General features: G+C 40.5%; 3 protein-coding genes and 1 pseudogene across 18 annotated transcripts; 2 read left to right on the top strand and 2 right to left on the bottom strand.

Annotated features, from left to right (window-relative positions):
- The first annotated feature begins 78,270 nt into the window (after nucleotides 1–78,270).
- On the top strand, nucleotides 78,271–82,672 carry LOC131198731 (uncharacterized). Its single transcript, XM_058183703.1, has 2 exons — nucleotides 78,271–79,900; nucleotides 81,971–82,672. Exons 1-2 carry the CDS (start codon nucleotides 79,013–79,015, stop codon nucleotides 82,244–82,246), a joined length of 1,164 nt encoding a protein of 387 aa, XP_058039686.1. The 5' UTR covers nucleotides 78,271–79,012; the 3' UTR covers nucleotides 82,247–82,672.
- Nucleotides 82,673–137,462: 54,790 nt separating this feature from the next.
- On the bottom strand, nucleotides 137,463–481,952 carry LARS2 (leucyl-tRNA synthetase 2, mitochondrial). 16 transcript variants are annotated; one of them, XR_009155147.1, is made up of 23 exons: nucleotides 481,844–481,952; nucleotides 480,129–480,386; nucleotides 476,676–476,804; nucleotides 417,820–417,911; nucleotides 391,998–392,058; nucleotides 390,702–390,791; nucleotides 389,528–389,671; nucleotides 385,525–385,632; nucleotides 384,506–384,665; nucleotides 320,399–320,503; nucleotides 319,660–319,775; nucleotides 318,499–318,782; nucleotides 299,102–299,200; nucleotides 295,349–295,486; nucleotides 291,450–291,553; nucleotides 248,143–248,325; nucleotides 246,510–246,679; nucleotides 243,691–243,768; nucleotides 241,058–241,169; nucleotides 223,480–223,528; nucleotides 194,332–194,459; nucleotides 175,439–175,490; nucleotides 137,858–137,924 (listed from the first exon to the last, which is right to left on the bottom strand). XR_009155147.1 is itself a non-coding variant. In XM_058183686.1 (22 exons), the coding sequence occupies exons 2-22, from the start codon at nucleotides 480,360–480,362 to the stop codon at nucleotides 137,745–137,747; spliced, it is 2,769 nt and encodes a 922-aa protein (XP_058039669.1). In that variant the 5' UTR covers nucleotides 480,363–480,386; nucleotides 481,844–481,951; the 3' UTR covers nucleotides 137,463–137,744. The 16 variants fall into 16 exon arrangements, 15 of the variants coding, with proteins under 15 accessions (XP_058039669.1, XP_058039684.1, XP_058039683.1 ...); XM_058183686.1 differs by lacking the exons at nucleotides 175,439–175,490; nucleotides 223,480–223,528 and adding an exon at nucleotides 170,391–170,444 and having other exon boundaries at nucleotides 137,463–137,924; nucleotides 481,844–481,951; XM_058183701.1 differs by lacking the exons at nucleotides 175,439–175,490; nucleotides 223,480–223,528; nucleotides 481,844–481,952 and adding exons at nucleotides 170,391–170,444; nucleotides 477,961–478,121 and having other exon boundaries at nucleotides 137,463–137,924; nucleotides 480,129–480,251.
- On the bottom strand, nucleotides 228,989–229,114 carry LOC131199013 (U2 spliceosomal RNA; annotated as a pseudogene).
- Nucleotides 481,942–513,010, top strand: LOC131198732 (uncharacterized). Its single transcript, XM_058183704.1, has 8 exons — nucleotides 481,942–482,069; nucleotides 489,558–489,742; nucleotides 499,680–499,790; nucleotides 500,750–500,819; nucleotides 500,985–501,183; nucleotides 501,352–501,510; nucleotides 505,564–505,621; nucleotides 512,727–513,010. Exons 2-8 carry the CDS (start codon nucleotides 489,566–489,568, stop codon nucleotides 512,832–512,834), a joined length of 882 nt encoding a protein of 293 aa, XP_058039687.1. The 5' UTR covers nucleotides 481,942–482,069; nucleotides 489,558–489,565; the 3' UTR covers nucleotides 512,835–513,010.
- The last annotated feature ends 63,706 nt before the right edge of the window (nucleotides 513,011–576,716 follow it).

The raw sequence follows: 576,716 nt of genomic DNA, 5'->3' as shown, positions 1-576,716 counted from the left end.
GGAGGAATGTTTAAGATGTGAATAGGATGATTATGGTTAATTTTTGGAATTGATCTGTTTAGGATATAAATTATAGGATTTGTGTTATTTGCTATTTGTATGGTATAAATCTATAGGATGATATTACTCAATTGTGAAGGTTGAAAAGTGAAATTTATGAATTTAGATAATGTGGATGTGATGATTTTAATTGTTTACTTTTATATTGTGGATGTAGTTTAAATGATTATTTGTTTGATATTTGATTGATGGAGTAGTATCGGAAGATTGAATAGTAAATCTTATGACAATTGAAGAAATATATAAGTGATGAAAACTTGAATTTGAGAAGCTGGATTGTAATTTAAGAAATGGATTTATGAAATCTGAAGGAATATACAAGTGGGCGGGGAAAAAAATTTGAACTTTAGAAGATGGACTAATTTTTTTTTAAATTTTAAAGTTTTATTTTCATTTTCCAACAACCTATTCAATATACAGTCTCTTATTCAACATTAATCATTAACTTTCATTTGTTACTTATTCGGACCTGCCCAGCTACCACTTCCTTCCTTAACAAACCTTCCTCCTCCCTTCTCTACTTTCTTCTACTTTCTTCATCCTTCCTCTCCTTTGCTTTTCTACGTCCTCTCCTCTTTCCCTACTCTTCTCTTCCACCCTTTCTAACCCTCTCTCTTTCCCCTTTCTTCTTCCTCTCCTTTCCCCTTTTTCTACCTCTCTTTCCTACCTGCTTTCTTCCTTCACTCCTCCTCTCCTCTCCATTCCTTCTGAAATGGCAGCTGAGCAGCCCGCTTTCATTTCAAATTATTTCTATTTCTTAATTACATATCTTCAATCATTCCTTTACATTGATCCTTCATCTCCCCTCCCCTCCCCTCCCACCCCCGAGACTTCCCAGAACAAAGTACAGGGTATAAAATTAACAATCATAAATTAAAATACAACGTAAGTCAAGACCTTAACTCCCTTCCAAAAACAAAAAACATTCTTCTTCCAGTCCATTATATATCAGTCCATTCCACTCCTAAAATCTTCAGAATCTTCCAATTAAGTTAGTATTTTCAGTTCATCAATAAAATATCTTCATCAATTAAGACCAAATATATATCCAATCTTCATCGATCAAGACCAAAACGATATTCCATCTTCCAGCATTCATCAAAATTCTTCTATAATATACCTTTCTTCCTTAACAGTGTCCCAAACATAATTCATATTTCCAGCTTAAATTTTAAATTTTATCCAATCTCCAAAAGTAAACAATATTCTATCTTCTCATATCTTTAATATCACTTACCTAAATCAAATAACATTGCTAATATTAATATTTCTTCAATTTACCTTACAATTAAACCCTATATATATATATATATATAAAAGATACCATCAAAATCACATCTTAAACATTCTCCTTCCCTTGTCTTCTATCTTACACATTTCCTTACACATTTTCAATCTCCAAAATATCACTTACATAAATCAAATAACATTACAAATATTAATATTTCTTCAATTTACCTTACATCTAACAAATAACATTATTAAAATTATAACTTATATCCAAAATATATCAATTATAACAATTAAATTCTATTTAACCAAATACCAACATTACATCCATAAATTTTTCTATCTGTCCTCCAAAAGTTAAACAATATTCCATCTTCCCATTCCTTTATACCTCACATATATCAAATAGTGATATACCCAAAATAAGTCAGTTGTAAAAATTAAACCCTATGTATATATATTAAAAAAAGAAAATACCATCAAAATCACCTTAAGCATTCTCCTTCCCCTTGTCTTCTATCTTACATATTTCCTTACACATTTCCTTACACATTCTCCTCCATCTGCTCACCCAATCAGCTTAACATCTAACAATAAAGACTTACCAATCCTTAATATATTGGTGTAAAAATCTCTTGTTTAAAAACTTATTAAGAAAAGATAAGCCTCCAAAAGTTCCTATTAAAAAAAAAAAAAAGAAGAGAATTAAAAAAAAAGATCCATATTTAAAATAAAGAAGTTTGCAAGATTTTAATAGTTAGTTCTGTTTGCTTAAGAGCCATTCATAAACTGTAAAATCTACCAAAAAAGAAAAAGAAAAATTTCAATAAACTTTTCTTCTTAAACATTGTGATAAAGAAAAAGGTAAAAAGAGAAAAAAATCATTAACAGTTCTTGTTCATTTCATTTTAAAAAGTAGCTTGTTATGCTCTTCTTCTTTATAGCTTCGCTTTCCTTTGTATATTGCAAACGCCATTTTAAATCCACTCAAGTTGAAAATTAGTTCAAAGGAAAGCTATTTAAGAGCTGAAGTTAAAATTTATTACTTGCAAATTCTCTATTAAAAAAAATAAAAAATAAAAGTTTCCGTATTTAAATGAAAAGTTTGCAAGATTTTAATAGTTAGTTCTGTTTGCTTAAGAGCCATTCATAAACTGTAAAATCTACCAAAGAGAAAAGAAAATTTCAATAAACTTTTCTTCTTAAACATTGTGATAAAGAAAAAGGTAAAAGGAGAAAAAAATTATTAACAGTTCTTGTAAAAGTAGCTTGTTATATTCTTCTTCTTTATAGTTTCGTTTTCCTTTGTTTATTGCAAACGCCATTTTAAATCCACTCAAGTTGAAAGTTAGTTCAAAGGAAAGCTATTTATGAGCTGAAGTTAAGATTTATTACTTGCAAATTCTTGCTAGTCCTCCTGCTTTGCTCTGTCTGTGTTGAATTCTCTTTAGGAATAAATCTTGACACAGAGATGGTCGCGGCTTCTCGTTCTGTGTAAACAGAAGCACCCTGGGCACGGAGCTTCGTCAGGCTATAGGGGAGCTCTCACCCTTCGATCCCCTGGTTAAATTCCAGGGGATCCCGGGGAGCTCTACCCAAATCCTGACCACTCTTCCCTCCCCCTTCATCCGGGGGAGGGAATCCCAAACCGTTTGACAGCCCATGTATGCTGTCAGGGACGGTTTGACGAAACCCAGGGCAGACGATCCCAAGGGAACGTCCGCGAAGCCTGCGTTGCCAGCGGAAGTCTCCAAGATGGACTAATTTTTAAAATGGACTATAAGACTATAAGAAGAATGGACATTAAATGTTATGGCAATTGAAGAAATATATAAGTGATAAAAATTTGAGTTCGAGAAGATGGACTGTAATTTGAGAAATGGACTTATGAAATTTGAAGGAATATATAAGTGGGAAAAGAAAAAAAATTGAATCTGAGAAGATGGATTAATTTTAAAAAATGGACTGTAAGAAGAAGCAATATGTGAAGTTGGTATTGTTTCTTTTCTTTTTTTTTATTATTCTTTCCTATCTTTTTTATTTTTATTGTGAGGGGATCTATAGTTTTAAATTTTTTTTTAAGGTGGGAGGTTATGTATATTTTGTATACTTTAGCTTGTGATTGTTGGTTATAATACCCGGTATTTGCTCCGGGAAGTCTGGGGGGGGGAAGGGGGAGGAGGGGGGAAGGGGGGGAAAATGAATCAACAAGTGATACATGGACTGATTATTAATGTACAGTAATTTTTGAAGACATGAAATTAAAAAATTTAAAATGATATTGGGGATGCTCGACTGCCATTTCGGGAAGAAAAGGAGAGAGGAGTAGAAGGAGGGAAGAAAGTAGATAGGAAAGTGTAGAGAAGGAGAAGGGGAACAAGAGGGTTAGATAGGGTGGAAGAAGGGAGGAGTGGAGAAGGAGGAGAGGAAGTAGTAAAGTGAAGGGGATGAAGGATGGGAAAGTAGTAGAGGGTAGAGAGGGAAGTTGTGTAGAAAGGAAGTGGCAGTCGGGCAGGCCTGAATTAGTAATAAATAAAAATTAATGATTAATGATGGATGTACACCGCCCTGAGTCCTCTGGGAGAAGGGCGGTATAAAAATTTAATAAATAAATAAATAAATAAATAAATAAATAAATAATAGTTTGTACATAAATATGATGTTGAAAAATGGAAATAAAAAAAATTATTTATTAAAAAAAAAGATAATTAGAAGCAGTAGTGAGATTCAAATAATTTAATTTAACAACCAGTTCTCTGCCCTAATGACTGGCTGGGTGGTCAGGTGACTGGGTGGTCATGGCCAGCTCAACGTTACTCATCACACCCAGCCCTACCTCCCGGCCACTCTCCCTTTCCCCGGTCTTTGGGCCTATACTCAACACCTCCAGAAATAAAAGGGTTAACCAATCCTCAGTTTCCTGGTGCAAGTGCCCCCCTTCCAGTGAAAGGATGGTGAGAGACCAGCAAAGTATTCTGCTCCCATCACCAAGGAAAGTAAGACATTGGAGGCTGAGTTTATTAAAAAAGCAATATATTGTGTCATAACAGGCAACATTTCACATCTGAGGTGGCAGAAGCAATAAATTCCATTGACTCATCAGAAGCAATTAACAATTAAAGCCCATTTGCACCCCAAAAATAATAAATAAATAGCAGAAGGAGAAGGATTGACAATACTTCTGTGCAGGCAATTCTGAAAGAGACTAAGCTAAAGCTGGATTAACCCTTTCCTTCTTTCCCTCCTTCCTTGTCCTCATTCCCATCTCCTTCCTTCCTTCCTTCCTTCCTTCCTTCCTTCCTTCCTTCCTTCCTTCCTTCCTTCCTTCCTTCTTTCTTTCCCTCCTTCCTTCCTTCTCTCCTTCCTTCCTTCCTTCCTTCTCTCCTTCCTTCCCTCCTTCCTTCCTTCTCTCCTTCCTTCCTTCTTTGCCTCCTTCCTTCTCATTCCCATCTCTTTCCTTCCTTGCTTCTCTCCTTCCTTCCTTCTTTCCCCCTTCTTTCTCATTCCCATCTTATTCTTTGCCTCCTTCCTTCTCCTCATTCCCATCTCCTTCCTTCCTTCCTTCCTTCCTTCCTTCCTTCCTTCCTTCCTTCCTTCCTTTTTCAGTGTAGTTTTCCAGGCCAGTTTTGGCCAGTTCTGGGGCATTTTCAGGCTATTTTTTTGAGCCATTTTCACCCAGAAAATGGCTGAAAACATCCCAGAAAACAGCTTGAAAAACAGCCGAAAAATGGGCCGAAAAATGGTGCAAAAAACAGCCGTAAATGACCCTTTGGGGGGCATTTTTTGGCCCATTTTTTGGCTGTGTTTGGCCATTTTTTGGGCTGCTTTTTGGCTATTTTCAGCCCATTTTTCAGGCATGAAAAAAGGCCAAAAATGGCTCAGAAAATGGCATGAAAAATGGCCTGAAAATGATATAAAAACAGCTCTGAAATGTTCCCAAAAAAATGGGTAGGGCAGGGCCAGCCAGTGGTGGGATTAACCGGTTTGTGAACAGGGCAGAATTTTAATAACCCAAACCAGTCTGAACTGGTTGAATCCCACCTCTGGACTGGAGGTTAAAACATACAATGAACATGTCAGCCTCTGCATGCTGCTTTTATTGTTTTATTGTTGTATTGCTCAGTTAATTGGTTTATTGCTGTCTTTAGTGCTAGGCATTGGAAAGGGTACTGTATCTTTAATTGTGGGCCAGCTGCTTCGGTTGCCATAGGTGGGAGGGGAAGGAGACTGATCCAGAAATGAAACTGAGGAATTCAAAACCTAAGAAATGGGCTGATAACCCTCGCAGCCAATGGTTGTGGATAGCAGAGAGATGACATCATCTGAAGTTGACCTCCACATGACGCTTGAGGGAGAAGTGGATTGGACCCAACTGTCTGACCTTTGGAGGGATGTGGGATTTATGTGGGGACATGTATGTGTAAGATACACCTATTATTCAGAACTTGCTTTATTTTGCAAGTTCATTCAGTTCATTCTTAGTAAAAGATACCTTTCTCCACAAACAATGGAGTTGGGGTTTTTCTTTCTTAAGTTTTGAAAGGAGGCATGTCTGACATTAAGCAAGTTCTCAACTCTTATCAGCCATCCAGGAACCTGCTGTGCGGGCTAAGAAATAAAATACCAGAAAGGCATGTCGGACCTTGGCAGGAGGAGACAGGGGCTGTGGCTGGCACATCACCTGAACCATCGGCTGAAAGAGAAACTGCAAATTGGCTGGAAAACCTGCAGTTAGAGGGACGATGTGAGAAGCCAAAATGGCCCGTGAGAGTTGGCAGATTACCAGACCCAGGGGAAATGCTTCCAGAAGTTACAATGAGAAAACATAAGGGAGGGTACTCTGCCTGGCAGCAGGAAGAAAAAAATGAAAGAAGACCTGCAAACCGCAGAGGCAGTGAGACTTTATAAAGACACTCTCCAGAGACGACAGGCCTGTGGGAGATATGAATCATCTGCTCAGGATATCTCTGGGAAGGGAGGAGCAGAGCCAGACCTGGGAGGGGCTGGAGAGCCTATGTACGATGAAGAGGTGGATGGGACGCAGGAACAATCAACTCAATCCCCTGGGATCGTAGCATCTAGTAGAGGCCTAGTTCCCTTTCTGGACAGGTGCTGCCACGCAGGCAGAAAAAGCGCAAGATCCCCCCACTCCCTGGAAAATATAATGGGGAGCCAAAGAAACTTGGACGGTTCTTAGATCAAGTGTGGAATCACATGGAGGATTGGGGAGAGGATTTTCTATCTGAGGTGGCCTGTGTGAGGTGCGTGACCAGAATCTGGTTTGTAACCCTTCATAATGAGGAGTCTCCAATACTAAGAGATTATTGTTGATAGAATAGAATAGAATAGAATTTTTTATTGGCCAAGTGTGATTGGACACACAAGGAATTTGTCTTGGTGCATATGCTCTCAGTGTACATAAAAGAAAAGATACCTTCATCAAGGTACAACATTTACAACACAAATGATAGTCAATATATCAATATAAATCATAAGGATTGCCAGCAACAAAGTTACAGTCATAGAGTCATAAGTGGAAAGAGATTGGTGATGAGAACGATGAGAAGATTAATAGTAGTGCAGATTTAGTAAACAGTTTGACAGTGTTGAGGGAATTATTTGTTTAGCAGAGTGATAGCCTTCGGGGAAAAATTGTTCTCGTGTCTAGTTGTTCTGGTGTGCAGTGCTCTATAGCATCGTTTTGAGGATAGGAGTTGAAACAGTTTATGTCCTGGATGTGAGGGATCTGTAAATATTTTCATGGCCCTCTTCATGATTCGTGCAGTATACAGGTCCTCAATGGAAGGCAGGTTGGTAGCAATTGTTTTTTCTGCAGTTCTAATTATCCTCTGAAGTCTGTGTCTTTCTTGTTGGGTTGGAGAACCGAACCAGACAGTTATAGAGGTGCAAATGACAGACTCAATAATTCCTCTGTAGAACTGAATCAGCAGCTCCTTGAGCAGTTTGAGCTTACTGAGTTGGCGCAGAAAGAACAATCTTTGTTGTCCTTTTTTGATGATGTTTTTGATGTTAGCTGTCCATTTTAGATCTTGCGATATGATAGAACCTAGAAATTTAAAGGTTTCTACTGTTGATACTGTGTTGTCTAGTATTGTGAGAGGTGGAAGTATGGAAAGGTTTCTCCTAACGTCTACCACCATTTCTACGGTTTTGAGCATGTTCAGTTCCAGATTGTTTTGGTTGCACCACAAAGCTAGTTGTTCAACCTCTCATCTATATGCGGATTCGTCATTGTCTCGAATGAGATCAATCACTGTTGTGTCATCTGCGAACTTCAGTAGCTTGACAGATGGATTGTTGGAGATGCAGTCATTGGTATACAGAGAGAAGAGAAGTGGAGAGAGCACACAGCCTTGGGGGGGGCCCTGTGCTAATTGTACATGTATTTGATGTGATCTTGCTTAGCTTCACCTGCTGCTTCTTGTTTGTTAGGAAGCTTGTGATCCACTTACAAGTCTGTTCCGGTACCTGTAGCTGGTTTAGCTTAGTTAGAAGAGTGTCTGGAATGGTATTGAATGCTGAACTAAAGTCTACAAAGAGGACCCTTGCATAGGTCATTGGAGACTCAAGATGTTGTAGGATGTAGTGCAGAGCCATATTAACAGCATCATCTGTTGATCTATTTGCTCGGTATGCAAATTGCAAGGAGTCTAACAGCGGATCCGTGATGGTTTTCAAGTAGGAAAGCACTAGCCTTTCAAAGGTTTCATGACTACAAAAGCATGGTCTGTAGTCTGTAGTCATTCAGTTCCTTGATGGTAGGCTTCTTCGGCACTGGGATGATGTTAGAGCGTTTGAAGCAAGAAGGAACATAGCACATCTCTAGTGATTTATTGAAAATATGGATGAAGATGGGGGCCAATTGGTCAGCACAGACTTTTAAGCAAGAAGGAGTTATCTTGTCTGGGCCTGGAGCTTTTTCTGGCTTTTGTCTGTGAAATAGGTCCTGCACTTCCTTTTCTGTGATCACTAGAGGTTGTGAACCCAATGAAATGGGGTCAGTTGTAGGAGGCTTGGCTGTTGTTGGTGTGTCTGAGATGGGGGTTGTGGAGATAGGTGGCTGTAGTTTCCTTTCAAACCTGCAGTAAAACTCATCCAGGTCATCTGCCAGTTGTTGATTGCCTTCAGCCTGGGAAGGAGGTTTGCCATAGCCGGTGATATTTTTAAGAGTTTTCTACATGTTTGCTGGTTTATTTGCTGAAAACTGATTCTTTAGCTTTTCAGAGTAGCTTCTTTTTGCTGCTCTGATCTCCCTTGTTAGTGCATTTCTGACCTGATTGTACAGCACTTTATCACCTTTTCTGTAGGCTTCCTCTTTGGAATGTCGTAGCTGCTTAAGTTTAGGTGTGAACCAAGGTTTGTTGTTACTGTATATTCTCAAGTTCCTTGTAGGTACACATAGGTCTTCACAGAAGCTGACATATGATGTTACAGTATCTGTGAGTTCATCCAGGTCTGCAGAGGTATCTTCAAAAATATTCCAGTCAGTGCAGTCAAAACATGCCTGTAGCTTTAATTTTGATTCCTCCGTCCAGGTCTTCACTGATTTAATTGTTGGTTTTGTGGTTTTAAGTCTTTGCCTGTAAGTAGGTACAAAGTGAATTCATGCAATGATCAGAGTGTCCTACAGCTGCACATGGTAAAGACTGATAAGCATCTTTTAGTGTTGTGTAGCAATGGTTTAGAGTATTCTTGCCTCTGGTGGGACAATTAACATGCTGAAAGTATTTGGGTAGCTCTTTCCTTAAATTTGCCTTGTTTAGATCTCCCAAAACAATGGCCAGTGAATCAGGGTGTTTGGCTTCAGCCTCCATGATTTGGTCAGCTAGAGTTTGTTTACACAGGCTTGTGGTGGGACATAAACAGCAATTAGAGGAAATGAGGAAAGTTCACGAGGCGAGTAGTATGGTTTGCAGTTGATAATCAAAGTCTCTAAATTGTCACAGAATTTGTAAATTATTTTAAAATTTTGACACCAGTTGCTGTTAATATATAGGCATAAGCCTCCTCCTTTCTCTTTGCCAGATGTTTCTGTAATCCTGTCTGTTCATTCAATCTGAAACCCTGGAATGTTCAGGCTGCTATCTTCAATTGATTCATTTAACCAGGTTTCAGAGAAGCATAGGACTGCTGAATTGCGAAAATCAGAATAGTATTTGTTTAAGAGAAGTATTTCATCCATCTTATTTGCAAGTGAGCATATATTTGTTAGGAAAATTGAAGGCAGAGGAGTTTTAACGTGATTTCTTAGTCTGTTTAAGATCCCAGCTCGTTTACCTCTCTTCCTTCGTTTCCATCGTTTGGTTTTTTTAGTAATCCATGGCTCCGTGGGAATTGCCTCCTCCTGTGTTAGAATCTCCTCCGTGTTTGTAAAGACAGGCGGGGGTGAGATCAAAGAAAGCTGCTCCTTAAAGAAATGTTGCTTAATTTTTAGCAGATGGCCTCGTGATTAGGAAATCCGTAGTGAGTCACAGAGAACAATTAGAAATAAAGAAACCATTAGAGAGCATTTTAGCGAGGCAGCCTTCATTGGCGCCATCTTGGATTGAATTCCTTAAGGGTAATCTGGGTTCAAAACCAAGATTGTGGACTGTTGAGCAGAGTACCCTACGCATGAAAACAACTGAGACTGGTTGTAATCAATAACAGTCACTTGCAGACAAACTGGGGTTTGATATTCTTTTACTTTTAGGGAAAAGGCAAAGTCATAGTCCAAAAACAATTCCAGGTTATACACATATAAAGTCAGTCAGTCTTCTTACCAACGTAGACTTGCACAAACAAACAAGCAAGGTCTTCTTTCAGTTCAGTTCAATTCACAACAGTCATTATCTTGAGGAATCAGTAACTAACCATGAACAAGCAACGATCATAAAGCTCAAATATACAGTTGCAGCATGTCATCAGGTTACAATGCTATAGCGTCTCTGTAGATTCCTCAACAAGCTATAATTTAATAGTCCTTTTAAATATTGGCTACAGAGCTCAACCAATCAGGATGCTTGCATAATGCAGCACAGCCTTAAAGCAATATCATGCCTTTCTATAAACATACATAGTTAGTTTATATATTGCCTGGCCAATTAGTTAGGCAAATAACAATTTCTTGACATACTCCCCTTTGGACAGGTCAATATATAATGGCTTATAATCTCAGCCCATAACTCTCACAACATGTTTTATGTCTGATCGCACCCTGCGATTTTATAAAATTATCGGCGATATTATTTTCTGACATACAATACCTCAATTGTATCATATTATCCTGTATACATTGCCTTACATTTAGGTATCTAATGGCAGTATATTTAGATCTCGTTTTAACAGCTAAATTAGTAGCCATTTTAATAGCAGCTTGATTATCTTCAAAAACAACAATTGGATTATGTACAGTTAAACCTATATCTAACATCAATTGTCTATAGTAGATTAATTCTGTGCACAATAAAGACAAACAGGAAAATTCAGCTTCCATTGTCGACAAACTTATGTGGTTTTGCTTGATAGATTTCCACCCAATTAATGTATTTCCTAACATTATTGAGATACCTGATGTAGATTTTCTCATAGCTAAGTAGCTCAGTAGCAAAACTAGCATCAGCATATCCAGTAAGTATAAGATCACAGTTAGGTTCTAGATATAAGGCGTAATGCATTGTTAGCTTCAGATATCTCAGTATTCGTTTTGCAGCTTGCCAATGCCTTTCAGTTAGTTCTGCATTATATCTTGCTAATTGGTTAACACAATAAGAAATATCAACTCTAGACCAATTACTAATGTAAGATAAACTACCTATCAAGGATTGATAAATCTCCCTGCTGAATACAGGACTTTGTATATCACCGTGTTTAAAATCCCGACCCATAGATGTTTTTATTATTTATTATTACATTTACATTTATATCCCGCCCTTCTCCGAAGACTCAGGGCGGCTTATAGTGTGTAAGGCAATAGTCTCATTCTATTTGTATATTTACAAAGTCAACTTATTGCCCCCCCCAACAATCTGGGTCCTCATTTTACCTACCTTATAAAGGATGGAAGGCTGAGTCAACCTTGGGCCTGGTGGGATTCGAGCCTGCAGTAATTTTGCTGGTTTACACTGTTCCATATTGTAACGTTTCAGTAATTGGCTAATTTTACTAGCTTGGGACAGTTTGTATCCTCTAGTTGTTTTCTTAATATCGAGACCTAAATAGTGTTTAATATTGCCAAGATTTCGTATTTTGAATTTCTTCTGCAACAAAACAACAAGTTCTCTTGCTTCTTTTTCCGTTTTAGTTATAATGGCAATATCGTCTGTAAACAAGAGTAAAAAGGAAACCAAACCATCTTTCTCTCGTTTAAAAAGACATTTGTCCGTTATACTTGCTCTAAAACCTATGGCATTTAATTCTTTCACAATACATTTATTCCATTCAAATCCTGATTGCTTCCGATCATAAAGACTCTTTTTTAATTTCCAGCAATCAGTTCGCCCATCTGTTCTAATACCTAATGGTTTCTTCATATAGATATCATGATGCAAAGGTGCATGTCTTTTCCAAAAACACCACACTACTAACCAGAGCATATAAAACATTTGCTAGACCAATTCTAGAATACAGCTCGCCTGTTTGGAACCCTCACCACATCTCTGACATCAATACAATTGAACGTGTCCAGAAATATTTTACAAGAAGAGTTCTCCATTCCTCTGAAAACAATAGAATACCCTATCCCACCAGACTCGAAATCCTAGGCTTAGAAAACTTGGAACTCCGTCGCCTTCGACAAGACCTAAGCTTAACTCACAGAATCATCTACTGTAATGTCCTTCCTGTTAAAGACTACTTCAGCTTTAATTGCAATAATACTAGAGCAACTAATAGATTTAAACTTAATGTCAACCGCTTTAATCTAGATTGCAGAAAATATGACTTCTGTAACAGAATCATCAGTGCTTGGAATACTTTACCTGACTCTGTTGTCTCTTCCCACAATCCTAAAAGTTTTATCCAAAAACTTTCTACTATTGACCTCACCCCATTCCTAAGAGGACCATAAGGGGCGTGCATAAGCGCACAAACATGCCTACCGTTCCTGTCCTATTGTTTTTCTTTTCTTCTTTCTATATATATGCTTATACCTCCTTATATTTACTCATATATGTTTATATACAATATAATCTTTTGTATGATTCCTACATATATTGTTGTGACAAAATAAAATAAATAAATAAATAAAATAAATATGCTGTCTCAAGATCTATATGAGTTATCTGATATTCATTTTTCGCTGCCCACACCAACATTGCTCTCAATGTGGTTGCTCTCAAACTGGGAGCAAAAACTTCATTATAATCTTTATCAGACTGAGCAAAGCCCTGAGCAACTAATTGTGCTTTATGGGTTACAGTTCCATCAGAACCGGTCTTTCATTTATAAATCCATTTACAACCAATTAACCGTTCTCCTGGTGGTAACATTTTCATACACACCTAACTCTGCTAATGAATTCAGTTCTTTATCCATAGCTTCCTTCCAAGCTAATTGGTCCTTTTCAGGATACATCCTAATATCATTATAGTTAGAAGGTTCTATGCTTATTTGACAAACAACATTCGTTTGATACCTATCAGGTGGACGCCTTACCCTTGTAGATCTTCTAGGTAATACAGGACTCATAACTGGTCTTGCATCTAATTCCTCCCCTAAACTTTCTTTTTCTTCTATAATAGATTCTACTTCATCTATTTCATTTTCAGGGGTATTATTGAATATTTGGTTATCAATAATAACATTATCCTCCTTTCTGTAATTAGCTTGCTCAAGCTTATCCCAACCTTCATGCTCCAGGAATTTTGCACTAGCACTACAATAAATACTAGTGGTACCTGGCACCCAAAATCTAAATGATCTATGATTAGATTCATACCCAACAAAAAACATTTTCCTTGCTCTTGGTTGTCCCTTTAGCCTTAATTGCGATGGTATATGAATCCAAGCAGGAGCACCAAATGTATGCCGGTAGCTTAGATTTGGTTTTCTACCATGCCAAAGTGTAAATGGTAATTCACCAGTAGATGAATTTACTACATTGTTTAACACATGGTTAGCACACATTATGGCTTCACCCCAAAGTGATTCTAGTAGACTAGAATCTGCTAACATAGATCTAGCCATGGCTTGCAATGTTTGACCTCTGTGTTCTATGTAAGAGTTACGTTGTGGTCTATAAGGGGCAGAACGTTTATATTCAATACCTGCCTCCTGCAACATGTTCTCTAATCTAAGATTAGTAAACTCAGTACCATTGTCAGTTACTAAGCAAACTACCTTATGTTTCTGTTTCCTCTCAACAAATTTCAGCCAGTTTGCCATACGCTGAAATGTTTCAGACTTTGTTTTCATCAAGTAACAGAAACTATGCCTAGAGAAATGATCAACTAGGCTGAGTATATAGCAGGCTCCTCCTAAACTGGGTTTTTTAGGTCCAATTAGGTCTGCAAATACTACCTCTAGTGGTCGTTTAGTTTTGAATCCATTCATTTGGTTTGCTGGGGTTACTTTGCTTTTTTCTTGATTGCAAGCATTATAATTGAGGTACTTAGCACATGGTTTCAACCTTATTCCCTCAGATAATGCTACTGTTTTTTTCAATGCTTTAAAATTTGTGTGGCCTAAGCGTCAATGAAGTAGATGAATACATTCATCATGTGGCTTCTTATTATCGTAAACTGAGATAGCATTAGCCACTACAGCTGGATTTTCCTTCAGTATGAATAAATACTTTTCTAATTTTGCGGTATCACATTTACCTTCCTTTTCTATTAGGCATTTATCTCCCCTAAAGGTCATTACAAATCCAACTTGTGCTAAGACTTTAACAGATAATAGGTTATATTTTAGTTTTGATATATATAACATTGGCAACTGCTCATTGATAAATGGACAATTTGTAATACCTTCATCAGCCACTTTCATTTTCCACCCATTTGCTAATGTTATGTATTATTTGCTATTATTCAATTTCATAAACCTTTCTTTTATTGAAAAAGTTTTTAAAAAACAAAAACATTTCCCCCCCCCTTTTTCCCCCTCCTCCCAGAAAACCCCTTCCCCTCCTTCCCCCGGCTTCCCGGGTCAATCACAAGGTATTGTTATACATAAACCAAACATAGAGTAAAATTTTTCCCTTCTAATCCAATTAACCTCATCCAAATCTTTTCATCTCCCAACCCCCTCCCCATTACATAAAATAATACTTCCTAATTATTCAAAGGCAGTCTGATATTTCTTAATCTGATATGTATTTTGTAAATAATCAATCCATTTTTTCCATTCAATTAAATATCTTTCCTGCGTATTGTCTTTTAAAAAAGCTGAGATTTTAGCCATCTCAGCCAAATTAATGACTTTCAATATCCATTCTTCAGTTTCACAAACCTTTCTTTTTTCCTAGTAATTGATTGGGATGCTCCACTATCAACTACCCATAAATCATTGTTTCCAGGAGCAGACTCTGATATAGCTAGAGTAACGTCATTTTAGACCTTCTTTGGGTACGAGTAGGCATTTTCTTACCCCATTGCAATATTTGGCTATATGACCCTTAGCCCCACAAGAAAAATATTTTCTAACAATATAAACAGATGAAGACAGTTTTTCTTCCTGTGGTTGTTTCTCTCTTCATTGTTCTCTTTCCTGCCTTCTTCTGGACTCTTCCAGCAATCTTCCGGTTATGCCAGACAATATTAGTTCATCTCTGGTCAGAACCTCCAGTGAAGAAACATAGTTGTCATAACTTTCGTCCAAAGAGGAAAGAATAATGTATACCTGTTGTAATTCAGAAAAAATGAGTTCCTTCTCATGTAGCTCTTGGAAAGTTTTTGTCATAAACTCCAAATGAGCCAACATATCTCCACCTTTCAGAAGCTGAGTTTGAAACAGTTTACTTGTAAAGTGTATGTGTGCACCTACACTATCTCAAACATAAATTCTCTTCAAATTGTTCCAACACCTAGCGCCATGAATATGGACTAGCTGCTGGTCATTCAGTGTCAGCCCAATTATGCAAAGAGCCCGTTCGTTATCCCTGTTGAATTTGGCTATTTTCTTTTCGTCTTCCTCATAGTTTGGATCCCATGCATTTATATCCGGTGGATTAGTAACCACATCCCATAGTCCTTCCTTGCGTAGAAGTAGGTTACACTTCACAGACCAGGATGCATAGTTTGATCCATCCAACCGGGTTATCACGGATATGCTGGACAACGGTTCTTGTGCCATCTTCACCTGGACTATTTGTATCAAATAAGCTGTCTGAGTTATATTACTATATAGTCACAGCCACTCTCAGTGTTCTGGGCCCATAACCAATGTTAAGGGTAATCTGGGTTCACAACCAAGATTGTAGACTGCTGAGCAGAATACCCTACGCATGAAAACGACTGAGACTGGTTGTATACAATAACAGTCACTTGCAGACAAACTGGGGTTTGATATTCCTTTACTTTAGGGAAAAGGCAAAGTCATAGTCCAAAAACAATTCCGGGTCATACACATATAAAGTCAGTCGGTCTTCTTACCAACGTAGACTTGCACAAATAAACAAGCAAGGTCTTCTTTCAGTTCAGTTCAATTCACAACAGTCAGTATCTTGAGGAATCAATAGCTAGCCATGAACAAGCAATGATCATAAAGCTCAAATATACAGTTGCAGCATGTCATCAGGTTACAATGCTGTAGCGTCTCTGTAGATTCCTCAACAAGCTATAATTTAATAGTCGTTTTATACATTGGCTACAGAGCTCAACCAATCAGGATGCTTGCATAATGCAGCACAGCCTTAAAGCAATATCATGCCATTCTATAAACATACATTGTTAGTTTATATATTACCTGGCCAATTAGTTAGGCAAATAACAATTTCCTGACAATTATGATCAATTCATGGCAGCCCTAAGGGCGAGATTTGAGGATCCTCTGGCTGAGTGGAAAGCAAGGATCCGGATGAAATACATCAAACAGGGGAGAAGGCCGGTAGCTGAATACAACCAAGAATTTTGTGAGCTGGTGCCCCACATGAGAGGGTGGTCGGAAATTGCTTTGTTGGAGAACTACAAAGATGGCCTGAATGAAGACATGTATGCACTCTGTCGGGCGCGCGAGGGCCCCCCTACCCTGCACGGTTGGTATACTCTGGGAGCAGAGATGGAGATCGATCTGGCCAGAGACCGCATCCCAGGCGGTCGAACCTGGAAGCAGACCTCTCTCCAGCTTCAGAAAGGAGTTCCGAAAGGCCCTGGAGTAATCATCATCATCACCATCATCATCATCATCATCATCATCATCATCATAATTTAATTTGTATACCGCCCTTCTCCCAAAGGACTCAGGGCGGTTTACAGCCAGAATAAAATACAACAACAACACATACAATATTAAAAACAAACATTAAAAAACTTATTCAATTTGGCCGAATATTAAAATGCGATCAACCCTTTAAAATTAATAAAGATTACAAACCCATAAAATAATCTAAAGATTTTAAAAATCAAGCCAGTCTAGCAAGACGGAATAAATAAGTCTTAAGTTCGCGGCAAAAGGTCCAAAGGTCAGGTAGTTGTCGAAGTCCAGGGGGAAGTTCGTTCCACAGGGTGGGGGCCTCCACAAAGAAGGCCCTTCCCCTGGGAGCCGCCAGCTTACATTGCTTGGCTGACGGCACCCTAAGGAGTCCCTCTCTGTGAGAACGCACAAGTTGCTGGGAGATAGAAGATGGCAGCAGGCGGTCCCGTAAGTAACCGGGTCCTAAGCCATGGCACGCTTTGAAGGTGGTCACCAATACCTTGAAGCGCACCTGGAAGACAACAGGCAGCCAGTGCAGTCTGCGCAGGATGGGTGTTACATGGGAGCTCCGAACCGCTCCCTCTATCACCCGCGCAGCTGCATTCTGGACCAACTGGAGCCTCCGGGTGCTCTTCAAGGGGAGCCCCATGTACAGAGCATTGCAGTAGTCCAAGCGAGAGGTAACAAGAGCATGATTGACCATGCACAAGGCATCCCGGTCCAGAAAGGGGCGCAACTGGCGAATCAGGCGAACCTGATAAAAAGCTCTCCTGGAGACGGCCGTCAAATGATCTTCGAAAGACAGCCGCCCATCCAGGAGAACGCCCAAGTTGCGCACCCCTGACTCGCCCCCAACAGTCAGCCGCGGCTGCAGCTGACTGTACTGGGGTGCCGGCATCCGCAGCCACTCCGTCTTGGAGGGATTAAGCTTGAGCCTGTTCCTCCCCATCCAGACCCGTACGGCTTCAAGACACCGGGACAGCACTTCGACGGCTTCGTTGGGGTGGCTTGGGGTGGAAAAGTACAGCTGCGTATCATCAGCGTACAGTTGGTACCTCACCCCAAAGCCACTGATGATCTCACCTAGAAGCTTCATATAGATGTTGAACAGGAGAGGCGAGAGAATCGACCCCTGCGGCACCCCACACATGAGGTACCTCAGGGTCGATCTCTGCCCCCTTGCCAACACCGTTTGCATCTGGTCAGAGAGATAGGAGGAGAACCACCGATAAACGGTGCCTCCCACTCCCAAACTCCCCAGCCGGTGCAGCAGGATACCATGGTCGATGGTATCAAAAGCCGCTGAGAGGTCTAATAGGACCAGGGCAGATGAATAACCCTTGTCTCTGGCCCTCCAGAGATCATCCACCAACGCAACCAAAGCCATCTCCGTACTGTAAACGGGTCAGAAGCCGGACTGGAATGGGTCTAGATAGACAGTTTCATCCAGGTACTGGGGTAGTTGACATGCCACTGCACTCTCTACAACCTTCGCAGTAAAGCAAAGGTTGGAGACCGGGCTATAATTTCCTAAAACAGCTGGGTCCAGGGAAGGCTTCTTGAGGAGAGCTCTCACCACTGCCTCTTTCAAGGCAGCAGGAAAGACACCTTCCCGCAAAGAAGCATTCGTAATCCCCCGGAGCCAGCCTCGTGTCACCTCCTGCGTGGCCAGCACCAACCAGGAGGGGCACGGGTCCAGCAAACATGTGGTGGCATTCAACCTCCCCAGCAACCTGTCCATGTCCTCGGGAGTCACAGGGTCAAAGTCATCCCAAACCGTCTCAACAAGACGTGTCTCGAACCCCTCGTCTGGATCTACCCAATTTTGATCCAAACCATCCCGAAGCTGAACGATTTTATCGTATAGATAACCGTTAAACTCCTCAGCACGCCCTTGTAATGGGTCCTCCCGCACCTCCTGTTGAAAGAGAGAGCGGGTCACCTGAAACAGGGCGGCCGGGTGGTTATCTGCCGACGCAATGAGGGAGTAAACGTAAGAACGCTTCGCATCCCTCAATGTCACTAGGTAGGTCCTACTATAGGACCTAACTAGTGTCTGGTCAGCCTCCAAACGGCTGGATCTCCAAGCGCTCTCTAGGCGTCTTCTCTGGCATTTCATCTCCCTCAGCTCCTCAGAGAATCAAGGAGCTGGTTGAGACCTACGCCGGGTCAGAGGCCGCAAAGGCACAACACGGTCCAAAGCTCCAGCCACGGCCTGTTCCCAGGCCGCGACTAGTTCTTCAGCCGTGCCGTGGGCCAGATTCTTGGGAACCGGCCCAAGCTCCATCAGGAACCTCTCTGGGTCCATCAGGCGCCTGGGATTGAACCAACGTATTGGTTCCGTCTCCCTGCGGTGGTGAGTACCGGTCATGTCAGTAGGAAGCATAGATCTATGGCTTGTTTCAGATGTGGAAAGGAAGGCCATTGGGCAGTCGACTGTGTGGTCAATCTGGATCCCAAGACGACTCCTGGTGGTGGAAAAGGAGTTTTGAAGCCAATTGCCAAGGCTTGAGAGGCTACTAAGAAGGGAGCTGACGTCGTCAAGGTCGCTCCTCCCACCAAGGAGAAGTTGGGAACTCTGACTAGCTCCGATGGCAGTGAATCTGATTCCGATTCCGATGAAGACCTTTTGGTGAGTTGGAAAAGGGGACTCCTGACCATCCCAGTTAAATTGCATGTCCCTTCTACTGGATCCCAGGGGGAGATGCTAGCTTTTTTGGACTCAAAGTGCACCAGGTGTGTTATTAGCCCCGGGGTGGTGGAGAAAATGGAACTCAAACTAAAAACTCTAAGTAGGCCCATAGCCTTTTGCCAGCTAGATGGGTCAGTAGCAGGAGGAGCTCCAGCCCATTTTATAATTGAACCAATAGAGATGATCATGGGAGATCACCGAGAAACCTTGAATTTTATCGTGACACTGGAGATGGACCAACCGGTCTTGTTGGGATTGCCCTGGCTCCGGAAATGGAACCTGCGAATAAATCGGAGAATGGGTGCATTATGGTTTCACTCTTTTTTTTTTTTATTGAAAGAGTTTTAAAAAACAAAAACATTTCCCCCCTTTTTCCCCCTCCCTCCCAAAAAAAAAACAAACCCTTCCCCCCTCCCTCCCCCCCCCCCCGGCTTCCCGGGTCAATCACAAGGTATTGTTATACATAAACCAAACATAGAATAAATTTTTTCCCTTCCAATCCAAATAACCACATCCAAAGCTTTTCATCTCCCAACCCCCTCCCCATTACATAAAATAACTTTCTAATTATTCCAAGGCAATCTGATATTTCTTAATCTGATATCTGTTTTGTAAATAATCAATCCATTTTTTCCATTCAATTAAATATCTTTCCTGCGTATTGTCTTTTAAAAACGCTGAGATTTTAGCCATCTCAGCCAAATTAATAACTTTCAGTATCCATTCTTCTATTGTAGGTACCTCTTCTTTCTTCCAATATTGTCCAATCAACAGTCTTGCTGCTGTTATTAAATCCGTTATAATTCCCAAAAGGAAAAATTGTGGCAGGAACTTTATCTTCTTCTTCAGTACATTTTGAATAATCCACCAAATTCTTATCCAAAAGACCTTAATTTTCTTGCAAGTCCACCAAATATGAAAATATGTAGCGTCATCACAATCACACCTCCAACATTTCGCTTGGATATTAGGATACATACATGATAATTTTTTGGGATCTAAGTGCCATCTATAAAACATCTTATAAAAATTTTCCCTTAAATTCTGTGCTTGTGTAAACTTAACATTTCTAACCCAGATTTTCTCCCATGTTTCCAACATTATTGGTTCCTGAATATTCTGTGCCCATTTTATCATACAATCCTTTACCAAATCCTTTTCCGAATCTATTTCAAGCAACACATTATACAATCTCTTTATATGCTCCTGGGTCTGATTTCTAATTTGCTTTATTAAATTTTCCTCCCTTTGCATTATACCAATTTTTTGATCTTCTTTCCATCTAGCACTTATTTGCCCATATTGAAACCAAGTATAATTCCTCCCTTCTTCATTTAATACCTGTAATGATTTTAATTGCAATCTACCTCCTTCAGCATACAAAAGTTCTTTATAAGTAATCATTTCCTGTTTCTGTTCTATATTTATATTCTCTATTGCATGTCTAGGGCTCGCCCCTATAGGAATCTTGTATTCTAATTTATAGGAATATTTTTTCCAGACCCGCAAAAGAGCACTTCTCAACACATGATTCTTAAAAGCCCTATCCACTTTTTTTTCATAAAATAAGTACTTATTTCATTATGGTTTCATTCTAAACCACGCAAGGGGGAGAAGGGAGTCGCCAAGAGAGAGGAAGCCATGCCGACCAAAGTACTGGCATCAGAGATAGAAGAGAGATAGAACACTTGGAAGGGGAGGAAAGAATTCCGAAGGAATACTGGGATCTGTGAGAAGTATTTAGTGAGAAGGCCTCTGACATGTTGCCCCTCATAGACCCACAGACTGTAGCATTGAAATTCTTTGAGAGAAAAGCTTTCTAAGCTGAAAGTCTACCCCATGATGCAGAAAGAATTGGGGGAGTTACGGAACTTTATCGATAAAAACCTGGAACCAGAATTTATTCAACCAGCTAGGCCACGAGTAGCTGCCCCTGTAATGTTCCAGGAGAAGAAGGATGGGTCCTTTCGCCTGGTGGTTAACTATAGGAATTTAAACACTGTGTGTGTAGAGAACGTCTATCCTATGCCATTTATGAAGGATATGTTGGCCCATTTGTCAAAGGGGAAGTTTTTCACCAAACTGGACCTGCGAGAGGCTTACTACAGAGTGTGCATTAAGAAAGGAGATGAGTGGAAAACAGCTTTCAATTGTCCCCTGGGTTGTTTCCAATTTCGGGTGCTCCCGTTTGGATTACAAGGAGCCCTGGCGGTGTTCATGCAATTGATAAACGAAGAACTCCATGAGCATCTGTTCAATGCGGTCCTGGTTTTTGATGACATCCTTATCTACACGGAGACCATGGACGAACATGTGAAACTAGTAAAAGCCGTTCTCAAAAAACTGTTGGCTGTAGAACTATATGCAAAACTATCTAAATGCGAATTTCATCAAACCAAAATTGACTACTTGGGGTACCGTATATCTCTGGAGGGACTGGAAATGGATTCAGGGAAGGTCTGCACCGTGTTGGAATGAGCACCTCCTCACACTCGCAAATAGTTGCAGTTTTTTGGGATTTGCCAATTTTTATTATGAGTTCATTCCCTCTTTTGCAAAGATTGCCCCACCAATCACAAATCTCTTAAAAACCAAATGGAATGGAAAGCCTACACTGTCCCGACCATTAGAATGGTCAATGGAATGCCAAGCGGCATTTGAAAAACTGAAACGGTTGCTGCCAAACCAGTCCTCAAGCACCTCTACATGGAGGTCCCATTTGTGGTTTAAGCAGATGCCAGTGACGTGGCTGTGGGAGCAGTCCTGCTCCAAGCAAATGCGGAGGGAAGTTACAAGGGTCTGGGAAGTGGCTCACCAGGCTAATGCAGCCTGTTATTAACACACAGCTGTCTGCAATTACAATTACTGCAGGCTCGAGTCCCACCAGGCCTAAGGTTGACTCAGCCTTCCATCCTTTATAAGGTAGGTAAAATGAGGACCCAAATTGTTGGGGGGGGGGCAATAAGTTGACTTTGTATATAAATATACAAATAGGATGAGACTATTGCCTTACACAATGTAAGCCGCCCTGAGTCTTCGGAGAAGGGCGGGATATAAATTCAAATTTAAAAAAACAACAACAACCTTGTGCATATATATCTTGGAAACTGACGGATACTGAAAGAAGGTGGGCTATATGGGAGAACGAGGCATTCACTGTTCGTTGGGCTCTTTTAATGTGGGGACAGTTTTTGGAAGGAGCTAAACACCCATTTGAAGTATGGACTGATCACAAGAATTTAGAAGCCTTAAAAATGCCCAGAAAACTGTCACCAAAACAAGCCCGAGGGGCCCAATACTTTAACGTTTTAACTCATCCTTGCATTACATTCCAGGAGGGAAGAATTTCTTAGCAGATGCTCTTTCACAGCTGCCACAATACAATATTGCCCATACGGACGTGATCCGCCCTATTATCCCGGTGCAACAACTTGCAGCCCCAGCAGTTACCCGGGGCCAACTAAAGACTGATGCGTCCTTGCCAGATGACCTAACCGAGTTGTTGAAGAAAGCATTAAAAATCAATGACTGATTTCTAGCCCATTCAAATGAATGTACCTTCCACGATGTCCTGGCTTGGGTGGGGGCTAAATTGTATGTCCCTGCTTGCATGAGGGAGACCATACTACAGCATTGCCACGATGCCAAGATGGCTGGACATTTTGGATTTGTAAAAACCCTACATTTATTGAAAAGACAGTTCTGGTGGTTGGGTATGAAGAAAGATATTGAATCTTACATAGCAAGCTGCCCCATGTGTGCAGCAGCTAAGAGACCACCTGGTAAACCACCAGGCCTATTGCAAACTGTTGCTCACCCTGGAGCCCCATAGAGAGAAATATCTATGGACTTTATAGTGGAATTCCCGAAAGTGGTGGCAATATGGTAATTTGAGTAGTAACTGTTTTATTCTCCAAACAAGTGCATTTCATCCCATGTTCAAAAATACCCTCAGCTAAAGCTTTAGCCAAACTATTTGTCCAACACATCTACAGACTACATGGGGTGCTTGAACGCATAATCTCGGACCGTGGGGTCCAGTTCACTTCCCAATTCTGGAAGGCGTTTTTAGGACTACTAGGCTCCGCCCAGGGGTTAAGCTCCGCCCACCATCCTCAAACTAATGGGGCTTGTGACAGATCCAATTCAGTTCTGGATCAATATTTGAGGTATTTGAGGATTAACTATCAACAAGATAACTGGGCAGACCTACTACCTTTTGCTGAGGTGGCCTATAATAACTCTAAGGCCTATAGGTGGCCTATAATAACTCTAATAAGCAGGCGGATAAGAAAAGAGCTCCGGGCAAGAATGTCCAAGTGGGAGATAAAGTATTTCTATCTACCAAATATTTGCAAACAACTCAAAAATCGAAAAAACGTGGACCTAAATATGTTGGTCCCTTCCCCATTGTGAGGGTGATTAATCCTGTCACCGTAAAGTTGGAATTACCAAAAATTTTGTGAAGAATTCACCCTGTATTCCATGTCAGTTTATTGAAACCTGAACACACGTCCCCTATTAGATCAATAGCTACTAACCCCCCTGTGCCAATTCTTATTGAAGGAGAACAACATTTTGAAATTAAAGAAATTCTAGATTCTAGAAAACATAGGGGTAGAATCCAATATTTGGTGGCATGGAAACATTTCCCTTTGTCCCAAGCAGAATGGGTGAATAAGAAGGATGTTCAGGCCCCAAAGAAACTGGCTTTGTTCTATGAAAAATACCCTGATAAACCATGATTAATCTCTCTTTTCCTTCTAGGACTAAAGTCCTTTCTGCAGGAGGGCTGAATGTCAGCCTCTGCATGCTGCTTTTATTGTTTTATTGTTGTATTTCTCAGTTAATTAGTTTACTGCTGTCTTTAGTGCTAGGCATTGGAAAGGGGTACTGTATCTTTAATTGTGGGCCAGCTGCTTCGGCTGCCAAAGGTGGGAGGGGAAGGAGACTGATCCAGAAACAAAACTGATGAATTCAAAACCTAGGAAGCGGGCTGATAACCCTCACAGCCAACGGTTGTGCATAGATGACATAGATGACATCATCTGAAGTTGACCTCCATGTGAGGGAGGGAGGAGTGGATTGGACCCAACTGTCTGACCTTTGGAGGGAGGTGGGATTTATGTGGGGACATGTATGTGTAAGAAACACCTATTATTCAGAACTTGCTTAATTTTGTTGCATTCAGTTCATTCTTAGTAAAAGATACCTTTCTCCACAAACAATGGAGTTGGGGTTTTTCTTTCTTAAGTTTTGAAAGGAGGCACGTCTGACAGAACGGTTTCAGGAACTGGGCATGACTAGTCTAGTGAAGAGAAGGACCAGGGGAGACATGATAGCAGTGTTCCAATATTTGAGGGGCTGCCACAGAGCGGAGGGGGTGAAGCTGTTTTCCAAAGCACCTGAAGGCCAGACAAGGAATATTGGATAGAAACTGAACAAGGAAAGATTCAACCTAGAAATAAGAAGAAATTTCCTGATAGTGAGAACAATCAACCAATGGCTGCCTTCAGAAGTTGTAGGAGCTTCATCGCTGGAAGCTTTCAAGAAGAGACTGGACTGCCATCTGTCAAAATGGTGTAGGGTCTGCTGGCAGGGGTTGGACTAGATGATCTACAAGGTCCCTTCCAACTTTGTTAATCTATATCTATCTGTATATTTTTAATGACCTGGATAACATAGTTGATGGGCGTCTTATTAAATGGCAAAATTGGGAAGCCTAGCTAACACCTAAGGTGATAGAATGAAATTGCAAACTAATTTGGGTAGTTTGGATGGCTACTTTAAGGGAAAAATGCCCTTTAACAGAGAAAAATTTAAGATATTACATTTAAGGAAAAAAGTATAGGATTCACATATATGCAAGATGGAGAATCCATATACACACTTCATCAGAAAGATCTTGGGTGTGGTCATTGATACAAACCAGCAGTGTGAGACAGCAGCTAAATGGGCTAATGTAGTTGATAAGTAGCATTAGAAGAAGCATAGTATCAAAGTAGTGGTTTGCAGTCTGCAGCTAAAGCATAATGTTAGGCCTGCCATATCTGGATTGCAAACTTTTCATAATTGCTAGTGGAAATTTGTATATCTTTTTACTGCCATCTAGTGGTTACCTGGATTTTTTAAAAAACATATCTACTGGTAGTAGTCCTATATAGCATAATTTATCTGATTTAGGATTAATGCTTTTCATATCTTTATTTATTTTTTTATTTACATTTATATTCCGCCCTTCTCCGAAGACTCAGGGCAGCTTACAGTGTATAAGGCAATAGTCTCATTCTATTTGTATATTTACAAAGTCAACATTGCCCCCCCCAACAATCTGGGTCCTCATTTTACCTACCTTATAAAGGATGGAAGGCTGAGTCAACCTTGGGCCGGGCTTGAACCTGCAGTAATTGCAGGCTGCTGTGTTCTAATAACAGGCTTCTTACAGCCTGAGCTATCACGGCCCATATTTTAGTTTATAAATCATGATTTTGGTTTAATAGTAAGCAGTGATTTGTAAATTGTGATGCTTTGGCTTACCTTACCTTATTCAAATTATGATTCAAACTAGCATTGGCTTAATGGAATTGTCAAAGCAGTTTCTCACAGCTCTAACTCTATTCCTGTAATATCAATTTAGGCCAATCAGATCATCTTCATTCTTCAGAAGACAAGCTTAAAATACAGTAAGAATAAATTGCCTTTGGAGGTAAAGCATGTCCTCTCTTTAGTAAAGGAAAGGAGAATCAAAATACATCCATTTTCCTTTTGGTTCCCTGGAACTCAAATGCAACACAGATAAGACAATTGCTTGAAAAGAGGTAACTGGCTCCAAAAAGGAAACTGACAACATATTTGCAAAAAAAAAAAAAGGGGGGGGTGTTAATGATGATAATTATCATCATGATTTTACATGATTTTGGATTACATCATAGCTAAATTAGAAAAAAGTCGTTAACTGCTTTTGAATTTTTGCAATCTTCTGGTGGAAGTGCCTCATTTTAGCCTGCCTCAGTGAGGATATAAATTCAAGGAATAGCTGATTATGTGTTCTATTGGCAACTTCTGGAGATAAGATGATGCAGATTTTAAGATGTAAAGATGGATATGCTGCAGTTGTTGTCCCCAATTCGGGTCTGAGCCTGGTGCCAAAGCCAATGATGGACGCCAGACATGAGACACCAGCAGGTTTTCTGATTGCTTTTTATTGGAGTACTCCAAGGAAAAGGGCTCCTGGCCAAAATGCCAAGAACCAAGAACAAAGGATTAAGAAAGCCAAGAACCAAGAACAAAGGATTAAGAAAGCTTTATACATTTTCACTAAAAGAGAAGGGGGACTAGGCGAGATAATAAGAAATAATAAGAAATATCATCTAATAAACATTTTAGTAATAATTCTACAATTTGGCCTACTGGTCTCTAGCTGACCCTATTCCTAAGCCTTGGCTAATGAATGTGTTCTGTCCGGGAGGACATAGGGGGTGTATAGACTGAGGCACAGACGGCTGAAGGCTAACACATTTAATCAGGAACCACTAACAAGCAAAACATCTGATCAGAACTGGCAACAGGCAACAAACGGGCTGACCAATAGCGCATGCCTAATTTTCCCTCCAGGAGAGCTGTCATGCCTCAGCCAATGGGAGGTGTTTCTGAGTTGCTATGTCCTGGCGCGGCAGAATACGCTGTGTGCCTACAACTTCTCTGGGAACGACGTGGTTTAGGAGCGCTTACAGGAGAAGGCAGCAATGGTTGTTCAGGAACCTCAGAAACTGTCAATGTCAGAGGCTCTGGTCCAGTGGAAAGCTCAGCCAATGGACAAAGACCCATTTGACAAAGACCTCAAGTGTGTCGGGTGTCGGGATGGTCGAACGGGACATGATGCCTGAAGAGCTTGGTGTGGAGGAGTGGTTTGGCGTTGCAGCTAAGCCAGGGCAAACTGTGTCCTGCATGGGGGCAGAGGCGAACGGTCTACCACAGAGCTGGTTGATAGGCGCTGCCAATTCTGTCTGTCTTCTAGCTCGACCCTATAAGAACGGGGTCCTGCTATTACAATGACTCGGCCCGGCAACCAACATGGTTCTCCCCCATAATTCCGAGCATATACTAGGTCCCCTGTATTAAAAGTTCAGACCAAGCTTGTGGAATCTGGGGGGGGGGGTTCTGATGCATAGTTTGGGTGCAGCCTGTCCAGGGTCGTTCGGAGCCAGTGGCCCATGAGGAGTTCTGCCGGGGTGCGGTTAGTCATGGGGCAAGAAGTGGAATGCTGTGCCAGGAGATATTTTGTGACCTTCTCCTGCCAATTGGCTGGCCCCAGCCTGGACAGGACATCTTTAGCTGCTTGGATTGCCCTTTTAACCAGTCTGTTACTGGCTGGATGAAATGGGGCAACCAACGCATGCCAGATGCCCAGCTCGGCCAGGAACACCTGGAATGCAGCTGAGGTGAACTGAGGCCTATTATCAGAAACCACCAGGTCAGACAGGCCATGGGTGGTAAACCATCTGCGAAGAACCCTGCTAACAACTTCAGAAGTGGTTGATGCCATGAGAGCTATCTCAACCCATTTTGAATAGGGATCAACTGCTATTAAAATGGTTTGTCCCTGGAATGGTCCAGCCAGATCTATATGGATCCTGGACTATGGGCCTCTAGGGGTCTCCCATTCCCTGGAGAGGGCTTCGTGGGGTGCAGGTGAGATTGTTGGCTACTCTGACATCCCCCTACCCAGTCAGCAATGAACCAGTCCAAATTAGGCCACCACATGTAGCTGCGCCCTAAGGCCTTCATCCTGGCTATGCCAGGATTACCCTTGTGTAGACATTCCAAGACATTCCAAGTGTTTTTAATTTTGACGGGACCACTATCCTGCTTCCCCATAGCAAACAGCCTTTTAGGACAGACAGTTCATGCTTCCTCGTCTTTATAGCAGGAACTCTTCAACTACATGTCCTTGTGGCCATCCCCTGCATAGCCAATCCAACACTTGTGTGAGTGTTGGATCCCGTAGGGAAAATTTCACCATGTCAATTGCTGTGATTGGAATTTGTAAGTAAAAGAGATGACACTGGGGCAAGGTTCTGTACTGCTATGGGAAGAGGGCAACGGCTAAGGCTGTCAGCATTGGGGAGCTTCTTCCCTGGGTGACATGTAAAGTGATAATTATAAGCAGCCAGGAACACAGACCACCTGGATGTTCATCGGGAAATGATCTGGGGTGTCTGCCTGTCGCCGGATAATAATCCCAGGAGCGGCTTGTGATCCGTCACTAGCTGGAAGGAACGGCCATAAATGTAATCATGGAACCGTTTAATGGCAGCGACTGCTGCCAAAGCTTCTTTATGCAATTGGCTATAATTTCTTTCTGCATAGGAAAGCGTAAGCAATTGGTGCTTTGGCTCCATTTGGCAACTAGTGGCTCAGAACAACCCCAATGCCATAGGGAGAAGTGTCGCAAACCAGAGTGAGGGGAAGGTGGTTGTTGTATTGAACAAGCACTGCCTCTGAAGTAAGGAGATCTTTTACTGCTGTAAAAGCAGTGGCCTGAGCTCTTCCCCAGACCCAGGGTGTATTGCTATCTAGCAGCCTGTGAAGAGGCTCTGCCAGTGAAGCCTTATGTGGCAGGAAGATACTATAAAAGTTAAGCAGACCTAGGGACTTCTGGTTTGGCACCGTAGGTGATGGCGGTGATCTTTACGATCACCAACCTCTGGATTATGTGGAATCGCTAGGACAGCTTAAATCTGCTGTCCAGCGGTTCGGAAAACCCCCTCTTCGGGAGAAGGAGAAGGTGGTGAGCTGAGGGCAGAGGTTGAATTTCCCTAAAGACCCTGAGAAAAAAGGGGTTTGAAGGGTTAAGTTCCCTCCAGTAACCCGAAGTGCTCCAGATCCGAGGATTCTTCTGCTTTGGCGGAACCAATCACCACGACCAAACACCGAGATTTATTTTGGACAATAAAGGATTATACAGAACGAAAGTGGGAGAACTTTAAGCAAGTAGCCAAGCCGATTCCCCGTTACTTTGTAACAAGCTTGAAAACAGTAAAAAAATGGAGGCGAATTGTTAACAAGCTAACGAGTGGAAAGCGAAAGCGATACTTTCAGCGTTTGCCGTCTGCAGTTGGTAATTTGCATGTTACTTGCTGCTTTTACTCTTTAACTCTTTGCTGCCTGCTGATAGAATCTAGGGGAGATTTTTAAATACTGCTTTAAAAGACTGTGTTTCTTAGAGGTTAAGAAGATTTAAAGTGAATATTAAGTTGGAAATAAATAAATAAATAATTTTATAGAAGATGGCAGCCAAACAATTAAAGTCTACTGTAACAAAGAGCTCTGGAACTTTATCAGCTGGTGCCTCTCCAGCTCATACAGCAGAGACTAGAACATTGAATTTAGAGGTGTTACAAGAGAACTTAAAAGGCTTTATAGAAGAAAAATTTAAAGTAATAACTGATGAGATGTCTGAAATGAAAGAGCAGATATCAGAAATTCAAGTGGGAAATAAAGAAGTTAAAGAAGGATTTGTAATGGCAGTACAAGTTTGGCAACGAATGTGATTTTATTGGAAGAGGAGGTTGAAGAAATTAAGCAACATAATTTAAAATTAGAAAATAAAATGGATGAATTTCAAAGTAAAATGGAAAAACAGAGGATGAAATAGTTTTGATACAATATAGAAATATGGAATTTGCTCTTAGAATTCGAGGTTTGAAAGAAAATAAGGAAGAGAATTTAAGGGAATTTTTTTCTGAAGTATTTGCTGAGATATTAGCAGCTCGTCCAGCAGATGTGGCTTATCAAATTGATAAAATATATCGTGTGAATTCTTGGATAGCAAGGCAAAAAGTTGCCAAGGGATGTTGTTATTTATTTTACAAACAGAACAGTGAGAAATCAGATTTTGCAAGCTTCATATAAGGGGAGAAGATTCAGATTGCTGGTCAAGATATTTTGATATTAAAGGAAATTCCACCAAAATGTTAAGGGCTAGGAAGGAATTTGCCTTCCTGGTGAATGAACTTAAAAAACATCAGATTGAATATAGATGGGATATTCCAACTGGTATAATAGTATATTATGCAGGGAAAGTACATCGTCTCAATACAGTTGGAAAAGCAAGAGAATTTTATGTTGAGGTATTAAAAGTTGGAAGTCTTCCCCCATTGGAAGCTAGAAGAAGGGAGGCTGAAGTGAAGGAAAGAGAAGTGAAGCAGGTACAAGAACAGATTGTGATGGAAGAAGATTTATTACAAGTGTTGGAAATACCTACGACGGGTTTAGATTCAAAAGAACAAAGGCTGACAAGAGCTGCTGCTAAACGCAAGGAACAAGAGATGAAGGCACAACAACAACTGGCAACTACTACAACGGAAACAGTGGGAGGAGCAAGGCCTAAAGTAAAATGTGATCTGCGGCTGGTGTTCCAAAAGTTTCCTTCAGCCGATAATGGCAATTAAACTATTATCTTGGAATGTTAATGGCCTGAATTCACCGCAGAAGAGAAGGAAAGTATTTCATTATTTGAAACAATTTAAAAATGACATTACCTGTTTACAAGAAACACATATTAGATCTTGCTAAATGTTGGAGATGCGATTGTGAAGATGCTACTTATTACCATATATGGTGGACTTGTAAAAAAGTTAAAGCATTTTGGATTAAAGTATGGTGGATCATGCAGAATATTTTGAAAAAGAAGATTAAGTTTACTCCGCAGTTCTTTCTACTAGGAATAATTATGGACTATACAGCTATAGAGACTAAATTGATTTTGAACTTAATAACAGTCGCAAGACTTTTGATTGCTCAGTATTGGAAGAAAGAAGAATTACCTACAATCGAAGAATGGACACTCAAAGTATCAAATCTGGCAGAGATGACAAAAATCTCCGCTTACTTGAAAGACTATACACTAGAAAAATATATTTTAGAATGGAAAATGTGGATTGATTATATTTAAAATAAGTATCAGATAAAAAAAATATCGAATAGCATATGAGTAAATTTAGGAAATATTTTGTATTAGATATATTTTTGAAGGAGAGGGGAATTGAGAGTGTGACTAAGTGTGGTGTGACTAGAGATTATAATTTAGGAATTATTTTGGATTATGATTGTTAGTTTTGATACCCTGCATTTTGTTCTGGGAAGTCGGGATGGGGGTGGGGGTAAGGGGAGGAATTGGGGGGTTTGGTAGAGATGGAGTGATGGTTAATGTACAGGGATTATTGAAGAAATATAATTAATGTAGGGTCGGGTCTGCATAGTTACCATTTTAGAACGGTGAGGAGGGAGAAAAGAGAGAGTAGGAGGTAGGAAAGAGGAGAAGAGGAAGGAAGAGGGATAGTAGAGGGAGAAGGAAGGTGTAGGGTGGAGGGAGGAGCGGATGTAGATAAGAGAAGGAGAGGAAGGTTTGGAAAGTAAAAGAAGGTAGAAGAGGGAAGAGTGTTAAAAAGGGTGGTGGTGACTGGGCAAGTCCGACTAATTGTATACAACTGTACATTGGATGAATTATTTGATATGATTGTAAAAATAAAACTTTTTATAAAAAAAAAAAAAAGTTAAGCAGACCTAGGAAGACCTGCAGCTCAGTTTTGCTCGTAGGGGCAGGTGCATTTTTAATGGCCTCTACCTTAGAAGGGGTGGGGTGAATGCCCTGAGTGCCTATAAGGAACCTTAGGAATTCTACCTGAGGGACTCCAAATTTACATTTGGCCTTTTTTAGCTTGAGGCCCTTCTGTCTGAATCAGGTTAAAACTTGGCGTATTCTTTTGATGAGGTCTGATTTACTGGTAGCAGAAATCAAAACATCATCAAAATAAGGGATAACTCCAGGAATTCCATGTAGTAATCATTCCATAAGGCTCTGAAATATGCCTGGAGCTACACTGACCCCAAACTGGAGGAGGCGGCACTTAAACGCTCCCCGGTATGTGACAATGGTTTGGACAGGGAGCTGCTGATATGCCTGGGCCATGTCTAACTTAGCAAATATGGTGCCCTGACCCAGGGAATGCAACAGGTGCTGGACCACAAGAACTGGATATGGGTGGGCCTGCAATGCATGATTGAGAGTGCATTTAAAATCAGCACAGATGCATATAGACCCATCATACTTGACGGGGATGACAATGGGGGTCTCCCAATGGGAATGGTCACTGGGCTCCAGGACACCTGTGCTATTAATTTATCCAGTTCCTCGTCCACCTTAGGGCAGAGTGCAAATGGCACTCACCTTGGTTTGAGTTGGATTGGGGCCACCTGAGGGTCCAGATTAAGGGATATAGGGGTCCCTGAATAGTTACTGAGAGAACCATCGAAGACCTCAGCGAACTCAGTGGTCAAGGCCTCAAAGTCATCTGTGGTGGTAGCATGGATGCCAGTGATGTTGAGATCCAAAGCCTCGAACCAGTCCAGCCCTAGCAAACTGGGGAGGTTTCCCTTGCCTATAATCAGTGGAAGGCGCCGAGAAAAGTTGCCTTTGTCCATTCTAAAGTAAGCCCATCCCATAATGGGGATATTATTGCCCTGAAAGTCATGGAGCCTGGCGTGACAGGCATTTAGGTGACCCCTGGTGAGATTAGGGACTAGTTTCTGCAAGGTGTGCCAGGCTATTATTGTTATATCTTCGCGCCCCCCCCCAAACCTGGCCTCCTGGCAGAAAGTGACTCAGAGAGCAAGGGGGAAGAGCTGACAGGGCTTCCCTCTGTGGAGCCTCCTTCTCGGGCTCTGCTCCAAGTCCCAGAGGCAGGCCAGGTGGAGGAGATGATGAGGCCTCTGTCTCCTGCATCTCCTCCCTCTCAGGCCCAGCTGCTGACAATCAGCCATGACTGGACCCCCAGTATCGCAGACAGGAGAGACGGCAACATCAAAAGAAAGGGTGGGATTGGCCTAGAGAGTGCTGAGTCACGGAGCCACACCCCACAGGATATAAAAGCAGGAGGGGCTGCCCTATAGTTCTTGTGACGAACGAACAATTGACTGTTGAAAAGGTTGGCTGTACTTTGGCTCCTGAATTCTGTTTTGTTTTCTTCTGAACTTTGGGATTGTTCCAGCTCGGACTGCAGTCGCTCTGATAGATAAGAGGACTTGGCAAGAATAAATTGCTGGCATATCTAGTCAGTTTGCATTTCTAATTGATTGTGGTTGTGGGGGGGACAGAACAATTATAGATTTAGAGGAGTCTGTGTCCACCTCCATCCTGCAGGGAACCGGTGTGGCTCAGGCTGTAAGATAGCCTATTATTAAACACAGCTGCCTGCAATTACTGCAGGTTCTAGTCCCACCAGGCCCAAGGTTGACTCAGCCTTCCATCCTTTATAAGGTAGGTAAAATGAGGACCCAGATTGTTGGGGGGGGCAATAAGTTGACTTTGTATATAAATATACAAATAGAATGAGACTATTGCCTTACACAATGTAAGCTGCCCTGAGTTTTCGGAGAAGGGCGGGATATAAATGTAAAAAAAAAACAAAAACAACCTTCCAGCCTAACCATTAGGTAGATTTTCTTGTTTGAGCCTGTTGAGGCATGGCTAATTGACACTCAGGGTGGCTGTTTTCCTAGAAGATTGTAAAACAGTCTTCCCTGGGTCTTGCTGGGATCCTATTGAATCTCCTGATTGGACGTGGGTCTAGTGAGGGATTGGCCTCTTCCAAGGAAGCCTGACAAACCCTAGCAATGTTGCCCTTTTTTCCGCATCTCCAGCAGATGGTGGATTTAAAGCGGCATGAAGATCAGTGGTGATTTTCACCACAGCTGATGCAGGTCAATGGCTGGCTTTTTTTGTTGGATGCCTGTCTGCCTGACAGGGATGGCTTTGTGAGGCTCACATTGGCTTCATTGTCAGTAGCGTCATCTGAGAATTCCTTGTTGTGGTGGACAGCTGCAGAGTGGCCAGAGGAGGTGGCAGGTGAAGATCTGTGCATCTCAGCCATCGATTTATTGGACATTTCGGATGCACAGGTTTCATCTATGGCAGATTGAAGAGTGATGTTGCTCTTCGCTAGAAGGCGCCTCTGCAATCGGATGTCCCTCACACCACACACCAGCTGCTCCAGACGGGAATCATCTAAGTCAGGAAACTCATATATATATGCTATATATTGATTTACTGACTCGCCTTCCCTTTGGAGTATCTGGCGAAATGCATAACGCTGCGAAATGTGAGAAGGAGCTGGTGCATAATGTGCCTTCAATTTGGCCAGCAGAGCATCCCAGGGCACAGTGGACACCACCTGAGGGGCCGGTAAAGCTCTGGCCATCATGAAGATCTGTGGACCACACATGTTGAGGAAATGGGCCTGTTTCCAATCGCTGGAGAGCGTAATCACTTGCCTGAAGGAAGCAATCAAACTGCTCCATATAGGCAACCCATGTCTCGGTTGCCAGTTCAAAACACGCAAAAGTGGTCAGATTAGCCATCCTTAAAAGGATAGTATTCAGCCCTTTTAGAGTGACTGGCTCTATACCATCTCCTCAGCAAATCCCACCTGTCGTCACCAATTGTTCTGTCTGGGAGGACATAGGGGGTGCATAGACTGAGGCACAGACAGCTGAAAGCCAACATGTTTAATCAGGAACCACTAACAAGCAAAACATCTGATCGGAACTGGCAACAGGCAACAAACAGACAGGCTGCTATTTATATAGCAGTTGTCAAACGGGCTGACCAATAGTGCACACCTAATTTTCCCTCCAGCAACGCTGTCATGCCTCAGTCAATGGGAGGCGTTTCTGAGTTGCTATGTCCTGGTGCGGCAGAATACGCAACAGAATGCTCCAGGAGTTATCTAATACATATTTAATTGGCTGCAAGGCATCTGTATTCCTAATTTTTGATGAGGCCTGCAGTTGTCGAACTGCTGTTACTTTTATCAGTTTTCTAACTACCCAGAATTATTACAAGATTTACACATGCATATTTCCTGTAGATAATCTTTCTTTATTCTTGCCAGACAGATGCCACAATTACAGTTTTCCTAATTTACTTTCAAGTGTGTATCACGACCTTGCTTTATTTTAGCATAAAATAACCTAGAATAAAAATGAAATATTTACGAGTATATATTCTTAAAAGAAACTTAGCATGAAGCGAGGAACTGAGATTTGTTAGCTTTGCTTTCTTTGCTGCATTGCCTTGGTTATGTTGTGCAAAAAATAATAATGGTGCACCGGTTAAAGGCGGCTGAGCCTGCCACCCCCCAGGTGGTCTGCGGGATTTAAAATTATGAATTTGGTGGTCCCTGAGGTCCAAAAGGTTGGGGACCCCTGATTTAGGGAACTTCCTTTTGGATTCAATACAAGACTAAAGATTGAGAATTCTGTACCCTGATATTGTCCCCATCATCATTCAGATCCCATTTTGGCTCTGTGAGGGGGAATTCCCAGCTGTTGTCATACTCATTGTAATGTATCTTTAAAAGTTTTGGCAGGAAAAAAGCACATTGCTGATTGGTTGAAGCCTCCGGCTAAACTGTATATAAAGAGAGGTTTTTCCCAGCACTGGCTGCTGGGTTCACCATATAGTAAAGAGCTGTTGTCACTATCCTGGTCTCCTGCCTCGTTATTGCCCGAATATAACACTGGCGACGAAGGTGGGATCTCGAGGCTAAGAGCGCCAGGAAAAGAGCTGAACTCACCAGGAAGACGCGAACCCAGCAAACAAGGGGCGGAAAGCAGCGATGTCCGGCTACACACCGCCAGCGCCATTCGACCCAGCCAAGGAAAAATGGGGGTCATACATGGCTCGTATCGAGTGCTTCCTCAAGGCGAACGAACTTCAAGGAGTTTCAGACAACAGGAAACGAGCGTATTTCCTGAGCCACTGCGGTCCAGAAGTCTTCGACACCGCAGAATCCCTGGTGGAGCCAACGCCGGTACAGTTGGTACCGTGGCAAACTCTGCAGACTTTGTTGAAAGCCCATTATGCACCAACGCCGTCCAAGTACGTGCAACGGTTCGAATTCGGGGAGCGCAGACAGCAAGAGGGCGAGTCCATCAGCACATACATGGCCGCCCTGAGGAAAGCCTCAAAACATTGCGAGTACCGAGACTTGGATGAGGCATTGCTGGAGCAACTCATCCGCGGGGTCAGGGACATCCGTTTGCGGAGGCGGCTGCTGTCTAAAAGCAACCTAACGCTGGCAAACGCCTTGGACGAAGCCAGGGCTCACGAGATGTCTACCCAAGCGGCGGAAACCCTACAAAAACCGCTCACACCAACGGCTGGTGCGAAATCAACCCCGGTCCACAACGAGGAGATCCAGGCTGAGTCGGACGGTGAGGAAGAGGAAGGGGTCTTCCACACCGGGAGGCCGGAGAAAGAAGACCGGGGTGACTGCGCAAGTTGCGGAGGGCAACACCAACGACAACAATGCAAATTCAAAGATGCGGTGTGTCGGCGGTGCGAAAAGAAGGGGCACATAGCACAGGCCTGTCGAGCGCCCCAACCTTCCCGCCAAAAATTCAAACCGGCCAATCAGAGCGCGGGAACGGCGAAGCGGCCCGTGAGTGGTCAGTTTAAAAAAGGCGCGAAGTTGAATCAGACTGTCGTGAGAGTGGGTCACGCATCAACACGCCTAGAGAAAAAAATCTTTACAAAAGCAAAGATTGAGGGGGTGCCGTGCCGATTGGAGGTGGACACCGGCTCATCGATCACGATCATGTCCTGGGACAATCTCGTGAGAGCCTTACCCGCCATCGCAAAGCGCAAGCTGCAACCACAGAAATTAAGGGTACAAGACTACCAAGGGAATCGCATCCCTGTTCGAGGGGTAACGTCCGTCCACGTCGAGTACGGAAAATACAAGAAAACTCTGCCCATAACCATCGTCGATGGGACCCTGCCAAGCTTATTGGGTCTGGACTGGTTCCGAGCATTGGGCATGGGAGTGACGGGAATCTTCAGAAACGAAGTCGACCTCAAAGACGCACTCATGAAGGAGTTTGGGGACGTTTTCAAAGACTGCCTGGGCAAGTACACGGGGACCCCTATCTCTTTTAACTTAGACCCCCAAGTTGCCCCTATCCGTCTAAAGGCTAGGAGGGTCCCGTTCGCCCTAAAGCCCAGGATTGACCGGGAACTGGACAAACTAGTAAACCAGGGAATTCTAGTGCCAGTTGACCATGCTAAGTGGGAGACCCCTATAGTCACCCCAGTCAAACCGGACGGGTCGGTCCGGATTTGCGCTGACTATAAGGCAACGCTTAACAAAGCGCTGCAAAAGAGTGCTTACCCCGTCCCGGTGGTACAGCACTTACTGCACTCATTGGGGCAAGGGCAAGTTTTTGCCAAGCTAGACTTGGCCCAAGCCTATCAACAACTACCCGTAGATAGCAGCACAGCCGAAGCACAGACAATTGTGACTCACAGAGGGGCTTTTAAGTGCACCCGGTTACAGTTTGGGGTTAGTGTGGCTCCAGGGTTATTTCAGAACCTCATGGAGCGGCTATTGCAAGGACTACCAGGGGTGGTACCATACTTCGACGATGTATTGGTATCCGCTGAGAACCTAGAGGAATTAGGGGTAAGGCTGCGAAAAGTTTTGGGCATTTTCCGGTCTGCCGGTCTAAAAGTTAAACTGAACAAATGCCATATCGGGGTTGAATCAGTGGAATTCCTGGGCTACCGAATAGACAGGGAAGGGATTCACCCCACTGAGAGCAAGGTACGGGCCATCAGGAAGGCCCCAGCCCCAAAGAACAAAACGGAGTTACAGGCATTCTTAGGTCTGGTCAACTTCTACGCGGTATTTTTGAAAAATAAGGCAACAATTGCCGAGCCGCTGCACAAACTACTAGCAAAGACAGCTGCGTGGTCTTGGGGAAAGGCGGAAGCTAGGGCATTCGAAGGGGTAAAGAACCTCCTATCTAGCGATAGCCTCCTTATTCAGTACAATGGCACGTTGCCATTAGTATTAAGCTGTGATGCATCTCCCTACGGGGTGGGGGCTGTGCTCAGCCACCGGTTGCCAAATGGCACAGAAGCCCCTATTGCATATTACTCCCGAACCATGTCAGCAGCTGAAAGGAATTATAGCCAGCTTGATAAGGAAGCCTTGGCTATAGTCTCTGGAGTAAAGAAATTCCATGAATATGTATTTGGTCGTGATTTCGAAATCATCACGGACCATAGACCCTTGCTAGGTCTGTTGGCAGGCGACCGCCCAACGCCCGTGGCACTTTCGCCAAGAATGACCAGATGGACTATCTTCCTAGCGGCATATTCCTACAAACTACTACACCGGCCGGGGAAGGAATTAGGGCATGCAGACGCCCTGAGCAGATGCCCGTTACCAGAGACTATCGAAGACCCCACTCCGGGGATACCAGTTCTGCTAATTGACTCTTTGGACTCTGGCCCAGTCACATCCAAAGAGGTGGCTCGGGCTTCGTACAAGGACATTACAATAAGGACTGTAATTGGTTGGGTACAAAGAGGTTGGCCCGCTGCGCGGCGTTTTAAAGAATTTGTGAAAAAACGTGGGGAACTCTCAGCTCAAGGGGGGTGTCTGCTATGGGGGGATCGAGTGGTGATCCCGGAGAAATTGAGGGAAAAGGTATTGGGGCTCCTTCACGAGGGTCACCCAGGGATCATGAGAATGAAGGGTCTAGCGAGAAGCTATGTGTGGTGGCCCTTAATGGACTCGAAAATTGCTGAAAGGGTAGGGAAATGCCAGGCCTGCCAGGAGTCCAGACCGCTACCCCCAACGGCCCCGATTCAAGAATGGGAGAGACCCCAGGGTCCTTGGTCTAGGATCCACATCGATTTTGCCGGCCCCTTCCACGGCCAAACTTTTCTGGTAGTAGTCGATGCCTACTCCAAATGGCTGGAAATCATTCTCATGAGATCCATGACAGCCGAGGCCGTGATTTCAGTCCTACGGCACCTATTCGTAACCCACGGGTTGCCAGACACGTTAGTCTCCGACAACAGTCCGCAATTCACGGCAACCCAGTTTGAGGGGTACTTGGCAGAGGAGGGCATCCGGCATGTCCTCTCGGCGCCTTTCCACCCTGCGACGAATGGCCTTGCAGAACGTTCCGTTCGGAGCGCAAAAGAAGCATTGTCCAGAATCAGGTCAGGCGACTGGCAAACAAAAATCGATACCTTCCTGGCCGTCCAACACAGAACCCCCTGTGTCACAACTGGCAGAAGCCTGGCAGAGCTATTAATGGGTCGGAAGCTCAGGTGCCCACTAGACCGTTTAAACCCAAACTACACACCAGACGGTTACAAAGGGGTACAGGGTAAAACAAGAGGGATGGCAGTAGGCGACCTAGTGTGGGCACACAACTACAGCGAGGGTCCGACCTGGGTAACAGGAAAAATCCTAGAGATAACAGGACCAAAATCATATCTAGTAGAGATAGAGGATGGCCGGGTATGGAAGCGCCACATAGACCAGATAAGGAAACGAATAACCGGTAACTCAGAAACAGACGAAACAGGCCCTGACTACCCAACGAATGAATCCTCAACTGACTCAAACCCGGGGCAAACGCGGGACTTATCTGAGTTCCAGGAGATCCAGCGACGCCAACCGGTTCCTTCTGAAAACAGCAGGCACGAGTCTGCAAATAATCCAGGGCCGGATGGCCTAGAGGAGGAGCTGAGAGGAACAAACAGTCCCTCCGGTCAGCTCGACTCATTCCCAGAGAATGAATTGCGCAGGTCCGAAAGAGTCAGGAGACGCCCAGTCTACTTGCGTGATTACGTTGAGAAATAAGATGTTAATTTTATGCAGATAATGGTAAAGTGTTTTCTGGGAGGGAAGGAGTGTAATGTATCTTTAAAAGTTTTGGCGGGAAAAAAGCACGTTGCTGATTGGTTGAAGCCTCCGGCTAAACTGTATATAAAGAGAGGTTTTTCCCAGCACTGGCTGCTGGGTTCACCATATAGTAAAGAGCTGTTGTCACTATCCTGGTCTCCTGCCTCGTTATTGCCCAAATCTAACACTCATGGTCTCTTTTTTTTAAACTGCCACTCCATTGCCCCCCTTACCAGTCTCCATTCCTCTGATGTTAAAAGGACATCAATCAATGTCTGAATGTCTGCTCAAGTGGGGTTATGTGTAACAGATAAGAACAGGGAGTGCATTTTCTCTGGGTCTTTCCTATAACTGGGATTTTGTTGCTTCCAGTTATAAAGATCTGAAGTAGAAAACGGTGTGTAAACTAGCATTCAACGGAATTTATTTCCTCCTACTACCAGTAAATTTTCTCTGAGTGGAGCTGCGTCTACAGTTTCAGTTTTGAATGAGATTGGATGTCACAAGAGTCACTCACTATTCGATTACATTGTTCCTCAGCCTCCCCACTTCTCTGGGATCTCCTTGTCTGGAGCATCCCAGAAAAAGTAGGGGGTGGCAGACCAGTTTGAGTACGGGTTTCTTTATAATTAACCCTTTTCACAGTCTGGGGATAGGGAGTCAACACACACAGGCATTTACACATCAGCATACTTATACATTTATCCTTCATTCAAACTGCTTGCACACAAAAAATCCACATACAAATATTTCCTTTCATATTTTCTCCAGGCAAACCAATCATTATTTTAGGGAGCTTTCACAAGCCAATGAGCTCCATTTTTCCAAATCCTTTCTTCCCCTCCCTCCCTCCCTCCCTCCCTCCCTCCCTCCCTCCCTCCCTCCCTTCCTTTCTAAACATGATTGGAACCTGTTCCAGTGGGCTAACACACAGACGAATGGAGAACATGCCCCTATTCTTTTAACTAGGTTAACACTGCAACACTGCATTTCTTTGCCACCCATTGATCTCTCTTTAGGCACTAGATTGTTACTATGTGTCTCTGCCCTGGGGGTGTTTTGTGTGTTTCTAGCTTGGACCTCCCAGCAAGGGCTGGCTTATTTTTAAAGATCTAAACTCTCCCCTATCTATCTTAGACCTCCCAGCAATCGCTGGCCCGTTATAAAGATCAAGATGTATAAGAGACCTATGTTCACACATCATTTGCATTTAGCCAGGGCTCTCATGAGCAAGTATGAACTCCACTTTTCATTTTAAAGATAACTTTTACTGCCACAACATTTTTTTAATAATAATAATAAGAAGGCTTTTTTGTTTATTGTTATTAGAGGGTCTTGCTCCTTTCCCAAGTTTTGGAAATGACACTACATAGAAAAATATATACACTATCTCCACACTCCTCTAGTCCAGAAATGGACTATTAAGAAGTTTCACAAATAAACTCAAATATCGTATCTCTGTCTGTCTCTTTAGTTTAGTTGCTAGTTGAGACCAGACAGACATACAATAATCAGAAAAGGCTGTCTTTGATCCCTAGATGTAATCTTCCTAATATCTAAAAATTAGGCAAAATACAACCCATTAGCAGATCTTTGGACAGCTTCCCTTTTGGCAACTCTGTTGCCCCTTTTGCTACCAGTTTCCCATTTCAAAGCCGGATCTCAGGTGGATTCCTCTTATCTCCTGGGATGTCTCCTGTCCGGTCTTTGCCTTTGTTTGCCTTTTACTTAGGGCTGGATCTCAGGCGGATACCCCTTATCCCCTGGGATGTCTCCTGTCCAGTCCTTACCTGTTCTCCACATTTTGCCTCTTTCTTTTTCCTCCACCAGTGCTTGTTCCTGCTCCTCACTTTTTTCAGGGCTTCAGCCTTTGAGTTCAATTAAGAAGTCACCAAGGATCTTACTGAGGCTGTACGTTCATTTAGATAGTGCTCATTGCATTCAATCAGTCCATTCTATGCATCAGTGAGACGGCGGATCTCTGCATCAGCCCTGGCTTTTCAGAGTACTCAATCATTGTCAAAAGACTCATGAGCTCTGAGGGCGGCTGGCAATGCAGAAGCACATAGTCTTGGTCACCAACTGGGAGTTTTATTTCAGAGCATTCACACACCTTTCAGCCACTAAGTCTTACCCATCCAGGGATCCTCTTCTGGTAGTCCTTGGTGTCTTCCAATTGAATCCAGGCGTGGAATCCCGGAACAAGCCCCCAGATTATTGTCCCCAGTTTGGGTCTGAGCCTGGTGCCAAAGCCAATGATGGACCCCAGACACGAGGTGCAGGTTTTCCCATTGCTTTACTTGGAGTACTCCAAGGAAAAGGGCTCCTGGCCAAAATGCCAAGAACCAAGAACAAAGGGTTAAGAAAGCTTTATACATTTTCCCTAAAAGAGAAGGCAGGACTAGGTGAGATAATAAGAAATATCATCTAATAAACATTTTAGTAATAATTCTACAATTTGTTCTATTAGTCTCTAGCTGTCCCTATTCCTAAGCCTTGGCTAATGAATGCTACAGGAGTTATCTAATACACATTTAATTGGCTGCAGGGTATCTGTATTCCTAATTTTTGATGAGGCCTGCAAGTTGTCTAATTGTTGTTACTTTTATCAGTTTCCTAACTACCCAGAATTGTTACAAGATTTACACATGCATATTTCCTGTAGATAATCATTCTTTGTTCTTGCCAGACAGACTCCACAATTACAATCTTCCTGATTTACTTTCAAGTGTGTATCATGATCTTGCTTTATTTTAGCATACAGCCTAGCACAGTAGCCATCTCATTTTGATGGGTGAACAAATTAGCTTGAAAGAACTGTACTTGAGATTGGTATATTCTGGATATTCCCACATCAATCTTAATTCCTATTACAGGCTAAACTGTAATAATTGCCATTATTATCAACTTAATCAGCAACGCTACTATGGGGAAAGTACAGGACAAGTCAAATGAAGCCTTTTTGTGCATTTTTATAAGGGAATTTAGATTAGTTCTATTGTTGGTAAGATCAGCTTGTGAAATTATGGAACAGGGGGATACCAAGGTAAGATTAGGAGAGAACACATTATTAAAAGTGATTTTGTATAGATTCTGGTTGGCCAGCCATTGTTTGACCTAGGGTAAAGTGTCCTGGTTGTTTGGGGAGTGCTGGGGAGAGAAGCAGCTAAACTTTTTAACATCTTGAACTTCCTTGCAACTTGAAAGCTATTAATCATGAAAAAAACAAGGGTAAAATTGCTTGGGCTTATGACTGAAGATCCTGGCTAGTATTTTTCAGCTCTTATTAAATTAGGACCTTTGGTACTATTGGAAGAAATATCCATCTGGTTCAGTTCCAAGTGGGGAAAAAGACACTGGAAACATGGAGGCTGATTGGAAAGATGGTTTATTGGTGAACAGGATCACATGAGTTTGAGTTCCTGAGAGCTGACCACATAGAGTAGAGAGTGAGAGGTCTTTATACCACAGGTGAAATTCAGCAGGTTCTGACAGGTTCTGGAGAACTGGTAGCGGATATTTTGAGCAATTCGGAGAACCGGCAGTGGAAATTTTGAGTAGTTGGGAGAACCGGCAAATACCACCTCTGGCTGGCCCCAGAGTGGGGTGGGAATGGAGATTTTGCAATATCCTTCCCTCAGGAGTGGGGAGGGAATGGAGATTTTACAGTATCCTGCCACTGCCACATCCACCAAGCCACACCACGTCCACCAAGCCACACCCACAAAACTGATAGTAAAAAAAATTGGATTTCACCATTGATTTATATCCTCTTTTGGGCTTTGAATTTGAGCTTCCTGTTCCTGTGCAAGAATATGTATTCTACTGGCTATAGTGAGACTCCCATGTGGAGTCATGTTTGTCTCAATCAAGTTTGGTTGAATCTTGTGCTGATGTAATGTGATTTCGCAATGCAGTGAGCCCTGCTGTTAGGTAATCCTATAATGTTCTGGAGGGTCATGTTTTAATCCCATCACCGTGGAGCTGAAGGTCTTTTGTTTTGTAGATAGGCCGGTCCAGTCCTTCTTAATGAGCATCAAATATCTGTTGGGGGCAGAATACTTTAGACTGATTATAATATAAAGGAGACAAGAATGAAAACCTTACAATTAATTTTCTCCCTTCCCCATAGTCTTTCCAGTTGTCTTCTGGGGATTGAAAATTCTTTTAGTCTTTACTTGTATATCTCAGAGTCCTTTCTTTCATGTCTGCTGGGTGGCATGCTTCGTAGTAAGGCTGGTCAGTCAGGCTTGGAAGGTCTGCTCCACTCTGGTTGCTGTGAGGACTTTCAGTGGGGGGCTGGATTCAAACTCAATTCCTGGCTCCAACAAATGGAAGGTCTCCTCTGGGGGCAGCATCTGGAACCATGTGCTCTGCTTCCACAGTTGCAGAGTCATCTTTGCAGGGCTGAAAGGCATTAGAACAGGCTCCCCTCCCCCCTTTTGTGGGTAATCTTCCCAGGAAATGCATTGTAACAGGATTAGAGATGGGGGGGGGTAGATATCTTGCAAGCAGAATTTGAAAAGAAACAACACGTCAGTATTGCAGTTACTAAACAGATAATGCAGTTTCAACAAAATGGAGACACAACTGATGAGAAAGAAAAAACTGGATTCACATGCTTCAGGATGAGGATGAACAGATAAAATCATTTAAACACACAGTAAAAAAAGAGAATTTTTTTCTCTTTAAATGAACTTAAAACGTTTCCTCATAAACTTGAGTTGTTACTTTAAGATACAGAGAGAGAAGGAGACAAAAAAATAGAAATAAAAGTTCTAGTTACTCTGTGCTGGTTGGCCAGACAAACACAGGGCAAAGGCTCTTTCTTTTTTTCTCTCTCTCTCTCTTCCCCATTTTCATTGCTTCAACTTTTTTCTTTTCTTTTCTTTCTTTTTTTTCCAAAACAATTTAAAATTCTTGTCTCTAGAGATCAGATACATTTTACAGTTACAATTACCTCAAGGATGCACAAAGACTTAGACATACACACATAAAAAACAAGGAGGACAAAGAGAGGAAAACAAAACTCTTGAGATTTACACACTCACAAATCATTCCTGCCATAAATCTCAGTTAAATTAAATCTTAACAGACATACCACATGGTTCCACAGAAGACAGAGAAAGAGATAAACAAACAAACAAAACAAACAAAAACCCCAACATTCCTATTTATATATTTTAAGTACCTTTATTTAGCCAAATTTCTCTCCCATTCTCATCTTTTAGCAAAGCCCATTTTTCACATAGTTTCCTCAACTTCTTTTTCTTCATGCCAGCCAACCCTGGCACCTGCCTGGTGTCCCAGGCCCCAAGCATGTCTCCTAGGGGATTTCCTGCCACCCTCGAGCTACCGCTTCCCATGATTTCCTCTCCGATGTAAGGTTTTCACAGTTTGGCTTAGCCGGGTGGTCCCTCCTACAGTTTTCAGAAAAAAGGGTTCTGGGAAGGACTTCGACTCCCTTCTGTCGAAGTATGGGCCCCTTCCTGTTAAGGGAGCTCTGTTTTGGATCAAAAAGGTGATCCCAGAGGACCTACTGCCCCTCCAGCAGGTACAAGCACCTCCTCTCAACTCTGCTTCCTGCTTTGCTTTCTCTAAAATACACTAGTAATCTCTACTCTTTTTAATTGTCTCATTCACGCTCACTTTCCTTTCATTCGGTTTCCGTTTCTTATAAACACAAAATTCCACATTTGGCTTCCCCCCTTGCTTTCTCTAGCCTACCGGTCATGGCTCGGTGGAGCAAGCAGTAGGCAGAGGTACGGCTAGAGGTCGCGCAAAGAGGTGGAATCAGAGGAATCAGACTGTTTCCTCGGGTGGAGGCTTACCTGGGCCAGGTCCATTGGTTAGGTTAGCTTGGAGTCCCATCTGCGGGGGCCAAATTGTTGGAAGAAATATCCATCTGGGTTCAGTTCCAAGTAGCGATAAAGACACTGCTTGGAAAGATGGTTTAATGGTGGTCAGGTTCACATGGCTTGAGTTCCTGAACAGAAAAGGGCGATGTGCTGTGCGCGCCCTTGCTTTATGCTCTCTCTAAGCTTTGAAATTCCCAGGGCATAGGAAGAGTGTCCTGATTGGTTGTCAGACTCCCAGGGGTGGGGGCTTAGCTAGCCTTGCTGGCTGATGTAATCTTCCCAACTGTCATGTGGTGAGTTTCTGTTTCTAGGTGGGTCCTATTGTGTTGCAGATGATGGCCCATTGACAAAGATGTGGGGGGAGGCAGGAAGCTGCAGGGAGCTGCTTTGTCCTTAAAACATGTTTCTCCATTTTTCTCATCTAGGGAAATATAATATTCTGCCTTTTTTAATATTTTCTAAAATATTTCATTCTTCTAGGAGAGGGGTGGGTGCAAACTTTCTACAGTATACTCTAGCCAAATTAATCATCCTGGTGATTTGGAAACATAATGGCTTCTCTATGCAAAAGAGGAAAAATGCAGCGAAGAAGCACATATTCATTATTTTCCTATCCACACATTCTTGATTTAAAGCATTTTTCTTGGATTGGCTTATAACTTATTGTTAAGGCCTTAGATTATTACAGTTCCTCTAATATAAGTGAAAAAGGCATCTTTTAAATATGTCAAACAGGTGTTGATTATACCTAATTAAGAGCCATGATGGTGCAGTGTTAGAATTGCAATATTGCAGGCTAATTCTGCCCATAGCCAGGAGATTGATTCTGATGGGGCTCAAGATTGACTCGGCTTTCCATCCTTCTGAGGTTGGTAAAATGAGGACCCAGATTGTTGGAGGCAATACGCTGACATTTGTAACCTATTCAGAAAGTGCTGTAAAGTACTATGGAGAATAGAATGGAATGGAATGGAATGGAATGGAATGGAATGGAATGGAATGGAATGGAATGGAATAGAATAGAATAGAATTTTTTATTGATCGAGTGTGATTGGACACACAAGGAATTTGTTGTCCTTTTTTGATGATGTTTTTGGTGTTAGCTGTCCATTTTAGATCTTGCGATATGATAGAAACTAGAAATTTAAAGGTTTCTACTGTTGATACTGTGTTGTCTTGGTGCATATGCTCTCAGTGTACATAAAAGAAAAGATACCTTCATCAAGGTACAACATTTACAACACAAATGATGGTCAATATATCAATATAAATCATAAGGATTGCCAGCAACAAAGTTACAGTCATACAGTCATAAGTGGAAAGAGATTGGTGATGGGAACGATGAGAAGATTAATAGTAGTGCAGATTTAGTAAATAGTTTGATAGTGTTGAGGGAATTATTTGTTTAGCAGAGTGATAGCCTTCAGGAAAAAACTGTTCTTGTGTCTAGTTGTTCTGGTGTGCAGTGCTCTATAGCGTCATTTTGAGGGTAGGAGTTGAAACAGATTATGTCCTGGATGTGAGGGATCTGTAAATATTTTCATGGCCCTCTTCTTGATTCGTGCAGTATACAGGTCCTCAATGGAAGGCAGGTTGGTAGCAGTTATTTTTTCTGCAGTTCTAATTATTGTCTGAAGTCTGTGTCTTTCTTGTTGGGTTGCAGAACCGAACCAGACAGTTATAGAGGTGCAAATGACAGACTCAATAATTCCTCTTAGAACTGAATCAGCAGCTCCTTGGGCAGTTTGAGCTTACTGAGTTGGCGCAGAAAGAACAGTCTTTGTTGTCCTTTTTTGATGATGTTTTTGGTGTTAGCTGTCCATTTTAGATCTTGCGATATGATAGAACCTAGAAATTTAAAGGTTTCTACTGTTGATACTGTGTTGTCTAGTATTGTGAGAGGTGGAAGTATGGAAGGGTTTCTCCTAACGTCTACCACCATTTCTACGGTTTTGAGCATGTTCAGTTCCAGATTGTTTTGGTTGCACCACAAGGCTAATCGTTCGATTAGTCTATATGCGGATTCGTCATTGTCTCGAATGAGACCAATCACTGTTGTGTCATCTGCGAACTTCAGTAGCTTAACAGATGGATCGTTGGAGATGCAGTGATTGGTATACAAAGAGAAGAGAAGTGGGGAGAGCACACAGCCTTGGGGGGGGGCTGTGCTAATTGTACAGGTATTTGATGTGATCTTGCTTAGCTTCACCTGCTGCTTCTTGTTTGTTAGGAAGCTTGTGATCCACTTACAAGTCTGTTCTGGTACCTGTAGCTGGTTTAGCTTAGTTAGAAGAGTCTCCGGAATGATGGTATTGAATGCTGAACTAAAGTCTACAAAGAGGACCCTTGCATAGGTCTTTGGAGACTCAAGATGTTGTAGGATGTAATGCAGAGTGGTATATAAGTCTAAGTTCTATTATTATTACTATTGTTAAAAAAAACCCTCCATCCTTATTGATGCCACTTTTAATTCAAAACACAAAAATAGTTATGGAACTCTTGTATTGTCCAACAATACACTACCATCCCCACTTGAGACCTTGTGTTGGCAAAATGTGGCTCTCTCCAAATGCTATTTACTCTTGTGGGAAGCTCCCTCCCTGAAGAATGAAATATTTTGAGGAATATTAAAAAAGACAGTATATTATATTTTCCTAAATGAGAAATGGAGAAACATGTTTTTTAGAGGCAGGAAGTCTTTCTTTATAGTCCACAGCAGATGCCAGCACTTAAGAGATAAAAAGCTTATTGAAAGAAGAAGCCAACTATCTAAATGGCTCTCTTCATTAGCAAAGCAAATACTGCAGGCAGAAATCCATTCAACAGGATATTTTGAAATTGCTGGCAGCAAAGTTTGACAGCTACCAAATACAGAGTGATAGAATTAGAAACAGCCCCTCATGCAAGATCCATCACAGGACGAAAGCCATTAGCCACAATAGGAAGTGCCCAACACCCTTTCAGAACACAAGCCCCTTCACTGAGCAGTCCAAACTTCAAAGTCACAGAAACCTTGGAACTGATAAACAATAAGCCAGAGGTTGACTTGATTAGCTCAGACAAACACCCAGGATTTGCATTTCCTCTTTTGCCTATAGAGCCAGTTATGGCCCCTACATTACCTCTACATGACTCCCGTAAAAATCTGACAATAGCCAATAGAATATTAAAGGACATGTTCTTGAAAAGGAACAGGAAGCTCAAACACAAAGCCCAAAGAAGGTATAAAACCCACCCACTCTCGACTCCATTTTGTCAATTGCCCAGAATCACATGTGGTTTTGCTTCATCAGTAAACCATTTTTCCAATCAGCCTCCATTGTCTTTCTCCCACCTTGGAACTGAACCAGATGGATATTCCTTCTAACACTCACAAATGTACTGTATTGTGAGTGGTATGTCAGTGTTACTAAAGGTAGTCCTTCACTTATGGCAATTCATTTAATGACCATTCAAACTTATGCCAGTGATGGAAAAAAGGTTATTTTCCTTCCTTAAAAACATAGTTTATTTTTCATTTGACTTCTATAGCTTTTATGCTACGTTAAATGTGGAGAAAACTCTGAAATGATTTATCTTGGACTGATTTTTTTACATCTCAAAAACCTGGCATTTCAACAAGGGTGTATACACTTTCTATATCCAATAGTAACATCCCTGTAGTTTCATAATAAAAATTTAGATACTTGGCAACTGGCATGTATTTACAATGATTGCAGCGATCCATGGTCATGTGATCACCATTCGTGAATTTCCCAGGGACTTCTGATAATCAAAGAAATGTGGAGAGCCAGATTTGCTTAATGACCATGAGGTTCATATGGTCACTTGAATTGACCTAATTACTTAATGTAGTCACAGTGATTCACTTAATGCAGTAAAAAGATAATAAAATTGGACATGACTCAGTTAAGATTGCATTGCTTAGTGATGGAACGTCTGGTCCCAATTGTGGTCATAAGTTGACACCTCACTGTATTAGCTTTGAGAGCATATAGCAACAGAACAGCGAATCTTTGGTGAGGCTCCTGTCTAAATCTGGAACTTCAAAATAGAAATGGTAGCCTGCCTTCTTTTTTTTGTGTGTGATTTGTTTAAGACTCATTTGATCTTAAGGCTGCAATACTATGTAAACATTTATCTAAAGAAAAAGATCCCACTGAAAGTGGGATACAATTCTCTGTAAATCTACACAATATCATACTGATGATATTTTTCCTTTTAAATGAGCAAATATTTACAATAGGTGAGCATTTCTTCTGCAGTTTCTTCTAACAGTACCACCAAATCATTTTGAAGTAGAATGGACATTACAGTACCTGGCCTAAAGCACATTAATACCAGAGGTGGGATTCACGTACCTTCCCTTCCGGTTTGCAAATGTGAGCGTGCATGCATGTGCGCTCACTTCGCTTGCACACCACCTTTCATACATGCTCAGCCTTCCTCACATGCTCTTTGCTCACGCATGCACCTTCCCCACATGCGCACAGCCTCCAAAATGTGGCTAAATAGGATGGCATTACATCCAGCCAGGTGGGTGGAGCCTACCACAGTTGGCGCTACCAGTTCCCCCCACTGGTTAATACATTAAAAACAAAAATTTAAGATGGAACCCTCAACAAAACTCACAAGATGGAATCCTCTTTCAAGATGGAAAAAAGAACCCTCCCATCTTGAAATAACTTGCTGTATGCATAGTCTTATTTCTTTTGCATTATTGCTCTATCATCAAGCTTTCCCTTTATCTTTCCTGCCATTAAATGAGATCCAAATTTTAAACCACTTTAAAAGATATTTGAATCAGTCATGCCATATTTTTATTGGCTTCCAAGTTGCCACAGCTTGCTAGGAGAGTCATATTAATAATTCATCCTGTCTGGAAATAAAGAAACATAATTTTACTGTAAAATCAATTCTTTTTTGTTTTCCTTTTTATGAATCATTACCCACTTTGTGTATCTTCTTCTCTTTTTTCCAATCTGTAATATTTATTATTCAGAGTTTTCTAATTTGAGCTCAGTATTTGTGCTGTTCAATTAGTGAATTAGTTACTTTAAGAATTAAGAGCTGTCTCCTTAAGAGATTGCATTGTGGGAGATGCAGACAGAGATTGCATTATGGGAAATGTAGTCCATGACATGTGACCACATCTGTGTCTGATTGTTTGACAAAGAAACACACCCAGATATGACAACAAATGTCAACTGCATGTCCGTATGCGGTGACTCACTATTCCCTCGCTCATGTCACCAGATCTGGCTAGCTAAAGTCTAGCCAGCTGGATGCTCAGAAGAAGCCGTGAAGATGTATGTGATAGTGGACATGCAGAGCAATCAGTCATTGGCCAGGTCAGCATTCTTCAACTGCTTTGATGTCCAAACCAAGGAAATGCACTTCATGATTTCAACATTTATTTATTTTATTTATTTTATTTTATTAAATTTTTACATGTACTGGGTTATAGTGCATGGTGGGGAGGAAAGTCCCTGGATTCTGCATAAAATCAATAGATAGGAGTGCTAAATTTATATTGCCACCACTGCTAGAATGGGACGCTTTACCAGATAATCGCAGTCAGATTGTGATGCCAGAGGTAGCAAGCAATATACCTCACCTGAGACACATTGCTAATCTGTTTCCTGCCCAAGACCCCAAAGCCAAAATCCTGCTCCTGTTGGGAGTGGATGCCCCGGAAGCCTTCCCTCACCAGGCAGTGGTCAAAGCTGAGCAGGCTCTCCATTTGCCCTCAAGACAGAACTCAAATGGGCCATCTTAGGACCGATTTGTATCGACCGTCTACACCCCCTGACTTTTATCAAGCAGATCTACACCAGGCCAGTCACCGATCTGGAATTGCTGCGAAGGAAGTCCAAACAATTGAACCTCAAGCTTTGCATGCTTTGTGTCTACCTCATTGTTTGCATTGTTTGATGTTATGCCTTTGCTTATTTTAGTCAATTAGATAGTTAAGCTTGCATTATTTTATGCTATATCTTTGTTTAGCCCAGTTAATTGGTTGGTTAGTAGTGGAATTTATAATTTCAGATGGGGAGTATGCTGCTCAGATAATGAATTAGTTACTTTAAGAATTAAGAGCTGTCTCCTTAAGAGATTGCATTGTGGGAGATGCAGACAGAAATTGCATTATAGGAAATGTAGTCCATGACATGTGACCACATCTGTGTGTCTGATTGGTCACAGAAGGTTCTCTGCCTGGGTGTAGAACAAAGCCCCAGCTATTACAAATTGCCACGGAGGAGAGAAGCATGCTTTCTGAACGGGAGGACAGATCTACCGTCCTTTTACACTAGGAAATGGGACAGATTATGAATATATGGATGAATCTCACATTGATTTGTTTTGAGGATACCCAAAAATAAAATTGGTATGAAAACCTGTTTGCTAGAGTTTAACTGCCTGTTCCCAGTGGAGCCAGAGATGCCTGGGAACAGTACACTATTCATTGGGAAAGAAGCAGCTATCTTATTTTTTCTTTCCCTGACTTCTCTTGGCCTTAGCAAACAATGTAATACAAACAGTACCTACTACCTGTTCACAGAGAATTAGATTAGGCACATGTAAAATAATATGGACACTGACAGTATGGAAAGTATTCCCTTCTTTTCACCTAGAAATCTCTTTTAGGGTTTTGTCAATCTCCAATACTTCCATGGCAACATGTACATTACCAAGATCAGTTCTGCAAATATAAAATTAAAATATTATTTTTTATAAACATAAAATTATCCCAGACTATCAATGCTGGAATATTTTCCTGTCTTTCTTTCATATTTCAATGAAGTAACCACTTTTGCTTTTCTAGCAACAAGATATATTTGTGACAATCTTTTTTTTCCACATGTGACAATAACAATGCTTTTAAAAGATAATTTATTTAGGTACTTATTTCCTGCTCTTCAGGATATGATCTAGCTTAATAATGGGTCAAAGAATACATTTCCTTCTCAGAATGCAAAATACAGTCCTACATGGAAAAAATGCCATGCTTAGTTGCTCCCATCCTTCATTTTACTAAAGGAGCAGATAGCAGTTTATCCTTCCCAACAGATGTTATTAAAAGATACCTGCTCTCAAATTCTTATGCCTTAGAATTGGTTTGTAGGAAAAGGTGTTACTAGACTGCTATTTTTTTTACTACCATCAATTAATGTAATTCTTATCCAACAGCGCTTTCAGAGCATGGTGGCACAATGGTTAGTATTACAAACTAATTCTGCTGATTCCCGGCTGCCAGCAGTTTGGCAGTTCAAATCTCACCGGCTCAGGATTGACTTTGATTTCTTTCCTTCTGAGGTCAGTAAAATGAGGATCCAGATTGTTGGCAATATACTGACACTGTAAACCACTTAGAAAGGGCTGTAAAGCACGGCGAAGTAGTTTATAAGTTTAAGTGCTATTTCTATTGCTATTTTACTTAGTCAAACAAGTCCTTGTATTTGCCTACAAGAGATAGGAAAAGGGAGTAGAGTAAAAGGAAGATGAAAATCAGAAGCATACTTTAGGATTTTACTAGAACAGAACAGAACTGAACTGAACTGAACTTTATCTAAAACAATAATACTGATACTTTAGAGCAGTGTTGGGATTCTGCCGGTTCTAGGTGGTTCGGCTGAACCGTTTGTTAAATTGCCGGTTCGCCCCGCCCCTTGCCCCTCCCCTCCCCACCATTACTTACCGGTGTCGGGTGGGCAGGGAGGTGCATGGATCTGGTGGGCAGTGGCCACAAGCTGCTGCCCAGCCGATTAATGCACCTCGCTGCCCACCCAATCCACACGGCCACCGACCGAAGTCTGCCTGCATCCAAGCGTCTCTCTAGCCAGCAATTGAAGTGCCTCACTGGCCACGTGGCAAGCGAGGAGCTTGAATTGGCTGACTAGCAAGAGGCTTGGATGCAGGCAGGCTTTGGTCGGTGGCACCGCAGTGGGCAGCGAGGTGCATGGATCGGGTGGGCAGCAGCCAGGCCGCTGCCCACCGGATCCATGCACCTCGCTGCCCACCCGATCCAAGCACCACACAGACACCAACTGAAGCCTGCCTCCGTCCAAGTGTCTCGCTAGCCAGCCAATTCAAGCGTGGCCAGCGAGGAGCTTGGATCAGGTGGGCAGCGAAGCATGTGTCAATCACCTCGGCCTGCTGCCCACCCAGCAGGACTGTCCTGCGGCCACCTCCCACCCACGCAGCACCAGTGTTGTGTCTTGTCCGCACTCACCGCAGCCGGGGTCTGCTTATCTGCTCCCGAACACAGAGGAATGTATGCCTCCCGGCCCCAGTTCTGGCTCCATGCCCAGACAAGCTGCAGAGGAGGGGGCACCTCCCGGTCCCAGCCCTGGCTCCATGCCCAAGCAGGCTGCAGAGGAGGGAGCATCCCCTGGCCCCAGCCCTGGCTCCATGCCCAGGCAAACGGAGCAGCTAGACCCCTCCCCCTCCTCCACAGCATGTGAGCCTGAGGAAAGTTTACTTCCAACAACAGCTGATTGGAGTGACCCTCGCATCAGAAGATTGGATAGGCGGAGGCAACAGAAGGAAGGGAGGGGCAGGCCTTAATGAGTGCTGAGTCATGGAGCCACACCCCATGGCCTATATAAAGGATCTGCTTTCTGGCAGTCTCTGAGTCAGACAAAGTCGAACTTATCTTGCTGAAGTCACTTACTGGTCTCCTGCCTGCTCTGAGGACTTTGCTAGGACTTTGGGCAGAGCTGCAGAGGCAAGCCTGATTCGGATTTCCCTGACCCGGCCGTCAGTGGAGGAGTGGGACACGACATCTTGCCTGACTCCTCACACATCTACAAGATGGATCAGCAACAGCTGGCACAGATTGTGCAGCAGCTACAAGCAGATAACCAGCAACTGCAACAGCAAGTCGCCCAGCTGACTGCTCAACTGGCTGCTGGGAATGCCCCAGCAGTCCAACCTCCTCCTCCTCAGCGCCACAGCCCGGTACCGGTGCCGGAGAAGTTCTCAGGACGGATGGAGATGTTCCCGGCCTTCATGGCCCAGTGCCAGACTACATGGCAATGCGGCCGGGGGACTTTCCAGATGACCGGGCCAGGGTGGCCTTCATGATAAACCTGTTGTCTGGCCAGGCTGCGCAGTGGGCCACGCCTTTGGTGCTCAGGGACAGCCCCTTGCTGGCAGACTACCAGGGGTTCTGGGGGCAACTGCGCCTGATGTATGAAGACCCCGTGCGGGCCCAGACGGCTGCCTGGCGCCTCGGAGAGATCCAACAAGGGCCCCGCCCCCTCCGGGAGTACATCGCGGAATTCCGGTTGCTGTGCCATGATTCGGACTGGAACGACACGGCACTAGCGGACGCGTTCAAGAGGGGCCTTTCGGAAGAGCTCCAGGACGAGCTGGCTCGGGTGGAGGCGCCGCAGACCCTCGTTGACCTGATGCCCCTCTGCCTGCGCCTTGACACCCGTCTCCAGCAACGCCCGTCCTGTCGCCGCCAGCAACCGTCAAAGACCGTCGCCCTCCCTCGACCCGTGCCGACCCCGTCCCGGGCCGCCCCGCGCTTCGTGGCCACTGCCGAGGAGCCCATGGAGTTAGGAGCGGCCAGGCCTCGCCTGACGGCCCAGGAGCGGAGCCGGAGGCGCCAAGGGGGGCTGTGCTTGTACTGTGGGGAGCCCGGCCATTTCACCGCCGCATGCCCCAGAAAGCGCGGCGGAGCACGTACGCCCGTCCCCGAATCCCGGCCTGGCCAGTCGGGAAACGGAGTAGGCCCGGCCCAGGGGAAACCCTAGGTTGGGCACGGACCAAGCCCCCGCCAGACATGGCCAACGTGGACCCCGGGTCCCCTCGACACCTGATTTTGGACACCCGGGTGTGGGTGGGTGACCGGCCGGAAGGGATCCCGGCGCACGCGCTGGTGGATTCGGGGGCCACCACGAACTTTATGGACCGGGCCTTCGTGGACCATTTTGGTGTCCCCTTGGTTCCGGTAGACCCTCCGATGAGCGTCGAGACCATCGACAGGAGGGAACTGGTGGCCGGACCCATTAACTTCGCCACACAGCCCTTGCGCCTCGCCATCGGGGACCACGAGGAGGCGATTCGCTTCTACGTGACGGCGGACCTCCACTTCCCAGTGATCCTCGGACTGGCCTGGCTGCGGACTCACGACCCTCAGGTGGCCTGGTCGCGGAACGCCATCTCGTTTCCCAGCCTGCAGTGTGTCAACCACATCCGCCACACCTGCGCCGGCCAGGACGTCTTCACCCCGGCCGTCGCTGTGCCCCCTGAGCTGCAGGACTTCGCTGACGTCTTCAGCGAAAAGGAGGCGGACCGCTTACCCCCGCACCGGCCCTACAACTGCCCCGTGGACCTGCAACCCGGCGCCCCGCTGCCAACGGGACGCCTGTATTCCATGTCCGAGCCCGAGTTGGCCGCCCTCAGGGACTTTCTGGACAAAAATCTGGCCCGAGGGTTCATCCGGCCTTCTAAGTCCCCTCTGTCGGCCCCGGTCCTCTTCGTGAAGAAGAAGAAGACGGGGGATTTGCGCCTGTGTTGCGACTACCGCCGGCTGAATGCCATCACGGTGCGGAATCGCTACCCCCTGCCGCTCATCCCGGAGCTGATGGACTGGCTGCGGGAGGCCTCCATCTTTACCAAGCTCGACCTCCGGGGGGCCTACAACCTGGTGCGGATGCGTGAAGGGGACGAGTGGAAGACGGCGTTCGGCACCCGGTACGGACACTACGAGTACATGGTCATGCTGTTCGGGCTGACCAACGCCCCCGCCGTCTTCCAACATTTTATGAACGATGTGTTCCGGGACATGTTGGATCGGTTCGTGGTGATCTACCTGAACGACATCCTGGTCTACTCCCGGTCCAGGGAAAGTCACCTCCAGCACCTCCGCCTGGTCCTGCAGCGCCTGCGGGAGCACCAGCTCTATGCCAAACTGGAGAAGTGCTTTTTCCTCCGGTCGTCCATCGAGTTCCTCGGGCACATCCTCTCACCCGAGGGGATCGCCATGGACCCGCGCAAGGTGGAGGCCCTGAGCAGCTGGGAAGCCCCGCGTCGGGTGAAGGATGTCCAGCGGCTGCTGGGCTTCACCAATTACTATCGGACCTTCATCCCGGGCTTCGCCATGCTGACGGCTCCGCTCACCCAGCTCCTCCAGAAGAAGGTCCCGTTCCAGTGGGGTCCCCTGCAGGAGGAAGCCTTCACGGCTCTCAAGAAGGCTTTCGTCACGGAGCCCATCCTGCGACATCCCGACCCGCACCGGCCTTTCGTGGTGGAGATGGACGCCTCCAACGTCGCCCTCAGAGCGGTGCTGCTACAGGCCCCGGCGGATGGCGGCACTCTTTTTCCCTGCGCGTACTACTCGCAGAAGCTCAACCCTTCCGAGCGCAACTATACCATCTGGGAAAAGGAGTTGCTGGCTATCAAGGCCGCGTTCGAAGCATGGCGGCACCACCTGGAGGGGGCCCGGCATCAGGTGGAGGTCCGAACGGACCATCGGAACCTCGAACATCTCACCACGGCTCGGAAGTTGAACCAGCGGCAGATCCGGTGGTCTCTGTTCTTTGCCCGGTTCAACTTCCACATCACCTATATCCCCAGCGGCCACAACCGGAGGGCGGACGCCCTGTCCCGTAAGCCGGAGTACCTGAGCGCCCAAGACCCTCTTCCTCCATGGACCGTACTGCCGGCGGAAGCCTTGGCTGCCGCCCGGGAACCGGTGGACTTACGGGCCCGGGTGAGAGAGGCGCAGCACCAAGACGCCTGGTCTCAGCAGCGGCGAGCGGAGGCGGGCCCCACGTCTCCATGGACATTGGAAGACGACGTAGTCAAGTTCCGGGGGCGGTTGTATGTGCCCACGGGACCACTTCGGTCCCTTGTCCTGGCCCAGTGCCACGACAACCCTGCCACGGGCCATTTCGGGTTTTTCAAGACTCTCAACCTGGTGACGCAGACCTTCTGGTGGCCCCGGGTGCGGCATGATGTCCATGCCTATGTGACGTCCTGCGTGCCGTGCCGGCAAGCCAAGGCCACCACGGGGGCCCCTCCCAGTCTCCTCCAGCCCTTGCCGACTCCTGACAGACCCTGGGGGGCGATTTCCATGGACTTCCTGACGGACCTGCCGCCGTCCTCGGGGTTCACCACGGTGCTGGTGTTGGTGGACATGCTCACCAAGATGGCACACTTCATCCCGTGCTGCGGGCTGCCCACCGCCACCAAGATGGCCCGTCTCTTCTTGCAGCACGTCTTCCGCCTCCACAGTCTGCGGGACAGGGTGGTGTCGGACCGTGGGGTGCAGTTCACGGCTCACTTTTGGAAGAGCCTGATGGCCGCATTGGAGGTGCAGGTGTGCCTGTCGTCGGCGCACCATCCGGAGACCGATGGCGGGACGGAGAAGGTCATCGGCGTCCTGGAGCAGTACCTCCGGTGCTTCGTGAACCAACAGCAGGACAACTGGGCCGATTACCTGTCCCTGGCGGAGTTCGCATTCAACAACTCCCAACACACCTCCACCCAGACCACCCCGTTCCAGGCCAACTTGGGGTACCATCCGCGGCTCTTCCCTCTGGCGCCCCCGGACTCCCCGGTTCCCGAGACACAGTCCTTTCTCTCCGAGTTGCACGCGGTCCAGCAGATGGTGCGTCGGCAGCTGAATCGGGCGAAGGAGGACTACAAGCGGATCGGCGATCGTTCCCGACGGGCAACACCCCCGCTGGTGGTCGGAGACCACGTGTGGCTCTCCACAAAGCATCTCCCGTCCGACCGGCCGGTGAAGAAACTGGACCACTGGTTCATCGGTCCGTTCCCCGTCGAGGCGGTCATCAATCCGGTGGCCTACCGGCTGACCCTGCCGCGTTCCATGCGGATCCATCCCGTCTTCCACCGGTCCTTGCTGGTCCCTGAGGCCCCGCCGTCTCCCCTCCGGCGCCCGGCGCAGCCCGGCGCTGTCGACGAGGACGGGGTGGAGGAGTACGAGGTGCACAGCATACGCGACTCCCGCTGGCTGAAGGGGCGCTTCCAATACCTGGTTGCGTGGCAAGGGTACGGGATTGAGAGAAAATGGGGGGAGAAAGATTAAGGAGAGAAAGAGAGGGAGGGAGAAAGAGATTAACAAGAGACAGAGAGAAAGGGGGAGAAAGAGATGGAGAGAAAGAGGGAGGGAGAATGGATTTGTTCAGGTAATTGGTTTAACGAGCATGGCACTGAAAAAGTGACTTATGACCGTTTTTTCACACTTAAGAACATTGCAGCAAACAGTCATTAGGGCAAAGAAGCTATGTCACATGACCACCTGGACATGCCCACCCGATCACATGAAGCACCGCAGTTGTGACATGAGTGACATGGTTACTAAAAATGCTGCAACAGGCATAAATGATGACAGGTCATAAGTGTGAGGACTGGTCAAAAGTGTGAGAACCTGTCAGAAATCACTTTTTTCAGTCCTCTGGGTAGTCCCTATGTGCATAGGGGCTACCCAGATGGCTGAAAAAAGTGATTTCTGACAAGTTCTCGCACTTTTGACCAATCCTCACACTTATGACCGGTCATCATTTATGCCTGTTGCAGCATTTTGTGCATAGGGACTACTCAGAGGGCTGAAAAAGTTATTTTTGACCTGCCCTCACACCTTTGACTGGTCCTCACATCTACAACTGTCCTCACATTTTACATTTTGCACTCTATCTTGTAACAGTGGTGAAGAGAAGCAGTTGTGAAATGAGTGACATGGTTGTTAAAAATGCTGCAATGGGCATAAATGTGAGGATGGTCATAAGTGCGAGGACCAGTCAGAAATGACTTTTTTTAGCTCTCTGAGTAGTTTCTATGCCCATAGCCATGGCCACCCGGTCACATGAGCAGCTAGCCATGCCCACCCAGTCACATGACCACCAAATTTGAATCCCACCACTGCATTTTACTATTAAATGATCAATGTATTACTAGCTTCTCAATACACAGTTATTGTACAGAAGCCCATTCAGGCAATACAATAACATATAGAACTTACCACATATCTTGCGGCATGCATGTTCCACCCCTTAAGTAAGTTATGCTGTGATGTCACACATATATGTACTGTAGGAAGTTATCACCCACCCCTTACCTAGAAAAATGAAATATTCTAGGAAATATTAAAAAGGCAGAATATTATACCTCCCTGGATGAGGAAAAGAGACACATGCTCTTGGAAAGCAGCCCCCACCTTGGTTAATAGCCCCAGAAAGACTGGTGCCAACCTATCTACAAGACAAAAGACTGAACCATCTTATCTACAAAAGACCTTCAGCTCTAGGGTGATAGGATTAGCCTCTACTCAAGATCCAAACCAGGACAAAGCCATTAAGCCATAATAGGAATTCCCCAAAGCCCTTCATTACATCACCCAGCAAGATTCAACCAAGCCTGGGACTCAAGACAACCTACAAAGCTACCCTTGCATGGTCCCATGGGAGTCTGACAACCAATCAGAATACATTTCTTACACAGGAATAGCAGGTTCCAAGGCAGGGCCCAAGAAAGGGTATACATATTTCTTTCTCTCTCTCTCTCACCCATGTGCTTGATTGTCCAGGATCTCAAACCATGTGGTCCTGTCCACCATTAAACCATTTTTCCAAACAGCCAGGATAAAACATAAACAATGTACAATTAAAAACTAAATTTAAGAAACTTATTATACAATTGGCCGACACGTTAAAATATTTAAAATCTAAAAACCCCAATTTAAAACATAAATAAAATTTAAAATTTAAAATCTAGACAGTTTAAGAAAAAAAAACTTAAACCAGCCCCGCGTGAATAAACAAATGTGTTTTCAATTCAGCTTCGGAATGGCTGGACCTCCAAGCACTCTCTAGGCGTCTTCTCCGGCGTTTCATCTCCCTCAGCCCCTCGGAAAACCAGGGGGCCGGCCAAGATCTACGCCGGGTCAGAGGCCGCAAGGGCACAACGCGGTCCAAAGCTCCAGCCGCGGCCCGTTCCCAGGCCGCAACTAGTTCTTCAGCCGTGCCGTGGGCCAGGTCCTCAGGAAACGGCCCAAGCTCCATCAGGAACCTCTCTGGGTCCATCAGGCGCCTGGGACGGAACCAATCCATTGGTTCCGTCTCCCTGCAGTGGTGGGTAGCGGTCCGAAAATCTAGGCGAAGGAGAAAATGATCTGACCATGACACCGGTTCTGTTTCTAACTTATCTAATTCCAGATCATTTAGCCACTGTCCAGAGATATAAATTAAATCCAGTGTGCCTCCCCCTGTGTGCGTAGGGCCATCAATTACTTGAATCAGGTCCAAGGCCGTCATGGAAGCCTGGAACTCCCGAGCCGTCATTGATGACAAGCCCGTCGATGGCAGGTTAAAGTTCCCCATGACTATAAGTCTGGGGGTCTCAACCGCCACCCCGGCGAGCACCTCCAACAACTCGGGTAGGGCTGTAGTCACGCAGCAAGGAGCCAGGTACGTGATCAACAAGCCCAACTGATTCCGATGGCCCCACTTCACAAAGAGGGATTCACAACCGGCAATCTGAGGTACAGTGGCCTCCCTCGGCTCTAGATTTTCCCTAATAACAACCGCTACCCCCCCACCCCTATCTTGGGCTCTCGGTTGATGAAATGCTCGGAAACCTGGCGGGCACAACTCCACAAGGGGAAACCCCCCCTCTGGGCCCAACCAGGTCTCCGTAATGCCCATGAGGTCCGCGGCTTCCCCCTGAATAAGATCGCAAATCAGAGGGGCCTTATTTACCACGGACCGAGCATTACATAACATCAACCGGAGACCCAAGCTCTGAGGACCATGACCGCCTGGGGAACAGGTGAAGACTGAGGGGCCGGAGCACGTGATCGCTTTAAGACAGCGAGCACGTGCTCCCAGCACTCGATATGGCCCCCCGCTTCCGCCATATCTGCCACTTACCGTACAGATTGAACAACTCTCTACTCTTGGAACAAACCCCTCCCCCTCTGCCTTCGGACCAGATGGTGTAGTGCCGCGAATAAGCATGGGGGCTAGACCCCTCCCCGACGGGTTATTCCCCCTACCCGTCGTATCCCTCCCCCCCCTTAAAAAACCCCTCTTTAAAAACCTGTTTAAAAACCCCAAAAAATTCTTCTTGGCCGCATGCCACCTCTCTGAGTCCCAAGACCCTTCATTAAGGTAGGCTCTTGATAACCTGGATGGCCATTCCTGCGAGGCGGGGGAACCTCGCAGTCGTAATAGATCGGTGGACGAATATCTCATGGAAGAATATCAATTAAGACAGCAAAAGTGCACATCCCAGACCGGCATAGGTGTTAAACGCGTTCTAATAGTCCGCCAGGACCCGCAGTAAGATGGTAAACAATATGGGTGAATGCAGTCTCTCGTAGGCTACTAGATTTCGGAATAGCCCCCGGGTCAATGCTCCACAGACATCGGGTCTTGGAAACATAGACTGCCATATTGTCTGCTTCGCTCCTGTCCTCATCACAGACGGAGAAAGGGAGGCTAAAATGCCAACCCACAATCCGTTGAATTCCGGGGAACCAGAAAACCGGCCCAAATCCAGATGGTCCAGGAGACAACCAAGGGTCCAGAGGTCTGGCCAAATCTAATGGCCTCCCCCCCAAAAGATGGTACAATAATATCCTCCTCGGTTGCCGACCGCTTAGATGGAAAAGTCTCCCTCGGAATCCCGGGATTAACTCCATCCTGGGAAAGGGGCTCATGCGGCTCGGTGGTCAAATGAAATACCGCACGCCCCAGTACCGCCAGTACCGCCAATGCCGTCAGTGCCGCCGCCGCTCCTAAGGCCGCCATTAATATTGCTGGATCCGTGCTGAATTCATACCCCAGCGTGCCGCTGTTGGAAATCAAGGCCAGACGGCCAGTGTGCCGCTGATGAAAAACGCGGCCCAAAATCATGCCGCTGATGAAAATTGCGGCAGAGGCTAAGCCTGGCCGAAAGTCAGCTGGGGGGGGGGAGAAACGGCCGATCTTCGGGACCTCAAAGACTCCAGCCCGAACGGCCCACCACGCTGCCGCCAACATTGCACACGGCCGGGAATCACGCCAAGGCCAGTCCGGAACGGCTACCCCACCCCAAAATGGCTGCCGCCATCCGCAGCTCATCCACTGATGGAAAACGTGACCTAAAATCCTGCCGCTGATGGAGATTGCGGCAGAGGCTAGGCCTGGCCGAAAGTCAGCTTTGATCTTGCAACACTCATTGGAAGACTTCTTGGAGACTTTTTAAAAAAAATTACCATTCTGTTCATTAATTAATCTGCTGCCTTGGTACTGTGAACAAACTGTAGCTATGTTGACTGGATGTTTGTTATTAATTGTTGCCTGCCCACTGTTTATGATATGTATAGTTTTAGCATACTGGAGTTTTTTGCTTTTAATTTTTAACCTTTCTGAATCATACATTTAAAATAGGCAGCCATACAAATTTAATTCCAATGATATGAAGGAGTCTCAGACACTGCAATATCTCTGCACTCGCATCAGATCTAATCAGCATCGCCAATATTCTAGAACAATAGAATTTGACATCTAGGTGAATTTGAATGGAAATAAAAAATAATGGGGTAGCTGGGATGCTGCAAAGCACCAGCTTCTTACTTTTTATTTACAAGAATATTTCTAGCCCCTTATGAATTTGCATATTTTATTCTTGATATATAACATCGGCTTTTTTTTCTATTCAGAGTTCAAATTGCATATATCACAAACCATTATTACTTCTTTCCCTCAAATCTAATATTTTCTGTTTAGTTGTATGAGAACAGGAAATAAACATTTTTTATTAATTTCCCTAGTGACTGTTAGAGGCTTAAATTCTCTCATTATTAGTACAAAGAGTCAATCCATGCTTTTACAATACAATAATGCACATAGTTCAGAGAACAAAAAATCGTCCAGAGAGAGATTTAGAGTGTATGGAGAAGGGAGCATTTTCATTTCAGTTCACTTCAATGAACAAACACAACTCTTTTCTAAAGAGAAATTTAAAGAATTTATCTGCTTTCCTGGAGGGCAATTGAATGCTCTGTCTAAAAGACAAAGTGAAATTGTGCCTTCACAGGCCACCCACTGGAATGCATGTAACCAACTGACAGAAATATTTTTGGAACCGCACTCAGACACACAGCATTATTTATACTTGGGAACATTATATTTGGACATATAACTGATTCTAAATAATGAACTAGTTTTCAACACTAAATAGTTGAAATTAATTTCACTTTAGTTGATGTGAACTATTTTGTCTCATATTTATTCACCAAGATGTGTGACAATATTGTGGGTAATCATGGGATATCATAGAGCAAGAAGTTACCTCAGAGACTAATCCAAACTCTCATGGCAGTTTGGAAAGATGGCTATCCAGACTCTGAAATCTCCAATGAAAAGGAACAATCCACTTTACAAGATAATTTGTTCCATCAACTGACAACTCTGCTGTTGTGAATTTCTTCCCAATATCTAGCCAGAAGTCCAAATAGAATTTTTAAAAAAACTACTTTAAGAAAAGCCAACATTATACATCAAAAATAAATTATGCAAATTCATGTGGAGCTAGAGACTTTCTTGTAAATAAAATTCTTTCCTATAGTTTGAATTTAGTGGTTCTGCAACAAAAATAAATAAGCCCAATCCTTCATCTATAAGATAATTGTTCAGATATTTGAAAGTACAACTGAATCTCTTCCTCGGTCTTCTTTTCTGTATATTAAACATACAGTTTCTTTAATTATGCTTCAAGGATGTGATTTCCAACTTTCTCACCATTTTAATAGTTTTCCTCCAATTTCATTTTTTGATGCCCTTTCCAGCTGTATTACTACTATGCTGTAAACTATTGAGCCCAAAAATGGACATAGTGTCCAAAGAGTGGAAAAATCACATCTCATGATCTGGAGAGTACATCCCAAAATAGCATTTGTCATTTTAGCAACTGTGTCATGTTATTGGCTGGTGTTCAGTCTACAGGAACACCTTGATATTTTTGTATGTTTAACTATCAAGCCAGATTCTCTCTATTTTACATTTGTGCCTTTCATTTTTTTGTCCCTTCCAAATGTAGAATTTCATTTTTTTCTGTTAAATCTCATGCTATTAATTTTGATCCATTATTTATACCTGTCAAGGTACAGTATTTTTAAAACCTCATTTTCTCTTCTAAAATATTAGCTATTCTTCTGAGTTTAATGTCATCTGCAGATTTGATCAATATTCCTTCAACCTCTTCCTCCAGACCATTAATCTGTGTCCCATTAGGTTACAGTTTCAGAGATCTTTCCTTACCTGAACAGACAAACAGAATGACCACAGGCAGGCCAAAAGGCGGTGGGAGTGGGAGTGACCGCAAACTTCCTGACAGTTCCAACTTTCTAAACTGACAGCGAGTGTCCTGGTATCTAGGCCAGCACATAATCACTATATTAAATTGGCTCCTTCATCCCTTTGCCACCCCCCCCCTATATTTACAAAGTTCTTTGTGTTTCCACAGCATCTTTTAAATGCTCATAATTTTTTCTCATAGTGACAATTTATCCAGTATCACATTTTCTAGAATTTCCTATATTTTCTGGACACTTTTCCTCTTTGTTATTTTAAGCCATTTTTCCAAGTTCATCAAATCTACTTTTCTGAAATGGCGGTGGGTGGTTCAGAGAATGGTAGCAAAAATCCCTGCCTCCCCACCTCACCTAGCTGAGCCGCGCAATCATCAGAGGTTTTTATTTTTTACTTTTAAAAGCATTTTTTCTTCAGCTGAAAAAATGCTTTTAAAAGTAAAAAAAAAAGTCTCTGATGATCGCATGGCCCAGCTGTGATCGTCAGAACCCTTTAAAAGCATGTTTTCTACAAGTTCTTCAGCTGAAAAGGTTGTTAAAAAATGCTTTTAAAAGTCTGTGATGATCAGGCAACTCAGCTGGGATCGCCAGAGGAAAAAAAGCTTTTCAAGGATTCTAGCGATCAGGCAACTCAGCTGGGATCGTCGGAATTTTTTAAAAGCTTTTTTTCTTCTAGTGATCCCAGCTGAGTTGCCTGATCATCACAGGCTTTTAAAAGCATTTTTTTACAACTTTTTCAGCCGAAGAGATGGTAGGAAAAATGCTTTTAAAAGTAAAAAAAAAAGTTGGCCACGCCCACCCGGTCACATTACCCCCCCCTCACCAAGCCACACCCACAGAACTGGTAGTAAAAAAATTTACATTTCACCCCTGGCCTGACCTATCCTTACTGTAACGGATCCGTTCCTGTGAACTCCGCACAGAACTCAAAAGACACCAAGATGAAGGCAAATCTAAGAAGGCAAATCTAACCTATACATCGACTACCACGTTGACTGCATAAAAAGTAAACCTACAATCAATCCCCCAACATCCAACCCTCCACCATACAGAACATCCAACTATCCGTCATCCAAAACTAGGTACACATGCCCCTTACTTTCTCAATCCCAACCACTACTGACTTTAAATGCAAACTAATAAATGCAAGAAGCATCATAAACAAAATGCCCGAACTTCTCCTCTTCTTAAATACTGGTACATTTGACATTATATTTGCCTGTGAAACATGGCTAAACTCAACCCTCCCCGACTCCATTACCACAGTAAGAGAATGTCACGTTTACTGATCTGATTGCAAAACCTGCAGAAGTGGTGGAGCAGCTATCTTCTACAAAAAGTCACTAAACCTAAAAAATATTCAAACTGCACATGAACGCGCTCTTCCGGAATCTATCATCTGTGAACTGTCCTTAAACATCATGCTTCGCTTTTTACTATGTTACAGAGCCCCTGACTATGACATCGCACATGTGAACAAGTTAACTACACAACTAACATGGGCAGCCTCTTGCCCATACCCTCTCATCTTTTTGGGTGACCTCAACCTACCTTAATTGGACAATAAACAAATGTACAACTGAGCCCATCCATACAACCCTATACAATGCTGTTACTAATCTAGATCTATATCAACTAGTAACTAACAACATTAGACTCAACAACTGCCTCGACCTCATCTTCTGTAACAGTGTAAACTCAATTTATGGACTACAAATAAAAGAACCCTTTTCCAAAAGTGACCACAACATGATAGCCTTTTGTCTCAATATACACCCTTACTAAAATCACCATAATAATGGGATACCCAACTACAACTTCAAAAAAGCCAACTATGATCTCATAGACACTGACCTCTCATCTCTTGATTGGCAAATTCTATTCTCTAACTGTAACACTGCTGAAGAACATTATAATATTTTCTTGCTCGAAGTCAATAGAGTTATTAAACTATATGTCCCACTAATCACCACGAAAACCAGAAAAAACAAATTACTCATATCAATAACAAAACTCCAATCCCCAAAAAAATCCCTCTGGAGAAAAAACAAAACTGGCTATGTAGCTAACTTTAAAAGCCACTACAAAAATATATGCCACCAAATAAAGACTGAATGCACCAATTACTACATCAAACCAGACGAAAACCTTCTGTGCATGAAATCCAATCACGCCTTCTATAATTTTGTAAACAACAAACTTAAAGACTTGAGATCCATCCCACCCCTAAACGGACCCAACAGTAAAGAATGCAATGATGAAGCAGTTAAAGGAAACCTCTTTAATACGTTCTTCAGCTCAGTCTTTGTAAACAGCAATGGCTCATGCCCAACATTCCCTAGTCATACTACTAATGACTACAACAATCTAACACAAATAGATTTCACAGAGATAATGTTGAAGAGGCACTATGTAGACTGAAACCATCTCTCTCTATTGGACCTGATGGACTATGTGCATACTTCTTAAAAAAGCTTTCCACTGTTATAACAGAACCCATAAGGATAATCTTTGAAAAATCTTTCAGGACCAGCTCCCTACCCAACCTATGGTCACTAGCCATGGTCATCCCTATCTTCAAAAAAGGAGACCCCAGCCTAGTTTAAAATCACAGACCAATCTCTTTATGCTGTGTCATCTACAAAGTCATGGAATCAATCATCAACCAATCCATTACCCTCCACCTAGAAATAAACAACCTACTCTCTAATAAACAATTTGGTTTCAGAAAAAAATTATCCTGTAATCTACAATTTCTATACTGCAAAAACATATAGACTACAAATCTTGATTAGGACAAAGCATTAGATGCAATTTACATAGACTTCTGTGAAGCATTTGTTTCTGTGGTAGATGACAAACTACTTCTAAAACTAAAATCCTACAGCATCTCCGGACGCCTCCATAATTGGATAACTGCATTCCTATCAAACGGACAAGTGGTCAGAATAGGGAGCTGCACTGTTAGTAGTGTTGTCCCCCTAAGGAAGCATTCTAGGACCAACCCTCTTCATACTATACATAAATCACCTTTGTTCTAGGACCAACACTCTTCATACTATACATAAATGACCTTTGTGATCATATTATAAGTAATTTCATTTTCCCTGCCGATGATGTAAAACTATTTAACACCAACAACAATGCTGCTACCCTTCAAAAAGACCTTGACTTTGTGTCAGAATGGTCAAAAATTGGCAACTCCAAATCTCAACCAACAAATGCTCTGTCTTACACATTGACAAAAAGAATCAGAACATAAAATACAAGCTAAGTGGACATGACCTTGTAGATGACCCTCACTCTGTCAAGGACCTTGGAGTAGTCATATCAAATGATCTATGTGCCAAAGCCCACTGTAACAACATCGCCAAAAAGGCATTAAGAGTTGTAAACCTAATCTTGCGTAGTATCTTCTCCAGTATTAGTATTTAGTATTTAGTATTTATTGAATTTTTATACCGCCCTTCTCTCGAAGGACTCAGGGCGGTTCACAGCCAAGATAAAAACAATGATAATGTACAGATAAAATGATAATTAAAAAACTTATTAGATGTATGGCCAAATTAAAGCATTTAAACCTTAAAAACCCCATAAAATTTGTATCAAATATTAAAATATTAAAAAATTAAAACTATTTAAAATTTAAAATCCCTAGGCCAGTCCTGCGCGAATAAACAGATACGTCTTCAGCTTGCGGCGGAAGGTCCGAAGGTCAGGCAGTTGACGAAGTCCAGGGGGAAGTTTGTTCCAGAGGGTGGGAGCCCCCACAGAGAAGGACCTTCCCCTGGGGGCCGCCAGCCGACATTGCTTGGCGGACGGCACCCTGAGAAGTCCCTCTCTGTGCGAGCGTACGGGTCGGTGGGAGGCATTCGATAGCAGCAGGCGGTCCCGTAAGTACCCTGGCCCTAAGCCATGGAGCGCTTTAAAGGTAGTAACCAAAACCTTAAAGTGCACCCGAAAGACCACAGGTAGCCAGTGCAGCCTGCGCAGGAGTGGTGTTACATGGGAGCCACGAGCGGCTCCCTCTATCACCCGCGCAGCTGCATTCTGAACCAACTGGAGCCTCCGGGTGCTCTTCAAGGGAAGCCCCACGTAGAGAGCAGTAATATTATACTACTAACTAGAGCATACAAAACATTTGCTAAACCAATTCTAGAATACAGCTCATCTGTCTGGAACCCACACTACATATCGGACATTAATACAACTGAGCACGCCCAGAAATATTTCACAAGAAGAGACCTCCACTCCTCTGCTCGCAGCAAAATACTTTATGCCACTGGACTTGAAATTTTGGATTTAGAAAATTTAGAAATATGCCGCCTTCGGTATGACCTAAGCATAGCTCATAAAATCATCTGCTACAATGTCCTACCTGCCAATGACTACTTCAGCTTCAACCACAACAATACACGAGCATACAATAGATAAAACTTAAAGTGAACTGCTTCAAACTCGATTGCAGAAAATATGATTCCAGTAACAGAGTTGTTAATGCCTGGAATGCGCTACCACACTCTGTGGTCTCATCCCCAAAGCCCAAAAACTTTAACCTAAGACTGTCTACTGTTGACCTCACCCCATTTCTAAGAGGTCGGGGGGGGGGGTATAGGAGCACCAGCATGCCTACCGTCCCTGTCCTAATGTTCCCTTTAATTGTATTCACTTTATGTATTCAATTCATGCTTATACTTATATATATTATCTAATATGTACTCAACAAAATAAATAAATAAAAATAAATAAATGTAATTACTGTAACCACTTTTACTTTGAATAGGTAAGGAATGTGGAAGAGGAAGGGTGCACCTGGTCTTTTTTTAAGGAACCGAAAGGGATTAACTGCAAACAGAAAAATGAGATCCAAGAAGATTTTGCCAGCCTCTAAAGCAATGTTTCTTAATGTCAGCAATTCTAAGACTTCAAATCCCAGAATTCCAGAGCCAGCATGCCAAGAATGGGCTTGAATTTGCTACTTCCCACCCTTTCACTTGAATTAAGGTAGGAGAACCCCAGCTTCAGATCTGCAACTACTAATTTTAACTTCTCTAATTTATTAAATGTTCTTCTTCTTTGCCCTTTAGGGTAAACAAGGTTGCCACTTTGGATTTGGTGGGTTGAATAAAGCCTCCAGCTAAATTAGTGTCAGTATATTTTCTCAATTCAGTCATCTCCTTAGGGATCATGGAATACATCTTGGGCTTTAGCAACTTGGCTCCTGGTACAAACTTAATCGCACAGTCAGTAGAGCGGTGATGCGGGGATGAAGATGCAGTTATGCTTGCTAAAGGCGCCTGCCAAATCCTGATATACCTTGGGCACCTGGGGACAGCTAGGGAGCACATCTGTGGTGGCTGCAGTGTTTTCCAGCCAGCCAAGGCTGCCGGGGATCAGCATTTATTGTTGGCATTTATTGGGAGGAATAAATCTTGTCCACCCAAGCAAGACCAAGTATGATTGATTCAGTCATTCTGGTGGCTACTATGAAACATATGTGCTTCCAGTGGCATCCCATCTCCAGTCTAATGAGCTCCATGACTAAAGTGGCTGGAGCTCTGCCTATTAGTGTCCCACTGACCTACTCAAAGCATATGGGGTACACCATAGGTTTCATGCTTATCCCTAGCTGTTGGGCAATTGGGAGGCTGATTAGACACCTGGTGCAGTCCATGTCTAGGATGGCCTCTATGTCGCCCTGGGTCCCAGTTCTTGGCACTACTATATGGGACTTATTGGAGAAGGGGAGGATGACTTCACTTACGATCAGATCCTCTTCTCCACTGCTCTCGCTGGTGGAGCCCAGAGAGAGTTCTGAAGCTTGAGTTTCCTCCCCTCCAGCAGAAAGGGGACGAAGCTCAATGGCTTGTTGGGAGATCTTTCTCTTGTCTGGCGGTTTCCTTGGGGTCCAAAGTTTTTTTTTTAATTATTATTTTATTTTGTCACAACAGTATACACAAACAATTGTCATAGATAAAACAACATGTATTGAAGAAAATATATAAGTAAAAATATGCATCAATAATATTAATTTTATATAATGAAGGGAACAATAGGACAGGAACGGTAGGCACTATTGTGCTCTTATGCAGACCCCTTATAGTCCTCTTAGGAATGGGGTGAGGTCAATAGTAGACAGTTTTTGGTTGAAGATTTTGGGATTTTGAGTAGAGACTATGGAGTCAGGTAGTGAGTTCCAAGCATTAACAACTCTGTTACAGAAGTCATATTTTTTGCAATAAGTTTGAAGTGGTTGACATTTAGCTTGAATCTATTTTTTGTTCTTGTAATATTGCGATTGAAGCTGAAGTAGTCTTTTATAGGAAGGATATTGCTATAGATGATTTTGTGTGTTAAACACAGGTCATGTCGGAGTCGACGGAGTTGTAAGTTTTCTAATCCCAGGATTTCAAGTCTGTTGGTATAAGGTATTTTGTTGTTTTCGGAGGAGTGAAGAACTCTTCTAGTGAAATATTTCTGGACTCGTTCTATTGTATTTATGTCAGAGATGAGGTATGAGTTCCAGATGGATGAGCTGTATTCAAGAATAGGTCTGGCAAATGTTTTGTATGCTCTGGTTAGTAGTGTAGAGTTTTTAGAAAAGAAGCTGCGTAGAATTAGGTTTACAACTCTTAGGGCCTTTTTTGCTATGTAGTTGCAGTGGGCTTTGGCATTAAGGTCATTTGATATGAGAACTCCAAGATCTTTGACAGGGTGGGGGTCATCAGTTAGGTAATGTCCATTAAGTTTGTACTTGATGTTAGGGTTCTTTTTTCCAATATGTAAGACTGAGCATTTGCTGGTTGAGATTTGGAGTTGCCAAGTTTTAGACCAATCGGAAATTAAGTTGAGATCTTCTTGAAGGGTAGAAGTATTATTAGTGGTATTAAATAGTTTGACATCATCAGCAAAGAGAACACAATAACTTGAGATGAGGTCACAGAGATCATTTATGTATAGTATGAAGAGTGTTGGCCCAAGAACACTACCTTGGGGAACGCCACTTTTGACAGGAACAGGATTTGATATAGCGTTGCCAATTTTGACCACTTGAGGGACTGGGGCTGGAGCCAGGCACTTGGATGCTCGGTTGCCTTGCTGATCACATCAGAAGCACTTCATTGTTCCTGGCAATGCTGGTTGTGGCACTTCGGCCAGCTTTGCCAGGGCTCAGTGACTCAGGGCCCTCTTAGTTGGTTTCTCTGGGGTCGGCTTCTGGTGCAGGTGGATCTCTAGGTCCATGGCTATGGCCATCTGGTACCAATTCTGTATGTAGTCCAGGACCCCCCTGTAAGTGCAAGCCTGCCTGAGGTCATGATCCAGTGCTTCTTTGAGGTGGTAGACAAAGAGGCATTCATGCCAGTACCTCTCAATTTCCCAGCCAGCCTTCTGAATTCCTAGACAAGTTCTTTTGGGGGTTGGCCCACTTGCTTCATGCTTTTGATTTCAGCTTCAGCTTCCTCTCTGTGGGCCGTATCTTCAAATCGGAGCTGGAGCAGTTGCATGAACTCATCAGCGCCTTCGAGTTCTGGGGTTCCTTCATTCTGTAATTGGGCTATCCAGTGGTATGGACTTCATGGACTGATTTTGTGGATTATAGAAGTTACAAGACTGTGAAACTGGTTGGAAATTGGAAGGGAAAAGTGTGTTTTCTTCTTGTTTACTAACAGATTAAAATAGTGAGGTCAGGAACGGGTTGGGGAATAGATTTATTGTGGTGCAGTTTGCTAAAATAAGTTTTAAACTAAGTTTCTTAATAGACAGAAGGAGAAATGGCAAGCAACCCAAATTTAAGCAAATTAGGAAAGAAAACAAATCTGCAACATCAGCAACAGCATCAAGCCCACCAAATCAAAGGTCATAGAAAGTATGCTGCAATTAGAAAAATCAAATTCATTCCAAAAAAACATCCTGATGACGTTCCAATCTCTACAGGAGGCTATAACAAAAAATGACAATGAGGGGAAACGTGAGTTGGGAGAGGTGAAAGAAACATTACAAAATAAGAATGAAAAAGGGAATTTTCAACAAATGATAGCAAAAAATGTACAAAGAATTCAGATAATAGAAGAGAAAACAGAATAAGCAGAGGAAAAAATGGAGGAAATGAACCAAAGGCTGACACAGGAATACAAAGAAGTGGAAGAAAATGTGATCTTGTTGCAAATGGAAAAGGTCACTTATTTTCTGAGATTTCAAAATGAAGGGTTTGTGAAGGGCAAACATTTTGTTATTCATCATGTATGCATTTTGGAATGCGGGTAGCGCTCTTATCTTGGATGGCAAACCTCATTTAAGCAGCGTTCCCAGCATATACAAGAATACAGGATGAAACAAAGTTATAGCCCTGAAACACTGTTGCATTTGCTTTCTAGCATGAAGACATATTCTCACGAAAAGCCAATGATGTAATTACTAACCAATTATTATGCCTTGGAGACCAATTAACCAATAATGAAGTAACATGTATGTTAGGTGAGACATGAGAAACTGAGAAACTATATAAACTTTGTCTGATGCTCAATAAAGTGCTGTTGATTCTAGACTTTCTATGTAATGTATTTAAACTTTAGGAGGGAAGTTTGGGTGGGAACTAGCACGTTGCTGATTGGTTGAAGCCTCAGCCAAAATAGTATTTAAAGAGGGGTTCTTGCCTGTTGTTCTCTGCTGGGATCACTATAAACTAAAGAGCTGTTGTCACTCACTGGTCTCCTGCCTCTTCATTGCCCAAACTTAACATTGGCGATGAAGGTGGGATGTTGAGGCAGTGAGATTGGGAAAAAAGAGCTGAAGGAGCAAAGGAATTCGCGAACCCAGCCAGTTTCAAGGGGCGGATATTAGCGATGTCCAGCTACACGCCGCCAGCGCCATTTGACCCAACCAAGGAGAAATGGGGGTCGTACATGGCTCGTTTCGAGTGTTTCCTCGAAGCAAACGAGCTACAAGGAGTCTTGGATAATCGGAAGCGAGCGTACTTCCTGAGCCACTGTGATCCAGAGGTCTTCGATACTGCGGAGTCACTTTCAGAGCTAACGCCGGTACAATCGGTACCGTGGCAAACACTACAAACAACACTTCGAGCGCACTATGCACCGGTACCCTCAAAGTTCGTCCAACGGTTCGAGTTGAGGCAACAGGTACAGCGAGAGGGCGAATCAATAAGCGTGTACATGGCCGCGTTGAGGAAAGCCGCGAACTACTGTGAGTACCGAGATTTGGAGGACTCCTTACTCGAACAACTCATTTGTGGGGTCAGGGACATCCGACTACAAAGGCGGCTGCTGTCTAAGAGCAACCTGACTTTGGCAATAGCCTTGGACGAGGCCAGGGCTCACGAGATGTCCACCAAAGCGGCGGAGACCTTGCAAAAGCCGAACGTGCAGGGTGCCGGAGCGAAAACAACACCGGTCCACAGCGAGGAAGTCCAGGCCGAATCGGAAGGTGAGGAAGAGGAAGAGGTTTTCCACACCGGGAGGCCGGAGAGAGATGACCGGGACGAATGCGTGAGTTGCGGGGGCCAACACCAACGACAAAACTGCAGGTTCAAGAACACGGTTTGTCGGCGGTGCGAAAAGAAAGGACACATAGTTCAGGCCTGTCGAGCCCCCCAACCTTCCCGCCAAAAATTCAAACCGACCAATCAGAGTGCCGGAGCAGCGAAGCAGCCCGGGATTGGTCCATTCAAAAAGGGCGCGAAGTTAAACCAGACCACTGTGAGAGTGGGCCACGCATCGACACGTCTAGAAAAAAAGATTTTTACCAAAACATACATTGAAGGGTTGCCGTGCCAAATGGAGGTGGACACTGGCTCATCAATCACAATTATGTCCTGGGACACCATCGTGAGAGACTTGCCAGCCATCGCAAAGCGCCAGCTACAAACCCAGAAGCTGAGAGTGCAAGACTACCAGGGAAATCGGATCCCTGTTCGAGGGGTCACGTCTGTCAAAGTCAAGTATGGACAGTTCAAGAAGACCCTACCAATCACCGTAGTAGAAGGAACTCTACCGAGTTTGCTAGGGCTGGACTGGTTCCGGGCTTTGGGCATGGAACTGACTGGGGTCTACAGAAACGACATCAACCTCTAGGATGAACTGCTGAATGAGTTCGAGGACATCTTCAAGGACTGCCTGGGCAAGTACGTGGGGACCCCTATTTCTTTCAACCTAGACCCACAAGTTGCCCCCATCCGGTTAAAGGCTAGAAGGGTCCCATTCGCCCTAAAGCCCAAGATTGACAGGGAGTTAGACAAACTAGTAAGCCAGGGAATACTAGTCCCCGTCGACCATGCAAAATGGGAGACACCCATAGTGACCCCGGTCAAACTGGACCGATCAGTCCAGATTTGTGCTGACTACATGGCAACGCTTAACAAAACATTGCAGAAGAGCGCATACCCCTTTCCAGTAGTGCAACACTTGCTGCACTCGTTAGGTCAAGGGCAGGTTTTCGCCAAACTCGATTTGGCTCAAGCCTACCAGCAACTACCCATAGATAGCAGCACAGCCGAGGCGCAGACAATTGTCACGCACCGCGGCGCTTTCAAATGCACTTGACTCCAGTTCGGAGTTAGTGTGGCTCCAGGGCTATTCCAAAACCTAATGGAACGACTGTTACAGGGTCTACCCAGGGTGGTACCATATTTCGACGATGTATTGGTATCGGCAGAAAACTTAGACGAACTTGGGGTAAAACAAAGGAAGGTATTGGGCATTTTCAGGTCTGCTGGGCTTAAAGTTAAGCTTAACAAATGCCAAATTGGGGTGGAGTCCGTAGAGTTCCTGGGATACCGAATAGACAGGGAAGGGATCCACCCCACTGAGAGCAAGGTACGGGCCATTAGGAAGGCCCCAGCTCCCAAAAATAAAACGGAACTACAAGCATTCTTAGGGCTTGTTAATTTCTATGCGGTATTCTTAAGGAATAAGGCAACAATAGCCGAACCGTTACATAAATTACTAGCAAAGAAAGCTGTTTGGTCATGGGGCAGAGTGGAGGCTAGGGCATTTGAGGGGGTAAAATACCTTTTGTCCAGCGATAGCCTCCTCATCCAGTACAATGGCACGTTGCCACTAGTACTAGTTTGCGATGCATCACCCTACGGGGTGGGGGCTGTGCTCAGCCATAGGTTACCGAATGGAACAGAAGCCCCTATAGCGTATTATTCCCGAACAATGTCCTCAGCCGAAAGGAACTACAGCCAGCTAGATAGGGAGGCATTGGCTATAGTCTCCGGGGTTAAGAAATTCCACGAATACTTATTCGGGTGAGATTTCGAGATCGTCACAGACCATAGACCCCTACTGGGACTCTTAGCGGGCGACCGCCCAACACCCGTTGCACTTTCACCCAGGCTGACCCGATGGACCATCTTCCTAGCAGCATACTCTTACAAATTGCTCCACTGCCCGGGAAAAAACTTAGGGCATGCGGACGCTCTTAGTAGATGCCCTTTACCGGAGACTATCGAAGACCTGACCCCGGGGGCACCCGTCTTGCTCATTGACTCATTGACTCTTTAGACTCTGGCCCAGTCACATCTAAGGAAGTGGCTAGGGCATCGTATAGGGATATTACAATAAGGACTGTAATCGGTTGGGTGCAAAGGGGATGGCCTTTCAAAGCATTTCAAAGACTTTGCGAAAAAACGATCGGAACTGTCGGTTCAAGGGGGGTGTCTGTTATGGGGGGATAAAGTGGTTATTCCGGAAAAATTACGCGGAAATGTGTTGGAACTGTTGCATGCGGGCCACCCAGGGATTGTGAGGATGAAGAGTTTAGCGAGGAGTTATGTATGGTGGCCCCTAATGGATAAAGACATTAGCGACAGGGTAGGGAAATGCCAATCCTGCCAAGAGTCAAGGCACTACCCCCTACAGTCCCAATTAGAGAGTGGGAGAAACCCCAGGGGCCATGGTCCAGGATTCACATAGACTTTGTCGGACCATTCCATGGGCAGACCTTTTTAATTGTAGTAGATGCCTACTCAAAATGGTTAGAGATCATCCTCATGAAAACCATGATGGCCGAAGCAGTTATTACAGTCCTGAGGCATCTATTCATAACACACGGCCTGCCTGACACCCTAGTTTCTGACAACGGCCCGCAATTCACGGCAAACCAGTTTGAGGGGTACTTAGCGGACGAGGGCATCAGACATGTCCTCTCGGCGCCTTTCCACCTGGCGACGAACAGACTTGCAGAACGTTTCATTCGGAGCGCCAAGGAAGCGCTATCCAGGATAAGTCCAGGCGATTGGCAAACCAAAATCGATACCTTCCTGGCAGTCCAACATAGAACCCCCTGTGTGACAACTGGCCGCAGCCTAGCGGAACTATTGATGGGCAGGAAACTCAGGTGCCCATTAGACCGACTAAACCCAACCTACACCCCAGATGGGTACAGGGGTATCCAGGAAAAAGCTTGGGAGATGACAGCAGGTGACCCAGTATGGGCACACAACTATAGCGAGGGCCCAACATGGACAATTCTAGGCATAACCAGGCCGAAATCATACGTAGTAGACATGGAGGATGGCCGGGTTTGGAGACATCACATAGACCAATTACGAAAACGAATACCAAGTAATACAGAAACCAAACAGCCAGACCCTGACTACCAAATGTTTGAATCTACAGCTGACTCAAACCCGAGGCGAGCGGAGGACTTATCTGAATCCGATGAAGTCCAGCGACGCCAACTGGTTCCTCCTGAAGACAGCAGGGATGACTCTGCCAATAATCCAGGGCCGGACGGCCCAGAGGAGGAGCTAAAAGGAACAAACAGTCCCTCCGACCAGCTCGACTCACTCCCAGAGAATGAATTGCGCATATCAGAAAGAGTTAGGAGACACCCTGTCTACCTGCGTGACTACGTGGAAAAATAACATGCAAATTTTATGTAAATATGGGTACAATGCGTTCTGGGAGGGAAGGAGTGTAATGTATTTAAACTTTAGGAGGGAAGTTTGGGTGGGAACTAGCACGTTGCTGATTGGTTGAAGCCTCAGCCAAAATAGTATTTAAAGAGGGGTTCTTGCCTGTTGTTCTCTGCTGGGATCACTATAAACTAAAGAGCTGTTGTCACTCACTGGTCTCCTGCCTCTTCATTGCCCAAACTTATCATTCTATGCTGTTGATTCTGGACATTGTTTGCTGTAAAGTCTTATCAATCATCTTCAGCCTCCTGGCCCATGCAACATTTGGCGCTCGGAACAGGGACCCCTTACTTCGTCCGGCAAGGACAGGTGCACCTTCAGCCTTCGGGCTTCTCAACCTTTCAAGGTTTCTATAAGTATGGGGTCTTCGCTTTCACATGAGCAGAGAAAGCATGCAAATGAGTTGACTTATCTTGTTAAAAAATCAGGTTTAGTTGTTTCACAGAAAGCTCTTTTTCGGCTGGTACGAGAAATTGCTTTAAGATGTTCATGGTATCCTGAAAACGGTTCTTTAAAATTGTCAGAATGGGAAAGAATTGGTGAAGCTTTGCATTCTGAGCCAAGAATGCAGAGATAGAAATTTTGTATGCTTGGCATTTGTGTAGGCATGCTGTGGAAACATTTGGCCATGAGGAAGTTTCTCTTTTATCACCTCCTTTGCCTCAGCATTCTACTGCTGTAGTGCTTCCTCCGGTATCTGAAACTAAACTTTTGCTGCCTTCTGCACCTCCTGATACTGGACAAAAACCTCCCCCTGACATCGTTCCACAATCTTCTTTTCAAAAGATGGTGGAAAATTGTAAGAAAGATGCTGCTATTTCTGGGGAAGAGTTAGCTGAATTGTTATCTGTGTGCCCAGTGCAATATCATCCAGGACCGCAAGCTGGACAACAGATAGCAGAATGGGAAGGTTTGCCATATCAAATTTTATGTGAGTTGAAGCGAACTGTTACAGATTATGGAGTTAGTGGAAATTTTACAAAGGGTTTGTTAGAAGGCATTAAGTTTTCGCTCAGGAAACTTGCCAATGGAGAAAACAAAGCGTGCCTTTCCCGTAACCCTACTTTCTCCCCCTCTTCCTCCCTCTCTTGTGCAGCCCTAGCCACAGCCAGTAGTGCTGGGGTTGATTTAGTTACTCAGGAAGATTTGGATTTTAAATTTCCCTTAGAAGTTAAACTTGTTCCTTCACAGTTTTCTGGTCCTATTCCCTCTGGACTAGTTGGTCTTATTTTACCACGTTCTTCTGCTCATAAATTGGGATGCTTTGTAGTTCCAGGAGTTATTGATTCTGATTATACTGGAGTTATTCTGATGCAAATTTGGGTTAATATTCCACAACTTCTTTCCAAAGGTTCTTCTGTTGCACAACTTCTTTTTCTACCTTATAAAGTTCCTATTTCAGGTACAGGACATCGTGGTGATGCTGGATTTGGTTCTACCTCTCTTTCTGTAGGACTTCTTTATTCAATTAATTCTTCTCGTCAACTTCTTACATTATATCTTAATAAGCAACCTTTTCAAGGATTATTAGATACAGGTGCCGATGTTACTGTCATCTCACTTTTGCAGTGGCCCTGCAATGGCCCAAATGTGCTGTTAATTCCTTGTGGGGCATTGGTGGGTCAACATCTTCCTGGCAAAGTGTTCATCCTATTACCATCACAACTTCTGCAGGTAAGTCTGTCTCTTTACAACCTTACATTTTAGATATTCATACTAATATATGGGGCAGGGATCTTCTTTCTCTTCTCAATGCTCATTTGATTTTAGACAATGGCACTTCCTGTTTAGATTAAGCAATGGCCTTTATCTTCTGAAAAATTAATTGCTCTTCATTCCTTAGTACAGGAGCAATTGGATGCTGGCCATATTGAGCCTTCCACTAGTTCGTGGAATACTCCTGTTTTTGTTATCAAAAAGAAAAGTGGAAAATGGAGATTTTTTACATGATCTTCGCTAGAAAAAATTGATTGCCATTGTGGCCAGCAAGGGTCTCTATATAGCTCCTGAAAAAATACAACGCACTGCACCTTATACATATTTAGATCATAAAGTTTTACAATCTTCTTCCATTCCTATCTTACCTGAACTGAAAGTACAAACTTCATATACTTTAATTCAGTGGCAAAAATTGTTAGGTATCATTAATTGGGCCCGTCCATATTTTCAAATCTCTACAGGAGAAATGTTACCTCTCTTCTCTTTATTAAAAGGTTCCAAGCATCCTGGAGACTTGGTGTTTCTCACCATTTTGCAGAAGAATTGTTTACAAAAAATTCTAACTAAACTTAAACTGCGATATGTTGATAGAATAGCTTCTACAGCTAAGAGATTATGGTTAGCAATAATTCCAACGTCACCTCTACCTACTGCTTGTCTTTATTCTCTCTTTACTGAAAAGGCAATTCACATTCATGAATGGTTAAATTTATCTGCTTCTCCTCCAAGAAACATTTTTCCTTATCAGTCAGCTTTAGAAGAATTAATCATGAAGGCAAGGCGACGTGCTTTACAACTAACAGGTCAAGACTTAGAAGGTATTGCTTTCACTCGTACTAAACTTGAACATGAACATTTAATGACTGTCTCTGATTCATATCAGATTGCCTTTTCTCAATATCTTGGTGATATTAGCTATTCTTTGCCTAAAGATCCTCGCATAGTCATTACAAATACGTTAAATCTTTCTTTTTCTTCTATTTTTGTTCGTTCTCCTCTTTCTGAAACTTTAACAGTTTTCACAGATGGATCACCTACTTGAGGTGTTGTGGTTTGGACAGATGGTCAACAATGGTTTTCTAAATATACTTCAATTCAAACATCTGCTCAACGTTCTGAGTTGGCTGCTGTCATTTTGGCTTTAAGATTATTTTTTGACCAATCTTTTAACTTAAATTGTTGATTCACAATATGTATTTCTTATTGTTCAGCTTCTCTTGATGTCAATCTCTTATCTTTATTTTTATCTCTAAAACATATTTTGGAAGAACGTGTTTTTCCTTTATATGTTGAACATATTAGAAGCCATATTCCTTTTCAGAATTCTTTGACAGAAGGAAATCAATGGGCTGATGAAGCTCTGAAAGATATTGCAATGCTATTTTCTGATCCTGTTGCTAGTCATTCATATTTTCATCAAAATGCTAAGTCTTTGGTTAAATAATTTCATATTCCTTTTTCTCAGGCTCATGATATTGTTCGAGGATGTACTTCTTGTCAACAATTTGCTGTTCCTTTTCCTATGGGAGTAAATCCTCGTGGAACAAAAGCTAATCAAATTTGGCAAATGGATGTCACACAATTTCCTAATTTTAAACCATACACTTATTTGCATACATCCATTGACACATATTCTCACTTTTTGTGGGTTACTGCTTCTAGATATGAATGCACTTCTGATGCAGTATCTCATTGTCTTTCTGCTTTTTCTGCAATGGGCCGACCGACTCAATTGAAAACAGACAACGGTCCGGCATACACTAGTAAGGATTTTGTTTCCTTTTGTCAACAATGGAATATTAAGTTGACTCATGGAATTCCTTACAATTCTCAAGGACAAGCTATAATTGAGCGAGCTCATCGAACATTTAAAGCTACATTAACCAACTTACTGAAAACTGAATCTGGTTCATAGAGTCTCGAAAAGTTCAAAATTCGATCTCTATTGCTCTTTATGCTTGGAATTATTTAACCTTTTTAGATTCCTTTTCAGAAATTCCAGTCAATTTACATTTTCATATTCAGGATCCTGTCTCTCGACCTTTGGTGTCCTATCGTCAACCTCCTGATCCCGCTTGGCGTGGACCTGCTAAACTTATAACCTGGGGTCGTGGTTACGCTGCAATTGAGGATCCACAGACAAAACAAGCTGTGTGGATTCCAAGCCGGTGTGTTCGTCCTTATCATGGCGTGGCATCAGAGTCTTCACAACCCCATTCCAAACTTCAATCCGAATCTCAAAACGGAGGCTCGTCTTCCCAGGTCGCCATATCCTCCTGCCATGACTTGGGGTCAAGTTAAAGCTACAACCTATGAAGCTCAACAACAACTAAAGAAAGCTTCTTTACCACAAACTCCAGAAAATCTTGTAGCTGCAGTTGCTGTTATAACTGCTAATTCTGTTACTATTCTTTTGTGTTGTTTTCTTTGTTTTCCTCCTCCTGTTTCTATTATTTCTGAAACAACTCCTGCTTTTTCCCTCAGTCCAAACCTTTGGATTCGTCATGCTCAATATATGTTTTTAATTCATGGTCGTAACATAACTTTATATTATGAACCTCCTATGGCTCTTGGTCAAGTTGCTTTTATTCCTAATCTAATTACCTCCTCTACCTTTATTGTTTCGCAACTTCAACATATTTCTTCTTCTTGGTTATTTTCTAAACCTTCAAGTCAATTAAACTTTATCTTCGTATTAATCAGTTTACTCAAGGTTTATGTTCTTGTTGTTTTGCTAAACAAACTTGGCTTAATAATTGGTCTGATTACCCAAAAGCAAAATGTATTTTAAATAACTTGGGAAATTATAGTCATTGTATTCAAAAATATTGGTTATGGGGTAATATTAATAAAACATCACAAGGTCATAGTATTGTACCTGATATGTATCCTGATAATTTTCCTCTTTTTGAAGCCAAAGATTCTTTTAATGTTGGATCAATTCGCGCTGGCTGGCAGTTAAAAGATCCTACTATGTGGTTCTTCTTTGATAAATATGCAACAAATGTACACCCTCAGAACTATCAATGTGCTGCAATTGGATATTTGTCATTACCAGTACAAATAGGTGTTCCTGGTCGATTATCATCTCGCAGGAAGCGTGCAACCTTGGGACCAGCATGTTCTGATGAAGTCATCATGGACACTCAACTTTCTGCATTGTCTACCTATGTACGTGCAATTACTGGAGCAATAACTGGAGTCATTACCTTGGGATCATATCCAGGAATAATTGCTCAAGAAAATAGACATTCTATTTTAGGATTTACATGTCGTTTAGAAAAATCAATCAATGCTACTGCTGCAATCATTAGAGATTTACAGAATGAAATTGAAGAGTTAAATCAAGATATGCTTCAATAACGTTTTGCTATAGACTATTTGTTGGCTCGTCAAGGTGGATTTCATACCTTGGTTGGTCAGCGTGCTTGTGCTATGCATTTTCATTCACTTAATAAAACTATTGAGGATGAACTAGCTAATTTACAGGCTTCCATAAAAGATAATGTTCATGAAAATTTTTCTCTTTTTGATTGGTTACCTGATTTTTCTTGGCTAAAACTATTGTTTTTCTATGGTTTTATTGTATTTGTTTTTCTTATAAGTTGTGGTTGTTTTATGCAATGCATTTTTTTCATTTTGTGCTCTTTTCTGTAAGCATTCTCCAATTACTTTGCATCCAATTCAATTGCGTGCTATTGAAAAATCTCTCTTTTCTTCATTAAAAACAAAAAGCGAGGAAATGAAGGGTTTGTGAAGGGCAAACATTTTGTTGTTCATCATGTATGCATTTTGGAATGCGGGTAATGCTCTTATCTTGGATGGCAAACCTCATTTAAGCAGCGTTCCCAGCATATACAAGAATACAGGATGAAACAAAGTTATAGCCCTGAAACACTGTTGCATTTGCTTTCTAGCATGAAAATATATTCTCACGAAAAGCCAATGATGTAATTACTAACCAATTATTGTGCCTTGGAGACCAATTAACCAATAATGAAGTAACACGTATGTTAGGTGAGACATGAGAAACTGAGAAACTATATAAACTTTGTCTGATGCTCAATAAAGTGCTGTTGATTCTAGACTTTCTATGCTGTTGATTCTGGACATTGTTTGCTGTAAAGTCTTATCAATCATCTTCAGCCTCCTGGCCCATGCAACATCAAAATATAAAAGAGGAAAAAGGGGAAGATCTACCTGATATGACAGAATTGTTGGCAAACACCTTACATATTATAAAGCAGGAAATGCAGGCAGAGATTGATGAAACATTTAGAATACACACAAGTTATGCAACAAGACATAAACTCCCAAGAGAAGTGCATGTCAGATTTGTTAAGATGATAAGAGTTGAAATACTCAAAAAGGCAAGAGATTAACCATTGCAATATAAAGGCAAACAAATTATGGTGTTGAAACATGTGCCAAGATGAGTAAGAAACTTAAGGAGACAATACCAATTCCTGACAAGTCAGCTGATCAAATACAATGTACATTTCAGATGGTTGACACCAGAGGGGATACTAGTAACTGGGAATGAAAAAAGATCTAGATTGGACTCATTAGACAAAGCATATGAATTATATGAACATCAATTTGGTACCACCAAAGAACAGGAAAGAGGAGAGGAAACAGAGCGTAAAAGACAAAAGGAACCAGTAAATGTGGAAAAGACTATGTGGCAAGAAGAAAGTGTGGCCGAGAAAATAGAATGAGCAGAACAAGAAGGAACAAGAGCAAAGGAACAGAGAGAAATAAGATCAACTAGGTAGGATAATACAACCTATATATGTGAGAAGATAGAAGAAGAATTAAAGATGTTATCAATATAAATGGATTTAATTCACCTATGAAAAGGAAAAAAATTTCACAAAATTACAAAAACTAAAACTAGACTTAATTTGTCTCCAAGAAGTCCATATCAAAAAAACAACATAGCAAGCTTTTAGAATACCCCAAAATTGGAAAAGCATATTTTTCATTAGCACAACAAAAGAAAAGGGGGATAAGTTTTATATATAAAGGAAACAATAAATGTGCAACAACTTTACATAGTTGAAGAAGTGAGAATTTTGATGGTGGAGGTAATAATAAACCAAATACAAGTTCTGCTGATAGCAATGTATGTGCCGAATAACAAACAAGAAGAATTTTACAAAAAACTCCATATGAAAATAACTGAAATTGATTAGGAAAACATGTGTGTGCTAGGAGATTTCAATGCAATTGTGGATGCAAAATTGGATTATAGAAGTAAGAAAATAGATAAAAAAGCACAAAAAACACCACCAAGGACTTCTTTTTTAAATGACAGAAGAATTATCACTCCAAGACACATGGAGAGAAATGAACTTAGAGAAAAATCAATACACATTCTACTCAGATAAACATCAATAATGGTTAAGAATAGATATGATATGGATGGCACCAGAAGTAAGAGCAAATGTACAAGAGATAGAAATTGAAATAAATGAATAGGTGGATCATAATCCAATAAAAATAAAATGGAAAAGACAAAGGAAAAAATCAAGATGGATGCTGAACTAAAGGTATACTAAAAGATAAAGAATTTATACAAATGATGGGAAAAAATGGATTTCTTTTGTAAACAGAATAGAAAAGAAGAGACTTCACTACAAAATGTATGGGATACAGTAAAAGCATATATTCAAGGACTAGTCATAACCTACACAGCAAAAAAGAACAAGAAAAAGATGGAAACACAAAAGAGATTAGCAGAAGAATATAAAAGACTTGAAATAGAATTACAGAATGAACCACAAAAAACAAATTAAAAAAACAAATGGAATTAATAAAACACAAACTTAACTTAATGGAAACAGAAGAACTAGCACAAAAAAGCAAAAGAGCAAAACAAAACTACTTTGAAAATGCCAATAAACCAGGAAGATGGTTAGCAGATAAACTGAAAAGGGAGTAAGAGAAGAAATAGATACACAGTTTGTTAGATGAAAAGGGAACCCTTCACTAATGAAATCGAAAAGAAAATTGTTAGGAAATTGTCATTTGCCTAACCAGTTGGCCAGGCAATATATAAACTAACCATGTATGTTTGCAATAAGAAAGGTATCATATTACTTTAAGGCTGTGCTGCATCATGCAAGCATCCTGATTGGCTGAGCTCTGTAGCCAATGTATAAAAGGAAAACTAAATTATGGTTTGTGGGGAATCTACAGGGACTCTACAGCATTGTTACCTGATATGCTGCAACTGTATATTTGAGCTTTATGATTGTTGCTTTATCATGGCTAGTTACTGATTCCTCAATATTTATTGACTGTTGTGTATTGAACTGTGTTCCTAAAGAAGATCTGGTTTGTTGTGCAAGTCTACTTTTGGTAAGAAGACTTGATACTTGTAACATCCCTGACTGGCTTTATATGTGTATGACCTGGATTGTTTTTGGACTATGACTTTGCCTTTTCCCTAAAAGTAAAGGAATATCAAACCCCAGTTTGTCTGTGTAGTGACTGTTATTGTCTACAACCAGTCTCAGTCATTTTCATGTATTGGGTACTCTGCTCAACAGTCCGCAACCTTGGTTATGAACCCAGATTACCCTTAACAAAAATATTTCAGAATTACTATGAAAAATTATACAATCAAGAGAAAAATTGAGGCAAAAGAAAAAATAAAACAATATTTGGAGAAAGCTGAACTACCCAAAGTGCCTGAAATAGTGAAGGTTATATTAAATTAAAAGATACAACGATGGAATTAACAGAGGTAATTAAGAGACAAAAATAATAATAAAACACCAGGACCAGATGGATTACTGGCAGAACTTTATAAACACTTATAAGATACTTTAGGTTTGCCAATGTTGGAAGTTTACAATGAAATACTGTTGGAAGCCAAAACCCAAACATGTGGATGGAAGCAAATATACCAGTAATTCTAATACCGAAAGAAGAATCAGACAGAACACAAATAAAAAATTACAGCCCAATATTACTATTAAATGCAGATTACAAAATATACACTTCAATAATTGCAGAGAGATTAAAAAGATTTTTGAATGAATTTATACATCTAGGCCAGAATGGATTTCTACCTAAAAGGCAAATTAAAAGTAATAGGAGAATCATTCTGTACATGTTGGAGTATTATGAAGTATATTCTGAAAAACAAATGGCATTGATTTTTTTAGATGGACAGAAAATATGTTACTACAATTAAAATATATGCATTTTGGTGAGAAATTTATCAACATGATTAAGGTTATATATTCTAAACAAACTGCAAAAGCAATGGTCAATGGGGACATGACAGAGAACTTAAACATAAGAAAAGGCATGAGAGAAAAATGTCCCTTGTCCCCTTTACTATCTCTTTCTGTCTGTCTGTTTGTCTGTCTGTCTATATATCTATTTATTACCTTTATTAACATTTAAAATCCTAAAATACAAGTTAAAATACATCTATAACAAAAATACATCTGTAATAGTTATACAATTCAACGTCATTCTGACAGTACATAATTCTTAACTTTGTACATCTATTCCCACATATTCCTACTTAATCAACCTTTTAAAACATATTTTGTATCTTTTTTTATTCAATACATTCCTTATTTTTAATTTCTATCCATTGATACCAATTTTCCCAAGTTAAATAGTATACCGAGTCTTCCTTATTATTTAATTCTAAAGTACGTTTGTCCATTTCTGCACATTTAAATTTTTTCCAGATTATTGCACACTCTGTTGGTATAGTGGACATTTTTCAGGCTTGTGCGAGTACGATTCTTGCTGCTGTGGTTATGTGAATAATCAAATATTTAATCCTTTTAAGATAATTTTCTTTAATAATCCCCAGAAGAAACAGGTTAGGTTTCAATTCTATATTACAGTGTGTGATTTCTTTTAGCCATTTTTGTATTTTAACCCAAAAATGTTTAACTTCTGGGGAAAGCCACCATACATGGAAGTAGGTACCTTGTACTTGTTTGCATTTCCAGCAATTAGGTTTTAGGTTGGGGTACATTTTTGTGAGTCTTGTTGGGGCTAAATGCCACTGATTGAACATTTTATACTGGTTTTCTTTATATGCGGCAAATTTTGTTAATGTATAGTTTTTCTCCCAAATTTTTCCTAATCTTCTAACTCAATGTTGTGCCCAGTATTTTTAGCCCATGCTATCAGTGATCCCTTTACAATTTCTTCTTCTAAATCAAAATTTAATAAATAATATAATATAATTTTATATATGTATGTATGTATGTATGTATGTATGTATGTATGTATGTATGTATGAATGTATGTATATTTATAATAATTTCTCTTCTGGGCCTGTTAATAATTTATCTAATTGTGTTAATTTCGGTACAATTCCAAATTCCTCTAAATCTTTTTTGTATCTAGATTGCAATTGAAGATACAGCCACCAATCTATGATTATTCCCTGTTCCTTTAATTCTTGGTTAGATTTTAATCTTCCTCCATTATCCAAAATTTCATTGTATTTTATCATTTTACCAATATCTAACATGTTAGGGTAGATCATTGCCTCCATAGTGGATAACCAGCCTGTTATTTTGAGATAATGCTTCTTCCTAATTCCCTCCCAAGTCTGTATCAGTGAATCTCACAGTGTCTATAAAGCCTCTCAAAGAATTCTTGTGTGATTTTTTTTCCTTATTAATATTACTTTCCACAATTCCATTTTCATCTTGTAGTTGGTGTATTATTCTTTTTTCTTGTCCTTTTTTAATTGATAAGCCAGACACCTTCCTGGTTTATTTGCATGTTCAAAGTAATTTTGTTTTGCAAGTTTTATGTTTCTTGCAAATTTTTTTTGGTCCAAAATATTCAATTTATGCTTAACTAGGGCCATTTTGTTTATAATTTGTTCATCCTCCGGATCTGTTTTTAGTTGATTTTCTAATTTTTTAATTTCCTCAGGCAAAATGTTATATTCTCTCCACTTATCTTTATTTCTCTTTGCAATATATGCTATTGTAATCCCCCTTAAATATGCTTTCATAGTGTCCCAGAGATTTTGTAATGAAATGTGATGTTTTTTGTTGTCTCTAAAAAATAACTCCAATTCTTTTAGAATCTTTTGAATATATTCTTTTTCTTTTAAAATTTGTGGATTCAATGTCCACTTGCCTTTCTTTTTTGCCCTTTCCATATTATTTGAGAGGATTATGATCAGCCGGGTATTTGGCATAATCTCAACATCTTTAATTAAATCTCCATATATCCAGGCCATATCGATTCTCGACCAGGATCTATACGGGTTGAAATAGAAAGTAAATTTTGTCTCTTCTGGGTTATGAAATCTCCAGATGTCTAATAGAGTTAATTCTTCTGCCATTTCAAAAAAAAAAAAATTGGGGTAAAGTATTCCTTTTTATTTTTGTTTTTTGGTTATTTACATAACTTTTTAATGTCCACTATTGCATAATAATCACCAATCAAACAAACATTGTCATTCCCCACTTCTATTATCTTATATACAGATTTTTATAAAAGTCCACTTGATTCTTATTGGGCGCATATATCACAACTAGCAAAGTATTTTTTTAATCCATTACTATTTCAATTATCAACATTCTACCTCTTGTATCTTTATATATTTGTTTAGCTATTATCCCCTCTTTGATGTACACCGCCACCCCTTTTTTTCTTCTGCCAATGTTGAATAAAGTTTTCCCAATTTGTTATATTGTAAATATTTTTCATTTTGTTTTTGGATGTGCACCTCCTGGAGGCACATAATATCTACTTGTTATTTAACTAATTTAGAAAATACATCTTTTGGATGGTGAATTTAAACCATTTACATTAATGATATTAATTTCAGTACTTCTCCCATTCTTAATTTTATGTCACTTGTTGCCTTCTTTAGATCCTTGTTCTTATTCCCTCTTCTCCTTGATGATCTTTCTCCTCTTTACTTTTATCCTCTTGGTCTTTCTCTTGTATCTCCTGCCGCTGTTCATCTTGGCTGGCTGATTCCAATTCCTCCCTACTACTATATTCTTCCTCTGAGCCAGCAAACTGGTCATAGAGTCCTTGAGTCCTCCATACTATCAACTTTAATTTTTTTATCGTTCCAGGAGACTAACATTTCCTCCAGGGTAATCCATCAGAACTGTATATTCCTTTTATGCAATTGGATCGCTAAAAAATGGTAATCTTTCCATTGTTCATGGACCTTCCTAGGGATTTGTTTCAGTGTAATCATTTCTTTTCCTTTGTACATCATCGGTTCCTCTCTTGTGATCTTGTATATCATATCTCTCACTTTCTTGCGGGTGAATCTTATGTGAATTTCCCTAGGGAGTATGTGGCATCTAGCATAACTCCTATAGACCCTGTATACATTGTCCAATTTGTTTATAATCTCTCACTTGTCCCTTTGCAGTGCATCTGCAATTAAGCCTGCCATCAATATCACTAGATCCTCTTCTTTTGTCTCTATGAAAAAGAAAGTGGGGGGCCGTATCATGTTAAGGGGGTACACGCTCGCTGTTTAAAAGCGATTGCGCGCTCCGGCCCCTCAGACTTTTCCTGTTCCCCGAGTGGCCAGAATCCTCAGAGCTTGGACCTTCGGCTGATGTTATGCAATGCAAGGTCCATGGTAAATAAAGCCCCCCTGATTTGTGATCTTATACAGGGGAGGGCTGCGGACCTTATGGGCATTTCGGAGACCTGGTTGGGCACAGAAGGGGGTGTTCCCCTTGTAGAAATGTGCCCGCCAGGTTTCCGTGCATTCCATCAGCTGAGGGCCCAAGGTAGGGGTGGGGTGGTGGTGGTCGTTATTAAGGAGAGTCTAGAGCCAAGGGAGGCCACTGTACCTCAGATAGCAGTTGTGAATCCCTCTTTGTGAAGTGGGGTTGTAGGATGCAGGTGGGCTTGTTGATCACGTACCTGGCTCCTTGCTGTGTGACAACAGCCCTGCCCGAGCTGTTAGAGGTATTAGCCGGGATGGTGGTTGATACCCCTAGACCTACCCCTAGACCTACCCCTAGGTCATGGTGGATTTCAACTTGCCATCGATCGGTGCGGCATCGACGACAGCTCGGGAGTTCATGGCCTCCATGACGGCCATGGACCTGACCCAATTAGTTAACGGCCCTACTCACATCGAGGGAGGCACACTGGATCTGATTTTTGTCTCTGGATGGTGGCTGAATGATCTGGAACTAGGAGACTTAGTCATCGAACCCTTGTCATGGTCGGATCATTCCCTCCTTCATCTGGACTTTCGGACCACTACTCAACACTGCAGGGAGATGGAACCAATGCGTTGGTTCCGTCCCAGGCGCCTGATGGACCTGGATAGGTTCCTGACAGAGCTTGGGCTGTTCCCTGAGGATCTGGCCCACGGCTCGGCTGAGGAGCTAGTCGCAGCCTGGGAACGGGCTGCGGCTGGGGCTTTGGACCATGTTGTGCCTTTGCAGCCTCTGACCCGGCGTAGAACTCAACCGGCTCCTTGGTTCTCCGAGGAGCTGAGGGAGATGAAACACCGGAAAAGACGCCTAGAGAGCGCCTGGAGGTCCAGCCGTTCAGAAGCTGACCGAACACTAGTTAGGTCATTTATTCAGACCTACCTAGTGGCATTGAGGGAGGCTAAGCGTATTTACGTCTCCTCCCTGATTGCATTGGCAAATAACCGCCCGGCCGCCTTGTTTCAGGTGACCCATTCCCTCCTGCATCAGGAGGTTCGGGATGACCCACTACAGGGGCGGGCCGAGGATTTTAGTAAGTATCTTCACGATAAAATTGCTCAGCTTCGGGACGAATTGGACCAAAATTGGGTAGATTCAAGTGAGATGACAGAGACAAGTCTTGTTGAGAACATCTGGGATGAGTTTGATACTGTGGCTCCTGAGGACGTGGACAGGTTGCTGGGAAGGCTGAATGCCACCACGTTTATTGGACCCGTGTGCCTCCTGGTTGGTGCTGGCCACACAGGAGGTTACACGAGGCTGGCTCCAGGGGATTATTAACACTTCTTTGATGGAAGGTGTTGTTCCTACTGCCTTGAAAGAGGCGGTGATGAGGCCCCTCCTCAAGAAGCCTTCCCTGGACCCAGCTGTTTTGGGAAACTACCATCCCATCTCCAACCTTCGCTTCGTGGTGAAGGTTGTAGAGAGTGTGGTGGCACGTCAGTTACCCCAGTACCTGGATGAAACGGTCTATCTGGACCCGTTCCAGTCCGGCTTTCGGCCTGGGTATAGCACAGAGGCGGCTTTGGTCGCATTGGTTGATGATCTCTGGAGGGCTTGGGACAAGAGGTTATTCCTCTGCCCTGGTCCTGTTAGATCTCTCAGCGGCTTTTGATACCATCGACCATGGTATCCTGCTGCGCCGGCTGGGGAGTTTGGGAGTGGGAGGCACCATTTTTCGGTGGTTCTCCTCCTATCTCTCTGACCGGTCGCAGACGGTGTTGGCAGGAGGGCAGAGATCGACTGCGAGGCACCTCATATGTGGGGTGCCGCAGGTGTTGGTTCTCTCGCCTCTCCTGTTCAACATCTATATGAAGCCGCTGGGTGAGATCATCAGTGGTTTTGGGGTGAGTTACCAACTGTACGCTGATGACATTCAGCTGTACTTTTCCACCCCAGGCCACCCCAACGAAGCTGTCGAAGTGCTGTCCCGGTGTCTGGAGGCCGTGCGGATCTGGATGGGGAGAAACAGGCTCAAGCTCAGCTCCTCCAAGATGGAGTGGCTGTGGATGCCGGCATCCCGGTACAGCCAGCTGCAGCCGTGGCTGACTGTTGGGGGCGAGTCATTGGCCCCGATGGAGAGAGTGCACAACTTGGGCGTTCTCCTGGAGGGGCGGTTGTCCTTTGAAGAAGATCTGACGACCGTCTCCAGGAGAGCTTTCTATCAGGTATGCCTGATTCACCAGTTGCGCCCCTTTCTAGATCGGGATTCCCTATGCACAGTCACTCATGCTCTCGTCACTTCTCGCCTGGACTACTGCAATGCTCTCTACATGGGGCTCCCCTTGAAGAGCACCCGGAGGCTTCAGTTGGTCCAGAATGCAGCTACGCGGATGATAGAGGGAGCCACTCATGGCTCCCATATAACACCTCTCCTGCGCAAGCTGCACTGGCTGCCTGTGGTCTTCCGGGTTCGCTTCAAGGTGTTGGTTACCACCTTTAAAGCACTCCATGGCTTAGGACCGGGTTATCTACGGGATCGCCTTCTGCCACCGTTTGCCTCCCACTGACCTGTGCGCTCCCATAGGGAGGGCCTCCTCAGGGTGCCATCAGCCAAACAATGTCGGCTGGCGGCCCCCAGGGGGAGGGCCTTCTCTGTAGGAGCCCCTACCCTCTGGAACAAGCTTCCCCCAGGACTTCGTCAACTTCCTGATCTCTGGACCTTCCGCCGCAAGCTGAAGACTATTTATTCTTCCGCGCAGGACTGGCATAGAATTAGTATTATTATTCGTAATTTTAAATGGGGTTTTATGGTTTCATGTATTTTAATCTAGGGGCCAGATTTAATAAGATTTTTATCAGTGTTTTTATCTGTATTGTATCTATTTATTGTTGGTTTTTATCTGGCTGTGAACCGCCCTGAGTCCTTCGGGAGAAGAGCGGTATAAAAATTTAATAATAATAATAATAATAATAATAATAATAATAATAATAATAATAATAATAATTATTATTATTATTATTATTATTATTATTATTATTATTATTATTATTATTACTGCTACTACTACTACTACTACTACATTTTGGAACCTCAGAAAAAAGGAAGCCTGATCCATCTCCAAATGTATCAGTGATTTTCCTAATTCCTTATTCATCCCCGAGATTTTCTGATCTACCATTTCTACGTTTTTCTCAGTTTGCTCTGTTCTATTTTCAATAGTTTTTATTCTCTCATCATTTTTCTGGATCGCTTCTTTAATTGCACCCATTCTATAGTCCAATTTGTATAACTCTGTCTTCATCTCTCCCATTTCTAATTTTAAATCTAATTTAATTTCTCCATGATTTTTTGTCATATTTTCCTGGAGTTTTACCATCGTTTCTTGTATTGTCATCAGAGTAGCTTGCATCGCCTTCATATTTGGTTGATTATTGATTTTTTTTAGTAACTTGATTATTATTTTTTTTAGTAAAAAAGTTTTATTTTTACAATCATGTCAAACAATTCATTCAATGTACAGTTATATACATTTAGTCGGGCCTGCCCAGTCACCACCCTCCTTTTTAACACTCCCCTCTTCTACCTTCTTTTACTATCCAAACCTTCCTCTCCTTCTCTTATCTACATCCTCTCCTCCCTCCACCCTACACCTTCCTTCTCCCTCTTCTACCCCTCTTCCTTCCTCTTCTCCTCTTTCCTACCTCCTACTCTCTCTTTTCTCCCTCCCCACCGTTCTAAAATGGTAACTGGGCAGACCCGACCCTACATTAATTATATTTATACATCTTCAATAATCCCTGTACATTCACCATCACTCCATCTCTAGCCTCAAACCCCCCATTCCCTCCCCATACCCCCACCCCCCACCCTGACTTCCCAGAACAAAATGCAGGGTATCAAAACTAACAATCATAATCTAAAATAATTCCTAAATTATAATCTCTAGTCTCTCCACACTTAATCACACTCTCAATTCCCCTCTCCTTCAGAAATATATCTAATACAAAATATTTCCTAAATTTACTCATATGCTATTCAATATTTTTTTATCTGATACTTATTCTGAATATAATCAATCCAGATTTTCCATTCTAAAATATATTTTTCTTGTGTATAGTCTTTCAAATAAGCAGAGATTTTTGCCATTTCTGCCAGATTTGATACTTTAAGTGTCCATTCTTCAATTGTAGGTAATTCTTCTTTCTTCCAATATTGAGCAATCAAAAGTCTTGCGGCTGTTATTAAGTTCAAAATCAATTTAGTCTCTACAACTGTACAGTCCATAATTATTCCTAGTAAAAAGAACTGCGGAGTAAACTTAATCTTCTTTTCAAAATATTCTGCATAATCCACCATACTTTAATCCAAAATGCTTTAACTTTTTTACAAGTCCACCATATATGGTAATAAGTGGCATCTTCACAATCGCATCTCCAACATTTAGCCTGTACATTAGGATACATACATGACAATTTTTTTGGGTCTATATGCCATCTATAAAACATCTTATAAAAATTTTCTCTCATATTTTGCGCTTGTATAAATTTAACATTCCTCACCCAAATTCTTTCCCAAGTTTCCAACATTATTGGTTGCTGAAAATTTTGTGCCCACTTAATCATACAATCCTTAACCAATTCAGTCTCTGAGTCTATTTCTACTAATACATTATACAACCTCTTAATATGCTGTTGGCCTTGATCTCTCATTTGTTTTAACAAATTATTCTCAATTTGCCTAACACCTATTTTTTGATCTAATTTCCATCTAGCTTGTAATTGTCCATATTGGAACCATGTATAATTTTTCCCTTCTTCCCCCATCTTTTCTCTAGATTTTAATTGTAATTCCCCCTTTTCCATACAAAGAAGTTCTTTATAGGTAACTACCTCCATCTTTTGATATATATTTATATTTTCTATCATGTGTCTCGGGATTGCCCATATTGGAATCTTTCCATCTAATTTATATTGATATTTCCTCCAAACCCTCAATAATGCATTTCTAATTATATTATTTTTAAATATTTTATCTACTTTCTTATCATATAATAAATAGGCATGCCACCCATATAACAAACCATAACCTTCTATATTCAAAACTCTTTCCTCAGTTAAATTAATCCAATCAGTAATTAATGATAAGACAACTGCTTCATAATACAATTTTAAGTTAGGCATTTTAAGAGCCCCCCCTTTCCCTTGTATCCTGCATTATTTTTAATTTTATTCTTGGTTTTTTGCCCATCCATACAAAGTTATTAATCCCCTTTTGCCATTCCTGTAATTTAATATCATTCTTAAGCACCGGTATCATTTGAAACAAAAATAAAAACCTGGGCAAAACATTCATTTTTATAGCCGCTATTCTTCCCAGCAAAGATAGTTGTAACTTCTTCCAACTCTCCATTTCTTTCCATACCTTCTGCCATAATACCTCATAATTATTTTTATATAATTTAACATTTGAAGTTGTAATATATATTCCTAAATATTTAACCTTTTTAACAATTTCAAAACCTGTAGTTCTTTCTAACTCTTCTTTTTGTTGTATATTCATATTTTTAGTTATCATCTTTGTCTTTTGTTGATTCACCTTAAATCCAGATACTTTGCCATACTGACCAATTATATCTTTTAAACCAGTAACTGAGTATATTGGTTGAGATACAGTAACAACCAGGTCATCTGCAAAAGCTCTTAATCTGTAATCTTGATGTTTAACTCTAATTCCCTTTATTCGATCGGAACCACGTATTTTATTCAGAAGAATTTCTAAAGTTAAAATAAAAAGTAATGGGGACAAGGGACATCCCTGTCTCGTCCCTTTCCCAATTTTAAAAGTTTCTGTTAACCCACCATTTACTATTATTTGTGCTGTTTGCTTCTGATATATTGCTTTGATTGCATGGATAAAATAATCCCCAAATTGCATTTTTTCTATTACTTTGAACAAAAACTGCCAATCCAATCTATCAAAAGCTTTTTCAGCATCCAAAAAAAGTAATGCCGCTGAGACTTGGTTGTTTCGTTCCAAATATTCAAGTAAATTTACGATTTGCCTCACATTATATCTCATCTGCCTACCCTTAATAAATCCTGACTGATCATTATGAATTATTTGATTCATCACTGGCATTAATCTATTAGCAAGTATCTTGGTAAATATCTTGTAATCAGTATTTAAAAGTGATATAGGCCTATAATTCTCTGCTTTAATACCATCTTGATCTTCCTTTGGTATTAACGAAATAAAGGCTGTCCTCCATGAAGGGGGAACATCTCCTCCCATTTGAATTTTATTAAATAACTCTTTAAGTGGTTCAACCATCTCATTTTGTAAATTTTTATAATAAACAGCTGTTAAACCATCTGTACCTGGTGCTTTACCGATTTTAAGTTGCTTAATTGCTAACAAAATTTCCTCTGAAGTAATTAATTGATTCAGTTCTTCTCTTTGATTTTCTGTAAGCTCACAAATATTTTGTTGTTGTAAATATCTTTCTATCTCTGTATCATCAATCATATCCCTAGAATATAACTTACTATAATACTCTAAAAATGCTTTTTTAATCAAGTTCTTTTGGTAAACTTCCTTACCCCTATATTCTATTTTATCAATCATTCGTGATTTCTGTTTTTTCCTTATTAAATAGGCAAGCCATCTTCCTGGCTTATTGGCATTATTAAATGTATTATGTTTTACATATTGTAAATTAATTGCTACTTGATCTGCCATCAACATATTAAACTGACCTCTTAATATATTTATTGATTCTTTTATTTTACTATTTCCTGGGCTATTTATCAATAATTGTTCTTTCTTTTTAATTTCCTCTTCCAATTCCTTTTTCTTTTTCTGCAATTTATTTTTGTATTTAATATTCATTTGTATAAGATTTCCTCTCATATAGGCCTTGCTAGCATCCCAAATCATCTCTATAGATGTTTCTTTTTTCATATTCATAATAAAAAATTCTTTCATTTGCTTTTTACATTCATTTACATTTTGTTCATATTTAAACAAATTCTCATTCAACCTCCATGATCTCCTAGCCTCCTTTTCCCGATCAAATTTAATCCAAACCGGACTATGATCAGATAGAGTTCTTGAACAAATCTTAGTCTTCTTCACTCTAGAATACAAATCATTAGTAATCAAAATAAAATCAATCCTCGAAAATGATTGGTGCCTGTCAGAAAAGAAGGTAAAATCCCTCTCTTCTGTATTACGTTCTCTCCAAATATCTCTTAATTCCAAGTCCTCCATCATTTCAAAAAAAGCCTTTGGTAATTTCACCCGGCTTGATATCTTCCTTAAACTTTTTTTGTCTTTCTGAGTATCCAACACACCATTTCAATCACCCATTAATATATATGATTTATAATCCCAAAATACTATTCTTTTATGTAAAAACTTGAAAAAATTTTCTTGTTGTTGACTTCCTGTTTGGCACCGTAGGTGATGGCAGTGATCTTTACGATCACCAACCTCTGGATTATGTGGAATCGCTAGGACAGCTTAAATCTGCTGCCCAGCGGTTCGAAAAACCCTCTCTTCGGGAGAAGAAGAAATGGTGAGCTGAGGGCAGAGGTTGAATTTCCCTAAAGCCCCTGAGAAAAAAGGGTTTTGAAGGGTTAAGTTCCCTCCAGTAACCCGAAGTGCTCCAGATCCGAGGATTTTTCTGCTTTGGCGGAACCAATCACCACGACCAAACACCGAGATTTATTTTGGACAATAAAGGATTATACCGGACAGAACAAAAGTGGGAGAACTTTATGCAAGTAGCCAAGCCAATTCCCTGTTATTTTGTAACAAGCTTGAAAACAGCAAGAAAATAGAGCCGAATTGTTAACAAGTTAACGAGTGGAAAGCGAAAGTGATACTTTTAGCGTTTGCTGGTAAATTGCATGTTATTTGCTACTTCAACTCTTTAACTCTTTGCTGCCTAGAATCTAGGGGAGATTTTCTTTTTAAATATTGCTTTAAAAGACTGTTTTTCAGAGGTTAAGATTTAAAGTGAATATTAAGTTGGAAATAAATAAATAATTTTATAGAAGATGGCAGCCAAACAATTAAAGTCTACTGTAACAAAGGGCTCTGGAATTTCATCAGCTGGTGCCTCTCCAGCTCATACAGCAGAGACTAGAACATTGAACTTAGAGGCGGTACAAGAGAATTTAAAAGACTTTATGCAAGAAAAATTTAAAGTAATAACTGATGAGATGTCTGAAATGAAAGAGCAGATATTAGAAATTCAAGTGGGAAATAAAGAAGTTAAGGAAGGATTTGTAACTGCAGTACAAAGTTTGGCAACAAATGTGATTTTATTAGAAGAGGAAGTTGAAGAAATTAAGCAACATAATTCAAAATTAGAAAATAAAATGGCTGAATTTCAAAGTAAAATGGAAAAGACAGATGATGAAATAGTTTTGATACAATATAGAAATATGGAATTTGCTCTAAGAATCCGTGGTTTGAAAGAGAATAAAGAAGAGAATTTAAGGGAAATTTTTTCTGAAGTATTTGCTGAGATATTAGCAGCTCGTCCAGCAGATGTGGCTTATCAAATTGATAAAATATATCGTGTGAACTCTTGGATAGCAAGGCAAAAAAAGTTGCCAAGGGATGTTGTTATTTATTTTACAAATAGAACAGTGAGAAATCAGATTTTGCAAGCCTCATATAAGGGGGAGAAGATTCAGATTGCTGGTCAAGATATTTTAATATTAAAGGAAATTCCACCAAAAATGTTAAGGCTAGGAAGGAATTTGCCTTCCTGGTGAATGAACTTAAAAAATGTCAGATTGAATATAGATGGGATATTCCAACTGGTATAATAGTATATTATGCAGGGAAAGTACATCGTCTCAATACAGTTGGAAAAGCAAGAGAATTTTATGTTGAGGTATTAAAAGTTGGAAGTCTTCCTCCATTGGAAGCTAGAAGAAGGGAGACTGAAGTGAAGGAAAGAGAAGTGAAGCAGGTACAAGAACAGATTGTGATGGAAGAAGATTTATTACAAGTGTTGGAAATACCTACGACGGGTTCAGACTCAAAAGAACAAAGGCTGACAAGAGCTGCTGCTAAACACAAGGAACAAGAGATGAAGGCACAACAACAACTGGCAACTACTACAACGGAAACAGTGGGAGGAGCAAGGCCTAAAGCAAAATGTGATCTGCGGCTAGTGTTCCAAAAGTTTCCTTTGGCCGATAATGGCAATTAAACTATTATCTTGGAATGTTAATGGTTTGAATTCACCGCAGAAGAGAAGGAAAGTATTTCACTATTTGAAACAATTTAAAAATGACATTACCTGTTTACAAGAAACACATATTAGATTTTTAGACCAGAAATATTTGATAAATTCAAAACTGGGAGTACATTTTGTTGCCTCCTCTTTGGGAAAAAAAAATGGTTTAGTTATATATATAAAGAAGGAGTGGCACTTGATTTTTCAGTGGTTAACATTCCTTCAATTATTTTTTGGTTCAATGGAGAAGTAGTCGGTATTGGGACTAATGGTGTGGCCTTCTTTCCAGTTTTCAGGGTTGTGATAGTGGTCATTTCTCTTATAACTTTATGCTGTTCACATAGGATTTTATATATATTCTTCCAAATTACCATTCAATTTTATTAATCTAGCTTGTATTGATATATATTATACTTTCCTGTGAATTAAACTAATTCTCTTTTAATCAATATAGTTCTATCTCTATAAATCAATACCAATTTTACTATTATGTGTCAATAAGTAGTATTAGTTGATAGTAAAACTAGTAAAGATAATAAAAATAATAAATGCTAAATATTGAATATTAAGTACAATAAATACAATAGATAGAATAAATATAATAAATACTCATTATTCTAATTGAAAAAATCAAGTGATTAATAAATCTAGTTAATAAAGTTAATAAAGTTAATAAATACAATACATAACGTTGGTATTGGGTACAAAAAAAATGTGATTGTGTATTTATATAGCTATCACCACAACTCTATATTGTCTATTAACTAAGTTTCTTAAATAGATATATTTTTGTCAGTGGTTAAATATATATATTTTTAAAAACTAAATTTATAATCTATAGCCAGCTCTAAGAATACTAAATAATATTATAAACATATAAAGTGGAAAAATGTTAAGCTATAAAAGTTGAAAAGAGAGGGGGGGAAAAAGGAAGGGGATATGTGAATGTTGAATATTTTTAATCCCGTTATTTTCGCTGTTGTATCAGCTTCTGTCTTAGAATTTCAGTTTCTCTTTGTCTGCGCAGTCACTCTCTCACAATCTTTCCTTCTCGACTGTAAGCTTTTCATTTCTCTGTTTCTGAATTTTGAAATACCATTTCTTATTTGCAGTTCCTTATTTATCTCAAGGAGTGAAGCTCCCTCCTTTCACTTTTTAACTGTTTACTGTTCTCTTTTGCTTACTCTACTGCTCCTGATGTCAGAATGCTGCCAATTGTTCAGAATAGTCTTTCTCTATTGGAGACTCACTCAATCTTTAATTGCTCCTCTGGTTGCTTCTTTGCCTGTCTTCCAAGCTTGACTAAATCCACTGCTTGCATTATGCCTGCTATATTGTCTTCTCTCCTCGCTTCCCTTTTCTTTGGCCGGCGTGTCACACCTACAGGTCTGCCATTAAGGCAGGCTTCTTCCACGTCAGGTTGGAGGTTCTCTTCTTAGTGCAGCTGGAAACCACACTTTTCCTTGTTGCCTCTGAGACTTCCTCCTTCTATTGTTTGTCCCTCCAGGACAAAACTTTGCCTCCCATGGTCCCCGATTGCTAGAAATCCAGCACAGAGAACAGAGCTCTGTCCTTCTGAACCGCCATGGTATGACGCCACCACCGGGAATCCCCTTTACTATTTATATTAACATTAAAGTATTAAACAGAAACATCAGACAAGGTACCCAGAAATAAAAGGAATGGAAATTAAAACAGAAAAATACAAACAACAGGCATTTGCAAATGATTTGGTATTTATTCTAGAAAAATTACAAGAAACCGAACCCAAGTTAATAAAAATGATAGTAGAATATGGTGAAGTTGCAGGATTGAAAATGAATAAAGAGAAAACTAAAATATTAATCACAAATGTTACAGAGAAACCATAACAACAACAACAAAAGAGCTGATGGAGCAGATAGATATTCAGATATTTAAGAAAGTTAAATACTTAGGAATTCAGTTGACAACAAGATGTGCAACTATTAAAGAAAATAATTATATGAAATTGTTACAACAAATGGAAAGAGAAATGGAAAAACCTGCAGTTATTGATGATAGGAAGAATAGTTACAATAAAAATGAATATCTTGCCAAGACTGTTATTCTTATACCAAACAATTTCGATAAAATTAGAAAAAATTATTTGAAGAATTAAATAAAATGATATTAAAATATATTTGGCAAGGAAAAAAAGCAAGAATAAGATTGAAACTGCTACAAGATACCAAACATAAAGGGGGCTTTGGTTTGCCAAATTGGAAGTTATATTACCAGGCCTCTGCACTTGCCTGGGTGAATGAATGGGTAAATCTGAGACATAAAAGATGATTAAATTTGGAGGGACATGATCTCCAATTGGGGTGGCATGCTTTTCTACGGTATGGGGAAAATAGCATATATTTCAAAGACATTTTGTTAGAAATGCATTGTTATTGTTAGTATGGGGGAAAATTAAAGAAAGACATTATATGAAAATACCAGTCTGGCTCTCCATCATGGAGGCACTGATACATCCAAATGAGATTAATATGGAAAAAATTATGAAATATAAGGACATTTTGAATGACAAAGAGGAACTTAAATCTAAACAAGAATTGACCAAACAAGGGATTGATTTACCATAGTGGCCACATGTGCAAATACAATCAAGATATGAGAAAGATGCAAGATTGTATTTTATGAAGAACCAACAGAACTAGATCAGATATTTACTAGGGATAGATGAAAAATTAATTTAAAAAATTTATAACTATCTATTATTAAAATGGAAGAAGAACAAGTGAAAGAAATAATGATAACACAGGTTAGAAACAGGGATGAAATATAAAATTTGTTACTACCAGTTCTATGGGCGTGGCTTGGGGCGAGTAATGTGACTGAGTGGGCATGGCCAACTTTTAAAAAAAACTTTTAAAAGCGTTTTTAAAAGTATTCGTTAAAAAATGCTTTTAAAAGCCAATGATGATCAGGCAACTCAGCTGGGATTGCCAGAGGAAAAAAAGCTTTTAAAGGGTTCTGACCAGTGGTGGGTTTCTCCTGGTTCGCACCGGTTCAGTAGAACCGGTAGTAAAAATTGGCGGTAGTTCAGAGAACCGGTAACAATTGATGGCTGGCCACGCCCCTGAACTGGTTCCCAGCCCGGTTCCTGCTTAGTTACCCCACCTGCCAAATTGCCACTCGCTTGCCCCACACACCCGACACTCACTGTTCATTTGCCCATTCAAACCTCGCCCCACCCATCCAAGTAGTATATAAATGCCTGTTCACCATGCAGCCCACTACTCACCTCGTTACTTCTGCCTGCAACCAAACAGAGCTGCCTCATCCCGCCTACAGATAAGCTACCCCCCCCAGCTGCCTGCCGTGACTATCTGGCCCGATTTCCCCTCTCCCGTGCTTGCCGGGGGTGGCTTGGAGTCTTCCTGGCCTCCCAGACCAAATCCCCGGCCTGCTGCACCTTCCCAGGGCATTTCCCCTTCTCCCGGCCTGCCGCACCTTCCCAGGCCGTTTTCCCCCATAGGGGCCTTCAGGGCCTCCTGCACCAATCCACAGGCTCCTTCAGTTACCTGGACCCCGCTAGTTCCTTTCCCACCAGCTGGAGTTCCCCTGCCGCTTTCTGGTGGCTTGCCTTGTGAAGCCTCAATCCTCCAGCCAGTAGCTGAATACAGAGCAGCTTGCAGACCCTTCTGGCTGGAAGTGGAAGGCAGCCATCTGCTTCATCCATCCCATCAATAAGCAACTGATCCTGTCTTTATTGATTCAGCTTTAATTTGGTAAGTGGCTGGGTTTTTTTCTTTATGCTTTTTAAAAAATGTTTGTATTGTAATGTTTTTTGGGGGTATAGAAAGTTAGCACTCACCCGTCCCCTAGCAAATGAAATATTTTGGAGGATATTGAAGAGGGCAGAGTATTGTGTTTCCCTGGATGAGAAATGGAGAAACCTGTGTTTGTAGGTTTGTAGGTTGTCTCTCAAGCTTGCCCTCCTTTTTTCCCCCCAAAACATTTGAGTTTTGAAACATGTTGTTGGCAAAAGATTAAAATTGACCAGATCAGGGAGGCTTGATGGGTGCTTTTTTTTTCTAGTGCAAAGGAAGGCATTGATAGAGGCAGCAGGATTCCTTCAGTGGCTCCCAAAAGAAGAACTTTCAACCATGAAAATCTAGCAGCCAGGGCAAAAATTCTGGAGAGAAATTTACAGTATCCAATTTTCTATGCCATTAAACTTCAGATGTCAGTTATCACTTTCTGTGAGCTTCCAGTCAGGTTTCAAGCAAGCACACGTCCCAAAAATTTTTACAGCCATGGTTCTCCTTTAAATTACAGGCTGCCAATTTCCAAGGGATAGTTACTTTAACCTGCCCTAGCTCTTTAGTGCATCCAGGGTTTGTGAGTCCAAATTGAGGTTAATCAGTGTGCAATCCAGGCTTTTAAAAAAAATATTACACGCAATGAGCCCTGGGACTTCTACTCATGAGACCACCAGCACAACATATCTTGCTTTACTGGGCAACTGGGCAGCATCATTTGTGAGTCATAATCAGGGCTTGGGTTTTGGATATCACTTTTTCTACTATCTCCCTCAAGTGAGGGAATTGCCTGAGGGGGATGCCCCTCCTCCATAGAATTAGCAGGGAGATCTGACTCCTTGGGCTTTTAATGCCACAGAGCAAAAATCAACCTAGAAGAAGCCTTGTGTGAAGGGAATAGTTTCAGTCTACAGGTAATTCTGAATGGTGTGTCTCTCTGTGTGTGCATGTGTATGCAGTTACTTTTACAATATAGGCAATACAAACAATACAAACCTGCTGGACAAATTTCCCTACCATCAGACAGAAATCTAAGGTGTTCAGAACTTGCTGTGATAGCCACTCTCAAATACAATCCTTACATGAGTACTTTAGACTGATTACAATATAAAGAAGACAAGACAGAAAACTTTACAATGAATTTCCATCCTCCCCCTAGTCTTTCCAGTTGTCTTCTGGAGATTGAAAAGAGTCTTTTAGTCTTTACTCGTACATCTCAGGGTCTTTTCTTTCATGTCTGCTGGGTGGCATGCTTAGTTGTAAGGCTGGTCAGTCAGGCTTGGAAGGTCTGCTCCACTCTGGTTGCTGTGATAACTTTCAGTTGAGGCTGGATTCAAACCCAGTTCCTGGCTCAAACAGATGGAAGGTCTCCTCTGGAGGAAGTATCTGGAACCATGTTCTGTGCTTCCACAGTTACAGAATCATCTGTGCAGGGCTGAAAGACCTGAAGGAAAGACCTGAAAGACCAACATTACCCTCTCTTTTGTTCCAAGTGGGGATAAAGACACTGGAAACATGCTTGGAAAGATGGTTTAATGGTGGACAGGAGTCACATAGCTTGAGTTCCGAAACAGGAGCACATGGCTTGAGTTCCTGAGCAGAAAAGGTGATCACATGTTCAAGGTGTTGGGTGAAGAACCAGAGAGGAAAGGAGAAGAAGAAGAAGAGGAGGAGGGAGAGAAGGGCAGAAAAGAAAGACAAGATGCTGAGTGCCTGAGTTTATACTCTCTGTGGGGTCCCACCTTAGTGTTTCCTGTTCCTGTATAAGAAACGTACCCTGATTGGTTGTCAAACTCCCAGGTGGTCTAGGGGTCTTAGCTAACGTTTCAGGTTGTCTCTCAAGCTTGCTTGAGCCTTGCCATGTGGTGAGTTTCTGTTGCTAGATGGGTCCTATTGTGTTGTAGATGATGGTCTATTGACAAGGTGGGGGGAATGAGTGAGCTTGGCTGAAGCGTTTAATAGCCCATTGACAAAGGTGTGAGGAGGCAGGAAGCGGCTTTGTCTTTAAAACAGGTTTCTCCAATTGCTCATCTAGGGAAACACAATGCTTGCCCTATTCAATATCCTCCAAAATATTTCATTCTTCTAGGAGAGGAGTGAGTGCTAACTTCCTAGACCTGTTTTAAAGACAAAACAGCCTCCTGGGGAAGGGATAAGTGTTATTCTTTTTACTAAATTAGTAAAAATTACTAATTTACTAATTTACTAATTTAGTTTACTAAATTTACTAAATTTAGTAAACTATGTTTACTAAATTTTTACTAAATTCCCTCAACACTGTCAAACTATTTACTAAACCTGCACTACTATTAATCTTCTCACCGTTCCCATCACCAATCTCTTTCCACTTATGACTGTATGACTGTAATTTTGTTGCTGGTAATCCTTATGATTTATATTGATATATTGACCATCATTTGTATTGTAAATGTTGTACCTTGATGAAGGTATCTTTTCATTTATGTACACTGAGAGCATATGCACCAAGACAAATTCCTTGTGTGTCCAATCACACTTGGCCAATAAAAAATTCTATTCTATTCTAAATGGATTTTTTGGGAAAATAGTCACATAAAATTGTGTAAATTTTAGCTGATTTCATATGTTCAGCTTTGTGAGCTCCTGCAGCTTGATGGGTTTTGATGTGTTTCTGATTGCCCCAGGTCTTTTGTCTTTCCTATCCTGAGGGTTAATTCTGCCATGAAATACAGTCGTATGTGCGAAGACCAGTCAGAAGTGTGAGGACCGGTCAAAAATAACTTTTTCAGCCCTCTGAGTAGTCCCTATGCACATAGGGAGTACCCAGAGGGCAGAAAAAAGTGATTTCTGACAGTTCTCGCACTTTTGACCAGTCCTCACACTTGTGGCTGATCATCATTTATGCCAGTTGCAGCATTCATAACCATGTCACTCATTTCACAACTGCGGTGCTTCATGTGACCGGATGGGGGTGGCCAGGTGGTCATGTGATATAGCTTCTTTGCCCTAATGACAGTTTGCTGCAACGTTTGTAAATGTGAAAAACGATCATAAGTCATGTAATGTATCTTTAAAAGTTTTGGCGGGAAAATAGCACGTTGCTGATTGGTTGAAGCCTCCGGTTAAACTGTATATAAAGAGAGGTTTTTCCCAGCACTGGCTGCTGGGTTCACCATATAGTAAAGAGCTGTTGTCACTATCCTGGTCTCCTGCCTCGTTATTGCCCGAATCTAACACTGGCGACGAAGGTGGGATCTCGAGGCTAAGAGCGCCAGGAAAAGAGCTGAACTCACCAGGAAGACGCGAACCCAGCAAACAAGGGGCGGAAAGCAGCGATGTCCGGCTACACACCGCCAGCGCCATTCGACCCAGCTAAGGAAAAATGGGGGTCATACATGGCTCGTTTCGAGTGCTTCCTCGAGGCGAACGAACTTCAAGGAGTTTCAGACAACAGGAAACGAGCGTATTTCCTGAGCCACTGCGGTCCAGAAGTTTTCGACACAGAATCCTGGCGAATAACGCCAGTACAGTGGGTACCGTGGCAAACTCTGCAGACTTTATTGAAAGCCCACTATGCTGCGCCGTCAAGTATGTGCAACGGTTGAATTGGGGCGCAGACAGCAAGAGGGCGAGTCCATCAGCGCATACATGGCCGCCCTGAGGAAAGCCTCAAAACATTGCGAGTACCGAGACTTGGATGAGGCATTGCTGGAGCAACTCATCCGCGGGGTCAGGGACATCCGTTTGCGGAGGCGGCTGCTGTCTAAAAGCAACCTAACGCTGGCAAACGCCTTGGACGAAGCCAGGGCTCACGAGATGCCCTACAAAAGCCGCTCGCACCAACGGCTGGTGCGAAATCAACCCCGGTCCACAACGAGGAGATCCAGGCTGAGTCGGACGGTGAGGAAGAGGAAGGAGTCTTCCACACCGGGAGGCCGGAGAAAGAAGACCGGGGTGACTGCGCAAGTTGCGGAGGGCAACACCAACGACAACAATGCAAATTTAAGGATGCGGTGCGAAAGGAAGGGGCACATAGCACAGGCCTGTCGAGCACCCCAACCTTCCCGCCAAAAATTCAAACCAGCCAATCAGGCGGGGAGCGGCGGCCCGAATGGTCAGTTTAAAAAAGGCGCGAAGTTGAATCAGACTGTCTTGAGAGTGGGTCACGCATCAACACGCCTAGAGAAAAAAATCTTTACAAAAGCAAAGATTGAGGGGGTGCCGTGCCGATTGGAGGTGGACACCGGCTCATTGATCACGATCATGTCCTGGGACAATCTCGTGAGAGCCTTACCCGCCATCGCAAAGCGCAAGCTGAAACCACAGAAATTAAAGGTACAAGACTACCAAGGGAATCGCATCCCTGTTCGAGGGGTAACGTCCGTCCACGTCGAGTATGGACAATACAAGAAAACTCTGCCCATCACCATCGTCGATGGGACCCTGCCAAGCTTATTGGGTCTGGACTGGTTCCGAGCATTGGGCATGGGAGTGACCGGAATCTTCAGAAACGAAGTCGACCTCAAAGACGCACTCATGAAGGAGTTTGGGGACATTTTCAAAGACTGCCTGGGCAAGTACAAGGGGACCCCTATCTCTTTTAACTTAGACCCCCAAGTTGCCCCTATCCGTCTAAAGGCTAGGAGGGTCCCGTTCGCCCTAAAGCCCAGGATTGACCGGGAACTGGACAAACTAGTAAACCAGGGAATTCTAGTGCCAGTTGACCATGCTAAATGGGAGACCCCTATAGTCACCCCAGTCAAACCGGACGGGTCGGTCCGGATTTGCGCTGACTACAAGGCAACGCTCAACAAAGCATTGCAAAAGAGTGCTTACCCCGTTCCGGTGGTACAGCACTTACTGCACTCATTGGGGCAAGGGCAAGTTTTTGCCAAGCTAGACTTGGCCCAAGCCTATCAACAGCTACCCGTAGATAGCAGCACAGCTGAAGCACAGACAATTGTGACTCACAGAGGGGCTTTTAAGTGCACCCGGTTACAGTTTGGGGTTAGTGTGGCTCCAGGGTTATTTCAGAACCTCATGGAGCGGCTATTGCAAGGACTACCAGGGGTGGTACCATACTTCGACGATGTATTGGTATCCGCTGAGAACCTAGAGGAATTAGGGGTAAGGCTGCGAAAAGTTTTGGGCATTTTCCGGTCTGCCGGTCTAAAAGTTAAACTGAACAAATGCCATATCGGGGTTGAATCAGTGGAATTCCTGGGCTACCGAATAGACAGGGAAGGATTCACCCACTGAGAGCAAATGCGGGCCATCAGGAAGGCCCCAGCCCCAAAGAACAAAGCAGTTACAGGCATTCTTAGGTCTGGTCAACTTCTACGGTGTTAAAATAAGGCAACAATTGCCGAACCGCTGCATAAGCTACTAGCAAAGACAGCTGCGTGGTCTTGGGGAAAGGCGGAAGCTAGGGCATTCGAAGGGGTAAAGAATCTCCTATCTAGCAATAGCCTCCTTATTCAGTACAATGGCACGCTGCCATTAGTGTTAAGCTGCGATGCATCTCCCTATGGGGTGGGGGCTGTGCTCAGCCACAGGTTACCAAATGGCACAGAAGCCCCTATTGCATATTACTCCCGAACCATGTCATCAACTGAAAGGAATTATAGCCAGCTTGATAAGGAAGCCTTGGCTATAGTCTCCGGAGTAAAGAAATTCCATGAATATGTATTTGGTCGTGAATTCGAAATCATCACGGACCACAGACCCTTGCTAGGGTTGTTGGCAGGCGACCGCCCAACGCCCGTGGCACTCTCGCCCAGACTGACCCGATGGACTATCTTCCTAGCGGCATATTCCTACAAATTACTACACCGGCCGGGAAAGGAATTAGGGCATGCAGACGCCCTGAGCAGATGCCCGTTACCAGAGACTATCGAAGACCCCACTCCGGGGATACCAGTTCTGCTAATTGACTCTTTGGACTCTGGCCCAGTCACATCCAAGGAGGTGGCTCGGGCTTCGTACAAGGACATTACAATAAGGACTGTAATTGGTTGGGTACAACGAGGTTGGCCCGCTGCGCCGGGCGAACGTTTCAAAGAATTTGTAAAAAAACGTGGGGAACTCTCAGCCCAAGGGGGGTGCCTGCTATGGGGGGATCGAGTGGTGATCCCGGAGAAATTGAGGGAAAAGGTATTGGAACTCCTTCACGAAGGCCACCCAGGGATCGTCAGAATGAAGGGTTTAGCGAGAAGCTATGTGTGGTGGCCCTTAATGGACACGGAAATTGCTGAAAGGGTAGGGAAATGCCAGGCCTGCCAGGAATCCAGACCACTACCCCCAACGGCCCCGATTCAGGAGTGGGAGAGACCCCAGGGCCCTTGGTCTAGGATCCATATCGATTTTGCCGGCCCCTTTCACGGCCAAACCTTTCTGGTAGTAGTCGATGCCTACTCCAAATGGCTGGAAATCATTCTCATGAGATCCATGACAGCCGAGGCCGTGATTTCAGTCCTACGGCACCTATTCGTAACGCACGGGCTGCCCGACACGCTAGTCTCTGATAATGGCCCACAATTCACGGCAACCCAGTTTGAAGGATATTTGGCAGAAGAGGGCATCCGGCATGTCCTCTCGGCGCCTTTCCACCCTGCGACGAATGGCCTTGCAGAACATTCCGTTCGGAGCGCAAAAGAAGCATTGTCCAGAATCAGGCCAGGCGACTGGCAAACAAAAATCGATACCTTCCTGGCCGTCCAACACAGAACCCCCTGTGTCACAACTGGCAGAAGCCCGGCAGAGCTATTAATGGGTCGGAAGCTCAGGTGCCCACTAGACCGTTTAAACCCAAACTACACACCAGACGGTTACAAAGGGGTACAGGGTAAAACAAAAGGGATGGCAGTAGGTGACCTAGTGTGGGCACACAACTACAGCGAGGGTCCGACCTGGGTAACAGGAAAAATCCTAGAGATAACAGGACCAAAATCATATCTAGTGGAGATAGAGGATGGCCGGGTATGGAAGCGCCACATAGACCAGATAAGGAAACGCATAACCGGTAAATCAGAAACAGACGAAACAGGCCCTGACTACCCAACAAATGAATCCACAACTGACTCAAACCCGGGGCAAACGCGAGACTTATCTGAGTTCCAGAAGGTCCAGCGACACCAACCGGCCCATCCTGAAGACAGCGGGGACGACTCTACAAATAATCCAGGAGCTGAGAGGAACAAACAGTCCCTCCGGTCAGCTCGACTCACTCCCAGAAAGTGAATTGCGCAGGTCCGAAAGAGTCAGGAGACGCCCAGTCTACCTGCGTGATTACGTAGAAAAATAAGATGCTAATTTTATGCAAATATTGGTAAAGTGTTTTCTGGGAGGGAAGGAGTGTAATGTATCTTTAAAAGTTTTGGTGGGAAAATAGCACGTTGCTGATTGGTTGAAGCCTCCGGTTAAACTGTATATAAAGAGAGGTTTTTCCCAGCACTGGCTGCTGGGTTCACCATATAGTAAAGAGCTGTTGTCACTATCCTGGTCTCCTGCCTCGTTATTGCCCGAATCTAACAAGTCACTTTTTCAGTGCCATGCTTGTTAAACCAATTACTAGAACAAATCCGTTCCTTTCAGCTGGTGCTTTTGCCTGGGGTTTTCTTAAAGAGGGAAGGGCTGGCTTGAATTTCTTAGCACTGTTTTCTGAGGTTTCTGGTGCAGTGAGGTTTCTGGCATTGTCCTTTTGGGGTGTGTACCATACTTCCTACAATTCCTTGATAATGGCTTTTATTTCAGTGGCTTTCTTTCCTGTCCTAAGGGTTAGGAAAAAACTGGTTTTATCTTCAGTCTTTTGGGGGACAACTGTTGTTAGTCTTTTGGTGTTTTCCTGGCACTGTCCCAGTTAATCATTAAATTAATCATTATGTGCTTATCCATTTTAGTGAGCTTTCCTTATATAATTGGTGTTTTATGCTTTTATATTTCTAACTTCTATTTCTATTAGTTAGCCATTGATGAAACAATGTTAAAAAGTATTCGAAGCCTTCTCGTTGATTTAAATTGCTACTTTATTCATTTCTGCACATTCTAATACTAATTCTAAAAATTTTAAAAATTCTAATTCTAAAAATTTTATTCATTTTCATATTGTTGTTTTTCCACTGTTGTGCAAACACAATTCTAGCAGCTGTTAATGTGTATTCCCTTTAAAATACCCAACAAAATATTTCTGGTTTTAAATCCATATCTTGCTTTACCATTGCTTCTAACCATGATGATGTTGGAAGAAATGTCCATCTGGGTTCAGTTCCAAGTGGGGAAAAAGACACTGGAAACATGGAGACTGCTTGGAAAGATGGTTTAATGGTGGACAGGAATCACATAGCTTGAGTTCCGAAACAGGAGCACATGGCTTGAGTTCCTGAGCAGAAAAGGTTATCACATGTTCAAGGTGTTGGGTGAAGAACCAGAGAGGAAAGGAGAAGAGAAGAAGAAGGGCAGAGAAGGGCAGAAGGGCTGCTGAATGCCTTAAACTCTCTGTCGGGGCCCCACCTTGGTGTTTCCTGTTCCTGTATAAGAAACGTATCCTGATTGGTTGTCAAACTTCCAGTGGTCTAGGTGTCTTAGCTAACGTTTTAGGTTGTCTCTCAAGCTTGCTTGAGCCTTGCAATGTGGTGAGTTTCTTTTGCTAGATGGGTCCTATTGTGTTGTAGATGATGGTCCATTGACAAAGGTGGGGGAATAAGTGAGATTGGCTGAAGCCTTAATGGCTCATTGACAAAGGTGTGAGAAAGCAGGAAGCGGCTTTGTCTTTAAAACAGATTTCTCCAATTTCTCATCTAGGGAAACACAATGCCCTATTCAATATCCTCCAAAATATTTCATTCTTCTAGGAGAGGGGTGAGTGCTAACTTTCTACAATGACACCACTAACTCTTGAATAGCTACTTGACTTGTACTGACCAAAATACTCAACCTACTTCATATATTCCTGTTCTTTGAGCTGGGGAATAAATTTCATGAAAAAGAATTCAATATTGCTCTGTGAATGTACCCTTTCTTCTTGATCTAACTTCTTAGCTGAAACACTTTATCTTTGTTTGTTGGACTCCAAACACATCCTAAAAGACTGTACGTTGTTGGGTGAAAACAGAGTTGCCTTTAATCCTTTGCTTACAACCACAATCAAATCCAAAGCACAATATTGTTTCTTTCTTTTGCAGTAGCGTTTTAACAGGATGAAAAAGTAAAGTAGTATGACTTCTTTCTTTACCAAGAAACCAAGACTGGAACAATGGTGGTCAATACAACAGAATTGGACCCAAAACCATCAGAAGCACCTGCACCACAAGCACCATTGCCACCACTTGAACGTGGAGAAAGCAGCAAATCAATCTCCTCAACTGAAAGTCTTCCTGATCTTCTAGACTGCTGAACATTTCAGCAATATAGCAACTTTCAAGAGAAATATGATGGTTTAGAAGTTTTACACAAAAAGTTAGGTTGTAAGTACTGCACAAAACATGATTTCGCATTTGAGAAAGGCATTCATGTTTCCAAAGAATGAAAACACTTCAAGATTGAGGTAGCAGAGACAAGTAAAGAGGTACAGCAAGCATCTCTTAGAAAAAAAATGAAAGAACATTTTACATCAAAATCTCACACCATATGCAGATACAACCTAAAACAACAGGAGCTGGATGCAATCACCAAATCAGTAGATAGGTCAATTGACAAACATTTATCTACTACTTGTAAAGTTTTTCTTACAGTTTACAGTCTGGTGCAACGATGTAAACCATTTTCAGATATAGAAGGAGAGGTAGAACTGCTAACTACAATTGGAGTAGATCTGGGAGTAGGATTGCATTCACGGAGAAGTGCAGTGAAAATAGTTGCTTTCATTGCAAACAAAATTAAAACTGAAATGTTTAGTAGTATTATGGGGCAGAATCTAAAAATATGTTTGATAATTGATAAAGCCTCAACGCTATCATGCAAACCAGTTGTGATATTTTTTGTAAAAGTTGAGGATTCAGATAACCCTGTAGGAAGTTAGCACTTACCCCTCTCCTAGAAGAATGAAATATTTTAGAAAATATTAAAAAGGGCAGAAGATTATTATTTCCCTGGATAAGAAATGGAGAAAGCTGTTTTAAAGAAAGCAGCTTCCAGCCTCCCCCCACACTTTGTCAATGGGTCAGAGACACAAACTCACTCCCCCCCACTTTGTCAATGGGCAGTTAAGGCTTCAGCCAAGCTCACTCAATCCCCCCACCTTTGTCAATGGACCGTCATTTGCAACACAATAGGACTCATCTAGCAACAGAAACTCACCACATGGCAAGGCTCAAGCAATCTTGAGAGACAACCTACAATGTTAGCTAAGACCCCTAGACCACCTGGGACTTTGACAACCAATCAGGGTACATTTCTTATACAGGAACAGGAAATACTAAGGTGGGGCCCCACAGAGAGTATAAACTCAGGCACTCAACAGCCCTTCTGCCCTTCTACCCTCTTCTTCTCTTCTTCTCCTTTCCTCTCTGGTTCTTCACCCAACGCCTTGAACATGTGATCACCATTAAACCATCTTTCCAAGCAGTCTCCATGTTTCCAGTGTCTTTGTCCCCACTGGGAACTGAACCCAGATGGATATTTCTTCCAACAATTGGCACCCCAGATGGGACTCCAAGCTAACCTAACCAATGGACCAGGCCCAGGTAAGCCTCCCTTGCCAGCAACAGACCCATTGAGTCTGTGGGTGGATTTTTCCTGGACTTTGGCCATTGGGAACTAGGTTTTAAAGGGGTTTTGAGCTCAAAGGCTGCTTGGAAAGAAGGTGAGTACCTCTAAATTTTAATTTTAAAGCATGAAAAAGTATGGGAAATATGTGTATGTCTGCATATGTATGAGTAAGAGAGCCCTTCTCCCAATCACAGCTGGATCTTGCTTCCTCTGTGCATTTCCTAACCGCAGAAAGACCAACAGTCTGGAGAGCATGGGGGTTTTGCCAGAGCACAGGACTTTCTGTTAGGGAAGGAGGAAGTGGGTGTGTGGAATTCCACCCGGACAACAGTCTGATTCCACCTCTTTGAGCAACCTCTAGCCACACCTCTGCCTATTGCTAGCTCCACCGAGCCATGACCGGTAGGCTAGAGAAAGCAAAGAGGGATTGCCAGATGTGAAGTCTCCTGTTTGAAGGAAAGGAGCCAAGTGAGGCATGATTGCAAATGTTAAGAAATTGGAAGGAACTCTGTGTCTATCACAAGAAGCAAAGCCCTGAACTGTAGGAAATCTGGAAAAATTAGATTAGCCCTGTAGAAGGAGCGCTAGTACTTGCCTGCAAACAGCAGCAAGTCCTCCCGGATTTGAACTCTTCCAAATCCGAAAACCTAGGCCTGTGGAAGGAGTGCCAGTACTTGTCTATTGGGGGCAGCAAGTCCTCCCGGACTGTCTTTTTTCCCAGTCCGAAAAACGTGGCCTGAGTTTCCTCTGAGGGGAGTGCACATACTTTGTAAGGGAACCAAAGTCTTCCGGATGCTTTTTTGTCTAAAACTGATAGCCTGTTGAATGTTGACCCGACTAAGCCAAAGTGTGAACCTCACATCGGAGAGGGAAACATGGGAAGCTGTAGTTCGAGGGTCCTGAGTGGAGCCCCCCTGGGAGAGTTATTGGATGCTTGGGATGAACAGCAGATGCTAGTCCTAGCTGGTATGGAAAAGAAAAGAAAAAAAGCTAAAAAAATATATGCAGGAATGGGTTTTGCTGAGAGATGACACAGGAAAACCAATTTGGCTAAATAAAGGTACTTGAAAGAAAAGGGGAAATGTTGAGATTTTTGCTTGTTTGTCTCCTTATCTGTCCTCTATGCAACCACGTGGTATATTTGTTAAGATTTGTGCCTCCCCTAATTTAACAGATTTATGGTGGGAATGACTAGTGTGTGTGTAAATCTCAGTTCTGTTACCCCCTGTGTCCTAGTTCTTGTGTATGTGTATGTCTTAAGTCTTTGTGCACCCTCGAGATAATTGTAACTGTAGAATAGAATAGAATAGAATTGAATTGAATTTTATTGGCCAAGTGTGATTGGACACACAAGGAATTTGTTTTGGTGCATATGCTCTCAGTGTACATAAAAGAAAAAAAATACCTTCATCAAAGGTAAATGTATGTAAAAAGTATCTGATCTCTAGAGACAAGAATTTTAAATTGTTAGGGAAAAAAGAAAAAGGTTGAAGCAATGAAAAATGGGAGAGGAAAAAAAAGAGAGAAAGAAAGAAAGCCTTTGCCCTGTTTTTGTCCGGCCCACAACAACAGAGTAAGGAGAACTTTTATTTCTATTTTTTTTGTCTCCTTCCCTCTCTATATCTTAAAGTAACAACCCAAGTTTATAAGGAAACATTTTAAGTTCATTTACAAGGAAAAAATTTCATTCTTGCATTTACTATGTGTTTAAATGATTTTACCTGTTCATCCTCTTCCTGAAGCAAGTAAATCCAGTTTTTTCTTTCTCATCAATTGTTTCTCCATTTTGTTGAAACTGCATTATCTGTTCAGTAACTGCAATACTGATGTGTTGTTTCTTTTCAAACTCTGCCTGCAAGATATCTACCCTCCCATCTCTAATCCTGTTACGATGCCTTTCCTGGGAAGATTACCCACAAAAGGGGGGAGGGGACTGTGTTCTAATGTCTGTCAGCCCTGAAAAGATGACTCTGCAACTGGAAGCAGAGCACATGGTTCCATATGCTGCCCCCAGAGGAGACCTTCCATTTGTTGGAGCCAGGAATTGAGTTTGAATCCAGCCTCCACTGAAAGTCATCACAGCAACCAGATTGGAGCAGACCTTTCCAAACCTGACTGACCACCAAGCATGCCACCCAGAAGACATGAAAGAAAGGAACCTGAGTTGTACAAGTAAAGACTAAAAGACTGTTTTCAATCCCCAGAAGACAGCTGGAAAGACTATGGCGGGAGGGTGGAAATTCATTGTAAGGTTTTCTGTCTTGTCTCCTTTATATTGTAATCAGTCTAAAGTATTCATGCAAGGATTGTATTTGAAAGTGGCTGCCACAGTAAGTTCTGCAACCTGAGATTTCTGTCTGATGGTAGGGAAATTTGTCCAGCAGGTTTGTATTGTTTGTATTGCCTGAATTGTAAAGGTAGCTGCATACACAGGCAAACACAGAGAGAAACACCATTCAGAATTAGACTGAAACTATTCCCTTCACTTACCTCCACACAAGGCTTCTCCTAGGTTGATTTTGCTTTGTGGCACTAAAAACACAAGGAGTCAGATCTCCCTGCTAATTCCATGGGGGAGGGGGCAGTCCCCCTCAGGCAATTCCCTCACTTAAAGAGATAGCAGAAAAAGTGATATCCAAAACCCAAGCCCTGACTGACTCACAAATGATGCTGCCCAGTTGCCCAGTAAAGCAAGATATGTTGTGTTGGTGTTCTCATGAGTAGAAGTCCCAGGGCTCATTGCGTGTAATTTGGAAAAAAAAAAGCCTGGATTGTACACTGATTAACTTCAATTTGGACTCACAAATCTTGGATGCACTAAAGTAAGAGCTACGGCAGGTTCAGTAACCAACCCTTGGAAATGGGCAGCGTGTAATTTAAAGGAAAACCATGGCTGTGAAAATTTTGGGATGTGTGCTTGCTTGAAACCTGACTGGAAGCTCACAGAAAGTAATATCTGACATCTGAAATTAATTGGCATAGAAAATTGGATACAGTAAATTTCTTTCCAGAATTTTTGTCCTGGCTACTAGACCTTCATGGTTGAAAGCTTTTGGGAGCCACTGAAGGACCCTGAGAGGTTCCGGACAGAGCTTGGGCCGTTCCCTGAGGATCTTGCCCACGGCATGACTGAAGAACTAGTTGCGGCCTGGGAGCGGGCCGCAGCTGGGGCTTTGGACCGTGTCGTGCCTTTGCGGCCTCTGACCCGGCGTAGATCTCAATTGGCTCCTTGGTTCTCTGAGGAGCTGAGGGAGATGAAACACTGGAGAAGACGCCTAGAGAGTACCTGGAGGTCTAGCCGTTCTGAGGCTGATCGGACACTAGTGAGATCTTTTACTAAGACCTACCTAGTGGCAATGAGGGAGGCGAAACGTTCTTACGTTTCCACCCTCATTGCATCGGCAGATAACCGCCCAGCCGCCCTGTTTCGGGGGACTCGCTCCCTCCCTTCATCAGGAGGGGCGGGATGACCCCCTACAGGGACGTGCTCAGGAGTTTAACGGTTATCTATACAATAAAATCGTTCAGCTTCGGGATAGTTTAGACCAAAATTGCGATGATCCAAGTGGGATGGCAGAGGCACGTCTTGTTGAGGTTGTTTGGGATGAGTTTGAGATTGTGGCTCTCGAGGACGTGGACAGGTTACTGGGGAGGCTACATGCGACCACATGTTTACTGGACCCGTGTCCTTCCTGGTTGGTGCTGGCTACTCAGGAAGTGACACGAGGCTGGCTCCGGGGGATTATAAATGCTTCATTGCTGGAAGGGGTTTTCCCCGCTGCCTTGAAAGAGGCGGTGGTGAGACCCCTCCTCAAGAAGCCTTCCCTGGACCCAGCTATTTTGGGAAATTATCGTCCAGTCTCCAACCTTCGCTTTGTGGCGAAGGTTGTAGAGAGTGTGGTTGCATGGCAGCTTCCCCGGTACCTGGATGAAGCCGTCTATCTAGACCCGTTCCAGTCCGGCTTCCAGTCCAGTCACAGTACAGAGAACACAGAACTCGCCTAACTATTCCAAATATAAGTATTTCTGATGACAATTAGTGTAATTAGCCTACCTATGACACAATGGGACCCTATTCCTTCAGTCAGAAAATGGCTGAGAGCACAACATCGCACAGCCGACGATCCAAGAATAAAGAGAAAAAAGATTGCAACTGAGGAGGCTGCCACTGCCAATGAAAAAACAATGTGGAAACACCTTACAGCTAAACACCAGTAACACAAGTAAGTACTTGTGTGTAGCTCTTTCAGTGTGTTACACTTATGCAAGGTGTAAGTGCATGCAATTAAAAGCTTCCTTTCTGTATCCCTTCATTGTGCGGGTCATTCATTAGAGCAAGAAAGTCTGTGCTGTGGAAGACAGACAACCCTTTCATTGTTCTTCTGTAAATACTTGTGTAGCTCTTTTATTGTTTTGTCTACTTTTTTTATCCTTATATAAATAACTAAGAGCACAAAATAATAAACTACCTTATCTTCTTTTTGTAGGCCATTCATTAGGGAAAAGAACTCATGCCACTGAGTCACATGACCAGGAAGGCACGCCCACCCAGCCACATGACTAGGAAGCCACATCCACAAAATAAGCCACACCCACAGAACCGGTAGTAAAAAAAATTGGAGCCCACCCCTGGTTCTGACAATCCCAGCTGAGTTGCCTACCAGAACCTTTTAAAAACATTTTTTCTACAACCTCTACAACCTCTTTTAAAATGCTTTTAAAAGCCTGTGATGATCCATCAACTCAGCTGGGATCGCCAGAGGAGCCTTTTAAAAGCTTTTTTTTACAACCTCTTCATCTGAAGAGGTTGTTTAAAAAATCGTTTTAAAGGATTCTGACAATCCCAGCTGAGCTGCGCGATCATCAGAGGCAAAAGAAAAAATGCTTTTAAAAGTTAAAAAAAACCTCTGATGATCGCGTGGCTCAGCTGGGGTGGGGGAGGGGGCAGGGATTTTTGCTACTGGTTCTCCGAACCACCCGCCACTATTGCTACCAGATTGGGAGATCCGGTCCGAACCGGGAGCATTTCATCCCTGGTTAGAAATTTTGGTTATTCAATAGAACTAGATAAATGGCAGAAACTGATGGAACAGAAATTGTAAACTAACAATGTCAATGGCATATAAGGAAAATCTATACAAAATATTTTATAGGTGGCATTTACCACCAGCGAGACTAGCAAAGATGTTTGAAAATCTATCAGCTAAATGTTGGAAGTGTACATACCAGGTTCATATTATCATATGTGGTGGACATGCCCAAAGGCATAAAAATACTGGATTAAAATACATATTTGGTTAGAAAAAAATGATAAAGCAACATATAGATTTGAAACCAAAAATATTCTTGTTCGCTATATTACCAGAAAGGGAATACATATTTAATTTTACATGTGTTGAGGGGGCGTGGCCATGACCGTGGTGGGGTAAGGATCTTTCCTTCACTTCACAGGGCTTATTAATGAAGATTTATGAGAATTTATGCCGTTTGGAATGCACTGTTATGGATGAAAGTTAATAAATCATGAAGTGAAAGTGTTAACAGCCCAGCAGATTGAATTTAAAACTGGTAGGTCATCTGAAACGGCTTGAATTAAGGAGTTTCTACAGCGTGGGATGACCGAGCCGACCGGCAGACACGATAAGTTGGAATAAATTGCTGTGTTTTGTTTTTCTAAAATTAACTATCGTGTTCTGTGTTAAAAGAAAAATTTTTTTCTATTGCTGAGGCTAAGGAGTGAATATTAAGGACTGAATCTGATAATGAGAAGAATTTAATTGAAGAGAAGAGAAACTGACCTTTTGTTGGATTGTTTGGCAGCAAGAGGATTTTACTGGGTGGATTTTTTTCTTTATTTTTTTTTCTCTTGAGAGCAAATTAATAGCTTGTTTATATTACAGGAAAAAAAAAGGATTCTGTTTCGAAGTTTAAGTTGCTTTGTCTTCCTTTCTGCTTTGCTGACGCGGAGGAAAAATGGCGCTGATTAATGTTAGCTGTGAGGTTCTGTGTTTCTTTGTGGAGTATCCTTGAACTTGAGAGATAACAGTGCAAATAAGCCGCTTCGCTTCAATTAAAAGACTGCCGTCCTTTGATCTTCACTAAGACCCTCTGTAAAATTGGTTTGGAATCCTAGTTTGGGAAATTTTTTGGTTTTTTTCAAAATGACTCAACAACTTTCAGAAACGCAGCAACTTGCTGCAGCTTTAAATAAAATTGGGGAAAAAATAGCAGGAATATCAGAGCGTATAGATAATATGACATTGAAATTGACATCCGAAATGCAAAATTTGAAGCAAGAGATGAATGAAAAGATGAATGAAAACTTTGCAAAACAAAAAGAGGAAATGATAATGATTAAAGATGAAATGGAGCAGATGCATGTACATGAGGCAAAAGTAGATCGGCAAATTGGCAAAATATTTTATAAAAATGAGCAGCAAGATAAGAGAATTTGTCTTTTGGAAGAAGAGATGAGGAAATATAATTTGGTTATCAGAGGAATCTCGGAAGAAAAGGAGGATAAATTGAAACAGCGGGTTCTGAAATGGATTAATGATTTGGATACGCAACTTACGTTCACAATAGCAGACCTGGCAAGTGTTTTTAGAATTGGATATAGAAGGCAAAATGGTTCTAACAGGAATGTGCTTGTCAGGTTCGCAAATCTTGGTGATAAGTTGGAAGTTATGGCCAAGGTGAGAGAGTTGGAAGATGCTTTGAAGTTTGAAGGGAAGACTATTCAAGTCTTCCCGGATATATCAAGAGAAGAAAGGGCATGGAGATTTTTTTTAAAACCAATCACAAAAGTTTTGAGAGATAATGGAATTAAATACAATTGGAGGCCACCACAACAATTGAAATTTTTTATAAAGGAAGGATCGTACAATCACCCCAGATATAGATGCATTATTATATTTACGGAGCTTGGACTGATTGAGATGGAGGATTTAATGGAGATAAAAGATCAAATGCTTAAGATGGGTGGAACATACGCGAAACATCAACCCCAGAAGAAGAAAAGGGGCTATTGGAGGCAAGACTCTAAAGGGTTAAAGAGGAAAGAAATATCACCTGTGTTGGTTGAACAGAAGAAGAGTCGTGAGGATACAGCAGGAGAAGAAGCAGATAAGAGTCTTGGAAAATATGAAGCTGAATGCGGGTCATCGCTATCTTTTTTTTTGATGAATTTAAATAGACAGCCCGAAAGAAGTGGCCGGGCATTGGCACGTCCCTCTCCCCATTCTCTTTATAGGCGAAACCGAAGAGGATGTGGGGGAAGAAGATTGTTTGTACTTTATTGTTTGTCTTGTTTTTTGTTTTTTTTCTGTTCTCTTATTGTTGTTTATATGTTAAATATAGGTTATATGGTAGTTTAATGTCGGGTGGTGGGCACAGAAAGGAAGATGCCTGGATAGGATTAAAAAATTTATATTTTAAATGGGAGTTATAAAAATAATGTCATGGAATGTGACAGGTACAGGGAATCAGATTAAAAGAAGAAGATTGGAATTTAAGATTAAAAGGGATTTACCAGACATTTTATTTTTACAAGAAACCCATCAGAAATCTGAAGATTCAAATAGAATGTATATAAAAGGTATGCAAATATATGAAAAAGCATTTGGAACTTCAAAAGCTAGAGGAGTTGCAACACTGATATCAGATAGGGTGTACTTTGAATAACATAAGGTAATTTTGGATGAAGATGGAAGATATGTAATAATTGTTGGAAATCTTAATGAGGAAAAAGTGACACTTGTTAATTTATATTTACCGAATGAAAAACAAAGAGAATTTCTTGAAAAAATAACAAAAATTTTGGAGAATGAAAGTGTAGGGAAAGTAATTGTGGCTGGGGATTTTAATTAATCAGAGATAAAATAGACAGTACTAATCCCACCCTGTGGAGGAGCAAATAAAATGGGGATTTTAAATATGTGGATGCTTCAAACGCGTGGTCGATGTGTGGAGAGAGGTTAAAGGAATTGAGAGAGTATACACTTTTTTCTCTAAGATATATAATACATATTCTAGAATTGATTATATTTTTCTTTCTAAAGATTTGTTGAATAATGTGGATAAGGTAGATGTGGAAATTTTTAAAGATTCTGATCATGCAGAAGTTATAGTGGACTTAGATTTTAATTTTGAGAAAAAAAGAAGCTATTGGAGATATGACGAGAAATTGTATAAAAATGAAAAGGATAAAAAATGGATACTTAAAAAACTGGAGGAAAGTTGGAGATTAAATGATAACGGGGAGGTTAAATTTGAAATTGTTTGGGATGCGATGAAAGCGGTGTTTAGAGGGGAGAGTATTAGAAATATAAAAATTATAAAATTAAAATGGAAAGAGATAAAAATCAGATTAAAGAATTGGAAAATCAATTTTTGCTTACTAAAGAAAAAAAATTCTTCAGGAGCTTAATATGTTAAGAAATAAAATGATAGAAGAAGATACAGAGTTAGTAAAAAGAAATTTGAGATTTTTAAATAGGAATTTTTTTGAATTTAGTAATAGAAATTCTAAATTATTGGCAAAGATGGCGAAAGATAAAAGAGAGAAGAGAGAAATTGGAGTTTTGATAGATGATAGAGGTATAAGATGTTATAAAAAATTAGAGAAATGTGAAGTGGTTAGAAACTTTTTTCAGAATCTATATTCAAAGAAACCAATTAATCGGGGAAAATTGCAAAGCTATTTAGAAAAGTATGTGGTGAAAATTGATCAAACATATAAGGAATTGATGGAAGAAGATATAACACAAGATGAGATTAATGGAATAATACAAAAATTAAAATTAGGGAAAGCTCCAGGTGAGGATGGATTACCTGTTGAGTTTTATAAAGAATTTAAAGAATTAATAATACCAAGACTGCAAAAATTATTCAATGGAATATTACATGGTGGGGAAGTACCTTCGTCATGGAATAGAACGGTGATATCCCTAATTCCTAAACCAGATAAAGATTTAGAAAGGATTGAGTCCTATCGGCCCATTTCTTTAATTAATCAGGATGCAAAGATATTTACTGCTATTATAAGTAATAGATTAAATAGATTTATAGATAGATATATAAGTTATAATCAAGTAGGTTTTGTGAAGGGTAGATACATGAGTGATATTGTTAGAAGAGTATTAAATATTATAGATGTAGCTGAATATAACGGTGATAAAATTGGTATAGTATCATTGGATATTTTTAAAGCTTTTGATTTTGGTAATAAGTTTATACATGTTATTTCAAAATTGTACCAAAAAAGCCGTGCAAGAGTGAAGGTGAATGGAATATTAACTGAAGAGATAAAATTAGAAGCAGGTACGAGACAAGGATGTCCCTTGTCCCCAACATTATTTTTATTGGCTATGGAAATATTGACAAAAATGATAGAAAAAGATGAAGAATTAGAAGGATATAAGGGGTATAAGATAAATTTGTATGCGGATGATACTTTAATTATTTTGAAAAATGTAGAGAAAGATCTGAAAAAGATATATAAGCATTTGATAGAATTTGAGGAAATGACAGGATTGAAAGTAAATTGGTCAAAGTCAGAATTATTGATGGATAGTAATGGTAATGAGTCTGAGAATATGCAAGAGCAATTTGGGATAAGGATTAAAAACACATTGAAATATTTGGGTATAGTGCTTTCACTTAAGGTTAAAGAATTGAAAAAACTTAATTATGATGTGGTGATTAACGAAATTGAGAAGAAGATAGATAAATATAAAATTTTAAAGTTGTCTTGGTTTGGTAGAATTGCAATGTGTAAGATGATGTTGCTGCCCAAGTTCAACTTTTATCCGAGATGCTACCACTAAATTTGACAGAGAAAGATATTGAAGGATATCAGAAAAAACTGGATAAATTTTGTAACGGTGGCAAAAGACCTAGATTAGTGAAGAAAATGTGGTATCAAAATCAAAAGGAAGGTGGATTAGGAATCCCCAAATTATTTAATTATTACTGTGCGTATGGTATCCGGATAGTGGTAAAAATATTTAAAGGTGAAGATAACTATTGGAGAGACTTAGAGTTAAGGATATAGAGAATTTGGATCAAGGTGGTTTTAGATAAAGCAAATTTAAAATGTGTAAGTAGAAGTTATTGGTTAAAGGGATTAAGTAAAATGTGGAATAAATTTGTTAAAATTTTAATTCGGATATAATCTTTTGGGGAGACAATTGAATTTGGCGATTAAAAATAATATAAAACGTAATGAAGTGATTAAAGAGGAAAATATAGAAATTATTAGAGATTGGATAAAAGTTATGGAAATGAAAGGAGGAATAAAGAAATTATTGAAAAATTAGGGTTAAGTTGGTTTGAAAAATACAGATAGAAAAATGGACAAAAAACTAAGGAAAATTATTCGATAAATAGATGTGAAAGGGAATTTGAATATTTAGTATCTCGGAGTATGAAAGATGAAATTGGGCTAAAGGGACTCGTTAGTAGGGTTTATAAGAGTATAAATTCTGATGAAAAATTACAAAGAGTGATGAGGAGAAATTGGGAAAAAGATCTTAATATTGAAATACCAGAGTCAGATTGGAATGTGAATTGGAAGAGTAGAATTATGAGAACTTTATCTATAAGGATTAAAGAGCACAATTATAAAGTTGTTTGGAAATGGTATTTGACTCCAGTAAGATTGTCACAAATGGATAAAAAATTAGTAAAAATGTTGGAGATGTGAGATGGAATTGGGGACTTATGAACATATGTGGTATAATTGTGATAAGGTTAAAAGTTTTGGCAACAATTGGAGAAAATGATATTTGAAATGATGGGGAAAGTAATAACATTGAGAGTGGAAACTATATTATTGTTGGTAATTAAGGAAATAGAATTAACAAAATATGAAAAAGAATTGATTAGAATTATGATTATAATAGGTAGAATTATAATAGCTAGATATTGGAAACTAGATGTGATTTTTAGAATAGAAGAGTGGAATTCTGAAATGTGGAAATTAGCTTTAAATGATAAAATGACATGTGATATTAAAATTAGAAGTGGTGTGTATAAAGAAGATATTTTCTGGAAGACTTGGAAACCATTTGTGGACTTTGCGCTTGGAACATTGGACGCTTCAGTACCTGTACCTCGAGAACGTGGATTTTGGCAATTATGAGGATATATCCGAAGACCCAAATCTTCCTTTTATGTATAGCACAAGGGTGTAATAATGTATTTTCTTTTTGTTTGTTTGTTGCAAAAAAAGTAATAAAAATAAAAAATAATAAAAAAAAAATAATAATTTTACATGTGTTAACGGCAGCAAAAATTGTGTTTGCACAACAATGGAAAAATGAAGAGATCCCTATAGAGGAAAGTGTTATAAAAATATTTGAATGTGCTGAGATGGATAGATTAACATTTAAAAGAAAAAAAAAAGGAATAAACAGAATACTTTTTAACATGGGACTTGTTCTACCAATAGATAAAAACGGAAACAGAGGTTAGAAACTAAAAATGTTAAAAAGATAATTTTTTTTGCAGTGAAAATTTTTCAAGATGGACAAACATATTATTACTTTGTGATTAATATTGCTATGTTTATTATGATTATTGTTGTATCTCTATTTAAAACTTTGTGCCAGACAACACGCTGTGCAGATAGATATGGAATTTTTAATGTTTATTTTAAAATGTATCAATAAGACATGTTTGGGGGGAAAAAGAGAAATGACGAGTTCATATTATTATGGAAAAATAAAAAGCTGTGATTTGAGGTTAATGCCTTATTCTACTGCAACAGAGAGTTGGACGTCTATGATTCTTTTGCTTTTCTTTTTCCTAACGTCAGCCTCTTTTATGCTTGTTTGCTATTGGCTGCCATAGTAATGGGGAGGGGGGTGAGATTGGCATTTGGATGGGGAAGTGAGCTGGAGTGAATAATAATAATAATATTAATATTAATATTAACATTAACATTAACAACAACAACAACAACAACAACAACAACAACAACAACAATAATAATAATAATAATAATAATAATAATAATAATAATAATTTAATTTGTATACCGCCCTTCTCCCGAAGGACTCAGGGTGGTGCACAGCCAGAATAAAATACAAAGAAAACAGTACATATAATATTAAGAACAACCCCTTAAAAAACTTATTCGATTGGCCAAAAATTTTAAAATACAGTAACACCCTATAAAAATTTACAAAAATTTAAAACCCATAAAAGCAAATTAAAATTTTTTAAATCAAGCCAGTCCAGCTAGACGGAATAAATAGGTTTTAAGTTCGCGACGAAAGGTTCGAAGGTCAGATAGTTGACGAAGTCCAGGGGGAAGTTTGTTCCACAGGGTAGGAGCCCCCACAGAGAAGGTCCTCCCCCTGGGGGCCGCCAGTTGACATTGCTTGGCTGACAGCACCCTAAGGAGTCCCTCTCTGTGAGAACGCACCGGTTGCTGGGAGATAGAAGATGGCAGTAGACGGTCCCGTAAATATCCTGGTCCTAAGCCATGGAGCGCTTTGAAGGTCGGTTTTAAGGGCCGGTTTAGCTCACGCTGGTAAAGCCTGTTATTAAGAACACAGTAGCCTGCAATTACTGCAGGTTCGAGCCCGGCCCAAGGTTGACTCAGCCTTCCATCCTTTATAAGGTAGGTAAAATGAGGACCCAGATTGTTGGGGGGGCAATAAGTTGACTTTGTAAAAATATACAAATAGAATGAGACTATTGCCTTATACACTGTAAGCCGCCCTGAGTCTTCGGAGAAGGGCGGGGTATAAATGTAAACAAAAAAAAAAAAAAAAAAAGGTCGTCACCAATACCTTGAAGCGCACCCGGAAGACAACAGGCAGCCAGTGCAGTCTGCGCAGGATGGGTGTTACATGGGAGCTCCGAACCGCTCCCTCTATCACCCGCGCAGCTGCATTCTGGACTAACTGGAGCCTCCGGGTGCTCTTCAAGGGGAGCCCCATGTAGAGAGCATTGCAGTAGTTCAAGCGAGAGGTCACGAGAGCATGAGTGACCGTGCATAGGGCATCCTGGTCCAGGAAGGGACGCAACTGGCGAATCAGGTGAACCTGATAAAAAGCTCTCCTGGAGACGGTTGTCAAATGGTCTTCGAAAGACAACCGCCCACCCAGGAGAACGCCCAAGTTGCGCACCCTTTCCATCAGAGCCAATGACTCGCCCCCAACAGTCAGCCGCGGCTGCAGCTGACTGTACTGGGGTGCCGGCATCCACAGCCACTCCGTCTTGGAGGGATTAAGCTTGAGCCTGTTCCTCCCCATCCAGACCTGTACGGCTTCCAGACACCGTGACAGTACTTTGATAGCTTCATTGGGGTGGCCTGGGGTGGAAAAGTACAGCTGTGTATCATCAGCGTACAGTTGGTATCTCACCCCAAAACCACTGATGATCTCGCCCAGCGGCTTCATATAGATGTTGAACAGTAGAGGCGAGAGAATCGATCCCTGTGGCACCCCACACATGAGGCGCCTCGGGGTCGATCTCTGCCCCCCTGTCAACACCGTCTGCGTCCGGTCAGAGAGGTAGGAGGAGAACCACCAATAAACGGTGCTTCCCACTCCCAACCCCTCCAACCGGCGCAGCAGGATACCATGGTCGATGGTATCGAAAGCCGCCGAGAGATCTAATAGGACCAGGGCTGAGGAGTAACCCTCGTGAAGACGTCTGTGTGAACAAGGGAGGGATGCTCTCATGATCTACTGTGCAGCTGAATGGAGTTGTTTATACCAAGTCAAGGTAAACCGTTCCGGAATACCAGATGGACAAAAACACCTGAAGATGTGTCCCACATGACACCATATGGAATAGGGATTGGACATTCAGCCTGGGTCCCTGGGGGAGGGATTCGTGGAAACTTTAGATATGTAACTTTTGTGCTTTTGGCTCAGATCTTGCTTTTCTTTCTTTGCTATCATTTCAAACTCAGTAAAAGTACCTCTTCTCTACAAACATGGAGTTGGAGGTTTTCTTTCTTGGGTTTTGAACGGAGGCATATCTGATATTAAGCAAGATCTGCTTTACCAGCCAACCCAGAGATCAAATCTACTGTGGGGGTTGAGCAAAGAATGTTTACCCAGGACAGTGATCAAGAGGATATGGGAGCCGCTGGGTTGACCCCGCCCAGTCCTGTTGTGGTTGGGAGGAGACGGTGTGACTGTCAGAATTTCAGCTTGAGGAGAAACTTGTCCACGGCAAATGGCCAATGGGCATAGGATGAATGGAAATTCTGGAGAAGCTTCCCCCTGGATAACTGCTGCCAGACCCTGGCGAGGAGAGGCTGCTTGGCAGGAAGCTGACAAAGAAGCTGACCCAGGCCCTGAATCTTCTGCATGAAGCTCTTGAAAGTCAGAGAGCTCGGCAAAGGATGCCATGGCTACACATGAAGAGGCTGGAGAAGCAGCAGGGGGAGCAGAAGTCTCTGCAAATTCAGAAGTGATTCCCATAGCTCAGCCATGGCCAGTTCAGCCTGCAGGATTCAAGTGGCTGCCTCAGCCCAGGTTCCCCCATGGTGGGGCTGTCCTCCATAGGCACCAAATTCCACTTTCCTCAGATGGGAGTAAAGTATGGAGGTGATCCCAAAGCTCTGGGATTTTTCCTAGCCCAAGTTTGGAACCACATGTAGGAGTATGGGGAGGACTTTGCTTCAGAAGCAGCCATGGTGTGTCACCATGCCCTGGAAGGAACTGCAGTTGAGTGGATGGTCACCTTTCACAATGATGATGCCTCCCAACTGAGGGATTATGACCCGTTTATGATAGCCCTCCGAGCCCATTTCAAAGACCCCCTAGCTGAATATAAGGCAAGGACCAGTATGAAGTCGGGGTGGAGGTCAGTGGTCGAATAAACCCAGGAGTTTCATGAGCTGTCTTGCCACATGCATGGGTGGTCCCAAGAGGCCCTGATAGAATCTTACAAAGATGGGTTCAATGATGAAGTTTACCAAAGCTGTATCTCCCAAGCCCTACCCCCAAGACCTTCAGTGCTGTTATGTGTTGACAGATGCAGAAATTGATCTGACCAGAGACCAGCACCATGGGGGCTGCAGTTGGAATAAGCCTTCCCCTTCTGCCCTGAAAGAGGCCCCTAGAGCTACCAAAGGTGAGCCAGTGGCCAAACCCAAGTCTACAGCATGCTTCAGATGCGGGAAGGAGGGGCATCAAGCTGTTGAACCAAACCTGGCTCCAAACCAACTGGAGGGAATAAAGCCAAAAAGCCACCAGCAAAACACTGCAAAATGCCCCTGTAGGGCATGGAAGTTGTCAAGTTCACGCCTCTGGGCTAGGAGGAATTGGGAACTCTGACCACCCCAGGGGAGAGTCAAACCGACTCCAATGATGACTCCTGGTAAGTCAGCATGACCATCCCAATGGGGTTAAAGGTGCCTTCATCTGGCACCCAAGGGAAGATGCTAGCCCTTTCGGATTCTGAGTGCACAAGATGTATAATTAGCCCAGAGGTACTGGAGAAACTAGGACTGAGACTGAGGACAATGGAAGTGCCCATAGTGTTTTGCCAGTTGGATGGATCGGTAGCTGGGGTGGGGAAGCTCACTTTGTGATGGAATCAGTAGATATGTGGATGGGGGATCACCAACTTTGAGTTTCATTGTAGCCCCCGGAATAGAACCACACCTCTTGCTCGGATTACCCTGGCTCCAGAAATGGAATCCTTATGTGAACTGGAGGAAGGGGCTGTTGCGCATCTGTTCCATCGGGCCAGGAGGGGGGGAGGAAATCCCCCATGCATAGCCAAGGCCAAAAGGGAGCTGGCAGTGGTAGCAAGTGAACACATACTGGGGAGGAGAAAATCCCAAAGGAATATTGGGACCTCAGGGAAGCGTTCAGCAACAGGGCTTTGGATGTACTTCCATCTCATCACCCCACAGACTGCAGCATAAAAATCCTCCCTGGGGTGAAACTACCTCAGTCAAAGATCTACTTGATGACCCCGCGAGAACTGGAGGAACTGCGAACCTTTATTGATAAAAACCTAAAGTGGGGCTTCATCCAACCAGCTAGGCCAGGGCTATTCTGCAAAAAAAAAAAAAAAAAGGCTTTTTGCCTTTGCATTGATTATAAAGGCTTCAATGCCATGTGTGTAGAAAATGTTTATCCACTACCCCTAATGAAGGACATGTTAGCCCATCTAGCCTAAGGAAAGATTTTCACCAAGCTGGACTTGAGAGAAGCTACAGAGTCTGAATTAAAAAAGACGAGTGGAAAACATTCAGTTGCCGTTTGGGTTGTTTCCAGTTTAAGATGCTCCCGGTTGGATTACAAGGAGCCCCAGCTGTGTTTATGCAACTGATAAATGAGGTATTGCATGAACACATTTACAAGGGGGTTCTGGTCTATCTAGATCAGCGGTTCTCAACCTGTGGGTCGGGACCCCGTTGGGGGTCGAATGACAATTTGCCAGGGGTCGCCTAAGACCATCGGAAATAAGGGAAGTATACTTGTGAGTCGAAGAATCACGCTCCAATGGTTGACTCCACAAGCCAGCTGCAGGCTCTTCAAATCACTAGCCGAATTCAGTTTCAGGCGCATTGAATTAAAAAAGAGAGAAATCTTTGCTCTGATGTCTCCCTCTCAAGCCAGCTGCAATCACTCCCAATCGCTAGCCTAATCTGGCTTCAGGCACAATAAACTTAATAGGGGAGGAGTCTCCATTTTAATGCCTCCGTCCTCAAGGCAATCGCAAGCAGTTCAGATCTCTAGCCAATACGGCTTCAGGAGCAATAAATTCAAAACAAAAATAATTTTATGGTTGGGGTCGCCACATTGTGGGGAATTGTATTAAAGGGGTCGCCACATCGTGGGGAATTGTATTAAAGGGGTTGCAGCACTATAAAGGTTGAGAACCACTGCTCCAGGCCTTCCTGTCCTTTACCATCCTCTGGAGTCCATTTAAACTCATGCCTACTGCTTCAGTGACTCCATCTAACCACCTCATTCTCTGTCGTCCCCTTCTTCTTTTGCCCTCAATCTTTCCCAGCATTAGGTTCTTCTCCAGTGAGTCCTTCCTTCTCATTAGGTGGCCAAAGTATTTCATCTTCAAGATCTGGCCTTCAAAAGACAGTCAGGGTTGATCTCCTCTAGGACTGACTTGTTTGTTCGCCTTGCAGTCCAAGGGACTCGCAGGGGTCTTCTCCAGCACCAGAATTCAAAGGCCTCAATTCTTTGGCGCTCAGCCTTTCTTATGGTCCAACTTTCACAGCCATACATTGCAACTAGGAAAACCATAGCCTTGACTATACACACTTTTGTTGGCAGGGTGATGTCTCTGCTTTTTAGTATGCTGTCTAGATTTGCCAAGAAGATAAACAATATTATAAAATATGGGATTTATTCTATAACTGGTTAAATGGAAAGATATGTTAGGAAAAAGAAGTATAAGATATATGTATGAAAGAGATGATTATTTTGTGAATGCACAGGAAGATATGTTAACACCCTTACAGCACGTTGTAAGGGAATTGATTTGATGAGGTTTTTTTATTTTATGTTTAAAAATAAATAAAAATTTTCAAAAAAAAATCAGAAAGTTTTGATTATAATGTTAAATCATATAATACAGTTAGAAATTGTAGGAATTACAGTCCTAAACATGTTTATTTCAGAGATACAGGTATTGAAAAATGGATTGCTTTCTTAGCAACATATACATACATATATGTAAATGTTAGTACTGGATTAAATAATAAGCTATGATCAAGAGAACTTTCATATAAGGTAAAAATTTGCAGTTCAGCTCAACATCCTGAGAAATATGTATATATATATGGTGGAGGCACCAAGAGAAAATCTGTCATATATTTCATACTGTGCATCTGAAAATTGCATTACAATAAATTTATAGGAACTTCATGTTTTCAGTCTATGTTAATTCTAATATGGTTTACTTTTCTGCTATTTTAAAAGCAAGCCTTTAAAATTGCATTCTTTAATTCTTGATGCAAGTTTACTTCTCCACCCCTACAAAAGAATAAATTATTGCTAGGTGGTGATTAAAGAAATACAATAGCCTTCAATAGAAATTGTACAGCTATAAAAATGATAGTCTAAAATTTTATACAGCAAGAAAGAATTATAATTACTGATTCAAAAGGAAGTCAATTGCTTTTGATGATCAGTCAAAATATATTTTATTCCAATATGTTTGCAAAAAACCCCCCACAATCTGTGTTTTAATTCAGTTCTACTGAAATAAATGAAACTGTGCAAGAGCAGTAGTGTTCCTGCAAAGTTGCCATTTCATTTCAATGAAGCCTGCAATAAAGAAGTTTCTGGTGGATTATTTTGCTAATGGATTTTCTTCCTTCCTTTTTAAACATTTTTTAATTGTTATAAAGTATTATAAAATACAAAATACAAAAGTAAATAAAAGAGCAGTGAGGAGGGAGGGGAAAGAGAAATGAGGAGAGGTAGGTGTTCAAAACCCAAGAAAGAAAACCCCTAACTCCATGTTTGTAGAGAAGAGGTACTTTTACTGAATTTGAAATGAATGTGTTTGGGAGCCCCGTGTAACCTATACACATGTTGAATAAACAGTTTAGCTACCGTTTTTGCAGAGGGAATCTTGGAGCAGGGTACAAAATGCACCTGCTTGGAAAACAAGTCCATGACCACCCAAATGACCGTATTTCCTTCACTCTCAGGTAGTTCAACAATGAAGTCCATGGATATTTCCTTCCATGGAGTACTTCCAGGGGGCCTCTTTGCAGAGGCATATACTAGACAACTAGTGACGTAGGCTTTTATGTCCTTTTTCAAAGCAGGCCACCAGAACTGCCGTTCAACTAAGCGTAAAGTTTTATGAGCCCAAAGTGTCCAGCAACTTTTGACTCATGGGCCTGTTGTAATACAGCCCCCCCTACAACTGGCAGGGATATATAGTTTTGTGCCCACCCATGCTAGGCCATCACGAATGGTGCAATCATTTGAGTGGGACAAGAGCCAATCATCAGCTTTCAGCACCCTGTTTAACTGCTCACTTAAATCAGTTGGAAGGTCAAGGTCCGCCTTCCCCTGGGCTCTAGTGACCACTGGGGCAGCCAGTTGCTTGGAGGGGATAACTGGGCAGATCACTTCTGGCTGAGTGCTATTATACTGGGGTAATCTAGATAAAGCATCCACCATAAAATTCTTTCCCCCAGGAAGGTAACGCAAGGAGAAATTAAAATGATTAAAGTGTTGTGCCCAATGGACTTGATGGATGACAATTTCCAAGGTGTTTTAAGGCCTCTAGGTTTTTATGATCTGTCCACACCTCAAAAGGGGTTTTTGCCCCTTCGAGGAAATGCCTCCAGGTTAGCAAGGCCCATCAGACAACAAATGCTTCCTTCTTCCATATTGCGTATCTCCTTTTGGTTTCAGTTAATTTCTGGGAGGTATAGGCCCAGGGTTGTAAAGTTCCTGTAGCATTGGCTTGTAGTAATACCACCCCCACAGCTACATCAGTGGTATTGGCCTGGACTATGAAAGGGGCCTCTATGTCAGTATGTTTAAGGATTGATTCAGCTGCAAACAAGTTTTTCAACTTCTCAAAGGCTGTTTTGCACTCCATTTTTAACTAGGCCTTGGTTTAGCTTCTCCATTTGTCTTTAGGAGATTGGTAATGTGTAATGCAATTTTTGCAAAGGCGGGGATGAATTGTCAATAAAAGTTCGTAAAACCTAGAAAGCTTTGCAGCTGCTTTCTGGTGCGTGGGCGCACCCACTCCATGACTGCATGAACCTTCTCTGGGCCCATTTCTATCCCCTAATGCGATATGCGGTAACCCAAATAGCCAATTCTAGTCTGGTGAAATTCGCACTTTGACAATTTGGCATAGAGTTTTTTCAGATTTGATCGCACTAACTTTACATGGTCCTCCACAGTTTCAGTCTAAATAAGAATATCATCTAGATCAGTGATTCTCAACTTTTATAGTGCTGCAACCCCTTTAATACAATTCCCCACGATGTTGTGACCCCTTTAATACAATTCCCCACAATGTGGCGACCGCAACCATAAAATTATTTTCGTTTTGAATTTATTGCGCCTGAAGCCGTATTGGCTAGCGATCTGAACTGCTTGCGATTGCCTTGAGGACGGAGGCATTAAAGTGGAGACTCCTCCCCTATTAAGTTTATTGCGCCTGAGGCTGAATTCAGCTAGCGATTTGAAAGCCTGCAGCTGGCTTGTGGAGTCAACCATTGGAGCGTGATTCTTCGACTCGCAAGTATACTCTTATTTCTGATGGTCTTAGGCGACCCCTGGCAAATCGTCCCGACCCACAGGTTGAGAACCGCTGGGGTAAGATATATCCCCAAATATTTAACTTTATTTGCAATCTGCATCCCAGAATATTCTACCAACTCATTTTTTTGCTTCATCAACATATTTTTCTATGTTTTATACTTATTGCTCTTGTCGATCTTGGTTCACAATGAGGCTTAACTTCAATCGTGCCTACAGCTCCTTCTTCCTTTTGTAATAAAGCCGCTAACTCTGACTCTTGAAGTTCAATCAGTGAAACTTCAGCGCTTGTCTTTCCTTTGATGTTGAAGAATTCTGTGTAAAAATCCTTGGCTTTATCTATTGTATCAATTCTGTATTTTTGCTGTTGCCATGTAAAAAACAGGCCCTCTGGCGCCAACCATCTATAATTCACACCTTTCTGCAATAAAGCCTTAGATAAAAATCGGTATTCTCTTCTTAATTCTCTTACCCTTCTGGGAACTTGTTTCAAAACAATGATTTCTTTGCCGTTGTATTGCATTGTCTTCTCTCTTGCTGCTTGTAAAATTTGTGCTTTAAATGATTTTTTAATAAATCTTATATGGACTTCCCTAAAAAAATTGTTTCTTGCTGCGTATCTTGTATGCACTCTAAAAATCTCATCAATTCCATCAAGTGCCTTTTCCTTGCTAATTTCCAAAAATCCAGCCAAAATTTCTACCATTTTATCAGCCAAATTTTCACCCTTCTCTTCTTTTATACTTTGAAATCTCAGAAAAAATTCTGCTTTATCAATCTCCCAACCTAAGGCTCTACCTTGCTCTTTTTCCACCACTTCCAATCTACTGTCAGTTTTGAATTTTTTGGTCTCTTTGTTCCTCTCTTTTCTCTATTTTCTGAAGTCTATCCTCATAATTTTTCAGCATCTGTTGGATATCTTCTATTTTTTCATCTGTTTTTTCCATCGTTTGCTTGATCTGTTCTATCCTCTGCAGAATAAGCTGAAGAAAAGATTCTTTATCTTTGTCCTTTTCTCTTTCCTTCTCCTTTTCCTGTTTAAGTAATGATGGTATTGTTCTTTGAGATCCTGCTGGTGAAGAAGAGGGGGCAGGAATCACTGTTGCTTTTCTGCTTGTTTGTATATAGAAGTGCCAACTCTGAAATTCCAAATTGTAATCCAAATCGCCAAAGTTGTGCAGCAAGAGAAGGGAAAAAAAAGTCTTCAGACTCTTCCGTGTCTTAATCCAACTTGAATTAATCTCCCCCCCCCAAAAAAAAGGCCCAAATGTGTAGAAAAAAAAATAATGAAAAAGAAAAGCATATTGGGGGGTGGAGCTGGCGTCGCGGTGAAATGGCAGCAGATTTGATCTTCGGACCTGCAGCCAAAGTTTTTTCCGGCACGATGGTCCCGATTTTTGGACCTCACTGTCCTGGCGGGACAGTGACTGGATAGGACACTTCCTGCTGGTCTCAGGGATACTGCCAAATCCCTGACTGACCCAGGAGAAGTCTTTTTTCATGCCATTTTAAACCAGCCCAGGCTGACAAAGCTGGGACAGCTCCGAGACAGAAGAGCGGAAGGAAACATGCTGGCTGGGTGAGAGACTTTCAATTAATAAGAACTTAAACCATCCTAAGATTTGGAAGGAAGAAAATAGTTAAGACAATAAGTAATTGAATGGCGGCTTAAAAATTTTTAAGAAAGAATATCATTTTAAATGTTGGCTTTTTGGATTCTTTTCTGGGAACGTTTTCATCTTGGATTTAAACTGTGAGGATTGATTTTTTTTCTCTTTCTTTTTGCCTGTTGTATTGGAATTGAGAATGTTTTTATTGGAGTTTTTCTAGGGGAAGTTTTAAATTTTACTATATTCCCTTATTAATTTTATATCTAATTATTCGGCCAATTTTTCCTTTTGTGGTTTTTTCTTTTCTTTTCCTCTTTCTTCTTTTTTTATTTTGGGTTTGAAGAAGGAGGCAGATAGGAAGAGGGAGAGGGAAGGGTTCAACCGGACTGCTATCTACTGACTCTACTTTTATTGCAACAAAGGACTGTTATATTGTTATACTTTCCCCAGAGCTTTAACCTTAAGATACATTGTTGCCCTTTGAAATACTGAGACAGAACACTGAATTGTTTATGCAGGTGTTCTCTTTTATACTGTAAATTGGAAAAGCTTGTAAGGAAAGGGAAGAAGACAAGGGGAAAGTTTTTTTTGTTCTTATATTCCTTGTTGAATGAAATTTTAAGGAAAGAACTTAAAGAGAGTTTTCATAAAAATCCTTTTTTTTATTTCTCTGTTTCTTGTTTTTTTATATATCCTCCCTCCAGTATTTTTTACTTTTTATTTTTGCCTCCTACCTTCACCCTTTAAGAACAATTTTTGTATATGTTTCTCATTATTATTTTTCCTACACATTTGGGCCTTTTTCTTTTTCTTTTTTTCTTTTTTGAGATTAATTCAAGTTGGATTAAGACACGGAAGAGTCTGAAGACTTTTTTTCCCCTTCTCTTGCTGCACAACTTTGGCGATTTGGATTATAATTTGGAATTTCAGAGTTGGCACTTCTATATACAAAAATGAGCAGAAAAACTTTCTGATGTTTGAACATTGAGTTCTATTATTTTCTCAGGTAGGAGAGAGAAATTGATAGGGAGAATAGAGATTCATGCAACTACTACATTTGGAAATATTCTTGTCAAAAAAGAATATTGCTAACATAGGTAATATAGTTAAGAGCTGAAATTATTTGAAGTATAAGAATTATCTGTATCCATTATAGTTTATAAACAACCATGAACTAATCACAAATGCAGGCTCATTCATTCATCTTGATGATCCTTTTATAGCATAAATAGCTCCAATCGTTCTCTTTACCTTTATAGACAAAATTTCAGTTGTGACATTGAATGAAAACAGATTTTCATTTATTTAAGAATTTAAGCAGAATTATGAAATTTTTGCCATAATTAATTTCACTTTAATTTTGGATTCCATTATTCATTTTTACATTGTAATTAAGGATAAATGTCTGCAATGCAAGATTATATATGATCTATAGAGGTTACAAAGAGAAATGATTAACTTTTGAAACTGTCTGGTTACTTTTCTTAATCTTTCCTGAAATAAGGATATCTTTATCCTTATTTCCATCAATTATAGTTACATAGACAATTCTAAGAAAATATCTTCTTAATCCTGGATGAGGAAGTTGATGAGGGCAGTTCGAGGAGATAAGAAAAACTTTGTAATTGTTCTTCCTTGAAGGTATATACTCCCTACTTCACTTTGAATAACCAGTTCACGAACTACTTCTGCATCTCGAGATACTTGTTGGGGTATTTTAACTTTACCACAGAGTTTATTGTTGATCTGAAGAGAAAGAAAAAAACAGATGAAAACTGAAAAAGGCATCTAAAATTTCTTACTTTTGTTTCAGCTTCAGTCAATTTATGTAAGGTAATACTCAATTAATTATATAAAGTTTATATACCGTATATCCATACAACAAAATTCACATAACACCCAGACACCAAACCCAACACACATGCAATCCCCAGAATGCTCCCACCCACCATGCCCCTAATTGGGACTGGAATTTCCATCATTAAGCGAAGTGGTAGTTAGGTGTTGCAATATTAGCCATATGGATTCCTTTGAGAGATTGCTTATGTGCAAGATCAGCATAAGTAACTTTGGCTAATTTTATCACGTACAAAGGAAATAAGCAGAAACTTGTTTGATGTCAGTCACATCAAGGCTGCAGGATGATGGTGTGAAATGTATCAACACTTTTGTGATTAGCCACAGGACATTCCTTTTCTGATAAGTTTCCTCTCACAAAGTTTCTTAGAAATTTCTCCTACACACAATTATATGAGATTTATTAACATGCAGGGTCAGGATGTTACAAGATGTATTTCTGTGTGCTACGTGATTGCTACACAAGTCTCTTGATGTTTCAGGATGTGTCTATGTTGCTATGTGATTGATGTATGCAAGCCATTGCCTTTGATGTAAATGCCTTCTGATAAGAATCCTAATAAAAGGAGAGGCTCCAATTCTGTTCTGAGCACTCTCATCCCGAGGAAAAACCCTGTGTTTGACTCATTCCTTCATGAGAGACTGCAGCAGTTAGGCAAAGCATATATATATATGTGTGTGTGATCAAACCATTTAGTAACAGAAGCTCAAGTAGTGCTTGTTCATTTATTAGGCAAAGATTATGCTGTGGCTTGGCAAGGAGCACATCCTCCTCCCTGCATGAAATGCTGGTTCCGTCATGCTACCTCCTCTCCAGATAGGCCCAGTGACCTCCCTTCAGCATAAAAGATTCTGCCACCCTGCCATATTTGTCTTCACTTCAATTTTTCCACCATCCTATCTTTTCCACCATATCTGTCCCCTTGGATGTCAAACCCTCCACTGCCACTGCCTACCTTTGCCATCCTGATTTTCACCATCTTCTTCCTACCACTACTGACCTAGGATCTAGACCAGGGGAGTCAAACATTGGTTAACAAAGCCCCCCTGATATCAGATCTAATTCGGGATGGGTCCACGGATGTTATGGGCGTTACGGAGACCTGGTTGGGCACCGAAGGGGGGGGTTCCCCTAGTGGAGATGTGCCCACCAGGTTTCCGAGCATTCCATCAGCCGAGGGCCCAGGGTAGGGGAGGTGGAGTAGCGGTTATTATTAAGGAGAGTCTGGAACCGAGGGAGACCACTGTGCCTCAGATATCTGGGTGTGAATCCCTCTACGTGAAGTGGGGTCGTAGGACTCAGATGGGCTTGTTGATCACGTACCTGGCTCCTTGCTGCGTGACAACAGCCCTGCCCGAGCTGCTGGAATTGCTGGCCGGGTTGGTAGTTGAAACCCCTAGACTGTTGGTCATGGGGGATTTCAATCTGCCATCAACTGGCATGGCCTCTTCGGCGGTTCGGGAGTTCATGGCTTCCATGACGGCCATGGACCTGACTCAATTAGTTGACCGCCCTACCCACGTCGGGGGTGGCACTCTAGATTTGATTTTTATCTCTGGCCAGTGGTTGAATGATCTGATTTTAAGGGATTTAGTTGTTAAACCTTTGTCATGGTCAGATCATTCCCTCCTTCGCCTAGACTTTCTGACCGCCACCCACCACCGCAGGGAGATGGAACCAATGCGTTGGTTCCGTCCCAGGCGCCTGATGGACCCTGAGAGGTTCCTGACGGAGCTTGGGCCGCTTCCTGAGAATCTGGCTCACGGCATGACTGAAGAACTAGTCGCGGCCTAGGAACAGGCCGCGGCTGGAGCTTTGGACCGTGTCGTGCCTTTGCGGCCTCTGACCCGGCGCTGATCTCAACCAGCTCCTTGGTTTTCTGAGGAGCTGAGAGAGATGAAACGCCGGAGAAGATGCCTAGAGAGTGTCTGGAGATCCAGCCGCTCCGAGGCTGACCGGACACTAGTTAGGTCCTATAGTAGGACCTACCTAGTGGCATTGAGGGAGGCAAAGCGTTCCTACGTTTCCTCCCTCATTGCATCGGCAGATAACCGCCCGGCCGCCCTGTTTCGGGTGACCCGCTCCCTCCTTCAACAGGAGGGGCGGGGAGACCCATTACTAGGGCGTGCCGAGGAGTTTAACGGTTATCTATATGACAAAATCGTTCAGCTCCGGGACGGATTGGATCAAAATTGGGTAGATCCAGGCGGGGGTACCGAGGCCCGTCTTGTTGAGTTTGTTTGGGATAGCTTTGATCCTGTGACTCCCGAGGACATGGACAGGTTGCTGGGAAGGTTGAATGCCACCACATGTTTACTGGACCCGTGTCCCTCCTGGTTGGTGCTGGCCACACAGGAGGTGACACGAAGCTGGCTCCAGGGGATTACAAATGCTTCTTTGCGGGAGGGAGTCTTTCCCGCTGCCTTGAAAGAGGCGGTGGTGAGGCCTCTCCTCAAGAAGCCTTCCCTGGACCCAGCTGTTTTAGGTAATTATCGTCCAGTCTCCAATCTTTGCTTTACGGCGAAGGTTGTAGAGAGTGCGGTGGCACGTCAGCTACCCCAGTACCTGGATGAAACTGTCTATCTAGACCCGTTCCAGTCCGGCTTCCGACCTGGTCAGTACTGAGACGGCTTTGGTCGCGTTGGTGGATGATCTCTGGAGGGCCAGGGATAAGGGTTACTCCTCTGCCCTGGTCCTATTAGACCTCTCAGCGGCTTTTGATACCATCAACCATGGTATCCTGCTGCGCCGGCTAGAGGGGTTGGGAGTGGGAGGCACTGTTTATCGGTGGTTCTCCTCCTACCTCTCTGACCGGACGCAGATGGTGTTGACAGGGGATCGACCCCGAAGTGCCTCCTGTGTGGGGTGCCACAGGGGTCGATCCTCTCGCCTCTCCTGTTCAACATCTATATGAAGCCGCTGGGTGAGATCATCAGTGGTTTTGGGGTGAGATACCAGCTGTACGCTGATGACACTCAGCTGTACTTTTCCACCCCAGGCCACCCCAACGAAGCTATCGAAGTGCTGTCCTGGTGTTTGGAAGCCCTATGGGTCTGGATGGGGAGGAACAGGCTCAAGCTTAATCCCTCCTAGACGGAGTGGCTGTGGATGCCGGCACCCCGGTACAGTCAGCTGCAGATGCGGCTGTCCATCGGGGGCGAGTCTTTGGCCCCGACGGAGAAGGTGCGCAACTTGGGCGTGCTCCTGGATGGACGGTTGTCTTTTGAAGACCATTTGACGACCGTCTCCAGGAGAGCTTTTTATCAGGTTCGCCTGATCCACCAGTTGCGTCCCTTCCTGGACCGGGATGCCCTATGCACGGTCACTCATGCTCTCGTTACATCTCGCCTGGACTACTGCAATGCTCTCTACATGGGGCTCCCCTTGAAGAGCACTCGGAGACTCCAGTTAGTCCAGAATGTGGCTGCGCGGGTTATTGAGGGAGCAGTACATAGCTCCCATGTAACACCTATCCTGCACAGACTGCACTGGCTACCTGTGGTCTTCCGGGTGTGCTTCAAGGTTTTGGTAACGACCTTTAAAGCGCTCCATGGCTTAGGACCGGGATATTTACGGGACCATCTTCTGCCGGCTTCAATCTCCCAGCGACCGGTGCGTTCTCACAGAGAGGGACTCCTTAGGGTGCCGTCAGCCAAACAATGTCGACTGGCGGCCCCCAGAGGGAGGGCCTTCTCTGTGGGGGCTCCTACCCTGTGGAACGAGCTTCCCCCTGGACTTCAACAATTATCTGACTTTAGGACCTTTCGCCGCGAACTTAAAACCTATTTGTTCCGCCTCGCTGAACTGGCTTGATCTTTTAAAAATTTTAATCTGATTAATTGGGGTTTTAAATGTTTAATAATTTATAGGGGGTAATTGTGTTTTAGTCTTGGCCAATTGAATGAGTTTTTTAAGGGTTGTTTTTAATATTGTTTGTTTTCCTGTATTTTAACTGGCTGTTCACCGCCCTGAGTCCTTCGGGAGAAGGGCGGTCTATAAATTAAAATATTATTATTATTATTATTAAACGCAATTTCATTTAGGATCATATTAGCATTATGGTTGCTCTCAAAGAGCCACTAAGTGGGCATGGCTGGATGGGCGTGGCCAGCTCTATGCCACTCACTGGGCATGGCTGACTCGGGATGGCTGGGTCGAGATGGAACAGGTCGCACCAGGTAACTTGATGTGGGGCAGTTCAGTACCCCACAATCTCCTCGCCTCCCCAAACTGCTGGCAGCAAAGCACATGTGTGTGCACACACATACACATACAAACCACATTCCAAGTTTGGGAACTTTAATCCAGAGGAGGGAGAGGGCCTTTTCCCAAAGCCCAGGTATGATGGCAGTTTGTAAACTCAGATGCGGATAAAAGTCTCCAAGCTTGGAATGGTGTGTGTGTGTGTGTGTGTGTGTGCGCGCGCGCGTGCACGTGCGTGCGTGTGTGTGTGCACAGCATATAAAAGGAGACATTCTTCTCCCAATTCCAGACATTGTTTCCCTGACCAGGGCCCCTCCCCACAAAGCAGGAGGCAGAGGATGATGCTGCTGCATATGGAAGCACGGAGGAGAAAGTTTGCAAGAATCAGAATCTCTGGAGAGCAAGAGGAGGAAGCAGGGGAGAAGCCTCCCTGGTCCTGCACAAGGGAGTCTGGCCCTTCTTAAAAGGGAATCCCAGTTTCCAATTATGTGTGGTAAGGATGCTGACTTGTTGGGGCAATGTTCCCTCATGCAGCTCCCCCACCAGCCCCTCCTCCTCTCCAGAGATCAAGGCTGAAGTTGGATTCAGAGGAAACTGCTTTCTGTAATCTTTCTCTTCCATGTGTCATCCTCTGCTTCTTGTGGGGGGTCAGGCAAAGCTGGAAGGGGGGATCTGGAGGTTTCCAGTGGAGGAAGGTGAGACCAGGGTGAGTGCCAAAGCCTAGTCCACCAGAGAAGCTTCACTGTCCCTCTCAGGCCACATGGAGGACCCCCGGATGGCGGCATGGGCTGCCCAGAGCCCTGGGCAGTGAAGGGCAAGTGCACAACCTGGTCCTCGAGCTCCTGGGGCACTGGGATTCAGCAGCCCAGCCTAGCCCTGCTTCCATGAGGGGGCACCTGGCTGCACTTATCTCCTCCTCAAGGCTGCTGCTCGTTTCATTCTCCTACTGCTCATTCTCATTCTCTGTGGCCAGAAGGCAAAATGCATGGGAGGGAGGCCCATTCTCTCTCCATGTGAAGAAACCTGGCTTTATAACCAAAGAATCCTCAGCAATTGGATGGGAGACACCAGGAAAGGCCAGGAGGAGGGGGCAAGGGGATGGCAAAAGGACAGCAGGGCTGCTGATAGCCAAGTGCTAAGGCAGGACTTCCATCAGACCCTTCCTCCCTCTTATTCCCATCTCCCTCCCTTCCTCTCCCTCTTCCTTCACTGCTTCCGTCCTTCTCATTCCCATCTCCCTCCTTCCTCTCTTTCTTCCTTTCCTTCCACCACCTTCATCTTCCTTCCTTTCTTCTCTTTATCTCCTTCCTTCCTCCTGCCCCCATTCCATTCCTTCCTTCCTTCCTTCCTTCTTTCCTATTGCATTTCTCATTAAGTTAAAGATAAGCTCTCTTCCCCATCACCCACTCCTCCTTCCTTGCTGCGTATCAGCTGGCTAATTTGCCTGCATATTCTGACATACATAGTTTTGAGAGATTGAATCTGTGCCATTGATAGATGAAATTTGGGATTACATGGTTTTGAATATCTTGATGACATATTTGTCTGAAAAGCGTTTTAGAGGACAGCCTAATATAAATGCACAGAAATGTTTCTCATGACAAGCATTTGTCTACTCTTCTGTTTGAAAGGCAAGCATTCACATATCTTTTGCATTTGTATGTGCAGGCAAGCTTTTCAATAAATGCTTCTTCCTCTGAGAATTAGGGGCTTGAATTTATTTATTTATTTATTTATTTAATCATATTTATATACCGCCCTATCTCCCGAAGGACTCAGGGCGGTTTACAGGCACTTAAAAAACACATAAACACATAAATACAATATAAAAAATTAAAAAACTTATTCTATAAGCCCGTTAATTAAAGTATAAAAATAAAACCCAATTAAAACCCATAAATTTAAAATCTAGCTCAGTCCTGCACAATTAAATAGGTATGTTTTAAGCCCGCGGCGGAAGGTCCGAAGGTCCGGAAGCTGATGAAGTCCGGGGGGTAGTTCGTTCCAGAGGGTGGGAGCCCCCACAGAGAAGGCCCTTCCCCTGGGCGTCGCCAGACGACATTGCCTCGCTGACGGCACCCTGAGGAGACCCTCTCTATGAGAGCGCACGGGTCAGTGAGAGGTATTCGGTAGCAGTAGGCGGTCCGTAAATAACCCGGCCCAATGCCATGGAGCGCTTTAAAGGTGGTCACCAAAACCTTGAAGCGCACCCGGAAGGCCACAGGTAGCCAGTGCAGTCTGCGCAGGATGGGTGTCATGCGGGAGCCACGAGGGGCTCCATCTATCACCCGCGCAGCCGCATTCTGGACTAACTGTAGCCAATGAGGAGAAAGGGGAAGATTTAAAACAAAATTTATCAGAAGCTCTGGCTGAACTTATTGAACTTGATCCACAAGAGGTTGCTTATCAAATTGACAAAATTTATAGAGTTAATTCCTGGATTGCTAGGCAGAAGAAACTTCCTAGAGACATTGTGGTTTATTTTTTGAAAAGAACAGTGAGAAATCAAATTTTGCAAGTTGCTTTTCAGAAAAACTTGAAAATAGGAGAACAGGAGCTGAAGGTTTTGAAAGAGATTCCTCCCAAGATGTTAAGTGATAGAAAGGACTTTACATTTTTTACACAAGAACTTAAGAAATACCAGATTCAATTTAGATGGGAGGTTCCAGTTGGTTTGACAGTGTATTATCAAGGAAGGAGATATCATATTGATACAGTGCTTAAGGACAAAGATTTTCTTTCTACCGTGCTGAAACTTAAAGTAGAAATAATAGAAAAAAGAATTCAAGAGACTCAAATGGGTGTGGAAGGTGAGGTGATTCCAGTGATGTTACCATCTGAGGAACAACCACAAGAACAAAGACTGACGAGGGGAGCCTTTAAGCGTAAAGAAAAGGAGCAACAAACTCAAAGTAAAGTTCAGGATTCTGCTACAGAAGCGGTGGGAGGAGCACGGCCGAAGACACGGGAGGACGATCTTCAGCTGATCGCTCAAAAGCTTCAGCAGGCCAGTAATGGCAAATAAAATCTTGACCTGGAATGTCAATGGTTTGAATTCAGCTCAGAAGAGAAGAAAAATATTTCATTATTTGAAACAATTTAAAAATGATGTGATTTGCTTACAAGAAACGCATATTAAACTATCAGATCAAAAGTACTTAATAAACTCAAAGTTAGGTAAACATTTTGTTGCTTCAGCTTTGGAGAAAAAACATGGCATAGTGGTTTATTTGAGAAAAGATATACCAGCCAAGTTAATAGAGGCAGATATTCACGGAAGATATATTGCTATTGAACTTACAATAGAAACAAAAAGGACCCTTTTGTTTGGTATATATGCACCCAATCAGCAACAAGAAAAATTTTATAGAATGTTGTATGATAAGTTGATTCTATGGGATTATAAATCGTGTATTATATTGGGAGATTGGAATGGAGTAATAGATACACGAAAGGACAAGAGAATTTTTTCTAAGAAGATACCTGCACATGCAAAGCTGCCTAAATCCTTTTTTGACATGATAGAAGATTTCGAGTTGAGAGATGTATGGAGACTGCGGAATTTGGAGGAAAGAGACTATACTTTTTTCTCTGATAGGCATCAATCCTTCTCACGTATTGATTTTATTTTAATTTCTAATGATTTGCTTTTTAAGGTGAAGAAAACTAAGATATTTCCAAGATGTTTGTCTGATCATAGTCCTGTTTGGATGGAATTGCAATATGGAAAAGAAGGTAGAAGAACTTGGAGATTAAATGAAAATTTGTTTAGATATCAGGATAATGTAAATCAATGTAAAAAGCAGATGAAAGAATTTTTTGATTATAATTTGAATAACGAAACATCGATAGAAATGGTTTGGGACGCCAGTAAAGCTTTTATGAGAGGTGTATTAATATATATTAATAATAGACAGAGAAATAAGCAACAAAGACAGCGTAGGTATCTAGAAGAGGAAATTTATAAGAAACAACAATTATTAATACATAACCCGCATGATCAAAAACTTAAAGATGCAATAAAGTTATTACAGAATCAATTTAATATGATAATGGCTGATCAGGTGGCAACAAATATACAATATGCCAAACATAATACTTTTTGTAATGCAAATAGACCTGGTAGGTAGTTAGCATACACCTTAAAGAAAAGACAAAAACAACATACTATAGAAAAAATAGAATATAAAGGTAAAGAGAGATATCAACAGGATAAAATTAAAAAAGCTTTTTTAGAATATTATACAAATTTATATCTTAAAGATAATATATTGAACAGGGATATTGATAATTATTTGAAGGAATATAAGGTTAAAAATTTAACTTTAGAACAAATGGATGAACTGAATCGGCCTATAACCTCTGAAGAAATTATTTTGGTAATTAAACAATTAAAAATGGGGAAAACTCCTGGTACGGATGGGCTCACAGTTAGTTATTATAGGAATTTACAGGATGAGATGTTAGGTCCACTTAAGGAATTATTTAATCAGATACAATTAGGAGGGGGAATTCCCCCCTCATGGAGAACCTCTTTTATTTCATTGATACCAAAAGAGGAACAGGATTGTTCTAAACCTGGGAACTATAGGCCAATCTCACTTTTAAATAATGATTATAAGATTTTTGTTAAAATAATAGCTAATAGATTAATGTTGATTTTGCAGCGAAGAATTCATAATGATCAATCTGGATTTATAAAAGGGAGACAGATGAGGAATAATGTTAGGCAGATTGTTAATTTACTGGAGTATTTAGAAAAGAAAAATTTTATTCCAGCAGCATTTATTTTTCTCGATGCAGAGAAAGCTTTTGATCGATTGCATTGGGATTTTTTATTTAAATTAATAGAAAAGAAAATGCAATTTGGAGATGGTTTTACAAGAATAATTAGGGCAATTTATGGAGAGCAAACAGCACAGATTATAATCAATGGTAGCTTAACAGAACCTTTTAAGATTGCGAAAGGAACAAGACAGGGATGTCCTTTATCACCATTATTGTTTATTTTAACTCTAGAACCATTATTGGATAAAATACGAGAAGTAAAGGAGATAGAGGGAATTAGAGTTAGACAACATGAATATAAGCTGAGAGCTTTTGCAGATGACCTGGTGATTACTTTAACAAACCCTATAAATTCTAGTAAATCTTTGTTGGAAATAATTGATCAATATGGGAAGGTTTCAGGGTTTAAGGTAAATCAGAAAAAGACAAAAGTGATAATAAAAAATATGGCCAGACAACAGAAAGAAAAACTAGAGGAAATAATAGGATTTGAAATTGTAAAGAAGATTAAATACTTAGGGGTTTATATTACATCGTCAAATGTGAAATTGTATAAGAATAATTATGAGGTTTTATGGCAAAAAGTTCAGAAGGAGTTGATTGTTTGGAAACAATCAATTATCTTTGATGGGGAGAATTGCTGCTATTAAAATGAATGTTTTACCTAGATTTTTATTCTATTTTATTTTTATTCCTCTTTCAGATGATACCAATAATTAAGAAAGATAAGAAATTTTTTTTTAAGTTTTATTTTTACAATCATATCAAACAATTCATCCAATGTACAGTTATATACAATTAGTCGGGCTTGCCCAGTCACCACCCTCCTTTTTAACACTCTTCCTTCTTCTACCTTCTTTTACTTTCCAAACCTTCCTCTCCTTCTCTTATCTACATCCTCTCCTCCCTCCACTCTCCACCTTCCTTCTCCCTCTTCTACCCCTCTTCCTTCCTCTTCTCCTCTTTCCTACCTCCTACTCTCTCTTTTCTCCCTCCCCACCGTTCTAAAATGGTAACTGGGCAGACCCGACCCTACATTAATTATATTTATACATCTTCAATAATCCCTGTACATTAACCATCATTCCATCTCTACCCTCAACCCCCCAATTCCCCTCCCCCTTACCCCCCACCCCGACTTCCCAGAACAAAATGCAGGGTATCAAAACTAACAATCATAATCCAAAATAATTCCTAAATTATAATCTCTAGTCACTCCATACTTAATCACACTCTCAATTCCCCTCTCCTTCAGAAATATATCTAATACAAAATATTTCCTAAATTTACTCATATGCTATTCGATATTTTTTTATCTGATACTTATTTTGAATATAATCAATCCACATTTTCCATTCTAAAATATATTTTTCTTGTGTATAGTCTTTCAAGTAAGCAGAGATTTTGCCATTTCTGCCAGATTTGATACTTTGAGTGTCCATTCTTCAATTGTAGGTAATTCTTCTTTCTTCCAATATTGAGCAATCAAAAGTCTTGCGGCTGTTATTAAGTTCAAAATCAATTTAGTCTCTATAGCTGTACAATCCATAATTATTCCTAGTAGAAAGAACTGCGGAGTAAACTTAATCTTCTTTTTCAAAATATTCTGCATGATCCACCATACTTTAATCCAAAATGCTTTAACTTTTTTACAAGTCCACCATATATGGTAATAAGTGGCATCTTCACAATCGCATCTCCAACATTTAGCCTGTACATTAGGATACATACATGACAACTTTTTGGGGTCTAAATTCCATCTATAAAACATCTTATAAAAATTTTCTCTCATATTTTGCACTTGTGTAAATTTAACATTCCTCACCCAAATTCTTTCCCAAGTTTCCAACATTATTGGTTGCTGAAAATTTTGTGCCCACTTAATCATACAATCCTTAACCAATTCAGTCTCTGAGTCTATTTCTACTAATACATTATACAACCTCTTAATATGCTGTTAGCCTTGATCTCTCATTTGTTTTAACAAATTATCCTCAGTTTGCTTAACACCTATTTTTTGATCTAGTTTCCATCTAGCTTGTAATTGTCCATATTGGAACCATGTATAATTTTTTCCTTCTTCCCCCATCTTTTCTCTGGATTTTAATTGTAATTCCCCCTTTTCCATACAAAGAAGTTCTTTATAGGTAACTACCTCCATCTTTTGATATATATTTATATTTTCTATCATGTGTCTCGGGATTGCCCATATTGGAATCTTTCCATCTAATTTATATTGATATTTCCTCCAAACCCTCAATAATGCATTTCTAATTATATTATTTTTAAATATTTTATCTACTTTCTTATCATATAATAAATAGGCATGCCACCCATATAACAAACCATAACCTTCTATATTCAAAACTCTTTCCTCAGTTAAATTAACCCAATCAGTAATTAATGATAAGACAACTGCTTCATAATACAATTTTAAGTTAGGCATTTTAAGAGCCCCTCCCGTTTCCCTTGTGTCCTGCATTATTTTTCATTTTATTCTTGGTTTTTTGCCCATCCATACAAAGTTATTAACCCCCTTTTGCCATTCCTGTAATTTGATATTGTTCTTAAGTACCGGTATCATTTGAAACAAAAATAGAAACCTGGGCAAAACATTCATTTTTATAGCCGCTATTCTTCCCAACAAGGATAGTTGTAACTTCTTCCAACTCTCCATTTCTTTTCATACCTTCTGCCACAATACCTCATAATTATTTTTGTATAATTTGACATTTGAAGCTGTAATATATATTCCTAAATATTTAACCTTTTTAACAATTTCAAAACCTGTAGTTCTTTCTAACTCTTCTTTTTGTTGTATATTCATATTTTTAGTTATCATCTTGGTCTTTTGCTGATTCACCTTAAATCCAGATACTTTGCCATACTGACCAATTATATCTTTTAAACCAGTAGCTGAGTATATTGGTTGAGATACAGTAACAACCAAGTCACCTGCAAAAGCTCTTAATCTGTAATCTTGATGTTTAACTCTAATTCCCTTTATTCGATCGGAACCACGTATTTTATTCAGAAGAATTTCTAAAGTTAAAATAAAAAGTAATGGAGACAGGGGACATCCCTGTCTCGTCCCTTTCCCAATTTTAAAAATTTCTGTTAACCCACCATTTACTATTATTTGTGCTGTTTGCTTCTGATATATTGCTTTAATTGCATGGATAAAATAATCCCCAAATTGCATTTTTTCTATTACTTTAAACAAAAACTGCCAATCCAATCTATCAAAAGCTTTTTCAGCATCCAACAAAAAGAATGCCGCTGAGACTTGGTTGTTTAGTTCCAAATATTCAAGTAAATTTACAATTTGCCTCACATTATATCTCATCTGCCTACCCTTAATAAATCCTGACTGATCATTATGAATTATTTGATTCATCACTGGCATTAATCTATTAGCAAGTATCTTGGCAAATATCTTATTATCAGTATTTAAAAGTGATTTAGGCCTATAATTCTCTGCTTTAATACCATCTCGATCTTCCTTCGGTATTAACGAAATAAAGGCTGTCCTCCATGAAGGGGGAACATCTCCTCCCATTTGAATTTTATTAAATAACTCTTTAAGTGGTTCAACCATCTCATTTTGTAAATTTTTATAATAAACAGCTGTTAAACCATCTGTACCTGGTCCTTTACCGATTTTAAATTGCTTAATTGCTAACAAAATTTCCTCTGAAGTAATTAATTGATTCAGTTCTTCTCTTTGATTTTCTGTAAGCTCACAAATATTTTGTTGTTGTAAATATCTTTCTATCTCTGTATCATCAATCATATCCCTAGTATATAACTTACTATAATACTCTAAAAATGCTTTTTTAATCAAGTTCTTTTGATAAACTTCCTTACCCCTTTATTCTATTTTATCAATAGTTCGTGATTTCTGTTTTTTCCTTATTAAATAGGCAAGCCATCTTCCTGGCTTATTGGCATTATTAAACGTATTATGTTTTACATATTGTAAATTAATTGCTACTTGATCTGCCATCAACATGTTAAACTGACCTCTTAATATATTTATTGATTCTTTTATTTTACTATTTCCTGGGCTATTTATCAATAACTGTTCTTTCTTTTTAATTTCCTCTTCCAATTCCTTTTTCTTTTTCTGCAATTTATTTTTGTATTTAATATTCATTTGTATAAGATTTCCTCTCATATAAGCCTTGCTAGCGTCCCAAATCATCTCTATAGATGTCTCTTTTTTCATATTCATAATAAAAAATTCTTTCATTTGCTTTTTACATTCATTTACATTTTGTTCATATTTAAACAAATTCTCATTCAACCTCCATGATCTCCTAGCCTCCTTTTCCCGGTCAAATTCAATCCAAACCGGACTATGATCAGATAGAGTTCTTGAACAAATCTTAGTCTTCTTCACTCTAGAATACAAATCATTAGAAATCAAAATAAAATCAATCCTCGAAAATGATTGATGCCTGTCAGAAAAGAAGGTAAAATCCCTCTCTTCTGTATTATGTTCTCTCCAAATATCTCTTAATTCCAAGTCCTCCATCATTTCAAAAAAAGTCTTTGGTAATTTTGCCCGGCTTGACATCTTCCTTAAACTTTTTTTGTCTTTTTGAGTATCCAACACACCATTCCAATCACCCATTAATATATATGATTTAAAATACTATTCTTTTATGTAAAAACTTGAAAACATTTTTTTGTTCTTGATTCGGAGCATAAACTCCTATTAATAATGTCTTCTTTCTCTCCAACAAAAGTTCAATAGCAATGTATCTTCCTTGCTTATCCACCTCAATTAATTTTGCTGATATATCCTTCTTTATATATATAACTAAACCGTTTTTTTTCCCCCAAAGAGGAGGCAACAAAATGTACTCCCAGTTTTGAGTTTATCAACTATTTCTGGTCTAAAGATCTAATATGTGTTTCTTGTAAACAGGTAATGTCATTTTTAAATTGTTTCAAATAATGAAATACTTTCCTTCTCTTCTGCGGTGAATTCAAACCATTAACATTCCAAGATAATAGTTTAATTGCCATTATCGTCCAAAGGAAACTTTTGGAACACTAGCCGCAGATCACATTTTGCTTTAGGCCTTGCTCCTCCCACTGTTTCCGTTATAGTAGTTGCCAGTTGTTGTTGTGCCTTCATCTCTTGTTCCTTACATTTAGCAGCAGCTCTTGTCAGCCTTTGTTCTTTTGAATCTGAATCCGTCGTAGGTATTTCCAACACTTGTAATAAATCTTCTTCCATCACAATCTGTTCTTGTACCTGCTTCACTTCTCTTTCCTTCACTTCAGCCTCCCTTCTTCTAGCTTCCAATGGGGGAAGACTTCCAACTTTTAATGCCTCAACATAAAATTCTCTTGCTTTTCCAACTGTATTGAGACGATGTACTTTCCCTGCATAATATACTATTATACCAGTTGGGATATCCCATCTATATTCAATCTGACGTTTTTTAAGTTCATTCACCAGGAAGGCAAATTCCTTCCTAGCCCTTAATATTTTTGGTGGAATTTCCTTTAATATTAAAATATCTTGACCAGCAACCTGAATCTTCCCCCCCTTATATGAGGCTTGCAGAATCTGATTTCTCACTGTTCTATTTGTAAAATAAATAACAACATTCCTTGGCAACTTTTTTTGCCTTGCTATCCAAGAATTCACACGATATATTTTATCAATTTGATAAGCCACATCTGCTGGACGAACTGCTAATATCTCAGCAAATACTTCAGAAAAAATTTCCCTTAAATTCTCTTCTTTATTTTCTTTCAAGCCATGGATTCTTAGAGCAAATTCCATATTTCTATATTATATCAAAACTATTTCATCATCTGTTTTTTCCATTTTACTTTGAAATTCATCCATTTTATTTTCTAATTTTGAGTTATGTTGCTTAATTTCTTCAACTTCCTCTTCTAATAAAATCTTCTAATAAAATAGAATTCTATTCTATTCTATTCTAAACTGTTTCAACTACTACCCTCAAAATGACACTATAGAGCACTGCACACCAAAACAACTAGACACAAGAACAGTTTTTTCCCGAACACCATCACTTTACCAAACAAATCATTCCCTCAACACTGTCAAACTATTTACTAAATCTGCACTACTATTAATCTTCTCATCATTCCCATCATCCATCTCCTTCCACTTATGACTGTAACTTTGTTGCTTGTATCCTTACAATTTATACTGATATTGTTTTCTGATTACTTAATTGTAGCCTTTGACTAGGCACACAGGTAAAAAATTTGTTGCCAAACTTTGTCCTGCAATTACAAATCCTTCTTTAACTTCTTTATTTCCCACTTGAATTTCTAATATCTGCTCTTTCATTTCAGACATCCCATTAGTTATTACTTTAAATTTTTCTTGTATAAAGTCTTTTAAGTTCTCTTGTAATGCCTCTAAATTCAATATTCTAGTCTGTGCTGTATGAGCTGGAGAGGCACCAGCTGATGAAATGCCAGAGCCCTTTGTTACAGTAGACTTTAATTGTTTGGCTGCCATCTTCTATAAAATTATTTATTTATTTCCAACTTAATATTCACTTTAAATCTTCTTAACCTCTGAGAAACACAGTCTTTTAAAGCAATATTTAAAAATCTCCCCTAGATTCTATCAGCAGGCAGCAAAGAGTTAAAGAGTTAAAGTAGCAAATAACATGTAATTTACCAGCAGCAGACGGCAAGGACTAAAAGTATCACTTTCGCTTTCCACTCGTTAGCTTGTTAACAATTCGCCTCCATTTTCTTGCTATTTTCAAGCTTGTTACAAAGTAACGGGGAATTGGCTTGGCTACTTGCATAAAGTTCTCCCACTTTCATTCTGTCCGGTATAATCCTTTATTGTCCAAAATAAATCTTGGTGTTTGGTCGTGGTGATTGGTTCCGCCAAAGCAGAAAAATCCTCGGATCTGGAGCACTTCGGGTTGCTGGAGGGAACTTAACCCTTCAAACCCCTTTTTTCTCAGGGGCTTTAGGGAAGCTCTACCTCTGCCCTCAGCTCACCACTTCTTCTTCTCCCGAAGAGGGTTTTTTTCGAACCGCTGGACAGCAGATTTAAGCTGTCCTAGCGATTCCACATAATCCAGAGGTTGGTGATCGTAAAGATCACTGCCATCACCTACGGTGCCACACAGGAAGTCTCCAAGAAAGATAAGAATCTTGAGGAATGGCAGAAGGGAATTAACAAATTTATATGGGAAGGTAAAAAAGCTAGGGTTAAAATGAAAATAATTCAAGATTCTCGGGAAAGGGGAGGTTTAAAAATGCCCAATTTTAAATTATACTATAAAGCAGCTGCTCTCTGTGTAATAAGTGATTGGTTTAATTTAACGGAGGAAAGAATTTTGAATATAGAAGGTTATGACTTGCTATATGGATGGCATGCATATTTAATTTATGACAAAAAAGTGGATAAGGCCTTTAAAAATCATGTGCTAAGAACTGCTCTTCTGCGTGTTTGGAAAAAATACTCTTATAAACTAAATTATAAGGTTCCTATATGGGCAAGTCATAGACATATAATAGAGAATATAAATATAGAACAGAATCAGGAAATGATTACATATAAAGATCTTTTGTATACTGAAAGAGGTAATTTGCAATTAAAATCTCTGCACGTACTAAAAGAAGAAGGGAAAAATTATACTTGGTTTCAATATGAGCAATTACGTGCTAGATGGAAGGAAGATCAGAAAATTGGTATAGAGCAGAACGAGGGAAATTTGGTAAAGCAAATTAGAAATCAGTCTCAGGAGCATATAAAAAGATTGTATAATGTGTTACTTGAAATAGATTCTGAAAGGGACTTGGTAAAGGACTGTATGATAAAGGACCCATCACCAATCTCTTTCCACTTATGACTGTATGACTATAACTTGTTGCTGGCAATCCTTATGATTTATATTGATATATTGATCATCAATTGTGTTGTAAATGTTGTACCTTGATGAACGTATCTTTTCTTTTATGTACACTGAGAGCATATGCACCAAGACAAATTCCTTGTGTGTCCAATCACACTTGGCCAATAAAATTCTATTCTATTCTATTCTATAAAGTGGGCACAAAATTTTCAGGAGCCAATATTATTGGAAACTTGGGAAAAAATTTGGGTTAGAAATGTTAAATTCACGCAGGCACAGAATCTGAGGGAAAATTTTTATAAAATGTTTTATAGATGGCATTTAGATCCTAAGAAATTATCATGTATATATCAAGATATGCAAGCAAAATGTTGGAGATGTAATTGTGATGATGCTACATATTTTCACATTTGGTGGACTTGTAAGGATATAAAGGCCTTTTGGATAAAAATTTGGTGGATTTTACAAAATGTTTTGAAAAAGAAGATAAAGTTCCTGCCGCAATTTTTTCTGTTGGGAATTATTACGGATTGTACAGTAATTGGGACTAAATTGATTTTAAATTATTATTATTATTATTATTATTATTATTATTATTATTATTATTATTATTATTATTATTATTATTATTATTATTATTATTATTATTATTTATTCGATTTTTATACTGTCCTTCTCCCGAAGGACTCAGGGCGGTGTACAGCCAAAAGTAAAAACAGACAATACAATATACAATTAAAATACAAATTAAAATACAAATTAAAAAACTTATTTTATAATTGGCCTAAAAAACTTTAAAATATACAAAACTAAAACCCCTTAAAATTAATAATAGAAAATTTAAAATCAATAAAATTTAAGCCAGCCCCACGCGAATGAAAAGATGTGTCTTCAGTTCGCGGCGGAAGGTCCGAAGGTCAGGTATTTGGTGTAAACCCGGGGGAAGCTTGTTCCAGAGTGTGGGAACCCCCACAGAGAAGGACCTTTCCCTGGGGGCCGCCAGCCGACATTGCTTGGCGGACGGCACCCTGAGAAGTCCCTCTCTGTGAGAGCGTACGGGTGAGTGGGAGGCATGCGGTAACAGCAGGCGGTCCCGTAAGTACCCAGGCCCTAAGCCATGAAGCGCTTTAAAGGTAGTGACCAAAACCTTAAAGTACACCCGAAAGGCCACAGGTAGCCAGTGCAGCCTGCGCAGGAGCGGTGTTACGCGGGAGCTACGCGAAGCTCCCTCTATCACCCGCGCAGCTGCATTCTGGACTAACTGAAGCCTCCGAGTGCACCTCAAGGGGAGCCCCATGTAGAGAGCATTACAATAATCCAAGTGAGAGGTAATGAGCGCATGAGTGACTGTGCACAAGGCATCCCGATCAAGGAAGGGGCTCAACTGCCGAACCAGGCGAACCTGGTGGAAGGCCCTCCTGGAGACGGCCGTCAAATGATCTTCAAACGACAGCCGTTCATCCAGGAGGACACCTAAGTTGCGCACCCCATCCTTTGGGGCCAATAACTCGCCTCCAACAGTCAGCTGCGGCTGCAGCTGACTGAATCGGGGTGCCGGCATCCACAGCCACTCCGTCTAGGAGGGATTAAGCTTGAGCCTGTTTCTCCCCATCCAGACCCGTACGGCTTCCAAACACCGGGACAGCACTTCAACAGCTTCATTGGGGTGGCCCGTTGTGGAAAAGTACAGCTGGGTGTCATCAGCGTACAGCTGGTATCTCACCCCAAAGCCACTGATGATCTCACCCAACGGCTTCATATAGATGTTGAACAGAAGGGGCGAGAGGATCGACCCCTGCGGGACCCCACAAGTGAGGCATCTCGCGGTCGACCTCTGCACCCCTGTCAATACCGTCTGCGACCGGTCAGAGAGATAGGAGGAGAACCACCGATACACGGTGCCTCCCACTCCCAATCCCCCCAACCGGCACAGCAAGATACCATGGTCGATGGTATCAAAAGCCGCTGAGAGGTCTAATAGGACCAGGGCAGAGGAGTAACCCCTGTCCCTGGCCCTCCAGAGATCATCCACCAATGTGACCAAAGCTGTCTCCGTGCTGTATCCAGGTCGGAAGCCGGACTGGAACGGGTCTAGATAGACGGCTTCATCCAGGTATTGGGGTAGCTGTCACGCCACAGCACTCTCTACAACCTTCGCAACGAAGCGAAGGTTGGAGACTGGACGATAATTACCCAAAATAGCTGGGTCCAGGGAGGGCTTCTTGAGGAGGGGTCTCACCACCACCTCTTTCAAGGCAGCAGGGAAAACCCCTTCCAACAAAGAAGCATTGATAATCCCCTGGAGCCAGCCTCGTGTCACCTCCTGAGTGGCCAGTACCAGCCAGGAAGGACACGGGTCCAGTAAACATGTAGTGGTGTGAAGCCTCCCCAACAACCTGTCCACGTCCTCGGGAGCCACAGGGTCAAACTCATCCCAAACAGACTCGACAAGACGTGCCTCCTCTCCCTTGCTTGGATCATCCCAATTTCAGTCCAGACCATCCCGGAGCTGAGCGATTTTATCGTATAGATAACCACTAAACTCCTCGGCACGTCCCTGCAAAGGGTCATCCCGCACCTCCTGATGAAGGAGGGAGCGGGTCACCCGAAACAGGGCGGCCGGGCGGTTATCTGCCGACGCAATGAGGGTGGAGGCGTAGGAGCACCTTGCCTCCCTCATTGCCACTAGGTAGGTCCTAGAATAGGACCTAACTAGTGTCCGATCAGCTTCAGAACGACTGGACCTCCAGGTACTCTCTAGGCGTCTTCTCCGGCGTTTCATCTCCCTCAGCCCCTCAGAGAACCAAGGGGCCGGACGAGACCTGCACCGGGTCAGAGGCCGCAAAGGCACGACCCGGTCCAAGGCCCCAGCCGCGGCCTGTTCCCAGGCCGCAACTACTTCCTCAGTCGAGCCGTGGGCCAGATCCTCAGGAAATGGCCCAAGCTCCGTCAGGAACCTCTCAGGGTCCATCAGGCACCTGGAACGGAACCAACGTATAGGTTCCGTCTCCCTGCGATGGTGGGTGGCAGTTCAGAGGTCCAGGCGCAGGAGAAAATGATCTGTCCATGACAACGGTTCTGTTACTAAGTCATCTAATTCCAGATCATTTAACTATTGTCCAGAGATATAAATTAGATCCAGCGTGCCTCCTCCCATGTGTGTAGGGCCATCATTTACTCGAATCAGGTCCAAGGCCGTCATGGAAGCCTGGAACTCCCGAGCTGCAGTCGATGACAAGCCAGCTGATGGCAGGTTGAAATCCCCCATAACCATAAGTCTGGGGGTCTCAACCGCCACACCGGCATGTACCTCCAACAGCTCGGGCAGGGCTGTGTTCACGCAGCAAGGAGCCAAGTACGCGATCAACAAGCCCAACTGATTCCTATGGCCCCACCTCACATAGAGGGATTCACAGCCGGCAATCTGAGGAACAGTGGCCTCCCTCGGCTCTAGATCCTTCTTAATGACAACCGCTACCCCCCCACCCCTACCTTGGGCCCTCGGTTGATGAAATGCTCGGAAACCCGGAGGGCACAGCTCAACAAGGGGAACCCCCCCCCCTCTGGGCCCAACCAGGTCTCCATAATGCCCATAAGGTCCGCGGACTCCCCCTGAATAAGATCACCGATCAGGGGAGCTTTATTAACCACGGACAGGGCATTACATAACATCAGCCGAAGATCCAAGCTCTGAGGATCATGGCCGCCCGAGGAACGGGTAGGGACTGAGGGGCCGGAGCACGTGATCGCTTTCAAGCAGCGAGCACGTGCTCCCAACACTCGATTTTTTTTTTGTTGTTTACATTTATACCCCGCCCTTCTCCGAAGACTCAGGGCGGCTTACAATGTATAAGGCAATAGTCTCATTCTATTTGTATATTTTTTTACAAAGTCAACTTATTGCCCCCCCAACAATCTGGGTCCTCATTTTACTTACCTTATAAAGGGTGGAAGGCTGAGTCAACCTTGGGCCGGGCTCGAACCTGCAGTAATTGCAGGCTCTGTGTTTTAATAACAGGCTTCTCTATTGCCTGAGCTATCCCGCCCCCCCCCCTTCGCCATATCTGCCTCTCCCACTTACCGTACAGATTGAACGACCCTCTAAACCTGAAACGAACCCCTCCTCCTCTGCCTTCAGACCAGATGTCGTAATGCCGCGACCAAGCCCGGGAACTGGCTCCCTCCCCGACGGGTTTTCTCCCCCACCCATCATATCCCTCCCCCCCTTAAAAAACCCTTATTTAAAAATCTATTTAAAAATCCCCAAAGGTTCTTCTTAGCCGCATGCCACCTCTCTGGGTCCCAAGACCCTTCATTAAATCTAATAACAGCAGCAAGATTACTAATAGGACAATATTGGAAGAAGAAAGAAGTACCTACAATAGAAGAATGGATGTTGAAGGTTGCCAATTTGGCTGAGATGGCGAAGATATCAGCCTTTTTGAAAGACAATATGCAAGAAAGATACTTAAAGGAATGGAAAAAATGGATTGACTATATTCAACGTAGATATCAGACTAAGAATTATCAGATTGTTTTTGAATGATGATGATGTATTATTTTTGATTGTTTTCAGGGGAAGTTAGGAATTGATGATTCTAGGGGTATAATTAAGTTGGGATGAAATTTTTTTAGCATATGTTTGTTTTATTTTTAACTATACCTTGTGCTCGTTCCAGGAAGTCGGGGGGGAGGGGGGTTGTGAAGGGAGGGGGAGGGGAGGAAAGGGGGGGGAATTTTTGTAAAACTTTTTGAATAAGAAAAATAAAAAATAAAAAAAATAAATGCTTCTTCCAAGTGAGCAGAGTTAACTATTCCTTCCTCCTTCTCATTCCCATCTCCCTCCCTCCCTCCCTCCCTCCTTCCTTCCTTCCTTCCTCTGTGCCCACCAAGAAGTAAGGGGGAGATGTTGGCAGCACTGTTGGTAGCCATGCTGCCAGTGCTGTGACTTTCCCACAAATTGGTGGGGACGGTTCTCGTGAAAGGGAAACCTTGGGAGCTGCAAGGCTGGGCTGGTGAGCGGACCATGGAGGCAGCGGAGGTGCTGGTGCTGGACATGGCATTGCTGGGGCTCTATGCGCTGTTTTACTACAACTTCATGGTGGACATCCAGCCCAGGACACGGTCAGCCTTAGATCTGGCCCATGGGGCTACCCTGGAGACAACAAGGGACTGTCTTTGCTGCTTGGCCCTGCTCCCTAGGTCCGTGATGGGGTAAATCTATGGCACATGTGCCAGAGGTGGCAGACAGAGCCCTCTCTGTGGGCATCTGCGTGAAGGCCAGCTGTTCTTCTGGGTTCCAGTGCTCCAGCACACACACACACACATACACTCCAGTTTTGGCATTCGATGCTGAAAAGGTTAACCATCACTGCCCTAGGTATATGCACAGGAGGAGTTGAGTATACGGGATCTGGCATCCCCGGTAACTATCTTGCTCCAGAGGCTGACCACGTTCTGAGAGCTTCCCTTTTATATGGGACGCCAGGCTTTCATGCTCGCTGCCTCCTATGTGTGCATTCAGGGGGCTGGGCCAAGTAGTGGGGGTGGTGGGGGATGGCCTCTTGAGGTCTCCAGAGCAGCCCCGCAGGCCAGATCTAACCACATCGTTGTCTAGATCTGGCCTGTTGGCCTTGAGTTTAACATGTCTGTCTAGACATTGGGGGAGGGTGTACCTCTGGGATGTGAGCATAACAAGGCAGCAGAACCTTAACTGCCAAGTGGCCTAGAGATGAAGGAGGCCAGCAAAGAATGCAGGATAGCACTGTGGGTGGTGCTTCACCCAGCTCCAGTGGTGGGTTGCTACTGGTTCTGACTGGTTCCCAAGAACTCTAGCAAAAATCTGGCCAAGTTCGCAGAACTGGTAACGATGCCCAGCTGGCCATGCCCCCGAACTGGTTCCTTTGACTGAAGAGGTTGCAAAAACAAAAGGTTTTAAAAGGTGCTTCTGACGATCCCAGCTGAATTGCCTGAGCACCAGAACCTTTTAAAAAACATGTTTTCTACAAGCTCTTCAGCCAAAGAGCTTGTAGAAAAAATCTTTTTAAGAGGTTCTGGGCTGCCATGAGGCAAGCCTCATGGGATCGTCAGAGGAGCCTTTTAAAATCTTTTTTTCCTCTGGCGATCCCAGATGAGTTTCCTGATCATCACAGGCTTTTAAAATCATTTTTAACAACCTCTTATAACAGCCCCCGCCCATGACCATCCAATCCCCCCTCCTCACTTACCTAATTACTGCTCCTCTCGGGCTGCAAAGCCATGCTTTCCTTCGGCTTCTACAATCAGTTGCATCAGCTAGCAACTGAATCTGCCTGCCTACAATCCATCTCCTCGGTGAGCAACTGAATCTGCCTGCCTCAACTGAGTAAATAAACTATTAAAAAATAGTTAATTGGTTTTTTTTTAAGGAGTTGGGTTTTTAGACAGCAATTAAAAGTTAAGGAAGTTTTAAATTTAGCTACTTTTATCTAAAATGGGTCTCCAACCTTAGTAACTTTAAGGCTTGTGGACTTAAACTCCCAGAGTTCCTCAGCCAGCTTTCCTGGAAACACATGACAAGACACATGACAAGACCTCAGACTTGGAGCCAAACCAAAACCCGGGATGCTGCATCACAGCCATCTGCTCAGGACATCACATCACAGAACTCCAGAGGCCACAACACCAAAGCTCAGGACATTACAACACAACCTACTACCCAGGATGTTACAGCACAAGACTCAGGAGGTCACATTCCCAGAACTCATGACATTTCCAGGAAGCCCATTACCACTACAGGAGGTCACATTCCCAGAACTCAGGATGTTTCCACACAGCCCATTAACCAGATCGTTACAACACAAAAGACTAGGACCACACCCACACAGGATGCTATGAAACAGCCGACTAATCTGCAAATACCCACTCCATCTACCAATCAAGATGCAACCACGCAGCCAATCAACCCGCTTACAGCAACACTCCCCACCTTCTCTCCAGTATTTATAGAGAGACAGCAGCTCAGACTATGCTTTCCTTGCACAAGCACGAAGCCGAAAGCACCAGCCTGAAGATGAAACATTGCCAAGATACTCTCAACCTTACATGGGAAAAGACCCGAATATACCAAGACCTATAAGTGTGTGTGTGTGTGTGTGTGTGTGTGTGTGTGTGTGTGTGTGTATGTGTGTGTGTCCTGTTTTCCCCAAAATAAGACATCCCCTGATAATAAGCCAGATCAGGCTTTTAAGTGCATGGCAATAAGGCCAAGCGCTTATTTCACAGTTCAGAAAAATATAAGACAGGGTCTTATTTTCGGGGAAACAAAGTATGTATATAACAGCAGTTCAGTGATTGAAATCCCTAGTGCCATGTAACGGGGTGAACTCCCATTACTTTTCCCAGTTTCTACCAACCTAGCAGTTTGAAAGCACATAAAAAATGCAAGTAGAAAAATAGGGACTACCTTTGGTGGGAAGGTAACAGTGTTCCGTGCGCCTTTGGTGTTTAGTCATGCTGGCTACATGACTACGGGGATGTCTTCAGACAGTGCTGGCTCTTTGGCTTTGAAAGGGTGATGAGCACTGCCCCCTAGAGTCGGGAACGACTAGCACATATGTGCAAGGGGAACTTTTACTTTTACCTTTGTTATATTATATCTAGTGAGTTGGCTAAACTTTTGGCTAAAAATGAGCAGGGAGAGAACCAACATCAAATGGAAATAATGGAGTATGTCATGCCAACCCAGACCAAATTACAATTGTCTAGGAAAGCATCATATCATTAGCCTGGGATACAAAGACAAATAGTGAGTTGTAGCTTAGAATACCAATTCCCTTTTGGAATCTTATTAAAATCAGTATTTGGATTTTCCTATTTGTCATGTGTGAAGAAAGAAGTGCTTATTACATCTAACCTTGTGTATGCTGTCAAAAATGGCAATTTGGTAAAAGATCCCATTGCCCACTCATAAAATGGAGACCTGTACTACTTCAAATATTACCACTCCCAGTATTTCATTTGCTGCCCATCCAGGAATAACACTGGTGCCAACGGGTAACTCTGTGTAAAGGTAATCCTCACTTACCCATTTAATAACTATTCAACATTGCAACAGTACTAAATGAATGGTATTTATAACTGGTGCTGAATCATATGATTATGATTTGGGCATTTGGCAACAGGCTTACGCTTAATGCTTGAAGCACGGTCACATGATTGCTATTTGAAATCTTGAGGAACAATCCCAATGGCATGCTATAAGTAAAGAACTATTGGAACAATCTCTCTTCCCTTCTATAACAGATTGAAATAATCAATACTGCAATGGTTTGACTCCTTCCTTCGTTGATTATTTCAGTCCATTATAGTAAGGGAGGAAAGTCTCTCCTAACAGTTCTTCACTAATCTACTATCAAAACAACCTTCCCTCAAAAGAAAATGCTGGACGCTATATGATAATTATTTAATGTATTAAGAGATAGTCTCTTCAACAATGGCTGCATCACAGCTCTTTCAAAGCTGTAAGATGATGATAACAATTTCACAGATGCATGGTAACTCCATCCTCAGAACAGGAAGTCTATACATATAGCAGAAGATAATCTAGGGCACATCTAAGCACTTCCTTGGGGTTCGCAAGCCAGCGCTCTGAGATTTCTCACATGAAGTGACTGTAGCAAATCTGAGTAATTTTTTTTAGCAAAGTGCTGTACAAACTGTTCACAGCATCCAATGATAATGTCTCTCTAAAAAGGAGTGAAATGCCTTAAACACAGCTTCTGGGTAAGTCTGTTGTTGGATACTTTGTGTCAAGATTGAACCGCTTAGCTTTTTTCAAATCATAATGCTTTTCAACTTGTCAATGAACTGGGAGAGGAAGGGGGAAATGGAATGCTGAGAATGTATGTGGAGATCATGAGAGCATGGAAACCATCAAGGTCACTACAGCAGGTGCTGGAGAAAGAGATGGATTGTTTCCATAGTGGGGAGAAGGGGAAGCTATTGTTTAACTAGGGAAGCATTTGCGCACGAAAACCAGAGCTGGTTTTGTACTTCAGTAGCAATATGCTGTATCCAAAAAAGTTTTACTTTTGAGAATTCAAAGCTCCCGAGAGTGCTTCCTTGTTTTGGATTCATAAGTCAGAGAAGTTGACATTAAACCAGCTCTCCCTAACACAGCCTACTTGGATGCCTCAGAGAGAGATGTAACCTAACAATGCCTGGAACAGAGCAAAAAACTGAAGCCATAGCGAAGCCTGGATTGCTAGTGTCTCCTTGGGAGGCACTGACATCCACCAAAGTGGATTCTAGGATGCAGATCAGAGGTGGGATTCAGACGGGTAGGACTGGTTCAAGTGAACTGGTTGTTAAAATTCTGCCCAGTTTGGCGAACTGGCTAATTCCACCACTGGCTGGTTCCACCCCTGCCTATTTTTGGGCCGTCTTCAGCCGTTTTTGGATCTTTTTGGGGGTTGTTTTCCGGGCTGTTTTCGGCCATTTTGGATGTTCAGTAGTAGTAAATATATAAAGAGGGAAACTGAATCAGAGGCCTCAACAAGGTATAATTTTCCTCTCTATTTATTTACTACTACTGAACATCCAAAATGGTCAAGAAAAACAGTCTGAAAATGGCCCCAAAACAAAGCGAAAAACAGCTGAAAATGGCCCCCCAAACATCCCCAAAGCGGCCTGAAATGCCCCAAAAATGGCCTGAAAAAGGGCTGAAAAGGGACTTCCTGTTTGGCACCGTAGGTGATGGCGGTGATCTTTACGATCACCAACCTCTGGATTATGTGGAATCGCTAGGACAGCTTAAATCTGCTGTCCAGCGGTTCGAAAAAAACCCTCTTCGGGAGAAGAAGAAGTGGTGAGCTGAGGGCAGAGGTAGAGCTTCCCTAAAGCCCGTGAGAAAAAAGGGGTTTGAAGGGTTAAGTTCCCTCCAGCAACCCGAAGTGCTCCAGATCCGAGGATTTTTCTGCTTTGGCGGAACCAATCACCACAACCAAACACCGAGATTTATTTTGGACAATAAAGGATTATACCGGACAGAATGAAAGTGGGAGAACTTTATGCAAGTAGCCAAGTCAATTCCCCGTTACTTTGTAACAAGCTTGAAAACAGCAAGAAAATGGAGGCGAATTGTTAACAAGTTAATGAGTGGAAAGCGAAAGTGATACTTTTAGCGTTTGCTGTCTGCTGCTGGTAAATTGCATGCTATTTGCTACTTTAACTCTTTAACTCTTTGCTGCCTGCTGATAGAATCTAGGGGAGATTTTTAAATATTGCTTTAAAAGACTGTGTTTCTCAGAGGTTAAGAAGATTTAAAGTGAATATTAAGTTGGAAATAAATAAATAATTTTATAGAAGATGGCAGCCAAACAATTAAAGTCTACTGTAACAAAGGGCTCTGGAATTTCATCAGCTGGTGCTTCTCCAGCTCATACACCAGAGACTAGAACATTGAACTTAGAGGCGGTACAAGAGAACTTAAAAGACTTTATGCAAGAAAAATTTAAAGTAATAACTGATGAGATGTCTGAAATGAAAGAGCAGATATTAGAAATTCAAGTGGGAAATAAAGAAGTTAAGGAAGGATTTGTAATTGCAGTACAAAGTTTGGCAACAAATGTGATTTTATTAGAAGAGGAAGTTGAAGAAATTAAGCAACATAATTCAAAATTAGAAAATAAAATGGCTGAATTTCAAAGTAAAATGGAAAAAACAGATGATGAAATAGTTTTGATACAATATAGAAATATGGAATTTGCTCTAAGAATCCGTGGTTTGAAAGAGAATAAAGAAGAGAATTTAAGGGAAATTTTTTCTGAAGTATTTGCTGAGATATTAGCAGCTCGTCCAGCAGATGTGGCTTATCAAATTGATAAAATATATCGTGTGAATTCTTGGATAGCAAGGCAAAAAAAGTTGCCAAGGGATGTTGTTATTTATTTTACAAATAGAACAGTGAGAAATCAGATTTTGCAAGCCTCATATAAGGGGGAGAAGATTCAGATTGCTGGTCAAGATATTTTAATATTAAAGGAAATTCCACCAAAAATGTTAAGGGCTAGGAAGGAATTTGCCTTCCTGGTGAATGAACTTAAAAAACGTCAGATTGAATATAGATGGGATATTCCAACTGGTATAATAGTATATTATGCAGGGAAAGTATATCGTCTCAATACAGTTGGAAAAGCAAGAGAATTTTATGTTGAGGCATTAAAAGTTGGAAGTCTTCCTCCATTGGAAGCTGGAATAAGGGAGACTGAAGTGAAGGAAAGAGAAGTGAAGCAGGTACAAGAACAGATTGTGATGGAAGAAGATTTATTACAAGTGTTGGAAATACCTACAACGGGTTTAGACTCAAAAGAACAAAGGCTGACAAGAGCTGCTGCTAAACGCAAGGAACAAGAGATGAAGGCACAACAACAACTGGCAACTACTATAACGGAAACAGTGGGAGGAGCAAGGCCTAAAGCAAAATGTGATCTGCGGCTAGTGTTCCAAAAGTTTCCTTTGGCCAATAATGGCAATTAAACTATTATCTTGGAATGTTAATGGTTTGAATTCACCGCAGAAGAGAAGGAAAGTATTTCACTATTTGAAACAATTTAAAAATGACATTACCTGTTTACAAGAAACACATATTAGATCTTTAGACCAGAAATATTTGATAAATTCAAAACTGGGAGTACATTTTGTTGCCTCCTCTTTGGGGGGAAAAAAACGGTTTAGTTATATATATAAAGAAGGATATATCAGCAAAATTAATTAAGGTGGATAAGCAAGAAAGATATATTGCTATTGAACTTTTGTTGGAGGGAAAGAAGACATTATTAATAATTAGTTTATGCTCCGAATCAACAACAAGAAATTTTTTTCAAGTTTTTACATAAAAGAATAGTATTTTGGGATTATAAATCATATATATTAATGGGTGATTGGAATGGTGTGTTGGATAGTCAAAAAGACAAAAAAAGTTTAAGGAAGATGTCAAGCCGGGCAAAATTACCAAAGGCTTTTTTTGAAATGATGGAGGACTTGGAATTAAGAGATATTTGGAGAGAACATAATACAGAAGAGAGGGATTTTACCTTCTTTTCTGACATGCACCAATCATTTTATTTTGATTACTAATGATTTGTATTCTAGAGTGAAGAAGACTAAGATTTGTTCAAGAACTCTATCTGATCATAGTCCGGTTTGGATTGAATTTGATCGGGAAAAGGAGGCTAGGAGATCATGGAGTTTGAATGAGAATTTGTTTAAATATGAACAAAATGTAAATGAATGTAAAAAGCAAATGAAAGAATTTTTTATTATGAATATGAAAAAAGAGACATCTATAGAGATGATTTGGGATGCCAGCAAGGCCTATATGAGAGGAAATCTTATACAAATGAATATTAAATACAAAAATAAATTGCAGAAAAAGAAAAAGGAATTGGAAGAGGAAATTAAAAAGAAAGAACAGTTATTGATAAATAGCCCAGGAAATAGTAAAATAAAAGAATCAATAAATATATTAAGAGGTCAGTTTAACATTTTGATGGCAGATCAAGTAGCAATTAATTTACAATATGTAAAACATAATACGTTTAATAATGCCAATAAGCCAGGAAGATGGCTTGCCTATTTAATAAGGAAAAAACAGAAATCACGAACAATTGATAAAATAGAATAAAGGGGTAAGGAAGTTTATCAAAAGAACTTGATTAAAAAAGCATTTTTAGAGTATTATAGTAAGTTATATACTAGGGAAATTAGATAAAAAAATAAGTATTAGGCAAACTGAGGATAATTTGTTAAAACAAATGAGAGATCAAGACCAACAGCATATTAAGAGGTTGTATAATGTATTAGTAGAAATAATTGGCAGTTTTTGTTTAAAGTAATAGAAAAAATGCAATTTGGGGATTATTTTATCCATGCAATTAAAGCAATATATCAGAAGCAAACAGCACAAATAATAGTAAATGGTGGGTTAACAGAAACTTTTAAAATTGGGAAAGGGACGAGACAGGGATGTCCCTTGTCCCCATTACTTTTTATTTTAACTTTAGAAATTCTTCTGAATAAAATACGTGGTTCCGATCGAATAAAGGGAATTCGAGTTAAACATCAAGATTACAGATTAAGAGCTTTTGCAGATGACTTGGTTGTTACTGTATCTCAACCAATATACTCAGCTACTGGTTTAAAAGATATAATTGGTCAGTATGGCAAAGTATCTGGATTTAAGGTGAATCAGCAAAAGACAAAGATGATAACTAAAAATATGAATATACAACAAAAAGAAGAGTTAGAAAGAACTACAGGTTTTGAAATTGTTAAAAAGGTTAAATATTTAGGAATATATATTACAGCTTCAAATGTTAAATTATACAAAAATAATTATGAGGTATTGTGGCAGAAGGTATGGAAAGAAATGGAGAGTTGGAAGAAGTTACAATTATCACTGTTGGGAAGAATAGCGGCTATAAAAATGAATGTTTTGCCCAGGTTTTTATTTTTGTTTCAAATGATACTGGTGCTTAAGAATGATATTAAATTACAGGAATGGCAAAAGGGGATTAATAAATTTGTATGGATGGGCAAAAAACCAAGAATAAAATTAAAAATAATGCAGGATACAAGGGAAAGGGGGGGGGACTTAAAATGCCTAACTTAAAATTGCATTATGAAGCAGTTGTCTTATCATTAATTACTGATTGGATTAATTTAACTGAGGAAAAAGTTTTGAATATAGAAGGTTATGGTTTGTTATATGGGTGGCATGCCTATTTATTATATGATAAGAAAGTAGATAAAATATTTAAAAATAATATAATTAGAAATGCATTATTGAGGATTTGGAGGAAATATCAATATAAATTAGATGGAAAGATTCCAATATGGGCAATCCCGAGACACATGATAGAAAATATAAATATATATCAAAAGATGGAGGTAGTTACCTATAAAGAACTTCTTTGTATGGAAAAGGGGGAATTACAATTAAAATCTAGAGAAAAGATGGGGGAAGAAGGGAAAAATTATACATGGTTCCAATATGGACAATTACAAGCTAGATGGAAATTAGATCAAAAAATAGGTGTTAAGCAAATTGAGGATAATTTGTTAAAACAAATGAGAGATCAAGGCCAACAGCATATTAAGAGGTTGTATAATGTATTAGTAGAAATAGACTCAGAGACTGAATTGGTTAAGGATTGTATGATTAAGTGGGCACAAAATTTTCAGCAACCAATAATGTTGGAAACTTGGGAAAGAATTTGGGTGAGGAATGTTAAATTTACACAAGCGCAAAATATGAGAGAAAATTTTTATAAGATGTTTTATAGATGGAATTTAGACCCCCCAAAATTGTCATGTATGTATCCTAATGTACAGGCTAAATGTTGGAGATGCGATTGTGAAGATGCCACTTATTATCATATATGGTGGACTTGTAAAAAAGTTAAAGCATTTTGGATTAAAGTATGGTGGATCATGCAGAATATTTTGAAAAAGAAGATTAAGTTTACCCCGCAGTTCTTTTTACTAGGAATAATTATGGATTGTACAGCTATAGAGACTAAATTGATTTTGAACTTAATAACAGCTGCAAGACTTTTGATTGCTCAATATTGGAAGAAAGAAAGAATACCTACAATTGAAGAATGGACGCTTAAAGTATCAAATCTGGCAGAAATGGCAAAAATCTCTGCTTACTTGAAAGACTATACACAAGAAAAATATATTTTAGAATGGAAAATGTGGATTGATTATATTCAAAATAAGTATCAGATAAAAAAATATCAAATAGCATATGAGTAAATTTAGGAAATATTTTGTATTAGATATATTTCTGAAGGAGAGGGGAATTGAGAGTGTGATTAAGTGTGGAGAGACTAGAGATTATAATTTAGGAATTATTTTAGATTATGATTGTTATTTTTGATACCCTGCATTTTGTTCTGGGAAGTCGGGGTGGGGGGTGGGAGGTAAGGGGGAGGGGAATTGGGGGGTTGAGGCTAGAGATGGAGTGATGGTTAATGTACAGGGATTATTGAAGATGTATAAATATAATTAATGTAGGGTCGGGTCTGCCCAGTTACCATTTTAGAACGGTGGGGAGGGAGAAAAGAGAGAGTAGGAGGTAGGAAAGAGGAGAAGAGGAAGGAAGAGGGGTAGAAGAGGGAGAAGGAAGGTGTAGGGTGGAGGGAGGAGAGGATGTAGATAAGAGAAGGAGAGGAAGGTCTGGAAAGTAAAAGAAGGTAGAAGAGGGAAGAGTGTTAAAAAGGAGGGTGGTGACTGGGCAAGCCCGACTAATTGTATATAACTGTACATTGAATGAGTTGTTTGACATGATTGTAAAAATAAAACATTTTTATGAAAAAAAAAAAGGCTGAAAAAGAGGCCAAAAAATGAAGATTTCAAATCTTCAACTACCTCTTGAAGCTGTAAAACAATCTGGATTTGAAAGGGGAAGAGGAATTCGTAGCTTCTGTGGGCACACATTACCTCACATCCATTGTGCTTTTTCTTGCCCCGCTGCTCAAATCTTTTAAACATTTCCTGCAAACACAAAGTGAGCTTTCACCCCAAAGTATATTTCCCCTTCTGAATTTGAATTATTATACAACCATATAAAATAGTATAAAAGCACACTACTAAGCACAGTAACACCTGCACTATAGAAAAACTTTGTGAAAAAAATTGTATAAGTTCCCATACCCCATATATTTATTTATTTATTTATTTAAATTTTTATACCGCCCTTCTCCCGAAGGACTCAGGGCAGTGTACAGCCAAAAATAAGAACCGCAAGTATACAAAGTTAAAATATCAATTTAAAATACCTATTCAATAGTGGCCGAATTAAAACCGTCAGATTGACCTAACCTAAAATACCCCATATAAAAATTACAAAGGATTAAAACTTTAAAATTTGGAATTTAAAAAATCAGTCAGTCCAGTCCCACTTGAATAAATAAGTGAGTTTTTAATTCCCGGCGAAAGGTCCGAAGGTCAGATATTTGGCGCAAACCGGGGGGAAGGTCGTTCCAGAGCGTTGGTGCTCCAACAGAGAAGGCCCTCCCCCTGGGGGCCGCCAGCCGGCATTGCTTGGCGGACGGCACCCTGAGAAGACCCTCTCTGTGAGAGCGTACGGGTCGATGGGAGGCATAAGGTAACAGCAGGCGGTCTCGTAAGTACCCGGGCCCTAAGCCATGGAGCGCTTTGAAGGTGGTAACCAAAACCTTGAAGCGCACCCGAACGACCACAGGTAGCCAGTGCAGACTGCGCAGGAGTGGTGTTACCCGGGAGCAACGAGGAGCTCCCTCTATCACCCGCGCAGCTGTATTCTGGACTAACTGGAGTCTCCGAGTGCACTTCAGGGGTAGCCCCATGTAGAGAGCATTGCAATAATCCAGGCGGGAAGTGACGAGAGCATGAGTGACCGTGCATAAGGCATCCCGGTCCAGAAAGGGACGCAACTGGCGGACCAGGCGAACCTGGTAGAAGGCTCTCCTGGAGACGGCCGCCAAATAATCTTCAAACGACAGCCGTCCATCCAGGAGAACGCCCAAGTTGCGTACCTTCTCTGTTGGGGCCAGTGACTCGCCCCCAACAGACAGCAGCAGTTGCAGCTGACTGTACCGGGATGCCGGCATCCACAGCCACTCCGTCTTGGATGGATTGAATCTGAGTCTGTTTCTCCCCATCCAGACCCGTACGGCCTCCAGGCAACGAGACAGCAGTTCAACAGCTTCGTTGGGGTGGCCCAGGGTGGAAAAGTACAGCTGAGTGTCATCAGTGTACAGCTGATAACTCACCCCGAAGCCACTGATGACCTCACACATCGGCTTCATGTAGATGTTGAACAGGAGAGGCGAGAGAATCGACCCCTGAAGCACCCCACAAGTAAGGCGCCTCGCAGTCGATCTCTGCCCCCGTCAACACCGTCTGCGTCCAGTCAGAGAGATAGGAGGAGAACCACCGATAAACGGTGCCTCCCACTCCCAAACTCTCCAACTGGCGCAGCAGGATACCATGGTCGATGGTATCAAAAGCCGATGAAAGATCCAACAGGACCAGGGCAGAGGAACAACCCCTATCCCTGGCCCTCCAGAGGTCATCCACCAACGCGACCAAAGCCGTCTCCGTGCTGTACCCGGACCGGAAGCCGGACTGGAACGGGTCTAGATAGACAGCTTCATCCAGGTACTGGGGAGGCTGCCATGCCACCACACTCTACAACCTTCGCCACAAAGCGAAGGTTGGAGACTGGACGATAATTTCCCAAAATAGCTGGGTCCAGGGAAGGCTTCTTGAGGAGGGGTCTCACCACCGCCTCTTTCAAGGCAGCGGGGAAAACTCCTTCCTACAAAGAAGCATTTATAATTCCCCGGAGCCAGCCTCGTGTCACCTCCTGAGTGGCCAGCACCAGCCAGGAGGAACACGGGTCCAGTAAACATGTAGTGGCATGTAACCTCCCCAGCAGCCTGTCCACGTCCTCGGGAGCCACAGAATCAAACTCATCCCAAACAACATCAACAAGACATGTCTCAGTCATCCCATCCGGATCATAACAATCTTGGTCCAAACTATCCTGAAGCTGAGCGATTTTATCGTATAGATAACCACTAAACTCCTCAGCACGTCCCTGCAAGGGGTCATCCCGTCCCCCCTGGTGTAAAAGGGAACGGGTCACCCGAAACAGGGCAGCCGGGCGGTTATCTGCTGACGCAATGAGGGTGGAAATATAGAACGTCACCCTCATTGCCACTAGGTAGGCCTTCGAAAAAGACCTAACTAGTGTCCGATCAGCCTCGGAACGGCTGGACCTCCAGGTACTCTCTAGGCGTCTTCTCCGGCGTTTCATCTCTCTCAGCTCCTCAGAGAACCAAAGAGCCAATTGAGATCTACGCCGGGTCAGAGGCCGCAAAGGCACGACACGGTCCAAAGCCCCAGCCGCAGCCTGTTCCCAGGCCGCAACTAGTTCTTCAGTCATGCCGTGGGCAAGATCATCAGGAAATGGCCCAAGCTCCGTCAGGAACCTCTCGGGGTCCATCAGGCGCCTGGGACGGAACCAACGCATTGGTTCCGTCTCCCTGCAGTGGTGAGCGGCGGTCTGAAAGTCTAGGCGGAGGAGAAAATGATCTGTCCATGACACCGGTGTCGTCACTAAATCCCCTAATACCAGATCATTAAACCACTGTCCAGAGATATAAATAAAGTCCAGTGTGGACCCCCCCCCCCGGTGTGTGTAGGTCCATCAGTTACTTGGATCAGGTCCAAGGCCGTCATGGAAGCCTGGAACTCCTGAACCACCGTCGATGACAAGCCGGCCGATGGCAAATTGAAGTCCCCCATGACCAAAAGTCTGGGGATCTCAATCGCCACCCCGGCAAGCACCTCAAGCAGCTCAGGCAGGGCTGTAGTCACGTAGCAAGGAGCCAGGTACGCGATCAACAGACCCATCTGATTCTTATACAGATTATGTTGAAAAAATGTAATGTTTTTGGGTTGATTTAAAATCAAGATATGAATAGTATAAAAGCACACTACTAAGCACAGTAACAGGAATAAGGAAATAAGAAAACTTCATCAAAAACTTGAATTGCCATAATGCTGTTTTCCTAAAGGGGGACTTCCTTCTTTGCTCCAATTACAATTTCTGTACTAATAAACTTTACATCCAGTTTCAGAACCAATTCTGAGAAAATAAGCTTGAAAGAGGGTCAAAAATCCTTCCACCCACTTGGGCTTTTTCCTCCTATCAGTACATCAGTAATGGGGTGGGGTAGGGAAGGAATCTTAAGTATCAGTGGAAAAGTTCTTTTTTTTCAGTGATAACAGTTCTAGGAAAAAGCAGTTCAATAATACTGTCTGTCCATGTATCTCTCCTGCTTTGCTTTTCCTCATTATCTGACTATTCCAGAATATAAATAAATGGAGGAGGACAATTTTATGATCGAGAGAACTTTGTGTCTATTTCTAGGGTCCCATACTATAAATTAAGAGAATGGAGGACAATTCTTGTGATTGAGAGAATTTTGGGTCTATTTTTAGGGCCAGAATGATCACAGCTCAATGACAGAGCATAGATATTGCATATTCAGGCAAAACAGAAAACTTCTGTTGAGATCATTGTGAACTTCTCATAAATTATGGTCCATGAAGGTGGGGAGATTCATGATCCTTAGATGCCTTTCTATATTTTTATGCTTAAAGCATGTTTCTATTAGAGTCTTCCTTCATGTCAGATCCCTAAAAGTGATACTGCCTTTCAATTGGGAGAAGGAGGGGGGGGGGGCTTGGATTCGATTTATTAGCATTGCCTGTATTAACAGATATTTTACAACCTATATCCTGGTGCCCCTCTGGAGCCCGCCTATTGAGTGGATGGTGTAGCAGCAGCAGAAGACCCAGCAAACCCTCCCCTCCAGGCAACACGAACACTGGCGCCCATTCCCAACCAGCCCCGAGTCCCTGAACTGGAAAGAGAAACTCCCTCCCTTGGGGTGAAGTTTGATGGGGATCAACAAAAATTAGGATTCTTTGTAGCACACATGCTCATCCATGTAAGAGTACGGGCATGATTTCCAAATCCAAGGATCCTGAGTGCAAGTTTTGACCCTACCCTGGAGGGTGCCACTGCCAGATGAATGGTGACCCTGCATAACGCTGATACACCAGAACTGCGGGATTTTGACCATTTCATGATAGCCCTGTGATGACAGTTTGAGAGCCCCCTCGCAGATGGCAAAGCATGCAACCGCATTCAGGTGGTAAAGCAGGGGTGACAGCCAGTAGCAGAGTATACTGCGTGTCGTGTGAACAGGCCAGAGGATATTTTGGTGAGCTATTTCAAGGATGGGCTGAGTAATGATCTATACAATGCTTGCATGGCCCGAGGCACACCAAATCACCTACACAAGTGGTACATCTCTGACAAAGAAGCTGAGATCGATATGGCCAGAAACCAGTACCGAGCGTGGTGAGTATGGAAGAAATCCCCACTCCAATGGAAGCAAGAGCCCCTCAAACCACAAATCGCATTTTCTCCAAAATCCTCAGCCTGTTTCAAGTGTGGAAAAGAGGGACACCGAGCTGCAGAGTGTTGTTCGCAAACACCAGCCTGGAACCACCCGCTGGGGGGGACTTGCGAAACCTGGCCAGCACGGGAAGGAGACTGCCCTGAGGAGCAGGGAGATCATAGAATTTCTATCCCCGTCCTGCTTTGGGGAGGAAACTCCAGCATCTCAGCAGGAGAAATCACATTCATTCAGAAGTGACCCAGAAGATGAACCTCTAGTAACCAAACCAATTAAACTACTTATTTTCCTCTTAAGACTATTTATCCCAAACTGGGACAGGGAGATAAATATCTCTGCTTTAGTGGATCCCAACCCTAGTAGGGAAGTTGGGGATTAATGTAAGAAAGCTGAAAAACCCCATCACTTTCTGCCAACTAGATGGGTCAATAGTGGAGGGGGGGGGGAGCCGGCTTCTTTTGCCACTGAGCCTCTACATATAGACATTGGAAGCCATGAGGAAATACTTACAATTATAGTGGCACCTGGCATGGAATGGCCGTTAGTCTTGGGCCTTGCATGGCTGAAAAAATGGAACCCCAAAATTAATTGGCAGCAAGACATCATAAAATTTCAGATACACGTGATTTTGCCAGGAATCCACATAAATAAACTGGGGGCAGAGCACCGAGAAACAGCCATGCCTGGTCACGCCACGTCAACCAAGGGCATACCCACAGAATACAAGGATTTGGCTGAAGTTTTTAGTGAAAAAGCCCTGGATGAACTCCCCCCACCCACCGTGCCACTGACTGTGCGATAGAAATCTTACCCGGTGCTAAACTCCCTAAACCCTAGATGTACAGTATGTCTCCGAGGGAGCTGGAAGAACTGAGGTCATTAATTGAGAAAAACCTAGCCAGGGGTTTCATCGAACCAGCCTGACCAAAAATTGCATCTCCAATGTTATTTAGAGAAAAAAAAGATGGCTCAAAACATCTCTGTATTGATTTTAGAAATTTAAATACAATCAGTGTGGAGAACATTACCCATTCGCCCTTATGAAAGATATGCTAGCACACCTTGCTAAAGGGAAAAAAATTTCAAAGCTGGACTTAAGGGAGGCTTACTACCATATCAGAATTAAGGAGGGGGACACGTGGAAAATGGCATTTAACACCCTCCTTGGGTGGTACCAATTCAAGGTGCTCCCCTATGGGTTACAAGCCCCCCCCCACGCAGTGTGTATGCAATTAATAAATGAAGTGCTACATCAGCATTTGTATAAGGGGGTCTTGGTCTACTTGGGCAACATTTTAATATATACCAAGACCAAAGCAGAACATGTAAAACTAGTCAGGGCTGTCTTAAACAAAAAAAGATTGACTATTTAGGGTACTGCATTTTACACCAGGGTGTAGAAATGGACCCTCAAAGAGTGCAGGCTGTACTTGATTGGGAACCACTGTGCACATGTAAACAGTTACAAAGCTTCCTGGGATTCACCAACTTTTACTGCCAGTTTATCCCCACTTTCTCTCAGATTGCCCTCCCCATTACCCCCTTAAAACAAAGAGGGAGGGTACAACCATGCACTTACACATCCAAAAGGTTGAATGAGACTGAGCAAAGGTGGGCCATTTGGGAGAAACAGGCTTATGCAGTTCATTGGGCACTTTTAACCTGGAGGCATCTCTTAGATGGGAGTAAGACTCCTTTTGAAGTCTGGATTGATCATAAAAATTTAGAAGCCCTAAAAAGACCCCAAGGAAACTCTCCATGAAACAAGTACGATGGGCTCAGTACTTTAAACAGTATGATTTTACTCTCAATTACCTCCCTGGAGGAAAAAACTTTCTGGCAGGTGCATTATCCAGAAAACCGCAATACAATAGTGCAAAGTCAGATGTAATCAAGCCCATAGTACAAAACAATCAACTGGCAGCTAAAGTAATCACCAGATCCCAGGCAAAACAAGAAACATTGATGGACAATGACACATCCCGAACTTTTAAACAAGCATTGGCCACTGATGAATGTTTTTTGAACGACAAATCCAGCTGTCTGATGAAGGAGGACTTGGCTTGGGTGGGAGGGAATTATATGTTCCAGTCAGCCAAAGACTATGCTTAATGGCAAGGTGCAACAACTCCGAATTAGCTGGGCATTTTGGTTTTGTGAAAACTTTATACCTAATTAAAAGACAATTTTGGTGGCCATCACTAAAAAAAGACATATAAAGCTATGTAGCTAGCTGCCCCATTTGTGCAGCAGCAAAAAGATATCAGGGGAAAACCCCAGGTCTCTTACAAAAGTAGCTGAAACTTCAGCGCCATGGAGAGAGATTGCTATGGATTTTATTATAGAATTCCCAGGCAGAGCGGGAAATACTGTTATTTCGGTCGTGACAAACCTGTTTTCAAAACAGGCACATTTTATACCTTGCCAAAAGATCCTAACTACTAAAAGTTTACCCAAATTATTCCTAATACACATTTATTGGCTTCATGGAAGGATCATCTCCGACAGAGGGTTCAATTCACCTCCAAATTTTGGAGGGTATTTTTGGACTTACTTGGTACTGGCCAGGGGTTGAGCTCTTCACATCACGTGTGTACTAATGGAAATTCTGAGAGGATGAACTCGCTGCTAGAACAGTATTTTAGATGTTTTATTAATTTTCAACAGGATAACTGGACCGAACTTTTACCTTTTGCTGAAGTTGCATTTAATAACTCTGTACGCTCATGTACTGGTTTTACCCCTTTTAGAGTAGCGACAGGCCAGGATTTCAGCCCCATGCCTTAACTACCCACAAAAGGACCAACCATCCCTGCACTTAAGGAGTGGGTGGATAATTTGCAAAAAACATGGCCAGTAGTTAGATTAGCCTTAAAGCAGTGGTTCTCAACCTTTTATAGTGCTGTGACCCCTTTAATACAATTCCCCACGATGTGGCGACCCCAACCGTAAAATTATTTTTTTTAGGCAGCGATCTCAGCGTGCCTCAGCAGCCGCAGAAGGGGAAAAAAAGCGGCAAACTGGTTTTTTGAATTTATTGTGCCTGAAGCCGTATTGGCTAGTGATCTGAACTGCTTGCGATTGCCTTGAGGACGCAGGCATTAAAGCAGAGACTCCTCCCCTATTAAGTTTATCGCACCTGAAGCCAGATTAGGCTAGCGATTGGGAATGATTGCAGCTGGCTTGAGAGGGAGACATCAGAGCAAAGATTTCTCTCTTTTTTAATTCATCACGCCTGAAGCCGAATTCACGATTCTTCGACTCGCAAGTATACTTCCCATATTTCCGATGGTCTTACTCTTAGGCGACCCCTGGCAAATCGTCATTCGACCCCCAACGGGGTCGCGACCCACAGGTTGAGAACTGCTGCCTTAAAGGAAGCTAGAGAGGCTTTTAAAATTCAAGCTGACAAGAAAAGGATGGAACCCAAACCTTTCCATGTTGGAGATAGAGTATACTTATCTACAAAATTCCTGAAATCATTACAGCCATCTAAGAAACTAGGGCCAAATTTCATTGGACCTTTCCCTATCACTAGGGTTATCAATCCAGTAACAGTTGAACTACTCCTTCCAAAGACACTCAGGCAAGTTAACCCAGTATTTTCACATTAGTTTACTCAAACGAGAGGTAATCTCATCCCTCAGACCACCTGCATCTACACCACCTGTTCCTATCATGATTGAAGGTGAACAACACTTTGAAATCGAGAAAATCCTTGACTGTAGATTCCACAGAGAGAAAACCCAATACTTAATTGCTTGGAAACATTTACCCTCATCCCAAAATGAATGGCTCGCTAAACACCATGTGAGGGCTCCAACCTTACTGAGAAAATTTCATTCCCAATACCCTAACAAACCTTGTTAATATACTACCATGAATTTTTTGCTTACATTTTTTCACAGATGGACGCTTTCTTCTTCTAAGGAAAATAGCATGTTAGATCCCTAAAAGTGATACTGCCATTCAATTGCGAGAAGGGGGGGGGCTTGGATTCAGTTTATTAGCATTGTCTGGGAATGTTTATGACGGCCATGTGGCTATTTCAATTTAAAGGATAACAGAGGATAACAATGGGAATGCATGCTTATCTGGTTCTCAGGGCAGCTGGTAAAGAAAACATCTTCACACTTGTGTATTGGCTAAAATCTATATTCTGGCTAAAGGGAGGGGTCTCTACTGTTTTAATCCTATTTGTCTTGCCACGGGTATTCAGACGTTGCTTTAAATCCATTGCTGTTACTTCTGCTTAATAAAAGGTTCTTTTTGAAATATTCCATTTCAAGAGTTTTCACTTTCTTAAATTAGGAGGAGAGGCAATCCTTACAAATATGCTGCTCAGGATAATCTGTAATATGTTTTTTTTTTTTTAAAGGAGACCAAAGCACAGATTCCTAAAAAGGATCTTTATTTGCCCATTTTTGACGGGGTTTTTCCAACTTGCAATCCTAAAATGTATGGACTTCCAGAATTGTCCGGACAGCATTCTGGAAGTTGAAGTCTACACATCTTAAAAGTTGCCAAATTTGAAAAAACATTAATCTATCAAAACATTTAGCTCAGGGGTATCCAACCTTGGTAACTTTAAGACTTGTGGACTTCAAAACGGACTGAAAAATGTATGGGAGCAGGGCCAGCTAGTGGTGGAATTAGCCTGAACCTGCTGAATCCCACCTCTGCCTTCGAGACAAGTGGCCAGGAGGCGGGGCTGGGTGTGATGAGCGGCGGGGCTGGGTGTGATGAGTGACATCAAGTTGGCCACACCAACCCAGCCACATGAACCCCCAGCCACCTCCCCCCAGCCAGTCATTAGGGCAGAGAACCGGTTGTTAAATTTTTTGAATCCTACCACTGATGCAGATGATGGTGACTCAAGCCAAGGTAAGAGTGGAGAAGACGGAACAGCCACCAGTGTTTGAAGAAGGAGTCATGGCTGGATCTATTTGCCTTGACCTGAAGATGCGATGGCTGAGAGGAGTGGGGAAGGCAGCTGAATTGGAGTTTCCCTTGGTCCCACCCAGAGTAGCCATGACTTGAGGGAGTAAATTCAAGACCAGGAGGGCTGTAGAATGAGAAGAATCAGGGCAGTGGAAATTCTTAACAGAATGCCATATCCCTTCTGTGGAGCAACTGCACGAAAGATTTGTCGGAAAGGAGATATGAGGAGCAGCATCTATGAAACCATCAGTCCCAGGAGCAGTGTTTGGGACAAGCCAAGTGTTGGCGACTCCATCCCCCTCCCCATCTCTATCCCAACTGGGGAGTATGGCTCAAAGAGCTGCGGTTACCCCAGAAGTGGCTGTAATCCCTCCTGCATATGTGGGAGAAGCCCAGAGGATCCCTGCAGTGGCAGGAGCCCAGGCTCAAGCAGTCCCACAGGCAGTGGGGCTGCCACTGGGCTATGTGCTGGTTTGGGATGACTGGGAGCCTTACCTCTGAAAGCCATGTTTGACGGGTGGCCAGAGAGGCTAGCCTACTTCCTGAACCAGGTGTAGGTCAGTAACCAAATACATTTGGGAGTTCCGTAGCTTGGCTGGGAAGCTGACAGGGTGGCCGGAATGCTTGCTGGTCTACTACTTCTGAGACAGACTAAACAAGGAGCTGTATCAAAACTGCCTGCCCTAAGGGATTCCAGACGACCTTGGGGCATGGTACCAGATAGCAACCATAGTGGATCTAGACCTGTTGGAGTACTGGCAGCATGCGGCACAGGAGGGTCATCTCTGACTAGGCCAAGAGAGACATCTGCCAATACATAAGAGACCAACAGCCCCTCCTGCTACCCCAAAGGAGAACCCACGATGCCCGTTTCCAATGTGGGAAAGAAAGTCATTGGGCAGCCAACTGCCCAGCCATGCAGCCCATGTCAACGCTAAGGAGTGCATGCCAGCCAAAGGCCAAGAAAGCACTGAGGAAGGGAAAGGAGAAGACATGGGAGGTGCAACTGGTTGTGAAGGTTTCTTCCCCTTCCAGCGAGGGGGAGGGAACTCCAATCCCCAGCAAGCCCAACCTGGTCTTCTATGAGAGTGATAGGAAAGGGGAGGATGATCTGATGGTAAGTGGAACCATTGCCCTTTTGACTGCTGAGGTGGAAATGCTAGTGCCTCACTCAGGAGCAGCCCTGGTAGACTCAGGTTGCACCCACTGCTTGGTTAGCCTTTGAACTGTGGAAAAGATGGGACTGAGACTTAAGAAATTGAGGCAACCTATGCAGTTTGAGCCAGTTGATGGCTAACTTACTGGGGAGTTGCCTGTCATGTGTCTAACCTAGCCATTAACCCTGAAAGCAGGGAGTCAACAAGGAAACTATCCAGTTCATAGTAGGCCCAAAACTGGCAGAGACCATGATATTGGGTTGGCGTGGCTGAAGAAATGGAATCCAGCTGTTGACTAGAAGGACAGCAATTGGTGCTGGAGGAGTATAGTGGGCAGATTGCAACTGGTGGGGGGGATGTGCAAAGATAGTGAAACACCATTGCTGGGGAGGGGAAAGATAGAACCCATCCATGCACTAGCGGACAGGCCTCCTGAAGGAATATCAGGACCTAGCTGAAGCATTCAGCAAGCTGGAATCAGATGCATTCCCTCACTATCGCCCCACTAACTGTGCCATTGAAATACTGCCAGGGCAAAATTACCCAAACCAAATATTCAATAATCGCAAAAGATATGGAGGAGCTCAGGAACTTCATGGATAAAAACCTAGCTAGAGGTTTCATCCAACTGGTGAAATCTAGGATGGTAGCTTTGATATTATTCAAAGAAAGATGGGTCTTTCAGATTATGCATAGATTTTTTTTTATTTGAATTTATATCCCGCCTTTCTCTGAAGACTCAGGGCGGCTTACACTGTGTTAAGCAATAGTCTTCATCCATTTGTATATTATATACAAAGTCAACTTTTATTGCCCCCAACAATCTGGGTCCTCATTTTACCTACCTTATAAAGGATGGAAGGCTGAGTCGACCTTGGGCCTGGTGGGACTTGAACTTGCAGTAATTGCAAGCAGCTGTGTTAATAACAGACAGACTTAGTCTGCTGAGCCACCAGAGGCCCTGGTCCCTTTGGGTTTGTAATGACCCTTCACTTTACAAAAAGACAGTTCTGGTGGCCTAAGATTAAGAAAGACATAGAAAACTTATCAGCTGCTCGGTCTGTGTGTCCATGAAGCAATTGCCAGGGAAGACTCCTGGTTGCTATAGCAGGTGGCCAACCCCAGCAGGCAATGGGAGGAAATCACCATGGATTTTATAATGAAATTGCCCGAGAGTAATGGGGGCACTGTAATTTGGACTGTGGTTGATTTGTTTTCAAAGCAAGCACACTTCATTGTGTGTCTGAAGCTTCCTTCAGCCTGGAGTCTGGCCAAAATATTTGTGCAGCATGTCTACTGGTTGCATGGAGTCCCAAGGAGCATCATTTCAGACTGGAGGGTGCAGTTTACAGCAAAGGTCAGTTCAGGGACTTAGTTCGGGGTTTCATCAGAGCACCAATGGGGTGCCAGAATGAACTAATGCAATAGCGGTGCAATATCTATGTTGCTATGTAAACTATCAGCAAACCAACTGGATGGAGCTCCTACCTTTTACAGATGTGGTTTATAATAATTCGGTGCATAGAAGCATTGGATTTACCTCTTCTAAAACGACCATGGGAGTTGAGTTTGTATTAATGTCAGAATTTCCAAGGGAATACCCTCTCTCACTAATATTAGCTGAACGAATTGATACCCTGAAAGCTGCTTGGAGAAATGTGCAGAAAGCCATGAATAAAACCAGGAAGTCACAAAAGAAACAGGCAGATCAGAAAAGAGATCCCTGAAGGAGTTCAGGATTGGGGAGAAAGTATGCCTGTTTACTAAATACTTGAAGCTGAACCAGCCTTGTACAAAACATAGGTCCATTCCCAATAGTTCAAATTATAATTATCTAAGGAACTGAATGAGTTCACCCAGTGTTCCACTGTAGCTCTTCCAATTGAAGCTCTTCCAAAGTTCCAAGTTAAGGCCAATCAAGGGGAAGCCTCTGTATCAGACGCGCCTCCTTTCAAAACTTAAGAAAGAAACCCCCCAACTCCATTGTTTGTAGAGAAAGGTATCTTTTACTAAGATGAACTGAATGCAACGAAATAAAGCAAGTTCTGGGTCCAATCCACTTCTCCCTCAACCGTCACGTGGAGTTCAACTTCAGATGATGTCATCTCTCTGCACAACTGTTGGCTGCAAGGGTTATCAGCCCACTTCTTAGGGTTTTGAATCCATCAGTTTCGTTTCTGGATCAGTCCCCTCCCCCTCCCACCTATAGCAGCCAAAGCAGGTGGCCCACAATTAAAGATACAGTTCCCCTTTCCAATGCTTAGCACTAAAGACAACAATAAACCAATTAACTGAGCAATACAACAATAAAACAATAAAAGCAGCATGCAGAGGCTGACATTCTGCCCTCCTGCAGAAAGGACATTAGTCCTAGAAGGAAAAGAGAGATTAGTCATGGTTTATCAGGGTACTTTTCATAGAACAAAGCCAGTTTCTTTGGAGCTCAAACATCCTCCTTATTCACCCATTCTGCTTGGGACAAAGGGAAATGTTTCCACGCTACCAAGTATTGGACTCTACCCTTATTTTTTCTGGAATCTAGAATCTCTTTAATTTCAAAATGTTGTTCCTCTTCAATAAGAATTGGCACTGGGGGGTTAGTAGCTATTGATCCAATAGGGGACGTGTGTTCAGATTTCAATAAACTGGCATGGAATACAGGGTGAATTCTTCTCAAAGTTTTTGGTAATTCCAACTTGACAGTGACAGGATTTATCACCCTCACAATGAGGAAGGGACCAACATAATTAGGTCCAAGTTTTTTCGATTTTTGAGTCATTTGTAAATATTTGGTAGACAGAAAAACTTTATCTCCCACTTGAAAATTCTTGGCCGGAGCTCTTTTCTTATCTGCCTGCTTCTTATGCAAACAATGTGCCTTGTGGGTTATCTTCCAGGTGCTTTGTACCTGTTAAATCCAATCAACCAGCGATGGAATCGATGGTTTCTCTTCAGGAAGTTCTGGGATTGGAACAAAGTCTTGTCCAGAAGCAACCTTGAAGGGGGTGAATCCAGTGCTGCTATGTATAGAGTTATTATAAGCTACCTCAGCAAAAGGTAGTAGGTCCGCCCAGTTATCTTGTTGATAGTTAATGTAACACCTTAAATATTGTTCCAGAACTGAATTGGATCTCTCACAAGCCCTGTAAGTTTGAGGATGGTGGGCAGAGCTTAACCCCTGGGCAGAGCCTAGTAGTCTTAAAGACTCCTTCCAGAATTGGGAAGTGAACTGGATCCCACGGTCCGAGATTATGCGTTCAGGCACCCCATGTAGTCTCTAGATGTGTTGGACAAATAATTTAGCTAAAGCTTTAGCTGAGGGTATTTTTGAACATGGGATGAAATGCACTTGTTTGGAAAATAAATCGGTTACTACCCAAATTACCATATTGCCACCACTTTTGGGCAATTCCACTATAAAGTCCATAGATATTTTTCTCCATGGGGCTCCAGGGCGAGCAACAGTTTGCAATAGGCCTGGTGGTTTACTGGGTGCTCTTTTAGCTGCTGCACACATGGGACAGCTTGCTATGTACGATTCAATGTCTTTCTTCAAACCCAACCACCAGAACTGTCTTTTCAATAAATGTAGGGTTTTTACAAATCCAAAATGTCCAGCCATCTTGGCATCATGGCAATACTGTAGTATGGTCTCCCTCATGCAAGCAGGGACATACAATTTAGCCCCCACCCAGGCCAGGACATCGCGGAGGGTACATTCGTTTGAATGGGCTAGAAACCAATCATCTGTTTTTAATGCTTCATTCAACAACTCGGTTAGGTTGTCAGGCAAGGACACATCAGTCTTTAGTTGGCCCAGGATAACTGCTGGGGCTGCAAGTTGTTGCACTGGGATAATAGGGTGGAGCACGTCTGTACGGGCAATATTGTATTGTGGCAGCCGTGAAAGAGCATCTGCTAAGAAATTCTTCCCTCCTGGAATGTAATGCAAGGAGAAGTTAAAACGGTTAAAGTATTGGGCCCATTGGGCATGTTTTGGTGCCACTTTTCTGGGCATTTTTAAGGTTTCTAAATTCTTGTGATCAGTCCATACTTCAAATGGGTGTTTAGCCCCTTCCAAAAACTGTCTCCACATTAAAAGAGCCCAATGAACAGTGAATGCCTCCTTCTCCCATATAGCCCACCTCCTTTCGGTATCCGTCAGTTTCCGAGATGTATACGCACAAGGTTGTAACTTTCCCTCTGCATTCACTTGGAACAGGACTGCTCCCACAGCCACGTCACAGGCATCTGCTTGGACCACAAATGGGACCTCCATGTCAGGGTGCTTGAGGACTGGTTCGGTGGCAAACAACCATTTTAGTTTTTCAAATGCCGCTTGGCATTCCATTGACCATTCTAATGGTAGGGACGGTTTAGGCTTCCCATTCCATTTGGTTTTTAAGAGATTTGTGATTGGTAAGGCAATCTTTGCAAAAGAGGGAATGAACTGGCGATAAAAATTGGCAAATCCCAAAAAACTCTGCAACTGTTGGTGAGTATGCAGAGCTGCCCATTCCAACACTGCATGGACCTTCCCTGGATCCATTTCCAGTCTCTCCACAGATATACGGTACCCCAAGTAGTCAATTTTGGTTTGATGAAATTCGCATTTGGATAGTTTTGCAAATAGTTTTACAGCCAACAGTTTTTTGAGAACGGCTCTTACTAGTTTCACATGTTCATCCATGGCTTCTGTGTAGATAGGGATGTCATCAAGATAAACCAGGACCCCGTTGAACAGATGCTCATGGTGTACTTCATTTATCAATTGCATGAACACCACCGGGGCTCCTTGTAATCCAAACGGGAGCACCCGAAATTGGAAACAACCCAGGGGACAATTAAAAGCAGTGTTTCACTTGTCTCCTTCCGTAATGCACACTCTGTAGTAAGCCTCTCGCAAGTCCAGTTTGGTGAAAAACTTCCCCTTTGACAAATGGGCCAACATATCCTTCATAAGTGGCATAGGATACACGTTCTCTATGCACACAGTGTTTAAATTCTTATAGTCAACCACTAGGTGAAAAGACCCATCCTTCTTCTCCTGGAACATTACAGGGGCAGCTACTCGTGGTCTAGCTGGTTGAATAAATCCTTGTTCCAGGTTTGTATCGATAAAGTTCCGTAACTCCCCCAATTCTTTCTGCATCATGGGGGAGCTTAGGGAGCTTTTCTCTCGAAGAATTTCAATGCTACAGTCTGTGGGTCTATGAGGGGACAACACTTCAGAGGACTTTTCACTAAATACCTCTCACAGATCCCAGTATTCCTTGGGAATTCTTTCCTCCCCTTCCAAGTGTTCTATCACTGATGCCAGTACTTTGGTCGGCATGGCTTCCTCTCTCTTGGCGACTCCTTTCTCCCCCTTGCGTGGTTTAGAGCGAACCCGTAATGCACCCATTCTCCAATTTATTCGTGGGTTCCATTTCTGGAGCCAGGGCAATCCCAAGAAAACCGGTTAGTCTATCCCCAGCCTCACAATAAAATTCAAGGTTTCTCGGTGATCTCCCATGATCATCTCTATTGGTTCATTATAAAATGGGCTGGAACTCCCCCTGCTACTGACCCATCTAGCTGGCAAAAGGCTATAGGCCTACTTAGAGTTTTTAGTTTGAGTTCCATTTTCTCCACCACCTCGGGGCTGATGACACACCTGGTGCACTTCGAGTTCAAAAAAGCTAGCATCTCCCCCTGGGATCCAGTAGAAGGGACATGCAATTTAACTGGGATGGTCAGGGGTCCCCTTTTCCAACTCACCAAAAGGTCTTCATCGGAATTGGAATCGAATCCGCTGTCATTGGAGCTAGTTAAGAATTCTCAACTCCTCCTTGGTGGGAGGAGCGACCTCGACGACGTCAGCTCCCTTCTTAGTAGCCTCTCAAGCCTTGGCAATTGGCTTCACAACTCCTTTTCCACCACCAGGGGTCATCTTGGGATCCGGATTGACCACACAGTCGACTGCCCGATGGCCTTCCTTTCCACATCTGAAACAAGTTGCAGATCTCTGCTTCCCACTGGCAGTGACTCCAGGGCCTTTCGGAGCTCCTTTCTGAGGCTGGAGAGGGGTCTGCTTCCAGGTTCGACTGCCTGGGATGCGGTCTCTGGCCAGATCGAACTCCATCTCCGCTGCCAGAGTATACCAACTGTGCAGGGTAGGGGGGGCCTCGCGCACCCAACAGAGTGCATACATGTCTTCATTCAGGCCATCTTTGTAGTTCTCCAACAAAGCAATTGTCGTGTCCCACTCCTCCGCTGACGGCCGGGTCAGGGAAATCCGAACCAGGCATGCCTCTGCAGCTCTGCCAAAGTCCTAGCAAAGTTCTCATGGCAGGCAGGAGACCAGAAAGTGATTTCAGCAAGATAAGGTAGACTTTGCCTGACTCAGAGAATGCCAGAAAGCAGATCCTTTATATAGGCCATGGGGTGTGGCTCCATGATTCAGCACTTATCCCGGCCTGCCCCTCCCTTCCTTCTGTTGACGCCGCTTATCAATTCTCCTGAAGCGAGGGTCACTCCAGTCTGCAGCTGTTGGTAATTGACCTTCCTCAGGCTCACATGCTGTGGGGGAGGGGAGGGGTCTAGTTGCTCTGTTTGCCTGGGCATGGAGCCAGGGCTGGGGGCTGGAGGCTGGAGGCTCTTCTTCTTCCTCAGCCTGTCTGGGCATGGAGCCAGGTCTGGGGCCAGGAGGCATGCTAGGACATTCCTCAGTGTTCAGAAGCAGATAAGAAGGCCCCGGTTGCGGGGAAAGCGGACGAGGCACAACAGCAATTTCCGACCACCCTCTCATGTGGCAGCTCATGAAATTCTTGATTGTATTTGGCTACCGGCCTTCTCCCCTGTTTGATGTATTTCATTCGGATCCTTGCTTTCCGCTCAGCCAGAGGATCCTCAAATCTCGCCCTTAATTGATCATAATCTCTTAGTATTGGGGAGTCCTCATTATGAAGGGTTACAAACCAATCTGCTGCCACCCCTTCCAGAACTCTGGTCATGCAACTCACATGGGCCACTTCAGATAGAAAATCCTCTCCCCAATCCTCCATGTGATTCCACACTTGAGCTAAGAACCGTCCATGTTCCTTTGTCTTCCCATTATATTTTCCAGAGAGCAGGCTGGTAACCCTCACGGCCAGCAGTTGTGCATAGTAGAGCCTACTACTCAGAACTTGCTTAATATCAGATGTGCGTCCTTTCAAAACTTAAGAAAGAAAAACCCCAACTCCATTGTTTGTAGAGAAAGGTATCTTTTACTAGGAATGAACTGAATGCAACAAAATAAAGCAAGTTCTGAGTAGTAGGCGTGTCTTATGCATAAATGTCCCCACATAAATCCCACTTTCCTCCAAAAGTCAGACAGTTGGATCCAATCCACTTCTCCCTCAAGCGTCACGTGGAGGTCAACTTCAGATGATGTCACCTCTCTGCTATGCACAACCATTGGCTGCGAGGGTTATCAGCCCGCTTCTTAGGGATTTGAATCCATCAGTTTCGTTTCTGGATCAGTCCCCTCCCCCTCCCAGCTATGGCAGCCAAAGCAGCTGGCCCACAATTAAAGATACAGTACCTCTTTCCAATGCCTAGCACTAAAGACAGCAATAAACCAATTAACTGAGCAATACAACAATAAAACAATAAAAGCAGCATGCAGAGGACTCCTTTCCAATGCCCAGCACTAAAGACAGCAATAAACCAATTAACTGAGCAATACAACAATAAAAGCAGCATGCGGAGGCTGACACTCTGCCTCCCATGTTGGTGGGTGAGGAAAAACATTATGAGATGGACTCAAGGTATTTTATAATTACAATACTTAGTGCAGTGGAAAGGATATTCCTCAACTGTGCTGAGTGGGTAGATGCCCACAATGTTAGAGAAGAAAAGTTAGTAAAAAAGTTCCATGCAAAATATCCTCAATAACCAAAGAGATTAGTGAAGGCTAACATCATCTAAACAACACTAATTAATCTATGTTAACTACCAATCTGTCTAGATTTCAAACCACAATGCTTTTCAAGTTGTCAATGAACTGGGGGGGAGGGAGAAAAGGAACACAAAGAATGTATTGTGAAAGCATGGAAACCATCAAGGTCACCACCGCAGGTGTTGAGAAAGAGATGTTACCATAAGAAACGGACATGTCATAATTGGACAATGTGATCATCCAGGGATGGGGAGAATGGGAAGCTATTGTTTAAAAATCAAGCATTTGCATGGGAAAACCAGAGCTGGTTTTATTTCTTCAGCACCAATATAGTGTAGCCAATAAAGTTTACTTTTGGGAATTCAAAGCTTCCAAGACTGTTTCCTTGTTTTGGGTTCAGTAATTGGACAGTTGACACTTTGCCTCCCACATCAACATAGTGTAGGCTCAAATATCTTTTTGAGAAAGAAAAAATGCTTTTTTCTTTCTTTCATTTCTGCCATTTTGTTCTCTGGAGCAGTGGTCATCAACCGGTGGTCTGCGGACCACTGGTAGTCTGTGAGAAAATTTTGGTGGTCCGCAGAGAAATCTTTCATTTCTCTCGAGGAGCCCAGCCAAGATTTTCTGTGCCACTCACGCTTCAGCATTTTGACTCCAGAGACAGGATGGGGTCCTTCAGGCAATTAGCTTGGCTGCCTGTTAGCAGAGAGAAGCAGCCGAAGTCATCCCTGGCTTTGTTGTCCATTGCAGACACTAGATTGGCCCCCTGCAAACTCTTGTCTCTCAAGAAGCGCTCGCTGAAGAGGCACAGGGAAGTTTGACCGGACTCCTCAAGAGTCGATCTAGCGTCTGCAATGGACAGCAAAGCCAGGGTTGACTCCGGCTGCTTCTCTCTGCTGTAGTGCTTCCTGGATGCGGTTTACTGCTCTGAGCCCCAAGCATTCCAGGCCCCAAGCCCCCCTCATCAGTCCTCCGCAGTAGCTCCCCTCCAGCCGGCAGGTTGAGCCCAGCGCCGGGTCTCATATGCCAAGCCGAGCCCTTTGTCTACTTCAAGCCATCCCACAAAGCCCTCACCACCCCTTCCATCTTTCTGCCCCAGCCAGCCTTTTGGATAAGGTGAAAATACTGGATCTTCAGAGGTTGGGTGGCTATGGCCGGGAAGAAAAGGAAGAACAGCAGCGGTTCCAGGAGGAGGAGGAGGAAACCTGGTAGTAGGTTATCTTTGCCTGACCTTTCTGCACAAAGGCTTGTCTTCCGCCTGGCTCTTTCCCCTTCTTTCCCTGCGGCTCTTTCTGGGGAAAAAAAGACCCTTCCTCTACCCAGCTGGCACTTTCCAAAGTTCACTTTTCCAGCGTTAGCTGCTCAAAAGGGTCCTTGAGTGGCTCAAGCTGCTAATGCAGTCTGTTATTAACAGCAGCTGCCTGCAATTACTGCAGGTTCTAGTCCCACCAGGCCCAAGGTTGACTCAGCCTTCCATCCTTTATAAGGTAGGTAAAATGAGGACCCAGATTGTTGGGGGCAATAAGTTGACTTTGTATATAAATATACAAATAGAATGAAGACTATTACTAACATAGCGTAAGCCGCCCTGAGTCTTCGGAGAAGGGCGGGATATAAATGTAAATTAAAAAAAAAATCCCTTGATTGTGATTTAAAAAAAAATAATTTTTACATCGGCCATCCCTTTTTTGACATCCCCCCTTTTCTCATTGATTCCCCCCCCAAACCATTGCTTTCCCAAGCTCTCCATTTGCTTCCAACCTGCTTTTTTTTGCCTGAGTGATTTAAAAACAAAGATTTAGAAACACTGGGCTTTAAGGACTTCTCTTTGTATTGGATTGGTGGATAAATCCCAGGTACGAATATGCCTATGCATTTAATATGGGAATGAGTATAAATTCTTAAAAGAAACTTAGCATGAAGTGGGGAACTGAGATTTGTTAGCCTTGCTTTCTTCGCTGCATTGCCTTGGTTATGTTGTGCAAAAAATAATAATGGTGCACCGGTTAAAGGCGGCTGAGCCTGCCACCCCCCAGGTGGTCTGCGGGATTTAAAATTATGAATTTGGTGGTCCCTGAGGTCAAAAAGGTTGGGGACCCCTGCTCTGGAGGGTCTCAGTAATGATACCAGTGAGGATTGACACTCAGAAAAAAACACTGGGAGGCTCTGATTGCTGCTACACAAAAAGTTGATTGTCAACAGATCAAGAAATCAACAGACTCCATGAATGGAAGGCTTATGATTATTACTGAAAAAGGGTGTCTATATTGGTCACTGATATTTTTTGAATATTAGAAATGCTTATTTGTACATTTTGAGTTGTTTGTTTATTATTCTCACTTTAGCAAATGAAAGTAAACAAGTAAGATGGACAAATTTTCATTTTTCATTTAGTTGTATAATAGTTCTGCACACTAATAGTTTCCCAGTAATTTGCACACACAGATATTTTCCTAAGAAAGTCAAAACCTCCTTTTTACTTTCTTAAATATTCAAGTTTGTGGTTCATTATCATTTTGGTTTGGATTGGTTGGATTGACCAAGAGCACTGTAGTTGTTTAATAATAAAATTAATCCTTCAAAATATAACTTGCCTAATAATTGTGCATACAATGTAGAGCCAGCATGTGACTTATCTCCTGTTGCCAGTAGTCCATAGGCACCAGACTGAACTGCCTAGCACTGGGAAACTCCTGAAGTTCCAATTTCCTCTGGGAAACTCCTGAAGTCCCTTTAAAAAGCTAACATATATTTGTGTTCCAATTTCAATGAAAATACTAGGTCTAATAACTAGACAAGAGCCAGATAAGGAAAAACAAGATTTTACTGGTTTGAAGCAAGGAACTTCAGTCACAATCTCAGTTACTTTTCCATTTAATTTCTGCCCCATTTCTTGACTGAAATATATGCATCTCATTGTATGAAAAATATAATTATAAAAATATGCATGAGAACCAGCCAACATACTGTGATGTCAGGCATACAGGTAGTCCTCGAGTTATGAATGTAATGGAGCCTGCTCATTCCATCTGTAACACGAGAATTCAAGTTACAGATGTACAAGATACAAGTGAATCTTGTACTTTGAGCAACATTACTCCCTGTTTTCGCCCACACATTCGCTAAGTAAATGCACAGGTGAATGCACATGAGGTATCTTAGGGTGGGGAAGGCCATGGAGGGGTCTAGTGAGGGAACAGGCCACCTACCTCAAATCACCAAGGCCTCCCCAGACTCACAGGTACCTCATTATCCCTCCCCTGGAGTCCTCACAATTGCTTCCCCCCATCCTGCCATACCGGGTGACTTATCTTATGAAGATCTCTCTCCTCTCCAGGCTGTTACTTTGCCTGGTCCCTTCTTTCTTGTCAGCAAAGGGCTTGACAAGGCCTCTGGTGCCGAGAAAGCAGCCCTCAAAGGCTGCACACAGCATTGCAGGGCTTCTTTCTTGCCCCAGATCAGTTTGACGAGTCCTCTGGCGCAGTAGTGGATTCCACTTACCTTTGCTACTAGTTCAGAACTGTGAGTGTATGGGCTTTCCTTGCACATGGTGCTTCTGTGCATGTGCAGAACCTTCTGCACATCCACAGAGTGTCCGTGATGATGTCTGAGTGGGTGGGCGGAGCCTCCCACTGCCATCACTACCGGCTCAAGTGAACTGAGGCAAACCAGTGGAAACCCAACACTTCTCTGGCACTGAGAAAACAGTCCTGAAAGGCCACTCAGCCTTTTGAGGTGTTTTCTTAGCACCGGAGGACTCGTCAAGCTGATTTGGGGCAAGAAAGTAGCCCCGAAAGGCTGCACGCAACCGGCAAAGCGCTTGAGGATTACGTCCCTGTAGGCTTTGGCAGCCCTTTACTGGTAGGAACAGAGCTTCGGAGGGATGTGCTTGCTCAGCCCAAGCTCCATGGTGCCAACAAAGGCTGACAGGCTTTTTGCAAAAGGGTGCTGAAATCTACAGGAACGCAATCTCGCAGCAGGCTTTGGCAAAGAAACAGCAAACCAAGGAAAGGCCTGAAGGCCTAAAGCCTTCCCTCCGTTTCCCTCAAGTAGCAGAGAATACAGGCCTAAAGCACAAGATTACACAAGATCTTTTACTACTAATCTCACAGTATGTTAGGCCTCTGTTCTCTGCAAATGCAGGCAAAGAAAGCATGACAAAAGGGAGATCTTTGCAAGATAAGTGAGTCTCCATAGGCAAACTGCCTATGAAAACCTGGCTGGGGAGGTGGGGGGAATAGGCAGGGTGAATATTGCAGAGCCTCTGCGGTCGTTCCTAAGGGTGAACAATTGCCTTTGGTATTACAATATTCATAATTTCAAGATTTGTTCATAAATGCTAGCAGAGGGTTATCGTGTATCTTCAAACATTCAAATGGGAACACTCGTAATCCGGGGATTACCTGTACTTGAAACTAGAATTTCCTTATGTAGAAGGTATATAAAGGGCAGGTTTATGTTTCTACATGTTTGAGCGCTTACTTAGCTCCATCACATTTGACATATTTCTTGTAAGCAGACATGAAAGAATGACTAAAACATGCATTGGTCTGGAGGGACAAAAGATTACAGATTACACAGGTGTATATAAAAATATATTCTATATCTTTTGGGTAAGAAAGTATATGTAAAGGATAAGCTCACTCATTACTACAGTTTTCTCTCTATAACTGTGCTGTTGACCTTCTACGTGATATCCCCAAACAGCTCCTAAAATCATCAAAATAATAAATACTCTCAAAAAATGTTTTATATTTTGAATTTGCATTTAGATACTTTCACAAACCTGTTACTGCAGGGAAATACATTTTCATATTAATGCAACTTAAAAAAATAATATGCAGTGGCCAGAAAACAATAAATAGTTCTTTAAGGCAATGAATATTTGTGGTGGGCAGCACAAAATAAGACATCCTCCGAAAATAAAACCTAATGGATCTTTTGGTCCAAGACATATATATATATATGTATGTATGAATGTATGTATGTATGTATGTAGGTCTTTGGTTATTCGGGTTTTCTCCCGCGTAAAATTGGAAGTGTCTTGGCGACATTTCGACGAAGTCTCATTCATCATCTTCAGGCTTCAGCTTTGTGCTTCTGGGAGCAAATGCTTCCACTTGCACTCGCGAAAACCTCAGAAAACACACACACACACACACACACACACTTATAGATAGATAGATAGATAGATAGATAGATAGATAGATAGATAGATAGATAGATAAAACCCGATCTTATTTACAAAAAAACAGTAAATGTTCCAATGAACAACAAAGCATACGTCCGCATACTTGCCCAGTTAATTTGAGGTGGTGAGTATTCAAGAATATTACACATATCTTGTTGGTTACTCCTGAAGTAAAAATACATTTACTCACCAGTACTGACATTTCTACTATGTCTGGCAGTTGAAAATATTTAGGATCTACAGTGGGCCAAGGCTGCTGCAGTATATCCATGTCCCAGTGATGATGAGTACAGAGTTTGTTTGGAACATGCGATAGTCCTGAAATACAATATCAATAGATTACTTATATTTAGGGAAATATTTTTATAGTTTGTTTACTTAAGTTTTACAGATGTTAGAGTGAAAATGCTAATAGCTTGTTTTACACTGATGGACCAAAAACTGAACATTCAAAGAATACAAGATTACATATAAAGAGTGGGAGGTAAATATATATACATAATCATTTTACTATTACAAAATCACACATTTAGCTGAAAAGAAGGTTGATAACTCTATGTTTTTAAAACAAAAAAGGATTATAAACATAACCACTAGATTTAATCCTAGAAGATAAGAAAATATGCATTCCTAAATTTACTTTCTCAGAGATATAGAATTAAATTAGATGTTATATATATAAAAAGTCAAACGTCGGTCCCAACACCTTATTTGTGGCTCTCAAAAAAGAGTAGAACCAAAAATGTGAACCTTTTTTGCTTTTTTAAAAAAAGTTTTGGAATAGTTAACATATTAAATGATTGTTTTTAACCTTGCAGATTGTCTTTTTAAAAAACATTTTTTTATTTTATTTAGACACACAAAACATAAAATACATATTTTCTGGACAGATATTAACTGGGTCAACAATTCATACAGCTTATTTTCTCAATATTTACTATTTATAAATTCCAATTTCTGCCAAAATCTACTTTCCTATTTTCATCCCTTATTTTTATTTTTATAAAATATATAGTCAAAAATTACTATCCACCGACTTCCGGTGGCGCCGCTTTCTTCGCTGGATGCCTGTAAAGGTGCCCCATGCTGAGATATCATAAAAGCCAGCGAAAACAGCTAAAATCAGCTGCTTGCCAGCTTGAAGTACCCTTCCTGGGAGAAAGGGAAGGGAAAGAGCAGCGGAAAAACGGTAGAACTCCCCAGAGGCTTTGCTTTGTGAAACCTCGGAGGGTCGAGTCCATTGAGCTCCAAATCCAGCACGCTTCTGCAGTAGTAGGAAAAGAAGAAAGCATCCACCTCTGCTCAAGTGATTTTTTTTTTTTGGATCTCTGGATGCAGACGGAACAAACACAAGTGATCGATCATTGGGATTGCAAGTATTAAACCTGACTTCTACCCTTTAAGAAAAGAAACTTTCTATTGTTTTAATTAAGATTGCTGAAAATGGTGTCTGAGAGGAAGTGAAAGTTGGAAGCTGTTTGTGTAATCAAGTGGAGACTGTATTTGTGGATTGTAACAAAGTGGAGGCTCTCCTATATTGAAAGGAAGAAGATAGAAAAAGTTTTTCTTTTTTTACTTTATATCTTTGATTCTGACTTTATAACTGAATTTTAACTTGGAAATTGAAATGGCTTCTAAACCACCTAAACCTACAACAAGAAGGGAATCTGAAATGGGTATGGAAGATATGTTTAAATAACAGACAAAAATGTTTGAAGAAAGGTTTAAAGAAGTTATGAACCATATTTCTGAGGTGAATGAATTGACCAGAGAGGAAATGAAAGAAAATAATAAAAAAATAAGAGATGACATTTTGATGGCTTTTCAAGGCTTGGAAAAGAACTTGGAGGTTTTGGAAGAAAAAGTGGAAGAAATTAATCAGTCTAATCAGCATTTGAAAAATAAAATGGGAGAACTGCAAGTAAAAGTGGATAAAAATGAAGATCAGGCGGTGCTGTTACAGTACAGGGCGATGGAAGGGTCTTTGAGAATCAGAGGCTTGCAGGAAGTAAAGGATGAAGATCTTAAGAAAATCCTATCAGAAGCTTTGGCTGAAATGCTAGGATGTGACCCACAAGAGGTTGCTTTTCAAATTGACAAAGTATATAGGGTTAATTCTTGGATTACTAGACAAAAAAAATTGCCAAAAGACATTGTGGTTTATTTTTTAACAAGAACAATGACAAATCAAATTCTGCAAGCCACGTATCAGAAAAAGTTGCAAATAGCAGAACAAGAGGTGATGGTTCTGAAAGAGATTCCCCCTAAGATGTTAAAAGATAGGAAAGAGTTTATATTTTTTACACAAGAACTCAAGAAACGCCAGATTCAATTTAGATGGGAGGTTCCAGCTGGTCTCACAGTGTTTTTTCAAGAAAGGAGATATTGTATTGAAACTGTGCTGAAAGCGAAAGATTTCCTTTTTAATGTGCTGATAGTTGATCCTGAAGCAACAGATAAAAGCCCACAAGAGAGGCAAATGAGCATGGATGCTGACGTGGCCTCTTTGATATTATTATCCCAAGAGCAGCCACAAGAACAAAGGATGACAAGGGCGGCTACTAAGTGTAAAGAAAAGGAGGATCAACTTCAAAGTAAAAGTCAGGATTCTACTACAGAAGCAGAAGCAGTGGGAGGAGCGAGGCCGAAGACAAAGGGGAGTGAGTCATCAGTTCATCTGACTGGTGTTTTCCCACACTTGTCAGAGCCCTGTATTTTCCCAGCCAGTCTCACCATGACACTTCAGGTTTCTCCACGCCTTGCAGATTGTCTTAAACCTTGCACAGCACTTAAAGAACAAAAAATCAACTAGAACAATAGAGGAAATTTTCCTTGTCCCCTTAACCTTCTGCAAGGCTTCAAGCATTAATTTTACTACTTCACCCCAAGCATAACAAGGTTTCTAAAATTTAAATCCCACCCCTAACAGCACCATTAACAGTACTACTTGTAGCCCCAGGCTAGCAAAACAGAAGGTGGGAAACCAAGGTTGAGAATATACAGGAAGGAGCAACACATTCCAATGCTGTCAATCACAACTCTAGTGAATACTGCCAGTTGTGGGAAAGAAACTGCAATGAAAAAACATCTGGGTGAGATTATCTTTGGTTTTGGAGTGGAATACCATCTGTACGCTGATGACACTCAGCTGTACATTTCCACCCCTAACCACCCCAATGAAGCCGACGACATGATGTCCCAGTGTCTGGAAGCCGTGCGGGTCTGGATGGGGAAGAACAAGCTTCAGCTCAACCCATCCAAGACAGAGTGGCTGTGGATGCCGGCATCCCGGTACAGCCAGCTTATACCATTGCTGAATGTTGGGGGCGAATCATTGGCCCCCCTGGGGTGGTTTCGTAACTTAGGTGTTCTCCTGGACGATCGGCTGTCCTTAGAAGAACATTTGACGGCCGTCACCAGGGAGCTTTTTATCAGGTTCGCCTGATTCGCGAGTTGCGTCCCTTCCTCAACCGGGATTCCCTTCTCATGGTCACTCATGCCCTTGTCATTTCCCGCCTGGACTACTGCAATGCTCTCTATATGGGGCTCCCCTTGAAGAGCACCAGGAGGTTCCAACTGGTCCAGAATGCGGCTGCGCGGGTAATAGAAGGGGCACCACGATGCTCCCATATAACACCGCTTCTGCGCAGCCTGCACTGGTTACCGGTGGTCTTCCGGGTGCAATTCAAGGTACTGGTCATCACCTTTAAAGCGTTCCATGGTACAGGACCGGGTAACCTTCGGGACCGCCTACTGCCGCCTATAGCCTCCCATCGACCAGTGCGCTCCCATTGGGAGGGCCTCCTCAGGGTGCCGTCAGTCAAACAATGTTGACTGGCAGCCCCCAGGGGGAGGGCCTTTTCTGTGGGGGCTCCAGCCCGATGGAACGAGCTGCCTCCGGGGCTGCGTCAACTCCCCGACCTCCAGTCTTTTAAACGCAAGCTCAAGACTTTCTTATTCCACCGTGCAGGGCTAGCTTGAGGGAATTTTAAGAGGGGTTTTAAGATTGTTTATTTTATTATTAATTTTAAATTTGGCCAGTTTATAATTAGTTTTTAATATGTTTTTAAGCTTATTTATGTATTAATTGTTTTTATTTATTTATTTATTTATTTATTTATTCAAATTTGTATACCGCCCTATCTCCCTAGGGACTCAGGGTGGTTCATAGGCAAATAAAATACATATAAATACAGAATAAAATAACCATTAAAAACTAATTAAATATAGCCCGATAATTAAAAACAGTATATATAATAAAACCCATTTAAAATCTACATTTAAAAAACCTAGTCCAGTCCTGCGCAAACGAATAGATGTGTTTTAAGCTCGCGGCGGAAGGTTCGGAGGTCCGGAAGTTGACGAAGTCCTGGGGGGAGTTCGTTCCAGAGGGTGGGAGCCCCCACAGAGAAGGCCCTTCCCCTGGGTGTCGCCAGACGGCACTGCCTAGCCGATGGCACCCTGAGGAGTCCCTCTGTGAGAGCGCACGGTCGGTGAGAGGTATTCGTAGCAGCAGGCGGTCCCAGAATAGCCCGGCCCTATGCCATGGAGCGCTTTAAAGATAGTTACCAACACTTGAAGCGCACCCGAAAGCCACAGGTAGCCAGTGCAGTCTGCGCAGGAGAGGTGTCACATGGGTGCCACGAGGGGCTCCCTCTATCACCCGCGCAGCCGCATTCTGAACTAACTGAAGCCTCCGGATGCCCTTCAAGGGGAGCCCCATGTAGAGAGCATTGCAGTAATCCAGACGAGACGTCACGAGGGCGTGAGTAACTGTGCAAAGGGCATCCCGGTCTAGAAAGGGGCGCAACTGGCGAACCAGGCGAACCTGGTAAAAAGCTCTCCTGGAGAGGGCCGTCAAATGATCTTCCAAAGACAGCCGTTCATCCAGGAGGACGCCCAAGTTGCGCACCCTCTCCATCGGGGCCAATGACTCGCCCCCGACAGTCAGCCGAGGACTCAGCTGACTGTACCGGGATGCCGGCATCCACAGCCACTCTGTCTTGGCGGGATTGAGCTTGAGCCTGTTTCTCCCCATCCAGACCCGTACGGCCTCCAGACACCGGGACAGCACTTCGATAGCTTCGTTGGGGTGGCCCGGTGTGGAAAAATACAGCTGAGTGTCATCAGCGTAAAGCTGGTACCTCACACCGAAACCACTGATGATCTCACCCAGTGGCTTCATATAGATGTTGAACAGGAGGGGCGAGAGAATCGACCCCTGCGGGACCCCACAAGTGAGGCACCTCGGGGCCGACCTCTGCCCTCCTGTCAACACCGTCTGCGACCGGTCGGAGAGATAGGAGGAGAACCACCGATAAACGGTGCCTCCCACTCCCAATCCCTCCAACCAGCGCAGCAGGATACCATGGTCGATGGTATCAAAAGCCGCTGAGAGGTCTAATAGGACCAGGGCGGAGGAACACCCCCTATCCCTGGCCCTCCAGAGATCATCCACCAACGCGACCAAAGCCGTCTCAGTGCTGTATCCGGGCCGGAAACCGGACTGGAACGGGTCTAGATAGACAGTTTCCTCCAGGTGCTGGGGAAACTGACATGCCACCACACTCTCAACAACCTTCGCCGCGAAGCGAAGGTTGGAGACCGGACGATAATTACCTAAAACAGCCAGGTCCAGGGAGGGCTTCTTGAGGAGGGGCCTTACCACCGCCTCTTTCAAGGCGGCTGGAAAGACTCCCTCCAACAAAGAAGTGCTCGTAATCGCCTGGAGCCAGCCTCGTGTCACCTCCTGAGAGGCCAGCACCAACCAGGAGGGGCACGGGTCCAGTAAACACGTGGTGGCATTCAACCTATCCAACAACCTGTCCATGTCCTCGGGAGCCACAGGGTCAAACTCATCCCACACAATGTCACCAAGACCGCCCTCAGACGCCCCCTCTGGATCCCCGCAATTTTGGTCCAGACCGTCCCGAAGCTGAACGATTTTATCGTATAGATAACCGTTAAACTCCTCAGCACGTCCCTGCAACGGGTCATCTCGCTCCCCCTGGTGAAGGAGGGAACGAGTCACCCGAAACAGGGCGGCCGGGCGGTTATCTGCTGACGCAATGAGGTACGAGACGTAGCAATGTCTCGCTTCCCTCAGTGCCACAAGGTAGGCCCTAGTATAGGACCTCACTTGTGTCCGATCAGCCTCTGAACGACTGGACCTCCACAAACTCTCTAGGCGTCTTCTCCGGCATTTCATCCCCCTCAGCTCCTCGGAGAACCAAGGAGCCGGTTGGGATCTACGCCGGGTCAGAGGCCGCAAAGGCACGACACGGTCCAAAGCCCCAGCCGCGGCCTGTTCCCAGGCCACGACTAGTTCCTCAGCCATGCCGTGAGCCAGACCCTCAGGAAATGGCCCAAGCTCCGTCTGGAACCTCTCCGGGTCCATCAGGCGCCTGGGACGGAACCAACGAATTGGTTCCGTCTCCCTGCGGCGGTGAGTAGCGGTCGGAAAGTCTAGGCGAAGGAGAGAGTGATCTGACCATGACAAAGGTTCAATGACTACATCCCTCAAGTCCAGATCTTTCAACCACTGACCAGAGATAAAAATCAAGTCCAGCGTGCCACCCCCAGTGTGAGTAGGGCCATCGACTACTTGGGTCAGGTCCAAGGCCGTCATGGAAGCCATGAACTCCCGAGCTGCTGTCGATGATGTGCCGGAAGATGGCAAGTTGAAATCCCCCATGACAATAAGTCTGGGGGTCTCCACCGCCACCCCAGCCAACACCTCCAGGAGCTCGGGCAGGGCAGCTGTCACGTAGCAAGGAGCCAGGTACACGACAAACAAGCCCATCTGACACCTATGACCCCGCCTCACAAAGAGGGATTCACACCCAGCAATCTGAGGTACAGTGGTCTCCCTCGGCTCTAGGCTCTCCCTAATAACAACCGCCACTCCCCCACCCCTACCCTGAGCCCTCGGCTGATGAAGTGCCCGGAAACCCGGTGGGCACATTTCCACAAGGGGCACCCCCCCTTCAGTGCCCAACCAGGTTTCCGTAACGCCTATAAGATCCGCGGCACCCCCCTGAATAAGATCATGTATTAGGGGGGCCTTATTGACCACGGACCGGGCATTGCACAACATAAGCCGAAGGCCCAGGCTCTGAGGGTCTTGGCCATCCGGGAAACGGGAGAAGGAAGGGGGATCGGGGCGCGATTTGGCTGTTCACTGCCCTGAGTCCTTCGGGAGAAGGGCGGTATAAAAATCTAATTAAATAAATAAATAAATAAATAAATCTGGAATGACAGAGAGTGTTCTTGTACATAAAGAACTGTATAAAATAAATATTTTGCCAACAATACTAAGCAAGTAGTACTCTCAAATAAGGTCTGTAACCTGGATAAAGTTAACAACTCAGCATCTGTCTTACTGAAATCAACTCCCTGTGACAGGTTCATTCCAAAGTTGAGAATAGATAATGCAAATATTTTAGATAGCTGTCCTTCAACAGAAAAAAACTATTACTTGAAGACAGCCAATCCTTTCCTCCTTAAAGCAACAGCCAATGTCCCATTATGTGCAACAGTTTGTAAAACATTATCATTTACTGCAAAAAGCTGTTTTCATAGTAGTAATGTTAAATCCCTTCATGGATTACTGCCTTGTCATGGGGAAGGGGCTTGTGTAGCTCAATGAAGCTATGAGCTATGCCATGCAGGGATACCCAAGATGGACAGGTCATAGCAGAGAGTTCTGACAAAACATGATCCACATGAGAAGGAAATGGCAACCCACTCCAGTATCTTTGCCATGAAAACGGAGGGCTAATACTAGTAGTGCCAGAAAGAAAGAAACGACTGGGCCAAAGCCGAAAGGACGCTCATCTGTGGATGTATCTGGTGGTGAAAGGAAAGGCCGATGCTGTAAATATTTTTCCTCCATAGGAATCTGGAATGTAAGATCCATGAATCAAGGTAAACTGGACATGGTCAAACAAGAGATGACAAGAATGAACATAGACATCTTAGGAATCAGCAAACTAAAATGGACAGGAATGGGTGAATTTAATTCAGATGACCATCAGGTATACTACTGCGGGCAAGAATCCCTCAGAAGAAATGGAGTAGCTGTCATAATCAATAAAAGAGTAGGAAAATACAATCCCCAAAATGATAGAATGATCTCAGTTTGAATCCAAGGCAAACCATTCAATATCATAGTAGTCCAAGTCTATGCCCCAACCAGTGGTGGAGGATGAAGTTGACCGGTTCTATGAAGCCCTACAGCACCTTATAGAATTAACACCAAAAAATGATGTCCTTATCATCAGGGGGGATTGGAATGCTAAAGAAGGAAGCCAAAAGATAACAGGAATAACAGGCAAATTTGGCCTTGGAATACAAAATGAAGCAGGGCACAGGCTGATAGAATTCTGTCAAGATAATACAATGGTCATAGCAAACTCTCTTTTCCAACAACCCAAGAGACGACTTTACGAATGGACATCACCAGACGGTCAACACAGAAATCAGATTGACCATGTGCTCTGCAGCCAAAGATGGAAAAGTCAGTAAAAACAAGATCAGGAGCTGACTGTGCTCAGATCATGAGCTTCTCATTGCAAAATTTAGGCTTAAATTGAAGAAAGTAGGGAAAACCCCTAGGCCACTGAGGTATGAACGAAATCATATCCCTGATATGATTTATCCCAGATATTCTACAGTAGAGGTGACAAATAGATTTAAGGAATTAGATCTGATAGACAGCGTGTCTGAAGAACTATGGACGGAGGTTCGCAACATTGTACAAGAGGTAGCAACTAAAACCGTCCCAAAGAAATAGAAAGGCAAGAAAGCAAAATGGCTGTCTGAGGAAGCTTTGTAAATAGCTGAGGAAAGAAGGGAAGCGAAAGGCAAGGGAGAAAAAGAAAGATACACCCAGTTGAATGCAGAATTCCAGAGAATAGCTAGAAGAGATAAGAATACATTCTTAAATGAACAGTGCAAAGAAATAGAAGAAAGCAATAGAATAGGGAGGACCAGAGATTTCTTCAAGAAAATTGGAGATATGAAGGGAACGTTTCATGCAAAGATGGGCATGATAAAAGACCAAAGTGGCAGGGACCTAACAGAGGCAGAAGAGATTAAGAAGAGGTGGCAAAATTACACAGAAGAACTATACAAGAACGAGCTTAACATCCCTGATAACCATGATGGGGTGGTCACTGACCTTGAGCCAGACATCCTAGAATGTGAAGTCAAATGGGCCTTAGGAAATCTGAGCAACAACAAAGCTAGTGGAGGAGACAATATTCCTGCTGAGCTATTAAAAATCTTAAAAGACGATGCAGTAAAAGTGCTACACTCAATTTGTCAGCAAATTTGGAAAACTCAACAATGGCCACAGGATTGGAAAAGGTCAGTTTACATTCCAATTCCAAAGAAAGGCAATGCCAAAGAATGTTCAAACTACCGCACTATTGCACTCATTTCACATACTAGTAAGGTTATGCTTAAAATCCTACAAGCTAGGCTACAGCAGTATGTGGATCGAGAACTACCAAAAGTACAGGAAGGATTCGAAGAGGCAGAGGAACTAGAGATCAAATTTCCAACATACACTGGATCATGGAAAAAGCTAGGGAGTTTCAGAAAAACACCTACTTCTGCTTCATTGACTATGCTAAAGTCTTTGATTGTGTGGATCATAACAAATTATGGCAAGTTCTTAAAAAGATGGGTGTACCAGACCATCTTATTTGTCTTTTGAGAAACCTGTATGTGGGTCAAGAAGCAACAGTGAGAACTGGACATGGAACCACTGATTGGTTCAAAATTGGGAAAAGGCGGGGTTGGATTAATCAAAAGTGGGAATTAAGATTGCCAGGAGAAATATCAACAACCTCAGATATGCAGATGATATCACTCTAATGGCAGAAAGTGAAGAGGAACTAAAAAGCCTATTGATGCGGGTGAAGGAGGAGACTGCAAAAGTTGGCTTGAAACTCAACATTAAGAAAATTAGGATCATGGCATCTGGCCCTCTCAATTCTTGGCAGATAGATGGGGAAGAAATGGAGGTAGTGACAGATTTTATTTTCTTGGGCTCCAAGATCACCACAGATGGGGATTGCAGCCAAGAAATTAAAAGACGCTTGCTCCTGGGGAGGAAAGCTATGGCAAATCTAGACAGCGTACTAAAAAGCATCACTCTGCCAACAAAAGTGCGTATAGTCAAGGCTATGGCTTTCCCAGTTGCAATGTACGGCTGTGAAAATTGGACCATAAGAAAGGCTGAGCACCAAAGAATTGAGGCCTTTGAACTCTGGTGCTGGAGAAGACTCCTGTGAATCCCTTGGACTGCAAGGCGAACAAACAAGTCAGTCCTAGAGGAGATCAACCCTGACTGCTCATTAGAAGGCCAGATCCTGAAGATGAACCTCAAATACTTTGGCCACCTAATGAGAAGGAAGGACTCACTGGAGAAGGGCCTAATGCTGGGAAAGATTGAGGGCAAAAGAAGGAGACGACAGAGAATGAGGTGGGTGGATGGAGTCACTGAAGCAGTAGGCATGAGCTTAAATGGACTCCAGAGGATGGTAGAGGATAGGAAGGCCTGGAGGAACGTTGTCCATGGGGTCGCAATGGGTCGGACATGACTTTGCAACTAACAATAACAATAAATGTTAAATCATGCAACCATGAGAGGATTGACCGATTGGTGTCGCAGCGGGATGGTTATGGAATAGTGGACCTCTGTGAGCACCATGAAACCCAGCCGATACCTACTTGCAAGGAGATCCTACAGGGCCAAAACCACCCTGGAGGGGTGGTGAAGACAGGAGGATGCTTTGTAGATCACAAGGAATTAGCAATTTCCTCTTTTGATCCCAAGAAAATCTTCCTGATGAGCAGCAGAGGCGACGGCCATTTTGGCTAGACCAAAGCTGTGACAACCATGAAAAGAAGAATTTGTGCTGGAGCGATTTGTGGACAGTGGATTGAAACTGGGTGAGATGATTTTCAACTTCTGTACTAGAGATTTAAACCCAAATAAAAGAATTCTTAAAAAAAATTCCTCCTAAACATTAAGAATGGCAATTTATTACATGGAGAAAGATTACAGATCTAAAATGACGAATGACGAATCCGCATATAGACGAGAGGTCGAATGACTAGCCTCGTGGTGCGACCAAAACTGAACTGAACACACTCAAAACCGTAGATATGGTGGTAGACTTTAGGAGAAACCCTTCTATACTTCCACCTCTCATAATACTAGACAACACAGTATCAACAGTAGAAACCTTCAAATTTCTAGGTTCTATCATATCGCATGATCTAAAATGGACAGCTAACATCAAAAACATCATCAAAAAAGGACAACAAAGAACGTTCTTTCTGTGCCAACTCAGAAAGCTCAAACTGCCCAAGGAGCTTTGATCCAGTTCTACAGAGGAATTATTGAGTCTGTCATCTGCACCTCTATAACTGTCTGGTTTGGTTCTGCAACCCAACAAGAAAGACACAGACTTCAGAGGATAATTAGAACTGCAGAAAAGAAAACCTGCCTCCACAGAGAAGGCCCTCCCCCTGGGGGTCGCCAGTCGACATTGTCTGGCCGATGGCACCCTGAGGAGACCCTCTCTGTGGGAACGCACTGGTCGATGGGAGGCCACCGATAGCAGGAGGCGGTCCCGTAAGTAACCCGGTCCTAAGCCATGGAGCGCTTTAAAGGTGAGAACCAACACCTTGAATTGCACCCGGAAGGCAACCAGAAGCCAGTGCAGCCTGCGCAGGATAGGTGTTATATGGGAGCTTCGAGTCACTCCCTCAATCACCCACGCGGCTGCATTCTGGACCAGCTGGAGCCTCCGGGTACTCTTCAAGGGGAGCCCATGTAGAGAGCGTTGCAGTAATCCAGGCGGGAAGTGACGAGGGCGTGAGTGAGTGACTGTGCATAGTGAATCTCGGTCCAAGAAGAGACGTAACTGGCATATCAGGCGTACCTGATAAAAAGCTCCTGTGGCGAAGGCTGTCATATGTTCTTCTAACGACAGCCATGCATCCAGAAGGATGCCTAGATTATGAACCTTCTCCATGGGGGCCAAAGATTTGCCCCCCACAGTCAGCGATGGCCTCAGCTGATTATACCGGGATGCTGGCATCCATAGCCACTCGGTCTTGGCTGGATTGAGCTGTAGCCTGTTTTTCCCCATCCAGACCCATACAGCCTTCAGGCACCGGGACATACTTCAACGGCTTCACTGGGGTGGTTTGGGGTTACAGCTGCGTATCGTCAGCGTACAGATGACACCTCACCCCAAAACCACGGATGATCTCACCCAGCGGCTTCATTTAGATGTTGAACAAGAGGGGCGAGAGAACCGACCCCTGCAGCACCCCACATAAGAGGCGCCTCGCGGCTGATGCCCCCCTGCCAACACCGTCTGCGAATGGTCGGAGAGGAAGGAGGAGAACCACCGAAAAACGGTGCCCCCCACTCCTAACCCCTCCAGCCGTTGCAGCAGGATACCATGGTCGATGGTATCAAAAGCCACTGAGAGATCTAACAGAACCAAGGCAGAGGAACAACCCCTGTCCCGGGCCCTCCAGAGATCATCAACCAGCGCGACCAACGCCATCTCCATGCTGTACCCAGACCGGAAACCGGACTGGCACGGGTCTAGATAGACAATTTCATCCAGGTACCGAGGGAGCTGATCCGCCACCACACTCTCAACAACCTTTGCCACAAAGCGAAGGTTGGAGACTGGACGATAATTTGCTAAAACAGTTGGGTCCAGGGAAGGCTTCTTGAGGAGGGGCCTCACCACCGCCTCTTTCAGGACAGTAGGGAAGACACCCTCCATCAAAGAAGCATTCACAATTCTCCAGAGCCAACCTCATGTAACCTCTTGTGTGGCCAGCACCAACCAGGAGGGACACGGGTCCAATAAACATGTGGTTGCGTTCAGCCTCCTCAGTATCCTGTCCATGTCCTCAGGAACCACAATATCAAACCCATCTTGCTGGTGATCCTTATGATTTATATTGATATTGATTGTTCCCGATTGCTTATTTGTACCCTATGATTATCATTAAGTGTTGTATCATTAAGTGTTAAATTGTACCCTATGACCATCATTTGTGTTGTAAATGTTGTACGTTGATGAAGGTATCTTTTCTTTTATGTACACTGAGAGCATATGCACCAAGACAAATTCCTTGTGTGTCCAATCACACTTGTCCAATAAAAATTCTATTCTATTCTATTCTATTCTAAAAGTGCAACAAACTGGAGAAGGAAGACTGTGAAGCTTTAAAATAGAAAAAGACTGGACTGGAACTGTTAGTAGCTGGAAAAATGATCTAATTTGTGATTAATATTGCTTGATTATTGGAAGAATTTGTTCAAAGAAAGAGGAATTTTGTGTTTTATTTTTTATATTCCCCCCCCTCTGAGTTTTGGTGTGTTGAAAGCTGGATTTTAGAGCAGGGATGCTATCTACTAGTCAAATATGATATTATTATTATTTTTTACAATAATTTTTATAAAACTTGTAACTTTTAAAAACAAAGTAAAGAAAAATACAACAAAAAACAAAACACCTTAAAAAACACACACGAGACATAACATTACATCATATATTATTTTACAGCTTGCCATATCAACATAAATATATATTCTCTGTTCTTATTCAATCAATCCTCTACATGCTTATATTTACATTGGTATCTATTTACCAATCCGTCCTTATCCGGTTAACACAATTCAGTGGTTTACACTTCCTAATTTTAACTTAATTAGGTTAACATTCCAATTTATTATTTTTATTTCTTTTTTCTAACCAATCATATAATTTACACTTGTAATATTTTGACTCTTCCCTTTCCTTAATTTCTAGCATCATCTTGTCCATTTCTGCACACTGTAAGATTTTTTGGATTATTATTTCCTTTCCTGGAACATCGTTTTTTTCCCATCCATATGCGACAGCGATCCTTGCTGTTGTTAATATATGAAGTATTAGGTATTGCAAAGATTTGTCTATTTTTGGGTTAACTATTCCTAATAAATAGAATTCCGGTTTAAATTCCATTTTTAGTTGGGTAATTCCCTGTAGCCAATTTTTAATTTTTTGCCAATTTTTTTTTTAATCTTAGGTCACATCCACCACCGATAGTAGAATGTGCCTAGCTTGTATCCATATCTCCAACAATTTGGTGGTAGATTTGGGAACATTTTGGCCAAACTCAAACTGGTGCCAAATGCCATCTATGAAACATTTTATACAAATTTTCTTTATAGGCTACTGCCATTATTAATTTATAATTTATAATTTCAATCCCACTTTGTCCCACTTTTCTAATTCTATATTATGCCCGAAGTTTTTTGCCTAACAGATCATTGTTTCTTTTACTGTTTCATCTTCCATTTTGTATTTTAAGTGGAAATTGTCAATTTTTGTGATCATTTCCGTCCCCCCGATCCTAATAGAATTTTGTCTATATCCAATTGTTCTCTATGCATGCCATATTGTTCCTGATCTTTCTTGAATCTGGTTTTTATTTGTAGATATGGCCACCATTCCATGTTTAATCCTTGTTGTTTCAAATCTTGAATTGATTTTAATTCCTCTTTTTCATTGAATAGCTCTGCATATCTTATCATTTTGCTCAAATCCGTGGTATTTGGGTGTAATATTGCTTCCATAGTTGATAGCCAAACTGGGACTTTTGTGTAATGATCCTTCTTAATTTTCTCCCAAACTTGTAAAAGGGCATTCCTTAATATAGGTCTTTGAAAATATGTATGGTATTTATTGTTCCCATCCCAGAGAAAACTGTGCCAGCCAATCTGGAGATCATGGCCTTCTACCGTTAGTACTCATTTATTTTGTAGCTGGATCCATTCTTTAAGCCATGTTAGCGCTGCAGCCTGATAGTAGAGCTCCCAATTTGGGAGACTAAAGCCGCCTCTACTTCTGCTATCTTGCAATATTTTGAATGTGATACGAGGTTTCTTCCCTGACCAAACAAATTTTGATGTGATTTTATTTAATTGTTCAAAGAAATTTTTCTCTAATTTAATCGGTATAGTTTGAAACAGATATAACAATCTGGGTAGTATGTTCATTTTAATTGTTGAAATTCTACCAATCATCAATATTTGCAATTTAGACCAGGTTTCTAAATCCTTTTGAATTTTTTGTAGCAGTGTGTCATAATTATCTTTTTTTATTGTGGTGCATTTTGCCAATATCTGTATTCCTAAATATTTATTTTTTTGACTTTCGAAATCCCCACTATCTCCTCTAATTTCTCAATTTGTTTATTTGTTAGATTTTTGATCAACATTTTAGTTTTATCCTTGTTTATTTTGAGCCCTGCCACTTTGCCAAATTGATTTATATCTTCAAATAGTAATTGTTCAGATTGTAGGGGCTCCTCAACAATTAATCATAGGCAAATGCTTGGACTTTGTATTCCTGTGATTTAATCCTTTGATTTCTGAATTTTCTCTAATTTGTGACATTAATATTTCTATGGATAGAATGAATAATAAGGGGGACAGAGGGTATCCCTGTCGTACTCCTTTTTCTATATTAAAGCTTTCTGTATATTCATCATTTATAATTATTTTTGCTCTCTGGATGGAATAAATTGCTCTAATCATTTCTATGAAGTTTTCCCCCCAATTTATTTCTATTAATTGGTTGATCATAAAGTCCCAGTTCAGGTTGTCAAAAGCTTTCTACGTGTCTAAGAATATCAGAGCTATCTGGGTGGGCTTCATAATATTCAAGTACATTTATGATGGTTCTCATATTATTTTTGATATATCTATTGGACAAAAAACGTTTTGGTCTGGTTTAATAATTTTGTTTTAATATACCTTTAATCCTATTATTATGGCCACAAATATCCTGTAATCAGCATTTAACAGCAAGATCAGCCTATAGTTCTGAATCTTCTGTTTTTTGGTATTACTTTTGGGAATAAGTGTTATTAAAGCTTCCGTCCAGAATTTTGGTATCTTTGCATTCTCTAATACTTCATTATATGTTTGTAATAATAACTTATCTAATAATTCTTGGAATTCCTTAAAAAATTTAGCCGGGATTCCCTCTGGGCCTGGAGTCTTGTTGTTTTTTTGTTTTTGTATTGTCCTTTTCAATTCAGCTTTCATTATTTTCCCATCTAATATTTCTTTAGTTAGGTCTGGTATAGTTGGGTGACTCCTCTCTCTTAAATATTTCTTAACATCATTTTCATCTATTTTTTTCTTGTCTATACAGGGCTTGAAAGTAATTTGTCACTATGGTTTTTATTTTGTCTTTCTGAAAGTGTACTGTCCCTTCTTCATCTTCTAAATTTCGTATTGATTTCTTTTCCTTTTCTTTTTTTAATTTGTGAGCAAGCCATCTACCCGGTTTGTTGGCATTTTCGAAATAGTTTTGTCTGACTGTTCTAATCTTTTGCGCCACTTCTTCCTGCATAATTAGATTTAATTTGTATTTGGTAATTTAATTCTGTTGTTTAATTTCCTGATTTAAAGGTTGTTCTTGTAATTTAAGTTCTAATTCTCCCAGCTTTTCCTGGAAGTCTATATATTGCTTTTTTTTATTTTTATTTTTTCGGGCTGTATATGCAATCGATATACCCCTCGCATATGCTTTTAGTGTGTCCCATAGGTTTTGGGTGGTAGTTTGTTCGTTCCAATTTTCTTTTAAAAATAATTCAAGCTCTTTTTTTACATATGTAATATAACTTTTTTCCTTAATCATCCTCTGGCTCATGGTCCACCTCCCTTTCTTTTTTATGTCTCCTTTCCATTTAATTTTTATTGGACTGTAGTCTGCCCAGATGTTCGTTGCAATTTCTATTTCCAATATTTCTTTTGCTGTTTCCGGGTCCATCCATGCCGTATCTATTCTGGACCATGATTGGTGGGGAATGGAGAAGAAAGTATATTGGGTCTTTTGTGGGTTATTTTCTCTCCATGTATCTTTCAAATTTAATTCTTGGATCATATCAAAAAACACTGTTGGTAGGGTTTTCCTATTATGATTCTTTTTTGTTCCTGTTTTATAGTCTTTTTTTTTGGGTCTACCACTCCATTAAAGTATCCTGGTATACAAATATTATCAAATTCTAGTGTTAGTAATTGTTTGTATAATTTTCTATAATATTCTTTCTGACTTATATTTGGTTTATATATAATTGCAATGACTACTCTTTTTTGTTTTATATAAATTTCTATCAGTAATGTCCTTCCCTCTTTGTCTGCGAACAATTGTTTAGGCCTTAGCCATTCCTTTATGTATGCTGCTATTCACCATTTTTTGGATTCGGCTAATGATGTAAATAACTTTCCTAACTTGGGGTCTTCCAAAATATGACTTTTTTCCTTTTGTATGTGGACTTCCTTTAGGCATATGATATCCATATTTAATTTTTGTAACTTAGTTATTGTTTGTCTTCTTTTTATGGGTGAATTTAATCCGTTTATGTTAACTGAAAACAAATTCACCTCTTCTTCTATCTTGCTACTTATTAGTCAGTCTTGCTTCTCCTATCTCCTTTTGGTGTCTCGTCTGTACTCCTTCTCTTTCTTGGGGTCCCTGTTTTGTTGCCTCTCTCAATTCTTGGTCTGTTTTGCTTTCCTCTGTCAGCTGTTCCTCTTGGCTCTTTGATTCAGGTTCCTCCCTGCTGTCCAATTCTTCTCCAAAACATAGTTCATAGAACTCCTGGGCTTTGTCGACTGTATCTACTCTTATTTTTTTTCCCCACCAGGAGATTAACATTCCTTCAGGGACTAACCAACGAAACCTAAGATGATATTATATTAGTGCTTCGTGAGAATAACCTTGGAAAGTAAAAATTGTTTGATATTACTAAAGAATAACAAGAGGAGAAGAAAATAGTGAAAGATAAACAACACCTGGAAGGCCTTTTTATTTTGGTTTCATATCTATTGGAATTTTGACTGCTTAGAAGTATTAGTGAGCTGTTTGAAGATTTTTCAGGCAAGATGGATTACAATTAACAAGAAAAGTCCTTGATATTGTGGACTAAAAAGACATTTGGGAAATTTGGTGGGCCAATCTGGATTATTAAGAGCATCTGACAGAACATTCTATGAGGCGAAAGAAGAAAAATTGAATAAGACTTAAAAACTTGGAAAACTTGGTGGATGCAAATTGGAAAAATTTAAGGACTATAAATTTAAAGGGTTTTGAGGAACAGTTCCAGGGCTATGTAAATTTTATTAATACTGGTGTTTTTTGCATTTCTGGATAATTAGGATATTGAAATTTTGATGGAATATTGAGCAGTGATTTGTGTAGTATATCAGCAGAAAATATCTCAGCAAGAGAAAATAAATGTAGTCTAAAAAGAAATATTATTGATGTTTTACTGTATTAAAGAAGATATAACAAGGAATCATAGGGTGATGATGGAATTGATACAAGATACTATGAGATAATAATAATAATAATAATAATAATAATAATGATGATGATGATGATGATGATGATGATGATGATGTTTTAATTTGTATACCGCCCTTCTCCCGAAGGACTCAGGGCGGTTTACAGCCAAATAAAATAACAATCAAGACACATACATTATTACTAAAAACAATAATTAAAAAACTTACTAAATTTGGCCCAAATTTTAAAATACATTCAAACCCTAAAAAACTAATTAAAATTTAAAACCCATAAAATCATCTAAAAAATTAAAATTCAAGCCAGTCCTGCGTGAGAGAATAGATATGTCTTAAGTTCGCAGCGAAAGGTCCGAAGGTCAGGTAGCTGTCGAAGTCCAGGGGAAAGTTCGTTCCACAGGGTAGGAGCCCCCACAGAGAAGGCCCTTCCCCTGGGGGCCGCCAGCCGACATTGCTTGGCTGATGGCACCCTAAGGAGTCCCTCTCTGTGAGAGTGCAGGGGTCGATGGGAGGTACAAGATGGCAGTAGGCGGTCCCGTAAATAACCCGGTCCTAAGCCATGGAGCGCTTTAAAGGTGGTAACCAATACCTTGAAGCACACCCAGAAGACAACAGGCAGCCAGTGCAGTCTGCGCAGGATAGGTGTTATATGGGAGCTGTGAACCGCTCCCTCTATCACCCGCGCAGCTGCATTCTGGACTAACTGGAGCCTCTGGGTGCTCTTCAAGGGGAGCCCCATGTAGAGAGCATTGCAATAGTCCAGGCGAGAGGTGACCAGAGCATGAGTGACTGTGCATAAGGAATCCCGGTCTAGAAAGGGGCGCAACTGGTGAACCTGATGAAAAGCTCTCCTGGAATGGTCGTCAGATGTTCTTCAAAAGACAACCGACCATCCAGGAGAACGCACAAGTTGCGCACCCTCTCCATCGGAGCCAATGACTCGCCTCCAACAGTCAGCCGCAATTGCAACTGACTGTACCAGGATGCCGGCATCCACAGCCTTTCCGTCTTGGAGGGGTTGAGCTTGAGCCTGTTTCTCCCCATCCAGACCCGTACGGCTTCCAAACACTGGGACAGCAACTCGACAGCTTCGTTGGGGTGGCCGGGGGTGGAAAAGTACAGCTGCATATCGTCAGCGTACAGTTGGTAATTCACCCCAAAGCCACTGATGATCTCACCCAGCGGCTTCATATAGATGAACAGGAGGGGTGAGAGAATCGACCCCTGGGGTACCCCATACATGAGGCGCCTCGTAGTCGATCTCTGCCCCCCTGCCAACACCGTCTGCTACTGGTCAGAGAGATAGGAGGAGAACCACCGTAGAACGGTTCCTCCCACTCCCAAACCCTCCAACTGGTGCAGCAAGATACCATGGTCGATGGTATTAAAAGCCGCTGAGAGATCTAACAGGACCAGGCAGAGGAATAACCCCTGGCCCTGGCCCTCCAAAGATCATCAACCAATGCGACCAAAGCTGTCTTGGTGCTGTATCCAGGCCAAAAGCCAGACTGGAACGGGTCTAGATAGACCGTTTCATCCAGGAACTGGGGTAGCTGACGGGCCACCACACTCTCTACAACCTTCGCCACAAAGCGAAGGTTGGAGACAGGATGATAATTACCTAACATGGCCGGGTCCAGGGAAGGCTTCTTGAGGAGAGGCCTCACCGCCGCTTCTTTCAAGGCAGAGTGGACAGTCCCCTCCAACAAAGAAGCATTAATAATCCCCTGGAGCCAGCCCCATGTCACCTCCTGTGTGGCCAGCACCAGCCAGGAGGGATACGGGTCCAATAAACATGTAGTGGCATTCAGCCTTCCCAGTAACCTGTCCACCTCCTCTGGAGTCACAGGGTCAAACTCCTCCCAAATAGTCTCAACAAGACGAGGCTCAGTCGTCTCACCTGGATCTATCCAATTTTGGTCCAACCTGTCCCGAAGCTGAGTGATTTTATCGTGCATTGGCGATTATCTGCCGATGCAATAAGGGAGGAAACGTAGATACGTTTAGCCTCCCTCAATGCCATCAGATAGGTCTGAATAAATGTCCTAAGATTAGGAAAACCCCAGCAAATGACAATAAAAAATGAACAAAAAGCTCAGAAAATAGAGGAGAAACCAGAAAGAGCTGAGGAGAGAATAGAGGAGATAATTCCAAAAATGATACAAGTAGACAAAGAAATGGAAGAGATAGCAAAAATCTAAAACACGGAACAAATAGAATATTTTTTAGAAATTCAAAATAGAAAAGAGACTAAAGAGAAAGATCTCCTAAAAATGGGGGAACTGTGGATGGGTGCTCTAGAGATTCAACAGCAAGAGAGAGATGCTGCGGCAGAGGAAATATTTAAATTAAATAAACATGATAAAAGAAGTTGCAAGATACCAGAGGACAAGCAGGAAAGATTCACTAAAAAGTTAATAAGAGTTGATATTCTAAAAGGGCAAGTGATGATGGCTAGATACAGAATATTTTTAACATGATGGTTATTTTATTAAATGTTAGAAAAAAGAAGTAGAAAATAGAAATTGGGAAAACAGTATTATGTATAGAATAGAATAGAATAGAATAGAATAGAATTTTATTGGCCAAGTGTGATTGGACACACAAGGAATTTGTCTTGGTGCATATGCTCTCAGTGTACATAAAAGAAAAGATACGTTCATCAAGGTACAACATTTACAACACAATTGAGTATACACAGAATACACAGTATTATGTATACTGAAATATAATAGAACATAACATAATTACTATATATACAGAGATGTTAGAAGTTGAAAAACTGCAATTATGTATACTTAAATGAAAATATTACTATCAGAATTGTATGCAAAGTATATTGATCCAGATAATACACTGTTCATCAAGCACTTATGGATGTTAAAGAAAAAAATCATAAATAAAATTATATATTAAAAAACTATGCAACCATGTGTGAAGTCATTTTTAAATTAATTAAAGAATGTAATAAGGACTTTGGAGTGGCAATTCATTTTCCTGCTGGCTCCTTCTTCTTAAAACATGTCCATTAAAAATATATATACAATTCTTATCTAGTGATCGCATGGATGAAAAAGAAAAAAGAAAAAGAAAAAAAGAAAAGCATATGCTGATGCTCCTTGTTTCCTACCTAAAAAGGATTTTTTAGTCTCTTGAAAAAAATAAAATATCTGATGCTGTACCTTTCCCAATATTACTTTCTCATGCTTCAGCCATACATCTGGCCAAAATTTGGAATTATGTCTCCAGATGGGAGAAGGCTGGTTTAGAGAAGTAGAGTTTAGAGCAAATTGAGTACAAACAGTCTGTGACTTACAATCAAGTCCAAAATTTCTGTTTCCAAGCAAGGCAGTTCTTAAGTGATTTTTGTCCCATTTTGCAATCTTTCTTGCCACAATTGTTTTTTTTTTGGTTTACATTTATACCCCGCCCTTCTCCGAAGACTCAGGGCGGCTTACAATGTATAAGGCAATAGTCTCATTCTATTTGTATATTTTTTTACAAAGTCAACTTATTGCCCCCCCAACAATCTGGGTCCTCATTTTACCTACCTTATAAAGGGTGGAAGGCTGAGTCAACCTTGGGCCGGGCTCGAACCTGCAGTAATTGCAGGCTCTGTGTTTTAATAACAGGCTTCTCTATTGCCTGAGCTATCCCGGCCCCAATTGTTAAGTGAATCACTGCAATTATTAAATTAGCAACACAATTGTTAAGTGAATCTGGCTTTCCCATTGACTTTACTTGTCAGAAGGCGGCAAAGGGAGATCACATAATCTGAGACACCGCAACCATCATAAATACATGCCAGTTGCCAAGAGTCTGAATTTTGATCACATGATTGTGGGTATGCTTCAAGAGTTCATGTGAAAAATGGTCATAAGCATTGGTGGGATTCAAATAATTTAACAACCGGTTCTTTGCCCTAATGACTGGCTGGGTAGGCATGTCTGGATGGTCATGTGACTGAGTGTACATGCCAACTCAATGGCATTCACGTCAAAGGGCACCTCTCCTCATCCAGCCTCTCCTCCCCATGCCATGCCAGGCCCCTCCCCTCCCCTCCTTGTCATGTCCGGCTGTTCTCCTCGCCAGAGCAAGTAGTTTTCAAATAAAAAGAATACTTGCCTTGTGCAAATAAATAACAAATATCTTGACTTCAGGTTTGATGCATCTTGCAAAGTATTATTGCTCATTCTAGTCTCCTTTCTTACTAACAGGTCTATCTCAGATTGTAATTTGCAACAACCTTTCTTGTCTTTTGCATCATTCTATGGGTGATTATTATGAAATATTAACTGTGATGTATGCAGCTTTACAAGTTTGTTTCCTCCAACCCTGTTTTCGCATGCAAGTCTTACAAGTTATTTTGACATTCCTTCCTCCTTTTTAAACAAAGTAGTGGTTAAGGTGCTGGCCTAGAAACCAAGGTACTCTGAGTTCTAGTCTCATTTTAGGCTTGGAAAAATGGCTGAATCACTCTCCCAGCCCAAACCACTTAGGTTGCTGTTGTGGGGAAACTAAGAGGAGGAACAAATATTAGGTAAGTTCTCCACCTTGAGTTCCTTATAAAGTAATAAAGACAGGATAAACATCTAACAAAATAAATAATTTGTGAGAATGATGTCCTTCTAAAGGAGAAGGGGTGCTGACTGCCTTGTCACCGGCCTTACACTACTGCATTTATTTCATTTTTATCCACTTTATTTTTCTCTGCTTTTGGTTTATTCTTCAATGATGTCATAGTCTGTGAAATTCTTATCTACCTCACATGCCAGGGTTATGTGGGAAAATATCAGGTAAACACATCCATGTGACTGACAGGCAATGGCAGCAGAAATCACTAAGCAGCTACATTAAGACAGAAAGGTGGAGGTACCAGGGTGCAAAAAGCGGAGGATCTCAGGGAGAAGAGAGCTGAGACATCTACCTTTCATCAAACTGGCATATCCTAGTCAACTGCAGAAAGGTAGGAAAGTCATCCATACCTCTTGTGTGTACTTTTTCCATTGGAAATTTTCAAATTGTTTCAAACTGACAGTGCAAAAATTTCCCCAGCTCTACAATACTGGTGATCTTTTTAATTATCTTTCACTTTTGATCTAGAGAAGTGCTGACAGGATTTAAAAAGCAAATTCAACCTTTTTTGGAATTGATTTGTTTAGGATATAAATTATAGGATTTTTGTTATTTGCTATTTGTATGATATAAATCTATGGGATGATATTATTTAATTGTGAAGGATTGAAAGTGAAATTTATGAATTTAGATAATGTGAATGTAATGATTTTAACTGTTTACTGTTATATTGTGGATGTAGTTTAAATGATTATTTGTTTTAATTGACACGTTTATAGATAGTAAAAGTTATGAAGTTAAGCTGGAAATATTATATTTGAGAGATTTTATTCGAAATGATATTTGATTGATGGAATAGTATTGGAAGATTGAATATTAAATCTTATGACAATTGAAGCAATATATAAGTGATGAAAATTTGAATTTGAGAAGATGGACTGTAACTTGAGAATTGGACTTATGAAATTTGAAGGAATATACAAGTGGGAAAAAAAATTGAATTTGAGAAGATGGATTAATTTTAAAAATGGACTGTAAGAAGAAATAATATGTGAAGTTGGTATTGTTTCTTTTCTTTTCTTTTTTTTATTATTCTTTCCTATCTTTTTATTTTTATTGTGAGGGGATCTATAGTTTGCGCACCCTCTCCATAGGGGCCAGTGACTTGCCCCCAAAAGTCAGCCATGTTGCAGCTGAGTGTACCGGGATGCCGGCATCCACAGCCACTCCATCTTTAAATTTCTCCTTTTCTGACAAGTATCTTTATATCTAACAATATTTCCTATATTAATAATATTTGGATGTATTAGTGCTTCCATTGTTGAAACCCAAACTGGTATCTTCAAATAGTCTTGTTCTCTAATTTTCTCCCACACTAATAATAAAACATTTCTTATATAATGTCTTACATAGTGTAAGCCGCCCTGAGTCTTTGGAGAAGGGCGGGATATAAATGCAAATAAAATAAATAAATAAATAAATAAATAAATATAATGTCTTTGAAAGTAACCATGTACCTTATTTTTCCCATGCCATAAAAAGGCGTGCCAACCCAATTGCTAGTCATGTCCCTCCAATGTCAATGGTCTTGTATTTCTCAATACAATCCATTCTTTCATCCATATTAACACTGCTGCCCGGTAATATAATTCCCAATTTGGTAGTCCAAGTCCTTCTCTGGTTCTTGCAACTTGTAACAGTTTTAAGTTGATTCTCACCTTCTTCCCCTGCCATACAAATTTCACTATTATTTTGTCCAAATTTTCAATTTTTTTCCTCCAATTTTATTGGAACTGTTTGGAATAAAAACAATAACCTTGGTAATATGTTCATCTTGATTGTTGCTATTCTTCCTATTAAAGATAGTTGCAATTTCTTCCATCTCTCTAAATCCATCTCAATTTGTTTTATCAGTTTGTAATAATTATCTTCCTTTATCATAACACATCTTGCTGTTAGTTGAATCCCTAAATATTTTACTTTCTTTGTGATCTGGATATCTAACTTTTTCGTTAACTCCTTTTCTGCTTCTCTGTAACATTTTTCACTAATATCTTAGTTTTCTCTTTATTAATCCCCAAGCGACCGCTCTTGGTGAGAGCCATCGCCACCATCGCTACAATTCTCGAACAACCCTTCTTTTGCCGGGCAGGGAAGTCCGGCGTCGAGACCTGGCGGGGGGCTTCCGATCAGATCGGGGAGGACGTCCATGCCTTGTCTGCTGGGGAGGATGTCCGTGCCTCATCTGCTGGGGCTTGTCCGTACCTGAGGGGAGTGTCTGAGGATCGCGCCGCTCCTGGAGCTGCTGCTTCATCACCGCTTTGGAGCTGCTGCTTCATCACCTCTTTGCTATTTCACCGCTTCACTGCTTCACCGCTACACCAGGTGGATCGCCAGGACCAGGTGAGTCGCTAAGAAGGTATAGCACCACCCCCACCCACAACCCCAACCCTTCGCCCACCTCCATCCTCCCACCGCTATCACTGAGAGAGAGAGAGGCTCTGCTCGGCTCCAACAAAGGAAACCCCATAGAGGGCTCCAAAAAAAGGAAACCCCATAGAGGGCTCCAACAAAGGAGAACACAAAGAGTGAACCTTGCCATTCACTATTGATATTAATCAAATTAATTGTAAAATACAAATGGAACATTGATCATGCCAAGCAAAAATTCTAACAAAACTGCCAAACGCCCTCAAACAAAAGTTGCCACAGCAAATAATACCCAAAATGAATCAATAATATGCTATAAATGTAATGAATCAATAAAAAAAGTGAAGAAACCAAGAAGTGCAGACTATGCATAAACTATGCCCACTTCTCCTGCCTGAAAATAAACAAATCAATAGACAACCTACTACAATCTGATACTGCATTTATCCCTCTATGTTCATCTTGTCTTCCTAAATTAGACTACCTAAATTGCATGTCTGATAGAATACAAACCATGGATACAACTATAAAATCACAACAAACTATCTTTGACTCCATTCAAACAAACTTGGAAAAAACTATCACTGACTCCATTCAAACAAACTTAGAAAAAAGAATACTAGCATGTTTAGAACCACATTTCACAAATCTTGAAAAAAAAATTACAGCATAAAAAAATGGAAACTCAGCTGATCAAAATCTTTTCCCAATTAAACAAACATTGCCTTTTACACAAACTAAACCACAAACATCTACCAATCAACCAAACAACGTAGCTATACTAGTAAAAGATACCATTGAGAGAGAACAAAAATGTCAAAATGCTATATCATTTGGGCTAGATAATACAAATGAACCAGATATCAATAAAATACATAACATCATTATAAATTACAATCCATCCACTTTCCACCCTAGTGAAATAACCGAAGTCTCCAGAGATGGACCTGAATTCAAAAACAGTGATGGCTCAGTGGTGCCTAAATTCTGTAGAGTCATCTGCATAAATAAGATCAGCAAACGAAAGTTCATTCATTCCATAAACACAATTGCCAGAACCAACCTCAGCCTCAACAAACTTAGAGCAAGACCTGACCTATCATTTCTGCAATGAATTTGCTCCTGTGAACTTCGCATAGAACTCAAATGACGACAAGACGAAGGCGAAACCAATCTTTACATTGACTACCATGCTGATTGCATAAAAAGAAAAACCTACAACCAATTGGCCAACACCCAACCCCACATCAATCAAAGCATCCAACCATCGCACTAAACTTCAAAACATCCGTCGTATAGAACCCTCAACCAACCGTCATTCAACCAACCAACCTCCAACCACTCGTACAGAACCTCCAATCAGTCTGCAGGAGGCCAGGTATTTTCTCTTGTAGCCTTTTTGCAGATGCACAAATAGGGGGCCGTGATAGCTCAGGCTGGTAAGAAGCCTGTTATTAGAACACAGCAGCCTGCAATTACTGCAGGTTCAAGCCCGGCCCAAGGTTGACTCAGCCTTCCATCCTTTATAAGGTAGGTAAAATGAGGACCCAGATTGTTGGGGGGGCAATAAGTTGACTTTGTAAATATACAAATAGAATGAGACTATTGCCTTATACACTGTAAGCCGCCCTGAGTCTTCGGAGAAGGGCGGGATATAAATGTAAATAAAAAAAAAAAGTAAAAAAAAAACCTCTGCTGATGGTGCGGCTCTGCAGAGGCGGGGGGGCGGGGCCAGGGATTTTTGCTACCAGTCCTCCGAACCAGTAGCTGCCATCGCTACCTAATCAGGCGAGCCGGTGTGAACTGGGAGCATTTCACCCCTGGGGTGGGGTCATCTGTAAGGTAATGTCCATCAAGCTTGTACTTAGTGTTTAGGGTTTTTTTTCCAATTTGCTGGTTGAGATTTGGAGTTTCCAAGTTTTAGACCATTCAGACACGAAGTCAAGGTCTTTTTGAAGGGTAGCTGTATTGTTGGTGGTGTTAAATAGTTGACATCGTCAGCAAAGAGAACACTATTACTTGTAATATGGTCACAGAGATCATTAATGTATAATATGAAGAGTGTTCGTCCAAGAACGCTGCCTTGGGGAACGCCACTTTTGACAGGAACAGGATTTGATAGAGCATTGCCAATTTTGACCACTTGTTGTCTGTTTGACAGGAAAGCTGTTATCCAATTGTGGAGGGGTCCTGAGATGCCGTAGGATTTTAGTTTTAGGAGAAGTTTATCATGTACCACTGAGTCAAAAGCTTTACAGAAGTCTATGTAAATTGCATCTATTGCTTTGCCTTGATCAAGATTTGTAGTCCATATGTTTTTGCAGTGAAGAAGTTGTAAATTACATGATAATTTTTTTCTGAAACCAAATTGTTTATTAGAAAGTAAGTTGTTTGTTTCTAGGTGGAGGGTAATGGATTGGTTGATGATAGATTTCATTACTTTGCAGGTGAGTCAACATAGAGCAGGGGTGGGCAATTAATTTTTATCAGGGGCCGCATGAGAAGCCTGAATTGTGTCAGAGGGCCACCAACTTTCTTTCATTGTAAAATACTTAAATTAAATATTTTGAATAGCTGGTACTGATAATCAGAAGAATAAAGCACTCTGTAAATATGTATATTAGGTTATGTGAAACTGTGGTCTATTGGTTAAATAAGAAAAACAATTATTGAACCAGTGCAATTTATTTTTTATGGTGTTTATGATTGGCCTCACGCGGGCCGGACAGGGACGTACAAAGGGCCGGATGTGGCCCACGGGCCTTAATTTGCCCAGGTCTGACATAGAGAGATTGGTCTGTAATTTTCAACTAGGCTGGGGTCTCCTTTTTTGAAGACTGGGATGACCGTGGCTAGTGACCAAAGTTTGGGAAGGGAACTGATCATGAAAGCTTTTTCAAAGATTATGCTTAGGGGTTCTGCTATATTAGTGGAAAGCTTTTTTAAGAAGTATGCACATATCCATCAGGCCCAATAGATAAAGTTGGCGAAGAGCTTTTTCAACATTTTCTTCAGTGAAATCTATATGTGTTAGGTTGTTCTTGGTGCGGTTGGGGAATTTCATCATTATATTCTTTGCCGTTAGATTCTTTTAGTGGTGGGATGGATTTCGGGTCTTTAAGTTTGTTGTTTACAAAATTATAAAAAGCACGATTAGAATTTGTGTGCTGAAGGTCTTCTTCTTGCTTGGTGTGGTAATTGGTGCATTCAATTTTTATTATATATATATTTCATATATTTCTGTAGTGGTTTTTGAAATTTGCTACATAGCCCTTTTTGTTTCTTCTCCAGAGGGATTTTTTTTTTTTGGATTGGAGCTTTTTTATTGATATGGGTAAATTGTTTTTTTTCTGATTTTGATTGTGTTTTGTGGTATGTACAGTTTATTGACTCTACTGATTTCAAGTAGGAAAACTCTGTAGTGGTCTTCAGGAGTGATACAGGTTGAGAATAGATTTTGCCAGTCAAGAGATGAGAGGTCGATGTTTATAAGGTCGTAGTTGGCTTTTTTGAAATTGTAGTTTGAAATACCATTATTATGATGATTTGTGTATGAGCGTATATTGAGACAAAAGTGATCATGCTGTGGTCACTGTTGGAAAAGGGTTCTTTTTTTTGTAAACAGACTTTTAAAAGTTTTTCTTCAGCTGAAACATGCCTTTAAAAGTAAAAAAAAAAACCTCTGATGATCACGGGGCTGAGCAGAGATCATCAAAATCCTTTAAAAGTTTTTTTTAAAAAAACCCTCTTCAGCCGAAGGGGGAAAAAAAACCAGAAAAAAAAAAAGCCACGAGGTTTTAAAAGCCTCCTCTGGCGATCCCAGAGGAGTTTCCTGATCCTCACAGACTTTTAAACTCACTTTTTAACAGCCCCCACTTACAAGAGCCCCCACCCATGCCCAGCCAATTCCCCCTCTTCACTTACCTATAATTACTGCTCTTTCGAGTTGGCAATGCCATGCTTTCTTCAGCTGCTGAAGAAAAAAAAAAGCTTGCTTTGACTTCCTACTTTGCTGGCTGAGGAACTCTGGGATTTGAAGTCCACAATAAAATAAAATAATAAAATAAAATATTTGTGCAGCTTTCTGAGATATGGTGTGTTTCTGTAGTGTTTCACTCTAACTACACAAACACACAAAATCTCAAAAAGCTGTATGTGGCATTTTGTGTGTATGTGTGTGAGTTGTATGTGTGTAAAGAGTGAAAGTTGGTTTTTGATACTTATTGTTTTTTATACTTTATTATTTTTATTGTTATTGGCTACGCCCACCCAGAAACATCGTCGACAGCTCGGGAGTTCATGGCCTCCATGGCAGCCTTGGACCTGACCCAGTTAGTGAATGGGCCCACACACATTGGGGGACACACGCTGGACTTTATTTTTGTCTCGAGACAGGGGCTGAATGACCTAGAAGTGGGGGATTTAGTCATTACTCCCCTGCCATGGACGGATCATTCGCTTCTTCGCCTAGACTTTCGAGCCGCAAACCCACACCGCAGGGAGACGGAGCCAGTTCGGTGGTTCCGTCCCAGGTGCCTGATGGACCTGACTAGGCTCCTGTCGGAGCTTGGGCTGATCCCTGAGGATTTAGCTCATGGCTCAGCCGAAGAACTTGTTGCCGCCTGGGAGAGGGCTGCGGCGGGGGCTTTGGACCGCGTCGTGCCTTTGCGGCCTCTGACCCGGCGCTGCTCTCAACCGGCTCCTTGGTTTTCCGAGGAGCTGAGAGAGATGAAGCACCGGAAAAGATGCCTGGAGAGTGTCTGGAGAGCCAGCTGTTCCGAATCTGATCGAACACTGGTACGGTCGCACATTCAGACCTATCTAGTGGCGATAGGGACAGCAAAGCAGGAATACTTTTCAGCTCTTATAGCATCGGCAGATAACCGCCCAGCCACCTTGTTTAGGATGACCTGTTCCCTTCTTTCTCAGGAGGCTTGGGAGGACCCCTTGCAGCGACGTGCTGAGGAGTTTGGAGGGTACCTGCACAATAAAATCGCTCAGATCTGGGATGGGCTGGACGCGGATTGGGTGGATTCAGGTGGGACAACGGAGGCAGGTCTTGAGAATATTATTTGGGCAGAGTTCGACTCTGTGACTCCCGAAGACATGGACAAGGTACTGGGGAGGCTGAATGCTACCACATGTTTATTGGACCCGTGTCCCTCCTGGCTGGTGCTGGCCACTCAGGAGGTTACACGAGGCTGGCTCTAGGGAATTACTAGTGCTTCTTTTGTAGAGGGAGTCTTCCCAGCCGCCTTGAAAGAGGCGGTGGTGAGGCCCCTCCTTAAGAAGCCTTCCCTGGACCCAGCTATATTGGCTAATTACCGTCCTGTCTCCAACCTTTGCTTTGTGGCAAAGGTTGTTGAGAGTGTGGTGGCATGGCAGCTTCCCTGGTACCTGGAGGAAACTGTCTATCTAGACCCATGCCAGTCCGGCTTCCCGCCTGGGTACAGCACGGAGACAGCTTTGGTCGCATTGGTTGATGATCTCTGGAGGGCACGGGACAGAGGTTGCTCCTCTGCCTTGGTCCTGTTAGATCTCTCAACGGCTTTTGATACCATCGACCATGGTATCCTGCTGTGACAGCTGGAAGGGTTAGGAGTGAGGGGCACTGTTTTCTGGTGGTTCTCCTCCTTCCTCTCCGACCGATCGCAGACGGTGTTGGCAGGGGGGCAGAGGTCGACCGCTAGACCCCTCACTTGTGGGGTGCCACAGGGGCCGATTCTCTCACCTCTACTGTTCAACATCTACATGAAGCCACTGGGGGAGATCATCCATGGTTTCGGGGTGAGTTGTCAACTGTACGCTGATGATACTCAGCTGTACATCTCCACCCCGAACCACCCCAATGAAGCTGTTGATGTGATGTCCCAGGGCCTTGAGGCCATTCGGGTCTGGATGGGGACGAACAGACTTCGACTTAACCCATCCAAGACGGAGTGGCTGTGGATACCAGGGTCCCGGTAGAGTCAGCTAATTCCATCGCTGACTGTGGGGGGCGAATCGGTCCCCAGGGAATCGGTGCGCAGCTTAGGCATTCTCCTGGATGTACGGCTGTCTTTAGAAGATCATTTGATGGCCGTCGCCAGGGGAGCTTTTTATCAGGTTCGCCTGATTCGCCAGTTGCACCCCTTCCTGGATCGGGACTCTGTATGCACAGTCACTCATGCCCTTGTTACTTCCCGCCTGGATTACTGCAATGCTCTCTACATGGGGCTCCCCTTGAAGAGCACCAGGAGGCTCCAACTGGTGCAGAATGCGGCCGCGCGGGGGATAGAGGGAGCATCTTGTTGCTCCCATGTAACACCTATCCTGTGCAGGCTGTATTGGTTGCCGGTGGTCTTCTGGGTGCGATTCAAGGTTTTGGTTACTACCTTTAAAGTGCTCCATGGCATGGGACCGGGATATTTACGGGACCACCAGTAGTCTCCCATCGACCTGTGCGCTCTCACAGGGAGGGCCTCCTTAGGGTGTCGTCGGCCAAACAATGTCGGCTGGCGGCCCCCAGGGGAAGGGCGTTCTCTGTCGGGGCTCCTGCCCTGTGGAATGAACGACCCGTGGGGCTATGCCTACTCCCTGATCTTCGGATCTTCAAGCGCAAGCTTAATACTTTCTTCTTTCATCAAGCAGGGCTGGCCTAATGATAAATTTTAATCGAGGGTTTTTAGTGGGGATTTTAAGGGGGTTATTTTATTTTATAATTTTATCTACGTATTTTAAATATCCAGCTTATGGAATTAGATTTTTAATTATATATTGTATTTTAAATTTTTTTGTATTTGTGTTTTATTTGCTGTACACCGCCCTGAGTCTTCGGAGAAGGGCGGTATAAAAATGTGAACAATAAATAAATAAATAAATAAATAAATAAATAAATAAATAAATAAATAGTCATCTGACCACCAAGCCACCCCCACCAATTAAACAACGGCCACAGAATCGATAGGGAAAAATTTTAGATTTCACCCCTGCCCCACCCTGTTAAAGACCTTGGAGTTTTCATATCAAATGATCTAAGTGCCAAAGCCCACTGCAACTACATCGCAAAAAAGGCTTTAAGAGTTGTAAACCTAATCTTGCGTAGCTTCTTCTCCAAAAACACTACACTACTAACCAGAACATATAAAACATTTGCTAGACCAATTCTTGAATACAGCTCGACTGTCTGGAACCCATACCACATTTCTGACATCAATACAATTGAACGTGTCCAGAAATATTTTACAAGAAGAGTTCTCCACTCCTCTGAATACAACAAAATACCTTATGCCACCAGGCTTGAAATACTGGGATTAGAAAATTTAGAACTCCGCCGCCTTCGACATGACCTAAGTTTAACTCATAGAATCATCTATTACAATGTCCTTCCTGTTGAAGACTACTTCAGCTTCAATCACAACAATACATGAGCACACAATAGATTTAAGTTTAATGTTAACTGCTCCAATCTTGATTGCAGAAAATATGACTTCAGTAATAGAGTTGTTAATACTTGGAATACACTATCTGACTCTGTGGTCTCTTCCCAAAATCCCAAAAGCTTCAACCAAAAACTGTCTACTATTGACCTCACCCCATTCCTAAGAGGTCTGTAAGGGGTGTGTATAAGAGCACAAGCGTGCCTACCGTTCCTGTCCTATTGTTTCCTTCCATTATATCCAATTAATATAGTTAGTACATACGTATGCTTATATATATGCTTATATATTGTATAGTTATTTCATGCTTATGCTTAGATATACTGATTTATATTGATATATTGACCATCATTTGTGTTGTAAATGTTGTACCTTGATGAAGTTAACTTTTCTTTTATGTACACTGAGAGCATATGCACCAAGACAAATTCCTTGTGTGTCCAATCACACTTGGCCAATAAAAATTCTATTCTATTCTATTCTATTCTATTCTATTCTATTCTATTCTATTCTATTCTATTCTATTCTATTGTGTGAATAAATAAATAAATAAAAAATAAATAAAAAATAATAATTTTCAATCCTGCCACCTCACCATATTCTTCTATTCTTTCTAATAATTTTAGCCCTGTTTCTTGTGGATCTTCTAAAATAAACACCAAATCATCTGCAAATGCCTGTAATTTATATTCCTCCTTTTTAATTTTCATACTTTTTATCCCTTTATCTTGTCTTATATTTCTATTTAATACTTCCAGCGTCAATACAAATAATAGTGGAAATAGAGGACATCCCTGCCTTGTGCCTTTCATAATATTAACCTTTTCTGCCATATTTCCATTTACCATCACCTTTACTGATTGTTTATACTATATTCTCTTTGTTTTTAAGTTTTATTAAAAAATTTCTTTCATCATACATATTTTATGAACAGAGTGTTGACTGGGTCGCATCTTATACCGCTTACACATAATCATTATTAGAATGCATTTTAATCTCCCCATTTTTTTCCAATATTCATCTCTTTTGTATAATTCTTTATCACAAATTAGCCATCAAAATCACTATTATTATTATATTACCTACTTTTCCATTCCCATTCATTAATCTACCTTGTTATATATATTTACTAATATTTACCCCATCACCATTCATCTTTAACCATCATCTCTCAATCTTTTTAGCATCCCATTTTCTAATAATTTTTTGCTCAACCCTTTATCTCGCTCTAACTTCTCAATTCTTTTTTTTTTCTTTTTGTGTTACATGTCATCTTCTGAATTCCTCTTACCTTTTTTTTGGTATTGTTTTATCATCCCTCACTAAAACTTTCCCTTTTCTCTTCCAGATATTTCCCTTTTTTCCTTTTAAGGGGGGATTTCTCCCCTTTCCTCTCTATTCTGTCTACATTCCCAAAAATTTCTGTGGTATTATCTATCTGATTTTTATTTTTTAATACTTTCTCTTCTATATTTTTAACTTCTTGCATCTCATTTAAATTTCTCTCTTCAAACTCCTCTTCCCTTTCTTTTTCTATATATTTCAGCTAATTTTCTGTTTCTTTTTTGCCTATTAAAGATTCACACATATTTTTAAACATCAAAAATAGCTCTTCATAAATCTGCAACTCTAGTTTTTAGCAATTTAAAAAAATATTAAAACCTCCTCAATTATATATTTTTACAATTAGCCAAAATTTAAAGTCTGTTTAATTTTCTTATATCTCCTCTTTTCTTCTTTTCTTGTTCAATTTGTTCTCTTTTCTTCAAAAAATAAAATGATCTCCTCAATTATTAATTGTCCAAGTCCAACAACAATCAAATCCAATTAAAGGCTATCTTCCAGGAGAGAAGAGAGATGAAACAAAAACCCAGATGTAAAACACACTGACTCTTTAAATTTTCTCATGGTGTCCAAATTATCTTCTTCTGTTTGTCCAAGGTCGGATCTTCCAGCTGCTATTTCTTCTGTTCTATCTATTTGAGTAAAGTATTACAGTACTTTTTCTTTCCTCCAGCAGATGGCACTCTCCGTTTCTATTCCGTTTCTATTCTATTCCATATAAAATAGTCTATTAAATCCAATTAAACTGATAAAAACAGATACTACACTTGATCTTAGCCAAAAGGCCGAGAAGGGAAAATTTTATTCTATGTTTGGTTTATCTATAAAAATCCAATTAATTGTCAAAATATCCAGCAAGTTTAGCAATCGTAGAAAATGCTGTATTCTTCTGAAAATCATTTTCTTTTCCTTTTGAAATATTTACTTTTCCCAATTTTCTAGATTTAAGACTTCTTCTTAGGCTTTTTGTATTACAGTCTCCACTTTTTCTTTTTTGTGCCTTTCCCCCCCCCCCAAGTGCCAGATAACCGCTAATCCAAGCTCAGAAATTTCTTTTAAAACTCTAGTTTTAATTTTACTTCTTAGTATAAATTGGCAATTATCTCACCCAGTTCTAGCACTCCATCCAAGTGCCGCTCCAGCTCAATTCTTAAGTCTGGTTGTCCCAGCTTCAAGGTGGCCATCATCAATTTCCAGTGAGGAAATTGCCGATTCCTCACAGTCCACAAAACGCCTCTCCTTTCTTCACCATCCCAACAAGACGGCTATAGCTCGAAAGCCTCCTGGCAGCGGTTCACTGTCTGGATTTCGCACAGCTCATCAGAGCCCACTATTTTCCAGTGCGTTCCCGCTGTAACCTCAACCGGAAGTCCCCTTATATATATCCTCTTCATGTTAGTAAATCTCTCCCCAAAGTCCATAACTTTTAATTGCATCAACATGAATTGCCAATTCTCATTATCAAACGCCTTCTCTGCATCAAAGAATAGCAACAATATTTGTTTCTCTGGATGTCCTTTATAATATTCGAACGTATTCAAAATTATTCTCATATTGTCTCTGATCTGTCTCTTAGATAAGGAACCATTTTGATCTGTATATATAAATTCATTTAAAAATCTCTTTAATCTTTCTGCCATTATTGAAGTAAATATCTTATAATCCGCATTTAATAGAGAAATCGGTCTGTAATTTTTTATCCATTGTAGATCTGAATCTTCTTTCGGAATGAGAGTATGCCTCCATCCATGTTAGCATTTTCGCTTCCAATAATAGTTCATTAAATACTTCCAGCATTGTATTAATTATAACTTCTTGCAACTTCTTACATAACTCGGCTGGTAATCCATCTGGGCCTGGTGTTTTGCCGTTCTTTTGTCTTTTAATTGTTTCTGTCAATTCCATCATTGTTATCCTTTCTTCTAGTGCCTTTTAAAATGTTTCTGGTATAATAGGGAATTCAGCCTTTTCTAAGTATTGTTTTATTTTTTCTTCTGGCACTGTCTCTTGTTTATATAATTTTTCATAGTAATCATGAATCATTTTATTTTTTTCATCATTTTGGTAACATACTGTCCCTTCATTGTCTATTAATTGGTAATTAGTTTTTTTCCTTCTCTTTTTTCAATCTATATGCCAATCATCTTTCTGGTTTATTTGTGTTCTCAGAAAAGTTTTGTTTAGATCTCTTAATTTTTTGGGCTAAAGAGAAGAAAAAACCCTGCCTTGCACTTTATTTTTCCGCCTGAGTTTTTTAAAAGAGCTAGGTTTTTTCTGCTGAGGAAATGGCTATGTGGGTTATTTCTTCTTTTTCTTTGTCTTTCCTTTGGTTACTTACTTCCATCAATGCTAAATATTGAACAGCATTCCAAAGAGTTAGCTACTGGAATTGTTAGGCAGGAAGGCAGACAGCCTTGACTATACAGCTGGTTCGCTGAACTCCACAAAGTTCTGGTGAACCGGTGTGAGCTGGTTGAATCCCGCCACTGGTCATAAATCATCTTTTTCAATAACACTGTAACTTCAAACAATCACTAAACAAATGTTTGTAAGTCAAGAATTACATGTATATGTTGATTAATAAGGTTTACTAGGTTGAATATCCAGGATGGATGCAGAGACTGGTATGGCTCCGCTTCGTTGAGAAGCAGCCTTGATTAGGCTGCTAACTCCCTAGTCTGTAGAGCTGTCAGGACATCGTAAATCAGGTCCAACAGCTTGGAAATCTCTTCCCTCGGGCAAAGAGGGAGAGATGAGCATTCAGGCTGAAGTTGAGACACCCAAATATAGCCACAGAAAAAGCTTCTGAGGCTTGCGGGGAGCTCTCCTTCCATAGCCTGAAAAGCTCCAGATTGGGGGAGGCATCTGCCTTTTATGGCAGATGAAATGTAGCATCCAATTTCCATGGCAGGAATTGATTTATGATGGATTGTAACGTGGACGGAGCAGAAACTGGAGTTCTAGCACTTGTTTGTAAGAAGACTGCAAGCCCCTGAGGATATATTTGTTGCAAAGATAGGAGAGAAGAAAGCAAATGGCGGTTTTGTGGAATGTGTGTACTGGAAACGAAAGTTAAAGAAATGCTTACTAACAGCTAGTGTCGAATTAGAAGATATATAGGAAGATACTGACTAAATGGAAGAAACGAGAATTTTATGATTTATATTTTTTCTTCTTCTTTGGGATTATAGTGATTTAGAAGAAAAGTTTTTTGAATTTTTCTTTTTTGGTCCATTATTAAGTTATATTTTTAAAAAATGGCTTTTAAGTAAATAGTGCCAAAAGTCATTAAAAACTTTGAAATTTCTTCAGTTCAGATTCAAAAATTAAAAGAAGAAATCAAAAAGGAATTAAGAAATTCTTTACAGGAGTTTTTGGAGAATCATTTTTTAGAAATAGATCAAAAATTTGATGAAATAGAGAAAGAGATGTTGGATTTTAAGAAAGTGGTGGAAGAGCAGAAGAGGGAAATGAAAATGGTAAAGGATGCAATTGCGCAAATATTAAGCTCTTGTATTCAGATGGAAGATGATCTTGCAGAAATTAATAAAGCTAATTTAGGGTTGCAAAGGAAAATAGAGGAAATTCAAAAGAATCAAAACAATTGGAACTTAGATAATGAGATGGAAGATATACAGGCAAAGGTAGACAGGGCAGATGAAGAAAAAGTAATATTACAATATAGATTAATGGAATATGCTATAAGGGTGAGGGGTTTGAAGCAAAATAGGAAGGAAAATTTAAAAGAGATTTTTACGCAAGCCTTTGCTCAGATAAAGGGTGTGGAGCCGGAAGATTTTGAGATTAATATTGAAAGAATTTATCGTGTTAATTCTTGGTGGGCAAGACAAAATAGAGTACCGAGGGATGTGGTTATTTATTTTACATCTAAAAAGGTTAGGCATGAAATTTTGCAAGCCTTTTATAAAATAAATTCCAAATATTGGGGCAAGACATAAAAATGATGAAGGAAATTCCTCCTAAAATGTTAAGAAAGAGAAGAGAATTTGCTTTCTTAGTGGATGAGTGTAAGAAACATCAGATATATTTTAGATGGGAAGTTCCAATGGGTTTGTCAGTGAATTTTAGAGGTAGAAAGTACTTTCTTAATTCAGTTATGAAAGCGAGACATTTTTATATTAATGTTTTAAAGAGTGGGAATCCTTTGTTGTTAGATGCTAAGTTAATTGGTTTGGAAATGATGGAAAATAGAATGGGAGAGGGGAGGAATGTTTAAGATGTGAATATGATGATTATGGTTAATTTTTGGAATTGATTTGTTTAGGATATAAATTATAGGATTTTTGTTATTTGCTATTTGTATGGTATAAATCTATGGGATGATATTATTTAATTGTGAAGGATGGAAAGTGAAATTTATGAATTTAGATAATGTGGATGTAATGATTTTAACTGTTTACTGTTATATTGTGGATGTAGTTTAAATGATTATTTGTTTTAATTGACACGTTTATAGATAGTAAAAGTTATGAAGTTAAGCTGGAAATATTATATTTGAGAGATTTTATTCGAAATGATATTTGATTGATGGAATAGTATTGGAAGATTGGATATTAAATGTTATGACAATTGAAGAAATATATAAGTGATGAAAATTTGAATTTGAGAAGCTGGATTGTAATTTAAGAAATGGACTTATGAAATTTGAAGAAATATACAAGTGGGTGAAAAAAATTTGAATTTTAGAAGATGGACTAATTTTTAAAATGGACTGTAAGAAGAACAGACATTAAATGTTATGGCAATTGAAGAAATATATAAGTGATGAAAATTTGAGTTCGAGAAGATGGACTGTAATTTGAGAAATGGACTTATGAAATTTGAAGGAATATACAAGTGGAAAAAAAATTGAATTTGAGAAGATGGATTAATTTTTTAAAAAATGGACTGTAGGAAGAAGTAATATGTGAAGTTGGTATTGCTTCTTTTTCTTTTTCTTTTTCTTTTATTATTCTTTCCTATCTCTTTATTTTTATTGTGAGGGGATCTAAAGTTTTAAATTTTTAAAGGTGGGAGGTTATGTATATTTTGTATACTTTAGCTTGTGATTGTTGGTCATAATACCCGGTATTTGCTCTGGGAAGTCTGGGAGGGGGAAGGGGGAGGAGGGGGGGAAAGGGAGGGAAAATGATACATGGATTGATTATTAATGTACAGTAATTTTTGAAGATATGAAATTGAAATTTAAAATGATATTGGGGATGATCGACTGCCACTTCAGAAAGAAAAGGAGAGAGGAGTAGAAGGAGGGAAGAAAGTAGGTAGGAAAGAGTAGAGAAGGAGGAGGGGAATAAGGAGGTTAGATAGGGTGGAAGAAGGGAGGAGTGGAGAAGGAAGAGAGGAAGTAGTAAAATGAAGGAGATGAAGGATGTGAAAGTAGTAGAGGGTAGAGAGGGAGGTTGTGAAGAAAGGAAGTGGTAATCGGGCAGGCCTGAATCAGTAATAAATAAAAATTAATGATTAATGATGGATAATAGTTTGTACATAAATATGATGTTTGAAAATGGAAATAAAAATTATTTATTAAAAAAAACCAAAAAAAAAACCACAATTCCTTCATTTTATCTGGATTAAAACTCAGATCCAAATAATCACAGTTTTCTTGGTATCCACTGGTAAAGAATAACAAAAGACAACAAACCTGAGGTTGTTTTACTGGTGAAAACATTGCACAGACCAATTTCATGGGGCCAAGCAAAAGTCCTGTTGGACTACACTTTCAAAGTGCAGAAACATTTAAGATTAACCCCTATAAAATAATATCCCAGATTAGGATTAGGCAAATGTTTCAAAAGACAACTTGTTTAATAGTACTGAATGCTTTAAAAGTGCAGTTGAATCTATGGGAATAAAATTTGCTTTTGTTTTTATTCAACTGCATTATAAACCATGTGGAAATTAAAAAATTACAGATTTATTACTGGTTAATAGCTGTTCTTCCCTTATTAAAAAAAGGACATGTGACAGTTTTTACCACAATCTATGCCTCATAAACAATAGCCCTGTGGATAGAGTCCTCCAAACAGCATATGTTTTAAACTTTGTGTCAGGAATTTGTTATTTGCCTAACTAGTTGGCCAGGCAATATATAAACTATATTTGCAGTAAGAAAGGCATGATATTGCTTTAAGGCTGTGCTGCATCATGCAACCATCCTGACTGGTTGAGCTCTGTAGCCAATGTATAAAAGGACTACTAAATTATAGTTGTTGGGGAATCTACAGGGACGCTACAGCATTGTAACCTAATGACATGCTGCAACTGTATATTTGAGCTTTATGATTGTTGCTTGATCATGGCTAGTTACTGATTCCTCAAGATACTGACTGTTGTGTATTGAACTGTGTTTTGCTGAACTGAAAGAAGACCTTGTTTGTTGTGCAAGTCTACATTGGTAAGAAGACTGACTTTATATGTGTATGATCTGGAATTGTTTTTGGACTATGACTTTGCCTTTTCACTAAAAGTAAAGAAATATCAAACCCCAGTTTGTCTGCAAATGACTGTTATTGTATACAACCAGTCTCAGTCGTTTTCATGCATATGGTACTCTGCTCAACAGTCCACAATCTTGGTTCTGAACCTAGATTACCCTTAACACTTCGTATATCTGCTGGTAGAGGAACTGAAAGCCCAAGAAACAGCCTGGAAGCAAGGAGTTGATGTGCAGAATTGTTTTTCCTCTGTAAATATTTATTTATTTTTCAACAAGTACAAGGAAACAAGTAATAGTAGAATAGAATAGAATAGAATTTTATTGGCCAAGTGTGATTGGACACACAAGGAATTTGTCTTGGTGCATATGCTCTCAGTGTACATAAAAGAAAAGATACGTTCATCAAGGTACAACATTTACAACACAATTGATGATCAATATATCAATATAAATCATAAGGATTGCCAGCAACAAGTTATAGTCATACAGTCATAAGTGGAAAGAGATTGGTGATGGGAACTATGAAACGATTAATAGTAGTGCAGATTCAGTAAATAGTCTGACAGTGTTGAGGGAATTATTTGTTTAGCAGAGTGATGGCCTTCGGGAAAAAACTGTTCTTGTGTCTAGTTGTTCTGGTGTGCAGTGCTCTATAGCGTCGTTTTGAGGGTAGGAGTTGAAACAGTTTATGTCCAGGATGCGAGGGATCTGCAAATATTTTCACGGCCCTCTTCTTGATTCGTGCAGTATACAGGTCCTCAATGGAAGGCAAGTTGGTAGCAATTATTTTTTCTGCAGTTCTAATTATCCTCTGAAGTCTGTGTTTTTCTTGTTGTATAGACATAGACATAGTATAGACATAGTATAGACATTCTTCTTGTATAGACATAGACATGGACACATGTAAAAATTGGCACAAATAAAAGAATATAAATAGGCAAGACATAGTCATAAACACATAGAATGATTAAATATAAATGGGGACAGTAGGACAAGGATGGTAGGCACACCCCCTTAGGGACCTCTTAAGAAATATGAAAGGTCCACGGTAGACAGTTTAAGGTAAAAGGTATGGGGATTAGTGAGACTAACAACAGATCAGGTAGAGTATTCCAGACATTTACTACTCTATTGCAGAAGTCATATTTCCTACAATCAAGATTAGAGCGGATTACATTGAGTTTGAATCTATTGATACCCCTTTTGTTATTACAGTTGAAATTAAAGTACTCATTTACAGGTAGGACATTTTGGTAAATAATCTTATGAACTAAGCAAAGGTTGGAACGTAGATGGTATAGTTTGAGGCTATCCAGACCTAAAATTTCAAGCCTGGTGGTACAGGGAATTTTATTTTGAGCAGAAGATTTGAATACTCTTCTAGTAAAATATTCCTGATATTTTGAATATTCTGAATTGATGCTAATCAGGTCTTGCTCTGTAGATTGCTTAGAAAATATTGGTGGGCAGCTTTGCATTATTTGGAAAAAAAGCATAGCATCAAAGCAATAACTAAAATTATGACATTAAGGATATTATGAGGTTAAGAACCTAGATAGAGGTGTTCCCCTCTAATGCTTGAGTAAAAAGAATTCCAAAAATTTCATGTAAAATTTTCACCTTGGTAGAAGAAACTATTTCTATACTTTCTTTTCCAAAGCCTGACCAGAATCAAGGTTTATAGCTAAAGAAAAGCGCCATCGGACATTTAAATTAAAGACCACATTCCAAATTGAGAAACTTTATTAACATAAATGAGTTTGCTGCTTTGTTGTGGCTTTTAGTGATGGTTCTGTGTTTCTGAACCATTTTGAGGTATCCTGCCAGGTTAGTATCAGCAGACAACAATGCCATGTTTTAAGCAGCAATATGTATCAACTGGTTGTTTAAACATTCCACATTTATACACAAAATCATAAAGTTTCAAACAGCCATCTCTTAATCATCATTTCCAATCTGATACAGTTCAGATATAGTACAGCAGCCTTTGCTAGTTGCAAAGCTAGCAAATGAGTTAACAAGCAATGTTAACCCAATAAACTTGTTAGCCTTTACAAAACTTCTCTTGCCTCAGTCTGTTTGTCCCTGCCAGGGACATAACAGCTGGTGACGAAGGTGGGATAGTTATCCTGACCTGAGGCAGAGATGAGAGCTGACGAAAAGTCACTGAGCTGAAGCCACGATTCAAGAGCTGATGCGCTATTCGCGACGAGAAGTTGCTTGACGATTGCTGACAGAATCCTGAGTCCCTGCCTGTGAAGAATGACAGCCTTGCCCATTTTCGTCACCTTTAACCCAGAGAAACAATCCTGGGATACCTGTTTAGAAAAATTTGAGTGCTTCTTACTGTCAAATGACTATGGGGGTGTATCAAGTGACAGAAAGAAAGCCTATTTCCTATCCTATTGTGGAAATGAGGTATTCGAAACAGCAAAAAACCTATTGGCACCTCAAAAATTGCATACAGTGTCTTGGGATGTCATTCTGGAGAATTTAAGGAATCATTATTCTCCAGCACCATCCTCTATAGCCAGAAGGCATGCCTTCTACCACAGAGACCAAAAAGAGGGGGAAACTATAAATCAATACATTTCTGCCCTCAGAGCTGCTGCTCTTTACTGTGATTTTGAACACCTCGAAAACTCACAAGTCTGTGGCATTAGAGATCTAAAACTACAACGCCATCTGCTGCCAAAACCAGTACTTCCCTTTCAATTGGCTCTGGATGAGGCGAGAGCAGCTCAACTATCCAATAAGTCTTCCTCAGAGATACAAAAGACTATCACTAAATTTCCTGCCAAAATGGTGGCTGTGCATTCAGAAACAGCAGAGGCAGAGGGGGACACAGTTGAAGAAGAGGAGGAAGAAGTAAATCGCCTCAGCCAACCCAGAGACCAGAATTTTATTTATTTATTTATTGAATTTTTATACCGCCCTTCTCCCGAGGGACTCAGGGCGGTTTACAGCCAAGATAAAAAACGACAGCAATATACACATAAAACGATAACTTAAAAAACTTATTACACAGATGGCCGAATTAAAACATTAAAATGATAAAACCCCATAAAATTATGAAATATAAAAACATTAAAACTATTAAAATCCTATCCAGTCCTACGCGAATAAACAAATAGGTCTTCAGCTCGTGGCGGAAAGTCCGAAAGTCCGACAGTTGACGAAGTCCAGGGGGAAGTTCGTTCCAAAGGTTGGGAGCCCCCACAGAGAAGGCCCTCCCCCTGAGGGCCGCCAGCTGACATTGCTTGGCTGACGGCACCCTAAGGAGTCCCTCTCTGTGCGAGCGTACAGGTCGGTGGGAGGCATTCGGTAACAGCAGGCGGTCTCGTAAGTACCCTGGCCCTAAGCCATGGAGCGCTTTAAAGGTAGTCACCAAAACCTTGAAGTGCACCCGAAAGACCACAGGTAGCCAGTGCAGTCTGCGCAGGAGTGGTGTTACATGGGAGCCACGTGCGCTCCCACTATCACCCGCGCAACTGCATTCTGAACTAACTGAAGCCTCCGGGTGCTCTTCAAGGGGAGCCCCATGTAGAGAGCATTGCAGTAATCCAAGCGAGAGGTAACCAGAGCATGAGTGACCGTGCATAAGGCATCCCGATCAAGGAAGGGGTGCAACTGGTGAACCAGGCGAACCTGGTAAAAAGCTCTCCTGGCGACGGTCGTCAAATGATCTTCGAAAGACAACCGCCCATCCAGGAGGATGCCCAAGTTGCGCACCCTTTCCACTGGGGCCAGTGATTCACCCCCAACAGTCAGCCGCGGCTGCAGCTGACTGTACCGGGGTGCTGGCATCCACAGCCACTCTGTCTTGGAGGGATTGAGCTTGAGCCTGTTTCTCCCTATCCAGACCTGTACAGCTTCCAGACACCGGGACAGCACTTCGATAGCTTCGTTGGGATGGCCTGGGGTGGAAAAGTACAGCTGTGTGTCGTCAGCATACAGTTGGTACCTCACCCCAAAGCCATTGATGATCTCACCCAGCGGCTTCATATAGATGTTGAACAGGAGAGGCGAGAGAATCGACCCCTGCGGCACCCCACATGTGAGGGGACTCGCGGTCGATATCTGCCCCCCTGCCAACATCGTCTACGACCGGTCAGAGAGATAGGAGAACCACCAATAAACGGTGCCTCCCACTCCCAAACTCCCTAACCGGTGCAGCAAGATACCATGGTCGATGGTATCAATAGCCGCTGAGAGATCTAACAGGACCAGGGCAGAGGAATAACCCCTGTCCCTGGCCTTCCAGAGATCATCAACCAACGCGACCAAAGCCGTCTCCGTACTGTATCCGGGCCGGAAGCCAGACTGGAACGAGTCTAGATAGACAGATTCATCCAGGTATTGGGGTAATTGACGTGCCACCACACTCTCAACAACCTTCACCACAAAGCGAAGGTTGGAGACCGGATGATAATTTCCCAAAACAGCCGGCTCCAGGGAAGCTTCTTGAGGAGGGGCCTCACCACCACTTCTTTCAAGGCGGCAGGGAAAACCCCTTCCATCAAAGAAGCATTAATAATCCCCTGGAGCCAGCCTCGTGTCACCTCCTGTGTGGCCAGCACCAACCAGGAGGGGCACTGGTCCAGTAGACATGTGGTGGCATTCAACCGCCCCAACAACCTGTCCATGTCCTCGGGAGTCACAGGGTCAAATCCATCCCAAACAGAGAAAACAAAGAAACACAACAAGCCAGATCTCCTGCCTGAGCTGTGGAGGACAGCATCTGAGAGCTGTCTGCAGGTTTCAGAATGCTGACTGTCTGAGATGTGGTACAAAGGGCCATTTAGCTAGGGTAAATGGCCCTGTGTGTGCAGAGCCACACAACCAACCTCGAAACCTATAGACAGACCAACCAAATTTAAGAAAACGCAATTCAAAACCTACAACAGGGGTGAGGACTGCTATAACAATAATAGCTACCCCTCTGAAAACATAATTGGAAATGCAATTGGAAACAAGAAAAAGTAAATTTTGGCCACCATCTAATTTGAAGGCTTGCCATCTGCCTGAACTACTAATGGGCAGGCACATTAAAACTAACCTGGACAAACTGCATCCTACATATTCCCCTGACACAGCCAGGCTCAGGACTTTCCAAACTGGGGACTATGTATATGCCAGAAATTATGCAGGGCCTCCCCTCTGGATTCCAGGAACAGTAACTAAAATCACAGGCCCCAGGTCATATATAATAACTCTAAGGAATAGATGAATCTTGCGATGCCACATAGATCAACTAAGGGGTCAACATAACATAAATACAAACTTAAAAAACCCCAATAACACTTCAACCCAGCCAGATAAAAGTTTCCTTGCACATGGGATGAGTGACCCGGAGTCGGAAGTCGAGGACCACGATGCAACTCAAAGCAAGGATGACTTACTGGGGCCTTTTGACTGTTCCAGCAATGAGACCTCCACAAGCTGGAGAAGAAGCCGCAGAAGCCGCTTCAGGACCCTCTTCAGCAGGGGTGAAATGCTCCCAGTTTGGACCGGATCACCCAATCGGGTAGCAATAGCCGTGGGTGGTTCGGAGAACTGGTAGCAAAAATCCCTGCCCCCACCCGTCCCCAGTTGAACCACATGATCATCAGAGGTTTTTTTTTTACTTTTAAAAGCATTTTTTCTTCGCCCAAAAAAATACTTTTAAAAGTTTAAAAAAAAAGCCTCTGATGATCGCATAGCTCAGCTGGGATTGTCAGAACCCTTCACAAGCATTTTTTCTACAACCTCTTCAGCCGAAGAGGTTGTAAAACAAAAAGCTTTTAAAAGGTTTCTCTGGCGATCACAGCTGAGTTGCCTGATTGCCAGAACCCTTTAAAAGCAGTTTTTTACAACCTCTTCGGCTGAAGAAGTTGTAAAAAAATGCTTTTAAAAGATTCTGGCGATCAGGCAACTCAGCTGGGATCATCCGAACCCTTTAAAAGCTTTTTTCCCTCTGGCAATCCTAGCTGAGTTGCATGATCATTACAGGCTTTTAAAAGGATTTTTTTACAACCTCTTCAGCCGAACATAACAGGATCAATTTCAGACTGACTTATACAACCAACTGAATATAGTTAATTCAACCACTGTGTTTAGAATTTTATTCCAGATTTTTTGCCAGTTAAGCAAATCAGGAGACTATTCCTCTGAGTGGTCTGAAACTAATGGGAAGGATTGTTGTCTTTATTCTTGTTTTACCGATTGTTGTGAGCCACCTAGGATTATTATATGAGATAGGTGGCCATATAAGTTCAACAAATAAATTCATAAATAAAGTTACCTTTCCAGATCTCTGAAGTCAGATGTGGTGCCAATGGGGCAAGCATAACAAAGAGAGTTGCCAGAGCATCTTCAAATTCTGCACTATGGATGATAAGCTGTTCAGAGGCTTGCTATGAAAGGAAAGAATGAAGAAAATGGATTTTGTTAACTGTGGGAATAAAATTAAAATATTAATAAGTTTGTAATAGTATACTGTAGCATTTGCTATTGGATGAAAAATTATCTATAACTTTTTTTCATAATAACATGATGAAAACACTATAGAATCCAGTTCACAGATATGTCAGTATTTAGCAAATTTCAAAGAATACTCCCGTTTATAATTTATAAGAATTTATAAATTTATAATTTATAACAATAAGGCTTCAAAAAGCAAGCCAGAAATAAGCAACTGTGAAAGATATGTTAGGCAAAACATGTACACCTGGCTAGGCCTTGGTTTTGTGGACTTCAATTGCTAGAATTGCTCAGCCATAGGGAATTTGGGGAATTAAAAATCCTCACATCTTAAAGTTGCTAAATTGAAAAACATTGGTCTAGATAGTCATGGGATTAAAAGAAGTGAAGGAAAAACAGTTCCTCCCATTCCCAATATTGGAGTAATTAATAAACAATGGCACATTTGAATTTGGCTTTCTCCTGCCCGAATCCTAGTGAAAGTGATGAACCAAGGATGGGAAGTAACAAATTAAAGCCAACTGTCAAGCAAGGCCATATTAATATTAATTAATTTCTAATTCTCAGTACCATCTGTCTTTCAGGAGAGTTGGCAGGAGTACTCTATACCAGGGGTCTCCAACCTTGGCAACTTTAAGACTTGTGGACTTCAACTCCCAGAGTTCCTCAGTCAGAAAAGCTGAAGTTGAAGTTTGTGGAGTTGAAGTCCACAAGTCTTAAAGTTGCCAAGGTTGGAGACCCCTGCTCTGTAAGGCAAGAACCCTTGGAGGCACAAGAATATACATAATAAAAGCACCAACTTCATAAGCAGGCTCCCCCATAACTACATTATTTCCAAAGCACTTTCTGGACATCTGTGTGTGTAAAAACAGAATAATTTCACATTCACATATTCAATATGGGTGGAAAGGAGGAAATGAAAAAAGAAAAAAAATCTGCTTCTTTGAGAACACGTGAGAAATGATGGAAGTCATAAAAATCACCTGTCAGGCAAACAATTCAAAAGCAGGTAAAAAATCTTTTTAACTAGCTACAGCACTGTTTTAAGGGAATAATTTTGTTTTGTCTACTCAAACACTCAGTTGACAAATTTACATAATACTAAATACACGCAAAATGGCTAGAATGGGTAAAGCTGTATATGCTACAAGCAAGAAAATAAGCTTTAATCAGCAGTTCAATTCCATACAATAATTAGGGTAGAAATAAACATTCTAATTGTAGAATATTTCTTTCTAGCTGCTAAGAAAACATAAAGTTCCTCCAGTATTGTACTTGAAATACACACCAGCCTTTCCCCAGCTATATTGTGTGGCTGATATGCTATGAATCATATCACATATAATCCTCTTTATTTGACAATTGATCTATTATTAATCAGCTTGATTCACAACAGGATTTCAATGTTTGTGTTTACAACTGCTGAAAGAGTGAATATTTAAAGGAAGTGTACTTTCAGGTTTTAATTTTAGCTTTCATACTTCCTCATTGGGGAGGAGAGAAAGTGAATACTAAAATTTGTTCTCCCACGGTAAGTTTTATTCTACTGCTCTCAAGTTTTATTAAACCTTCCCCTAGTTAAGGGTGTAAAAAGATGCAGAGAAAATGTTATTATATTAGCAATAAGAGCTGTAGTTTAAATCTATTGTTTCAATAGATTCAGGCTATGCCAGAGATTCTGATTTAACCATTAAATATTCTCAGAGAAAATGAAGGTTTTATTTTATTCAAAATATTTTTTTTAAAGTAACAGTTATCAGACTGTCTTTCAAAACTCTACTATTAGAAATACTTCACAATTTACAGTCAGTAAATAAATACAGTAATTATATTGACAATATTGCAGGAAAAACTTTTTTGTGATACCTATATTTCACCACTAATGGTTATCAATGGTTATCAACTGTACTGAAATTGCATTTTATATATTTCCAAAAGGACCATTTCATATTTTATTTTTTATATTCATGTATATATATGCGTGTGCAGAGGTGGATTTCAGTAGGTTCTGACCAGTTCTGAAGAACCGGTAGCAGAAATTTTGAGTAGTTCGGAGAACGGATAAATACCATCTCTGATTGGCCCCACCTGGCCCCATCTATTCTCTGCCTCCCAAGTCCCAGCTGATTGGGAGGAAATGGGGATTTTGCAGTAACCTTCCCCTGAAGTGGGGAGAGAATAAAGATTTTACAGTATCCTTCTCCTGGAGGGGGGTGAGAATGGAGATTTTACAGTATCCTTTCCCTGCCTCGCCCACCAAGCCATGCCAATAGTAAAAAATTTTGAAACCCACCACTGATAGATACGGTACATACATATACGGACAGACACACGCAACTAAACATTATGCCACATGTATTGATGCTATACATTATATTACATTGGATCCATATTGTACACTGAGGGAAAAATCAGATGTTTTGCAGAATAAACAAATTTATATAGCATACTCACCAACAATATGTTACTAAGGCTCATCAGTCGAGAAATTATGCCATTAAACAAATAATCCTCCAGGAAATATTCTGTTACCTAAAACACAAAAGCAAATGTTTTTTTCAGTTAATTTAGATCACAACAGGAGTTCTCCAGCAAAGATTTTGTACTCTATTTTTAAAAACATTTAACATCTTTTATAGACTACGAAACTAACATAGCAGTATATAAAATTGATGCCTCTTTGATTTTAAAAGCAGTATTTTAACACAAATAACTAAACCAATTGAGTTTTGGTTACTCTTCCTTTAGACTAACTACAAAGGGCTATGGGGGGGGAATGGACCAGTAGTGGGTTTCAATTTTGGCCTCTACCGGTTTGCTCATGGGTGCGTTCACAACACTTCTGCACATGCACAGAGATGCCTGAGCAGGTGGGCGGAGCATTCCACCACCACTACTACCAGTTCACCCGATCCGGGACAAACTGGTAGCAATCAACCACTGGGTTGGACACACACAGCATTCTACATATTCCATAATTAATTGGAGTTTGTAGAATGTATGTTCACACTTCTTCTCCCTCCTCAAAAAATTAGCCCTAAATAAGCTTCAGGTGGTAATTTTTAAAAGAGAAAGATGAAGGCATTTTAACATTCCTGGCTTTGGAGCAGGATGAAGATGGTTGCTACCTGGTAATGTCTGAGAAATCATTACAATTGTTCTTCATGACTTTTTTTGGATAATACAACATTATGGAAGAAATAGAAACATGTAAGATATGTATGAAATAGAACATTGTTGTTATCTGCAGCAACAACTGCAAAGCACTAACTGATTTTCACAAAACATTTTCTAGTTTTCTCCAAGATAATGGTCTTCAGATCAGTGGTGAAATTATTATTTTTTTATTATCAGTTCTGTGGGCGTGGCTTGGTGGGCATGGCTTGGTGGTCATATGAGTGGCAGGGCATGGTCAACTCAGTGTCACTCCCACCTAGTCACAAGACGTCTCCCCCCAGCTACAGCTACCCAGGTTTTATGGCTTCCGGTGTTTTTGGTGGGAAATGGGTTATGTGACTGAGTGGGCATGGCCAACTTGATTGGTCCTCAGGAAATTTCTCCTTAGTCCAACTCACAATTGCCTTATACACTGTAAGCCGCCCTGAGTCTTCGGAGAAGGGCGGGATATAAATGTAAAAAACAAAAAAACAACAAAAACAACAAAAAAACAACAACAATAAAATAGCATTGTTCCAATATTTTGAATATAATAGAATAACATAGTTGGAAAGGAGCTTGGAGGTCTTCTAGTCCAACCCCCTGCTTAGGCAGGAAACTACACTACTTCAAACAAATGATTATCCAAACTCTTCTTAAAAACTTCCAGTATTGGAGCTTCTATAACTTCTGGAGGCAAGTTGTTCCACTAATTAATTGTTCTGTCAGGAAATTTGAGGGGCTCCTACAAAAATGAGGGAGTTAATCTATTTTCCAAAGCACCAAAAGGCACAACAAGAAACAAACTAACCAAAGAGAGAAGCAACCTAGGACTAAGGAGAAATTGCCTAAGGGTGAGACCAATTAACCAATGGAATATTTGCCTTCAGAAGTTGTGGGTGCTCCATCACTAGAGGCTTTAAAAAAGAATTAGGGAAGTATACCCCAGAAGGACAGTACCAGGAACCACTAAAACAATGCAGAAAACTTAAAACAGCCATTCCCTTTTTTTAAAAAAGGCAATCCCAAAGCAAACGCAATAGCTGAGAGGGAAACTAAGAGCAGCTGCTCAAGCTAATTGAAAGCCTGGGCGTGCTGCCAAAAGCCATTAACCTTTCCAACTCTACTATTCTATGTTCTCTATGTTCTAAATTGGGTGCTTGACAGTAGAAGTCATACAGCTGGCTGGACCACATATGCATTAAATTAAGGGCCTCTATGATCAAGCTGCATCATTGTCCCCTCCTGTATCTTTTTCCCCCAGGAAGAAACAAGAAGTAGCCAACACTGCAGTAGCTATAAAAGGTGTTGGGAAACTCCAAGGAGTATCAGCTGATCACAGAAGTGTTATTTAATACTCTTTATAATGAAAATGTTTATAATCTTGTCCTTCTTCCTGAAGGGAAGAGGTTAATCCCATCCATCCCTAAATGGGTGATAGATGGGTTTCTTTGCCCTAATCCTGTCAGTTTCTGTTGTTTATTGACTTGATTCAGCATGTATTGACTGCATTCCAGCTGCAACTGTTAAGTGGAGCTATTAACTGAAGGGAGAGAGAGAAAAAAACCCTCTCTTGCACTTTATTTTTAACTGGTTCTCCAAACTGCCTAAGCAATTTACTAACGGTTCGGGCAAACAATTGAGAACCGGCTGAATTTCACCTGTGCTTCAGAGTTCTGGATTACCACCCTTCATGATGAAGGGAAACAGAGATGAACTGTGTGCCAGATTGTGGAAGCTAGCACTTCTTGCTATATTACATCTAGCCTTGTTACATATGTGACATCCTTATTACCAGGGGCGGATTCCAAAACCCGTCACTACCGGTTCGCTTGAGGATGCATGTGTGCTTGCACATGCGTGCGACGCTTCTGCTGGGCAGGTGGGCAGAGCCTCCCACCACCACTAGTTCGCCCAATTCAGGCAAACCGATAGCAACTCATCACTGCTAATTACCCATTATAGAACCACACCAATTTCCCTCACTTTAGAAAGGTGTTTTACTATAGAAATGCTGCCTAAATAAGTACAAAATATTACATCTCTGTTGCAGTTTGATGTTAACCATCAGTTAAACATTGCTAACAGGTTTGGAATAGGCAGAATCTCTTTCCAACCTCAGAGACAGTGAAGTTTTTCTGAGTCCAGATATGTTTGGCATTCAGTTTTTCTTTCTGGTTAAGTAAGTGAGGAGAGGGTAGAGGGCCAGAATTTCTGGCTTCTATAAATTTAGTTGCTAGGTGCCAGATGCGAGTTTGCCATCGTAACACTCCAGGAATTGCATCAGCTAAATGAAAAACGATAGGAGAAAAAAGTTTACATTAGCTCATGTTAAGATAGCAATTTCAGCTAGGAAACAAGAAAAATAATAATGAATAGTTCTGCCCTTCTTTACTAATCAGTCATTAGTGCCAGTTTTTAATTTTAGAGCAATTAGATATATTCTTATTTAATTGGAATAAAATGATATTCAACTTGTTTTATGATAAAGTAGCTATTCATTGTATTTAAAATATTCTGATTTTTTCTTTCTTTCTTCAGGCTTATAGTTTAGTGCTAGGAACCTTTTACCAGAGCTGTCCCCTGTAAAGTTAGATAAAAAGAGATGTCTAAACAAAGTGCTCTCTTACTTTGGAAATCAGAAAGAAAAATACAGATACAAGTAGTGCTGCTTGCAGAAGGAAAATAAGGCATTCTGCTTTTCTGTAGAATTAAAGAATATGTGCTTATAACAGTTCAGATCCTCATATCTGAGTTGCTTCTTGATAGATCTTCTTCAACATTTCTGCATAATCACTGAAAACAATGGTTCTCCCTCAATCTTTGTACCCTCTAGGAGCATTCCTATTATGTGAATATTGAGGATCCTTCTACTTTTCTAACTAATGGCAAAGTGCAAAAATCTGTCAGCCAATGCCTATTCATACACATTTGTTATGAAATAAAAAACAACGTATCATAAGTGGGGAATACAGCCATCCTCAGATTGATCAACTAAGATGAGGAAGGAATGATGGGACTAATGTCACCTCATGAGGAAAATGATCCCCAGGGAAGGAGTTGATAAGAAGTCAGTCAGCAAGCAAATAATTCCTCCCCCCAGTTCCATGAGGATTATTGGGTTAACTTGTAAAATTAACTGACTCATCTATGACCCTTGTATGGGTTTGTACGGACAAAGAAGAAACAATATTGGTTCAGATAAATGAAGGAGTTGTACATAGAAAGAATCTAAATTGATACATTCTGTCAGCAATCCAAAACACACAACTTCAGGGAGTTACATTTATACTAATATTAAATCCTTCTTTCAAAAACACATCTGCTTCTGTTTTCAGTAGCATTCAAAATATCTTCAAAATAAAAATCACATACACTCTAATGACTTTTTCCCAGTGTGCTGAAATGAGCTGGAATATTTGATGACTGAGAATTAAGGCAACTGAATTCATAACATACTTGGAAGCTGCCAGCTTGGGGAAGGCTGACATAGAACATTTGTGCCTGGCAAATATTTGGAATGGAAAAGGCCCAGAAAGTGTGTTTGGGCCACAGGTTAGAGGTTGCTAGAAAGAGAAATTGATGTCTTCCTATGGCAACTCCTAAATAGCACAACTATAATTAACAAAGTATAAAAACAGCAAAAAGATTTAATCTGGGAATTTTATCTGCATTTTGAAAGTATAAAAAGAATTTTGCAAATATACCAATTGATAGCGGAAGAATTTGGGTTTTAAGAAGGATTCTTACTCTTTGCTTCCCACAAGATGTCCTGCTCTGGAGGGGCAGTAAACAAGATGTATAGACGGACTGTATCAATTCCATACTTCTGAATTATATCTTCAGGTTCAATTCCATTGTATTTGGATTTGCTCATTTTGTCCCATGACACCTGCACTTTCTCTTTGCTTTTTGCATGAATGGGTTCAGGACCTAAATATATACATCAAGAAAAATGTAAGATACAACCTCAGAAACATTTCACATTAAGAACCGATTGCTTTAAATCCTTTGCTGTACCCATGTTCAAAATTAAGATTATCTTCAGTTAAGCAGGTTGTAGTCATGCTGACTGAGTTTAAAGGAATTCCTCCTTGGAGGAATTAAGTTTGGAAGGCAGCTCTTTTGAATCCAAAATTGGATTCTTTATTTTCTTCTAGGTATTTTTACTTATGCAAATTAGATAATGTTTGCAAGCTATTATACATAGAGATATTAATTTTTCTTACTTCAAATTCATAATTTATTTATTATTTATTTATTTATTTTATCACATTTATATACCGCCCTATCTCCCAGGGGACTCAGGGCGGTTCACAGGCAAGTAAAAAGCACATATAAATACAGACTAAAATAACAGTTAAAAAACTTATTCTACATGGCCGAATTATTAAAAGCAATATAAATAATAAAACCCATTTAAAACCAGTATAAATTTAAAATCTAATCCAGTCCTGCGCAGATGAATAAATGTGTTTTAAGCTCGCGACGGAAGGTTCGGAGGTCCGAAGTTGACGAAGTCCTGGGGGGAGTTCATTCCAGAGGGTGGGAGCCCCCACAGAGAAGGCCCTTCCCCTGGGTGTCGCCAGACGGCACTGCCTAGCCGACGGCACCCTGAGGAGTCCCTCTCTGTGAAAGCGCACGGGTCGGTGAGATGTATTCGGTAGCAGTAGGCGGTCCCGTAAGTAACCCGGCCCTATGCCATGGAGTGCTTTAAAGATGGTTACCAAAACCTTGAAGCGCACCCGGAAGGCCACAGGTAGCCAGTGCAGTCTGCGCAGGATAGGTGTCACACGGGAGCCACGAGGGGCTCCCTCTATAACCCGCGCAGCCGCATTCTGAACTAACTGAAGCCTCCGGATGCCCCTCAAGGGGACCCCCATGTAGAGAGCATTGCAGTAATCCAGACGAGACGTCACGAGGGCGTGAGTGACCGTGCATAAGGCATCCCGGTCTAGAAAGGGGTGCAACTGGCGCACCAGGCGAACCTGGTAGAAAGCTCTCCTGGAGACGGCCGTCAAATGATCTTCAAAAGACAGCCGATCATCCAGGAGGACGCCCAAGTTGCGCACCCTCTCCATCGGGGCCAATGACTCGCCCCCAACAGTCAGCCGTGGACTCAGCTGACTGTACCGGGATGCCGGCATCCACAGCCACTCTGTCTTGGAGGGATTGAGCTTGAGCCTTTCTCCCCATCCAGACCCGTACGGCTTCCAAACACCGGGACAGCACTTCGATAGCTTCGTTGGGGTGGCCCGGTGTGGAAAAGTACAGCTGGGTGTCATCAGCGTACAGCTGGTACCTCACACTGAAGCCACTGATGATCTCACCCAACGGCTTCATATAGATGTTGAACAGAAGGGGCGAGAGAATCGACCTCTACGGCACCCCACAAGTGAGGCGCCTCGAGGCCGACCTCTGCCCCCCTGTCAACACCGTCTGCAACCGATCGGAGAGATAGGAGGAGAACCACCGATAAACGGTGCCTCCCACTCCCAATCCCTCCAACCGGCGCAGCAGGATACCATGGTCGATGGTATCGAAAGCCGCTGAGAGGTCTAATAGGACCAGGGCAGAGGAACAACCCCTATCCCTGGCCCTCCAGAGATCATCCACCAATGCGACCAAAGCCGTCTCAGTGCTGTAACCGGGCCGGAAACCGGACTGGAACGGGTCTAGATAGACAGTTTCATCCAGGTGTAGGGGAAACTGATATGCCACCATACTCTCTACAACCTTCGCCGTGAAGCGAAGGTTGGAGACCGGACGATAATTACCTAAAACAGCCCGGTCAGGAAGGCTTCTTGAGGAGGGCCTCACCACCGCCTCTTTCAAGGCGGCCGGAAAGACTCCTCCAACAAAGAAGCGCCGTAACGCCTGGAGCCAGCCTCGTGTCACCTCCTGAGTGGCCAGCACCAACCAGGAGGGGCACGGGTCCAGTAAACACGTGGTGGCATTCAACCTACCCAACAACCTGTCCATGTCCTCGGGAGCCACAGGGTCAAACTCATCCCAAACAATGTCACCAAGACCACCCTCAGACGTCCCACCTGAATCACCGCAATTTTGGTCCAGACCGTCCCGAAGCTGAACGATTTTATTGTATAGATAACCGTTAAACTCCTCAGCACGTCCCTGTAACGGGTCATCCCGCTCCCCCTGGTGAAGGAGAGAACGAGTCACCCGAAACAGGGTGGTTGGGCGGTTATCTGCCGACGCAATGAGGGAGGAGGCGTAGCAACACCTCGCTTCCCTCAGTGCCACTAGGTAGGTCCTATTATAGGACCTCACTAGTGTCCGATCAGCCTCTGAACGGCTAGACCTCCAGGAACTCTCTAGGCGTCTTCTCCGGCGTTTCATCCCCCTCAGCTCCTCGGAGAACCAAGGAGCCGGTTGGGACCTGCGCCGGGTCAGAGGCCGCAAAGGCACGACACGGTCTAAGGCCCCCACCGCGGCCCGTTCCCAAGCAGCGACAAGTTCCTCAACCGTGCCGTGAGCCAGACCCTCAGGAAATGGCCCAAGCTCCGTCCGGAACCTCTCCGGGTCCATCAGGCGCCTGGGACAGAACCAATGTATTGGCTCCATCTCCCTGCGGTGTTGAATGGCGGTCAGAAAGTCCAGGCGAAGGAGAGAGTGATCTGACCATGACAAAGGTTCAGTGACTATTTCCTTCAAGTCCAGATCCTTCAACCACTGACCAGAGATAAAAATCAAGTCCAGTGTGCCACCCCCAATGTGAGTAGGGCCATCAACTACTTGAGTCAGGTCCAAGGCCGTCATGGAAGCCGTGAACTCCCGAGCTGCTGTCGATGACGAGCCGGAAGATGGCAAGTTAAAGTCCCCCATGACTAAAAGTCTGGGGGTCTCTACTGCCACCCCAGCAAGCACCTCCAGGAGCTCGGGCAGGGCAGCTGTCACGCAGCAAGGAGCCAGGTACGCGATCAGCAAGCCCATCTGACACCTATGACCCCATCTCACAAAGAGGGATTCACACCCGGCAATCTGAGGTACAGTGGTCTCCCTCAGCTCCAGGTTCTCTCTAATCACAACCGCCACCCCCCCACCCCTACCCTGAGCCCTCGGCTGATGGAATGCACGGAAACCCGGTGGGCACATTTCAACAAGGGGCACGCCCCCTTCAGTGCCCAACCAGGTTTCCGTAAAGCCTATAAGATCCGCGGCGCCCCCCTGAATAAGATTGTGTATTAGGGGGGCCTTATTGACCACGGACCGTGCATTGCATAACATAAGCCGAAGGCCCAGGCTCTGAGGGTCTTGACCATCCGGGGAACGGGACAAGTCAGAGGGATCGGGGCGTGCAATCGCCTGTAAACATCGAGCGCACGCCCCCACAAAACGATATGATCCCCCACTTCCGCCATATCTGCCCCTCCCACTTACCGTACAAATAGGACCACCCTCACTAGAAGGAACACACTCCCCCCCATAACCTCCGAACCTAATAAATGACCGCCGCGAGCATACGCAGGAACTGGCTCCCCACCCGATGGGCTACCCCCAACACCCGCCCTAGCCCTCCCACCCCTTAAAAATGCCCTATCTAAAAAAACCCAAAGGCTCTTTTTCTTCGCATGCCACCTCTGTGGATCCCAAGACCCGTCATTGAGGCCGGCCCTTGATAATGAAGTGGGCCATTCCTGCGAGGCGGGGGCACCTCGCAGGCGCAAGAGTTCCAATGCAGAATATCGCATATATAATAACTAAAGGCAAGGAGGCTCCAGTGACGTCACCCTCCTGCTGGGTGCTCAAACAGAGCACTCCGTGTTAGAAGATTGTAAAAGTCAGTGAAACAGAAAATAAATCACTGTTCACTGAGCTTAGCATAATCTCTGGGTGAAAGAGGTTATCAGAATTGTGGAAGAGTGGCAGGTCTGACAGGGGGTTTGCTCTCAAGAGCGAATTTTCCTGGATTTATGACCCCACCGAATTCCACTCTTTCCAACTTCAGCACGCCCCTGTTTTTATCAGGGAAAAGGAGAGGAATGTCGCTTCTGCTCCAGAGGACTTATTAAATTGATTGATATTCCAAGCAGACGGGAATTTCACAAGCGTTCAATCTTTGCTGCAGAATCAGCACGGCAAGTACCGACTCCCTTTTTGAAATTTGAAACCTTTCTTTGTCTTTGATTAATTGACTTTTAAAATGGCGTCTAAAAGTGAAAGTAAAAATTTTTTAGTACGATGAAGCAGCGTTACTTGTGGATTGTTACAAACGGAGTTTTTATACTGAAAGGAGGAAGGAGAGTTATTAACTTTGAATGCCTGATTCTTTTGAAGACAGAATGGCAGCTAAACCTTTAAAGCCTTCTGGAAGAAGGGGATCTGAACCAAGTCTTGAGGAAATATTGAAAGAACAATTAAAACTTTCTGAAGATAGGCAAAAAGAGATGATGGAGAATTTTAATGCAAAAATAAGAGAAGATATTCTTATGGCAGTTCAAGGACTGAGTAAAAAAATTGAAGGATTGGAAGTGGAAATGCAACAGATCTCTCAGTCAAATAAGTATTTAGAAGACGAAATGAAAGGTGTTCAGAAAAAAGTGGATCAAAATGAAGATCAGGTTGTGATATTACAATATAAACTTATGGAAGGAGCTCTTAGAATTCGTGGTATGCGAGAAGAGCGTGGAGAAGACTTAAGAAAAATTATATCAGAAGCATTGGCTGAATTTATTGAAGCGGACCCCCAAGAGGTAGCTTACCAAATTGATAAAATATATAGAGTTAATTCTTGGATTGCAAGACAGAGAAAGCTTCCTCGGGACATTGTGGTTTATTTTGTGAAAAGGACTATGAGAAATCAAATTCTGCAAGTTTCATATCAGACAACTTTAAAAATTGGAGAACAGGAGTTGAAGGTGTTGAAAGAGATTCCTTCAAAGATGTTAAGAGACAGGAAGGAATTTGCTTTTTTTACACAAGAACTTAAAAAACATCAGATTCAATTCAGATGGGAGGTGCCAGTTGGACTGACACTATTCTATCAAGGAAGGAGATATAGAATTGACACGGTTTTAAAGGCAAAGGATTTTCTTTCTACAGTTTTGAAAGTCGAAATAGAAGTGATAGAAAACTTCAAGAGACTCAAGAAGGCGTGGTGACCCAAGAGCCTTTATTGCTGCCAGTATTAGAGGAACCACAAGAGCAAAGGGTGACAAGAGGGCCCTTAAGCGTAAGGAGAACAACAGTCTCAAAGTAAAAGTCAGGATCCCATTATGGAAGCTGTGGGAGGAGCTAGACGGAAGATACCGGAGGAGGAGCTTCCGTTGTCTGCTTCAAAGCTTCAGGAGGCCAGTAATGGCAAATAGAATCTTGTCATGGAATGTTAATGGCTTGAATTCAGCTCAGAAAAGAAGGAAAATATTTCACTACTTGAAACAATTTAAAAATGATGTGATTTGTTTGCAAGAGACACATATAAAATTATCAGACCAAAAATATTTAATTAATTCAAAATTGGGTAACCATTTTGTTGCATCAGCTTTGGAAAAGAAGCATGGAATTGTTGTATATATCAGGAAGGATATACCAGCTAAGCTAATTGAGGCAGATATTCAAGGAAGATTTATTGCTATTGAACTGGTGATAGATGCAAAAGACTTTGTTGATAGGTATTTATGCACCTAATCAGCAACAAGAAAAGTTTTACAAAATGTTACATGAGAGGTTGACCCTCTGGGATTATAGTTCGTTTATTTTATTAGGAGACTGGAATGGAGTAATTGATACAAGAAGGATAAGAGAACCTCCTCCAAGAAGATACCTATACATGCAAAATTACCAAAATCCTTTTTGAAATGATGGAAGACTTTGAGTTTAGAGATATATGGAGGTTACGGAATCCAGATGAGAGAGATTTTACTTTTTTCTGATAGGCATCAATCTTTTTCACGCATTGATTTTATTTTAATTTCTAATGACTTGCTTTCTAGGGTGAAGAAAACGAAGATATTTCCGAGGTGTTTAACTGACCATAGCCCAGTATGGATGGAATTATTACAAGGGAAAAAAGGTGGTAGAACATGGAGGTTGAATGAAAATCTGTTTAGATATGAGGATAATGTAACTTATTGTAAGAAACAGTTAAAAGAATTTTTTGATTTTAATATGTACAAAGGGACACCTATAGGAACTGTGTGGGAAGCGAGCAAAGCGTTTATTAGAGGTTTATTGATTTATTTGGACAACAGGCAAAGGAATAATAAACAAAGGCAGCGTAGATATTTGGAAGAAGAAATTCAAAGGAAGCAACAGTTATTAATTCAAAACCCACAAGATCATAAACTTAAAGAGGCTATAAAAATATTACAGAGTCAATTTAATATGTTAATGGCAGACCAGGTGGCAACGAATATACAATATGCTAAACATAATACCTTTTGTAATGCAAATAAACCTGGGAGATGGTTGGCATATAATTTAAGGAAGAAACAGAAAGCACGTGTCATACAAAAAATAGAATATAAAGGTAAAGAGATATACCAACAGGATAAAATTAAAAGGCATTCTCAGAATTTTATACTGCACTATATGCAAAAGACAAAATATTGGATAGGGACATTTATGATTATTTGAAAGATTATAAGGTGAATATTCTAACATTAGAACAGAGGAGGAGCTGAACCGGCCGATAGCTACTGGAGAAATAGTGGAGGCAATTAAACAATTAAAATGGGAAAACCCTGGTACAGATGGTCTTACAGCAACTTATTATAAAAACACAGGATGAAATATTAGGCCCACTTAAAGAATTATTTAATCAGATACAATTAGGAGTGGAATACCCCGTCATGGAAAACATCTTTTATTTCACTGATACGAAAGAGGAGCAAGACTGCTCTAAACCTGGTAACTATAGGCCGATTTCACTTTTAAATAATGATTATAAGATTTTGTAAAATAATAGCAAATAGATTAATGTTAGTTTTACAACAAAGAATTCATACTGATCAATCTGGTTTTATAAAAGGGAGGCAGATGAGGAATAATGTTAGACAGATTATTAATATATTGGAATATTTGGAAAAGAAGAATACTTCAGCGGCACTTATTTTTTTGGATGCAGAGAAAGCCTTTGATCGATTGCATTGGGATTTTTTATTTAAATTAATAGAGAAAATGCAATTTGGAGACTGTTTTATTAGAATAATTAAAGCGATTTATGGAGAGCAAACAGCACAGATTATAGTAAATGGTAGTTTGACAGAAGTTATTAAGATTGCGAAAGGAACAAGACAGGGATGTCCCTTATCACCATTATTGTTTGTTTTGACTCTGGAACCATTATTAGATAAAATACGAGAATTAATGAAAAAAGAGGAATTAAGATTAGACAATATGAGTACAAAGTTAGAGCTTTTGCAGATGATGTAGTGGTTACGTTAACGAATCCTATAAATTCAAGTAGATTTTTGTTGGAAGTAATTGATAAATATGGAAAGGTATCAGGATTTAAAATAAATCAGAATAAAACAAAAGTGATAATTAAAAATATGTCTATACAACAGAAACAAAAACTAGAGGAAATGACAGGATTTGAGGTAGTAAAAAAGGTTAAATATTTAGGGTCTATATTAGCTCATCGAACAAGAAACTTTATAAGAATAATTATGACTTGCTATGGCAAAAAGTTCAGAATGATATGAGTGGCTGGAAGAAATTGCAGTTATCCCTATTGGGAAGGATTGCGGCTATTAAAATGAATGTGTTACCTAGATTTTTGTTTCTGTTCCAGATGATACCTATAATTAAAAAGGATAAAAATTTGGAAGATTGGCAGAGTGGGATTAATAAATTTATATGGCAGGGTAAAAAGGCGAGGTTAAAATGAAAATAATACAGGATTCACGGGAAAGAGGTGGTTTAAGAATGCCTAACTTTAAACTATATTATGAAGCAGTAACCCTTTCAGTAATAAGTGACTGGTTTAACTTAACAGAGGAAAGAATTTTGAATATAGAAGGTTATGACTTGTTATATGGATGGCATGCGTACTTATTTTATGGAAAAAAGTGGATAGGGCTTTTAAGAATCATGTGTTGAGAAGTGCTCTTTATGGTCTGGAATAAATATTCCTATAAATTAGACTACAAGATTCCTATATGGGCGAGCCCTAGACATGCAATAGAGAATATAAATATAGAACAGAAACAGGAAATGATTACATATAAAGAACTTTTGTATGCTGAAGGAGGTAGATTGCAATTAAAATCATTACAGGTATTAAATGAAGAAGGAGGAATTATACTTGGTTTCAATATGGGCAAATAAGTGCTAGATGGAAAGAAGATCAAAAATTGGTATAATGCAAAGGAGGAAAATTTAATAAAGCAAATTAGAAATCAGACCCAGGAGCATATAAAGAGATTGTATAATGTGTTGCTTGAAATAGATTCGAAAAGGATTTGGTAAAGGATTGTATGATAAAATGGGCACAGAATATTCAGGAACCAATAATGTTGGAAACATGGGAGAAAATCTGGGTTAGAAATGTTAAGTTTACACAAGCACAGAATTTAAGGAAAATTTTTATAAGATGTTTTATAGATGGCATTTAGATCCCAAAAAATTATCATGTATGTATCCTAATATCCAAGCGAAATGTTGGAGGTGTGATTGTGATGATGCTACATATTTTCATATTTGGTGGACTTGCAAGAAAATTAAGGTCTTTTGGATAAGAATTTGGTGGATTATTCAAAATGTACTGAAGAAGAAGATAAAGTTCCTGCCACAATTTTTCCTTTTGGGAATTATAATGGATTGTACAGGGATTGAGACTAAATTGATTTTGAACTTAATAACAGCAGCAAGACTGTTGATTGGACAATACTGGAAGAAAGAAGAGATACCTACAATAGAAGAATGGATATTGAAAGTTATTAATTTGGCTGAGATGGCTAAAATCTCAGCGTTTTAAAAGACAATACGCAGGAAAGATATTTAATTGAATGGAAAAATGGATTGATTATCTACAAAACAGATATCAGATTAAGAAATATCAGATTGCCTTTGAATAATATGAAAGAATTTTTATGTAATGTGAAGGGGGTTGGGAGACAAAAAGCTTGGCATCTGGTTATTTGCATGGGACTATACCTTGTGATTGACCCGGGAAGCCGGGGGGTGGGGGAGGGAGGGGGGTGTTTTGTTTTGTTTTTGGGAGGGAGGGGGAAAAAAGGGGGAAAAATGTTTTTGTTTTTTTTAAAACTCTTTCAATAAAAAAAATAACTAAAGGCATAAATAAGAGATAGAGGCCGACGAGAGGTAATAATGTCTAGGATGGCAGAGTGTAATGCCAAGTCCAAATGGATACCCATCCTTCAAATGGTGGCTGGCTTAGAGCTGGTAAAAGATGGAATAGTAGGCAGATATAGTCTGATGATAAAATTATTACTACTCTGCCCAACGCAGTCCTAAAATCCATAACCTGAAAGAGGTGGTACTTCTCTCCCCGTCAGCGGTATCACAGACGTTTCCCAATAGATGTTTCAGAATAGATGTTTCAAAAATAGGGCCCCCAGTAGATCACCAATCAGGCTCCAATCATCTTCCCCAAAAATTCCAGGAATAATCATGACCCAAGAGTCTCAACCGGCCATGTAAAGTGCATGATGACAAAATGCAGATGACAAATGTTACAGTTGACAGTGTAACATTATAGTCCCGGGAAGAAGCAGGCCCAGCTAGGCCTAATCAGGCCGAACTAGGCCAGGATACCTCAGCCCCCTCCCCACGTCTTTCCACAGAAAGTCTCAGAAAGTCTCAGGCAGGGGCCACAAGGAGGACCCTTCATAGCCCTTCACCCCAAGCCAAACCTGGGAGAAGACCTGGAAAGACCAGGAAGACCAGGAAGAGCCGGAACAGTCCAAAAATAATTCAAAACGCCAGATGTCCAAACGGGGAGAAGAAACAAGCCGCGGCCTTCTAGCAGCCAAATACCAGCCGCGGCCACGCCTCGCGCCCGGGAAGATGGTAAGATGACCGCCGTCCGCAGCTCGCCCTCCCCGGTCTCGTTCTCGGCAGCCGTGAGTCCGAGGAGGTCCACAGACCCCTCCCACGGCTGCCCGAGAGATGATACGCCTGACCGGGGGGCGTAGACCGCTCGGCAGACCACCTGGGCGTCGCCATCCCCTCCTCAATCGCCCGTCGTCGGCTCCGATCCCCTGTTACGCCGCCATCTTGCGCATGCGCAGAGCCTATTAATGTGCAAAAGAATTTGTTTCTTTAGATTTGAAGAGTGTAATAATTTAAAAAAATGTTTCTTGCACATCATTATCACAGTCCACCTTTCCTGTTATGGGTGGCTCTCATATGAAATATATTATCCCATGTAATGGTTATCTAATGTCCTACTTATAGCAATTCACTTCTGGTTTGTTCCTTGAATATCAGCCCCAAATGAGCTATGCTTTTATCAATATATAAAAATCTCACAAATTTCACAATTTAACTATCTGCAAAACCTTGATCAACAATGGTAGATATTATTGTGCATATCTATGGCAAAAGGTTTCATTTGTACAGCCCCATTTGATTAAATGTGAACTATATTTAAATGAAGGAAAGATTAAATATCAGACTTTTATCTCTGGTCAGGTATTCAACAATTGTTCCTGTCACATTAAATATATATATAATTTAGTAATAATTGTAAAGATTTCTGGACTCCATCCAAAGTTTTGGGGTTACTAGATATTATACTATTGAGCATCAGTTATATTTTTAAAAGCCAATATTCTTCACTTAGAAATACTATGAGCCAACTAGGAAATAGTATTTTAGGCATAAAATTGTTTATCAATCAGTAAAAGCATTCATTGTTGAACTATATCTCTGATAAATCAGCTAGCTCAAGGGGTTAAATAGTGTTATTAAGATCTGATAAATAACATTCTCTAATAAATACTAAACTTTTTACTAAACTGGCATTTTGATTTTGTCTGATTATTCTTTAGTGGATATAAAAAGTCTACTCCGCCCCGCATTCTTAAGATATTAAAAAAATCAGACAAAATTAGAATAGAATAGAATTAGAGAGTTGGAAGGGACCTTGGAGGTCTTCTAGTTGAACCCTCTGCTTAGGGAGGAAACCCTATACCAGCGTGTCAAATACAATTTCATTGATGGACGCATCAGGGTTGTGTTTGACCTCAGAGGACTGGGGTGGTCGTTGTTGGGGTGGTCGTGACCAGCCTGACATCACTCGTGTTGGGGTGCCTGTGGTGGCCTGAGCACTATGCCAGCAAAAATGGGTCCTGAGCTCCATTTCTGGCTGCAATGGCCGGCCTGCAACCCTCCGCCAGCGAAAACAAGCTTGGGAGAGCTGCCCACAGTCTCGCTAGCTACATTTTCACTGGCAGAGGCACCGTGGGCCAATCATTCGCTGTTTCCAGGGCAGCACCACGGGCCAGATCTAAGCACCCTGCAGGCTGAATCTGACCCCCGGGTCTTGAGTTTGACATCCATGCCCTATACCACTTCAGACAAATGATTATCGAATCTCTTCTTACAAACTTCCAGTGTTGGAGCAGTCACAACTTTTGGAGGCAAGTTGTTCCACTGATTCATTGTTCTAACTGTCAGGAAATTTCTTCTTAGTTCTAGGTTGCTTCTCTCTTTAATTAGTTTCCATCCACTGGTTATCTTGTCCTACCCTCAGGTTCTTTGGAGAATAGCTTGTGTCAGGGCTGCCACTGTTCAATTCTTAGGAATGAGAAATCCTTGGCTCCAAAGATTTAGAGACAAGTACTTTTACTACGGCGGTGGCTCAGAGGCTAGGGCGTTGAGCTTGTCGATCGAAAGGTTGACAGCTCGGCGGTTCGAATCCCTAGTGCTGCCGTGTAATGGGGTGAACTTCCATTACTTGTCCCAGCTTCTGCCAACCTAGCAGTTTCGAAAGTACATAAAAATGCAAGTAGAAAAAATAGGGATCACCTTTGGTGGGAAGGTAACAGCGTTCTGTGCGCCTTTGGCGTTGAGTCATGCCGACCACATGAACACGAAGATGTCTTCAGACAGCACTGGCTCTTCAGCTTTGAAACGGAGATGAGCACCATCCCCTAGAGTTGGCAACGACTACACATACGTGCGAGGGGAACCTTTACCTTTATTTTTACTACGAACAAGCTGAATGCAAACAGTTTCAAGCAAGCTCTGAGGCTCAGAGCGGGAACAGCACTTTGAAATACAGTATACAGCCCAGCCTCCTTGTAGCTAGACAACCAGAGGCCACTGCAAATCAGAGCCAACTGACATGGCCTTGAAAATAATCGCAGTTATATATATAAAGAAGGATATATCAGCAAAATTAATTGAGATGGATAAGCAAGGAAGATATATTGCTATTGAACTTTTGTTGGAGGGAAAGAAGACATTATTAATAGGAGTTTATGCTCCGAATCAACAACAAGAAATTTTTTTCAAGTTTTTACATAAAAGAATAGTATTTTGGGATTATAAATCATATATATTAATGGGTGATTGGAATGGTGTGTTGGATACTCAAAAAGACAAAAAAAGTTTAAGGAAGATTTCAAGCAGAGCGAAATTACCAAAGACTTTTTTTGAAATGATGGAGGACTTGGAATTAAGAGATATTTGGAGAGAACATAATACAGAAGAGAGGGATTTTAACTTCTTTTCTGACAGGCATCAATCATTTTTGAGGATTGATTTTATTTTGATTTCTAATGATTTGTATTCTAGAGTGAAGAAGACTAAGATTAGTTCAAGAACTCTATCTGATCATAGTCCGGCTTGGATTGAATTTGATCGGGAAAAGAAGGCTAGGAGATCATGGAGGTTGAATGAGAATTTGTTTAAATATGAACAAAATGTAAATGAATGTAAAAAGCAAATGAAAGAATTTTTTATTATGAATATGAAAAAAGAGACATCTATAGAGATGATTTGGGACGCTAGCAAGGCTTATATGAGAGGAAATCTTATACAAGTGAATATTAAATACAAAAATAAATTGCAGGAAAAGAAAAAAGAATTGGAAGAGGAAATTAAAAAGAAAGAACAGTTATTGATAAATAGCCCAGGAAATAGTAAAATAAAAGAATCAATAAATATATTAAGAGGTCAGTTTAACATGTTGATGGCAGATCAAGTAGCAATTAATTTACAATATATAAAACATAATACGTTTAATAATGCTAATAAGCCAGGAAGATGGCTTGCCTATTTAATAAGGAAAAAACAGAAATCACGAACGATTGATAAAATAGAATATAGGGGTAAGGAAGTTTATCAAAAGAACTTGATTAAAAAAGCGTTTTTAGAGTATTATAGTAAGTTATATACTAGAGATATGATTGATGATACAGAGATAGAAAGATATTTACAACAACAAAATATTTGTGAGCTTACAGAAAATCAAAGAGAAGAATTGAATCAATTAATTACTTCAGAGGAAATTTTGTTAGCAATTAAGTAACTTAAAAACGGTAAAGCACCAGGTGCAGATGGTTTAACAGCTGTTTATTATAAAAATTTACAAAATGAGATGGTTGAACCACTTAAAGAGTTATTTAATAAAATTCAAATGGGAGGGGATGTTCCCCCTTCATGGAGGACAGCTTTTATTTCGTTAATACCGAAGGAAGATCGAGATGGTATTAAAGCAGAGAATTATAGGCCTATATCACTTTTAAATACTGATTACAAGATATTTGCCAAGATACTTGCTAATAGATTAATGCCAGTGATGAATCAAATAATTCATAATGATCAGTCAGGATTTATTAAGGGTAGGCAGATGAGATATAATGTGAGGCAAATTGTAAATTTACTTGAATATTTGGAACGAAACAACCAAGTCTCAGCGGCACTCTTTTTTTTTTGGATGCTGAAAAAGCCTTTGACAGATTGGATTGGCAGTTTTTGTTTAAAGTAATAGAAAAAATGCAATTTGGGGATTATTTTATCCATGCAATTAAAGAAATATATCAGAAGCAAACAGCACAAATAATAGTAAATGGTGGGTTAAAATTGGGAAAGGGACGAGACAGGGATATCCCCTGTCCCCATTACTTTTTATTTTAACTTTAGAAATTCTTCTGAATAAAATACGTGGTTCCGATCGAATAAAGGGAATTAGAGTTAAACATCAAGATTATAGATTAAGAGTTTTTGCAGATGACTTGGTTGTTACTGTATCCCAACCAATATACTCAGCTACTGGTTTAAAAGATATAATTGGTCATTATGGCAAAGTATCTGGATTTAAGGTGAATCAACAAAAGACCAAGATGATAACTAAAAATATGAATATACAACAAAAAGAAGAGTTAGAAAGAACTAGAGGTTTTGAAATCGTTAAAAAGGTTAAATATTTAGGAATATATATTACAGCTTCAAATGTCAAATTATACAAAAATAATTATGAGATATTGTGGCAGAAGGTATGGAAAGAAATGGAGAATTGGAAGAAGTTACAACTATCCTTGCTGGGAAGAATAGCGGCTATAAAAATGAATGTTTTGCCCAGGTTTCTATTTTTGTTTCAAATGATACCGGTACTTAAGAACAATATCAAATTACAGGAATGGCAAAAGGGGGTTAATAACTTTGTATGGATGGGCAAAAAACCAAGAATAAAATGAAAAATAATGCAGGACACAAGGGAAACGGGAGGGGGTCTTAAAATGCCTAATTTAAAATTGTATTATGAAGCAGTTGTCTTATCATTAATTACTGATTGGATTAATTTAACTGAGGAAAGAGTTTTGAATATACAAGGTTATGGTTTGTTATATGGGTGGCATGCCTATTTATTATATGATAAGAAAGTAGATAAAATATTTAAAAATAATATAATTAGAAATGCATTATTGAGGGTTTGGAGGAAATATCAATATAAATTAGATGGAAAGATTCCAATATGGGCAATCCCGAGACACATGATAGAAAATATAAATATATATCAAAAGATGGAGGTAGTTACCTATAAAGAACTCCTTTGTATGGAAAAGGGGGAATTACAGTTAAAATCCAGAGAAAAGATGGGGGAAGAAGGGAAAAATTATACATGGTTTCAATATGGACAATTACAAGCTAGATGGAAATTAGATCAAAAAATAGGTATTAAGCAAACTGAGGATAATTTGTTAAAACAAATGAGAGATCAAGGCCAACAGCATATTAAGAGGTTGTATAACGTATTAGTAGAAATAGACTCAGAGACTGAATTGGTTAAGGATTGTATGATTAAGTGGGCACAAAATTTTCAGCAACCAATAATGTTGGAAACTTGGGAAAGAATTTGGATGAGGAATGTTAAATTTATACAAGCGCAAAATATGAGAAAATTTTTATAAGATGTTTTATAGATGGCATTTAGACCCCAAAAAACTGTCATGTATGTATCCTAATGTACAGGCTAAATGTTGGAGATGCGATTGTGAAGATGCCACTTATTACCATATATGGTGGACTTGTAAAAAAGTTAAAGCATTTTGGATTAAAGTATGGTGGATCATGCAGAATATTCTGAAAAAGAAGATTAAGTTTACTCCACAGTTCTTTCTACTAGGAATAATTATGGATTGTACAGCTATAGAAACTAAATTGATTTTGAACTTAATAACAGCCGCGAGACTTTTGATTGCTCAATATTGGAAGAAAGAAGAATTACCTACAATTGAAGAATGGACACTCAAAGTATCAAATCTGGCAGAAATGGCAAAAATCTCTGCTTACTTGAAAGACTATACACAAGAAAAATATATTTTAGAATGGAAAATGTAGATTGATTATATTCAAAATAAGTATTAGATAAAAAAATATCGAATAGCATATGAGTAAATTTAAGAAATATTTTGTATTAGATATATTTCTGAAGGAGAGGGGAATTGAGAGTGTGATTAAGTGTGGAGTGACTAGAGATTATAATTTAGGATTTATTTTGGATTATGATTGTTAGTTTTGATACCCTGCATTTTGTTCTGGGAAGTGGGGTGGGGGATGGGGGGTAAGGGGGAGGGGAATTGGAGGGTTGAGGGTAGAGGATGAGTGATGGTTAATGTACAGGGATTATTGAAGATGTATAAATATAATTAATGTAGGGTCGGGTCTGTCCAGTTACCATTTTAGAACGGTGGGGAGGGAGAAAAGAGGAGAGAGTAGGAAGTAGGAAAGAGAAGAGAAAGGAAGAGGGATAGAAGAGGGGGAAGGAAGGTGTAGGGTGGAAGGAGGAGAGGATGTAGATAAGAGAAGGAGAGGAAGGTCTGGAAAGTAGAAGAAGGTAGAAGAGGGAAGAGTGTTAAAAAGGGGGGTGGTGACTAGGCAAGCCCGACTAATTGTATATAACTGTACATTGGATGAGCTGTTTGATATGATTGTAAAAATAAAACTTTTTTATGAAAAAAAAAGAAAATAATCGCAGTTGCAAAGCTGCAATGTAAAATTCCCTTCAGTTTTCTCCCCCCTATTTTATGGCAGCAAGCAACAGGCTGCAAGCAACATTTGGCCCCCTATAACAAAGACATTAGCCATACAAATTTATATGATTCCAATACATCACACCAAAACCAATGATCCCTTCAGGGTTTGTTGGGGCATATCCTATGGAAATTCTGGAGTTTAGGCACCCAGACATATTTAGCATCCACCCATTCGGACTGCATGGGGGGGGGGGGAGAGGATATTTCCAAGAAATGGGATATTCCTGTTTCCTGGAATCTAGAATTTCTTTAATTTCAAAAGGTTGCTCCCCTTCAATCAGTGGGTACAGAGGGAGTGTCAGATGCAGGGCGAAGGGGTGATACAGTTTCAGATTTCAACAAACTGAAATGAAATACAGGGTAAATATGATTTAGGTTCTTGGGCAACTCCAGCTGCACAGTGACTGGGAATGGGCTCACGTATTTAGGACCAAGTTTCTTAGATGGTTGGGTGCACTGTAAGTACTTTGTGAAGAGGTAAACTCGTCACCTACTTGAAAATCTTTTGGCCTCACATGTTTTTTTGTCAGCTTGTTTCTTATATGCCTGAAGTGCTTCCTCCAGTGCCTTACAGGCAACTGGCCAAGTGTTCTGCATTTGGGCTATCCATTCCGCTAAGGAGGGTACATATACTTTATTTTGAGGCAGCTCTGGCATAGCTACAAAATCCTGCCTGGAAGCCATCTTAAATGGGGTGAACCCCATGCTACTATGCACAGAATTGTTATATGCTACCTCTGCAAAAGGCAAAAGGTCAGCCAAATTGTCCTGTTGGTAATTAATATAGCACCTGAGGTACTGTTCCAGGACTGGGTTAGTTCTCACAAGCCCCATTAGTTTGGAGGTGATGGGAGGAGCTTAAGCCCTGGGTGGTTCCCAACAGCTTCAAGAATTCCCACCAAAACTGCGATGTAAATTGCACTCTTCTATTGGAAATAATGCGCTCAGGTGCACCATGCAACCTATACACATGTTGTACAAAGAGTTTAGCTAACATCTTTGCAGAGAGAATTTTGGGGCACGGAACAAAGTACAGCTGTTTTGAAAAAAGATCAGTAACAACCCCAATAACAGTGTTCCCCCCACTTTCAGGCAATTCCATAATAAAGTCTATAGATATTTATTTCCACGGTGCATGGGGGTTAGCTAGAGTTTGCAAAAGCCCTGTGGGTTTCTCCAGAGGTCTCTTTGCCACACCACAAACTGGACAGCTGGCCATATTGCTTTCAATGTCTTTCTTCAAGGAAGACCACAAAAAACCAAGCACAGGGTTTTTATAAATCCAAAATATCCTGCTGACTTACACTCACTGGCACCCTTTAATATGGTGTTTCTCAAGCTTGAGGGCACATATAATTTTCCCGACCCAAGCCAGTTCATCATGCATGGTTCAGTCATTTTTGTGAGTAGTAAGCCATTCATCAGCTTTTGGTGCTTCTTTGAGCTTCTCACATAGTTCATTTGGAATCTCAGACTATTCCTTCCCTTGAGCTCTAGTGGTTTTTGGGGCTGCTAGCTGCTTCAAGGGGATAACAGGTCTGACCACTTCAGCTTTAACACGGTTGTATTGGAGCAATCTACACAAAGCATCTGCCATAAAATTCTTCCCCTCGGGACATAATGCAGAGTAAAATTGAAATGATTAAAGTGTTGAGCCCAATGGATTTGTTTAGGGGATAGCCTGCTTGGAGTTTTCAGGGCTTCCAAATTTTTATGGTCAGTCCATACCTCAAACGGCATCCTTGGGTCTTCCAGGAAATGCTGCCGAGTGAGTGGGGCAGACCACATTGCATACGCTTCCTTCTCCCATATCGGCCACCTCTGTTCAGTCTTCTATTTCTTAGAAGTGTATGCACATGGCTGTAGCAACCCCTGGGCATTCCTCTGCAATAACACTGTCCCCACAGCTATATTACTCAAGTTAGCCTGAATTACAAATGGGGCATCTGGGTCGGGGTGCTTTAGCACAAATTCTTCTGTGAACAGTCATTTGAGCTTTTCAAATGCTGCTTGGCACTCCATGGTCCATTTAAGTGGCTCACCTGCTTTCGGCTTCCCCTCATCCTTAGTTTTTAAAAGGTTGGTGATTGGCAATGCGATCTTTGTAAAGGAAAGGATGAACTGTAGAAATTGGCAAAACCTAGGAAGCTTTGCAATTGCCTCCTAGTGTGGGGAGGGGCCCACTCTAACACTGCATTTACCTTTTCTGGGTCCATTTCCACTCCTTCATTTGAGATACGATAACCCAGGTAATCAATTTTATCTTGGTGAAATTCACATTTTGAAAGTCTTGCATACAGTTCAGCGGCTCAGAGCATTTTAAGGACTGTCCACATCAATTTCATATGTTCCTTCCTCATTTCAGTGTATATTAAAATAAATCCAATACACCAATACTCCCTTATACAAAAAGTCATGCAGCATGTCATTGATCAGTTGCATGAACACCATGGGGGGCCCCTGTAAGCTGAAAGAGAGCACCCAGAAAAGGAAACATCCCAGGGGACAATTAAACACAGTTTTCCATTTGTCAACCTCCTCCCTCGTGGTTGCCATGGTGCTGAGGTTGGATCTGCTGGATTGGTATGCCACAACTCAGTGCCCCTCCCCCCATTTGATGCACATTGTGCTCCTGGAGTGTTTCTTACACGTGAGTGGAAAGGATTCACCCCATCCGCTGGTCCTCCAGCATCGGTCCAGAACAAGATCAATCTCCACTTCTGCCACCAACACATACCAGCATTGTAGGGTGTGTGGGGCCTCGTGCAAGATGCAGGTGTGGTAGATGTCATCATTGAGGCCATCTTTGTTTTTTTTTAAAGTTTTTATTGGCTTTATTACAATGACACAACACAACACAAACATACATAACATAAGTGCTGTCCCGGTGTTTGGAAGCCGTACGGGTCTGGATGGGGAGGAACAGGCTCAAGCTCAATCCCTCCAAGACGGAGTGGCTGTGGATGCCGGCATCCCGGTACAGTCAGCTGAGTCCGCGGCTGACTGTCGGGAGCGAGTCATTGGCCCCGATGGAGAGGGTGCGCAATTTGGGCGTTCTCCTGGATGAACGGCTGTCTTTTGAAGACCATTTGACGGCCGTCTCCAGGAGAGCTTTCCACCAGGTCCGCCTGGTGCGCCAATTGCGCCCCTTTCTAGACCGGGATGCCTTGTGCACAGTCACTCACGCCCTTGTGACGTCTCGTCTGGACTACTGCAATGCTCTCTACATGGGGCTCCCCTTGAGGGGCATCCGGAGGCTACAGTTAGTCCAGAATGCAGCTGCGCGGGTGATAGAGGGAGCCCCTCGTGGCCCCCGAGTGACACCTATCCTGCGCCGGCTGCACTGGCTACCTGTGGCCTTCCGGGTGCGCTTCAAGGTGTTGGTGAATGTCTTTAAAGCGCTCCATGGCATAGGGCCGGGATACTTACGGGACCGCTTGCTGCTACCGAATACCTCTCACCGACCGTGCGCTCTCACAGAGAGGGGCTCCTCAGGGTGCCATCGGCGCGACAGTGTCGTCTGGCGACACCCAGGGAAGGGCCTTCTCTGTGGGGCTCCGCCTCTGGAACGAACTCCCCAGGACTTCGTCAACTTCCGGACCTCCGAACCTTTCGCCGCGAGCTTAAAACCTACTTATTCATCTGCGCTGGACTGGGTTAGTGTTTTAATGGGTTTTAATGGGTTTTAGTTCTAAATTTTAATTCTGGCCAATTTTAATAAGTTTTTTAATTGTATTTTAATTTGTATTTATAGTATTGTATTTTTACTTGGCTGTGAACCGCCCTGAGTCCTTCGGGAGAAGGGCGGTATACAAATTTAAATAATAAATAAATAAATAAATAAATAAATAAACACATAGTCTGTGTTTTCTTTTTACATGACGGTTTCGTTCCTTCAGCTTTCTGCTTCATACATTCCCTTTTTCCCTTCTTTTTTACTATCTTTGACTTTATTGTCCCTTTACATTTATATTTTACACATTTGTTATCTTCCCTTCTCCATCCCTTTTTTTCCTTTTCAGTTTTCCTATTCTCCAACCACTCGTCATTGAGGCCATCTTTTAAGCAGCCAATGAGGATGTCTTTGGACCATGTGGTCAACAGGCATGACAACTCTTGAAACTCCTGGGTGTCCGTGGCCACCGACTATTGTCCTTGGGTGATAATCTTTATCCAGATCCTAGCCCTGCATTCAGCCAAACCAGGGGTCGGCAACCTGTGGCTCTGGGGCTTCATGTGGCTCTTTGGCTGCTCTGCTGCTGCTCGCTGTCACTCTGTCATGGCAGTGGCATGGTCTGACCTTTAGTGCAGAAGCAAAGTGCCCGTGCACTTGCCTTTGCGCGGCAACTGCATTCCGCCTGGTACATTTGCTGTTGCCACCATCAAAGGCTGCTGGGAGAGAACGGTGAGGGCGGATCTTGCAAGGTGGGGGCCATCCCCCGAGCCTGGCCTTCCACCTCCCTTGTTGGCAGGGCCAAGAGAAAGAAGGGGGAGGCGTTGTAAGCCTTGGTTCATTTCGAGCCTTAGCTTTCCCCACTTCATCTCTGCAGGTTCAGGCTATTTGTTGACATTCTGCTCTAGTTATATGCCCCTCTTTCCACCTTTTATACTTGGCTTTGTTGTCTTTCAATTTATCAGAGTTCTTTATGCAGCCATGCTGGATTCTTTTGAGAACTGCTATTTTTTTTTCGTCATTGTGCTAGACTGAGCTTTTATAATCTCACTTTTCAAAAATTTCCCAAGCTTCTTGAGTTGTTTTTCCCTCGAGGTTTCTCATCCATGGAATCCTTCCCAAGATCTAAGTTTATTGAAATTAGCTCTCAAAGTCCAAGACTCTAGTTTGACTTTGTTCTATTGCTTGTGCTTGCATAATGTTTAATTCCAATATTGCATGATTACTCCCCCCCACCAAGATTCCTGTAGCTTCAACGCCTTCTATCATTTCATATCTGTTAGTGAGAATTAAGTCCAATATGGCTGGTCCTCTAACTCCCTTCTTAGTTTTGGGGAAACAAAGTTGTCTGCTAGATTTGTCAGGAAATTGATATTCCACTTGGTGCCTAGTTTGTCTCTCAGTTGATGTTAGGGTAGTTAAAGTCCCCCATTACTATTGTGATATGCTTCCTACATACTTAGTTAACTGACTAGCCAAAAAGTTCATCTATTTCCTCTGTTTGGTTGTGTGGCCTATAGTATACACCTATGGTAATGTCATTCCCTCCCCTTTTAGAATAGAATAGAATGGAATGGAATGGAATGGAATAGAATAGAATTTTTATTGGCCAAGTGTAATTGGACACACAAGGAATTTGTCTTGTTGCATATGCTCTCTGTGTACATAAAAAAAAAGATATGTTCATCAAGAATCATAAGGTACAACACTAAATGATAGTCATAGGGTACAAATAAGCAATCAGGAAACAATCAATATCAATATAAATTGTAAGGATACAAACAACAAAGTTAGAGTCATACAGTATTAAGTGGAAGGAGATGGGTGATGGGAACGATGATAAGATTAATAGTAGTGCAGACTTAGTAAATAGATTGACAGTGTTGAGGGAATTATTTGTTTAGCAGAGTGATTTTATATTGACTGAAATGCATTCAAGGCAGTTTTCATCATTGTTGTGCTCTATTTCTGTAGAGATGCAGTTATTTTTTATATATAATGCAACTCCATCACCTCTTTTTGGTCTGTTTCTTTTAAATAATTTAAATCCCTCTAGCAGTATGTTCCATTTGTGGATTTCATCCATAATGGCAATGATATCATATCTGCCCTCATTTACTTGAATTTCTAATTCACCGTTTATTCTTCATACTCTGTGCATTGGTGTATAAACATTGAGTCGTTTTTGACTGACCCTATTATAAATCACTTCAGAATTTTTTCCACCTTTAATATAACATACAAACTGTACAATTCAACTGAAAAACAAACAGATCTTTTAGGGGAAGAAATAAAAATAAAAAACTTACATTAAGTAGTTGCATAAGCATGCACAACCAAATTAACGTTTTGTTGAAACACTTTTTGATTTTATGACAGCATTCAGATTTTTGAGGATAGGAGCCCATCAGCATGGCACATCTTGCTTTGGGAATCTTTGCCTATTCTTCCTTCCAATCTGTCCCGTGTACAGCCCTCTTCAGATCATCCCACAGATTTTCAATTGCATTCGGGTCCAGCCTCTGGCTGGGCCTTTCCAAAACTTTGATCTATTTCTGGTGAATTCATTCTTTTATTGATTTAGGGGTATGCTTTGGATAATTGACACGTTGAATGTGAAATTCCTCTTCATCTTCAGCATTTTACTAGAGGCATGAAAGTTTTGTGCCAAAATTAACTGATATTTGGAATTATCCATAATTCCTTCCACCTTCACTGAAGCCCCAGTTCCAGTTGAAGAAAAGCAGCCACAGAGCATAATGTTGTCACCATCATGCTTCACTTTTGGTGATGTGCAGTGCTGTTTTTGTGCCAAATGTATTTTTTGGAATTATGCCAAAAAGTTCAGGCTTGTCTCATCACACCATAATACATTTTCCACATACTTTTGTCAGATATGTGGGTTTTTGCAAAATGCAGTTGAGTTTGGATGTTTTTCTTGAAAGAAAAGATTTCTGTCTTGATACCATATCTCACAGTCCAGACATAAGGGAGATTGTCATCACATGCAGTATACATAACCATACTTGCCAAAAATTCCTGAAACTCCTTTAAAGTTGCTAAAGGCCTCTTGGCAGACTGTAGAATCAGTTTTCTTCTTGTTTTTTTCATCTGTTTTGGAGGGACATTCATTACTTGGAAACTGTTGTTCCATATTTTCTCCACATATTAATGGCTGTCTTAACTTTGTTCCATGTTATATCCAATGCCTTGAAAATTTTTCTTTTCTGACTGATACCTTCCAGGAATGAGATTCCTTTGATGCTGTATATGCTCTTTGGGTTTTGCTGAAGGAGGCAACTGAATAAATATCAAAATAGCCTATTAGAACAGCTGAACTTTATATGGGCTTGATCAGAATAATTTAATTAGCAAATGTGTACTATTATTTAACATTAGTTCAAATGTAATTAGTTAATTCTGAAGACAACTACATCCCTACTTATAGGAAGATATACACACTTATGCAACCTCATTATTATAAGTTTTTTTAGTTTTATTTTTCCCATTGAAAGATTTCATTTTGTTTTTTTAATTGAATTATACAGCTTATGCATTGGCATCCTTCAGTCTCAAAAGACTATGGTATCGTGCTATGGGGAGAGGTCCTAAAACAATATCTAGTGTGGCTAAAAAGGCCAATTCAAGAATGGCAATCCCTTCCACATTAAGGGCAGTCCCCAGATTTTGACTAGCCTGCCCAGCCCCCAGATTTTGCTGGTTCTGGGACTGCCTCTTTTCCTCAGCCTGCCGAACAAATGTCTCTTTGAATTGGAGAAGGCCATGCTGTATCTTTAGCCTCCAAGCTGAGAGATCGGAGGTCAGGGTTTCCCAGTTGTTAATGTCCATTCCCAGGGTCTTTAGGTCCCTCTTGCAGATATCCTTACATTGCAGCTGTGATCTCCCTCTGAGGTGCTTTCCCTGCACCAATTCTCCATACAGGAGATCTTTTGGAATCCGACCATCAGCCATTCTCATGACATGCCCAAGCCAGCGTAGATGTCGCTGTTTCAGTAGTAAATACATGCTAGAAATTCCAGCACGTTCCAAGACTGCACTATTTGGAACTTTGTCCTGCCAGGTGATGCCAAAAATACGTCCGAGAGAGCGCATATGAAAGGTGTTCAACTTTCTTTCCTGCTGTGTGTAGGGTCCAAGACTCATTGCAGTACAACAGTGTGCTCAAGACGCAGGCTCTATAGACCTGGATCTTTATATGTTCCGTCAGCTTCTTATTAAGCCATACTCTCTTTGTAAATGGTGGCTGCTTTACCAATTCAGCTCAGTATCTAAAGAGAGAGTATCTGAGATAGTTGAGCCGAGGTACATAAAGTCATGGACGACTTCCAGTTCTTGTGCAGAGATTATAATATAGGGAGGTGAATCCATGTCCTGACCCATGACTTGTGTTTTTTTCAGGCCGATTGTTAGTCCAAAGTCTTGGGAGGCCTTGCTAAACTGTCCATAAGTTGTTGAAGGTCTTCAGCAGAGTAAGCAGTGACAGCATCATCGTCAGCAAAGAAGAAATCCTGAAAGCATTTCAGCTGGACTTTAGATTTTGCTCTCAATCTAGAGAGATTGAAGTTTTCCATCTGATCTGGTCCAGAGGTAAATACCCTCTGTTGCAGTTCCAAAAGCATGTTTCAGCATGACAGCAAAAAAGATGCCAAATAAAGTTGCCACGAGGACACAGCCCTGCTTCACTCCACTTTGAATATCAAAGGAATCTGATGTTAAGCCATCAAAAACTACAGTGCCCTTCATTTCCTCGTGAAAGGACCTGATGATGTAGAGGAGCTGAGGTGGACATCCAATCTTGGGGAAAATTTTATAAAGACCGTCCCTGCTAACCAAGTCAAAAGCCTTCATAAGATCTATGAAGGCTACGAAAAGTGGCTGTCTTTGTTCCCTGCACTTCTCCTGCAACTGTCTAAGAGAAAATACCATGTCAATAGTGGACCTGTTGGCTTGAAATCCATACTGTGATTCTGGATAGACTCTCTCTGCAAGCACCTGGAGCTTCTTCAGTATGACACAGGCAAGCAACTTCCCTACAACACTGAGAGATGCTGCGGTAGTTGTTACAGTCACCCCTGTCACCTTTGTTCTTGTACAGTGTGACAATATTTGCATCCTTCATGTCCTATGGTACTCCACCTTCTCTCCAACAAATACAGAAGATTCCATGCAGTTCAGTGGGGATGTTCTCTTTGCAGCACTTCAGAACTTAAGCAGGAAAGTTATCTTTCCCGGTGCTTTGCCAGAGGCAACGGAATCCAGGGCCGCATTTAGTTCTTCTAAAGTTGGTTCACTGTCACCCTCCAAAGTACTCAATGTTATTTAATGCTTCTTCAGTTACCACATTTTCTCTGGAATATAACTCAGAGTATTGCTGCACCCAGCGTGCCATTTGCTGTCTCGGTCCTGGATAACCTCACCTGTAGCAGACTTCAGAGGGGTAGATTTCTTTTATGCTGGACCTAAGGCCTGCTTGATGCCATCATGCATCATAGCAGCCTGTGTCAGCTGCTATCCAAGAACAAAGCTGCAACCAATAATCATTAGCATATCTCCTGGTGGTCTGTTGGACTTTGCTATGAGCAGCTCGCAGAAACTGTAGGTTGTGCTCACTGGAACAGGCTTTATATGCAATTAGAGCTCTCATTTTTTCCTCGATGGCTGGCATCAACTCCTCCAAATGTGCTTCAAACCAATCTGCTATCTTTCTGACCTCCTTACCAAATACTGACAAGGCAGTGTTATAAACAGCATTCTTGAAATATTCCCATCATTCAGATGCATTTACTTCAGCTGGGCCTGGGAGAGTTTCCTTGAGTGCTTGTGCAAATTCCTCCACTTTGCCCTGATTGTGGATCTTGTTGATGTCAATTTGTGGTCTTCTTTCCTTCTTTGAGTGATGCAATCTCTTTGTTTGCAGTTTTATTGTGCTGCACACTAAAGAGTGGTCTGTATCACAATCAGCACCCTGATAGCTGGGTGTGATTGTAATATTAGGGAGGTTGGAGCACCTGGTAAGAATCAAATCAAGTGCCAAGGCTTCGATATTGGATGTCTCCAAGAGACTGTGTTGAGGCTTTGTTTTAAAGTATGTATTGCTAACACAAAAACCATAGTAGCAGCAAAACTCCAGCAGGCACTGGCCATTTTCGTTCATCTTCCCGATGCCAAACTGACTTAAACAAGTGGGCCAAGAACTATAATCAGCTCTGACTCTGGCATTGAAATTGCCAAGGATAAACAGTGGTTCTTTCTCAGGGATTTTCTTGATAGTAGCAGCCAGATCGTCATAGAATTTGTCTTTGGATTCTACTGAAGATGATAATGTCGGTGCATATGGGCTAGTAAGAATAACCAGCCCTGCTGATGAGTGGAGATGCAAGGACAGAATTCTTTCACTTCCTGCAGCAGGTGGAGTAATGGATTCTAGTAAAGTGTTTTTGATCGCAAAGCCAACCCCATATTCCCTAGACTCGTTTGATGGTTTTCCCTGCCAGAAGAATGATAAGTTTCTCTCTTTAACAGATCCCAAGTCTAACAGTCTTGTCTCTTGGAGGGCAATGATGTCCATCTGCAGTCTGCTCAACTCCATGTCAATGGCAGCTGTCTTACACATGTCATCTATCTTTTGGAAATTGTCAGAAAGGCTGGGAGTCAATATCCAAACATTCCAGGTGCCCAACTTTAGGGTTAAAGTTTTCTTATGTTTGTTGCATGGTGCAAAGTTATTGATCTGCTTGTTGGCTTTGACCCTAAACCCCACGCACCCTGTGAGGTTAACAGACTGGCGGGGCAGCACCTTACTGGCTGGGGGCTGCTCAGCTTAAGGTGGGCGATAGCTGCCCAATGAGGTATAATGACCTCTCCCACCGACAAAAGTGGCCCCTGGTGTCATGCTCTATGCCAATCAAGCTAAGACTTTTAACCGGAAGCTGCCACTTCCCGTGTTGTTTCAATGCTGTATGCAAAGCTGGACTGTCCTCTCCAGAGTATTTGGCCTGGGTAAATTAATAAGGAGGATAGACCATTAACAAAGCAGCAGATCCCCCTATCCACATTGCTGAAATAGTTTAATGGAACGGCAAAGTCGATACGATTAGTTCCAACTGCATCGCAAGAGTTACCAGAACATGATTATACACAGTCATGGACTGCTTCCAGGACTCCAGCTCTGGATATTGCCTCAAGGTTGACTCCTGAAGCCTTTTCCAGTAGTAGATATAGCCACAAGGCAGTGGAGGTTTGTAATCAGTTTCCCTTCTCCTAGAAAATGGTTCTGCCATTTTATCTGCCGGCAGAATGGCAGAGATACAGGTGATATATTATATTAATGGTTTAAAAATTCTGAAGTGATTTATTTTGGTCAGAAATCAAAAATGTAGTATTTTAACAGGGATTTATAGGGTTTTTTATACCCACTGTATCTAAAATACAGATATCATATCTGTAGCAACATCACTAGAGATTTCATGAAATAGAGAAGGTGTTTGTGTTAAACCTGGAGAAAACCATTATATCACAGAGATCCTGCTGAACCATTTCAGATCAGCTATGGTACAGTAGACAACTTTGCTTGTTTTAGATTTCAGACAAAACAAAATCCAGACAGATAAGTCAGGCAAGGTTAGCACACATTGCCTCTTCATTTTCTGCCTTCCCATAGAAATTTCCAGCACAGAGAAAAGGGGAGTGGCCAATGTTGTGGTGGGACAGCGGATCCCGGTGCTCTGGAGAAAACGCAGATATCCCAGCCATTTGGGGCTCCTCTATGGACCATAGCTGTCTTGTAGAGACAGCGAAGAAAAGAGGCACAAACCAGTGCGAACAGGGAAGTTGCAAATTTCCTGGAGTGCTGGGATTAGCCCGACCCAATGGCATGGGAAGACAGCCATTAGGAGCTGTCAAAAGCTGGGGCGGCCACACAAAAAGACTTGAACAGGAGCAGTGATTGAATGGAGTATTGCTACCAGGTGAGTGATTGGCCAACTCACAGGTAAGAAATTTTTTTTCAAAGCTTAAAAGGAGTTTCAACTTGACATTAGTGGCTAATTGGCACGTGGAAATATAAAATGAAGGAATCAAAAGCAAAGCGGAACTTTGAGATTAAAGTCCTAAAAAGAAAACTTTCCATCTAGATTTAAAACTGGTTTTGGAAGAAATTAAAAATAATAAAAGGAAAAGAAAATTGAAGGAAAACATCTTTTGCCAACAAAAGGATTGAGACAGGAAGCAATTATCTTTGTGGATTAACAAGTGACATTTTGTTGCTGAGGAATTTCTGAATTGGAGAGAGACATCTGCTGGAGGAAAGAAAGTAACGCATCATTTAGACTAACGTGGGAAAATCAGAAGGACTTGCAGCGTGATTTTAAAAAAAGAGAGTGGAATCAACAAAGACTTCAATTGGAACAGTTTAAAGGAACATCTGAATTGGATATTTTCTGGAAATAAAAAAGAAAAGAAAAAAGGGACATTATATGGACTTGAATTTGAACTATATATAAGTTAAAATAATAAATTTGAAAATCTTTTCTCCTTAAATAGAGAACATGGAGAGTTGGGAGGATGAGTATGAGGAACTAAGGGAAATGCTTCAAATGGTGCGAGAATCTTTTAAGGGAAACAAAGAAGCAGAAGCATGGTTAAAATGTAAAAAAATAACTATGAGGGAGAAGCAAGAGGAACAAGAATACAATGCTGAAAGGGAAATAATTGAAGACAATTATACAGATGAAGACAGAAATATAGATGATTACACTGGGATTGACAGTGAAAAAAATGGATAGGGGAAAGTATATTTAAAACAAGAAGAGAAAAGAAGGCAGTGGGAAAAGATTGAGGGGGAAAATTAAAAGAGTGAAAAAAATAAATGATTACACTGGGATTAACAGTGACAGAGTTAAATTAGATAGGGGAGAGTATCTCTCAAGGAAGAAGAGAAGACTTCCGGTGGTGCCGCTTTCTTCGCTGGATGCCTGTAAAGGCGCCCCATGCTGAGGTATCGTAAAAGCCGGCGAAAACAGCTAAAATCAGCTGCTCGCCGGCTTGAAGTACCCTCCCTGGGAGAAAGGGAAGGGAAAGAGCAGCGGAAAAGTGGTAGAACTCCCCAGAGGCTTTGCTTTGTGAAAGTGAAGCCTCGGAGGGTCGAGTCCCGCATAACTCTGCTGAGCTCCGAATCCAGCACGCTCCTGTAGTAGCAGAAAAAGAAGAAAGCGTCCACCTCTGCTCAAGTGATTTTTCTTTGGATTTCTGGATGCAGATGGAACAAACACAAGTGATCAATCATTGGGATTGCAAGTAATGAACCTGACTTCTACCCTTTAAGAAAAGAAATTTTCAATTGTTTCGATTAAGATTGCTGAAAATGGCGTCTGAGAAAAATTGAAAGTTGGAAGTTGTTTGTGTAATCAAGTGGAGAGTGTATTTGTGGACTCTTAAAGTGGTAGCTCTCCTATATTGAAAGGAAGATAGAAGATAGAAAAAGTTTTTTTTTATTTTACATCCTTGATTCTGACTTTATAACTGAACTTTAATTTGGAATTTGAAATGGCTTCTAAACCACCTAAGCCTACAACAAGAAGGGGATCTGAAGTGGGTATGGAAGATATGTTTAAAGAACAGACAAAAATATTTGAAGAAAGGTTTAAAGAAGTTATGAATCATTTTGAACTGACTAGAGAGGAAATGAAAGAAAATAATAAAAAAATAAGAGATGATATTTTGATGGCTTTTCAAGGTTTGGAAAAGAATTTGGAGGTTTTGGAAGAGAAAGTGGAAGAAATTAATCAATCTAATCAGCATTTGGAAAATAAAATGGAACAATTGCAAATAAAAGTGGACAAAAATGAAGATCAGGTGGTGGTGTTACAATACAGGGTGATGGAAGGGGCTTTAAGAATCGGAGGCTTACAGGAAGTAAAAGATGAAGACCTTAAGAAAATTTTATCATAGGGTTTGGTTGAAAGGTTAGGACTTGATCCACAAGAAGTTGCTTTTCAAATTGACAAAGTATATAGGATTAAGTCATAGATTGCTAGACAAAAAAAATTCCCAAGAGATATTGTGGTTTATTTCTTGACAAGAACAATGAGAAATCAAATTCTGCAAGCCACGTATCAGAAAAAGTTTCAAATAGCAGAACAAGAAGTGATGGTTCTGAAAGAGATTCCCCCTAAGATGTTAAAAGACAGGAAAGAGTTTATATTTTTTACACAAGAGCTCAAGAATCGTCAGATTCAATTTAGATGGGAGGTTCCAGCTGGTCTCACAGTGTTTTTTCAGGGAAGGAGATATTGTATTGAAACTGTGTTGAAAGCGAAAGATTTCCTTTTCAATGTTGATCCCGAAGCAACAGATAAAAGCCCACAAGAGAGACAAATGAGTATGGAAGCTGACGTGGCCCCTTTGATGTTATTATCCCAAGAACAGCCACAAGAACAAAGGATGACAAGGGCAGCTACTAAGCATGGGCCGTGATAGCTCAGGCTGATAAGAAGCCTGTTATTAGAACACAGCAGCCTGCAATTACTGCAGGTTCAAGCCCGGCCCAAGGTTGACTCAGCCTTCCATCCTTTATAAGGTAGGTAAAATGAGGACCCAGATTGTTGGGGGGGCAATAAGTTGACTTTGTAAATATACAAATAGAATGAGACTATTGCCTTATACACTGTAAGCCGCCCTGAGTCTTCGGAGAAGGGTGGGATATAAATGTAAATAAAAAATAAATAAAGAAAGAAAAGGAGGATCAACTTCAAAGTAAAAGTCAAGATTCTACTACAGAAGCAAAAGCAGTGGGAGGAGCGAGGCCGAAGACAAAGGGGAGTGACGATCTTCAGCTGATTGCTCAAAAGGTTCGGGAGGCCACAGATGGCAAATAAAATCCTGACTTGGAATGTTAATGGTTTGAATTCAGCGCAGAAAAGAAGAAAAATATTTCATTATTTGAGACAATTTAAAAATGATGTGATTTGTTTACAAGAGACACATATTAAACTATTAGCTAATAAGCTCAAAATTAGGTAAACACTTTGTTGCTTCAGCTTTAGATAAGAAAAATGGTATAGTGGTATATTTGAGAAAATATATACCAGCCAAATTAATTGAAGCAGATATCCAAGGGAGATATATAGCTATTGAACTTGTGTTAGAAGGAAAAAAGACATTCTTGATTGGTATATGTGCACCTAACCAGCAACAAGAAAAATTCTATAGGATGTTGCATGATAAGCTGACTCTTTATAAATCATTTATAAATCATTGTAAATCATTATAAATAAGTATAAATCATTATAAATCATTTATTATACTAGGGGATTGGAATGGTGTAATAGACATCTGAAAGGATAAAAGAATTCTAAGAAAATTCTTACACATGCAAAGCTGCCCAAATCTTTTTTTGAGATGATGGAAGATTTTGAGTTGAGAGATGTATGGAGAATGCGGAATCTGGAAATATAGAGATTTTACTTTTTTTTCTGATAGGCATCAATCTTTTTCACGTATTGATTTTATATTAATCATTAATGATTTGCTTCTTAAGGTGAAGAAAATGAAGATATTTCCAAGGTGTTTATCTGACCACAGTCCAGTATGGTTGGAATTGCAACAAGAAAAAGGTGGTAGAAAATCCTGGAGAATAAATGAAAATTTGTTTAGATATGAAGATAATGTAAATCAATGTAAAAAAGAAATGAAATAATTTTTTGATGATAATTTGAATAGGGGAACAGCAATAGAAATGGTTTGGGACGCAAGTAAGGCCCTTATAAGTGGAGTCTTAATATATATGAATAATAAACAGAGAAGTAAACAACAAAAACAGTGTAGGTATTTAGAAGAGGAAATCCAAAAAAAACAACAATTATTAATACATAATCCACATGATCAAAAACTAAAAGATGCAGTAAAGATACTACAGAGTCAATTTAATATGATAATGGCAGACCAGGTGGCAACAAACATACAGTATGCTAAACATAATACTTTTTGTAATGCAAATAGACCTGGTGGATGATTAGCATATATCTTAAGGAAAAAACAAAAGCGCGTATTATAGAAAAAATAGAATATAAAGGTAAAGAGAGATATCAACAGGATAAAATTAAAAAAGCTTTTTTAGAATATTATACAAATTTATATGCTAAAGATACAATCTTGAACATGGATATTGATAAATATTTGAAAGAGTACAAGGTAAAGGTTTAACCTTAGAACAAAGGGAAGAATTGAATCGGCCTATAACTTCTGAAGAAATTATTTTGACAATAAAACAATTAAAAATGGGAAAAAACCCGGTACGGATGGACTTACAGCAATTTATCTCATGATTTATCATGAGATTTATAAAGGGGAGGCAGATGAGGAATAATGTTAGACAGATTGTAAATTTAATGGAATATTTAGAAAAGAACAATCAGATTTCTGCAGCATTTATTTTTTTGGATGCAGAGAAAGCCTTTGATCGCCTGCATTGGGAATTTTTATTTAAATTAATAGATAAAATGCAATTTGGAGATTGTTTTATGAGAATAATTAGAACGATTTATGGAGAGCAAACAGCCCAGATAATAGTTAATGGTAGTTTGACAGAAGTTTTTAAGATTGCGAAAGGAACAAGACAGGGATGCCCCCTATCATCATTATTGTTTATTCTAACTCTGGAGCCATTACTGAATAAAATAAGAAAGGTAAAGGAGATAGAGGGAATTAAAATTAGACAACATGAGTATAAAGTGAGAGCGTTTGCTGATGATTTGATGATTATTTTGTCAAATCATATAAACTCAAGTGTATGTTTGGAAATAATTGATCAATATGGAAAAGTTTCAGGGTTTAAAGTAAATCAGAAAAAAACAAAAGTGATAACAAAAAATATGACTAGAAAACAAAAGAAAAATTAGAGGAAACAACAGGATTTGAAATTGTAAAAAAGGTCAAATACCTAGGGGTTTATATTACTTCTTCAAATGTGAAATTGTATAAGAATAATTTTGAGGTATTATGGCAAAAAGTTCAGAAGGAAATGCTCAGTTGGAAAAAATTACAATTATCATTATTGGGGAGAATAGCAGCCATTAAAATGAATGTTTTAACTAGATTTTTATTTTTGTTTTAGATGATACCAATAATTAAGAAAGATAAAAATTTGGAAGAATGGCAGATTGGAATTAATAAATTTATATGGGGAGGTAAAAAAGCGAGGGTTAAAATGAAAATAATTTAAGACATATGGGAAAGGGGAGATTTAAAAATGCTCAATTTTAAATTATATTATGAAGCAGCTGCTCTTTCGGTAATAAGTGATTGGTTTAACTTAACGGAGGAAAGGATTTTGAATATAGAAGATTATGATTTACTATATGGATGGCATGCATATTTATTGTATGATAAAAAACTGGATAGAGCCTTTAAGAATCATGTGTTAAGAATTGCTCTTCTGCGTGTCTGGAAGAAATACTATTACAAGTTGAATTATAAAATTCCTATTTGAGCAAACCCCAGGCATGCAATAGAGAATATAAATATAGAACAGAAACAGGAAATGATTACTTATAAAGAACTTTTATATTTTGAGAGAGGTAATTTACAATTAAAATCCTTGCAACAATTAAAAGAAGACGGAAGAAACTATACTTGGTTCCAATATGGGCAATTACGAGCTAGGTGGAAAGAAGACCAGAAAATTGGTATCATGTAGAATGAAGAAAACTTGGTAAAACACATTATAAATCAAACTCAGGCGCATATAAAGAGATTGTATAATGTGTTGCTAGAAATAGACTCCGAAAGGGATTTAATAAAGGATTGTATGATAAAATGTGCACAAAATATTCAAGAACCACTATTTTTGGAAACTTGGGGAAAAATTTGGGTTAGAAATGTTAAATTTACGCAAACACAGAACTTGAGGGAAAATTTTTATAAAATGTTTTATAAGTGGCACTTAGACTCTAAGAAATTATCATGTATGTATCCAGATATGCAAGCGAAATGTTGGAGATGTAATTGTGATGATGCTACATATTTTCATACTGGGTGGACTTCTAAGAAGATAAGGCTTTTTGGATAAGGATCTGGTGGATTATACAAAATGTTTTGAAAAAGAAGATAAAGTTCCTACCACAATTTTTCTTATTAGGAATTATTACGGACTGTACAGTAATTGAGACTAAGTTGATTTTAAATTTAATAACAGTGGCAAGACTACTGATAGGACAATACTGGAAGAAAAAAGAGTTACCTACAATAGAAGAATGGATATTGAAAGTTGTTAATTTGGCTGAGATAGCTAAAATCTCAGCCTTTTTGAAAGACACTACACAAGAAAAATATCTGAATGGAAAAAATGGATTGAATATACGCAAAATAGATATCAGATTAAGAGATATCAGATTGCTTTTGAATGATTAGGATGTATTTATCTTTGATTTGTATGGGGGAAGTTAGGATTTGAGAAGGGGGGATTATAATTTGTATTAGGGAAAATTTAGCGAATGATTGTTTTTTCTTTTGAACTATACCTTGTGTTTGTTCTGGGAAGTCGGGGGGGGGAGGGAGGAGGGTGGTTTTGGAGGGAGGGGGAAGGGGATGGAGGGGGGAAGGGGAAAAAGGGGTGGGTGAAAATTTTTGTAAAAACTTTTTCAATTAAAAAAAAGGAAGAAGAGAAGAGGAGGAAATGGGGAAAGATTGAGGGGAAAAATCAAAATAGTAAAAAGTAGAGAAAGGATGTGGAAAGGAAGATATAAGAAAGAGAAGAAAAAGAAGATAAGAAAATGGGAGAAAGGAAGGAAAATATTAAAAAATGGAAGTTTGGAAAGTTTAAAGGAGAATTGTTAAAAGGGGAAGAAAAATGAATAGTAAAAAAGAAATTAAAAGATGTAGAAAGGGTATGTAAGAAGTAAATTAGAAGAAATATATAGATTATTAAATAGAATAGAATGAGACTATTGCCTTATACATTGTAAGCCGCCCTGAGTCTTCGGAGAAGGGCGGGGTATAAATGTAAACAAACAAAAAAAAAAAATTATTGTAAAGGAAATAGATGAAATGTGAAAGATACAATGGGATATATGTTTTATCGTTTGAGGATGCATGGTATTGGAAAGAATTATAATAAATGGTAAAGAAATGAATTTTAAATATAGAAAAGAACAAAGAAATTAATTGACATCAAGATACAAAATTGAAAAGAAGCAAAAAAGAAAGAAATACATTATTTAAGAGAAATATTCCAGCAGATAAAATATGAAAGTTAGAATGGTTTATAGGTAAAAATAATTGAAAATGAGATGTAAAATGGAATAAAATTGAAATGTTAGTAAATGATGTACCTTAATGTAAGAGAAAAATAATTACTGTTGAACTGGAAATAAGAATTTAAAGAAAATAAGAAATGGAAGGTTGTAATTATTAAAGGGTTGTAAAGCAAAAATAGAACAAGATGAAAATGTTAATAACTAAAATATATGAAGGGAATTCTGAGAAATAGACTCAACAAATGGGAAAATTGGGGTTGTCTGGACACCATAGTAGAAAAATCAAAATGAATACAGCAACAGAGAGAGACAAGGAGGAGGAGAGAGGTAAGAAAGGGTGAAGGAGAGAGACAGAGAAAAAAGAAAGGGAGAGGAGAGGAAGAAAGGGAGGGGAAATAAGAGTATGAGAGAAGGTTAGAATGGAAAGAAGAATGGAGGAGGGGGAAAGGAAGGTGATGTAGAGAAAGAGTAGGAGAGGAGAGAAGAAAGTAGGAAGGTTAAAAGAAGGAAGGGAGAGGATAAGAAAGGGAAGAAAGATTAAAAAATTACAGGATGAAATATTAGGCCCACTTAAAGAATTATTTAATCAGACACAACTAGAAGTGGGAATACCCCCGTCAGGGAAAACATCTTTTATTTCACTGATACCAAAAGAGGAGCAAGATTGCTCTAAACCCAGTAACTACAGGCCGATTTCACTTTTAAATAATGATTATAAGATTTTTGTTAAAATAATAGCAAATAGATTGTTAGTTTTACAACAAAGAATTCATACTGATCAATCTGATTTTATAAAAGGGAGGCAGATGAGGAATAATGTTAGACAGATTATTAATATATTGGAATATTTGGAAAAGAAGAATACTTCAGCAGCACTTATTTTTTTGGATGCGGAGAAGGCCTTTGATCGATTGCATTGGGATTTTTTATTTAAATTAATAGAGAAAATGCAATTTGGAGATTGTTTTGTTAGAATAATTAAAGCGATTTATGGAGAGCAAACAGCTCAGATTATAATAAATGGTAGTTTGACAGAAGTTATTAAGATTGCGAAAGGAACAAGACAGGGATGTCCCTTATCACCACTATTGTTTGTTTTGACTCTGGAACCATTATTAGATAAAATACAAGAATTAACGAAAATAGAGGGAATTAAAATTAGACAATATGAGTACAAAGTTAGAGCTTTTGCAGATGATGTAGTGGTTACTTTAACAAATCCTATAAATTCAAGTAGATCTTTGTTGGAAGCAATTGATAAATATGGAAAGGTATCAGGATTTAAAATAAATCAGAATAAAACAAAAGTGATAATCAAAAATATGTCTATACAACAGAAACAAAAACTAGAGGAAATAACAGGATTTGAGGTGGTAAAAAAGGTTAAATACTTAGGGGTTTATATTAGCTCATCGAACAAGAAACTTTATAAGAATAATTATGACTTGTTATGGCAAAAAGTTCAGAATGATATGAGTGTCTGGAAAAAATTGCAGTTGTCGCTATTGGGGAGGATTGCGGCTATTAAAATGAATGTGTTACCTAGATTTTTGTTTCTGTTCCAGATGATACCAATAATTAAGAAAGATAAAAATTTGGAGGATTGGCAGATTGGGATTAATAAATTTATATGGCAGGGTAAAAAGGCGAGGATTAAAATGAAAATAATACAGGACTCATGGGAAAGAGGTGGCTTAAAAATGCCTAATTTTAAACTATATTATAAAGCAGTAGCCCTTTCAGTAATAAGTGACTGGTTTAATTTAACGGAGGAAAGAATTTTGAACATAGAAGGTTATGACTTGTTATATGGATGGCATGCGTATTAGTTTTATGAAAAAAAAGTGGATAGGGCTTTTAAGAATCATGTGTTCAGAAGTGCTCTTTTGCGGGTCTGTAAAAAATATTCTTATAAATTAGATTACAAGATTCCTATATGGGTGAGCCCCAGACATGCAATAGAGAATATAAATATAGAACAGAAACAGGAAATGATAGAATAGAATAGAATAGAATTTTATTGGCCAAGTGTGATTGGACACACAAGGAATTTGTCTTGGTGCATATGCTCTCAGTGTACATAAAAGAAAAGATACGTTCATCAAGGTACAACATTTACAACACAATTGATGATCAATATATCAATGTAAATCATAAGGATTGCCAGCAACAAGTTATAGTCATACAGTCATAAGTGGAAAGAGATTGGTGATGGGAACTATGAAACAATTAATAATAGTGCAGATTCAGTAAATAGTCTGACAGTGTTGAGGGAATTATTTGTTTAGCAGAGTGATGGCCTTTGGGAAAAAACTGTTCTTGTGTCTAGTTGTTCTGGTGTGCAGTGCTCTATAGCGTCGTTTTGAGGGTAGGAGTTGAAACAGTTTATGTCCAGGATGTGAGGGATCTGCAAATATTTTCACGGCCCTCTTCTTGATTCGTGCAGTATACAGGTCCTCAATGGAAGGCAAGTTGGTGTTGTCAAGTATTGTGAGAGGTGGAAGTATGGAAGGGTTTCTCCTAAAGTCTACCACCATTTCTACGGTTTTGAGTGTGTTCAGTTCCAGATTGTTTTGGTTGCACCACAAGGCTAGTCGTTCGACCTCTTGTCTATATGCGGATTCGTCATTGTCTCGAATGAGACCAATCACTGTTGTGTCATCTGCGAACTTCAGTAGCTTAACAGATGGATCATTGGAGATGCAGTCATTGGTATACAGAGAGAAGAGAAGTGGGGAGAGCACACAGCCTTGGGGGGCCCCTGTGCTAATTATACAGGTATTATAAATGATTACTTATAAAGAACTTTTGTATGCTGAAGGAGGTAGATTGCAATTAAAATTATTACAGGTATTAAATGAAGAAGGGAGGAATTATACTTAGTTTCAATATGGGCAAATAAGTGCTAGATGGAAAGAAGATCAAAAAATTGGTATAATGCAAAGGGAGGAAAATTTAATAAAGCAAATTAGAAATCAGACCCAGGAGCATATAAAGAGATTGTATAATGTGTTGCTTGAAATAGATTCGGAAAAGGATTTGGTAAAGGACTGTATGATAAAATGGGCACAGAATATTCAGGAACCAATAATGTTGGAAACATGGGAGAAAATCTGGGTTAGAAATGTTAAGTTTACACAAGCACAGAATTTAAGGGAAAATTTTTATAAGATGTTTTATAGATGGCACTTAGATCCCAAAAAATTATCATGTATGTATCCTGATATCCAAGCGAAATGTTGGAGGTGTGATTGTGATGACGCTACATATTTTCATATTTGGTGGACTTGCAAGAAAATTAAGGCCTTTTGGATAAGAATTTGGTGGATTATTCAAAATGTACTGAAGAAGAAGATAAAGTTCCTGCCGCAATTTTTCCTTTTGGGAATTATAACGGATTGTACAGGGATTGAGACTAAATTGATTCTGAATTTAATAACAGCAGCAAGACTGTTGATTGGACAATACTGGAAGAAAGAAGAGGTACCTACAATAGAAGAATGGATACTGAAAGTCATTAATTTGGCTGAGATGGCTAAAATCTCAGCTTTTTTAAAAGATAATACGCAGGAAAGATATTTAATTGAATGGAAAAATGGATTGATTATCTACAAAACAGATATCAGATTAAGAAATATCAGATTGCCTTTGAATAATTAGGAAGTATTATTTTATGTAATAATAATAATAATAATAATAATAATAATAATAATAATAATAATAATAATAATAATAATAATAATAATAATAATAATAATAATAATTTAATTTGTATACCACCCTTCTCCCGAAGGACTCAGGGCGGTGAACAGGCAGATAAAATATAAATACACACAATAATTAAAAACATCCCTTAAAAAACTAATTTAAATGCCCAAAATGTTAAAAAACGTACTCCCCCGTAAAATCACAAAATTTTAAAAACCCATCCAATAAAAATAAAAATCAGGCTAGTCCAGCCATACGAAATAAATAAGTTTTAAGTTCGCGAAAGGTCCTAAGGTCAGGTAATTGTCGAAGTCCGAGGGAAGTTCGTTCCACAGGGTGGAGCTCCCACAGAGAAGGCCCTCCCCTGGGGCCGCCAGTCGACACTGTTTGGCTGGCGGCACCCTGAGGAGTCCTCTCTGTGGGAGCGTGCGGACGATGGGAGATAGAGGCCGGCAGTAGACGGTCCCGTAGATAGCCCAGTCCTAAGCCATGGAGCGCTTTAAAGGTGGTAACCAATACCTTGAAGCGCACCCGGAAAACAACAGGTAGCCAGTGCAGTCTGCGCAGGATAGGTGTTATGTGGGAGCTCCGAGACGCTCCCTCAATAACCCGCACAGCCGCGTTCTGAACTAGCTGAAGTCTCCGGGTGCTCTTCAAGGGGAGCCCCATGTAGAGAGCATTGCAGTAGTCCAGGCGAGAGGTAACGAGAGCATGAGTGACTGTGCATAAGGCATCCCGGTCCAGGAAGGGACGCAACTGGCGGATCAGGCGAACCTGATAAAATGCTCTCCTGGAGACAGTCGCCAAATGGTCTTCAAAGGACAACTGACCATCCAGGAGCACGCCCAAGTTGCGTACCTTCTCCATCGGGGCCAATGATTCACCCCCGACAGACAGCCACATCTGCAGCTGACTGTACCGAGGTGCCGGCATCCACAGCCACTCCGTCTTGGAGGGATTAAGTTTGAGCCTGTTCCTCCCCATCCAGACCCGTACGGCTTCCAGACACCGGGACAGCACTTCAACAGCTTCACTGGGGTGGCCCGGGGTGGAAAAGTACAGCTGGGTATCATCAGCGTACAGTTGGTATCTCACCCCAAAGCCACTGATGATTTCACCCAGCGGCTTCATATAGATGTTGAACAGGAGGGGTGAGAGAATCGACCCCTGCGGCACCCCACACATGAGGCACCTTGGAGTCGATCTCTGCCCCCCTGTCAACACCGTCTGCGTCCGATCAGAGAGGTAGGAGGAGAACCACCGATAAACGGTGCCTCCCACTCCCAACCCCTCCAACCGGCGCAGCAGGATACCATGGTCGATGGTATCAAAAGCCGCTGAGAGGTCTAATAGGACCAGGGCAGAGGAGTAACCCCTATCCCTGGCCCTCCAGAGATCATCCACCAGTGCGACCAAAGCTGTCTCCGTACTGTATCCGGGCCGGAAGCCGGACTGGAACGGGTCTAGATAGACAGCTTCATCCAGGTACTGGGGCAGCTGACATGCCACCACACTCTCTACAACCTTCGCCGTAAAGCAAAGATTGGAGACTGGCCGGTAGTTCCCTAAAACAGCTGGGTCCAGGGAAGGCTTCTTGAGGAGGGGTCCCCTCCCGCAAAGAAGCATTTGTAATCCCCTGGAGCCAGTCTCGTGTCACCTCCTGAGTAGCCAGTACTAACCAGGAGGGGCACGGATCCAGTAAACATGTGGTAGCGTTCAGCCTACCCAGCAACCTGTCCATGTCCTCGGGAGTCACAGGATCAAAGTCATCAAACCACCTCAACAAGACGGGCCTCAGAACCCTCGCCTGGATCTACCCAATTTTGATCCAATCCGTCCCGAAGCTGAACGATTTTGTCGTATAGATAACCGTTAAACTCCTTGGCACGCCCTTGTAGGGGGTCCTCCCGCCCCTCCTGTTGAAGGAGCGAGCGGGTCACCCGAAACAGGGCGGCCGGGTGGTTATCTGCCGACGCAATGAGGAGGAAGCGTGGGCAACCGCAACCCTCATTGCCACTAGGTAGGTCCTACTATAGGACCTAACTAGTGTCCGGTCAGCCTCAGAGTGGCTGGATCTCCAGGCACTCTCTAGGCATCTTCTCTGGCGCTTCATCTCCCTCAGCTCCTCGGAGAACCAAGGAGCTGGTTGAGACTGACGCCGGGTCAGAGGCCGCAAAGGCACGACACGGTCCAAAGCTCCAGCCACGGCCTGTTCCCAGGCCGCAACTAGCTCTTCAGTCGAGTCGTGGGCCAGGTGCTCGGGAAACGGCCCAAGCTCCGTCAGGAACCTCTCCAGGTCCATCAGGCGCCTGGGACGGAACCAGCGCATTGGTTCCGTCTCCCTGCGGTGGTGGGTAGCGGTCAGAAAGTCTAGACGAAGGAGAAAATGATCTGACCATGACAAAGGTTCAACAACTAAACCATTTAAATGTGATCATTAGACCACTGGCCAGAGATAAAAATCAGGTCTAGGGTACCTCCCCCGACGTGGGTAGGGCCGTCAATTAACTGAATCAGGTCCATGGCCGTCATGGAAGCCATGAACTCCTGAGCTGCTGAGGATGCTACGCCGGCTGATGGCAAATTGAAATCCCCCATGACCAACAGTCTGGGGGTTTCAACTGCCAACCCGGCCAGCAACTCCAACAGCTCAGGCAGGGCTGTAGTCACGCAGCAAGGAGCCAGGTACGTGATCAACAAGCCCACCTGAGTTCTACGACCCCACTTCACGAAGAGGGATTCACACCCAGCTATCTGAGACTGTAATGGGGAGGGGGTTGGGAGATGAAAAGATTTGGATGAGGTTAATTGGATTAGAAGGGAAAATTTTACTCTATGTTTGGTTTATGTATAACAATACCTTGTGATTGACCCGGGAAGCCGGGGGGGGGGGGGAAGGGAGGGGGGAAGGGGGTTTTCTGGGAGGGAGGGGGGGAAAAAGGGGGAAAAATGTTTTTGTTTTTTAAAACTTTTTCAATTAAAAAAAAAAGAAAGGGAAGAAAGATTGCTGTAAAATGGAAAAGATGAAATGGAAGAAAGACAACCCAGAACGCATTTGAATACATCAGGATAAAAATTGAATTAGCCAAAAAACAATAAAAAAGAATATATGTTACTTAAAATGCAGAAATTTGAACTTGAGGTTGAAAGAGGGTGTGGTTTATATAAATGAGCACAGAAGCATTAAGATTTTTTTTTTATTCAAAACGTTTTACAAAAAATTCCCTTTCCCCAACCCCTCCTTCACTAATCCTCCTCCCCTGACTTCCCAGATGAAGCACAAGGTATAGTTAAAAATAAAACAAACATATGCTAAGAAAATTTTCCCCCAAAACTATTATACCAGTTTTCCCTCTCTAGCTCTGACTTCCTCCTAACATAACCAAAATCCTTCAGAAAAAAAAAATAACAATTAACAGTAACAAAATATATAAATCAGAAGCATTAAGATTGTGATTAAAATATGGTAAAAGAATATTTTGGCAGAAATTGTAACTGAGCAAAATATATTTGGATATGTTAAGTTAAAGTATATAAGATATGATATGGCCAATACTCTTGTTCATAAACAATGTGTGTGTGTTTGGGGGTGGGGGACGGAATCAATAAAAATTGATTAAAAAAAAAAGAAATTCCCAGCACAGAATATCCAACTAAACTACCACGGACATTTTTATTTTCCCTTCTCTCCCTGTTAATTTCTGCCAAAAGCCCAAATACACTTTCTCCTCAGGATCTACTCTCCCTCTCAGCTACTACCAACATCCCAATGTGGCACATCACACTAGTCCCTCTAACAGCAATTCTTTTGGCTCCCTTCTGCACAAACAAGAGTCTCACAGACCAAACATGAATGTTTCAATTCAGATTCAGGCCACCCAAAGCTAACAGTTCCCATGCAAAACACTTTGCACATTGCTAAACCTCACTTACCAGAAAAATCAACTTCTTCTCTTTTCAAATACTTGCCCGTTTTTTGCAACTTGAATGTTTGATTCTTGATTAGTCCTTGAACTAAGAGCTTATGAAAAGGCTCTCTAAGGACAGAAAAATATTGAAGTGGTCAAGATACATTTCAAGAATATTCTATTTATATAATTTTGATGGTGGAATATCACAGTAAACATAGCAAACAGAGATTTTGGGATTTCCAAAGTCAACTATACATCAATATATTTGAAGGATTTTGAACCGGGGAATCAGAGAAAGGTAATATGGCTCATTACATAATGATAAGAAACATGAATGCAAAAGTATAATAAAATTAGGAGCTATTCAACAAGGTTACTATAAGGATATACACTATCTAGCCTTTCCGAATTTGGTGCTCTACAGTTCTATTGTTCTGCAATTTCCATATTTTCAAGCCAACTTGACTGTAGACATTTTGTTACACAGGCAGTAGTCTGGCCAATTTTTGGACAGTGAGTGTTCCTTGTTGGATAATCCCAATTCTGAATAGCAGGAAGGACTCAAGACTCAAGTCATAAAAACTGGGCAGATATTAAATTCAGACTTGGATGTCAATGCTCTCTCCAAGAACTCTTTTAGTCAAATATCCTTAATTCAGATTCTACTCCATTTCTTGGTGTCCAGTACATAAAACAAGATAAGTTAGGAAATGAATGCTGGATATCAAAGGCCTTTCAATGCATTCTTAAGTAGATAAATAAATGCAGTTGGATGATTTTAGTAAAAGAATATAATATAAAACAATACATGAAATAATACAGTACAATTTTCTAAAGTAATCAGGAATAATTGATGGAATTGATAAATAGCAAAAGGAGATTTTTTTTAATACACAGATGTTTTGCCATTAAAGATCAATCTATCTAAAACTTCAAAACTTTACATGGAAAAGTCAACTTAAGGTAAGATTATATACGATATGTAAGCTTAGACAGTCAGTTTGGTCTAGCGGTTAAGGCACCAGGTTAGAAAACAAGAAACGGTGAGTTTCTTGGACTTAGCCAAGAAAGCCAGCTGGATGACTTTGGGCCAGTCAGTTTCTCTCAGTTCAACATACCTCACACGGTTGTTATTGTGGGGAAAATATGAGCAGGAAGGTGTATATGTTTGCTGCCTTTGAGTTATTTGTAAGAATAATAAGGATGGGATGCAAATAAATAAACTCTTCCAGCTCAGAGTTGATCTTTCAGGAAATGTTTATCTTGATGTAGTGCAGATTCACATGTTACATTCTTGATTCAAGATAAATTTTCAGTTTGTGTTTGCCTGCAGAAATTGTTACTTGTAAAAGGTCGATTTTTTTTAACATCAACGGAAATAAATACAAAGTCTTGTTTGTAAAGATGAAGAAAATAATGAACAAATAGCATAAATAGAGTGCTTTTAAATGTATGAAAATTTGGAACCAGGTGAAACTGAATTATTTGAAACTGCTTCCTAGTCTACTTCCGTTTATTGTTCCATTTATTAGCAGTTATTTATTAATATTACAAACAGAGCTCCCTCTCCTGGTGATAGGAATGGCCACAAGCTAACTGCCTAAATTAATTTAATAGAAAAAATTGCTTCCAATTTTAGTCATGTTATATACTTTAGCACAATTCTGGACTCCTATTATTTTTAAGTAGTTAATTTTGTATCACTGTCTATCCTTTATTAGCTCTGATATAGCATAGTATTTCACTAGATCCCCTTTTTTGCTTGTTCTCCTGAGTAACAAATGAAATCACTTGACATGGAATTTAAAGAAGGGAAAAAAGAAAAATGAATATATCGATGATACATATACATATATAAAAGTATAAATGAAGGTACAGATTTTTATTGTTAAAGAGGAGTGGAAATCTCCCGTGTTAATCCTAGTTCAGAACAGTTAACCAGAAGCTTTCCCATCAAGATGCAGAAGAGGAAGATGGATACAAAGGCATCTCGCTGAGCTCCCTAGGTGATTTCCATTATAAAACATAAGCCACATAAAAGAAACTAAATGTGATTGGGCCAAAACAAAGCACTAGTACTACTGCTTTTCCACCCTTTTTTCATGTCTTTCTCCAGACGATATCTTTAGATAGTAAACCCTTGTAAAGATGAAGAAGAGGAACTAATGAGCAAAGAGCATAAAGACTTTTTAAAAAAACAAAATTATACATGAACTACTCCAGAACTCTTCATACTGAAGAATGGAAAAGAAATCCGTTAACAAAACAAATTGGATAAATGCAGCGGAGAGTATTTTGGCATAGTGGGTAATCTCTGTTTAGCCTTTTAACCTCTGATTTCATGCCCTTCTCCTTATTTCCATTCAATTCTTTTATTCTCCCTCCCGCTCTCTTCCTCCCTCTCTTCCTCTCTCTGAGAGAGAGAGGGAAGGAGGGAGAGAGAGAGAATTTATATTTTGCTGGGAGGCAGATTGAGGTCAAAAACACTGAATATATCAAAGTAGGGGTGAAATGCTCCCGGTTTGTACCGGATGGCCTGATCCGATAGCAATGGTGGGGGGTGGTTCGGAGAACCGGTAGCAAAAATCCCTGCCCCCACCACGCCACTTTTTTAAAAAGGAAAAAAAAAGCCTCTGGGATCATCAGAACCCTTTAAAAGCATTTTTTTACAACCTCTTCAGCTGAAGTTGTAGAAAAAATGCTTTTAAAGGGCTCCTCTGGTGATTCCAGCTGAGTTGCCTGATCATCAGAAGCTTTTAAAAGCATTTTTAAAAGCAAAACATGCTTTTAAAGGGTTCTGACGATCCCTGCTGTAAAAAATGCTTTTAAAAATTTATGGAGATCAGGCAACTCTGCTGGGATCGTCAGAACCCTTTAAAAGCATTTTTTCTACAACTTCTTTGTCCAAAGAGGTTGTTAAAAAATGCTTTTAAAGGGTTCAGCCAACTCAGCTGGGATCGTCAGAACCCTTTAAAAGCATTTTTTAAAAAACCTCTTCGGCCGAAGTTGTAGAAAAAATGCTTTTAAAAGGCTCCTCTGATGATTCCAGCTGAGTTGCCTGATCATCAGAAGCTTTTAAAAGCATTTTTAAAAGCAAAACATGCTTTTAAAGGGTTCTGACGATCCCTGCTGAGTTGCCTGATCGTCAGAACCTTTTAAAAGCATTTTTAATAACCTCTTCAGCCGAAGAGGTTGTAGAAAAAATGCTTTTAAAAGTAAAAAAAAAAGTCGGCCACGCCCACCCGATCACATTACCCCCCACACCAAGCCATACCCACAGAACCGGTAGTAACAAATTTTAGATTTCACCGTTGAGATCAAAGTTACTTCAAGAGTTTCATATGTGAGTGGCATCTTCCCAGCCTTAGCCTAACATTAACAAGTGCATCATATTGTGGCAAGATTCTTCATTACTACATCTTAGGAATCAGGACTGCATATCCCTCTCTTCCTGATCAGGTTTGCTTAGTTTGCCTTTGTCACCTCATGGGCCTAGTGTTCAAAACATTGCATATTCATAAATCCAATGTATTAAGCTCATATCTCATAGTTAGTTCCCTGACTGTATGGTCAGAACCTTTTAAACCAAGTTTATGGATACTTGACAATAGTAGATGTTGGACAAGTATTTTGGAGGAGAAAAAAGACGTATTTTGATTCTCTGTTGAATACAGTAAAACTATTATGTATATTGTTGAATCCAACTGACTGTTACTGGCCTTGCATACATTTGTGGGAAAGTGGCAATAATTCATTATGTGTGTACATGTGTGTATTGTGTATTCAATCATGTATGTAGGAACATGTACACATGAACATACTTTTACATGCATATTATAGCCTACTTTGAGAGTTGCATCTGAATAAGGATAAAAGCCACAGGTACTATAAGACTGACATTGCCCTGGTCATGCCACTTACTTGTGTTTAATCATATTCTGATTATGACAAAAATGACTGAAAAACCTGGCAAAATACAAATGCAAGACGGCATGCTCCTTTCCTCCAATGTACAAATCTACAGGCATCCAGTAATCAGCCAAATCTTTATCAAAAGGCCTAGCAGAAAAAAAACAAATTTGATTAAGAAATAAAAATTGTTAAAGAAGGTTAGAATCATTTCAAGTCATAGCACTTACTAAAACATTATTATCCTGGTTTAAAGGGTGCTGTTAATTTGAGACTGCCATTGGGGGGCAACAAAAATATATTACAACAAAATTTATTCTGAACATTCACAACTTCAGTCACAACTTCAAACAATAGTACTTCTTTTTAAAGTCACATTGTGTAAGTGGCCTTGAACTATGGTAAAGGATGTCAAACAGCTCTGTGCTTTTGGCAGGTGATCAAACTGCTCATTCAGGATAAGAATATTTATAGAAGTAATCATTTAATACACAGGAATATGACTGCAAAAGTACTAATTTTTTGCAAGGTAAAAATTTGTTCAGAATTGCACACACACACACCAACAGTAAATCAGGATTAACAAAATATTAATGCAAAATCATTTCATTTGAATAAGTAGTTTCCACTGTAGACATAAATGGTGCCTCATGGATTAAGAACAAGTACTGAATCCAAGTTACATCAGAGAAAATTGGGCAAATAAGGATAGATTTGGGGATATTCAAATCAAAATTGCTCTTACAAAAAGGTAAAAATCTGAACTCTCTTAAAGCATCTTTAGCCATCTGAAATTTGATACAACACATTCAGGCAATACAGCTACAAAATGTCATGTGTTTCTCTTTAAACTTGCTGTACAAGGAAAACAGAATATGCAAAAATGAGGCTCTAGTTTTAGGATGAATAGCTCCAGTTTCTAATAATTTTATTAAAGTTTTACTAGGTTTCTTCAATAATGGTGTTTAAAGGAAAACCTCCTGAAATAACATGTTAGAGCAGTGATGACTAACCTTTTCCAGACTGAGTGCCTAAAGTGCGCATGTGCGCCTGAACCCCCCAAATGCAATGCACGTGTGGCCCCTGAGCATGTGCCCTGCCCCTGCACACGTAGCCCCCCTGCATGTGTGCATGGCCTCCCTGCAAACACCCCTCCCCCTGCACATGGGCCTCCTGCATGCACCCTTCTCCCCATGTGGCATGTGCCCTTCTCCCTGCACATGTTAACGCGCCCCTGCATGCACTACTGCACGTGTCCCCACGCTTGCACACGTGGCCCCTCCACATATGAACCACCCCACATGCATGCACAGCAGAGACCCAAAGACCAGTTGGCTGGCGGGAGGCACGTGTATATGTGCAGCGGAGCTGAACTGGGGCGACGGCTCACATGCCATTGGAGAGGGCGCTGTGTGCCACCTCTGGCATGCATGCCACAGGTTCGCCATCACAGTGTTAAGACAATTGCTCTATGGTTTTCTGTTCTTCATTTAACTTACTGATGGATTCTTTGAGACATAGCAGATCGTGATACGGAGGCTGGCTTGGAAAGTGCTGGAAGTGTCTAATCCGTATGCCTGTGCCTCCTGTTTACTTCACACACATTATATGCTGCAATCTTTAAATGCTACCAATCCAAAAAAGCTTTGAACTGTTTTTCATTTGTTTTAATAATTTTGCTACTCTATTTATTCTGCTAAATATTTCTTAGTAAAGAATAATTCTATCAGGGGTATCATTTCAACTGATCTCAAAAAGCAGGTGATATCATATTTTTGAAATCCATTATCTATCTCTGTGAAATTTGGCAGATGATAACTTGCCTGCAAATCTCATTCAACTCTATTTTTATTTCAAGGAAATTATATTATATTTGTAATATTATTTATTCTGAATTTAGATAAGTTGGGTCCAAAATACTTTTTCTAAATTAGCTATTGAGAATTGGGAAAGTTTTGACAACACATATCCTTCCAAAGGGGAGAGGTCCACAACAGATAAGATAGTGCCCTATTCCATTTAAAGCAGCCAAAGCTGATCTTTTTATATTCTGTGTTTAATCTGAAACTAATAATAATAGACTTGCGAGAGATTCTTGTAGAAGTATCATTTTTTTAAACTGTGCTTGGCATAAGTTGAAGACAAGTAATACAGTGGTGGGTTTCTATCGGTTCTCCCTGGTTCACAAGAACCGGTAGTAAACATTTTGAGTAGTTTGGAGAACCGGTAGTAAAAATTCTGCCTAGCCCCACCCCCAATCTATTGCTGCCTCCCGACTCCCAGCTGACTGGTTAGAAGGAAAAAACTCAGGACTCACTTGACAAAGAAGAGGGAAAAAAAAGACACCGTCTCTTTAAATTGAGAAGCCAAGAAGCCCAACTGATCAGCTAGAATGAAAAAATCAGGACTCGCTTCTCAGCCAGGAGATCGCTTGGTAAAGAAGAAGGAAAAAAAAAAAAGATGCTGTCGCTTTAAATTGACACAACTGCTGGAAGGAGAAGGCTACTTGCAGAAGCAGTTCCTTTCTGGGTCAGCTGAACAACAAACTGGATAAGAGGAGGAATTCTTATATAGTTCAATGTTTTTGAAGTTTTGGGTTTTGTGCAACATGGGCTTTGTGTTTTTAAAAAGGTTTGGGCGATTTCCATTGTGAAATATCCTGTCTTGAATGAGTTTTCTGCCTGCTTGTAAATGGAACTGAACTTCCGGCTTCCACTTTCTATGATCTCTAAGCACCGGTAGCTGTTTTCTGCTTACAAAGTTTCCTTTATGCAGCTGGCAGGAATGTGGAATTCCAGGCAGGTTCCTTGTTAGAACTTGGTTATTCCTTAATTATCTGGGAGCCTTTTCTTATGAGTCATATTTTATTTGGGAAATGAAGAGGGGAGAATTTAATTCCAGAACAGATTAGTGGGGTGGGAAAGAAATGGGGATTTTGAAGTAACCTTCCCCTGGAGGGGGGGTATGGGGATTTTAGGCTTGCTATCAAACATCAGCCATAATACTAATGACTATTTTGAACAATATGCAGGTTGTATTACATGAATGGCTATTTTATATGTGAAATTATGACTGAAACCTATATAGGTTCACACTGTCAGGAAGTTTCTCCTTAGTTTTAGGTTGCTTCTCTCTTTGTTGAGTTTCCATCCATTGGTTCTTGTTTTGCCTTCTGGTGCTTTGGAAAATACTTTAACACCTCCCCTTCTTTTTAGCAGCCGCTTAGAAGCCTGTTGCCTATCACACTCTTGGGCAAAGCATGTGAGCCATTTCCTTTCAGTGGTCCATGAAAGTGCATCTCTAACCTTGATCACTTTAAGACTTTAAGACAGCAAAGCTGGCTGAGGAATTCTGGGAGTTGAAGTCCAGAAGTCTTAAAGTGGCCAAGTTTGGAGAGCCCTGATGTATGTACATAATAAAGTTGAACAAGGGTGAACAACATTTTTGCAGAACTATAGATAGGTTGAGGCTGGGTGTGACAAGGAATGGCTGGGAGGGGAGGGGCCAGGTGAGGTACCCCTTGACGTGAGTGACAGTGAGTTGGCCACGCCTACTCAGTCACATGACCATCAAGCCACACCCACTGTCACATGACTGTCAAGCCACGCTCACAAAATAAGCCACACCCACAGAATCAGTAATAAAAAAAATTAGAACCCACCCCTGAAGTAATAGAAATATTAGCTTCCACCTGGGCTATAAAAAGACTAATCAGCCTATACAATCACATGAAAATGTAGAATGAAAAATATCCAAATTACTTACCTTTCAGTATTATGAGGATCAGTATACCTTAAATAATACCAAGCTGAATCAACAAATGTATCCATTGTGTCAGTTTCTCTCCTTGCAGGCTTCTTACATCTAACAATAAATTATAATTAATATTTCTAAGGATCTATTAAGGTAAAAAAGGTGTGTGTGGGGGAAGGGGCCTATTTTTTAAAATGGAAGAAAATACGTAAGATCCAGACTGTGAACTACTGTACTCTCTACACCATCTATTGTGCTAATATAAGCAAATGGAGATCTAATGAGATGTGAAATTCTTGCTGAGGAAAAAAGTAATTTAAAATTATTCAAAATATTCCTATTGTGATTAACAAAATAATGGATTCTCATTTTGACATTTGTTTTATTTTATTTATTAAACAAACTTATATAGCTGCCCAACCCCCACATAGGTGATTCTGGGTGCAAAAAATCTTCAAAATAAAAACCATAAGGCCTCACATCCTTGGTAGCAGCAATATAATCAGATCAACCACTTGATCAACTCCATCTCCTGTTTGTGGTTCTTAGGCCCACTGAAAAAAAACATGTCTTCAGGGCGTTTTGGAAAAGCAATAAGCCAATCGTACCAAGGGGGGAGGATGTTCCATAAAGAAGGCATCACAATCAAGCAGGTTCTTTTTTGTGGTCCCACCAGATGTGCAATCTTTTTTCTCTCTCTTAAGTTTTATTTATTTTATTTATAATATTTTTCATTTCCATCAAACAGTGTGATAACTGGGTACAGTTATTTGAAAATTCATAGTTTGCATACTTGTATTCATTACAATAACATTGATAATTTATATCAAGATAATTTACAACAGTACATAATATCATCATAAACTTCTCTACATAGTAACATTTTTCTTTTTATATCTCCTCTTTCCTAACTTCTGTTTTTATTCTCTAGCCTTTGATAAAATACATCCCAGAAAATATTCAGTTTCTTCTCTCTCCTTAATAATAAGCATTAATCTGTCAATTTCTGCCCATTCCATTATTTTCTGAATCACCCTTTCTGACAGGATCTCCTCACATTTTCATTGTTGCACAAATACAATCCTAGCCACAGTCAGTACATGTAAAATGAAATATGTAGTCTTTTTGTCATATTTTTCCGGTAGAATGCCCAACAAAAATGTCTCTGGTCTCAGTTCAATATGCTTCTTTGTCATTTTTTCCAGCCAGATATGTATTTTCGACCAATATTTTTTAGTTTTGGGACATGTCCACCACATGTGGTGGTCAAAATAGGGAGCGCCCTATCAAATCCTGCACCTGTTAATAGCAGTGTCGCCCAAGGAAGTGTTCTAGGACCAACAGTCTTCATACTATACATAAATAACCTTTGCGATCATATTATAAGCAACTGCGTTCTCTTCACTGATGATGTAAAAATATTTAGCACCACCGACAATGCTGTTACCCTTCAAAAAGACCTTGACTTTGTGTCGGAATGATCAAACAATTGGCAACTCCAAATCTCAACCAATAAATGCTCTGTCTTACACATTGGCAAAAAGAATCAGAACACAAAATATTAGCCAGGGGGGAAATGCTCCCAGTTTGGACTAGATTGCCCGATCCAGTAGCGATGGCGGCGGTTAGTTTGGAGAACCGGTAGCAAAAATCCCTACCCCCACCCCACCTATGCCCAGCTGAGCCACTCAATCATGTGTTTTTTTTAAAAGCATTTTTTTGGCTGAAGAAAAAATGCTTTTAAAAGTTAAAAAAAAAAGCTTTAGATGATTGTGTAGCTCAGCTGGATGCTAGCCAAAAAATGGAAGGTGGGAGTCCGTTCTTCCTCCCAGCAGGCTTCCCTGAAGTTTCCCTGAAGCCTGCTGGGAAGAAAAACGGATTCCCTGTTTTTTGGTTTGCCTAGCAAGCCTGCAGGGAGGAAACCCCTCCCCCCCATTTTTGGGTCTGCCTAGCAAGCCTGCTGGGAGGAAAAATGGGGTATGTGTGGGAGGTTCGTTTTTGAGAGGGAGAGAAAGAAAGGAGGCAGGGAAGGAAGGAAGGAAGGAAGGGAGGGAGGGAGGAAGGAAGGAAGAAGTACAAACCTGGCAGTAGACGCAGCTTCAGAGGATAATCCAGGGCTGGAAGGGATCTGGAGGTCATCTAGTTCAACCCTGCTCCAGCAGGACATTGCTAGTAAATTTCTGTCTTTTCATCCCCCAGTCACATAGCCACACCCATCCAGTCACATGACCCCCACCAAGCCACGCCCACATAACTGGTAGCAAAAAAAAAAAGATTTCACCCCTGATATAAGCTGAGTGGACACGGCCTTGAAGATGACCCTCACTCTGTCAAGGACCTTGGAGTACTCATATCAAATGATCTAAGTGCCAAAGCCTATTGTAACAACATCGCCAAAAAGACATTAAGGGTTGTAAACCTAATCTTACGTAGCTTCTTCTCCGGTAATATCACACTATTAACCAGAGCATACAAAACATTTGCTAGACCAATTCTCGAATACAGCTCATCTGTCTGGAACCTATACTGCATATCGGACATTAATACAATCAAACGTGTCCAGAAATATTTCACAAGAAGAGTCCTCCACTCCTCTGCTCGCAACAAAATACCTTATGCCACCAGACTTGAAATTCTGGGCCTAGAAAACTTAGAACTATGCCATCTTTGGTATAACCTAAGCGTAGCTCATAAAATTATATGCTGCATTGTCCTACCTGTCAATGACTACTTCAGCTTCAACCATAACAATACGCGAGACCACAATAGATACAAACTTAAAGTGAACCGCTCCAAACTCGATTGCAGAAAATATGACTTCAGCAACAGAGTGATCAATGCTGGAATACATTACCTGACTCTGTGGTTTCATCCCAAAACCCTCAAAATTTTAACCTAAGATTGTCTACTGTTGACCTTACTCCATTCCTAAGAGGTCTGTAAGGGGCGTGCCTACCATCCCTATCCTAATGTTTCCTCTATTTGTATCTATTTTATGTATTCAATTCATGCTTATGCTTATATATATTACCTAATATGTTCTTGATAAATAAATAAAATAAAATGTGGTAGTATGAACCCAGTGTTTAGTTACATTTCCAGCATTGGGCTGATCTGTCTTTATACATTTTAGCCAACATTGCCAGTGCAATGTTGGCTATGAAACATTTTATACAGATTTGCTTTATATGCAATTGACATTGTCATTTTTATATTCCTATCCCATAGTTTCTGCCATTTATCTAATTCTATTACATGTCCAAAATTTTTAACCCAAGCAATCAGTCTCCTTTACCTGCTCACTTTCTAATTTGATGCTCAATAAGTAATCATACAATTCGTTTATCAATTTATCATCTGTTCCGATTAATATCTGGTCTAATTCTGTTGGTTTTTTATTAAAGCCAGGGGTGAAATGCTCCCAGTTTGGACCAACTCGCACGATCCAGTAGCGATGGCAGCTGCTGGTTTGGGGGACTAGTAGCAAAAATCCCTGCCCCCCCCCTCTGCTGAGCCACAAAATCAGCAAAGTTTTTTTTTTACTTTTAAAAGCCGGTTTTTCTTCAGCCGAAACATGCCTTTAAAAGTAAAAAAAAAGCCTTTGAGGATCCCACCCCTCAGCTGAGATCGGCAGAGCCTTTAAACTTTTAAAAAAAAACAACTCTCCTCTGGCGATCTCACCTGAGTTTCTCATCAGCAGAACCTTACTCGTACTCTTTTGTAGAAAACACACTTACCCGATTACTGATGAACGCATGGCTTTTTCCCCAGACTGAAAGCAGTTTCACTTTCATCCCAGACAGAATCAATTGCTTAGCTAATCTATTTCCTCAGTGATCAACTAATGCTGGCTGGCTTTGCTGGCTGAGGAACTCTGGGAATTGAAGTCCAAAATAACATAACTGTTGTAACCCAGGTTCCCGGACTCGGACTCCTGGAGGAAGATGATTCGGAGAGTGAGGAGGAGAAGCTGGCAAGGCCTGCTTCCCCTGGGCCCTCTCCCTCCCTGGCACCCACCCAGGAGTAGGAGGAGAGGCTGGCAAAGCCTGATTCCCCCGGGCCTTCTCCTGATTTGGCAATGCCCCAAGAACAATCTTGGCTTGATGCGAGACTGTGCAGACATGACCAGCGTGCACAGCAGAGGAGGCGTTGGGACAAGGTCAAAGAATGATGAGTCACGGAGTGACACCCACAGGGGCTATAAAGCAGGAGACGGAGCTTCCTGGCTTTTTGTCTTGGACAAAGTAGTGAATTTGCGCGTGCAAACTGTTTCAATGGAGGGAAGAATATATTCGTGAGTGACTCTTGCCTTATCCATAATTTCCTAGTTATCTCCAGAGACTTGGCAGGCGCGTGGGTAGATGTGGCCAGAACATCTCTGTGCCAGAAGGAATCCAGCCAAATGTAAATAAACTTGAAAAGAAGGCCTTTGACTGACTTTTTGTTGAGAGTATTGGGAGAGGGAAACAGAACAATAACATAACATAACATAACATAACATAACATAACATAACATAACATAACATAACATAACATAACATAACATAACATAACATAACATAACATAACATAACATAACATAACATAACATAACAATATAAAATAAAATATTTGTGCAGCTTTCTGAGATTTGGTGTGTTTCTGTAGTGTTTCACTCAACTGCACAAACACACATAATCTCAGAAAGCTGTATGTGGCATTTTGTTGTATGTGTGTAAAGTGTGAAAGTTGGTTTTTGAGCTTTTTGTGGCTGTGTGAAGTGTGAAGTGCAGCTGCTTTTACATTGTGTGTGTCAGCCTCCGCTTTTATTTTAAGTGTATATTTACTTATTGGAGTGTTTTACTGTTTTATTACTTCGTTTGGGTTTTCTTCTTGCTGAAAGTCTTACTTGATTTATGAGGGAGGGGGGAGGTTTATACTGTTGCCAGTGTTCGGCTGTCATTTCAGTTGGAGGAGGAGATAGCCTTTCAAATAGACGTTTGAACTGATTTGCCACATGAATGAAACGGGAGTTGCCTGCTTCGCATTCCATCCAGAAGGTTGACAGAGGGAGAATATCGGAAGGGAAACAATACATGGCCAAGGAGGAAGAGGACATTGGACTATGATGGCTTGAACTCTGGAGGGAGGAGGGTTCAAGAGAGGAAATACTTTGTACAGTGATAATTACTTTCAGTTCTGGCTTAGCTTTCATTGCAATCTGACGTGTTTAGTAAAAATTACCAATCTCTTCAAACTGATGGAGTTGGGTCTTTATTTTCTTAAACATTGATCGGAGGCAAGCTGACATTAAGCCAGAACTGATTATGTCAGTCAACCAGGAAAATTCCAAAAGATTGAAATAAAAGATTTTCTGGGGAAGAAGCCAATCCCAGAAGTTGAGCCAGAGGAGATGGGAGCAGGCTTGGCAGCCACATCGTGCCCTCCCAAGTATTCAGGATTTTCTGCAGAGTGGCTGGAGAAACTACAAATAGAGGAGAGACGGGAGAAGACCAAATTGGATTTTGGAAAACTTCCAGACCCGGGGGAGCTACAATCCAGAGTTACAAGACGTAAGCAGAAAAAAAACCTCTCAGACTGGCAACGTGAGCAGCTAATTAAGGAGGAGTTACAAATCGCCAAAGCCATCAGACTGTATCATGAGGTGATAGAGTGACAGACAGACCCTGAAAGGGAGGGGGAAGAAGTGGAAGGAGAAATTTGGCAGCCACCGGGGGAGCGGCAGACATTGGAGAGATTCGGGAGGAACAAGAGCCTGAGCTGCGTTCTCCAGGGGCTGCAGATTTTGATAGAGGCCAAGGGACCCCTACTGGACAAATGTTGCTCCACATAAGGCAAAAGTCAAAAATTCCCTCAATCCCCAGGAAGTTTGATGGAGACCCTAAGGAACTAGGGTTATTCCAGGCCATGGTGGACGGCCACATGCAGGAGTGGGATGAAGATTATCTGTCAGAAGCCTCTAAAGTGAGAAGTGTGACCCAAGTCTTAAGTGGAAGGGCGGCTTCCTGATACGTGTCCTTGTACCATGAGAATTCCCCTCTCCTGAGGAACTACCACCACTTCATGGCAGCCCTGAGAATGAGATTTGAAGACCCCTTGGCAGAGCAGAAGGCCAAGATCCGCAGGAGGTCCATCAGACAAGGGAGGAGATCAGTGGCTGACTACAACCAAGAGTACAGCGATCTGGTACTTCTCATGAAAGGGTGGTCGGAAGTGGCTCTTTTGGACATATATAGATGGCTTAAACGGGGATTTATATAAGTTGTGCAGAGCCCCAGCATCCCTGACTACCGTGCATGGCTGGTACACCCTGGCAGCAGAAATGGAGATCGATTTAGCCAAGGACCTCCCGCGAAATGATCGCGCTTGGAAGCAGACCCCAACTCAGTTCCAGAGAGGACCACCGAAGGATTTTGCCGCAGCTGAAAGCAGGAAGAAGAAAACCAGGGGCTGTTTCAGATGTGGAAAGGAAGGGCACCGAGCAGCTGATTGCCGGGGAAAGCTGGCGCCAAAGACGACCCCTAGTGGGAGAAAAGCAATGAGGCAGGTGGAAACTAAGACGCGAGACGTCGCAAAGAGGGGAGCGAATATCACCAAAAATGCTCCTCCCACCGAGGAGGAACTAGGAACTCCTTTTGGCCCAGATGACAGCGAGCCATCTTCCGAATCAGATGAGGATCTCCTGGTGAGTTGGAAAGAGGGTCCTCTTACCGTTCCAGTGAAACTGTGCATCCCATCCTCGGGAATTCAGGGGGAAATGCTAGCCCTCTTAGACTTTGGGTGTACCCGATGTATCATCAGGCCCGAGGTGGTAGAGAAAATGGAACTAAAGCTAAAAACATTGAGCAGGCCCATAGGATTTTGCCAGCTAGATGGGTCAGTGGCGGGGGGAGGCCCAGCCCACTTTATGACAGAACCCATAGAGATGACCATAGGAGACCATCGAGAAACCATAAACTTTATTGTGGCACCAGGAATGGACCAGCCACTAGTACTGGGTCTCTTGTGGCTCCGGAAATGGAACCCAAGGATAAACTGGAGAACGGGGATGTTGCGACTCCGCTCAAGGGCACAAAAGGAGGAGAAGATAACCTCAAAAACCCCTGACCACGAACCCACTGAGATGCTAGGGTCGATGTTGGAATAGCTGGAGGGGGGAGGAAAAAATTCCTAAAGAGTATTGGGATCTACAAGAGGTTTTTAGTGAAAAGGCCTCTGACGTGTTATCTCCACATAGGCCCAACCTGTGCTATAGACATCCTTCCAGGGGTGAAACTCCTGAAACCGAAATCTTACCCCATGACCCAGAAAGAATTGGAAGAATTGCGAAACTTTATAGATAAAAATTTGGAGTAAGGATTCATTCAACCGGCCAGGCCTCAGGTTGCAGCGCCAGTCATGTTCCGGGAAAAGAAAGATGGTTCTTATCGCTTAATTGTCAATTATAGAAATTTAAATTGCGTGTGCATGGAGAATGTATACCCCATGCCTCTTATGAAGGATATGCTGGCCCACTTGGCCAAAAGAAAGTTCTTCACCAAACTGGATTTACAGGAAGCGTATTACAGAGTGCGCATAAAAGAAGGGGATGAATGGAAAATGGCATTCAATTGTCCCCTTGGTTGCTTCCAATTCCGAGTTCTTCCATTTGGATTGCAAGGGACCCCAGAAGTTTTCTTGCAACTAATAAATGAAGTGCTCCATGAATATTTGTTTAAAGGGGTCCTTGTTTATCTTAATGACATACCTATCTACACAAAGACCATGGAGGAGCATGTGAAGCTAGTAAGAGCAGTACTTAAAAAATTACTGGCCACAGAACTTTATGCAAAATCGTCTATGTGTGAATTTCATCAAAAGAAAATCGATTACCTGGGATTCAGTATTTCCTCTGACGGCTTGGAGATGGACCCTGCAAAAGTCCAGACAGTACTAGAGTGGGCACCCCCTTGAACCCGCAAACAGTTACAAACTTTCCTGGGTTTTGCTAACTTCTATCGCCAGTTCATTCCCTCGTTTGCTGACATTGCCCTGCCAATCACCAATCTCCTCAAAACAAAACCTTCCTAAGCCCAAACCTTCCTTACCACTGGAGTGGTCAATGGAGTGTCAGGCCGCTTTTGACAAGTTGAAGCGATTGTTTCCCGCCAAACTGGTCCTCAAGCACCCTGACATGGAGTCCCCATTTGTGGTTCAAGCAGATGCTAGTGATATAGCAGTCGGAGCAGTTTTACTTCAAACCAATGCTAAAGGTGAGCTTCAACCATGCGCGTACACATCTCGTAAACTCACTGAAACAGAGCAGAGATGGGCCACCTGGGAGAAAGAAGCTTTTGCAGTGCACTGGGCTCTCTGAACATGGAGACAATTCTTGGAGGGGGCCAAACACCCTTTCATGGTGTGGACTGATCATAAGAACTTAGAAGCCCTAAAAACTCCCAGAAAACTATCGCCAAAGCAAGCTCAATGGGCCCAATACTTTAACCGTTTTAATTTTTCCTTGCGATACATTCCTGGGGGAAAGAACTTCCTGGTGGACGCCCTTTCCCATTTACCTCAGTACAATAGTGCTCGTAAGGAAGTGGCCCGCCCTATACTCCCGGTTCAACAACTAGCTGCTCCGGCAATTACCCATACCCAAGCACAAATCGATGCAGCCCTACTAGATGATCTCACCAAGTTGCTGAAGGAAGCCTTAAATAAGGATGACTGGTTCTTAGCCCATTCACATGAGTGCACTCTTCGCAATGGACTGGCTTGGATGGGGGCAAAGTTGTATATCTCTGCATCTCTGAGGAAGGCCATATTTCAACGTTGCCATGATGCTAAAATGGCGGGACATTTTGCATTCATGAAAACATTACATCTCCTGAAAAGGCAATTTTGGTGGCCAGGACTTAAAAAAGACATTGAAACTTATATAGCAAGTTGCACTGACTGTGCAGCAGCTAAGAGACCGCCAGGAAAGCCTCCTGGTTTGCTTCAAACAGTAGCCCGGCCTGGAGCCCCATGGAAGGAAATATCCATGGATTTCATAGTAGAATTGCCCGAGAGTGGAGGCAACATAGTGATATGGGTAGTCACGGACCTGTTCTCCAAACAAGTACACTTCATCCCATGTCCTAAAATACCTTCTTCAAAAACTTTGGCGAAGCTGTTTGTGCAACACATCTACAAACTACATGGAGTTCTGGAACGGATAATCTCAGACCGGGGGGGTGCAGTTCACTTCCCAATTTTGAAAAAAGTTTTTGAAACTAATAGGCTCCGCCCAAGGATTAAGCTCCGCCCACCATCCTCAAACTAATGGGGTTTGTGAACACTCGAACTCGGTACTGGAACAATATCTAAGATGTTACATTAATTATCAACAAGATAATTGGGCGGACCTATTATCTTTTGCTAAAATAGCCTACAATAATTCTGTTCATAGCAGTACTGGGTTCACCCCATTCAAAGTGGCTTCAGGTCAAGAATTTGCCCCCATTCCTGAATTCCCTGAAGAAAAACCATCGATTCCATCACTGGCCAAATGGATAGAGCAATTGCAAAGTACATGGAAAATTACACGCAAAGCAATAAATGATGCACACTGTGCACACAAGAAAAAAGCAGATAAAAAGAGAGCTCCAGAAAAAAAAAATCCAAGAAGGAGATAAAGTTTACTCGTCCACTAAATATTTGCAAACTACACAGAAATCAAAAAAGCTTGCACCCAAATATGTGGGCCTGTTCCCCATTGTGAAAATCATTAATCCAGTGACTGTCCAACTAGAACTACCAAAAACTTTGAGAAGAATTCACCCAGTTTTCCATGTTACCTTAGTGAAACCTGAACAAGCATCCCCCGCTTAGGGCTAACCTTACTAAGCCCCCAGTACCGATCCTCATACAAGGGGAACAACATTTTGAAGTTAAGGAAATTCTAGACTCTGGAAAATATAGAAATAAAATCCAATATTTGGTAGCTTGGAAACACTTTCCGCTATCACAAGCAGAATGGGTTAACAAAGAACATGTTCGCACCCCCAAAAAACTAGCACAATTTTATAACAAATATACTGATAAACCCTAACATTTCTCTTTTTCTTTTCCAGGACTAATGTCCTTTTTTCGAAGGAGGGCTGAATGTCAGCCTCTGCTTTTATTTTTTTATTTACCTATTGGAGTGTTTTACTGTTTTATTACTTTGTTAAGGATTTTCTTCTTGTTGAATGTCTTACTTGATTTATGAGGGAGGGGGGATGTTTATACTGTTGCCAGTGTTCGGCTGTCATTTCAGGTGGAGGAGGAGATAGTCTTTCAAACAGACGTTTGAATTGATTTGGTGCGTGAATGTAACAGGAGTTGCCTGCTTCACATTCCATCCAGAAGGTTGACAGAGGGAGAACATCGGAAGGGAAACAATACATGGCCAAGGAGGAAGAGGACATTGGACTATGACGGCTTGAACTCTGGAGGGAGGAGGGTTCAAGAGAGTAAATACTTTGTGAAGTGATAATTACTTTCAGTTCTGGCTTAGCTTTCATTGCAATCTGATGTGTTTAGTAAAAATTACCAATCTCTTCAAACTGATGGAGTTGGGTCTTCATTTTCTTAAACATTGATTGGAGGCAAGCTGTCGTGTCCCACTCCTCCTCTGACGGCCGGGTCGGGGAAGTCCGTATCAAGCATGCCTCTGCAGCTTTGCCAAAGTTCTGTCAGAGTACTCAGGGCAGGCAGGAGACCAGGATGTGACTTCAGCAATCCAATTTAGACTTTGCCTGACTCAAAGAATGCCAGAAAGCAGATCCTTTATATAGGCCATGGGGTGTGGCTCCATGACTCAGCACTTATCCAGGCCTGCCCCTCCCTTCCTTTTGCTGAGGTCGCCTCTCCACTCTCCGGAAGCGTGGGTCCCTCCAGCCTACAGCTGCTGGTAATTCCAGCTCGTGACTGGTTTCACACTCCCCAGGCTCACATGCTATGGGGGAGGGGCCCAGCTGCTCCGTTTGTCCGGGCATGGTGCCAGGACTGGGGGCTGGAGGCATGCCAGGACATTCTTCTGCACTATCAGTGTCCGGCAGGAGACGAGAGGGGCCCGGCTGCGGAGCGGGGGGCGAGCGAGGCACAACACAAGCTGACTGTGTGTGAGTCAGTTGTGTTGTGTTGTGTGTGTGTAAAGTGTGAAAGTTGGTTTTTGGTAACTTTTATGGTTTTTTTTACTTTGTTTATTATTTTTATTATTTATTGTTATTGGCCACCCCCACCCAGTCATCTGACCAAACCACGCCCACCAATTAAGCCACACCCACAGAACCGGTAGGGAAAATTTTTAGATTTCATCCCTGATTAAAGCTCTGCATTTTTGCATCTTTTTCATAATATGATTGAATTTGCATTTGCCACCATGAAATTTCTATTCTTTGCCTACTGAGTTCCTGTTTAGTTTTTAATTCCCCTTCACCATTCAAAATGTCATTGTATCTTACAATTTTTCCCATATTGACAATATTAGAGTGTACCAGTGCCTCCATCGTAGAAAGCCAGATTGGAATTTTCAAATAGTATTGTTCTTTTGTTTTAAGCCAAACAGATAACAATGCATTTCTAATATAATGTCTCTGGAAATAACTATGTATTTTGTTCTTACCATACCCAAGAAAGGCTTGCCAGCCTAATTGAAGATTATGCTCTTCCAACATTTATAGTTTTATATATCTCAGATTGATCCTTTTTCTCACCCACGTGAGCACTGAGGCCTGGTAATATAATTCCCAATCTGGTAGTCCAAACCCTCTCCTCTTTTTTAGTTTTCTGCAACATTTTCACACTTATCCTTGCTTTCTTCCCCCACATCAAAATATTTTTTCCCCAATTTTATTGGTATAGTCTGGAATAGGTATAGAATTCTTGGCAAGATATTCATTTTTATGGTTGCTATTCTTCCTGACAGTGAAAGTTGTAGATCCTTCCACTTCTCCAAATCCTGTTTAATTTGCCTCAGTAATTTCATATAGTAATCCTCTTTAATTGTTGCACACTTCGCTGTTAATTGTATACTTAAGCAGGGATAAAATCCGACTGGTTCGCCAAACCGATAGTAATCACCCCTGGTTGGCCCCACCCTCCTACGCCCACCTGCTCACCTCTTCCATTTTTGTGTGTCTGTAGTATTCTTAACTAAGATCTTTGTTTTATCTTTATTTATTTTTAGTCCTGCTACCCACATATTCTTCTATTTTTGAATAAGCTTCAGTCCAGCCTCTAAGGAGTCTTCTAATATAAAAACCAAATCATCAGCAAATACCTGTAATTTGTATTGTTGTTTTTAAATTTCTATTCCTCTTATTTCTTCTTCTTTTCGGATATTTCTAGTTAACATTTCCATCGTCAATATAAATAGCAATGGGGACAGTGGACATTCCTATCTTGTGCTTTTTTTATGTCAAATTTCTCAGTCGTGTCTTCATTAACTATCACTCTTGCTGATTGTTTACAGCTCTGATTAATAAATTCCTCCCCAAAGTCCATATATTCTAATTGTGACAATTGCCAATTAACGTTATCAAAAACTTTCTGTGCATCTAAGAACAGCAATGCCATTTGTTTTCCGGGATGCATCTCATAATATTCCAGTGTGTTTAAAATCATTCTTATGTTATTTTTAATCTGTCTTTTTGGTAAGAATCCATTCTGGTCTGGATTTATAGATATATTTTTAGCCTCTTTGCTATTATTGAAACATATATTTTGTAATCTGCATTCAATAAAGATATTGGCCTATAGTTCTTTATGCGTGTTAGATCTAAGTCATCTTTCGGGGTACTTACGAGACCGCCTGCTGTTACCCTATGCCTCCCACCAACCCGTACGCTCTCATAGAGAGGGTCTCCTCAGGGTGCCGTCTGCCAAACAGTGTCGGCTGGCGGCCCCCAGGGGTAGGGCCTTCTCTGTGGGAGCATCGACGCTCTGGAATGAACTCCCCCTGGCCTACGTCAAGTGCCTGATCTTCGGACCTTCCGTCGTGAGCTAAAAACATACTTATTTATTCAAGCGGGACTGGCATAATAGTTTGATTTTAAATTGGGGTTTTATTAATATTCTTAAATATTTTAAATTTAATTTTAATTATTAGCCGTTTTTGTAATTTTGATATGTTTTAATTTGTTTTAATTGTACATATTTTGTATTTTATCTCCGGCTGTACACCGCCCTGAGTCCTTCGGGAGAAGGGCGGTATAAAAATTCAATAAATAATAATAATAATAAGTGTAATGTTTGCCTCCAACCATGAGTTTGGTATTTTTACTTCCAGTAATACTTCATTGTAGACTTCCACTATCACTGGGCTTAGTACCTCTTCTAATTTTTTATAAAATTCTGCCGGTAATCCATCTGGCCCTGGCATTTTATTATTTTTCTGCCTCTTAATTGCTTCTGTCCCTTCAAACATAGTTATGCGTTGGTTTAACATATCTTTTTTTTTTGTACAAGTTTTTATTGATTTTTTTGTTTCGCCCCCTCCACACAAACACAATTCATAAACAATGTAGTGACCTTATCTTATACAGTTCAAGCTATTCAAATATATTTTTCTTAATTACAATTTTTGCCAACATATATATATATTCTCCTTTTTATCCTTTCCTAATACTTCTTTGCTTATTTTATCAAATTACATCTTTTTTCGCCCTTCGTTTTCTAATTTTTCCATTTTTATTCATATTCATTCCCTTTCATTCCTTATCTTTTTTTCTTTTTACTATTTCAATTTTTATTCTTTGAATATTTTCGGGGTTGTCATTTCTCCATTTCTTTCACAGCAACCTTTTCTTACGCGCCTTTCCTTCCCTCCTTTCTTCATTCCTCCTTTCTTCTCCCCTCCTCTCCTATTCCTTCCTTACTTCCCTTTCCGTTCTCCTCCTCCACTCTACTTCCTCCCTCTAACCTTCTCTCCTACACTTATCTCCCTCACCTTACCTCCCCTCCTCTCCTATTCCTTCCTTACTTCCCTTTCCGTTCTCCTCCTCCACTCTACTTCCTCCCTCTAACCTTCTCTCCTACACTTATCTCCCTCACCTTACCTCCCCTCCCCTCCTCTTCCCTTTCTTTTTTCTCTCTCCCTCTTTCTCCCTTCCATCTATTTTCAATTTCTCTAATATCCAGACATCCCCAATTCTCTTAATTATTACACTTATTTTTCCAACCTCCTCTCCTATATTTTAAACCTTAACATTATCATCATCTTATTCCATTTATAACACTTCTATTCAAAATTCAATACTTATTATTTTCTTCCAACAATATACATCATTTACAAACATTTCAATTTTATCCCATTTTGCATCTTAAAATTCAATTATCTTCATTAATAAACCATACCATTCCAAATTTCCTCTGCTGGATTTTTGATCATCCCTCATTTTATGCATTAACCCCCCCCCCACACACACACACAAAGAAAAGATAAGGAAGCAAACCTATCACTACTTTGATTTCTTTTCTTTTGTCCGTTTTTCTCCTACCTCTAACCATTTCCTTTCAGTCTCTCCCAGACCCCTTCTCTTAGTATTTTCCTCCCATTCTTCCCTTCTTTCATTTTCTTGTTTCTTCCCTTCTTTTTCCTTTTTTCCCACTTTTCTCTAGTTGTCACTCTTTTGATGTCCCTCCTCAATTTTTCTCTATTTTCTCCACTTCTCTTTCGTCTTTCACTGCTAAACCCAGTGTAATCATCTATTTTTGTCACTACCTTTTTCATTTTTTAATTGTCCTTCTCAATCTTTTCTTTTTCATTTTTCCCCCTCTCTTTTTTAAAATTTCTTTCCTTCTCTTCATTTTTACTTTTCCACCATCAATCCCAATATTATCATTTGTATTCTCCTCACTGATTTCTTTTCCAGCCATATGTTTCACAGACTCTCGGATCACCAAAAGCATTTCCCACAATTCCTCCCAATTTTCCATATTTCCAATACAAAGGGAAAGACTTTTTAAATCAATTTATAACCAAAATTTAAGACCATATTTTTTTTCTTTTCTTCTTTATTTCTTCTCTATTTCTGGAAGAGTCCACCCAGTATGTCTTTAAAATATTCCAATAAGTATTTATCTGTTCTGCTCCCTCTCCTTGCAAGTTCACAGCAGATGTCCAAACAATGCTTTTTTCCCATGCTGGTCTAGACGCTCTGATACTTTCTTTCCTCCAGCAGATAGTTCTTTCCTGTTCACAAATATTTCAGCTACAAAGTATCCATTATTAGTCCATCAAATTTATCATTTCCTGACTTAAGTTTTTGTTAGTAAACAATGTTTTCTTTTAGTTTTTTATTCCTTTTAATATTTAGTCTCTTCCATAGTCAAATTAAAATTCAGATGAAAAGTTTTTCTGGGGCTTTAATTTCCAAGTTCCATTTTTTCCCGTTCTATTTGTACTTCCGCATGCCAATTTAGCCACTGATTCAAAATAAAAACTTCTTTCAAGCCTTAGTAATTTTTCTTCTTACCTATATGATGGCAAATCACTTTTCTGGTAAGAATCCTCCGTTCGATCACTTCTCCTTCTCCAATCTTTTAGCGTGGTCGCCCCTGGTAGTGACAGCTCAATGGTTGCCTTTCCATGGAAGAGGCTAGTGTCGGCACTCCAGGGAATTTGCCACTTCCCTGTTCGTGCCAATCTGTGCCTCCTTTCTTCGCTGTCTCTACAGGACAGCTATGATCCCAAAAAGTGATCCCCAAAATGGCAGGAATATCAGCAATCTTCAGGATCCTCGAGGAGCCCCAAGAATCACCGTCCTGCAGCAATGCTGGCCACGCCCCTTTTGGTTTAACATATCTGTGACTGTATCCAGTACCTTAGGGAGATCAGACTGTTCCAAATATTGTTGTATTTTATTATCCAAAATTTCTTCTTTCCATTCCATTCTCCTACGGTTGGGCTGCCACAGCCTTGGACAGCACGCAATGTCTGTCTTTTTTTTTTTACCAGCTTGAGAGCTTCCCTGCGTCCTCTAAGGAGTTAGCGGTCTCCTTATATTCTACAGAGATTTCCCTCTTCTTCATCACCCCTCCGAGGTGGTTTCGGTCATTTGAACCTTCTGACAAGAAGAACTCAGCAAACCACCATAGAGCCCATGGAGGAATCATTGTTCTGCCGCGATGTTAGCTCCGCCTCCCCCAGATGTGCAATCCTAACAGATGTGACCTGCAACATACTCTGCGTTCCCATCCTGGTGGGCTAAATGGATATAAAGGGCAAAAGGCTGTCCCTCAAATAGCCTGGCTCCAAGACATGTAGAGTTTTAAAGAAGTTAACCAGCACCTGAAAGCAGATTGGCAGCAAATGCAGCTCCCACAACAGAAGTAACACATGCACATGTCTAAGCTTGAGTAAAAATGTTCAAACTGCTGAATTCTGACTCAATTGAAACTTTTGGATATTCTTCAAGGACAGCCCAATGCAGACCACATTGTAATAGTCCAGATGTGATAGACTTTCCATTTTAAAAAATCCTTTGCACTGGGTCTAGGATATATTCTACCTCTTGTTCTCTCTGTCTATTGAGAACACTGCCACGTAGAGCATTAATAATCAATTAATTTTGTCTTGATAATCTTAAATAATCTCTTCATTAATCATCTTAGTATCCTAGTATTAAATCAAGCATCACCTGCCATTGGATTTTTAATGGAAACTAAGTACAGCTAAATTAATATGAACCTATCCTTTTTATTGGAAAGGACAGGCAACAAGATGCCTCCATATATCTTGAATTATTCCATGATTTCCAATTAGCATGGCCAGCAGCAAGAAAATTATGTTATTGCAGCCAGAACAATTAGATGCATCTGGAAGCTTATTTCTGGTCCTGAATAAATAATTCTCTCTTTCCCACATGCACACCTTCAAAACCCTAATGCTGAATTTCACTAAATGCTGAGTCACAGCATACTCTGTGGAGAAAATTCTATTAATAGGAAGAAGGAGAATGCCAACATCTAAATCTTAGAAATTATGGCTAGATCAATGGTTGGACATAACACGGCTTATGTCCAACCATTGGACATAAAAAAACAGCAAGTTACTATTAAAAGAAAAAAGCATTTTATGTTTCTGCTCTGTTTCTGTCTGGATTAATAATAGCACTTCGATATATGGCAATTAATCATAAAGAAAATTACAAAAAAAGAAGTAAAGAAAATTACAAAAAAAGAAGATTACAATTTTAGATAAGAGGTAAGAGTGTTGCCCCCCTCACCAACTTAGTAATTTGCAGTCATGAGAGGAAGACATGTAGGAGGTTGTTTAATACAATTTCTGAACTGCAGTCTGAATTGATACAATGGGGGATATTCCATGAGAATGCAAAGGCAGCCTTTAAGGTAATGAAGGGCAAGTAATAGCAAACACAGCCTGCAACAGTTGTAACACTATTTCTTAACAAGGAACAGTTTCCCCCAACAATGCTCAGAAGAACACTTTATTACTTCTTCCCAAACTAGGTTAATATCAGGGCCAAAAATCTGTTTTTCAAGTTAAGCACTGATTAATCCTCTTCTGCAACAAAATTACTATGATCTAGATCAGGGGTCACCAAATTTTCCGGGACCACCAAACCCTCAGGACCACCAAATTCATAATTTTAATTCCCGTGGACCACTAATATGATTTTTTTAAAAAGATAAATATCTGATCTAGATTGTCCAGCAACATTTTTACTTTAGCTATGTTTTTAAAGGAAGACTGCTATTGACGATAAATAAGAATTTCTCAAGATTGCCAGTGTCTGAATGAATAAATGAGTTGTGAGGAGTTACAATGCAGAGGTGTGCCTTATTACCAGAAGGAATCTATTTAGAACCTCTTTGCGAGAGAAAGTGACAGGTTTACTACCTCTGTGTTCTGATGTGTGAATAGTTTCAGATCACTTACAGCTCTGGCAAGGCAGCTTAACAATACCAAATTCATCATATCAGCTCTGCTGAGAGCAGTGTTCCATAATGCACATGATGAAGAAAGTCTCCCAAGGATTCTGGTCTTTTCCACTCATGGCTCATGGCTTTAAAAAGCACAGATTTAATTTCCTCAATGAATATGCAATGTTCTGAATCGGAAATAGTATTTTTTGCACTGTAAGACACACTCCCCCCCCCCCAAAAAAAGTGGGTGGAAATGTCTGTGTGTCTTATAGAGAGAATATCGCAGTGGGGGGAAGGGGGTTGGTGCAGTTGGTATTCGCCGCGACCGCTGCCTGTTACTACCACCGCCTATCACTGCTACCATCTGTCACCCCTGCCGCCTGTCACCGCTGCTACCATTCGCTGCCGCTGAAGAACACTGGAGCCTTCGCTGCCAAGCAGCTGATCGGGGTTGGATCAGCCACCCGGAATACCACTGATCAGCTGTTCTAGGCGGCGGGGATTGCAGCTGCTACCAATCGCCCCTATTGTTCGCCGCCACAGCAACCAGCGAATGGCGGCAAACAGCAATGGTGATGGCGATCCCCGCTGCCTAAAACAGCTGATTGGTGGTATTCTGGGAGGCTGATCCAACCGACTATCAGCTGTTTAGCAGGGAAGGCTCCAGCGTTCCCTGCTGGTGGCAGCAGCTCAGCTCAGTTAACTGGTGGTGGGTACAACAGAGCAGAGCCCTGACGAGCCATGTGCTGGGGCTGAGATAAAGTGCTGAAGCTGACCAGGCTGTTTGCTGCAAGGATACTAGCCAGATAAATACCGGATGGATACTGGGAGGCAGAGGCAGATTTTTTGTTGTTGTTTCCCTCTTCTAAAGCTAATGTGTGCCTTATGGTCTGGTGTTTCTTATAGTGTGAAAAATATGGTATATTCTTATATACCAAACAAACAAGAATTTTAAATGTGCCCTGTATAAAATCCCTTTCTAATCCAAATGCCCCTTATGCAGAACAGAGACAGTTTTTGGAACCAAAGCAATAGCTTTTAGATTCCTATGCTTGAAGAGAAAATACAGGAAATACAATTTTTCTAGATACTCTAAAGTGTTTGTAATATCTTGCTGCAAATAAATGAAAGCAGATCTTAATTTCTACAGTTAAAATAATAAAAAAGAAGATAATAATGGTTCTTATTTAAAACTCTTAAAAAGATTTCTTCCTTTTTTTAGGAGCTGTTTAACCTCCCAAATTGCAAAAACAGTACAGTAGTCAACAATTTTCTCCTAGACAAACTATGGTTCAAAGATATAATGTGTAAAGGTTAGTTTCTTTTTAACTGAGCTGAACTATTTAATAATATGAAATTTTCTAATAAATTTCAGGGCAGAATATTTTTTAAAAACCCTTAAATATTCAGCACCATGAAAGAAACACAAATCCTAAAAGGTTAGTGCATAATATGAAAAGTTAACTTGAATGTAAACATTAAAATATTAAATATACAGAAAACATACTCACCTTGGACATGGGCAATTAACCCAGTATGAAATGGAAAGTAAAGGTGACACCTCTCTTTGTTTAAAGGAAATAATGTTGGGCAATTGCACAGGTAAGTCGTCATAAGGTACAGGAACGGTACCACAATTCTGACAATGAATGATTGGAATAGGGGTGCCCCAGTAACGCTGTCGTGAAACCAGCCAATCTTTTAGTTTATTACTTGTTAGGAATCCTCCTATATTTTTATTTTTGGCTTGCTGAGTGATGGCATTTAATGCCTTTTCTCTAGTCATACCTGTAAACTGTTTTACAAAAAACAAAAGATGTGCTTCTTTACTCAACAATCACATTTTTGTAACAAACTACTTCAAGCAACTAATCTAATTAAAGATAAAGTACACACTATTATAAATAAGTGTGTATTCACAATTGAATTAATTTTCTACACTATAAGAGATGGGATTTATTTTAATTAATACAGGGACAGAGGGAAGATTTTTCTATCTCAAAGGGAAGTTAAAAACTGAAGAATCGGCAGCTTCAAATTTTAATAGAAACCTTAGTAGTGAACATAGAAATTTCCTAAGTTCTGAATAGTAAACATGTTTTTCTTTACTAAATTTGGTACATCTTAACTCATACTATAGTTCTAATATTTGCTTTGAGATAACATACCTGTTAAGTTTTCTTATCATGGCAATGAAAAATAAATGCCTGTATTTTTTTTTTAAAAAAACACAGCCTTTTTCAGCTACTGCTTGATACTTCATCACTGACAGATTGGCAAAACTGTGTTACAGGACATATCCAGGGTCAAAATAAAATCTACATTACTAGCACAATTGTGGATATATCCTGAATCCATCTAAAAACGAGTAGCATGTCATGAACACTAAACAACTCAAGAGCCAGTAATTGTGGCTTGTTCAGAAAATTCGTGTTTTTTCTCTACATGGCTTATTTCTATGCTCAAATGAAGCATAAAGATATTCCATAATTTGGAAGCTATTTAATCTGAATAATTTAATATAGGTGTGCATTTAAACTAGTGTCTTTTATTATTCTCTTCTGCGTGTTTTAAAAAATGCCTGATACAGTACAATACAATATGCTCAAATTATTTGCAGGCATTATGGAAGAATGGGGAGATAAAGCAGAAACTCACACTAAGATACCAACCTCTCCAGAGTTTATCAGTCTCTGTGAGCCATCTGGAAGTGTTTCAATTACTTCAGCAAAAGCAAGGCCCAATTTTTTAGCAACTTCAGCATCATTTGGGCTAATGCAAGGTATTCCTGGAAAGAAAAATATATCTTAAAACAAATTTTCATCATGATTTCCACTTTTGTGTGAGCGAAAACTAGTAGCTTTTCTATTAACTTAATAACTCTATTAAGAGTTCATTTAATGTAGTAATTATATGTTCCGGGGACTATTTCTATTCCCCTGAAATCACGTTTCTCTATTTCTTAAGCCTTCAGTCTTCAAATTCACCTTCTTTAAACTAAGAATGTTTGTATTTAATATAAACATAACTTTACAAGAATCTAATCAATATATATTATTATATAAAATTATTTGTCTTGTTTTTATCTACATTGTACATTCCAAGAGTTATTACTTTTATAAATAACTCAAGATGGCAAATATACCTAATACTCTTTCCTTCTATTTTTTCCACAATAACCCAATTCCATGAAAGGGGTTGGGCTTCGAAAGAGTGACTAGCCCAAAGTCACCCAGCTGACTTTCATGCCTGAGGCAGAGTAAAACTAATTATCTTCTGGTGTCTTCAAAATCTAAATGTACTCACCATAATAACTATGTCAAGTAAATCTTTACTTTTCTTTCAAGTGGTGCTAGTTTTAATGTAAATAAAACTGAAATAAAAGTAATAGTGATGGTCTATATTACTAACCTATTTTAAAATCAAGGCAGCCTTCAAACTTTGATTTTGCTGAGATGACTACAGGAATTTCCTGATTGGTGAATAAATTCATAGCAGTCACTGAGGTAAGAGAGTCTGTAAAATGTAGTTTGTAGGGATTGAAGCATTATTTCAGATGGTATATTACTCCATCAATAATATCTAAGATAAATAAATCTTACAATAGATAATAGGCATTGCAGACGTCAGGAAGTAGAAGAAACGTCTTACCATATGTGGTGGACATGTAGAAAAATACAAAAACATCAGAAATACATACGGTGCACAATGCAGAAAATAAAAATAAAAATGAAATAACTCTTTTTATTAGGAATTTCATTAATAATTATTTATTAATAATTCCAAAATAAACTAATAAGAAATACTGTATTTCACGAAAATAAGGCCCTGACTTACATTTTTTGCCACCAAAACAGGCACCAAGTCTTATTTTCAGAGGGGATGTATTCCACTGAATCACTTGTGTGTGTCGCCCCCGGACTCCTTTTCGGTGTCAGGGGCCTTAAGAAACTTCTTCTGCAGCCAACAAGGCTTTTCTGAAGGCCTCTGCAGCTAATAACAGTGCTCCGGATTGATCTGGAGCTCTGTTATCGGCTGCAGAGGCCTTCAGGAAAGCCTTGCTGGCTACAGAAGAAATGGGCTGGCAAGGCAAGTGTTGGGGTATGTGACGCCTGGCTGCAACTGTCTGAAGGTAAGTAGTAGGGCAGCTCCAATCCCCATTCCCACCCTAGCTTAATTTTTACTTGTATACCCTGGGGTGGGTCTTAATTAGGGATTATTTGGGGGGGGGGAGAGGACTTAGTTTTGGGGTAGGTTGTATTTTCAGGGAAACACGATATCATAATTTAATGAAATAAATGTTTACAGGAACATGAATAAATTATGCTCACTATTGAAAAAAGAAACATTTCTGACAATATCTGATTGGGAATTCTTGGAAACTTGGCAAACACATAGCAATGGCAAAAATAACAGTAATAATAGAAATTTAACTAAATTTAAGAAGAACCATTCCATATATATAAAACACATCAAGCAGCATAGCAAATTTAATAATTTATAGACTGTCTCAAAGGGATGGTTTCTTTTTTTGAGAAAAAAGAAAATGTTTCATTTTTCATTCAAGAACCTTCATTAGCTATTCATCAGGAAAAACAGTCCAGCTGCCTTTTCAAAAAGCACTTTTGAGACAACTATGATCTGGATGACTGTGAATCTATAGACAAATCTACAGATCCGTTTTCAGGGGACCTAAACTCGTGTAAATATAGCAAACTAGCAGATATATAAAAGATGGCAAGTTGGAAACTTAACAACTTTTTTTTCTTTTTAGTTTTTAATACTCATTTTTGCCTTTTTTAGTATTTCAAATTTGCTAATTATTTTGTTTTGTTCTTGGCTTTCTGGCTAAGATCAAGTGTAGTATTTGTTCATCAGTTTATCAACATGTATCTAAACACATATACCAGTGATGGCAAACCCTTTTGGCACCAAGTGTACTAGACATGTAAATATTGTATATATTATGAAAATAAGCAACTATGAAATAAGAATAGAATAGAATAGAATAGAATTTTTATTGGCCAAGTGTGATTGGACACACAAGGAATTTGTCTTGGTGCATATGCTCTCAGTGTACATAAAAGAAAAGATACCTTCATCAAGGTACAACATTTACAACACAAATGATGGTCAATATATCAGTATAAATCATAAGGATTGCCAGCAACAAAGTTACAGTCATACAGTCATAAGTGGAAAGAGATTGGTGATGGGAATGATGAGGAGATTAATAGTAGTGCAGATTTAGTAAATAGTTTGACAGTGTTGAGGGAATTTTTTGTTTAGCAGAGTGATGGCCTTCGGGAAAAAATTGTTCTTGTGTCTAGTTGTTCTGATGTGCAGTGCTCTATAGCATCGTTTTGAGGGTAGGAGTTGAAACAGTTTATGTCCTGGATGTGAGGGATCTGTAAATATTTTCATGGCCCTCTTCTTGATTCGTGCAGTATACAGGTCCTCAATGGAAGGCAGGTTGGTAGCAATTATTTTTTCTGCAGTTCTAATTATCCTCTGAAGTCTGTGTTTTTCTTGTTGGGTTGCAGAACCGAACCAGACAGTTACAGAGGTGCAAATGACAGACTCAATAATTCCTCTGTAGAAGTTTGAGCTTACTGAGTTGGCGCAGAAAGAACATTCTTTGTTGTCCTTTTTTGATGATGTTTTTGATGTTAGCTGTCCATTTTAGATCTTGCGATATGATAGAACCTAGACATTTAAAGGTTTCTACTGTTGATATTGTGTTGTCTAGTATTGTGAGAGGTGGAAGTATGGAAGGGTTTCTCCTAAAGTCTACCACCATTTCTACGGTTTTGAGTGTGTTCAGTTCCAGATTGTTTTGGTCGCACCACAAGGCTAGTCGTTCAACCTCTCGTCTATATGCGGATTCATCATTGTCTCGAATGACACTGTTGTGTCATCTGCGAACTTCAGTAGTTTAACAAATGGATCGTTGGAGATGCGGTCATTGGTATACAGAGAGAAGAGAAGTGGGGAGAGCACAGAGCCTTGGGGGCCCCTGTGCTAATTTTACAGGTATTTGATGTGATCTTGCTTAGCTTCACCTGCTGCTTCCTGTTTGTTAGGAAGCTTGTGATCCACTTACAAGTCTGTACCTGTAGCTGGTTTAGCTTAGTTAGAAGAATGTCTGGAATGATGGTATTGAATAGTATTGAATGGTATTGAATGCTGAACTAAAGTCTACAAAAAGGACCCTTGCATAGGTCTTTGGAGACTCAAGATGTTATAGGATGTAGTGCAGAGCCATATTAACAGCATCATCTGTTGATCTATTTGCTCGGTATGCAAACTGCAAGGGGTCTAACAGCAGATCCGTGATGGTTTTCAAGTAGGAAAGCACTAGCCTTTCAAAGGTTTTCATGACTACAGATGTTAAAGCAACTGGTCTGTAGTCATTCAGTTCCTTGATGGTGGGCTTCTTCACCACTGGGATGATTGTAGAGCGTTTGAAGAAAGAAGGAACATAGCACATCTCTAGTGATTTATTGAAAATATGGGTGATGATGGGGGCCAATTGGTCAGCACAGACTTTTAAGCAAGAAGAAGTTATCTTGTCTGGGCCTGGAGCTTTTCCTGTATATGTATGTATGTTTGTATGTATGTATGTGTGTATGTATGTATGTATATATGAGTGTATGTATACACACACACACACACACACACATACATATATACACATACATACATGTATATATACACATATATACATGTATATATATACATATATATATATATGTATATGTTTTCTGAGGTTTTTGTTTTCTGAGGTTTTATATATATATACATACATATATATGTATAAATTAATAGGCTTGTGGATAAGCTGAAATTAAGAAAAAATTCTGATAATGGAAAGCTATAATAGTGTAATTGTGATTTTAAAGATCAAGAATGCTGAATAAAAACATAAAAAAATAACCGAAAAGGGAGCACTTCGTTCATGCTTTGCGCGCATGTGCTCATCAGGGCCACAACCAGGAGAAGCTCCCCAGGGGGCATGCATGTGCCAGATAAGGTACTTCTGATTTCCAGTGCACGCATGTGATTTCCAATGCACCAGTGCACTGATGTCCAGTGCACCAGCAAATTTTCCGGTTATTGCCACATGTGCACATACAATGATCAGCTGGCGGCCCACATGCGCATGGCCCGCATGTTCACATGCATGTGTGTCTGGCCAGATGCTTCCAGCCCCAGAGGAAAAATCTGCAGTTCTGCACTGGGGGGAAGAAGTGTTTACCTCGGACTTTTGAGATGGGAGGGGCCAGAACAAGGGGCAGAACAAATGAGAATTCTCCCTGCTTGAGTGTCATTGGTCTCTGGGCAGAGTCCTTTGGGACTTCACCTGAAGGAGGAGAGATGTGCTGCGGAGAGAGAGAAGTGGGAGGGGGCCAACTTGGGCTTCTTCTTTCCATGGAACTTGGAATAGCCAAGATGGAGACCAACAAGGCTGTCCCGGAGGAACGCTCTCTGTAAAAGAGCTTTTAAAAACTCTTGAGGAGAGCAGTCCCCGAGGCTTTCAGTTAATCTTTTGAATTTTTTTGATTTTGATATTTTCGGCCGTCCACCGCCGCTTCCAAGTCCGCCGGGTTCTGCTGCCACTTCCAGGTCCGCTGGATCTGCCGCTTCAAAATCTGCCGCTGCTGCTGCCGCAATTAAATCCACCGGGTCTGCCACTGCCGCTGGAATCAAGGAGGCTGCCGCCGGCGGAACTGGGCCAGCTGCTGCCACCTAAATCGACAGCCACCGCTTGAACCGCCGTCTGAATCAGCAGCCGCCACCGTAATTGAGGCTAACCCTGCCGCTGGAATCACCACTGCCGCTGGAGTCACCATCGCTGCCCGAGTCAACGGCCACCGCTTGGACCGTGGCTGCCGGAGTTGATGGAGTCGAGGCACCGAGGCTGCCAGAGTTGAGATTGAGGCAGCCGCTGCCTCCCAGAGTCAGGGAGGCCATCGCCACCGGGATTGAGCCGCTGGCCACCGCCGACCACCGCCACCACCAAGACCACCCACTGATTGAGTGGATATTCACTCTATTCCTTCTACTGAAGCGAGCCGCTGACTTGTTCTGCTGTGGCTGGTGAGTTCCGAGGAGACTCCAGCTTCTATTGGCTTTTCGAAATTCCCACCATTGTAGCCACGCTAAAAGAGGCTTCTTCAACTGCCCAGTCTCATCATTTTAAATTTCCCACCGAATCTACACAGTTACCATAGTGATTGCCACCATTACCATAGTGATTACCATAGTGACTGCCAGTGAAAGTAAAAGAGAGAGAGATAAAAATTAAAGAAAATTGATTAAGTGAGAGATACTTCTTCAATAATAAAATTGGAAAGAGTGTGAAATAAAACAAAATAATATAAAAATAATAAAATTGGAACAAAAGTGAAATAAAACAAAAGAAATAAGAAAGATACTACTTTAATACCAATTACATAAAAACTCAAAGAAATATCATTATGCCAGCCAGAAAATCCAACAGATCAACCATCGACGCTGATAAAAACTTAGAAACAAGATTAATAGCTATTGAACAAAAGTTAGATAAAAGACTACTAGCTATTGAACAAAACTTAGAAAAAAGAATACAAACTATTGAACAAAACTTAGGAAAAAAAATTCTAACAGTCATTGAACAAAGTTTCACAAACTTGATAGAACAAATTTCAACACTAAAAAATGAAAACTCAAATGATTTAAATCTCTTCCCAACTCATCTACCATTACATAACAACAACCTACAACTCAACCTACACAACAAATAACTACAACACAACCTAAACAACAAATAACTACTAACCAACTAATCAGAGATGCCATGGAGAGAGAAAAAATAAATAAATAATGCAATATTATTTGGACTAGAAAACACTAATGAACCTGATATCAATAAGATTCACAACATCATTGGAAATTATAACTCATCAACCATCTCCCCAAATGAAATGATTACGTCTCCAGAGATGGACCAGAATATAAAAACAGTGATGGATCAACAGCACCAAGATTTTGTAGAGTCACATGCATAAACGAGGTCAGGAAACGTAAGTTCATTTATACTATAAACTCAATTGCTAAAACCAACCCTGCCTACAGTAAACTTAGATCACGTCCTGATCTATCTTTTCTACAACGGATACGTTCTCGTGAACTTCGCACAGAACTTAAATGAAGACAAGAAAATGGTGAATCCAACCTATACATTGACTACCATGCTGATTGCATAAAAAATAAAACCTACAATCAAAAAATCACCTCCAAACCCCCCACCACCCAAAACAATCAACCAGCCATCCCAATATTCAATCAAGTACCCATCACCCTACCATCCATCCAACCAAACATCCAAACAGCCATCCAAACAACCACCCAAACAGCCATCCAAACAGCTATCCAACCAGCCATCCAACAATCCATCCAACCAACCAGCCAAACTACCATCCAACCAGCCACCCAACCAACTATCCAACCAAACATCTCAATAAACAGTCAAGTACCCAACATTCAAACACTCACCTCCCAAAACATCCATCCACCCATTCAACCACCTATACAACTACCTGTTGTACACAATCCCCAACCAACTAACATCCAAAACTAGGTATGCACGCCCCTTACCTCTTCAACACCAATCACTACAGATCTCAAATGCAAATTGATAAATGCAAGAAACATTACCTGAATTTATCCTCTTGTTAAACAGTGGTACATTTGATATCATATTTATCTGTGAAACATGGCTGAACTCATCCCTTTCTGACACCATTGTCTCAAACAAAGAATATCAAGTTTATCGATTAGATCATGAAAACCGAAGAGGTGGTGGAGTGGCTATCTTTAACAAAAAGTCACTGAATCTAAAAAACATTCAAGTTGCACATAAACTTTCTCTTCCTGAAACTATTGTATGCGACCTATCCCTTAACACCACTCTTCGATTCTTACTATGCTACAGAGCCCCTGACTATGACATCACTCATGCAAATATGTTAACCTCACTACTAACATGGGCTACCTCTTGCCCATATCCTCTCATCTTCCTGGGTGACCTAAATCTACCTCTCATTAACTGGATAACTAATGAATGTACAACTGATCCAATCCATACTACGCTGTTAAAAACCTAGGTCTTGAACAACTTGTAACTAACAATACAAGACTCAACAACTGCCTTGAACTCATCTTCTGCAACAACTCAAACTCAATTTATGGACTACAAATTAAAGAACCTTTTCCAACAATGACCACTGCATGATTGACTTTTGTCTCAATATATGTCCTTACTTTAATCATCATAACAATAGTATTCCTAACTACAACTTCAAAAAAGCCAACTATGATCTTATAAACAACGATCTTACATTTCTGGACTGCCAAATCTGTTCACAACCTGTATAACCGCTGAAGACCACTATAGAGTTTTCTTACTTGAAATCAATAGAGTCATTAAACTATATGTACCACAAACGACCACCATGATCAGGAAAAACAAACTAGCCATATCAATAAAAAAGCTTCAATCAAAAAAAAATCCCTCTGGAAAAGAAACAAAAAAGGCTATGTAGCAAATTTCAAAAACCGCTACAGAAATATATGCAACCAAATAAAAACTGAATGCACAAATTACCACACCAAACAAGAAGAGGACCTTCTGCGCACAAATTCCAATCGTGCCTTTTATAACTTTGTTAATAATAAACTTAAAGACTCAAGATCCATCCCACCACTAAAAGATTCTAACAGCAAAGAATGCAATGACAAAACAGTTAAAGCAAACCTCTTCAACATTTTCTTTGTCTCAGTTTTTGTTAACAGTGATGACACATATCCGACATTCCCAAAACCTACCAGCAACGAGTATGATGACTTAACACATATAGATTTCTCAGAAGATAATGTTGGAAAAGCTCTTCATAACTTGAAACCATCGCTATCTATTGGACCCGATGGACTATGTGCATACTTCTTAAAAAACTTTCCACTAATATACCAGAACCCCTAAGCATAATCTTTGATAAAGCTTTCACTACCAGTTCCCTTCCCAAACTTTGGTCACTAGCCACAGTCATCCCAATCTTCAAAAAAGGAGACCCCCAGCTTAGTCGAAAATTACAGACCAATCTCTGTGCTGCATCACCTGCAAAGTCATGGAATCAATCATCAACCAATCCATTACCTCACACTTAGAAACTAACAACCTACTCTCTAATAAACAATTTGGTTTCAGGAAAAAATTATCATGCAACTTACAACTTCTCCACAACATATGGACTACATAGTCCAGAAAATATGGACTACAAATCTTGATCAAGGCAAAACAATAGATGCAATCTACATAGACTTCTGCAAAGGTGACTCAATAGTACAAGATAAACTTCTCTTCCTGAAACTATTGTATGCGACCTATCCCTTAACACCACTCTTGATTCTTACTATGCTACAGAGCCCTGACTATGACATTACCCATGCAAATATGTTAACCTCACTACTAACATGGGCTACCTCTTGCCCATATCCTCTCATCTTCCTGGGTGACCTAAATCTACCTCTCATTAACTGGATAACTAATGAATGTACAACTGATCCAATCCATACTACGCTGTTAAAAACCTAGGTCTTGAACAACTTGTAACTAACAATACAAGACTCAACAACTGCCTTGAACTCATCTTCTGCAACAACTCAAACTCAATTTATGGACTACAAATTAAAGAACCTTTTCCAACAATGACCACTGCATGATTGACTTTTGTCTCAATATATGTCCTTACTTTAATCATCATAACAATAGTATTCCTAACTACAACTTCAAAAAAGCCAACTATGATCTTATAAACAACGATCTTTCATTTCTGGACTGGCAAATCTGTTCACAACCTGTATAACCGCTGAAGACCACTATAGAGTTTTCTTACTTGAAATCAATAGAGTCATTAAACTATATGTACCACAAACGACCACCATGATCAGGAAAAACAAACTAGCCATATCAATAAAAAAGCTTCAATCAAAAAAAAATCCCTCTGGAAAAGAAACAAAAAAGGCTATGTAGCAAATTTCAAAAACCGCTACAGAAATATATGCAACCAAATAAAAACTGAATGCACAAATTACCACACCAAACAAGAAGAGGACCTTCTGCGCACAAATTCCAATCGTGCCTTTTATAACTTTGTTAATAATAAACTTAAAGACTCAAGATCCATCCCACCACTAAAAGATTCTAACAGCAAAGAATGCAATGACAAAACAGTTAAAGCAAACCTCTTCAACATTTTCTTTGTCTCAGTTTTTGTTAACAGTGATGACACATATCCGACATTCCCAAAACCTACCAGCAACGAGTATGATGACTTAACACATATAGATTTCTCAGAAGATAATGTTGGAAAAGCTCTTCATAACTTGAAACCATCGCTATCTATTGGACCCGATGGACTATGTGCATACTTCTTAAAAAACTTTCCACTAATATACCAGAACCCCTAAGCATAATCTTTGATAAAGCTTTCACTACCAGTTCCCTTCCCAAACTTTGGTCACTAGCCACAGTCATCCCAATCTTCAAAAAAGGAGACCCCCAGCTTAGTCGAAAATTACAGACCAATCTCTGTGCTGCATCACCTGCAAAGTCATGGAATCAATCATCAACCAATCCATTACCTCACACTTAGAAACTAACAACCTACTCTCTAATAAACAATTTGGTTTCAGGAAAAAATTATCATGCAACTTACAACTTCTCCACAACATATGGACTACATAGTCCAGAAAATATGGACTACAAATCTTGATCAAGGCAAAACAATAGATGCAATCTACATAGACTTCTGCAAAGGTGACTCAATAGTACAAGATAAACTTCTCCTAAAACTAAAATCCTATGGCATTTCAGGACCCCTTCACAAATGGATATCTGCTTTTCTGTCTAACAGACAACAAGTGGTCAAAATTGGCAATGCTCTATCAAATCCTGTTCCTGTCAAGAGTGGTGTTCCTCAAGGCAGCCTTCTTGGACCAACACTCGTCATACTATACATTAATGATCTTTGTGACCATATCTCAAGTTATTGTGTTCTCTTTGCTGACAATGTCAAACTATTTAACACCACAGACATCTACCATTCAAAAAGACCTTGACCCGCTTGGTCTAAAACTTGGCAACTCCAAATCTCAACCAGCAAATGCTCAGTCTTACATATTGGAAAAAAGAATCCAAACACTAAGTACATACTTGATGGACATTACCTGACAGATGACCCCCACCCTGTTAAAGACCTTGGAGTTTTCATATCAAATGATCTAAGTGCCAAAGCCCACTGCAACTACATAGCAAAAAAGGCTCTAAGAGTTGTAAATCTAATCTTGCGTAGCTTCTTTTCCAAAAACACTACACTACTAACCAGAGCATATAAAATATTTGCTAGACCAATTCTAGAATACAGCTCGCCTGTCTGGAACCCTCACCACATTTCTGACATCAATACAATTGAACGTGTCCAGAAATATTTTACAAGAAGAGTTCTCCATTCCTCTGAAAACAACAAAATACCTTATCCCACCAGACCTGAAATCCCAGGCTTAGAAAACTTGGAACTCTGTCGCCTTTGACAAGACCTAAGTTTAACTCATAGAATCATCTATTGTAATGTCCTTCCTGTTAAAGACTACTTCAGCTTTAATTGCAATAATACAAGAGCAGCCAATAGATTTAAACTTAATGTTAACCACTTTAATCTAGATTGCAGAAAATATGACTTCTGTAACAGAATCATCAGTGCTTGGAACACTTTACCTGACTCTGTGATCTCTTCCCAAAATCCCAAAAGCTTTAACCAAAAACTTTCTAATATTGACCTCACCTCATTCCTAAGAGGACCATAAAGGGCGTGCATAAGAGCACAAACGTGTCTACCGTTCCTGTCCTATTGTTTTTCTTTTTCTTCTTCTTATATATATATATATGCTTATACCTCCTAATATTTACTTATATATATATGTTTATATACTATATAATCTTTTGTATGATACCTATATATATTGTTGTGACTAAATAAATAAATAAATAAATAAATAATAAACTCTTTCTTGTTGGAAACATGGGAGAAAATCTGGGTTAGAAATGTTAAGTTTACACAAGCACAGAATCTAAGGGAAAATTTTTATAAGATATTTTATAAGATATTTTTTTAGATCCCAAAAAATTATCATGTATGTATCCTGATATCCAAGCGAAATGTTGGAGATATGACTGTGATGACACTACATATTATCATATTTGGTGGACTTGTAAGAAAATCAAGGCCTTTTGGATAAGAATATGGTGGATTATTCAAAATGTCCTGAAGAAGAAGATAAAGTTCCTGCCGCAATTTTTCCTTTTGGGAATTATAACAGATTGTACAGTGACTGAGATTAAATTAATTTTGAACTTAATAACAGCAGCAAGGCTGTTGATTGGACAATATTGGAAGAAAAAAGAGTTACCTACAATAGAAGAATGGATATTGAATTACTAACTTGGCTGAGATGGCTAAAATCTCAGCCTTTTTGAAAGACAATACGCAGGAAAGATATTTAACTGAATGGAAAAAATGGATTGATTATTTACAAAACAGATATCAGATTAAGAGATATCAGATTGCCTTTGAATAATTAAGATGTATTATTTTATATAATGGGGGGGTTAGGAAATGAAAAGATTTGGATGAGGTTAACTGGATTAGAAGGGAAAATTTTACTCTATGTTTGGTTTATGTATAACAATACCTTGTGATTGACCCGGAAAGCCGGGGGGGGTGAAGGGAGGGGGGAAGGGGGGTTTGCGGGGGGAGGGGGGAAAGGGGGAAAATGTTTTTGTTTGTTAAAATTTTTTCAATTAAAAAAATAAAAAATAAAAAAATAAACTCTCTCCTCCAGTGGGTGAAGTCAAGAAAGACTCTGCCCAGAGACCGTTGACACTGCAGAAGGGAGAATTCCCATTGGTCCTCCTTTCTCGACATTCCCAATTCAGAAGTTTGAGGAAGCTCCATTCCTGGTTCACAAACCAGCTCTTCTGGTTTACTGCATTGCTGCATGCACAAAGGCCAGCTGATCATCGTCCATGCATGCACACCAGAAACCCAGAAGAGGTACGGGCAGCGCTGCATGAGCCAGGTGACATGGCTCTGTGTGCCACTTCTGGCACATGTGCTATAGGTTTGCCATCACGGACATATGCCATGCATGTATTACATTTTCACTTCACAGAACCTAGGCGATGGAGCTGCTGGCTGTGAGTGGGGAATGAGGGTGAGTACAGAGAAAAAGCAGAGTGAAACTGCCTTCACTACATTTTCACTTCACAGAAGCTAGGGGGTGGAGCTACTGGCTATGAGGGGGGAGTCTGAAAGTGAGTATAAGGGAAAAAGGTAGCGGTTCATATAAACCAAAAATAGCAATAATATATTCAGGGTTAGTCCACTTGAGATTGTGATTTTATTCTATTTCAAAATGACTGGTTTAGTTCAGTGTAATACTTGTTTTGTAGCTGTCTTTCGCAGTATGCTTTTCAAATTTGGGTACTGTCCTCTTTGTAAACAATTTAGTAGTCTACGTGGACAATTACCTATTTAGAATCTCAAATCTGTGTTCTCCAAGCAGAAATTAGGTGCCCAATTCAGCCATTCCACTCTATTGAGCTGCCGTGCCATCAGTCCCCTTTACCACAAAGATCCTGCAGGAGAAGGGCAGTATGGACAACCGTGGGATCTGGCAGGGTGAGAGCTGTGAACCATAAAAACAAAGCTTTTGCAGTATCCCAGTATAACAAATATAATGCCCTTGCTGACCTTAATAGGGACACTAAAGTGACAGGTCAAGGTCGTTGCGATACTGATAACTCAAATAAGCAGGGGATCATGGTCCAAGATGAAGAACTTACTTTGGAAAGGGGAAGGTGCGAATCAGGTATTACACATTGGTCACACAAGAAGAGCACGATATCCAAAAAGAGAAGCCATCTTCAATTGTAAGGGGTGTAAATTTAGGAAAGGATATGGAGGTTTTGAAACAGGTCAGGTGTCTCAGGTGCTACTGTCAGCAGAGACAAGAGACGTATTCTTAAGATAGTCAAGAATGGCAGTAATGATTGTGATGTTGATGCTAACATACATATTGGCACAAATGATCTGTCCCAAAAGGGTGTACTTTCTGTGCAGAATGATTTACAGAGCTTGGGGTATGAACTTAGTAGTATAGGTTGTAGGCTGTAGACTTACAGGTTGTAGGCTTCTCTTTTCAGAGGTTTTACAGAATATAAGGAACAAAAAGGTAAAGGCCAGTGTGTAGTGGAGTTTAATGTGTGGCTAAAGGAGTGGTGTAAAAGGGAAGGTTTTGGTTTTATTAGTCATGATGTCTGCAACTGGTCCAATGAAAAACTGTACAAAAGAGATGGATTGCATCCATCAAAGAAAGGGACTGAGTTACTTAGCAATAAATTCTCAGATTTTCTGGATAAACATTTAAACTGAACAGTGGGGCAGAGAATTAATTGATACAGAACATTTCTGTCCCCAGCAATCCAAAATTAATAGGGTTATCAGTGCATGTAACATAGATGCCTGCGTGGCTAAGATTATCAGCCCTGCTATCAAGCAAAACCAAGCATTTAATAGTGAGTGCCATACCATGTGGACTTATCAAACAGGTGGCAAGAAAGTAGGGGCAATCAGGCACAACACAGGTTATGTAGACAGTAAACACAAGGTCAATCCAAATGGACTCAAATGTCTATACACCAATGCACAGAGTATGAGGAATAAAACAGGGTGAATTAGAAATTCAAGTAAATGAGGGAAGATCTGATATTGTTGCCATTACGGAAACTTGGTGGGATGAAACCTACAAATGGACCATGCAGCTAGAGGGATATAAATTATTTAAAAGAAATAGACCAAATAAAAGAGGAGCACTATATATAAGAAATAACTACATCTCTACAGAAATAGAGCACAACAATGATGAAAATTATATTGAATGCATTTGGGTCAATATTAAAGTGGGGGGGGGGGAGGGAATGATGTTGCCATAGGTGTATACTATAGGCCACCCAAGCAAACAGAGGAAGTAGATGAACTTTTTTGCTAGTCAGCTAACTAAGGTATGTAGGAAGCACATCACAGTAGTAATGGGGGATTTTAACTACCCTGACATCAACTGGGAGACAAACTCTGCACCAAGTGGAAGATCCAACAGGTTCCTAACAAACCAACAGACAACTTTGTTTCCCAAAAAGTAGAGATGGGAACAAGGGGATCAGCCATATTGGACTTAATTCTCACTAACAGAGATGAAATGATAGAAGGTGTTGAAGCTACAGGAACTTTGGGGGCAATATTGGAATTCAACATTAGGCAAACACAAGTAGTAGAACAAAGTCAAACTAGAGTCTTGGACTTTAAGAGAGCTAATTTCAATAAACTTAGAGACAGTTTGAGAAGGATTCCATGGATGAGAATCCTCAAGGGGAAAACAACTTAAGAAGCTTGAGAAATTTTGAAAAGTGGGATTATAAAAAGCCAGTCTAGCACAATACCAATGAAGAAGAAAAATAATAGATCTCAAAAGAAACCAGCATGGATGCATAAAGAACTATCTGACAAATTGAAAGACAAAAAGGACAAGTATAAAAAGTGGAAAGACGGGCAAATAACTAAGGCAGAATATCAGCAAATAGCCCAAGCCTGTAAAGATGAAATGAGGATTTTGGGGGGGGGGGGGCCTGAAGTCGCGACAAAACGTTTGGTTGAATCTGGAGCTCCGGATCCACCGACAATATTTTCCTGCCTGAGATGGTCCTTCTGGACCTCACTGTCCCAAAGGGACAGTGATAGTGTAGGGCACTTCCTTGGATCTCAGGGATACCACAAAATCCCTGATCGATCCAGGAGAAGCCCTTTTTCTCAGCAGGAAATTCCAGCTGAAAATGGTTGACAAAGTTGGGACAGTTCCGGAATGCAAGGATTGAAAAACTGTATTCGGGGTGACAGACTTTTTCCTTTTAACTTAAGAACATTCCGTTTTTAGAAGAGACTTACTTGGGGGGAAAAATAAGACTGGAGAGGCGGATTAATTTTTTTAAAAAAAGAAACTTTGTTCCTTCTATTTTCTGTCTTTTCACTTAAAAGAGAAAGCTTCTCTTTTCCTTTTGGAACACCTCGTAATTGGATCTAATGAATCAAACTGTTCTGAATCATTTGGATTCAAAGCCTTTGGATTTTTTTTAAAAAAGAGAAAACTCTCAGTGTTCTCTTTGGATTTTTATTTTTTATTTTTCGGTTACTTTTTATTTTTTATTCAATATTAATTGGTATTATTTGGCAACTTTAAAATTTTTTCTTTAAGCAGGGAAGCAAGGGAAGGCTGAACAACACTGCCACCTAGTGGATTTTGATATTTTCATCTTTACTTTTACTTTCTCTTCCTGATCAATTGTGAAAGCCTGAGGCTCTATGTTTATACATTGTTGCTTTTGATAGAGGATTAGAGCATCAAAGAGACTTTGTATCTTGTACTCTTGTTGATTCAGGTGCTCTAACAGATACTATCAATTGAAAGAGCCTGGAAGGAAAAGGGAGAATCCCTTTTTTCTTTCTTGTTATGGAAAAATTTTGTTGTGACTTTGGAAAGAGAGCAGCGAATAATTATTTTTATTTCTTATTTTATTAAGAAGAGAAAAAGGCATATTGTGTTTCTTTTCTTTTCTTTCTTTTTTTTTGTCTCTCCTTGCTTCTTATTTGGGCACTATTATTTTTTTACTCTTTTTCTTTGCCTATTTTTGGACACTCTCGCTCTTTTTTAATTTTTTCCTCATACATTAGATGTTATTATTTTTTTTATTATTATTATTATTATTATTATTATTATTATTATTATTATTATTATTATTATTATTATTATTTCTCTCTCTTTCTGTCCTTTTCTTGGAACAACTGGATTAAGACATACAAGAGTCTGAAGAAACTTTTTGTCTACTATATTTAAGTTTTATCTCCTCCCTCTTCATATATTACAATGAGTAGAAAAGGAACACCACATGGATCGACTAAGTCAACGCCTTTGTCCTCACCAGTAGGATCTCAATGGTCAATACAAGCGGTACTTCAACCAAAAAAAAGATAGAGATAAAGATAAAAGCCAAGAAATTTCCCTACAGATTATCTGGCAGGGAATTCAAAAGCTGCAAGAAAAGGCAGAGCAAAACAAGAAAAGAACAGAAAAAATGAATGAAAAAGTCAAAGACATACAACAAATGATGAGAAAATATGAGGAGAGATTTCAAAGGGTCGAGGAAGAAGAAGAGCAAAGAGATAAAAAAGTTAGAAATATAGATAATAGACTGGAGGAGGTTGAAAAAGACAAGAACACATCAATGGGTTAGGAGATGGATAAAGCATAATTTTTTCTTAGATTTCAGAATATTCAGGAAGAGAAGGGAGAAAACTTGGCAGATAAAATGGTGGATATCCTGGCTAAGGCCCTAGAAATTAGCAAAGAGAAGATGATTGATGATATTGACGAGATTTTTAGGGTTCACATGAGATATGCAACAAGAAATAATCTTCCAAGAGAAGTACATGTAACATTTACCAAAAAATCAATAAAAGCACAAATACTCCAAACTGCGAGAGATAAAACGTTGAAATATAAAGATAAAGAAACTATAGTATTGAAGCAAGTTCCAAGAAGACTGAGAGAGATAAGAAGAGAATATCACTTCTTGACCAAAATTTTATTACAGAAAGGCATTAATTATAAATGGTTGGTTCCAGAGGGTCTGATGTTTACCTGGCAACAGCAAAAGTTTAGAATAGATTCATTAGACAAAGCCAAAGATTTCTATGTGGAATATTTTAAAGAAAAGGATTTCGACACGAGTGGAGAAATTACTTTGGTTGAATTACAGGAGTCTGAGCTATTGGCGATGCTTGGAAAAGAAGAAGAAGGCACTGTCAGGGGAGAGGTAGAAGCCAAGCCACGATGTGAACCAAGATCGACAAGAGCGATAAATCCTAATTACAAAATATGAGAATGGAAGAGAGAAAATGGATAACGATAAATGTTAATGGATTTAATTCAGCTATTAAGAGAAGGAAAATATTCCACAAATTAGAGAAATTGAAATTGGATATAATTTGTTTGCAGGAAGTTCATATTAAAAAACAACATGAATAATTATTAATTAGTCCAAAATTGGGGAGAGTATTTACCTCACTGTCAAAATGCAACAAAAGAGGTATAGTTCTATACATTAGAGATATAATTAAGACAAAACAAATTTATCTGGATGAGAATGGCAGGATTTTGATGTTGGAAATAATGGAGAACAATATGAAAATACTTTTAGAAGCATTATATGCTCCTAATGATAACCAAGAAGAGTTCTACAAGAAACTACATTTAAAAATAGTTGAACTGGAATATGAGAACATTTGTATATTGGGTGATTTCAATGGTGTAATTAATGCCAAACTGGATTATAGAACACAAAAAACAACCAAACGAAACAGAAAGACTCTACCAAAATCTTTTTTTTTAAATGATAGAGGAAATGAATTGAAAAGATGCATGGAGAGAAAGAAATTAAGAAAATAGACAATATACTTTTTATTCAAATAGACATTTATCCTGATCCAGAATAGATATGATATGGATGATGACGGAGCTGATTTTCAATACAGAAAAAATCGATATAGAAGCCAATACCTGGGCTGATCATAACTCCATAACAATGATATGGAAAAGACAAAAGAAAAGGTCTAGATGGACTTTAAGTACAACCATTTTAAAAGATAAAGTATTTGTCCAAAAAATGGAGAAGGAGCTTGTTTTTTTCTTCAAAGAAAATGAAAAAGAGGATACATCACTGCAAAATCGATGGGATGCAATGAAGGCCTATGCAAGAGGCTGGATGATAGATTACGCACGGAAAAGAAATCTTAAGAAAAGACAAGCCCTTAAAGCATTAGAAAACAACTACAACAAGACTTACAGAAATCTCCAGAGAAAAAAGATATCAAAATGGAAATTGAATTAATTAAACACAAAATGGCACTGTTTGAAAAAGAAGAACTAGCACAAAAAATTAAGGGGGCAAAACAGAATTATTTTGAAAATGCTAATAAACCAGGTAGATGGTTAGTCTACAAACTGAAAAAAAAGAAAGAATCTCGGAAAATATTACAATTAGTGGACAATCAAGACCAGATTAAATATGGGAATGAGGAAAAGAAAAGAAAAAGAAAAGAAAAAAATTGTGCAAGATTTTGATAGAGATTTATATAAACAGGAGAACATTCAAGAGGGCAACATTAAACATTACTTACAGAAAGCTAATTTATCTCAGATTTCTAAAGACACTCAATCCATGCTGGAAGGTAATATAACAAAGACAGAATTAGTACAAGCACTTAAAAAACAAAAAAATGGAAAAGCACCAGGCCCAGATGGATTGCCAGCTGAATTTTATATGACATTTCAAGAGCAGGTGTGTCTTCCATTATTGGAGATTATGAATGAAGTAATGCTGAAGGAAAAAATACCAGAGACTTGGTCAGAGGTATATATTTCTCTTATCCCGAAAGAAGATACGGATTTGCAACAAGTTAAAAACTATAGGCCCATATTTTTGTTAAACTCAGGCTATAAAATATTTGCTTTAATATTGGCAGAAAGACTGAAAAGATATTTAATGACTTTATACATTCTGACCAAAATGGCTTTCTGCCCAAGAGACACATTAAAAATGATATGAGAATCATTCTGGACACTTTAGAAATCTATGAGACACATCTGGAAAAACAGATGGTGTTGATATTTCTTGATGCACAAAAAGCCTTTGATAATGTTAACTGGCGCTTTATGCTTCTACAACTGGAACAGATGGGTTTTGGAGAAAAATTCATTAAGGCAATATACCATAAGCAATCAGCAAAAGTAATGATAAATGGTGAATTGACAGAATTGATTCAAATTAAAAAAGGAACAAGACAGGGTTGCCCGCTCTCCCCTCTGCTGTTTGTTTTAACATTAGAAATACTAAATAGAACTATTAGAGAGGAAAGAGAAATAAAAGGCATGAAAATCCAAATGGAAGAATATAAATTACAAGCATTTGCTGATGACCTGGTTTTTATTACTGAGGATCCATTAGAATCTATAAATATATTGATAGATAAAATAAGAGAATTTGGAGAAGTTGCGGGTTTGAAAATAAATAAAGATAAAACAAAAATTTTAGCAAAAAATATGTTACAGAAACAAAGAACTGAATTAGCAGAAAGGTCAGAGATGCAGATTACGAATAAAGTTAAGTATTTGGGGATTTTCCTAACTGCAAGATGTAGTACATTGAAAGAGAATAACTATGGCAAACTCAAACAGCAGATTGGGTCAGATTTGGCAAAATGGGAGAATTTGCAACTATCACTGATTGGACAAATTTCAACGATTAAAATGAATATTTAGCCCAGAACATATCTGTTCCAGACAATTTCAATTAAATTGGGGAAATTTTTTTTGACGAATTGAATAAAATGATTCTGAGATATATTTGGCAAGGTAAAAAAGTGAGGGTAAAATTAAAACTACTGCAAGATGTGAGAACAAGAGGGGCCTTTGGGTTACCCAATTGGGAATTATACTATCAAGCCGCAAATTTAATATGGATCAAAGAATAGATAAGTCTAAGGAATAATAATAAATTTCTGGGTTCTATCATATCGCAAGATCTCAAATGGACAGCTAACATCAAAAACATCATTAAAAAAGGACAACAAAGAATGTTCTTTCTGCGCCAACTCAGTAAGCTCAAACTGCCCAAGGAGCTGCTGATCCAATTCTACAGAGGAATTATTGAGTCTGTCGTTTGCACCTCTATAACTGTCTGGTTCGGTTCTGCAACCCAACAAGAAAAACACAGACTTCAGAGAATAATTAGAACTGCAGAAAAAATGGTTGCTACCAACCATTGAGGACCTGTATACTGCACGAATCAAGAAGAGGGCCGTGAAAATATTTGCAGATCCCTCGCATCCTGGACATAAACTGTTTCAACTCCTACCCTCAAAACGACGCTATAGAGCACTGCACACCAGAACAACTAGACACAAGAACAGTTTTTTCTCGAAGGCCATCACTCTGCTAAACAAATAATTCCCTTAACACTGTCAGACTATTTACTGAATCTGCACTACTATTAATCGTTTCATAGTTCCCATCACCAATCTCTTTCCACATGACTGTATGACTATAACTTGTTGCTGGCAATCCTTATGATTTATATTGATATATTGATCATCAATTGTGTTGTAAATGTTGTACCTTGATGAACGTATCTTTTCTTTTATGTACACTGAGAGCATATGCACCAAGACAAATTCCTTGTGTGTCCAATCACACTTGGCCAATAAAAATTCTATTCTATTCTATTCTATAATAGAATATTGACTCTGGAAGGCCATGATTTGTTAATGGGATGGCATGCTTTTTTATGGTATGGAAAGCTAAAATACAGGGGTACTTTAGAAGACATTTCATAAGAGAGGCTTTGTTATCAAACTGGGAGATAATTAAGAAAAATCATTTTAAAAAAATTCCAGTTTGGGTATCAATTATTGAGGCTTTTTCATATGCAATTACATTTAGAAAGGAACAAATTGTTAGATATAAAGAACTGTTATATGAGAAGGGTGAACTTAAAACAAGCAGGAATTAGAAAGTGAGGATATAAAGATGAATTGGTTTTCTTATTTGCAAATACATTCTAGATACGATAAAGATTCCAAGACAGAAGGTTTTTATAGTAATTTGACTAGTTTTGATAAAATTTTAACAGGTGCGGATGACAAATTAATTAGGAAATTGTATGGATATCTTTTAGAGATTAAACTAGAAGAAGAACAAGTCAAGGAAACAATGATTGCTTGGGGGAAGAATTTTGGGCATGGGATTGACTTAGAGACATGGCAAAAATTATGGACACATAACTATAAGATGACAATGTCTACGGCTTATAAAGATAATTTGTATAAGATGTTCTATAGATGGCATTTACCCCCAACAAGAATTGCTAGAATGTTCAAGGACAAATCTGAAAAACGTTGGAAATGTCATCAGTCACCTGGATCATATTACCACGTGTGGTGGACATGTGTGGAAGCAAAAAGATATTGGACTAAAATACACACATGGATGGAAAAAATGATTAAAGAGCATATAGATTTTAAACCAGAAGTTTTTCTACTTGGGATCATACCAGAAATATATAGTAGAGAAGTGAGATATTTGATGGTGAATATTATAACAGCAGCTAGGATTGTGTTTGCTAAAAATTGGAAAAGTGAGAAAATACCTTTGTAAAATGAAATTATTAGGAAAATAATGGAATGTGCTGAAATGAGTAAATTGACATTTGAAATAAGAGAACAGGAAGAAAAGCAATATTATAAGATATGGGATATATTTTATTTATTTATTTTATTTATTTATTTATTTTATTTATTTATTTTGTCGTAACAATATATACAAGCATTGCATAAGGGGTTATATAATATATGAACGTATATATGAGGAGAAACGAGGTACTATAAACATATATATACATAGGTGAAGAAACAATAGGACAGGAACGGTAGGTTTGTGCTCTTATGCACGCTAGAAGGATTATCAATGGTATTATCTTATCAATGGCTAGAAGGAAAGATATGTTAGTAAAAGATTAGAGAAAGAGTATTATTAATAGAAACATTAAATTGAATGGTTTAGACCGATAGAATGAATGATGTTACCAGATAAAATATTTACTAGTGGATATGCATATGAACTGAGAGAAATAAAGGCTATAGTCATTGGTTAATTAAAAGTTTAGATACTAGATGGAGATGATGTAACTAGATGGAGATGATATTTGTAAATTGAAGGTGCACAAGAGATATATAACCACCCTGCCGATACACAATATTGGGATTGAAAATGCTTTTATGTTTATGTGTTTTGTTTTAAAGGAAAAAATAAAAACTTTTATACAAAAATAAAATAAAGATGAAGTGAGGAAAGCTAAGGCTCACAATGAACAAAGGCTAGCGACAAAAATAAAAAAATAACAAAAAAAGCGTCTTCCTACATGTTAAAAACAAGAAAAAAGTCAAGGAAACAATTGGCCCATTGCTGGGACAAAGTGGCAAGAAGGTGACAAGCAACAGGGAGAGAGCAGATTTACTTAACTCATTTTTTACATCTGACTTTACACAAAAGGAAAAAACAATCCAACCTATCAAAAACAGCACCACAAAAAACAGATTAGGAACACAAGATAAAATAGGGGAAAAAATGGTAAGTGAACACCTGTCTACCCTAGACGAGTTCAAATCACCAGGACCAGATGGATTACATCCCAAGGTTCTGAAGGAACTGGTAGACGAGATCTCAGAATCACTGAACTATATCTTTCAAAGATCCTGGAGCACAGGGGAACTGCCAAAGGACTGGAAAAGAGCTGATGTAGTTCCCATCTTCAAAAAAGGGGGAAAAAAAACAGATCCAGGAAACTACAAGACCTATCAGCCTGAACTCAATACCAGGGAAGATTCTAGAAAAGATAATCAAGCAACGAATCACCGAACCCCTAAAAGCACACAAAGTAATAACCAAAAGTCAACATGGGTTTGTCAAAAACAGATCATGCCAGACTAATCTTACTGCATTCTTTGACAAAGTGACAAAATTAGTGGACCAGAGGAATGCTGTTGACATAATTTACTTGGACTTCAGTAAAGCATTTGATAAAGTAGACCATAACCTACTACTAGATAAAGTAGAAAAAAGTGGGTTAGACAGCACCACCACCAGATGGATTTGTAACTGGCTGACCAACCGCTCTCAACGTGTAGTTCTCAATGGAACTATATCCACATGGAGGGAAGTATGCAGTGGAGTACCCTAAGGCTCTGTTTTAGGCCCAGTACTCTTCAACACCTTCATCAATGACTTGGATAGATGTGGAACTCATCAAATTTGCAGATGACACCAAGCTGGCAGGAATAGCCAAAACTCCGGAAGATAGGCTCAAGATACAGAAGGATCTTGACAGACTTGAACAATGGGCGCTATCTAACAAAATGAAATTCAACAGTGAAAAAGGTAAGGTTCTACATTTAGGCAAAAAAACCAAAATGCACAGGTACCGTATATGTGGTACCTTACTGAATAGTAGTAACTGTGAGAGGGATCTTGGAGTCCTAGTGGACAACCATTTAGATATGAGCCAACAGTGTGCAGCAGCTGCCAAAAAAGCCAACACAGTTCTGGGCTGCATAAACAGAGGAATAGAATCAAGAACACATGAAGTGTTAATACCACTTTATAATGCCTTGGTAAGGCCACACTTGGAATACTGCATTCAGTTTTCATCGCCACAATGTAAAAAAGATGTTGAGACTCTAGAAAGAGTGCAGAGAAGAGCAACAAAGATGATTAGGGGACTGGAGGCTAAAACATATGAAGAACGGTTGCAGGAACTGGGTATGTCTAGTTTAATAAAAAGAAGGACTAGGGGAGACATGATAGCTGTGTTCCAATATCTCAGGGGTTGCCACAAAGAAGAGGGAGTCAAACTATTCTCTAAAGCACTTGAGGGCAGAACAAGAAGCAATGGGTGGAAACTAATCAAGTAGAAAAGCAACTTAGAACTAAAGATAAATTTTCTGACAGTTAGAACAATTAATCAGTGGAATAGCTTGCCTGCAGAATTTGTGAATGCTCCAACACTGGAAATTTTAAAGAAAATGTTGGATAGCCATTTGTCTGAAATGGTGTAGGATTTTCTTCCTGGGCAGGAGGTTGGCCTAGAAGACCTCCAAAGTCCCTTCCAATTCTGTTATTATTATTATTATTGTGTGTGTGTGTGTATATATATGTAGGTCTTGGTGTAAATACCTATGCTCGTGAAAACCTACAAAAACATATATGTATGTATGTGTGTGTGTGTATATATGTGTGTGTGTGTGTGTGTGTGTGTGCACACACACACACACACACACACATATATACACACACACACACACACACACATCCATACACAAACATATGTACATGTACCCAGAAATAATGATGCAGTTTTTAATATTAAGTCATTTAGCTTAAGTTCAAAACTCTTATAACAAATGCTTTGATGTATGCTCTTCCTTTATTTTCTCACTCATTCCTAATGTTATATTTAATTTTTAAGAAAAGATTAAATAATCATGACATTAACTCTGAAACTATAGACTTCCAGTTTGGCGTTATGGCGATACAGTAGAGGGAAAGTGGAGCATTGCTTTCTGCAACCAATTTCATCCTGCCAGAGGTCCCTAAGGGGGTGAAAGTCACTCCTATAGGTGATGATAAAGTTGGAGATTCTGTAGATCACGAGCAGATGGCAGTCCGCCCATTTGATCCAGGAAAAGCCCTCCAAACTGTCAGGAGAAAGGGCTAGCTGCACTTGTGTAGCAGCCTGAACCCATCAACACTAGAGAAGGGAAACTCTAGGTGTTGTTGAAGTATCAATAAACAGATTATCAACACTGTGCTCTGAAGCTGGGTGAGACTACTTTTTTCTCTATCTCTTTGAACTATACTTTCTGGAACAGATAAATCCGAAAAAGAAAATAAAAAGCCCCCAGACATGACTAGAGAAACGGGGAAGTATCCTCACCAAAGAAAAAAAGCAGCAGCCAAACGAGGGGGGGGGGCTGAAATAGAAATTAAAATAGAATTTTAATTTGAGAACATAGATGGCTCGGAATAATTAACTAAAGAACAATAAACAACTTAATTTGTGTTACGGATCCCTAAAGAATTAATTGAGGAAGAATGACACCTTGTGGCAAACAGGAGAAAATTGTTGAAATGTGCTACATGTTGTTAGAGTTTGCAGCAATCCAACCAACACACAAGTAAATAATTCAGCAGGATTCATTTATATAAGAAACTTCTTTATATATAATACCATACAGCAGAAACCAGAACCAGAACTCAGAATCCAGAAGTACAGAATCAATAAGCACAGAAACAATAATGCAAGGACAAACCAACTCTTTTATTTATAATGGTCAAACTAAGCCATGCCCAGGCTCCGAGCCATCTGGGTCACCAAACAGTCTCCATTGGCTAACTTGTTACCATGTCTATTCCAATTCATGAACTCTCACACTATTGTCTTTCTAGCAGCTGCAAAGAGAGCTGATAACCACCAAGGTCAACTGTTCCAGCAGACCAGATAGATGGGGCTGCCTAAAGAAGTACCTTACATGACACCTTGGAGAGATGTGGATTGGACATTTGGCTTGGGACTGTGGGGGGAGGGATTTGGGGAATGCTTTCAATATGTAATTTTTGTGCCTATTGCTTCAGACTTCGCTTTTCTTTCGCTGTATTCAGTTCATACTCAGTAAAAGTACCTTTCTCTACAAACATGGAGTTGGGTTTTTCTTTCTTGAGTTTTGAACGGAGGCAAGCCTGACATTAAGCAAAGTCTGCTTTAACAGCCATCCTGGAGCAAACTCTACCGTGGAGGCTGAGCCAAGAATATCTGATCAAGACAGTGACCTAGAGGACATGGGAGCTGCTGGGTCCACCCCTCCCTTATCCAAGTGAGGTGGAGAGGTTTTGGACTGGATGTCAGAATTACAGCTGGAAGAAAAACCAGCCAGAGCCAAATGGTCACTGGGCGTGGAGAGGATGGATCCTTCAGAGGGAATCCCCTCAGGGGTGACAGTTACCAGACACCAATGGGGAGACGCAGCTTGTCAGGAAGAGGACAGAGAAGACCTCTTGCTGACTCAAGCCATGCAACTCCTGAGAGAGGCTTTTGAGAGTCGGAAAGTCCATGAAAGTATGCACTGCCGGCTCGGAGGGAGACTGAATGCCAAGGTGGGGGGAGAGGAGGCTGCACCAAGTGCAGAAGAGGCCCCCAGGGTGCAGCCAGAAAGAGAGAGCAAGCTATGGGGGCTCAAGCTGCGGATGCAGCCCAGGGCCCCCCTGGGGCTAGGAACCAGGAGGCATTGAATTCTAAAGGCTCCTCCACTCAATGTAAAATACAGAGGGGACCCCAAGGGTTTGGCATTCTTCCTATCCCAAGTGTGGAACCACATGGAGGAGTATGGCCCATCGCCTGTGTGAGATGCCTCACAATGGCCCTGGAGGGGACAGCTACTGACTGGTGAGTGGGCCTCCATGATGAGTGTTCTCCCCTGCTGAGGAATTATGACCAGTTCATGATAAAACTCATAGGACCCCCTAGCTGAGCGAAAGGCCCGAATCAGGATGAAGTCAATAAATCAAGGGCGGAGATCGGTGGCTGAATACACTCAGGAGTTTTGCGAGCTGGTGCGCCACATGTGCGGGTGGTCCCAGAAAGCCCTGATGGAATGTTATAAGGATGGCCTCAATGAGGATGTCTATAAGGCGTGCTGCTCCCATGGGGGACCTCGAGATCTGGAATGCTGATACGTGCTGGCAGCCAATGTGAAAATTGACCTGATCAGGGATCGCTACTGGGGGGATAGGGTCTGGAACAAGCCGTCCCCTGCCCGACAGACAGAAGGCCCTAGAACTTCCAAAGAGGGGGCAGCAGTGAAGCCGAAATCCACAGCGTGCTTCCAGTGTGGTAAATCAGCGGGCTGCTGATTATATCTACAAACCTGGTTCCAAGCCAACCCCTACTGGTGGGAAGAAACCTGACAAGCCTCCAGCAAGGAATTGCAAGATGGCCCTGAAGGGGGTGGAAGTCATTGAGTTCGCTTCCCCAGGCCTGGGGGAGTTAGGAACTCCAACCACTGCTGATGACAATGATATCAAAACTGACTCCAATGATGACCCCCTGGTAAGTCAGCATGGGGTTTGACCATCCCAGTCAAATTAAGGGTGTTTTCATCTGGGGCCCAGGGAAAGATGCTAGCCCTCTTAGACTCTGGATGCACCAGGTGTGTCATCAGCCAGTGGTGGTCAAACTGGGGCTGAGGCTAAAGACCATGAAAGTGCCCATTGCATTTTGCCAGTTGGACGGTTCAGTAGCGGGGGGGGGGGCAGCCCACTTTGTGTCAGAACCGACTGAAATGTAGATGGGGGACCACTGAGAGGTCCTTTATCGTGGCCCTGGGCATGGAATGACCCAGGCAGTCCTTTTGCTTGGACTGCCTTGGCTACAGAAATGGAACCCTCAGGTGAACTGGAAGATGGGCAAACATATTGCGGGGGAGGAATATTGGAACCTCAGGGAGGCTTTCAGTGAGAAGGCATCAGATATGTTCCCACCCCACCGATCCACTGACTGTGGCATAGAGATCCTCCTGGGGTGAAACTCCCTAAGCCAAAGATCTATTCCATGACCCCATGTGAGCTGGAGGAGCTGAGGAACTTTATTGATAAAAACCTAAAACGGGGCTTCATCCAACCAGCAAGGCCATGGGTAGTGGCCCTGGTTTTGTTTCGGGAGAAAAAAGATGGGTCTCTTCACTTGTGTGTTGACTATAAGAATTTGAATGCTATTTGTGTGGAAAATGTCTACCCACTGCCCCTAATGAAGGACATGCTAGCTCACCTGGCAAAGGGAAAGATCTTCACTAAGCTGAATTTGAAAGAGACTTACTACACAGTCCGGATTAAGGAGGGAGATGAATGGAAAACTGCTTTCAATTGTCCCTTGGGTTGCTTTCAATTTAGGGTGCTCCCCTTTGGGCTACAGGGCCCCCAGCAGTATTCATGCAATTAATTAATGAGGTGTTACATGAGCATCTTCACAAGGGGGTCCTGGTCTATCTCGATGACATTCTTATCTACATGGAGACCATGGATTAGCACATTAAACTGGTGCGGTCCGTTCTGAAAAAACTCAAGAGCGACTGAATTGTATACTGAATTGTCCAAATGTGAACTTCATCAGAGCAAGATTGACTATTTGGGTTACTGAATATCTCATGAGAGGATAGAAATGGATCCAGAGAAAGTTCGGACGGTCCTGGAGCGGGCACCCCCTGTAACCTCAAGCAACTATAAAGCTTCTTGGGCTTTGCTAACTTTTATTTGCAGTTTATTCCAACGTTTGCCCAAATTGCCATGTCCATTCCCAACCTCCTGAAAATGAAAGCCAGGCCAAAGCCCAGTAGGCCGCTTGAATGGATCATGGAATGTCAGGCAGCTTTTGAGAAACTAAAGCCATTGTTTGCCGCTGAGCTAGTCTTAAAACACCCTGACATAGAGACTCTGTTCGTCATTCAGGCTGATGCAAGTAATGTAGCTGTCAGAGTGGTATTACTTTAAGCAAATGCTGATGGGTCTCTACAACCCTGTGCTTACACCTCTCGCAAGCTGTCAGAGACTGAATGGAGGTTGGTGATTTGAGAAAAGGAGCCTTCTGCTATCCACTGGGCTTTTCTAACCTGGAGGCATTTGTTGTGACCCAGACTCGAGCAGGTAGCAACAAATGCAATCCTTAATTTATTTATTTATTTATTATTTAGATTTTTATACCGCCCTTCTCCCAAAGGACTCAGGGCGGTTTACAGCCAAATAAAACAACGATACAAAAATTAAAACCGGCTATAAAAGACTAATTTAAATTGGCCGATAATTCTAAAAATTCAAAAACCCCTTTAAAAACTATTTAAAACTATTAGGCCAGTCCTGCGCGATGAAATAAAAGAGTTTTCAATTCATACCGGACGGTCCGGAGGTCAGGAAGCTGGCGCATCTCTGGAGGTAGCTCGTTCCAGAGGGCTGGAGCCCCCACAGAGAAGGCCCTTCCCCTGGGGGTCGCCAGCCGAAATTGTTTGGCCGACGGCACCCTGAGGAGACCCTCTCTGTGAGAGCGCACTGGTCGATGGGAGGCCACAGGTAGCAGCAGGCGGTCCCGTAACTATCCTGGTCCTAAGCCATGGAGCGCTTTAAAAACAGTCACTAACACCTTGAATTGAACCCGGAAGGCAAACAGAAGCCAGTGTAGCCTGCGCAGGATGGGTGTCATATGGGAGCCAAGAGTAGCTCCCACTATCACCCGCGCGGCCGCATTCGGGACCAGTTGGAGCCTCCGGGTACCTTTCAAGGGGAGCCCCATGTAGAGAGCGTTGCAGTAGTCCAGGCGGGAAGTAATGAGGGCATGAGTGACCGTGCATAGGGAATCCTGGTCCAAGAAGGGATCCTGGCGAATCAGGCGCACTTGATAAAAAGCCCCTCTGGTGACGGCCGTCATATGGTCTTCTAATGACAGCCATGCATCCAGAAGGACGCCTAAATTGCGGACCTTCCCCATGGGGGCCAACAATTCGCCCCCCACAGTCAGCGATGGAATCAGCTGATTGTATCGGGATGCTGGTATCCACAGCCACTCAGTCTTGGACAGGTTGAGCTGGAGCCTGTTTTTCCCCATCCAGACCTGCACGGCCTCCAGGAACCGGGACATCATTTCAACGGCTTCGTTGGGATGGTTAGGGGTGGAAATGTACAGTTGCGCATCATCAGCATACAGGTGACAACTCACCCCAAAACCACGGATGATCTCACCCAGCGGCTTCATATAGATTTTGAACAGGAGAGGCGAGAGAACCGACCCCTGCGGCACCCCACATAAGAGCAGCCTCGCAGTCGATCTCTGCCCCCCCGTCAACACCGTCTGCGAACGGTCAGAGAGGAAGGAGGAGAACCGCTGAAAAACGGTGCCCCTACTCCTAACCCCTCCAGCCGCCGCAGCAAGATACCATGGTCGATGGTATCAAAAGCCGCTGAGAGATCTAATAGGACCAGGGCAGAGGAACAACCCCTGTCCCGGGCCCTCCAGAAATCATCCACCAACGCGACCAACGCCGTCTCCGTCCTGTATCCAGGCCGGAAACCGGACTGGAACGAGTCCAGATAGACAGTTTCATCCAGGTACTGAAGAAACTGATGCGCTATCACACTCTCAACAACCTTAAACTTTATTCAAGCAGCTGGGGATTGACCCATTCCCAGAGTCGTGAAACTCAAAAGAAAACAAAGGCTTCTCACACAAAACAGTTTGTCATTATTTCCAGCCTGGTCCAATTGCCAAAGTCCTTTGCAGATAAGCGTCTTGAGCAGAGAATGGAGAGCTGCCAAGGTCTTCTCAGAGAAACATCCAGAGCGCAGAATGGGACGAGCGCAGCTCCAACTTTGTTTTCCGGCAAACTGAGACATTGATGCCGGTCTCCTTTTAAACCTTATGGGAGGAGCCAATTATTTCTTGGCCCTACCCCCCAGGTGACCTCTCTGCTTGAGCTGCTCCTGCCTCTTGGCAGTTCTTCTCATTCAGGCATTAGGGACAGGCTCTCCCAGCTCCTCCTCCTCCTCCTCCTCGCTACTCTCGGCCACTGGAAGCTCTGAAGTCTGCACCTCACTGTCACTACTCTCAGGCCCTGGAGGCCCTGGAGTCCACACCCCATTTCTCGATGGCCCTGGCCTCGCCTCCATCTCATCACTGTCTGATCCCGCCACCAGCACCGTAGGCTGCTGACGGACCACACAGCATTTTCTTGAAGGGGTGAAACACCCTTTTGAAGTGTGGACAGTCTTGGGGTTTGTATAACTGGGGAAAGAATCCGGAAATTCCGTTTTGGAATTTCACTCATCGTGTGCCAGTTTCCTCATGCTAGTAAAGAACTCTGAAAAACAATGGCTTCTGAGTTTTTTTTTATGCAGAAGAGGTTTTTCTGGAACCTTGACATTATTCCAAAACCCATAACTTTCTTTTGCTAACGGTACCCTCTCCTCTGCTCAGAGGGGGCCCGTGAGGGGGGTGCTGGGCCCCAGCCTCCGCAACCTCCACAGCAGTGCAAAGACCCAGCGAAGATGGAAGAGCAGCAAGCTGAAAGCATGGAAGTAGTACAGAAGCTTGAATCTGACGATTTATTAGAAATCACCTACCTCCCATCGGAAGATATGACTCAAAAACCCGAAGTGGTAGAGCCTGCTTGTCAGCTTGGAGCACAGCCCAAAGACTCCGATTCATGGGTAAGCTGTCGGTTGGGAGAAAACATTTCCCCGGGGCGGAATGGAGAGCCCCCTCCCTCTTCTCAACCTCACTGGAGGACAGTAAAACCCGGAGAATCGGGAGAGACTGGATTGGGACCTGAGAAACCCCCTGAAATCCCAGTCCCTATTAGACCTCCCTGAAACTTTTGAGCGTTTGGAAGTGAGGCCTCGTATAAGCTCACCTCACCCACCTCGAGAGCCTTTAGCTCAGCCTAAATTCACCTTCCCTCCCACCAGACGGAGAAATTACTGAAGCTCAAAGCCTTTCCGATGAACGCAGGAGGACCTCCCTTCCCTCTTTCAGACGGCAGGGAGTTCAGGCAGCACCAGGGACTTGGGGGGAATCGCAACTCCCCCCTCCAATTGACTTTTCCCGCCAACAGAGGCCTACGCTGCCTCCAGCTGCTTCTATTCCTCCTGGTTGGGCATTTTATCCTGGACAAGGGTGGATCCAATACCAATGGCAACCAGCCAGTTCAGCACCTTACTTTCCTGGAGGCCCCAGGCCGATTTTTGCCTCGTCAACTGAAGCATTTCAAGGACTTCCTTCTCAGCAGCCAGGGGGAATTCCACCCCCCTTCACAACTCAGCAACCAGCCACAACAGCAACGGCCGTCCCCCAAATCCCTTTTCAACCGCAAGCAGGCCAGCTAAACCCACCCGCACCCCCTCACCCAGCCCCTCACCCTTTCAAACCAACCTTTGATGGGAATCCACACCACCTGGCTTACTTTCTCAGCAGAATTGAGGCTTACGTTGAACAATATAGACATTAATACCCATCAGAAAGAAGCCTAATCAACGCCATCTCGGATGGTATGAACGTGGGGCTAGCCTCAGAATGGATAGCTCAACTACACAATGAACGTGCACCAGAACTAAACGATGTTCACGGATTTATGGCACTGCTTCGCAATCGGTTTCAAGATGATGACCTAATTGCAGAATGTGAAACCATTTAAAAACAATGAAGCAAGGTAACAAGCCTCTAAAACAATTTGTATGGGATTTCAGAAGGGTTGCTGGCAATCTTAGACATTGGCCAGATCGCATCGTCCTCCACTACTTCAAAGACACCATCAATCAAATCATCAGAAAAGCATCAGAGGAATCCCAGAACAACTAAATGACTGGTACAACGTGTCCATCGCTCTGGACAGAGAATTCAACCCCCTCCAAAGCCAATCACCAACTACAACTCCACAACGACCACCTACAAGACCCTCCCTCTTAAGACCAATCACACCCTCCACCTTTCAGCCTTCAGCAATAATCAAATGCTACCGTTGTGGAAAACTAGGACATCGGGCGTCAGTTTGTCTAGCCCCAACACCCCTCCCACAGTATCGCCCACCAACTGCTACCCGACCATGTAAACCCCCTCGAAACAATCTGAATACCAGTCGCTTTGCAAGACAAGCCATAAACCTCCCTACTGACCTTCCATCATCTGATTCACCTCTTGACGACTCAAACCAAGCAGAAAACGACCCAATGGTGAGTGCACCCATTCCTCCTTTTGCTATCAAAGTAAACTTAGTAATTCCAGGGGGAGGGGCCAAAAAGGATTTAGAGGCTATTGTGGACACAGGATGCACCAGATGCCTAATTTCAACCTCTACGGTCGCCCAACTCCGTATAAAAACATTTCCCTTGAAACACCCAATTAAATTCCACCAAGTAGATGGAACCTTGATTGGTGGCGTTCCAGCGACCCAAATCACACAACTGGTTCGCTTAGAAATTGGAGCCCATCATGAACTTATGAGATTCATAGTAATTCCAAAGATGTCAGAATCCATCATCCTGGGTTTAGCTTGGTTGGACAAATGGGAACCCACAATCAAATGGGAGGATGGATTCAGGAAAATTATATGGACTTTCAGACCCTTAGACCCAATTCCCCCTACCGAAAAAAACCTTATCCAAAATGACCACCAGAGGGAACCATTCCTAAGAGGAAACCCCATTCCTAAGAGGACCATAAAGGGCGTGCATAAGCGCACAAACGTGCCTACCGTTCCTGTCCTATTGTTTTTCTTTTCTTCTTCCTATATATATATATATATGCTCATACCTCCTAATATTTACTCATATATATGTTTATATGCTATATAATCTTTTTGTATGATGTTGTGACAAAATAAATAAATAAATAAATAAATAAATAAATAAATAAATAAATAAATAACCAACAACCACCATATCCAATCCATCTCCTAATGAACCACGCATCCCTAAAGCATACATGGATTTATCAGACGTTTTTAGCGAGGATGAATGTAACCTCTTACCCCCCCCCACCGACAAACTGATTGCGCAATTGAATTGCATCCGGGGGCAAAATTACCAAAACCCAAAATGTATTCAATGACACCAGCCGAAATGTCTGAACTAAGAAAATACATTGACACTAACCTAGCCAGAGGGTTCATTGAACCAGCAAAATCACCTGTAGCTGCGCCTGTGCTATTTAAACAAAAGAAAGATGGTTCGCTTAGATTGTGTATTGACTTCAAAAATATCAATGCAATTTGCATACAAAACACATACCCTTTACCACTTATGCACAATTTGCTAAACCACTTATCAAAAGGCAAAATTTTCACCAGATTGGATTTAAGGGAAGCCTATTACCGGGTCCGCATCAAGGAAGGTGATGAATGGAAAACGGCTTTCAACTGCCCCTTGGGCAGTTTCCAATACCGTGTCATGCCTTTTGGCCTCCAAGGGGCTCCAGCTGTTTTTATGTAACTAATTAATGAAACCCTGCACCCCCATCTCTACAATGGGGTTCTTGTCTACTTAGATGATATTCTTATCTACACAAACAATATCGAACAACACATCAAATTGGTCAGACAAGTCCTTAAAAAGCTCCTAGCGGCCAAGCTATATGTCAAACTTTCCAAATGCGAATTCCATAAGGAATCCCTAGACTACCTAGGTTACCGGATATCAAACAAAGGTATCGAAATGGACCCAGGAAAAGTAAAAGCGGTGTTGGATTGGCAACCGCCACGCACACGTAAGCAACTTCAAAGTTTCTTAGGATTCGCAAATTTTTACCGCAAATTCATTCCTTCTTTCGCAGAAGTAGCTCTACCATTAACAGAATTGCTAAAAACTGGGCCATTACCCGCCAAACCCAAACCTACCCAACCCCTACCTTGGACAATGGACTGCCAACGTTCCTCTGAACACCTGAAACGCCTATTCTCCATGGAACCAATTCTTCAACACCCGGATCCAAATAAACCTTTTGTGGTCCAAGCTGATGCAAGTGATGTAGCAGTAGCCGCTGTCTTATTACAACGGAATACCGACAACAATCTAATGCCCTGCGCGTACGTGTCTAAAAAACTGACGGACACTGAACGCAGATGGGCAGTTTGGGAAAAGGAAGCCTTTGCGGCGCGCTGGGCACTCCTCTCCTGGAGACACTTCCTTGAAGGGGGAAAAGAACCATTCGAGGTGTGGACCGACCACAAAAACCTCGAATACTTAAAAACCCCTCGAAAGCTTTCTCCCAAACAAGTTCGATGGGCTCAGTTTTTCAAACGGTTCCATTTCATCCTCAAATACATCCCTGGCGACCAAAATCTACTGGCTGACGCTCTATCTAGGAAACCACAATTTGACAGCCAACGCGAAGAGGTAATACATGCGATGATTCCCGAAAGCGAACCAGCCAGCCAAGCACTTACTCGACCGCGATCACGCCGTAGTACTAACATCCCACCAAATAAACTACTAGCGGAATTAAAATCAGCACTCACTGACGATGCTTGGTTTAAAGAAAACTTGCCAGACCTCACCTTAAGGGATGGGATACCCTGGAAGGGAACCAAGATTTATGTACCCATCGCTATGCGGCTGCCTATACTACAGAGAAGCCACGACTCTCGCCTAGGAGGTCACTTTGGATTTTTAAAGACCCTCCACTCGACTAGGAGACAATTCTGGTGGCCAAAAATGAAATCAGATGTCGAAGACTATGTCCGGAGCTGTGCTACCTGCGCTACCATGAAGTCCAGACCAGGGAAACCCCCTGGACTCCTACAACCCGTAGCCGAACCCACCAGACCCTGGGAAGAGATTGCTATGGATTTTATTGTTGAACTCCCATCTAGTGGGGGAAATACAGTGATATGGACCGTAGTGGACTTGTTCTCTAAACAGGCCCATTTCACTGCGTGCAGCGAATTGCCATCAGCGAGAAAATTAGCAAAGCTCTTCGTCAAACACATCTACAGACTGCATGGAGTTCCTAAAAGGATAATATCCGACAGGGGTGTTTAATTCACAGCCAAGTTCTGGAGAAAGTTCCTACGGTCCATTGGGTCGTCTCAAGGACTTAGTTCTGGGTTCCATCTGGAGACCAATGGAGCGGCTGAAAAATTGAACTCGATGGTGGAACAATACATACGGTGTTATGTAAATTACCAACAAGAAAACTGGTCAGATTTGTTACCATTTGCAGAAGTCGCATATAATAATGCTGTACACAGCAGCACGGGGTTAACCCCTTTTCAAGTAACCACTGGCATGGACTTCGTTCCAATGCCTGAACTCCCTGTGCAACCCCCCACTTCCGTTTCCCTAACGGACTGGATGAATTCGTTGAAAAAAGGTTGGGAAAATACAAAAAAGGCCTTAGCTGTGACAGCTCGGAATTACAAAGCCCAAGCTGACAAACACCGTTCCCTTCAACCCCCTTTTCGCATTGGAGATAAAGTCTTTTTATCTACTAAGTATCTGAGGTTGAGAATACCCAGCAGAAAATTCGGTCCAAAATTTTTGGGTCCTTTCCCCATTGTAAAAATTATTAATCCCATTACCGTCCAACTCAAGCTCCCTTGGATGTTGGGGAAAATACACCCGGTATTCCATACCAGTTTATTAAAACCTGCTATACAGCCTGGTCTGAGACCTCAACCTGCCGCTCCCCCACCACCCTTGATAATCCAAGGTGAAACCCACTATGAAATCAAGAAAATCCTTGACTCTAGACTATACAGAGGTCAATTACAATATTTAGTCCACTGGAAGGGATATCCATTATCTGAATCTACTTGGGTCAAAAGTTGGAAAGTAAATGCAGACAATTTGATTAAACAATTTCACGACACTTTCCCTGACAAACCTAAAAAACCTCTTGGAGAGGGGAGGGGGGGGTAGAAGGGAAGTGTGGACCACTGACACTCTTCTTTATCAACTCTTTGTTTTCTTTCCTAGGATATAGCTTCTTTTCCAAGGGGGGACGCCTGTCAAGCCTGGAAACCATACTAGACTTTAGGGTTCCAGACGCTGCCACATTTTTCCCCTGGGGGAAGAAGGGGGGCTGAGGGGTATGGTAACATTCTTCAAGCAGTCAAGGTCGGATGGTGTTCACATCTGCAGAGAGTGGCGAGAAGATATTCGAATGAACTGGGAGAACGTGGGACCATGTGACCATCAAAGGGGTCAGGGGGGTGGGACTCTTGGGGTTTGTATAACTGGGAAAAGAATCCGGAAATTCAGTTTTGGAATTTCACTCATCGTGTGCCAGTTTCCTCATGCTAGTAAAGAACTCTGAAAAACAATGGTTTCTGAGTTTCTTTTTATGCAGAAGAGGTTTTTCTGGAACCTTGACAGACAGATCATAAAAATTTAGAAGCCTTAAAAACCCCTGGGAAATTGTTATCAAAACAGAACCGGTGGGCAGAACACTTCAATCGCTTAAATTTCTCCTTGTGCTACCTACTGGGAGGAAAGAATTTTAGGGCCAATGGTCTCTCATGTCTGCCTCAATAGAATGGCGCACGTCGGGAGGTGGTCTGCCCAGTTATCCCTTCGAAGCAGCTGGCAGCTCCAGTTGTTACCAGAGCCCAGGCAAGAGGAGAACTGGACTTACCTGCTAGCTTAAGGAAACAATTAAAAGAAGCACTAAAAACTGATGATTGGTTCACCTCTCACAGCAATGAGTGTACTGTTCATGATGGCGTTGCATGGGTGGGGGCTAAGTTGTATGTCCCGGGCAATCTGAGGGGTGCAGTGCTATGACAGTCCCATGATGCAAAGGTGGTTGGACATTTTGGGTTTGTTAAGACTCTACATCTGGTCAAAAGACAATTTTGGTGGCCTTCCCTAAAGAAGGATATTGAGGCTTATGTTGCTAGTTGCCCAGTATGTGCTTCTGCAAAAAGGGCACCAGGGAAGTCACCCGGATTACTCCAGACTGTGGCCAGTCCGAGGGCTCTGTGGAAGGAGATATCCATGGATTTTATTGTCAAACTACCCGAAAGTAACAAGAATACAGTCATTTGGGTGATTATGGACTTGTTCTCCAAACACTTTGTACCCTGTTCCAAAATTCCCTCGGCAAGGACATTGGCCTTGTTTATTCAGCATGTTTATCAGTTACATGGGTCCTGAGTGAATTATTTCTGTAGAGGGGTTCAATTCACCTTCCACTTCTGAAGGGAATTCCTGAGGTTGTTAGGCTCCACCCAAGGGCTAAGCTCCATGCACCATTCTCAGACTAACAGCAGTTGTGAAAGCGCTAACTCGGTGTTGGAACAATACTACAGGTGTTATGCAAGATAACTGGGCAGATTTACTACCATTCACAGAGGTGGTTTATAATAACTTCATACACAGCAGTAATTGGTTTTCCCCATTCAAAGTGGTGTCAGGTCAGGACTTTGTGCCTATCCCAGAGTTACCGCAAGAAAAGCCTCAAATTCAATCCTTGGTAGATTGGATTAAACAGCTACAGGTCACCTGGCCTTAGAGGCATTAGACGAGGCTCATAAAGCCCATAAGTAACAGGCGGATAAAAAATGGGCTACGCCACGGGAGTACCAAGTAGGAGATAGGGTTTTCTTCTCCACTAAGTACTTACAAACTACTCAAGTCAAAAAAATTGGGGCCTAAATATGTTGGACCATTTCCAATTGTGTGAGTCGTAAACCCAATTACTGTACAGTTAGAGCTACCTAAAACCCTCCGGAGAATCCACCCAGTGTTCCATGTGAGTTTGCTCAAACCAGTACATGCCTCATCGATTCATCCGGACATAACTTCCCCTCCGGTCCCACTTCTCACTGAAGGGGATCAACATTTTGAGATCAAAGAAATCCTTGATTCCAGAAAACATAGGGGTAAGGTACAATACTTGGTGGCTTGGAAACATTTCCCTTCCTCTCAGTCGGAATGGGTGAATGAGCAAGATGTTAGAGCTTCAAAACTTTTACAAAAATTCACAGTAAATACCCTGATAAGCTTTAAGTAATTTGGGATTTAAGCATATAGAATAGAATAGAATAGAATAGAATAGAATAGAATAGAATAGAATAGAATAGAATAGAATAGAATAGAATAGAATAGAATAGAACAGAACAGAATTTTTATTGGCCAAGTGTGATTGGGCACACAAGGAATTTATCTTGGTGCATATGCTCTCAGTGTACATAAAAGAAAAGATACCGTCATCAAGGTATCTTTTATATTACATGATATTGTATTTCTGTCGTTTGAATCTACTCTGTCTATTTCCATGTGGTTTTTTTAGTACTAATGTCTCTTCTGCAGGAAGGTCAAATGTCAGCCTTTTGATGCTTGCTTGCTTTCGGCTGCCATTGTAATGGGAGGGGGGAGGCATTGTAGGTATTTGGGAGGTGCGAAGCAAGCTGGTGGAGATGTCTCAGAAAAGGGAGGAAAAATCTCACTGTCTTTCCAGCAGCTGCAAAGAGAGATGATAACCACCAAGGTCAACCATTCCGGCATACCAAATAGATGGGGCCACCTAAAGAAGTACCCCACATGACACCTTGGGGAGATGTGGATTGGACATCTGCCTTGGGAGGGATTTGGGGAATGCTTTCAATATGTAATTTTCACCCCTATTGCTTCAGACTTTTCTTTTCTTTCGCTGCATTCAGTTCATACTCAGTAAAAGTACCTTTCTCAACAAACATGGAGTTGGGATTATTCTTTCTTGAGTTTTGAACAGAGGCAAGCCTGACACATATACCGACACATGTAAACAGAAAATTTGGCTTGAAGCCTAGATATAAATATCTGATGGTGTCCTTGAAGTTGGGCACTGCTAGCAAATAGAGAAAATAAGACATTTCACTGTTTCTTATTTGGTGGGATTTATTGTTTGGATTAGTTAAAGCCATCGGGCTACTGTGGATTAGAAACATCGAATGGCTTTGATTTATTGATTAGGTAAGACAAGCTGGCTACACAGGATTTGGCTTTTGGAGTTGGATTATATACTTTATCTTGTTCTGGTAGATTTAAATATTAGAATTTGTTGGACTATAAAGGTTAAAGATAAATGAAAGATTATAAAAACTAAAATTTAACGTATAATTTAAATTATCTATTGATAAATTGAATATGTTTTGCTATATTAAACAACATTATAATTGAGCAACTGGAGGGTGGGATGGAAAATGAGTGCCCCAAACCCTACCAAAATTGGTAAAAAGATTTTTTCTTCAGCATTTGCCTCTGGCGCTTCCAGTCCAGTAAACCAGAGAACTATAGACTCAATACTCCAACAAGAAAAACCTTCAATAATCTTCAAAGAAAAACGCAGATAATGTTACAGATGATCCAAGAAGCAATTGTCTCACAGAAAGAAGAAACAAGGAAGAATCATGATGAGATAAAATATGAGATAAAGAGTAACTAACATAAAATGGAAGGAAAAATGGATAAGATGAATGAACAGATCTTTAATATAAATTCCCAGCTAGAAAATTTTCAACAAAAGATTACAAAGAGCGATCTATGGAAAAAATAAAATCTAAGATCTATTTGAAAATCCCAGATTGGCTCTCAACGATGGAAGCTTTTAGATAACCAAATCTGGTGAAGTTTGAAAAAACTGTAACATATAAAGATATTTTGGACATTAAAGGGAAAGTAAAATCTAAGTAAGAGCTTGAAAATAAGGGCATTATATTATCATGGTGACCTTAATTGCAAATGCAATTTAGATACAGCTAAGACATGAAAAAGTATGGCCTTTATAAAGGACAAATAGTCTTTGATCAGACATTGCTGAACTCTGATGAAAAATTAATTAAGAAAAGGAACTATAAATTGACAATGGCAAGATGTAGTTCTTAAGCCTTTTTATTAAGCATAACATCAGAAAAACCAAGAGGTGGAGATTAAGAATGTAATCTGTATTGTTAAGCAAATTAAATAACCCAGACAACATGATCTTTATTAAGCACTAACAAAATGTAAACAACAGAAAATCAATAAAATCTATTAAAAAAAACAACAACCCTGAAACTGTAATTAATATTAATAGACTACCCACTTAACTACAGTTATTACTCTAAGACTGTCAGGTCCCCAAAGATCCCTATCAGGACACTGCCATTCTGATGAGAGGGGGCCGTGTGATATTTTATGATCTTTTTTTACTGTTTCCTTTACTTTGATGTATCTTCCTGGGAAATGGGAGGGGGGAGGGATGAATCTAGGACCATCTGTTTTATCTCAGATGTGGAGGGATGAGCAAGCAGCGGTTGAGAACAGCATCTTTTCAGCTCAAAGTTCTCACAACAACTTCACACCTATGGATTTTCTCGCCTCAGACTAGACAGAGGAGAGGAGTTTCTACAACCGATTAATTAACGGTTTCAAATGGGAACTTCAGATACTGCATGTTCTCCTTGCTATCACTATCTCCCATTAAAAATTCGTTTTCAAATTCTGCCTGTTTCGAGAGTTCTGTATTCTTGAGGGGATATGAGAGGTAAATCCTTACATTAGGCAGGATCTGCAAAGTGGTTAAGTTGGAGAAGCTTTTGCTCTACTGAGGAAACCTTGCAAAGAATGTCTGACCAGGGAAGTGAACACGGAGAGGTCGAGTGCTGGGAGGAATCGTCCACCACGGCGAAATCTGATGCAACCACCGGAGGCTGGAGGGAGGATTTGGCTACCCTTGAAGACTCATAAAGCCAAGGTGGTCCATTGGCAAGGGGAAGAAGGAAGACTGGGAAGGGAGAACCAAGAGAGTTACTCTCACCCGAGGCAGCCAATAGCATGGCTGGAGACATGAGTTGGAAGGACTGTCTGATGACGGCAACCTGGATGAGAAGCCGGACTGTGGGGATTGCCTCATGAAGCACACCATGGTTTTCTTGATGGAGGCTTTATAGAACCTAAAAGCCCAAGATGCCATGGCCTGCATGGATGTAGGTGAGGGAATGCATGGAGAAGCCACTGGTGGAAGGGTGGACTCCCCTACCCCAGAGACATCCACAAATGTCAAAATGTTATATTATTTGGATTAGATAATACCAGTGAATCCGATATTTCTAAAGTCAAAAACATCATTAAAAATTACATTTCACCCACCCTCTCCCCTGATGATATAACTGAAGTCTCCAGAGATGGTCCTAAATACAAAAACAGTGATGACTCAGTGGCACCTAAATTCTGTAAAGTCATCTGCATAAATGAGATCAGCAAATGAAAGTTCATTTATGCCATAAACAAAATTGCCAAAACAAACCTCAGCCTCAACAAACTTAGAGCAAGACCTGATTTATCATTTCTACAATGGATTCGCTCCCATGAACTTCGCACAGAACTCAAATGAAGGCAAGACGAAGGAGAAACCAACCTTTACATTGACTACCGTGCTGACTGCATAAAAAGAAAAACCTACAGACAATTGGCCAACATCCAACCCCCCATCAATCAAAGCATCCAACCATCCGTTGCACCGAACTTCCAATCATCCATCGTACAAAACCCTCAATCAGTCGTCGCTCAGCCAACCGTCACTCAACCAATTAACATCCATCCATCCTTCTTACAGAACCCCCAAATATCCATTGTTCAACCATCCACTGCTCAACCAATTGTAGTTCAACCTACCAACCTCCAACTGCACGTTGAACAGAACCTCCAACCATCTGTGGATCAGAACCTCCAACCAACTATCATCAATAACTAGGTACGCACGCCCCTTATTTCCTCTTCACCTAACGCTGCAGATCTTAAACGCAAATTGATAAACGCAAGAAGCATTGTAAACAAATTGCCTGAATTTATACTCATGTTAAACAATGGTACATTTGATATTATATTTGTATGCAAAACATGGCTGAACTCATCCATCCCTGACTCCATTATTTCATACAAAGAGTACCATGTTTTTAGATCAGATCATGAAATCCGCAGAGGAGGTGGAGTAGCTATCTTTCATAAAAAGTCACTGAATCTAAAAAATGTTCAAGTTGTATATAAACTTGCTATCCCTGAAACTATTGTATGCGACCTGTCCCTTAACACCACACTTCGATTCCTACTATGCTACAGAGCCCCTGACTACGACATTACACATGCGAACATGTTAACCTCACTACTAACTTGGGCTACCTCTTGCCCATATCCTCTCATCTTCCTGGGTGACCTCAATCTACCTCATATTAACTGGATAACAAACAAATGTACAACTGAACCCATCCATACTACCCTATACAATGCTGTCACAAATCTAGGTCTTGAACAACTAGTAACTAACAATACAAGAAGAAACAACTGCCTTGACCTCATCTTCTGCAACAACCCAAACTCAATTTATGGACTACAAATAAAAGAACCCTTTTCCAACAGTGACCACAGCATGATAGACTTTTGTCTCAATATATGCCCTTACAAAAATCGTCATAATAATAGTATTCCAAACTACAATTTCAAAAAAGCCAACTATGACCTTATAAACACCTACCTCTCATTTCTTGACTGGCAAAATCTATTCTCATCCTGTATCACTGCTGAAGACCACTACAGAGTTTTCCTACTTGAAATCAACACAGTCATTAAACTCTACGTACCACAAACTACCACAAAAATCAAGAAACACAAATTACCCATATCAATAAAAAAGCTTCAATCCAAAAAAAAATCCCTTTGGCGAAAAAACAAAAAGGGACATGTAGCAAATTTCAAAAACCGATACAGAGATATATGCAACCAAATAAAAATTGAATGCACCAATTACCACACCAAGCAAGAAGACCTTCTGCGCACAAATTCCAATCATGCTTTTTATAATTTTGTGAACAACAAACTTAATGACTCGAGATCTATCCCACCACTAAAAAAATCTAACGGCAAAGAAAATAATGATGAAACAGTTAAAGCAAACCTCTTTAACACATTCTTCGGCTCAGTCTTTGTTAACAGAAATGGCTCATACCCGACATTCCCCAACCGCACCAACAACAACATAACACATATAGATTTCACTGAAGAAAATGTTGAAAAAGCTCTTCGCAAACTGAAACCATCCCTATCTATAGGACTTGATGGACTATGTGCATACTTCTTAAAAAAGCTTTCCACTAATATAGCAGAACCCCTAAGCATAATCTTTGGAAAAGCCTTCACGACCAGTTCCCTTCCCAAACTTTGGTCACTAGCCACGGTCACCCCAGTCTTCAAAAAAGGAGACCCCAGCTTAGTTGAAAATTACAGACCAATCTCTCTATGCTGTGTCACCTGTAAAGTTATGGAATCTATTATCAACCAATCCATTATCCTGTACCTAGAAACAAACAATCTACTCTCTAATAAACAATTTGGTTTCAGAAAAAAATTATCATGTAACTTACAACTTCTTCACTGCAAAAACATATGGACTACAAATCTTGATCAAGGCAAAACAATAGATGCAATTTACATAGACTTCTGTAAAGCTTTTGATTCAGTGGTACATGACAAACTTCTCCTAAAACTAAAATCCTATGGCATCTATGGACCCCTCCACAATTGGATATCAGCGTTCCTGTCAAACAGACAACAAGTGGTCAAAATAGGCAGTGCCCTATCAAATCCTGTTCCTGTCAATAGCGGCGTTCCCCAAGGCAGTGTTCTTGGACCAACACTCTTCATATTATACATTAATGATCTCTGTGACTATATTAAAAGTAATTGTGTTCTTTTCCCTAATGATGTCGAACTATTTAACACTACCAACAATACAGCTACCCTTCAAAAACACCTTGACTTTGTGTCAGAATGGTCAAAAACTTGGCAACTCCAAATCTCAACCAGCAAATGCTCTGTCTTACACATTGGAAAAAAGAATCCTAACACTAAATACAAACGCGATGGACATTACCTTACAGATGACCCCCACCCTGTCAAAGACCTTGGAGTTTTCGTATCCAATGATCTAAGTGCCAAAGCCCACTGCAACTACATCACAAAAAAGGTTTTAAGAGTTGTAAACCTAATTTTACGTAGTTTCTTCTCCAGAAACACTACACTACTTACCAGAGATTATAATACATTTGCTAGACCAATTCTTGAATACAGCTTGCCTGTCTGGAACCCATACCACATTTCAGACATCAATACAATTGAACGTGTCCAAAAATATTTTACAAGAAGAGTTCTCCACTCCTCTGAATACAATAAAATATCTTATGCCACCAGACTTGAAATCTCGGGTTTAGAAAACTTAGAATTCCGCCGCCTTTGACAGGACCTGTGTTTAACTCATAGAATCATCTATTGCAATGTCCTTCCTGTTAAAGACTACTTCAGCTTCAATCACAACAATACAAGAGCAAACAATAGATTTAAACTTAATGTTAACCGCTTCAATCTTGATTGCAGAAAATATGACTTCAGAAACAGAGTTGTTAATGCCTGGAATGCACTACCTGACTCTGTGGTCTCTTCTCAAAATCCCCAAAGCTTTAACAAAAAACTGTCTACTATTGACCTCACCCCATTCCTAAGAGGTCCGTAAGGGGTGTGCATAAGAGCACAAATGTGCCTACCGTTCCTGTCCTGTTTTTTTTCATTATATCCAATCAATATAGTTATTACATACTTATGCTTCTATATATATGCTTATATATTATATAGTTATTTTCTTGCTTATGCTTATATATACTGTTGTGACAAAATAAATAAATAAATAAATAAATAAATAAAAATGCAACCGAGACTGCAGATGGAACAACCACCACTCCTCCTCTCAGAAACCTGGGCTCCGTGAACATCCCCAGGGTTGGAACTGGACAGGCTCCCCAGACAGAGAGAAAAGCACCATCCCCAGGCATCAATGAAGACCCCCAACAGCTGGGATTTTTTTGCCCACATCCTCACGTGGCCACATCCTCACAGGAATATGGGCAAGAGTTCCCCACCAAGGGGCCAAAGTAAGGATGTCACCCTGGAGGGAGCCTACTGGATGGTGACTCTACACAATGCAAATGCCTTGGAGTTCCAAAACTTGACTGTTTCATGACGGCGCTGAGACAGAGGGTTTGAAGACCACTTGGCCGATTGCAAGGCTAGAGATTGCACCAAGACTGTGAGGCAAGGTCACCACCCAGTATACAAGTACACTGAGGAATTCTGAGACCTAGCTTGACACATGAACTGGCCAAAGAAATCCTTGTGAGTTGTTTCAAGGACGGGCTGAACAATGACCTCTACCATGCTTTCATTAACCCAAGCTGCACCGCTGTGCCCAACTGTCTGCTTCAAATGTGGCACGGAAAGGCACTGAGCCGCAGCATGCTGAATGAAAACCCTGGCCAAGAAAAGGGATCGCTCAGCCAGAGGAAAGTCAACCAACACTGCACAATGCACCAAACACATGTCCCTGAAGAATGGCAAGGTAATAAGAGTTCTGTCCCTCCCTGAATATTGGAGGGGAAACTCCGACCCCACTAGAAGAGGACCCAGGTCCATCTGACAGCAATTTCAAAGGTGACCCCCCCTGGTAAATGAGCTGATCAAACCAGTCACCCTGTCAAGTTAAGAGCTTTAATAGACCCAGGGTGCATCAGATGCTTAATAAGCTCAACCCTGGTGGGGAAATTGGGAGTCCGCTTGAAGAGATTAAATAATTAAAGAACCCGATTGCATTCTGTCACCTAGATGGATCCGTCACAGGTGGAGTTCTAGCCATGTTTGCCAACAAACCCCTGCAGCTAGCCAATAGGAAGCTACACTGAGATTCTAATTTTTATAGTGGCATCCAGAATGGAATGGCTCTTCGTTTTAGGACTAACATGGCTGAAATGGTGGAATTCACAGTTGAACTGACAGGAGGAGCTCCTGAAGTTCCCAAAAGGGGAGGCAGCCCTGCATGGTGGCAACCTCGAGCAGGGAGACAGGTCTAATAAAGAAGAGGCCGCAGCCACTGCAGGGCAGGGCATACCCCAAGAGTAGGGGGACATAGCCAAGGTGTTCAATGAAACAGGCTTGGATGAGCTTCCTCCCCACTGGCCCATAGACTGAGCTACTGAAATTGTCTCTGCTGAAGAAATTTTTTCTTCTTTTTTTTTCTATATAATTTTGCTGTCCTTGGAGTATCATCTGAATTTTTGTTGTTTGTGTTCCTACACACAAAAATGAGTAGGAAAGGAATAACATATGGATCAGCAACATCAACCCCTTCTTCCTCACCATCAGGATCTCAAAGGACAATACAGTTGATGCTTCAACAGGAGAAAGATAGAGAAAAGGAGAAAGATAAAGAAGCCTCCCTTCAACTTATTTTGCAGGGGATTCAGAAATTGCAAGTGGAAGTAGAACAGATCAAGCAAAGAACAGAGAAAACGGATGAAAAAGCGGAAGATATTCAACAATGTTGAAATAATACAAGGATAGACTCCAAAAAGTTGAGGAGAGAGAGGAGCAAAGAGACAAAAAAATTCAAAATCTTGATAGTGACTGGAAGAGATTGAAAGAGATAAAGTTGAATCTTTAGGCTGGGAGATTGACAGAGCACAATTTTTTTCTTAGATTTCAGAATATAGCGGAAGAGATGGGAGAGAATTTGGCAGATAAAATTGTGGAAATTTTGGCTGAAGTGTTAGAAATTAGCAAAGAAAAGGTGATTGATGGTATTGATGAGATTTTTAGAGTACACACGAGATATGCAACAAAGCATAACCTTCCTAGAGTTCATATAAGGTTTACCAAAAAATCAATTAAAGCACAAATTTTAAAATAGCAAGAGACAAAACATTGAAATATAAAGGCAAATAAATCATTGTATTGAAACAAATTCCAAGAAGAGTAAGAGAGCTGAGAAGAGAATACCACTTTTTGACCAAAATCTTATTGCAGAAAGGCGTTAATTATAGATGGCTAGCACCAGAGGGCCTGGTGTTTACATGGCAATAGCAAAAATATAGAATAGATACTATAAATAAAGCCAAGGATTTTCATGCAGAATTTTTTAAAGAGAAAGAAATGGATACAAGTGCTGAAGTTACATTAATTGAACTACAGGAGTCAGAGCTATTGGCATTGCTTGAGAAAGAAGAAGGTGTTGTGGGTGGTAAGGTAGAAGTTAAGCCACGACATGAACCTAGATCGACAAGAGCAATAAACCCTAATTATAAAGTATAAAAAATGGAAGAGAGAAAATGGATAACAATAAATATAAATGGATTAAATTCGGCTATAAAGAGGAGGAAAATATTCCACAAATTAGAGAAATTGAAGCTGGATATAATTTGTTTGCAAGAAGTATATATTAAAAAGCAACATGAACAAGTATTAATACAACCAAAGTTAGGGAAAGTATTTATCCCACTACCACAATGTAAGAAAAGAGGAATAGCTTTATACATAAAAGAGACAATTAGGGCAAATTTAATATATTCAGATGAGAATGGTAGAATCTTGATGTTGGAAATAATAGATGAATATACAAAAATACTTTTAATAGCATTATATGCCCCTAATGAAAATCAAGAAGATTTCTATAGGAAATCATATATAAAGATTGTTGAATTGGACTATGAAAATACTTGTATCCTTGGTGATTTTAATAGTGTAGTTGATGCAAAGTTGGACTATAAAACACAAAAAACTATGAGGCAAAATAGACAGACCCTTCCAAAATCCTTTTTTAAAATGGTAGAGGAAATGAATTTGAAAGATATGTGGAGAGAAAGGAATCAAGAGAATAGACAATATACTTTTTATTCAAATAGACACTTGTCCTAGTCTAGAATAGATATGATATGGATGACAACAGAAATGAGTTTTAATATAGAAAAAATTGATATAGAAGCTAATACCTGGGCGGATCATCATCCCATGACGCTGATATGGAAAGGCCAAAGGAAAAGATCTAGATGGACTTTAAACACCATGATTCTAAAAGATAAAGAGTTTGTCCAAAAATAGAGAAGGAATTGACCTTTTTCTTTAAGGAAAACAAAAAGGAAGATACCTCAACTCAAAACTGTTGGGATACAATGAAAGCATTTACAAGAGGCTTGATGATAGACTACATAAGGAGAAGAAACCTTAAGAAAAGGCAAACCTTTAAAATACTAGAAAATAACAATAGGAAACTGGAGCAAGATCTACAAAAATTTCCAGAGAGAAAAGATATTAAAATGAGAATGGATTTAATTAAACATAAAATGGCCTTAATTGAAAAAGAACAATTAGCACAAAAAATAAAAGGGACAAAACAGAATTATTTTGAAAATGCCAATAAGCCAGGTAGATGGTTAGCTTATAAATTGAAAAAAGAGAAAGAAAATCGTAGAATATTACAACTAGTGGATAATAAAGGCCATACTCAATACATCAATGAAGAAAAAAGTTGTTCAAAATTTTTATAGGAAATTATATGAAAAAGAGGAAATTGATGAGGAAAATGTGAAACATTATCTACAGAAAGCAAATTTACCTCAGATTCCTAAAGACATGGAAATGATGCTGGAGGGGAATATAACAATGATGGAACTAACGCAAGCACTTAAAAAACAGAAAAGTGGGAAAGCACCTGACCCAGATGGATTGCCAGCTGAATATTACGTGACTTTTCAGGAACAGTTGAGCCTTCTGCTACTAGGTCATGAATGAAGTGATGCTAAAGGGGAAAGTATCTGAGACTTGGACAGAGGCTTATATTACGCTTATCCTGAAAGAGGACACCAATTTAAAACAAATTTAAAACTATAGACCAATATATCTGTTAAACTCGGATTACAAAAAAAAATTTTTCATATTGGCAGAAGACTTAAACGATATTTGAATGAGTTTATACACTCTGACCAAAATGGATTTCTGCCTAAAAGACATCTTAAAAACAATACGAGAATAATATTGGATACTTTAGAATAGTATGATGCCCACCCCGAAAAGCAGATGGCGTTGATTTTTTTGGAGGCACAAAAAGCCTTTGACAATGTCAATTGGCATTTTATTCTTTTACAACTGGAACAAATGGGCTTTGGTGAAATGTTTATTAGAGCAATAGAAGCTATATACCATAAACAATCAGCTAAGATTATAATAAATGGCAAATCGACTGAAGTGATTCAAATTAAAAAAGGGACAAGACAAGGTTGCCCACTGTCACTGCTGCTGTTCGTGCTGACATTGGAAGTATTAAATAGAAGTGTCAGAGAGGAAAGAGAGATAAAAGGTATGAAAATTCAAAAGGAAGAATGTAAACTTCAAGCCTTTGCTGATGATTTGGTTTTTATTACTGAGGATCCATTAGAGTCTATAATTTGCTTGATAGATAAAATAGGAGAATTTGGGAAAGTTGCAGGCTTGAAAATTAATAAAATAAAACGAAGATTTTGACAAAAAATATGCTAATGAAGAAAAACATTGAACTGGCAGAACGCTCAGAGATGCAAATTACAAATAAAGTTAAATATTTGGGGATATATTTGACTGCAAGGTGTAGCATGTTGAAAGAGAATAATTATAGTAGACTTAAACAGCAGATTGTGACAGATCTGGCAAAATGAGAACATTTGCAATTATCACTGCTTGGAGGAATTAAGATGAATATACTACCTAGAATTTTATATTTGTTCCAGACAATTCCAATTAAATTGGGGAAAGGATACTTTGAAGAATTGAATAAAATGATGTTGAAATATATTTGGCAAGGCAAAAAAGCCAGGATAAAACTAAAATTATTACAAGATCTGAGAACAAGAGGGGCTTGCCCCAACTGGGAATTGTATTATCAAGCAGCAAATTTGATGTGGATTAAAGAATGGATAACTTTAAGAAATAATAGAATATTGACTTTGGAAGGTCATGATTTGTTACTGGGATGGCATGCCTTTTATGGTATGGACAAGCTAAAACACAGGGATATTTTAGAAGACATCTAGTAAGAGAGATGTTATCAAACTGGGAGAAGATAAAAAAAAGTCATTTTTTAAAAATTCCAATTTGGGTATCATCTGTTGAGGCATTCTCATATCCAATAACATTTAGAAAGAACAAATTGTTAGGTACAATGAATTGTTGAATGAAAAGGGTGAGTTAAAAACTAAGCTAGAACTAGAAGTAGAAGGCATAAAAATGAATTGGTTTTCTTATCTGCAAATGCACTCCAGATATGATAAAGATTCTAAAACAGAAGGCTTTTATAATAATATAATGAGTTTTGATAAGATTTTAACAGGTACAGCTGATAATTTGATTAGGAAATTGTATGGATATTTATTAGAGGTTAAATTGGAGGAAGAGCAAGTAAAAGAGACAATGATTGCTTGGGGAAGAATTTGGTTATGGGATAGATTTAGAGGCATGGCAGAAATTATGGATGTATAATTATAAAATGACAATGTCTACAGCATATAAAGAGAATTTGTATAAGATGTTTTACAGGTGGCATCTACCCTGACAAGAATTGCTAGAATGTTCAAGGACAAATCTGAAAATGTTGGAATGCATTGAAGCAAAAGATATTGGACTAAAATACACATGGTTGGAGAAAATGATTAAAAAAACATATAGACTTTAAGCCAGAATTTGGGGAGGAATTATACCTGAAATAGTAGAGATTTAAAATATTTGATTGTGAATATTATTACAGCAGCCAGGATTGTGTTTGCTAAAATTGGAAAATGAGAAATTACCTTTGCAAGATGAAATTATTAGGAAGATGATGGAATGTGCAGATGAGTAAATTGACATTTGAAATTAGAGAACAAGAAGATAAGCAATATTATAAAATATGGGCTTTATTTTATCACTGGTTAGAAGGAAAGATCGTTAGAAAAGAGTTAAAAAGGTTAAGGTTAAGAGAAGTAATCTGAATTAAACTAATTTGGAGAATGGAATGAATAATGTTATTAGATAAAATAGGAGAATTTGGGAAAGTTGCAGGCTTGAAAATTAATAAAATAAAACGAAGATTTTGACAAAAAATATGCTAATGAAGAAAAACATTGAACTGGCAGAACGCTCAGAGATGCAAATTACAAATAAAGTTAAATATTTGGGGATATATTTGACTGCAAGGTGTAGCATGTTGAAAGAGAATAATTATAGTAGACTTAAACAGCAGATTGTGACAGATCTGGCAAAATGAGAACATTTGCAATTATCACTGCTTGGAGGAATTAAGATGAATATACTACCTAGAATTTTATATTTGTTCCAGACAATTCCAATTAAATTGGGGAAAGGATACTTTGAAGAATTGAATAAAATGATGTTGAAATATATTTGGCAAGGCAAAAAAGCCAGGATAAAACTAAAATTATTACAAGATCTGAGAATAAGAGGGGGCTTCGGGCAACCCAACTGGGAATTGTATTATCAAGCAACAAATTTGATGTGGATTAAAGAATGGATAACTTTAAGAAATAACATAGTATTGACTTTGGAAGGTCATGATTTGTTACTGGGATGGCATGCCTTTTTATGGTAAGGACAAGCTAAAACACAGGGATGTTTTAGAAGACATCTAGTAAGAGAGATGTTATCAAACTGGGAGAAGATAAAGAAAAGCCATTTCTTAAAAATTCCAATTTGAGTATCATCCATTGAGGCATTCTCATATTCAATAACATTTAGAAAGGAACAAGTTGTTAGTACAATGAATTGTTGAATGAAAAGGGTGAGTTAAAAACTAAGCTAGAATTAGAAGGCATAAAAATGAATTGGTTTTCTTATTTGCAAATACACTCCAGATATGATAAAGATTTTAAAACAGAAGGCTTTATAATAACATAATGAGTTTTGATAAGATTTTAACAGGTACAGATGATAATTTGATTAGGAAATTGTATGGATATTTATTGAGGTCAAATTGGAGGAAGAACAAGTAAAAAAGACAATGATTGCTTGGGGGAAGAAGTTTGGTTATGGGATAGATTTAGAGGCATGGCAGAAATTATGGATGTATAATTACAAAATGACAATGTCTACAGCATATAAAGAGAATTTGTATAAGATGTTTTACAGGTGGCATCTACCCTGACAAGAATTGCCAGAATGTTTAAGGACAAATCTGAAAATGTTGGAAGTGTCATCAGATACCTGGATCATATTACCATATGTGGTGGACATGCATTGGGACTAAAATACACACATGGTTGGAGAAAATGACTAAGAAAACATATAGACTTTAAGCCAGAATTTGGGGGGGGGGGGAGGAATTATACCTGAAACGTAGTAGAGATTTAAAATATTTAATTGTGAATATTATTACAGCAGCCAGGATTGTGTTTGCTAAAAATTGGAAAAATGAGAAATTACCTTTGAAAGATGAAATTACTAGGAAGATGATGGAATGTGCAGAGTTGAATAAATTGACATTTGAAATTAGAGAACAAGAAGATAAACAATATTACAAAATTCTATCACTGGTTAGAAGGAAAGACATGCTAGAAAAGAGCTGGAAAAGGTTAAGGTCAAGAGAAGTAATCTGAATTAAACTAATTTGGAGAATGGAATAAATAATGTTACTAGATAAAATACCATTGTTTAATTAAAAATTAATTGAGTAAGAGACGTGGACAATGTAAGACAGATGAATGAAACGTCTATTTTGAAATTGCACAAGAAGATATGTTAACACCCCACCAACACCTTGTAATTGGATTGATGAGATTTTTATGTTTGTTTGTTGTTAAAAAATTATATATATATAATATAATATAATATAATATAATATAATATAATATAATATAATATAATATAATGTAATGTAATGTAATGTAATGTAATGTAATGTAATGTAAAATGTAATATATTATAGGTAATATATGTTACCTAGAATTTTATATTTGTTCCAGACAATTCCAATTAAATTGGGGAAAGGATACTTTGAGGAATTGAATAAAATGATGTTGAAATATATTTGGCAAGGCAAAAAGTGAGGATAAAATTAAAATTATTACAAGATCTGAGAATAAGAGGGGGCTTCGGGCAACCCAACTGGGAATTGTATTATCAAGCAACAAATTTGATGTGGATTAAAGAATGGATAACTTTAAGAAATAACATAGTATTGACTTTGGAAGGTCATGATTTGTTACTGGGATGGCATGCCTTTTTATGGTAAGGACAAGCTAAAACACAGGGATGTTTTAGAAGACATCTAGTAAGAGAGATGTTATCAAACTGGGAGAAGATAAAGAAAAGCCATTTCTTAAAAATTCCAATTTGAGTATCATCCATTGAGGCATTCTCATATTCAATAACATTTAGAAAGGAACAAGTTGTTAGTACAATGAATTGTTGAATGAAAAGGGTGAGTTAAAAACTAAGCTAGAATTAGAAGGCATAAAAATGAATTGGTTTTCTTATTTGCAAATACACTCCAGATATGATAAAGATTTTAAAACAGAAGGCTTTTATAATAACATAACGAGTTTTGATAAGATTTTAACAGATACAGTTGATAATTTGATTAGGAAATTGTATGGATATTTATTAAAGGTCAAATTGGAGGAAGAACAAGTAAAAAAGACAATGATTGCTTGGGGGAAGAAGTTTGGTTATGGGATAGATTTAGAGGCATGGCAGAAATTATGGATGTATAATTACAAAATGACAATGTCTACAGCATATAAAGAGAATTTGTATAAAATGTTTTACAGGTGGCATCTACCCCTGACAAGAATTGCTAGAATGTCCAAGGGCAAATCCAAAACATATCACCTAGATGATATGTGGTGGACATGTATTGAAGCAAAAAGATATTGGACTAAAATACACACATGGTTGGAGAAAATGACTAAGAAAACATATAGACTTTAAGCCAGAAGTTTTTTGTTGGGAATTATACCTGAAATATATAGTAGAGATTTAAAATATTTAATTGTGAATATTATTACAGCAGCCAGGATTGTGTTTGCTAAAAATTGGAAAAATGAGAAATTACCTTTGAAAGATGAAATTACTAGGATGATGATGGAATGTGCAGATGAGTAAATTGACATTTGAAATTAGAGAACAAGAAGATAAACAATATTACAAAATTCTATCACTGGTTAGAAGGAAAGACATGCTAGAAAAGAGCTGGAAAAGGTTGATGTCAAGAGATGTAATTTGAATTAATTTAGGAGAATGGAATGAATAATGTTATTAGATAAAATACCATTGTTTAATTAAAAATTGAAGGAATAAGATACTTGGGACAATGTAAGACAGATGAAAGAGACGTTTATTATGAAATTGCACAAGAAGATATGTAAACACCCCACCAACACATTGTTAATTGGATTGATGAGATTTTTATGTTTGTTTGTTGTTAAAAATTATATATATATATATATATATATATATATATATATATATATGTATATGTATATGTATATGTATATGTATATGTATATGTATAATGCTTATAAAGTTAAAAAGGTTTTATAATGTTTTAAAATGCAATTGTTATAGTAATGAAACAGGGAAGATGTTACAAGGGTTATGTCTGCAGTCTTGGCAGGATTAGTTTGAGACGTATTCCCTGACTCTTGAGGAGCTGCCTTCAGCTGCTCCTGTGAGGTATTTCCGGTTCCTGTCATATGTCGATATATACCTGTAATGATGGCTTGTTGTGTGTCATTCTTACAATTAAAACTACTTGAAACAATCTCTTAAGTGGGCCATGGAATGCCAAGCTGCAACCAAAAAACTAAAAAGACTTTTTTCCACTGAGCCAGTGCTGAAATATTCAGACCAGGAAAAACTTTTGTTATCCAAGTTGATGCGAGGGACATAGTTGTTGAGGTCGTCCTACCCCAAGAGAACAAACAGGGCCAACTACAGCCCTGTGCATTCACCTCAAAAAATCTGGAAGCTCTCAAAACACAGAGAACACTGTCCCTGAAGCAAGCATGCTGGGTCCAGTTCTTCCAGTGGTTTAACTTCACCCTTTGCTACCTTCCGGGGGGGGGAAAACTTCCTAGCAGATGCTTTGTTGAAGTTGCCAAAGTATAACAGCACAAAGCCAGAGCCCCTGCTTCCAGCTTCACAGTTAGCTGCCAGAGTAACACCAGGGCGCAAACGAAAGGGGGACATTGTCCCTGGACAATGCCTTCACCCTAGCTTTTAAGCAGGCCCTAATCGATGATGAATGGTTTATAAATCACAAAGACTCCTGCTCGATGGAAGATGGCCTACCTTGGGTGGGAGGAAAATTGTATGTCCCACTCAGTCAGTGACTAAAACTTATGCAGGCCTGCCATGACTCCAAAGTAGCAGGTACTTTGGGTTTGTAAAAACTCTGTACTTACTTAAAAGGCAGTTTTGGTGGCCATCCCTGAAGAAGGTCATTGAGAACTATGTAGCTAGCTGCCCTATTTTTTTTTAAATTTACATTTATATCCCGCCCTTCTCCGAAGACTCAGGGCGGCTTACAGTGTATAAGGCAATAGTCTCATTCTATTTGTATATTTTACAAAGTCAACTTATTGCCCCCCCAACAATCTGGGTCCTCATTTTACCTACCTTATAAAGGATGGAAGACTGAGTCAACCTTGGGCCGGGCTTGAACCTGCAGTAATTGCAGGCTGCTGTGTTCTAATAACAGGCTCCTTACAGCCTGAGCTATTATAGCCCCCTATTTGTGCATCTGCAAAAAGGCTACAAGAGAAAATACCTGGCCTCCTGCAATCAGTGACGATCCTTCAGCACCTTAGAAAGAGATCTCTAAAGACCTTATCATAGAGCTGCCTGAGAGTGTAGGAAACACTGTCATATGGGGGTGATGGACCTGTTTTCAAAACAAGTCCACTTCATCCCATGCCAAAAAATCCCCACAGCCAACACGTTAGCCAAACTATTCCCACCCTAAATATATCAGCTGCACGGCACCCCATGGCAGATAATTTCAGACTGGGGGGTTCAGTTTACCTCAAAGTTCTGGACAGCATTTCTGGCCCTTTGGTGACCCATCAAGGACTGAGTTTGAATCACCATCCACAAATGAATGGTGGATCAGACAAATACGGTCCTAGAACAATACCTTAGATCAGGGATGTCAAACACAAGGCTTGTGTGCCAGATCCGACCCATGGGGCCATCCTGGAAAATGTAAGGGGCAGGCTCCCATCACTTCAGCCCAGTCTGCCCAATGCGAAAAGGAAACATCAGGCCAGCGTGGCTTTGGCCTGGTCTACCCAGTGTGAAGAGGAAATATGCCAGCAGTTTGGGTAGTGGCATCAAGCTGGCCATGTCCACCCAGTTGGTCACGCCCATCTGGCCCCTGAGGTCAACCACCATCCTGATATGGCCCTCAATGAAATTAGATGCTTCATAAAGTACCAACAAGATGACTGGACCGATCTCCTCCCCTTCACGAGGTCGTTACAATAATGCAGTCCATATCAGCAGTGGATTTACTCCTTTCTGCGTGCCACTCAAAAGGACTTTAGCCCAATGCCATAGCTCCCAGCTGAAGAACCCACCATATCTTCCCTAAAAGAATGGATAGAGCAATTACAGAACACCTGGCCACTCATGCGCAAAACCTTAGATGAAGAGAGAGCAGCTAACAAAACGCAGGCAGATAAAAAACAAACAGCCAAAATCATTCTAAATTGGAGATAGGGTGTATCTTTCTACTCAATTCCTACAGTCCCGGCAACCATCTAAAAAGCTGGGACCTGAGTTCATAGGGCCCTTGCCCATTAGACACATCATAAACCCTGTTACAGTAGAACTCCAATTGCCAAAAATGCTGTGGCAGGTCCACCCAGTATTCTACTGCAGCCTCCTGAGATAACCTCAGCCTTAAGACCCAAGGCTGCCTCAGCGCCATAGCCAACTATGGTTGAGGGAGAAAAGCATTTTGAAATCAAGGAAATCTTTGATTCATGAAAGCACTATGGAGTAATCCATTCATGAGGCACCTTGGAAAAACCTCCCCTCATCTGAAAATAAGTGGTTACACAAAAAACACATTAGAACCCCTAGGCTACTCAAACAGTTTCATGCCCGTTATCCAGACAAACTAACTAATCTCTTACTTTCTCCCCCCTCTTTGTTTTCTTCCAGATGGATCTCTCCTTCTCCTAGGGGGGCAGCATGTCAGGTCCCCATAAATCCCTATTGGGACACTGCCATTCTGATGGGAGGAGGCCTGATGACATTTTATGATCTTTTCTTATTTCTGGTCTTCCCTTTACTTTGATGTACCTTCCTGGAAACTGGGAGGGGGGAGGGATGAACCTGGAGCCATCTGTTTTGTCTCAGATCCGAGGAACAACCATGCGGTGCCTGAGAACAGCTTATCGCCTTCTCAGCTCAAAGTTCTCACAACACATCTATGGATTTACTTGCTTCAGACTGGACAGAGGAGAGGTTTCTACAACCTTTAATTAACGGTTTTGAGTGGGAACTTCAGATCCTGCATATTCTCCTTGCTATCACTAACTCCCAATAAAAGTTCTTTTGAAATTCTGCCTGTTTCAAGAATTCTGGTTTCTTGAGGGGATAGGAGAGATAAGTCCTTACAAAGGCATTAAATAATAAAGAATTTAAATATGGTATATAAACATCAATGTACTGAAATATAATATAATACTGAGAATATGGAATAATAGACAATCTATATAACTAGACTTAATAATACATTGGTGGACTATGATAGTATTAATATTTTATGGGTATATCTCTTCAAATGTCTCTCAACTAATTACTATTTTTTGTATTTTTACTATTGTAGCAATATAATATTGTTAGTTGTATTTCATCATATATTCTGATTTCTATATTTTATCATTAAAATATTTAAATAAAAAATAAGTTAAAAACAGAAACATTTCATAGATGTTCAGTTATTACTAAAAATTTTGTTCTTCTATTTTTCTCAACTTCAGATTTAATTTGCTTTCCTAATTCTCAAGTTTTCTAAAAGACTAATATGGATCAAACACTTTGGCCACCTCAAAGGCACTTGAGTTAATCTCTTACTTGAAAGAATTAATGATAGAATTAAAACCTTTAACATATCTCTATCAAAACTACAACAATATTTTTAAAGTGGACATTTCTGGGATAAAGAATTGGAATCTCTTTATCCCAGAAATGTCCACTTTAAAAATATTGTTGTAGTTTTGATAACTTTATAAGAATAATTATGACTTGCTATGGCAAAAAGTTCAGAATGATATGAGTGGCTGGAAGAAATTGCAGTTATCCCTATTGGGAAGGATTGCGGCTATTAAAATGAATGTGTTACCTAGATTTTTGTTTCTGTTCCAGATGATACCTATAATTAAAAAGGATAAAAATTTGGAAGATTGGCAGAGTGGGATTAATAAATTTATATGGCAGGGTAAAAAGGCGAGGGTTAAAATGAAAATAATACAGGACTCACGGGAAAGAGGTGGTTTAAGAATGCCTAACTTTAAACTATATTATGAAGCAGTAACCCTTTCAGTAATAAGTGACTGGTTTAACTTAACAGAGGAAAGAATTTTGAATATAGAAGGTTATGACTTGTTATATGGATGGCATGCGTACTTATTTTATGGGAAAAAAGTGGATAGGGCTTTTAAGAATCATGTGTTGAGAAGTGCTCTTTTGCGGGTCTGGAAAAAATATTCCTATAAATTAGATTACAAGATTCCTATATGGGTGAGCCCTAGACATGCAATAGAGAATATAAATATAGAACAGAAACAGGAAATGATTACATATAAAGAACTTTTGTATGCTGAAGGAGGTAGATTGCAATTAAAATCATTACAGGTATTAAATGAAGAAGGGAGGAATTATACTTGGTTTCAATATGGGCAAATAAGTGCTAGATGGAAAGAAGATCAAAAAATTGGTATAATGCAAAGGGAGGAAAATTTAATAAAGCAAATTAGAAATCAGACCCAGGAGCATATAAAGAGATTGTATAATGTGTTGCTTGAAATAGATTCGGAAAAGGATTTGGTAAAGGATTGTATGATAAAATGGGCACAGAATATTCAGGAACCAATAATGTTGGAAACATGGGAGAAAATTTGGGTTAGAAATGTTAAGTTTACACAAGCACAGAATTTAAGGAAAATTTTTATAAGATGTTTTATAGATGGCATTTAGATCCCAAAAAATTATCATGTATGTATCCTAATATCCAAGCGAAATGTTGGAGATGTGATTGTGATGATGCTACATATTTTCATATTTGGTGGACTTGCAAGAAAATTAAGGTCTTTTGGATAAGAATTTGGTGGATTATTCAAAATGTACTGAAGAAGAAGATAAAGTTCCTGCCACAATTTTTCCTTTTGGGAATTATAACGGATTGTACAGGGATTGAGACTAAATTGATTTTGAACTTAATAACAGCAGCAAGACTGTTGATTGGACAATACTGGAAGAAAGAAGAGATACCTACAATAGAAGAATGGATATTGAAAGTTATTAATTTGGCTGAGATGGCTAAAATCTCAGCGTTTTAAAAGACAATACGCAGGAAAGATATTTAATTGAATGGAAAAATGGATTGATTATCTACAAAACAGATATCAGATTAAGAAATATCAGATTGCCTTTGAATAATTAGAAAGTTATTTTATGTAATGGGGAGGGGGTTGGGAGACGAAAAGCTTTGGATGTGGTTATTTGGATTGGAAGGGAAAATTTTATTCTATGTTTGGTTTATGTATAACTTTACCTTGTGATTGACCCGGGAAGCCGGGGGGTGGGGGAGGGAGGGGGGTGTTGTTTTTTTTTTTTTTTTTTTTTTTTTTGGGGAGGGAGGGGGAAAAAAGGGGGAAAAATGTTTTTGTTTTTTTAAAACTCTTTCAATTAAAAAAAAAAAGAAAAAAAAAAGAATTGGAATCTCCAATAAAGTACCATGAATGGATTCAGGTTCTTAAAATATTAAAATGGTATCTACAAATGTGAGGTTATGATTATCAAAAATGTATTTAAAGTGTATAAGATTCCACAAAAAATGCATTTGAAAGGATAGGTATCAATTTTCTATGCTTGAATCTATAAAAAATTATTACGATCATATGATATTTTGGTATTTTTTTAGACATCTTATTAAGGTATACACTGTAAACAATTATGTTAAATGTTAAAGATGTTAATGTAATGTTGAATTTTATACAAAAGCTTTGGAATTTAACTATTTATCAGGAACGAGGGGAATGGATTAAAGAATCACATTAGAAAACCAGACACTAAGGAATGATTGTCAACAACATGTAATCGATTCAAAAAGTAAGTATTGTCACCTAATCAAAGGATGCTGTCCCTGTGGATTTTACTCTGCTAGTTGTTGATGGCTATAGGGGGCGGTGCTCATCTCTGTTTCAAGATCATTGAACCAGGGCTGTCTGAAGACATTTCCACGGTCATATGGCCAGCATGACATATAGAGCACCGTTATTTTCCTACTGAAGTGGTATCTGTTTATCTATTTGCATCTGCATGCTTTTGAACACTAGGTTGGCAGGAGCTGGGGTGAAGATGGGATCCAGGAATGGGTTCCAAAATTGTTTACTACTGGTTCTGTGGCTGTGGCTTGTTTGGTGGTCATGTGACTGGGAGGGCGTGGCCAACTTGATATCTCTCACGTCAAAGGTTAGGGATAGGATGCCTGGTCTGTTCTCACCTCAAAGAGATACAATTTCCCTGTCTATTTATTTACTACTACTGAACATCCAAAGTATACTATTTAATCCTATGTATAAATGCCATATGTGTACATATATATTACATAGTATAGTGTGCATAGGCACACAAAAAGATACATTATCTACTATATATAGTGTGTGTGTACATACAAACACACACCCGGCTCTTCTAAAACTATACACATTCAACCTCACTACATTTGGAAAAACATACCAAGAGTCCACTTTCTGCCACACTATAACTTCTGTACATTTAGCACATTACACATGCCTTCAGATGTTCCTCTCTAGCTTGCACATGACTGTTAGAGCCAGGAGAGGTCATGGATTGAGTAAAATGTGGTGAAACTCACTTAACAACGACAACGCTCTTGCTTAGCAACCAAAATTTTGGGCTCAATTGTGATCATAAGTCAAGGACTATCTCTGCCTTCCTTTGCATGGCAGCCTTGTCCTAGTAAACTCCTTCTGCTTTCTGGCAATTTTCCTCTCTGTTAGAGGCACCAAAATAATCCAGGTGATATAAGGTTTCCTGCTAGAGCAGGGGGTGGTACTAGATCGCCTCCAAGGTCCCTTCCAGCCCTGGATTGCTGTCCTGTTTCAAAGCCTCTTCTGAAGCCACATCTAGTGCCAGGGTTTGTGGTCCTTCTTTCCTCTTCTTTCTCCCTCCCTCCCCCTCTCTCCCTCCCTCCCTCTTTCTTGCTCTGTCTCTGTCTCTCTCTCTCTCACGTTTTAGGAATCACATCTAAAGGACCTCTAGAAGTCTTATTCAAAAGTGATTGTACTCCATGACAAAAACTTTAGCTCAGATTTGTTAACTTGACTATAAATGATCCCATTTAAAGAATTTAGGGGTTTTTTAAAGAATGTGGAAATGAGCAAAACAATATAGGAGGGAGGGAGGGAGAGAGAGGGGGGTGACGGGGGGAGGGAGAGAAAGAAAGAAAGAGGGAGAGAGGGAGATGTTCAGTTCTTAATATTTGAATATATCTTCTTAATAAACATACTAGTAATAATGTATTAGAATATTTCCTTTCTCCTTCCCTCCCTCCCTCCCTCCCTTCCTAAAAGTTATTTGGGTCCACATGCAATTCTTCTTTCCTTCCTTCCTTCCTCCTTCCCCTCTCCTTCCCATCTCTTTCCTTCCATCCATCCTGCCATCTTATTCCCAGCTCCCTCCTTTCTTCCTTCCTCCCTCCCTCACCACCTCTCTCATTCCCTATTGCAGTATATTATGTGCCATTCCACAAAAGTCTTAATACTTTGGCTTTGAATAATCTTATTGTTACGGTTAGGCTTTTATGATATAAATATTACAAGTAGTATTAAATGCTTGCCATCACCTGAGGGGGGGGGAACAGGGACACACCAGATGGCTGCCATCTCCTCCGGACCAGCAGGCTGGGCTCTCAAAAGCTGACTGGCACTGATGCAAAGGGGGAAACGCAGAGCTGAAGCCGAGACTGCTGCTCTGCTGCGGCAGAAGGAAGAAAGCGAGGCTGGTGTTCTGGACTGGAGGGCGGGCAGATGTCCCGGGTGAACTCCAAGTGGCGGCGGGACCCGGGCGAGCTCCGAGCGGCAGAGAGGGGGCTTGGCTGCAATCCCGGTGACTTTGGGAGATGCTAGTGTGGCGGGGAAGGGGCGGCATCTTGGGAAGCTTAGTGGCTACGCTGCTGCTAAACTTACCAGCCAGCCCCATGCTTGGAGCTCATCGCTGCCCAGAGCTCCAAGCAATGGGGTGGCCCAGCAGCAGTGGTGGGAGAAAGGTGAGCTTTCGCTCCAGGTGGGTGAGCTCCAAGCGGTGGGGAGGGGGGCATGGCTGCAACTCCAGTGGCTTCAGGAAACGCTAGCCCAGAGGGGAAGGGGCAGTGGCCTGGAAAGCTTTCTAGCCACGTGGCTGATTGCAAAGCTTACCAGGCTGCCCACCCCCATCCCCACCACAGCTGCAAAGGCAGCAGGGCGATTTCAGGAGCTGCTAGCTGGAAGGAAGGAGACTGGCCAGTCCAGCAAACTTTCTAGCCATGCAGCTGTTGTGAAGCTTACCGGGCTGCCCCCACTGTCCTCACCACAGCTGCAAAGGTGGCGGGGTGACTTCAGGAGCTGCTAGCCGGCAGGAATGGGACTGGCTGGTCCAGCAAGCTTTGTAGCCATGTGGTGTTCCCTGAAGCCGAGCGTGCCAGGCTTGGCCTCGGCCTTGCCATGTCCCTCCCGATATGGCTCTTCGGCCAAGTGCACCAGGTCTCCCTCCCTCACCACCAGCGTCAGCCTTACCTTCTAGATCTTCCACACACCTCCAAAGGAAAGGCAATGGCGGTGATAAGAGATGGTAGAGGCAGCCTTGGCAGGAGAGGACAGTGGCGGATGGGACGTGAAGCCGGTGGCCCCGGCGGCAGATTCAGGAGCTGCTGGCAGGCAAGGAGGGGGCCACCCAGCCCAGCAAGCTTCGCAGCCATGGAAAAAGCCGCTGCCATCGCCATGTTCTTTGTGCATGCGCATCCCATTGGACTTGCAAGGCAATGGGATCCACATGAAGAACATGGCGGCAACGAATATAGCAGCCAGAGCAAGCAAGCAGCAACCGGGGAACCGGTTTGGGGGTGTGGCCAGCCAGCCATTATTATCGGTTCTCCAAACGATGACAGATTTTTACTACTGGTTCCTCCCAAGCAGTGCGAACTGGGAGCAAACTACCACTGATGGGATCCCATTGCATGATGCTCATATTTTAAACCTGGGCTGTCGGCTTTCCAGCTGACAAGCTCAGCATCTTAACTGCTGAACCACCACACCATTCAGTTCATATTACAATAATATATTAATTAGTAAATCAGGGACTGTTGATGAGTATAAAATATAAGGTAGGTTCTCCTATCTTCTTTCGTTGTATTTTTACTGGTTTGGGTTGTCTTTCTGCATGCATAAAATAAAAACAAGGAAGGTCTAATGTTTTGTTTTGCTATTAACTAAATAAAGCCATCTTTGAAGACCAAATGTTATTTATTTGAAGTGAGCATTTTTCAACTTAATTAGCTTTTAAAGAATACGAAAGCTTTCTTTTAATTTTTTCCTCTTAATTTTTCCCCCTGATTTATTCTCCAAGGTTTTATGAATAACATCACAATGAAAATTAATAGGCAAAAACAGATATCCTTAAGTATTATTACACTAAGACATTTTGTTCCCATACATAACTTTTAAAAGATTTTTCCTTAAAAACCCATATGCTGTCTATGTATGAGTATTTGCTTATGTTTTAGCTGTTTTACTTACCAAAATGTGTTCTTTCTTTTAAAAGGGATCACTTCTCTGTTTTCCTCTTGATTAATACAATAAAATTTTATATTATGACTAATAAGAGCAGAAGCTCTTTTCCCTATTTTAGGGGAAAATTAACCATATACAAGAGTTATAATTGATAATCTTGAGTGATAACCATCATAATTCAGATTATATATCTATACCTATTTTTTGGTAGGGGTGATCTCTCTTGATGAAATATATGTGTGATCTGACCAGTTCTGATTGACCAAATCAAGCAATGTTAAAATGAACAATAAATCACCTTTTCCTTGAACAAATTCTCTTTGGAAGATTTCTTTCAGAAGGCTATTTGCATGTAACAACCAATGGTTAGATAAGATATACAAATGGGATGAACCATATATAGCTTCAGGTGCTGAGGCATATGCTGCTATTGTTTCTCCTGTTGGTTTGTTATTAATCTGTCAAAAAAGAAAGTAGGATTATCACAATTTATTCAAAATATCATTCCTTTGCAGGCATATCTGAAACACGGAACACATATTAGTTGTGTTTTGAGGACCATATTTTGCATCTGAAAATAGCATACCCTGGTTTGATTTGAATATACTGCTAAACTTTGTTTTCTTTATATTGACTATGGCTTGAATGAATTTCTGGACCTGATCAGGTTGGTCAATTATAGTTTGTGATCATTAGCTAGAATCATTAATGGACTGCAGTTACTTACTTTATGAAACTTGACTTGTGTTCATTTCTTAGAAATTAAACAAAGAAAGAAGAGTGTTCTGTTCATTCCAATGAATGAAATTATTCACATAGCTTGAAAGCTTTTTCTGGGGTTTCACATAATTTCTTCCTTATCTAAGAAGACTTTACTTGTGCATTTTCTTCTTAATATGTTTTTAAGATAGCCATACATGCTTTTATATTTTAAGAGCCACATCTAATGTGGGCTACGTATTGAAAATTCCCCTTTATTCTTAATAACTGTAGCCTTCTCCATCATCAGAATCATTTATTTTCTGCTGTCAGAAAGTAAATCAATACTGTTTCCCCCAAAATAAGACATCCACCGATAATAACCCCAATCGGGCTTTGGAGCAGATAGCAATAAGGCCAAGCGTTTATTTCAGGGTTCAAAAAAATATAAGACAGGATCTTATTTTCGGGGAAACATGGTAGGCATTTAAATTACTGTTCATATAATCCAATTTCAAAGGACTCTACCCATATTTCACAGATAAATTCTAACAGCTTTCAACCATTTGCAATTTATTAGGGAAAATACTTTTCAATGATTTCCAATGAACAACTTACATTCAGTATAAACTCAAAATAACATCCAGTGCAATCCCCAAGCCAATTAGCTTGCATTTCCTTTATTCCATACCATTTGGGGAGATCTGACAAGCCATCAAGCAGGGCCTGCAATAACAGTAAGAGGACATTTTAAATCATTGACATTAAACATGTACAGAACAAATGGTGTATGGTCGCTACATATCTAAAAGAGTACTTATGAAAAATGCACAGGCAGTTGGCATCTACAAAGAGTATTCTTTCTTGAATTTAAATAGCTTCTATTATATTAATATATTTAGGATTTAGCATTAATTTTAATAGGGTAAAAGAGTTCCCAGAGCTTGGAAAAAAGATATCTGCACATTCCCTCTTTATCAGGAAGATAATGGCATCTCTCTAGTTTTATCAATGGATGGTTAGTAAGAAGATCAAGGAATACTCATCCTAATGATAAATAAGATCCTAAAGTCAGCATATCCTCTTTTCAAGACTATTATAACCTAATCCCTTTTCTGCTTTTAATAAATTTGTAATAAAATTCTGTGAGAATCTAGCTTTCTTAGTAATAAGCAGCTACCAGGACTTTGAAAAACATAAAGCATATACTGCATATTATTCTAATGCTTATAATAATCCTAACATACCATGTATACACATACAGAGAGAGATGCACATACATATATACATATATGCATATATACTATATGCAAGCAAAGAAAAAATTTAGCAGGGTTTGATGTAATTCTATCTTCAAATTTGCTTATCTATCTTTCTATCTATTTATCTATCTATCTATCTATCTATCTATCTATCTATCTATCTATCTATCTATCTATCCTATTTTTATAAGTAAATAAACATAAAGATTCCCCTCGCACATATGTGTTAGCATTGCTGACTCCAGGGGGCAGTGCTGATCTCCATTACAAAGCCGAAGAGCCAGCGCTGCCTGGAGAATTCTCTGTGATCATGTGGCCAGCATGACTAAATGCCAAAGGTGCACGGAACACTGGTAACTTCCCACCAAAGGTGGTCCCTATTTTCGTACTTGTATTTTTTATATGCTTTCGAACTGCTAAGTTAGCAGAAACTGTGACAAGTAGTGGGAGCTCACCACGTTATGCGGCACTAGGGATTTGAATCGCTGAACTGCCGACCTTTCGATAGACAAGTTCAACATCTTAGCACTGAGCCACCGCATCCCATATTTTTATAAGCAAGCAATTAATAACTTTATAATTATTAATGTAGTTAATACTCTTCCCTCCTTGTATTTTCCCCATAACAACCACCTTCTGAGTTCAGAGAGAGAAACTGGCTCAAAGTCGCACAGTCAGTTTTCACGTTTAAGGCAGAACGAGAAGTTTTCTAGTTTATTGCCTTAAGCACTACACCAAGCTAATCTCAAATAAATATGAGAAATATAATACTACTAATAAAGATGGCCAAAATCTTAGTTTTCATTAAAAATAATTTCCTGTACAAAATTTTGTAGAGCTTCTCTATTTTCTCTACAAAACAAGATTTTATATACAAATATTAATACAACAAGAAAATGCAATGCTGATTTGCACTCGGGGTGAAATGCTCCCGGTTCGGATCTGATCAGGTGATCCAATAGCGATTATGGCAGGTGGTTTGGAGAATCAGTATCGATGGCGACACGAGACTCTGTCCACCCACCCGGTGTCATTACTTCCTGCTTTTAAAAAGGTTTTTAAAAAGGCTGACAATCACACGCTACAGCTGTGATCCTCAGAGCCTTTTTTTACCTTTTAAAAGCATTTTTTACAAACTATTGCCCAAATAGGTTGTAAAAAAATGCTTTTAAAAGATAAAAAAAGCTCTGAGGATCACAGCTGTGGCACGTGATCGTTGGAGCCTGTTTTTTACGGGGTGGGGGTGGGGATGGGGGTGGGAAGCCTGCTAGGGGAAAAAGGAGGGGGAAGGAGTCCGTTTTTGCTTCCACAAAAAACGGACAAAAAACAGGGAGTGGGGGGTTCATTTTTGAGACAGAGAGAAAGAGAGAGAGACAGAGAGACAGAGAGAAGGAAGGAAGGAAAAAGGAGAGGAAGGAAGGACTACAAACCTGGCACTAGACACAGCTTCAGAGGATAACCCAGGGCTGGAAGGGACCTGGAGGTCATCTAATCCAACCCTGCTCCAGCAGGACATTGTTAGTGAGTTTCTGTCTTTTAAGCCACCAGTCACATGGTTACATAGTCACGCCCACCCAGTCACATGGCCCCACCATCAAGCCACGCTCGCCAAGCCACGCCCACAGAACCAGTAGGAAAGAAATTTAGATTTCACCACTGGTTGCACTATAGATGTGCAATTGTAGGAAAGCTGCAGGAATTGTGATCCAAAAGAATCCAAATGGCACTCTATCAATCTAAAACACCTCAGGAAATTCAATAGCAACATATCAATTAATAATAATAGAAATAGGTTGCTAATTGAGATATAATTTATCAGCTTTCTTAACTGCAGATCGCGCGCTTTTAAGAGATAGACATGCAGTCTGATATTTGTGTCTAGATGAGTATTTTACTTTACTAAGCCTATTAAATTAAATACCAGCAGAATTCCAGTAAAAAATAGAATCCAGGCTTCTGTTATAAAGAAATTTATTAAAAAAACAAATAATAGTATATTCAAAGATTAAATTCAGCATATATTAAGAACCTATGCAGAAATATTCATATAATGTAAAGAAAACAAAGAAAATAACCTTATCATGAAATTTAAAGCAGCCACTAAAAACTAATTGAAAAATCTTTTTGAATGTAAAAAGTGAGGAGGAAGAAATAAATATACCTTCTTTTACTCTTTTCTACACTACAAGCTAAAGTTTAAAGAAATCTATCATTTATAAGCCATAATTCTAGTGCTAAGGAAGCAATCTTGCATGGTTGGAAAGTGGCAGTCAACAGTACCAGTTCGTAAGAGACAGTGAAACATGGGAATTATAGGGCTGGGTGTTTCAAGCAAAGTGATGACCTTGACTGAAAACTAATCTGAGATATTGCAAAGAGAAATTATTATTATCTGGAATATTTCAAAAAAAAATTCAAAATTTTTTGTTTTCAAATATTTCAAAAAAAATTATATAGTGAAACTGTCCTCTATTGAATAACAAAACATGTGACTCATTAAAAAAAGCATTAAAAATAATTCTTCCAACTTATGGAAAACTACTAATAAATTATAGGTATTGCAAAGATTATAAATACAACATGATTTTTTTTTACAAGAAGCCACCTGATGAGCAATTTCTTTCTGATCATTTGTAATATGACCTTCCATCTGATTCACCAGATGGAAGCTCTGAATCCCAGCTCAAATGAAATACAGAACTGATAGAAGAGGGAGGGGGAAGATAGGTTTGTACATATAAGGTAGCTTCAGAATTCATATTATGGCAACAAATGTATTTAATTGGCAGTTAAGGTCTCAAAATGGAAAAAACTTTTCATGAGGTAAAATGTTGAATAATATTTTTAAAGGAAGGAAAATGTCAAACATAGAATCTGCATTTAGCTAAAGTCTCGTGGAATTTTGACTGTATAAATTGTACACTAAATTATATTCTCTTAGTGTAGCTAAATCAGGATTTAAGACATTCATTAAGATATTCAATTCATCTTTATCACACCTTATCTATCACACACAGATATGGGCTTTGTTTGTGACTGAATATAAAAAAGCCTGTCATAAATGGACAGTTTTTATTAGATTAGGATGACCTGTCATTTAATACATTTGTTGTCAACATTCTTTAGAGACGCAAGGTGCCCTAAGAACATTACATTAATGTAACTCTATCCATTACATTAATGTAACTCTATTTTATAAGCAGCTATAAAGGCACCACACAGGAGAGGACAAAAATATACAATAATTCTACATAGATGTACTGATACTAATTTCTATTAATACAAAGATCTTCAGGTTTGCTTGTTATTTAGAATTTTTGAGGACTAACTCCCCTCTCCAAAACCATTTATACTCATACCTTTGCATACGCAGTTGTCTTAATGAACCACTGTTTAAGGTATTTTTTTTCCACCTTTGCTCCTGAACGCCATGAACAGCCATTTTCATCAACTTGTTCATTAGCAAGGACAGTCTGATCCACTGGGTCCCAATTCACCATTGCCTAAGTGATACCCAAAATCAGAGAGAAGAAATACTAGCATGAGCAAACCCGTAACTTGGGCAATTTTTCAAGATTGGCACAAATATTGATACTTCATGAATCCTTAAGCATATACCAATTTTCCAAAGCCTTTTTCCCCCCAGAATCAGTTATCCCTTATACACAAGCTACCTTTTACTCTCCTATGCTAAAATCACATTTTGTTTATTCTATAATCATTTCCAAGCCAACACAAGGAGTTGATGTTTAGTCAAATGTTCTACCGAGATTGGAACCAAAATGTCCGAAAGTTCATTTAAAAATCTGCAAAATATAATGCTTAGTCATGTGAATCCACTTGTGATTATACCATGGTTACATCTAAGACATTTTTTTATTTTTCTGAATTGGGCCACTATACCTTATCCAATAAACAATAGTTAAAACAAACACTGTTAGAGTGCAATATGTGAATCTAGCTTACATTTTTGGAAACCCTCCTCCCACTGTAGTATTTTCTTTCTGAAGCGAGACATACATCCTTAAAGGTAAAGGTTCCCCTCGCACATACGTGCTAGTCGTTGCCGACTCTAGGGGGCGGTGCTCATCTCCGTTTCAAAGCCGAAGAGCCAGCGCTGTCCGAAGATGTCTCCGTGGTCATGTGGCCAGCATGACTTAACGCCAAAGGCGCACGGAACGTTGTTACCTTCCCACCAAAGGTGGTCCCTATTTTTTCTACTTGCATTTTTACATGCTTTCAAAACTGTTAGGTTGGCAGAAGCTGGGACAAGTAACAGGAGCTCACCCCGTTACACAGCAGCACTAGGGATTCGAACCGCTGAGCTGTCAACCTTTCGATCGACAAGCTCAACGTCCTAGCCCCTGAGTCCCGTGTCCCTCATGCATCCTTAGATGGGTAGAAAAACCTTCTTTACTCTGATGTTTGATTAAAACTCAGTTTTAATATTTTGTACCTGTCTCATAAGCAATAGTTACTCAAGTTTGGAAAGGTAATCTACAATATCATTTTCAAAACAATATTAAAACTTACTTCATTCTGATAGACTAAACCAGCTTCGTAAAGTTTAATAAAAAGATATTGTGTCCACTTATAGTACTTAGGAGAGCAAGTGATTATTTCCTGTAAACATAAAAAAATTCTATCAAATCAACATAGCATGTTAGTGCCCAGAAGATAATCATCTGATGCAGAACTCAAATGCACTTGGTGAAAGGAGTCTAGCACTTTCTCCATTAAAACAAATGAGAATTTTTTTAGACTAACCAATTTTGTTGTATACATGATGTACATGACAATAACAGCTATACTATAAACTAGAAGTCTCAATAGTCAAATTCAATAGAGAATTAAGCTCATTCATTTTGCAGAATAATGTATGGACAAAGGAACATTGTTTAGCAACCCACGGATATTTATTACATTTTTATGCCACTCTAGAGAAGAATAGTGACTCTAGAGAAGAATAGAATAGGGATTATATTACTAAAATCCACACACAGAACTTTGGCAGGCAAGCAAAGAGGCATCTTGTCAAGATTCTGCAAAAGTTTTAATTAAAACTGCAAAAATGTTTTGTAATCAAAGCATTCCATGCCTCCCACCCACCCACCCAAGTGTCCTTATCTTGAAATAACTCTTGCTAGAAGTACTTTGATCCTGTCCTGGCTTATTCCAACTTCCGTTTCATAGTCAAAATGGGATGTTTTAAGGTCAAACTACTTTCTAAAGTAGGTGATTCCTTTTCCAAAATATTTTGAGGTTCTGAGTATTTTGCCCCAAAATATTTGGTATATCTCAAGTTTTGATGCCAATAGTGAGGATCAAAGCATTATTTTGGCTATAAATAAAAGTAAACAGCTTTCTAAATCAAAGCAAAGAATAGTAATAGGATTGAGTACAAAAGTAATTCCCTAGTAATTTTATTACCTTCTTTTCTTTCATATAGATCTTATCCCTCAGGAGAGGATTATGATAGTTAATCTTATGATCTTATTTAATATTTATGTGCTTATGAAATATTTTCTTCAGCCTACCATACTGTATCTAAACCTAAGTGAAGCAATTTTTTCATGTTTCTTGTCTTCTCTATCTCCTTCTCTTTTTTCTATGTTCTTTTTTCCTTATCAAATTCAATTCTGTCAGCTCCTGGGGTGGATAGTCACACAGTAAAATTAATATATAAGAAATCATAGAGAAAGAAGTAGCTTCACGTGGTTTTAAAAATATGAATCTGCATGTTACATTCTAAAGGCAAGTTACATTCTAAAATCAATTTAATTTTAAATATAAAATATTCATTTAAATATTTATTTTGAAAAACCTTACCCGATCCCAGCTGAAAGACAAGCCTAATACATCAAGCTGCTCTCGCATATGTTGAATATTACTGTAAAGCAAAACAACATCTCTGTGAAAATTTATCAGTTCTCCAATATAAACCATGATAGTTAGAACAGGAAGTTACTCCAATCTGCACAATAGTTTTACCTATTATTTATTCTGCTACAATATTTTTGCAAGCTTGTTACTTTGCTAGACAACTCTGTGACCTTCTCCACTCAATTTAAGAGACAACAGCCACATACACAAAATCAGACAAATACATGCATAATCACAATTTTTTGAGCCAAACCAATTTATACACAAACTCTAGTAAAATATATATTTACTGCATATATTATTAACTTTGGGGTTTTCTTTGTAGAAAGAGAAATAAATTAATGGAGGAAGAATTAAGTGCTGCATTAACTTCATTGACGTATGAGCTTTCATGAGCTATGACTCCCTTCCTCAGTTTCATGAATTAGCTAAACTGATCACAGAATCATAGGGTTAGAATGGACCTTGGGTATCTTCTAGTACAGCCCCTTGCCCAAGGCAGGAGTTCTCATCTCAGACAAACAACTGTCCAATATTATCTTAATATATAATATATAACAACAGAGTTGGAAGGGACCTTGAAGGCCTTCTAGTCCAACCCCCTGCCCAGGCAGGAAGCCCTACACCATCTCAGTCAGATGGTTATCCAACATTTTCTTAAAGATTTCCAGTGTTGGAGCATTCACAACTTCTGCAGGCAAGTCGTTCCACTTATTAATTATTCTAACTGTCAGGAAATTTCTCCTTAGTTCTAAGTTGCTTCTTTCTTTGATCAGTTTCCACCCATTGCTTCTTATTCTACCCTCAGGTGCTTTGGAGAACTGCCCGACTCCCTCTTCTTTGTGGCAACCCCTGAGATATTGGAACACAGCTATCATGTCTCCCCTAGTCCTTCTTTTTATTAAGCTAGACATACCCAGTTCCTGCAACCATTCTTCATATGTTTTAGCCTCCAGTCCCCTAATCATCTTTGTTGCTCTTCTCTGCACTCTTTCTAGAGTCTCAACATCTTTTTTACATCTTGATTATCTCCAGTGATGAAGCACCAATTCTTGGGGGCAAGCTGTTCCACTGCTTAAGGGTTCCTCATTAGTTCCAGATTAGATCTCCCTTTGATGATCTTTCAGCCATTGCTTCCTACCCTCAGATGCTATGGAGAATAAATTGACATTCTCTTGCCTGTGGGAACCCTTCAGATATTGGAGTACTATTATCGTGTCTCTAGTCCTCATTTGGTAGAGTTTCTGCATTAGCAGTCTTACAGAATGCCTTTACTCTACTTTTTTTGCAGCCCTTGAGCTCTTGTGTTGGAAGAGAGCAATAGTCCTCTTTGAAAAATGACAGTAGTTGTATCCGTTGACTGCTGCCAGCCTCACTTCCTCTGCCTGCTCAGATGGCAATTCTTCCAGTTGGATTTGAGTGCTCCAGCCAATTGACATCACATCTGAGACACACTACTCATACTTAAATAGGCCACCAGAATACTTAGATCACTTTCACAGGCATTACTGTTGATATACTGACTATCCTGTATATGGATCTTGTATCTGAAATCTGTTTTTTCCTGTTTAAGTGAAGGGCCTTACTTTTCTTGTCTCTGAACATTTTGTTGAATAGGACCCAATGTTCAAGTCTATCAATAGTTTTCTGAATTTTGAGTCCATCTTCCAAAGTATCAGAAATCCCCCTCCCCCAGCTTTGTGACATCACCAGATTTGGTTCTATCACAGAACAGAATAGAATAGAATTCTTTACTGGGCAAGTGTGATTGGACACACAAGGTATTTGTCTTTGGTGCATATGCTCTCAGTGTACATAAAAGAGAAAATACATTCATCAAGAATCATAAGATACAACACTTAGTGATAGTCATAGGTTACTAAATAAGCAATCAAATCATACTAGGAAACAAATAAAGCAATATAAATTGTAGAGATACAAACAACAAAGTTATAGTCATAAGTGGGAGGAGATAGGTAATAGGAAGGATGAGAAGAATTGTTGTGACCCAGGCCCAAGTAGGTAGTAGGAAACTCAGTCAGTGTAAAAACAAACTTTATTAGAACAGCTGTGAATTAATTCATTCTCAGCATAGTCCAACTAAATTAAAGTAAATTCCTCCCAACACAATTCCTCAGGCCTATCACCAACCTTGGTCCAATTAGGCAAACTGCCAAAGGCCTTTCTTGGCAAAAGTTCAAAAGACATAGATACAAAATAAATGCAACAAGACAAAGCTATCAATGTTGTTTTCCAGCAAAGAGCCCAAACACCGTTGCTGGTCTTTTAAGCCTTATGGGAGGGGCCAATCATCTCTTGGCCCTAATCCCAAGTCGTCCTCTTTGCTTGAGCTGCTTTTGCCTTCTGGCAGCTCTTCTCATGTGTGCATTAGGAACAGGCTCCTCCTGTTCCTCTGCCTCACTACTGAGCACCTCTGGAGGCTCTGGAGTCAGCACCTCACTCCCTGATGGCCCTGGCCCCACCTCTGTCTCTGACGCAGAGCCCTCATCTGGGCCTTCCCCAGCCTCCAGGACTGGCCCATGTTCTTCCTCAGCCTCACTGCTGTCTGACTCCGTTGCCAGCTCCGCAGGCTGCTGGAGGACCACAACAAGAATAATAGTAATAATTTGACAGTGTTGTGGGAATTAGTTGTTTAGCAGAGTGATGGCATTCAGGAAAAAAATGTCCTTGTGTCTAGTTATTCTGGTGTGCAGTGCTCTATAGTGTCGTTTTGAGGATAGAAGTTGAAACAATTTATGTCCAGGATGTGAGGGGTCTGTAGATATTTTCATATCCCTCTACAGGTCCTCAGTAGAAGGTAGGTTGTTAGCAATTGTTTTTTCTGCAGTTTTAATTATCCTTTGTCTGTTGTCAGCCCTGGAGGCCATCTTTTTATTTGGATCTTCAGGGCTGCCACACTTGGCAAACGTTGCCAAAGCCAAAAATGTACTCCAAGACCCCTAAAGAAATGACTGAGTTGAGAAAATACATCAATGCCAATTTAGCCAGAGGTTTCATTCAACCCACCAAATCCAAAGTGGCAGCCCACATTCTATTCAGAGAAAAAAGAAGGGGGGATGAGGCTGTGCATGGATTTTAATATTGTTGCATTCAAAGTCCATCTTGTCCTTTTCTTTTGACCTTTCCATATTATTGTCATTGGGTTGTGGTCCACCCAGATGTTTGATCCAGTATTTACTTCTTGTATGTTATCTATAAGGTCTGTTTACATCCATATCGTATCTATCCTTGACCACGACAATTGTCTATTTGAATAGAAAGTATATTGTTTTCTTTCAAGTGTTTTTGTCTCCAAATATCTTGCATACTCAATTCTTCTATCATTGTAAAAAAGGATTTTGGTAATGTTTTTCTAGGCTTTTTTTCATCTTTGTTGTTTTGTAGTCCAAGTCTACATCAATTACAGCATTGAAATTGCCCATTACACATATATATTCATAGTGCAGTTCTAAGATTTTTCTATGTAGTCTATCATAAAATTCTTCTTGTTTTGCGTTTGGTGCATATAGCATTATCAAAAGTATTTGTTTAAAGTTCATTTTTCTTTCTAGCATCAGGTTCCTGCCTTCTTCATCCTCAAAAAGTAATTTAGGTCCTATTTTTTTTTAAATATACAAAGCTATTCCTCTTTGTTGTATCAATGAAGCAAATAAGACTCCTAATTTTGGATATTTTAATGATTTTATATGTTGCTTTCTAATATTATTAATATATAATAATAATATTATATAATATAATAATAATAATAATATATAAAATATTAGTATATATTATATATTATATATAATTATATATAAAATATATATTATCTAATAATATATAATAATATTAATTAATAATATTATTAATATATAATATTATATTAATATAATATTAATAATATTCTAATACCTTGATGAACGTATCTTTTCTTTTAGTACACTGAGAGCATATGCACCAAGACAAATTCCTTGTGTGTCCAATCACACTTGGCCAATAAAAAATTCTATTCTATTCTATTCTCACACTTGGCCAATAAAAATTCTATAAACATGTAATCTCCATCTTCAAATTACTTAATTTATTTAAGGTTCTATTTCTTTTTGTGGCTGCATTCAATCCATTTACATTTATTGATATTGTTTTTATTTCTATTTCCATATCTTATTTATTATTAGTTTTTAATTTCATTGCCCTTGTCTCTCTTTGTTCCATTGGATGCTTTGCTCTTGCTCCTTCTCTTAATGCTATTTCTTCCTATTCCTTTGCGCTTTCTTCTTTTTCTTTCACTTCATCTTCAAAAAATTGTTTTGTCTCTCCTGCTGCTCCCCAATCTTCTTCTAGTGGTCAACAGAATTTTTCATAAAATAGCTTTGCTTTTTCAATCGAGTCTAATCTGTGTATTTGTTCTTGAACCATCTGAAACTCATGCCTTTTGATATTGGAAATTTTGTTAAGAAATGATATTCTCTCCTCAGATCTCTGATTCTTCTAGGTATGTGTCTCAGTACCACAATTATTTTATCTTTATATTTCAATGCTGTATGTCTTGCTGTCTGTAATATCTCCATTTTCAATGCTTTCTTTATAAATCTTACATCAACTTCTCTTGGTAATTTATTTCTCATTGCATATCTTGCATATACTCTGAAAACTTCATTAATCTCATTTAGTATCTTTTCCTTAGGTTGTTCCAACACTTCTGTTAGTATCTCACCAATCACCTTGGGTAGATTTTCTCCTTTTTCTTCCTCTATATTTTGAAATCTTAAATAATAATCAGAGCAGTCCATCTCCAATGAAATAATTGTTTTTTTCTTGAAATTTGTCAACTGATATAAGTTTTTCTTCTAATTCCTCGACTTTTTCTGTCATTTCAGCTTTTTCTTCTACTTTTTGAATTCTCTTTACATTTTTCCTGACCATTTCTTTCAAGTCCTGTTTCAGATCATCATGAAGCAAGTGCATCAATTTTTTTAATTTCATCGTCTCCAAGATTTTCTGTGCTTCTGTCGATGAAGGGCTTGCTGTTGAATGTAGATGTGCTGTAAATTTCTTCATTCTTTATAATAAATTTTATAATCCACTTACGGTTTATTTATAAACCAAATATCTAATCATCCCTGATGGTTTGATTAGCAAAAATCAAAAATAATAAACATAAATATTAAAAAAGGAACAAAAAATCTCAAACAACCACCTCCCCCCGAGAAATCAAAAATCCAAAAAGCCAAAAAGAAAAAAGATAACTAACACAAAAAATAAGAAAATAAAAGAAAAAAAATCTTTCTTCTGACTCTTCTTGTCTTAATCCAAATTCTTGCCAGTCTAGCTTTTTTTAATCCAATGGCAAGAGAACATATTAAACAAAAATTCCAAAGAAAAGGAAAAAACAAAACAGAGTAAAATACTTTTTACTTAACCACCAGCAAAGCTCAAAACAAAATATTCAAAATATTCACAAATAGGTAAATAAAAAGCTACATACAAAAATAAAAGATAAAAATAATAAAAAACCAAAAATAAAATTCAAAGTCTAATCTCTCTTGCACATCTGTTTTCTTATCATTCAATCAAAATGTCAAGGTCAGCCTTAGTTAAAATTTCTTCAAAATCAATGTCCTTTTTCATTCTGCCACTAGGTGGGAGTGCAGGCTTTCTTATTCAATAAAGCACAGTACTTTCAGTATTCTTTACAGTCTTTAGTTAAGGATGTTCAAAGTTTCCTTTTGTTAATTACCGCCATTCCATCAGATTTAAAGTAAAATGGGATTCAATCTTCATCAATTAGCTAATCCAAATTCTTATTTTTTTAAGTTCCCCAACTTCTCTTTTTTCAATCAGAAAAAAATAAAATAAAAAATAAAGCTTTTACTTTGCTCTCCTCACCGCCAAATTACCGGATGTGAGAGTGAATACACACCCACTGTCACTCCTCACTCTCAGCTGGTCGTTTCCACCCTATTATTTTACAGGTGGGTTTGAAGGGAAACTCTTTTTCTCAATAAATCACATCTTTCTTCCTCTTCCATTGCGGCTGCCCCAGCTTCCTAGTGACTTCTATGGTCGTTTTCACCGCTGCCCAGTTTGAGGAGCTTCTTCTGATCCAGCCAGGGAGTTTGCAATCTCCTTCTGCTGGTCAATCAGTGCTCCTCTTGTTTGTCACCCCTACAGGACAACTTAGGTCACTTAGGACCCCCGGACAGCGGAGATATCAACGGGTCTTCAAGACACCTCAAATAACCCGTTGTACCACCACGACGCTGGCCCAATCTGTTTTTTATTTTATTTATTTATTTTGTCACACAGTATATATAAGCATAAGCATGAAATAATTATACAATACATAAGCAAATATATGAGTATGAGTATGTAATAACTATATTAATTGGATATAGCAAAAGTGCTATATTTTACCCACCTGTAAAATAATAGGGTGGAAACGACCAGCTGAGAGTGAGGACAGGAACGGTAGGCACGTTTGTACTCTTATGCACGCCCCTTACAGACCTCTTAGGAATGAGGTGAGGTCAATGGTAGATAGATTTTGGTTGAAGCTTTGGGGATTTTGGGAAGAGACCACAGAGTCAGGTAGTGTATTCCAAGCATTAACAACTCTGTTACTGAAGTCATATTTTCTGCAATCAAGATTGGAGCGGTTAACATTAAGCTTAAATCTATTGTGTGTTCGTGTATTGTTGCAATTGAAGCTGAAGTAGTTTTCGACAGGAAGGACGATGATTTCGATGATTCTATGAGTTTTTATTTTTTTTATTTTTTTATTTCTATGAGTTATTTATTCTTTCTGAGTTGGTGAAGAAAGAATATTCTTTGTTGTGCTTTTTTGATGATGTTTTTGATGTTAGGGGTCCATTTTAAGTGTTGAGATATGATAGAACCTAGAAACCTGAAGGTCTCTACTGTTGATACTGTGTTGTCTAGTATTATTTAGATCTTTATGCATGAAATATACGGCTGCCGAACTTCTTCAACTGCGAGGTTCCCCCGCCTCGCAGGAATGGCCATCTGGGTTATCGAGGGCCGGCCTTAACGAGGGGTCTTGGGACCCGAAGAGGTGGCATGCGAGGAAGAAGAATTTATGGGGTTTTGTACATAGGTTTTTTAATAAGGGTTTTTTAAAGGGGGGGAGGGAAGTGACGGGAGGGGGGGAGATCCCGTCGGGGAGGGTTGGTTCAGTCCCAGTCCCAGTTCACGGAGTTTTTTCATCAGGTCCAAGGGAGGGGGGTGAGGGGTACGTTCCAGAATTGGAAGTTGGCTCCATCTGTACGGTAAGTGGGAGGGGCAGATATGGCAGAAGCAAGGGGCCGTATCGTTCGTTGGGAGCACGTGTTCGCTGTTTAAAAGTGATCGCGTGCTCCGGCCCCCCAGTCTTTCCCCGTTCCCCGGAAGGTCAGGATCCTCAGAGCCCGGGCCTCCGGTTGATGTTGTGCAACGCCCGGTCCGTGGTTAACAAGGCCCCCCTGATTTGCGATCTTATCCAGGGGGAATCCACAGACTTTATGGGCATTACGGAGACCTGGTTGGGTGCAGAAGGGGGGGTGCCCCTAGTTGAACTGTGCCCGCCAGGTTTCCGAGCATTCCATCAACCGAGGGCCCAGGGTAGGGGTGGAGGGGTGGCGGTTGTAATGAAAGAGGGTCTGGAGCCGAGAGAGACCACTGTTCCTCAGATAGCCGGCTGTGAATCCCTTCTTGTGAAGTGGGGCCATAAGAATCAGATGGGTTTGTTGATCGCGTACCTGGCTCCTTGCTACGTGACTACAGCCCTGCCTGAGCTACTGGAGGTGCTTGCTGGGGTGGCTGTTGAGATCCCCAGACTTTTGGTCATGGGTGATTTCAACCTGCCATCGGCTGGCTTGTCATCAACAGTGGTTCAGGAGTTCCAGGCTTCCATGACGGCCTTGGACCTGATTCAAGTAACGGATGGCCCTACTCACACGGGGGGATCCGCGCTGATTTATATCTCTGGACAGTGGTTCAATGATCTGGTAGTAAGAGATTTAGTGACAATACCGGTGTCATGGTCAGATCATTTTCTCCTCCGCCTAGACTTTCAGACCGCTACTCACCACTGCAGGGAGACGGAACCAATGCGTTGGTTCCGTCCCAGGCGCCTGATGGACCCTGAGAGGTTCCAGATGGAGCTTGGGCCGTTCCCTGAGGATCTTACCCACGGCACGACCGAAGAACTAGTCGCGGCCTGGGAACAGGCCGCGGCTGGGGCTTTGGACCGTGTCGTGCCTTTGTGGCCTCTGACCCGGCGCAGATCTCGATTAGCTCCTTGGTTCTCTGAGGAGCTGAGAAAGATGAAACGCCGGAGAAGACGCCTAGAGAGTACCTGGAGGTCCAGCCGCTCCGAAGCTGATCGGACACTAGTTAGGTCTTTTTCAAAGACCTACCTAGTGGCACTGAGGGTGGCGAGGCGTTCTTACGCCTCCTCCCTCATTGCGTCGGCAGATAACCGCCCGGCCGCCCTGTTTCGGGTGACCCGTTCCCTTCTTCATCAGGGGGGACGGGATGACCCCTTACAGGGACGTGCCGAGGAGTTTAGCGGTTATCTATACGATAAAATCGCTCAGCTTCGGGATAGCTTGGACCAAGATTGCGATGATCCAGATGAGATGACTGAGGCTCGTCTTGTTGATGTGGTTTGGGATGAGTTTGATTCTGTGGCTCCCGAGGACATGGACAGGTTGCTGGGGAGGCTGCATGCCACTACATGTTTACTGGACCCGTGCCCTTCCTGGCTGGTGCTGGCCACTCAGGATGTGACACGAGGCTGGCTCCGGGGTATTATAAATGCTTCTTTGATGGAGGGGGTCTTTCCCGCAGCCTTGAAAGAGGCGGTGGTGAGACCCCTCCTCAAGAAGCCTTCCCTGGACCCAGCTATTTTGGGTAATTATCGTCCAGTCTCCAACCTTCGCTTTGTGGCGAAGGTTGTAGAGAGTGTGGTGGCACGGCAGTTCCCTCAGTACCTGGAGGAAGCTGTCTATCTAGACCCGTTCCAGTCCGGCTTCCGGCCCGGGTATAGCACGGAGACAGCTTTGGTCGCGTTGGTGGATGACCTCTGGAGGGCCAGGGATAGGGGTTGTTCCTCTGCCCTGGTCCTGTTGGATCTCTCATCGGCTTTTGATACCATCGACCATGGTATCCTGCTGCGCCGGTTGGAGGGGTTGGGAGTGGGAGGCACCGTTTATCGGTGGTTCTCCTCCTACCTCTCCGACCGGTCGCAGACGGTGTTGACAGGGGGGCAGAGATCGGCCGCAAGGCGCCTCACTTGTGGGGTGCCGCAGGGGTCGATTCTCTCGCCTCTCCTGTTCAACATCTACATGAAGCCGTTGGGCGAGGTCATCAGTGGCTTTGGGGTGAGTTATCATCTGTACGCTGATGATACCCAGCTGTACTTTTCCACCCCAGGCCACCCCAGCGAAGCTGTCGAAGTGCTGTCCCGTTGTTTGGAGGCCGTACGGGTCTGGATGGGGAGAAACAGACTCAGACTCAATCCATCCAAGACGGAGTGGCTGTGGATGCCGGCATCCCGGTACAGTCAGCTGCAACCGCGGCTGACTGTTGGGGGCGAGTCACTGGCCCCAACGGAAAGGGTGCGCAACTTGGGCGTTCTCCTGGATGAACAGCTGTCGTTTGGAGATCACTTGACGGCCGTCTCCAGGAGAGCTTTTTACCAGGTCCGCCTGGTCCGCCAGTTGCGCCCCTTTCTTGACCGGGATGCCTTATGCACGGTCACTCACGCTCTCGTCACTTCTCGACTGGATTATTGCAATGCTCTCTACATGGGGCTACCCCTGAAGTGTACCGGAGACTGCAGTTAGTCAGAATGCAGCTGCGCGGGTGATTGAGGAGCACGCGTTGCTCCCAGGTAACACCACTCCTGCGCAGTCTGCAATGGCTACCTGTGGTCTTCCGGTGCGCTTCAAGGTTTTGGTTACCACCTTCAAAGCGCCCATGGCTTAGGGCCCGGTACTTACGGGACCGCCTGCTGTTCCACATGCCTCCCACCGACCCGTGCGCTCTCACAGAGGGTCTTCTCAGGTGCCGTCCGCCAAGCAGTGTCGGCTGGCGGCCCCAGGAAGGTCCTTCTCTGTGGGAGCACCTACTCTCTGGAACGAACTTCCCCCCGGTTTACGCCAATTGCCTGACCTTCGGACCTTCCGCCGGGAACTGAAAACTTATTTATTTATACAAGCGGGACTGGCCTGATTTTTAAATTTTAAATTTAAATTTTAAACTTTTAATGGTAATTTTATTGGGTATTTTTATGGTCAATCGACGGTTTTAATTTGGCCTTTTATTGAATAAGTTTTTTAATTGTTATTTTAATATGTATATTGTTTTAAATGAAGGCTGTATACCGCCCTGAGTCCTTCGGGAGAAGGGCGGTATAGAAGTTTGATAAATAAAATAAATAAAATAAATAAATAAATAATAAATAAATTATAAGAAGTGGTAGTATAGGAGGGTTTCTCCTAAAATCTACCACCACTTCTACTGTTCTGAGTGTGTTTAGTTCAAGATTGTTCTGGTTGCACCACAAGGATAGTTGTTCAACCTCCCGTCTGTATGCAGATTCATCATTGTCTCGAATGAGAGCAATCACTGTTGTATTATCTGCAAACTTCAGTTCAAACTTTGTTAATCCCTTTAACAAAGGGATCCATTCAGATGCAATTATTGGTGTGTAGAGAGAAGAGAAATGGAGAGAGCACACAGCCCTAGGGGGTTCCTGTGCTAATTGTACAGGTATCTGATGTGATTTTACCTAGCTTCACCTGCTGCTTACTGTCTGTTAACATATCCAAATACATTTTACTTAGTTACAATTTCTGCCAAAATTTTTCCATATTTTAATCATATCTTAATATATCTATGCTTGTTTATATAAACCACATCTTCTTTTGCCCTCAAGTTCTAATTTCTCCATTTTTACTGATATATATTCTCTTTTATTATTTTTAGATAATTCAGTTTTTATCTTGATATGTTCAAACATGTTCGAGGTTGTCTTTCTTTCATTTCATCCTTTTTGTTTTACAGCAATCTTTCTTCTCTTTCTCTTTCCTCTCCCTCCCTTCTTTTATCCTTCCTACTTTCTTCCCTCCTTTCCTACTCCTTCTCTACTTCCCCTTCTTTCTCCCCCTCCTCCTTTCTTCCTCCTTATTTAATCTTCTCTCCTACTACTCTTTTTCCCTTCCCTTTCTTCCTCCTCTCTTTCCTTTCTTCTTTTTCTCTCTCTCCTTCTCCCTTTCTTCCATCTGTCTACTTATCTCTCTCTATTGCTGTATTCATTTTCAATTCAGTTTTTTTCACTATGGTGTCCAGACAATCCTGGTTTTTCCTCCATTTATTGAGTGTATTTCTCAGAATTCCCCTCATATATTTTTAATTATTAACAATGTATTTCAACTTATTCCATTTTTACCTTACAATCTTTTAGTTAGTTCAACCTTCCACCTCTTATTTTCTTTAAATTCTTATTCCCAGTTACATAATTATTTTTCTCTTTCATTAGCATACATCATTTACTAACATTTCAATTTTATATCTCACTTTCAATTATTTTCACCTATAAACCATTCTATCTTTCACATTTCATCTGCTGGTCTATTTTTCTTAAACAGTATACTTCTTCCTTTTTTACTTCTTGCATATATTTCATTTCATCCTTACTTATATCATTTGCTAACTTTTCAGTTTTATATCTTAATTTCAATTAATTTCTTTGTTCTTTTCAATATTTAAAACATATTTCTTTATCATCCACTATTGTTCTCTTCAATTCTTACATCCTCAGACAACAAAGCATATAACCTATTTTATCTTTCACATTTCAACTACGTCTCCATTTTATATTAAACAGTACATTTCTTCTTTTTTGTTACTTCATTTCATCCTTGCTTACTTCCCTTTTACAATAATCTATATATTTCTTCTAATTTACTTCTTACATACAGTTTCTACTACTAATATCCTTCCTTTAAATCAACCTATTAATATTTTAATTTCCTTTCTACTATCCATTCTTCTTCCCTTTTTAACTATTTTCTTTCGGTCTCTCCAAAATTCCATTTCTTAATGTTCCCTCCCTTTCTCCCATTCTCTTATCTTCTTTTTCTTTTTCTTGTATTTTCCTTTCTGCTTCCTTTCTCTAATTTTTACTCTTTTAATTTTCCCCCTCAATCTTCTCCCATTTCCTTCTCTTCTTTTTTGAGAGATATTTCCCCCTATCCATTTTTATTCTGTCACTGTCAATCCCAGTGTAATCATCTATGCTTTTATCTTCAATTATTTCCTTTTCAACATTGTATTCTTGCTCCTCTTGCTTCTCACTCATATTTTCTTTTTCCTTTTTTTTACATTCTAACCAGTCCTCTGCTTCCTTATTTCCCTTAAATGCTTCTCGCACCTTTTGAAACCTCTCCCTTAGTTCCTCATACTCATGCTCCCAACTCTCCATGTTATCAATTTAAAGAGAAAGGATTTTTGAATTTATTATTTTAGCTATGTATAATTCAAATTCAAGTCCATATAATGTCTCTTTTTTCTTTCTTAATAATATCCAGTTCAAATGTTCATCTAAACCAGGGATAGTCAATCTTTTTATACCTACCACCCACTTTTGTATCTCTGTTAGTAGTAAAATTTTCTAACCGCCCACCGGTTCCACAGTAATGGTGATTTATAAAGTAGGGAAGTAACTTTACTTTATAAAATTTATAAAGCAGAGTTAGAGCAAGTTAAAGCATATAATAATAATTACATACTAAATACTTTATGTCGGACTTTCGCTAAGTTTGGCAGAATAAATCTTTATAAAAACAACTTATTGTAGTTAAATCTATCTTTTTGTTTTCTGAGGTTCACCAACTCAAATCCCCCTGCAACTCACACTAACCGGAGCACAACCAAGCCTCCCCCACCCAAAAAGAACACACCCCGAGCCAATCAGAGCACAGCCAAACCCCCAACCAATTAGAACACACCTCCACCCAATCAGAACACAGCCAGGCTCCCAACCAATCAGTTCAAACCCCACTAGCAGTTAAAAGGAAGAAACAGCTGCAATCACACATTACTCCTAGAAGCACGAAGCTGTAAACCCTTAGCCTGAAGGTGACGAATGAGACTTTGTTGAAGGGGTTTCTGGTGGCTCAGCAGACTAAGTCTGTCTGCTATTAACACAGCTGCTTGCAATTACTGCAAGTTCAAGTCCCACCAGGCCCAAGGTTGACTCAGCCTTCCATCCTTTATAAGGTAGGTAAAATGAGGACCCAGATTGTTGGGGGCAATAAAAGTTGACTTTGTATATAATATACAAATGGTTGAAGACTATTGCTTAACACAGTGTAAGCCACCTTGAGTATTCGGAGAAGGGCGGGATATAAATTCAAATTTAAAAAAAAAAACGTCGCCAAGACACTTCCAATTTTACGCGGGAGAAAACCAAAGACCTACATCTATCTTTTTATTTATACTTTGCATACATAGAAGCATGAAGTCTGATGAAATTACATTTAATTAATTAAATTATTAATGAGATCCCTGAGGCTGATGCTGCGAAACTAAATACTGGATATCTGGCTCAATTTTTGTAAGGAACAAATGAAGCTCCCCTCTTTCAGAAACATTCAGGAGATTTCTTTCTTTGGTCATAATATGATTAACAGCACTAAAGCCTGATTCCAAAAGATATGAGGTAGGGAAAGGTATCAATTAACTGAATATCATTTTCCACATATTTGGATATAAGACAGGAATTTTTTTTATTTTGCCATAGGTTTTCATATCCACCACTATCGAATTTATGTTTACTTTCTTCATCATATCTAATTTATAACTGTTCTTCTTGGCAAGTTGTATAAGCGTCTTCAATATTTGCGGTAAAAAGATTTTTCATCCAGTCATACACCTTCAATTTCAAAATATCTTCAAATCGTTTTTCCACGTCCTGTTTAAGTTCGTTGAAATGGCTACTGAATCTGTCAATATCCTCTGGAGTTACATCATCTTTTATAGATGATAATTCAGGAAACTGATGAAATTCTCTCTTCAATGGATTATAACGAAGTAATTCAAGTTTGTCAATAAATAATGACACAATACTTTGGCAACCTATAAGAGTTTTATTAGCTCCTTGAAGCTGCAAATTGACATCATTAAATCACTTGAAAATATCTGCCAAATAAAAGGCATCATTCTTTACTGTTTTTAACTGTTGACACCGATTGGTCTCATTATTACTTTCAAAAAATTGTATGGCACTATCGTATAATGCTACAAAACAAGCCAAAGATGTATCCTTTGACAGTCACCGAACTTCTGTGTCCAAAAGTAATGTAATAAAATCTTCATTATTGTCCTGGCAAAGTTGTCAAAACATTCTATCATTTTTTGCATTGGATTTGATCTTGTTTACAGCTCAAATTATTATAGTTAATGATGAATGGAGACTTGTACTTAGATGTTTTCCTACAAGATGTTGTTTGTGCACCACACAATGAATACATAAAACATTTGGCACTTCTTCCTTCAAATAAGGAACAAATCCACGATAGTGACCTACCATTTATGGTGTCCATCAGTAGCGCATGCAACAATATTATCCAAAGGAATATTATTTTTTGTAAAGTATGATTTCACCTTATTAAATATAGATAATCCTCTTGTATCTGTAATGAGATTTATTGCGAACAGCATTTCTTCTTGTAATGTATTGTTTTCATCAAACTAACGTTGATATGCCATCAATAAAGCATTATTATCTGCAATGGTAGACTAGTCCAACTGCATGGAAAATGAAGAGTTTTGGAGAATACTTATAAGTTTTTTTCAACATTAACTGCCATTTCTTCAATTCGTCACTTTACTGTGCTATCGCTTAGGGGCAATATTTTTAAAATTTCAGATATATCCTGATGCATTAATGTTGAGATAAATTCTTTTATATAGGGTATTATTATAGTTTCTCCAATATTATAGTTTTTACCACTTTTTGTAAATAATTGTGAAATTTGAAAAGCGACAATTAATCCATCTTCGTTCGCTGCATGTTGTTTCTTAAATGATGCAACGATTGTTGAACGATTTTTATTTTTATATATATATTTCCTGAAAATATTCAATGGGCTTGTCCTTATTATTTTGATGCTTTGTAGAAAGATGTTCTCGCAATTGACTTGGCTTCATTGCCTCATTGGATAATGTTTTATGACACAATAAACACATCGGATGTTGTTTATTTATAACAGATTCTATGAAACCCATCCTCAGATACTCTGGCAAATAGCCATAAGCGTATTTCTTTTTTGAGACATGGGCTCACAATATTTCACAATATTTTGTTTGAAGCTGTAGGCACGTGCTCACTCTCACAAATCTAATTGCGTACTAACCAGTGTGACCCCAAACAAAAGAGCCTCTGCCGTGTACTGTCGTCTGCACATGCCTCTTGTGCATCATGGATTAGGTTGGGGGGGCACCGACTAACAGCTCTGCTTGTCTGTTACAGCTGGGTGGTATGGGGGGAGATGCGCGAGCTATTCTGGGACGAGGCTCTTTTGTTTGCGGTCGCACTATAGCGCCATTTAGTTTCACCATTTAATGTGAACTAAACTTATGCGCGGGCGATACAAATAGTATATTTTCTTTTTTTTTTAATTAATTTTTTTATTGCTTTTTTCTAACATTACAAACAAAAAAGAAAATACATTTATTCCACCCTTGTGCTATACATGAAGATTTGGGTCTTCGGATATATCCTCATGATTGCCAAAATCCACGTTCTCGAGGTACAGGTACCGAGGCGTCCAATTTTCCAAGCGCATAGTCCACGAATGGTTTTGTTGTGTCTTGCCCACCCTCAGAGCAGCCGGGGCCTTCTTATCTGCTCCCGAACACGGAGGAATGTATGCCTCCCGGCCCCAGTCCTGGCTCCATGCCCAGACAAACTGCAGAAGAAGGAGCACCTCCTGGCCCCAGCCCTGACTCCATGCCCAGGCAAACGGAGCAGCTAGACCCCTCCCCCTCCTCCACAGCATGTGAGCCTGAGGAGGGTTTATTACCAACAGCTGATTGGAGTGACCCTCGCATCAGAAGATTGGATAGGCGGAGGCAACAGAAGGAAGGGAGGGGCAGGCCTTAATGAGTGCTGAGTCATGGAGCCACACCCCATGGCCTATATAAAGGATCTGCTTTCTGGCAGTCTCTGAGTCAGGCAAAGTCGAACTTATCTTGCTGAAGTCACTTACTGGTCTCCTGCCTGCTCTGAGGACTTTGCTAGGACTTTGGGCAGAGCTGCAGAGGCAAGCCTGATTCGGATTTCCCTGACCCAGCCGTCAGCGGAGGAGTGGGACATGACAGGTTTCCAAATCTTCCAGAAAATATCTTCTTTATACACACCACTTCTAATTTTAATATCACATGTCATTTTATCATTTAAAGCTAATTTCCACATTTCAGAATTCCACTCTTCTATTCCAAAAATCACATCTAATTTCCAATATCTAGCTATTATAATTCTACCTATTATAATCATAATTCTAATCAATTCTTTTTCATATTTTGTTAATTCTATTTCCTTAATTACCAACAATAATATAGTTTCCACTCTCAATATTATTACTTTCCCCATCATTTCAAATATCATTTTCTCCAATTGTTGCCAAAACTTTTTAACCTTATCACATTTATACCACATATGTTCATAAGTCCCCAATTCCATATCACATCTCCAACATTTTTTACTAATTTTTTTATCCATTTGTGACAATTTTACTGGAGTCAAATACCATTTCCAAACAACTTTGTAATTATGCTCTTTAATCCTTATAGATAAAGTCCTCATAATTCTACTATTCCAATTCACATTCCAATCTGACTCTGGTATTTCAATATTAAGATCTTTCTCCCAATTTATCCTCATCACTCTTTGTAGTTTTTCATCAGAGTTTATAATCTTATAAACCCTACTAACGAGTCCCTTTAGCCCAATTTCATCTTTCATAATCCGAGATACTAGATATTCAAATTCAGTTTGACATCTATTTGTCGAATAGTTTTCCCTTAATTTTTTTGTCCATTTTTCTATCTGTATTTTTTCAAACCAGCTTAACCCTAATTTTTCAATAATTTCTTTGTTCCTCCTTTCATTTTCTAAAACTTTTAACCAATCTATAATAGTTTCTATATTTTCATCTTTAATCACTTCATTACGTCTTGTATTATTTTTAATTGGCCAATTTCCAATTGTCTTCCCCAAAAAGATTATATCCGGAATTAAAATTTTAACAAATTTATTCCACATTTTACTTAATCCCTTTTTTTTTGTTTTGTTTTTTTGTTTACATTTATACCCCGCCCTTCTCCGAAGACTCAGGGCGGCTTACAGTGTATAAGGCAATAGTCTCATTCTATTTGTATATTTTTACAAAGTCAACTTATTGCCCCCCCCAACAATCTGGGTCCTCATTTTACCTACCTTATAAAGGATGGAAGGCTGAGTCAACCTTGGGCCGGGCTCGAACCTGCAGTAATTGCAGGCTTTGTGTTCTTAATAACAGGCTTTACCAGCCTGCGCTATTCACCGGCCCTTTAACCAATAACTTCTGATTACACATTTTGAGTTTGCTTTATCTAAAAACCACCTTGATCCAAATTTCTCTATATCCCTTAACTCTAAATCTCTCCAATGATTATCTTCACCTTTAAGTATTTTTACCACTATCCGGATATCATATGCACAATAATAATTAAATAATTTGGGGATTCCTAATCCACCTTCCTTTTGATTTTGATACCACATTTTCTTCACTAATCTAGGTCTTTTCCCACCATTGCAAAATTTGTCCAATTTTTTCTGATATCCTTCAATATCTTTCTCTGTCAAATTTAACAGTAGCATCTCGAATAAAAAATTAAACTTGGGCAGCAACATCATCTTACACATTGCAATTCTATCAAACCAAGACAACTTTAACATTTTATATTTATCTATCTTCTTCTCAATTTCATTCATCACCACATCATAATTAAGTTTTTTCAGTTCTTTAACCTTGAGTGAAAGCATTATACCCAAGTATTTCAATGTATTTTTAATCTTTATCCCAAATTGCTCTTGCATATTCTCGCGCTCATTTCCATTAGTATCCATTAATAATTCTGATTTTGACCAATTAACTTTCAGACCTGTCATTTCCTCAAATTCTTTCAAATGCTTATATATCTTTTTCAGATCTTTCTCTAATTTTTCAAAATAATTAAAGTATCATCCGCATACAAATTTATCTTATATCCCTTATATCCTTCTAATTCATCTTTTTCTATCATTTTTGTCAAGATTTCCATAGCCAATAAAAATAATGTTGGGGACAAGGGACATCCTTGTCTCGTACCCGCTTCTAATTTTATCTCTTCAGTTAATATTCTATTCACCTTTACTCTTGCACTACTTTTTTAATACAATTTTGAAATAACATGTATAAACTTGTTACCAAAGCCTAAAGCCTCCACAATTACTTTAATAGCTTCCCATTGTACAGAATCAAAAGCTTTAAAAATATCTAATGATACTATACCAATTTTATCACCATTATGTTCAGCTACATCTATAATATTTAATACTCTTCTAACAATATCACTCATATATCTGCCCTTCACAAAACCTACTTGGTTGTAACTTATATATCTATCTATAAATCTACTTAATCTATTGCTTATAATAGCAGTAAATATCTTTGCATCCTGATTAATTAAAGAAATGGGCCGGTAGGACTCAATCCTTTCTAAATCCTTATCTGGTTTAGGAATTAGGGATATCACCGTTCTGTTCCATGACGAAGGTACTTCTCCACCATGTAATGTTCCATTAAATAATTTCTGCAATCTTGGTATTATTAATTCTTTAAATTCTTTATAAAACTCAACAGGTAATCCATCCTCACCTGGAGCTTTCCCTAATTTTATTTTTTGTATAATTCCATTAATCTCATCTTGTGTTATATCTTCTTCCATCAATTCTTTATATGTTTGATCAATTTTCACCACATATTTTTCTAAATAACTTTGCAATTTTCCCTGATTGACTGGTTTCTTTGAATATAGATTCTGAAAAAAGTTTCTAACCACTTCACATTTCTCTAATTTTTTGTAACATCTTATACCTTTATCATCTATCAAAGCTCCAATTTCTCTCTTCTCTCTTTTATTTTTCGCCATCTTTGCCAATAACTTAGAGTTTCTGTTACTAAATTCAAAAATTCCTATTTAAATATCTCAAATTTCTTTTACCAACTCTGTATCCTCTTCTATCATTTTATTTCTTAACATATTAAGCTCCTCAAGATTTTTTTTCTTTAGTAAGCAAAATTGATTTTCCAATTCTTTTAATCTGATTTTATCTCTTTCCATTTTAATTTTATAATTTTTATATTTCCTACTTGATAATTTAATGCTCTCCCCTCTAAACACCGCTTTCATCGCATCCCAAACAATTTCAAATTTAACCTCCCTATTATCATTTAGTCTCCAACTTTCCTCCAATTTTTTAAGTATCCATTTTTTATCCTTTTCATTTTTATACAGTTTCTCCTCATATCTCCAATAACTTCTTTTTTTCTCAAAATTAAAATCTAAATCCACCATAACTTCTGCATGATCAGAATCTTTAAAAATTCCCACATCTACCTTATCCACATTGTTCAGCAAATCTTTAGAGAGAAAAATATAATCAATTCTGGAATATGTATTATATATCTTAGAGAAAAAAGTGTATACTCTTTCAGTTCCTTTAACCTCTCTCCACACATCCACTACACCGTTTCGGAGCATCCACTTATTTAAAATCCCCATTTTATTTGCTCCTCCACAACGAGTGGGGTTAGTACTATCTATTTTATCTCTGATTAAGTTAAAATCCCCAGCCACAATTACTTTCCCTACACTTTCATTCTCCAAAATTTTTGTTATTTTTTCAAGAAATTCTCTTTGTTTCTCATTCGGTAAATATAAATTAACAAGTGTCACTTTTTCCTCATTAAGATTTCCCACAATTATTACATATCTTCCATCCTCATCCAAAATTACCTGATGTTTTTCAAAATACACCCTATCTGATATCAATGTTGCAACTCCTCTGGCTTTTGAAGTTCCAAATGCTTTTTCATATATTTGCATACCTTTTATATACATTCTGTTTGAGTCTTCAGATTTCTGATGGGTTTCTTGTAAAAATAAAATATCTGATAAATCTCTTTTAATCTTAAATTCCAATCTTCTTCTTTTAATCTGATTCCCTGTACCCTTCACATTCCATGACATTATTTTTATAATTCCCATTTAAACTGTAGGTTTTTCAATCCTATCCCCGCCTCTTCCTTTCTGTGCCCAAAACCCAACATTGAACTCCCATATAACAGACATTTAACATAAAAAAAAACAAAAACAAAAAAGACAAAAGACAAAACAAACAATTAAAAAAAAACAATCTTCTTCCCCCACATCCTCATCGGTTTCACCTCTGTAAAGAGAATGGAGCAGAGGGGACGTGCCAATGTCCGGGTCACTTCTTTCGGGCTGTCTATTTAAATTCATCACTCAAGAAAAAAGAAAGTGGTAGCTCTCTCCCGCATTCAGCTTCGTATTTTCCAAGACTCTTATCTGCTTCTTCTCCTGCTGTATCCTCACGACTTTTCTTCTGTTCGACCAACACAGGTGAGATTTCTTTCCTCTTTAACCCTTTAGGGTCTTGCCCCCCAATAGCCCCTTTTTCTTCTTCTGGAGTTGATGTTTCCACATGTATTCCACCCATCTTAAGCATTTGATCTTTTATCTCCATTAAATCCTCCTCCTTAATCAGTCCAAGCTCCTGTAAATATAGTATTGCATCTGTGTCCGGGGTAATTGTGCGCATCCTTCCTTTATAAAAAAATTTCAATTGTTGTGGTGGCCTCCAATTATATTTAATTCCGTTATCTCTCAAAACCTTTGTAATTGGTTTTAAAAAAAATCTCCATGCCCTTTCTTCTCTTGATATATCCGGGAAGACTTGAATAGTCTTCCCTTCAAGCTTCAAAGCATCTCCCATCTCTCTCACCTTGGCCATAACTTCCAGCTTATCACTAAGATTTGCAAACCTGACAAGCACATTCCTGTTGGAACCAATTTGCCTTCTATATCCACTTGCCAGATCCGTTATTGTAAGCGTAATTTGCTCAAGATCATTAATCCATTTTAAAACCCGCTGTTTCAAATTATCTACCTTTTCTTCTTGAATTCCTCGAATAACCAAATTGTGTTTCCTCATTTTTTCTTCCAGGAGACAAATTCTCTTGTCTTGCTGCTCATTTTTGTAAAATATCTCACCAATTTGCCGATCCACTTTTGCATCATGTACATGAATCTGCTCAAGTTCATCTTTAATAATTGTTATTTCCACTGTTTGCTTTGCAAAATTTTCATTCATTTCTTGTTTCATTTTTTTCATTTCCAGTGTCAAATTATCCATACGCTCCGATAAGCCCGCTATTTTTTTCCCAATTTTGTTTAAAGCCACAACAACTTGCTGCATTTCTGAAGATTGTTGAGTCATTTTAAATAGTTTTCAAACTAATATTTCAGATCACTTTTGCAGAGGGTCTTAATGAAGATCAAGGGACAGCAATTTTTTAATTGAAGCCGAAGCGGCTTATTTTGCACTCAAAAATTTATTTCTCAACAGCTTGTAATTCATAGTCACTCCACAGAGAACACAGATAACTTCACAACTTTCAAACCATAATCAGCGCCATTTTTTCTCCTCGTCAGCAAAAAAAAAAAAGAAGAAGAAGAAGAAAAAGAAAAAGAGCAAAACCTTTACTTTATAAAAAAAAAATTACTGCCTCGTTCCAACTTAAACTTCGGAGAAAAATTCTTTCCTTTTGTTATCTGTGATCATAAAAGTTCATAAACAAGCTGTTAATTTCGGCGGCTTTTGATACCATCAACCATGGTATCCTGCTGCGATGGTTGGAGGAATTGGGGGTGGGAGGCACCGTTTATCGGTGGTTCTCCTCCTATCTCTCTGACCGCTCGCAGATGGTGTTGGCAGGGGGGCAGAGATCGGCCCCGAGGCGCCTCACTTGTGGTGTGCCTCAGGGGTCTGTTCTCTCGCCTCTCCTGTTCAACATCTATATGAAGCCGCTGGGCGAGGTTATCCGTGGTTTCGGGGTGGATTATCATCTGTACGCTGATGATACGCAGCTATACATTTCCACCCCGAACCACCCCAATGAAGCCGTTGAGGTGATGGGCCGGTATCTTGAGGCCGTGCGGGTCTGGATGGGGAGGAACAGGCTCTGACTCATCCCTTCCAAGACAGAGTGGCTGTGGGTACTGGCTCCCGGTACAGTCAGCTTACACCATTGCTGACTGTGGGGGAGGAAGTACTGACCTCCAGGGAGGGAGTGCGCAACTTAGGCGTCCTCCTGGACGATTGGCTGTCCTTAGAGAATCATTTGACAGCCGTCGCCAGGGGAGCATTTTATCAGGTCCACCTGATCCGCCAGTTGCGCCCCTTCCTTGACCGGGACGCCTTATGCACAGTCACTCATGCCCTCGTCACTTCCCACCTGGACTATTGCAATGCTCTCTACATGGGGCTCCCCTTGAAGAGCACCTAGAGGCTCCAATTAGTCCAGAATGCGGCCACGCGGGTGATAGAGGGAGCACCGCGTTGCTCCCATATAACACCTATCCTGCGCGGCCTACACTGGCTACCGGTAGTCTTTCGGGTGCAATTCAAGGTCTTGGTTACCACCTTTAAAGCGCTCCATGGCTTAGGACCGGGATACCTTCGAGACCGCCTTCTGCCGCCGATTGCCTCCCAACGACCTGTGCGCTCCCACAAAGTGGGCCTCCTCAGGGTGCCGTCGACCAGACAATGTAGGTTGGCGGCCCCCAGGGGGAGGACCTTCTCTGTGGCGGCACCAGCCCTGTGGAACGAACATACACTAGTGGGCGGTAGGGACAGGCTGACTACCACTGATTTAAACCGTTCCAGATTGAGTCTTTGTTCTTTCCACTACTTTTTGAAATCGTGCTCCAGCTGTTTAAACAAATTCTCCTCCGTTTCCCACAGTGGTCTAAGTAATGCAATGCTTTCTTTTCACCAGAAGATATCTCTCTCCAATTCACAAATCCCCCAGTAACAAAATGTCAATTGTTAATCCACAAAGATAATTTCTTCATCCTCTTCAATTAAATCCTTTCGTTGTTAAAGAATGCTTTTCCTTTTTCTTTTATTATTTCTAATTTCTTCCAAGTCCAATTTTAAATCCAGATAGAAAGTTTTCCTTTTGGGCTTTGATATTAAAGTTCCTCTTTGTTTTTTGTTTTCCTTCACTTTGAATTCCCGCGTGCCAATTAACCGCTAATTTCAGGTTGGGACTTCTTTCAAGCTTTAAAAATGTTTCCTTCTTACCTATGAGTTGGCTAATCACTCACCCGAAACAATACTCCATTTAATCACCGCTCCTGCTCAAATCTTAGCCCGGCTGCCCCAGCTTGGAGCGGCCGTTTCAATGGCCCCCGCCCCCACCACCAGGTCAAAGACCTGCCTCCGACCTTTCAAGGAACTTGCCTGTTCCTCTTGGTCTTCCGAGGTGCCTCCCTCTCTCTCCCCCATCCCTCCAAGACAGTTCCGGTCTGAAGACCCCCCCCAACAGCGGTTTGATTGATTGGGTTTTCGCAAAGCTATTGGAGCTTCACTATTTTCCAACCAGTATCGCTGCAATGCTTCCGTTTTTTTCGGGCATCTCTAGGGATTTATTAAAGATCCGGGTGAAGATGGGGGCCAGTTGGTCAGCACAAGCTTTTAAGCAAGAAGGCGTTATCTTGTCTGGGCCTGATGCTTTTCCTGGCTTTTGTCTGTGAAATAGACCTTGCACCTCATTTTCTGTAATCACCAGAGGTGGTGGGCCTAATGGTATGGGATCAGTTGTAGAAGGCTTGGCTGTTGTAAGTATGTCTGAGATGGAGATTGTGGAGATGGGTGGCAGTAGTTTATTGACTACTACTGACTAGTACGTCATTTATTAGAAGTTGAAGAGCACTAGGCCCAAGACAGAACCTTGTGGAACTCCACTGCATATTAATGTAGGATTTAAATTGGGATGAGCTGATGAAAAGGAAGGAAAAATAAGTTGGTTATGCAGATAGAAGTTTCAGTCTTTGGATGCAGAACTAACCACCCAATGAAATCAAATTATCTGTCCAACAACACCAGTAAACAAATCAATTCCCAAGTTTTATTAAGCTGCTCTATTAGTTTGAACTGTGGGATAGGAAACAATTAAACATAGTAACAATAATTAAAAATCAGGCTACAAACACACAAGCACTACTAGTTCTCATCTACAATAGCTCACAATTCAAATCACTCAAATTCATTATTAATTCAGTGCAGCCCATAATGGAGAATTACATTGCACTTTCTCAGGAACTGCCCATACAAACTATTAACTAATCTGAAGCAGATTATCACGAACAACAAGAAACAATATGACAATTTCATTTCATTTCATTTATTTGATTTTTATACCGCCCTTCTCCCGAAGGACTCAGGCAAATAAAAACAGACAAGACAATATTCTATAAAATACAACATTAAAAAACTTATTATAATTTGCCTAAAAATTTAAAATATATAGAAATAAAACCCCGTTTAAAATTAATAATAAAAACTATAAAATCCATAAAATTTAAGCCAGCCCCGCGCAAATAAAAAGATGTGTCTTCAGTTCACGGCGAAAGGTCCGAAGGTCAGGTATTTGGCGTAGACTCAGGGGAAGTTCGTTCCAGAGTGTGGGAGCCCCCACAGAGAAGGACCTTCCCCTGGGGGCCGCCAGCCGACATTGCTTGGCAGACGGCACCCTGAGAAGTCCCTCTCTGTGAGAGCGTACGGGTCGGTGGGAGGCATATGGTAACAGTCTGTTACCCTATGACAATGACAATGATGCTAACATTCCCATGTTATCCTGAAACAAACCCAGATATCTATTTTGTCTCCACATCTATGCCAATAGCATCATCACAGGCCATAATACACACCCACAAAATTAGAGGCACTTTTGTATGCCTCTATATAACATATTCTGCTAGCAATGTCCTTCTGGATTCTAAATAGGGCAAGCCTGACACAAAAGTTTGATAGCAGGATTGAAAATGAGGACAAAGTAATATCAAACTTTTCAATGCATTTCACCCTCCCTGGACTACTGCAGATCGCAAAGTGGCCATTTTGGAAATGAGAGACTTTAATCACCCAACTGAGAAAGAAATTGCTGAATTCACATGTCAAAATTACAACTTAATTCATAAAGTATTTATAATCTATTATACAGTTCTATAACGTATCTGCATAACATGTCTGTCCTCTCTGCCCCACACCCATTTCATCTCAATTAACATTCTACATTCAGTTAAGCAACTCTAGGCATCTGATGAAGTGAGCTATACTTCATGAAATCTGTAATTTACTAAATTTTGGTAATCAGAAAAGGCACTACCAAACCTCTTCTATTTTTTAACTAGTCTACATCAATATAGTTTACTCTAGGCATCTGATGCCTACTAAATTTTGTTGATCAGAAAATGCACTACCAGACTTCTATTTTTTTGGCTACCTTATATCAACATAGCCTTCCCTCCTACTATGATGACTTCTGTACTGTCATATTTGACAAGGATATGGGAAAATAAAAACCTTTGGGTCCACTCTGCAGGATGTAATCCATGCTCAATTGCTGCATTCTCTGCTGGTAGTCCAAATGCATCCCATCCCATTGGATTTATCACCTGCGCAAAAGCAAGAAATATTATTTTGGCATTTTTCAGAGCTTCATGGCTCAAGATAATAAACATGTTTGCAAATCCAGCATTTTCACTCTATTCCAAAAATCATACAAACTATGCTTGTCACATACAATTTCACTTTAAGTATAATGCATAGGATTTTTTTTGTTAACAGTCTGAAAACAGTCAAAGCTAGTGTATATGCTATACTAGTGTACTTGTACATGCTAATGTATATCCAGTCATTTTGATAATGGGCTATTATGTTTATTACACATATATTTATGACAACACAAATAATCCCTTCCGCCCTCCCTTCCCTTTCTTCCTTTAGCCTCCATCAGTACATAGCCTGTTCGGCGAGGATTTTTTGTTTAATATAGATAGAGTGATCAGGAACTAACTTTGCCTTATTTTTCCAGTTTAAGGTAGAATATGCCAAGGATCCACTTTGTCCATAATCATAAAGTAAGTTACAAAGGCCTTTTTATTTGTTTAAGTAATCCTCTGGAAAGAGAAGACTGGAACTGGAAAGCCCTTAAGGACACCTTGGTCCTAATAAGCCAGATGCTAAAGAACTGTGGCTCATTCTAAATTCCAAATCAGACTATTATGACTTGATTTTCTGCATGTATGAAAGAAAAATAATTGAAAGAGATAATAGACCAATCAACATGTCTTTACTACTCAGTAGATAGGTAAGTTTCCAAATTATCAGCAATTTAGGTATCAGATGACATTATTTTAACAAATGAACAAGATCTTATTTCCTATTTCTGGAATAAAAATTGAACCTTCTTATTTTTACTATTAATGGTTACATCACGATGCCATTTGTAGATGCAATATAAATGAAGAGCACATTTTTCTAGCTATCTTAATGGTGTGATATTATGTTTGTTATATAATAAAGCAAATGTACAGTAGAGAAGAGATGCAACAGTTACCTATCTGGGAAAATAAATTAATTGTCAAACAAAAAAGAGAAGTGGAATTCTGTGAAATGTGTATGTTATGCAAAACAGAATACCAAATGTTTATTCTGCATAGAAATAAAAAAATACAAAGAACAAAGAAAATGATTATAGAACCTCTTGCTTTTAATGTATATTCAACATAATATAATTTAACAATATTTAAAGTATTATCATTACACAGAACTCTGTATCAGATAATAGGAAATAATTCAGGCACAATTATTTCAGAGTTATCTGAACAGTTTTTGATAGAAATAAGTCAAATCAATCTGAGGACATGTCCATTACGTTTGGAATTTCCACAATTTACTTCTATAAACAGCTGAGCTTTGCAAGAAGCCCTTAGTTCAGTGGTGGGTTTCTACTGGTTCGCCTCAGTTTGGGTGAATCAGTAGTGACGACAGCGGGAGGCTCCGCCCACCCACCTGGACATCATCACAGATACTCTGCACATGCGCAGAAGGTTCTGCACATGCACAGAAGTATTGCATGCACACACTCACAGTTCTGAACAAGTAGGGAAGTTTAAGTGGAACCCACTTCTGCCTTAGTTGTTCAGAAACCAACATGTAGCAGTAATGTTTCCCAGTAATTGGGAAAGGAGCATAGCGAATTGTTTAAAATACTTTAATATCCTCTAGTGCGTAAACTAGCTGAAATTACTTCCAAAAACTCACCACAATACAATCTCAGTTAAAATAACGCAGGTAAGCTATACTGTATGCATACAGGTAGTTGTCATCTTACAACCACAACCGAGCCCAAAATTTCTGTTGCTAAGCAGGTCAGTTAAGTGAATTTTGCCCCATTTTATAACATTTATTGTCACAGTTGTTAAGTGAATCACTGCTGTGGTTAATTTAGTAACACAGTTAAGTGAATCACACTTCCCTATTTACTTTTTTTGTCAGAAAGTTGCAAAAGCAGGTTTCTATTCTTCCAGCTTTCCATAAAGCATTGAAGACCTAGTTTTCTCCCTGAGAAATTTATTTCTGCTGAGATAAAATGAGGTGACTATATATTGGAAACCTGACTTGCTGCCAGGTTTTTGCTTTTAATGTACTTGATTTTCATAGTTTTAATATGGTTTCTGTTGTTTTCATTTTTCATTTAGAGTCAGTTTGTTATAAACTGTGCAGCTACATAAATATTTTATATAAATAAATAAATAAAATATTAAAATAGCAATAGAAATTTAATAATTATTATTTTGCAGTAATATTTGTTTTATCATAAGCACTATAACATTCCACTCCAAACACACCAGAATCTCATATATCATTATAAACAATACACAAATTGAGAAAGATTATTTGTTGGCCAACTTTGCATAATATAATGTAAATCAAACAAACAGGTAGGATTGATTTCCCTTCTATAAAAAAGGGCTTGTGATTAAATGTTATTTTCTTCTTTCTTGTAACTACCTTAAACCAAGTAATTAAACAGGTTAAAGATGCTTATAATTTAATACCAATAGAATCTCTCACTGAGATTCAGCTTGAGAACCTCTCCCTGAGATCCTTTAAGAAGTCGTTTAAAATCTAGTTCTTTCCCCTAGCCTTGGGCCACAATGACTTTTTTAAAAAGTTTTTTTTATTTTAAACACATTAAAACGAAAGACAAAACATACATTTATATACATATCACTGTTTATCAGCTATTCAAGGCAGTCCTTTCCTATTATTTATACATGTTTTAATTCTTATTCTACTTTTATTTATCTACCTTTCTTTATTTCATCTACATTTTACCTTGTTGTTCAATTTTCTTATCTTACCTATTTAATATTATACCTTATAATATTCTGTATCCTCTTTCTTTGATTTCTTTTGTAAGTTTGTCCATCTCTGCACATTCTAGTATTTTTTTAATTAATTCTTCCTCTGTTGGTGGATTTTCCTTCTTCCAATTTTGGGCGTAGGCTATACGTGCTGCTTAATATATGGGCTATTAAGTATTGCGTATCGTTTGTATAGTTTTCTATTGGGATTCCTAATAAAAATTGTTCTGGCTCTCCCTTTATTGGTTCCTGTATTATTTCCTATAACCACTTTTTGATTTTGGCCCAGAATTGTTTTGCCACTGGGCAGGCCCACCAGAGATGATTTTTATTTATTTTATTTTATTTATTTAATCATATTTATATACTGCCCTATCTCCCGAAGGACTCAGGGCGGTTCACAGGCACTTAAAAACACATAAATACAATATAAAAGCAATTAAAAAACTTATTCTAGAAGCCCGTTAATTAAAATATAAAAATAAAGCCCAATTAAAACCCATAAATTTAAAATCTAGCTCAGTCCTGTACAATTAAATAAGTATGTTTTAAGCCCGCGGCGGAAGGTCCGAAGGTCCGGAAGCTGACGAAGTCCGGGGGGTAGTTCGTTCCAGAGGGTGGGAGCCCCCACAGAGAAGGCCCTTTCCCTGGGCGTCGCCAGACGACATTGCCTCGCTGACGGCACCCTGAGGAGACCCTCTCTATGAGAGCGCACGGGTCGGTGAGAGGTATTCGGTAGCAGTAGGCGGTCCCGTAAATAACCCGGCCCAATGCCATGGAGCGCTTTAAAGGTGGTCACCAAAACCTTGAAGCGCACCTGGAAGGCCACAGGTAGCCAGTGCAGTCTGCGCAGGATGGGTGTTATGCGGGAGCCACGAGGGGCTCCATCTATCACCCGCGCAGCCGCATTCTGGACTAACTGCAGCCTCCGGATGCCCTTCAAGGGGAGCCCCATGTAGAGAGCATTGCAGTAAAGCGGGCGAGACGACACGAGAGGGTGAGTGACCGTGCATAGGCATCCCGGTCCAGAAAGGGCGCAACTGGCGTACCAGGCGAACCTGGTAGAACGCTCTCCTGGAGACGGCCGTCAAATGATCTTCTAGAGACAGCCGTTCATCCAGGAGGACGCCTAAGTTGCGGACCCTCTCCATCGGGGCCAATGACTCGCCACCGATGGTCAGCCGCGGATTTAGCTGACTGTACCGGGATGCCGGCATCCACAGCCACTCTGTCTTGGCGGGATTGAACTTGAGCCTGTTTCTCCCCATCCAGACCCGTACGGCCTCCAGACACCGGGACAGCACTTCGATAGCTTCGTTGGGGTGGTCCGGTTTAGAAAAGTACAGCTGGGTGTCATCCGCATACAGCTGGTACTTCACACCGAAACCACTGATGATCTCACCCAGCGGCTTCATGTAGATGTTAAACAGTAGGGGCGAGAGGATCGACCCCTGCGGCACCCCACAAGTGAGGCGCCTCGGGGCCGACCTCTGCCCCCCTGTCAACACCGACTGCGACCGGTCGGAGAGATAGGAGGAGAACCACCGATAAACGGTGCCTCCCACTCCCAATCCCTCCAACCAGCGCAGCAGGATACCATGGTCGATGGTATCGAAAGCCGCTGAGAGGTCTAATAGGACCAGGACAGAGGAACAACCCCTATCCCTGGCCCTCCAGAGATCATCCACCAACGCGACCAAAGCCGTCTCCGTGCTGTAACCGGGCCGGAAACCGGACTGGAACAGGTCTAGATAGACAGTTTCATCCAGGGGCAAGGGAAACTGATATGCCACCATACTCTCTACAACCTTCGCCGCGAAGCGAAGGTTGGAGACCGGACGATAATTACCTAAAACAGCCGGGTCCAGGGAAGGCCTCTTAAGGAGGGGCCTCACCACCGCCTCTTTCAAGGCGGCCGGGAAGACGCCCTCCACCAAAGAAGCGGTCGTAATCGCCTGGAGCCAGCCTCTTGTCACCTCCTGAGTGGCCAGCACCAGCCAGGAGGGGCACGGGTCCAGTAAACACGTGGTGGCATTCAGCCTACCCAACAACCTGTCCATGTCCTCGGGAGCCACAGGGTCAAACTCATCCCAAACAATATCGCCAAGACCACCCTCGAGCATCTCACCCGCGTCACCGCAATCTTGGTCCAGACCATCCCGGCTGAACGATTTTATCGATAGATAACCGTTAAACTCTCAGCACGCCCCTGCAACGGGTCATCCCGCTCCCCTGGTGTAGGAGGAGCGAGTCACCAAACAGGGCGGCTGGGCGGTTATCTGCCGATGCAATGAGGGAGGAGGCGAGCTACGCCGCTTCTCAATGCCACTAGGTAAGTCCTAGTATAGGACTTCACTAGTGTCCGATCAGCTCGAACGGCCAGACCTCCAGGAACTCTCTAGGCGCCTTCTCCGCGCTTCATCCTCTCAGCTCCTCGGAGAACCAAGGAGCCGGTTGGGCCCTGCGCCGGGTCAGAGGCCGCAGGCACGACACGGTCTAAGGCCCCGCCGCGCCCGCTCCCAGGCCGCAACAAGTTCCTCAGCCGAGCCGTGAGCCAGACCTCAGGAAATGGCCCAAGCTCCGTCCGAACCCATCCGGGTCCATCAGGCGCCTGGGACGGAACCAACGATCGGCTCCGCCTCCCTGCGGTGGTGAATGGCGGTCAGAAAGTCCAGGCGAAGAAGGGAGTGATCTGACCATGACAAAGGTTCAGTGACTATTTCCTTTAAGTCCAGATCTCTCAACCACTGACCAGAGAGAAAAATCAGGTCCAGAGTGCCACCCCCAATGTGAGTAGGGCCATCAACTACTTGGGTCAGGTCCAAGGCCGTCATGGAAGCCGTGAACTCCCGAGCTGCCGTCGATGACGAGCCGGAAGACGGCAAGTTAAAGTCCCCCATGACTAAAAGTCTGGGGGTCTCAACTGCCACCCCAGCCAGCACCTCCAGGAGCTCGGGCAGGGCAGCTGTCACGCAGCAAGGAGCCAGGTACGTGATCAGCAAACCCATCTGACACCTACGACCCCATCTCACAAAGAGGGATTCGCACCCGGCAATCTGAGGTACAGGGGTCTCCTCGGCTCTAGACTCTCTAATCACAACCGCCACCCCCACCCTACCCTGGGCCCTCGGCTGATGGAATGCACGGAAACCCGGCAGGCACATCTCAACAAGGGGCACGCCCCCTTCAGTGCCCAACCAGGTCTCCGTAATGCCCATAAGGTCCGCGGAACCCCCCTGTATAAGATCACAGACAAGGGGGGCTTTGTTCACCACGGACCGAGCATTGCACAACATCAACCGAAGGCCCAAGCTCTGAGGATCCTGACCATCCGGGGAACGGGAAAAGTCCAGGGTCGGAGCGTGATCGCTTTCAGACATCGAGCACGCGCCCCGGAACTTGATATGACCCCTCGCTTCCGCCATACCTGCCTCTCCACTTACCGTGTCAATAGAACCACCTCACAGATAGGAACACACCTCCCCATAACCTCCGAACCTGATAGAGAAAACCGCCATGAGCATGTGCAGGAACTGGCCCCCACCCGACGGGTTACCCCATTACCCGCCTTACCTCCCACCCTTAAAAATTCCTCTCTAAAACCCCACAAGCTCTTCTTTTCGTGATGCCACCTCTGTGGGTCCCAAGACCCGTCATGGAGGCCGGCCCTCGGTAGTGAGGAGGGCCATTCCTGCAAGGCGGGGGCACCTCGCAGGCGCAAGAGTTCACAAGAAGTATAATGGGTAGCAGCTGAGACTAAGAATCGGCAAAACAGAGGTTCCATCTCCGAATGGCAAGATGGTAACAGATGGTACTAGTCCAGAATGAGGGCAGACAAAGAATGGAACCACAATTGGCACCGAATGACAGTCTAGGTGGTATTCTGTCCGGTGCATAGTCCAAACATCCTGGAACCGGGGGTGAGGGGAAATGGCAATCCAGTCGCTGGCCACGTCTTCCTCCGTCTTCCTCTGTCCCCAGATAAATCCCTTGTCTCCCCCAAAAAGTCCTAATAGGACCAAACGGCCATAGAAGTCCCAAAAAGGCCGAGGGGGGCATGGGTGATGTTATCACAGTCACAGTCACGGACTGGTTACAGGGGAACAACTCCGGGATGCCTCCATCATCTCCCCGCAGTCCTCCAACAACCACCTCCAGACATGGCCGGGATAAATCCTAACCACTCCAGAGGCCAGGTCTCTCCAGACCTCTCCCTCCAAGAGGCGAAGCCCATATAAGAGGCTAAACCTCTCCGAGAGGCTGGGGGATATGAAGGCTGCCAAGTCCACAGTCCGGCAGCAGGGAGAAAGCCAAAAAACCATGGCAACGAGGCAGATGGCAATAATAAGGGTAGATGTAATACCTCCGCTATCATCCAGATCGTCCAAGTTGCAGAGGCTAGAGCCCGAAAGGCTATAACCCAAAAAGTCCGGAGTCCATACTCAGAAGAGGGCCGGGAAACGGGCCAGAGGCTAGAGGCCAGCCGGCAGATTTAATCGGCCGAGAACGGCCGAAACGCCGACTCATCGCCCCACCTCCGAGCCTAAAAACATGGCCGCCGAATCCACCGCTTGCCTACCCGGCCTCGTTCTCGGCAGCCATGTGTGTGAGAAAGTCCAGAGACCTCTCCTATGGCTGCCCGAGGTAAGATCTACCGGGCCGGGGACAGCAAGCGGCTAAACGGGCGACCGAGGCATCGCCAGCATCGGAGGGCCTCTCAACGCCGGAGCCGAGCCTTCAGAGCCGCGCCATCTTGCGCATGCGCAGAGCTAAGATGATAGTATGTTCCGTAATTGCTCTTATATTTCCAACACTTTGGTGAGTTATTGGGGAACATGTTTGCTATTCTGGCTGGTGGGAGATGCCATCTATGAAACATTTTCATCTGGTTTCCCTTGTATGCTGTCGATATTGTCAATTTCATGTTTGTTCCCCACATCTTTTCCCACTTCTCTAATTGTAGAGAAGTGGGATGGTTAAAATTTCTTGCCCATTTAACCATGATATCTTTCACTATTTCCTCTTCCATTTTATATCGTAACAAAAAATTGTATTTGTTACTAATTGGTTTTTGGTCCTTCCCGTATATTATTTTATCCAATTCATTTTGTTCCAATTGTAACTGATTAATCTTAGAGTCTTCTAAATATTTTGATCTAATTTGGAGATACAGCCACCATTCGACTTGTCTATTCAAATCCTGTTCCAAGTCTTGTTTCATTTTTAATTTTCCCAATTAGTATATCCCTATCTAATTATTTTAATCCCATCTATTAAATTTGGGTGTGTTAATATTTCATTGGGGGAAGCCCAAAATTGTATATTTATATAATGTTGTTTTTTGATTTTATTCCAAATTAATAGTAATGAATTCCTAATTATATGTCTTTTAAAATACCCATGGGTTTTGTATTTTTCACCCCACATGAATGCATGCCATCCTACCTGTAGGTCGTGGCCTTCTATTATTATGATTCTTTTGTTTCCCAGCTCCATCCATTCCTTTAACCATGTCAGGCATGCTGCTTGATAATAAATTTCCCAATCTGGTAGGGCTCCTCCTCCTCTATCCTTAGTATCCTGTAGTGTTTTCAGTCTGAGCCTAGGTTTTAGTCCTTGCCATATAAATTTTGAGGTCAATCTGTTTAATGAATCAAAGAAACTTTTTTCTATTCTTATTGGTATAACCTGGAAGAGGAACAAGATTTTGGGCAAGATAGTCATTTTTATTGCTGCCACTTTTCCCATCCAAGAAATTTGTAAGTTTTTCCAATTTTCTAAATCTTTCCCAATTTGCTGTATGAATTTATCATAATTATCTTTTTTAATTGAGGAACCTCTTGCTGTTAACCAAATTCCTAGATTTCTTTTTTTTGTTATCTGAATGTTCATGTTATTTTCTAATTCTGTCTCCTGTTTTTTTGTCTAATTCTGTCTCCTGTTTTTTTGTTAGTAATTTAGATTTCTAATTCTGTCTCCTGTTTTTTTGTCTAATTCTGTCTCCTGTTTTTTTGTTAGTAATTTAGATTTCTTCCTATTAATTTTTAAGCCTGCTACCAAACTCTTATACCAAACTCTTCTATTTTTTAAAATCAATTTTGGACCTGATTTTAAGGGTTCCTCAATTATAAAAACCATATCATCAGCAAAGGCTTGCAATTTGTACTCCTTTTTATATTTTCAATCCTTTTATCTCCCGATCTTCCCTAATTTTTTTTAATAGTAGCTCCAATGATAGTATAAAGAGAAGTGGGGGGAATGGACACTCCTGTCTTACATCTTTTGTTATTTCAAATTTATCTGTTGTATTTTGGTTAATAGTTACCCTTGCAGTTTCCTTTGAATATATTTTTTCAATCATTTTTTCAAATTTGGATCCGAATTCCATTTTTTTTAATTTGTTGTATCATAAATCTCCAATTCAAATTATCAAAAGCTTTTTGGGTATCAAGGAAAACCAGTGAAACTTGTTTCTCTGGGTGTACTTCGTAATACTCTAATATGTCAATTATGGTCCGGGTATTATTTTTAATTTGTCGACCAGGCAGGGAACCATTTTGATCCGGGTGTATATATTTATCTAAAATTGTTTTTAACCTTTCCGCAATAATTAACATGTATATTTTATAATCAGAATTCAATAATGAGATGGGCCTATAGTTTTGTACTAATTGCTGATCTGAATCCTCCTTAAGTATAAGTGTAATTAAAACTTCTGTCCATGTTTGGGTATGTTTGTATGCTGTAATGCTTCGTTAAATATTTCCAACATTAATCCTCCTGTTTGTTTTTGAATACTCCTATATAATTCCACTGGTATTCCATCTAGGCCCGGCGTTTTATTGTTTTTTTGTCTTTTTATTGCAATTCCGAATTCTGTTACAGTGATTGGTCGGTTTAATATTTCTTTCTGTTCTTTTGTTAATTTACATACATTCATTTCCTCAAAATATTTTTGGATTTCTACTTCTGTCATTTCTTCCTCTGTGTATAGTTTCAGGGAAAAAAGTGCACACTATACGTTTTTAGCTTCTCTTTTGCATTGTATTTTCCCCTCCTCATCTTTCAAACGTTGAATTGTTCTTTTCTCTTTTTCTTTTTTTAATTTATAGGCTAACCATCTGTTCACTTTGTTTGCATGCTCAAAATAGTTTTGTTTGGCCATCTTTATTTTCATTGCCACTTCCTCTTGAATTATCCAATTTAATTTATGTTTAATTATTCTCCTTTCCTCTTTTATTTTTTTTATTTTTGGGGGGTTTTTTTGCAAGTCATCTTCTCCTTTTTTAAGCTCTTCCTGTAGTTTATTTTGTTGGGACCTTTTCTTTTTTCTTTCTTTTTGTCATATATGCAGTTGTCACCCCTCAAACAAATGCTTTTAATGTGTCCCAGAGATTTTGAATCGGCGCATTTTCTTTTTTATTTACACTTAAGAAAATCTCTAGCTCTTTTTCCAGTAATTTCTTATATTCTTTCTCTTTACATATATTTTGGTTTAAGGTCCATCTTTTATATCTTTTTTGTCTTTTCAATACACGGTTATCGGATTATGGTCAGCCCACTCATTTGTTCCTATTTCTATTTTTTCTATTTCTAATTTTAACTGCATTGTCATCCTAGCCATGTCTATCCTGGACCACGATTGATGGAGATGGGAATAATATGTATATTGCTTTTCTTCCTTGTGAATTTCTAGTTCTGATGCCATGTTGAAGAATTCTTTGGGTAGTATTTCCTTTTTTTAATTTTTCTTATTACTATGATAATCGCTTTTACTGTCAGCTACAGCATTAGTCTCCTATTATGCATAGATTTTCTATTTCTTGTTCTATTATTGTGTCGTGCAATTTTTTGTAATATTCCTGTTGATTTTTATTTGGAGCAAATATAACTACTAGTAATATTTGTTTATATTCCATGTATAATTTTATCATTAAAGTTTTCCCCTCATCATCTGTATACGCTAATTCTGAGTTTATTTTTTCTTTTATATACATTGCTATTCCTCTTTTTTTCTGTTGTGATAATGATACGTATAATCTTCCTAATTTCTTGTTTTCCAATAATTTTTGGAATCCTTTTTTTATATGGACCTCTTGCAGGCAAATCACAACTATATCTAATTTTTTTAATTTTGTAAATTAAAAAAATTTACAAAAAAAAATCCTATTGTGTTTGTTTCTCAGTGTTTCTTGTTTCCTTTTTTTCTTTTTTTCTTGCTCCTTCTCTTTCTTCTCAATCTTTTTCTTGGATTCTCCTTAACTCCTTCTCTCTTTCTAATTCCTCTTGTAAGTCGTCCTCCTTTCTGATTCAACCTTACTTTCTTGTTCCTCCTCCAAGTAATTTTTATAAAATACTTGAGCTTTCCTTATTGAATCTACTTTGAACTTCTTATCTTGCCATGTGATTAAGATACCTTCAGGGATAAGCCACCTAAACATTACTTTATATTTTATAGGATTCCAAGATGGCGCCGACGAAGGCTGCCTGGGTGAAATGCTCTCTAATGGTTCCTTTATTTCCAATTATTCTCTGAAACTCACTACGTACTTCCTACTCACGAGACCATCTGTTAAAAATTAAGCAACATTTCTTTATGTTTCTTTATTCTTAAGAAGCTATCTGTAATCTCACCTCCTCCCCCTGTCTTTACAAACACGGAGGAGATTCTAACACAGAAAGAGGCAATTTCCCCGGAGCCATGGATTACCAAAAAAACCAAACGACGGAAGCAGCAAAAGAATGGTAAACGGGCGAGGATTCTAATCAAGCTAAGAAATAAGAGAAATAAAACTCCTCTGCCTTCAATTTTCCTAACCAATGTATGTTCCCTTGCAAATAAGATGGATGATAATACTCCTCTTATTAAACAAATACAATTCTGATTTTCATAATTCAGCAGTCCTATGCTTCTCTGAAACCTGGTTAAATGAATCAGTTGAAGATAGCAGCCTGAAAATTCCAGGGTTTCAGACTGAACGATCAGACAAGATTACAGAAACATCTGGTAAAAAGAAAGGAGGAGGCTTATGCCTATATATTAACAACAACTGGTGTCAAGATTTTAAAATAATTTACAAATTCTGTGACAATTTAGAGACTTTAATTATCAACCGCAAACCATACTATTCACCTCGTGAACTTTCCTCATTTCTTCTCATTGCTGTTTATATCGCACCACAAGCCTGTGTAAACAAGGCATTACGAACTCTAGCTGACCAAATCATGGAGGCTGAAGCCAAATATCCTGATTCACTGGCCATTATTTTGGGAGATCTAAACAAGGCAAACTTAAGGAAAGAGCTACCAAAATACTTTCAGCATGTCAATTGTCCCACTAGAGGCAAGAATACTTTAGAGCATTGCTACACAATACTAAAAGATGCTTATCGGTCTTTACCACAATCAGCTATAGGACACTCTGATCATTGCATGATTCACCTTGTACCTGCTTACAGGCAAAGACTTAAAACCACAAAACCAACAATTAAATCAATGAAGACCTGGACTGAGGAGGCAAAATTAAAGCTACAGGCCTGCTTTGACTGCACTGATTGGAATATTTTTGAAAATACCTCTGCAGACCTGGATGAACTCACAGATACTGTAACATCATATGTCAGCTTCTGTGAAGACCTATGTGTACCTATAATGAACTTGCGAATATACAGTAACAACAAACCTTGGTTCACACCTAAATTTAAGCAGCTACGTCATTCCAAAGAGGAAGCCTACAGAAAAGGTGATAAAATGCTGTACAGTCAGGCCAGAAATGTACTAACAAGGGAGATCAGAGCAGCAAAAAGAAGCTACTCTGAAAAGCTAAAGAGTCAGTTCTCAACAAATGAACCAGCAAACATATGGAAAACTCTTAAAAATATTACCGGCTACGGCAAACCTTCTTCCCAGGCTGAAGGAAATCAACAACTGGCAGATGACCTGAATGAGGTTTACTGCAGGTTTGAAAGGAAACTACAGCCACCTACCTACACAACCCCCATCTCAGACACACCAACAACAGCCAAGCCTCCTACAACTGACTTCATCCCATTGGGTTCACAACCCCTAGTGATCACAGAAAAGGAAGTGAAGGACCTGTTTCACAGACAAAAGCCAGGAAAAGCTCCAGGCCCAGACAAGATAACTCCTTCTTGCTTAAAAGTCTCTGCTGACCAATTGGCTCCCATCTTCACCCATATTTTCAATAAATCACTAGAGATGTCCTATGTTCCTTCTTGCTTCAAACGCTCTACCATCATCCCAGTGCCGAAGAAGCCCACCATCAAGGAACTGAATGACTACAGACCAGTTGCGTTAACATTTGTAGTCATGAAAACCTTTGAAAGGCTAGTGCTGTCCCACTTGAAAACCATCAGGGATCTGCTGATAGACCCCTTGCAATTTGCATACCAAGCAAATAGATCAACAGATGATGCTGTTAATATGGCTCTGCACTACATCCTAAACATTTTGAATCTCAAAAGACCTATGCAAGGGTCCTCTTTGTAGACTTTAGTTCAGCATTCAATACCATCATCCCAGACACTCTTCTAACTAAGCTAAACCAGCTACAGGTACCTGAACAGACTTGTAAGTGGATCACAAACTTTCTAACAAACAGGAAGCAACAGGTGAAATTAAGCAGGATCACATCAGATATCTGTACAATTAGCACAGCCCCCCCCCCCAAGGCTGTGTGCTCTCCCCACTTCTTTTCTTTCTGTATACCAATGACTGCATCTCCAACGATCCATCTGTTAAACTACTGAAGTTCGCAGATGACACAACAGTGATCGGTCTCATTCGAGACAATGATGAATCCGCATACAGATGGAAAGTTGAACGACTAGCCTTGTGGTGCGACCAAAACAATCTGGAACTGAACACACTCAAAACCGTAGAAATGGTGGTAGACTTTAGGGAAAAAACCTTCCATACTTCCACCTTTTACAATACTAGACAACACAGTATCAACAGTAGAAACCTTCAAATTTCTAGGTTCTACCATATCGTAAGATCTAAAATGGACAACTAACATCAAAAACATCAGCAAAAAAGGACAGCAAAGAATGTTTTTTCTGCGCCAACTCAGAAAGCTCAAACTGCCCAAGGAGCTGCTGATCCAGTTCTACAGAGGCATTACTGAGTCTGTCATTTGCACCTCTATAACTGTCTGGTTTGGTTCTGCAACCCAACAAGATAGACACAGACTTCAGAAGATAATTAGAGATGCAGAAAAAATAACTGCTACCAACCTGCCTTCCATTGAGGACCTGTATACTGCACGAATCAAGAAGAGGGCCGTGAAATATTTACAGATTCTTCACATCCTGGACATAAACTGTTTCAACTCCTACCCTCAAAACGACGCTGTAGAGCACTGCACACCAGAACAACTAGACACAAGAACAGTTTTTTCCCGAACGCCATCACTCTGCTAAACAAATAATTCCCTCAACATTGTCAAACTATTTACTAAACCTACACTATTAATATTCTCATCGTTCCCATCACCCATCTCCTTCCACTTATGACTGTATGACTGTAACTTTGTTGCTGGTAATCCTTATGATCTATATTAATATTGATTGTTTCCTGACTGCTTATTTGTAGCCTATGACTATCATTAAGTGTTGTAAATATTTTACCTTGATGAAGGTATCTTTTCTTTTATGTACACTGAGAGCATATGCACCAAGACAAATTCTTTGTGTGTCCAATCACACTTGGCCAATAAAAATTCTACTCTGTTCTCTTCTCTTCTATTCTATAAGACATGATGTTAGGAAATGATACTGCTGTCTTTGTTCTCGAATTCTGTGTGGGATTTGTTTTAATATTATAATTTATTTCCCTTTATAAGTTACAGTCTCTTGATTTTTTATAAATTTCATCTCATTGTTTTTTTTGTAAATCTTATATGCACTTCTTGTGCTAAATGATGTCTTCCTATATAATTATTGTGAATGAGATAAGTTTCGTCTATGGTATCTCTTATTATTATCTTATAGGATAATAAGGCTCTGCGCATGCGCGAGGATGGCGGTTTGCTAGAGGAGCTCGGATCGGCGTGGGGTGCTTTTCCCGAAATGGGGGACTCTGGATGACTTACCAGGCTGCTCCTGTCCCTCGGCGCGCTGTATCATCTGCTTGGCAGCCGCAGGAGAGGTCTTTTGGTCCTCTCGGATGTGCGGCAGCCGAGAACGGGCCGAGGGAAGAGCGGCGGACCGGTTGGTGGCGGCCATTTTGGGGACGCGAGGGAGGCCTGCTGTTACCTGTGCTGATTGCAGGCCTCGATTTCCGGCCTTGATTTCGGCCCGGCTCCAGCCGATTCCAGCGGCGATGAGAATTCGGCCCGATTCCATCTGGGGCATGGATTCCGGCCCGTTCGCCTGGCCGTGGGCCCGCCTGCTCCATCGGCGTTTTGTTGTGCCTAGCGAGGCCTTGTGGGCCACGAGGCGCCTGTCCAGCGGCGTCCAGTGTTCTGCGGCCCCATCGGTTCCATCAGCGGCGGGCGTGGTGAGGCCGCGGTCGGAGATGAGGCCGGAGGCAAGGCTATGGTTTGGCTCCCTCTTCTGGCACTTCTGGCACTTTACATCGTGCTTTGTTCATCTGCCTCTTGTCGTATGGCCTGCCTCCCCCCCCCCGGACTTTTGACCATCGAAGCTGGGTCGGCAGGTATTTATACCCACGGGTTTCTGGACTGGACTGGACTGGACTGGACTGGACTGGATTGGACTTTGGACTATGAACAGACTGACAGTCATTTCTACCTTATTAAGACCTTTCGTAGAAACGTTTTCCATAGGTTTACCATGGAGGCTGCCGGTCTGTTTGCTTAGGCTTATCATCTTCATCTGGTTCCAGCTTTATTTGTCCTCTTTGACATCTGGACATCCGTTGGAGGATCCATCTTTTAATGTCTTACCATCTGGGATGTTACCATCTTAGCACCCTCACCGATTCGTACTTTTCTATGCGTTACGCTGCACAGGAACTCTTGCGCCTGCGAGGTGCCCCCGCCTCGCAGGAATGGCCCGTTTCACTACCAAGGGCCGGCCTCAATGACGGGTCTTGGGACCCACAGAGGTGGCATGCGAAAAGAAAGAGCCTTTGGTTTTTTTTAGATAGGGCATTTTTAAGGGGTGGGAGGGTTAGGGCGGGTGTTGGGGGTAGCCCGTCGGGAGGGAAACCAGTCCCTGCGCGTGCTCGTGGCGATTATTTAGTGGGTTCGGAGGTTATGGGGGGGGAATGTGTTCCTTTTTGTGAGGGTGGTTCCATTTGCACGGTAAGTGGGAGGGGCAGATATGGCGGAAGGGGGGGATCGTATCGGTCTAGGGGGTCACACGTTCGATGTCTGAAAGCGATCGCGTGCCCCGATCCCTTTGACTTTTCCCGTTCCCCGGATGGTCAAGACCCTCAGAGCCTGGGCCTTCGGCTTATGTTATGCAACGCACGGTCCGTGGCCAATAAGGACCCCCTAATACACGATCTTATCCAGGGGCGCGCCGCGGATCTTATAGGCATTACGGAGACCTGGTTGGGCACTGAAGGGGGCGTGCCCCTGGTCGAAATGTGCCCACCGGGTTTCCGTGCATTCCATCAGCCGAGGGCCCAGGGTAGGGGTGGGGGGTGGCGGTTGCTATTAAAGAGAGTCTAGAGCCGAGGGAGACCACTGTACCTCAGATCGCCGGGTGTGAATCCCTCTTTGTGAGATGGGGTCATAGGTGTCAGATGGGCTTGCTGGTCACGTACCTGGCTCCTTGCTGCGTGACAGCTGCCCTGCCCGAGCTCCTGGAGGTGCTTGCCGGGGTGGCAGTGGAGACCCCCAGACTTTTAGTCATGGGGGACTTTATCTTGCCATCTGCCGGCTCGTCATCGACAGTGGCTCGGGAGTTCATGGCTTCCATGACGGCCTTGGACCTGACTCAAGTAGTGGATGGCCCCACTCACATCGGGGGTGGCACTCTCGACCTTATTTTTATCTCTGGTCAGTGGTTGAAGGATCTGGATTTGAGAGATGTAGTCATAGAACCTTTGTCATGGTCAGATCACTCTCTCCTTCGCCTGGACTTTCTGACCGCCACTCAACACCGCAGGGAGACGGAACCACAACGTTGGTTCCGTCCCAGGCGCCTGATGGACCCAGAGAGGTTCCGGACGGAGCTTGGGCCACTTCCTGAGGGTCTGGCTCACGGCACGGCAGAGGAACTAGCCGCAGCCTGGCAACTGGCTGCGGCTGGGGCTTTAGACCGTGTCGTGCCTCTGCGGCCTCTGACCCGGCGCAGATCCCAACTGGCTCCTTGGTTCTCCGAGGAGCTGAGGCGGATGAAACGCCGGAGAAGACGCCTAGAGAGCTCCTGGAGATCTAGCCATTTAGAGGCTGATCGGACACTAGTTAGGTCCTATACTAGGACCTACCTAGTGGCACTGAAGGAAGCAAGGCGTTACTACGCCTCCTCCCTCATTGCGTCGGCAGATAACCGCCCAGCCGCCCTGTTTCGGGTGACCCGTTCCCTCCTTCACCAGAGGGAGCGGGATGACCCGTTGCAGGGACGTGCTGAGGAGTTTAACGGTTATCTATACGATAAAATCGTTCAGCTTCGAGACGGTCTAGACCAAAATTGCGGCGATTCAGATGAGGCGTCTGAGGGTGGTCTTGGTGACATTTTCTGGGATGAGTTTGACCCTGTGGCTTCCGAGGACATGGACAGGTTGTTGGGTAGGCTGAATGCCACCACGTGTTTACTGGACCCGTGCCCCTCCTGGCTGGTGCTGGCCACTCAGGAGGTGACACGAGGCTGGCTCCAGGCGATTACGAGTGCCTCCTTGTTGGAGGGAGTCTTCCGCCGCCTTGAAAGAGGCGGTGGTGAGGCCCTCCTCAAGAAGCCCTCCTGGACCCGGCTGTCTTAGGTAATTATCGTCCGGTCTCCAACCCGCTCAGGCGAAGGTTGTAGAGAGTATGGTGGCATATCAGTTTCCCCTGCACCTGGATGAAACTGTCTATCTAGATCCGTTCCAGTCCGGTTTCCGGCCCGGCTACAGCACGGAGACGGCTTTGGTCGCGTTGGTGGATGATCTCTGGAGGGCCAGGGATAGGGGTTGTTCCTCTGTCCTGGTCCTATTAGACCTCTCAGCGGCTTTCGATACCATCGACCATGGTATCCTGCTGCGCTGGTTGGAGGGATTGGGAGTGGGAGGCACCGTTTATCGGTGGTTCTCCTCCTATCTCTCCGACCAGTCGCAGACGGTGTTGACAGGGGGGCAGAGATCGGCCCCGAGGCGCCTCACTTGTGGGGTGCCGCAGGGGTCGATTCTCTCGCCCCTTCTGTTCAACATCTATATGAAGCCGCTGGGTGAGATCATCAGTGGCTTCGGTGTGAGGTACCAGCTGTACGCTGATGACACCCAGCTGTACTTTTCCACACCGAGCCACCCCAATGAAGCTATCGAAGTGCTGTCCCGGTGTTTGGAAGCCGTACGGGTCTGGATGGGGAGAAACAGGCTCAAGCTCAATCCTTCCAAGACAGAGTGGCTGTGGATGCCGGCATCCCGGTACAGTCAGCTGAGTCCTCGGCTGACTGTTGGGGGCGAGTCACTGGCCCCGATGGAGAGGGTGCGCAATCTGGGCGTTCTCCTGGATGAACGGTTGTCTTTTGAAGACCATTTGACGGCCGTCTCCAGGAGAGCTTTCCACCAGGTTCGCCTGGTGCGCCAGTTGCGCCCCTTTCTAGACCGGGATGCCTTATGCACGGTCACTCACGCCCTCGTGACGTCTCGCCTGGATTACTGCAATGCTCTCTACATGGGGGTCCCCTTGAGGGGCATCCGGAGGCTTCAGTTAGTCCAGAATGCGGCTGCGCGGGTGATAGAGGGAGCCCCTCGTGGCTCCCGTGTGACACCTATCCTGCACAGACTGCACTGGCTACCTGTGGCCTTCCGGGTGCACTTCAAGGTGTTGCTGACAATCTTTAAAGCGCTCCATGGCATAAGGCCGGGCTATTTACGGGACCGCCTACTGCTACCAAATACCTCTCACCGACCCGTGCGCTCTCACAGAGAGGGACTCCTCAGGGTGCCGTCAGCTAGGCAGTGCCGTCTGGCGACACCCAGGGGAAGGGCCTTCTCTGTGGGGGCTCCCACCCTCTGGAACGAACTCCCTCCAGGACTTCGTCAACTTCCGGATCTCCGAACCTTTCGTCGCGAGCTTAAAACACACTTATTCATCTGCGCGGGACTGGATTAGATTTTAAAGTTACTGGTTTTAAGGGGTTTTTACTATTTATACTGTTTTTAATAATTTGGCAATAGAATAAGTTTTTTAATCGTCGTTTTTAATCTGTATTTATATGTATTTTAACTACCTGTGAACCGTCCTTAGGGAGATAGGGCGGTATATAAATATGAAAAATAAATAAATAAATAAATAAATAAATATTTCCATCTTTTCCTTCGTATTTTTTAAATCTTCCTTTACTTCTCCTAATTTTTGACTTCTTTTTTTAATTGAAAAAGTTTTTTAAAAAAAACAAAGACATTTTCCCCCCCTTTTTCCCCCCTCCCTCCCAAAAAAACAAAAAAACAACAACCCTTCCCCCCTCCCTTCCCCCCCCCCCCGGCTTCCCGGGTCAATCACAAGGTATTGTTATACATAAACCAAACATAGAATAAAATTTTCCCTTCCAATCCAATTAACCTCATCCAAAGCTTTTCATCTCCCAACCCCCTCCCCATTAAATAAAATAACTTTCTAATTATTCAAAGGCAATCTGATATTTCTTAATCTGATATCTGTTTTGTATATAATCAATCCATTTTTTCCATTCAATTAAATATCTTTCCTGCGTATTGTCTTTTAAGAAAGCTGAGATTTTAGCCATCTCAGCCAAATTCCATACTGGCGTCCTGACTTTTATTTTGAGACTGTTGCTCTTCTTTACGCTTAAGAGCTCCTCTTGTCACCCTTTGCTCTTGTGGTTCCTCTAATGCTGGCAGCAATAAAGGCTCTTGGATCACCACGCCTTCTTTTTCTATCACTTCTGTTCCAACTTTCAAAACTGTAGAAAGAAAATCCTTTGCCTTTAAAACAGTGTCAATTCTGTATCTCCTTCCTTGATAAAATACTGTCAGTCCATCTGGCACCTCCCATCTGAATTGAATCTGATGTTTTTTAAGTTCTTGTGTAAAAAAAACAAATTCCTTCCTATCTCTTAACATCTTGGAAGGAATCTCTTTCAACACCTTCAGCTCCTGTTCTCCAATTTTTAAAGTTGTCTGATATGAAACTTGCAAAATCTGATTTCTCATAGTCCTTTTCACAAAATAAACTACAATGTCCCGAGGAAGCTTTCTCTGTCTTGCGATCCAGGAATTAACTCTATATATTTTATCAATTTGGTAAGCTACCTCTTGGGGTTCCACTTCAATAAGTGGACAGTGTCGTCTGGCGACACCCAGGGGAAGGGCCTTCTCTGTGGGGGCTCCCACCCTCTGGAACGAACTCCCCCCAGGACTTCGTCAACTTCCGGACCTCCGAACCTTCCGTCGCGAGCTTAAAACACATTTATTCATCTGCGCAGGACTGGATTAGTTTTTAAATTCGTGGGTTTTTAAGGGGTTTTAAATGGGTTTTTAATGGGTTTTTAATGGGTTTTATTATTTGCTAAATTTTAATTGCGGCCAAATTGAATAAGTTTTTTAGTGGTATTTTAATAGTATTTATTTTGTAATAGTACTGTTTATTTTATCTGGCTGTAAACCGCCCTGAGTCCTTCGGGAGAAGGGCGGTATAAAAATTTAAATAATAAATAAATAAATAAATAAAATAAATTCAGCCAATGCTTCTGATATAATTTTTCTTAAGTCTTCTCCTCGCTGTTCTTGCATACCACGAATTCTAAGAGCTCCTTCCATAAGTTTATATTGTAATATCACAACCTGATCTTCATTTTGATCCACTTTTTTCTGAACACCTTGCATTTTATCTTCTAAATGCTTATTTGACTGAGAGATCTGTTGCATTTCCTCTTCCAATCCCTCAATTTTTTTACTCAGTCCTTGAACTGCCATGAGAATATCTTCTCTTATTTTTGCATTAAAATTCTCCATCATCTCTTTTTGCCTATCTTCAGAAAATTTTAATTGTTCTTTCAATATATCCTCAAGACTTGGTTCAGATCCCCTTCTTCCAGAAGGCTTTAAAGGTTTAGCTGCCATTCTGTCTTCAAAAAGATCAGGAATTTAATAACAACTTCCCTTTACTCCATTCAGTATAAGAGAACTCCGTTTGTAACAATCCACAAATAACGCTACTTTGTTGTACTAAAAAATTTTACTGTCACTTTCAGACGCCATTTTAAAAGTCAATTAATCAGAGACAAAGAAAGGTTTCAGGTTTCAAAAAGGGAGTCGGTACTTGCCGTGTTGATTCTACATCAAAGATCGAACGCTTGTGAAATTCCCGTCTGCTTAGAAAATCAATCAATTTAATAAGTCCTTTTGAGCAGAAGCGACTCTCCTACTCCTTTTTCCTGAAAAAAAAACAGGAGCGCGTTTGAAGTTGGAGGTAGTGGAATTCAGTAGGATCATAAATCCAGGAAAATTTGCTCTTAAGAGCAAACCCCCTGTCTAGATCTACCACTTTTCCACAGCTCTGCATAACCCTCTTTTGCCCAAAGGGTATGCTAAGGTCAGTGAACAGTGATTTATACTGTTTCACTGACTTTTACAATCTTCTAACGCGGAGTGCCCTGTTAGAGCACCCAGCAGGAGCGGTGACGTCACTGGAAGCCCTAATTTTTGACTTCTTGATGGTGTTTCCTAGTCTCTTCCTGGTTATCTGCCATTTTTTCTTGGAACTTTATCAGTGTCTCTTGAATAATTTGGAGCATATTTTGCATATTCTGCATTGTCGATTCTGTTTTATCTTTTTCTTTCTCTGACATATTTTCGTTTGACCAATGAATTGTGGGAGATGCTGTAGATGTTGGGTTAGAGATGGGTTTTTTTCTGTTCTTGTTACTATTGATGTGGTTGACATTATTAAATTTCCTGTAAGATTTTTCTACAATATCATAAGAGTGTAATCTTCTAATACTCAATATTTACTTCTTACCATTAATTCCTGTCTATATCAATTCCTTTAATTCATTTAATTATCACCACACAGATCAAACTTTACCCTCTTTAACAGTCTCCCCCCCTTTATAATTTCTCCCCCGTCAGATTTGCTAATCAATGAGTTGATAATCAGTTAATTCAAATATTTTCACTGTAATTATTATATATTATAAAATAATCAAAATATATCCTCCTCTTTAATCCTTTCAACATCTATCTAAACAATTCTTTTTTTGTATGAAAAAGTTTTATTTTTACATTCATGTCCAATAACATGTTTAATGTACAGACATATACAATCAATCGGGTCTGCCCGGTCACCCCCCTACTTCCTTTAACTCTCTTCCCCTCTCTATCTTCTTTTACTTCCCACAACCTTCCTCACCTTCTCTTGTCTACATCCTCTCCTCCCTCGCCCCTACTACTTTCTTCTCCTTCTTCTATCTCTCTTTCTTCCTTTCCTCCTTCCTCTTTCTCATTCCTCCTCCTTATCCTCTCTTCCTCCTCTTCTCTTTCCTACCTCCTTCTCTCTTCTCCTTTCTCCCTTTCCACCATTCTGAAATGGTAGCCGGGCAGACCCAACCTTACATTAATTATACATCATCATTCATCCCTGTACATTAACCATCAATCCATTAATCCATTTTCTAACCTCATCCCCCACTTTATTACCCTCCCCCTTACCCCCCTCCCCCCGAGACTTCCCAGAACAAAATGCGGGTATCAAAACTAACAAGCATAATCCAAAATAAATCTTAAATTATAATCTCTAGTCACTCCACCCATCATCACACTCTCAATTCCCCTCTCTTTTAAACATACATCTAATACATATATCTAATACAAAACAATTCCTAATTTTATTCATATGCTATTTGATATTTTTTTATCTGATACTTATTTTGAATATAATCAATCCATATTTTCCATTCTGAAATATATTTTTATTGTGTATAATCTTTCAAATATGCAGAAATTTTAAGTATCCATTCTTCAATTGTAGGTACTTCTTCTTTCTTCCAATATTGAGCAATCAAAAGTCTTGCGGCTGTTATTAAGTTCAAGATCAATTTAATCTCTATAGCTGTACAATCCATAATTATTCCTAATAAGAAAAACTGCGAAGTAAACTTAATCTTCTTTTTCAAAATGTTCTGTATAATCCACTATACTTTAATCCAAAATCAATTGAAGAATGGAAACATGATTTCTGTTTTTTCCTTATTAAATAAGCAAGCCATCTCCCTGGCTTGTTAGCATTATTAAACATTTTATGTTTTACATATTGTAAATTAATTGCTACTCGATCTGCCATCAACATATTAAATTGACCTCGTAATATATTTATTGATTCTTTTATTTTTCTATTTCCTGGGCTATTTATCAATAACTGCTCTTTCTTTTTAATTTCCTCTTCCAATTCTTTTCTTTTTCTGCAATCTATTTCTATATTTAATTTGTATAAGAATTCCCCTCATATAGGCCTTGCTTGCATCCCAAACCATCTCTATAGGTGTGCCTTTTTCCATATTCATAATAAAAAATTATTTCATTTGCTTTTTACATTCATTTACATTTTGTTCATATTTAAACAAGTTCTCATTCAACCTCCATGATCTCCTAGCCTCCTTTTCCCGATCAAATTCAATCCAAACCAGACTATGGTCAGATAAAGTTCTTGAGCAAATCTTCGTCTTCTTCACTCTAGAGTACAAGTCATTAGTAATCAAAATAAAATCAATCCTCGAAAACGACTGATGCCTATCAGAAAAGAAGGTAAAATTCCTCTCGTCTGTATTATGTTCTCTCCAAATATCTCTTAATTCCAAGTCTTCCATCATTTCAAAAAAGGCCTTTGGCAATTTCGTCCGGCTTGAACTCTTCCTTAAACTTTTTTTGTCTTTTCGAGTATCCAACACACCATTCCAGTCACCCATTAGTATATATGATTTATAATCCCAAAATACTATTCTTTTATGTAAAAACTTAAAGAACTTCTCTTGTTGTTGATTCGGAGCATAAACTCCTATTAATAGTGTCTTCTTTCCCTCCAACAAAAGTTCAATAGCAATATATCTTCCTTGATTATCACCTCAATTAATTTTGCTGATAAGTCCTTCTTTATATATATGACTAGTCCATTCTTTTTTTCCAAAGCGGAGGCAACAAAATGTACTCCCAGTCTTGAATTTATCAAATATTTCTGATCTAAAGATCTAATATGTGTTTCTTGTAAACATATAATATCATTTTTAAATTGTTTCAGATAATGAAATACCTTTCTTCTCTTCTGTGGTGAATTTAAACCATTAACATTCCAGGATAAAAGTCTAATTGCCATTATCAGCAAAAGGAAACTTTTAGAACAACAGCTGCAAATCACATTTTTCTTTGGGCCTTGCTCCTCCCACTGTTTCCGTTGTAGTAGTTGCCAATTGATGTTGTGCCTTTACTTCTTGTTCTTTGCATTAAGCAGCAGCTCTTGTCAACCTTTGTTCCTTTGGATCTGAACCCATTGTAGGTATTTCCAACACGTTACATAAGTGAAACTAAATGGTGCTGTTTGCAGTCACACTATAGCGCCATTTAGTTTCACTTATGTAACGTGAATTAAACCTATGCACGGGAGACAAATATATTTTCAATATATTTGTATCTCCCGTGCATATACAAGTATATGCAAAAATATACAAGTATATTTTCAGAAATTTAAATTGTCACGAGAAATTTTATGAAAATGTTTTTAAATAATGCTATAAAAAAATTTTTTAAAGTCAATTAAATTAAAAAAAAGGAAAGTGCTTCAGTATCAGCCAAAACCTCTACCGGCCACCATGAAAGCTGGAACACCCACTAGTGGGCGGTAGGGACCCGGCTGACTACCACTGATCTAGTTGATGAAATCCTCCTTTGAAATTGTCCTGAAATCACAAAGACATTTCCCTCCTGTATTTCTTCTTCTGCCTTTAGGTGTCAGTCTTTAGTCTACAGTTACAATCCACAATTAACAAAGTATCTATTTTTGAGCCGCACCTTTTTTGTCTTTGTTTCAATTTGTTGCCTCTTTTCAGTCCTGTCTAATAGTTTCATTATAATCCTTTAAATCCAAATTTATAAGGAATAGAGGAACTGGGAGATGCTCAATTGAACTCCATTTGTAAAATCTTAGTTGATGCCTCTCTTTTTTCTTCTTGTTTATAATCTTTAAATAATCGATAAAAGCCTCCAAAATTCTCCAAAGTCAATTTTAATTAAAAGTCATATTTTTCTCTGTTTTCTCTATTCAATTAGGGCTCTAGACTTAGGTTCCAAGCCAACTTTTGTCAGGTTTTAGGTATAATTAATTATTTCCTTCCGTTTTCATTTCCTGTTTAAATTAGCCGCTATTTCTCAATTTTTCTTTAAATGTTTGTTGGCAAAATTGCTCCTAGTGCTTCTTTGTGAGCTGGTATTAACTCACCCGGCTTCAATATCTTGTTGAGTACTTATGCTTTATCCTCTTGCCCGTTCATGTGGCCATCCCGATTTCAGGCAGCTGGTGATGGCTGCAGTCCTCCTCGCTGGGAATTTGCAACTTCCCTGTCCCCTCCAGCGGCTCCCTCATTCTTCGCTGCACCTGCAGGGCAGCTATGATCCAGACCGGACCCCCATATCAAGGGTATTTTCGGCACTCACCCTGGAGCTCTCAGGGTTCGTGTCCGTTCCATCGCGAGACTGGCCACACCTCTTCTCACAGACAACATCTTGAAGGAAAACATCTAAGTACAAGCCTTCATTTATCATTAACAATAATTCGAGTCGTAAACAAGATCAAATCCAATGCAAAAAATGATAGAATGTTTCGACAGCTTTGCCAGAACAATAATGAAGATTTTATTACGTTACTTTTGGACACAGAAATTTGGTGACTGTCAAAGGATACATCTTTGGCTCGTTTTGTAGCATTATATGATAGTGTCATACAATTTTTTGAAAGTAATAATGAGACCAATCGGTGTCAACAGTTAAAAACATAAAGAATGATGCCTTTTATTTGGCAGATATTTTCAAGAGATTTAATTATGTCAATTTGTAGCTTCAAGGAGCTAATAAAACTCTTATAGGTTGCCAAAGTATTGTGTCATTATTTATTGACAAACTCGAAGTACTTCGTTATAATCTATTGAAGAGAATTTTATCAGTTTCTTGAATTATCCTCTATAAAAGATGATGTAACTCCAGAGGATATTGACAGATTCAGTAGCCACCTCAACGAACTTAAATTGGACATGGAAAAACGATTTGAAGATATTTTGAAATTGAAGGTGTATGACTGGATGAAAAATCCTTTTACCACAAATATTGAAGACGCTTATACAACTTGCCAAGAAGAACAGATATAAATTAGATATGATGAAGAAAGTAAACATAAATTCGATAGTAGTGGATATGAAAACCTACGGCAAAATAAAAAAATGCCTGTCTTATATCCTTTTACCACAAATATTGAAGACGCTTATACAACTTGCCAAGAAGAACAGATATAAATTAGATATGATGAAGAAAGTAAACATAAATTCGATAGTGGTGGATATGAAAACCTACGGCAAAATAAAGAAATGCCTGTCTTATATCCAAATATGTGAAAAATGATATTTAGTTAATTGATACCTTTCCCTACCTCATATCTTTTGGAATCAAGATAAACAGCTTTAGTGCTGTTAATCATATTATGACCAAAGAAAGAAATCTCCTGAATGTTTCTGAAAGAGGGGAGCTTCGTTTGTTCCTTACAAAAATTGAGCCAGATATCCAGTATTTAGTTTCGCAGCATCAGCCTCAGGGGTCTCATTAATAATTTAATTAATTAAATGTAATTTCATCAGACTTCATGCTTCTATGTATGCAAAGTATAAATAAAAAGATAGATTTAACTACAGTAAGTTGTTTTATAAAGATTTGCCAAACTTAGCGAAAGTCCGACATAAAGTATTTGGTATGTAATTATTATTATATGCTTTAACTTGCTGTAACTCTGCGTTATTTTTTTTTTTAACTTTTTTTATTACTTTTTTTACAACAAACAAACAAAAAGAAAATACATTATTACACCCTTGTGCTATACATAAAAGGAAGATTTGGGTCTTCGGATATATCCTCATGATTGCCAAAATCCACGTTCTCGAGGTACAGGTACTGAAGCGTCCAATGTTCCAAGCGCAAAGTCCACAAATGGTTTCCAAGTCTTCCAGAAAATATCTTCTTTATACACACCACTTTTAATTTTAATATCACATGTCATTTTATCATTTAAAGCTAGTTTCCACATTTCAGAATTCCACTCTTCTATTCTAAAAATCACATCTAGTTTCCAATATCTAGCTATTATAATTCTACCTATTATAATCATAATTCTAATCAATTCTTTTTCATATTTTGTTAATTCTATTTCCTTAATTACCAACAATAATATAGTTTCCACTCTCAATGTTATTACTTTCCCCATCATTTCAAATATCATTTTCTCCAATTGTTGCCAAAACTTTTAACCTTATCACAATTATACCACATATGTTCATAAGTCCCCAATTCCATCTCACATCTCCAACATTTTTACTAATTTTTTATCCATTTGTGACAATCTTACTGGAGTCAAATACCATTTCAAACAACTTTATAATTGTGCTCTTTAATCCTTATAGATAAAGTTCTCATAATTCTACTCTTCCAATTCACATTCCAATCTGACTCTGGTATTTCAATATTGAGATCTTTTTCCCAATTTGTCCTCATCACTCTTTGTAATTTTTCATCAGAATTTATAATCTTATAAACCCTACTAACGAGTCCCTTTAGCCCAATTTCATCTTTCATAATCCGAGATACTAAATATTCAAATTCAGTTTCACATCTATTTATCGAATAATTTTCCTTTAGTTTTTTTGTCCATTTTTCTATCTGTATTTTTTCAAACCAACTTAACCCTAATTTTTCAATAATTTCTTTATTCCTCCTTTCATTTCCCATAACTTTTATCCAATCTCTAATAATTTCTATATTTTCCTCTTTAATCACTTCATTACGTTTTATATTATTTTTAATCGGCCAAATTCCAATTGTCTCCCCCAAAAAGATTATATCCGGAATTAAAATTTTAATTTTAATCTTAATTTTAATTTTAATTTTAATTTTAAAAATTTTGATCCAAATTTCACTATATCCCTTAACTCTAAGTCTCTCCAATAGCTATCTTCACCTTTAAATATTTTTACCACTATCCGGATACCATACGCACAGTAATAATTAAATAATTTGGGGATTCCTAATCCACCTTCCTTTTGATTTTGATACCACATTTTCTTCACTAATCTAGGTCTTTTACCACCGTTACAAAATTTATCCAGTTTTTTCTGATATCCTTCAATATCTTTCTCTGTCAAATTTAGTGGTAGCATCTCGAATAAAAAGTTGAACTTGGGCAGCAACATCATCTTACACATTGCAATTCTACCAAACCAAGACAACTTTAAAATTTTATATTTATCTATCTTCTTCTCAATTTCGTTAATCACCACATCATAATTAAGTTTTTTCAATTCTTTAACCTTAAGTGAAAGCACTATACCCAAATATTTCAATGTGTTTTAATCCTTATCCCAAATTGCTCTTGCATATTCTCAGACTCATTACCATTACTATCCATCAATAATTCTGACTTTGACCAATTTACTTTCAATCCTGTCATTTCCTAAAATTCTATCAAATGCTTATATATCTTTTTCAGATCTTTCTCTACATTTTTCAAAATAATTAAAGTATCATCCGCACACAAATTTATCTTATACCCTTATATCCTTCTAATTCTTCATCTTTTCTATCATTTTGTCAATATTTCCATAGCCAATAAAAATAATGTTGGGGACAGGGGACATCCTTGTCTCGTGCCAGCTTCTAATTTTATCTCTTCAGTTAATATTCCATTCACCTTCACTCTTGCACTACTCTTTTGGTACAATCTTGCACTACTCTTTTGGTACAATTTTGAAATAACATGTATAAACTTATTACCAAAGCCTAAAGCCTCCACAATTACTTTAATAGTTTCCCATTGTACAGAATCAAAAGCTTTAAAAATATCCAATGATACTATTCCAATTTTATCACCATTATATTCAGCTACATCTATAATATTTAATACTCTTCTAACAATATCACTCATGTATCTACCCTTCACAAAACCTACTTGATTATAACTTATATATCTATCTATAAATCTATTTAATCTATTGCTTATAATAGCAGTAAATATCTTTGCATCCTGATTAATTAAAGAAATGGGCCGATAGGACTCAATCCTTTCTAAATCTTTATCTGGTTTAGGAATTAGGGATATCACCGTTCTATTCCATGAAAGGTACTTCCCACCATGTAATATTCCATTGAATAATTTTTGCAATCTTGGTATTATTAATTCTTTAAATTCTTTATAAAACTCAACAGGTAATCCATCCTCACCTGGAGCTTTCCTAATTTTATTTTTGTATAATTCCATTAATCTCATCTTGTGTTATATCTTCTTCCATCAATTCCTTATATGTTTGATCAATTTTCACCACATACTTTTCTAAATAGCTTTGCAATTTTCCCCGATTAATTGGTTTCTTTGAATATAGATTCTGAAAAAAATTTCTAACCACTTCACATTTCTCTAATTTTTTATAACATCTTATACCTCTATCATCTATCAAAACTCCAATATCTCTCTTCTCTCTTTTATCTTTGCCATCTTTGCCAATAATTTAGAATTTCTATTACTAAATTCAAAAATTCCTATTTAAAATCTCAAATTTCTTTTTACTAACTCTGTATCTTCTTCTATCATTTTATTTCTTAACATATTAAGCTCCTGAAGAATTTTTTTTCTTTAGTAAGCAAAATTGATTTTCCAATTCTTTAATCTGATTTTTATCTCTTTCCATTTTAATTTTATAATTTTTATATTTCCTACTTGATAATTTAATACTCTCCCCTCTAAACACCGCTTTCATCGCATCCCAAACAATTTCAAATTTAACCTCCCCGTTATCATTTAATCTCCAACTTTCCTCCAATTTTTTAAGTATCCATTTTTTATCCTTTTCATTTTTATACAATTTCTCGTCATATCTCCAATAGCTTCTTTTTTTCTCAAAATTAAAATCTAAGTCCACCATAACTTCTGCATGATCAGAGTCTTTAAAAATTCCCACATCTACCTTATCCACATTATTCAACAAATCTTTAGAAAGAAAAATATAATCAATTCTAGAATATGTATTATATATCTTGGAAAAAAAAGTGTATACTCTCTCAATTCCTTTAACCTCTCTCCACACATCAACCACACCGTTTCGAAGCATCCACATATTTAAAATCCCCATTTTATTTGCTCCTCCACAGCGGGTGGGATTAGTACTGTCTATTTTATCTCTGATTAAATTAAAATCCCCAGCCACAATTACTTTCCCTACACTTTCATTCTCCAAAATTTTTGTTATTTTTTCAAGAAATTCTCTTTGTTTTTCATTCGGTAAATATAAATTAACAAGTGTCACTTTTTCCTCATTAAGATTTCCAACAATTATTACATATCTTCCATCCTCATCCAAAATTACCTTATGTTTTTCAAAGTACACCCTATCTGATATCAGTGTTGCAACTCCTCTAGCTTTTGAAGTTCCAAATGCTTTTTCATATATTTGCATACCTTTTATATACATTCTATTTGAATCTTCAGATTTCTGATGGGTTTCTTGTAAAAATAAAATGTCTGGTAAATCCCTTTTAATCTTAAACTCCAATCTTCTTCTTTTAATCTGATTCCCTGTACCCTTCACATTCCATGACATTATTTTTATAACTCCCATTTAAAATATAAATTTTTTAATCCTATCCCCGCATCTTCCTTTCTGTGCCCACCACCCGACATTAAACTACCATATAAACAACAATAAGAAAACAGAAAAAAAACAAAAAACAAAACAAACAATAAAGTACAAACAATCTTCTTCCCCCACATCCTCATCGGTTTCGCCTCTATAAAGAGAATGGGGGAGGGACGCCAATGCCCGGCCACTTCTTCGGGCTGTCTATTTAAATTCATCACTCAAAAAAGATAGCGATGACCCGCATTCAGCTTCGTATTTTCCAAGACTCTTATCTGCTTCTTCTCTACTGTATCCTCACGACTCTTCTTCTGTTCAACCAACACAGGTGATATTTCTTTCCTCTTTAACCCTTTGAGTCTTGCCTCCAATAGCCCCTTTTTCTTCTTCTGAGATTGATGTTTCACGTATGTTCCACCCATCTGAAGCATTTGATCTTTTATCTCCATTAAATCCTCCATCTCAATCAGTCCAAGCTCCGTAAATATAATAATGCATCTATATCTGGGGTGATTGTACGCATCCTTCCTTTATAAAAAATTTCAATTGTTGTGGTGGCCTCCAATTGTATTTAATTCCATTATCTCAAAACTTTTGTGATTGGTTTTAAAAAAAATCTCCATGCCCTTTCTTCTCTTGATATATCCGGGAAGACTTGAATAGTCTTCCCTTCAAACTTCAAAGCATCTCCCAACTCTCTCACCTTGGCCATAACTTCCAACTTATCACCAAGATTTGCGAACCTGACAAGCACATTCCTGTTAGAACCATTTTGCCTTCTATATCCAATTCTAAAAACACTTGCCAGGTCTGCTATTGTGAACGTAAGTTGCGTATCCAAATCATTAATCCATTTCAGAACCCGCTGTTTCAATTTATCCTCCTTTTCTTCTGAGATTCCTCTGATAACAAAATTATATTTCCTCATCTCTTCTTCCAAAAGACAAATTCTCTTATCTTGCTGCTCATTTTTATAAAATATTTTGCCAATTTGCCGATCTACTTTTGCCTCATGCACATGCATCTGCTCCATTTCATCTTTAATCATTATCATTTCCTCTTTTTGTTTAACAAAGTTATCATTCATATCTTGCTTCAAATTTTGCACTTCGGATGTCAGTTTCAATGTCAAATTATCTATACGCTCTGATAGTCCTGCTATTTTTTCCCCAATTTTATTTAAAGCTGCAGCAAGTTGCTGCGTTTCTGAAAGTTGTTGAGTCATTTTGAAAAAAACCAAAAAATTTTCCAAACTAGGATTCCAAACCAATTTTACAGAGGGTCTTAGTGAAGATCAAAGGACGACAGTCTTTTAATTGAAGCGAAGCGGCTTATGCACTGTTATCTCTCAAGTTCAAGGATACTCCACAAAGAAACACAGAACTTCACAGCTAACATTAATCAGCGCCATTTTTTCCTCCACGTCAGCAAAGCAGAAAGAAAGACAAAGCAACTTAAACGAAGCAGAATCCTTTTTTTTTCTGTAATATAAACAAGCTATTAATTTGCTCTCAAGAAAAAAAAAATAAAGAAAAAATTATCCGCTCAGTAAAATCCTCTTGCTGCTAAACAATCCAACAAAAAATCAGTTTCTCTTCTCTTCAATTAAATTCTGTGTATATTAAATTCTTCTCATTATCAGATTCAGTCCTTAATATTCACTCCTTAGCCTCAGCAATAGAAAAAAATTTTTTTAACACAGAACACGATAGTTAATTTTGGAAAAACAAAATACAGCAATTTATTCCAACTTCGCCGTCAGTTCGGTCATTCCACGCTGTAGAAACTCCTTAATTCAAGCCATTTCAGATGACCTACCAGTTTTAAATTCAATCTGCTGGGCTGTTAACACTTTCACCTCATGATTTATTAACTTTCATCCATAACAGTGCATTCCAAACGGCATAAATTCTCATAAATCTTCATTAATAAGCCCTGTGAAGTGAAGGAAAGGTCCTTATCCCACCACGGTCATGGCCACTGTAACTCTGCGTTATAAATTTTATAAAGTAAAGTTACTTCCCTACTTTATAAATCACCATTACTGTGGAACCGGTGGGCAGTTTGAAAATTTTACTACCAACAGAGATACAAAAGTGGGCGGTAGGTATAAAAAGGACTACCCCTGTTCTAAAATATCACAACATTTGCATGTTGTCATATAAATTTAGTGATTGATTGAAATTGGGATTAAAACTGCACTTAAAAAATGGACTTCCAAATCAATTAATGGACAGAAAGATTTAAAAAATAATGGCCAAAGTATCAACAAATTCAACTATCCTTGCAGAATCCTTGTGGTCCTCATACCACAGTTGGGGACAGTTGCCACAAACCATGATTTAAACAGTAACTGAATTCACACATCATACTAAACCAATAACAAACAAACTACACTGTGGTTTGGGAAAAAAATACAAGTTTCCTTAATTCTGCTAGGCATAGTCAATAATTGGAGACAAACAAGGAAATGCAAGGTAATAATAATGTCAGAATGTGGGGAAAGAGCATCATTACAATTTAAAGACACTGAGAGAGAATAATGGGTTTCAGTCGAAGCCCATAATTCCTATACAGTAATATATCTTTCCTTTCTTAGGGTAGAAACAGACAAATTTGTCTAAAATACTGAAAGTGCAGTTTTCACTTATTTATTCAGTGTACATAAACCCACTTTCAAAGTTAACAAAATTAAACTGTTACATTAGAACAGCAAACTATGTACAATATTTTAGCAACAAAGTATGACATTCATATATTTACCAGAGGCTGAAACTCAGAAGGAAGTTCCAACTTCAAATTGCTATGTTAAAGGATGCCAGTGGACAATTAGTAAATGATTCAATAGAGATCAAACTAAGATGGAAAACATATATTGAAACACTGTGCAATAGAGGTGTCAACATCCAAGATACTTTAGAACAGAGGTATTGTGTGCCAGATGTGGCCTGTGGAGTGTTTAAATCTGGCCCATGGGGCCGGCCTGGAAATAGCAGAGGATCAACCCACAGTGCCTCTGGCAGCCAAAACAGGGCGTGGAGGGTCCACGTGTCCCCTCTGTACTACGTTTTTGGTCTGGACAGTTTCCAGTATGCAAACTATCCTTAACTACACATTCTAGCACAATAATGCTCAACGCAGATTGAAGCCAAGTTCAAACTGCCTTTGAAAAGGACTAGTGGCACAAGAAATTATTGTTAAAACACACTGTTTTACACATCTGTTTAAAAATCTGTTTCTCAGATTTCTCTGTTTCTCAAGCCAACAGATACCAAAAAAGAAGTCAGTGTGTGCTTCATTATTTATAGAAACATGTGGAACAGAATAGTTCCAGATTGGCTAAGACTTGTGACAAGGTTCTATATTCTCCCCTTGTTTATTCAACCCATATGCTGAATTCAGAAGGGCCTCTAGTGGCTCAACTCTAGTGGCTCAACAGGCTAATGCAGCCTGTTATTAACAGCAACTGCCTGCAATATTGCAGGTTCAAGTCCCACCAGGCCCAAGGTTGACTCAGCCTTCCATCCTTTATAAGGTAGGTAAAATGAGGACCCAGATTGTTGGGGGGCAATAAGTTGACTTTGTATATAGTATACAAATGGATGAAGACTATTGCCTGACATAGTGTAAGCCGCCCTGAGTCTTCAGAGAAGGGCGGGATATAAATGCAAATAAAATAAATAAAAATAAATAAAATAAGAGAAACTAGTTTGTAAGTAGTTTTAAAATCAGAGGAAGAAATATACATAAAATGTACTATGCTGATGACAGAACTCTGCTAACCCAAAATGCAAGGATTTTCAACTTCTAGTAATAAGTAATAAAAGTTAAGGAGCAAAGTGAAGAAAATGAGACTAAAGTTGAATGTAAAATATAGTATGTATTATACTATATTGGTTAAACCATCAACTGTAAAGGAGGGTCAGTTGAGACCATCAATCAAGAAACATGATATAAAGAATCTCTAAAGATTTCAGTAAATATTTTTTTAAAATGCATTTTTATTTAAATTTCATTAAATTAGATTTGTGAAATGAATACTGTATTATTATTTTTGGAACTGTTACTAATATTATTTTTACATTACATTGGAGACACATTTTGCACTAGAGGCCCAGTTGCCACTGGGACAAAAATAGGTAAAATCAATTCTTAGACAAAGGATCTCTGATAAAGAACTGTACATTCACTTTCAATGAAGACATGGCCAGCAGATGACATATCCAGAGACTCTCCTCTTTCTGGACTGTCATTTTTCCAACTCTATAACAGAAGGAACAGGCTTCCTTTTGTTTATTTGATTCTCCGGGGTTAAGGAAAGTCTCAGAATCATCCCTCAAGATCCTCTGATAACAGCAACATCTGCAAGCAGTTTTAGAAGCCATGCTTCCAAAATAGCAGGTGAGCTGAAGCTGGGGGTTAGGCTGAAACCACATCATTGTTGGATAAAACAGCCTTTGGAATCTCTTTTTCTAACTTTACTCTTCATTTCTTAATCAATTTATGAGACTATTATCTCTATTAGCTAAAAGAGGCTCTCTTTAGTTACAGCTTATCACTCCTTTTTGAAGCTCTGATGCCATTCTTGAGATTTTTTATTGTTGAACAACAAGGAAGAAGGTTGCTAGAGACAGCCAAAATAAGGAAGTGTGGAGTATTTTTTCTTTTGAAATATAAGGATAAAAATCCTGGTCTTAATTTACTACTTTTAAAACAACCTACAGCCTACTGTTTTGTTGTGGATGGTTGAAATTTTCCAATTTTCATGAACTCTGGTTAGAAAAAGGGAAAAATAAAGAAATAACATTCTTTGACCACTAGAGGGAGCTACAAAGATGTTTAACTCTGAGCTGGAGTCTGTTGTTAAGGAGATATTTGAAAAGTCCATACAGAAAATTGTTTATACCATAAATCAATTAGGATCCAAATGTATTAATTATACAAAACAAGAGACAAAACTAGGTGTAGAAAATTATCAATCCACTGTGTCAACTCTACAAATACTGGAAAATGCAATTTATTTATATTCCATTGGAATATAAATCTGATATTAGCCTTTATTATGATGATAGTTTGAATGTAACCCTTCAGTGCAATTGAAACAAGAATGCAAAGTATACTCACAATTATCAAGAGGTAAGTCTGGGACTTTTTCTTTGTGTATACTAACAAGACTGAGAAAAAAAATATATAATATAATAGACATTTTAGAGAGGGAAACTATTCTACAAGGATTTGCTACAAAGTCTAAGAAAACAATGTTGGGACATTTGTTTTCATGGATATAAATAAGGCTGAGAACTTCTTGAAAAGAGACTTGACAGACATTCCTGAGAAGGAAAAGACTTCATTCTTATGAAGATAAGCTGGGGGGGAGTGACTTAAATTTGACTTAATTAGTTACAATGGATTTGTATAAGTTTGATATATGTATTGAAAAACACCTTTAAGATAGTTTTAAAGCTATCAGTTTTAGGTATAAAATGAGTTTATAATTTCATGTCTTCTGTCTATTATGTCATCATAATAATAATCATCACCCTCCCCCCAAGATGCTTTACCTTGTCGTGATGGAAGGGCTTATGTATTCTGTTGAAGAGCCAGACTAAATTGGCTCGAAAACAGGTTGAATTGAAGTTGAGCGACTGTAGAGGAAGAAATCAATGGTTGTACCAATAATAATAGGAGCCCTTGGAGCAATATCCAAAGGGCTGTCTAGATACATGGATATTTTAAATTTATTAGATCTGAATATTTTGATTTTGCAAAAAAACACCTATACTCAAGGCGCTACTTGAACTGTTAAACTGTGAACTATTCAGACTATGAATCAAACTAAAGATTAATCACAGGGCCTCTGTGGCTCAGACTGGTAAAACAGTCTGTTATTAACAGCAGCTGCCTGCAATTACTGCAGGTTCAAGCCCCACCAGGCCCAAGGTTGACTCAGCCTTCCATCTTTTATAAGGTAGGTAAAATGGGGATCCAGATTGTTGGGGGCAATAAATTGACTTTGTATATCATATACAAATGGATGAAGAATATTGCTTGACATAATGTAAGCCACCCTGAGTCTTCGGAGAAGGGCGGGATATAAATGCAAATAAAAAAAATCAACAAAAACAACAATAATAATATCATCCCAGGTCCTTGGAAAGGATTTGATAGGTAGACAAACCCAGTCTGAACATCCGGCTGTGAGACAAACAATAATAATATAAATGGAGAGACCAAATTGGCCTACAAGAAAGTTCAAATGAAGATCAGAATGGAAGCATAGCAAGACAAAGCATTACATGGCCAGTACATTAAAAAAAAAAATAGAAGGGAAAGCAGATAATAAGAGGACCTGGCAATGGTTAAGAGCAGGAAAGTTGAAGAAAGAGACAGAGGGGCTAATTTTGGCTGCACAAGACCAAGTCTTAAGAACAAATGCATACAAAGTCAGAATTGAGAAGACAGCAACAAATAGCAAATATCGTCTCTGCAAAGAAGTTGAAGAAACAGTAGACCACCTGGTCAGCTGCTGAAAGAAGATCACCCAGACTGACTACAAGCAATGGCATGACAAAATAGCTGTTGAGCCGCGTTCACTGCGTCCGCTGCTCAACACATGAAGGACCTACGAACAGACAACAAATGTCACGTTAGGAAATACCTGCCTGAAATAGAGGGGGATTAACGGGTGATGGGAGACACGGGTGATGGGAGCCTGAAGTAGAGAGGGATTCACGGGTGATGGGAGACACGGATGGTGATGGTGGCATACCGGCCTGGGATAGTGGGTGGGCTGCTAGTCTGATGCTGCCAAATGACGAATGGCGATGGGTGGGAGCGGCTTGTGTATTCTATGCTGCCAAACAGCTGAGCTAACTTACTAGGGACTCAGATAATTGAAGAGGCGTGGTTGGGCTTTTAAAACTGACTCTGAGAGACAGGAGCTCTCAGCGCTAACTTTGACAGTGACAGATTCTGTTTGACTTAATTTAGCTAGGCTGGTAGCTAAATAAAACAGGATATTCGTGACTATCCAACATTCGTGGCATCATTTCTTGGTTCAGCACAAGTGGACCAGGCAAAGCCGAGAATAGCAATAAGAGTGCACTGGAAGATCTGCAATAAATATCATTTGACTGCACGTAAGAACTGGTGGGACCATAAAATAGGAAAAGTTATAGAAAACGAGCCTAAATTGATCTGGGACTTTAGAATACAAACACACAGGCACCTGTCACATAACAACACAAACTGTCAATAAGAAAGACAAAAACCTCTGGATAGTGGACATAGCAGTACCTGGAGACAGCAGAGTAAGAAAGAAAGAACTGGAGAAGACAACAAAATGCAAGGACCTGAAAATAGAAATGGAATGACTGTGGCAAAACCAAGCATAAATAGTATCAACTGTAATATGCATTTTGGGTACATTCCCAAAACATCTGGAGCACCACTTGGATACCATCAGAACTGACAAATTCACCATCAGTCAATTGCAAAAGGCAGCTTTACATTCTGTGACAATATCTCTAATACCATCAAATCCAGATCTGCCTATCCCAGGGTAGGATATTAAACCCTAGAAAAGATTTAATAGGTAGATAAAAATGCCAAATCCAGTCTGAACATTTGGATGACTATGTGATGAACCATAGTATAAATAAATAACAAAAGAACATACAAGAAACAAATCAAAGGAGTAACTTGGTCGATTTTCTTATATTGGACTTAAAAGAGGTTTGTTAAACCTCTGAAGAAGTTTGGCAACCTGTCCCTTTTGAGAGGGGATAAAAAAATAATAAAAGAAATCAAGTTCTAGGACATTATTTTAAGATATTAAAGATCAAGATTATTAGAAGTAAAAGGAAGGATTTGGTTTATTTGATCAATATCAACATATTGTTATTTTTTATAATCTTTCTTTTAGATCAGTGGTAGTCCACCTGGTCCTTACCGCCCACTAGTGGGCGTTTCAGCTTTCATGGTGGACGGTAGGGGTTTTGTCCGATACTAAATCACTTTCCTTTTTTTTAATTTAATTGACTTTTTAAAAAAAATTCATAGCATTATTTAAAAACATTTTCATAAAATTTCCTGTGACAATTTAAATTTCTGAAAATATACTATTTGTATCACCTGTGCATAAGTTTAATTCATGTTACGTAAGTAAAACTAAATGGCGCTATAGTGCGACCGCAAACAAAAAAGCTCATCCCAGAATAGCTTCACATCTCCCCCCACACCACCCAGCTGTAACAGACAAGCAGAGCTGGTAGCCGGCACCCCCCCACACCAAACCCAATCCATGTTTATTTATTTATTATTTATTATTTATTAATCATATTTATATACCGCCCTATCTCCCGAAGGACTCAGGGCGGTTTACAGGCACTTAAAAAACATATAAACACATAAATACAATATAAAAACAATTAAAAAACTTATTCTATAAGCCCGTTATTAAAATATAAAAACAAAACCCAATTAAAACCCATAAATTTAAAATCTAGCTCAGTCCTGCACAATTAAATAGGTATGTTTTAAGCCCAGCGGAAGGTCCGAAGGTCCAGCTGACGAAGTCCGGGGTAGTTCGTTCCAGAGGGTGGGAGCCCCACAGAGAAGGCCCTTCCTGGGCGTCGCCAGGCGACATTGCCTCGCTGACGGCACCCTGAGGAGACCCTCTCTGTGAGAGCGCACGGGTCGGTGAGAGGTATTCGGTAGCAGTAGGCGGTCCCGTAAATAACCCGGCCCAATGCCATGGGCGCTTTAAAGGTGGTCACCAACACCTTGAAGCGCACCCGAAGGCCACAGGTAGCCAGTGCAGTCTGCGCAGGATGGGTGTCATCACGGAGCCACGAGGGCTCCATCTATCACCAGCGCAGCCGCATTCTGGACTAACTGTAGCCTCGGATGCCCTTCAAGGGAGCCCCATGTAGAGAGCATTGCAGTAATCCAGGCGAGGCGTCACGAGTGCGTGGGTGACCGTGCATAGGGCATCCCGGTCCAGAAAGGCGCAACTGGCGTACCAGGCGAACCTGGTAGAACGCTCTCCTGGAGGGCCGTCAAATGATCTTCTAGAGACAGCCGTTCATCCAGGAGGGCGCCTAAGTTGCGAACCCTCTCCGCCGGGGCCACTGACTCGCCACCGATGGTCAGCCGCGGTTAGCTGACTGTGCGGGATGCGGCATCCACAGCCACTCTGTCTTGGCGGGATTGAGCTTGAGCCTGTTTCTCCCCATCCAGACCCGTCGGCCTCCAGACACCGGGACAGCACTTGATAACCGTTGGGGTGGTCGGTGTGAAAAATACAGCTGGGTGTCATCCGCATACAGCTGGTACTTCACCGAAACCACTGATGATCTCACCCAGCGGCTTCATGTAGATGTTAAACAGTAGGGGCGAGAGGATCGACCCCGCGGCACCCCACAAGTGAGGCGCCTCGGGGCCGACCTCTGCCCCCCTGTCAACACCGACTGCGACCGGTCGGAGAGATAGGAGGAGAACCACCGATAAGCGGTGCCTCCCACTCCCAATCCTCCAACCGCGCAGCAGGATACCATGGTCGATGGTATCGAAAGCCGCTGAGAGGTCTAATAGGACCAGGGCAGAGGAACAACCCCTATCCCTGGCCCTCAGAGATCATCCACCAACGCGACCAAAGCCGTCTCCGTGCTGTAACCGGGCGGAAACCGGACTGGAGCAGGTCTAGATAGACAGTTTCATCCAGGTGTAAGGAAACTGATATGCCACCATACTCTCTACAACCTTCACATGAGCGGGTTGGAGACCGACGATAATTACCTAAAACAGCGGGTCAGGAAGGCTTCTTGAGGAGGGCCTCACCACCGCCTCTTTCAAGGCGGCCGGAAGACGCCCTCCACCAAAGAAGCGATCGTAATCGCCTGGAGCCAGCCTCGTGTCACCTCCCGGTGGCCAGCACCAGCCAGGAGGGACACGGGTCCAGTAAACACGTGGTGGCATTCAGCCTACCCAACAACCTGTCCATGTCCTCGGGAGCCACAGGGTCAAACTCATCCCAAACAATATCGCCAAGACCACCCTCGAGCATCTCACCCGCATCACCGCAATCTTGGTCCAGACCATCCCGAAGCTGAACGATTTTATCGTATAGATAACCGTTAAACTCCTCAGCACGTCCCTGCAACGGGTCATCCCGCTCCCCCTGGTGTAGGAGGGAGCGAGTCACCCGAAACAGGGCGGCTGGGCGGTTATCTGCCGATGCAATGAGGGAGGCGTAGCTACGCCTCGCTTCCCTCAATGCCACTAGGTAAGTCCTAGTATAGGACTTCACTAGTGTCCGATCAGCTTCCGAACGGCTAGACCTCCAGGAACTCTCTAGGCGTCTTCTCCGGCGCTTCATCCCTCTCAGCTCCTCGGAGAACCAAGGAGCCGGTTGGGACCTGCGCCGGGTCAGAGGCCGCAAAGGCACGACACGGTCTAAGGCCCCCGTTCCCAGGCCGCAACAAGTTCCTCAACCGAGCCGTGAGCCAGACCCTCAGGAAATGGCCCAAGCTCCGTCCGGAACCCATCCGGGTCCATCAGGCGCCTGGGACGGAACCAGCGTGTCGGCTCCGTCTCCCTGCGGTGGTGAATGGCGGTCAGAAAGTCCAGGCGAAGAAGAGAGTGATCTGACCATGACAAAGGTTCAGTGACTATTTCCTTTAAGTCCAGATCTCTCAACCACTGACCAGAGAGAAAAATCAGGTCCAGAGTGCCACCCCCAATGTGAGTAGGGCCATCAACTACTTGGGTCAGGTCCAAGGCCGTCATGGAAGCCATAAACTCCCGAGCTGCCGTCGATGACGAGCCGGAAGATGGCAAGTTAAAGTCCCCCATGACTAAAAGTCTGGGGGTCTCAACTGCCACCCCAGCCAGCACCTCCAGGAGCTCGGGCAGGGCGGCTGTCACGCAGCAAGGAGCCAGGTACGTGACCAGCAAGCCCATCTGACACCTATGACCCCACCTCACAAAGAGGGATTCACACCCGGCAATCTGAGGTACAGTGGTTGTGCGAGAGGCATGTGCAGACAACGATACACAGCGCATTACTGTGGAACTGGTGGGTGGTTAGAAAATTTTACTACTAACAGAGATACAAAAGTGGGCAGTAGGTATAAAAAGGTTGACTACCCCTGTTTTAGATTATGGAATCTAGATATAGATTCTAAAATATTTTCTTTTAGAAAAGTTCATTAATTTTTGTGATGTCTGGACTGAAGTTTTGTGTTTGTTTATAAATAAAGTATAACACAGTGATGCGATACTCGGTGCAGAAAAGGGAGCACTTCGCTCCAGGAAGAGGAGCTGCCCAAGGGACATATGTGCACCGGTTAAGGCAATTCTGGTTTCTGGCACACATAGGCATGCCAGCCACCAAGTCTTGCGGTTACTGCCACGCATGCGCACACACCGATCAGCTGGCGGCCGACATGTGTGTCCAGCCAGATGCTTCCAGCCCCAGAGGAGGAATCCACAGTTCTGAATTGGAGGGAGTAAATATTTATCTTGGACTTTTGAGATGGGAGGGGCCAGAATGAGGGGCAGCATCAGGGGTGAAATGCTCCCAGTTCGGACCAGATCGCCCGATCAGGTAGCGATGGCAGCGGGTGATTTGGAGAATCAGGAGCAAAAATCCCTCTCCCTCTCCCGCCCAGCTGAGCCGCGCAATCATCAGAGGTTGTTTTTTTTTTATTTTTAAAAGCATTTTTCTTCGGCTGAAAAAATGCTTTTAAAAGTAAAAAAAAAGCTTCTGATGATTGCGCGGCTCAGCTGGGATTGTCAGAACCCTTTAAAAACATTTTTTACAAGCTCTTCGGCCAAAAGAAGTTGTAGAAAAAATGCTTTTAAAAGTTAAAAAAAAAGTTGGCCACGCCCACCCAGTCACATTACCACCACCATCCCCAATCCACACCCATCGAACCGGTAGTAACAAATTTTACATTTCACCTCTGGGCAGCACCAATAAAAATTCTCTTTTCTTGAGCATCTTCAGTCTCCAGGCAGAGTCCTTTGGGACTTCACCTGAAGGAGGAGAGACAGTTCTGCTGAGAGAGCGACACAGAGAAAGTGGGAGGGAGGATCTTGACCTGAGTAACCAACTTGGTCTTCTTCTGTGCGTGGAACTCTCTCTTCCAGAGAGTGAAGTCAAGGGAGACTCTGCCCAGACAGCAATGATGCTGCAGAAGGGAGAATTCCCATTGGTTCTCCTTTCTGGACACTCCCAATTCCAAAGTTCGAGGAAGCTCCATTCCCGGCTCACAGACCAGCTCTTCCTGTTTCTGGCACACAAAGGCCAGCTGATCATCGCGGGTGCATGTGCGCCAGAAACCCGGAAGAGGAATGGGCCCCACTGCACATGCCAGGCAACATGGCTCCATGTGCCATAGGTTCACCATCACGGGTATAGGATACGGGAAGAACAGATCATTGAGAAAGTGATAATAAGTTACAAACATAGTTTATGCTAGCTAGATTGAAGGGGAAAATTATTTATCTTTTTTTCTTTTTAATATTCTTATTTTTTTTTCTATTTCTTTCTCTTTTTTGCATCTTCTACTTTTTTAAAAGTTGTATTAGCTTTTATTGCAGTAATTAATATATAAATATAATTACTATATACAAATGAAACAATTTCTCACTTTGCTATTTTAATCATGTGCATTTGATTACATCTGGTCCAGTATCTTATAGTATACCATATTTTTTTCACTATAAGACAAACTCCCATCCCCAAAAAAGTGGGTGGAAATTCAGTGCATCTTATAGAGCAAATATTGTGGCAGGGGGAGGGTGGTTGAGGGTTCTGCTCCCAGGGAACACTGGAGCCTTCATTGTTGAGCAGTTGATTGGTGGTTGGATCAGCCCAGAATACTGCCAATCAGCTGTTCTAGGCAGTAGCAATTGCCGCCACCTACTGCTGCCCCTTCGCCACTGCCATTCACTGCTGCCCATTTGCCGCCTATGGCCGCTGATTGGCAGCGGCGAACAGGCAGTGGCGAATGGGCAGTGACAATCGCCGCCACCTAGAATAGCTGATCAGCCCTATTCCTGGAGGCCAATCCAACCACCAATCAGCTGCTTGGCAGTGAAGGCTCCAGCATTCCACAGCGGAGTCAGCAGACACGGAGGACGCAGGCTGTCTGCTGCAAGGACGCTAGCCAAATGAATACCGGAGGGATGCTAGGAGGCAGAGGCATGTTTTTTTTTCTTGTTTTCCTCCTCTAAAGCTAATGTGCATCTTATAGTCTGGAGCATCTTATAGTGCGAAAAAATACTTATATAATTATATTATATATTAAATAATTATATATTGTAAGTGAGATTCTTATGTGGAGTTAAATACCATAGATATACTTTTAAGCCTTAATTTTTGTATGGAAGCACTAAGAATTCTACATATCTCTGTAAGGGTTTCGTTTAAAAAAAACTTTAAAAACCTCGTATCTGGTCATTTTTTCCAAATTACTTTACTTCTGGATCCTTAATTAAATTCATAATCCTTAATTATGAATTTCAGAATTCATAATGTTTTTATATTATGAATTCTGAGAGTTGGAAGTTCATCCATTCTAAACTGCTTATATTGAGAAATTTAAATGGTAGAATTTAAATGGTAAAATTAATGCATATTATTAAAGCTTCCATATGGTGCAATTTTGATTGGTCTTTATCTTATCATGCAAGGCACTTCTAGTAACTCCATTGAGCCTGGAAACAGGAAGGAAAATATCATTCTCATTCACCTAATCTGATGTGTGGGAGAGTGAAAGCATGGCAATTTTAAAAAGATGACTAATTAACTGTGCCCAAATATATAGTAATACTATATTTAAAATGGACTTTCAGGAGACATTTCTTTAAAACGAAATATTCACTAGGAACGCAACATAGAGAGATTTGGTTATTACCATAAGATAAAGGTATTGCAGGAGATAAAATTAGTGTAAATAGTTTCAAGTCCAGTGTCAATTATCCATAGATTAATCTCAGAAACAGATGTATTTTTTCTGTTACCATGGTGACTAATGTACCATGGTACTTCAACATGTAGGAAAATCCTTGCTTCAATCCCTTTGTCTCTGCACTCTAAGCTCTGAATAGATTTTAAAAGTGTTTGAAAATGCACTTTTCTGAAGTTATAGAGATTGGCCAGTATTCAAAGAAAATGCAAAACTAAGTTTAAATAAAAGTAGTGAAAAGGGAGAAAAGGGGAACTGATAAGGATAGCCTCAAATTAAAAAAAATCATGGCACAATTAGAGAGCCATTTCTTGTAATGAGACAAGGTGGAGAGCAATACAAATATGGACTGTAACATATGAATACTCCTACTGGTTCTCCAGTTTCTGAATCATTTGTTCTTTGTTATTTTGATATATTATATCAACATCTAAGGCAGGAGCCTCCAACCTTAAACACTCAAAGAGCCATTTGGACCCATTTCCCACAGAAATCATCAGGAGTCACAAAACCTGGCTGGGCGTGTCCAACTCAAAGTCACTCACTCCCATCCAGTCACATGACCCCCCTCAGCCACACTTACCCAGGTTTTGTGGCTCCTAGGGTAACAGGTATCTCTCTCTTTCTCTCTCTCTCTCCTTCTGTCTCTCTCTGTCTCTATATTGTGTGTGTGTGTGTGTGTGTGTGTGTGTGTGTGTTCCCACTTGAACCATTTCTAAAAACAGGCGAGAGTTCGTGGGTTTTTTTTTGTTTTTGTTTTTTTTGCTGATGTTGTTCTTTCTTCTTTGGGTGTTTTTTACCATATTTAAAAAGAGTCATTTCAGGTTCCCAAATAAATGAAGCTCTTTCATCCCCCTGCTGTGGCTCGCTGTCGGCTGAACCCACACTGGCTGGCCCTGCCCCTCGCCCTCCTCTCCCAGGTGCTTCTTTTGGCTCTTGCTGGTGCTGCACACACCTTGGTCACTTGGGGAGATACGTGACTTGCTCTCCGCTCTGAGACACTGGCTCGGCCTGGCTGTGGCCAACACTGTACATTGCTGTTGCCATCTCCATATACTGCCCGCTGCTCTCACAATGCCTTGTGCAGCACAGTTAAATTTAGCACACTTCACAATGGGTGAGACAGTGTCCCCTCCTCCTCCTGGAACCCATTACAATGCAGAGCATCAGCCACAACCGGGCTGGGCCAACGTCTCAGGGTGGAGAACAAGTCACGCATCACCCCGAGGGACAGAGCACCAACAAGGGCCGAAAGAAGCACCTGCAAGATATGGCAAGTACAGGGGTACTTTGTTCCTGCTCTGGAATATGTAAAGTCTCCATCCCCCGTTGTTGCCCTTACCTTCTCAGGCCAGGCCAGGAATGACTGGGAGGGGAGAGCAAGGGGCGGAGCCAGCTAGGGGTGAGTTCAGCAGACAGGGAGCCACAGCAGGGAGACAGAAGAGCCCCATATGGCTCTAGAGCCACAGGTTGCAGACATCAGAGCTAAGGGAACTAAGTATGTTTAGCTAATGAAGAGAAGCTTCAGAAGAGGGGGGCGTGGCCAGCATTATGATGGTACGGCATAGAATTCTGGGGCTCCAGAAAAACGCCGATATCCCGGCTGTCCTATAGGGACAGTGAAGAACAGAGGCATAGGCTGGCATGAATAGTGAAATCGCAAGTTCCCTGAAGGGCTGGTATCAGCCTCCGATCCAGCGATGAGGGAAGACAGCCATTAGGAGCTGTCAAAAGCCAGGGCAGCCAAGAAAAAAAGAAAAGAGAGTTTATCATCTGAGAAACTAAGGTCTTAGAAACAAGAAACCAGAATGCGGCTGCGCGGGTGATAGAGGGAGCCCCTCATGACTCCCATGTGACACCTATCCTGCGCAGACTGCACTGGCTACCTGTGGCCTTCCGGGTGCGCTTCAAGATTTTGGTGACCATCTTTAAAGCGCTCCATGGCATAGGGCCGGGCTATTTACGGGACCGCCTACTGCTACCGACTACCTCTCACCGACCCGTGCGCTCTCACAGAGAGGGACTCCTCAGGGTGCCGTCAGCTAGGCAGTGCCGTCTGGCAACACCCAGGGGAAGGGCCTTCTCTGTGGGGGCTCCCACCCTCTGGAACAAACTTCCCCCAGGACTCCGTCAACTTCTGGACCTCCGAACCTTTCGTCGCGAGCTTAAAACACACTTATTCATTTGCGCAGGACTGGATTAGTTTTTAAATTTATATTGGTTTTAAATGGGTTTTTATTATTTATATTGCTTTTTAATTCGGCTTTGTAGAATAAGTTTTTTAAATGTGGTTTTAGTGTGTATTTATATGTCTTTTACTTGCCTGTGAACCGCCCTGAGTCCCTCGGGAGATAGGGCGGTATATAAATGTGATTAATAAATAAATAAAAATAAATAAAAATAAAATTCCTTTTACATATTTAACTCCTGAACTTTTAAAAATATTACTTTGAGAGATATGGCAAAGAGGAGAGGGGAGGGAGTGGAATAAAGTTAATTATTAAAAACTGAAAAATCAATTTAATGAATTGAAAGCAGATTGGACAAAGAGGTTTTGTCTGGCTGATGAACTGTATTTTGAAAATTTGAGTTATGTAGTGGGAATGCAAAATTGAAAGAAGAAAAGTATATTGATATTTTAAAGATTATTTTTAAGTGAATTGCAGTGCCATCTAGTGGTGATAGAGAAAATTAAATAGAAATACTGAATAAAGGAGAAGACGAGAGTGGAATGACCTTGGACAATGTTTTGGAAACTGGCAAGAAGATTTTGATAAGAAGCAGTCTTGTAATTTTGTAACAGAAAGTGTGGGGGGGGGGGAAGAAGAATGAAAGCTTTTGTAGACTACTAGGATTGAGCTGTCTGTTGCTTGTTTTTTTTCTTTCACCTAATGGACTTATACATTTTGGATGACTTTGGAATAGTGGGATTTTGGAATATTATTTTTATCTTTCTGCTTTTTCCTTTTTTTGGTTTTTTTTTTTTTTTCTTCTGGTTTTTTCTTCCTGGATTTAAATTTTTGTGATTGGTATGGTTTTTGTTTTGTTTTTTTCCTTTTCCATTTTTGTTAAATTTTCTTGGAGATCATATATTACATCTTTTCTATTTTTTTATTGTTTGAATGGACATTTTGAGTGAATACCTTGAGTTTAGATTTTTTTATTGGTGAACTTTTATTTTTGTTCTGATCTGGGGGTTTTTTTCTTCTCCTTTTTCCACTTTTTTCTCTTTGGCTTCATGGGTTGTTGCTGGCTTGTTTTTGGTTTTTTGTTCCTCTCTAACATAGCCGTCCTACCTTTTCTTATATGGATTAAACTTATGTGGATTAGGGTATCAAGAACTTGAAGAATTTGATTGATTTGGGAGCAGATCTGGAATTTGAATTTGGAATTTAAATAAACAGATAGCTGGAACCCAAGAATTGGATTATTTGGATTACAAATTGGGTGGTGTGATTTGAAGAGACAAGATGAAGAAAACAACATAACATCTATCATCACTATCAATGTAAACAGCATCGGGTGTTACAGGGCAAAAGACAACAGAAAATGCATTAGAGCAAGAGAAAATCAACACAGAATTAAAAAATTCTGTAAAATTTTTTACAGACTATATATGAAAATATTAAATCAAGATTAGAAAAGGTAGATGGAAGAATGGAAAAAATGGAAGGAAACATGATAAAAATGGAAGGAGAATTGAAAGAAGTAAAAGAGATGAGAGGGAAAAACAAAGATTGCAGCAAATGGGAGAAAAAGCAGAGTCAATGGAGAAAAATGTTGAAGAGATGGACCTACAACCACTGATAAAAACCAGGAAAAAACAATTATAACTCTTGAAATGGATAAAATTGATTATTATTTAAGATTCCAAAATATTGAGGAAGAAAAGGGAGAAAATCTAGCAGTGTAAATTGCAGAGATATTAGCAGAAGTAATGGAAGAAGGCAAGGAAAGGATCTTAAATAGGATCGACGAGATATATAGAATGCACACAAGATATGCGATGAGAAATAACTTACCTAGAGCTGTGATGGCGAACCTATGGCACTCGTACCAGAGGTGGCACGCAACACCCTTTCTGTGGGCATGCAAGCTGTTGCCCCAGCTCAGCTCTGCCGCACATGCGCATGCACAGGTGCCTCCCACCTGTCTTTGGGTCTCTGTTGTGCATGTGTAGGGGGTGGGGTGCAGGCATGGGGGCCACACGCACATTGCATTTTGGAGGTTTGGCCATGCACTTTGGGCACTCGGTCCAGAAAAGGTTAGCCATCACTGACCTAGAGAAATCCATGTTAGATTCACTAAGAAAACATTGAGAACAGAGATATTGCAAATGATGAGAAATGCAATGATAAAGCACAAAGGGAGAGAAGTAGTGGCACTGAAACAAATTCCAAGAACAGTGAGAGATCTGAGAAAAGAATATTAATTCCTCACGAAATGTTTGATAAAAAGAGGAATAAATTTTAGAGTCCTATTCCAGAAGGAATATTGGTGAATTGGCAAGAGCAAAGATACAGACTAGATTCAATAGAAAAAGCAGTTATTTTATGAACAAATACTAGAGGAAGAAAGACTGAAGATGAAAAAGAAGATGGACAACAGGAGAAGAAAGAGCAGCCAAGGGAGATGACTAAAAAACAAGAAGAGAGAGCAATAAGAGGAGCAAGAGCGAAAGAAGTTAAAGAACAAAGGGAGATAAGAACAACTAGATCGACAAAACAAGTAAATAAATAAGAAATGGAAGAAGAAATTAAAGTAATTTCTTTGAATATAAATGAACTAAATTCAGCAATAAAAAGAAGGAAAATATTTAACAAATTAGAGAAGCTAAAATTAGAAATTATATGCTTACAAGAAGTCCATATTAGAAAGCAACATAAAAACTGTTGGAGCGAACAAAATTGGGGACATTGTACACAACATTGGCTTCTCAAAGTAAAAGAGGAGTAGTATTTTATATCAGACAATTAAATCCAAACAAATATTTGAGGATGAGGAAGGAAGAGTGTTAATGGTAGAAATTGTAATGAACTATAAAAAAACATTACTTGTGGGTATATATGCTCCAAATGAAAATCAAGAAGAATTTTATGTGAAATTACACAGAAAAATACTAAGTATAATTATGAAGATATTGGCATAATAGGAGACTTTAACGCAATAGTTGATAATGAGTTAGACTATAAATCTACAAAAGTGAATAAAAAACCAAGGAGGACACTTCCAAAAGCATTTTATACAATGGTAGATGAATTAAGTCTACAAGATGCTTAGAGAAAAAGAAATCTAAAGGAAAAGCAGTATATATTTTATTCAAATAGGCATATGTCAGGGTCAAGGATATGATGTGGATGTCTACAGATTTAATATCTAGGATAGACAAGATTGATAAAAGGCAAATATATGGGCAGACCATAATACAATGATGATGGTATGGAAAGGACAAAGAAAAATAATAAGATAAACATTAAATAAAAACTCGTTAAATGAGAAAGACTTTATACAATATATGGAAAAAGAATTGACTTTTTTCTTCAAAGAGAATAGAAAAGAAGATACATCATTACAAAATGTATGGGACACATATATAAGAGGTTTGGCAATGACTTATGCAGGGAAAAAAATAAATGGAATAGACAAACACAAAAGGAATTAGAGGAGGAATATAAGAAATTGAAGACTTGCCAAAAAAACCCACAAGATAAAAAAACTAAAAACCTAATGGACTTGAGAAAACATAAATTGAACTTAACTGAGAATGAAGACCTGGCAAAGAAAATAAAATCAACAAAGCAAATTTTTTTTGAAAATGCAAATAGAAGATGGCTGGCATATAAAATGAAAAAAGAAAAAGAAAGGAAACTGTTAATTCAACTACTAGATCAAGATGGAAAGATGTGTTATCAAAATGAGGAAAAGAAAAAAATAATTGAGGAATATTACAAGGAATTATATCAACAAGAGCAGAGATCAGAAGGGAAAATAGAACAATATTTTGGAAAAGCAATGATTCCTAAAATACCAGAAGAATTTTAAAAAGCACCAGAAGAAGAATATCAATGATAGAATTGGTGGAGGGAATAAAAGGCAGAAGAATGGAAAAACCCCAGGACCAGATAGACTACCAGTAGAACTATATAAAACATTGCAAGAGGTAGTAAGCGATAAAATGTTACAAGTATTTTATGATTTATTAATAGAAGCCAAGGTTTCGAACTCGTGGATGGAGGCATATATAACTCTTATACCAAAAGAAGAAACAGATTTACAACAAATAAAAAATTATAGACCAATTTCACTATTAAATGGAGATTACAAAATATTGGCATCAATCATGGTAGAAAGATTGAAGAGGTTGTTAAATGAATTTATACATTCAGATCAAAATGTTCTTTTGCCTAAAAGACAAATGAGAGACAATATACAAATCATATTGGATACATTGGAATATTATGAAGCACATTCAGAGAAACAAATGGCATTATTATTTTTAGATGCACTAAAGGCATTTGATAACGTAAATTGGCAATTTATGACCACACAATTACAAAAGAGGGATTTTGGGGATAGATTTATTAACATGGTTAAGACTATATATAAAGACCAATTGGCAAAGGTAATAATAAATGGTGAAATAACAGAGAAAATAGATATCAGAAAAGGAACTAGGCAAGGATGTCTGTTATCTCCATTGTTATTCATCTTGACACTAGAAATCTTAAACAGAAAAATAAGGCAAGATAAAGAAATAAAAGGAATGAAAATTAAAAGAGAAGAATATAAGCTACAAGCATTTGCAGATGATTTAGTATTCATTATGGAAGAACCAATAGAAACGGGCCCAATAATGGAGCAAATAGAAGAATATGGAGAAGTAGCTGGATTGAAAATAAATAAAGATGAACTTCCGGTGGTATCGTCTCAGTGGCGCGGGGGAAAGTGAAAAGCCTCTGTTGCCAGACCCCGAATACATCACGTTTTGGGGACCTTTCAGGGCACAAGGAACCTGAAGGACTTTGCAGACTAGAGGGGAAGTCCGGAGTGCAGTGAAGTGAAAGGTGATCACTTTGTTGCAAAAAAGGACACCCCGTCAAACCAATGTGAAAGTGTCTGCCATTGCACTATGGAAGACTCGAGGCTGCGATGATCCAGAGAGCAAAGGGAAGAGAAGATTTTATAGCAGACTGTGACATTTGAAGCGGCTGATTATCCTGAAAACCGCAAGGCTGATGATCGCTTGGAAAAGTGAGTCCTGTTTGCTTGGTTAAAAGGGAACTTCAGCTGGGAGAGTGAGTGGTGGCTCGGCGGGAGGAGCAGTGATTCAGCATAATATATCTAACCGCTAAAGTGGTGAATACTGGGAGAGCAAAGCAGGGTATTTAAAGAGATGACTAGTCTTGCAACAATGACTTTAAAGGCAGGGAAAAAAACTCCATCAAATCCAACGATAACAACAGCTTCCCCATCAAATCAACAGTCGACAGAGGGATTACCAAAGGTGGAAAAAATTAATATGACCCCAAACATACAAACAATGCAAGCCACTCTGACATTGATCCAGTAAAGATGCAAGAAACAATGTCTAGCAATCATGGAGAAATGAAATTCAATATTCAGAAATTGGATAATAAAATGAACTTAATCCAAGCAATTCAGAAGAATGAACAAAAAATAAAAATAGTAGAAGCCGAAACAAACAAACCGGAAAAAAATTAGATTTGGTAGATCAGAAAATGATGGCAATAAAGACCTAGAAGATTCAGTAATCCAATTAGAAATGGACCGGGTATCATTTTACTTAAGATTTCAAAATGTGATAGAAGCAAAGGATGAAGATTTAGGACAGATAATGGCAGGCATTATAGCAGAATTTCTCCAAAGGGATAAGCAAGAAATTATGAACAAAATGGATGAAGTGTATCGAATCCAAACAAATTGTGCTAGATGGCACAAACTGCCTAGAGAGGTAGGTCCATATTAGATTTGCCCGAAAGAAAATCCGGGATATAGTTTACAATATTACCCGAGAAGAACCAATGATATACAAGGAGAAGGAAATTATTACATTGAAGCAAATCCCCAGAAGGGTTCAAGAACAACGTAAGAACTATTGTTTCTTGGCCTTACAGTTGAACGAACGAAATATTTTGTTTAAGTGGATACTCCCAGAAGGAATGCTTGTTTCTTGGCAAGGCAAGAAGGTTAAAATTGATAGCGATGGGAAATGAAGAGGATCAAAGTACTAAGGAGGAGATGGAGACCATAAGTCAAGAAGAAGAACCACTACAACATCAGGAAGCCAAAGGAGAGGTCCAGGAAGAGAAAAGCAAAGAAGAAGAAAAAAGCCAAGAAATAAGAGATATTAAAACAAGAAACCAAATAGTTACAAGGGCCAACAGATACTAATATCTGGAAGACAGATAATAGAATGGAAGATTTAAAAATAATATCAATAAATGTTAATGGACTAAATGCAGTGGCAAAAAGGAGACAAATATTTACAAAGCTAATTAAACAAAAAATAGACATAGTGTGCCTCCAGGAGGTACACATCCGAAAGCAAGATGAAAAATAAGGAAAAATGGAAGCAACACAACACCCTAATGGAAGAAATTGGAAAATTGGAGAATCTACTCCAAACAAAACCAGGAGATAAACTTGTTAAAGAAACTTTGTCCCTTGTTAGATATAAATTAAACATATTAGAGCAAGCAGAGATTACAAGAAATTTAAAACTTTCTAAACAATTCTTTTTTGAACATGCTAATAAGACTGGAAGGTGGCTGGCTTACAAACTGAAGAAGGAGAAAGAAGAAAAGATTATCCAACAATTATATGATGAGACGAGGACTCCAGAAAATAATGAAGAAGAGAAGAAGAAAATTGTACAAAAGTATTATATGAATCTTTATAAACAAAAGAAAATAGCAAAGGATAAAATTGATAATTATTTGTTGGAAGAAGGGATTATACCACTAGAGGAAGAAAAAGGCCAATGTTAAATAGAGAAATAACACCAGAAGAATTGAGAGGGGCAATCCTAAGACTTAAGAACAATAAGACACCAGGACCAGATGGTCTCCCAGGGGAAGTCTACAAAAAATGAGTGAGATTATAGAACTAATATTGTAGGAAATATTAATGAAACATTATAATAAGCGAAAATATCGGAATTGTGGAGGGAGGCATACATTAACTTAATCTTGAAAGAAGGTACAGATAAAAATCAAATCAAATTACAGACCAATATCCTTCTTAAATGCAGATTACAAAATATTCATGAATATAATAGCAGAAAGGCTGAAAAAAGTATTGAATGAGACTATACATCTGGATCAAAATGGCTTCCTTCCAAACAGACAAATAAAAGATAACACAAGAATAATAGTAGACATACTGGAGTATTATGAAGCCCATCCAAAGAAACAAGTGGCTCTTGTTTTTCTGAATGCCCAAAAGGCTTTTGACAATTTAAACTGGCAATTCATAATTAGGCAAATTAGACACATGAAACTGAGAAGTAAATTTGAAAAGATGATAGCGGCAATATATACGATGCAGAAGGAAAGGGTACCACCAATACAATACCACCAATACATGGGGATACCATCAATACATTTCAGATAACCAAGAGTGAACGTCAGGGATGCCCAATGTAGCCACTTCTCTTTATTCTAACACCAGAAATATTACTAAATAGAATCAAAGCAAGCCGAGAAATAAAGGGAACAAAAATTTAAAAAGAAGAGTACAAAGCACAGGCCTTCACAGATGACATGGTATTCATTACTGAGGAACCTCTGGAATCTGGTCCATACTAATACGACAAATAGATGGGGAAATAGCTGGACTTAAAATTAATAAAGGGAAAACCAAAATGATAATTATAAACTTAACAACAAACCAGAAAAAAGAATTAGAAAAGGAAATGGATGTAAAAATAGTAAAAAAAAATATATTTAGGGATATGGTTAATGGCAAGATGTTCATCTCTAAAGGAGGATAACTACATGGTACTAGTCCAACAAATAAAGAAGGATTGGGAAAGATTGGGAACACTACAACTATCGCTTTTAGGTAGGATAGTGACTATCAAGATGAATATTCTACCCAAATTATTATACCTATTTCAGACAATCCCCATATCATTAGATAAGAAGTTGTAGATAAGAAGCCGAAATGGATAAAACTTACCCTGAACTAAAAGAAAAAAAATATTTGGAATTTTACGTGGTTTGGGAAAAATGGTACACCTGGATAGATAATAGAAGTAAAAACTGGAAATATATATAAGGCTATTGAGGATTAGATATTGAATGTATATTATATATATATATTGTATGGAATGTTGATCCGAAGTATATAAAAATGACACAGTCTGTTGATTATGTACTACTGTTATATAAAGGAAAAATAATAAAAATTACTTAAAAGGATAGAAAATAAATAAAAACAACAAAAATTATAGTTAAAAATATGGGAGAAAAACAAAAGAAGCAATTAATGGAGAAGTAGATATTCAAATAGTAAAAGAAAGTGAAATATCTGGACATCCAATTAACCTCCTTTCCTCAAGTAAAGGAAGATAACTACTAAAACTGAGAAATCAAATTAAAATAGACTTGGAAAAATGGAAAAATCTGCAACTATCATTAATTGGAAGAATAGCATTAATCAAAATGAATGTATTGCTGAGAATTTTGTTGTTTTTTTAAACAATTCCGATAAAATTGGAGAAGAAATATTTTGAGTTTGAATAAAATGATGTGGAAATATATATGGCAAGGGAAGAAAGCAAGAATTAATATTAAAATGCTTCAAGATTCTAGGACTAGAGGAGGAGTTGGTCTACCAAATTGGGAACTTTATCACCAAGCAGCAATGCTAACTTGGGTTAAAGAATGGAATGGATTCTACTGAGAAATACAAGACTATTGACTTTGGAAGGACATGATTTGCAACTAGGCTGGCATGCCTTTTTATGGTATGGAAAAAATAGGATACATGGATACTTCCAGAGACATTGTGTAAGAAATGGTTTGTTAACAGTATGGGAGAGAGTGAAAGAAAAACATTATATGGAAATACAAATGTGGCTTTCAACAATAGAAGCGTTGACACATCCAAATATGATTAACATGGACAATATGGTAAGGTATAAGGACATCTTAACAGAGAAGGAAGAACTAAAACAGAAACAAGATCTAGAAAAACAAGGGATTCAGACTGATTGGTACACAAAACTGCCGATACAATCAAGATATAATAAAGATTTGAAACAACATGGTTTTAATTTGGGGAATCAGAGTTGAATCAGACAATGACTGGAAAGGATAAAAAAATGATTAAAAGATTGTATAATTACTTATTGCAAATTAGATTAGAAAATGAAATGAAATGGAAAGAGACAATGATAACATGGGCAAAAAATTTGGGTTATGCAATAGAATTAGAGAAATGGCAACAACTATGGGAAAGGAATTCTAAATTGACAATGGCAAATGCATAAAGAAACTTTATATAAAATGTTTTATAGATGGCACATGCCACCAGAAAGACTAGCAAAAATGTTTAAAGATAAATCAGCTAAATGTTGGAAATATTCACATTTGCTGGGATCATATTATCATACGTGGTGGTCATGGACAGAAGCAAAAAATTATTGGTTTAGAATACAGACATGGGTAGAGGAAATGTTACTGAACAACTGAGTCAAAAGCTGGGCTTCCTGGCAGCAAGGGGCGGGACTTTACAGCTTCAACAGACTCAGTTGTCCAATCTGAAGAGGAGTTCTACCTACACTGACTGCTGTCTCCACCAAAATGGAGAAAATCGGAGTTGCTTGGATACCAAATAAGGGAAATATTGCACAACAAAGAAGAAAGGAAGGAGAGAGGAGTAGAGGGTAAGATAGAGGACAAGAGGGAGGGAGAGGAATGGAAGAAAGGGGAAGGAGAGGAAGAAAGGATAGGGGTCAAGAGTAGCAGAGAAAATGAGAAAGGGGGAAAGAGGGGAGGAGTGGGGGAGAAGAAGGGGAAGTAGGAAAGAGGAAGGAGAGGAGGAAGAAAGTAGGAGAGGAGGGAGGGAGGAGAAAGAGGAGAAGGTTTGTTGTGAAAGGAGGGGAAAGAAAGGGTATAAGAGCAACCCCAAATGTAATTAAAATGTCTTATTTTTATGCTTGCTTCAGAAAAAATATGTATATGTATGATTAATTATGGATAAGAGAATGTACATTTGCAACTTGTGTATAGGAAATAAAAATAAAAAATTTTAATTAAAAAAAGAAGCTTCAGAAGAGACATAATAGCAGTCTTCCAATATGTAAGGACTACCATAAGGAAGTGGGCGTTGATTTATTCTTTCTTTTTTTAATTATTTATTTATTTACATATAAGTACCATGTTTCCCCCAAAATAAGACCCTGTCTTACATTTTTCTGAACCCTGAAATAAGCGCTTGGCCTTATTGCCATGTGTTCAAAAGCCCGATTGGCCTTATTATCAGGGGATGTCTTATTTTGGAGGAAACAGGGTATATCAAAAATAGTGTGAATGTCCTGGCATTTCATCCGCCATAGAAACCAAAGTGAAAGACAAATAACATATATATAACTTACCCAGTGCTAGTCTTATACAATTATTTTTGACCAACATATTCATTCTAATACATATATAATATCTAATTTCAGGTCTATTTAGCCTAATTTTTTCATGTACCGACTCCCACCTCCTGTTTCCAGCCATTGATAAAATCTATTCCATATGTCATATATTCTGTCTCTCCTCTGTTTTTTAATTCTAATGTTAGTCTCGCCATTTCTGCGCATGTTAATATCTTCCTATTATCTCCTTTTCTGAAGGAGTGTTTTCACTTTTCCATTGCTGTGCATACACTATTCTCGCTACTGTTAGGATGTGAAGAATTAGGTATACCGAACCTTTGCTATAGCTTTCTGTAATAATACCTAATAGAAATAGTTCTGGCTTGAATTCTATATGTTGTCCAACCATTTTTTCTAGCCACCTGTAAAACATTTTATAAAGATTCTCTTTGTATGATGTGACTAAGGTCAACTTCTAATTTCTTTCCCAGAGTTTTTGCCAATTGCCCAAATCAATGTTCTATCCAAAATGTTTGGCCCATACGACCATTGTCTCCTTAACTTGTTCTTCCTCTATTTTATAGTCTAGTAAGTATTTATAAATTACCGTTATCAATTTATCATCAGTCCCCACTAATAATATAACTAATACCATTAATTCTCTATAGATACCCCATATTTTCACAACCTTCACATAACATGATTTTATTTGCAGGTATGACCACCACTCCAATTCCACCCCTTGTTCTTTTAATTCTAATCTGGTTTTCAATTCACCCTTCTCATTTAATATATCCTTATATGTAACAATTTTTTCCATATTTATAAGGTTTGGGTATATCAGTGCTTCTAAGGTGGAGAGCTAGACTGGTATTTTCATATAATTTTGTTGTTTGATTTTATTCCACACTATTAGTAATGCATTTCTTATATAATGCCTTTGAAAGTATTGATGTGCCATGCTTCTCCCATACCAAAGAAATGCATGTCACTCTATTAGAATATCATGACCCTCCAGTAGTAATATTCTCCTATTCCTTAGAAATATCTACTCTTTTACCCATATAAGTACAGCAGCTTGATAGTACGGTCTTCCAATATTTAAGGACTGCCATAGGGAAGTGGGCGTCGATTTATTCTTCATAGCACCTGACAAGACTATGGATGGAAGCTCATTAGGGGGAGATTCATTAATACAATAGCTATTACATACAGAAGAATTTCCCTAAACTAATCAGAATTGATTTCTGTAAACTTTTAACCTTATCTAGATATCAATACGAAAATCTTTCTCAGATGGTTGAGGGAGGGAGGGAGAAAAGGAAGGAAGGAAGGAAGGAAGGAAGGAAGGAAGGAAGGAAGGAAGGAAGGAAGGAAGGAAGGATCATTCTAAAATACATACCTGAAATCCTCTCATTTTTTGAAACCATGCTACTGTGTCACTTATGGTGTATACTCGAACATGGCCCATGTGAAGTTTTCCAGAAGGATATGGGAACATAGACAGGATGTAATACTTTGGCTTTGATTTCTAAACAAAAATTAAAAAAAAAACTCACTTTGAGCAGAAGCTACATAGTATTCTTTTTCTTTTTTAAAACCTGCTTATTTTAAAAAGAAAGCTACACTTTCTGTGCCAAGATCAGAGGTGGTATTCAGCCGTTTCGGACCGGTTCACCCGAACCAGTAGCAGAAATTGCGAGTGGGCCTGCCCGTGGGTCCGCCCATCTGCCCAACTCTATGCAATCCAATTTAGGCACGTTTTTGAGGGCGTGTGCATGCGCGGAAAGTGTGCGTGCCAGCAAAGCACATATGTGGATGGCTGAGCGCATGCACACGCTCACATTTGTGAACCAGTAGGGAAAGCAAGTGGATACCACCCCTGGCCAATATACATTTTAATAACTACAGATTTCCTATAATCTGGATCACAAAATGTTACATACAGCTTTACCTTCCCATGATAAAAGTTTTTTGACAGTAATATGAATTCTCACACTTTTCTCAAGAGGTTAAATTTTACTTATTGAGATTTTGGAATTAAGCAATTTTAATTTATGATCTATTGGGATTCATAAGCATTCTGAGTGAATAAATATTATTATTATTATTATTATTATTATTATTATTATTATTATTATTATTATTATTATTATTATTATTATTTCGATTTTTATACCGCCCTTCTCCCGAAGGACTCAGGGCGGTGTACAGCCAAGGTAAAACAAACAGTGCAATATACAATTAAAATACGAATTAAAAAACTTATTACATAATTGGCCTAAATCTTTGGAACATATAAAACTAAAACCCATTAAAAATTCATTAAAAATTTAAAACCAATAAAATTTAAGCCAGCCCCGCGCGAATAAATAAATATGTTTTCAATTCGCGGCGGAAGGTCCGAAGGTCAGATATTTGGCGTAAACCCGGGGGAAGTTCGTTCCAGAGGGTAGGAGCCCCCACAGAGAAGGATCTTCCCCTGGGGGCTGCCAGCCGACATTGCTTGGCGGACGGCACCCTGAGAAGTCCCTCTCTGTGTGAGCGTACGGGTCAGTGGGAGGCATGAGGTAACAGCAGGCAGTCCCATAAGTACCCAGGCCCTAAGCCATGGAGCGCTTTAAAGATAGTAACCAAAACCTTAAAGTTAAATATACTGTGTAATAGCATGTGCAAGCTATACGTACTGTATATCCTGGTTTATCCCACTGGAGAAAAGAAATACGTATGTACTCTAAGTGTTGTTAGTTGTGAAGTCGTGTCCGACCCATCGCGACCCCATAGACAACGTTCCTCCAGGCCTTCCTCTCCTCTACCATCCTCTGGAGTCCATTTAAACTCATGCCTACTGTACTGAGTAGAAAAAGATTGGCAACAGGGTTTGGAAGAATGAACTGATATGCCCCAAAGGCTGCAATGAAATGCAGAAACAATCTAAACTGTAGGTACTTGCTGTACCAGCCTCCCTGCTACATGGCAGTTCCCTACCTAGACTCTTGGACCTCACTGCACACTGTAGGTAGAATTCCTCAGGCTTATAGTTCTTGGGTACTTCAATTTGCCATTCCTGGAGGTGAGATCAGAGGTAGCTTGGGGTTTCATGGAAAATACGACTTCCATGAGCCTGTCCCAGGTCATCCAGAACCTGAGGAGTAATAGTGGTTACACACAATTTGGTCCTAATCTTTGTCCTGTATCCAGTTTTCCCTTTCTGGGGAAGGTTGTTGAGAAGGTGATTGTGCGGCAGCTCCAGAAGTTTCTGAAAATCGATTATCTAGATCCTTTCCAGTCAGGATTCAGGACTGGATATGGGATGGAAATAGCATTGGCCATGCTTTTCAATGACTTCTGGTGGGAGTGGAATTGGAATAGTGCATCCATCCTCACCCTACTTGACCTCTCAGTGGCCTTTGATACTATCAACTATAGTATCTTTCTGGAGCAGCTTTGGTAGTTGGGGGCTCTGTGTTGTCCTGGCTCACTTCCTTCCTCCATAGTTGCAGTCAGTTGGTGCTGATAGGAAACAAGAGATGTGATTCTCATCTCCTGCTTTGCTCAGTAATTTCTCCACTTCTGTTTAACATCTACATGAAGCCATTGAGTGAGATCATTCACCACTATGGGCTAAGATATCATCAATAGGCTGATGATACTCAGCTATGTGTCTTCGCTCACAGTGAGTTAAGCAATGCCATAATTCTTTCACAGTGCTAGGAGATAGCCTCCAAACACCATGGCTGCCAATCTGCTTCTGGGTCCAATTCAAGGTAAGGGCTGGATGGGGAGCAACAAACTGAAACTGAACTCTGGAACTTTGGCAAGATGCAATGACTCTGAGTTTGGGTTCTTTGGAAAATTGTATCTTTGATCTTGGATGTGGTAGCATTGCCCCAGGCAAGCCCAGTGCATAATCAAGGCTTTCTCCTGGACTCATTAATCCTGCTCAAGAAGCAGGTAGCAGTCATAGCCAGGAAGGCATTTGCACAACTGTAATTTATACACTAGTTACAAACTTTCCTGGATCAACAATCCCTGCTCACAGTTAATCATGCCGTAGTCACCTCTTGTCTTGACTATTGTAACACGTATTTGGGCTGCCCTTGAAAAGTATCTGGAAACTTCAATTGATTCAAAATTCAGCAATCCACATGGGTTTGCATAGACCTATGTGTGTACATGTGTCACATCTCCTGCAGGAGCTGCACTGGCTGCCAATTTGCTTCTGGGTCCAATTCAAGGTATTGGTTGTCACCTGTAAAACTCCATATGATGGCTTATTTGAAAGACCAACTTCTCCTGGTACCTAACCCACAGAATGGGGAGGCAAAGAATGCTGTAGGTCCCCTCTCTTAAGGAAGTCTCTTTGCAAAACTCTGAAGACCTGGTTTTGCCAATGGGAACCCATAGTGCGATGGAGCCCATCAAGTGTCTTATTGACTGATTTGTTTTTGCCAGCAGGATGGGAATTATTGCTTTGAATTGTTTCATATTGAATTTTTATCTTAGTAAGCTGCACAGTCATAAACAAACAAACAAATTTAATTGTGTTGATTTTTGTACTTTTGAATCATTGTTGACTCTTGGTGGCTGCCTCGACTAATTCCTGCAGGGGTTTTTGACCAGGTTATTTGGAAATTGTTTGCCATTTCTTCTTCGTAGGGCTAAGAAAGAGAGAATCGCCCAAAGTCACCCAGCTGGTTTGTGTCTAAGGAGGGAGTAGAACTCAGTCTCCTGGTTTTCTACCCTGTTGCCTTAACCGCTACACCAAACTGAATTCATGTAGGGATTATGTAATTGGGAGAGAAAAAACAATATCTTTTAAACATGTAATCTTAATTGTTGCTGCAAGACTTACATCTGTTTCTGTGATTTTGCTGAATGATTCCTTTATTCTTGAACACCACCAGTTTTCAACTTTCTTCCTGGTCTCTGATGTATAATTTTGTTCCCACTTTCCTGTTTCACTAAAAATAGTTCTGCTGCATCTTAGGATTCGCCTATTCGGCCATTTAGTTGGGTCTAGTACTCTACTCAGTTGTCTTCTCCAACATGATGGAAACAAAAATGGCATGTTGCAGAGGAACCACATTCTGTGCAGAGTATATTGGCAATCCTATTGAAGACAGGAAATAATTTTTACCCTCAGTAATAATTAGCTCTCAGGAGAAGATGAATTCATTTAGTTTAAGAAAATATTACTTTTTGGAGAATTTTTAATAGCAAAAATTTTCAAAGATATCATAGGTTTGCATTCTATCTATACATCAGCTTTTATTAATACTTTGGCTGGGTTATATGGAATTGTGTTATTATAGTAAATAAAAAAAAAATTGAGCCAAAAGCCAACAAAATAAGCAGTTTAAGTTACTCTGTGTTACTGCATAGTTTCTAAACACTATTGCTATGCAATATTTCCTTTGGAAATGAGAATACACTTAAAATAAACAAATTTTAATTGCAGGCATATCCATACTATAACTATACTGTGATTGTGCTTTCATGAAATTTGTTCATCTATAATCCTCTAGATATAAATATTGGCAGTGTGCCAGAGAATGCAAAGGAATGTTTGTTAGTTAAGATTTACATATTGAGGAAACCTCTTGAAAGTGTATGAGTCTACCATTCAGAATGACAAATTGAAAAAGTATAAATGATATCTCTCACATTAATTGCTCTTGAAATCTAACTTTCAGAGATAAGAGTTTGTTCTCTACGAAAACATATTTTTCTAAATATAGACAGTTCACAACTGAATCTTCTAATGTGCCCTAAATGAACACATCCATTAGGAATCATGGCTAATAAATTTAGTTTTAAAAAAAAATCTGTTATTGAATTGCCTAGTTATACAACCCTGTTTCATTATAGCAGAAAATAAAGACAAGATAAAAGCACTGTCCATAAGGAATATAGCAAGTGTAGAGATACATACGAAAGGGAAAAAAATACAGGTGTCATTTGCTTCTGTGAGACACATGTAAGCATTCAACCGATCACTGAAATTTGATTTTTTTTCCACTTACGTTCATGACCATTTTAGTTAATCTCAATTTATAATCTACGAAACTGCCATATATTAAGTGAAGTTAATTGTTATAATCCAGAATGATCCCATGGGCTATAAATTACTCTTTTTGTGTCAAATGTGTCATATATTCTAATATATGTCCTTATTAATACTTTAATTATAAATATTATATTATACCAATAAAATATTAATACTTCCGGGCCTCTTGAACTAAAAAATTAGATTGTAGTACTTTCCTGTGCAGGAGTAGGAGTTTTAGAGCCGCGTTTCTTAAACTTGGTAACTTCACAATGCCTGGACTTTAAACCCCAGGATTACCCAGCCAGCTATTTTCCGCTGTCTCTGCAATTTCAGAACAAAACTGAATCAGAAGGAAACTGCCCAGATTCAAGGAATCGTCGTACGACTTTGCAAGCTAACTTAAAGAAAGTGGAGAACGATTGATACTTATGCAGACTGAGCCTCTAACTCGACGGGGATGGGGAGAGACAATGTCGCAAGTAGAGGAAGAAAAGCAACGTTCTTAGAACAGTACTTACAAAGGAATAAGAAGGAGCGTCGTTCACATCTCCAGGAACCCAGCAACCGGGATGAGCGCTGCCATCTTAATTTGCGCTCCTCCTTCGGCAAGTAAAAGGCCGGCTCGCGCAGGCGCACAACCACCCCAGTAGCTTGAGAAGGAGAGTTAGAAAACATGCGCTCTTTGAAAAAGAGGTTAGGGCTTGATTCGACTGAAGTGGCGTATCGGGAGTTCTAGGAGAAAAGGTGAGTTGAAATGTTTAGCTTTCTTTACCTCCTCCATTTCCTCTTATTCTAAGGATAAATGAGATCCTTCCTAAAGGAAGATGCTTTCTAGATAGTTCAAATTGTTTCCCCTACTTTTTTATGTTTCTGTTCTCCGAAATTACTGTTGTATTGCTATTGTACTATTGCACACCAGAACAACTAGACACAAGAACAGTTTTTTCCCCAAAGCCATCACTCTGCTAAACAAATAATTCTCTCAACACTGTCAAACTATTTACTAAATCTGCACTACTATTAATCTCCTCATCGTTCCCATCACCCTCTCCTCCCACTTACGACTGTATGACTGTAACTTTGTTGCTTGTATGACTATCATTAAGTATTGTACCTTATGATTTTTGACAAATGTATCTTTTCTTTTATGTACACTGAGAGCATATGCATCAAAGACAAATTCCTCACACTTGGCCGATAAAGAATCTTATTCTGTTCTATTCTATCTATTCTATGTGTGTTCTTTCTTTCCAGAATCATAAGGTACTTTTTGGGTGCGGAACTGCCTATTTTTTTTAATGGATTTGAATACTTTTTTATAATTCTACAATTACAACCTTTTTCTTTATTGGATCGGTTATAATATGATGTTATAATATCAGTGGGATTACACAATTTGATTATATTTTTATTTTTCCTGTACAAGCTGAATTCATAAAAACAACATTATCTTTTGTTGGAAGAAATATCCATCTGGGTTCAGTTCCAAGTGGGGACAAAGACACTGGAAACATGGAGGCTGCTTGGAAAGATGGTTTAATGGTGGCCAGGATCACATGGCTTGAGATCCTGAACAGAAAAGGCTGAGATCCTGTGTGCTCCCTGGTTTTATGCTTTTTCTGAGTTTTGAACTTTCTGGGGCGCAGGAAGAGTATCTTGATTGCTAAGACTCCCAGGGGGTGGGGGTCTTAGCTAACATTGTAGGTTGTCTCTCAAGCTTGCCTGAGCCTTGCCATGTGGTGAGTTTCTATTCTATTGTGTTGCAAATGATGGTCATTGACAAAGGTGGGGGGGGGAGGAAGTTGCAGGGAGCTGCTTTGTCTTTAAAACATGTTTCTCCATTTCTCATCCAGGGAAATATATTCTGCCTTTTAAATATTTTCTAAAATATTTCATTCTTCTAGGAGGGGGGTAGGTGCTAAATTCCTACACTTTCTTTTCCACTTTCTTATTCCTGAAACGTGGCATTGCATTCTGGGATAAAATTTGAATCAGGGGCTGTTTGTTAATTTTTCTTCCAAAGTTCGCAGGGGAAGGGAAACAAAAATCAAATCAGAGTTAGAAATTTGTGCTTCTCTGGAAAATATATATATATTTTCTTAGCAATTGAATATGGCAAAACAAAATTGCCACTTAAAAAAAAGCAAAATGTTATGCAGAGTAGGATGCCATATAAGTTATAGGTTTCTATTCTCCCCTTCCTTTCTCTCCCTTTTGGCATTGATTGTGTTACGTTTTTAGAATATATTTTTATTAAAAGTTTTTTTCTTAATACAAATAGTCCTCAACTTATGACATAACTGAGCCCAAATTTTTTGTTGCTAAGTGAGACATTTCTTAAGTGAGTTTTGTCCCATTTTATGATCTTTCTTGCCACAATTGTAAAGTGAATGTTTGCAGTTGTTAAGATAGTAACATGGTTGTTAAGTGAATCTGACTTCCGCATTGACTTCACTTGGCAAAATACGATCACATGACTTCAGGACACTGCAACTGTCATAAATATGACTCAGTTGCCAAGCTTCTGAATTTTGATCTTGTGACTATGAAGATGCTACAAAGGTCATAAAGCTGAAAAATGGTCATGTCACTTTTTTCTGTTCTGTGTAACTGAACGGTCACTAAATGAACTGTTATAAGGTAAGCATTTCCTGTATAAAATAAAATCTGCTCTAATAGAAGCAGTGCAAAAATAAAAGCAATGCTGATAAAATCCAATAATGCCAATAATCAAAATATCCAGCCCCAAAAATGCTAACAAGACAACTAGGTAACCATATAATTTAAACAAATAATAGAATTATATTTTTGAGTCAAAATGCAAGCTTTAAGTATTAGAACCAAATATTTCCTAGTCTTTTTATGCATGTATCCACTTATTATTACATCATTTTTTTAAAAAAATTTCAATATAATAGTATAATCTAGTGCAGTGATGGCTAACCTTTTTGCCATCGGGTGCCAGGGTGGGGAGTGGGGAGGTCGTGCGCGCGCATGCCACACCCATAATTCTATGTGCCCCATTCTGTGCATGCGTGCACAACCCACCCACCCCCGCTCCCAGCACACAATGGCCTGGTAGGCTCGTTTTTCTCTCTCACCTGCCTCCAGAGCCTCTCTAGAAGTCTGGGGAGGGCAAAACGGCCTTCCCCACCCACTCCCAGAGGCTTCCACATGTGGCATAGGTCCCCCATCATGGCTCTAGTGTTTCTCAACCCAAGAAACTTTAATGTGTATGAACTTCAGCTCCCAGAATTCCCCAGCAGTGGAGACTTCTGGAAGTAGAAGTCCACACATCTTAGATTTCACAATGTTGAAAAATCTTGATCTATGGTAAGTCTTTCAAAATGTTTGCCACAGAAACTTTGCTTTCCATAAGAATTTAATGCACCTCTATGAGAGATTAAAGGGGAGAAAAAAGTCACTAGAATGTAGAATTTTCTATCGCCAGAGTTCTAGATATTTTTAATAAATTCCTTGGCATGTAATAGCAGGAATTTGGCAGGAATTGAAAATCCCTGATTTAAAGCACAATAAGATGGAGAGTGATTTTTGGGAGTTTTTCTAAATTTCCTTAAATAATTGGGAGCTAGAAATCATTTATTTATTTCGATGGCTGATTCCAGAAGGGATGTTGGTTACTTGGGAGGAAAGGACAATTAAAATAGATACACTTGAAAAAGCTCAGGACTTTTTTGAGCAACTGGTGGGGTCAGAAGACCAAAGTAGCAAAGAAGATTTAGAGCTAAATCCCCAAAGCAGACAAGACCAACTAAAAAATAAACACAAAGAACAAGAAGAAATAGATACTAATCAACAACAAACAGAAAGGGATATAAGAGCAATCAGAAGACAAAAAGCGAAAGATAACTAGGGCTATGGAAAAGGAGGTGAAACTCTTATCCATCAACATAAATGGACTAAATTCAATGACAAAAAGGAAAAGGATTTTTGCAAATTTAATAAAACAAAATGTAGATATCATATGCTTACAGGAAACACATATTCTAAAAACTGATGAAAAATATTTAAATTGCCCCAAATTAGGGATGCTGTTTACAGCTTCTGCAGATCAGGAGAAAAAGAAAGGAATAGCGGTGTACATTAAGGAAGAAATAGAGGCAAATTTAATATTTGAAGACCCTAAAGGAAGAATTTTGGCAATAGAAATACAGATAAATTTTTAAAAAATCCTATTAGTGGTAATTTATGCCCCCAACGACAATCAAAGTGAATTTTACAAAGCCCTATATGACAAAATTATTGAATTAGAAAAGGAAAACATTTGTATCATAGGCGATTTTAATGCGATATCAAATTATCAAAAAGATTATAATGGGGAGAATAAGAAAGCGGGGAAAAAGAGAACTGCCAAAAATATTTGTAGAAATGACTAAAGAACTAAATTTAATAGATATATGGAGAATACTAAACTCAGAAAAAAGACAATTTACCTTTTATTCGAACCCCCATAAATCTTGGTCACGCATTGATATGGCATGGATGAGTGGAGACCTAGTAGAAGAAGTGGCAGAAGTAGAAATCTTATTGAATTCATGGGCAGACCACAACCCGCTTAAAATTAGCTGGAAGGGGGGGAAAAAACCAAGGAGAAGATGGACACTAAATACTCAATTGTTGAAAGATGAGGAATTTACTAAGAAAATTAAGGAAGAACTAAATTTTTACTTTAAAGAAAACAATAATCAATATACATCGACCCAAAACTTATGGGATACTATGAAAGCTGTGATTCGGGGAGTTATAATATCCTTTACTGCAAAAAAGAATAAAGTAAAATATGCTCAACAAAATAATCTACTTCAAACAATCAAAAAATTAGAGACTAATCTACAGAATAACCCATTAAACTCTCAACTACAAGAACAACTGATTCTCTATAAACACAAACTCAATTTAGTTGAGCAAGAAGAACTGGTCAGAAATCTGAAAGCAACCAAACAAATACATTTTGAACAAGCAAATAAACCAGGAAGATGGCTCTCTTATAAATTCAAAAAAGAGAGAGAGAAAAGAATAATTTACCAATTACAAGATGAAAATGGAGAAAACCAATATACAATAGAAAAGAAAAAAGAGATTGCACATAAATATTTTGAAGATCTCTATAAGAAAGAAAAAATAGATGAGGAGCAGATTAGGAACTATCTAAGGGAAAAAAAAACTCGAGAAATAAAAGATGAACTGAAAGAAATGCTGACTAAGGATATAACTATGATGGAATTAAATCAAGCAATTAGATCCCAGAAAAGTAGTAAAACACCAGGCCCTGATGGTTTTCCAGCAGAATTCTATAAGATAATAGAAGAACAAATAGGACCAATAATGATTTATTTATTTAATGAGGTATTAACATCAGCTAAAATGTCGGATACATGGAGGGAAACACTAATTTCGCTAATTCCGAAGGAGGATACAGATCCTAGGCTGATACAAAATTATAGACCAATCTCTCTGTTAAATGTAGATTATAAAATATTTGCTACTATTATCGCCAACAGACTAAAGAAAATTTTGAATGATTATATACACTCAGACCAAAATGGATTCCTTCCAGACAGACAAATTAGAAACAATTTAAGAATAATAATGGATAGTTTAGAATACTATGAAGCTCAACCAGAGAAACTAATAGCCCTTGTTTTCTTGGATGCCCAAAAAGCATTTGACAATCTCAATTGGCAATTTATGATTCAACAAGTATACGATATGAACTTTGGCACCAAATTTGAGAATATTATAACAGCAATTTATTCGATACAAAAAGCAAAAATTATAATCAGTGGAGAAAATACCCAAACTTTAAATATAGAAAAAGGAGTTCGACAAGGCTGCCCCCTATCCCCTCTGCTCTTTATACTTTCATTAGAGGTATTACTAGAACGAATTAGACAAAATCCAGAAATAAAAGGATTGAAAATTAGAAGTGAAGAATATAAACTGCAAGCGTTTGCAGATGATTTGGCTTTTATCATTGAAGAACCACTAGAGAGAGGACAAGCACTAATTAAGGAATTAGAAAGATATGGAACTGTACCAGGGCTGAAAATTAATAGACAGAAAACAAAACTTCTACCGAAAAATTTAACAGAACCACAAACAATAGAACTGGAAAGATCACTTGGACTTCAAACAACAAGAAAAATCAAATACTTAGGGATATGGTTGACAGCGCATTGTAAAGCAATAAAGGAGAATAACTACAACAAATTATTACAAGAAACAAAAAAAGATTTAGAATTGTGGAAGAAGATGCAGCTGTCACTATCAGGAAGAATAGCAGCCGTAAAGATGTCCATACTACCAAAATTCCTATATTTGTTTCAGACTGTTCCAGTCAAATTAGAAAGGACTTTTTAAAATGACCTTAATAAAACAATTGGAAAATTTATTTGGCAGGGGAAAAAACCTAGAATAAAAATGAAATATCTACAAGATATGAAGAGCAGAGGAGGATTTGGATTACCAAATTGGGAATTATATTGTAGTGCAGCAGCAACACTAGTTTGGTTAAAAGACTGGATTAATTTAAAGAATAAAAGAATACTAGCTATAGAAGGCCACGAACTACAGAGAGGATGGCATGCCTTCCTGTGGGAAACAGGCCATATGAAACAAAAATATTTCCACAGACATTTGATTAGAGATTCCCTAATAAGCAATTGGATTAAAGTTAAAAAGAAACACTATACAAAAATCCCAATTTGGCTATCCACAATGGAAGCGATGATTCACCCCAATAATTTAGATTTGAATAAAATGCTAAAATATAAAGATCTATTAGATATTCATGGAAAATTAAAAACACTGCAGGACCTCCAAGAACAAGGACTACGGGTTAACTGGTGGGCCTATCTTCAGTTACAAAATCGATACAAACAAGATATAAAAGAATATGGAATATATCTTAAACCACAGCAATTAGATAAAATTTTACTAGGGCCAGACAAAAAAAATATTACCCAAATTTATAAATACTTGCTAGAAGTAGAATTGGAAGAAGAAGTAGTGAAAGGATGTATGATTGCATGGGGCCAAAATATTGGACATAACATAAATTTATCAGATTGGGAGAAAATATGGAACAGAAATTATAAATTAACAAAATCAGCAGCATACAAAGAAAATGCATATAAAATGTTCTACAGGTGGCACCTGCCCCCTTTGAGACTAGCGAAAATGTATCCCAAAATGTCTCCCATATGCTGGAAATGTAAAAATAAAGATGGAACATATTACCATATGTGGTGGTCCTGCCCCGAATCACGTAAATATTGGTTAAAAATTAAAAAGTGGCTACAAGAAATTACGAATGAACAATTGGATCTAGAACCCGAACTTTTTTTATTGGGGATTTTTAAAAAATACTTGAAGAGTATAAAATATTTAATACTACATATATTAACTGATGCTAGGATGGCCTTTGCTCAATGTTGGAAACAGCCATGTGTGCCCTCAGAGAGACTTATTATACAAAAGATTATGAATTGCGCAGAAATGGACAAACTAACTCTGAGTCTGAAGGGTAAAGAGACATCAGTATTTTATGGTATATGGGAACGGTGGTATGGATGGATGGAAAGGAGATAGGAATATTTAGTTACTAAGCATAATCAATAGATAAAATAAGAATACAAATATGTAGAATTTAATGTTTGTCATTATTGCACGGATTATTGTCAGATGAAAAACACCACAAATAGCTGTTAAATGATATAAGCTTTTCTTTTTTCTTTTTTTATGCTTTTAATGTAAAAAAGTTCAATAAAGTATATTTAAAAAAAAAAAGAAATCATTGTGGATTACTATTAGATCTGTGTCTATCTTCTCTCTGCCTTTTTCAATTTTCTGAAATGCTAAATCTTTCTGCTAAATCTTAATGTGAAAGGAAGAGGCAGGCTCTGAAGCAATCTTGTCAATGAGGTAAGGTAACATAGCAAGAAAAGGTACGATAACGTAACAAGAAAAGAAATGTATCTTTGACACCCATTTGCACATCCAGTAAATCAAGCATCCTAAAATTGGTGTCCTCCAGATATATTTATGTATAAGTCATATTGGCTTCAAACTGATGGAATCTATAGTCCAGTGTACTTGCTGGGAAAGTAGAAATTGCTAATAATTCAGTGGGCAAATTTTTTTGTACAGGGAGAAAAATGAAAGTTGGTTTTGCATACTTTTGACTGCCATTATCTTCTGTTTCTTGTTTAGTTTCTAAAATGCCCCGCCAAGGCCGTAAAATTACAAAACACACTTCTGGCCTTCCGATATGCACCCCAGTCAAGGATTCTTCATGTGTTCCACTCAGTGCAACTTCCTCAAAAGATTACAGAACACTAAAGAGGGCCCAGTTGCAACAGCAGTGTAAAAAGCTGGGTCTTCGTGCCTTAGGAAAGGTGAGAGAAGATTGTTCCAGATTTCTGTCCTATTTTCACACTACTATTTTTTTTATATAAAAAAGTTTTATTTTTACAATCATATTCAAAAGCTCATCCAATGTACAGTCATATACAATTAGTTGGGCTTGCCCAGTCACCACCCCCTCCTTTTAACTCTCTTCCCTCTTCTACCTTCTTCTACTTTCCAGACCTTCCTCCCCTTCTCTTATCTACATCCTCTCCTCCCTCCACCCTACACCTTCCTTCTCCCTCTTCTACCCCTCTTCCTTCCTCATCTCCCTCTTCTACTCCTATTATTTTCACACTACTATTGATTATTAGATGGGAATCTGTACTTGCACAACTCCTCTGTGATTATCTATTTAATTGAAAAAGAATGAAGGAAATCTATTTTCTTTCATATCTATTTATTCAAAAGCAATTATATTGGAGTTTCTAGCGATCCAGCCAGCACATAGGCAGATAATTCAGGAGGATTCATTATATAGATGAAACATAATAATAATAATAATAATAATAATAATAATAATAATAATAATAATAATAATAATAATAATAGCAACAACAACAACAACAACAGTGTTGGAAGGGACCTTGGAGTTCTTCTAGTCCAACCCCCTGCCCAGGCAGGAAACCCTACACCATTTCAAACAAATGGTTATCCAACATTTTCTTAAAAATTTCCAGTGTTGGAGCATTCACAACTTCTGCAAGCAAGTTGTTCCACTGATTAATTGTTCTAACTGTCAGGAAATTTCTCCTTAGTTCTAAGTTACTTCTCTCCTTGATTACTTTCCACCCATTGCTTCTGATTCTACCCTCAGATGCTTTTGAGAATATCCCTCTTCTTTGTGGCAACCCCTGAGATATTGGAACACTGCTATCATGTCTCCCCTAGTCCTTCTTTTCATTAAACTAGACATACCGAGTTCCTGCAATTGTTCTTCATATGTTTTCGCCTCCAGACCCCTAATCATCTTTGTTGCTCTTCTCTGCACTTTTTTTAGAGTCTCAACATCTTTTTTACATCGTGGCGACGAAAACTGAATGCAATATTTCAAGTGTGGCCTTACCAAGGCATTATAAAATGGTATTAACACTTCATGTGTTTTTGATTCTATTCCTCTGTTTATGCAGCCCAGAACTATGTTGGCTTTTTTGGCAGCTGCTGCACACTGCTGGCTCATATCTAAATGGTTGTCCACTAAGACTCCAAGATCCCTCTCACAATTACTACTATTGAGTAAGGTACCACATACACAGTACCTGTTCATTTTGGGGGTTTTGCCTAAATGCAGAACCTTACTTTTTTCACTGTTGAATTTCATTTTGTTAGATAGCGCCCAATGTTCAAGTCTGTCAAGATCCTTCTGTATCTTGAGCCTATCTTCTGGAGTTTTGGCTATTCCTGCCAGCTTGGTGTCATCTGCAAATTTGATGAGTTCCCCACCTATCCCCTTGTCCAAATCATTGATGAAGATGTTGAAGAGTACTGGGCCTAAAACAGAGCCTTGGGGTACTCCACTGCATACTTCCCTTCATGTGGATGTAGTTCCATTGAGGACTACACGTTGAGTGTGGTTGGTCAGCCAGTTATGAATCCATCTGGTGATGGTGCTGTCTAACCTACATTTTTCTACTTTATCTAGTAGTAGGTTATGGTCTACTTTATCAAATGCTTTACTGAAGTCCAAGTAAATAATATTGACTGCATTCCTCTGGTCCACTAATTTTGTCACTTTGTCAAAGAATGCAATAAGATTAGTCTGGCATGATCTGTTTTTGACAAACCCATGTTGGCTTTTGGTTATTACTTTGTTTGCTTCTAGGTGTTCGGTGATTCGTTGCTTGATTATCTTTTCCAGAATCTTCCCTGGTATTGAGGTCAGGCTGATAGGTCTGTAGTTTCCAGGATCTGTTTTTTTTTTCCTTTTTTGAAGATGGGAACTACATCAGCTCTTTTCCAGTCCTCTGGCAGTTCCCCTGTGCTCCAGGATCTTTGAAAGATATAGTTCAGTGGTTCTGAGATCTTGTCTGCCAGTTCCTTCAGAACCTTGGGATGTAATCCATCCGGTCCTGGTGATTTGAACTTGTCTAGGGTAGACAGGTGTTCACTTACCATTTTCTTCCCTATTTTAACTTGTGTTCCTAATCTGTTTTTTGTGGTGCTGTTTTTGATAGGTTGGATTGTTTTTTTCCTTTTGTGTAAAGACAGATGCAAAAAATGAGTTAAGTAAGCAAATGCTCTCCAGCAAACACAAACGAACTCTCACATGGCTCAGACAACAAATCCTGTGTCTCAGTCACAAAACAGTTCCTATTGGCTGACTTGTTGCCATGGCTATTCCAGTTCATAAATTCTTATAAACTGATTCTCTTCCCTTTACGACTGGAATAGACATAAAATCAAATAATTTAATATTCTTTCCATTCTGCACTCCACCCAATGGCTTGATAATTATATCTGCCAGATTGTCTTCTGAAAAACAGTGAAGCAAGCAATTTACATTTGATGGCTTTTCTTACATTACAATATTTAATATCCACATGTTTAATCCTATTCGTTACTCTGTCACCTGGTGCCATTTTTATACAAGCAGCATTATCCCCAAACACTGTTACAGCTTCATTTACTTTTATGTTTAAATCCGTTAACAGTTGTACCAAGTTACCTCTGAAAAAAAGTTATTTATTTATTTATTTATTTATTAATCACATTTATATACCGCCCTATCTCCCGAAGGACTCAGGGCGGTTCACAGGCAAATAAAAAACATATAAATACAGATTAAAATAACAATTAAAAAACTTATTCTACAAGGCCAAATTATTAAAAACAATATAAATAATAAAACCCATTTAAAACCAATAAATTTAAAATCTAATCCAGTCCTGCGCAGATGAATAAGTGTGTTTTAAGCTCGCGACGGAAGGTTCGGAGGTCCGGAAGTTGACGAAGTCCTGGGGGTAGTTTGTTCCAGAGGGTGGGAGCCCCCACAGAGAAGGCCCTTCCCCTGGGCGTCGCCAGACGACACTGCCTCGCTGACGGCACCCTGAGGAGTCCCTCTCTGTGAGAGCGCACGGGTCGGTGAGAGGTATTCGGTAGCAGTAGGCGGTCCCGTAAATAACCAGGCCCTATGCCATGGAGCGCTTTAAAGGTGGTTACCAAGACCTTGAAGCGCACCTGGAAGGCCACAGGTAGCCAGTGCAGTCTGCGCAGGATAGGTGTCATACGGGAGCCATGAGGGGCTCCCTCTATCACCCGCGCAGCCGCATTCTGGACTAACTGCAGCCTCCCCTTCAAGGGGAGCCCCATGTAGAGAGCATTGCAGTAATCCAGGCGAGACGTCAAGAGGGCGTGAGTGACTGTGCATAGGACATCCCGGTCTAGAAAGGGGCGCAACTGGCGCACCAGGCGAACCTGGTAGAAAGCTCTCCTGGAGACGGCCGTCAAATGATCTTCCAGAGACAGCCGTTCATCCAGGAGGACGCCCAAGTTGCGCACCCTCTCCATCGGGGCCAATGACTCGCCTCCAATAGTCAGCCGTGGACTCAGCTGACTGTACCGGGATGCCGGCATCCACAGCCACTCTGTCTTGGAGGGATTGAGCTTGAGCATGTTTCTCCCCATCCAGACCCATACGGCTTCCAGACACCGGGACAGCACTTCGATAGCTTCGTTGGGGTGGCCCGGTGTGGAAAAGTACAGCTGGGTGTCATCCGCGTACAGCTGGTACCTCACACCGAAGCCACTGATGATCTCACCCAGCGGCTTCATATAGATGTTGAACAGAAGGGGCGAGAGAATCGACCCCTGCGGCACCCCACAGGTGAGGCGCCTCGGAGCCGACCTCTGCCCCCCTGTCAACACCGTCTGCGACCAATCGGAGAGATAGCAGGAGAACCACCGATAAACGGTGCCTCCCACTCCCAATCCCTCCAACCGACGCAGCAGGATACCATGGTCGATGGTATCGAAAGCCGCTGAGAGGTCTAATAGGACCAGGGCAGAGGAATAACCCCTATCCCTGGCCCTCCAGAGATCATCCACCAACGCGACCAAAGCTGTCTCCGTGCTGTAACCGAGCCGGAAACCGGACTGGAACGGGTCTAGATAGACAGTTTCATCCAGGTGTAAGGGAAACTGATATGCCACCATACTCTCTACAACCTTCGCATGAGCGGGTTGGAGACCGGACGATAATTACCTAAAACAGCCGGGTCCAGGGAAGGCTTCTTGAGGAGGGGCCTCACCACCGCCTCTTTCAAGGCGGCCGGAAAGACACCCTCCACCAAAGAAGCACTCGTAATCGCCTGGAGCCAGCCTCGTGTCACCTCCTGAGTGGCCAGCACCAGCCAGGAGGGGCACGGGTCCAGTAAACACGTGGTGGCATTCAACCTATCCAACAACCTGTCCATGTCCTCGGGAGCCACAGGGTCAAACTCATCCCAAACAATATCACCAAGACCACCCTCAGACGTCTCACCTGAGTCACTGCAATTTTGGTCCAAACCGTCCCGAAGCTGAACGATTTTATCGTATAGATAACCGTTAAACTCCTCAGCACATCCCTGCAACGGGTCATCCCGCTCCCCCTGGTGAAGGAGGGAACGAGTCACCCGAAACAGGGCGGCTGGGTGGTTATCTGCTGACGCAATGAGGGAAGAGGCGTAGCAACGCCTCGCTTCCCTCAATGCCAATAGGTAAGCCCTATTATAGGACTTCACTAGTGTCCGATCAGCCTCTGAACGGCTAGACCTCCAGGAACTCTCTAGGCGTCTTCTCCGGCGCTTCATCCCCCTCAGCTCCTCGGAGAACCAAGGAGCCGGTTGGGACCTGCGCCGGGTCAGAGGCCGCAAAGGCACGACACGGTCTAAGGCCCCCGCCGCGGCCCGTTCCCAGGCCGCAACAAGTTCCTCAGCCGTGCCGTGAGCCAGACCCTCAGGAAGTGGCCCAAGCTCCGTCCGGAACCTCTCCGGGTCCATCAGGCGCCTGGGACGGAACCAACGTTGTGGTTCCGTCTCCCTGCGGTGGTGAATGGCGGTCAGAAAGTCCAGGCGAAGGAGAGAGTGATCTGACCATGACAAAGGTTCAATGACTATTTCCTTCAAGTCCAGATCTCTCAACCACTGACCAGAGATAAAAATCAAGTCCAGTGTGCCACCCCCAGTGTGAGTAGGGCCATCGACTACTTGGGTCAGGTCCAAGGCCGTCATGGAAGCCGTGAACTCCCGAACTGCTGTCGATGACGAGCCGGAAGATGGCAAGTTAAAGTCCCCCATGACTAAGAGTCTGGGGGTCTCAACTGCCACCCCAGCAAGCACCTCCAGGAGCTCGGGCAGGGCAGCTGTCACGCAGCAAGGAGCCAGGTACGCGACCAGCAAGCCCATCTGACACCTATGACCCCATCTCACAAAGAGGGATTCACAACCGGCAATCTGAGGTACAGTGCTCTCCCTCGGCTCCAGACTCTCTCTAATCACAACCGCCACCCCCCCCACCCCTACCCTGAGCCCTCGGCTGATGGAATGCACGGAAACCCGGTGGGCACATTTCAACAAGGGGCACGCCCCCTTCTGTGCCCAACCAGGTTTCCGTAACGCCTATAAGATCCGCGGCGCCCCCCTGAATAAGATCGTGTATTAAGGGGGCCTTATTGACCACGGACCGTGCGTTGCATAACATAAGCCGAAGGCCCAGGCTCTGAGGGTCTTGACCATCCGGGGAACGGGACAAGTCAGAGGGATCGGGGCGCGCAATCGCCTGTAAACATCGAGCGCGCGCCCCCACAGAACGATACGATCCCCCCCTTCCGCCGTATCTGCCCCTCCCACTTACCGTACAAATAGGACCACCCTCACCAGAAGGAACACATTCCCCCCACATAACCTCCGAACCTAATAAATAACCGCCGCGAGCACACGCAGGAACTGGCTCCCCACCCGACGGGCTACCCCCAACACCCGCCCTAACCCTCCCACCCCTTAAAAATGCCTTATCTAAAAAAACCCAAAGGCTCTTTTTCTTCGCATGCCACCTCTGTGGATCCCAAGACCCGTCATTGAGGCCGGCCCTTGATAAAGAAACGGGCCATTCCTGCGAGGCGGGGGCACCTCGCAGGCGCAAGAGTTCCTGTCCTGAATATCGCATAGATATCGTATAAATATCGCGTGGCTAGAAGAAAGAATTCGATGAGGGATTAAACTATCCCAGGACGGCAGGATATTAAACAATAGTTTCTCCAATGGATACCCATTTTCTGATGACTCGTCAAATGGTGGCTGGTACATGATGACAAATGATATAAAAATGGAGAAAGATGGAAGTGACTCAGTCCTAAAATCCATTGAAAATGAGGTAGGTAGTTCTTCTAACATCGCCATCGGTATCTCTTTTTCAGTCATTTCTGGATAAGTCCCCCGGCAGATCGCAAGCCGGTCTCCAAGCCTCTTCCACCACAGTTCCAAGGGAACAATCATAGCCAAAGAATCCCAAAAGGCGATGTAAAGTGCTGATGACAATGCACATTAAAATAGTGGAATAAAGCAGGCCCATATAGGCCAGGACGCCTCCAATGCCCACCACACCACTCCCCTCCACCAGGATGGTCCAAGACTAGAGATCTCTCCAGGCCAGCCCCTCGCTCCAAGAACTCCAGATCTTGTCCAAAGGCCTGACCGCTCCACAGGTCCAGGCCTTTTCCAAGAACCAGGCCAGGTACCTCCGAAGAGGGCCGACATGTTGTAAAATGCCGCAGGTCCCAAGCGCGGTAAGGAGCGGAATAAAGGACGGCCTAGAGGCAAGTCTCATACAGGGAGGGCAGTGGGGGGGCCGGAAACAACCCTCCATCCCCCTCACACCTAAAAACAAGTCCAGGGGGCGGGCGAGACACCGTACTTAATCCAATGCAGGAAAAGTTATTCCGGTGCGAAAAAGCAGAAGAACAGCCGCGGCCTCATCTATCAGCAACGAACGACGAGCCGCGGCCTCACCTCACGCCCGGAGTAATGTCCGCCGCTCGCCCTCGCCCTCCCGGCCTCATTCTCGGCAGCCGTGAGTCCGAGAAGGCCCGCAGACCTCTCCCACAGCTGCCGAGAGGATGGTAAAGCGGGCCAGAGGGCGCAAGCAGCTCGGCTAGCCACCTGGACACTGCCATCCAACGAAGAACATCCCATCGGCGGCTCCGATCTTCTAGCAAGCCGCCATCTTGCGCATGCGCAGAGCCTTGGAAATTTTCAGACAGGGCAATATATATTCTGCCTCCACAGTAGAAATAGCTACAGTTGCTTGTTTTCTGGACTTCCAACCAATTAAAGCCCCTCCAAACTATACTACAATCCTACAATTGGACTTTCTGGTTTTTACATCATTGGCATAATCACTGTCAACATAACATTTCAATTTTAATTCTTCAGAGACCTGTATTTGAAGACCCAAATTCAGAGTTACCTTCAAATACCTGAGAATTCTTTTTACATCCATCCAATGCAATTGCCTTCGGGCAGCAGTAAAATGACTTAAGATGCTTACTGCACAAGCTATGTCTGGTCTAGACCATTGTGACAGATATAGCAAGCTCCCTATTGCTGACTGATATATCTCTTGATCACAGGCTTCACTTTTGTCCTCACCCAGATTGTTGTGAAAATCTGTGCTCATAGGTGTTGGAGCAGAATTGCATTCCTTCATGTTATATCTCTCCAATAGCTGTTCAGTTTTTCTTCTTTGACTGAGAACATAACCACCTTTCTCATTTTTTTGTATCTACACCAAGATAGTTTTGTATTTCACCCAAATCTTTCAATCCAAACTTTTCCTCTGATTGATTAGCAAATTCTTTTACCTGTGACACATCTTTTGCAATGAAACAAAGATCATCCATGAATGCTAATAATTGACAATCCCCACCTTGTAACTTTCCAGTATATATGCAACCATCAGCCTTGCAACTCTTGAACCCAAACCCTTCAATACTGTATTCAAACAGATATTCCAATTCCTGGTTGACTGCTTTAGCCCATAAATGGCCTTGTTCAATTTATACATAGCATTAGGCTTTTTATTTTATACCCTGGTGCTTGAACCATGTAAACTTCTTCCTCTAATTCTGCATTGAGGAATGCTGAATTGCCAAATTTTATGACCACATGCTGCTGCCAATGCCATTGTCAACCTTATGCTTTCACTCTTTACCGTAGGTGCGAATACCTCATCATAGTATATGTTTTTCTTTTGTAAAAAACCTTGTGCCACTAATCCTGCCTTATATTGGACCTCATTGTTGGGTAGCACTTTATTTTTGTACACCCATTTACATCCTATGGTTTTGCAACCTTGTAATAATAATAATTAATAATAATAGATGTGAACACTTTATTTTCACCCATGGATTTCATTTCTTTGTCCATGGCTTTTTTCTACTTCACTTGTTCAATTTTAGGTAATGCCAATACTTCTTGATAGTTTCTTGGCTCGTACCACACATTACACATCTTTACTTCACTAGCAGAATACCTGTCAGATGGAATCCCCTTGTTTCATCACTTTGACCTGCGAGGCATTGACTGCTCTTGTGTTTCAACCCTCTCTTGCTTCATATCTGAGTCATCATTTTCTCCTGACTCCTTTTCTTGTTCTTTTTCAGTTTTTCCTCCCTGAATGCTGACACTGTCACTAAGTAAGTTACAGTCACTAAGTGGATCACTGTCACTAAGTGGATGATTCCAAAAGTTGACATCAATTCTCTTCCAATTTTGCTCTGCAACGCTAGTAGACCTGGAAATCACTTTTCTTTTGCTCCCATCACTAAAGTAATAGCTCTTCGAGCCAGGTTCATAGCCTGTAAACCCGAGTTTAAAATTCTGTGTCTCAGTCACAAAACAGGTCCTATTGGCTGACTTGTTGCCATGGCTATTCCAGTTCATAAATTCTTATACACTGACAAATTACAACCATTCTTTTATTTTGCATTATGTTTTTTATATCCACTTTCTCCAACTAAATGTCATTTAGATATGTTGAAAGATGATTATTGCTTTATTTATTGCTCAATGTATAAATCTAGCCATTGTGGTTTGTAAAGCATTGTGGCTTTATTTGAACCAGTCTGTTAGGCTTGTTCAACATAATACACCTGGAATTAATGTGGGAGTCCATCTGTCTTCTAGGTTTATAGAAGAGTTAATTTTATGAAACCTAGGTGGCAGTGGTGAAATGTAAAATTTGTTACTACCGGTTCTGTGGGTGTGGCTGGGGGGGTAATGTGACCGAGTGGGTGTGGCCAACTTTTTTTTTACTTTTAAAAGCATTTTTCTACAACCTTTTCAGCCAAAGAGGTTGTAAAAACATGCTTTTAAAAGGTTCTGATGATCCCAGCTGAGTTGCCTGATCGTCAGAATCTTTTAAAAGCATTTTTTATAACCTCTTCGGCCGAAGAGGTTGTAGAAAAAATGCTTTTAAAAGGTTCTGACAATCCCAGCTGAACTGCGTGATCCTCAGAAGCTTTTTTTTTTTACTTTTAAAAGCATTTTTTCAGCCAAAAAAAAATGCTTTTAAAAGGAAAAAAAAACCTCTGATGATTGCACAGCTCAGCTGGGCATGGCTGTGGGGGGCAGGGATTTTTGCTACCAGTTCTCCGAACCACCCGCTGCCATCATTACCGGATCGGACAATCTGGTTCAAACTGGGAGCATTACACCCCTCCTAGATGGGTTCCCTCATGCCTGCAAATCCTCATCAGGTTTGACATTGCAAATTGCCAGTAGGTTCTTTCCTCTCCTTCTGATCCTCCCAGCAAAGGTGTCTGGCATCACTCTTAGGATCATTGAAGCTACTGAACTGCCAGATAAATGTAATCATCCCCTGAGCGGACTTAACTTTTGAGATTAATTCTTATATCCTCCTATTGCTGCAATTGTAATTTTTTCTTCTCAGAACACTGAACTTATAGAAAGGCTAGAAGCTTATCATGAAGAATCTTCATTGAGAATTGCTTGCAATAAAGAAGAAACAAACAAGCCAGAAGAGAAATCTAACAATCTTGGGGTTAGTAGTTCCAAACATAGGTTGATGGGATTTCAGGAGGGCAATTTTATTTATTTATTTCTTAAATTCATTTGCCGCCTGTCTTGCTGTGGGGCTACTCTAGACGGCTTACAATAATAAAAAGGAAGAAAAATAAAAGGAGTGTAAACAGAAGTAAAATAATAGAACAATAAAATAAGCAATCACAAAAGAACACAGTGAGAATAATACATCCATATGATAACCAAAAAGGTGGATGGCTGGAGAGCAGAAAACAAGTGGGAGGGGAGGTGAAATCTGCTATCAATTTAGCAACCACCTCTAGTGTGGAACTCCTCCATCTGGTCCTCAAGCCAACCAGCAAAGCCATGTCTTCAGGCTCTTGTGAAAAAATAGGAGAATATGAGCAGATCTTACCTTAGGGGCGGCCACTCCAGCACATAAGGTCTTTTGGATCCCAATAGTTGGAGTTCTTTGACTGACAGGATCTGAAGTAGGACAGAATATTACTAGAAAAAAAATGGTTAGAAAGGAAATTGGTAGAAACAAAAACTTTGCTTAGAAGGACAATATCTGGCAACCCTAGGTGAGGAAAAATCAGTATTTTAATAATGTAGTCAGATTTCTAGCTATAAATTTGTGAAAACATTGCCACTTAAAATTGGTGACATTTTCTTATATGGATTGGTAATCTGCCTTAGCATAAGGCACTTCATGTACTACTTTCTGAGATATTCAAAATAAGGCTTTCCATGAATACATATTGATAAATTTGCCATGATTGTTTCTGACTATAAAAGTTTAATTTAGCTGTTTTATCTCTGAATAGTAGAAGATGGTTGTGAGCAATAAAAGAGCCTTTTGTCTTGGTGTTCTGTCTGTAAGCATTCCAAATGTAGCTACCCATCCTTGGCAGAACAGTTAATTTATAAAGGCTATTTTATAATATTACTAATTCTGATACTCACTTGCTCTTCCAGACTCTTGTGCAGACCTCTCCTCCAAATATGACCAAGGATATAAAAACGGAGACCTCTGAAGATAAAACAGGTGATCAGATCTTGGGGGAGGAGTCAGGGTAGAAATGAAAGCTTAGAAATAAATGAATTTGACTGAAATAATTTGGGACTGTGTTCAAAATGATTGGACTCTACAGAACAGACTTAAGGAATACTAATAATACTAGATCTTGAGTCAGCCTTCTTTATCTTTTAGATATGGTCCGCGGTTGGTGTGTGGTCCATGGAATGGTACTGAGCTGTCCAGCATCCAGCTGGGTTCCTCTGTTGCTTCACAGAGGCTTAGTTTATATTCAGGATGGAGAAAATCTGGTCCCTTTTCACCTCTCCCCAATGAATATTTCTGTACCTGAGGGACTGTTGGACAACTATGTCTGCATGGACTGTGTGCTCAGGTACAACTACCTATCTTCCCCTTGTAAGTCCTCTGTCTCAAGAATGGAAAACAAGCTGCTGATGTTCTCATCTCAGCATCCTTTCTTATTGTCTGTGGGTGCAATTGCAGCTGTTGAGATTCTAGTTTAGTGCTTGCTGTTTAATGCCTTACTGATTTATTGTTATAGGAACCAAGAGAAACCAAAGAAATGTCCTATGTGCCAGCAAATCCAAAGAAAAAATAATAGAGTTTATACACCCCAGAGTACTTTAAAGAACCTTTCCCCTTTGATGAAAACCTCCCCTTCTTCACTCTTTGCAATTGATGGCTTTAAAGAAAAAAAAAGGTAAATTGCATGGAACTATCAATCTCCAGAGTATTTGTATGTTACATATTATAAAGTTAAACATAGTAAACTTAATGGACCATTTGTGGGAAGTAGTATTCATATAAGCAAAATTGTCATTAACTATGATTTTTTTTGTTGCATTAATTATGTCATTTGCACAATTATGTTATTTCATCTACGTATTTATTCAAATATATGAATTACATCATTTACATTTCTAGGCTTAGGAAACAAAGGAGTTTGCAGATAAATCCAAATTAAAATGTAGTTGATTACAGTATTGGATCTTTCAGTTGTTTATGAATCACTAGTGATTTTTTTTTTAATTTAGTGAGAAATTGAAATGCATATAAAAGATTGTTTGATTTCTGTTTTATTTAATCATTAAAATATTACTTTTTATCAAAACAAGAATACCATACTGATAACACCATCCTAAGTATTCTTTGCCTCTTTCTTACTCAATGGAAGAAATATATGGATAAAAGCAGTCTTGCGGTCTCCAAGATTGGAGCTCACATAAGTATCTTAACTTTGTAAAAGAAAAATTAGAAATATCTTCAGTGCTAAAGAGAGAAAATCACTGAGGTTGTTAGATTAGTGTTGGGAAACTACTGGCCTTCTTGATATTGCTGATACAGAGACACAATTGAATTATGACCTATTTCTGATTTTAAAAAGCAAATACAGATTAGGAAATTAGATAACTCCAGCTGATACTGGAGGCTTCTTACTTATGCTCACTTTTTCCTCCAAGTACTACTGCCCTATAAAAAAATATATTTGCAGATCAGGTGTATCCTGTTTTTTCAACTACAACTGTGTCTTTTGAAATGTGGCTAGAATACTGTGAATATTGTAAATACTGAAAAAGTTATCATTTATAGTTATAAAAGTATGTAGATAAATAACCCTTTATTACACCATCTATTCTGTTACAGTGAAAAAATTTTATTTTTGTTTGTTTCTCATAAAAATTTTATACCTTCAAATATGGGGGTCTCATAATAACTCCAGTGAAAACATAAAAAAGACTAATTATATTAAACTAATATACATTAGAGTCATCAACATGTACAAACCTCTTTACATCTATTTGTATTAAGATACAATCATTCATTATTTAATTATTCAATGTTTCAGTATACCAAATTTTTATATTTTTGAAATGCCAACAAGAAAGTTGAGTCCCTAAATTTGATAAAGAGCACATTAGGTGCACAACCCGCAGAGAAGACCCAGAGTCAAGTCATGAAGAAATGTATATTTGGTTCACTTATAGCTTAGGTGATCCACTCCAGAAGACTTTAATGAACAGGGAGGTTGAGGATAATAATGATGATATCAGATAGTAATTCTCTAAACTAAATTGAACTTGACCAAGCGTTCTTTTTCTCCTGAAATATTCTTTTTCCTATGAATTACATAAATAGACAGTGGAACACATTTACATACATAATCCTCAATTAATGACCACTTGTTCAGCAACCATTAAAAATTATGATAGCATTGAACTAGGAGACTTGTTTATGTATGTATTTATTTAATTTTTATTCCATCTTTATTTCTTTATAAGTAACTCAAGGTAGCAAACATTTCTAATACTCCTTATCCTCCCACTTTCTCCACAACAACCACCCTGTGAAGTGAGTTGGGCTGAGAGACAGTGACTGGCACAAAGTCACTCAGCAGATTTTTAACTACTGTTCCTTGTTGTTATGGCTATTGCGGCATCCTATAGTCAAAATTTTGGAATCCCAAGAGGTGGCATGCGGCAAAGAAGCAACTTCGGGGTTTTTTAAATTCGTTTTTTAATGGGTTTTTAAGGGAAGGGAGGGTGAAGATGGGTCTAGGGGGAGACCCACCAGGGATTAGGAGAGGGAGATGGCCAGATCCTGCAAAGGCTTGCCGGGTATATACTGCAGGTCCGGAAGTGAAGATCGAGGTGGGTGCTCAGCTCCACAAGGGCCTTGCTATCAGCACGGTAATTGGGAGGGGCAGATATGGCAGAAGTGGGGGACCATATCATGTTCGGGGAGTGCGGGAGCGTTATTTGCGAACGATCCCGCACTCCAATCCCTCTGACTTCACCCGTTCCCCGAGTGGCTGGGATCCTCAGAGCCTGAACCTTCGGCTGATGTTGTGCAATGCCAGGTCTGTTGTGAATAAAGCCCCCCTCATTTTCGACCTTATCCAAGAGGGGGGTACAGACCTGATGGGCATTTCGGAGACCTGGTTGGGCACGGAAGGGGGGGCACCCCTTGTTGAAATTTGCCCACCAGGCTTCCGTGCATTTCATCAGCCGAGGGCCCAGGGTAGGGGTGGAGGGGTGGCAGTTGTTATTAATGAGGTTCTGAGACCGAGGGAGGTCACTGTACCATAGATAGCTGGATGTGAATCCCTCTGTGTGAAGTGGGGTCATGGGATACAGGTGGGTTTGCTGATCACGTACCTGGCTCCTTGCGGCATGACAGCAGCCCTGCCCGAGCTGTTGGAAGTGATAGCTGGGGTGGCAGTCTTATGGTCATGGGGGATTTCAACCTGCCATCGACCGGTGAAGCATCTGTTGCGGCTCGGGAGTTCATGGCTTCCATGATGGCCTTGGACCTGACCCAATTAGTTGATGGTCCCACGCACACTGGGGGAAACACGCTGGACTTGATTTTTGTCTCTGGACAGTGGCTGAATGATCTTGAATTAGGGGATTTAGCTATTCAACCCTTGTCATGGTCTGATCATTCTCTCCTTCGGCTGGACTTTTGAACTGCCAACCCATACCGCAGGAAGATGGAACCGACTCGCTGGTTCCATCCCAGGTACCTGATGGACCCAGAGAGGTTTCTGCCTGAGCTTGGGCCATTTCCTGAGGACCTGGCTCATGGCTCTGCTGAGGAATTTGTCGCCGCCTGGGAACGGGCGGCGGCAGGGGCCTTAGACCGTGTCATACCTTTGCGGCCTCTGACCCAGCGCTGATCTCGACCAGCCCCTTGGTACTCTGAGGAGCTGAGAGAGATGAAGCACCGGAAAAGATGCCTAGAGAGTGCCTGGAGGACCAGCCGTTCTAAATCGGATCGAACACTAGTTAGGTCTTATATTCAGACCTATCTAGTGGAGATAAGAATGGCAAAACATGAGTATTTCGCCGCCCTTATTGCATTGGCAGATAATCGCCCAGCCGCTCTGTTTCGGGTGACCCACTCCCTTCTTGCTCAGGGAGCCAGGGGGGATCCCTTGCAGGGACGTGCTGAGGACTTTGGAAAATATCTGCATGATAAAGTCGCTCAGATCCGGGACGGGCTGGACGCAGTTTGGGTAGATCCAGATGGGAAGACGGAGGCAGATCTTGGAGGTGTTCTCTGGGATGGGTTTGACACTGTGGTTCCTGAGGACATGGACAGGATACTGAGGAGGCTGAATGCAACCACATGTTTATGGGACCCGTGTCCCTCCTGGTTAGTGCTGGCCACATAGGAGGTTACACGAGGTGGGCTCCGGGGAATTGTTAATGCTTCTTTGAGGGAGGGTGTCTTCCCTACCGCCCTGAAAGAGGCGGTGGTGAGGCCCCTCCTCAAGAAGCCTTCCCTGGACCCAACTGTTTTAGCAAATTATTGTCCGGTCTCCAACCTTCGCTTTGTGGCAAAGGTTGTTGAGAGTGTGGTGGCGCATCAGCTTCCTCAGTACCTGGATGAAACTGTCTATCTAGACCTGTGCCAGTCCGGTTTCTGGCCTGGGTACAGCACGGAGACGTTATTGGTTGTGCTGGACCCTCAGACCCAAGCTTTTACCAGGCCATTACAGATGTATTTGTTATCCAGGGGAGGACAGGATAGAAAGCAGATAAGGTGTGGAGGTCCAGATCCTCTGAGTCACCATTACTCCTATCACATTCTTCTTCAAATTTAAAAGAAAGGAATCTTAAACAATAAGTGAGGCTTTTATTTTTATATATGGGTAGAGTAATTAGAAAGGTCTCATTTTACAGTAGCTTGGAGGAATTGCATTGCATCACTTGGCTAATACCTCTTCTTTCACATTATCCTTTACCTGCAGAACTGTAGAGATTAAAAAACTATACCAGCCCCAAGAAGACCAGGTCTATGCTCAGCGGGTGAGTGTGAAGCAATGGGAGGAATTACTAAATCCTCAATAGTAGCATTCTGTTTGTATGGCTGCTTACATGAATTCACTATAACAATGGTGTTGTGATTTAAAAATGGTTTAAATAAATTCATGAATATCAGTGATTATTAATCAGGAATCATTATTTCAGGCAACAAAACTCTTCAGTGTTAGTTCACTAGGAAGATACTTGAGAAAATGTCATTTTGTTTTTATGGGCTTCCCATAGACGTCTCATTTATTATTGGGAGACACAAATTTGGTCCAATGTTCTGAGGCTTTTAGGAATTTCTCTTTCATTCCCAAACTTGACTCCTACAGGAATATGTGTCTTAGATCAGCTGTTCCTTTGTCAAACTTTTTCATCATTGTAACCAGTAATCTACTCTGTGTGATTTGAGGGTAGAAAAGGAAGAACCTTCTGTATCAGATATGGGTATAACTCATTTCCCAAAGGCTTCTTGGATAGCCTAATAATCGACTAATAGTAGCCTAATAATTACTTTCTAATTATTAGGAATATATAGCCTAATAATAGCGTAACATATAGCCTAATAATTACTTCCCTCCATGTGAATCAGGGGTATGAACTCAAAGCCCGGGGACTGGATCTGGCCCGGGGGATGCTTAGACCTGGCCCACGGGGCCTCCCTGGAAACAGTGAAGGACTGGCGTGTGGTGCCTCTGCCAGCAAAAATGGAACTCAGGAAGGCCTCCTGAGCTCCATTTTCGCTGGCAGAGGATTGCAGGAGGTTGTCCCAGCCGAAAATGGAGATTGGGAGCCTGTTTTAACTGGCAGAGCACTCGGGCCACCACAGGTACCCCAGACAGGAGTGACATCAAGGTGGCCACACCCACTCTGGCCACACACACCCAGCGCCCCCCCAGGTCAAACAACCCTGATGTGTCCCTCAGTGAAATTGAGCTTGACATCCTGATGTAGATGTACAGTATCATTAAGGACTATGCATTGTGTAACTGGCTGACAAACCATACTTAATGAGTAGTCCTTAATGCTACTACATCCACATGGAGTGAAGTATGCAATGGGGTACCACAAGTTTCTGTCTTAGGCTAAGTACTCTTCAATATCTTCATAAATGACTTAAATGAGGGAATTGAAGTGGAACTCATCAAATTTGCAGATAACTCTAAGCTGGCAGAATTAGCCAACACCCCAAAAGACAAACTCAGAATTCAAAAGGATCTTGACTTGAACAATGGCCTCTATCCAACAAAGTGAAATTTAATGTAGAGAAAAACAAGATTCTAGACTTAGGCAGGAAAACCCAAAGGTACAAGTACTGTTTAGATGCAACCTGGCTCAAAAACAGTAACTATGAGAGGGATCTTGGCATTCGAAGAGACAATGACTTTAATATGAGCCAGCAGCGTGCGGAGGCAGCCCAAATAGCTAATGCAATCCTTGGTTGCATAAACAGAGGCATGGAATCAAATCACATTAAATATTAGTTCTTTATAAAACCTTTGTAAGGCCACACCAGGAATATTGCATCAAATTTTGGTCACCACATTACAAAAAAGATGTTGAGACATTGGAAATAGTGCAGAGAACTGCAATTAAGATGATTAAGGTCAAGGATACTAAAACATATAGCAATAGCACTTAGGCTTATATAGTGCTTTTACAGCCCTTTCTAAGCAGCTTACAGAATTTTTCTCTTAGTTGGTTCACTTTGTCTCCTGGCGTCTTTTGTGAACAACTGACGCTTCCTGTTCCATTTGACCTTCGTCTGGTCTTGATTCATTTTTCTCAGCTCCTTAATATCCAGTGCTTCCTGGGTCTCCTCAGAGAGCATAGGGCTTTTATTCAACACTTGCCGTTTACCAAGTGGTTTGATTAATTCTTTACTCCTCTTGTTCAAATAACTTTTTTTGTTTTTCATATCTGTTAGGTTCAATTCTGGTAACACATGGCATTCACTCTGAGTTTGCTTATCTCCATCTCCTTTCAACATGGACACTGCTTCCACAACACAGGCTGTTTTTGAAAAAGCAGCTTAACTCTCTAGCATGCGCGGGAATGGTTCCTGAGAATCATGCAAGTGGTGGGGCGGCGTTTTTCCTGGCCGCGATGCCTCGGATGCGGCTTTTGAGCCATCTGTGCTCACCGCTTCAGAGACCATCTTTCCGGCAGCCGAAGGAGATATTTTGGTGTCTTTTTAGACCCTCGGCTGCCGGGAACGAGGCTGGTGAGGCGGGCGAGCGGCGGATGGTTGCCGGCGGCCATCTTGGCTGGGCTTGGAGCGCGGCGCCCGCTGGAAAGGGCGTTTTTGCGGCCCGGCAGCCGCTCAGGACATTGGCAGCTGCTCAGGACATTGGCGGGCGACGTTGGCCAGCGGCGATATTATATAGCGGCATTGACATCAGCCGCTTAGAGATCTCCAGCGACATTGATACCATCGGCGGCATTGATACCGTTTTTGCGGCCCGGCGGCCCAGCAGCCCGGCAGGACACTGGCGGCCGACGGTTGCCAGCGGCGGTATCGTATAGCAGCATTGGCACCAGCCGCTTAGATACCTTCAGCGGCATTGATACCATCGGTGGCAACGGCAGATGGCACCGGCCATTTTGGAGGGATGCGGAGCGGCGCTCGTTAGAAATGGCGAGGCTGGATCATTGTTTACTGCGGCCGGCCGCACTTGTCATCAGCGGCTGGAAGTTTGCCGCTCTGTTTTCTAGCGGCATTGTTCAGCGGTGGCATCAATTCTGGACGGCCCGGACTGGACCATGGGCGACACCAGTGGGCATAAACTTTTGCTGCACCCATTAGGGGCGGCATTGAACGGCAGAATCCATCAGCCGAACTCCATCTTGTTTATTGCCCCTACCGGCCTTTAGGCCTTGGGACTGGGACTGCCCTGACTTGTCCGTAGGCCGCAATACCATCAATACCATCAAACGGCTAAGGAATTACCTTTTTCCCACTGTTATTTAATCTCTTGCATGAAATATTCGTCGGCTGACCTTCTCCGACTGCGAGGTTCCTCCGCCTCGCAGGAATGGCCCTCTGTGTTATCGAGGGCCTGCCTTAACGAGGGGTCTTGGGACCCGGAGAGGTGGCATGCGAAGAAGAAGAATCTTTGGGGTTTTGTAGATAGGTTTTTTAATAAGGGTCTTTTAAAGGGGAGGAGGAAAGCGACGGGGGGGGAAACCCGTCGGGGAGGGTAAGTCCAGTCCCGGGAGTTGTCCATGGCGTTTTATCCGGTCCGAGGGAGGGGGGTGAGGGGTTCGTTCCAGGGGTTGATGTTGGTTCCATCTGTACGGTAAGTGGGAGGGGCAGATATGGCGGAAGCAAGGGGCCGTATCATTTTCCGGGAGCACGGACTTGCTGTTTAAAAGCGATAACGTGCTCCGGTCCCTCAGTTCTTACCCGTTCCCCGGAAGGCCAAGATCCTCAGGGCCCGGGCCTTCGGCTGATGTTGTGCAATGCCCGGTCCGTGGTTAATAAGGCCCCCCTGATTTGTGATCTTATTTGGGGGGAGTCCGCGAACTTTATGGGCATTACGGAGACCTGGCTGGGCGCAGAAGAGGGTGTGCCCCTGGTTGAACTGTGCCCGCCGGGTTTCCGAGCATTCCATCAGCCGAGGGCCCAGGGTAGGGGTGGCGGGGAGTCTTGAGCCGAGAGAGTCCACTGTTCCTCAGATAGCCGGCTGTGAATCCCTACTTGTGAAGTGGGGCCATAAGAATCAGATGGGTCTGTTGATCGCGTACCTGGCTCCTTGCTACGTGACTACAGCCCTGCCTGAGCTTCTTGAGGTGCTTGCCGGGGTGGCGATTGAGATTCCCCGACTTCTGGTCATGGGAGATTTCAATCTGCCATTGGCCGGCTTGTCATCGACGGTGGTTCAGGAGTTCCAGGCTTCCATGACGGCCTTGGACCTGATCCAAATAACTGATGGCCCTACACACACGGGGGGGTCCACACTGGACTTGATTTATATCTCTGGACAGTGGTTTAATGATCTGGTATTAGGGGATTTAGTGACAACACCGGTGTCATGGACAGATCATTTTCTCCTCCGCCTAGACTTTCACACCGCCACTCACCACCGCAGGGAGATGGAACCAAAGCGTTGGTTCCGTCCCAGGCGCCTGATGGACCCCGCGAGGTTCCTGACGGAGCTTGGGCCGTTTCCTGATGATCTTGCCCACAGCACGACTGAAGAACTAGTTGCGGCCTGGGAACAGGCTGCGGCTGGGGCTTTGGACCATGTCGTGCCTTTGCGGCCTCTGACCCGGCGTAGATCTCAATTGGCTCCTTGGTTCTCTGAGGAGCTGAGAGAGATGAAACGCCGGAGAAGACGCCTAGAGAGTACCTGGAGGTCCAGCCGTTCCGAGGCTGATCGGACACTAGTTAGGTCTTTTTCGAAAGCCTACCTAGTGGCAATGAGGGTTGCGAAACGTTCCTATGTTTCCACCCTCATTGCATCGGCAGATAACCGCCCGGCTGCCCTGTTTCGGGTGACCCGTTCCCTTTTACATCAGGGGGAACGGGATGACCCCTTGCAGGGACGTGCTGAGGAGTTTAGTGGTTATCTATACGATAAAATCGTTCAGCTTCTGGATAGCTTGGACCAAGATTGTGATGATCCGGATGGGATGACTGAGACACGTCTTGTTGATGTTGCTTGGGATGAGTTTGATTCTGTGGCTCCCGAGGACGTGGACAGGCTGCTGGGGAGGTTACATGCCACTACATGTTTACTGGACCCGTGTCCCTCTTGGCTGGTGCTGGCCACTCAGGAGGTGACACGAGGCTGGCTCCAGGGAATTATAAATGCTTCTTTGTTGGAAGGGGTTTTCCCCGCTGCCTTGAAAGAGGCGGTGGTGAGACCCCTCCTCAAGAAGCCTTCCCTGGATCCAGCTATTTTGGGTAATTACCGTCCAGTCTCCAACCTTCGCTTTGTGGCGAAGGTTGTAGAGAGTGTGGTGGCATGGCAGCTTCCCCAGTACCTGGATGAAGCCGTCTATCTAGACCCGTTCCAGTCCGGCTTCCGGTCCGGGTACAGCATGGAGACAGCTTTGGTCGCGTTGGTGGATGACCTCTGGAGGGCCAGGGATAGGGGTTGTTCCTCTGCCCTGGTCCTGTTGGATCTTTCATCGGCTTTTGATACCATCGACCATGGTATCCTGCTGCGCCGGCTGGAGGGGTTGGGAGTGGGAGGCACCGTTTATCGGTGGTTCTCCTCCTATCTCTCTGACCGGTCGCAGACGGTATTGACAGGGGGGCAGAGATCGACCGCGAGGCGCCTTACTTGTGGGGTGCCACAGGGGTCGATTTTCTCGCCTCTCCTGTTCAACATCTACATGAAGCCGTTGTGCGAGGTCATCAGTGGCTTCGGGGTGAGTTATCAGCTGAACGCTGATGACACTCAGCTGTACTTTTCCACCCCGGGCCACCCCAACGAAGCTGTCGAACTGCTGTCTCATTGCCTGGAGGCCGTACGGGTCTGGATGGGGAGAAACAGACTCAGACTCAATCCATCCAAGACGGAGTGGCTATGGATGCCGGCACCCCGGTACAGTCAGCTGCAACCGCGGCTGTCTGTTGGGGGCGAGTCACTGGCCCCAACAGAGAGGGTACGCAACTTAGGCGTTCTCCTGGATGGACGGCTGTTGTTTACAGATCATTTGGCGGCCGTCTCCAGGAGAGCCTTTTACCAGGTTCGCCTGGTCCGTCAGTTGCGTCCCTTTCTGGACCGGGATGCCTTATGCACGGTCACTCATGCTCTCGTCACTTCCCATCTGGATTATTGCAATGCTCTCTACATGGGGCTACCCCTGAAGTGCACCCGGGGACTACAGTTAGTCCAGAATGCAGCTGCGCGGGTGATCGAGGGAGCTCCTCGTTGCTCCCGGGTAACACCGCTCCTGCGCAGTCTGCACTGGCTACCTGTGGTCTTTCGGGTGCGCTTCAAGGTTTTGGTTACCACCTTTAAAGCGCTCCATGGCTTAGGGCCCGGGTACTTACGGGACCGCCTGCTGTTACCGTATGCCTCCCATCGACCCGTACGCTCTCACAGAGAGGGTCTCCTCAGGGTGCCGTCCGCCAAGCAGTGTCGGCTGGCGGCCCCCAGGGGAAGGGCCTTCTCTGTTGGAGCACCAACTCTCTGGAACGACCTTCCCCCTGGTTTGCATTTAATATCTGACCTTCGGACCTTCCGCCGGGAATTAAAAACTCATTTATTTGTTCAAGCGGGACGGGACTGATTTTTAAATTTTTAAATTTTAAATTTTAAATTTTTTAATCTTTTGTAATTTTATATGGGGTATTTTAGGTTGGTCAATCTGACGGTTTTAATTCGGCCACTATTGAATAGGTATTTTAAATTGATATTTTTAACTTTGTATATTTACTGTTTTTTATCCTGGCTGTACACCGCCCTGAGTCCTTCGGGAGAAGGGCGGTATAAAAATTTAAATAAATAAATAAATAAATAAAATAAATCAGCATATTGCCCTCAACAAGCTGGATCCTCATTTTACCCACCTCGGAAGGATGGAAGGCTGAGTCAACCTTGAGCCAGTGAGATTTGAACTGCTGAACTGCAGCTAGCAGTCAGCTGAAGTAGCTGCAGTGCCGCACTCTAACCACTGCACCATCTCAGCATCTCAGCTATATGAAGAATGGTTGCAGAAATTGAATATGGCTAATCTAGAGACAAGAAGGATTAGGGGTGACATGATAGCAATGTTCAGTATTTGAAGGGCTGCCATAAAGAAGAGGGAATGAACTTATTTTCCAAAGCACAGAAGGCAAGATATAAATTATTCAAGAAGAGAAGCAACCTGGAATTAAGCAGAAACTTCCTAACAGTGAAAACAGTTAACTAGTGGACAACTTGCCTTTAGAAGTTGTGGGTGCTTCATTGTTGGAGGTTTTTAAAAAGAGACTGGACAACCATCTGTCTGAAATAGTATAGGATCTCCTGTTTGAGCAGGTGGTTGGACTAGATCTCCAGGGTCCCTTCCAGATCTATTCTGTATCAAGTATGTATTGAGTCAAACTTAAGCTTTTATATTTTTTAATTAGCTGCTTAATACTAATGAAGCCATTTTTCTCATGCAGGTAGATGGGCTCCTTTCCAAAATGGCCAGGGGAGAGATTGGTATGGATCGAGCTTTGTGCCCTCTTCAATCTCTGGTTGTCCATTCTCCAGCTCCATATGAAACATGAGATATTTGCAAAGGAATTCTTAGAAGTAGAGAAACAGAATCCTGGAAAAACTGTTTCTCTCATTCATATATCTGTCTATATCTATATCTCTCCGTGTGTGTGCAAATACTTGTATACGTATCTGTTGATGTCACTTAGATTTGTATTACTTTTTGAAATAAACTTAGTAAATATTGGGATTATCTTCAGTATCATATCTAGAAAAGAAAGGCTTTATATTCTGCCCATGCTGATATTATAGTTTGCTCTTCTGTCTCATTCCCAGAAGTTGGGTTTGTATAATGTCTTCCCTCTCCATTCTTCCCAAGAAAGCAGGACTCTTGAAACTGCAGTTGTTCCAAAAGGAGGTTTTATTGAAAGGTTTGTGATAACAAGAGATCCAGGCAAGAACTTAAGTTTCTCATTTAAAACTAGCTATTTAAAGCAATTCTTACTAAACCCTTCCCACACTACATCATTTCAGGGAAATAGAAAATGTCAGGGTTCCAAGGAACACCCCCAATGAAATAAAGCTCAGAGGCTTGAGGTTCCTTAAAGTTCCAATTTATTAGAGATGTCATGTTGGCTCAGCTGGGAAAACCTGAATCTGAAAGCTTCCAGGTTTTCCACACCCAGTTGATAATTCACAGCCCTGCCCCACACCCACAAGTTCATCACATTGTCCAATCAACTCTTCACACTCAATTGGATACAATCTTCAGGCAGTCTCCATCAGACACAGGTTGTCCTTGAATACGGAATGTTGTTATGATTAACTTTCTACTGCTGCAACAACAACCCCCTCCGAACTTCCCTAGGTAAAATATGTGGCAGTTAAGAAGCAAAAAGGAAAATTGTCTTCCAAAACTGACAAAAACTTCATATAGAGATTAACACAGTAATGCAAGAAACAGATACAGAAACTTCATGTACAGATCACTCCATTCCTCCCCACTTCCTCCCACCAAAATGCCAGTGTCCCTGTAGAAATAACTGGGACCTGACAGTTTGTAAGATTACAGTTTCAGTCATCATGCTCTACAGGTTTTGGAACTCTAGGATGTTAGAGATAATTTATTACAAATATTCTTTTTTCTCCTAGAGTAAGTTATGGAACACAATTGTTAAATAATTGCAAATAAAAATAAATGTGATATTGATCATGATGTTGAGAAACTGTATATCATGGGAAAATATTTATACTCTATTAAAAAGAGGTATAGAACATTCCTATTGAAAATGTATGGAGTGAAGGGTCCCTAGTGTTCTTTGAGCTTGATTGTTTTTTTACAGACATTTCATTATCCAAACTAGGTAATGTCATCAATACTAGTAGGAATAGTAGGGAAATATGGATCAGATATGTAGATGACATCTTCGCTATAATCAAAAGAACTGATTAAAAAACACTGACAAAAGCATCATCTTCAAAGAAATCCAATTCACAAAGGAAGAAGAAAAAAACCCCAGCTCATTATCCTTTCTTATTGGCAGAGCCTACAGTAGCTAACTAGAAGCACAAGTGCACCAAAAAACCACCTACACCAGTCAAATGCTCCATTACCAAAGTAATTACCCAACCTCCCAGAAGAGAAATTGTATAAGAATTCTATTTAGATGAGCACAAACACACTGAAGAAATCCTGAACTGCAGAAAAAGGAAACAGATCATCTAAACAAAACGGATATCCATACAACATCAGAAAGTGAGCCAAATATAGCACAACACAAGTCATAAAAAGAATAACGCTGCCATACATCAAAAACATCTCAGAAACCACCAACAGACTATTACAGCCACATGGCGTGAGTGTAGCACACAAAGCAACTAAAGCCCTTCAAAACATATTAAGTAAATAAAAAGATCCAGCAATCAAAAGGTCAACACCCATTGACGGGGGGAATATTCTAGAAATAAACCACTGGCTAAAAGGTTGGTGTTGCCAAGAAAACTTTGGTTTCCTGGACCATGGACTGCATTACCTTCACAAAGGACTCTGCAAGGGATAGGCTGCATCTCATGAAAACAGGAAAATATAGTCAGAAAAAGACGCCCAATTCATCAGAAGGGCTTTAAACTAAAATTGATGGGGGAGGGTGACCAATCTTTAGAATCTCTAGAACACAAAATCAAAATCATAAATCCTCCCCAAAAATCAAACAATGAGGTAGGCAGTTATGGGGAAAAAACAATTAGGAAACATACCAATGGACAGACATAAAAATACTTATTTACTAATACTCAAAGAGGGTGAAGTAGAAGTAATAGCACATGATGTAGGGTATGACACAGTCGCCATTACAGAAACCTAGTGGGAAGAAACCCATGACGAATGTCCTGATGGATGGATACAAATTGTTCAAAAACAGATCTAAAAAAATGGACTTGCACTATATATAAGAGATCACTACATATTTACAAAAATGCACATAATCTAAGATAAAACCCCTCCAGAATCCATATGGGTAAATTTAAAGGGGGGGGGAGTGACATTGCCATAGGTGTATATTATCAGCCACCCAATGAATTAGAAGAAATATATGAACTCTTTGCCAACCAGTTAACAAATGTATGTAGGAAGCATACCATTAGTAATGGGAGACTTTAACTATGCAGTTATCAACTGGGAGACAAATTCTGCTGCTAATGGGAGATCAGCCGACCAATCAGATTTCTAACAAACCAAGCCAACAACTTTGTCATCCAAAAGGTAGAGGAGGGAACTAGAAGTAATAGGCAATAGGGAGAAAGCAGATGTTGAGCCCAGTCCCGGCTCGACACATGACGCTAGAGTAGCAGTTCTCAACCTGTGGGTCGGGACCCCATTGGGGGTCGAATGATGATTTGCCAGGGGTCGTCTAAGACCATTGGAAATATGGAAAGTATACTTGCGAGTCAAAGAATCGTGCTCCAATGGTTGACTCCACAAGCCAGCTGCAGGCTGTTCAAATCGCTAGCCAAATTCGGCTTCAGGCGCGATGAATTAAAAAAGAGACAAATCTTTGCTCTGATGTCTCCCTCTCAAGCCAGCTGCAATCACTCCCAATCACTAGCCTAATCTGGTTTCAGGCACAATAAACTTAATAGGGGAGGAGTCTCCACTTTAATGCCTCCGTCCTCAAGGCAATTGCAAGCAGTTCAGATCGCTAGCCAATACTGCTTCAGGCACGATAAATTCAAAACGAAAATAATTTTATGGTTGGGGTCACCACATCATGTGGAATTGTATTAAAGGGGTTGCAGCACTATAAAGGTTGAGAACCATTGCGCTAGAGGGATCATGAGAGCAGCCCCAATCAAAGATCCAAAAGGATGAATTATCAAGTACTTGTTCAAGGGGTGCAGGGATTTGCGTTTGGGAAGCCTGGGGAGGGGATCATCACACTGACAGCCAGGATAAAGGGAGATGAAGGCTGGATGTCACAAAGAGCTGCTTTACCGGGATTTGGCAGATGACGTGGCAGCTGAGACTGTCAGATGAGGAGGCAGAGAACAGATGGGCACCCAATCAACTGAGCAATTCAGCCATGGGGCAGGGCATGAGCAGTGTGGGATGTTTAAAAGAGTCTGAGAGGCAGAATCTTTCAGCACTGACTTTGTACAGAGAAACCTTGACTATTACTCAGACCCGGTTTGTAGCAGACCCAATAAATGAAGTCACTGTTGGAAAAGAAAAACCAAGTTGGCTTGTTTCTTCTCACAGCGTCTGACACAACTATGACTGAGCTAGCCAAGAGCAGAACTACATAATTTGTTCTTTGCATCAGTCTTCATGCAAAAAGAAATTACAGCAATAGCACTTAGACTTATATACCACTTTACTGTGCTTTACAGCCCTCTTTTATTAAGAGAGAAAGTATCTGCAACAAAAGAAATGGATTTTTTCTTTAAAGAAAATAAGAGAAGACACTTCACTTAAAAACATATGAGATATAGTCAAAGCATACTTCAGAGGATTAGCTATAATCTATATGGGTAAAAAGAATAAAGAGAAAAAACAAAAGAGTATGATGCTAAAAGAAGAGTACAGAAACTTGGAGTTAGAACTTCAAACAGATCCACAAAAGAAAAAAATTAAAAGACAAATGGAAATGATCCAACATAAATTGAACTTAATAGTTTCAGAAGAAATAACCCAACAAACCAAAAGGGAAGAACAAAACTTTTTTAAGAATGCAAATAAACCAGGAAGATGGCTGGTGTGCAAACTGAAAAAAGAAAAAGAGAAAAAGATGATAAATAAAATGCAAGATGATCAGGGACAGATACAGTTCCAAAATGAGGTAATAAAAAGTAGCCAAAGAATATTATGAAAAGTTATATGATACAGAAAGTAAATCTATGGAAAAGATAACACAATATATGGAAGAAGCCAACTTATCCAAAGTCCTAGAAAAAATTAAAAATATATTAAATGAAAAAGTAACAATGTTCGAGCTAATGGAAGCGATAAAAAAACAGAAAAATGATAAAACCCCAGGCCCAGATGAGCTACCGGTAGACTTCAAAAATGTTTTTAGATACATTAAATATATCGCTGAAGGAACTCTGTAATGAGCTTCTATTAGAAGCTAAATTACCAAATACATGGACAAAAGCAAATATTACACTAATACCAAAAGAGGATGTAGATCTAACACAGATAAAAAATAATAGAGCAATATCCTTATTAAATGTAGATTACAAAATATTTGCCCAATAATAGCAGATAAACTGTAATTTTTGGAGGCTGAATTCATTCACCCAGATCAAAACAGCTTCTTACCAAAAAGACAAATAAAGCACAATTTAAGGATCATCTTAGATATATTAGAATACTATGAAACACATCCAGGAAAACAAATGACACTAATCTTCTTAGATGCTCAAAAAGCTTTTGATAATGTAAATTGGCAATTTATGATACATCAATTAAACTGTATGGATTTTGGAAAAAATTATAAATGTAATTAAGGTAATATATTATAAACAAACAACTCAGTAATTGTAAATAGGGACTACACAGAGAATTTTAGTATAAAGAAAGGAACAAGACAAGGATGCCTGCTATTGCCTTTACTATTTATATTAACTTTGGAAGATTTAAATAGGAATGTCAGACAAAATATAGAAATTAAAGGAATGGAGATAAGAGAGGAAAGATATAAACTACAAGTGGCTGCAGATGATTCGGCATTTATCATAGAAAATCCATTAAAGACAATTTCAAATTATTAAAAGAGAGAGAGGAGTTTGGAGAGGTAGCAGGACTGAAAATAAATAGAGAAAAAACAAAAGTGATAGTTAAAAATCTTATACAAAGACAAAAAGAAAAACTGGCAGAAGTAGTGTACTTTCAAATAGTTAAAATGTTAAATGCTTGGGAATATACTTAACCGGAAGATGTGGAGCAATAAAAGAAGACAATTATATAAAACTACTTAAGCAAATAAAATTGTTGTTGTTAGTTGCGAAGTCATGTCCGACCTATTGAGACCCTATGGACAATGTTCCTCCAGGCTTTCCTGTCATCTATCATCCTCTGGAGTCCATTTAAGCTCATGTCTACTGCTTCGTGACTCCATCCAGCCACCTCATTCTCTGTCATCCCCTTCTTCTTTTGCCCTCAATCGTTGCCAGCATTAGGCTCTTTTCCAGTGAGTCCTTCCTTCTCATTAAGTGGCCAAAGTATTTGAGTTTCATCTTCAGGATCTGGCCTTCTAAAGATCAGTCAAGGTTGATCTCCTCTAGGACTGACCAGTTTGATCGCCTTGCAATCCAAGGGACTCGCAGGAGTCTTCTCCAGCACCATAATTCAAAGGTCTCAATTCTTTGGCGCTCAGCCTTCCTTATGATCCAACTTTCACAACCATACATTGCAACTGGGAAAACCATAGCCTTGACTATACGCACTTTTGTTGGCATGGTGATGTCTCTGCTTTTTAGTACGCTGTCTAGATTTGCCATAGCTTTCCTCCCCATGAGCAAGCGTCTTTTAATTTCTTGGCTGCAGTCCCCATCTGTGGTGATCTTGGAGCCCAGGAAAATAAAATCTGTCACTACCTCCATTTCTTCCCCATCTATTTGCCAGGAATTGAGAGATCCAGATGCCACGATCTTAGTTTTCTTAATGTTGAGTTTCAAGCCAACTTTTGCACTCTCCTTCTTCACCTGAATCAAGAGGCTTTTTAGTTCCTCTTTACTTTCTGCCATTAGAGTGGTATCATCTGCATATCTGAGGTTGTGGATATTTCTCCTGGCAATCTTAATTCCAACTTTTGATTCATCTAGCTCCACCTTTCTCATGATGTGCTCTGCATATAAGTTAAATAGGCAGGGTGACTCCTTTCTCAATTTTGAACCAATCAGTGGTTCCATGTCCAGTTCTCACTGTTGCTTCTTGACCCGCCTATAGATTTCTCAAGAGACAAATAAGATGTTCTGGTATTCCCATCTCTTTAACAACTTGCCACATTTTGTTATGATCCACACAATCAAAGGCTTTTGATGAAGCAGAAGTAGTGTTTTTCTGGAACTCCCTAGCTTCTCCATGATCCAGCATATCAGCAGGTTCTGACCATTTCTGGAGAACCGGTAGTGGAAATTCTGACTGGCCCCACCCCAGGGGTGAAATCTAAAATTTTTTGCTACCTGTTCTGTGGGTGTGGCTTAGTGGGTTTGTGTGTGTCCTGTGACTGAGTGGGCATGGCCAACTCAATGTCCCTCGAAGCCATGCCCACTGAGTCACAACCCCACCACCAAGCCATGCCCACAGAACCCAGTAGGAAAAAATTTTAAATTTCTATTCTACCTTTTCCCTTTTTGCAAGATGCCTGCAGTTGCAGCCTCTCCACCTGCTTGCCACTCACTCACCACCTGTTCTCCCTTCACCTTGGGCCAACCCATTCCCCGAGGCCCCGGAGCTGCCACCTGCCTCAATGGGGTCGGGGAATGCACCATTCCCCAACTCCAGCCTTTCTCCAGAGCTGCCACCCACTCACCACCTGCTCACCACCTGCTCACCCTTTGTCTTTGGTCAGGGGCCAGAGCCCAGGGATGCCCCATTCCCTGAGGCCCCGGAGTCACCACCTGCTCACCGCCTGCCTCAAATGGGTCGGGGAATGCACATTCCCCAACTCCGGCCTTTCTCTGGAGCTGCCGCCCACTCACTGCCCGCTCACTGCCTGCTCGCCCTTCGCCTTTGGTCAGGGGCCGGGGCCCAGGGACACCACATTTCCTGAGGCCCCAGAGTCACCACCTGCTCGTCACCTGCCTCAACCGGGTCAGGGAATGCACCATTCCCCAACACCAGCCTTCTCCTGGAGCTGCTGCCCGCTCTTCCTTCGCCACGTGGCATATACTTACTTTCCTCCAGCAGCTGGCTGCCAGGAAAGGCAAGCATCCAAAAGTTACCGGAGTTGCTCTCCTTGAATATGCTGCCTTGTTCTATGTGCCGTCTGCGCAAGCACACACCCAACCTGCTGCTGATAAATAAATGAAATAAATGGTGTCTGCTTGTGCAGCCAGTGTATGGAACAAGCAGCAATGGCAGCGGCATATTCAAGGAGAGGGACTCCAGTAACTTTTGGATGCTTGCCTTTCCTGGCAGCCAGCCGCTGGAAGAAAGTAAGTATACACCGCGTGGCGAAGGAAGAGCAGGCAGCGGCTCCGGGGCAAGACTGATGTCGGGGAATGGTGCATTCCCTGACCCATTTGAGGCAGGCAGCAAGCAGGTGGTGGCTCCGGGGTCTCAGGGGAATGAGGCATCCCTGGGCCCTCACCAAAGGTGAAGGGCAAACGGGCAGCGAGCGGGCAGCGAGTGGGCAGCAGCTCTGGGAAAAGGCCGGAGTTGGGGAATGGTGCATTCCCCAACCCGGTTGGGGCAGGCGGCAGCTCTGGGGCCTTGGGGAATGGGCCCCGGCCCCTGACCGAAGGGCGAGCAGGTGGTGAGCTTCCTTCCCGGTTTCCTGGTGTCCAGCTTGCGAAGGCTGGACTGCGGGCCGTGGACTGGTTCGGGGGCGTGGCCAGCCAGCGATTGCTACCGGATCGGGGAACCAGACCCAATCTCTGCTACCTACTTGTCCGATCCAGTCCGATCCGGTAGCATTTCACCCCTGCCTCACCCCCATCTATTCTCTGCCTTCCAACTCCCAGCTGATCAGGAGGAAATGGGAATTTTGCAGTAACCTTCCCCTGGATTGGGGAGAGAATGGAGATTTTATAGTATCCTTCCCCTGGAGTGGGGTGGGAATGAAGATTTTACAGTATCCTTCCCCTGCCATACCCACCAAGCCACACCCACAGAACCAGTAGTAAAAAAATTTGAAATCCACCATTGCAGCATATTTTGATCTCTAATTCCTCTGCATTTTCGAAATCCTGCCTGTACTCTTGGTAGTTCTCAATCCACATACTGCTGGAGCCTAGCTTGTAGGATTTTAAGCATAACTTTACTAGCATGTGAAATGAGTGCAATGGTGCGATAGTTTGAACATTCTTTGGCATTGCCTTTCTTTGGAATTGGAATGTAAACTGACCTTTTCCAATCCTGTGGCCACTGTTGAGTTTTCCAAATTTGCTGACAAATTGAGTGTAGCACTTTTACTGCATTGTCTTTTAAGATTTTGAATAGCTCAGCTGGAATACTCTCTCTTCCACTAGCTTTGTTGTTGCTCAGATCTCCTAAGGCCCATTTGACTTCACATTCTAGGATGTCTGGCTCAAGGTCAGTGACCACCCCTTCGTGGTTATCAGGGATGTTAAGCTCATTCTTGTATAGTTCTTCTGTGTAATTTTGACTCCTCTTCTTAATCTCTTCTGCCTCTCTTAGGTCCCCGCCATTTTGGTCCTTTATCATGCCCATTTTTGCACGAAATGTTCCCTTTATATCTCCAATTTTCTTAAAGAGATCTCTGGTCCTTCCTATTCTATTGTTTTTTTCTATTTCTTTGCACTGTTCATTTAAGAAGGCATTCTTATCTCTTCTAGCTATTCTCCGGAATTTTGCATTCAGTTGGGTGTATCTTTCTCTTTCTCCCTTGCCTTTCACTCCCCTTCTTTCCTCAGCTATTTGCAAAGCTTCCTCAGACAGCCATTTTGCTTTCTTGCATTTCTTTTTCTTTGGGATGGTTTTAGTTGCTACCTCTTGTACAATGTTGCAAACCTCTGTCCATAGTTCTTCAGGCACTCTGTCTATCAGATCTAATTCCTTATATCTATTTATCACCTCTACTGTATATTCATCAGGGATATGATTTAGTTCATACCTGAGTGGCCTGGTGCATTTCCCTACTTTCTTCAATTTAAGTCTAAATTTTGCAATGAGAAGCTCATGATCTGATCCACAGTCAGCTCCTGGTCTTGTTTTTACTGACTGTATAGAGCTTCTCCATCTTTGTCTGCAGAGCACATAGTCAATCTGATTTCTGTGTTGACCGTCTGGTGATGTCCATGCATAGAGTCATCTCTTGGGTTGTTGGAAAAGAGTGTTTGTTATGACCATCGTATTATCTTGATAGAATTCGATCAGCCTGTACCTTGCTTCATTTTGTACTCCAAGCCAAACTTGTCTATTATTCTGGTTATCTTTTGGCTTCCTACTTTAGCATTCCAATCCCCCCTGATGATAAGGACATCATTTTTTGGTGTTAATTCTATAAGGTGCTGTTGGGCTTCATAGAACCGGTCAATTTTATCCTCTACAGCCAGTCGTTGGGGCATAGACTTGGATTATTGTGATATTTAATGGTTTGCCTTGGATTCAAGCTTAGATCATTCTGTCATTTTGAGGATTGTATCTCAGTATTGCTTTTCCTACTTTTTTATTGACTATGAAGGCTACTCCATTTCTTCTGAGGGATTCTTGTCCTCAGTAGTATATCTGACAGCCATCTGAATTAAATTCACCCATTCCAGGACTTCCTGTGGTGAAGTCATCATGGAGTGGGTGAAGGAATGGAACTCCATTCCTGGAACCCGAAAAATCTCTGCTAAGAGCCCGGTTAGGGCATTACTGATCCTAGAGAGATCAATAAACTAAAGAGGAAGCTTCAGAGGTGCTGGGGTGGAAAGCAACCACCTGAACAGACAGGAGCAGCACTCTTAAGCTGGCAGAGAAGGAGTCAGCCTTTAAGGCCGGCATGGAGTGATAACAGCTGCATGAGTGGGAAGCAAAAAGTGAGAAAGCACAGCTTCGTTTGGCAGACAAGAAACCCCAGAAAGAGGTGATGTATATTTGGAGGAGGGAAGGCATGGAAAGAGTAAAGTGAAAAGGAGAGTGACACGACATTTCCAGGAAAGCGGCTAAAATGGAATAGAGTGGAGATTAGAGTGATAATATAGAGTGAGAACAGCACATAGAAGTAATGAGCCCCAAAAGTGGAATCTGTAAATCGTGAAAGAATTAGCAAGAAGTGCAGATTGATAAATTTGAAGAAAACGGAGCAGAGGTAATAAAAGGGGATGAAGAGACTGTGAGAACCCTAAAATAAGGATTAAAAATAGAAATTGGAAAATTGAGAAATTTAATACTGGTTAATGAAATTTAAATTGGCAAGATGGAACACCAGTGGAAACTGAACTTCTATAGATATATACTTGTGGAAAGTAGAATAGTAGATTTATTGGATATATAGAAAAAAAGGGGGGGGGAGAAGAAGAAGAAATAAGAGTCATCATCTGGTAAAATTGTGGATTTATTAAAAACTGAGCCCCAAGGGGAAAAGAAAGAAAGAAAAACCGGAAATAAGACTGATGCAATATTGCATCATGAATGACTTGATGAATTGAACTAAATTGAATTGATATATATGAATAACTATTAACTAACTACAATTGAGCAAACTGGACTTGGTGGAACTGAGAAAGTGAATGTAAAGTGATATATCAACACTTATACATATTTAGTAAAGAAATATAGACAAAGGTGATTAATTACAAAAAACTTAAATTGAAAGAAATTAAGAGTAGTGATAAGAAATATAGAATTGTATAAATATATGTAATGTGCACTGTGATTAAGCGTTGTTAAATCATATACAAGTCTATCATATATAAGAGGTGTTAAGAGTATTATAAACTATATTATATACATGGTAGGAAAAGAAAAATAATGTTATAAATAGACAATAGAGATACAAAGAGCATTGAAAATTAGAAATATTCGTGTATTTAAATATAGAATATATTGTGGGAAAAATAACTGAATAACAGAATACTTAGTCATATATTGTTATATGCGAAAGTGGAAGTATTTCATCCAAGCGATAAAAATGACAACTACTGCGACTATAACTAAAGTGGGTAAAAAAATAGCAACAAATCCTGCACCTATAATAACTTCACCCACAAACCAAAGATTGATAATGACCTTGTTGGGAAAAGAAAATCCAGAACCTGTAATGAACTCTCAAAGCATCCAGACAATGTTACAAATAATACAGGAAACAATGACAAAGATGCAAGAGGCAATAGCAAATAATCACGAAGAAATAAAAAATGAAATTGGAGAAATGAAAAGTGAAATTAGGAATATGAAACATAAAATAGGGAATATCCAACAAGTAATGTTAGAAAATGAACAAAGAATCCAAAAAAGGAAAATAAAAATAGACTAAGTTGGTAGCAAAATGGAAACAATGGAACAGAAGGCCATGCATTTAAACAAAGAGTTGACTGAGTCAATCGCATTTCTGGAAATGGAAAAAGCATCACACTTTTTAAGATTCCAAAATATTCTGGAAGAAAAAGAGGAAGATTTGGGAGAGAAAATGGCAGAGATATTAGGGGGGTACTAGGAAAGGATAAACTAGAAACAAGAAAAGACATGGACGAAATCTACCAAGTATACACAAATTATGCATGAAGGCATAGATTGGTGAGAGACGTACATATAAGATTCACCAAAAGAACAACAAAAGATGAAATATATAACAAAACAAGAGAGGAGCTGATAATATACAAAGGTAAAGAAATTACAGTATTGAAACAAATACCATGCAGAATAAGAGATCAGAGATGACAATATCAATTCCTAACAACACAATTAACTAAATACAAGGTCAGGTTTAGATGGTTAGTACTGGAAGGCATACTCATAACATGGCAAGCAAAAAAATACAAGGTAGATACAATTGAGAAAGCACAGGATTTTTACAAATTATACGTTGCGCAGGAAGAAGAACAAGAAAATAGAGAAGAATCAGAGAGTAGAAGCCAAGATGTAGACCAATTAGAAGAAAAAGAAAGAGAAACACAAAAGAGACAAGAAAAAGAGTGAATAGAAAGAGAAGGAGAAGGAGGAAGGGTAGTACGACAAACAAGAAGCACAAAAAAACCAGATCAAATAAAAAATGGAAGAGACTCTTTAGGTGTTCTTGGTAAACATTAACGGTTTAAATATATCAAGAAAAAGAGCTCAAACGTTCAATAAATTAAAGAAAATGGAGGCAGATGTGATATGTTTACAAGAGGTCCACATCAAGAAGGATTATAGAAAATTGCTAAAAAATGTAAAATTAGGGACACTGCACACAACACTAGCACAAAAAAAGAAAGGTGAAATCGCAATATATGTCAAAGACAGAATAAAATCAAAATTAATATATTTGGATGAAGAGGCAGAATATTAATGTTAGAATTAGAATTGGCTCACAAACAAATTTTACTCATAGCAATATACACACCAAATAAAAATCAGCATGAATATTTCCAAAAGGTACATAATAAAATAGTGGATCTGGACTATGAAACATTTGTTTGATTGAAGATTTTAATGCAATAGTTGAAGCTGAGAAAGATTATAAAAGTAGCAAAAAGAAGAAAAAGAAGAAAAATACACTACCAAAATCATTCTTCAATATGACATCAGAACTAAATCTCCAGGACTTATGGAAAGAGACACACAAGGCAGATAAACAATATAAATTTTACTCATATCCACATCAATCTTGGTCCAGGATTGATATGGCCTGGACGACAGCTGACTTACAAAATGGGATAGAAGAAATTGAAATTGGAATTAACGATTGGGCAGACCAATCCAATAACAATAAAATGGAAAGGCCAAAAACAGAAAAAAAGATGGACAATGAACCAAATCCTGTGTAATGATAAAGAATACAGACTGATGTTAGAGAAGGAGTTTACTCTGTTTTTCCAGATAAATAAAAAAGAAGACACCTCGATTCAAAATTTATGGGATACCACAAAAGCTTACATTTGGGGACTGATGATTGCATATAACTCCAGGAAAAATAAGGAAAAGAGACTACAACACCAAAGATTACAAGAAGAACTCCAAAAAACAGAATATGAATTACAGAAAGATCCACAAAGTAAAAGGATAAAAGAAAAATGGAATATTTTAAAACATAAGATTAATTTGATAACACAAAAAGAACTAGCGTAGAAGATTAGGATGGTGAAACAAAATATATTTTGAAAATACAAACAAAACTGGCCGATGGTTAGCGTACAAATTAAAACAGCAAAAGCAAAAAGAACAATACATCAACTACAGGATGAAAGCGGAACAGTACAGTACAGATGGGAAGAAAAAAAGAAAAAAATACAAAACTTCTTTTCAAAGTTATATTTATTTATTTATTTATTTATTTATTTATTTATTTATTTATTTATTTATTTATTTATTTTTATACTTTTATACTGCACCATCTCCCGTAGGACTCAGGGCGGTTCACAGGCATATTAAAATACAACAATAATAAATAAGCAATTTAAAACCCAATTAAAACAGAATATTTCAATCGCCAAATAACTAAAACTGTAAAAACCGGTTAAAACCCATTAAAATTAACTAAAATATTTTATTCTTAGGCTAGTCCAGCTCATTGAAATAATAAAGTCTTCAGTTCACGTCTGAAGGTCCGGAGGTCTGGGAGCTGCTGTAACCCTGGAGGAAGCTCGTTCCACAGGGCCGGTGCTGCCACAGAGAAGGGCCTCCCCTTGGGGGTCGCCAACCTGCATTGCTTGGTCGACGGTACCCGGAGGAGGCCTGCTCTGTGGGAGTGCACCGGTCGTTGGGAGGCTATCGGCGGCAGGAGGCGGTCTCGTAGGTACCCCGGTCCTAAGCCATGGAGCGCTTTAAAGATGATGACCAAAACCTTGAATTGCACCCGGAAGGCTACCGGCAGCCAGTGCAGGCCGTGCAGGATAGGTGTTATATGGGAGCAACGCGGTGCTCCCTCTATCACCCGCGCGGCCGCATTCTGGACTAACTGTAGCCTCCTGGTGCTCTTCAAGGGGAGCCCCATGTAGAGAGCATTGCAATAGTCCAGGCGGGAAGTGACAAGGGCATGAGTGACCGTGCGTAAGGCATCCCGGTCAAGGAAGGGGCGCAACTGGCGGATCAGATAAACCTGATAAAATGCTCCCCTGGCGACGGCCATCAAATGATCCTCTAAGGACAGCTGATCGTCCAGGAGAACGCCTAAGTTGCGCACTCCTCCCCTGGGGGTCAGTACTTCCCCCCACACAGTCAGCGATGATGTAAGCTGACTGTACCGGGACGCCGGAACCCACAGCCACTCTGTCTTGGAAGGGTTGAGTTGGAGCCTGTTCCTCCCCATCCAGACCCGCACGGCCTCAAGACACCGGCCCATCACCTCAACGGCTTCGTTGGGGTGGTTCGGGGTGGAAATGTACAGCTGTGTATCATCAGTGTACAGATGATAATCCACCCCGAACCCACGGATAACCTCACCCAGCAGCTTCATATAGATGTTGAACAGGAGAGGCGAGAGAACAGACCCCTGAGGCACACCACAAGTGAGGCGCCTCGGGGTCGATCTCTGCCCTCCTGCCAACACCGTCTGCGAACGGTCAGAGAGATAGGAGGAGAACCATCGATAAACGGTGCCTCCCACCCCCAATCCCCCCAACCGCCGCAGCAGGATACCATGGTCGATGGTATCAAAAGCCGCCGAGAGATCTAATAGCACCAGGACAGAGGAACAACCCCTGTCCCGTGCCCTCCAGAGGTCATCCACCAACGCGACCAAAGCCGTCTCGGTGCTGTATCCAGGTCTGAAACCGGACTGGAACGGGTCTAGATAGACAGTTTCCTCCAGGTATTGAGGTTTTTATTGATTTTTTAGTTTTCCCCCTACACACATACATGATTTATGAACAGAGTATTGGCCATATCATATCTTATACAATTCAATATATTCAAATATATTTTACTAAGTTACAGTTTTTGCCAAAATATTCTTTTTTTTTTTTTTAGTAAAAAAGTTTTATTTCCATTTTCCAACAACCTATTCAATATACAGTCTCTTATTCAACATTAGTCATTAACTTTCATTTGTTACTTATTCGGACCTGCCCAGCTACCACTTCCTTCCTTAACAAACCTTTCCTCCTCCCTTCTCTACTTTCTTCTACTTTCTTCATCCTTCCTCTCCTTCGCTTTTCTACATCCTCTCCTCCTTCCCTACTCTTCTCTTCCACCCTTTCTAACCTCTCTCTTTCCCTTTCTTCTTCCTCTCCTTTCCCCTTTTCTACCTCTCTCTTCCTACCTACTTTCTTCCTTCACTCTCTCCTCTCCTTTCCATTCCCTTCTGAAATGGCAGCTGAGCAGCCCGATTTCATTTCAAATTATTTCTATTTCTTAATTACATATCTTCAATCATTCCTTTACATTGATCCTTCATCTCCCCTCTCCCCTTCCCTCCCTCCCCTCCCTCCCCGAGACTTCCCAGAACAAAGTACAGAGTATAAGATTAACAATCATAAATTAAAATACAACATAAGTCATAATCCATAGTCACTCCTCTCTCTAAGACCTTAACTCCCCTTCCAGAAACAAAAAAGTACATTCTTCTTCCAGTCCATTATATATCAGTCCATTCCACTCCTAAAATCTTCAGAATCTTCCAATTAAATTAGTATTTCCAATTCATCAATAAAATACATAGTTTTTAATATCCAATCTTCATCAATTAACACCAAATATATATCAATCCATTCCACTCCTGAAGTCTTCAGAATCTTATAGTTTTTAATATCCAATCTTCATTGATCAAGACCAAGACGATATTCCATCTTCCAGTATTCATCAGAAATTCTTTTATAATATACCTTTCTTCCTTAAACAATCTCCCAAATATAATTCATATTTCCAGCTTAAATTCTTAAATTTTTATCCAATCTCCAAAAATAAACAATATTCTATCTTCTCATATCTTTAATATCACTTACATAAATCAAATAACATTGCTAATATTAATATTTCTTCAATTTACCTTACATCTGTCAAATAACATTATTAAAATTATAACTTATATCCAAAATATATCAATTATAGCAATTAAATTCTATTTAACCAAATACCAACATTACATCCATAAATTTTTCTATCTGTCCTCCAAAAGTTAAACAATATTCCATCTTCCCATTCCTTTATACCTCACAAATATCAAATAGTAACACCTTATACCCAAAATAAGTCCTTTCTTCTCTTCTCTCCTACTCCTTCTCTATTTCCCCTTCCTTTCTCCCCCTCCACCCTACTTCCTCCCTATCTAACCTTCTCTCCTACTCTTATTTCCCCTACCTCTCCTCCTCTCCGCTTCCTTTTCTTCTTTCTCTCTCCCTCCTTCTCCCTTTCCATCTCTCTTCTTCTTCTTATCTCTCTCCATTGCTATATTTATTTTCAGTATTTCTGGTGTCCAGACAACCCCAATTTTCTCATTTATTATGCATATTTCTCAAACCTCCCCTCCTATATTTTAGATATTAACATTGTCTTCATCTTATTCCATTTTTTAAATTATTTTTTTATTTGAATTTATATCCTGCCCTTCTCCGAAGACTCAGGACGGCTTACATTGTGTTAAGCAATAGTCTCATCCATTTGTATATTATATACAAAGTCAACTTTTATTGCCCCCAACAATCTGGGTCCTCATTTTACCTATCTCATAAAGGATGGAAGGCTGAATCAACCTTGGGCCTGGTGGGACTTGAACTTGCAGTAATTGCAAGCAGCTGTGTTAATAACAGACTGCATTAGTCTGTTGAGCCACCAGAGGCCCTTTATATCATACAATCAATTAATGCAACTTTCCACCTCTTATTTTCTTAAAGTTCTTGTTCACAATTATTGTTTTATTTTCTTCCAATAGTGAATAGTGAATAGTGAATGTTAGTCATTTACTAATATTTCAATTTATTATTCAATTTTATTCCCTTTTACATCTTAATTTCAATCATTTTCACTTATAAACCATGCTATCTTTCACATTTCATCTGCTGGATTTTCCATTCTTTTATAAATTTAAAATTTATTTCCTTACCATCAACTTTAATTCTCTCTCATTCCATGCATTCTCAGACACAAACAGAAAAAGTAAACATATATCCGATTATATGTTCCACATTTAATTTACTTCTCCTCCTTCTCTTTTTTTTAATATCCTTCATTCATTTCAACCTTTTTTACTACCTTTTTACAATAATCCATATATTTCTTCTAATTTCCATTATTCCAGAAGAAAGAAAGTTTCTACCACTGTTTTAGTTTCTTTTCTACTATTCATTTTTCTCCTTCTTTTAACCATTTTCTTTCAGTCTCTCCCAGATCTTCTCTCTTAATATTTTTTCCCTTTCTCCCATTCTTTTATCTTCTTCTTTCTCCCTTTCTTACATCCTCTTTTCCAACTTTCTCTGACTTTTACTCTTTTAATTTCCCCCCTCAATTTTTCTCTATTTCCTCCTCTTCTCTTTGTTCTGTCACTGCTAATCCCAGTGTAATCATCTATTTTTTTCACTCTTTTAATTTTCCCCCTCAATCTTTTCTTTTTCCTTTTTTCCCTTTCTTTTTTAAAATATCTTTCCCTCTCTCCATTTTTATTCTTTCACTATCAATCCCAATATGATCATCTATATTATCCTCACTCATTTCTTTTTCAACATTATATTTTTGTTCTTGTTTCCTCATATTGTTTCCTCATATCATCTTCCAAAGACACATTCTACGATGATCTAGCTGCTACTATCAAGAAAATCCCTGAGAAAGAGCCACTGATTATCCTTGATGATTTTAATGCCAGAGTTGGAGCTGATTATAGTTCTTGGCCCATTTGTTTAGGTCAGTTCAGCTTCGGGAAGATGAACGAAAATGGCCAATGCCTGCTGCAGTTTTGCTGCTACTATGGTTTTTGCATTAGCAATACATACTGTTGTGTCCCACTCCTCCGCTGATGGCCGGGTCAGGGAAATCCGAATCAGGCGTGCCTCTGCAGCTTTGCCAAAGTCCTAGCAAAGTTTTCAAGGCAGGCAGGAGACCAGAAAGTGACTTCAGCAAGATAAGGTAGATTTTGCCTGACTCAGAAAATGCCAGAAAGCAGATCCTTTATATAGGCCATGGGGTGTGGCTCCATGACTCAGCACTTATCCAGGCCTGCCCCTCCCTTCCTTCTGTTGACGCCGCCTATCAATTCTCCTGAAGCGAGGGTCACTCCAGTCGGCAGCTGTTGGTAATTGACCTTCCTCAGGCTCACATGCTGTGGGGGAGGGGGAGGGGTCTAGTTGCTCCATTTGCCTGGGCATGGAGCCAGGGCTGGGGGCTGGAGGCACTTCTTCTTCTTCGGCCTGTCTGGGCATGGAGCCAGGGCTGGGGCCGGGAGGCATGCTAGGACATTCCTCAGCGTTCGGAAGCAGATAAGACCGGCCCGGGTGCGGGGAAAGTGCATGAGGCACAACACATACTTTAAAACAAAGCCTCAACACAGAGTTTCTTGGAGACATCCAAGATCAAAGCATTGGCACCAGCTCGACCTGATTCTTACCAGACACTCCAAGCTCCCCAATATTACAATCACACGTAGCTATCAGGGTGCTAATTGTGATACAGACCACTCCTTGGTGTGCGGCAGAATAAAACTGCAAACAAAGAGATTGCATCACTCAAAGAAGGAAAGAAGACCACAAATTGACATCAACAAGACCTGCAATCAGGGCAAAGTGGAGGAATTTGCACAAGCACTCAAGGAAACTCTCCCAGGCCCAGCTGAAGCAAATGCATTTGAATGATGGGATTATTTCAAGAATGCTGTTTATTACACCACCTTGTCAGTATTTGGTAAGGAGATCAGAAAGGCAGCAGACTGGTTTGAAGCCCATTTGGAGGAGTTGACACCAGCCATCGAGGAAAAAGGAGAGCTCTAATTGCATATAAAGCCTGTTCCAGTGAGTGCAACCTACAGGTTCTGCGAGCTGCTCATAGCAAAGTCCAACAGACTGCCAGGAGATGTGCTAACAATTATTGGCTGCAGCTTTGCTCTCAGATCCAGATAACAGCTGACACAGGCAACATCAAGGGGATGTATGATGGCATCAAGCAGGCCTTAGGTCCAACACAGAAGAAATCTGCCCCTCTGAAGTCTGCTACAGGTGAGGTTATCCAGGACCGAGAACAGCAGATGGCATGCTGGGTGCAGCACTACTCTGAGTTATATTCCAGAGAAAATGTGGTAACTGAAGAAGCATTAAATAACATTGAGTGCCTGCCTGTCTTGGAGGAGCTTGACAGTAAACCAACTTTAGAAGAACTAAATTCAAGGGCACTGAATTCCCTTGCCTTGGGCAAGGCACCCGGGAAAGATAACATCCCTGCCGAAGTTCTGAAGTACTGCAAAAAGAACATCCCTACTGAACTACATGAAATCTTCTGTCTTTGTTGAAGGGAAGGTGGAGTACCACAGGACATGAAGGATGCAAATATCATCACACTGTACAAGAACAAAGGTGATACGGGTGACTGTAACAACTACAGAGCATCTCTCTTCTTAGTGTTGTAGGGAAGCTGTTTGCCCATATCATACAGAAGAGGCTCCAAGTGCTTGCAGAGAGAGTCTATCCAGAATCACAGTGTGGATTTCGAGCCAACAGGTCCACTACTGACATGGTATTTAGACAGTTGCAGGAGAAATGCAGGGAACAAAGACAGCTCTTCATAGATCTTACGAAGGCTTTTGACTTGGTTAGCAGGGACGGCCTTTATAAAATTCTCCCCAAGGTTGGATTTCCACTTCAACATCTCAACATCAGGTCCTTTCATGAGGAAATGAAGGGCACTTTAGTTTTTGATGGCTTAACATCAGATTCCTTTGATATTCAAAGTGGAGTGTAGCAGGGCTGTGTCCTCGCGCCAACTTTATTTGGGATCTTTTTTCTGTCATGCTGAAACATGCTTTTGGAACTGCAACAGAGGGTATTTACCTTCGGACTAGATCAGACGGAAAACTTTTTAATTTCTCTAGATTGAGAGCAAAGTCTAAAGTCCAGCTGAAATGCTTATGGGATTTCTTTCTTGCTGACGATGCTGCTGTCACTGCTCACTCTGCTGAGGGCCTTCAACAACTTATGGACAGTTTTAACAAGGCCTGCCAAGAATTTGGACTAACAATCAACCTGAAAAAAAACACAAGTCAGAGGTCAGGACATGGATTCACCTCCCTGTATTACAATCTCTGCACAAGAACTGGAGGTCATCCATGATTTTGTGTACCTTGGCTCAATTATCTCTGACAGTCTCTCTTTAGATACTGAGCTGAATAAATGTATTGGTAAAGTGGCCATCACATTTTCCAGACTTAAAATGAGAGTATGGCTTAATAAGAAGCTGACGGAACATACAAAGATCCAGGTCTATAGAGCCTGCGTCCTGAGCACACTCTTGTACTGCAGTAAGTCTGGGACCCTTTACGCATGGCAGGAGAGAAAGTTGAACACCTTTCATATGCACTGTCTCTGATGTATTTTTGGCATCACCTGGCAGGACAAAGTTCCAAATAGTGCAGCCTTGGAACATGCTGGAATTTCTAATGTATACACTACTGAAATAGCAATGTCTACGCTGGCTTGGGCATGTCGTGAGAATGGCTGATGGTTGGATTCTGAAAGATCTCTTGTTTGGAGAATTAGTGCAGGAAAAGCACCTCAGAGGGAGACCACAGCTGTGATACAAGGATATCTGCAAGAGGGATCTAAAGGCCCTGGGAATGGACATTAACAACTGGGAAAACTTGACCTCCGATTGTTCAGCTTGGAGGATAAAGACAGAGCATGGCCTTCTACAATTTGAAAAGATATTTTTTCAGCAGGCTGAGGCAAAGAGGCAGTCCTGGAACCAGCAAAATCTGGAGGCTGGGCAGGGGACAGAATGTATCTACCCTCAGTGTGAAATAATAATAATAATAATAATAATAATAATAATAATAATAATAATAATAATAATAATAATAATAATAATTATTATTATTTAATTTGTATACCGCCCTTCTCCCAAAGGACTCAGGGCGGTGCACAGCCAGAATAAAATACAAAAAGAACAGTACATATAATATTAAGAACAACCCCTTAAAAAACTTATTCAATTGGCCAATAATTTAAAATACAATAACACCCTATAAAATTTACAAAAGTTTAAAAACCCATAAAAACAAATTAAAAATTTTAAAATCCAGTCCAGCTAGATGGAATAAATAGGTTTTAAGTTCGCGGCGAAAGGTCCGAAGGTTGACGAAGTCCAGGGGGAAGTTCGTTCCACAGGGTAGGAGCCCCCACAGAGAAGGCCCTCCCCCTGGGGGCCGCCAGTCGACATTGCTTGGCTGACGGCACCCTAAGGAGTCCCTCTCTGTGAGAACACACTGGGAGATAGAAGATGGCAGTAGACGGTCCCGTAAATATCCTGGTCCTAAGCCATGGAGCGCTTTGTAGGTAGTCACCAATACCTTGAAGCGCACCCGGAAGACAACAGGCAGCCAGTGCAGTCTGCGCAGGATGGGTGTTACATGGGAGCTCCGAACCGCTCCCTCTATCACCTGCGCAGCTGCATTCTGGACTAACTGGAGTCTCCGGGTGCTCTTCAAGGGGAGCCCCATGTAGAGAGCATTGCAATAGTCCAAGCGAGAAGTCACGAGAGCATGAGTGACCGTGCATAGGGCATCCTGGTTTAGGAAGGGGCGCAACTAGCGAATCAGGTGAACCTGATAAAAAGCTCTCCAGGAGACGGTCATCAAATGGTCTTCGAAAGACAACCGCCCATCCAGGAGAACGCCCAAGTTGCGCACCCTTTCCATCGGGGCCAATGACTCGCCCCCAACAGTCAGCCGCGGCTGCAGCTGACTGTACCGGGGTGCCGGCATCCACAGCCACTCCGTCTTGGAGGGATTAAGCTTGAGCCTGTTCCTCCCCATCCAGACCCGAACAGCTTCCAGACACCGGGACAGTACTTCAATAGCTTCATTGGGGTGGTCTGGGGTGGAAAAGTACAGCTGCGTATCATCAGCGTACAGTTGGTATCTCACCCCAAAATCACTGATGATCTCGCCCAGCGGCTTCATATAGATGTTGAACAGGAGAGGCGAGAGAATCGATCCCTGCGGCACCCTACACATGAGGCGCCTTGGGGTCGATCTCTGCCCCCCTGTCAACACCGTCTGCATCCGGTCAGAGAGGTAGGAGGAGAACCACCGATAAACAGTGCCTCCCACTCCCAAACCCTCCAACTGGCGCAGCAAGATACCATGGTCGATGGTATCGAAAGCCGCTAATAGGACCAGGGCAGAGGAGTAACCCTTATCCCTGGCCCTCCAGAGATCATCCACCAATGCGACCAAAGCCGTCTCCGTACTGTATCCGGGCCGGAAGCCGGACTGGAACGGGTCTAGATAGACGGTTTCATCCAGGTACTGGGGTAATTGACGTGCCATGGAAGGGATTGCCACTCTCGAATTGGCCTTTTTGGTCACACTAGATGCTGTTTTTGGATCTCTTTCCAAAGTACGATACCATAGTCTTTTGAGACTGAAGGATGCCAATGATGACTATTGGCCTCAGTCACCTTCCTATTCCAAACAGTGACTAAAAGCTCAGCCGGACTGTGCAGCAGATCTGCAGTTATAACCCCCAGCTTCTTGTGGAGCCCATCAGGGTCCATTAGTCGATGGGAGCGGACCAATCTAATAGGCCCTGCCTCCCTGTGTGATGTGTGTGTGTGCAGCTCTTGAGAAACTCATTGCCAGATTTTGTTCTGACCATGACAGTGGGACCAAGGACAAGTCCACCAGTTCCAGGTCACATAGGCACTGATCCAACAAAAAGACCAAATCGGGTATGTGACCACTATTCCTAGTCAGGCCCTGGTGTCACTTTCTGAGCTTCCAGTCAGGTTTGAAGCAAGCATAAGCCCCAAAATTCTTCACAGCCATGATTTTGTTTTAAATAACTACAGTCTCCCCTTTTTGAACAGTTGCTTTCTTTTTCTTTTTCTTTTTTTTAATTTTTTTAAAAATTTGTTTTAGACAAACATACATAAAATATCTTCAATACAAGTACAAACAGTGTGTCAATTGGTTGATTACAAATCTTTTGTGCAATTTCACCAAATTAATATCTTTTAATTTCTTTAATTTCACATTTTACCAATCTAATATATATCCAAGTGTTTAGTCCATTAATCATTTGTTTAACTATAAGTATTTCTTCCCTCACTTCATATGAAATGTCCTAAATTTTAAGTTAATTGTATTACATCGTTTATTTCACCATTTTGAATCAAACCTATGGTAATGCATTGTATTTTATATATTTCAACAATTCTTACATTATAAAAACCTCTCTCAAACTTCATTAACATATTTATTTATCTAACAATTGATAAATAATTAAGTATATATAAATAAATAAGTTCCATATCTTGTAATATTATCTTCCTGTTCCCTAATTTCAAATGTCAATTTGCTCATTTCTGCACATTCCATTATTTTCTTAATAATTTCATCTTGCGTTGGTATTTTCTTATTTTTCCAGTTTTTAGCAAACGCAATCCTGGCCGCTGTTACAACATTCACAATCAAATATTTCATTTCTCTATTAAGTTTCACGTATGATCCCCAATAAAAAAAACCTCTGGTTTAAAGTCTATGTGTTTTTTTATCATTTTTTCCAACCACGTGTGGATTTTAGTCCAGTATCTTTTAGCTTCTACACACGTCCATCACATATGGTAATATGAACCCGGTATCTGATGACATTTCCAACATTTTTTGGATTTGTTCTTGAACATTCTGGCTATTCTCGTCGGGGATAGATGCCATCTGTAAAACATCTTGTACAAATTCTCTTTATATGCAGTTAACATTGTCATTTTATAGTTTTGCAACCACAATTTTTGCCATTTCTCTAAGTCAATCCCATGTCCAAATTTTTTTCCCCAAGAAATCATTGTTTCTTTAATTTGTTCTTCTTCCAATTTAAACTCTAATAAGTATCCATATAATTTTTTTATTACATTTTCATCAGTACCTATTAAAATTTTATCTAAGTTAGTCAAGTTGTTATAAAATCCTTCTGTCTTGGAATCTTTATCATACCTAGAATGTATTTGCAAATAAGTGAACCAATTCATTTTTATGCCTTGTAGTTCTAATTCTTGCATAGATTTAAGTTCACCCTTTTCATTCAATAATTCACTATATCTAATAATTTGTTCCTTTCTAAATGTTATTGAGTATGAAAATGCTTCAATAGTTGATAACCAGACTGGATTTTTTAAATAATATTGTCTCTTAATCTTCTCCCAATTTAATAACAAGGCCTCTCATAAAATGTCTTCTGAAATACCCCTGTGTTTTTGCTTCCTTATACCATAAGAAAGCATGCCATCCCAACAACAAGTCATGCCCTTCTAAGGTCAGTATTCTAGTGTTTCTTAACATTATCCATTCCTTGATCCACATCAAATTTGTTGCTTGATAGTATAATTCCCAATTAGGCAAACCAAAACCTCCTCATATACTGGAATCTTGCAACAATTTTAATTTTATCCTCGCTTCCCATTCTTTTGTTTTTTGAGTGCTTCAGTTAATCCCATCATTGTTATATTACCTTCTAACATCATTTCGGTGTCTTTAGGAATCTGAAAGGGATGCGGTGGCTCAGGGGCTAAGACGTTGAGCTTGTCGATCAAAAGATCGGCAGCTCGGCGGTTCGAATCCCTAGTGCTGCCGTGTAATGGGGTGAGCTCCTGTTACTTGTCCCAGCTTCTGCCAACCTAGCAGTTTCGAAAGCACATAAAAATGCACGTAGAAAAAATAGGGACCACCTTTGGTGGAAAGGTAGCAGCGTTCCGTGCGCCTTTGGCATTGAGTCATGCCGGCCACATGACCACGGAGACGTCTTCGGACAGCGCTGGCTCTTCGGCTTTGAAACAGAGACGAGCACCACCCCCTAGAGTTGGCAATGACTAGCACGCATGTGCAAGGGGAACCTTTACCTTTACCTTTAGGAATCTGAGGTAAATTTGCTTTCTGCACATATCTTTTAATACTTTCCTCCTCTTTATTCTCTTTCTCATACAGTAATTTTGTATACTTTTTTTCTTCTCTTCATTCCCATATCTGATTCGTCCTTGGTCATCCACTAGCCATGTTATTTTTCTTGATTCTCTCTTTTAAAATTTGTTTTAGACAAACATACATAAAATATCTTCAATACAAGTACAAACAGTGTGTCAATTGGTTGATTACAAATCTTTTGTGCAATTTCACCAAATTAATATCTTTTAATTTCTTTAATTTCACATTTACCAATCTAATATATATCCAAGTGTTTAGTCCATTAATCATTTGTTTAACTATAAGTATTTCTTCCCTCACTTCATATGAAATGTCCTAAATTTTAAGTTAATTGTATTACATCGTTTATTTCACCATTTTGAATCAAACCTATGGTAATGCATTGTATTTTATATATTTCAACAATTCTTACATTATAAAACCTCTCAAACTTCATTAACATATTTATTTATCTAACAATTGATAAATAATTAAGTATATATAAATAAATAAGTTCCATATCTTGTAATATTATCTTCCTGTTCCCTAATTTCAAATGTCAATTTGCTCATTTCTGCACATTCCATTATTTTCTTAATAATTTCATCTTGCGTTGGTATTTTCTTATTTTTCCAGTTTTTAGCAAACGCAATCCTGGCCGCTGTTACAACATTCACAATCAAATATTTCATTTCTCTATTAAGTTTCACGTATGATCCCCAATAAAAAAAACCTCTGGTTTAAAGTCTATGTGTTTTTTTATCATTTTTTCCAACCACGTGTGGATTTTAGTCCAGTATCTTTTAGCTTCTACACACGTCCATCACATATGGTAATATGAACCCGGTATCTGATGACATTTCCAACATTTTTTGGATTTGTTCTTGAACATTCTGGCTATTCTCGTCGGGGATAGATGCCATCTGTAAAACATCTTGTACAAATTCTCTTTATATGCAGTTAACATTGTCATTTTATAGTTTTGCAACCACAATTTTTGCCATTTCTCTAAGTCAATCCCATGTCCAAATTTTTTTCCCCAAGAAATCATTGTTTCTTTAATTTGTTCTTCTTCCAATTTAAACTCTAATAAGTATCCATATAATTTTTTTATTACATTTTCATCAGTACCTATTAAAATTTTATCTAAGTTAGTCAAGTTGTTATAAAATCCTTCTGTCTTGGAATCTTTATCATACCTAGAATGTATTTGCAAATAAGTGAACCAATTCATTTTTATGCCTTGTAGTTCTAATTCTTGCATAGATTTAAGTTCACCCTTTTCATTCAATAATTCACTATATCTAATAATTTGTTCCTTTCTAAATGTTATTGAGTATGAAAATGCTTCAATAGTTGATAACCAGACTGGATTTTTTAAATAATATTGTCTCTTAATCTTCTCCCAATTTAATAACAAGGCCTCTCATAAAATGTCTTCTGAAATACCCCTGTGTTTTTGCTTCCTTATACCATAAGAAAGCATGCCATCCCAACAACAAGTCATGCCCTTCTAAGGTCAGTATTCTAGTGTTTCTTAACATTATCCATTCCTTGATCCACATCAAATTTGTTGCTTGATAGTATAATTCCCAATTAGGCAAACCAAAACCTCCTCTTTTCTTACATTGTGGCAAGGAAGTGAATATTTTCCCCAATTTTGGCTGTACCAATAATTGTTCATGTTGCTTTTAATATGTACTTCTTGTAAACAAATTATGTCAAATTTTAATTTTATCCTCGCTTCCCATTCTTTTGTTTTGAGTGCTTCAGTTAATCCCATCATTGTTATATTACCTTCTAACATCATTTCGGTGTCTTTAGGAATCTGAAAGGGATGCGGTGGCTCAGGGGCTAAGACGTTGAGCTTGTCGATCAAAAGATCGGCAGCTCGGCGGTTCAAATCCCTAGTGCTGCCGTGTAATGTCCCGTTACTTGTACCAGTTTCTGCCAACCTAGCAGTTCGAAAGCACGTAAAAATGCAAGTAGAAAAAATAGGGACCACCTTTGGTGGGAAGGTAACAGTGTTCCGTGCGCCTTTGGCATTGAGTCATGCCGGCCACATGACCACGGAGACGTCTTCGGACAGCGCTGGCTCTTCGGCTTTGAAACAGAGACGAGCACCACCCCCTAGAGTTGGCAATGACTAGCACGCATGTGCAAGGGGAACCTTTACCTTTACCTTTAGGAATCTGAGGTAAATTTGCTTTCTGCACATATCTTTTAATACTTTCCTCCTCTTTATTCTCTTTCTCATACAGTAATTTTGTATACTTTTTTTCTTCTCTTCATTCCCATATCTGATTCGTCCTTGGTCATCCACTAGCCATGTTATTTTTCTTGATTCTCTCTTTTTTAAAATTTATATGTTAACCATCTACCTGGTTTATTGATGTCTTCAAAATAGTTCTGTTTCACACTTTTAATTTTTTGCGTTGTCTTCTTTTTCTATTAACCCCATTTTATGACTGATTATTTCCATTTTGTTTTGATATCCTTTTTTTATGGAAATTTCTGTAATTCTTTCTCAAGTTCCTTATAGTCATCCTCTAGTGTTTTATAGGCTTGTCTTTTCTTAATATTTCTTTTCCTTGTATAGTCTATTATCAGGCCTCTAGCATAGGCCTTCATTGTATCCCAAAGATTTTGTATTGATGTATCCTCTTTTCTATTTTCTTTAAAAAAGAAAGCCAATTCTTTCTCCATCTTCTTTACGAATTCCTTATCTTTTAATACTGTGTTATTTAAGGTCCACCTAGATCTTCTTTGTCATTTCCATTTCATCATCATAGGATTATGGTCTGCCCAAGTATTGGTTTCTATATCAATTTCTTCTATATTAGAAGTCAACTCCATAGTCATCCATATCACATCTATTCTAGACCATGATAGATATCTATTTGAATAAAAGGTGTATTGTCTATTTCCTGTGTTTCTTTCTCTCCATATATCTTTTAAGTTTATTTCCTCTATCATTTAAAAAAAGATTTCGGAAGAGTCTTTCTACTTTGCCTTGTCTTCTTTGTATTATAATCTAATTTCTTGTCCACTATACCATTAAAATCTCCCATCATGCAAATATTGTTATATTCCAAGTCAATTATTTTCATATGTAGTTTTCTATAAAAATCTTCTTGATTATCATTTGGAGCATATATTGATATTTAAAGTATTTTCCTGTTATTGTCTAATATTTCCACCCTCAGAATTCTTCCATCTTGGTCTGTATAATCTTGCTCTGCCAAAATTGTATCTCTTATATATAAAACCTCCTCTTTTCTTACATTGTGGCAAGGAAGTGAATATTTTCCCCAATTTTGGCTGTACCAATAATTGTTCATGTTGCTTTTTAATATGTACTTCTTGTAAACAAATTATGTCAAATTTTAATTTCTCTAATTTATGAATGTTTTTCTTCTTTTGGTAGCTGAATTAAGCCCATTTATATTTATTGAAATCAATCTTTTTTCTTCCATGTTTATACTTTATAGGAAGGGTTTATTGTTCTAGTTGATCTTGGTTCTCTTTGTTCTTTAGCTTCCACAACTCCACCCACTGCGACTTCTTCTTTTTCAATTATTGCTAATTTCTCATTGCTTCTTCTTGTGGTTTAATCAGTATGAGTTCTGTTCTTGGCTCCACTTCATTTTCTCTGAAGTATTCTTCACAAAAAGCTTTGGTTTTGGCTTTATCAATTGAATCTATTCTATATTTTTGTTGTTGCCATGTAAACACCAAGCCTTCTGGTATCAGCCATCTATAGCTCACACCTTTCTAATATTTTGGTCAAAAAGTGATATTTTCTTCTCATATCTCTCTTCTCAGTATTTGCTTCAGAACCACAATTTCCTTTTCCTTATATTTCAATGTTTTATCTCTTGCAACCTGCAATATTTGCGCTTTGATTGACTTTTTGGTAAATCTTATGTGGACTTCTCTTAGTAATTTATTTCTCATTGCATAGCTTATATATACTCGAAATATCTCATCCATGCCATCCATCATTTTTTCCTTACTAATTTCTAAAGCTTCTGCTAAAATTTCCCCCATTTTTTTTGCCAAATTTTCACCTTTCTCTTCTATATTTTGAAATCTAAGATAAAATTCTGCTCTATCCATCTCACATCCCAGTATTCCATTCTTATCTCGGTCAACCTCATCTAATCTACTATCAATATCTCTGATTTTTTTTCTCTTTGTTCTTCTTTTTCCTCAATATTTTGAAGTCTATCCTCATATTTTTGCATCATTTGATGTCTATTCTCCACCTTTTCATCTGTTTTTTCTGTTCTTTGTTCTATTTTTTCTGTTGTTTGTTCAATATTCTCTTGTTTGAATTTGTTGAATTCCTTGCCAAATCATTTGCAAAGTCATTTCCTTTTCCTTTTCTCATTCCTTTTCTTTTTCCTGTTGTGACATCATCTGTATTGAACGTTGTGCCCCAGATGGTGAACAAGAGGGAGTCGATGTTGCAGAAGCAAAAGTTGTTACCTTTCTACTCATTTTAATCTTCAGGTTCTTCTATACCTTAATCCACTTATATGTAGAGCAAAAGTTCTCCCAAATGGTGATTAAAAAAGGAAAACCCCAAAAAAGAACAACAGAAGAGAAAAATAGAAAAAGAAAAAAAAATCTTCAGACTCTTGTGTGTCTTAATCCAATTAGTCAGAAAAGCATCAATCACATTCACAATCTCCAATAAAAAAAAGTTGAAAGAGAAAAAAGGCCAAAGAGGAAAAGGAGAAAATTTCTTTTGTTAACTCTCAAATAATATTTATAGCTCTCTTTCCAGAGTCACTGCAATCTTCTCCTTTTCAATTTCAGACTCCGCCACTGATAGTTCTCCAAAGAGCACCTGAATCAACAATCTTATGAGGTGTCTTTGATGCTCTCCCCACTATCTTATCTAGAATTAGCTCAGAGTCCTTGAGATGTACACAGTGTTTCTTTCTTAAAATCAAAGAAGCAAAAAAAAAAAAAAAAGAAGAAGAAGAAGAAGAAGAAAGAAAGAAAGAAAGAAAGAAAGAAACAATATTTTCAGACCACTGGGTGGCAATGTTGCTTAATTTTTCTCCACTTTCCCTCCTTTTTGTATCCAATACAGAATACACAAAAAAGAATAAGAATAGAAAAAAAGAGAAAATTAGACAAAAAGTGGAACCAGAGAAGAATTATTCTAAGAAGGACTAAAGTTTAAAAAGTAAAAAAGTAAACTAGAAGTTTCCAGTCCAGTCCAATTAAAAAATAAAATCCTCAGACTTTTGGTGGTGCCACTTTCTTCGCTGGATGCCTGCAAAGGCTCCCCATGCTGAGGTATCGTAAAAGCTGGTGAAAACAGCTAAAATCAGTTGCTCGCCAGCTTGAAGTACCCTCCCTGGGAGAAAGGAAAGGGAAAGAGCAGCGGAAAAGCAGTAGAACTCCCCAGAGGCTTTGCTTTGTGAAAGTGAAGCCTCGGAGGGTCAAGTCCCGCATAACTCTGCTGAGCTCTGAATCCAGCATGCTCCTGCAGTAGCAGGAAAAGTAGCATCCACCTCTGCTCAAATGATATATTTTTTTTGGATTTCTGGATGCAGACAGAACAAACACAAGTGATCGATCATTGGGATTGCAAGTAATGAACCTGACTTCTATCCTTTAAGAAAAAAACTTTCTATTGTTTCAATTAAGATTGCTGAAAATGGCATCTGAGAGGAAGTGAAAGTTGGAAGTTGTTTGTGTAATCAAGTGGAGAGTGTATTTGTGGACTGTAATAAAGTGGTAGTTCTCCTATATTGAAAGGAAGATAGAAGATAGAATTTTTTTTTTATTTTACATCTTTGATTCTGACTTTATAACTGAACTTTAATTTGGAATTTGAAATGGCTTCTAAACCACCTAAGCCTACAACAAGAAGGGGATCTGAAGTGGGTATGGAAGATATGTTTAAAGAACAGACAAAAATATTTGAAGAAAGGTTTAAAGAAGTTATGAATCATATTGAACTGATTACAGAGGAAATGAAAGATAATAATAAAAAATTAAGAGATGATATTTTGATGGCTTTTCAAGGTTTGGAAAAGAATTTGGAGGTTTTGGAAGAGAAAGTGGAAGAAATTAATCAATCTAATCAGCATTTGGAAAATCAAACGGGACAATTGTAAATAAAAGTGGACAAAAATGAAGATCAGGTGATGGTGTTACAATACAGGGCGATGGAAGGGGCTTTGAGAATCGGAGGCTTGCAGGAAGTAAAAGATGAGGACCTTAAGAAAATTTTATCAGAAGCTTTGGCTGAAAGGTTAGGACTTGATCCACAAGAGGTTGCTTTTCAAATTGACAAAATATATAGGGTTAACTCATGGATTGCTAGACAAAAAAAATTGCCAAGAGACATTGTGGTTTATTTTTGACAAGAACAATGAGAAATCAAATTCTGCAAGCCACGTATCAGAAAAAGTTGCAAATAGCAGAACAAGAGGTGATGGTTCTGAAAGAGATTCCCCCTAAGATGTTAAAAGACAGGAAAGAGTTTATATTTTTTACACAAGAGCTCAAGAATCGTCAGATTCAATTTAGATGGGAGGTTCCAGCTGGTCTCACAGTGTTTTTTCAGGGAAGGAGATATTGTATTGAAACTGTGTTGAAAGCGAAAGATTTCCTTTTCAATGTGCTGAAAGTTGATCGCGAAGCAACAGATAAAAGCCCACAAGAGAGGCAAATGAGTATGGAAGCTGACGTGGCCCCTTTGATGTTATTATCCCAAGAATAGCCACAAGAACAAAGGATGACAAGGGCGGCTACTAAGCGTAAAGAAAAGGAGGATCAACTTCAAAGTAAAAGTCAAGATTCTATTACAGAAGCAGAAGCAGTGGGAGGAGCGAGGCTGAAGACAAAGGGGAGTGACGATCTTCAGCTGATTGCTCAAAAGGTTCATGAGGCCATAGATGGCAAATAAATTCCTGACTTGGAGTGTTAATGGTTTGAATTCAGCGCAGAAAAGAAGAAAAATATTTCATTATTTGAGACAATTTAAAAATTATGTGATTTGTTTACAAGAGACATATATTAAACTATCAGATCAAAAATACCTAATAAACTCAAAATTAGGTAAACACTTTGTTGCTTCAGCTTTGGATAAGAAAAATGGTATAGTGGTATATTTGAGAAAAGATATACCGGCCAAATTAATTGAAGCAAATATCCAAGGGAGATATATCACTATTGAACTTGTGTTAGAAGGAAAAAAGACACTCTTGATTGGTATATATGCACCTAACCAGCAACAAGAAAAAATCTATAGGATGTTGCATGATAAGCTGACTCTTTGGGATTATAAATCATTTATTATACTAGGGGATTGGAATGGTGTAATAGATACCCGAAAGGATAAAAGAATTCTCTCTAAGAAAATTCCTACACATGCAATACTGCCCAAATCTTTTTTTGAGATGATGGAAGATTTTGAGTTGAGAGATGTATGGAGAATGTGGAATTTTGAAGATAGAGATTTTTTTTTTCTGATAGGCATCAATCTTTTTCACGTATTGATTTTATATTAATCACTAATGATTTGCTTCTTAAGGTGAAGAAAACGAAGATATTTCCAAGGTGTTTATCTGATCATAGTCCAGTATGGTTGGAATTACAACAAGAAAAAGGTGGTAGAAAATCCTGGAGAATAAATGAAAATTTGTTTAGATATGAAGATAATGTAAATCAATGTAAAAAAACAAATGAAAGAATTTTTTGATGATAATTTGAATAGAGGAACATTGATAGAAATGGTTTGGGAAGCAAGTAAGGCCCTTATGAGAGGAGTCTTAATATATATGAATAATAAACAGAGAAGTAAACAAGAAAAACAGCATAGGTATTTAGAAGAGGAAATCCAAAAGAAACAATTATTAATACATAATCCACATGATCAAAAACTAAAAGATGCAATAAAGATATTACAGAGTCAATTTAATATGATAATGGCAGACCAGGTGGCAACAAACATACAGTATGCTAAACATAATACTTTTTGTAATGCAAATAGACCTGGTAGGTGGTTAGCCTATATCTTAAGGAAAAAACAAAAAGCACGTATTATAGAAAAAATAGAATAAAAAGGTAAAGAGAGATATCAACAGGATAAAATTTAAAAAGCTTTTTTAGAATATTATACAAATTTATAATTTTTATAATACAATCTTGAACATGGATATTGATAAATATTTGAAAGAGTACAAGGTTAAAGGTTTAACCTTAGAACAAAGGGAAGAATTGAATCAGCCTATAACTTCTGAAGAAATTACTTTGACAATAAAACAATTAAAAATGGGAAAAAACCCCGGTACGGATGGACTAACAGCAATTTATTATAAAAATTTACAGAATGAGATAGAAGGTCCACTTAAGGAATTATTTAATCAGATACAATTAGGACGGGGAATACCCCCATCATGGAGAACTACTTTCATTTCATTGATACCAAAAGAAGAACAGGATTGCGCTAAACCTGGGAATTATCGGCCGATTTCACTTTTGAATAATGATTATAAGATTTTTGCTAAAATAATAGCAAATAGATTAATGTTAGTTCTGCAACAAAGAATTCATATTGATCAATCTGGATTTATAAAGGGGAGGCAGATGAGGAATAATGTTAGACAGACTGTAAATTTATTGGAATATTTAGAAAACAACAATCAGATTTCTGCAGCATTTATTTTTTTGGATGCAGAGAAAGCCTTTGATCGCCTGCATTGGGAATTTTTATTTAAATTAATAGATAAAATGCAATTTGGAGATTGTTTTATGAGAATAATTAGAACGGTTTATGGAGAGCAAACAACACAGATAGTAGTTAATGGTAGTTTGACAGAAGTTTTTAAGATTGTGAAAGGAACAAGACAGGGGTGCCCCCTATCACCATTATTGTTTATTCTAACTCTGGAGCCATTACTGGATAAAATAAGAGAAGTAAAGGAGATAGAGGGAATTAAAATTAGACAACATGAGTATAAAGTGAGAGCATTTGCTGATGATTTGGTGATTATTTTGTCAAATCCTATAAAGTCAAGTGTATGTTTGTTGGAAATAATTGATCAATATGGAAAAGTTTCAGGGTTTAAAGTAAATCAGAATAAAACAAAAGTGATAACAAAATATATGACTAGAGAACAGAAAGAAAAATTAGAGGAAACAACAGGATTTGAAATTGTAAAAAAGGTTAAATACCTAGGGGTTTATATTACTTCTTCAAATGTGAAATTGTATAAGAATAACTTTGAGGTATTATTGCAAAAAGTTCAGGTGGAAATGCTCGGTTGGAAAAAATTACAATTATCATTGTTGGGGAGAATAGCAGCCATTAAAATGAATGTTTTACCTAGATTTTTATTTTTGTTTCAGATGATACCAATAATTAAGAAAGATAAAAATTTGGAAGAATGGCAGATTGGAATTAATAAATTTATATGGGAAGGTAAAAAAGCGAGAGTTAAAATGAAAATAATTCAAGACATACGGGAAAGGGGAGGTTTAAAAATGCCCAATTTTAAATTATATTATGAAGCAGCTGCTCTTTCGGTAATAAGTGATTGGTTTAACTTAATGGAGGAAAGGATTTTGAATATAGAATGTTATGATTTACTATATGGATGGCATGCATATTTATTGTATGATAAAAAACTGGATAGAGCCTTTAAGAACCATGTGTTAAGAATTGCTCTTCTGCGTGTCTGGAAGAAATATTATTACAAGTTGAATTATAAAATTCCTATCTGGGCAAACCCCAGGCATGCAATAGAGAATATAAATATAGAACAGAAACAGGAAATGATTACTTATAAAGAACTTCTATATTTTGAGAGAGGTAATTTACAATTAAAATCCTTGCAACAATTAAAAGAAGGGAGAAACTATACTTGGTTTCAATATGGGCAATTACGAGCTAGGTGGAAAGAAGATCAGAAAATTGGTATCATGAAGAATGAAGAAAACTTGGTAAAACAAATTATAAATCAAACTCAGGCGCATATAAAGAGATTGTATAATGTGTTGATAGAAATAGAAAGGGATTTAATAAAGGATTGTATGATAAAATGGGCACAAAATATTCAAGAACCAATATTTTTGGAAACTTGGGAAAAAATTTGGGTTAGAAATGTTAAATTTACGCAAGCACAGAACTTGAGGGAAATTTTTTATAAAATGTTTTATAGGTGGCACTTAGACCCTAAGAAATTATCATATATGTATCCAGATATGCAAGCAAAATGTTGGAGATGTAATTGTGATGATGCTACATATATTCATATTTGGTGGACTTGTAAGAAGATTAAGACTTTTTGGATAAGGATCTGGTGGATTATACAAAATGTTTTGAAAAAGAAGATAAAGTTCCTACCGCAATTTTTCTTATTGGGATATATTACGGACTGTACAGTAATTGAGACTAAGTTGATTTTAAATTTAATAACAGGGCAAGACTACTTATAGGACAATACTGGAAGAAAAAAGAGTTACCTACAATAGAAGAATGGATATTAAAAGTTGCTAATTTGGCTGAGATAGCTAAAATCTCAGCCTTTTTGAAAGACACTACACAAGAAAAATATCTAATTGAATGGAAAAAAACAGATTGAATATACGCAAAATAGATATCAGATTAAGAGATATCAGATTGCTTTTGAATGATTAGGATGTATTTATCTTTGATTTTTATGGGGGAAGTTAGGATTTGAGAAGAAGGGGAGGATTATAATTTCTGTTAAGGAAAATTTAGTGAATGATTTTCTTTTGAACTATACCTTGTGTTTGTTCTGGGAAGTTGGGGGGGGAGGGAGGAGGGTGGTTTTGTAGGGAGGGGGGAGGGGATGGAGTGGGGGAGGGCGGAAAGGGGGGGTGAAAATTTTTGTAAAATTTTTTTCAATAAAAAAAAATCCTCCATAAACATCCACATAAAAGCATACATTAAAAGAGCAAGGAACAAACTACTTTGGATCCAGGCTTAATTTTGCTGCTTAATTTCTTCTGTCCTCAATTTTAACTTTCTTTTAATCTCAGGGTGTTCTCTCTATTAATCCGTTTTAGAAAAAAAATTCTCTCACCAAACCGACACGCTTTCTTTCACTCTACCATTCCTGAGCTGTCCCAACTTCAGCAGCTTTTAATGACTGCCTCTTTCACCATCAGAAAAAAGGACTTCTCCTGGATCAACCAGGGACTTTGCGGTGTCCCTGGGATCAGCAGAATATGCCCTCCTCTGTCACCATCCCTCCAGGACAGTGAGGTCCAAATTAGACCATCCAGCGGTGGAGATATGAATGGCAATCCTGGAGCTCCCAGCTTGCCCATTATTCCGTCACTACTCCACCTTCCTCGAACAGTTGCTTTCTGAACCTGTCTTAGCTCTTAGCTTAGTGCATGAGGTCTGTGAGGCCAAATTGAGATTAGCCAGTGTGTAATCCAGGCTATTTACTATTTTTCAAATTACACACAATGAGCCCTTTGATTCCTACTAATGAGACCACCAGTGCAACATACTTAGCCATACTGGGCAATTGGGCAGCATCATTTGTAAGTCACAATCAGGACTTGGGGTTTGGAGATCTCTTTTCTGCTACTTCTTCAGTGAATTCCAGGGAATTGGCAGAGAGGTATGACTGCTTGGGCCTTAGTGCCACAGAGCAAGATCCAGTCTAGGAGAAGCTTTGTGAAGAGGTAGGTGAAGGGGATAGCCTCAGTCTGATTCTGAATGGGGTGTGTGTGTGTGTGTGTGTGTGTGTGTGTGTGTGTAGTTACTTCTACAAGACAGACAATACAAGGACTTGCTGTGCCAACCACTCCCAATTGCCAACCCTCCATGAATTCATTTGACTGATTACAACATAAATGAGACAAGAAAAAAACACCTTACAATTAATTTCTACCCTCACCCCCATAGTCTTTCCAGCTGTCTTCTGTGGCTTTGAAGAGAGTCTTTACTCCATCTCAGGGTCCTTTCTTTCATGTCTGCTAAGTGGTGTTAGGCTAGGTTTGGTGGTATGGCCAGTCAGTCAGTCTTGGGAAGGTCTGCTCCATTCTGGTTGCTTTGATGATTTTCTAGTTGATGGCTGTATCCAAACCCAGTTCCTGGCTCAAATAGATGGGAGGTCTCCTGTGGAGGCAGCATCTGGGTCAGTGTGATCTGCTTCCACAGGTTGCAGAGTTGTCTGTGCAGGGCTGAAAAATAGGAGAACAGGGGCCCCTTCCCCCTTTATGGATGATCCTCCCAGGAAAGGCATTGTTGGAGGATAAGAGATAGAGAGATGGAGTGGGAGTGGATAGATAGCTTGCAGGCAGAGTTGGGGGGGGGGACGACCATCAGTACTGCAGTGGTTAAACAGATGAACCATCACAACAAAATGGGAACACCACAGATGACATGCTTCAGGAAAAGAATGGACAGATGAAACAACTTAAACACATACAGTAAATGCTGGAATTAATTTTTTTTCCTATAAATGAACTTAAAACATTCCCCTATAACCTTGGGCTGTTCTTAAAGGTACAGAGAGGGAAGGAAACAAACCCAGGGTAAAGGGTTTTTTTCCCATTGCTTTAACTCTTTTCTTTTACTAAAATTTAAAATTTCTGTTTTTTGGATTAGAGACAGTTACAATTATCTAGCACATGAAGACTTAGATACAAAGACACACAGAGAAGCAAGGGAAACAGAAAGAAAAAAACACAGCAGAACTCTCACGTTCACACACGCTGGTCATTCCCACCATAAATCTCAGTTAACTCAAATTAGGGAAAGCATAAATCTTAGCAAACATATGAGCTGGTTGCATGGGAGACAAAAGGAAGAGAGAGAAAAAACAAACAAACCAAAAAACCCCCCCAAACATTCCTATTTATATATTTTTCTTTTCTTAAGCAGCTTTATTTAGCTAAATTGGTTTTCCAGCTTCATCCCTGAGCAAAGTCCATTCCTTGCATATTACTTTTGCTCGATCTCTTTTCATTCTGGCTAGGACAAGCACTCGCCTCTCATCCTATGCTGTAAACAAATCACCTAATGGGGATCCTCGAGCTACAGTTTCCCATGTTCCCTTGCCAATGTGGGGTTCACTTTGACCTAGCTGGACTTTCCCTGTACTTGCAGCTTGGCTGCACCCAGCTTGGCTATAGTCCTACATGGTTATACTTGCAGTTATTCCTGCCACTCGTAGCTTCCCTGCCACCAATCTTGCAGCTGCAGCTGCTTTCACCTACCAGTTTTCTGACCACTGAGATCCAGGAGGACTCTGCCTTCCCTTGGCAAAGTAATGGGGTCTGTTCAGTGACTTCCCAGCAGACTGCCCAGGAGTGAACTTGTCTTTCTTTTCCATTTCATTTTCACACAGCCTCTCTCTATCAGGGTTCCGACCAATACCCTAATTAAAACATGAATCTCAAGCTGAGGTTCAAAAGAAATCCAGTTATTTATTAGGAGCATCATGTCGGCACGTACCAAATGAAGCCAACTCTGACCTCCCTTAATTTGTGCCTTGGCTCTGATCCTGTTTTCCCCTCCCCCAAGGTGTGTCATCAATCACATTCCCCAAAGAAGCAATTTTGGGGTTGTAGAAGTCACTCCTCTCTGGGCACTGTGGATCTCTGTGGAGATGGACTTGACATTTGCTGGTTGGAATGTGCTTTGTTTTGACTGAGATGCAAACTCCTTGATACAGCTGTGAGGCTCAATTCCCTATCTCCCTACCTATGGCAACTTGAGAGCAGTTTGGGGAGGCTTTCATGAGTTAACATTCAGCTTCCCTCACTTCCTGAAGGCAACCTATGCAAAGCTATTTTGAGTAAAGGTATAGATTTTAGGGGTGTGATTCCCCCCAGGCTTTGTTGGGTTGTCTTCATGGAATTTAGCTATGAGGCAGTCAGTTTGGCTGTTTCTACTCTTTAGCCAAGACGTTTTTGATAGGGGATAGCCCTTCCCCTTGATTAGGTATTGGAGCTGTCTCCTGTGCCACCTTGAATTGAGGATGCATTGTACCTCATAATGGGCTTGGCCTCCTATGACCACTGGGTCCAGGGGCTCATGGGGTAGTGATCTCAGGATCGACCCAGCCACGGGTTTTAAGAGGCTGCTATGGAATACTGGGTGTATCTTCCCTAGCAGGCAGAACAATTTTAATTGCACCATGACTGAGTTGACAATCTTCACTATGGGAATGGCCCCATGAATTTGGGTCCCAGCTTCTTGGTGGGGAGTTTTAACTTAAATATTTTGTGGAGAGGTAAACTTTTTCTCACAGCTGGAATGGTCATTGGGGGCTTGGTGTTTATCTGCCTGTTGCTTATAGGTCTGCGCCACCTTAGCTAGCACTTTCTTGACATTCTCCGATGCTGCTTTTAGCATTGACAGCCAGTCTGTCAAGTTGACTGAAGAGGGGGGAGATAAAGCAGAAGAGTTCTACAGGCAAAACTTTGGTTGTGAGGATGAGCTCAAAGAAAGAGAGATAAGAGAAGAAGGTGAAATAAGAATACAAGCAATAGAAACAAAAGAACCCCAAATCAGAGAGAAGGAAGATGGGAGAGAAGAAAAAGTAGATAATGGAAAGCATGATAAATAGAATAGAATAGAATTTTTATTGGCCACGTGTGATTGGACACACAAGGAATTTGTTTTGGTGCATATGCTCTCAGTGTACATAAAAGAAAAAGAAAAAAATACATCAAAGGTACAACATTTACAACAGAAATGATGGTCATAGGTTGCAATTTAACCCTTAATGATAGCAACAAAAAGTTACAGTCATACAGTCATAAGTGGAAAGAGATTGGTGATGAAAACAATGAGAAGATTAATAGTAGTGTAGATTTAGTAAATAGTTTGACAGTGTTGAGGGAATTATTTGTTTAGCAGAGTGATGGCCTTCGGGAAAAAACTGTTCTTGTGTCTAGTTGTTCTGGTGTGCAATGCTCTATGTAGCATTGTTTTGATGATAGGAGTTGAAACATTTTATGTCCAGGATATGAGGGATATGTAAATATTTTCACGGCTCTCTTCTTGATTCATGCAGTATATAGTATACAGTATACAGATAGACTCAAAGAATTTAAAGAGGCTAGACCAACAAGGGCAACAAGATCTAGATATAGATAGAGGCCCACAGGAAGAAATAGCAATTCTATCTCTAAATGTCAATGGTTTAAACTCCCCATTAAAGAGGAAAAGGTTTTTAGCAAACTTAACAAGATGAATTTGGACATAACACTACAAGAAATACATATTAAGAGGCAGCATCAAGATTTATTACATTACCAGGAGGCGTGGCCAGCGTCATGACGGAACGGTCGCTCACCCCGATAGCTTCAGGGTAAGCACCGAAATTCCCCCCGAAATGGGGGTCCGCTGTGGACCATAGCTGCCTCAAAGTGGCAGTGAAGAATGGGGGAGCCACCGGGGAAATCAGGGAGGCAGCAAACTCCCTGCAGCCTGGTCTTTTCCCCCGACCCATCGGGGAGGAATGGCAGTTGACATCAGCTGCCACAAAGTCGGAGATGGCCACAAGAATCAGGCAGGAGGAAAAACCATTTTTAAAGAACTGAATGTTTTTTTGTTAAAAAGTTTTACAAAGTTTTTGCAAATTCTCCCTCCACCCCTCCCTCAATCTCTCCCCCCTTCCCCCTTCACCTTTCCCCAATCCCTCCCCCCCGGACTTCCCAGAGCCAAATATAGGGTATAACATTTAACAATCATAAACTAGATTACACTAACTATCCATAGACTTCCTTCTCTCCCTTGGAAACTTAACTCCCTTTTTATATATATAAAAAGAATTCAAGTACAATTCTTACATTCTATTTATTCATAAGCTATTTGATACTACTTAGTCTGATACTTATTTTGAATATTTGATTTGACATCCGCCGCCGCCGCTCGGCTGGAGTTTGGAAGCGACTGTCACCGCCAGGGTGAACGATGCCGCCGGAGCTACAACCAAGGGACTAAATTTTGGATTTCCCGCCATTGTGGCTGTGCTGGGGAGGGCTTCCCTCGCTGCCGCTGCTTGCTGTTGGGGATTCCCACTGCCGTGACCGATGCCGGGCTTTCCCCACCGCCGAGGCTCACTGCCGGGGGTTCCCGACGCAAAGGAGGGCTTCCCCCACCACCGGGACTTGCTGCTGGGGAGTCCCACCGCTGTGACGGACACCGAGCTTTCCCACTGCCAAAACTTGCTGCCAGAAATCCCCAGCGCTGAGGAGGGCTTCCCCCACCACCGGGATTTGCTGCTGGGGATTCCCACCACCGTCGCCAACACCGGGCTTTCCCCACAGCCGAGGCTTGCTGCCGGGGATTCCTGAGACTGACATCAGGCTTCCCCCTCTGCCAAAGCTTGCAAACGAAGATTCCTCAATATCACTGAAAGATAGAAGTTAAGAAAGATCGATTTAAGAGAAGATACTTCTTCAATTGTTGAAATTGGTAAGAGTGAAATAAATTAAAAGAAATAAGAATAATACTGCTTGAATACTAATTACATAATAATTAAAAAAATTTTTACCATGCCAGCCAAAAAATCCAAAAGATCAACCATTGACACTGATAAAAACTTAGAAACAAGAATAATAGCAGCTATTGAACAAAACTTAGAAAAAAGAATTCTAGATATTGAACAAAACCTAGAAAAAAAAATACTAACTATTGAACAAAACTTAGAAAAAAAATCCTAACAGTTATTGAACAAAGTTTCACCAATCTGATAAAACAAATTATAACACAAAAAAATGAATACTCGACTGATCTAAATCTCTTCCCAACTCATCTAACATTACATAATACTCATCCTTCAACTCAACCTAAACAACAAATAACTACTGACCAACTAATTAGAGATGCCATGGAGAGAGGACAAAAAATAAATAATGCAATATTATTTGGACTAGAAAACACAAACCAACCCGATATCACCAAAATTCACAACATAATTGGAAATTATAATTCATCATCCATCTCCCCAAATGAAATAATTGCAGCCTCCAGAGATGGACCAGAATATAAAAACAGTGACGGATCAATAGCACCAAGATTCTGCAGAGTCATCTGCATAAACGAGAACAGCAAATGTAAGGTCATATATACCATCAACTCAATTGCTAAAACAAACCCTGCCTACAGTAAACTTAGATCATGTCCCGATCTATCTTTCTTGCAACGGATACGTTCTCGTGAACTCCACACTGAACTTAAACAAAGACAAGACAATGGTGAATCAAACCTATATATTGATTACCATGCCAATTGCATAAAAAATAAATCCTACAATCAAAAACTCACCACCAAACCCCCATCACCCAAAACATCCAACCAGCCATCCCAATGTTCAATCAAGTACCCATCACCAAACCATCCATCGAAACTGCCATCCAATCACCCATCCAACAAACCATTCAACCAGCCATCCCAACAGCTATCCAACAAACCATCCAGCCAGACATCCAAACATCCATCCAACCAACCTTCCAAACAACCATCCAACCAGCCTTTCAACCATCCATCCAACCAACCAACCATATCAACAAACAGTCAAGTACCCAACATCCAAACACTCACCACCCAAAACATCCATCCACCCATCCAACCTCCTATACAACCACCAGTTATACATATCCTTCAACCAACTAACATTCAAAACTAGGTATGCACGCCCCTTACCTCTTTAACACCACTCTCTACAGATTTTAAATGTAAATTGATGAATACAAGAATTATTGTTAACAAATTACCTGAATTTATCCTCCTGCTAAATAGTGGTACATTTGATATTATATTTATTTGTGAAACATGGCTAATCTCATCCCTTCCTGACTCCATCAATTCAAACAAAGAATATCAAGTTCACCGATCAGATCGTGAAAACTGAAGAGGTGGTGGAGTGGCTATTTTTTACAAAAAGTCACTGAATCTAAAAAACATTCAAGTTGCACACAAACTTTCTCTTCCTGAAACTATTGTATGCGACCTATCATCTAACACCACACTTCGATTCATACTATGCTACAGAGCCCTTAACTACGACATTACTCATGCTAATATTTTAACCTCACTACTAACATGGGTTACCTCTTGCCCATATCCCCTCATCTTCCTGGGTGACCTAAATTTACCTCTCATTAACTGGATAACAAATGAATGTACAACTGATCCAATCCATACTACAATATACAACGCTGTTACAAACCTAGGTCTTGAACAACTTGTAACTAACAATACAAGACTCAACAATTGCCTTGACCTCATCTTCTGCAACAACACCAATACCATTTATGGACTACAAATAAAAGAACCCTTTTCCAACAGTGATCACTGCATGATTGACTTTCGTCTTAATATACGTCATTACTTAAATCGTCATACCAATAGCATTCCTAACTACAACTTCAAAAAAGCCAACTATGACCTTATAAACAATGATCTTTCATCTCTGGATTGGCAAAATCTGTTCTCAACCTGTATAACTGCTGAAGACCACTATAGAGTTTTCCTATTTGAAATCAATAGAGTCATCAAACTATACATACCACAAACTACCACCATGATCAGGAAAAGCAAACTACCCATATCAATAAAAAAGCTTCAATCTAAAAAAAAATTCCTCTGGAAAAGAAACAAAAAGGGCTATGTAGCAAATTTTAAAAATCGCTACAGAACTATATGCAACCAAATAAAAACTGAATGCACAAATTACCACACCAAGCAAGAAGAGGATCTTCTGTGCACAAATTCCAGTCGTGCCTTCTATAATTTTGTGAACAATAAGCTTAAAGACTCTAGATCCATCCCACCACTAAAAGATTCGAACGGCAAAGAATACAATAACAAAACAACTAAAGCAAACCTCTTTAACAAATTCTTTGGCTCAGTTTTTGTCAACAGTGATGACACATATCCGACATTCCCAAATCGTATAAGCAATGAGTATGACGACTTAACAAATATAGATTTTACAGAAGATAATGTTGGAAAAGTTCTTCGCAACTTGAAACCATCTCTATCCATTGGACCTGATAGACTTTGTGCTTACTTCTTAAAAAAACTTTCTAGTAATTTAGCAGAACCCCTAAGTATAATCTTTAATAAAACTTTCACAACCAGTTCCCTTCCCAATCTCTGGTCACTAGCCACAGTCATTCCAATTTTCAAAAAAGGCGACCCCAGCTTAGTTGAAAATTATAGACCAATCTCCCTATGCTGCGTCGCCTGCAAAGTAATGGAATGCATCATCAACCAATCCATTACCTTGCACTTAGAAATACACAATCTACTCTCAAATAAACAATTTGGCTTCAGAAAAAAATTATCATGCAATTTACAACTTCTCCACTGTAAAAACCTATGGACTACAAATCTTGATCTAGGTAAAACAATAGATGCAATATACATAGACTTCTGTAAAGCTTTTGACTCAGTAGTACATGATAAACTTCTCCTAAAATTAAAATTCTATGGCATTTCAGGACCCTTACAAAACTGGATATCTGCTTTTCTGTCTAACAGACAACAAGTAGTTAAAATTGGTAATGCTCTATCAAATCCTATTCCTGTTAAGAGTGGTGTTCCTCAAGGTAGAGTTCTTGGACCAACTCTCTTTATAATATACATAAATGATCTTTGTGATCATATCTCAAGTAACTGTGTTCTCTTTGCTGACGATGTCAAACTTTTTAAGACCACTGACAATACATCTACAATTCAAAAAGATCTTGATCATCTAACCGCTTGGTCTAAAATTTGGCAACTACCAATCTCAACCAGCAAATGCTCAGTCTTACGTATTGGAAGAAAGAACTCAATCACTAAGTACATGCTTGATGGACATTACCTCACAGATGACCCCCACCCTGTCAAAGACCTTGGAGTTTTTATATCTATCTCACTATGCATGTCCAAGATGGCGCCGCGCCGCTGAACAGCTGTCGCGGCGATGGGCCGATTTTGGACCCGACCAGGTCGGGGGGTCTTTTTGACAGCTTAGACCCCCCCGCCCGGGTAGAGGACAGTGCGGTAGGTCGGAGGATGGGCGAATTGAGGCGGGGCGGCTCTGGGTTCCCTCAGGAGGAGTCCCGGAGCGCTCTCCCTCCGGTGGTGGTATGGCCGACGGCGGCAGCGGCAGCAGCCCGGCCTTTTCCAGCGGCGGCGGCGGCCGGTTTTCCGCCGCCGCTGGCCTGGCTCGGTGCTGCTTCGGGAGGGGCCTCAGAGCCTTCTCCCCTTTGATAGCGGTGTTGTCGGTGGTGTGGGCAGCCTGGCCTCTTCCAGCGGCGGTGGCGGTGGCCGAGTTCTTCGGTGGCAGTGGCGGCCTGGCCTGGCGGTGCTCCGGGAGGAGCCTTGGAGCTCTTTCCCCCCGGCGCCGGCGGTGCTGTCCGCATTGGCGGCGGTGGCGGCGGCCTGGCTGGACCGGTCTGGCGATGGCCTAGCCTGTTGGTGGGCGGCTGGGTCCGGCAAACTGGCTCAGTAGTGGGGGCCGGTGGCATGACCCAGCAAGCCCGGCGGGTGAGTGGCCTACTCCAGCTGGCGGCCTGGCTTAGTGGCCACGAAGAGGTCCGATGGTCGCCTTCTTTACCACCCTGAAGGTTGTCCACGGGCCTAGGGGACGCCCTCCCTATCACCTAGAGGACGTCTATGGGCCGTCTGTGGGAGCTTTTTTGAGTCCTTTGCCCCCCCAGACTTTGGGAGATAGATGCCTCGTCGGTGGTGCGGCTTGGCCCATTGGGCGCGTGCTTCAGCCTGGCGGCGTTCGGCCTGGCGGTCGCTAACAGGCTCGGTGGACGCCCTCTTTATCAACTTGAAGGACAACCACAGGCCATGTGGGCGCCTTTTTATCATCTTGGAGGACGCCCATGGGCTGGCTGCAAGGGGACCCTTTGAAGATCTTTGGCCCCCAGTTAGGGGAATTGAGGATGGTCCTGGACAATCCTAGCTAGACTATTGTAGGACTTCATCCTTTTCCCCCCTCCCCTCGTCCATAGACCACCCCTCGGGACTGGATATGAGGGGTTGGTGCTCTGACTGAATCATGGCGGTTTTGTTCATCCACCGCCTAAGAACTATATCTCGTCTGTCTTTTACCCGGAATTACTGGTGTGTCAATTATCATCTTGACAGGTCCAGGATTGGTCTGCTTGCCGGACTCTTATCATGTGGACATTTACAGCGGCTGACCTTCTTGCCCTGCGAGATTCCCCTCTCTCGCGGGTTTGGCCCCCCACATTATCGAGGGCCCATCTTGAGGACGGGTTTTGGAACCCTGAGAGATGGCATGCCAAAAATAGGAGACTCAGGGGATTTTTAACTAACTGTTTTAATCAACTTTTTAAGGGGAGTTTTAATGGGAATTTTAAGGGGAGGGTGGGAACTGACGGGTTTGGTTGGGGGGGATAGGGGGGAGGGTGGGGAACCCGTCGGCGAGGGTATGTCCAGTCCCAGCGCGCGCTCACGACATTATCTCAGTTGGTCCGAAGACAGGGGGGGGAGGGGATTGTGCAGAGCAGAGAGTGTTTTTCCATCTGTACGGTAAGTGGGAGAGGCAGATATGGCGGAGGCAGGGGGCCGTATCGTTCTTTGGGAGCACGATTTTTTTGTTCGATGTTTAAAAGCGATCACGTGCTCCAGCCCCCCAGTCCTTACTCGTTCCCCGGATGGTCAAGACCCTCAGAGTTTGGGTCTTCGGCTGATGCTTTGCAATGCCCGGTCCGTGGTTAATAAGGCTCCCCTGATTTGTGATCTTATTCAGAGGGAGTCCGCGGACTTTATGGGCATTACGGAGACCTGGTTGGGCACAGAAGGGGGTGTACCCCTGGTTGAACTGTGCCCTCCGGGTTTCCGGGCATTTCATCAGCCGAGGGCCCAAGGTAGGGGTGGGGGGGTGGCGGTTGTGATTAAAGAAAGTCTGGAGCCGAGGAAGTCCACTGTTCCTCAGATAGCTGGTTGTCAATCCCTCCTTGTGAAGTGGGGCCATCGGAATCAGATGGGACTGTTGATCACATACCTGGCTCCTTGCTGCGTGACTACAGCCCTACCTGAGCTACTAGAGGTGCTTGCTGGCGTGGCAGTTGAGATTCCCAGACTTATGGTCTTGGGGGATTTCAACTTGCCATCGGCTGGCTTATCATCAACGGTGGTTCAGGAGTTCCAGGCCTCCATGACAGCCTTGGACCTGATTCAAGTAACGGATGGCCCTACACACAGCGGGGGAGGCGCGCTAGGCTTGATTTTTATCTCTGGTCAGTGGGTTAATGATCTGGTTTTAGGAGATATAGTGAAGGAACCGGTGTCATGGTCGGATCATTTTCTTCTTTGCCTAGACTTTCAGACCGCCGCCCACCACCGCAGGGAGATGGAACCAATGGGTTGGTTCCGTCCCAGGCGCCTGATGGACCCGGAGAGGTTCCTGACGGAGCTTGGGCTGTTCCCTGAGGATCTTACCCATGGCACGACTGAAGAACTGGTTGCGGCCTGGGAACGGGCCACGGCTGGGGCTTTGGACCGTGTCGTGCCTTTGCGGCCTCTGACCCGGCGTAGATCTCAATTGGCTCCCTGGTTCTCCAAGGAACTGAGAGAGATGAAACGCCGGAGAAGACGCCTAGAGAGCACCTGGAGGTCCAGCCGTTCCGAGGCTGATCGGACACTAGTGAGGTCTTTTACTAAGACCTACCTAGTGGCAATGAAGGAGGCGAAACGTTCTTACGTTTCCACCCTCATTGCATCAGCAGATAACCGCCCAGCCGCCTTGTTTCAGGTGACCCATTCCCTCCTTCATCAAGAGGGACGGGATGACCCCTTACAGGGACGAGCTGAGGAGTTTAACGGTTATCTATACGATAAAATCGTTCAGCTTCGGGATAGTTTGGACCAAGACTGCGGCGATCCAACCGGGATGACAGAGACACGTCTTGCTGATATTATTTGGGATGAGTTTGATTCTGTGGCTCTCGAGGACGTGGACAGGTTGCTGGGGAGGTTGCATGCAACTACATGTTTACTGGACCCGTGTCCTTCCTGGTTAGTGCTGGCTGCTCAGGAAGTGACACGAGGCTGGCTCCAGGGGATTATAAATGCTTCTTTGGTGGAAGGGGTTTTCCCCGCCACCTTGAAAGAGGCGGTGGTGAGACCCCTCCTCAAGAAGCCTTCCCTGGACCCAGCTATTTTGGGAAATTATCGTCCAGTCTCCAACCTTCACTTTGTGGCGAAGGTTGTAGAGAGTGTGGTTGCATGGCAGCTCCCCCAGCACCTGGAGGAAACTGTCTATCTAGACCCATTCCAGTCCGGCTTCCGACCCGGTTATAGCACGGAGACGGCTTTGGTCGCGTTGGTGGATGACCTCTGGAGGGCCAGGGACAGGGGTTGCTCCTCTGCCTTGGTCCTATTAGACCTCTCAGCGGCTTTTGATACCATCGACCATGGTATCCTGCTGCGCCGGTTGGAGGGTTTGGGAGTGGGGGGCACCGTTTATCGGTGGTTCTCCTCCTATCTCTCTGACCGGTCACAGACGATGTTGACGGGGGGGCAGAGGTCGTCCTCGAGGCGCCTCACTTGTGGGGTGCCTCAGGGGTCGATTCTCTCGCCTACCCTGTTCAACATCTATATGAAGCCGCTGGGTGAGGTCATCAGTGGTTTCGGGGTGAGCTATCACCTGTACGCTGATGATACTCAGCTGTACCTTTCCACCCCGGACCACCCCAACGAAGCGGTCGAAGTGCTGTCCCGGTGCTTGGAAGCTGTACGGGTCTGGATGGGGAGAAACAGACTCAAACTCAATCCCTCCAAGACGGAGTGGCTGTGGATGCCGGCACCCCGGTACAGTCAGCTGCATCCGCGGCTGACTGTTGGGGGCGAGTTAGTGGCCCCAAAGGAGGTGGTTCGCAACTTGGGCGTCCTCCTGGATGGACGGCTGTCCTTTGATGAACATCTGGCAGCCGTCTCCAGGAGGGCCTTTTACCAAGTTCACTTGGTCCGCCAGTTGTGTCCCTTCCTTGACCGGGATGCCTTATGCACGGTCACTCACGCTCTGGTTACATCTAGGTTGGATTACTGCAATGCTCTCTACATGGGGCTGCCCTTGAGGTGCACCCGGAGGCTACAGTTAGTCCAGAATGCGGATGCGCGAGTGGTAATGGGAGCCGCTCGTGGCTCCCACGTAACACCACTACTCCGTAGCCTGCACTGGCTTCCTGTGGTTTTCTGGGTGTGCTTCAAGATTTTGATCACCACCTTTAAAGCGCTCCATGGCTTAGGACCCGGGTACTTACGAGACCGCCTGCTGTTACCTTACGCCTCCCACCGACCCGTACGCTCTCACAGAGAGGGTCTCCTCAGGGTGCCGTCCGCCAAACAGTGTCGGCTGGCAGCCCCCAGGAGCAGGGCCTTCTCTGTGGGGGCACCGACGCTCTGGAACGAACTTCCCCCTGGCTTACGTCAAGTGCCTGATCTTTGGACCTTCCGTCGTGAGGTCAAAACACACCTATTTATTCAAGCGGGACTGGCATAATAGTGTTAAATTTTAATTCGGGGTTTTATTAATATTTTTATAATTTTAGAACTAAATTTTAATTATCAGCCTCTTTTGTAATTTGCTAGGTTTTAAATGTTTTAAATTTGTATATATTTCGTGTTTTATCTTGGCTGTACACCGCCCTGAGTCCTTCGGGAGAAGGGCGGTATAAAAATTTAATAAAATAAATAAATAAATAAATAAATAAATAAATAAATAAATAAATAAATAAATAATGATCTAAGTGCCAAAGCCCACTGCAACTTAATTCTACGTAGCTTCTTTTCCAAAAACACCACGCTACTGACCAAAGCATATAAAACATTTGTTAGGCCAATTCTTGATTACTGCTCACCTGTCTGGAACCCATACCATATATCTGATATCAATACAGTTGAGCGTGTCCAAAGGTATTTTACGAGAAGAGTTTCCCACTCCTCCATAACCAATAAAATACCTTATTCCACCAGACTTGATATCCTGGGTCTAGAAAACTTGGAACTTCGTCGCCTTCGACAGGACTTGGGATTAGCTTATAGAATCATCCGTTGTAATGTGCTTCCTGCCAATGACTACTTCAGTTTCAACTACAATAACACAAGAGCTACCAACGGATTTAAACTTAATGTCAACCGCTCCAGTTTAGATTGCAGAAAACACGATTTCTGTAACAGAATTATCTATGCTTGGAATGCATTACTTGACTCTGTGGTCTCTTCTCATAACCCCAAAAGCTTTATTCAAAATCTATCCACTGTTAACCTCATCACATTCCTAAGCGGACTCTAAGGGGTGTGCATAAGAGCACAAATGTGCCTACCGTTCCTGTCCTATTGTTTCTTCATATATGTGTGTGTGTGTGTGTGTGTGTGTGTGTGTGTGTGTGTGTGTGTGTGTGTGTAGGTTTTTGGTTATTCGGGTTTTCTCCCACGTAAAATTGGAAGTGTCTTGGCATTTTGATGAAGTCTCTTCGTCATCTTCAGGCTTCAGCTTCGTGCTTCTGGGAGCAATGTGTGATCACAGCTGTTTCTTCCTTTTAACTGCTGGTGGGGGTTTGAACTGATTGGGTGGGAGCTTGGCTGTGCTCTGATTGGGTGGGAGGTTTTTTGTGCTCTGATTGGCTGGGGGTGTGTCCTGTTTGGGTGGGTGCTTGGTTGTGCTCAAATTAGTCTGAGTTGCAGGGGGATTTGAGCTGGTGAGCTGCATTGCTGTTGTTTGGCTTCGTGGTCGTGGTCGTGCTACATCTTCATAGAGGGTGTCAGTCTGCTGCCTTTATGGGTTGGAGGGGTTTGAAATGGCTAATGTTGCAGCTGCGGTCTGGCTTCTGGTCCTTGGTTGTGCTTCATGATCAGTGTGGGTTTGGGTCTGCTTTCTGGGTGGATATGTGGTGGTGACATCCTGTTTGGACCTCGTGAGTGTGGGTCTGGTGTCATTCCTCGTGTTAGGGTCTCATTTGTCAATAAGAGCAGGTTTCCAAATGGCTGGTAGGCGGGAGGTATCATCTCGTTTGTTCATGCTGTGTGGGCGTTTTTCTATCTCGATGGCTTCTCTGATTGTTCTGTTTTTAAAGTGTTCAGTTTTGGCAATAGTTCTGGTATTTTAAAAATCAATTTTATGTCCTGTGGCTTTAAGGTGTTGGACCAGGGAAGAAGTTGGTTCCTCTTTTTTGACTGAGTTCTTGTGTTCTTCAGTGCGTGCACTTATTCTTCTATTGGTTTGTCCGATGTATGGGGTGGGGCAGGCGGTGCATGGGATTTCATATACTCCTTGATTTTCTAACTCAATTTTGTCTTTGGGGTTTCTTAGGATGGTGGATATTTTTTGGTTTGTGCAGAATGCTGTCTTGATGTTGTGTTTGTGGAGGATTCAGTCTGTGGTGCCTTTTATATCTGGGAGGAGGGTTGTGCCATTTTTTTGTTCTCTGTCTTGGATTTTAGTGGGGTTTTTTTTTTCAAACCAAAAAATAAATTTGGAAGTCGAGGAAATTATGATTGATACAAATTGTTGGGCAGACCACAATCCTATTAAAATCAAATGGAAAGGACAGAAGAAAACAAAAAGGTGGACTTTAAAAAGAGCAATTCTGAATATAAAGAATTTAAATTAAAGATGGAAGAACAAATGCACATGTTTTTGCAGGAAAACAGGAAAGAAGATACAAATAACCAGAACTTGTAGGACACAGCAAAAACCTTTATGGGAGGGATTGTAATAGCCTATATGGCCAAAGAAAATAAACAAAAAAGGCAGTGACTGAAAAGCTTAGAACAGGGGTAGTCAACTTTTTTATACCTACTGCCCACTTTTGTATCTCTGTTACTAGTAAAATTTTCTAACCACCCACCGGTTCCACAGTAATGGTGATTTATAAAGTAGGGAAGTAACTTTTTTTTTAAATTCAAAACGTTTTACAAAAAAAAATTCCCCCCCTTCCCCCCCAACCCCCCTCCCTTCACTAATCCCTCCCCCCTGACTTCCTGGATGAAGCACAAGGTATAGTTAAAAATAAAACAAACCTATGCTAAGAAAATTTTCCCCCAAAACTATTATACCAATTTTCCCTCTCTAGCTCTGACTTCCTCCTAACATAACCAAATCCTTCAGGAGAAAAAAAAAATTAACAATTAACAGTAACAAAATATGTAAATCAATAAAACAAATTAATCCTAAAGTATTTAAAACCAACTAAAGCATAAAAATCCAATCCAATTCAAACAATATCTCCCTTATAGCTTCTATAACCATATAATTCCCTCCCCCAGGTCTTTCTTACATAAACTCTTTCAAAAATATTCTATTCAAAATACAATACAACACATTATAAAATTTCAATACCGAGAATTACAGTAGCTATTCAAATTTAGTCCTTCCTCGTCAAAATCCAGTATAAATCCAAATACCTAGTCTTTTATGATAGATATAAAACATATAATCAACCCATTTCTTCCAGATCTTCCTCACATATTGTCTTTCAGGGACAGTAATATTTTTGTCTGTTAATAATTCAAAAGAACCTCGTTTCAAGGATAATACTTTCGTCTCTTGCCATTTTTTTGATGCATTAATCTCTGTCTTTCCTTCATTACTCCTTTTGAAAAGTCAGTCACAATATTGCCTAATAATTCCTTATGTCCAAAAATCCACAAATTACTACCATATATTCCATCAGTCCAAAGAGAGAATTCTTGAAAAGCATTAAGCCTGTAAGTTTTTTCGGTTCGGGAGACAGCCTCCTGTAACACAAATTCTGACATTTCATCCAAACTATAAAATTTATAAAGCAGAGTTACAGCAAGTTAAAACATATAATAATAATTACTTACCAAATACTTTATGTCAAACTTTCGCTAATCGTTTCATAGTTCCCATCACCAATCTCTTTCCACTTATGACTGTATGACTATAACTTGTTGCTGGCAATCCTTATGATTTATATTGATATATTGACCATCAATTGTGTTGTAAATGTTGTACCTTGATGAACGTATCTTTTCTTTTATGTACACTGAGAGCATATGCACCAAGACAAATTCCTTGTGTGTCCAATCACACTTGGCCAATAAAAAAATTCTATTCTATTCTATTCTATTCTAAGTGTGGCAGAATAAATCTTTATAAAACAACTTACTGTAGTTAAATCTATCTTTTTATGTATACTTTGCATACATAGAAGCATAATGTCTAATGAAATTACATTTAATTACTTAAATTATTAATGAGATCCCTGAGGCTGATGCTGCGAAACTAAATATTGGATATCTGGCTCAATTTTTGTAAGGAACAAACGAAGGTCTCCTCTTTCGAAAATATTCAGGTGGTTTCTTTCTTTGGTCATAATATGATTAACAGCACTAAAGCCTGATTCCAAAAGATATGAGGTAGGGAAAGGTATCAATAAACTGAATATCATTTTCCACATATTTAGATATAAGACGGGCGTTTTTTTATTTTGTCATAGGTTTTCATATCCACCACTATCAAATTTATGTTTACTTTCTTCATCGTATCTAATTTATAAGAGTTATTCTTGCAAGTTGTATAAGCCTCTTCAATATTTGCGGTAAAAGGATTTTTCGTCCAGTCATACACCTTCAGTTTAAAAATATCTTCAAATCGTTTTTCCATGTCCAATTTAAGTTCGTTGAAGTGGCTACTGAATCTGAAGTAGTTCAAGTTTGTCAATAAATGGACTTCTGGTGGCTCTGCTTCATTGATGGCGGTGTTTTTTAGACCGCTACCTCCATGATTCTGTAGAGCCACTCAGACAGCGCAAACCAGCTGTCTGGTGGCTTGAAAATCTCTCCCTTGGGCAAAGTGGGAGAGGTGAGCATTCGGGCTGAAGTAGAGCCCCCAGAAAAGCCCCAGGAAAATTTCTGGAGGCTTGATGGGAACGCTCCTTCTATAGCCCGAAAAAAGCTCCGGATCTGTAACGCTTCTGCCTAATGGCGGAACAAACCGCAGCGTCCATCTCCGCGATTGAAATGGATTTGTGATGGATTGCTAACGTGGACAGAGCAGAAACAGGAGGGCTGGCATTTGCTAGTAAGAAGATTTTAACTATCTATCAGAGGATATATTTGTAGCAAAGATTGGAGATGAAGAAAGGAAATGGCATTTTGTGTAATGAAAGCAAATGGCATTTTGTGTATTGGAAGCGAAAGTTAAGGAAATACAACTGCTGGTGTGGAACCTATAAGAAGAACATAACAAGATATTCTCTAAATGGAATGAATAAGAACTGTTTATGATTTTTTTAAACCATTTTCTATTACAGTGTTTAAGAAGAAAAGTTTATTGATTTTTTTTTTTTGGTAGATTATACAGTTTAAAAATGGCTTTTAAGCAAACAGAATTAACTACTACTAAAATCTTGGAAATTTCTTCATTTCAGATACGGAAATTTAAAGAAGATATCAAGAAAGGTTTAAGGAATTTTTTACAGGAGCTTTTGGAGGCTCATCTTTTAGAAATAGATCAAAAATTTAAAGAAATGGAGAAAGAAATATTGGATTTTAAAGATATGGTGGAAGAGCAGAAGAGGGATATGAAAATGGTAAAGGATACAATTACGCCATTATTGGTATCGAGTATTCAGATGGAGATAAGACTGGGAGAACTTAACCAAATTAATCTAGATTTGCAAAGGAAAATAGAGGAAGTTCAAATGAATCAAATTAATTTGAATTTAGAAAATAAAATAGATGATATTACGGTTAAGGTGGATAGGGCAGATGAAGAAAGGCTTATATTACAATATAGATTAATGGAATATGCTATAAGGGTGAGGGGATTAAAGGAATGCAGGCAGGAAAATTTAAAAGAGACTTTTACTCAGGCTTTTGCTCGGATAAATGGAGTGGAAACAGAAGATTTTGAACTTAATATTGAAAAAAATCTATCGTGTTAATTCTTGGTTGGCAAGGCAGAAGTGATTACCGAGAGATGTGGTTATTTATTTTACAACTAAGAAGATTAGGTATGGAATTTTACAAGCATTTTATAAAAATAAATTTCAAATATTATTTATTTATTTATTTATTTAGTTATTATTTACATTTCTATACCGCCCTTCTCCAAAGACTCAGGGCGGTTTACAGCCAAGTTAAAAAGACATATACAAAAATTAAAACACAATATTTGAATTTAAAAATCTGAATCCATAGGCCGAATATTAAAATAACAAGTAATAAAACCACCCATTAAAAATTACCCTTAGGCCAACCCTGCTCGGTGAAACAAAAAAGTCTTGAGCTCGCGCTTAAAGGCCTGGAGGTCAGGAAGAAGGCATAGCCCCAGAGGCAGTTCGTTCCATAGGGTAGGTTATTAGGTTATTAGGACAAGATATAATAATGATGAAGGAAATTCCTCCTAAAATGTTAAGAAAGAGAAAAGAATTTGCCTTTTTAGTGGATGAGCTTAAGAAACATCAGATATATTTTAGATGGGAGGTTCCAGCTGGCTTAATAGTGAATTATAAAAGAAGAAATTATTTTCTTAACACAGTTTTTAAAGCAAGAGATTTATACACCAATGTATTAAAGATTGGAAATCCTTTATTGCTAGATGCTAAGTTGATTGGTGAGCAGATGGTGGAAAATGTGTAAGATAGAAGACAAGGGGAGGGAGAATGCTTAAGATGTGATTGTGATGGTATTTTTTTTATAATTGATTTTGAGTATAAGTTATAGGAGTAAGTTAGTAGTATTATTGTTATAATTGATATATTTTGGATATAAATTATAGGTGTAATTCTAATAATGTTATTTGATTATGGTTAATTTTTATAACTGATTTATTTTGGATATAAATTATAGGTGTAATTTTAGTGGTATTGTTTGATATATGTAAGGTATAAAGAAATGGGAAGATGGAATATTGTTTAATTTTGGAGGATAGATAGTAAAATTTATGAATTTTGATTAAATATTATATTTGAGAGATTGTTTATGGATGTAATGTTGTTATTTGGTTAAACAGAATTTAATTGTTAAAATTTATATATTTTGGATATAAGTTACAGGTGTAATTTTAATAATGTTATAGAATAGAATAGAATAGAATAGAATTTTTATTGGCCAAGTGTGATTGGACACACAAGGAATTTGTCTTGGTGCATATGCTCTCAGTGTACATAAAAGAAAAGATACGTTCATCAAGGTACAACATTTACAACACAATTGATGGTCAATATATCAATATAAATCATAAGGATTGCCAGCAACAAGTTATAGTCATACAGTCATAAGTGGAAAGAGATTGGTGATGGGAACTATGAAACGATTAATAGTAGTGCAGATTCAGTAAATAGTCTGACAGTGTTGAGGGAATTATTTGTTTAGCAGAGTGATGGCCTTGGGAAAAACTGTTCTTGTGTCTAGTTGTTCTGGTGTGCAGTGCTCTATAGCGTCGTTTTGAGGTAGGAGTTGAAACAGTTTATGTCCAGGATGCGAGGATCTGCAAATATTTTCACGGCCCTCTTCTTGATTCGTGCAGTATACAGGTCCTCAATGGAAGGCAAGTTGGTAGCAATTATTTTTTCTGCAGTTCTAATTATCCTCTGAAGTCTGTGTTTTTCTTGTTGGGTTGCAGAACCGAACCAGACAGTTATAGAGGTGCAAATGACAGACTCAATAATTCCTCTGTAGAATTGGATCAGCAGCTCCTTGGGCAGTTTGAGCTTACTGAGTTGGCGCAGAAAGAACATTCTTTGTTGTCCTTTTTTAATGATGTTTTTGATGTTAGCTGTCCATTTGAGATCTTGCGATATGATAGAACCCAGAAATTTGAAGGTTTCTACTGTTGATACTGTGTTGTCAAGTATTGTGAGAGGTGGAAGTATGGAAGGGTTTTTCCTAAAGTCTACCACCATTTCTACGGTTTTGAGTGTGTTCAGTTCCAGATTGTTTTGGTTGCACCACAAGGCTAGTTGTTCGACCTCTCGTCTATATGCGGATTCGTCATTGTCTCGAATGAGACCAATCACTGTTGTGTCATCTGCGAACTTCAGTAGCTTAACAAATGGATCATTGGAGATGCAGTCATTGGTATACAGAGAGAAGAGAAGTGGGGAGAGCACACAGCCTTGGGGGGCCCCTGTGCTAATTGTACAGGTATTTGATGTGATCTTGCTTAGTTTCACCTGCTGCTTCCTGTTTGTTAGGAAGCTTGTGATCCACTTACAAGTCTGTTCCGGTACCTGTAGCTGGTTTAGCTTAGTTAGAAGAATGTCTGGAATGATGGTATTGAATGCTGAACTAAAGTCTACAAAAAGGACCCTTGCATAGGTCTTTGGAGATATATGATATATATATATATATATATCTTATCTGATATATGTAAGGTAAATTGAAGATTTTAATTATTATAATTGACATATTTTGGACACAATATAGGTTTAATATCAATATTAGCAATTCTATTTGATGTAAGTGATATCAAAGATATGAGAAGATAGAATATTGTTTATTTTGGAGATTGGACAGTAAAATCTAAGAATTTAAGCTGGAAATATGAATTATATTTGAGAGACTGTTTAAGGAAGAAAGGTATATTATAGAAGAATTTTTGATGAATACTGAAAGATGGAACATTGTCTTGACATCAAATACCTGTACAATTAGCACAGGGGCCCCCCAAGGCTGTGTGCTCTCCCCACTTCTCTTCTCTCTGTATACCAATGACTGCATCTCCAATGATCCATTTGTTAAGCTACTGAAGTTCGCAGATGACACAACAGTGATTGGTCTCATTCGAGACAATGACGAATCCGCATATAGACGAGAGGTCGAACGACTAGCCTTGTGGTGCAACCAAAACAATCTGGAACTGAACACACTCAAAACCGTAGAAATGGTGGTAGATTTTAGGAAAAACCCTTCCATACTTCCACCTCTCACAATACTTGACAACACAGTATCAACAGTAGAAACCTTCAAATTTCTGGGTTCTATCATATCGCAAGATCTCAAATGGACAGCTAACATCAAAACATCATTAAAAGGACAACAAAGAATGTTCTTTCTGCCAACTCAGTAAGCTCAAACTGCCCAAGGAGCTGCTGATCCAATTCTACAGAGGAATTATTGAGTCTGTCATTTGCACCTCTATAACTGTCTGGTTTGGTTCTGCAACCCAACAAGAAAACACAGACTTCAGAGGATAATTAGAACTGCAGAAAAATAATTGCTACCAACTTGCCTTCCATTGAGGACCTGTATACTGCACGAATCAAGAAGAGAGCCGTGAAAATATTTGCAGATCCCTCGCATCCTGGACATAAACTGTTTCAACTCCTACCTCAAACGACACTATAGAGCACTGCACACCAGAACAACTAGACACAAGAACAGTTTTTTCCCGGAGGCCATCACTCTGCTAAACAAATAATTCCCTCAACACTGTCAGACTATTTACTGAATCTGCACTACTATTAATCGTTTCATAGTTCCCATCACCAATCTCTTTCCACTTATGACTGTATGACTATAACTTGTTGCTGGCAATCCTTATGATTTATATTGATATCTTGATCATCAATTGTGTTGTAAATGTTGTACCTTGATGAACGTATCTTTTCTTTTATGTACACTGAGAGCATATGCACCAAGACAAATTCCTTGTGTGTCCAATCACACTTGGCCAATAAAATTCTATTCTATTCTATTCTATTCTATTTTGATCAATGAAGACTGGATATTAAAAACTATGTATTTTATCGACGAACTGGAAATACCAATTTAATTGGAAGATTCTGAAGATTCTAGGAATGGAATGGACTGATATATAATGGATTGGAAGAAGAATGTACTTTTCTTTTTTTCTTTTTTCTTTTCGTTTCTTGTTTCTGGAAGGGGAGTTAAGGTTTTAGAGAGAGGGGGGGTTATGGATAATTAGTATAATTTAGTATGTGATTGTTGGATACTATTCCCTGTATTTGCTCTGGGAAGTCGGGAGGGGGGGAGGGTTTGGGGGAGTGAGGGAGGGAGTTAGGGTGGGAGTTGGGGGGGATATATGGGGGGAAATATATGGGGGGAATTTTTTGTAAAACTTTTTTAATTAAAAAAAAGTTTGTCAATAAATAATGACACAATATTTTGGCAACCTATAAGAGTTTTATTAGCTCCTTGAAGATGCAAATTGACATCATTAAATCTCTTGAAAATATCTGCCAAATAAAAGGCATAATTCTTTACTGTTTTTAACTGTTGACACAGATTGGTACCATTATTACTTTCAAAAAATTGTATGACACTATCATATAATGCTACAAAACGAGCCAAAGATGTACCCTCTGATAGCCATCGGACTTCTGCGTGCAAAAGTAACGTAATAAAATCTTCATTATTGTCCTGGCAAAGCTGTCAAAACATTCTATCATTTTGTGCATTGAATTTGATCTTGTTTATGGCTCGAATTATTATAGTTAATGATGAATGGAGACTTGTATTTAGATGTTTCCCTATAAGATGTTGTCTGTGCACCACACAATGAATACATAAAACATTTGGCACTTCTTTCTTCACATGAGATATTTTCACGGCTCTCACAAGAAGAGAGCCGTGAAAATATTTGCAGATCCCTCGCATCCTGGACATAAACTGTTTCAACTCCTACCCTCAAAACGACGCTATAGAGCACTGCACACCAGAACAACTAGACACAAGAACAGTTTTTTCCCGAAGGCCATCACTCTGCTAAACAAATAATTCCCTCAACACTGTCAGACTATTTACTGAATCTGCACTACTATTAATCGTTTCATAGTTTCCATCACCAATCTCTTTCCACTTATGACTGTATGACTATAACTTGTTGCTGGCAATCCTTATGATTTATATTGATATATTGATCATCAATTGTGTTGTAAATGTTGTACCTTGATGAACGTATCTTTTCTTTTATGTACACTGAGAGCATATGCACCAAGACAAATTCCTTGTGTGTCCAATCACACTTGGCCAATAAAAATTCTATTCTATTCTATGAACACGGAGACGTCTTCGGACAGCGTTGGCTCTTCAGCTTTGAAACGGAGATGAGCACCACCCCCTAGAGTCGGCAACGACTAGCACGTATGTGCGAGGGGAACCTTTACCTTTACCTTACCTTCAAATAAGCAACAAATCCACTATAGCGACCTACCATTGATGGTGCTCCATCAGTAGCACATTCAACAATATTATTCAGGAACTTGTATTTCGACTTCCGGTTGGTGAGGCTCGGACAAACAGAAGTTTGGAGGAGCTAGCTCTGCTCTTCATCCCTCTTTTTTGGTACTGGAGCAAAACCCAAAAGGGTACACGAAGCCTGTAGGGAAGCGTGTTGAAGTGGGGAGATTCGAGGAGCAGTTTGGTGACAGGCAATCATCAACGCGACGGAGAAAAACCCCGTGGAGCCCAGCAAGCAAAAAGCTGGCATTTTTTAATGCCGGCTCCGTAGTCTGACAGCCAACAAAGTGGGAAGCAAGATTATTGACAGCTTGTGGTGAGGAGCAAGGAGAGGTCAGTGCTAAAGAATTTGTGTAACAGAAGATCAACAAAAAAAGAGGTTCGCATTTCATTGTGAAGATTGATTGATCGTAACCCGAGAAGGCAGCTAAGAAGCTGGTGAGAAAGAACGGAGAGTGACTGGGAGCGATTGATAGCCTGAAAAAGGCAGGACATTTAACAAATAAAATAGGAGAAGATAGTACTCGGGGATATCTTTTGAACATTTGAACATTGAATTTCAGACTCTAAACTTTGAACTTTGAAAAACAGAGAACTGAACACTAGTTACGAGGCTGTGAGCTTTGTTTTTTTTTTTTTCATTAGAAGCAGCTGAAGTAATGGAAGTGGAGAGCGACCATAGCAAAGAGCATTACTCAGCAACTTATCAGCATAATAAGGAAGACTGAGTTGATTTTGAGAGACCAATACATTAATAAGAAACTGAGGAATTGGTGACTCCTTTACTTTTTGCCTACTTTTGTTTACTGAATTTGCCAACTGATTTTTTCTCTAACTTTTCTCTTTTTCTACTGGATATAATGATTTGAACGCTTTTTGGAAATCACTATCATTATTTAATCCACTTAAACTATTAATTTATTTGTTAGAAGGCTAACTAACCCAGCCAAAGAATTGATTATAGCTAAATATTCTAATTTAAACATTATATATTAACTGACTGAAAGTGTTATACATTGATACTCCTTTCATGTTTGTTTCTGCTCTTTCTTTTTTGTATTATTTCAACCTATATATATAATTATATATATACCGATTTATAACTTAGATTTATAGATTACCCCATATTTTGATTAATATATCAATATTTATATATACTTGTTAAGATTCATATTTATAACTCAAACTATAAGTTACTGTTATAATTAGTTATAGTCAGATTTGGGAAAAAAAGAGTTTCATATAGATATTTATAGTAAGACACCTCAACCCTCTAATTAATTATGCATTCTATGATTTCTGAATATTGATGTGAATATTGAGATCTATACAAATAATATAATAACATAAAAATAATAACAAAATAATCTACTTCAAACAATCAATTTAGTTGAGCAAGAAGAACTGATCAGAAATTTGAAAGCAACCAAACAAATGCATTTTGTTTTTTTGTTTTTTTTGTTTTTTTGAATAATTTTTATTTCCATTTTCCAACATCATATTTATGTACAAACTATTATCCATCATTAATCATTAATTTTTATTTATAACTGATTCAGGCCTGCCCGATTGCCACTTCCTTTCTACACAACCTCCCTCTCTACCCTCTACTACTTTCCCTCTCTACCCTCTACTACTTTCCCATCCTTCATCTCCTTCACTTTACTACTTCCTCTCCTCCTCCACTCCTCCCTTCTTCTACCCTTCTTCCACCCTATCTAACCTTCTTATTCCCCTCCTCCTTCTCTACTCTTTCCTACCTACTTTCTTCCCTCCTTCTACTCCTCTCTCCTTTTCTTCCTGAAATGGCAGTCGAGCATCCCCAATATCATTTTAATTTTTTTTTTTAATTTCATATCTTCAAAAATTACTGTACATTAATAATCAATCCATATATCCTTTCCTCCTTCCCCTCCTCCCCTTCCCCCAGACTTCCCAGAGCAAATACCGGGTATTATAACCAACAATCACAAGCTAAAGTATGCAAAATATACATAACCTCCCACCTTTAAAAATTTAAAACTTTAGATCCCTTCACATTAAGAATAAAAAGATAGGAAAGAATAATAAAAAAAAGCAAAAAAAAAAAGCAATACCAACTTCACATATTACTTCTTCTTACAGTCCATTTTTAAAATGAATCCATCTTCTCAAATTCAATTTTTTTCTTCCACTTGTATATTCCTTCAAATTTCATAAGTCCATTTCTCAAATTACAGTCCATCTTCTCGAACTCAATTTTTTATCACTTATATATTTCTTCAGTTGCCATAACATTTAATGTCCGTTCTTCTTACAGTCCATTTTAAAAATTAGTCCATCTTCTAAAGTTCAATTTTTTTTTCACCCACTTATATATTCCTTCAAATTTCATAAGTCCATTTCTTAAATTACAATCCAGCTTCTCAAATTCAAATTTTCATCACTTATATATTTCTTCAATTGTCGTAAGATTTAATATCCAATCTTCCAATACTACTCCATCAATCAAATATCATTTCGAATAAAATCTCTCAGATATAATATATACCATACAAATAGCAAATAACAAAAATCCTATAATTTATATCCTAAACAAATCAATTCCAAAAATTAACCATAATCATCATATTCACATCTTAAACATTCCTCCCCTCTCCCATTCTATTTTGCATCATTTCCAAACCGGTTAACTTAGCATCTAACAACAAAGGATTCCCACTCTTTAAAACATTAATATAAAAATGTCTCGCTTTCATAACTGAATTAAGAAAATACTTTCTACCTCTAAAATTCAGTGACAAACCCATTGGGACTTCCCATCTAAAATATATCTGATATTTCTTAAGCTCATCCACCAAAAAAGCAAATTCTCTTCTGTTTCTTAACATTTTAGGAGGAATTTCCTTCATCATTTTTATATCTTGTCCCAATATCTGAAATTTATTTTTATAAAAGGCTTGCAAGATTTCATGCCTAACCTTTTTAGTTATAAAATAAATAACCACATCCCTAGGTACTCTATTTTGTCTTGCCCACCAAGAATTAACACGATAAATTCTTTCAATATTAATCTCAAAATCTTCTGGCTTCACACCCTTTATCTGTGCAAAGGCTTGCGTAAAAATCTCCTTTAAATTTTCCTTCCTATTTTGTTTCAACCCCCTCACCCTTATAGCATATTCCATTAATCTATATTGTAATATTACTCTTTCTTCATCTGCCCTATCTACCTTTGCCTTTATATCTTCCATCTTATTATCTAAGTTCCAATTGTTTTGATTTTTTTGAATATCTTCTATTTTCCTTTGCAGCTCTAAATTAGTTTTATTAAATTCTGCAAGATCGTCCTGCATCTGAATACAAGAACTTAATATTTGCAATTGCATCCTTTACCATTTTCATTTCCT

The sequence above is a fragment of the Ahaetulla prasina genome, chromosome 4, assembly GCF_028640845.1.
Source record: "Ahaetulla prasina isolate Xishuangbanna chromosome 4, ASM2864084v1, whole genome shotgun sequence".
NCBI classification, from domain to species: domain Eukaryota; kingdom Metazoa; phylum Chordata; class Lepidosauria; order Squamata; family Colubridae; genus Ahaetulla; species Ahaetulla prasina.
The sequence above is the reverse complement of the archived record's forward strand: the minus strand, read 5'-3'. Positions and strand labels throughout refer to the sequence as shown.

Coding starts and splice junctions, on each gene's coding strand:
- LOC131198731 (XM_058183703.1), top strand. CDS start 79,013: ATGGTGGAAAATTGTAAGAAAGATGCTGCTATTTCTGGGGAAGAGTTA. Junction 79,901..81,970: donor TACCATCACAACTTCTGCAG/GTAAGTCTGTCT, acceptor TTTCATATTCAG/GATCCTGTCTCTCGACCTTT.
- LARS2 (XM_058183686.1), bottom strand. CDS start 480,362: ATGTGGTTCCTCTGCAACATGCCATTTTTGTTTCCATCATGTTGGAGA. Junction 319,776..320,398: donor CTGCCTTGATTTTAAAATAG/GTTAGTAATATA, acceptor TTTTCTTTCCAG/GAATACCTTGCATTAGCCCA. Junction 170,445..194,331: donor TAGTAGAAATGTCAGTACTG/GTGAGTAAATGT, acceptor TTGTGTTTGCAG/GAAATGTTTAAAAGATTTGA.
- LOC131198732 (XM_058183704.1), top strand. CDS start 489,566: ATGCCCCGCCAAGGCCGTAAAATTACAAAACACACTTCTGGCCTTCCG. Junction 499,791..500,749: donor AGAAATCTAACAATCTTGGG/GTTAGTAGTTCC, acceptor TTGCTCTTCCAG/ACTCTTGTGCAGACCTCTCC. Junction 501,184..501,351: donor TGCATGGACTGTGTGCTCAG/GTACAACTACCT, acceptor TTATTGTTATAG/GAACCAAGAGAAACCAAAGA.